The sequence below is a fragment of the Pinus tabuliformis genome, chromosome 4_1, assembly GCF_031772625.1.
Source record: "Pinus tabuliformis cultivar Carrire ecotype Pingquan chromosome 4_1, CPIR1, whole genome shotgun sequence".
Lineage (NCBI taxonomy): Eukaryota > Viridiplantae > Streptophyta > Pinopsida > Pinales > Pinaceae > Pinus > Pinus tabuliformis.
Genome location: NC_142303.1, coordinates 629,060,733 through 629,637,448, shown reverse-complemented (window position 1 = coordinate 629,637,448; position 576,716 = coordinate 629,060,733). Strand labels below are relative to the sequence as shown.

Genomic DNA, 576,716 nt, shown 5'->3' with positions numbered 1-576,716 from the left:
ATTCCAGAAAAATCCTAGTCTAACCTTCTTGATGAAAACCACTGAGTGACCTACAATTGATAACTAAACAGGGATGAAGGCTCATGGATTGCACAGTATGCATTTTCAGAGGCTAGGAGTGAGGTATTGATGCTTGTGACTACACAAAATGTAGCACTAGAGACCCAGGATACAAGGCTACATAGTTGAGGGTCATAGTGAGGTAGGATTTCCCACTATAACTCTACAATGCACAATTTAGGGGGGAGAGAGGGCCAGAGGATTATGTAATCATGTAGTTCAAGAAGGCAAGGAGATAGACTACTACTTGCAACTACACATTGCCTAGAAGGAGACTCGATGTAAGGTAGGATTGCGCAGTTCTGGAGGTCAAGAGGTGGTTCTTTGGCACTATGATTATGCAATGTGTAGTCCTTGGAAGTAGTAATTGTGAATTTCACAATTCTAGGAGGTGGGGATGCATGCTTGAGGCTTGGAACTGCACAATGTGCAGTTCAAGGGGATAGAGTGAGCTAAGGTTGGTTAAGCATGAAATTTTCCGGAATTTGGATAAGTGTGGGATCAATTAGGTAGAGATGAAACCAAGGTTGGAATTGAACATGATCACACACTCAACAAAATTGACAACACAACATTAAACAATCAGTACTTAGAATCAACATGATCCCCTTAATGCAACCGCAAAGCAACGTTCTCCTCCAATTGTGACATTTAAGATATACTTTGCGACGATGGTGATGACACTAGTATGACAGTGCATAAAACTTTGGGAATGATTTTAATACATGTCTACATGATAGATATGACCCATTGGTACCAAAATTTCCTCTTGAGGTGGACCATAGCTCTAGTTTTACAATGTGCGATACTTCTCATGCCAAAAGATGACACTTACGAAAGTAAGAGAAAAGTGAAAATGACACTTGCAAAGGCTTAAAGAAAGTGAAAGTGACACATGCAAGAGCGAGGATAACATGAACATGATGATTATTAAAGTGAATGCAATAAAAAATAATAGTTGTGAATGTGAAAGTGACACTTGCAAAAACAAAGGTGCACGAGAGCAACAATTAAGAAAACTCACCGAAGTACAATTGTAATCGAAGTGAGGAAGACTATCCATGGAGAGTGTTCACTAAATTTATATATGTATTGTGCAATACACTATGCTTATGGATTCCTCAATCATTTTCCCTAGTGATTATGCAAGCCTTACCTTCAAGAGTTGTGTAATTCCTATCTAAGCTTGCATAGAAATATGTGTGTTTGTGAATTCATCAAAGACTGAACATGTGTGAGAAAGTGACTTTGACACTTAGAAGAAGACTCAAAACTTTGCAAAACATTATTATATGACCATGAAGTGACCATGGAAGGACATATCACAATATCCTTAGTAGGCTCCAAAATTCAAGTGTGAGAAAAATATTGGAGGGTGTTTTTCATAGTGACAACATGCGGGTCTACTCAAAAGTATGTAGATTGGGTACTCATTGTATCCATAATCTAATTTCGTATGCAAAGGGTGCATACACTTGAAATTTGAGTAAACTATAAGGAAATGATTCAAAAATATAACTAAAAAAAAAAATTATTTTCCTGCAAAAATGTTTACCCTTATGGATGACATCATCATCTTGAATCTCATTGGTTCTTTTAAAGTTAATAATGCTAGTGCATTTTTTTTAGACCCATTTTTTACCTTAAAATTACCCTAATTCCTCCACTCTTCTCCTCATCTCCACTTTTCTATTAGTCCTACCTCACCCTCCCCCTTGGCTCCTTCCTCCTATCCTTCATGCCTACCACTCCTCCTCCCATACCCATCTAATCTTCACATTTTCTCACCTCCTTTCACTTTTCGAATAGTCCTACATCACCCACCCCCTTGGCTTATTCCTCCTATCCTTATGCCTACCACTACCCCTCCCATGCCCATCTACCCTTCACCTTTTCTCACCTCCTTCCAATTTTCCCCTTTCACCCCAACCCCTCATAACCACCCCTCTTAGTCTCATCTTTCTGCTTCTCCCCACGCCCCCACCTGCTCACCTATTTTCCACCATTTTATCGTGGCCAACAACAACCCCCCTTATTATTTAGTTTCATTACTAATACTAAATAAGTGGGGACCCTTATTCAAAAAATTTAAAAAATAAATTAGTGCTTGTATTCCCTTTTTGAAGAAAACTTACTATCATAAACTTAGGAGAATACCCGTAAAATCTAAAAACGACTTAAGTTTTATGATAAAGTTCTAATAAAACCACTCTCTCAATAAAGAGCATCACATCACAAAAAGGTAATGGATGCCTTTCTACAAGCAGAATCCTAAGATTGCGAAATCGCGATGCGAAATCACGCACTAAAGACACTCATCGCATCGCATGCCTCAAACCGCCGATATGCGATGGCGCATCTCACAAATTGCATTTCGCAGAAAACAAATTAATGGACAATTGCCACATGCAACGGTTCTGCAATATTGCAATCTCCGATATTGCGAAGCAAATTGCAAAATTTCCTTATCGCAGATCTTCAGGGCTCGTCATTCAAAAAAGTTTTTCCCATAAATCGATGCCCAGTTATGCACGTTTATGATAATTAATGAGTTAGTTGGTAATCATTAATGAAATTTGGATTTGATTTGATCGAAGGGCCATTTCACGTAGGGTGATATATTTTATATGTTTTCAGCATTTAAATATTTCTCGTCACTTTTTTCTTATCATTACTCTTACCTCATTTTTAAACTATAGGAGCGAAGAGCAGAGAAGTATACATAGCAAGGTTCAGAATATTATGGGAAAGATGGGTAAAGCTCCTAGTTCTGAAGATAAAGAAATGACGCCCTTGGACATGGACACCACCTGTAACAGAGATGCCGGTGTTACTACTTGGGAAAGCATGCATAGCCTACTCAAGGAAGAAAATCCCATAGTAATGGAGGTTACAACTATTGCAGATTCACGCGGGTCGTTTGAGGCATCAATTACAAAACTAGCATGTTCGTTCTTGCACCAGATAGCGGCAAGGCCCAAGATTCTTCCATACACGGACATGGTCAAATGGATACTAGATAGTGCTGATATCACAAACAGACAATTTAAAACTCAAAACCAAGAACTCACGGAATCGTTATTTCCACAAAATTTAAGGTTTATATCCTCTAACAAAAAGCGTGCAAGAGGTGAAAAATAGAACTAGGGAAGCCCGGATCGAGAAACGGAGGCAGTTTCCGATGCGCGCTCGCCAGGAAAAACCCCTTGAGAAGGAAAGCCTCTAAACACTCAGTCAGCTGTAAGCCCGGAAATTTGTAGAAAAAGAAAGTGCTAAATCGAAAGGCAAAACTTGAACTCTAAAAACCAGTGGTATTTATCAAGGGTATCCTCAAGTGGTATGTAAATTTCTACCAAATGTACAGCACCTACAGGCAAGTTGGAGACAAAGGGCTCAAGAAAAAGCAAAGTCCATCAAAAGTTTAACCAAGTTGAATTGGGATTCTTACTGGACGTACTTGGTAAAACCACACAACCAGTGCATGACTCTCAAATGTATCATTAATTCTGCCGAGAAGATGGTGCCAGTGCTTGTCGATTCTGTTTTCGTAGGACTACTAAAGTCGGAAGTAGGCCAGCCAACTCTCCTCAAGCAGATGTTGAATGCTTGCAACTACAAGGAACAGATACATAGATAGTTAATTGCCAGTTTTAGTTTTAGATTCAGTTTTTTTTAATTTTGATTTACTTTTTCCTAAAATGAGGATGGTCATTTAAACCGCATCCTACATTTTTGTAATAAATTATTTTTAGATTTATCTAGTAGTATTTAAACCCTTCTCATGCATTTAGAGAAGGGTCCTGAAATTTGTCAAAAACTTGTCCTCGGAACATGCACTTTTGCACCCTCCGAGGAGGTTTTAATGAATGAATGGAAGAAGATTTATTGATATCTGTGTTTAATATCTACTACTGAAATTTCACTTTTGTACTCTTAGTGGATGTTGGACTAAGAAGAGATAGATCATTATTGCTGAAGCTTATGAGTAGAACTCATTATAAATGGTACTTTTATCTCTTAACAATTTCTGCTTATGCGTTGAGGCGATATTCAAGTTCAGTTATTTATATATGAATGCTTGAATGCTTGAGTTATCATTTGGCACTTTTGTACGGTGATAGCTATTCTATTTGTGCTTAATATATGAGTAACTTATTATGCGATATGTTTTTCACAATTGTTTCATCTAACTTTTTATACGAAATGGTTTATCTTTATTGAATTCTTTTCTCATAGTAGTTGAATGATCTTTATTACCAATTGCCATTTGAAATTATTTTAGATTGCATAACTAAAAGATTAAATCCTGGGTTAGTTTTAGAATTAGATATTTCTGTTCATTAGAATACAATCGCATGTTGTTAAATTAGATTTAGAATAAAAGCATTTTACTTAGGAATTATTAGAAAGGAAATATCAATTCTCAACACACACACATAAATTAGGAAACTGGTCCCATATCCCTAATCGGACCCACTATACCAAACAAAAAAGGAGCTGCTAACCAAGGTCCGGACCGGGTGGGTATCCCCCTTGTTGTAGACCCAATTTTTGGGGCTTCAACATATTTGGCGCTAGAAGGAGGGCCACGAACTGTGAATGACAAGTAAATCTAAATCTAAATACCATTCTGAGAGTAAATCACCATCACCATCTCCCCCGACTTCTCCATCACATTTAGAATATTTAAATCTTGAGCAAGAAGTCGATAAAACAACAACCACTGCCACAAACCTAAACATTTCAGAGAGATCTACTATTGAGCCTCTTGAAGTTGAATCTTTGATTCATAAACTTCAACGATTTTCTATATCACCCCAAAAATCTGAAAAATCTCAAGGTAGTGTGACTTCGCAATATAACCCTTCTCATCCTCTTACCAGATTGAAGAGTGAAAAGTTTAGTATTGAACCAATTAGATTACCTCTACCTACAAGGAAATCACATAAAGGGTCCGATAGTGAGACTCTTTCGTCATCATCATCCATCTCAACTTCTCCACCACAAAGTCAACCATCCACCCCTCCACTTCAAATTATTGTCCACCAGACCACTGGAACTTTGACATATGCTTCTCAATCATCTGGAACTATAATATCCTCATCTTCCCAACCGCAGGTATCATCTTCTGCGCTTTCCTCTGTTAGTAGTTCAACGATGGCCCAAACTCCATAGAATAACCCAAGGGCAGTCTTAATGCCTGCGCCCTTGAGTCAAATACTGGTCCATCCTGAAAAATGGCTGCCTAAGTTTAATCCTGAAGTAGGCATGCTAGCAAAAGAACATATAAATAACTTTATGTTATCTGTAAATCTCAATGGGGTTACTAATGAAGACGTTGTTGTCTGACTTTTTCCTTACACTTTGCAAGGAGCAGTCGGATCATGGTACTTCTCATTACCATCCGAATCTATCACTAGTTGGGATATTTTCCAAGAACAATTCTTAACTAAGTTTGGTGATGACAGGTCTATTGTGACACTGATCAATGATTTGTCTAAGATTAGGGCTGAGTCAAGGGAACCTATCAAAGATTTTAACTCACGTTTCAATAAACTGTTGAACAAAATCCCTACCGCTTCCAAGCCTAGCGAAGAAGTTCGAAGTGAATGGTACATATCTGCTTTACCATCAAACATAGCAATCTTCGTTGATATGGCTAACAAAACAACTTTAGCTGACAATATGAAGGAAGAAATAGCGGTAGAGAAACGTATCATAGCCTCAGAAAAGAAGAACGTTGTTGATGAACGAAAATCTAAGAAGGTTACTTTTAAAGAAGATCCAAAGAAAAAACAATCGAAAGACCCATTCGATTTAGAAGGATTGCAGAAAGTTTTGAAAACCATGTCCAATGAAATGGTTGACATTAAGAAACAAGTAGCAGAGACCTCTTCTAAAATACCTTACAAGCCTTATAGAAGAAATCCTTCGACTGATTCAAAGCCTCCCAATGCCATCACAAATGTTGAATCAGAAGAATAAGAAGAGGAAATTTCTAACGAAGAGCCTACCGATGAAGAAGAAGTTGTAGAAGTACAGGGAATGTGGGATTTTATCCTCCCATATGAAGAGGATCAAGAGGCATCGCCAATCAGTACTAGAAGTAGAAATCAACTCGATCCTCCAAAACCTACTCCGAAGCCAAAGAGCACAAGCTCAATGACTAAAGATAAAGTTGCAACTAAGAAAACATCACCCAAAGCGACTCAAACAAGCCTAGTTCCAACAAATTCACAAACTCCATCTAAAACATTGATTGTTTCTCATGAAATAGAGTATAATATCATAGAATACATGAAGAAGACTAGGGCTAACATTACTTTTTTTGAATTGAGAAAGTTAAAACATCAACAAAAAATACTCTTGAAAGAGTTACATACAATACCTGTTGCACCTCTGCATGTCGCTGTAATCTCGCAAGCTTCCCACGAGATGGGACGACCTCCAACTAATGTGACTAATAAAGTTGATCCAAATGATATCGCTCTAATTGGAGGAAGGTCAAGATCTCATACTCCCCCATTTCTTCTTACTTATGAAGTTTTCAACAAAAATTTGCATAATTGTTTAGTAGATTCAGGAGCTTCATCTAATATCTTACCTAGATCGATATGTGCAAAGTTGAACGTCCAACCTCAAAAATCAGAAATACGCATAGTTCAGCTGGACCGGTCACAAGTTGAAGTGATCGGAAAACTAAATCAGGTTACCATAAGGCTGTCATCTAACCCAAAGGTATGTCAAGTTATCGACATTTTAGTTGCAGATATTCCAGAATTTTATGGCCTAATTCTTAGCAGAGATTGGTATGAAAAGATTCAAGGTAATTTTGCAATTGATTGGTCGCATATGTGGCTCCCTTACAATGGTAAACCAAATCAAATAAAGGTTGAGCGAGAAAGACATCAAAAATATATAGTAACAGACTTGGAAGGAGAAAATGAACCTGTAGCATACAACAACAATATAATTGGCAACTATTATGTTGACTCTTTCTTAGGAAATTTTAATGTTCATACTTCGCCTTACTTAGAACATTATGTTTTATCTCAAGTAGAAAATTTTTCTCAAACAGATAGTTCTAAATGTGTTAATTTCTTAAATAGTCTTGTAAATAAATCTTTATTTTGGAAGTTATTTTTTGATGGTTCTAAGTCTAACGAGGGAGGAGGAGCAGGATGCGTATTAATTAGTCCAGAGGGAAACAAAACTATTCTAACTTGCAAACTCGAATTCGATTGCACTAATAATACTGCAGAGTACAAATCCTTAGTACAAGGATTATACAAAGCAATCAGATTAGATATCAAGTATCTACAAGTTTTCAAAGATTCTAAAATTGTTATCAGACAGGTACGAAATACTATACATTATCTATCAGGTCATTTAAAGCATTATCAATCTTTAGTACAAGATCTGACTGAACATTTTATAGCATTCAATATTTCATCAATTCCCAAACTCCAAAACGCTAGTGCTGACATCTTGGAAAACATAGCTTCCAAGCTCATTCCCTCAGAAGCTTATAGCCCAGATAAATTCTCGATCAAATTAATCTTTAGACCTTTGATTCCTGATAACATTACCAATTGGAGAATTTTCAATGATGATCCTGATATTGTAAGTTTCCTCACATCAGAGGGATCTTACACTAATCAGATAATTGATGAGGACCAACATGATAAACAATTGCAACAAGATAGCACTAATAATGCTATGCCAAAATTAATATTCAAATTGGAAGACCTATATGATTTGAAAGACCGATTCAAAATATCTACCAATTCAAAACTTCAAAGTTCAACTCTGAACTACGAATTAGTAAATCTAGGAACTGATACCAAGCCACGGAATATCAACCTAGGTCTTGGCTTAGCCCCTGAAGAAAGATTAGCATATGTTCATCTCTTGAAACAATACAAAAGTGTCTTTGCTTGGAACTATGATGATTGGAACTATGATGAACTTAAGACCTACGACACTTCTATCATTCAACATACTATCCCAATGATAAACAATGAAAAACCTGTCCAACAGAAGCTGAGAAAGATCCATCCTAATCTAGAGAACCAGATCAAATCTGAACTTAATAAGTTATTGAAAGCCAAAATCATTTTTCCCGTTCGAAATTCTAAATGGGTTTCCAATATGGTTCCCATTAGAAAGAAAAATGGAGATATCAGAATTTGCATTGACTTTCGAAATCTTAACAAAGCCTTCCAAAAGGATAATTTTCCTTTGCCTCCCATGGAGAAAATATTACAGGTAGTTGCAGGATCATAATTAATGTCCTTCTTGGATGTTTTCTCTGGATACAACCAAGTTTTGGTCCATCCCGATGATCAATTAAAAACCACATTCAGAACCAAATGGGGTACTTATGCATATCAAAAGATGCCTTTCGGTCTGATCAATGCTGGCGCCACATTTCAAAGGGACATGGACATCGCATTTAAGGGATTAGTAAACAAATCAATAGTAATCTAATTGGATGATATAGCTGTATATTCCATAAAACGAGGTAATCATCTCCGAGACTTAAAACAGATCTTCCAACGTTGCCAAAGGTATGGAATTTCACTTAATCCAAAAATGTCCTTTTCTCATTAAGTGAAGGAAAACTTGTTGGATTTATAGTGTCAAAATCTAGAATCCATATTGATCCTGACAGAATCAAGGAGATTTCCAAAATACCCTTGCCCCACAACAAGAAAGCTATGCAATCTTTCCTTGGCCAGATTAATTTTGTAAAAAGATTTGTTCCCAACTTTTCAAGAATCATATCTCCCTTACAAGCAATGATTAAAAAGAATTCAATCTTCAAATGGGGTCAAGACGAATATGAAGCATTCAATCTGATTAAACAAGTGATTGTAAATGCTCCATCTTTAGCAACTCCAAATTTTTCCGATCCTTTCATTTTGTATACATTTGCCTCTGATAGATCATATGCTGCAATACTCACTCAAGAAAATCAAGACAAGGCAGAAGCCCCAATTGCCTTTTTCAGTTCAAATCTACAAGGGGCTGAATTAAATTATTCAGATGTCGAGAAACAAGCTTATGCTGTTTTCAAAGCGATCAAACATTTCAGACCCTTCCTGCTTAAAACCCATACAAAAATCATAGTACCGTTTCGAGCGGTAAGAAATCTTTTAGTACCGAAAGACGTGGGTGAGAAAAGAGCCAATTGGGTCACTGCTTTACAAGAATACGACGCTGAAATTAAACCAACGAATATTGTAAAAGGTCAAGGCTTTTGCAAAATGCTAGCTAGAGCATCGCTTATTTCTGAAACACCATCTGCAGAAATACAAATGTATGAGGTAGGCCTAAATGATATTGAATCATTATACGCTGATATCATATTTTATGTGAAGAACGGACACGCTCCTTCAAATCTAGATTATACAAAGAAAAGAGCTCTAAGATTGAAGGCTAAGCAATATCAGCTCATAAACGATGTAATTTTTAGGATGAATTATGATTCTGTCCTCCTTAGATGCCTTGAGAAATCTAAAGTTGAAAAGGTGTTGCAAGAACTCCACGATGGACCAGCAAGTGGACATTATGCTGGAGATGCTACAGCACACAAAATCTTGCGTGCATGCTATTATTGGCCTACACTATTCAAAGACACACATAGCTACATAAGGAAATGTCAATTTTGTCAAACTGCTGCAAGAAGACAAAAGAAACCATCGTTGCCTTTGCAACCAGTCAATATCAATCAACCCTTTGATCAATGGGGATTGGATATAATAGGTGAGATCATTCCTCACTCTTCTAAACAGCATAGGTATATCCTTACAGCTACAGATTATTTTACTAAATGGGTAGAAGCAGTTCCTCTCAAGACAGCTAATGCTGAACATATCATTGATTTCATAGATCAGTTCATAATCACCAGGTTTGGTTTACCCTCTGATTTAATGTTTGATAATGCATCATATTTTTCTGGCAATGTTATGACTGAATTTGCGCTCAAAAGAGGTTTTAAACTCAAATACTCTGCCAATTATTACCCACAGGGGAATGGATTAGCTGAATCAACAAATAAAAACTTAATCAGAATCATTAAGCAAACCATCGACCAAACTCATAAGAATTGGCACAAATCTTTAATATATGCTCTATGGGTAGACCAAATAATGCAGAAAGCCTCCATTAGTACTTCTCCCTTTAATTTAGTTTATGGGAAGGAAGTGGTCCTTCCAACTCATCTAGCGATCCCCTCTTTGGCCTTAGTTCAATTTATTGACGAAGCACCAACTTCTTCCTTACAACTAAGGTAGCTGCAAATCCTTAAGCTAGAAAAGCAACAAGAACAAGCTAAAATAACTCATGCGCATCACCAAGCATTGGTAAAAGCTTCTTTTGACTCAAACATGATATCCAGAAAGGACTTTCAAATTGGATATTTGGTCTTAAAATGGGATAAGGCTCATGAGGAAAACGGCAAACATACGAAATTCCAACGAATGTGGCTTGGCCCTTTGCAAATTGCAGAAATCATAGGTCCATCTACTTTTATGTTACAAGATTTAATAGGAAAAAGAGAAGCTTTACCTGTTAATGGGTAGATCCTCAAAAAATACTTTCCATAGGAGATGATTCTTCTATTTTTTGTAAATTAGTTTTTACTTTATTTTGATAATAAAATCAGTTGTAAATGGTTACATTTGGAATTCACAAAAAAGACTAGTATTTCTTTAAGTTTTGTTTTTTCGCTTGTATAAATAGAACTGATTTAGGAAATTGGTCATTATTATTCAAAGATACAGTCAAAGGCTATAAATCTAAAAATGATACTAGTTTCAACCTTGTAAATTTTGATAAAAAGCTACCTTTAGTGGGAATTTGTTTTAGATCAGTCAAATGAAAGGTATAAATAACAAAACAAAGATTCTCTATAGAAAAGCTCTTTCCAAAAACTCTACAATTGTCATCCAGAGCTATTCTTAAGGAAACAATGACTTCCTCCCCCCCTATGGAATTACAAGCTTCAAGGAAAAATCCAGTGATACACTTTAACTTAAAGAATAATAGGTCTCATCACAAGCCGACTTATCATGATCATAGATATTATAGCTTGCTGACTTTGCCAAAACTACATACCACAACAGGGCAATGACTCGAGATTATTGCAATGAAAAGACAAGGGGTCTCATCATGAGCCAGCTTGTTCAGCAAAGTTATAAATCAAGTGAGTGGCACTGTCATAATTTGGCTACCAAACCAAGGCATTGTTCTTTGAGGATTAAAAGGAAAATAAAAACAATAAGTGTGGATATGGATTTCCCTTTGAAAATCGTACACTTCTCCAAGTAGGATACAGGATCATTGCTAGGTAATAGGTAACCCCGTCGAGGCTATAAACGCTTGTTGGCAGCAGAGGTTCTACCTACGACAAATGAGCATATTTAAAAATTATTTACAGAGAAGGCTTTATTTTTATCTTTATAAACCAAGTAGTGACCGATGTAAATACAAAGACTAGCTCTAGGAAGTAAATAACCAAAGTTAACATAGAAGAAACAAACTATCATTGATAGCTAAAAGCATGGCGTACTTCATCTTTCTATAATAAAGTTTGATTTTCTGGAAAAGTTTTCTATTTTGGAAGTTTTGAAAATTCAAAAGAAAAGCAAAGATAACTAGTTCTTCCAAGTGAATCGCCAATTGTTGTGGCCAGCAACAACCCCCCTTCTTATTTAGTTTTATTACTATTACTAAATAAGTGGGGAGCCTTATTCAAAAAATTTAAAAAATAAATTAGTGCTTGTATTCCCTTTTTGAATAAAACTTACTATCATAAACTTAGGAGAATACCTGAAAAATATAAAAAAGACTTAAGTTTTATGATAAAGTTCAAATAAAACCACTCTCTCAATAAAGAGTGTCGCATCGCAAAAAGGTAATGGATGCCTTTCTACAAGCAGAATCCTAAGATTGCAAAATCGTGATGCGAAATCACACACTAAAGACACTCATCGCATCGCATGCCTCAAATATCACTTAAGGTGAAATGCCTCAAACCGCCGATATGCGATGGCGCATCTCACAAATCGCATTTCGCAGAAAATCATTAATGGATAATTGCCACACGCAACGGTTCTACGATATTGTGATCTGCGATATTGCAAAGCAAATCACAAAATCGCCTTATCGCAGATCTTCAGGGCTCGTCATTTGAAAAATCTTTTCCCATAAACTGATGCCCAGTTATGCGCGTTTATGATAATTAATGAGTTAGTTGGTAATCATTAATGAAATTTGGTTTTGATCTGATCGAAGGGCCATTTCACGTAGGGTGATATATTTTATATGTTTTCGGCATTTAAAGCTTTCCCGTCACCTTTTTCTTATCATTACTGTTACCTCATTTGTAAACTGCAGGAGCGAAGAGTAGAGAAGTATACATAGCAGGGTTCAGAATATTATGGGAAAGAAGGGTAAAGCTCTGAGTTCTAAAGATAAAGAAATGACGCCCTTGTACACGGACACCACCTATAACAGAGATGTCGGTGTTACTACTTGGGAAAGCATGCACAGCCTACTTGAGAAAGAAAATCCCAGAGTAATGGAGGTTACAACTACTGTAGATTCACACGGGTCATCTAAGGCGTTGATTACAGAACTAGCATGTTCATTCTTGCACCAGATAACGGCAAGGCCCAAGATTCTTCCATACATGGACATGGTCAAATGGATATTAGATAGTGCTGATATCACAAACAAATAATTTAAAACTCAGAACCAAGAACTCATGGAATCGTTATTTCCACAAAATTTAAGGTTTATATCCTCTAACAAAAAGCACGCAAGAGGCGAAAAATAGCACTAGGGAAGCCCGGATCGAGAAATGGAGGTAGTTTCCGATGCACGCTCACCAGGCAAAAACCCTTGAGAAGGAAAGCCTCTAAATGCTCAGTCGCCTATAAGCCCGGAAATTTGTAGAAAAAAAAGTGCTAAAGGCGAAAGGCAAAACCTGAACTCTAAAAACCAGTGGTATTTATCAAGGGTATCCTCAAGTGGTATGTAAATTTCTACCAAGTGTACAGCACCTACAGACAAGCTGGAGATAGAAGGCTCAAGAAAAAGCAGATTTCATCAAAAGGTTAACCAAGTTGAATTGGGATTCTTACTGGATGTACTTGCTAAAACCACACAGCGAGTGCATGAATCTCAAATGTATCATTAATTCCACCGAGAAGATGGCGCTAGCGCATGCCGATTCCATTTTCGCAGGACAGCTAAAGTCGGAAGTTGGCCAACCAACTCTCCTCAAGCAAATGCTGAACGCTTGCGGCTACAAGGTAGATACATAGATAGTTAGTTTCCAGTTTTAGTTTTAGATTCAGTTTTAGTTTTAATTTTCTTTATTTTTGCCTAAAATGAGGACGGTCATTTAAACCGCATCCTACATTTTTGTAATAAATTATTTTTAGATTTAGCTAGTAGTATTTAAACCCTTCTCATGCATTTAGAGAAGGGTCCTGAAATTTGTCAAAAACTTGTCCTCAGGACACGCACCTTTTCACTCTCCGAGGAGGTTTTGGTGAATGAATGAAACAGGATTTATTGATATCTGTGTTAATATCTACTACTGAAATTGCACTTTTGTACTCTTAGTGGATGTTGGACTAAGAAGAGATAGATCATTATTGCTGAAGCTTATGAGTAGAACTCGTTATAAATGGTACTTTTATCTCTTCACAATTTTTGCTAATGCGTTGAGGCAATATTCAAGTTCAGTTATTTATATATGAATGCTTGAATGCTTGAGTTATCATTTGGAACTTCTGTATGGTGATAGCTATTCTATTTGTGCTTAATATATGAGTAACTTATTATGCGATATGTTTTTCATAATTGTTTCGTATAATGTTTTATACGAAATGGTTTATCTTTATTGAATTCTTTTCTCATAGCAGTTGAATGATCTTTATTACCAATTTCCATTTGAAATTATTTTAGATCGCATAACTGAAAGATTAAATCCTGGGTTAGTTTTAGAATTAGATACTTCTGTTCATTAGAATACGATCGCATGTTGTTAAATTAGATTTAGAATAAAAATATTTTACTTAGGAATTATTAGAAAGAAAATATCAATTCTCAACACACACACACACATAAATTGGGAAACTGGTCCCATATCCCTAGTCGGACCCACTATACCAAATGGAAAAGGAGCTGCTAACCAAGGTCTGGACCGGGTGGGTATCCCACTTGTTGTAGACCCTATTTTCGGGGCTTCAACACATTCCTATCCACTTTTTTTATTTTGTCACCTCCTCTCCCTACCCTCCAATGGAATTTTATTCCTTTTTTTAATTCCCAACACTCCCCTTTCCCTACTTATTGGTCCTTTGACTCTTCTCACCTTCCTATCTCACCACTTCCCCCTTCCTTTCTAACCATCCATCACTTCCTCTCCTCATATACCTTCATATTGTTACCCAATACCCCTTGGATCCTCCCTCTTATCATTCATGCTAACCACTCTCCCTCCTCTAACCATCTAAATTTCACCTCTTCACACCTCCTCCACCTTTACACATCTTATCTAAATCTATCATGCCCACCTCCTTGTGTATCTCATATATTTCTCTCTTCTCTAACTCTCCTTGACTTCCTCTACTTCCAAATCCTTCATCTTTCCTCACCTTTTGATGTATATTTTAACTATATTTATAATTATGAAAAAATGAAACCAAAAGTATATTCATTTAATTGTTAATATGAGGTGTTGGGCACAAACCAACTTCCCCAGATTTTGGGCAAATTTTGGGTAAGAATCCAAGTTTTGTGGAAGCACGTAGTAGAAAGGATGCCACAGAGTATGAAGTGAACTACGTAGTAGAAAAACAGAGCACGATAAAGACCATGCAGCAAAAGTTATCGCACAGCATTGGGCTTCGTGATGAAGCCCCTTCTTTTGTAAAAACATTAAAATATTGTAAAGTTGTTGGTTTTGGGCCATAGTTCCTTGTACTTCGGAAACCATGCTATCGAATCCATGGTAATGTAATGATGTAAATCCCTCGTGTAATAGTATATATAGGGGTGAATAATAAATAAGAATACATGATGTATTGGATCAGATCTATGTTTATGTGATTTTTGTGGTCTGTACTTTGGAGGAAGGGCGAGGCTCCGAAGTTGTGTGCATGGAGGCCTAGGTCTATAGCTTAGTGCACAGACACCTTGCAACTGTGTGTGTAGGGAAGAACTATTTGTTGTACCAAATTCCATATTATAAGCAACAGTTCTTGTGGATGTAGTCCCACATTGGGATGAACCATGGTAAAATCTGTGTCTCAATTGTTTATTTGCTTATTATCTGCACTTTATTTCAGTACTGCACAATTTATGAATGTTTATGACATGTTAAGTGATGAATGTAATTATGTGAAGTAATCTATAAGGGTGAAGTAAATTTTTGATGCGAAGTTGTTTATAAGAATTAAATCATAAAGAAAATACGAAAGTGTCACAATGCAGTATCCCTTGGGCTGTAGAAACCGAGTTCTGCAACCTCCCATAATCACTTCGGATGAGACTACGATCTACCTACAGATTGATGCTAAGAGGGCCAGTGATTGAGGATTTTTTTGGTGCACATCACACTTTGAACCTAGGTCTAGCCCACCTAAGCCAACAAATGGTTCCGTTTCTAGGATCGGGATCTGTTTGAGGGATATGTTTTGGCATCCGTCGAAGAAAGAAATTCAAGAGTGGGTGGAAACAAAAGGAACACGAATTTGCAAATCAGGAAAATAGAAGCCCTAAACTGTCATCTAAAAGATGGTTGGAAAAGTACATCGTTGAATATCAGTACGAAATCATCTTTGGTTCGTTTTACATTGAACTGTATGAGTGGATTTCAAGATTAACAAAGAGAAAGGATTGTTTTAAAGTAGACAAATATAAGAATTGGACTCCATAATTGATACAACAACTAAAGAGCACTGATAATAAAATTTCAAGACCTATTGATTTCTGGGTTGACAACATTTTAGGATGATTTATTACTAAGTTCACGGTATATTGATTTGTGTCATACAATGAAGCTAAACGAAATTTTTTCAAGGGACCGTGAGGTAAGTACTTGAGATCTTTGAAATGCTCAATTAAAATGCTTTTATGTGAAAATGGAATTCTTCGAATGTAGTCAGATTAGTAGATTATGTTTGGAAAAAGATCTGAAGAAGATACTGGAACAACGAGAAGTGGAAAAATGTATAGAGTAGACACTAAGAAGAGATCTCGCGACCAAGACTCGAAGCTTTTCATAGAAAATGACTATAGCTCTTTGCTGAGTGAATCCGAAGGTGAAGGAAACCTCCCCGAGAATTCTAAAGAAACTCTGCAATATTCACCCTTTCACCATAAAAATGCATCAAAGCCTAAATCTAGCTAGAGTCGAAAAAATTTGGTTTTCCCTGTCCCCCTACCCTGCTACCCCCCCTAACCCCCATCCCCCTCCCCTTAAGAATCCCCCTCCCCCCCCCCCCCCCTCCCCGAGAAGAATGGTGGCCGATGATATTAAGTTGTCAATCTTTAAAGGAACTAGATCAGAGGATCTGGAGTAGTTATGGTTCTTATATGGACTGCGAAGGAGGTCCATGATGAAAATTTGAAAAAGGTGCAGCTTGCCACAACTTTCAAAGATCAAGCATTAAAATTGTATATGAAATATTTGAGCAACCAGATCAGGTCTTACACAAACATCATTGATAAAGTAATTCAAGAAACCAAAATCCGAGTCACAGTGCATCACAGAACTAAAGGAGATCAAACAAAGGTCGACTGAGTTAATATGGGAATTTGATCAAAGGTTCAAGGTATTGTTGGATCAAGTGAGCTTCGATATAGCTCCATAGTAGCACAAGGAATGTTTTATAGCTTTGATGTTTCTACACATCAGATTACCTTTGACACAACATAAAATAGAGACTCAAACCGAAGCTTTGGAGTTGGCAATGAAGTTAGAAGCTTCACCGATAGGTGATACAAATGCGGGTATGTAGCATATCCAAAATTAGTTGGTGAATTTGAATCTATAATTATAGGATATGAAGAAGAGTAAAGAAGTTCACGACGAAGTGTGGTGTACAAAATGAAAAGCAAAAGGTCACTCTAAAGAGCAATGTCCTATTTTCAGAAATTACATAGCTAGTGGAGCACCTAATCCTTTGAATGTTGGATCTAGTTTATGGTGTAAGATATGAAAAACTAGAGGTGAACATCACTCTAAAGATTGCTATTTGTTACAAAAATATGTGCAGAGTGCGAAGAATTATTTTGCAAGTTCTACAAGTCGGTGGGGCATGATGAAAATAATTGTCAAGCGTATGAATTGATGATGGATCATGGTGTTGATACATATAGAATGCAAGCCAAAGAATAGGGACATGAAGGAAGTGGAAAACATGGTGGTCGAGGTGGCTACGCTGGTCGAGGTCGAGGAGGCCGAGCTGGTCGAGGTCGAGGTTAGATTATTTTTTATAACTGTGGTTAGGCAGGTCACTTCGCAAGAGACTGTCAAAATCTGACTACGACCTATAGGTATTGTATATCATTTGATCATGTCATTGAAGAGTGTCTAAAACTTATAGCGAAAATGAAAGAAAAGAAGAATCCACAGCTGACCCAGAACATTCAAATGATGACTATGGAACCAAGGACAAATGAACCTTGCATCAATATTGTAACAAGGAGTGGAGCTGCGATAGGAAATGACAAAGCAAATGGGAAGAAGGTAGTTGAAGATACATGGGTTAGAAAGACTACAGAGAAATAACCAATGTTTGATATTCAAAAGGAAAAATAATTCTTTATGGAGGTGAAGCAAAACTTTATGGACACAGGAGCTTCGACATCTAGCACGTAGCCAAAGCAGAAGAATAACAACGACATAATAGAAACTACGACATAAGATATGGATCCAGGTATTTTGAAATATTTCCTACAAACTTGCATGAAGTCATTAAGAAACCAAAAATATGTAGAAGAATTGTAGGAATTGATATAATTTTGCACATCTAAGGAAGTACTGCGGAGTGAAATGCACAAAGTAAATAATTTATATAGACAAAAGAGAACTGGAAAGGAAATGAGGCTTAGTGCACAAATAGGAGAATATGATATGGATCAAGTTATTTTAGATATGGGATCTAAAGCTAATGTATTAACAAAACAAACATGGTAACTAATAGGTAAATCAAAGTTGTAACGGTCACATATTTGGTTGATAATGGTGAATCAACATAAGATTTTTCCTCAAGGAAGATTATCAAGAATTACAGTAGACATTGAAGTGGTGCGCACTACTATGGATTTTGAGGTAATAGAAACTGTGGATGATAGTAACCCTTATCCTTCATTTCTAGGATTGGATTGGGAATTTGCTAACATGGCTATAATCAACTTGAAGAAGAGGCATATGATATTTGAAAGAAACAATATGAGAGTGATAGTTCCCTTGGATCCATCAGAAGGAGCAAGGTATACTGAACCTGTTAAAGAGGAGTATAGCGCAGTTGATATAGATAACATCTATCAAGTGACAGCCAAAGAAGAAGAATGGATTAACCCCACTGCAGATGGAAAGTTGAGTTGGGAGCATGACAACTCCTGTGCTTCAGATTCAAAAGAAGAATTATAAAATTAGCAAAATAGGCTACATGAAGTATCTACAAGGCGATGTGAAAGAGTGACTCAGTCACTTCGTTGTATAACCTTTGAGATATGTAATTTAGCTTACTATGATGGTTTGGGTGATATAAATAATTTTCTTGAAGAATATGAAGAACAAGTACCAAAATGTCAAATATTATTAGCCCTAGATATAACCCTAAGAGCTTCTCCTATTAGATGGTGGGGTACACATAAGAAGAATATATGAACTTGGCATGAATGTCGAAGGTTGTTATGGGTAAGGTTTTTTCATGTAGATATAGAATTGACAGATAAATATGATGGTCAAACTAATCCTAGAGAGCACATCCATCATTGCATGACAACATGGAAGGAGATTCCACGAGAATAATGGGTGCATTTTTTCATCCATACATTGGAGACAATTCCTCAAAACTGGTATTTGGAAACAGAACTTCGACATTGTACTGCAAGCTAGAAAACAATGGTTGATGGGTTTATATTGACATTTAGATTTGAATATGATTGTCCATATATAGATTTAGCCCTTCAAATAGTTAAAAAGAATATTTTTGAGAATGAAATTCCACTCACTTGGAAGCTTGATTGGGATGTGAAGCTACATAATGTACTAGAATCCTACAATATCATTGCAGAAGAAGATGAAGACCCTCACAATATTGAGATAGAAGAATCTGAAGGTTACTGTGAAGTGAATGGACCTGAGTTAGAAATTCTTGATATAACGAAGACATTGAAGACAAAGAAAATAAATATAGGGTCAGAAGAGGAGCCAAAGTTTGCAACCATAGGATATTATTGGGATGAAGACACAGTCAGCAAGGTAATGAATCTTCTGCATGAATATAAGGATTTATTTCCCACTAAGTTTTCATTTATGAATGGAATTGTAGGAGATTTAGGAGTTATGAGGATTCGTATAAAGCCTGATGCAAATCTAGTTAAACAAAGGCCTTATAGACTAAATCCAAAATACAAATAAAAAGTGAAGAAAGAACTTGAGAAAATGATAGCAGTTGGAATCATTGAACCTGTGGAAGTATTAGAGTGGGTAAGTCCTATGGTAGTACACGAAAAGAAAACGCAGAGTGAAATCAGGATTTTTGTTGATTTAAGGAAGTTAAATGATGCATGTCTACATGATCCATTCCCTACTCCTTTCATTGATGAAGTATTGGACAATGTAGGAGGTCAGGAAGCCTATTCATTTACAAATGGATTTTCAGGATACCATCATATTAGAATTTCACTATAGGATTGAAATAACACCACTTTCACTACAGAATGGTGTTCATATCAATATATAATGATTCCTTTTGGGTTAAAGAATGCCCCTGCCATATTTTCAAGGATAGTGATTGCATCTTTCAAAGAGTATATTCACAAGTTTTTGGAAGTATACTTCGATGATTGGATAGTGTTTGGGTTATTGAAGAAACATGTTGTGAGCTTAAGGCTGATGCTTGACACATGCAGGCAGTACCAGATTTCTATGAATATCAAGAAGTGTATATTTTGTGTACCTTTTGGTATATTACTAGGACACATTCTTTTGCAAGCAATGATTGATGGTGGATCCTGCGAAGATTTCTATCATTGTGAATTTACCTCCACTGAAGACAGTTAGGTAGCTTTGCACCACACTAGGACATATAGGAAATTACATAAAATTTATCAAAGGATATGTGAAGATCACTATGTCGATGGAAAAATTGTTGAAGAAATATGTAACATTCCTATGGAACGAAGAGTGTCAAAAGTGCCTTGACACACTAAAAGAAAAGATGGTAAATGTGCCTATCTTGGTTTTTCCATAATGGAATAAGGAATTTCATGTTCATGCAAATGCTTCATGTATAGCTTTAGGAGTGGTATTGGCATATCCTAGTGCAGGAGAAATAGATCACCCCATAGCTTTTGCAAGTAGGAAACTGTCTAAAGAAGAAAATAACTATACAACTATAGAAAGGGAAGGTCTAGCTATGGTATATGCATTACAAAAGTTCAGACATTATTTGTTGGGATCACATTTCAAGATGTTCACAGATCACTCTACACCAAAATATTTGGTAAACAAGCTTGTTTTAGGAGGAAAACTTTGGAGGTGGATATTACTATTTCATGAGTATGACTTTGAAGTTATTCTTAAGCCACAAAGACTAAATATTGGACATGATCATTTTTCAAGGACAGAAACAGGAGAAGAACCAAAAAATATAGAGGATAATGTTCCTGATGCACAACTATTTTCGATCATAGTAGAAGATGAGAACTTTGTTGATATTATTCAGTTCTTAACCACAGAATGGCCCCTTCAGAATACACTACGCAACAGAAGAAAGAGTTGGTGGTTAACACAACAGATTTTTCACTGATAGTAGGAAATTTATATAAATTTGGACCAAATGAAATACTACGCAGGTATGTTCCTGAGCAAAAAAGACAAATAATTTTGATAGAAGCTCATAGTGGTGGAGCTGGTGGGCATTATGCAGGGAAATCCACTGCGCGAAAATTTTAAGAGCGGGACTATGGTGGCCTACATTACACAAAGATGAAAAGGAATACCATCAACCTTGTGATATCTGCCAAAGAACAGGAAAACCTTCAAGAACAAAGTAAATGCCACTAGTACCACAAGTAAAATTGCAAGATTTTGACAAATGGGCTATTGATTTTATCGGACCAATCAATCCACTAGGGAAAAAGACTAGTGCGAGGTATATAATTACTGCGACTGATTATCTAACTAGATAGGCTGAAACACATCCTGTGAAGAATTGTAGTGCAGAAACTACTACAAAGTTCATATTTGAGTATATTTTGTCTAGATTTGGGTGTCAAAAGATATTGATGAGTGATCAAGGGTCACATTTCTTGAATAAAACCATTGAACCATTAACTGAGGAATTTCAATTTTACCACTAGAAGAGAACTCCTTATCACCCTCAAGCAAATGGAATTGTGCAAGCATTCAATAATATTCTGGAGAATACACTCACAAAAGTGTTCAATGTGAACATAAATGCCTGGGATCTAAGGATTCCAACGGTGTTGTGGGCATATAGGACAACATGCAAGAAATTGATAGGACAAACACCTTTTAGTTTGGCATATGGATAAGAAGAAATAATGCCTATGGAGTACATTGTGCCAAGTTTAAGAATTACAACCTTCACAGACATGGAAAACTCCAATATAATGGAAGAAAGGATGGCACAATTACTTTCTCTGGAATAAGACATGTTTATAGCAAGTTTTCATCAGCAAGTGAAAAACCCAAGGGAGAAAGCCTAACATGACAAGCGTATCAAGAAGAAGACATTCCAGGAAGGAGACCTTGTAATTTTATATGATAGAAAATTCACAAAGTTCCCAAGAAAATTTAAAACACATTGGTTAGGTCCATATATTATTAAGCATGTTACTGATGGAGGTGCAATATAGTTAGTGAAGTTAAATGGAGAACTAATGCAGGGAAAAGTAAATAGAAGTAGATTGAAATTGTATAGGGACAACTATGTCCCTACAACTTCGTACTAAAGAAGAAAAGAGGAAAGTCTTAGTGTCATATGCAGTTGAAAGTGGACACTGGACTATAAAATATGCTGCAAAAGGAGCTTCGACCAAAAAAATACTTCACGACAAGCATAAATATGTTGAAGTTCACAGGAAGACTGCGATGTAAGATAGAGGTGTGCTACAAAAGGCAACATGTCGAATTTCGCAAGAAAAGTAGAAATATGACTGTTAAAAGGGAAAAGGCACACGTAAAGTCACATTTAAGACAGCAGTTGGCAGAATTTAACGATAGATACGCATTTAATGACGCAATCTGAACTGAATTAGGACAAAATCAAATCTGATGATGAGGTTCAAAGGTTGAAAATGTTATAAATAGTTGACCTTGCTCAAAATTAAGACTTTGCTGAATCGGGAGTTTGAAAGAGTAATAGTGTGAAGTTGTTGCATAGATTTCTTGCATGAATACCCTGTCGATTGAAGAATTCATCTGAGTATTTAATGAGAGAGGTTTACAAGGAGTTATGAAAGCAGCTGCCACAACAACAACTAATGCTACAATAGAATCACCAGTCTCACCACCCGTAGTAGCAACACCTTCAATAGTTGCACCGCCGTCATAGAAGTCATGAACATCACCAAGATAAAATTAACCTAAGGAAGTAAGAACAAAGAAGAAGTAAGAAAAGAAGCCTACCAAGCCTATAAAACCTTAGAAGAAACCAGAGAAGGTTAATCTCGAAGAAGAAATGGAGGAAGTGCAAAGGGAGGAAGGTGATGCAACATTCATCTCACCTCTGCCCTCATATATTCCACTAAGAAAGCCAAAATCCAAACCTGTGAAGGATTCTAAAGATGAAAAACATGGAAAATTTACACCATTATTTCTAGAGGAAGTGTCATTTGAAGGAGAGTTGTTATGAAAAAATATACAACTAAAGTTTACAAATAATTACTTTAATGACTGAACGAAGTACCCATAGTTCACGTTGGACCGGTACTTGAAGCAAGTTCACTAGCCAGACAGTGGCATGATGAGGTTAGAACCACAACAATGGAAAAATGGATTAGCACAGTTGGGGCTACTCAATATGTTAAATGTGCCACACTTTGGTAGAGGCACAACTAACACAGCTATGTTTGACAACTGTTGGTGTTGATACAAGATGGACACCTATGGATGGGAAACAAGATTCCAATAGATCAAATGTTGATCTGGAGGATCACTAGACTACCGTACCAAGGGAGGAACCACGTGGAGGAGTTCGTTGGGAAGGAAGAAGACTGCGCCTTGGCAGAAAGCATGAAGCAAAAATATGGGTTGGTCAAAAGAAACAGGGGTTATGCCATTAATTCAATCAGCAACCAAGTAGTCAAGTTCGTTGCACACATTATAGCCAGGAAAATCATAATAAAATGTCGAGCAAATGAAGTACCTGTGTTGGTGGTGGCTATAGTGCATAGTGTGAAAATGGAGTCTAGTATAACTAGGTTGTGTATTTACGTAAGGAGTTCTTGGATGACTACCACAAGGTTCAAGAAAATGGTACACCGTTTCATTATGTTTGGTTATTATTTATCATTTCTATGTTTACATGGAAGGAACTGGAGGATACGCAGTTTCCTTTGATAGAAGAAGATGTATGTGAGGTCGCGAGGTATGCTTCGTTGTGGCATACCAATAAGCCATCGCACACCCAAGAAAACATGATATTTTTCATATTATATCATATGGACCTACATATGTTGTTAAACCAGTGTCTACACCTCTCGCCAAGTTTACATAAACAATACAACCCTGTGGCGAATTTCAAGGAAAATTTTCATAATTTAGATGTACAGGTGCACAAAGACAACAAGAAGAAATGGCATGCATTTCCATACATGGTCAAGGAGGATGATTTGGTTGAAGTAGTATAGGGATGGCCTGTATATGATATGACTCCACTGGAGAAGGAAGGGAACAATGACACAGAAGAAGAGTTGGACACTTCACACCATGGCAAAAGCAGTGGGAAATACAGGGAAGCAGAAATAGAGGAAGAGGAAGATGAAGAAAACATTGTGAAGAAGAGCAACATGACGAAGAACATGAGGATGAACCTCAAGGAGGAAAAGATAAAACCAAGGAGAAAGAAAAGGAAGAATAGAGAAAACTACCACAAAAAAGGAGAAATAATTAGGGAAAATCTTCCACTAAAACCAGAAAGAATCATAAGGCAGACAAGTCGAAGAAAATTACACCATCGACCTTAACATAAGATTATTTGGATCAAATATGAGATAAGGTTCAGGAGGCCACACAAGAGTCTTGGAATAGGATGGAACATTGCTACGATGAACTTATCATAGGTGTGTAGCAAAGCATAGCAGAACTAAAAATATTGGTGCAAGCATCTAGGCCAGCAGCATAGATAGGCCAAGTCCTTCCCCCACAAAGATTGATTGAAATGAAAATTGGAATGAGGATCATGCACATTCTTGCAAGATCTCTATAGTTCGAATCCTCTAAAGTTAAGGAGTAGGAAAAAATTTTGGACTATGTTAACATGAACATTGCAGTGCTGCCTATTCAAGTATTGCATCAACAACACCAATTTGTTATACAGGAGCTAAAGGAGCAAGAACAGTGCATGACGCATCTAAACATCCATATAGAACAAGAGCACACTTCACTGAAGAAGTATCTAGACCAGGACATTATCGACAAATAACAAGCAGAGTTACAACATCAAAGGTTAAAAGAGGTGGTTGAAGCCACTTGTAGAGAAGTGTCGGACATGGAGGTCTGTGAGGAAGAATCCACAGAAAAAAAGGTCGTGAAGCTCAGATTTGCAATCAAGGAACAAAAGGATAAAGTTGTCACAGTGAATTTTGAGTATTAAGTCAAAATCAGTGAACTACAATTGAAGCTACAGCTAGCTACATCGCAGGATGTACGAGAACAGAGGGAGACTAACCTAAAGTTAGTCATGGTTACCATCTTCACAACATTAACAAACTACAAAAAGATATTGGATGAGAGCATACAAATTTTGACCTCCCTGTAGGAAGATCCAAATATTTAGAAACTACAGGAAGAGATGCAACAAAAGAAACAGCAGTGAGAGGAAAATCAAGTAGTTGCAAAGACATTGCCTATATCCTATAAGCTTGCGAAGATTAATGAAGCAAAGGTGTTGTAGAAGAGGATCAAAGAATTGAAGAGGGAAGAGTAGATTTTTTCGGAAAGAACACTATCATGGTAGGATGAGGCACTGCAGTTATCACAGGGAGTGGATGCGATGCTTCAGAAGCTTCAAAAAAAGGAGGGAGAACTGACAAAGAGGGTTGTCGAGCATATCACAAAAGCATTGTTGGAGGAAGAACACAGCGAAGATAAACAAATGACAGAAGCACTCCAACAATTCAACCAGGCCTATGAAAACATTGCAGAAAATATCAGAGGCAAAGTGGCTGAGTGATTTAGGATGAGTCACATGTGAGTGTTGGGGGCCTGTTGGGCACAACCCAACTTGGACAAATTTTGGGCAGAATTTGGGTAAGGATCCAAGTTTTGTGGAAGCACGCAATAGAAAGGATTTCGTGGACTATGAAGTGAACCAAGCAAAAGAACAACGAAGCATGATGAAGACCGCGTAGCATCGGATATTCACGACGAAGCCCCTTCCTTTTTGTAAAAACATTAAAAGAATGTAAAGTTGTTGGTTTTGGGCCATAGTCCCTTGTATTTCGGAAACCATGGTATCGGTTCCATGGTAATGTAATGATGTAAATCCCTCATGTAATAGTATATATAAGGATAAATAGTAATTAATAAGACACTATGTATTATATTAGATCTATTTTTATGTGATTTTTGTGGTCTATACTTTGGAGGAAGGGTGAGGCTCCATAGATATGTGCATGGAGGCCTGGGTCTGCAACTTAGTGTGCAGACCGTCTACAACTTAGTGCGCAGACACCTTTCGGCTGTGTGCACAGGGAGGAACTGTTTGTTGTACCAAATTCCACATTATAAGAAACATTTCTTGTGGATGTAGTCCCACATTGGGATGAGCCACAGTAAACTTTGTGTCTCAAGTGTTTATTTTCTTATTATCTACACTTTGTTTCAATATTGCACATTTTATGAATGTACTTATGTGAAGTAATCTATAAGTGTGAATTAATTTGTTGATGTGAAGTTTTTGATAAGAATTAAAGCACAAATAAAAGACAAAAGTGCCACAGTGCAGTATCCTGTAGGCTGTAGAAACCTGGTTCTACAGCCTCCCATAATCACTTTGGGTGAGACTGTGATCTGCCTACAGATCGTTGTTGAGAAGGCTAGTGGTTGAGAATTTTTTTGGTATGTGGAAAACCTTGAACCTAGATGCATCCCACCTAATCCAACATGAGGTTCTTATGGAACTTGTGAATTGTTATGATTTGTATGTTCTAGTACAATCTAAAGTTGTATCAACCTAATTTAGTGTCATAGAACAATATATTGGGATGATTTCATAAGTCACCAAGGAAAATATACTTTCAAATTAATCCATACTTGTAGGAATGTAAACGGAACACTTGCAGGAAAGTAAATATCACACTTGTAGGAAATAAAGCATATAGGCATCTATGGTGACTTGTTCTAGTGTTAAGACAATCTTGGTTATTGTAATAGAAGTGTAATTGCATGTGAAATATGTTGTAATCATTCATAATTATTAAAACCACACCTTTCTCATAAAATAAATGAGGATATAACCCAATGTTGTAAATAGAATTTGATAAAAAATAGAGTAATTATAATTCTGTAAAAGAAACAGTATATGGGTGTTAGTCTAGAGTTGCAACAATGAACTAAGCCATAATTCGCTATATAAATCCCAATGATTAGTTCATAATTAGTGTCAATATTAAATCAAATAAATCCATGCTACAGAGTTTCAACAACAAGAATCAGTAGAGTTGCAGTAATATACCTATGTTACAGAATTACAACAACATAAATGATCGAAGTTGCAACAATGCAAGATGCTCGAGTAACAACAATCAAAATTAGAGTTGCAACAATTACAATGACAATAATCGAATAAAAAATTACAAAAATAAATATAATAGTTACAACAAAAGAGATTTTTTTTTAATAGAGTTAGTTACTCGGTTTCTATTCCAAAAAAAGAAAAGAAGAGGCAAACACCCATTACATCAATGCCAAATGGAGAGGGGCGACCCAGAAGAAAACCAGTGGGCAAGCATTCCCTATCTTCCAAGCCCTTCCATTTTTTATTCTGAAAGTACCAATTGCACTATCCTTATAAATACCTACGAATTGATTCAACAAGAGTATATATTTACATAACATAATAGACTATTGGAGGAAGAGCTTTGTAGATAGAAGAAGGGCAAAAATGAGGAGACTAGTTTTTGTTGACTGAAGATTCATAATGAGATGGAAGGCAATTCTTACTGCTTTGATAGTTAGAGTTCTCTCCCATCTGGTTAACTAGTAAACTCTTCAAATAGTTGGTCATTTCTTCCATATGCTTGCATTTGTGCTTTAGTTCTACAATTTCCTTCCTCTGTTCTCCCATCTGTCTCTTCAGGAATGAGTTCTCAAATTTTGCTTCAAATTTATAGTCCTTTATCATTTCTCTTATCTGTTCGATCATGAATTTATTGGCTCTACACATAGCGCAGCTCTCGCACTTAGAAACATTTTCCCTAGGATTCCATTCCATTTTTTCTAAGGGATGAAGGTGATATTTCCAATGGGGATAAGAATACACATTGATTTTCCCACAAGACAGGCCACCAATAATTCTAAACCAAGAGTCGAGACTGGAAATGAGCCACTAGAGCAGCTCTAAGGGAAGAAGCATGAGCCACCAAGACAACGCAAGGGAAAGCATAGGCCTCAAGAGCTACACGACGAGGGGTACATACCACCAGAGTTGTACAAAGGGGAGAAACGAAAACCACCAGATCGGCACGAAGGGGAGGGGAAAGACTAAGATAGAGAGGAAAAACAAGACCAAAGGAGTGCAGAGACAGATACAGGGAGAATGAGAGCTTCTTCTGTGACTAGGTAGAGAGATAAGGAGGGATCAGTAGAGAGACCAGAGAAGTGAAGGAATCTGACCCAATAAGCCAAGAGTCAAAGCAGGGAAAGAAGCCACCAGATTTGTGCGAATGGGAGAAGCACTAACTACCAGAGCTGCGCACGAGGGAGAAGAGGTAGAAACCACGAACTCAATGTGAAGGGGAGAAACCTATACCACCAGAGGTGTGAGAAAGGAAGGGGCCGGACTAAATTAGAGAGGATAATCTTGAACACCCAAGGGGTGCAAAGACAGATGCAGGGAATTTGAAAGCTGCATCTGGGACTCAACGGAACTAAGCCCGGGGACACGAGAAAGATGGAGAGAAAGAGAAGCAAATAGATGGGAACAAGTGCTGAGAGAGAAAGATTGTATAGCTATGCAGAGTGCCTCTGCATGATAGATAAAATGTTCATTTCACGAGGAGCCTGTGTGGATGAGACTCGCTTGATTGGTGGAGTCTGACAATGATCTCTATACATTGTGATTTTCCTAATTCTATTAAAATTTTGAGTTCTAGATTTTTTTATTGAGGTGACCGATGCCCACCTTGATGTCCTCGGCTTGAGTGCAGTTCTCTGCACTTGACAGCTTGAAGTCCTATGGGATGGATTTTTGAGCAGTTTCATTTTCAATTCTGGATTCTCCCATAAGACGATTGACCACCAAATTGGCCTGTGTATCAGATGTAGCGTTATTTTATCGTAGGATATGATTTAAAGTGACTTCTCCAAGATACTAAATATTTTTTTCCACCCTTTTGATTATTTGGCTCAGAATCCAGTTCTTGAGGCTTCTTCTATCCACCATTGATTACATAATTATTGTCAAATCACCCATTATGATTGGGTTTTTCATACCTCATTTCCTTAATATTTCCAATCCCAAAAGGAGGTTGTATGCTTTTTCCATGTTGTTGGATAATTCTCCTAATCCCCATTCATAAGTGATGGGATTTATTCCTCCTGGATCGAAGATGAGACCTCCAGTTCCAGCCTTACCTAGATTAGACTTATAAGCTCCATCAAACAATAAGAAGGGCCTATTAAATTTCTCTGCCCATGCTTTAAAATCCTCTTTTTTAATTCTGATTTTCTAACTCTAAGTGCTAAAAGCATATCTACTGATGGTTGATTTGTTGGTGTTTTCTTTTTGCTGCTTTCTCATCACAAATTCTATCAAGATTCTTTCCTCATGCTGCATATGTTTGATATCTATAGCTTTATCTCCTTTGGAGTTGATGAACTCGGATGTCATGCTCCAAGTTTTAGCTAATACTATTATGTTCCTTGGAATGTGATATTTGAAGATCCCCTAGATTCTTTCTGGCCAGATTTGCGAGAACATAGATGAGGGCAAGCTCAGCCAATATATTTTGATTGTTTATTTAGTTTTTAAAGTATAAGGATATTTTTTTTTCCAATTTGTTAGGAGTAATTGCAGAGGCAGCGAATGTTGAATACTTACCCCCAGAGGTCTTACGAGCTCTTGCCAACAGGCTCGAGCAAAGGGACATCCCACGAAGAGGTGTTCGATGTTTTCTTCACTTTTTTGACACATTGCACAGCGTGAAGGGCCTTCATAACCTTTCTTTTTAAGGTTGTCAGTAGTAAGGATCTTTCCTTTGAGGAGTGTCCACATGAATACTTTGATTTTTGGCAGGGATTCTATTTTCCATGCCTCCCTCCAGTGATCCCAATCACTATTTTCTTGTTGATGTAGGGAGGCATATCCAAATTTGACTAAAAAAACTCCTCCATCAAGATCCCAACACAGAGAGTCCTTTGAGACCAAGCTCAAAGGGGCAGCCCCTTTAAGATGTGAGATTAGAGATCTCCACTGAGGGACAAGGCCTTGGGGGAGATTGTGGACTCTCCAGTCCTCCCAATCTCCATCTCTCCAAATAGAGATGTCTTCCAGCGTACTGATGCCTTTTGAATTCATCCACCTTCTTAGGTCTTGAAGATTTTCTTGGAAAGCTATAGGTTGATTTCCCATTATTCTGTCCTTCCATATTTTGATGAGTCTACCATTCCTAGGGATTTTAGAGGAGTTTTGTTTGATTAGGGGAAGGGTCTTTTAAATCAAACTCCAAATCTGGGAACGCGTCCTTATAGGGAAACCTTTTTCTAATAATAGAATTCTATTATGGTTCATATATTTTGCTTCCAAGATTTGCTTCCACCAGCAATTCTCTCTAGTTATAAATCTCCAAGTGATTTTTTCCCCCAGTGCTAGATTCATTATCCCAAGAAGTCTTATTGCCAAGCTGCCTTTCTCATAGGGTTGCATTACTTCATCCCATTTCGCTAAATTATGCTTTTTTTTTCTACTTTACCTCCTTGCCATAGGAACCCCTAATTACTAGCTCAATTTTTTTGTGTATACTTGCCAGAGCTAGTATTTTTGCATACTGATAAATTGGGAGTGTTGTGAGTAATGTTTTGATTAATACCACTCTTCCTGCCATGTTTAGCCAGTTAATTCCCCATTTTTACACCATTTTTTTGTTTTTTCTATGTACTTATTCCATATCTCAGTCTTCAGATTTTCTTTGGAGATAGGGAGGCCTAGATAATGAAAGTGGCTCCATTTTTCTTGTAAGGGAATTTCTAGAATTTTTGAGATTTTTTGTAGATCACGCAGAGGAGAGTTCCATCCAAAGATTCTACATTTTTTATTATTTAGAATTCCACTAGAGACTTCCATAAAATTGTTCAACACCTTTTTTATTCTTCTTGCCATTATACAGGAGGCCCCTCCCATGACCAAGGTGTCATCTGCAAATAGAGAATGATTTATGCTTTTTACTCTAGAGAGATTGAGAGACCTGTGATAGACTGCTCTTGTCTACATTTCTCAAGGTTTTGGCTCAGAGAGTCCACCATTATAATATATAGGAAATAAGAGAGGGGGTAGCCATGCCAAATCCATTTTGAACTTTGGAAATATTCACTTGGTCTTCCATTGATCAATGGAGAAATCCAGGGGCCTACTATACAGGCCTTAATTATATCTATTTCCTTTTTTGAGAAACCAAATCGCTGAAGGACCGCCACAAGGAAGTCCAGATTGACCCTATCAAAGGAATTTTCCATATCAAGCTTTATAATCATACCTTTTTCCTTTTTAAGAAGGCTAGAGTGCAGAGCTTCTTGGACAATTAGGATATTGTCAAGAATTTGTCTTTTTGTAACGAATCCTCCTTTAATTTCTGAGATAGTTTTTGGGAGTACTGCTTTTATTCTATTGTCTAGAATCTTTGTAATAATTTCGTAGGAAGAGTTACATAGAGAGATCAGCCTAAACTTGCTAAAAGTGTTTGCATTCAGTTCTTTTGGAATTAGAGCAATGAAGGAGGAATTTGTGAATCCTCCTATCTTGAATTTCCCAAAAACATTTCTGATCATTCTTATCAAGTCTTTTTTTTATGGTACTCTAATTATTTTTATAGAAGGAGATAGGGAACCCATCCGGTATTGGAGCCTTATCTTGATGTAGATCACATATAACATCAACCACTTCCTTTTCTTCAACTTCTTTTGTTAATTCACTGTTTTCTCCATCGCTATTTTTTTTTGGGGTATGCTGTAGAAATTCTTCATACTCACTATTTGTTGCTGAGGATGATAACAGATTTTTGTAATATATGAATGCCTCCTTCTTTATTTCCTCTTGTCCTCTCACTTATTTTCCCTCATTATCCATAATTCTATCAATGTGGTTTTGCATTCTCTTGATCTTGGTAGTATTATGGAAGAAGGTTGTATTCTTATCACCTGCTTTAAGCCATAAGCTTCTAGACTTTAGTCTCCACTCTTCTTCTTCCACTCTATTTTTCCTATACAATTCCCAATACGCTTGTTTTTCCTGCCATAGACTCTCCTGCGTTTCCACTTGCTTCTCTTTTTCGACTTGGATTCTCTCTATTTTTTCTGTTAATTCTTGCTTTCTTTTTTGTATTTCTATTTGTTTGCTCCTTGCCCATTGTTTCAGCTCTTTCCTCAATGATTTAAGTTTATTTTCCCAGACATAATTAGGAGAGACAATTATTTGATTTGCCCAAACATCTCCAATGATTTTTTTAACTTCTTCATTGTTGTTCCAAATGGAACTGAATCTGAAAGGAACAGGGCCAAAGTTCTCTAATAACCCAAGTGAGAGTGCCACCAGTTTGTGATCCGATGCTATGTTATGAATGATTTTGGACTTTATTTCACTGAAGGAGGTGGCTATTGTGTCTTGGATTAGGAATCTGTCCAACCTTTCCTTTATATTATTTTTACCAATTCTTTTGTTACTCCATGTATACTTCCCATTGTTAGGAGGCATGTCCACTAATCTACAATTTTCCATGATAGATTCTACCATTTCCCTTGACAGATCAACATTATATTTCCCACCAAAATTCTCCTCTAGATTCAGAACCAAATTAAGATTCCCTCCTATTATTATGCCTCTGTTTTGGACTTGCAATAGATGATTTTTTAAGGTGTCCCAACAGACTTCCTTATCCTTGTAGTGATTTGGGGCATAAATGTTAACAATGTAGTATATCTCATTTGTCTTTTTGTTTTTCAGTTCTATTTTCATCCAAAGAATCTCTTTTTGTGTCTGAATCGGCTCCCACTTCTTTGTTTTCCATAATGTACAAATCCCTCCTGAAGCTCCTGTTGCTAGGATTGATGTTCCTTGGTAGTTTTTCATTTTTTGAATCATTGTTTCCATTTATTTTTCATTTATCCTTGTCCCATGGATCATAAAAATATCAAGCTTCTCTGATGCTATTAATTCTTTCATTGCCTTTATTTTTGGCATACTTCCCATTCCTCTATATTTCTAGGAGACTATATTCATTATCACTTAGAATTGAGGGTAGAGGGACCTTTCCATCTGATCAGTTGAGCGAGTTTCTCCTTGTTTTTTTTCTAGAAAGGTGTCCAATGGTTGTTGGGTGCCAAAAGCCATATCCTTTTCCACTACTTCATCTCTGATTTCTCGCTTGGATTTTTTGCCTGCCCGTTTAGGGTGGTCGAGGGAGGAAAGGAGGTCTTTGGAGATGGTTCGAGTGATTATTCGGTCGAAGGAGGAATGGGAAGGGCTATGGGAGAGGATGGGAGGGTGGGGGAGGGAATGGAGGGGAAGGGGAGGAGAGGAGTGGAGCTGGGAGGGGAGGAGGGAATATTCGGGTCCCCAAGAGAGCTAAAGGGATTAGAATCCAAAAGATCCAAAGAAAGGGGGGATAGAAGAAGGAGGAAGAGATGGGGAGGGAGAGGAGGGATATTTATGAGGAGAAGGAAAAGGAGCTAAGAGGGAGGGAGGTGGGGGGAAGGGTCGAGGATGGAAGGGAGGAGACAAAAGAAGGATGGGATGAGGGTTTGGGTTTGGTTGTTGACGTTTTCTTCTTGACGTGCTCCCATTTTGGTTCCTCATTTTCTATTTCTTCGGTTTCCTTATTTTTAGTACATATATTTAAAAAACGACCATATTCATGACATACCTTGCATTTAAATGGAATTTTTTTGTAGTCTAGTTGTTGAATGTGAACCCACCTATCCACTTTGATCTTGACTACGTCTGAAATTCCTTTTCCCAGATCAACTTCTACACATATTCTCGTGCAGGCATGCATATTTTCCTTTGGCTCACTTCTATCGATATATTTCCCCACTACATTTCCTATTTATTTAACATATTCATCTCCCCAAAAATGTAGAGGAAGATGGGGAAGCCTCGCCCATACTAGCACTGTATTTGGCACATCCAACTTTGGATCGAATTCCAAAGTCCATATGTTGAGATAAAGCCCTCTTGAATCCATTAGATATGGCCCATTTCTGAAGATTAAATCTTTGCCCTCTTTCATTTCAAAGTGGAAGGTAAAATAACCTCTTCCACAGAATCTGATGGAAAGTTTCCCCATGATAGGTGAGGCCCAATTTCTTTCTACCCATTTGAGGACCAAAGGGGGAGAGGTCCAAAGACCAATAAACTGACCCACCAAACCTCGTTCAGAGAGGTACAGAGCTGCGCAGTGAAGAAGGGAGGGAGGAAGAATTATTTCAGGTATTCCATCAATCTTCCTAACAAACTTTGATCTTGATGGTCTGGGACAAGACGGTCCCAAGGAGGAGAGCAGAGAGGCAAAGGATTCTGCATTTTCTCCCAGCTGATTTGAAGCTTTGACAGATGAGACAAGAATTGATGCACCCTCAGGAGGAGGCTCCAGATGTTCCATCGTGTACCAGTTGATGGCAGCAAGCCCCGGGAGCAGGAGGCCCCTGGAGCAGAAGAAAAAGGTCACACTCAAAGATTGAATTCGTCAAGGCAGGAGCAGAGCAAGTGTGGATAACAAAAGAGAAAATTATTAGAGTTATAACTAATTATTGATTAAAGAATTGTTGGAAATCAAATAAATATAGAAGCATAATATAACTACTCTAGAAAGTATAGATAATATCTGGATAAGGAGGGGGGTCTACTTCCTTATATAAGGAACTGGTTATGAAACAAAACAAGTTTTTAGGTACTCAACACACCATTTATTGAACATGAATGAAAAAATGAGTTTGTATTGCAAAAAATTGAAATTACAACAAGAATTTTAGTTCTAACTTAGCTAGCTTAGCTTGCCCTCAACTCAAGGAGAGCATCAGTTTTATACATGAGATTTTTATCTAAATTAATCGAAGAAGTTAATGTACATCCATGAAGATCATACTATTCCATCCTATTATATTAACTTTTTAAGAAATAGCAAGCACGAGGCTTATGCTAAAGCAATCAATTAAATGATAGGTGGCAGCTAAGTTATTCACTTATTTCTAGTGCCTTTTTCACATTTATCATTTTCCTTTGTGAAGAGAAAGAGAATGGTTTCTTGACTATCTAGTTAGTCCATAAGTGACATTTGTTCATTTTACTATGCATTACTATATATGGTGTGGAGTTACAACACTCTTCCTTGGATCTGCAACAATGATGAGAGTTACAATAAATGAGAGTTGAAACAATAGGAAGATAAAAGCCATAAAAATAGGGATTTTCAACAATAGTGACAACAACCTAGAGTTGTAGCATGAGTAATAGCTCATAGTCACAACTATAATTAAGCAGAGATTTTCACAACTCATACTCAGGTTTTGCAACATCTATGTCCTAAAGAGAGTTGCAAAAACTATTGGGAGAGTTGAAACAACTATTGGGAGAGTTGCAACAGCTATGTATCGTAAAGGTACCTATGAAGCTTCATTCCTATATACCATTGTTAGTACAAAAATGCAGTAATCTCCTGAAAATGTGTATCAAAATTAAGTATTTAAGGGATAATGATACCTTGACTAAAAATGCACCATTATGTATGAAAGGGTATTGAAATAAGAAGAAAATGAGAAAAAAGTATGCATAAATGTATGGGATGGGTATTAAAAATATGTCAATCTAAGCACCCATCATCTCCCCTCAAATGAATTCATTGTGTGTCCCCATGTGAGAAAAAAAAATGTTTAAGTTTGAGTACGTGAGGCTCTCAGAGGGTTTTTTGAGGCTATAGTCAAGTTTCCCTACTTCATCGACATGGAAGTAGCCTCCTCTTACTTTAGTCTCCTTCCATCAAGATAGTTCCTCCCTTTTCAATGATATCCAAGTTAGACCATCCACTAGTGAATCTCCTAAGAAATGATTCCTTAGACAAAGGATTATGATACAATTGAAGCCTGTGAGAGGAGTCTGATCTTCGTTGATGGTGTGAAGTTTGATGGATATTTTATCATAAATGGTATCAATATCGTAGGGCCCAAGCCAAGTACAAAATTTTCCCTTGAAATCTTTAAACTTGGAATCAAATATTAAGGACCAGTCCTTGAGATGTAATCGAATATTCTTGGTGATAACATCCTCGAGAATTTTGTTTAGCAGGTGATATGGTGTAGTAACCGTATCTTTGATTGGGTATTTTTTCATCAATTTTGTAATGAGCCTCAAAGTGAAATCAGTTCCTCCATTAGAAAACCTATTTCTCGAGGTATCCCTAACCTGGTGAAGATCTTCTCATGAAGGAATTATGCTACTACTTGCTCAATTGTAGCTGAGAGTTCCTTGGATTCCATCCATTTCATAAAATAATTGATACATATAAGGATGTAAGATTTATGATGGGAAAAAGGATTGAATGTTACCATCAAATCAAGGGCCCATTTATCCAATGGTTCCAATACCAATTGTGGTTGTAACAACATTTCATCAGATTGTATTGGGCATCCCATGCTCTAGCAATTGTCGCACCTTTTCACACATTCCTTGGCATCCTTGAAGATGGTGGTCCAATAGAACCTTCAATGAAGTAGCTTGAACCCATTTCTCTTATCTTCAAAGTGGCCCCCACATGGACCATCATGGCAAGATTTCAATATCTCATAGATCTAATCAACTCGTACACATCTTCATATTATGATATCGAGGCTTCTATTGAAGAGACAATCATTGACTCATGATAAATACAAATTGTCTAATAATATTATGTCACTCCTTCAAAGATTAGTGATGTTGAAGTCTTCCTGCAACCAAATTGTTAGTGATATCTACAAACTAAGGAGAGTTAGTAGAAACCACAAATAGGTGCTCATCAAGGAAGTAGTTTTCTAGAAGAGGCTCATTTTCGTTAGATGAAGGCCTTGAGATAAAATCAAATACGATGTTATCTTTCTCAAGTTTATTCAATATGGTTATCTCATATTCCTATAATAAATGTAACCATCTAATTATGTTTCCATTAGTAATGGTTTTTTCAATAAATATTTGATGGCAATATGATGAGTGAATAGCACTATTGGATATCCTATGATGCAATGTTGAAACTTACTAATTAGACGTATCACTGCAAAAAAAAAAATAGTTATAGTATAATTTAATTCTACATGTGAAATATTTTCACTGATGCAGTGTATTACATACGGATAATTTCCTTCTAGTTGTACCAGAACAACTCCAATAGTAGTGTCTAAAACATCTATAGAAATATAAAATGGGAGGGATTGATTGGGTCCTCCCAAGGTAGGAGCCTCAAATACCTTAGATTTCATTTCTTCAAATGCATGTTGACATCTTTCTATTCACAAAAATTAATAATTCCTTCTAAGCAAACAATGGATGAAAAATTTGTGAGAAAAATTTAATAAATCAATGATGGTAACCACCATGCCCTAAGAAATTTCACACCTTATTTTGTGAATGTGGAGTAAGCAAGTTTAATATTACCTTGACTTTTGGTGGATCCACTTGGATTCCTTTAGCAAACATTAGAGAAAGTTTGAGGTAAAAAATGGGCCTCAAAAAAAAAGTACAACCAAAATAAACTTTATTAGAACCAATCGGATTCAAGATGATGATCTCAACCATGGGGGATGATTCACCTTTTTTGGAGTAAAAAAGTTAAAATATTAAAAAAATAAAAATAAATAAACAAACTATTTTCTCAACTCATACTTTCAACTTATCTCCCTAAAATTTTACTCAAATTTTGAGCAGGAGCACTCATTGGATGTGGAATTTAATTCCTCATCCAAGGAGTACCCATGTTTCATATTTTCGATGGACCTTGCTACACAAAAAATGATAAATACATGAAAAATGTGAATGCAATCATGATTTTTCATGTATTTCTCATTTTTCATGTAGCAGGGTCCATCAAAAGTATGCAACATGGGTACTCTTTGGATGAGGAATTAATTTTTTCGTCCATTGAGTTATCCCGCTCAAAATTTGAGTAAAACAATAGGGAGATAAGTTAAAAATATGAGTTGAAAAAATATTTTTTCTTTTTTCCATCTAAAATTTGATGATGTAATCTAATCTTATTTTATTTTATTATTTCCACTATTATTTTATTATATTCCCTAGGAGGCCCATTTTAAACCTCAAAATTTCTCCAATGGATGTTCCCTAATACAATACCATTAGTTAACATCATTTCAAATTTCACATTGTTGAGGGAAACATTAGAAGACATTGCATCTTGCTAGTCCCTAATATGAAAATTGTAAAATGTTTGGCAATATTTTTGTAAAAATATTTATATTGATTTATATTAGTCGATATAAAATTTTGGAAATTTTTAAGGTAAAATAATTTTATACTATAAAGTTTTGGTGAATCATTTTTAGAAAAAATGGGAATTGGTTAATATTTTTTTTGGAAAAAACATGGAAAATTATCCCACCTGTGATAATTTTCCTTGTTTGCATCTTCACCAAGTCAAAAAATTCAACCTCATATCTACTACCAAACCACTCTCATTAAAGAGTCCAAGTTAACCTTGGCCACAAAGGCATCCCTCTAAATCCAAAACCTTGGCTTTTATACCATGTTAAAATTTACTGGAGAGAAATAAATCTACCAAGAGGAACATTAAACCAACTAGCAACAATAATAACATGAAAACATTAACACCATGTTTACCCTGGAAAAACCCAAATCCATCGAAATACCCAGCTAACAGAATTCCATTTTCCCTTGGCCAAAACCTAGTCATGCTAGTCAAGTGAGCCTTCACTGCTCACCTCCCTAACCCATTACAATAGAGACTCCACCTATTATTTTAAAGGATTCAGTACATCATACTTCCATATCATCAATTGAACGCATGTGATTTCTAGACCATCATTTGCCCATTCATTAGATAAAAGCATCATATGGTTGTATTTATTTATTTTTATTATAGAAAGCCATAATATTTTCATAACCACATCAAATAAAATATTTCTATTCTTTCCTAGTGAGGGAGAGCCCCATATTTCACGAGTACCATATTTTCAATTTTCTCCAACACTTGTTCATAGTATATAGGGTTGTTAGGGATCCTTGGCTTAATAGTTCATAATGATTTACTAAATCCTCATGTTTTCCTAGATAAGCACTTTAAACTTTTACACAATACATTAGAAAACAATAGTGCAATTCATCTCCATGGACAATACTTGGAATCATTTCTCAAACCTTCCTTATATTAAAAAATAAATTATTCATCATTTGAAACTATAATACTAGTTCCATTCTTAAAGAAGAATAATCCTTTCATTTGAGAGTTCTATGGGTTAAGCTTGTATAGTTAATTGCCACAAATAGATTATTACTAAAAAAAAAATATGCAATGGAAAATGAACACACACACACCTCTCTCTCTCTCTCTCTATATATATATATATATATATATATATATATATATATCTATATATATATATATATATATATATATATATATATATATATAGATATATATATATATATATATATATATATATATATATATATATTATGACATCCATAAACGACCAATGCATTTACCATGGATTAGAATATAACCACAGTTCCTTAACCAAAACTACAAAACCGTGAACCACCATATGCCACAAAACCACTAAAGGCTAAAACTATGTGCCAAAATAGATGTAAAAAAAAACCCAAATATATTTCCCTATGCGTGTTTCCCCCAAATCCCCATGCAAAAGGATTTTTCCTGCTTGAAAACTCCTCAAGAAGGGGGGTATTACCCCCCTATGACCCCCATTATTAGGGAGGGATATTGTCCCTTCTATGACCCACCCATTGTGTCTTGAACAATGATAAATGTGTGGAGGTAGTTTTTTAAAGAATATAACACATACCAAACATTATATCACTTGTTGTTTTCTTTTAATACAAGGGGGTTGCAGTAATACATGGTCAACAATCTATGGAAATAATTCCTATTGTTTCTCTACACGAAGATAACTTCCTAGTGCTCACAAATTTTTTTAATGAATTTACAACTTTCTTCAAAGTGTTTACCTTCACTAGAAACACCTTCTTGTATTCAATCATATCTCTCACAAAGTGATACTTCACATAAATATGATTTGGCTTACAATGATACAATGGGTTCTTTTCTAGGAAAATTACACTGTGACTATCATAATCTATTGCCACAGTCTATTATACCAACCTAATACTTAAACACAATCTCTATGAAGATATTGTTTCCTTTCTTACATGAGCAGCTTCCATGTATTCATATTTCGTAGTTGAGAGTGCTACTATAGACTATCTCTTACCCATCCAACTGATTTTTCCTACATATAATTTAAAAACATACCCACTTGTAGATCTTCTCGGATCTAGATATCCAACTCAAACTGCATCCACAAAGCCATGTATGACCAACACTATGTCCAATATTGGTCTTCCTTGGTAGCATAATCTATAAATATTAGTGGCTTGCAAATAACTAAAAACCCTCTTTATCATTGTCCAATGCTCCTTCCTTAGTTTTGATATATACTCACTTAATACTCCCATAACATGTGCAATGTTCAATATAGTATGAACCATTTCATACATCAAAATTCCAACTACACTATGATATGGAACATAGGACATGTCCTCTTCCTCTTCATATTCCTTGGGGCACTATTTTCTAGATAATTTAACACCTACAAGAATAGGTACCTTTACTATTTTGCATTCTTGTACATTAGACCTCTGCAGTATTGTCTTAACATATTTACTTCGATTTAACCAAAGTTTCCTATTTTCCCGATCACTTTTAATTTCCATTTGCAATATGAAATTTTAAATACAAAGATTGTTCATGACAAATTTATAGGAAAACTGAGGTTTTAATTCCTGGATGAGTCCCTTTTCATTCCAATAAGGAACATAACATCCACATACAAGACCAAATAAATAATATTATCGCCAACAAATTTAAAATGCACATACTGATATTCTTTGTTCCATGTGAATCCAAGTCCCAATATTTAAGTATCAATTTTTTTTGTACCACATCCTTGGTGATTTCTTTAACTCATATAGGTACCTTTTTAGCTTGCATAATTGTTCTTTATTTTCCTTCACCATAAATCCTTCCAATTACTTCATGTCAATTTTTGCTCCCATATCCCCATACAGGAATATTATCTTCACATCCATCCATTCTACTTCAAAATTAAATGTAACAAAAATATATAAAAATAATATAATAGAATTTAACTTGGCAACATGAGATAAGATCTCACTAATGTCAATTCTCTCCACCTGAGAATAACCTTTTACTACAAGCTAAGCTTTGTATTTTTTCACTCTAACTTTCTCATTTAACTTCTTCGCAAACACCCATTTGCTTCCAATGGTATTTCTTCTAGATGACAGCTCCACCAAATCCCAAGCCTCATTCTTGTTCAAGGATACCATGTATTCAAACATGGCCTTTTTATAGATTTTTTTGTCCTTTGAATTCACTACCTCCTTAACAATTCTAGGATCATCATCATCAATTAGAAAACAAATGAATAGAAATTAGGTAGGTTATACCTTCCTAGTTGTAATCTTTCCCAAATTGATCTCCTAAATACTCAAATATGTGGTTTCTCTTCTTCTTATTTTTCTTATTCTTTTATAGAGTATTATTCATCATCCTTCAACTCAAATTCTATATTCTTTGGTACTTTCTCCCTTGGTAGTACTTCCTCTTTGAAAACATATTTTTTTTCTCTAAATACAACATATCGACCATGCACAACCTTCTTAATTTTTTGGTTCCAAATCTTATAACCTTTCAAACCATACTTACATCCAATAAAGATACTTTTTTCATCTTTCTTATCTAGATTACGCCTATTCTTCTTTGGAAAGTGAACATAAGAATCAAAGTAAAAACTCATGAGATGTTTAAGATAGGGTTTTTTACCAGTCCATACCTCATGTGGAGACTTTTCATCAAATGTTAATGAGAGTTATCTATTTACAAAGTAGCATGTAGTTTCCACTTCCTCTACCTAGAATTCCTATCCTAACATGGCACCACTGAGCATTCTCCTTTCTTTCTCCATCAATGTATGTTTCATCCTTTTTGTAGCTCCATTGTGCTAAGGTGTGTATGGAGTAGTCTTTTTCATTTCTACACTACACTTCTTACATAATTATTCAAATTCATTCTTTTATAATTCACCACCATTATCTATCCTTAGCAGCTTAATTTTCCTCCCCATTTTATTTTCAACAAAAGACTTGAAGTCTTTGAATTTTTCAAAGACTTGAAATTTTTTCTTGAGGAAAAAATCCCATGTATTCCTTGAGAATTCATTTATAGATAATACATAGTATATGTATTTATCCAATGATGGAATTAACATATGTCCCAACACGTTATTTTGAACCAACTGTAATATTCCCTCTATCCTTGTACCACGAGAGGGAATCTTACATGATTCTTCTTAATATATAAATATTGTTCATAAAAATCAAAATCTAGAGAAAAATTAGACATTCTTTCTACCATACCATTACCATGCATTACTTGAAGATCCTTCTCTCTAATATTCCCCAATATTTGATGCCATATCCAAAGAATGTAGTAGTTTTTTCATTCTTCAGCTCCACTGTTAGGAACAATAAAACTATTGCACCCATCATTAACGTGCTTTCAAGCAACCTATATAGAGTTCCAATCTGAACTCCCCTTAACAATACCATTACTACTCAAACCATCTTGCAAGTATCCTTTATAAACACTATTTTTACGTCTAAATCACTCATCTTTCTTACAAAAATCAAATTTCTAGCCAATCCTGGAATGTGTAAAACATTAATAAAAGTTATAATCCTTACACCCATGAGCTTCAACTTGAATTTTCCCCATTCTATGATTCTGGTTGTCGAGTCATCTCCTAGAAAACAACACCACCATCATAGCTTCCATGCTTGCAAAACCACTCACTGTGAGGAGTCATATGAAAGGATGCCCCTAAGTCAACCAATCATGCCTTATGATATACATGTTTTCTTGGAGAATCCATGTACACATCACCTCCTTCATCTAAGGAGTTTTTTATTTATGTATATGGAGCATCATCATATCCCTTCCACTTCTCTGCAATTTTGGACCTAAAGATTTTCTTCTAATGCCCTTCTTTTCCACATCTCTAACATGCCTTTATGAATTTTCCTAGATATTTATGTCTTCCTCTATATTTATATCTCCCACCTGAGGACTTATTTTTATTTTATATCTTGGAGCATCATCTTACAAATAAGGCATTTATGTTCTAACTTTCCATCTTTTCTCATCGCATCTCCTCTAGTAACAAGGATGATATTGTTTTGTTGAAACATAAAGTAGTTGCATTAATACCTATGGAAACAAATAAAAAATCCCATGATTTTGGGAAAGAACACAAAAAAAATGATACACTTATCTTCATCTGAAATCTTAATATCAATAGATAATATCTAACTTACCATAATAATTAATGTGTTTAGTTGCTCCCTCACCAAGTATCCATCCTTCATCCTGAGGTTATACATCTTTTTCCATGGTAAAAATTTACTCACGTGGGACATAGATTGATATAAAGTCCCTAAATTGTTCCATAATTCCTTATTTTTAGTCTCTCCTAAAACATTCAATAATATTGAATTTGAGAGACACAACCAAATTGTGCTCTTTTCCTTTTGACCTAACTTGATCTAGTCTCCTATTGAAATCCTTGTAGGTGTAGTAATCATATCCACAATGATCCACTAATCTTTGTCATCCAATAGGTCTTCCCAGTTTTGAGCTTCCACAACTCAAAACTATGCCCATTGAATTTTTTGATCTCTATATTTGAACTTCCTTCCATTTCCTTTCAACACAATAATCAATTAACTCCCACTGTAAAAAGGTCTACCATAGACCTAAGCCAAACCCCTTAGCCATAAAGGCATCCCTTTGAATCCAAAATTTCTCTAATACAAAATGTAGGTTTTAACCATGTATTTGCTATAGACAGATTCTTAATAAATCTCCTATGGCATCCATAAATCTCCAATCTATTTACCTTGGATTAGAATACATCCATAGTTCCTTAAACCATGCGTTGAAAAATGTCAAAAACAGATGCAAGAATTGCCCAATTTATTTTTTATGGTGTTTCCCTTGAACCACTATGCAAATGCGCTTCCACACCCTTGCAAACCCCCAAAGTAGGTTGGACTTCACCCCCTTTGTGACCACCCGCTCTGCAAACAAGCGGAGCTACCACCCCCATTGTGACCCCCCCACTGTTCCTAACATAACATAGAGCATAAGGAGGTAGTTGTGCAAATAATATAACACATACCCAACAAGAATCTCATGGGAATATTCTCTACAATTTTTCCTTTAGTATAATGAGACAAAATATAATAACTAATATGTTATTCAAATTCCAAATTACTAGATGATATAGCATCTTTTGACACCTATATGTCTTTGTTAGATTTTGGGCAACTCAAAAGTTATTTCCAAGAGGGAATGGTTACATGTCATTTTGTCACCATTAGGAAAATGATCGCCAATTCGGATCTCTCACTATCCGATGAAATGTTCCAAGCATTCCCCTACAATGTTGGAAGAAAAAAAATCCCAAAGACAACAAGAATCATGGATTACATTGCTAAAAAACATATTTTTAAGCACTTGTGCATTTTCCTAACCATCTCCTATGTAAGCGTAGTTTTTACCATTGTGGTCTGCAAAATCTTGCGCTATGTCTTCCACTAAAAACTGGGAAATTCTCTTAACGCGAGTGAAAATAAAAAGTGATTTCTAGAAGCCTTGTTGGAGGAATATTTCCCAACTAAAGGCCTCGATCCTCTACATACTTGGCATCATCCCTTGGTTCATGAATCAAACTCCCTCTCTTTGTGGAACCCTAATCCCTCTCTTTATGGATCTCATCCCTTAAGAAGAGGATCTTAAACCTCCTCCTATTGGCCTATACAATCAACACAAACCAGAGGGTAAGGGGGGGCTTTTGGAATGTAAAATTATGTCGTTGGATTGGGGTTGGAAGCTTATCACTAAAGGAAGTATTGGTGACTATTAGGAAGAGGCTTGGAACATCAAGGCTAAGGTTATATTCTCCTTCTTATTCAATATTAATACAAAATAGTGTTTCTTTCCCATTATATTGTTCAATGGATTTGATGTATTGTGTGTTTACTTAAATTTTTCCATTGATAATGATATTAGGTAATAGTTTCCTTGATCACTAGTATGTGTTTTATTGAGTCATCTATCTATCATATGCCTTTGATCCTTTGTTGTTATTATGTTTTCAGGTCTGGATTCTGAGCATTGGGGAACTGCATCAAACCATAGCGAGGATCTTCATTAGGCATTTCATTTGAAAGTTATGGATTTCATATTCCAACATTCTTGTTTATAATGTAATACAAAGAACTCAGGAAAAGATTTACTAGTTTGTTTGTTACTAGATTTAGCCATTGAATCTAGGGAGATTTCTCTTGCCTGCAAGAGTGATTTGTTTTCCATAACAAATTGGTGACCATAATGGGGAACACTTTTTTCTTCATTATGTCTTCCTGTAATCTCTGATCACTTTCTGTTATCTTTGATTGACTATGCTCAGAACCTTGAAAACTTAAATTTTTGGACTTGTGGCTTTATTACTTATGTTTCTTAGTTTTTTGTCGATCTACACATTTTTCCTTTAGAAACAGTGCGCACATTGCGCAATTTTCCTTTAGCAACAGTGCATTTGTGCACTAAACTTAACTGGTTGCCTGCGCAAGTCTCTAATTTTAAAAAAAAATTATGGTTTTGGTCTGTGCGATGTAGAATTTTTTTATTGTTGTGTTTTCTTGGGTTTGTTTACATTCTGAAAAATTCCACTCTTTTTTTATTTGATGTTTTGAGTTGCCTTCTTGAAAAATTACTCATCTTTGCAAATTAGGGTTGAAGGTTTGATCTAGTAAATTGTTGATTTATCAAAAGAAAGATTGGTCATTGCTGAGATATCTTGAGTTTGTCCTTATTCTGTCAAAAATTAGATTAAGTACTTTTACCTGACCGCAAAGAATCATTATCATTTGTAAAAAGTTAGTGTTTTTCGAGGTGAGAACTTTTGAATTAGATTTTTTTGTTTTTGTTGAATTGAAGTGAATAGTGATTATTACTTTTTATAAGACAACAAAATTGTGCTTACATTGATTCGTAACTCATTACATCAAGTTGATATTATGGATTGTATATTTTAAAGGAGTAATCAATTGTTTTATTTTGGGTATACAAGAAGTTGTTGAGATTAAAATTTTGCATTTTCTAGCTTATATTTTAAGGAAATTAGGTTGCATTTAAAAAAAAAAATCCCACTCATGGCCGGGCAGGGGAAAAGAATCCTGTATTCTGCAATTTTTTATTTTTTTTTCATTTTGAAAATGATTCATTGATTCTTCCATTGTTGAAAAGTGAATGAAACCTCTCTCCTTACTTTAGTTAGGATTCATCAAAGTGAAAAGATTACATTATCATATTCGATTGAATTATGTTTAGAGTTAGGTTATAACACCATCAGTTTCATATCCATCAACCTACTGAGTAAACAACATCTTAAAAAAAGAAACGTTAATAAAATAAATTAGACGTTTTATTTTCTAGGACTCATTATACCTACATTAGATCAAATTGTAGGGCTACAGAATAGGAAAGTGAGTTCACTTTCCAAATCTACAAACAAACAATAGAATATTGCAATAGGGAGTAAATCCATCTATTACAATATGTCTCTGGGATTCTCATCTTACAAGGCAGTTGAGCACGAGATCATATCGGGCATAGTGAAGTGATCAAACATGCTTAATTGGTTACAGTAGCACGATTTTCACTCATTACAAATGGTGTTGAAAGGTGCTTGGGAGTAAATTTAAGGATCAACCTCAGATTAACCATGTTGAGGAACCTTTAAAGGGATTGAGCTTTGTTACTCTACCCTTTCATATACGTTTAATCTACGATTGTCCCCCTAGGTAAATTTGTTGTATGTGGTAACCTTAGAGACCATTATCTTAGGGATTTTACACAAGGTGATGGTGGGGGGAGTCCCTATTGTACCTAGAGCAGACATTGATTAGAGTCACTTGGACCTTTCTGGAGGGTATTCTTCACTTGAGATGGCATTAGTGAAATTACTTACACTAGATTGTGGCCATTAAGCAGGTTTTCATTGTAACTAATTCCACCTACTCTATCTCTCTCCGATTTTCACATTGATCTCTGGGTCATTGGGTTTCATCACCAACTAGTGATTTCACTTTGAAAAGGGTGTTTGCATGGTTTGACTCATTATATTTATTAGGGTGTGTTATTTGTTTGTTTCACCTTTTGTCTACCTTAGGTGTGGATTTTGAATTTGGAATGTTAATATTGTTAAAATTCACTAAAGTTGAATATAATGGAAATAATTTTGGAATTTACCAATCAAAGTACCCCTTTTAATGGGAATTCTATTCCTTTTCCTTGTTTTGGAAATGTTGGTCCTCCTTATATGGCTACATTGTCACTTCCCAGATTCATGATAAGTTTACCAGTGTGGTTGTTTTCAACTTATTTAGTCCCAAATACCCAAATATTTCCACCTCAACCAAGTTTTCCATCTCAACAAGACCAACTGTTTGTTGACCCTTTACCTTCTTCACCCATGATGTCTTCTTCCCTTTCTTCTTCTCTACTTGGTGAAAGGCTTGATACAGTAACTAGGTTGCTAAGAAGAAGAAGAAAAGGAATAATACGAACAAGCAATTTAAGAAAGAATTCAACCAACCAACCACTGCTCTAGGTATGGAAAATGTTGAGGAACTGTCCAAAATATGTTGCAAGCCCAAATACCCTTGCAAGCTATGTAAGGGTGACTACCTTCTTATTGATTTTCCTGGTATCCCAAAGGTGTTAGAAGTGTGGTATAAAAATGATTATCAACTTACTATTGATCTATCAACTAGTGATTCTTAGGTTCCAAGGAAAAAGGGTAAATTTAGGTTTCTTTGTAGGTTATGCAAAGGGAGTCATCAAACTCAACTTTTCCCTCACATGGATGATGTTAGGAAAAATACTGAGAATTAAAATTTTCTTTTCTTACTTACATTTCCGTACGCAACTTTACTAAAATAAACATGCATATGTATGTATTATGAAGACAACTAGCATATATCCAGTTAGCTTACTTTTTAGTTAATTCATAATTTGTTTAAATTAAACCAGTGTATCAATACTTAAACAAGCATTAATTAATCAATACCCATGTGCAATAAGAACAGAACAAACCATCACACATGAGCAACACATCAACACACATGAACACCAGGAATGTTAGGTGGAAACCTAATGTGGGAAAAAACCACCATTCTTGTCTTCTTTGTCTTCATCTTATATTATAAAGAAAACATCTTACAATATTGTACTAGCATATACTCATACTAGCACGCAGACACCCACTTGCAGAAGGATAAAACCTTCTCTCATTCTCCAGTACCCACTGGAAGGGATCTCCAACCCCCTAATCTTGTTTACCGACACCCACTAGAAGGGAGCTCCAACCCTTGATCTGATTTACCAGCTACCACTAGAAGGAAGCTTCGAATTCCTCATTGGAGGCTCCAACCATCAACACTTTCATGGACCACATTTCATAAATTTTCACACTGGATCCACCTGCTACAAAACATCACAACTTGTAGACCACTTTTCATCAAATTTTCAGACTGGACCCACTACCATCATTTAAGCCAATACCAACTATCAAAACTGAAATTGATCATTGCAAAAAATCACTCAATCATAGAACCAACTGAATCAACCAATAACTAAAACAACTGAGACCCTAATCAATCAACTTATTCTCAAACAATCAAAGCAATTATATCAATGTAACTAGAATACCAATACTATACCAAAACACTGCATCAACTTCAATGAACCAACTGAAAATCCTGATCAATAAAATATCAGAATATATATGCTACTTTACTTTAGAAAACCTGTGTATATACATGCTTTCCATGAGGCATATCCGCGTACAGATCAATCCCAAGTAGCACTCCTTCCTAAGGTTTGTTAAAAATACTTTGAAGGACTCATCTAAAGGATGAGCTTACATGACAAGCACATTTTATCCTCCTCAATATTGCATAAAAATAAAGAGTTACTTTCCAGTAATGGTAGGGGGGAATTAGAAAGAAACATTTGTTCTTGTATTGTGAAAGGCAATATGTCTCTCTTGAGCATGACACTCCATCACTTTTGTGTCTGGGTTGGGAAATACATTTGTATCTCAGCTGATCATACCTCATTGAAAGTCTTCAGATTAGTTTTTGGTCTTAATTATGAGTGAAATGCTGCCAAGTAGAAATGTCGTGTCACCGATATATTCAAGAGAAGTCCAACCTCAGTCAAAATTACCTTGCAATCCATATCCTTCAATCATGTCATCCATCCTTGAGTCAGTCTTGAATCATTCCATATTTTTCTTCAAAAATTAACATGAGTTTCATGTTGTAGGCCCTACTGTAATGGTTTGCTTCCCATCAACTTCAGCTTATTATATAAAAATTTGACCTAGAAACCTCCTTTGGTACCTTGGAGCCTACATGCCTTAATGGCAGGTTTCTCACCTTTGACGATAGGTTCTCATAATTGACCTTCAATTAAATGATTATGAGTGTTTGAATTCAAGAAATTCAACCACACTTCATAGATCATACTGGGGTACCTTGAGAACCATTGTCGTTATTGGTGGTTTCTCTCACACCAATTTACGGTTCACATCATTGACTAGTAATAAAGTGGTTTCTACCATGTTTGACTTTGAGACATTCACTCACATGGTTATATTCATACAATGGATTAATAGAGATGAAGACCAAGACCCTAGATATAGTTTCATCCATCCAGGCTACACATAGTTTCAAGATATTCATGTTAGGGTCCCACCCTAACCCCCTTATTTATGTCAGGGGATCACGTCATAGTCAAGAGTCAATAAAGCCCATATTAATAATTGTAAGTGGTTAACCCGCAATTAATGACGGGACCACAGTTAGTTGCAAATGGGCGGTAGTATTAGTTAGATGGTAAATAGGCGGTAGTATTAGATAGATGGTATTAATAAAACCCACGATATTGGCTCGTGGTATTGCATGTATGAGTCATATATAAAGGATAGAGACTCCCTGCGAGGAGCATTGTGTCTTGTTTTGTAATCGAGCTCTGCTCTATTGGAGGTTGCCCCCTCGAAGAGGCCCGTGAACATTTCTCTATTGATAATAAAATCATTGTTATTCTGTGCTCTGGGTATATTTTCTTCGCATATTTTGTGTTCTCGGTATCTTTTCTTCGCAAATTCTATGTTTGGGTATCGCTTTGCAGGTTAAGAGCATAACAAGTGGTATCAGAGCACTTTCCAGGGCTCGGTGGGATCTCCAAATTTTAGCAAAATTTTTTTAGGCTAGAGACGTGTTCCGGCATCTTTAAACCACGGGATTTGTCATTAAGCGCATAAACCTGCGGATTTGGGGAGGCATGCACGCAGGAAATACAAGAGGTGGTCACGTCTGTTGGACTCCCTTGTAACCCCTGTGGGTACCCCTTCGAGTAGTAGCGCATTAGACAGAACCGCGCACGGACTGTCTTCCACATACCCTCTGGGTATATAGGAAGCCCCCTAGCTCCCTTGAAACCTCGCCATAGATAAACCTTCGGCCGTCTTGTTGCTACAGTACACCGAGAACAGCACTCGGAGAGATTACTCGCCCGTACGATAGGGTAGTCGGGTTGTACGGCTAAGGGTACGGTCGATCCTCCTTAGTTAGAGCCCTGAAACATTGGGCCAAGTACTACTGTCAGACCCTTATGTATATTGCGATCTGTAGCACCTGACACTCCCCAAGACCTTAGTTCCCTTTCTCTCGAGGGATCACACATCATCTATTCCAGATCAGCAGCAGCAGTTGTTCCACCATTCAGATCTCTTAGATCCACCAGATCTGATATTCCAGATCAGCAGCAGCAGTTGTTCCACCATTCAGATCCACCAGATCTGATATTCCAGATCAGCAGCAGCAGTTGTTCCACCATTCAGATCTCCCAGATTAGCCAGATCGGAGTAGTTGGAAAGGGTTCCTGTACCTGGATATAATTTTCGCAGGACTTTTGGTGGCATTGACATTTTGAGGATTTGGCGACTGCAGTATTGATCAGAAAGGAGTAAAACTCCGTTAGGAGTTTTCAAAAAAAAAAAAAAGAGTCTGAGATCTTCCCGGGCGCTTATTGGTGACCTAGCCCATCAGAATCAGGACGACGAGCTGAGCAAAGTGGTACCATTCAATTCTTGGCACAAAAATTTTTTTCGCCGGTCCCAAATTTTAGACAGACAGGTGTATGGTAGAAACTCGTGCTCAAGCAATGGCCAATGAAAGGATAGAAAAAATAGAAGAAGAGGTGCACTCCCTCCACTCTGTGGTGGAAAGGATCGAAAATCATCTTAAAGGATTAGAGTGCCTAATACAGGACAAGGGCAAGGAGCCAGCCCACGAGGAGGCGTATAAGGGTCATGAATACCATGAGGGGGAGTCTAGCCACTCTCCTCACGTCTGGCACACCCATCCACCACCCAATCAGAGACCTCCCAAGTTGGATATGCATAAATTTGACGGTTCTCACACGTCCACATGGCTAGCACAAATGGAGCAGTATTTTCAATTGAATCATATCATAGATGAGGGGACTAAGCTTATGGTGGGCACCATGTACTTGGACAGTGAACGATGGCAATGGAAGGAATGGTATCAGCGTTGCAATGGGCAATTTCAGAATTGGGGCCAATTTACCAAAGCTCTTCGAAATCGCTTTGAACAGGAAGACTCTTTTTTGGGGCGTCTCACTAAGCTCCGACAGACGGGTACAATGGATGAATATATTACCGCTTTTGAAGCCTTAGCCTTCCGCACTAAGGGTCTCACAGATGAATTCTACATGGAATGCTTTATCAGCGGTCTTAAAGAAGCCATCAAAGCTCAGGTTCTGCTCCACCACCCCCCCACATGGAACGAGGCTTGCCAGGTAGCCCGTAAGGTGGAACGGGCATTAACAGCTCAATCCAGCCGCCCCAACTTTCTCGCTAAAGGTCGTCCCTCACAGGCTCCCAATATGACCCAAACACTTAAGATTCAAAAGGTGTCACCTGCAGAAATGGCCGAAAGAAGGAAGCAAGGACTATGTTACTACTGTGATGAAAAATATTCCCCGGGTCATAAATGCAAAGAGCACAAGTTTTTTCAAATAGATGCCACTGACTACAGCTCCACCGAGGAAGATCCACCACTTGAGGAACCAGAGGCGACCGAAGAAGATACCCAACAGGAGATGGTATCTGATGAACCAATGATTTCGCTACATGCTTTGGCAAGAATTTCTTCACCTCAAACTCTCAAAATCAGGGGTTTTCTTAAACATCGGCCAGTAATAGTTTTGATTGATAGTTGAAGTACCCATAATTTCATCCACCAAAAGATCGCTAAAGCAGCACATTGTTATGTCCGAGCAGTTTCTAACTTCCAAGTCCAGATTGCAGATGGAGGCACAATGAAATGTGAAGGTCGCTGTGAAAATGTCAAAATTCAAATGGGGGATTATCAATTGAAAACCCACATGTTTGCAATACACATGGGGGGGTTGCGACATTGTCCTAGGGGCGGAATGGCTCCGCACTCTTGGGCCAATCACAATGGATTTCCAAGAGTTATATATGAGTTTTAAGCAGAACGACTACACACATACCCTCCGTGGGCTACAAGCGGGAGCCCCTTCTATCATAAGCTCGCATCGTATGGAAAAATTGTTAAAAAAGGGCCATCATGGAGTAGTAGCTCAATTTAATGCCATACAGGTAGTAGATTCGCCAATTCATCCTGAGATGCAACAGATTTTGGATAAACATCGGACGGTCTTTGACAAACTTCATGAACTTCCACCCTCGCGAGGGGAACATGATCATAGCATCACATTGGTCCCAGGGGCCCAACCCCCAAATGTGCGGCCATACAGACATCCGTTCACCCAAAAGAATGAAATAGAAAAAATCATCAAGGAATTGTTGGAAGCAGGTGTCATTCATCCTAGTATTAGTCCTTACTCATCTCCAGTCGTCATGGTCCTCAAGAAAGATGGGGAGTGGCGGATGTGTCCAGACTTCAGGGCCCTCAATAAGTTAACAGTCAAAGATAAATTTCCCATCCCAGTGGTTGACGATTTGCTGGACGAACTCAATGGGGCTCAATTCTTCACTAAATTGGATCTTCGCTCAGGCTACCACCAAATTCGCATGAAGGAAGTTGACATTCCCAAGACAGCTTTCAGAACTCATGAAGGCCATTATGAGTTCTTGGTCATGCCATTTGGTCTCTGTAATGCCCCCTCTACTTTTCAGAGCCTTATGAATCACCTCCTTAGACCATATCTCAGAAAATTTGTCCTGGTCTTCTTCGATGACATCCTCATCTATAGTGGCACTTGGGCGGCACATCTTAAGCATGTAGATACCCTCTTGCAACTGCTCAGCAAGCATAAACTATTTGTAAAAATGTCTAAGTGTGCGTTTGGCATGGAAGAAGTTGAGTATTTAGGCCACATTGTGGGCCGTGAAGGTGTCAAGGTTGATCCCAAAAAGATCCAGGCAATGCAAGAATGGCCTCAACCTAAGACCTTGAAAAGCTTGAGAGGATTTTTGGGTCTCACAGGCTATTATCGTAAATTTGTCCGCAACTATGGCCGCATAGCGAAGCCCCTGACGCAACTTCTCAAGAAAAATTCCTTCTTCTGGAACGAAGAAGCACAACAGGCATTTACCGCTCTCAAAACCGCCATGTGTTCCACTCCGGTCTTAGCACTACCGGACTTCACCAAAACATTTGTCATTGAATCTGATGCTTCGGGAACAGGTATTGGAGCAGTCTTAATGCAGGAAGGGCGACCATTGGCCTTCACCAGCCAACAACTAAGTGGGAAGAACTTGGGCCAATCTACATATGAGAAGGAAATGATGGCCATCTTACATGCAGTTGAGACCTGGCGACCTTACTTGTTGGGGCGACGTTTCCAAATCCGCACAGATCATCACAGTCTTAAATATTTTTTGGAGCAACGCCTATCTTCCCCCCAACAAAATAAATGGTTAGCCAAAATGCTGGGTTATGATTATGAGATCATTTACAAGAAAGGGAAAGACAACAGGGTAGCAGATGCATTGTCACGCCAATTTGAGGAGGAAAGTACTTTGCTCGCAATATCCCTCCCCATTCCAGACTGGATTGAAGAGGCTCGTGGGGAATGGTTTTCACATCCTGAGCTCTCCCAACTCATTTCTCAATTACAGGCAGATCCTAATTCCAGCAAGGGCTACTCGTGGCAGAATGATATTCTTCGCTACAAGGACAGAGTCGTCATATCACCAACTTCCACCCTCAAAAGTCGCATTTTGGCAGAATTGCACTCCTCTCCCATTGCAGGACATTCGGGCTTTCAGAAGACATACGCTCGCACCAGAAGATCATTTTTTTGGACCGGCATGAAACAAGACATCCTTACTTTTGTAGCAGAATGTGACGTCTGTCAACGTCACAAGGGGGAAACTGTCAACACACCAGGCACATTACAACCATTGCCCATTCCGGCGTCAATTTGGATGGAGGTCTCCATGGATTTCATTACAGGTCTTCCAAAGTCTGGGAACAAATCAGTCATCATGGTGGTTGTGGACCGACTATCAAAGTATGCTCATTTCTGCGCTCTACCCCAACCATTCACACCTACTTTGGTTGCTCAAACTTTCATGGATCAAATCTTCAAATTGCATGGCATGCCCACTTCGATTGTGTCCGACCGCGACCCAATCTTCACCAGTAATTTTTGGCAGGAGCTCTTCAGAATACAAGGCACTCAACTCAAACTCAGTACTTCATATCATCCGCAAACAGATGGTCAAACCGAAGCAGTCAACAAATGTCTAGAAACCTACCTTAGGTGTTTCACTTCAGAAAAACAACACCTTTGGGCACAGTGGTTACCTCTGGCGGAATGGTGGTATAACACCAACTATCATGCCACCACCAAAATGACTCCCTATGAAGCAGTCTATGGACAACTTCCGCCGTCCCCTACTTCTTATCTCACGGGGTGCTCCAAAGTACAAGCAGTGGATCAACTCTTACAACACCGTGCAACCATGCTGGCCCACTTGCGCGAGAATCTTCATCAAGCTCAGAACCGTATGAAGCAACAGGTTGACCAACATCGCTCAGAGCGCCAATTTCAAGAAGGGGATCAGGTCTTTTTGAAGTTGCAACCATATAAGCAAACATCACTCAAAGACAAGGGCTGTCAAAAGCTCTCTCCAAAATTCTACGGACCATATCAAGTACTTCAGCGCATTGGAGAAGTGGCTTACAAGCTGGCTTTGCCACCTACAGCAAAAATCCACCCAGTTTTCCATGTATCGTGCCTCAAGAAAGTGATTGGGAACAATTGCTGAGTTCAAACCAGTCTACCTGAATTGGATGAAGAAGGATCAATCTGGCTTCAACCTGAACAGGTTCTAGACACACGAGACAAGCACCTGCGTGGCCGCGTGATTAAGGAAGTCCTAGTCAAATGGAAAGACACCTCGCCGGAAGATGCAACTTGGGAACCAGCCGCTATTCTTCAGCAGTTTCCGCAGCTTCAGCCTTGAGGACAAGGCTAGTCTTAAGGGGGAGGGCATGTTAGGGTCCCACCCTAACCCCCTTATTTATGTCAGGGGATCACGTCATAGTCAAGAGTCAATAAAGCCCATATTAATAATTGTAAGTGGTTAACCCGCAATTAATGACGGGACCATAATTAGTTGCAAATGGGCGGTAGTATTAGTTAGATGGTAAATAGGCGGTAGTATTAGATAGATGGTATTAATAAAACCCACGATATTGGCTCGTGGTATTGCATGTATGAGTCATATATAAAGGATAGAGACTCCCTGCGAGGAGCATTGTGTCTTGTTTTGTAATCGAGCTCTGCTCTATTGGAGGTTGCCCCCTCGAAGAGGCCCGTGAACATTTCTCTATTGATAATAAAATCATTGCTATTCTGTGCTCTGGGTATATTTTCTTCGCATATTTTGTGTTCTCGATATCTTTTCTTCGCAAATTCTATGTTTGGGTATCGCTTTACAGGTTAAGAGCATAACAATTCATGATTGTAAAGATAGACCCATATTTGATGGCTACATCCATACTGTGTCTACTATTGACATGGATCTTTGTATATTTCCGTACTAATTCTTTGAGATACTTTTACTCTGAGTATGGGAATTCCTACCTCAGTGATGATTATATGAAGATATTGTATCATAATCCTTGATTGTTTGTTCCATGTCTCCAACCAATTGGTCTCTAATCTGAACATTGGCATGATAAAGTGCTTCAATCCTCAAACATATTTTATGACTTTTCACTTTAGGGGCCAATCTGTTACATGTCATTTTTTCACCATTAGGAAAATGAATGCCAATTCATATCTCTCGTTATTTGATGAAATGTTCCAAGCATTCCCCTACAATGTTGGAAGTAAAAAAATCCCAAAGACAAAAATAATCTTGGATTACATTACTAAAAAACACTTTTTTAAGCACTTGCATAGTTTCCTAACCATCTCCTGTGCAAGGGTATTTTTTACCATTGTGGCTAGCATAATCTTATGCTTTGTCTTCCACTAAAAACTGCGCAAATATCCTAACGTGAGTAAAAATAAAACATGATTTCTAGAAACCTTGTTGGAGGAATATTTCCCAACTAAATGCCTCAAACCCCTACATACTTTGGCCTCATCCCTTGCTTCATGAATCAAACTCCCTCTCTTTGGGGAACCCTAATCCCTCTCTTTATGGATCTCATCCCTTGAGAAGAGGATCTCAAACCTCCTCCTCTTGGCCTATAAATTCAACATAGACTAGAGGGTAACAATGGACTTTTGGAATGTAAACTTATGTTGTTGCAATGGGGATGGAAGCTTGTCACTGAAGGAAGGATTAGAGACTATTGGGAAGAAAAATTGCAACATCAAGGCTAAGGTTGTATTTTTCCTTCTTATTCAAGATAAATACAAAATGGTGTTTATTTCCCACTGTTTTATTCAATGGAGCTGATGTATTGTGTATTTACTTCCATTTTTCCATTGATAATGATACTAGGTACTAGTTTTCTTGATCAATAGTTTGGGTTTTATTGAGTCATTTATCTATCATATGCCCTTGTTCATTTTTTGTTATTATGTTTGGAGGTCGGGATTCTGAGTATTGAGGAACTGCATCAAACAGTAGAGAGGCTATTCATTAGGAATTTCATTTGAAAGGTATGTATTTCATATTCCAACATTCTTTGTTATGATTCAATAGGAATGAACTCAGGGAAATATTTACTAGTTTGTTTCTTTGTTACTATATTAAGCCATTGAATCCATTGAATCTAGGGAGATTTCTCTTGTCCACGAGAGCGATTTGTCCACCATAACAAGGAAAATCCACCAAAAATGATTTTCATGGGTGAATTGCCCAAAACTGGGTTTTAGACCAAAAGTGTGGATTTAGGACCAAAAGGGAAATAATTAATTATTCTAAGGGTCAATACACTAAAATCCATGTTCCAGTGGTTTCCTAAATGACCCTAGAGAAAATTATATAAATATCCTAACGAGAGGCTCATGTGACACATCAATGAGAAGGAATTCATTGCGTGTGAAGGCTAGAAGGATGTAGCCCTAGAAGAGCCAAGTCTAGAGGCCAAGTAGGGCTAGAAAAGTAGGCTAGGTATTTCCATGAAAGAGGCCAAGGGTTTCTGTTCTAGGGGCCATGCATCTTCTGTCAAAGGAAAGTGTGATCTGTGGTTCAAAGGAGAGGTAGGCCACAATAGAGATCAATATCCTAGTTGCAACCTATAAAGGGTCTATCTTGTAGTAGTAAGGGGAAAAGAGGGTCTAGTCTTATATGACAAGAGACCTAATCCTTGGCAATAAATGAAGGGCTGAGACCTACTAGACATGGATCTAAAGGCCAAGACCTATATTAGGTATTGATGGATGGAAAGAGGGGTCTGTTGGTTAAGTCAAGGAACCAAGAGACTATAGGGAGAAGGTTGAGTGTGCAGGATCTCCTCTAAGGGCTAGAACGAAGGGTTTGAATGACAAATCTAAGGAGCCAAAACTGGTCATAATAGGTCTGAGGTGTGAAGGGTAGTACAAGGCTAGTTCAGGAATGAAGCGAAGCCCGGAAGTAAAGCTAAGGCCTAAATAGTCCAAGAAAAGTACACATGCAGCCTAAATATTGGTAGATTTGTGAAGGATGAGGCCCGAACTTGAAGGCTAAACAAAGTGGGTGCAATCCAAGTGTGGTTAAGGTGTACTACAATGAGAACAAGGGAAAGGATAGAGTTTGTTGAGATTTTTTATGTGCCATCATCTTGTTGAGAATCCTTCCAAAAATACCTATGAAATGCTAGCCTATGAGGTCTCTCAAAATTCTGATCAATGCCAGTTGTGGAAGACATTAATCAGTAGTAAGAGATATTTCAATGGATATTTTAGCCTAGGTATAACAATGATGCTAGGATAATTTTATAAGGATGTTGAGTTTTTCCTAAGTCTATTCACAAATGAATTTGTGAACAGAGTGCATTTAAAGGGCAAGTTTGTAGTGGATTGATGGAAAATATCTATTGTGATTAAGATGATTTTTGGATGGCTAATATATGGTGATCTGAACGGAATATCCATTATGAGTAGCATAGATATTATGGGCTTATATGCAGTGCATTTGATGGATCAAGCCATTGTGATCAAATGTGTGTGACAGAGAGTAATGTGGACTAAAAGGGCTAAAGGAGAAGGGATTCTCTAGCAAGTAAGTCCGATTATTTATCTTTATATGTTTTGTGGGAATATTGTATATCTAAAGTAGCAGATCATAGGCCCTAATGTTTTTGTATACTGTGTATACTAGTTGTACGAGTGATCGAGGGTCATGATCCCTGGTACAGGAGTCCTGTGATTCTTTTATTGATGGAATAATGAAAAAACTGACCTTTGAGCTCAAATATTTTTATACTTAATTGATTTCACTGCTAAAGATTTATGTTGTGTAAAGTGCCAGAAGGTTGACGATTCCTAGCGCGTTTGTGTGTGTGATTAACCTTAGAAAAGATCTAGGGTTTAAGGAAAATTCAACATGGCATCAAAGATATTTTGAAGGCATGTGGATCAAAGTGTGTGCAGGAAGTAGTGTGAGCCAGTGGAGGTTTTGTAGACTTAGAGGGAGTTTAGATTCAAAGGGAGACAATGAAGGATTATCAACTGCCTTATGGAAGTTTGAAACTTCAGGTTATAACGAGATAGAATTTTTTTCAACCCATGCAAGGAAAATCACAAACCATGATAGAACATTCATGATGGTGCAAGGAAAGTCATAGATATTGTAAGGACATGCATGGATCACGCTAGAAAAGTCATGTTCTATGCGAGAACCTTAATGCACCATGCAAGAAAAATCTTGGCCAATTACAAAGTCATGGCACATATGACGATAGATATGGCTATGCAATGAAATTCATGACTCATGTGAAGACAATCATGAGCATGCAAGGAAATTCATGGAGTTGGAAGTGAGAAGGAAATACCTTCCTCACTAAGAGGAAGTGTTATATTTTGGGTAGCTCAGAAGGTATTCTCGAGAGAGGAAAACCCACCAAAAGGTTTGATGGGAGATTTACCCAAATATGGAGTTTTGGACCCAAAGAGTGGGTTTAGGAACAAAAGAGAAATAATTAATTATTTTAAGGGCTAAGAGGCTAAAACCATAAGTTCTAAGGGTTTCCTAAATGACCCTATAGAAAACTATATAAAGAGCCTAAGGAGAGGCCCATGCGACACATCAATGAGAATGAATTAATTATGTGTGAAGCCTAGAAGGATGTAGCCCTACAGGATCCAAGTCCAGAGGCTAAGTAGGGCTAGAAAAGGAGTTGAGGTATGTCCATGGAAGAGGTAAATGGTTTTGGTTGTAGGGGTTGTGTGTCTTCTATGCAAGGAAACGTGGATTTGTGTCTAAAAGTAGATATAGGTTGTAATAGAGATCAAGATCATAACCACAACCTACAAAGGGTCTATCTTGTACCAAAAAGGGGGGAAAACGGGTCTAGTAATGGATGAAAAGTGACCTCATTTGAGGCAGTAAATGAAGGTCCAAGACCCACAATATGTATATCTATAGGTTGAGACCTAGATTAGGTGTTAAGGGCTAGAAAGAGGGGTCTATTGGTTAAGTCGATGATCTAAGAGACTACATGGAAAAGGTTGAGTGTGTGGGTGGTCCACTAAGGGATATAAAGAAGGGTCTGTAGGAAAACTATGAGAAGTTGCAACTAGTAATAACAAGGCTGAGGTGTGAAGGTAGTAAAGCTCTTATTCGAGAATGTAATGGATCCTAGAAGTAAATTTGAGGCCTAAACATTTTGAGAAAAGTATACTTACAACCTAAATAGTGGTAGATATATGAAGGTCGAGGCCCATACTTGAAGGCCAAACAAAGTTGGTGCAATCAAAGTATGGTAAGGGAAGTTTGTAGTGAGAACAAGGACAAGGAAAGAATTTTTTGAAATCTATTATGTGCCATATTTTTGTTGAGGATCCCACTAAAAAGACCTATGAGATTGCTAGCCTATGAGGTCTCTCAAAATTTTGATTAGTGCCAATTGTGGAAGACATTAATGGGTAGTAACAGATCTATGGGAAAAATGGTTTAGCCTAGGTCTAACAATGATGCTAGGAGAAGTTTAGAAGGAGGTTGAGTTTGTCCTAAAATCTTTTCACAAATGAATTTTTGAATAAAGTGCATTTCGATGGCTAGTATTCAATGGGTTGATGGACAATATCTATTGTGAGTATGTTGATTGTTGGAGGGCTAATGTATAGTGATATTAAGGGAAGTTCCATTGTGAGTAGAAGAGATATTATGAGCTGATATGTAGTGCCTTTGTGGATCAAGCCACTATGAGAAACTATGTGTGGTTGTAAGGTCCCACCTTACGTATCATCAATAATATAGAGAAGTGAAGGTCACAATGAACACTAATACTCAATTTTTTTTTCATAATATGACTAACTTATTTATCATATGTAATCACCTTCCTTTGTCTATTTCAGCATAAGGAGACATGCATAACTTTCCCTTAAAACTAATTTCAAAATGCATTTCTCCTCAAGTTTAAAAGATGACAAAATGTACTCATTTAATACTTATACATGAGCTCTAAGTAAGACTAGAAGTAAATTCCACCATAATGTTATGTGTGAACAATAAGTTAGATCAACCTATTTGATTTCCTAGATTATGCTAAATAAGCTCCACTTATTGATTTTTGATATCATAACCACAATGTATGCCACAAGAACCTAAAATATTATGCTTCTATCACAAAAATCACATATAAGGGTATGAGTATTAACCTACCTATAACAGGGTAATTGAAGGAGGAATATGCCTCTCTTCATCAGAAAATCTAATAAATATGATATGTTTATGAAATGGAAAAATGGAATGACAAAAGATATTGATCCAACCACATTTCCAAATTCATTGACTAAAAATTCTCAATCCCAATTACTAAGGCAAACAATTATTTGCAAAATGGCATTGTTTCAATCATGAGACTTGTATAATAAATGTTTTAGCAAGAGAAGCTACTGTTACAAATTCAGAAGCATATTATTCTTCAAAAAGTGCCAAGTAAAAAAATGGACCTGCCAAAATTGGGCACAAATAGTTTTTTTCTACAATCATTGAAACATAAGACTACACCCATGAATACATGCAACTTGGACAACTTATTATGCTCACTTGCCCAAGTAATTAAATCCTATAAAATTGGTGACTGTAAAATTGTTTCCAACAACAACCCTCTTTTTTCTTATGATAACTTTAGATCATAAAAGTAACAACTATCATATTCACTATTCAACTTCTGCAGTGTATTAAATTCATTTTCACATTCATACAAAAATTTTCAAACATAGAAAGATACACCCATTAAATAATCTCTTCATAAATTTCTAGTACATAAAAGTTGCATTAAGTAATACATTTACTCTAACAATTTATATGCATAAAATCTACATCCATTGAGGCCTTTTGAAAAACACTTTGCAAACATGAAATATACAGCCATTTAGGCCTTTTGACAAACACTTTGCAAGCATGCAATATACAACCATTGAGGAATTTTTTCAAACACTTTATAAACATACAATCTACAACCATTGAGGCATTTTGTCAAACACTTAGAAGCCATAATATCTTAAGGCAATTTTGAAATGAATCCAGTATTCTTCCTCAACCTATTTAGCTCATTAAATGTATAAAATTAATTATTCAAATGTTAGAATATTAAAATAGGGACCAAATAATCTTATTCTTTCACCAGAAACTCGACAACAAGTGCACATAATTGGCATCACTAATCTTCAAATTCACTCAAATTTACTATTCAGGTTTCAAAAGGTATTTTTTTATAATGAAATTAGGGGTTACATGTTCTAATGGAACTGATACCCCCTAATGTTGTCTTGAATCATTACAAAACCACCCATGGATGCACTTTTTTCAACTAACAAATATTCTGACTTCTGGAATTTCATTTACAATTTTTTTCAGACATATGGCATTCAAACTTTAATATACAACAATGCATAAAAAATGACAACATATAATTAATCTATAATTACTTATGCATTTTCTAAATTATTTTCTAAACCATCTCATCTACTGTAAGTGAATTGAAGGGTTTGAGATTCATCAAGCATTATTTTCATTCAATCATTCCTACAAACACATGGAAAGCATCTTGAGCTATTGTAATACATATAGAGAAACACTCCAAAATAAGATTTAACTAGTGATGATTCTTTTAATGCATTATGTATCCTTACTTGTTATCTACATTTGCAAGGATTGCAAGCACCTAATTACTACAAGTTACCTCAATTATTTTCTTTGAAACTCTTGGTTGCCATCATTTTCTGCATTTTTATTTTAAGGGCTGATATAGTGAATCCTCCAGGTATATTTTGGGTGTGCATCCATTTCCTACTTCTCTAGTAGGATAAAAGTTACCACTTATTCATGCATAATAATTAAAAAAATAATAATAGCATTGCCCATTCAAGGATTTTTCCAAACAATTGGAAACATATCCTGAAACCCTTTCTAAAACATGCTTCTAATTACCTATTTCAATTAAAATGAAACAAAACCATAACTCATGAAACTCTTACCCAAGTCCTTTGGAAAATATTTATTGCAATTAGGTTCAACATTATCTGGATTTCCTTTCTCAAATGTTACAATACCAAGGTTTGTACCATAAACTACACCAATAAAAATTCCAATCTTGAGATCTAAACATCCATACATATAAATTGCTCTTAGTCTTCATTTTCAACTAGCCAAAATGATTCCAGATAACATAAGCTTAAACCAAAACTAGATGTTTACAACAATTTAAATTTCTACTTTTTTTTATGCTAATGCTATTCTAAAACTTTAGAACAATTAAAATTATATTTGATAAGATATTCAACTCCAATCGTTGATAATATGATCCATCTCTTATTCCTTAACCAACTCATTTGAACCATCTAGTTTTCCACCCAACCATATCCATGGAGAAATTCTTTCCCTGGAACCCTCGAGTTATAAGAGCTCACAAGTAGTACCAAAATATAGCAGTAGAGAGATGAGATATACAAGGCAAGTTGAGGAAGATAAGTTTCACTTCCTCTCAATACCACTCATGTTCAAATCCATTGGGTAGAGCTACTTAATAATTCATATTAGCATTTGGATACTCTATAGGTTTCTCCCTCTCATAAAATTCTTCAAATCTCTCCAACTCTTTGTATCACAGTGCACCTCTCTCTCCCTCCAAGTGAGAAGACATGAGACACATATATAGGAGGAGAAACAAATTATTGTCATAAGGAGGAGTAATATGAATGCCTTGAGAAAACATAACATATTCCATTTAGACGAGTGTAAATCATGACATTATCGGAGAGGTATGCATGCCTTAGCTAAGGAGAATGTAACATATGCATTAAAGAGTGTTATAAAACCAGCTCACAAAAAGATAGAAAAGATAGATCAACGCCTTAGAAATAAGCCTCTTCGAGAGGGCAACCTCCTTTACATTACACAAATGAACAATTATTAGATGATTCAAATGACAAAACCTCATTTCTATATATAGGATTCTAAGGGGTCATAATATAACCAAAGCTGACCTAACAATAATAATATAAAGGCACAAAAATAACAATAGTGGGATTCTATGGGGCACAATAATAACAATATGGGGACAATAGTGGCGCAAAAATAACAATAAGGAATACAACGACAATAGTAATGGGGGAATCACCAGTATTATAGGGACCTAACATGCCCCTCTCCTTTAAAAAAGTGTTGTCCTTAATGATTGAGTAGTTATGGATGCGTATCTATAAAATTCTCATCCTCCCATGTGGAATCTTCAACGGGTAGGTTCTTCCACTTGATGAGATACTCTAAAATTGATCAATTTCGTAGCTGTCGAGTTCTTGTTTCTTTGACTGCTTCAGGTTCCAATATTATTTTTCCTTCCTCATCAAGTTCTAGAAATATTGTTTGAACTGGAAGCTTGTCACCTATAACCTTATTTAAGCATGAAACATGGAAAATTGGGTGCACTCGAGAAGCTGCAGGAAGCTCCAATTTGTATGCCATAGTACCTATCTTTTACAACAACTTGTACGGACCATAATACTTTGGTGATAATTCATTATCCTTCTTAGATTGCTTGAGGGACATTTTTTTATATGGTTGTAGCCGTAGGAATACCCAATCACCTACATCAAAATGTATTTCACTGCGATGTTGATCTGCCTGTTGTTTCATTCTATTTATGTGCCAAGGTGAGTCATCCTTTAAGAGTTGGATAACTTGTTGTTGATGCTCGATGTGATCTTCCACTACTTGAACCTTGGAATTTTCTCTTAAATATGATGTGATGGATGATGTATGATATCCATAAAGTGCTATAAATGGGGTCATTTTTGTTGCAGTATGGAAGGAAGTGTTATACCACCATTCAGCCAGAGGCAACCATTTCACCCATTGTTTCTATTTATCAGATACAAAGCAACGAAGATATCCTTCCAAACATTTGTTTACTATATCAGTTTTTCCATTAGATTGAGGATGATAAGATGAGCTATGAGATAACTAAGTACCAACACAATAAAATAATTCTTTCCAAAAATTTTCAGTGAAAATGGGATCTCTGTCACTTACAATAATCTTTGGGTTTCCATGTAGCTTTTGAATTGTTTCCATAAATGTAATACAAATTGTACTCGCTTTAAATGGATGAGAGAATCCACAAAAGTGTTCATACATGGTAAGTCTATCAACTACCACCATGATAACACTCTTTCCTTCAGACTTGGGTAATCCTGTGATAAAATCCATTGAAACCTCCTCCCAATGTTGTCTTGGAATGGATAAAGGTTGTAATAGTCCTGGGGTCTTAATTGTTTCAACTTTGTTTTGTTAGCAAACGAAACATTTTGACACAAAATTTGGAATATCCAATTTAAGGCCATCCCAAAAAAATCCTTCTTAACCCTGTGGTAGGTTTTTAGAAATCCTGAGTGCCCTCCTAAGGGAGAGGTGTGTGATTCCCTAAGAATCTTTTGTTTGAGTTGGGAATTCTTACATAGGTATAACCGATCCTCATACCATAACGAATCATTTTTCCAGCTAAATGTATTTGATGTATTGGGATCTTGTTGTATCTTTTGAATGAGCACCCACACTTCCTCGTCATTATTACACTCATCCATTGCTTCATTTATCCAATCTGGTTGGATAATAGAAATGGCGCAAAGAAATGCTTCCACATCCTCATCCTTTCTTGAGAGTGCATCTGCCACAACATTTTGCTTCCCTTTTTTGCAGATGATTCCAAATTCATAACCCAACATATTTGTAACCCATTTTTTCTTCTCTTCTAGAGATAATCTTTATTCTAAAAAGTATTTAAGACTATCATGATCTATTTTTACCTTGAAGTGTCTTCCCATTAGGTAGGGTTGAAATTTCTTAAGTGCATGTAGTATTGCCAACATTTCCTTCTCATAAATAGCTTTGTGTAAATACTTTCCTTTGATTGAATGACTTTCGAAAACAATGGGTCTTTCTTCTTCCATTAAAACAGTACCAATTCCATTTCCTAAGGCATCACATTCTACAATAAAGGTTTTTGTGAAGTCTGGTGTAGCTAAGACTAGTGCTTGGCACATTGCCTCTTTAAGATGTTCAAAGGCCTTCATTACTTCTGGAGTCCATGAAAATGCATATTTCTTCAATAATGTTGTTAGAGGTGCTGCTATTCTCCCATAATTCTTAACAAACTTGTGATAATACCATGTCAACCCAAGAAATCCTCGTAGATTCTTTATGGATGTGGGGATTTTCCATTCCTTAATGGTTTTAATTTTGCTAGGGTCTACCTTAACACCTTCATGAGATACAATATGACCTAGATATTCCACCTCTTGTACTTCAAAGAAACCTTTGGAGATTTTTGCATATAATTGTTTCTCCTCCAATAGTTTGAGCACCATGTCAACATGTTGGACATGATCCTTCCAAGACTTGTTGTAGGTTAGTATATCATCAAAAAATACTAACACAATTTTTCTAAGGAATGGTTTGAAAATGGAATTCATCAAACCTTGAAATGAAGAAGGTGCATTAGTAAGGCCAAAAGGCATGACCAAAAATTCATAATGACCCTCATGAGTTATAAATGTTGTTTTTGGAATGTCTTCAGTCTTCATTCTTATTTGATGATATCCTGAATGAAGATCCAACTTGGTGAAGTAAATTGATCCATGCAATTCATCCAATAATTCATCAATGATAGGAATTGGAAATGAATCTTTAATAGTGAGCTTTTTGTGCTCCCTATAATCAGGACACATGTGTCATGATCCATCCTTGTTGTGAACCAATACTACTGGAGAAGAGAAAGAACTTTGACTAGGTTGAATTATACCAGCCTCTAGCATTTATACAAGCATACATTCAATTTCACTATTTTGGACATAGGGATATTTGTAAGGCCTGATGTTTGGAGGAACACTTCCTGGAATCAAATTGATAGCATGATCATGATCACAAATAGGTGGGAGGCCTTTGGGATTCTCACATACCTTGGAATGATTGTCCAAGACTTTTTGGAGATTTGGAGAAATGGATGATTTCAATGTGGGAACCTCTAGTGAACATTGTGCAATTATGCCTCGTTGTTCTTTCTTTAGAAGCTTTGTCATTCCGTTAGAGCTTATTATCTTTCCCAGTTTCCTTGCAATACCCCTTAATTCAACTTCCTTTCCTTCTGAAGAGAATTTCATGAAAGGTTCTTGAAAATTAAAAGCTATTGTACCCAAGGATTGTAACCATTGGACTCCTAGTACAACATCAGCACCACCCATTGGAATGGAAAGCATTGGGATATTCAATACATATTCTCCCATGGATAACTTAATATTATGGCACATTCTTGAGCAATTTATGGTTCCTCCACTTGCAACCATCACTTGACACTCTAGTGCTTGATATAGGAAGCAATTCAATTCCTTGGCTATCTTATAATGAATAAAATTATGGGTACTTCCTGAATCAATCAACACTATTACCTTTTTCGTCTTGATATGCCCTTCTATCCTGATAGTTTGAGGAGTGGTAATTCCAGCCAATGCATTACAGGATATGGTCAAATTCATTTCTTCTTTCTCTAGGGTTTTTTCCTAGTGTATATCCTTTTCTTTTAACATTTCTTGTTCCTTTTCTTCCTCCTCTTCACAATCTATGTAAAATAATTTCTTCTCGGCACAATTATGACCTTTATTGTATTTGCTATCACAACTGTAACAAAGCCCTTTTTCTCTTTTTTCTTCCAATTGTTGTGGTGTCAACCTTGTAGGTTGTGGATGGATAGGGGTAGCAACACTTCCATCTTTATGATTGTGAGTGGTAGGCTTCCTTGTTGCCATAATTTTGCTTTCCATTTTTCTTGAAAACTTGAATGCCTTCTCCAATGAATCTGGGTCCCAAAGGCGAACCTCATGTTGGATGTTATCTTTTAAATTCCCCATGAACACATCAATCCTATGCTACCTCTGGAATATCTTTTACCCTTATATTTAATTTTTGGAAGTCCTCAATGTGCTCCATCATCGAACCCTTTTGTTTGAGATTTATCAATTGGCTAAAAAAAGTGTTTTTTTGTATCCTCATAATGTGCTATCATTTATTCGTAAAAATAGTCCGAGTGACAATTTTTTATGAGAGAAAATTCATCGATACCATACAAACTGATTTGGTTCCAAATATAAAGTTGCAAGGCACACCTTTTGTGTGTTTTGCACATTATGGAGATCAAAAAATTGCTCCATCTGTAGTATCCATGTTCCAGGATCCTTGCCATCAAATTTCCTCATATCAATATTTGGAACATGGTGGTTCTTCGATCCAATGATAGAGTCTATGAAATCATGATTAACATTTATTTTGTTCTCATCATGAGTTTCCTTTACTACCCTTTCACCATTAGTAAGCATTTCTTGTAGAAACTTTGTCAAATCTGTCTTCAAATCTTCCATGCCTTTCTTTAAATCATCCATCTTACCTTCCATGCCATCCATCTTAGCTTCCACGCTATCCATCTTAGCTTCCACATCAGTCATCTTAGCTTCTACAACTTCCTTTAAACCATCCATATTAGCTTCCATGCCATACATCTTAGCTTCTACATATTTCTTTAAACCATCCATATTAGCTTCTGTTACTTTTTGTGCGAGTGAAGTTTGTTGCACTTGGTCTCATAATTTTGATATATCATGTTGCATTTCTTCCTCTTCTTCATTTGTCATGCTAGAGCTTTCAAGTTGCTTACTAGGTGTTTCCATTTTATTTTTTCGAGGCATCAATTACCGATAATAATGCTTCACTATGCCCTTTGAATTCCTTCAAACTAATTTTTCAAACCAAGCTTATGCAAAAATTTAAAAACAACTACACACCTTTTTTCACTTTGTAGGAGCTCGATATTGAATCTGATGTATCTCTGTAATTTTGGATCTCTAAGGTCTGAAATTTCTTCCTATGGTAACCCTCTGAGTAATCTTTCTAACCCCACAAGTTTGATCAATATTGGATTCTCCAATGACGATTTATGCCAAATCACCCACGATGACCTGAGTATAGACTAGTACAGTAGAGCGAACTTGTACGACGTGCCGTAGGTCACTGTTTCAACCTTAGGTTCTGAAAATGATATCCAAAAAAATAAAGTCCGTCCTCTTTCTTTAACTTCTTACAAAAATTCAATCTGATGCTCAGAGTGAAAGTTATGATGATTTTCCCAAGGTCACATGTTTGGAATGTAATTCGAGGGTCTACAAAAACCCTAACTTCCTCAAATTATATCTCCACAAATATAGTGATACAAGATCTGAAATTTGGGCCCAAGGTTCAGACTGATTCCTTCTCAAATGGTTTTTTTTTTTAGCTTCTAAAACTTTGTAGTGAAAACGTTATAGCAAAAATTCCACGATGACCTATTTGGAGCAGTGAAACCCTAGAATCCGAACCTATGATACCAAATGTTATGAAACCAGCTCACAAAAAGATAGAAAAGATAGATCAACGCCTTAGAAATAAGCCTCTTTGAGGGGGAAACCTCCTTTACATTACACAAATGAACAATTCTTAGATGATTCAAATGAAAAAACCTCCTTTATATATATAGGAGTCTAAGGCATCACAGTATAACCAAAGCCGACCTAACAATAATAATATAAAGACACAAAAATAACAATAGTGGGATTCTATGGGGCAAAATAATAATAATATGGGGACAATAGGGGCACAACAATAACAATAAGGGATACAACGACAGTAGTAATGGGGGAATCACTAGTATTATAGGGACCTAACAAAGAGAGTGTAAGAGGAATCTTTTATGACATTATTTTAATGAGTGTAAGAGGAATATGCCATGTCTTTGATGAGTGCGTAAGAGAGAGTGTAATGTATCATTAAGAGAGAGAGTTATGTAGAGCCATGAGAGTCATCAAGGAGAGAGGTGTGAAGTGATTGAGGTGATGAAGGTGACTTGTAATTCTTTTTAATAATAATATCATAGTCTCATAAAAGATAATATTAATATTAATAATATCAATAATATTGATGATTAAGTCAAGATTGAACTATTAGGATTGATTAGTGATAAGTTAAGTGATTTTCCTTTGACTATACTTGATTACCAATTGATGCAAGGTGATTTACTATTTTTGGAAAGTCATACTTGAGATGCTAGACATGACTTTATATTTTTAGAAAGTCACTCCAGAATTGTCAAAAATGAGATTTTATTAAGAAAATTCATCCTAAGTTTCCCATGAGTGGTGTTTTTCTTTCGAAGAATAGGGATTCCACATCCCTATCACCTACATATTTGTGCCTTAGTAGATTCAAAACTCTAAGCCCTTATCTACTCCAAGGATCCAAGATTCCACATCTTAATATTTTAAATATTCAAGACTCTGTGCCCTAATCCTTTTATTATATATCCAAGTCTCCATGTCTTTATCTTTCATGGATTTATGACTTCGCACCCTAATCTCCTTGGCTTCTCATCTACTCTTCTTTGAAAATCCATGCTTCACTTTAAGGTACTGATTGTGAGGTCATACCCATCTTATGATTCATTGGTAAGGTCTTATTTCGAGACCAAGAATTGTGCATGACTTCCGTAGTCATTTTGGTTATGAAGAAATGGCTTTCACAATCATTTATAATTTGAAAATCCTTGTTTGCAAATAACCATCCCCCTTGTGACATCCTTCTAAGTATGAGATTAAGCATATATAATCATACAAATCATGTATCATCCATAAATCATAATTAATCAAATGTTCCACATAACCATGATCATCCATGGATCTATGTTTCTCAATCTTGGATCACCATCCATGTCATACACCTATGTCCAAACTAGGATACCAAAAGAGAAAACATCGATAATATGCACTTAACCAAAATCAATCTTTATCATAAGCACACAATAACTGTGTGACCTAAACCAGGTCTAGAGTATACACACATATACATAATTATTACATGCATAATCTTTATATCACTGCATCAAAATCATCGTCTCCAAGTGTCATCAAAGCTATCTCACCAAGAAGGGACACTACATACTTCCCCTCTTGGGCTAAACTTGGCGCGAATTTTTCATACAGTCATACTATACTTAGTTATTTTCGATTCTCCTATAAATAAGGTGTTAACCTTATGTATATGTATTTGATAGTTTAATTTTTACTAAATTGGAATAAACTCCATGAAAACTAGAACATACCATTCTTAATCAAGTAGAAAATATATGTGTGCCATATTATACATGTTTTGATATAAAATGCCAAATATTTATATATCAAAATCATCCATACAATTTATAGTACCATATCAAAATACTATTTATGTAATTAATATGAAATCTACTTAAGTTATCTATAATAACTTTATATTCTACATATTTTTCTTTCTCATAGTTTGCATGAATCCTACATGTGTCATCTTCTTGGTTCTATAGTATGTTGAGCTTTCCAAGCTATAAATATCTCAAACATTGGTTGTATAAACAACAATGATCCTCCATCCCATCTCACAAAAAAATTTATGTACAAGAAGCATAAAATCATCCACGTACAATTTCCAATGAAACTACACAACAAAACTATGATGTCATATATAAAACCCACTCTTACATCCCACTTGATTTATGTCTTATCAATCCAAATTTCCCCTTAATTTCATTCCATAAGACATCCTTGCAATCAAAATCTTTAGGATCTCCCTACAATGTTTATTAAATGTTTGCTCCTTTAGAAAAAAGCACAATTTGAGGTTCAAGACACCATTTTTTTAACTAACAAGCTAAGGTTCCATACAGTCCTCATTGACCCACGTTTGTATTATACACCATTCCTTGAGTTCTCATAATCTTCATTATTATTCACTTATCTTACTTAAGAATCAATTATGAGTGACTCTATTAGAATATTTTCATTCCAAAAACAAATTAATGTATATTTTCAAAAGTGGCTTGTAATCAAGAACAACTTTCATAATTATGAAAATATGATATCTGTATTATTGAATCTATCTTGATAATTGTAATTCAACCTATTTTCCAACTATAAAATCACTCATGATTTCTATTCAATAATTAATCAATTCATTTGGTTCCAGGTTTTATTCCTTACTATTAATACATACACAAAAACAAGCTATGAAAACCATACATTTCTCAAACTATGAAAAATATTTTTAAATTTAAATAAGATTTAGCCTATCACAAGGGAAATTCTAGCCTAAAGCTAAGCCCTCCCCCACTTTTTTTAAGGAAAACTACCACCTTCTCAAAATATGACAACCTTTTGTAGGACTAATAACTACTCATACAACTATACTTCCAAGCACAAATTACTAAATCCAAGAATGTCTTTCATTCCACATACAATACAACCATCTGATGTTTCTAAATCATGTAACAATTCAAATGCATCAAAATGTGATCTCGCTCTCATTCTATTTATCCCTCAAAAAATATCTTGTAAAGTAAGAACTCAAATAAGATTTGCATTAATCACATACCTTTTCCCTTAAGTTCAAATAAAACAAAGTTCTCACCACATAATATGTTTATCTCTAAATAGGTTATTTGTAGAAATTATGATGTAGATTTTCAACTAATCATGAAGTTTTAATCAAAATCAGAAGACACAAACCTACTCTACTACTCTACGGAAATAAATTCACAATTTAAAACATCAATCACAAACATGCAATGAGAAATAACACACATGCACGTAGTACTTTTCTCGGGGAAAACAATCTGCTAAAAACCCCAATGCATGCTTGCATTAATATGATGAATAAAGATGTACACAATTTCTTTTCTCAACTGAGCACAACCTGCAAGTGAATAACCTATCTCTCTGGTCATTATGAATCTTTGACCCATACTTAGTCAATTATTTTCTCTATGTTGGCTTGAAGGGGCCTGACCCAAGTTCAGCGTTATTTAGCCAAACAAATCCCTACACTACTGGCCCTTTCGGCATCAGCCCGCAAAGCGTTGACCGAAGTCTCACCCGAAGCAGTTTGGGGGGATGCTAGAACCAAGTTTCCGCACTCTTGAGATGGTTGTGATATCATTTGATTTCTTTTGTCCCTGCCTTCGTGCAGGTGATCTCACTCTAGGTCTTGTAAGACAAACCCTCTATTCCAACTTTCAATACCTTCATGAAAGTACACGATCAACCTTCATACAGCTCTAACCTGTAGCTCAGGTACTTTCGCGCTACTATAGTAGCGTGCCATGCAAATTCCTCAATTATCCTAAGTGATTTGCTTATCTTGTCAAATACTTAAAGTTATCACCATGTAAGAAGATATTCGTGATTGTGTTCAATTATTCAATGTAATTGCATTCATTTACGCATCATATAAGCATAATAAAGGAAATTCATAAACAACATATCCAAACCATTAACAGAACAAATAAACAGAAATTGTAGAATAACTCCTTTTATTAATACCTTCCAAGTATTACAAACTCTATTCACCCTATGCACACAACTATAGGGGTCCGCAAACTCAACTGCATACTTCTACCCTAGGCCTCTGCGCACTCAGTTGCAGAGCCTCTACCTACTCTACAACCCAAGACTTAGACTCCTTGCTCTAAAGCTATGACTCTCTCCCTCGTCTCCTCCTCCTAACTACTTAGAGATTAGCTCTTTTTATACAATCCCATGGTCCGCGGACCATGGGTAGATCTCTTACAACTGACTTTACTTTACAAAACTAAGGGCGGACTACGCTTTGTGACACATAATACCTTCGCGCTCCGTGACCACAAAATGCGGAATCTTTACAATAATATTACAAAAACTTGACTAAAACATGGGCTTTTAGCCCCAAAACTGCCCTTGGGGGATCCCGCTCCCAACAAGCCCCCAACACAAACATCGTGTCTCGCCCTTGAGTCACTTGGCAGGCACGGAGATCTTTGCACGAAGCTTGTCTAGCTCGACCCTGATGACCGCAACTTTGGCTATGCACTGAGTTGTTGCCTGCTTCACATATTCAACTATCTTCTTAGTTACTGCCCCTGTGCTGTCATCATGAAGCTGTTGTTGCATTGCTTGCAGAGTTGCAATCTTGCCTTCAATGTTTCCTATAACCGCATAAGCTTCCTCCAGCCAAGACTTGAGTCACACCTTCAGCATTGCTTCCTTGTGCAATGTTGCGTTCACCTGTTCCTTCAGTTGCTTGGATTCCTGCAGCTTGGCTAACCTCTGTGTCAACACGACGGTTCGCGCTGTGCCCTTAACTTTGTCATAACGGTGTTGGAGTTCATGCCCTTCCATCTCGAGCCTATGGATGCTTGGGTCCCCTTGCAAGCCGATCAAGACCTCAAACGACTGTTCAAACAACTGTGTGCAGTCTGCTACTACACTCTCCACTGCTACGACTGCTTCTGTGATAGTGGCCACCCACTGTTCCTTGACCTCTAGTGGTGTTGAAGGCTGAGCCCTCAACTGGAGCTCTGTAATCTGCAAGTTCAGCTCCAATTGTACCTACGCCATCTCCATCCGAGTGTCGCACACCCCTGTGGCCAATTTACAAATTCGGGCCTCAACTTGCTCCTCCTCTAGAATGGCCAATTCTGGGACTATTCTAAAGGCCTCCTCTACAACTTGTATGATATTCTTACTCTGGCTGGCTACCTCGGCCTCGGTGGCAATGGCGGCATTCCTTTGTAAGGCCATATGATCATTGTTTATTTTCTTCTTGTTGATCACTTGGAGGGTGCGGTGCTCACGGGCCCTTAGCTTTGTAATTACTCCATCCTATAAGGAGTGGAGTGCTTCGTGCGGGAGCGCTGCCAAGTTCAATCCTACTCCCTTCAAGGCGCTGACAGTGGGTCTATCAGCCTCATTTCCTATTGTCAGTGCTCCATCCAACAACACTAGCTCACTGGAGCCTTTATGGGCAGCATATTGGCAACCTCTAATGTGCCGATAGCTAAGCTGGTAGACGTCGTACTGACTTGCGATGTGCAGACCTGGAACTCCTGCAATCCAGTCTGGATGGCCCCTAGGACGATCTGCTGCTATTTTTAAAATTGTTGCATGGCCTCTGCAATGACATCTCTAACTGTGTCACCGATTTCATATAATTATCCCTCTGTTAGTGTGATGGGGTCCAGCGAGGTCTTGATCACCTTAGACTTCTTTCTAGACCCTCCCTTTTCCAACTCTCTCGGGCACTTAATATGGTCATACTTTTCCTGAGGGTCAACGTCGTGCTGCTCTGTGTCCTCTTTTTCAGTTGTAGGTGAAAGCGACTGCACGCCTTTGTTAGAGCCCTGCTCTGTGCCTCCATTTTGTTTTCTTGCCTCCTTTCCCATATGCTCTACCTTGGCCTTCTCAGTGACCTCCTTCTTCCTCTTCTTAACCAGTTGCGTCATCTTCAGCTTGGCCTCATCCTTCTTCTTTTGTGTGGCGGACTTGCTTCCACCCACCGCTAAGTGCGTGGAGGTGCACCACTCTGCCGGCCATTTATCCAACACCACATCAATAGAATCATCTATGGCTAGGTATGGCAAGTCGTACCACTTATGCACAGGGTCCTTCCGCGCCCTAATTGAGATCTGATGGAATTCCACTTTGAATTCGGCATAGCTTTGTAGGTTAGCATATACCATGGATGACAATCGTGGCTTTCAATTAATAGCCATCCTGATATTCATTTCCATTAGGATCCAAAATATTTTGTTGTCTTGAACATGCTCTGCATCGTTGGTTTCCCACAACAAAGCGTACTTCGTTGCTTCAGGGAGGTCTGGCGCGACCGAGGGTAATTGTCTTTCTTCCGGTAGCTCCCACGCTACGAGCACAATCGATAACAAGAGCCACGCATAGTGGAACATCTTGCTTTACTCCTGTGCTTCGCGGAAATTGGCCAGGAACTTGCCGTGAAGGTAGTCCGACCGATTAAACTGGACTCCTTCCATGCACTGTTGTGTGAGCACGATGACAGGCGTCAACACCTCGTCGACGCAACACTTTCACATCACCTTCCCTGCAAGGATGTGTGTTTCCACCTTCACAGGGGGGTTGTAGATAATGGAGATTGCGTACCTGCACAACTTCTTCACCAATTTAAACTTCTCTTTCATCGATTCTGCGAATGCTAGCTCGCCACCCTTGCCACCAAAAATCATCGCTAGATTTTCGCCTGTATATGGTAGGCATATGATGCGGTGAATCAACATATCAGTGATGGCTATCGACTCCTCTATCCACAGACAACCATCATGTACCAAGCACAATAACTTCTTGATGACTAAAATTGTCATGGGGGTGCGGTTATAGTGCGGCACCCAGAGCAGGTTGAGTAATCCTACCTTCTCTACTCCTCTAAGCCACTTTCTCGGCTCCAGTGCAGTCATCCCCATTTTTGTGTCTATGATGCGGCGCATCAACTATTCGATCGCCAGGTGTGGGAACTTCTCATGGTCCACCAAGTCCCAGTCTTTGAGCTTCAAAATCGGCACCCATGCCAAATGTGGACCGTCAAAAGTGATCTCATCTGGTAGCAATGGGGTTTGCAGGGGAGTCTTACTTTCATCAATGTCCTTGGGGACCTTGGACTTAGGCTTGTGTGGAGGGACATACTCCGGCAACCATGTAATAGGGTCCGCACCCTGGGCTTCAACCTCCTCTATTTCCACTCCCACATCCTCATCGTCCATGGGGATGTCTTCGATATCCTCCTCTTCTGGCTCTAGGTTTATAGCCTTGCCTTTCTCCTGGGCAGTGGGCTTGGTTGGGTTTCGTCTCGGCGACATGCACACCAGGATGGCAGGTTGCTTTCCCTTCTTATCTTTCATGGTCTCCTTGGTTGGGGTTGGCTTCGGCCTCGACATTCTTAGGGATTTAGGGACCTCCGCCAGTACTTCGGCTACTTCTGGGGAAACTTCTTTGGCCTGTTTCTCCATCTCTTGTGTTGGCTCTTCTACCACTTGTTGTGTATTGATAACTTCTGGGGGTGATGACATAACACTCTCTATCAGTACTCGTGACGTCTCACGAAAGTTCACAAATGCAGGGGTTTGTTTGAGAGCTATGAAAAACGTTGGGTCCATAGGCGTCTGAGAGCTCAACAGTTGAATATTAAAAATGTCAAGTGTTTCTTGCTGGACATCCACTTGTAATTTATAGGGAAATTTGAATTCAAATCTGACCATTCCCCCCGAAATTGGTTCATTAATGTCGGGTTGGCTGCAAATTTTCAAGGATCTAAGCCATAAATTTTGTCTTAAATGCCAGCTTCTCACTCCATTTGGCCTCACTTCTGCCGTCTTTTCACGAATAGTGACCTTAGCGGTCACTTTCGATCCAACCTGATTGATTTCTCCTTGGGTAGCGCAGCTCCCTCTATGCTGTCACGGACCCAGTGACACATCCTTGCTTCACAACGTCTTCCAATCACGCAGCTCCCCAACTCGGGTAGTGTATTTTATAGTCCTGCGCCTCCTTTCAGCTGCCTAGAGTGCTAGGACTATGCTACTTTCATTTAGTCACCTGGACGGACTGCTGGTGTATGGCTTCAAGCAACTGCCATTCACCTTTCCTAAGAATGGTTCTCCATTTAACTTGACCAGCTATACCGCTCCTTCGTCGGTAATTTCCTTAATAACATAAGGCCCTAACCAGTGCATCCTAAATTTTCCAGGGAATTTATCAAACTTACTATCATACAACAAAACCATATCATTTACCTTAAATGTTTGTAGCTTGACGTGTCGATCATGCCATGCCTTTTCACGTTACTTTTGGACCTGATGGTGAAATCCAGCCAAAAATATTTCTTCTTTGAGCTCATCTAGCTACACGAGCCTCTCTTCCAGGGCTCCGCGATCCATCATACCTGTGAGCACCGGTATGCACAGACTAGGCACGATGTATTCCATAGGCATTATGGCTTCCACACCATAGACAAGCCTAAAAAGGGTTTGTCCCATCAACTTCTTGCATGTCGTTTGATAAGCCCATAATAATACATGTATGCGTAGGTCCCAATCACTTCATTAAGCATTGTAAACCTTAGTCAGTGCATTTTCAAGCACTTTGTTGAACACCTCCACTATTTCATTAGCCTGCGGGTGATAAGGTGTGCTCTTCTAGTGATATACCTGAAATTCCTCCATTAGTGCGTTGATTGTCTCATTCAGGAAGTGCGTACCACGATCACTCATCAAGATCCTTGGACATCCAAATCGCATTAGTACATGCTCAAATAAGAATTTCACAGCCATCTCACCCATACAATTCTTCACCAACTACGCTTCTGCCCAACGAGTCAAATACTCCGTCGCAGTGATAATGTACCTTGCTCCTATCTTCCCTTGTGGCTGAATGGGTCCTACAAAATCTATTGCCCACTTCTCAAAGGGTTGCAATGTCATTTGTGGATTCAAAGGAATTTCATCCCTCCATGATGGCCTGCCTGTTCTTTGACATACATCACACACCTTGCAATATGCTTTTGAATCCTGATGAAGGGTTGGCCACCACAACCCTGCACGTAGAATCTTCTGCGCGGTTGCTCTCCCTGCATAGTGTCCTCCTGTGGTGCCCCCATGAGCATCCGCGAGGATGCTACTTCGTTCAAACTTAGGTACATACCGTCACAATACCTCATTAGTCCCCATCTTGTATAGATGCCCAACAATGACAAAGAAATCTGTCGCGCATACCACTAACTCCTTCTTTTGCTGGAGAGAGTATCCTTCTAGTGCAGTTCTTATTGTTTGGAAGTATATTATATCCTCAAAATGACCATCTGTGACACGCACTGCAAATAGTTTCACATAAGGCAATCCTTCTTCCAAGTTAGTAGGTTCCTCCCCTGTTTCGATGCGTGACAGATGGTCTGGCCTCGCGTTCAATTGTCCAGGCTTTACAACAACTTCAAAATCATACTCTTTGAGCAATAAGAGCCATTTTCCGATTCGCCCCCCCAACACAAGCTTATTGACCAGCTACTTCACCGCGGAGTGATCCGTATACATCTTAAAATGGCCTCCTAGCAAGTAGTGTTGGTACTTCTGGAGTGCATACACCATAGCCATCCCCTCGCATTCAGTGGTAGAATAGTTCTTCTCTACTTTGGATAATCTGTGACTTGCGAATGCTATAGGATGGTCCAAGCCTTCTCCGCCATCTTGTGTTAGTACTGACCCTAGTGCTATACATGACAAATCGGCATGTACATGAAACTTTTTCTTCCAGTCCGGGAAGACTAGAATCGGCACGGTAACCATCTTTTCTTTCAATATATCCAAGCTTTTCTTACAGTCATCATTCTAGCAGAACGTGACATCCTTCTTCAAAACAATTTCCATCAGCGCAATGATCTGGGCATAGCTTTTGATAAAATTTCTGTAATCTCCCATATGTACCATAGTAGCACACAGTTGTTTCACACTCCTTGGTGCTTCCAAGTTCAGTATCACCACGATCTTCACGGGGTCTACCATCAATCCTTGTCTGCAAACCACATGCCCCAATAGGTTCCCAAAAGGAACACAGAACATACACTTCTTGAGATTGAGCGCAATCTGGTATCTTCGACAAGTATCCAGCATCAAGCGCAAGCTCGCTACGTGGCACTTAACCAGCCCAAATATAGTCCAGTCATAAGAATATACCTCTGAAAACTTATGAATAAATTCCTTGAATGCCACAACAACCACGCGCAAAAAGATTGCAAGCACATTCTTCAATCCAAACGGCATTACATTGTATTGAAAACAACCCCACTCAGTCGCGAAGGTTGTCTTGCTTCTATCCTCCAGCGCAATTTTGATTTGGTGGTACCCAAAGAACCCATCAGTGAAGGAATATGCTTCCTGGATGCCTACATTGTCCAACACTTCATCTGTGAATGAAGTCGGGAAAGGATCATGCCCACAAGTGTCATTCAATTTTTTGAGATCCACGCATATCCTTATCTCATCCTTCTACTTCTCTTGCACCACCATTGGGCTTACCTAATCAGATTCTTCCACAGGCTCAATGATGCCTACCACTATCTTTTTTTCTAGCTCTAAGTAGACCTTCTCCTTGTATTTCAAATTGAGGCATTAAGGCCTCTGCTTAACTCACTTCACGTCGGGATTTAACGTGATCTTCATCACTCCCAGGTCTCTGATTATTCCTTTCAGATCTGTAAACTTGGTAGGGAATAAGTCCTGGTATTCGCAAAGAAATTCATTTACCTTATCCACCATCGTGTCGTCCCAGTAGTCTCCAATATTCACGAATTTGGGCTCTGCCTCCATACCGATGTTCACTTGTTTTGTTTTCACCGACACGGTTATATCAGGGTTCTCAATCTGCGATCCTTGAACCTTGCAGTGTCCTTCTGTTTCTGGAATGTTAATATTCCACGGATCCTCATCCTCTGCTTCAGCAGTTATATTAGAACATTCAAGTGCGTGACTTAGCTGAGTAGCCCATTCAGGGTGAATCAAGTCTAAAGGATCTTGCGATATCCTACATATGGTTACTTTCACCTCTTGTAGCACTTCATCAATACTGGCAAATCCGTCCTCAAAACTAAATGTCATCATGAATCCTTCATGCAGGATATCCCATTCGCATGTCCCATGGCAGAGCTCTATTTCTATATACCAATTCATTGGGATAACATCCAAGGTATGACAGAACAGGTGCACCCACTCAGGTTGGGGCTTTTCTCCATAAGCCTCCGTCCATTTGGCTAGATGCATGCGCAAATCATTCTACCCATCATACTTGTCTGTCAATTGCATCTTATGCTTCCCAAATCATGTTCTCATCATCTTCCTACATTCATGCCAATCATCAAAGCTTCCCTTGAGTGTACCCCACCATCTTGCAATCGTAGCGCGCAGTGCCCAGTCCAAGGCCTAGAAGCATTGATTTTCTAGTACCTCCCTTTAAAATGCATCCAAAAAGATATCTACCCCATTTAGACCATCATAAGTAGGTAGGTTTCTTACCTCTGATGACACACAGCGCAACGACCGGATCATCATGTTGCAATTCAGCATAGTTACTTCATGTAACCGATTCTATCAGCGTTCTATTTCTTTGTTAGAGTTCGAAGTGCAGGAACTCTCGTGATCCCATATGATCCATCCATCCACGGTGGGATTCACCTAGTCTTGGTCTGGTGTTGTTATCATATAGATACAGTCTAGGTTGTCATCACTCTCATAATCACGGACAGGCTCAGTATAGCTTGATCCTTCAGCAGGATTGAGGGGTATTATTACACGTAGTGATTTCTTCTCAAAGATCATCTTTCACTTCTTCAGATTAATTACCCCATTCATATTAGTAGCCCAGTCAATTCCCAGGAGCGCATGGTAGGGATTGCTTTCATCCATTATCTCTATTACTTCAAAATCAGTCAGTGTGTTCGCTCCCTCAATATCCATGGTCACCCACTACAGCTGCCCCATGGGGACGATTTTCTGCTGATTTTCCATCCTTAGTTGAATCAAAGACCATTTTAATGCAGGTCTCCCCATTCACTCCCAAGTCTGTTTTGGTAGGATGTTCGCATCTGACCCCAGGTCCAACATGACCTGATCCATTTCATTCTCTCCTATTTTTGTGGTTAGTCTCATCTCCCGTCCCGTCCTCGTTTTATGCTTGCAAATCTTTCGTACTATGCGCGGCTCACCTGGCATGGTTCCAGTGCATTTATTGATGAGTTCTTGTAACCATTTCATAGCCTTACTGTCACACAGTAACTTTATACAGGTTTCCAGGAAAGTTTTGAGCATAGAGGGGCCATCTCAGGCTCAGGATTATCCTTGCTTCCTGAGGTGGAGGCCTCAGTGAAGCTCTTCTTAGCTTCCATGAAGGTTTCACGAGCACACTCCAAATCGAACTCAACCTCTTTCGCCAGGGCTTTGCCAACCCATGTATTGTCTTCTACTTGTTTTCATTTGTCATTTCCCGTTGCGATTCCCCTTCTGAGTACTATATTTACATTTGGATCTTCCTCGCGTGGCTCATATTTCATCATCTGTCAATTCTGAGTTGGCAGAGTTGGTAGCGCCCCTTTGTCATGTATCCTAGCTATCAGCATAGGACAATCTTCTGTTTCATGATCAAACAGTGTGCAATACTTGCACAATGAACGCGTTGGATTAGTGCAATCGCAGGCATAATGTCTTGGTCCTCCTCAATTGTAGAAAATCAATTGTCCTCGACCTCTACCAAGTCCTCCTCCACCTTGGCCTCGTCTGCACCCCTAAAATCCTGTCTGGGCCATCCCTGCATTCTGGTCAAGGGGTCGCATTTTAGCCTGAACCCTGTAGGTGGAAGTTCTATCCATCATCAATTCATAGCTCCTGCAAGTACGCTCATCATGTCCTATCGACCTACAAAAGTTGTAGAACAGTTGTTGCGGTGCTTGCACATACTTCTATAGCAAGTGACAGTTATCCGTGGCATGTTTCTCGACTACCTGACAAATAATGCAACATAAGGCAAGCCCCGTGCTAGGTCCTGCTTGAGCTTCTAGCCTTAAAAGCATCGGTCCTCCTCCTACAAGGTAATTTGTAAAGACCGGGCAATGGTCTTTATCATGACCCTAACTTTTTAATTTCATGCACCATACCTCCTCGTGTACCTCTGGCCAAACTGCCCTATCCTGCTTCAGACTTTGCATCTCAAGGAACAGTTTCTTCAGTTGCACATGGATCTGCTAAACTCCTAGATTAGGATCTTGCATTGGAGTCTCATGTAGTCTCATGGAAATCTCCAAGGCCTCTGCCTGAGTTGTTATCTTTTATTGCAACAGTGCACTCCTTAAGTGTGATAATAATGAAGCCACAAACCACTCGTGATGTTGTCCATCTGTCAAATTCATGTTGGCTTCTTGGATTGTACATTTCAGAATTTGATCTATTTCTCAAGGCATCTCACCTAGTTGCATCACAATCTCTTTGAATCCCACAATCGACTACACCTCAGATTTAGGCCTACTAAATTCCCTATTTAGTGCTGCCTGGATATCTGCTACTCCAGCATTCGGGTTATCATTAGAGTACTTAATATACCAGGTTAATGCGTGATCTTGCAGAGCACTAACCAGTGTCACCTTCTTTATATGATCATTTGTAACACCCTGAGCTTCCCATATAGCCCTCACAATGAACCAGAATTGGTCCAAGTGCTCATTTCCCAAGCCTTTGAATAAAGGCAACTTCACTGTGTTTGCCATATTGAATCATGGTGGAGGTGGAGGTGGTACGGATGAAGTTGGAGGTGATGGTGGTGAAGTCAGAGGTGGTGTGGGTGGAGGTGGTATTCACAGGAATCCTTGTCTTATTAACTGGATAGCACTTCACGGAGAAACCTTCGCTATCCCTTCTTCGTCTCTTCGGAAAGGTGAAATCAAGGGGCTATACTCCGCACCCTTATTTCCTTTGTTCCTCTAAGTTTTTCTGCTTCACGTAGTCCCAAACATCAAGGTAGATGCATAACCTATTTTTCACACAACAACATTTTAATCCAAGTATTCAAAGATTTTACATACTTACCTCGTGGTCCTTTGAAAAAGCATCGCTCCACCTCGTTATAGCTAACTGAGGTGTCGACCGTGAATTCAGTCACAAATCCTCTTATGACACAATTGAGCCAATAGTCGATAGCATGGGCGACCTTATCTTCTAATGCTTCCAACCTTTGCACTAGCTCTGGGGTCCACACAATAGGATTGTCAAGTTTCCACCTTCCTTGGCTATCTACTAGCTTCGTGATCCACTCGTATAGCTCAATAGGGAAAGAGTAGAAAAAGATTTTGTGGATCTCTATATACAAGTATCAGTCCAACCACTGTTCTTTTGATAGTCACGGGTTTCTGTTCTCCTATGTCGTGAATTCATGGATCTTTCTATCCAACCAGTCTCCAATCTCCTTCTTAGTTGGATTCCAGTGATACGACATCACACATCTCTTATGCAGATTCTGGTCCCAGCAATGGAACCATTTGTTGGCTTGAACGATCTTGACCTAGGTTCAATGTTATTTAGCCAAACAAATCCCTACACTACTGGCCCTTTCGGCATCAGCTCGTGCAGCACGGACTGAAGTCTCACCCGAAGCAGTATGGGGGGATGCTGGAACCAAGTTTCCACACTCTTGAGATGGTTGTGATGTCGTTTGATTTCTTCTGTCCCTGCCTTTGCATAGGTGATCTCGCTCTAGGTCTTGTAAGAAAAACCCTCTATTCCGGCTTTCAATACCTTCATGAAAGTACACGATTGACCTTTGTGCAACTCTAACTTGTAGCTCAGGCACTTTTGCACTACTATAGCAGCATGCCATGTAGATTCCTCAATTATCCTAAGTGATTTTCTTATCTTGTCAAATACTTAAAGTTATCACCGCTTAAGCAGATATTCGTGATTGCATTCAATTAGTCAATGTAATTGCATTTATTCACGCATCATATAAGCATAATAAAGGAAATTCACACACAACATATCGAAACTCATTAATAGAACAAATACATAGAAATTGCAGAATAACTCCTTTTATTAATATCTTCCAAGTATTACAGACTATGTTCACCCTGCATACACAGTTACAGGGATCCATGCACTCAGCTGAGGAATTCTACCCTAGGCCTATGCGCACTCATCTACAAAGCCTCTACCTACGCTACAACCCAAGACTTAGACTTATTGCTCGAAATCTATGACTCTCTTCCTCATCTCCTCCTCCTAACTACTTAGAGCTTAGCTCTTTTTATACAATCCCATGATCTGCGGACCATGGGTACATCTCTTACAGCCGACTTTACTTTACAAAACTAAGGGAGGACTACCCTTTGTGACACATAATACCTTCGCACTCTGTGACCACAATATGTAGAGTCTTTACAATACTATTACAAAAATGTGACTAAAACATGGACCTTTAGCCCCAAAACTACCCTTGGGGGAAACCGCCCCGAACACTCTGCTTGAGCCCCTAAATCCTTGTGCAACTAATTGATAAATTAGGCCCCTGTTATTTAGGAATTTCTCCAAAATGGATTGTGTAATTCCCAAGGTTGATCATTTAATTGCATGCAACTCATGTACACACAAGACTAGTCTACAATTGATGTTACAGTACCTTGGAATATCCACCATATTTGGGGAACTTGAATTATCTACATGAACTAGCTATTTTGGGTTGATTGATCAGTTAACTGGATGATTTTTGAGTTTGACTAAAGGCCCACTACACAGTTGACCTTCCACTAGTTCTTCCAATAGTTGGAACTAATTTAACTGAAAACAACTTGAAATAACTGAATTTGATTTCTACAAATTAGCCGTCACACATGCTTGAATGAACTCTAAATCCTCCAACTCAAATGATTGATCTAACTGAGTGACAAGATCCATGCCACCTCATTTAATTGCATCCAAGTTGTCTGCTGATGTGGAAATTCAAATTTTCTCAATTTAATCAATGAAAAATCAAATTGAGAATTTCTTGCTGAATTTTCAACACTCCTTCTCAGCAAGAAATGAATTATCAACCACCCCTATCGTGTGCCTATGGAAATCAAACTTCCCTCTTGACAAGGCCTTTGTCAACATGTCAACATCTTGTTCCTCAATCAAAATGTATTGTAGCAACATTATATGCCTCTACACATAGCCCCGTAAATGGTGATATTGAATATCTATATGCTTGGATGAATCATGAAACACAAGATTCTTAGAGAGATTGATGCAACTTTGATTGTCATAGTACATCATAGTTGGATCCATCATCTAACGAAATAATCTCACAAGTGTCTTTCTCATCTAGATCGCCTCACATGCTACTTGACTTGCAACCATGTATTCTACTTCTGTCGAATTGAGTGCCACAGATATATGCTTCATGTTGTACCAAGAAACTGATTCGGACCCAACAGTGAAAATTCCACTTGATGTACTCTTTTGGTTAGATGGTCTACCTACCCAATTTGCATCTGTGAAGCCACACAAATTCACTCCCTTTTTCCATCTATACCATAATCCAAACTGAGTAGTGCCTATGAGGTACTGTAAGACATGCTTAACTTCCTTCCAAAACAATTTGGTTAGCCTAACCATAGCTTGGCTCAGTTGGTTGACTACATAGGACATATATGGTCATGTGTTCACAATATGCATTAGTGAACCCACTATATATCAATAAATGGTGCCATCCACCTCTTCACCTGAAGTGGCGGTCTCCTTCCTCTAGTTGGTCGCTAGAGGTGTCTCCATGGGTTTACAACTCTCCATGTGGAATCTCTGTATTATTTGATTTGCATACTTTCCTTGAGAGACAAACAAATCCCCATCGCCTTGCCAACTTCAAACCCAAGGAAGTAGGGCATAAGACCCATGCCCTTCATTTCAAATTCCCTTGCAAGGTCCTCCTTGCAAGATTTGATCAGTTTCTCATGACCATTTAAAATCAAATCATCAACATATAAGACAATAATAATAAATTTACCTTCTACCAAGATGTGATAGAAGTTTGCATCTTATTTACTTTAGGTGAACCCCAAACCAGTGAGATAGTTGTCGATCATAGTGTACCAAACATGGGGTTCTTATTTGAGACCGCACAACACTCACTTGAATTTGTACACATGAGATCCCCGATAAAATGTCTCAAAACCTTTTGGTTGCTCAATGTACACCTCCTCCTCAATAACCCCAATGAGAAATTTTATGTTTACGTTCATTTGGTGGATCTTCCACCCCATCTATGTAGCCAATGCAGGAATTGATCTAATGGATGAGTACCTTGCTACGGGGGAAAGGGTCTCCTAATAGTTAACTCCCTCAACTTGAGAGTACCACTTAGCAACAAATATGGCCTTAATTTCTCTATGCTTCCATATGTTGCATGCTTAACCTTGAAGATCCATCTCGAACCTACAAATGATTTATCTGTTGGTCTTAGGACCACTTCCCAAACACTATTATTTACAATGGATTTGTATTCCTACACCATTGCATCAACCATACAAGTTTCTCTATTGCTTCCTCGAAAGAGGATGGCTTAGTCTCTACAAGCTTAGTCATTAGAGCCATGTAACTAGTGTACTGATTAGGTGACCTCCTCTACCTACGCAAATTTGAAGGAGCTCCCACATTCTCCCTCACATCCTGCACAAGTCTATCAACTTCCCTAGTTCTTTTCCTACTTTCTCTAGATGATTTTGCTTAAGTGAATGTCTCTACTCTTCCTCCTCTCTGATCCTCCATTTGTGGCTACTCCACAACTTCCTGAGGCTCTTCCTTTGGAGCTAAAATATCCTCTTCTGGTGGCATCTGAATCTCCCTCCCAAGAGATCAATACATCGCCCTCTCCTCATCAAAATTTACATCCCTTCACACAACTGCCATTTCGAGGGATGACAAGTACACACGGTAGTTGTGAGGAGTTTCTATGTAACCCACAAATACCCTAAACTTTATTTTCAGCTCAAGATTCTTCCTTTATTCTTTGGAGACATGGTAGTAAACAGAGGCTCCAAAAATCTAAAGTGTGACACATCAGACTTTCTCCCTGAGAAATCCTACTCTAGTGTAATCATGCCCATAATCTAATTAGGACTTCGGTTCTGCAAATAGACTGTTGTGTTGCATGCCTCAACCCACAAATGTAGAGGTAGGCCTTGGTCATGTAATATAGCCCTTGCAACTCCCACAATGCTACAGTTCTTTCTCTCAGGCACCCCATTCTACTATGGGTTGTGGGGTGTTGTCATCTCTCATTTAATTCCTTCTTTCACATAGAAATTCTTGAATTCATTTGACATGTAATCACCTCCATTATCGCTCATGAGAGCCTTCACCTTCTTGTGGGTTTCTTTCTCAACAAATGCCTTGAATTCTATGAACTTGGAGAATGTCTCATGTTTCTTCTACATGAAGAAGATGCAACATTTCCTTGACAAGTCATCAATAAAAACGAAAAAATATTTGTGTCTAGCAGTGGAGGTTGTCAATAAAGGTCCACATACATCATATTGGATCCTTTCCAAGACTGCATGTGCTTAGTTGTCCCGATCATGGAATGTGGATTTTTCATACTTCCCTAAGGTACATCCTTTTCATATATCATGTTGCTCAATTGCTCCTTTAGGGAGGCCAATGGTTATTTGTTGCATAATCTTCAGGGTGCCATGATTCAAATGGCCAAGTCTTTTGTGCCAAATTTCACTGACATCATGGCCCTACACTTTCTTCACCTTAGTGCTTAATGCAACACAATCTCCCACATCTAGCTTATACAAGTTCTCCACACGAACCCCAATATGCTTCACCTATCCCATGGCTATGTCTTAGAAATGCTAAATGCTTTTCTTTAGGCCCAGAAAGAACATGATATCCTTGAGCCTAAGAGGGGAGACCGACTCCCTCTGAAAGTTGAATGTACCAATATCAATTGCATTGTACCTTTCATCGTCTCCAAGCTCAATGTGCATCTGCAAATATTTCTCCTCTAGGTCGCTAAATAAATCTCTACACCCTGTCATGTGGAACAAGGCACCAGAGTCCAAGTACCACACGCTCCCCATCACTATGTTGGCCATGCATGCGATAAAGGTAAAGTAAAGCTCGAACTATGAAGCTAAGGCTTCACCTCCTCCTCCTCCTGAGGTCTTATTGCTTGACTTTTTGTGTGGACACTTTGTAGCATAGTGCCTGAATTCATAAAATGGAAGCATTTCATTTTGGATAAATATTGCTTCTTGCCCCCTTAGTTGGATTTTGGTTTGGTTTGAGATTTCTTCCTTTTTCCCTTTCCAACCAATTCAAATTTTTCTTCATCCTCACCCTTGGATGAAGTTCCATCTCTATTATTTCACATTATTTCCTCCTATACCAAATCGGACCATAAGTGTTCCCAATTCAGAAGTTTCTCCCTCCCATTCACCAAATCTTGGTAGTTATTCCAGCTCTTAGGGAGGCCTAGAAGGGCTAGTCTTACTAAGTCACCATCTAAAACAATAACACCAACTCCTGCAAGCTTATCATGAACTTGTGTGAACCTGCTCAGATACTACTGAATAATGTCATTCTTCTACATCTTGATATTTCGAAGTTTATCCTTGAGTGCCAGTTTCCTATGGTCGCTGCTATTCTAGAACAAATATGTTAGTTCCTACCACATTGAATAAGGATTTTCTTTCCCATGGATATTGGTGACAATGTGGTCCCGTACTCCCTCCAATATTATTCTCCTCACCCTGACTACATATTTCTTCCATTTGGATAGGTTTTTGGCGTCAAATTCCATTGGTTTTGCAACATATCTCTTGATGTATTCTAGCAATCCATTATTTTCCAATATCGCCTCCATGTGATCCTTCCACGTGATGAAATTAGAGCTTCCTTCCAAGGCATAATCAAGTCACATCTCGTTGAAGTTCATGTTCCCAACTTTGAAGAGATCTTGGTACACTGAACTACAAATTCAAACCTCTTGAGAAACAACTTCAAAATTCCTACTCTAATGTTAATATTTCTATGATACCATGTAGAAATTATGATACAGATTTGAAAATTCTCATGAAGTTTTAATCAAAATCACAAGACACAAACCTACTCTACTGATATGTGGAAATCAATTCACAATTTAGAACATCAATCACAAGCATGAAATGAGAAATAACACACATGCGCACAATATTTTTCCCAGGGAAAACAATCTTCTAAAAACCCCAATGCCTGCTTGCATTAATCTAATGAATAGAGATGTACTAAAATTTCTTTGCTAAACTGAGAAAAACCTGCAAGTGAATAACCTCTCTCTCTTCTCACTAAGAAGCTCTGACCCAGACTTAGTTAAGTTATGGATCTAATTTAGCCCCTATTTCCTTACACGCTTCCTTGAGAAATTAGGCCCCTACTATTTAGTAATTTCTCCAAACTGAATTGTTCAATTCCCAAGGTTGATCATATGACTACAGGAAACACCTGTACATTCAATACTAGTCTACAAATGATGTTACACTTCCTTGGAATATCCACCATATTTGGGAAACTCAAGTTCTTTGCATGTGCTAGATATTTTGGGTTGATTGATCAGTTAACTGGATGATCATTGAGTTTGACTAAAGTCCAATTGCACAATTGACATTCCACTAGTTCTTCCAACAATTGGAACTAGTTTAACTGAAAACAATTTGAAATAACTGACTTTGATTGCTACAAATTAACAACCACACATGCTTAATTGAACTCTAACTCTTCCAACTCAAATTTATTGAGCTAACTGAGTGACAAGAGACATTTCACCTCAGTTAACTGCATCCAAGTTGTCTGCTAATGTGTAAATTTGAATTTTCTCAATTTAATCAAGTAAAAGTCAAATTGAGAATTTATTGCTACATTTTTCAACACTCTTAACAATTTATAAGTTAATCAAATTTCAAAAAAGAATTTTATCAACTTCAAAAACAATATGAATTTTGACTTGATCATCTAACTAACAATAGTTTATAGCAGTTCATGAGTTCAATCCTCATAATTTATCTAATTAATTTAGTTGAATAAAATTCAACTAGTATGCAATTGATAAAATCATTAAGGAGACTATTATGGCTTTCCTAGACACAACAATATGAAATCTTATTTAAATATGCTAGACCTAATTTGTCTTAAGCCAGTAAAAATTATATTTTATCAAATTATCACAATAATCTTTCTATACATATTCAAGCATTTGAAAATCAAATTAATAAATCTACCTAAATCACATACAAAATAATTACAATACTATAGGATAGATACCTAGTTCACACTCGACTACATATATCAAAATCAATTATTCCAAACATTATAAACCACCTAATGGTGTTCATTATACCAATATTAGTATCTTCATTTGTAATAAAAAGAAAATAATGGATTTAAATATCAATCAAATTCATGTCACGAATCTCTATCCATTTAACTTTAATTACACATAATAAATCCTCCTTAGTCATGTCTATGAGATTCCATCAAAATAATTTTTTCATTCTAACCAGAATAATTACTTAGCTCATACATATATGTTAGTATGGATTCCACACCCATACCTTACCTCATTACTTAGCTCATAGATATATATTCTAGTATGGATTCAACACCCATACATTATCTCATATATATATGCTAGTATGGATTCCCCACCCATACATAACTTAAGGAAAACATAACCTTCAAGTGTTCCTTAAAATGGCTTCCACAACTATTCATGCACAAGTCATTTAAGTCTCTTCTTTATTAGGAAGGTCTTACCACAACCTAGTATTTGAGTAATTTCAAGTTATTTGATGCAAACTGTGAACCCAAAATTCGCAAACTAACAACTACGAAAAATAATGTCAAATAAATCATAGGAATTCCATTCTTACTTGTTAAGAATGTATTTCCAAATCATATTTTTAACACATAAATTTAATGCACATTTATTACTTGTGAATCTACTTTCTTGTTAAAAGTGACATCCTTCAAGGTAACTTATGTTAAGTTTCCATTAGTGTAGATAATAAAAGAGTCAAAATTAACATGATGAACTCAATCATCATGTTAATTGAATCTCGGCCTTACACGTTTTACACATTCCCAAGGCATACACTTCAAATTCATCATACTATAGTCCAGATTAAGCCAATATTTTTCTTGGTAGACATGATTTTAGCTAGTAAAGATGGCTATTGAGCCCATATCACATTGATAATGATGCATTAAACATATATGCAACCATGCATGCACTCCATATATCTCACTCACCGATTGAAAATCAAGCCATTTTCACGCTTAGGTTTAAACCCAACTTTCTCAACAACATCCTTTCCGAGCATGCCTTTAAGTATTTTAATATTTTTTCTTAACAAAAATATAAGAAATAATTCATTTTCTTTAATGTGTTTCTAAATGACATAATAATAATAATATCCCCTATGCAACCAATATGCTTCCAAGTCAACATACACAACAATTCAACATGCATGAGAAATCAACATTCATACATAATCAACCTAAAAGCAAGAATGTTGGCCCATTAAGCCCTAGTGTTGTAACTCGCTCTGATACCATATGTAAGGTCCCACCTTACCTACCATCAATAATATAGAGAATTGGAGGTCACATTGAACACCAATACTCAATTTTTTTATTTTTTTTTCTTAATATGACTAACTTAGTTATCATATGTAATCATGCTCCTTCATTTATTTCAACATATGGAATCATGGATAACTTTCCCTTAAAATATGGTAGAATGTGCTCATTCCATACTTACACCTGATATCTAAGTAAGATTGGAAATAAATTCAACCATAATTCCATGTGCGAGCATTAAGCTAGATCAACCTATTTGATTTCCTAGATTATGGTAAATAAGCTCCACTTATTGACTCTTGATATCATATCCACAATGTATGCCACAAGAATCTAAAATATTATTCTTATATCACAAAAATCACATATAAGGGTATGAGTATTAACCTACCTATAACATGGTGACTGAAGGAGGAATTTACCTCTCTTCGTCATAAACTACAATAAATATGATATGTTTATGAAATAGAAAAATGGAATGACAAAAGCTATTGATCCAACCACATTTCCAAATTCATTGACTAAAAATTACCAATCCTAATTACTAAGGCAAACAATTATTTACAAAATGACATTGTTGCAATCATAAGACTTGTATAATAAATGTTTCAACAACAATAGCTATTGTTACAAATTCAGAAGCATATTATTCTTCAAAAAGTGCCAAGTAAAATAATGGACCTCCCAAAATTGGGCACAAATAGTTTTTTTTCTATAGTCATTGAAACATAAGACTGCACCCATGAATACATGCAACTCATACAACTTATTATGTTCACTTTCCCAAGTAATTGAATCCTATAAAATTGATCACTGTAAAATTGTTTCCAACAACAAACATTTATTTTTCTTATGATAGATTTAGATAATAAAAGTAACAACTGTCCTATTCACTATTCACACTTCAGCAACTTATTAACTTCATTTTCACTTTCATACAAAAACCTGCAAACATAGGAAGCTACATTCATTAAATAATCTCTTCATAAATTCTAATACATAAAAGTTGCGGTAAGACATTTACTCTAACAATTTATATTCACAAAAGCTACAACCATTGAGGCCTTTTGACAAACACTCTGCAAACATGCAATCTACATCCACTGATGCCTTTTGACAAACACTTTGCAAGCATGCAATCTACAACCATTAAGTCATTTTGTCAAACACTTTGTAAGCATACAAATAATAACGAATGAGGCATTTTGTAAAACACTTGGAATCCATAATCTCTTAAGATAATTTTGACATGAATCTAAGATTCTTCCTCAACCCATTTATCTCATTAAATTTATAAATTGATTCTTCAAATGTCGGAATATTAAAATAGGGACTAAATCATATTATTATTTCACCAAAACTCGACAATAGGTGAACATAATTGGCATGAGTAATCTGCAAAATCACCCAGATTTATGATTCAGGTTATGAAAATCATTTTTTTGGAATCAAATTAGGGGTTGCATGTTCTAATGGTACAAATACCCCCTGATGTTTTCCTAAATCATTACAAAACCACCCATGGATGCATTTTTTTTAAACTAGCAAATATTCTAACTTCTGGAATTTCATTTACAAATTTTGTCAAACAGATGGCATGCAAACTTTAATATACAACCATGCATAAAAAATGACAACATAGAATTAAGCTATAATTACTTATGCATTGTCTAAATTGTTTTCCACACCATATCATCTATGGTAAATTGAATTGAAGGGTTTGAGATTCATCAAGCATTATTTTAATTCAATCATTCCTTCAAACACATGGCAAGCATCTTGAGCTATTGTAGTACATAGAGAGAAACACTCCAAAATAATATTTAACCAGTGATGGAATTTTTAATACATTGTGTATCCTTAATTATTATCTACATTTGAAAGGATTGCAAGCACATAATGACTAAAAATTACCTCAATTATTTTCTTTGAAACTCTTGGCTGCCATCATTTTCTGCATTTTATTTTAAGGGTTGATCTAGTGAATCCTCCAGGTATATTTTGGGTATGCATCAATTTCCTACTTCTCTGGTAGGCTGCAAGTTAACACTTATTCATGCATAATAATTAAAAAAATAATAATATCATTGCCCATTCAGGGATTTTTCCAAACACTTGGAAACATATCCTGAAACCCTTTCTAAAACATGCCTCTAATTACCTATTTCAATTAAAATGAAACAAAACCATAACTCATGAAACTCTTACCCAAGTCCTTTGGAAATTCTTTATTGCAATTACCTTCAACAATATTTGGCTTTCCTTTCTCAAATGCTACAATACCAAGGTTAGTACCATAAACTACACCAATAATAATTCCAATCTTGAGATCTAAACATCCATACATATACACTGTTCTTAGTCTTCATTTTCAACTAGCCAATAAGGTTCCTCATAACATAAGATTAAACCAAAATTAGATGCTTACAACAATTTAAACTTATACTTTTTATTTTACGCTAATGTTATACTAGAATTTTAGAAGAATTAAATACCTGATAAGATATTCAACTCCAATCGCTGAGAATGTGATCCATCTATGATTCCTTAACCAAATCATTTGAATCATCAAATTTTCCACCCAACCATATCTAAGGAGAAATTATTCCCCTATAACCCCCGAGTTGTAAGAGCTCACAAGTAGTACCAAAATATAGCAGTAGAGAGATCAGATATACAAGGTAAGCTGAGGAAGATAAGTTTCACTTCCTCTCAATACCACTCATGTTCAACTCCATCGGGTAGAGCAACTTAGTGATTCTATTAGCATTTGGATACTCTATGAGTCTCTCCCTCTCACAAAATCTTTAAATCCCTCAAACTCTTCATATCACAATGCACCTCTCTCTCCCCCAAGTGAGAAGACATGAGATACATATATAGGAGGAGAAACCAATTCTTGTCATAAAGGAGGAGTAATATGAATGCCTTGAGAAAAATTAACATATTCCATTTAGAGGAGTGTAACTCATGCCAGTAAGGAGAGGTATGCATGCCTTAGCTAAAGAGAGCATAAGACAAAACTTTTATGACATGCTTTTAATGAGTGTAATATGAATGTGCCATATTTTTTATGAGTGCGTAAGATAGAGTGTAATGTATCATTAAGAGAGAGAGTTATGTAGAGCCATAAGATTCATCAAGGAGAGAGGTGTGAAGTGATTGAGGTGATGAATAGTCTACTCTTCTTCTATCAAAGCATTCATGTTGTCCTGATGATGGATCCCGGTTGGGATTCGAAACGTTGGCAGAAAATCGTTCTTACTGTGGATTCTCCGATGACTAAAGAAATAACAAACCACAGAGGTCTTAAATCCAGAGTGATGAAGGTGACTTGTAATTCCTTTTAATAATAATATCATAGTCTCACAAAAGATAATAATATTAATAATATTGATGATTAAGTCAAGATTGAGCTAGTAGATTGATTAGTGGCAAGTTAAGTGATTTTCCTTTGATTATACTTGATTACCATTGATGCAAGATGATTTACTATTTTTGGAAAGTCATACTTGAGATGCTAAACATGACTTTCTATTTTAAGAAACTCTTACATAATTGTCAAAAATGAGATTTTATTAAGGAAATTCATCCTTAAGTTGACCATGAATGGTATTTTTCTTCTGGAGAATACAGACTCCACATCCCTATCACATGCATCTATGTGCCTTAGGGGATTGAGGACTCTGTGCCCTGATCTACTCCAAGGATCCAAGATTCTACATCTTGATATTTCAAATATTCAAGACTCTGCACCTTAATCATTTTATTATAGATCCAAGACTCCACATCTTTATCTTTCATGGATTTAGGACTCTACGCCCTAATTTACATGGCTTCTCATCGACTCTTATTTTAAACTCCACACTTCACCTTAAGGTACTAATTGTGAGCTCATATCCATCTAATGGTTCGTTGGTAAGGTCTTGTTCCAAGACCAAGAATTGTGAATGAATTTTGCAGTAATTTTGGTTTTGAAGAAATGACTTCCACAGTCATTTATATTTTGAACATGTCCTTGTTTGCAAATAACCAAGACCCCTGCCACATCCTGCTTAGTAAAATATTAAGAATATATAATCATGCAAATCATGTATCATCCATAAATCATAATTAACCATGTGTTCCACATCACCATGACCGTCCATGGATCTATGTGTCCCAATCCTAGATCACCATCCATGTCATAAACCTATGTCCAAACTAGGATACCAAAAGAGAAAAAATAATATGCACTTAACCAAAATCAGTGTTTATCATAAGCACGGAACAACCATGTGACCTAAACTGGTATATATCATACAAGCACATACATGAGTCTAACATGCATAATATTTATATCGTTGCATCAAAATCATCCTCTCCAAGTGTCATCAAAGCTATCTCACCAAGAAGGGACACTACAGTGGGAGAGGGTAATATAGACTGAAAGGGCTAATAGAGAAGGGTTATCCAACAAGTATGCCATATTGTTTATCCTTGTAATTTTTGTGGATAGATTGTAGATTTGAAGCAGCAGATCACAAGCCCTATGCTTTTGTATACTATGTATACTAGTTGTACTAGTGATCGAGGGCCGTGATCCCTTGCACAGGAGCCCCATGATTCTTTTATTGATGGACTAATAAAATAATCGAGCCTTGGCCTCAATTTTTTGTGTACTTAATTGATTTCATTGTTGAAGAAATATGTTGTGCAAATTTCTAGAAGGTTAAAGGTTCCTAGTGTGTTTGTGTGTGTGATTAGCCTCATACCAGATCTAGGGCCTAAGGAAAATTCAACATTATTGAATGCCTTAATTTGGCTACCATACCCTTTATACCTTTTTCATCTTATGTCTACTCATAACACTAACTATAGGGCATCCTTGGCAATCCATATGTTGATCTTTCTCACTAAAGGAGTCTGTGTATGCACTTATTATTCACACAAGAAGTGTATACCTCAAAATATGACTAAAAATTTAAAAATACATGAATATTGTGTGCTTCTTAGTGGGGTCAATAGAAAAATACTTATGTAACTCCCTAAAACCTATACCAGCTTGTATCAACCAACTTAAATTGGTACAAAAATAAGCCTAAGGGAAGGAACGACTGGTAGCACTAATGTAGTATTAGAGTTATCATCTTGCAACAAAAAATCAAAGGTTGCTATCACTTTGTGTTTTTTATGACCTTCATCCCTCAAGAAACTCTTATTCCTTGATTATTTTCCCCCTTCCTACTTTGAGACTTAAAACTTCTTGTTTTCATCGTTCTTGTATAAAGAATAATTTCAAAATACTAAAGAACTCTTGAATGGTCTTAGGATGGAGGTATCCCAATGACATTTTTTGAAGGTGACGATAATGAATTCAGGTATATATTTGTGTACCTTTATTTCATTATAATTAAAAAGGATATCTATCTTCTATCTCTCCCCAAACTTTCTGTTAATGTTTAATGGTTGCTTTCCTTTATGTCTTGCTTAAAGTTCTCACTTTCTTAATAGTTGGTTAGGGTAGCCATTCCATGCTTATATTTCTTTTCTACCTATTAACTTGAGAAATATACTTGTTTCCTTATATGCAGGCCTAAAAGTATAAATAGGAATAAGGACAAGTGGTGCAAGGTCAATTCAAAGGATTCATATCCAATCAATAATAAGGCTAGGAAAGCCCTCTCTTAACTAACCAGTAGTTAAATTTAGATATCACAAAGATACATTAGATATTGAATTGTGTTATTCTTCAATTTTATGCGTTAATAGTCCACCCTGGATATAGGTTTAGTTTTATCTACACAAACCTTGCAACTTTTCGGGGGATAGCTTCTTGAGTTATTCTCGTAGGATTTCCTTTATTTCTATTCCGATATTTTTTAAACTTTTATATCAAGAAATACACACACAAATAAAAGTAAACAATGTATTCACACATGATACATAGAGATTTACCTTGGAAACCTTGAATCGAGAATACTAGAAAAATGTTTAAAGACACAATTCTAAATTTTTTCATCATATAAATTGATCATTTACAATCAAATATATAGGATCCCATAACATACAAAACCTTAATCTATTGACCTAGAGTAGATCCATTGACTAGAATCATGTAAGAATTATCTAAAAAAATATTCGCTAAAAAACAACAAAAATAGGCTAAAATTTGACTAAAAGAAACTCAATTTATTTTTCTCAGGGACTTCACCCTAAAACCATTAATACAGTGGACTAGAATAACACCCTCTTTCTCCCATATTAGTGTACATTACATGGGGACTACATTGGGTCAATCATACAAAGAAAATAACACATACCCAACTTTTTTTACTACACTCAGGTTCTCTATTAACTTTTCACTCTAATTATTTTGCTTCTAATACATTAGAATAATTTAAAAGGGGCATTTAAGGGTTGTTTGGGAAGTGTTTTTCTCATAATTGAATCTATATGTACCTTTTTCTTATATACACTTGTTTCCTTCTCTATAAGAACATGTGTATGCACGTTCCTCTTTTAGAAAGAATGTACACATCCCAATTCTTGAAATTTATAAATATATTCCTCTCTTTGCTTCCTTTTTACACTACTAGAAAGAATGTACACATCCCAAGTCTTGGAATTTACAAATATATTCCTCTCTCCCCATCCTTTTTACACTCCTTATATTGCTTTGAAGGTTAGGTTCAACTTTAGTAATGATTTCCCATGAATTGGTTCTTGATCACAATCATTTAGATCATTTGGAAAAGAAAAGAGAGAATCATTATTTGTGTTCACCTTCCATTTTTCATTCTTGTAGATTTGGAGTAGTATTTGTTGTATTGCATTTTCCTTTAAATTTCTTGTTGAGTAGAGTTGTAATTTCATGATATTGAAAAGGAAAAAAATATCATCATATTTTCATTTGAATTATGATGTTATTGTTGAAAATGTAATTATGATTGGACTTCATAATTGCTATTATATTTTATCATTATGTATTTATTGTAAAATTGAAAAAGAAGAAAAAAGAAAAATTATTTTGAAGCATTGGTTTCATGCTTTGTTCGTGTTCAGTAGGTCAAAGCCTCCATGAAGGATTATAGGTTTTTCTTGAGTCATAAGAGTCATTCTTATATATATCAGACTCTTCTTCGGCTTTTGTATCATGAAAAGAAATATTATTTTGAGTCAAAACAGTCATATCTCACCTCATCACCAAGTCAGTCCTGCCTTGATGAAGTCGGCCCTGTTTGGGGCAATTCAACCCTATGGAAGTAGTATAAATAGAAGGAGAATTTGACCTATTTGGCACCAATCCATCCACAAGTTTGATCTGCAGTGAAGGAATAAGAAAAAGAAGTTTGAAGTCTAGGACAAGAAGGACAAATCAAAGGAAGAATGTAAATCAAAGTTTGGGCATCTCTCTCTCACACGTGTGAGTTTTTTAGGGTTTCTGGGCAAGTTGCAAGGGATGAAATTTCTACAATTACTGCAGGTCTAAAGTTCTAAGTCGTGGGGGGGGTGAAATTTTAGTTGGAGAATATTTGAAGGGTGTCAACCCTTGTTGACTTTGGCAGAATTTGTCTACTTGGAAGGAGGGCTGACTTGGTGATTGGAGAAGGTATTTGTATTGGTCATAAGCTCTTGGATTATATCACTTTGACTTGATTTTATTAGAGAAGAAGAGTTTGATTGGGTTTTCCCCTAGGAGAGGGGTTTTTCTCTGGATGAGTGCCTACATCTTCTATCTCTTGTTCTTGTGATCTTCATGTATTTTTTATTTTGTAATTGCTTGATGGAAGATAACATAATAAAGAAGTAAAGAAGGCAACACATATTACAAGTAATTTACAAGAAAAGAGGAATAAAATCCCTAATAACTACATGCAATAAAGTTACCAACCAATCAAGAGCTATTACCTCAAAACAAGAACTCTAGCAAAAAAACCCAACAAAAACATGAAAAAACAACCCGAAAATGAGAAGTGTTGATGTTGCATCAACACATTTTGTTTCGAGATTAATTTTCAACATTTTTTAAAAATGGCAGTAAAATCCAATAAAAGCCAATTTTTTTGGTGCAGAAAACACCCTGAGTCGAAAAGTGTTGATGTTGGAATAACGTCTTTTTTTTCGGGGTAAATTTTCGAAAGTTTTTAGCAATGGTGTTAAAAAAAATATCATGACTCCAAAAAACTTTAAAATTCCAACAATTTTTAGGTGTGACATTAAGATAAAATATCATGTCTCTAAAAAACCTTAAAATTCCAACAATTTTTAGTCATGATGTTAAATATAAAATACTTATAATTATTTTCAACCATAGCATTAAAGATAAAATATCGTGACTCAAAAAAACCTTAAAATTTTGACAATTTTTCAACCATGGAATTATAACCAAATATCATGACTACGAAATACCTTAAGCTTTCGATATATTTCAACCATGGCATTATGGAAAAATTATATATTAAAAAAACTTTAAAAATAATATGAAAGAGTCATTATACCAAGAGTAATTTCTTTTTAAATGCTAAAAGTACAACTATTTTAAAATCTTTGCCTAAGATAACTTGACACATTGCAACAAAAATTTAAAAATCAACTATGAAATTGACACGCAGTGTAGGTGGACTCGACCTATTGCAATGAAATCTTAAAAATCAACCATGAAATTGACACATTGTGGGGGAAAACTTGATCTATTATAATGAAAACTTTAAACTCAACTATCAAATTGGCACATAATGGAGTCGGGTTGCTAGTCAAGGATTAACACGGACCTTGCAAAAAAAAAACAAAATAATAAATAAATAGATAAATAAATTAAAATGAAAAATACAAAACAAAGCAAAAATTAAAAGATGGAAAAAATTACAAGTAAAACAAAAAGATAAAAAAAAAATAACTAATATTAAAACAAGAAAATTAAAAAAAAATGACACAAAAAAATCAAACAGAAAAAATATATACAAAAAATCTTCCAGAGAAACCACAAAGTAGTTTTCAGGATCAAACCACTTAAACCACCTATTATGGTTAATCATTAGGACAAGATAAGAAAACACATGAAAAGTATATATAAAAAACACACACACACAAAAAAAATCAAACATAAAAATTTAAAAAAAAAAAAAACAAGAAACAAAATTAACTCAAAAGATAAAAGAAAAAAAACAACAACAACTTTAAAAAAATGAAAAAACTAAAAAAAATAATTTAAGGAAAATTTTTAAAATTTAACACTAAAGAAACAAATAAATAAAAACAAATTGGATAATTAAAAATTAAAAGCGATATATATATATAAACGATAAAGTTAAAAATATATTAAAAACATTAAATCAAAAATAACAAAAAAAAACACACACACACACGTACACATATTAAAAAAAAAAAAATAGAACATTTAAAAAAAATCGTTAAAATTAAAAAAAATTAAAATAAAAAATCGTATTAAAGAAAAGAAAAAAAAAAAAAAAAACATTATGAAAAAATTAAAATGTATAAAAAAAACACTTAAAAAAATTAAAAAAAAAAAAAAAAACAAACAAACAAACAAAAAAATAAAAAAATTAGCACCCTTGGCCTTCGACTAGTGAAGGTCGATTCTAGGAATCGTCCCTCATCGCCTAGGGATCATAGGGTCATCACAGATCTAGCAGAGCAGCTCTTGACACTCCTCCGCTAGTATTATGGCAGCCCTAAGGCCCCCGGCTAGCAGAGGATCGATTCCCATAATTGGCCTCTACCGGCCGAGGGCCATGGAAGCCAAACTTTTTTTTTTTTTAACTTTAATCTTTTTTTTTTTAATTATATATATATATATATATATATATATATATATATATATATATATATATATATATATATACTTTAAATTTATTGTTTTACGTTTTTCATTTTTTTATTTTTTTTTTTAATAATGTTTTTTCTTTTAAATTTTATTGTATTTTTTATTTTTTGTTTTTATGGATTTTAATTTTAATTTTAATTTTAATTTTAATGTTTATTTTTTTTATTTTTATTTTATTATTTTTTTTAATTGTATGTTGTTTTTTATTAACATTTTTTTTCACTTACAATTTTTGTTGAATCATTTTTTTTTTGAGAAAAAAAACACACACACACTTTAAATGTTATTATTTTTGCATATAAAATTCATAAAATTTGTTATTTTTCCAATTTTTTGTATTTAAATTTTTCATAAAAATCATTTATTTAACATGTCATGTTTATGGAAATTGTCTCGAAATACATATTTTTTGTAATTATATCTATATGTATAATGTGTATTTTTTGTGAGTTTTTAAAATTATTATTTTTTCTTGACAATTATTTTATGTATATTCAAGTCTTAATTCATGATATGTAATTATGTAAAAAATATTACTTTTATTATTTTTTTTAACTTTGCAAAACCAAAACAAAAAATATTTAAAATAACGTTGCAAAGAAAAACAAAAAATACAAGTTTGGAAAACCCTCAAAAAAAACATACATCTTAAGATGGAAAATAAAAAAAGGAATAAGACAACTTGAGAAATGGTTAAATAATCAACATTTATAAATAAATAAATAAATGCATACTTAGGACATAAGAAATTTAAAGTGTTAAAATATGCCTAAAAATGGTTGGTGCTACTTTCATAATCTGCATGAAAATCAGGGAAGCAAGAGTTGGGGTGGGGGGGAGGGTGATCTACAACCTCGATGGAATAATTGAAAAAGTGTATGCATGGGGCTTGGGGAAGGAAACGAATAATCAAGCTAAAGTCTTATCGCTCTTGCGAGGTCTCAAAATCGCTCTAACCAAAGATATACATCAACTGAGCATTGTTGGAGATTCAATGATCACCATTCACAGATGCTCCAAGATCAGGCAACAAACAAACTCATCAGGGAAAATTTTAAGAACCCCCTAAATTTATATGTATAATAAATGGGCTAATCCCCATGATACATAAGAAAAATGGGAGGTGATTATATCAATAATATAATATGTATATATAATTTTTTTGGCGAATCTATCACCAGATTATATTATCTTGTACATTGATGGAGAATCTTTCACTGAATTATAAAATCTTCTAAGATCTTGGCAAATCTTTTACTGAATAATAAAACATTCTGAAGTCTTGGCAAATGTTTTGTTAAAGTATGAAACCATATATGATAATAAGAAAACATATTCATTAAAGTGTAATATACTAACATACATGTTTGGAAAAAAGAAACATAATTTTCTCTTCCTACAAACAATGTTCCAAGTTTCAGTGGCTGTGTTTGTCAAGGTTCTTACAATACACTGTTTGATATCCTTATATTAGTTTTGATAATATTCCACAACAAAGTTCTTGTAGATGTTGATATTGACAACGAGTTCTGTCAAGGTAGGAGAGATTAATATTTTCTCTACAACTTTTGTCAAGCTACCACCTTTTTCAAGTTATCAAATTTCTTTCTTATTCCATAGACTCCAACTGCGAGATAAAGAAAAACACATTAAGTTTGTTTACCCCAACACGCCAACAAGTAGCAAGCCCCAACTATATTATATAAGAAAGTATTAGGTATCCCAAAGGCTTGAAGGGGATCTAATTGAAAGAAGTGACCATTGTGAGAATCCTTCCAATCAATATATGAATATATAAATGTAGATTTATTATTATTTTAATTGGAAATCTTCAATTAAATAATAAAATTTAATTACGTCTCTCCCAATCTAAATTGCTTATTAGCATAATTCACTACCCTCATAGGTCTCGCATTTTTAAACAGCGTTGTAACATGTAGATTAATTTCCTTTTTGGTGAACAATCTCCACCTTTTAGGAAAATATGGTGCAGTGGCTCCAACCCCTACAAATCATTAGGACAAACTAAGAATAGCACAGAAGATGAAAGGTTGTACAAACTAGCTTATTTTTCAAACAACTAATCCAACATCAGTACCTAAACTTTTTCATGAAGATATCATATTGAGAATGTTTGAAAAATGGTGAGAAATCTTCTGCGAGGGTGATGCGGAAAGAGTGATAAGGTTTCATTGTTTTGAATTTTTTTTGTTAAATCAAAAAAAGTTAAAAACCAATATTAATGGAGATATCGATATTTTTTACTAAATTTTGTGAAGTGACTAAATGTAGCTTTAACCATTCACCTTAAGATGTTTTTGCAATATAATTTCCTAAGTCTATTTAATATCTTCATTATCATAAAAACCAACCTATATCCATCTTAACTCCACATCTACCACTCTCAGGGGGGATGAAATCTATTTATTCCTCTGAGCACTTGGTAGACCCAGAATTAAGATGGATCTAAGATGATAGAATTTCCCCTTTAAATAGTCTATGCTCACATGAATACCATGGTATTACCATGGGTCAATACCATGGATTATCATAAACCTGGAGCTTAAAAATTACTATTAGTAATTTATAAAAATTAATAAAATTAATAATTGATTTTTATTTTATTTTTTATTTTAACCAAGATAAAATGTTTAACATACATTAAAATAAACATCCATTTTTACTCTTGATCCACCAAGCCCCGAGAGGGATCAAATATTTTTTCACTCTATGCTAGTTTGTATATCACGATATTTGATCCCTCTCGGGGCTTAGTAGATCCAGAGTAAAAATGGATCTATGCTAGTTGAATTCCCCCATTTAAATAGGCTACATTCCACGTGAATACCATGGGTCAATACCATGTGCCATTTTTATTTTTGTTAATACTAATATTAGGGTTAATAATGTTTTTTTGCATGGTATTAATAATAATCTACCCATGGTATTTGGCCTATAGTATTTTTCCCATAGGTTTCACCTAAATATAACGCATTTTTTGAGTGTTCTTAAATATAAGATAACTTATGGAGTAAATATAAAAAAATGTTTTATTTGTTTACCATACCTCTCGTTTATTTATATTTTTATTAATTTACCATACCTCTTTTACAAATATGGTATTTGGCCCATAGGATTCACTTAAATAAAACCTCTTTTTTGAGCCTTCATAAATAGAAAGAGAGTTATGGACTAAATAAAAAAAAAAGGTTTTATTTATTTACCATACATCTAGTTTATTTATATTTTTATTTATTTACCTAAGTATAAAAAAAGGTTTTATTTATTTACCATACCTCCACTTTATTTATATTTTTATTTGTTTACACCCTTGCATGTATATAAGGTGACTTATGGAGTAAATATAAAAAATGTTTTATTTATTTACTATACCTCTCATTTATTTATATTTTTATTAATTTACCATAGCTCTTTTATAAATATGGTATTTGGCCCATAGGATTCACTTAAATAAAACCTATTATTGAAAACTAGGGCAAATGGAAGGTTGTAACTCCTAATTTCAAGGCCTAAATTTACCTTTTTTACCCTCTCCCTTAAAATAAGGTGGGCTATTTGAGGCGCTTTGTGAAAATGTACCATGATACAAAATATTCGCCCACTAAAAATTTAAAACCCCTTAATTTCGCCAAAGAGCGAACATTCGCCCCTAAAATTTTCCATGAAACTCATATCTATCCCCTATGTCCCTATGGATAGGGATTCTTCTAAATCAGTTCGAAGATTATAATCTTTTCCATGTGAAATGAGAAAATCCCTGAGAGGCAAATTCTCATGCCAATAGAGGCACGATTTTAGAACAAGGGGTATTGTCCTTAGACCAAACAAACATCCAAATATGTCACGTTCCATGAACGTTCATATAAGAGATAAGAAAAAAGGAACAAACAAAAATAAATAACGCACTAAAGGAGATCGAACACGTCATTCGAAGTATCATTTTGAAGTGTGGCAAGAGCCTCTTGGGAACCAGAACAAGCAGTTGGGATGTACTAATAATAGATGGATTAATATTGTATTAAAGGCCATGATGATGGCCAAGTGGAAGACATCAAGATTAGTATTAAATATCAGGATTGGGGAAGGCAGGCTTGGTACTATACCCCAGCTACGAAGAGTGGAAGCAGTTCAAACAATAAGAAATTTGGCGGGCAGATATGGCTGATTGTGCCGAGTCTGATAAGAAACCAAGGAAGATCATTCAATAAAGGATGGGTGCTCCATTATATAAGGATCTAAGCATAATATTAATTCAATGGATGAATCAGTGAATCCTAAGATTCCTTCGTGTTTGGGGGAAGATAGTGCTAAAAATAGCGTCTTCCGACATCAATAACAGTGGAGATAATGTGGAGGAGAAAAGGAACTAGGCCACAGGAGAGATTGCATCCATGGTTGAAAAACTGGGAATATGGGTAGTGCAGGAGGTAAATAATCATCGTGTAGTAGTAATGAATCACCTTTTGAGCATTGAGAGAGATTTGGAGTTGTTGCAAAAGACAATGGAGCACTTGAACACCAAGCTAATAAATTTACACTTCAAGGTCGACAACATCAAGATCAAGGTGGAATTTGTGATAGTAGGCATGATTAAGGAAGTTTTTGGGACTGGAGAAATGTTGCCCCCCATAACTCAAAAATTTGGGGAGGAAGGATAGCTGCACTCCGAACTGAAAAAGAGCATGGATCCTAGTCGCCCTGAAGATTTAGTCTAGGAGGATCTCCCTTTGGAAAAATGGAAGGCACCAGGTAGATTGTTATGTTATATATATATATATGATATGTTGTTTTGTGAAACTATGTGGGACTTTTTGGCACAACGATAGTTTAAATGTTGTACATGCAGAATAGTAGAAAATAAGTTGGGTAGAAATAGACTATATTCTGAAATCACTCTGGAAATTTATGAAGTAGAGAAAACTTTGAATGTAAGGGACCTGGCCTGTTTCCAATTTTGATATATAAAAGCTACTCATTTCTTTAAAAAAAAAATCTGCATTAAAATCATCAACATTTTAAAAAAATTATCCATACTTTATATATCAAAATTGACATGAAAATCACTAAAATTTAAAAAATGGTGCATTTTAATAGATTAGAAAAATTTAAATGTCAAAAATATACTTAAAAAAATTGTATTCTAAATCATCATTGTTCAAAATTAGATAATTGTTTTGTAACTCTAAAAAAGTGAGAACTCAATACAATTCACATTTAATAAATATGGTATGCATTGATTTCTCAACCGTTATCAATTTTTTCTTATCTTATATTTGTTGAAAACCAAGTACATTGAAAAATTAGAGTGATCTCACATGATAATGTGATTTACTTTTTAATATTTTTATTTAGTTGCTTCTCTTTCATAATACATGAAATTGAAAAAATTAATGACCTAAAATTAGAAGAGAATATCCAATACATGAAAATAAGATCACTATTGAAATCTATGAGTGGATTCATAAGGAACCGTACTCATGGGCTAAGTCACCCAACCTTTTATGGCACCATTTAGCATCATGGGTTATTAAAGACGGAATTTATGTCATTTCTTAATTAGAAAAAGGTATGTAACTATCTAGACACAATTATAAATGTGCATGGCATCATTTTCTTTTATTTCCCTCCTATTACTCTTAAAAAATTTACATGGTATGTTGCATTTTCATCCATTATAGAAAAAATCCTGAGCAGAAACATATTTTTTCCACCTTATTTTTGGCTAAAAATACCAAAAAATCATATTGGTGAATATTTTTCACTAACAACACTAGGCACTACATAATAGGAAAGTAGAAGATTCTTCTTGAATCATTAGATTTACAATTTTAACCTAAATGGTCCCTTTGTATTTCAATGTTTGGTATAGGTATCATGACTATGTGATTATGAATTATTTTGGGAAATTGAAAAGACATGTAGGAAGTTGTGCTATGTGTAGAATGAATGGGACCACCTTCGAGATGAAACTCAAGAGTGCATTATAGATGGTCAATAATGATAATGTATTAGAGATTATCTTTAATTCTTAGAGCTTTCCAAAATATTACTATTTGAAACCCTTTATTTCAGACAAGTATGGACAATTTTATTGCTTGCAAAAAAGTAAATGATGCATTAAATATTACTTTCCAAAATGTAAATTATTCATTAACTATTCTAATTGAGATGGGTGTTTCATATACCTTGAAATATTGTAATGGAGAAAGTAATGATGGCTAAGAAATAACAATGAATAAATGATAACTAATAGTAAGGAATAAATATTAAGTGGTGATAGGGAACAAAAGAAAATCATTGGTAGACAATGAATATTAAGAGGAAGAAAAAATTCCAATTAATTGGTGGTTGTTTCTAAAAGAATTGGAAAACTATAAATGGTTTATTGTTTTTTTGTATCTCTTTAGACAAAAAATAGTGTGTGAATCTTAACTTCTTGTTATGATATCAAAATTCCTCTATAATCTTGAGGCTATTGCTAAATACTCTTGTTGAAAGCACAGAGATTATGATATGGTGTAACATTTAATTATTCAATAATGCATTAAGCATGCTTTATAGTATGGGTATTTTCTCTTGGAAGGGTTTTTCTTGGGAAATCATTGTGTAATGGTTGGTTTTTTCTTTCATTCCTTTTCTTTTTATAATCATCAACTTTGTATTAAAAAATTTGCACATTCTTCCCTCAGTGCTCAGTGTATCAATCATATTTATACACCTCTACTTATTTTCATTGGTATTAGAGCCTAATCACCTATGATCCAAGGTATTGGGGACAAGGTAATTTTCATATAATAATTTATTTAATGGGATATTGTGTAGGAGGAATTATTTCTTTAAGGAAATGGTAATCATGTTTACATTAGAGACAGAGAAGTTTAATGGCAATAAATTTAATCTATGGAAGCTAAAGTTGGATGATCTTCTCATAGATAATTTTTTATTGGTTGTAGTCTCTATAATTACTAATCTAGATGGAAAGTGGCATCCACCCAATGTATTTACCCATGGTTTTGTAATTTAATAAGACATCGAAAATACCATAAATAATAGGCCTCACCTTATAAAAGGACAAATTTGTCCACCATAATGTAAGGAAAAATATTTCTCCATTTAATAAAGAATTATCTACTTTTCATTGTTTATTAAGTATTCACTCTGTGTATTTATGTTCATTTCTATCCAATGTTTTTCTAAGAATAGTTTCAGGGAAAATGTGTATGTTCTCTCTTCTTCTCTCTCTGTATTCATAGCCCATTGATCTTATCCTCGAAGGTCCAAATTAGTGTTATCATACCGGGTTACGACTCCATGGAAATTAGGATTTTATAAGGTCTTCCAAGGTGGGTCTATTGGCTTCCCGCCATAAACTTTTCAAGACTATAGTTTTTTATTCTCTTCAACATGGCTCGTTGACTATCACCGAGCATTCCTTTGTACATAGTACCAATGCTTCCTTGGCCAATGAGATTTACTGATGAATACCAAACCAAAAAAGGGAGGATTCATAATAGGACTCAAGAATAAAAAAATCCTAGAAAGGTTAAACCTAAGTTCCCCCAAGTTTCCTACAAACTGAACCCATTAACTCAAGCTTATAAGGGATAGGGTAAGGTGGAGATTGAGTGAAAATCAAGAAATAGGGTTCACATGACCTATGGGTCAATCCTAAGGCTATCCAAAACAAGGGAGTTATTATCGATCATATTATCAAGGTTTCTAAGGTCTAGAAACTTGTTGGATAGGCACACACAAGGTAGGTGCTTACTATCACCTAGGCTCAAAAACCTCTTAAATGACCAAGGGAGTGTTGAGAAATGTAACTAGGTTCAGTATTTGTAATTATTGTACTCATTTCAATATGTATCCTATGTAACAAACAAGAAAAGAAGAAAGAAAATTAGTATTATTATTATAGCATGGGTTTCATGGTTATTATTGATGGTATTCTAGGTAAAAGCATGGTCTTTGTGCTTCTAGGGTTTGTTAGGTCTTAGGATTTATTGTCATGAATAAATGGAGTCAACATCATGTTTATAAGGCCCTTCCAGAGAATTTGTAATTATAAAAAGAAATTTTTTTAGTCTAGAAAGTCTTAGAATCTCCAAGAGTACATGTCGGCCCTGGGATCATTAAGTCGGCCTAAAGGAGGGAATTTGACCCCTAGAGAAAGCTATATAATGGAGAATTTCAACTTGATTTGAGACACACTCACTCGAAAATTTTGGTATATAAGAAAGAGTTTAATTTATAGTTGGGTAACTGAAGAAGGAGAGCGAAGGTCAAAAAGAATGAAGAAGGACAAAGGACAAAATTTCTTGTTTTTTGGGCTCTATCTCTATCACATATGCAGATTCTAGGGTTTTTGGGTTGCAAGAAGAAGCCAAAGTTTTAGGTTCAAGTTGTAGTATGAAGAAGTGAAGAAACTTATAGGTGGGAAGAAGGAAACTATGTCTAGACCTCGCTGACCTTAGGAAGAGTTGTATTTCTCTTGGAATTTCCTAGAAGGAAGTTGTATTAGTGTTTCTTCAAGAGCTGCAAGGACGAAATTGCAAGTCGAAGTTGTAGGTCAAAGTTGTAGGTCGAGTAATAGTGATGTAGCTGGCATATCGAAGTTGCAGTGTGTAGTAGTTTGGCACAAACTGAATAAGGATTTGAGGAAGGGTTGACTTGGTATTGGTAGAAGGACTTAGTCTAGGGATTAGGACTTTGTATCTAATTTGAAGTAGATTCTAAGAAGAGAAGATTTTTCGGGTTTTTCCCCTTGGTGGGGTTTTTCCCTAGCTAAGAGCCTATATCTGTGTCCTCTTTTGTCGTTGTTGTTTCCTGATATTGTTTGATGAAAATATATAACTAAAAGAACATAAAGAAGATTAATATTCACAAGAAAGTATCAAATTTACAGAAAATAATTTTAATAAGCTGCCACTTTATCATTTTCTAACATGGAATCAACATTAAGGTGAATAAGGAAGGCATCTGGAAAGGACACTAGAAAGGATTGTTGATCAAAATATAGGAAGCTCTTGAAGCTTGAAAGAATACTACAAAATTGTCTCTTAAAGGGATTTGGTTAGAGGCTCATTGGTAGAAGACCCTTCTAATCTAGGGTTTCTATTTTGAAGAAGATCAAGACTACATCAATCTCACAAGGAAGATGTTGACCTTGTAAAAAGGAATTCTATTTGTAAGGAATCAACCTTGGAATTTCATGGTGGAGGAATCCTAAGGAACATCTTTCAAAGACATCATCAAGAACTCTCCAAAGGTTTTGAAAGAATAAATAAGGTTGGAGACATCATCAAGGAAAATCGTGGTCATCAAGTAAGTAACATATTATAACATCATGCCTGAATCTTCAAGTCATATGGGTTATTTCTAAGAAGAGAGAAACAAACTCATTAGGGTATGAAACTATCTAGCATGGAAGAAAAGAATTGACTTGATAGTGACAAAACAAGAAGTAATGGAATATGTTACTCGGGAAATTACTGAACCTAAAAAAGGTAAGACACCATAAGTAGAAAAGTACAAGAAAGGGGAAGTAAGAGATCAAATGATCATAGTTGAATCAATTAAGTATTATCTTGTTCCATTTGTTGAAAATTTGAATACTTCCAAGGTCATGTATGACAAGATAATGAATTTGTATTCGGTAAGTACAACAGGTCAAAAGATGGAATTAAGGAAAAAGTTTTACAGAATGAAGAAGTAAATGTATGAAGATGTGGCATCCTTCCTCATGAGAGCTTTTCAACTAAGATACCATCTGCAAGGACTTGGGGAACCAATTCTTGATTATTAAGTAACCATTTGTGTATTAAATGCATTTCCACCAGAATGAAGCAATTTTGCAACAAGCATCTACTCCAAGAAGGATTCAACTCCCTTTGATGAGTTGTGGGTGCAATGCATATTACAAGAATCAAGGATCGAGGTCAAATATGATATTAGATCTCATGAAAAATCTCAATCCTTTCCATCCCAAGTTAAAAAATTGAAGGAAAGATTGGTAAGTCCAAGAAGAAAGACATGTCCAAAGTGTAATGTTATGGATGCATTGAATTTGGACACTATAAGAGGGACTTTCCAAACAAACAAAAAAATAAGAGAAAGGAAAGGAGTGAAGCTCATGTATTCAAAGTCTTAGGAGAACTTGAGAAGAAGGTGAAGAAGGAAGAAGTGAAGGATCATTACTACAAAATAAGGCTCATTGACTATTAGGTTCTCTAAGAATATTAATCTTTCTTTTAGAATAACATGTTTTGCATAACATCATAAAAAGAATCATATAATAGTATCATGTCTAGAATTTACATGATTAAGTTGCTTTCATATAGATATATGAATAGACCATTTTTGCATAAATTTTCATCCATGTATTATCTAACATGATGTTATAGGTAGTCATATTTCTTAGGTGGACCATTGTGATCTTGAAAGAACCATCATTATGGAAGGTTCTTGGGAAAAGAATTATGACAAGGTTAGTATACATTCCACGTAATGTGGAAAGTTATATTGATAAACGGATGAAGGAATGCAATGGCTCACAATGCAGGCTCTTTGTGAGATATATGAATAGATAGATGATCAAATGAAAGCACAAGAATGCATGTTGGATATAAAACTTTGGATAAGATTCATATTTATACAATCTTGTGGAAATAAAGTTGGTCATAGATTATGTTTAATTATATTGATATATGATGTTGGAAAAGGAATAGGATTTGACTTACTTAAGGATGTATAAAATAACTTATGACTTTCTCTAGAAGTTAAATATTTACATCCAGTATAATCTCCAGAAGAAAACTTTGTAACTTGGTAATTAGGTTTGATCCTTTGGCACTCTGATGCATAAAGGAAGTTTCGTATGGAGAAGGACCATGAGGATGTTAATGGAACGAGAAGTTAATCATGAGGTAAGCCTGATTTTCATTGTTTTTTGTTACCTGGTTAATATATTATTTTTCTGCCTAGTAGAGTGTTACAAGCATATATGATGGCAATTGGGGAAAGCTCAACTATATGGATGAAGGATATTAAGGAAAGCTTGATATCAGGTACCTGGAAACTGTGAAGTCAAGATATGGACATCTTGAGATTGAAAGGTCGTGGTCTGATAAGATAATATGAAGGTCAAATGAAGATCACTTTCAAGAAGAAGTTACGTTCAGCTTGAAGTTTTGGAAGGATCAATGTAATGCCTTCATATCAAAGGAGAAATTTATGAGCAAGAAGATTGGCCTGAAGCTTGTCACAAAATCGAAAAGAGAAGGTAGCTCCATGATACCTTGAAAGAAGTAAAGCTCGATGATGCAAGAGGACATAGGGAGCCAAGGCATCTATGAAGAATTGGTAGTTGATACTTATTATATAGACAAGTTGTAATGCTTGTGATGGTGGCTACCCAAAAAAAAAGCAAGTCGGAAATCCACTCTAGATTTAAGAGGGAGTAAAAGAGCCTCCTTGTATAGGAGCAAGGTTCTATTCTCAAGATTAAAGGAGAATATGGGTGTCCTCTCTGGTTGAGAGGGAGTGATGTTGGAAATCACATGAGGATTGTTGTCTTCATGTGTCATGCACTTGACTATGACTAACATTCGTAAGTCTAAGTTAAGGTCATGAAGAGAGAATGGTGGAGGATTGGATAAGAATTTGTGGTTTCCTTGAGGATATAGCATCCAAGAAAGAAAAGGTACAAAAAATCTTTGAGGATGGGACATGTATCCAAGAGAAGAGTGGTCGAAGAGGACTGATATTCTTTGATGACTCAAAATTGGAGATCCAAGATAAGAATAGTCCTAAAAGGACATACCTTGTAGATGTTTGAATGGGGTATACGTAAAGCCTCCTAGCATAATGGTCTTCATTAAAGAAGAGCTTGTCTAGTTAGGCCTCAAGGACAATGTTGGTCATGATGATGATGCTTACAGGGTGACTTAACAATCTGAATGTTCTTGAGAACTCTTCAGTTTGAGATATGTTGTTGTACTGGTTGTATAATTATGAATGCCTCCCTAGTTAAGAGGGAGTGTTGAGAAATATAGCTAGTTTCGGTATTCATAATTGTTCAACTCATTTGAATATGTATAATATGAAACAAACAAGAAAAACAAGAAAGAAAAATATTGTTATTATAGCATGGGTTTCATTCTCATTATTTATGTTCTTCTACATAAAATCATGTTCTTCATGCTTCTAGGGTTTGTTAGGTCTTAGGATTTATTGACATGAGTCAATGGAGTTAACATCATGTTTATAAGACCCTTCCAGACAATATGTAATTGTAAAAAGAATTATTGTTTAGCCTAGAAAGTCATGGAATCTCCAGAGTACAAGTCATCCCTAGGAATCTCATCAAGTCGGCCTAAAGTAGGGAATTTGGCACCTTGAGAAGACTATATAAAGGAGCAGTTCGAATTGATTTGAGACACACTCACTCAACAAGTTTGATATACAAGAAAAAGTTTGATATATAGTTGGGTAGTTGCAAGAAGTGGAGCAAAGGTCAAGAAGAAGGAATAAGGACAAAATTTCCTAGTTTTTGGCTTTATCTCTCATGTCTGTGAAAATCTAGGGTTTATGGGTTGCAGGAAGAAGGCGAAGTTGTATGTTTGAGTTGTAGTAAGACGAATTACATAAACTTGTAGTTGGGAGGAAGAAACATGTGTCTAGATGTCATTGACCTTAGGGAGAGTTGTCTTTCTCTTTGAAGGCCCCAGAAGGAGGTTGTATTAAGGTTTCTTCAAGAGCTACAAGGCCAAAATTGCAAGTCAAATTCGTTGGTCAAAGTTGTAGGTCAAGTAACAGTGTTACAACTGGCAGATCAAAGTTTCAATGTGTAGCAATTTGGTGCAAATTGAAGAAGGACATGAGGAAGGGATGACTTGGTACTGGGAGAAGGGCTTGGTTTAAGGATTGGGTCTTTATATCTCATTTGAAGCAGATTCTAAGAAGAGAATAGATTCCCTAAGAATATTAATCTTTCTTTTAGAATAACATGTTATGCATAAAATCATAGAAAGAAGCATATGATAGTAAAATTTCTAGAATTTACATGATTAAGTTTCTTTCATCTAGATACATGAATCGAGAGACCACTTTTGCATAAATGTTAATCCATGTATTATTTAGTATTATGTTAGAGCTAGTCATCCTAATTAGGTGTATTATCATGATCCTAGAAGAACCATAATTATGGAAGGTTCTTGGGAAAAATAATATCACAAGGTTAGTATACATTGCATGTAATGTGGAAATTTATATTGGTAAAGGGATGAATGAATGAAATGGGTCAAGGTGTAGGCTCTTTGTGAGATATATGAATAGATATATGATCTCATGATAGAATAAGAATGCATGTTGGATATAAAACTTTGGATAAGATTTATTTTTATACAATCTTGTGGAAATAAAGTTGGTCATAGAGTATGCTTAAGTATATGGATATATGATGCTAGAAAAGGAATAGGATTTGACTTACTTAAGGATGTATAAAATATTTTAGGACTTTCTCTAGAAGTTAATGGTTAACATCTAGTATAATTTTCGGAAGAAAAAGTCGTAACTTGGTAATCAGGTTCAATCCTTGGCCACTCCAATGCATGAAGGAAGATTCATATGGAGAAGGACCATGAGGATGAGGATGTTAATGGAACGTGAAGTTCATCATGAGGTAAGTCTTATTTTCATTATTATTGGTTATATGGTTAACATATTATTTTTTTACCTGGTAGAGTGTCGCAGGGATATATGATGGCAGTTGGGGCAAGCTCAACAATATGGATTAAGGATATTGAGGGAAGCTTGATATCTGCTATCTGGAAACTGTGAAGTGAAGATATGGACATCTTGAGATTGAAAGGTACCGGTGTGAGAAAGTAACCTGAAGGTCAAAGTAAGATAAATTTCAATAACAATCTATGATTAGCTTGAAGATTGGGAAGGCTCAATGCAATGGCTTCCTATCAAAGAAGAAAGTGATGAGCAAGAAGATTGGCTTAAAACCAATCACAAGATCGAAAAGAGAAGGTAGTTCCATGATACCTTGAAAGAAAGAAAACTCGATGATGCAGAGGAAAGAGGGAGCCAGGGTAGCTATGAAGAACTGGTAGTTAATACTCTTATAAAGACAAGTTGTAAGGCTTGTGATGATGACTTCCCAAATAGAAAGGAATTTGGAAATATCCTTTAGATTTAAGAGGGAGTAAAAGAGTCTCCTTGTATAGGAGCAAGGTTCTATTCTCAAGATTAAAGGAGAATAGGGGTGTCCTATCTCGTTGAGAGGGAGTGATTTTGGGCACCACATGAGCAGTATCGTCTTCCCGTGTCATGCACTTGACTAGGAATAACAGACGTAAGTCTAAGTGGAGATCATGAAGAGAGAATGGTGGAGAATTGGATAAGCATGTGTCATTTCCTTGAGGATATAGCATCCAAGAAAGGAAAGGTATCGACACTCTTTGAGGATGGGATAGGTATCCAAGAGAAGAGTGATCAAAGAATATTGATATTATTTAAGGGCTCAGGAATGGAGATCCAAGATAAGAATAGTCCTAAAATGACATACCTTGTAGATGTACGGATGCGGAATGTACCTTGTATAGGTAGTGGAGTATCACATGTAAAGCCTCCCAACATAATGTTCTTGATTAAAGAAGAGCTTGTCTAGTTAGGCCTCGAGGACAGTGTTGGTCATGATGATGATTCTTATAGTATGACTTATCAATCTGACTCTTGTTGAGAACTCTTAATTTTGAGACATGATGTTGTATTGGTTGTACAATTATGAATACCTCCCTAGTAAAGAGGGAGTGTTGATAAATGTAACTATTTACAGTCTTCATAATCATTGTACTCATTTCAATAGGTATCCAATGTAACAAACAAGAAAAGAAGAAATAAAATTACTATTATTATGGCATGGGTTTGATGCTCATTATTTATGGTATTCTAGGTAAAAGAATGTTCTTCGTGCTTCTATGGTTTGTTAGGTCTTAGGATTTATTGTCATGAGTCAATGGAGTCAACATCATGTTTATAAGACCCTTATGGGAAAAATTTTATTGTAAAAGGAAATATTTTTTAGTCTAGAAAGTCCTGGAATCTCCAAGAGTACAAGTCGTCCCTAGGATCATCAAGTCAGCCTAAAGGAGGGAAATCAGTCCCTTGAGAAGGTTATATAAAGGAGAAATTCGACTTCATTTTACACACACACACTCAACAAGTTCGATCTACAAGAAAGAGTTTGATCTATAACAGTGTAGCTACAAGAAGGAGAGTGAAGGTCAAGAAGAAGGAAGATGGACAAGTTTTTTTGTTTTTTTGGCTTGATCTCTCTCACGTGTGTGATATTATATGGTTTCTGGGTTGCAAGAAGAATCTGAAGTTGTAGGTCTGAGTTGCAATAGGACGAAGTACAACAACTTGTATATGGGAGGAAGGAAACTCTTCCTAGACCTTGTTGACCTTAGGAAGAATTGCCTTGCTCTTTGAAGGTTCCAAAAGGATGTTGTATTAGGGATTCTTTAGGAGCTGCAAGTTTGAAATTGTAAGTCGAAGTTGATGGTCAAAGTTGTAGGTAAAGTAACAGAGTTGTAGCTGGTAGGTCGAAGTTGAAGTGTGCAGTAGTTTGGTACAAATTGAAGAAGGACTTGAGGAAGGGATGGCTTACTACTGGGAGAAGGAATTTGTCTAGGGGTTAGGTATTTGTATCTAATTTGAAGCATATTCTAAGAAGAGAAGAGTTTCCAAGTTTTTTCCCTTGGTGGGGTTTTTCCCTGGCTGAGAGCCTATATCTGTGTCCTCTTTTATTGTTGTTGTTTCTTGATATTGTTTGATGAAAGGATCTATGAAACTAAAAGAACATAAAGAAAATTAATATTTACAAGAAAGTATCAAGTTTAAAGAAAATAAGTTAAATAATTTTCCACTTTATCATTTTCTAACATGTTATTAGAGCTAAGGTGAACAAGGAAGGCATCTGGAAAGGACACTAGAAAGGATTGTTGATCAAAAGATAGGAAGCTCTTGAAGCCTGAAATAAGAAGACTACAAAATTGTCTCTTGAATGGATCTAGTTAAAGGCTCATTGGTAGAATATCATTCGAATCTAGGGTTTCCACATTGAAGAAGACAAATACTACATCAATCTCACAAGGAGATTGTTGATCTCACATAAAGGAAGTATATTTATAAGGCATCAATCTTGGAAGTTGTTGGTGGAGGAATCCTACAGAACATCTTTCAAAGGCATCATCAAGAACTTTCTAAAGGTCTTGAAAGAATCAAGAAGGTTGGAGACATCATCAAGGAAAATATTGGCCATCAATTAATTAACATATTATTACATCATGCCTAAATATTCAATTCATATGGGTTCTTTCTGAAAAGAGAGAAACAAGCTCATTGGGGCATTAAACTATCTAGCATGGAAGAAAAGTATTGACTTGATATTGACAGAACAAGAAGTAATGGAATATGTTATTTGGGAAATTAATAAACCCGAGAAATATAAATCACACGAACTAGAAAGGTAAAAGAAAGGGGAAGTAAGATATCAAAGGATCATAGTTGAATCAATTAAGGATTCTCTTGTTCCATTTGTTGCAAATTTGAAGACTTCCAAGGCCATGTATGACAAGCTAGTGAATTTGTATTTGGTAAGTACAACAGGTCAAAATATTTCATTAAAGAACATGTTGTGCAGAATGAATAAATAAAATTATGAGGATGTGGCATCCTTCCTCATGAGAGTCTCTCAACTAAGAGACCATCTGCAAGGACTTGGGGAACCAATCACTGATTCTGAAGTGACCATTTGTGTATTGAATGCATTGCCACCATAATGGAGTAGTTTTGCAATACGAATCTACTCCAAGGATTCAACTCACTTTGATGAGTTGTGGGCATAATTCATATTAGAAGAACCAATGATCAATGTCAAATATGATATTGGATCTGATGAGAAATATCAAGCCTTTCTAGCTAGAGTCAAGAAGTTGAAGAAATGAAAGTTTTGTAAGTCCAAGAAGAAAGACATGTCCAAAGAGAAATGTTTTGGATGCAATGAATTTGGAAACTTTAGGAGGGATTGACCAAACAAGCAGAACAACAAGAGAAAGGAAAGGAGTGAAGCCCATGTAGCCGAATCCATGGGAGAACTTGAAAATAAGGCGAAGAAGGAAGATGTGAAGGATATTTACCACTAAATAAGGCTCACCGACTATCTGATTCTCTGAGAATATTAGTCTTTATCCTAGAATAACATGTTCTGCATAGCATCATAGAAAGAAGCATATGATAGTAGCATGTCTAGAATTTTCATGATTAAGTTTCTTTCATCTAGATAGATGAAAAGATAAACCATTTTTGCATAAACTTTCATCCATGTATTATCTAACATTATGTTAGACGTAGTCATCTTGCTTAGGTGGATCATCGTGATCCTAGAAGAGCCATCATTATGGGAGGTTCTTTGGAAAATCACTATGACAAGGTTAGTATACATTCCATGTAATGTGGAAGTTTATACTGGTAAAGGGATGAAGGAATGTAATGGGTCAAGATGCAGGCTCATTTTGAGATATATGAATAGATAGATTATTGGACAAAAGCATAAGAATGCACGTTGGATATAGAACTTTGGATAAGATTCATATCTATAAAATATTGTGGAAAGAAAGTTGGTTGTAGAGTATGCTTAAGTATATGGATATATGATGTAGGAAAAGGGATAAGATATTACTTACTTAGGGATGTATAAAATAATTTATTACTTTCTCCAGAATTTAATGGTTAGCATTGAGTAAAATCTCTAGAAGGAAAAGTTGTAACTTGATAATTAGGTTCGATCTTTGGACACTCTATTGCATGAAAGAAATTTCATATGGAGAAGGGCTGTGAGGATGTTAATGGAACGAGAAGTCAAACATGACGTAAGTTTGATTTTCATTATTATTGGTTATCTGGTTAATATATTATTTTTCTACCTTGTAGAGTGTTACATGGATATATGATGTAAGTTGGGTTAAGCTCAACTATATGGATGAAGGATATTCAGGGAACCTCGATATCTGATACCTAGAAACTATGATGTCAAGATATGGACATATTGAGATTGTAATGTAACAATGTGAGAAGATAATCTGAAGGTTAAAGGAAGATCACTTTTAAGAAGAAGTTATGACCAACTTGAAGTTTGGGAAGGCTCAATGTAATGCCTTCATATCAAAGAAGAAATTGATGAGCAAGAATATTGACCTGAAACCTATCACAAGATATAAAATAGAAGGTAGCTCAATGATACCTTGAAACAAGGAAAGCTTGGTGATGTAGAGGCAAGAGGGAGTTAGGGAAAATATGAAGAACCGATAGTTGATAATCTTATAAAGACATGTTGTAAGGCTTGTGATGGTGACTTCCCAAATACAAAGGAAGTCAGAAATCTCCTCTAGATTTAAGCGGGAGTAAAATAGTCTCCTTTTATACAAGAAAGGTTTTATTCTCAAGATTAAAGGAGAATAGGGGTGTCCTCTCTAGTTGAGAGGGAGTGATGTTGTACATCACAAAGCATTATCGTCTTCATGTGTCATGCACTTGACTAGCACTAATTGTCGTAAATCTAAGTGAAGGTCATGAATAGAGAATGGTGTAGGATTTGATAAGCATCTATGGTTTCCTTGAGGATATAACATCTAAGAAATGAAAGGTATCGACAATATTTGAGGATGGGGCAGGTATCCAAGAGAAGAGTGGTCAAAGAGGACTGATATTATTTAATGACTTAGGACTCGAGATCCAAGATAAGAATACTAATAAAAGGACATACCTTCTATACATCTGGATGGGTATGTACCTTGTAGAGGTAGTGCGGTATCACACGTAAATCCCTCCCAACATAATGTTCTTGATTAAAGAAGAGATTCTCTAGTTAGGCCTCAGGGACAGTGTTGGCCATGATGATGATGCTTATAGTATGACTTATCAATTTTAACATTCTTGAGAACTCTTCAGTGTGAGATATGATGTTGTATTTCTTGTAGAATTATGACTACCTCCCTAGTTAAGAGGGAGTGTTGAGAAATGTAACTTGTTTCAGTCTTCATAATTCATGTACTCATTTCAGTATGTATCATATGTAACAAAAAAGAAAAGAAGAAACTTATTATTATTATTATTATAACACAAGTTTCATGCTCATTATTGGTGTTATTCTAGGTAAAACCATGTTCTTCGTGCTTCTTTGGTTTGTTAGGTCTTAGGATTTATTGTCATGAGTCAATAGAGTCAACATCATGTTTATAAGACCCTTTCGGGCAATTTGTAATTGTAAACAAAATTATTTTTAGTCTATAAAGTCCTGGAATCGCGCCAAGAGTACAAGTCGGCCATGGAATCATCAAGTCAACCTAAAGGAGGGAATTCGACCCCTTGAGAAGGTTATATAAAGGAGCATTTTGACTTCATTTGAGACACATTCACTCAACAAGTTTGATTATAAAAGAAAGAGTCTGATCTATAGTTGGGTAGCTGCAAGAAGGAGAGGGAAGGTCAAGAAGAAGGAAGGTGGACGAAATTTCTTGGCTTTTGGGCTCTATGTCCCTCACACGTGTGAAATTCTAGGGTTTCTGGGTTGGAAGAAGAAGCTGAAGTTGCAAATCTGAGTTGCATTAGGACAAAGTACATAAATTTGTAGTCGGGAGGAAGGAAACTCAATCTATACCTTGCTAGCCTTAGGAAGATATGGCATGCTCTTGGAAGGTCCCAAAAGGAGGTTGTATTAGTGTTTCTTCTGGAGCTACAAGGCCAAAATTGTAGGTCAAAGTTGTTGGTCAAATTTTCAGGTCGAGTAACAGTGTTGTAGCTAATATATTGAAGTTGCAATGTATAGTAGTTTGGTGCAAATTGAAGAAGGACTTGAGGAAGGGATGACTTGGTATTGGGAGAAGGACTTGGTCTAGGGATTGGGTCTTTGTTTCTCATTTGAAGAATATTCTAAGAAGAGAATAGTTTCTAGGTTTTTCCCCCTGGTGGGGTTTTTCCTTAGCTAAGAGCCTATATGTTTCCTCTTTTGTTATTGTTGTTTCTTGATATTGTTTTATGAAGGGATCCAACTAAAAGAATGTAAATAAGATTAATATTCAAAAGAAATTATCAGTTTATAGAAAATAGGTTTAATAAGTTTCCACTTTATCATTTTCTAATAGGGAGGAGTCCCTAAGATAACACTAAATGATCCCAAACAAGATTAGTACCTTATATGGGGTCACTTTAAGTGGAGTTGTTAATCTCTAGAAACTACTTATTTGTAGCAGATGTTGTTATATATCATAAACTAAACAGTGGACTTTAGTGCTACTAAAACATATAAGATATGGCGTGTGATTAGTGGATTTTAGTATAAATAAAATAATTTAACCAAATATGCAAATAGATTCTGATTTGGATTCCATTTCGAGAGTTAAAATTCAAATCATTTTGTTGTCATATATGTTAGACTATAAAGTTTGTGTAAAATACTATGGGAAACAACCTATTTGGCCCACAACAACCAAAATACAAGTGCTTAAGAAATTCCAAAATGTAATTCTATTGGTGGAGATGTATGAGGATCAATTTTGAGGCTTTTGGGGCCTCCCCTCAACCTAAAATGGTTAAAAAACTAACTTCCAAGGAGTTGGAAATCACTTTTCAAAGTTACAGGTGAAGCCCTCTCAGGTAAATTCACCCAAGAATTTCCAGATTTAGATCTACGCCTTTAATGTGCCTATAAATTATATAAAATTTACTCTAAACAGTAGAAATGGCTTAAATTTAAGTGCAATAGAGTAAATGGAAGAGATTTGTGTTAGTTTTACAAGGGCAATGCTAAAACATTTTCTTTATACAAATATAAGCTTCAAATAAACATTATTTGCATTAACATTTTATCATCAAGTAATGAACATAATAAAATTCATTCTTTAAGCACAAAAGAGAAGAATTAAATCACATTAGAAACAAAAGGAACACCCAAGAATCCATGAGACAAGAGACACAAAAATTAGACCTGAGGCCCGGGAAAAATCCACAAGGGGAAAACCCAAAAAAATCTTCCTTATGAGAGAGAGAGATAGCTTAAGATACATCACTGCATCATAAGCATCATCAAGATAATAACCAAACCAATACCCATTAATAAGAGATATTCTAAGCTAAGTCTCATTTCCCTCTCTCATATTTTTGGCCTCCTTATCTCCTTCTAAAATTTGTTGGATCAAAGATACACAAGAAAAAATCGATGCCAAATGAGGAGGAACCCTCTCCTTTATAAAGACTTCCAAGGGGGTTAAATGGGTTCATTTGGGGCCCCAGTAAGCTTGAATTAACATGAGGAAGACTTGAAGAATTTGGAGGGAAAATTCAAATATTAAATTTCATAATTTCTTCATTTTTTGTGTTAAGGGAAATACCAACCATGGATACAATTTTCAACACTCCCTCTTATCCATGGAGGTATTTTTATTCTCTTCCATCATAAGGAAAACATATGACATCACAATATAATTTCAATGCTCCCTCTCAAATAGGAATATATTCTTTCGGGTGCTCCATATATCTCATCTTAGCTAAACAATGATGTCCTGATCCACAGTGGATGATATGAGAGATCAATTTACCAAAAAAAAGTCCATGGCAGTCATATTTAACGTTGGTAAAGATCACACACACCCTACTAGTCTCCAATTCAAGCTCCATGACCTAAAATAGTATATCATAGATCTCATCTCACATGTACATGTACATGTCTCAATCATAAAGAAAGTTGATAGCTACATCATCATCTCATCTCATCTCATCTTGGAATAAATATCCACAATGACAATAGGGGAGATAGAATTACCATAATTAAGTTCATGGGAGTCATAAATGACCTTGGTAAATATCACACACATCCTATGTCCACTAATTTATTCTCACCCATCTTGATCCTGAGTGATCAAATGGTAGAAAACTTGCATCCAATACTTAGGGAGATCAATTTACCTTAACCAAGTCCATGGCAGTGGTTGAAGAATCTAGGGAAATTAGGTATAGTATGATTCTTCTTCTCTTGATAACAATTTGTGAAGTCTTTTTACCATTTGTCTTGTTAGCTTAATCTTCTTCTTCTTATTATTAATGCATGTGTGCGTACTTCATCAAACTGCTACGAAAAAAAATAAGATGTTGGCTCTCTACTAGGGCCAAAACCTCTCTTCTATTCAGAGGAAAACCCTTTGGTAAATTTCTCTTATAGAAGATTCTTATTGATCAATGCCAAACCCTGGACCCCTTACTAGAATATCCTCCAAGCACAAGTCAAGTCCTTCCTCCTTCCTACAATTTGTTTCCCCGACACTTTGTCCTTCTCCTTCTGGCACTTCGTTCCCTGGCACTTCGTCCTCCTTCTTCTGGCACTTCATTCTTCTTTCAACTGTTGATAGACCTTGTTGCATTTGCTCTAGAAGAGACACCTTTTGATGATTTTGTTTCCTTGTGATGATCCCTTCCTTATTCTTGACCTAATGAGCTCCTTCTTCAAGGTGTAGGTGCAGAGTTGATATGAATCTCCTACAGCCCTAAATTCTCACATGTGTGGGAGCTTTACTTGATGTTATAGGCTATTTTCTCCTTCACTTGAGTTCCCTTGTTCTACGCTTAAGTAGGAGGCCTTATAGGCCTAGTTTAATAGCCCAAATGGTGAGATATGTTAACTGTGATTCTCTTCTCTTATGACCGTAGCAGCCCTCCATTTTCCTCACATGTGTGACTGTAGCTTGCACTAGAAATAGTCCTCATTCACTTCAATTTGTGTCTCTCCTTCTTTGTTGCACTAGAGGCTCCTTCTTCATCCTTCGTTCACCCTTTTCTCATCTTCCTTTCTTTCCGATTTCAGAGGTACTTTTTCCTTGATTTTGGAGGAGTGGGCAACCTCTATATGTAGAGGTTTCTCCCTCATTTAGTCCAACTTGAAGGTCAACTTGCTGACTATAGGCTAACTTGACTTCTTTGCTTCATATGGCCTCTTTTGATGGTGTCATTGCTTGGAGGAGACTTGACTTTGCTTGGAGGTATATTCTTTGACTCTAATACATAAGTATACATAGTGTAACATTCCCTTAAGGTATTCAACATTTATTTTGACTCTTTGACTCACCTATAGCACTTTAACATGTGCTACATATATTTCGATGAGCAAGAAAATCATTAACAAATATAATAAAAATAATATTTCTTTTCTTGAATAAATACAAATATCAAAAGTACATTTATGAATGCCGAACCTAGTTACATTTCCTTCAATACTCCCTCTTAACTAGGGACGTATTCATACAACATTACAATGTTTTTGGCTATTTTTCAATCTTGAAGAATTCACATAAGAGAAATCGGATTGGCAATCCATTTGTTATAGCATCATAGTAACCAACATTATTTCCATAGCAAGGCCTTGACTGACAACTCTATCTCTCAATAGATCATAGCACAATGTTGGTGAGACCAATGACTTATAGACACCTTAATCATTGTCTCTCAAGGTACATACCCACCCGGGTGTTCTTTAAGTATGACCTTCTACAATTATTCTTATCTTGGGTTCCCATCCCTCAAAGAATATCAGCCCTCTTGCCTACTCTTGTCTTGGATTCCCTACACATCCTCAAAGAGTATTGAATGTCAGATGATTAACCAATCCTCCCATTCTTTCTTCCCAAGTGAAGACAATAATGTTTTGTCTATCTCTTCCTCTAAATTGAGGAAGACATGCCCAAGTATCCTCTGACAAGGTACTTGTCCAAGTTCCTTTGTAATTGGGAACTGTTTATAACTCACTCTTAGATAGCGACTTATCCATTCATTAGCAACTTCTTCTTCGTGGGTCCTTCAGCTGCTTGATCTACTTCTTTCCTTTTATGTCATGAAGTCTTTGTTCGAACTTCTTCTTAGTAGGGCACCATCCATCGATCACTTTCCTTCCGGGTTTGTCATGTCATTACTTCCTTCATGGAGAGTGGCCTTATTGTCATATATCAGGGTCTCTTGTCATCTAGATACTCATTTGTCATCCTGTCTATGCTTTAGAATACTTTTTCGTATGGATGCTTTGTTGTACTTGCTTGTTTCCATACTTCGATCTAGTAGCTCTTCATGACTTCATCCTAATATTGCTTCAACATTAAATGGTACCTTTGTTGGATGGCTTCTTTGTCATGACATATTTGTAGAGTATAATCCGTTATATGCACCTTTCATATCTCCAAGGCCTTCACAGGTGTCAAGGGTCTTTTGATCTTTTTCTTCCTTTGTCAGAGTTTTCATGCCTTCTTTCGGGATATGTCTTCAAAGTATCTTGTCAAATAGTGATTCTTTGTAACCATTGGGTTCTTCACATGCTTGATCTCTTTCTTCATTTGCATCTTCTTGGATAGATTGGTAAACCACCTTATTCTCCTTATGGGAGAACTTCTTCATTGTCTTCTTCTTGGACTAATCATCATTTCTTCTTCACGTGCTTCTTAGTCAGCAATATTATACTCCTTATGTGAGCATACCCTTTTGTTGACCTTTATTGCATTGTAGTACATGCCTTCGAGCATGTCATTGGTGAAAGAGATTATTTCATACTTGATCATGTCATAGAACTATTCCCGTGACTCAATAATATACATATGAGGACATGACTTAACTTTGATGCATACATACCTCATCTTGATTTTCCTTAGATCATCTTGGCTTCATTTGATTGTCCATGGTGTGGCCCTTCTCACTTCATCTTAGCTTGTCTACATATCATCCTTTTCTTGAATCCCATGAATGGGACTCCTAATGAGACATCTTCTCTTGTTTATGAATCTTCTTTCGAAGATTCTATAAGAGGATCTAGAAGATGCTTACCCTACAAATGTTTCTTCCTTTTTGATGATGGAGGCCTTCTAAGATTCTTAATCACGATAAATTATTATTTTATCATGGATGAGGTATTATAATAGTTATGCTCCTTATATATGAATATCTTGAGCTATATGTACATTATGCTCCTATATTCTAGCAGATATTTCTAATCATGCTTTTTGTTCTATTTCTAAATTCTCCTTCTACACGAGTAATTTGAACTCTATGTGCATCATGCTTATAGATACTAGAATATGTTTCTATCCATGCATTTTTATTCTATTCCTGCATGCTCCTATACTACTCAAAAATTTCAAAGAATACTTTAAGTAAAGAATTAGACTTAGTCATAGTAGAGATTTGGAGGATCTTCCTTCTTTTGCTTCTTTTCTTCTTCTTTCACCTCTTGAGTCATTTGAGCTTTTTCCCTTTTTATTTTTTTGTTTTTGTCCTTCTTAAGTTTTGGACAATTTCTTTTGTAGTTTCCATATTCTTGGCATCCAAAGCATTGGATTTTGAACATATCTCTACTTTTTTTTCTTCGTGGACAAAATTTTCCAAATTTTCCCTTTTTCTTGGCAAAGGTTGCAAATGCTTGCTCCTTTGATCCCACATCCTCTTTTTCTTTGATTCTAGTTTCCTCTATCTTGCATAGAGACCATAATTCACTTACTACGATAGCTTCCTTCTTTGCATATATGCTTGATGTGAAGTTGCCCCAATCCTCAGGTAGAGCATTGAATACTATGGTTGTCATTTCTCTGTCAGACATGACTTCTCCTAGCTCTTGAAGTTGATACCTCATCTCAAAGATATTCATGAAGTATGGAGTTATTCCTTCCCTTGATACACTTATATTATACAGATAATTTTGAAGATATATCACTTCTCTAGATGTGCTTACCGAGAATAGCTCTATTAGCTTGTCATAGATTTCTGTTGATGTTTCAAGTTTGGAGAAATAAGGAATGAAAGAGTCTTTGATGGATTCTATTAGAATCCTTTGAGCTCTTGTCTAATCCTTATTGTACTTGTCTAAGGCTTGAGTTTGTTCCTTAACAGGGATAGTGATAGTCACTTTGATGTGTTCTAGAATTTCATTCTCCTTGAGAAGTAAATCAGTCCTCTTCTTCCATGCAAGGAAGTTAGTGGTCCCAGCCAATTTATTTCTTTCCTTGCAAAAAGGCGTTGATGTATAATCATAAGGGGACATATACTTACTTGATAGACTTTGACATGTATTGGACTTACTTTCTTCTTGAAGACTTGATGGCTTGCCTTCCTTGGATCTAGATGTTCTTCAAGTTTCTTTCTTCAAATGGACTTGATTGATTCCTTGATGACTTTGCCTGTAGTGCTTTTCCTTTTGAAGATGGTGCGTCTTTATGTAGGTACATCCCTTATTTTCTCTTCTTGTAGGTGCCTTTATACAAAAGGATTCTCCTTTTGCTATGTAGTCTTCTTGTAGTCTTTTCTTATCCTTGATGTGATTAAGACTTCTTGGCTTGATGCTTCAACTTTTATAGATGTCCTTTCTTGATATTTTCTTCTTTTATGAGTCACCTTATGAGTGTTCTTGAGATTCCCTTTCCTTGATGTGTCACCTTAGCTCTTATACCATGTTGAAGAATCTAGGGAAATTAGGTGTAGTATGAATCTTCTTCTCTTAATAACATCCGAATTTGGTAAATATCACACACACCTAAGTATCCTCACCCACTAGCGAGATGGGTAGCAACCCCGACAAGCTTAACCATCTCAATATGAACCTTGGTCAATAATGACATGAAGGTGACTTGTGGGTAAGATGCATACTAGGGCATGTACTCAGCCAATTCCATCTCTTCAATGAGTACCCTCACACCCAGGAGCCTCGCTAATCATTCCCCTCCACAAATTCCATGGCTAGTCAAAATACTAGGGGAAGATCATATGCTCAGTGTTCTCAATCAACAGTGTTCCCTCTAAAGGAGGGATACATTCTCTTGCACTCCAAGCTTCTCTCTGAATAATAAGAACTTTTCTTTAGGAAAAGGCTTGGTGAGAATATCTGCAACCTGCTCATCTACCAAAATGTGTAGGAGCTTCATTTCTCCTCTCTGTACCATATCTCTGATGTAGTGGTACTTGATATTGATGTGCATTGATTTGGATTCTCTGGAAGATTGATCCCACTTTCATTGTCACAATGTATCACTGTAGTATTTGGCACATGATCTAACATCTTTACAAGGAGCTTCCTCAACCACATTACCTCATAGTTATTCATACTAGTTGCAATATACTCTACCTCAGTTGTACTGAGAGTGACAGATATTGGTTTCTTGCTCATCCAGGAAATCATGGTAGATCCATGCTAAACCATCACCTTGATCAGTCCAATCACAAAATCATTAGCATTCAACTCAATAGAAAAAATGTAGATATGGTAGACTTCAACACTTTATCAATCATTCCCGAAAACAACAACATTCGATTATTCATTTAGAATTAGTTGAGGATTATCATGAAAGAAAATAGTGCAATAGGTAACAAATGGCTTCTCACAAAAGAAAATATCATCACCCTTCTTATCAGTGGAAAAATGTGCCATATTCGTATCCATTAGCAATAAGAGGCTTCTCACAGAAGCAAACCACGATTCAATCTAGCAGACAATGAGTGGCTTCTTGTAGAAGTATACATCAACTACTAGCTTCACAAGTAAACTACACTTGTAGCAAGAAGCATGATCATCCATGAAATCCATAATACATTTTGTTAAGGTAGATTTAATAATGCCAATCAGAAGGATACATCAATAGAAAAGTTATGCGTCTTCTTTTTCCTCCAGCAAGTGACCATGGACTCATATTCCATTATGCAACATCCTTAGTGGAGATTTTTCTACGCTTGTATAATACTTTCAATCAACCCCCTCTTACACAGGATGAAGAGTTTCTAATTCCTTGATAAGATCATAATAGAAAAGTCACAAACTCATCTTCAGCATCTTTGGATCATCATCACTCTAATCATATTCATATTGGAAGTCACAACTGATTTCTTTACATCATGGATCAAGACATGATTCAATTATGCTAACCCTATCTTCCCCCTATGAGTACAAAGGCTCCTTCAATTACGAGTCTTCTTGTCTTTGTTCTTCTGTTCTTCTTTATCTTCTACCACAACCCTACGAATCTTCATTATGGACCTACAATTATCACTAGGATGCAATGGAAGAACAAATCCGCTCAAGAAATATATACAAGGGCAAGAGACTAATAATTAAAATTAACAATAATAATAACCAAAAGTACTTATCTATTGAGAGTGTGTCATCTCTCCCCTTGATCTTATTTTTTTCATATCTAGTCAACTTTGTCCATGTCATCAAGGATATAGAATCATTCACATTATCGAGGAATTGCCTTGTTCACATCATCATCAAGGAGACAAGGATTCCTCCTCATCAACAGGAATTAGCCTCATTCACATCATTAAAAGTTCACATTATTAGGGATTTTGCATCATCAAGGATTCCACATCTTCAATGTCTCCACATACCACCATCAAAGAGTTGACCTTTTTCATATCATTATCAATGACCTCATTCTATTTCATTAGCAATGAGTCTATATCATTATCAAGAGGTCCACATCATTAGGAAATCCACATTATCAAGGATTCCATAACAAGGAGTCCACATCATTTACAAGTCTACATCATCAAGAAGTTCATGTCATCCAGAAATCCACATCATCTTATTAATCTCATCCAATCAACATCATCATTGACCACATCATCAATAATGATATTATAGGAAAATAAAATAAATTCAAGATACTTATATTTTGAGAACATGAAAACTCCCTCTTAATCTTTAACCTTCTTTCATTCAGCCTGCAAATCATACTCATCATCAAGATATCATATTTTCTAGAAGCTAGAGTTTCCCTTTTAAGCAGAAGAAATTCATTCATAAACCCTAGACATTCATTTCCAGCCCCTTTTGTCTTGCTACGGTTTGCAATTTGATAATTCTTCAAGATTGGTCTAGAGTGTACAAACCCTATACATTTATTCATGTATCTAAGTTTCCAATGGTTTTTTCCTGAAACCCTAGGTCATCCTTTTCTAACTTCATCATATATGTTCTCAGTGTGCACATCATTCCTATTGTTTTTCCCTCAAACACTAGGGTAAAACCCTTGTTAGGGTTTTCAACACAATACAAGACTTTCAGTCTTTTAATGTTTCAGACAGCAAAATATGGCATCACTGACCTTTGATCTTTATTATGAGGGAATATGGCCCTTTTGTAATAGTAAAAACTTCCAACAATATTATATTCCTTGACAATGGATTATAGCTTCAACGTTCATATTTACATAACAATGTGAAGGGTCATTTACTATGACTCATGGCTTGTACCAATTGTTTCTATGCAAATCATCCTCAGGATGCAACAACTAATTACATGCATTCACACTTAACAAATTCTTATTTAACTTATTTTTAGCACGCACCTGAATTACTATGGCCATAGTCAATTCCCTGAGTTCAACTAGAATCAAACCTCCATGCTTACGACTATTAACTCTCGAATTTTTTTTTTCTAAAATCTAGTGACGGATCACTAAGGAAATGCTTAAGTGCAACATTTTTTTTAAGGAAAATCCTACTGTCACTTTAGCTGGAATTCCATTGCTTCAGGTTAGGCATGCTATCCATAGGAATGTATCCTTTAGAGGAGCATCGATCTTGGTGACTTGTTACATCCAAATTAATTAGCTCTACCTCTTTCACTACATTTTTTTTAGGACTTACATGAATAAGGAGAGAGAGGATCTGCAACCATCACAAAAAAAAATAATTCTCCAATTCTCCAACTCAAATTTTCTTTGGCTCAGATCATGCTTCAGTAGACACAATAATATCAATGTATCCCATCGAAACAAATCAGTCAGGTTAGCTCTAATGAATGGCGTCCTCCTTCTAGAGAATATCAATTATTAAAGACAAGAAAAAAGTCTTCAAATGACCATTATTCATGCAAAATAATATTGACTATAGTGTCTCAGAAATTCACGTATTGGAGAAAGAGTTCCATAGATATATAGACCAAATATTGAATATTATATCATATCATACTTCAATCTTGATTAATACTTGACTTCGGACTTGTCATAATTTTGTCCTTAAAAGAATTTGATTCTCTTCTTTCCAAACAATGCATGTAATGCAGATTTCATATAGGTGTAAGGAAAATTGAATCTAAGCTTTGTAATTCATGAGGGATTCTATACTTGTCACATATTTGTGTATTTGATGTAATAGAAATTGTGATAAAGATAAATAATCTCAATTTAAGGTGCTTCAAAACCTTTACATGATTCTCAGTTCCACAATATTTCATGGTGACTATATGCCACAATATCTCACATAAAAGAGTTAATGAGATTCCACAAGAGTTCAAAAATGGCATTGAGGTATAAGATCAGATGCCACAAGAAGTCAGACCACCCTCAGAGATAGCATTTCATCGTGTAATAATTCACATATCCATAGTGCAATTAAAAAGATTATATCTTTAGGGAAACTAACCTCAGATGTTTGCATATCCCATGTAGCTTCACATGAGAGATAAAAATCCTTGCAAGATCAAGAGTTATAGACCTTTTGGTATTTAAGATACTATGCTTCAAATTTTGACCTTCAATCTTTCTCGTAGAGAAAAGAAGATAACACAAGAGATATTTATAGCTTCGACAAAATGTTTTTATGCCTTACCTCAGGTCTTATATAATATGTGGTCTTGTTTAATTATAGGATCAAGCCTTGATTACTTCAACCTCATTCTGGAATTATGCAGTTATCCTATATTAGACCTCCACAGGGAGTACAAAACTTTGCCTTTCTAAGCTTTAGAGAGAAATGCCTTAAAGAAACATTTGAATCATTTTTTTGTGTCCTCAATTTTGTAGCATCGCAGGACTCTTTGGCCTTAATATCAATTCATCATAAGGGCCTCAACCCTCCTTCATACAATAGACAAAACTTGGTCTTGTTAGCTATGCTATATAACATTGATTCTCTAAAGACTGGAGGCAAACTTGGTCCTTGGTCGTGCTCAAAGAGGGCCCATAATGGTTACCCCACCTTTTCCTTTACCCCACTCATCCTCCTTTCATCTCCTTTTCCCATGCTTTTGTTAAAAACCATATAAAACCCCTCTTCTTAAGCCCCAGGCGTTAAAACCCAAAACCCCATAAAACCATGCCCAGCAGATTCCACGCCTTCATAAACTCACCACCGTAACCTCAGTCGTTGATCTCTGCCTCCCTATCCAACAGCTCCCCGTCACGTTCGATGGAGAACCCACACGATTGTTTCCCCGCCGTCTGATCATCTCTGCCATGATCGAACGAAGTTCGCTCTCCTCGCGTCCACAAAGTGACGCGACGATAATGCATGATGGATAGTGGTTTCCTCTCTCCTCCACCGCCACGCGTCACACTCTGAATGGGATCGCGCACCGTTGTCCTGTTACCACCCAATGTCCTACAACGGTGCGATCAATATCGCTTACTGCCCGGTCCTCCGTCCTTGCCCTATAACCACCACGCGCTTCCGCCACTCGACGAACATTGGATCTGTCCACTTGAGATCCAACGGCCCACGTTCACTCTGCCCCTGCTTTTCCCGATAGCCCCCACCAAGCCATCTCCGCCATCTATCCATCCAATCTGACGGCCAATCTTACTCCTTCATCCGATTCATCCACCCGCTTTGCAGTCTGCGTCCCTCGACTGTTCCGTGCACCTGAAAGACGAAGGTGACCAGTCTTCCAGTACTATTTTCAGTTGCTCCTCAACCACCATATTTAACAATATTATGGCCAAGGAGGAAAAGGACAGAACACGATCAAATGGCTGCATTTAACAGTTATGGGGCCTCATTAATACAAGCACTCCAGCTGCGCGAGAGGACAGCAGAGCACAGGAAAAGATCAGATTCATCCACTTAAGCAAGAAAATGCACTCAAAAGCTCCATCAGGCAAGTAAATGTGGTTGGTGGTCAATTATGACCCCTCCATACCTAGAATGGCCAAGTGCCTTTGTATTGGAACTCTATATATACCCAGAAACAAGATGTAATCAAGGTTGATGGTTGATGTTTTGATGTAAGGTTCAACTTCTGGAGGCTGTGACTATTTTGATACTTGCAGCGTCTCGTCTTCATTTCCAGCTAATATAAGCTTCTTTTGTTGTTAATTGCTCACTTTCCATTTCTTCTCTCTTCCAATCATGCCTAATATGTTGTATTCTGGAGATGTTGATGTTTAGCATTAGAGTAGTTGTCATCCTACCTCTATGTTAAAATCTTGTCTATGCCATTGAATGATTTATTTAGGTTTCTCTTCTTCTGGTGCCAGAGAACTGTCATCCTGTCTGTGCATTGGTAGATTAGAGTTGCAGACTTCTTTACTAGTTGCAACCGGCCATCGCAAGGTCTTGTGCATCTGCTAGTGTGGTTAGTATTCTCCATATTCACCCAATCTTAAACTATGAGTAATTGGTGGTCTGAAGCCTTGTAGTCTGGGGGTGTTCACGCATGTCTGGAGTCAAGCAAGTTAGAAGTGGTTATCTGGCTTGGACAAGCATCATTCCTTCCATTCATCCATCTGCAATAATAAGTGGAATTTATATGTTCCTAGGCATCTCCGAGCTACAACCTAGGAGAGTTTCTTGGGGTGATAACATTAATTGGTGCCATTGCTAGGGATAGGAGATTGAAGCTTAGCTTCCCTGGGAGAACGACACAGTTCCAGCGTTGATGATAAGCAAAGTCTGGACACATTTCTGGTTGTAATCATCTATCTGGCGACTCTACTGGAGGATCAACCTAGTGGTGACTCCACATTACAGTTTTGGCTCAGTTTGTGAGGCATACTCGGAGAAATCCTCAGAAATCACCAGCTGGCCCAGTGCTTGACCCTGAGAAGATTGTCAAGCAGAGGAAAACATCATAGAAAGGAGCATCAAGATCAAGTAAGCCTAAAAAATCTTATGTATCTCTGCAAGAGAAGATTATAGCTGAGAATGTACAGTTCGAAGATATAGAGCCTAGCATTGTTAGTGAAGAAATACCCTCAGAGATTCATAAAGCTCCTTGTTCATTCAGTTCCCCTTTGGATCTCAGTCCAAAGAAAGCCTCCCATACGATCCATCATATTCCTTTATCTCTGTTAGGCCCCTATACTACTAGTGTAACCCCTTATTATTATTAGTACAACCCACTTATTATATTGATGTACCCATGTAGTGCCCATATTGTTACTATTGTGCCACATAGAAGCCCACTATTGTTATTATTGTGCCCTTACATTATTATTTTTATGTCGGCTCTGATTATGTTATGACCCCTTAGACTCCTATATATAGAAAGGAGGTATTTTCATTTGTATCATCCAAGAATTGTTCATTTATGTAATGTAAAGGAGGTTTCCCCCTCGAAGAGGCTGAATTCTAAGGCGTTGATCTATCTTTTCTATCTTTTCTTGAGCTGGTTTCATAACATTTGGTATCAGAGCTTTGGATGCTAGGGTTTCGCTGCTCCAAACAGGTCATCATGGAATTTTCGCTATAACTTTTTGTTTGCGATGTTTCAGAAGATACAAAAAAAACCCATTTGAGAAGAAATCTCACTGAACCCCAAGTCCGAATTTCAGAGCTTTTTGTACTGTATTTGCGGAGATATGATCTGCGGAAGTTGCTATTTTTGCAAACTCCTGAATTACATTCCAAACAGGTGACCTGGGGAAAATCGTCATAACTTTCTCTCTGGGGATCGGATTGAAATTTCGTAAGAATTTACAGAAATAGGACGGACTATAGTTCCTTTTATATCCTTTTTATATCCAAAGGTCGAAACAGTGACTCGTGGCACGTCGTACAAGTTCGCTCTACTGAACTAGTCTATAATCAGGTCATCTTGGGAGATTGTGCATAACTCTTTCTTGGAGAATCCAATTTGGATCAGACTGGTGGCATTGGTAAGAGCAAACAGAGGGCTACTATAGGTTGCAATTTTAGAACTTAAAGATCCAAAATTACAGAGTTACAGTCGTTTCAAGTTCGAGCTCCTAAAATCAAGAAAAATCAAGATGAGGAAGTTTGATGGCAGGGATCCGTTGAATTGGATACTTCAAATGGAGCAATATTTTGATCTACATGGTGTACCATTGTTACAAAAGGTATGTATTGCATCTTCATACTTAGAACCGGATCAATTTTTATGGTATGAAAGGCTTTGTTCTAGTAAACAACTTGTTATGTGGTCAATTTTCACGGAGGAAATGATAGCACATTATGAGGATACAAAGAGCAACACCTTCTTTATAGCAACACCACAACAATTGGAAAGAGTAAAAGGGCTTTGTGACATATTGGAAAGAAAAATTATGGAAACCAGGAAGCATACCCCTCACAGCTATAAAGATGGAAGTGTTGTTTCTCCTAGCCTTCCACAACCTACAATGGTTACACCACAACAATTGGAAGAAAAAAGAGAAAAAGGGCTTTGTTACAATTGTGATAGCAAATGCACTAAAGGTCATGAGTGTGCTGAGAAGAAATTATTTTACATAGAATATGAAGAGGAGGAAGAAAAGGATCAAGAAACATCAAAAGAAGAAGATATACGCCAGGACCCCACCCCAAAGAAAGAAGAAATGAATCAGACCATATCTTGTAAAGCATTGGCAAGAATTACCACTCCTCAAACTCTCAAGATAGAAGGACATATCAAGAAGAAAAAGGTTCAAGTAATGAAAGATCACATCGAGCATCAACAACAAGTTCTCCAACTTTTAAAGGATAATACCACTTTGGTGCAAAATCAAACGAAACAACAGGTAGATCAACATCGTAGTGAAAAATGTTTTGATGTAGGTGATTGGGTATTTTTACTGCTACATCTCAAGCAAGCTATTTATGAGAAGGAAATGTTGGCAATACTACATGCACTTAAAAAATGGCGACCTTACCGAATGGGAAGACTCTTCAAGTATGAGGATGTGGAAGCATTGTTTTGTGCTATTTCTATTATCCAACCAGATTGGATAAATGAAGCAAGGGATGAATGGGAGAAGGACGAAGAAGTATGGCCACTTCTTCAAAAGTTGCAAAATATCCCAATTCAAACAATATTGCCAGAAATTGAAGAGGAAGGAAAAATCATATTGGAACCTGGAGCAGTCACAGAAACAAGAACCCGACAGCTACGAAATCAATCAATTTCAGAGTATTTCATCAAGTGGAAGAACTTACCCACTGAAGATTCCACATGGGAGGACAAGAATTTTATACAGAAGCATCAAGAACTACTCAAGCATTGAGGACAACGCTTTTTGAAGGAGAGGGGCATGTTAGGCCCCTATACTACTAGTGTAACCCCTTATTGTTATTAGTACAACCCACTTATTATATTGATGTACCCATGTAGTGCCCATATTGTTACTATTGTGCCACATAGAAGCCCACTATTGTTATTATTGTTCCCTTACATTATTATTTTTATGTCGGCTTTGATTATGTTATGACCCATTAGACTCCTATATATAGAAAGGAGGTATTTTCATTTGTATCATCCAAGAATTGTTCATTTATGTAATGTAAAGGAGGTTGCCCCCTCGAAGAGGCTGAATTCTAAGGCGTTGATCTATCTTTTCTATCTTTTCTTGAGCTGGTTTCATAACAATCTCTGTCATCTATTTCACTGCTCCCTACCGTTCAAACTGCCAATATCCTTCCACCTACCCCAATCATGGCAGGCCAACAAGCACCCACGAAGATGGAAAGGATCATAGCTTCTAGGTATGGACCCCTGGTCTTACCTGTTCCTTTAAATGCCATGCCTGCAGGAGAGTATCAGAAATACATGCCTAAGTTCACTGGTATAGAGGGGGTAACAGCTGAAGAACACCTTGAGCCTTTTTATAGTTATGCTGATAACCTAGATATCAGTGAAGATGATGTGTGGATGAGAGTTTTTGTCCAGAGCCTTGATGGAGAAGCTAGGAAATGGTTCAGAGAACTAGCCCCTAGGTCTATTGCTGACATTGAAGCATTAGATGATGTATTTTTGAAGCATTGGGGAGATAAAAAAGACCTGCTATATTACCATACTGAGTTTGGAAACCTGAAGAGGGAGAATGGGGAATCATTGCCTGATTTTAATAAAAGATTCAATCGTATGTATAGTAAAATACCAGCTGAAGTAAAGCCTACCCCCACCTCTGCCAAAATCACCTATCCCAATGCTTTTGACTTTGATTTCTGCCTGCTTTTAAGAGAAAGAAGGTGTGCCACTCTAGCTGAAATGCAAGATGTAGCTTTAGAGGTGGAATCTAATATCATGGCTGCAGAAAAACTCAAGGGTCATGCTGATAGAAGGAGGTAGAGAGGTGAGGCTTCTTCTTCCTCTGCTTCATCTTCAGAACCTAAATTAGACAAAATGACTAAAATGATAGAGTCATTGGCTGTTGAGATATCTAAGCTGAAGGTTGAGTAAAGCTCTAGAAAGGCAAGGCTTCCAAACACATTTGCTCCAAGAAATCCAAATCCATTCAGAAGAGCAAATGAACAATTGCAGATCATTTAGAGGGGTAAAGAGGCCAATGAAGAACAAAGAGTTAAGGCTCCTTTCTAGAACGTAGTCATGGAGGAGGAGCAGCTTGAAGAAGAGGATGAGATTCATTGCATCGAAGATAAAGGCAGTGCTGCCTTTTTGACATTGGCTGCCTATGAAGAATCATTACTCCAGGGTCAAACCAGTCAAGAGTGGGACAGAGAGGTTGTTCTGTAGACTAATGAACAGCAAAGATATAATCTGAGGTCAAGAACAAGCAATGTCAAGGAGAATCCTGCCCAAAGAGCTGTTGTCCCAACTGAGCAACAGAATATCAGACAGAAAGGACCAGTAGCTGACCTAGTCATCCTCAAAGCACCAACTCAAGAGGTAAGAGGTCCTGACAAGTCCCCTTCCTCTTTCAACTTTGAATCAGAAATCCAGAAGTTAAAGATATATGTGCCTCTGATAGAACTTGCAAAGAGTGAAGTTTTTAGAAAGCCTATCCTTGATGCCCTTGAGCTGAAAGCCACACAAACCTCCACTGACTATGTCAATTTTCAAGATGATAAGCCTGCAGTTGTGCTTAGCCCCATGACTGAACCTGCTGATAATAGCTCCCCATCATTCTATGTCTCCTTGACCATTCATGACAAAACCCTCCATAACTACCTGCTAGACACAGCAGCCAGCCACAATCTGATGCCCAAAGCCATCATGGAAGAGTTAAGCCTTGATATCACCATACCATATCATGATTTATTCTCATTCAATTCAAGAAAGGTAAAGTGTCTAGGATTAATCAAAAACTTGGCCATTACCCTAACTCAGCTACCCATGAAGAGCATGATGATGGACATTGTAGTAGCAGATGTCCCTCCTAAGTTTGGCATGTTTCTATCCAGAGGGTGGATTAAGAGGCTGGGTGGAACATTACAAAATGATTTATCTTATGCCATTGTCCTAGTTTTTGGAGGGGAGAGCATGAGATTATATAGAGAGGCACAGTTGGCATACATCATAGAGAAGAACCCTTCTAATCATCCCATTTATGCTGTGGATACTAATTTTGGGGCATGTATTCTCCAAATTGAAGAATCTCAAAAGGCCTCAATGCAAATCAAGAAACCAGTGAATCAGGTCGTGGAAGGAGAAGTAACACAGGTTTGGGAAATGTTCTTTGATGGAGCATGTTCAAGGGAGACTACAAGAGCAGGGGTGGTGCTGATATCTCCAAAACAAGAAAGCACACATCTGTCGTTTAAGCTAGCTTTCCAAGTCACCAATAATATAGCAGAGTATGAGGCTCTGATATTGGGCCTTAATGCAGCTAAAGACAGAGAAATCAGAAGCATAAAAGTGTTTGGAGATGTTGATCTCATCATTCAGCAAGTGAACAAAACGTTTCAAGAAAAGCACCCAAGGCTGAAAGCATATAGAGATGAGGTATGGAGACTTAGAGATTATTTTGATAGTTTTTGTATCTCATACATCCCTAGAGTCAAGAATCAGCTCGTTGATTCCCTTGCTTTGTCTGCTAGCACGTTTATCCCTCCCATGCCTCCCAGACTCGTTTATGAAGTTCAGATGAAATATATACCATCCTTGCCTGATAATGTCCAGCATTCGAAAGTTTTTGAAGATGATGACGAAGTGAATAGGTTTCTGCAAGTCATTGGTGAATTCTTTGAAATGCAAATTGATCAAGAGAATGAAGCCTTGGAAGAAAGTCCCCAGTCCCAGCTTAGAAACAAAATTGGAAAAAATAGCCTTGTCCAACTACCCAACAATCATATACCTAAAGGCCTTGTCCCTTTAGAAAAGTTGTTTGACCAAAATGATGTGCCTTATAAGGCTACCCAAAAAGAAGATCAATTTGCAGTCCATAATCATAACATAGAGAGTCTAGATCATCCAAGATACATAAATCTATCCACCCATCTATATGCTTCCCAAAGTTCTGAGTACTGAAATTTGATGAAGCAATGTGATGATGTTTTTTCCTGGGAATATAGTGACCTAAAAACTTATGACAAAAATATCATCCAGCATAAAATTCCCTTAGAGAAAGACACCATCCCTTTCAAGCAGAAGTTGAGACCAATAAATCCTTTACTCCTCCCTCTGATTGAAAAAGAAATCAAGAAATTACTGGCTACCAAAATCATAGTCCCTCTTAGATATTCAAAATGGGTAGCCAATTTGGTAGTGGTAAGGAAGAAAAGTGGAGAAATCAGGCTCTGCGTTGATTTCAGGAACTTAAACAAATGCTTTAAGAAAGACAATTATCCTCTACCCAAGATGGAGCATTTGCTATAGAAAGTCTCAGGAGCCAAAGTGATGTCTTTCCTGGATGGATTTTCAGGGTATAACCAGGTTGTTGTGCATCCATATGACCAAGAGAAAATGGCATTCACCACTCCTTGGGGCACTTTTATGTATTCCAAGATGCCTTTTGGGCTGATGAATTCTGAAGCCACATTTCAGAGAACTATGGATATAGAATTTGTGGGAGAGAAGGATAAGTTTGTCCTTGTCTACCTTGATGATATAACAGTGTACTCCAATAGCCATCTAGGCCATTTGTAGCATTTGAAGAAAGTGTTCCTGAAGTGCAGAAGGTTTGGGATTTCAATCAATCCTAAAAAGTCACAGTTTACTTTAGAAGAAGGCAAGTTGTTAGGACATGTTGTTTTGGCTGCAGGTGTCAAAATTGACCAAGAAATAGTAAGAGAAATACAGACCTTGTTTGTCCCAAGATCAAAGAAGGATATCTAGTCCTTTCTGGGCAAGATAAATTTTGTAAGGAGGTTTATCCCAAATTTTGCAGAACTTGTGAAGCACATTACCTCCATGTTGAAAAAGGGGTCAGAGATCAAATGGACTGATGCAGCAAGAAGATCCTTTGAATCCATTAAGAAAGCTATTATGGAATCCCCTACTTTAATTAGCCCAGATTACAGCAAGGAGTTCCATATATTTTCATTTGCCTCAGATGACACCCTTGCAGCAGTTTTGATGCAAGAAGATGAGGAAGGTTCAGAGCATCCAATGGCATTTTTCAGCAAAACCTTAAGGGATGCTGAGTTGAGGTATGATATCATTGAAAAACAAGCATATGCTCTTATCAAATCTTTGAAAGCTTTCAGAATTTACATCCTGCACTCCAAGGTAATTGCATATGTACCCTCTGCTTCGATTAAGATGTCCTAACGCAGTCTGATGGTGATGGAAAAAGGGCTAAATGGGTTGCAAATCTTATTGAATTTAACATAGAATTGAAGTTCACCAATCTTGTCAGAGGTCATGGCCTTGCTAGATTAATGGCCAAAGAAAATTGCAGGATGCTGGATATGAATTTGATAAGCATAAATTCAAAGGATGGTCAGGCAGAAGGGGAAACAGTTGAACCAGGGAAAAATCAGTCATTGGCAGAGAATATAGCTTCTTGTGATTGGTATTCTACAATGGCACAATTCTTGTTGAAGCTAGAAGTTTCTCCAGGCCTTAGTTCAAGCCAAGCCAGAACTATCAAGCTCAGGGCAGCTAAATACTGTGTTCATGAAATTCTGCTCTACTGGAGGGACCCCTCTAGGATTCTTTTGAGGTGTCTAGACAAAGAGCAATCCATGGAGGTTATGCAACAGTTCCATTCCAGCATATGTGGAGGGCATCATTATTGGAAAACTACAGCCCATAAGATCCTCAGAGCTGGATACTATTGGCCCACCTTATTTTCTGATGTCTTTTTGTTTGTTAAATATTGTGACAGGTGCCAAATATTTGAAGGGAAGCAGCAATTGAAGTCCCTGCCCTTAAAACCTATACATGCTAGTGGCCCTTTTCAGTAGTGAGGCTTGGATTTCATTAGAGAAATCAATCCACATTCCAGTGGCCAACACAGATGGATCTTAGTGGCTACTGATTACTTCACTAAATGGATTGCGGCCATCCCTACCAGAAAGGTTGATCATCGTGTGGTCACGAAGTTCTTAACAAAGAATATCTTCACCAGGAACACGATAACGATAATTAAGAAGCTATTGGAAGACAACAAAAGGAATTGGAATTCTAAGCTCAAATATGCATTGTGGGCTGACAGAGTGACCACCAAGAAATCCATAGGGAATTCTCCATTCAAGTTGGTATATGGGACTGAGGCTGTATTCCAATTCAGTTAACCCTCCCTGTGGCAAAGTTCTTGCAAGAAGAGCAAAATGAGGAAGAGGACATGGCGAAAAGAATCACTGATTTAGTAGAGGTACATAAAATCAAAAAACATCTGGTTGAAAAGTCTGCAGCACATCAAAAGAGAATCAAGGAAGCCTTTGATAGGAAGGCAAAAGCAGACAATTTTCAGGTTGGATACTTGGTGCTTAAGTGGGATGCACTAAAGGAGAAGAAAGGCAACCATGGGAAGTTTGATGCCCTGTGGACTGGGCCTTTTATCATCACTCAGATCCAAGGGAACAATACTTTCATGCTGCAGAGTGTGGAAGGGGGAACAGTTTTTGATGGCCCAATTAATGGGCAATTTTTGAAAACTTATGTTGTTTAAGTTTTCAGGCCTTAAATTTGTAAATATGTTATTTTATCAGTTTTAGTGTAGGCTCAATTAGACTCCATGCCCAATGGAACATTAGGAAATTTTGTTAATCTGGTTTTGATAGGAAAGGCAATGATCTGCAATCCTTGAGACCTCACAAGGAGGATCTCATCCCCAGAAGGAGCCAGTTTTAGCTCTGCTATATAACATTGATTCTCTAGAGGCTGGAGGCAAACTTGGTCCTTGGTCATGCTCAAAGAGGGCCTATAATGGTTACCCCCACCTTTTCCTTTACCCCGCTCATCCTCCCTTCATCTCCTTGTCCCATGATTTTGTTAAAAACCATATAAAACCCCTCTTCTTAAGCCCCGGGCATTAAAACCCAAAACCCCATAAAACCATGCCTAGCAGACTTCGCGCCTTCATAAACTCACCACCATAACCTCAGCCGTTGATCTCCACCTCCCTATCCAATGGCTCACTATCACATTCGATCGAGAACCCGCACAATTATTTCCCCACCATCCAATCATCTCCGCCACGATCGGACAGCATTCGCTCTCCTCGCGTCCACAAAGTGCCACGACGATAACGCACGATGGAGAGTGGTTTCCTCTCTCCTCCGCTGCCACACATCACACTCTGAATGGGATCGCACGCCGTTGTCTTGTCACTACCCAACGTCCTATAGTAGTGCGATCAATACCGCTTACCGCTCGGTCCTCTGTCCTCGCCCGATAACCACTGTGCACTTCCGCTACCCAATGACCATTACATCTGTCCACTTGAGATCCAACGGCCCACCTTCACTCCGCCCCCACTTTTCCCGATATCCCTCGCCAAGCCATCTCTATCGTCTATCCATCTGATCCGACGGCCAATCTTACTCCTTCAACTGACTCGTCCACCCGCTTTGCAGTCCACATCCCTCGACTGTTCCGTGCACCTGAAGGACAAAGGTGACCATTCTTCCAATACTGTTTGCAGTTTCTCCTCAACCACCATATTTAACAATAGTATGGCCGAGGTGGAAAAGGATGGAACACGATCAAATGGTTGCATTTAACAGTTATGGGGCCTCATTGATACAAGCACTCTAGCTGCCCGAGAGGATAGCAGAGCACAAGAAAAGATTAGATTCATCCACTTAAGCAAGCAAATGCACTTAGAAGCTCCATCAGGCAACTAAATGCGGTTGGTAGTCAATTATGACCCCTCCATACCTAGAATGGCCAAGTGCCTTTGTATTGAAACTCTATATATACCCAGAAACAAGATGTAATCAAGGTTGATGGTTGATGTTTTGATGTAAGGTTCAACTTCTAGAGACTGTGACTATTTTGATACTTGCAGCGTCTCATCTTCATTTCCAGCTAATACAAGCTTCTTTTGCTATTAATTGCTCACTTTCCATTTCTTCTCTCTTCCAAGTTGTGCCTGATATGATGTATTCTAGAACTCTTGATGTTTAGCATTAAAGTAGCTATCATCCTACCTCTGTGTTAAAATCTTGTATGTGTCATTGAATGAGTTATTCATGTTTCTCTTCTTCTAGTGCTAGAGAGCTGTCATCCTGTCTGTGCATTGGTAGATTAGATTTGCAGACTTCTTTACTGGTTGCAGCCGGCCATCGCAAGGTCTTGTGCATCTGCTGGTGTGGTTAGTATTCTCCATATTCACCCAATCTTAAACTATGAGTAATTGGTGGTCTAAATCCTTGTAGTCTGGCGGTGTTCACGCATGTCTGGAGTCAAGCGAGTTAGAAGTGGTTATCTGGCTTGGACAAGCATCATTCCTTCCATTCATCCATCTGCAACAATAAGTTGAATTTATATGTTCCGAAGCATCTCTGAGCTACAACCTAGGAGAGTTTCTTCAGGTGATAACAGGTCCTATTCCAAAGAGGTAAACTGCATACTTTTAACTGAAAACCACATCAATTTTCCTTGAGATAAGAGCCCACATACTCTCATTAATCCGCACGAATATCACATTTCTTCATCAAACTTCTATTCAAATCCCCCCTAGCTCTAGTACCATGTTAATTTTACTAGGGAAATGTTAAAACATTTTCTTTATACAAATAACAACTTCAAGTATACATTATTTGCATTATTTTATAATCAATCAATTAACATATGAAACTGAATTCATTAAGCATGAAAAGGAATAATTAAATCATAGTGGAAGCAAAAGTAACACCTAAGAATCCATGAGACGAGAGACACTGAAATTAGGCCTGAGGCCAAGGAAAATTTGACAAGGGGAAAATCTAGAAATTCTTCCTTATGAGAGAGAGAGAGAGAGAGATTAGTACATCAAAAACATCATCAAGATAATAACCAAGCAAATACCCATGAATAAGATATATTCCAAGCCAAGTCCCATAGCCCTCCCTCAAATGTTTGGCCTCCTTATCTCCTCCTGAAATTCGTTGGATCAGAGATGCACAAGACAAATTTGATGCCAAATGAGGAGGAACCCCCTCATTTATATAAACTTCCAAGGGGTTCAAATGGGTGCCTTTGGGGGCCTAGCAAACTTGAATTAAAATGAGTTTGACTTGAATTATTTGAGGTAAAATTCAAATATTAAATTTCACAATTTCTTCCTTTTATTTTTGTTGAGGGAAATACTAACAATGACTACAATTTTCAATAGTTTGGTGATATAATAACTCATTTTGACAACTAAAACCTCCCTTTTGTTGTAAATCATGTGTATTACAACCAAGAAATTTCCAGACATGTAGGATAAATCAACTATATACAAGTGTAAAATATACTAGAAATGATACTTGTACCCATCCTTGGTTAGAACTAATAATTTACCCAATTTTCCCAAGGAAATGCTTGCTAAATAAAGTAAATAATTGAAAACCAACAAGTTAATTCATCCTAAGTAAAGAAAAATTAAAAAAAAAAAATTTTCCTACCAAAAGTAGGTGGTGGTTTGGTTATACATGTTCCCTACTTACCTCGACCTTTCCAAAGCATGAAATTAGCAACTACTTAGGTTGATATAGTGTGAAACTCAAGGGAGTGGGGTTGGTCTTGAATACAAATTGCCACAAAAATTGAATTAATCTCCTAGATAATTTTTGAACTTGCTTAGGAGCTACCTCCCTCAAAATGGTATCTCCAATATTCAAATCATGTGTGTGATGATTACGAGACCGTCCATAGTTCCAAGCTCCCCTTCATAATGTCTAGTTGCTCCACACAATTTATATAGAATAGAAAAATGTTTGCAAAGAATGATCTCTTTTATTATGACGACACCAATATTAAATTACAACAACAACAATACAATGAGGGGATTATATATTATTATAGAAAAAATTTCAATGGATAAATAATGGCTAGTTTTGACTCCTCATGAAGAAAATATTTTACTAGTCACCCACAAGTTGGAGAATTAGTAAATAATTCATAATATTACAATATAATTTTTAATTCACCCACTAAGGGACTAATTTCAACAAATTTCCATGATTTGGCTCAATATTCCCTTTGCTCATTGTCCAATTAGGTCAATAGTCAAAATAGTACACTCGGTTGGCTCAATGTTCCACTCAATTTACTAGTAGTAGTGGCGTAACTTCCTTGAGAATTCGACTTGGTCCTTTAGTGAAGAAATTCATATTGCAATGACTACTTTCTTGGTATAACATCTAAATTCCCATTACATATTCCTTCTAATGGCTAGATGACTCATCCTAATGCTTAGTTTGACCTCCAATGATTAGTTTGACATGAAATTTTCTTTATATACTTCGACTTAGCCACCCAACTCGTCTATCTTCAATGTCCTTGCCATTCTAGCAACTTCAGAATTTGGGTATTTCTCTGCTGGCCCGAATCTATACTAATTGTCTCTCATATTTTCCACATCTTGTGGGGTGTTTCCACATCCTCATCTTATCTTACACGTCATCACCTCTTTGTGCTGATCCCCTAACGCCGTGTTTGGTTTCTGAAATATGACACATGGGTATTGTTCATCTCTTTGTGCTAATCACTTTTCATGTAATACATTGCTAATTATGCCCAATGATTCATCTGTTTTATCACTTGAAACATGTTGTGACCCAATGACCAAGTTTTACTAAGCTATAACTAGCCACTAAATTCTCTAATCAGAAAAATTCCATGTAGCATGGAATCCTATCATCAAACTACATAATGTAAGACCAAATTGAATTTTTTACCACTGGGACCACTGTGCATTAGGAACCATGAATTTCCTTGGGAAAAATAAAAAATTGTTAAATGATATTGTAATGCTTTGCGATTTGTTTGAGGAATATTGCACCAATCCTAGGCCACCAATAGGCTCTGTAGACCATAACCATGTGGAATGACATGGGTGCAGCTTCATATGGGCTGGATTGGTCCATACACTGGTGATCACCCCTACAAATGCAACCACCCATAAAACCATAAGTTCTCAAGAGATTTCACCTAATATCATCTAATCATGTACACGATGAGAGTAAACAAATGTGAAACTTCAATGGACCAACCATGGCCAACCAACACAATAAGATATAGTCTCAAAATACACAAGTCTAAGATACCTAATATAGCACCTTACATGGTTTTTACATCATGTTTTAAATGCGACCCTGGGCTTACAATGGTGGTGACAAATACTACAAAGTGTTCATATGTACCCTTAATGACATGAGGGGTAACAAGAGTCTCAAATTGAGTCATGAAACATAGCCAAAGCTCACAAGAATCTTGGCTGCTCTAAACTAGGTAAAAATATATAATTTTGGACAACAAACAAGACTTAATTACAATAGAAAATATAACCATTCAAATTACACAAAAATTATATGGATTTAAAGAATAGAAAATCAGCAACCTAGTTTTAATTTTTCTTAGGTCTTTATTGTTATTTGCTTTAGGTAATTTCATTTCATTATTTACATATTGAATTCACCCCACAACATCATAACATTATTCAAAAACACATGCAACTATATAGAAAGAGAAATATCATCGTCAATGCAGTAGAACATAAAGGAATAATAGAAGAAAAGAACTCACACATAGAGACACCAATATTGGTCAGAGACTAGGGAAAAACTCCACAAGGGGGGAAACCCTTTCAAATTATTCTTCTTATTGGATTGGCATTAACTGTTTCAACAAGGAGAGAGTACAATGATCCATATCTTCAACCACGTAACTATATAGAAAAACCAACTAAACAATGCTAATAATCAAAACCCCAATTCAGAATTTTGTGGTCAACTCTCATTAACTATTGGAATATGCAATCAACTATCAAAATCAAACCCTAGGTTCCAACCACACGGAGAGAGAGATATGTGTGCGACTAAAACCCTCCAATTGCACTCATAGGCTTGCGTACCTACGGTTGCATCTGAAAATGTCTTGTAGCATCCCTGTGGTTGAGAACCAAAACCTTAATCATACATGCAAGCTCCAAACCCTACAACTTCAAACCTACGCGAACCAACTTTTGTGAACCAACCTCAGACTTGTGCGAACCAAAACAAAGAAACAAGAATGATTGATGATCTCTAAATGACGGTCACTTGACATGTATTTATCTCCATCCAAGGGTGTCCAATTTATCTTTTGGTTCGACCTGCCCTTTTTGTGCACATGGGAGTTTCCATATTAAAATATATTTTTCTTTAACCAAATTAAATTCTTCCAAGGGCTAGTAGGGGTCTTCCTTAAAGAGGAGGATTTTCCAAGGGAAGGAATTTGTCCCTAAGCTACCAAAATTAATATTCCCTCTCAGCTAGGGATAAATTACTAACTACAACATATGTCCCATCACATGTATCTTTTCAACAAATGTTGTCACTGCATATCTCGACTCAACTTTGCTCACCTTTTCTTATCTTTTCTTGTATATGCTCATATGTTGAACATTCTCGAATCTAAAAGAATAAGAATTTGATATTGGAGGAGATTTCAAGATACCACCCTCTATCCATCAGGGAGCACATCTCAACCCAAAATCCAATGACAATGAGGAAGATCCTATGGGACACTCTCACCCCAAGTCATCTCATAAGGGAGAAAACATCTTCCACCTTATGTCAAGCAATAGGAGTGATACAAAATCTCATCCATTTTATTGCTTCCTAGTATTCCCAGCAATGACCCTTAAGAGTCATGTGGTAGAACACCTTGCATCATAATTCTTAGCTGAAATACCTGACTTACCAAACGTAAGGATCACACACCCTCAAGCCCTCTCAACCCGTTGGCTAGACGAGGAGCTATAATCCCAACAAACCCAGCTTGTGGGTATGATGCAAACTGGGGTATACTCTGCTAGACCAAGATAGGGGAGCAACATCTTCCACCCTATGGGTGATAGATAGGGGTGATACCCTATTTTCCAAATATCTCTCAACCCTAGAAGCCCATCATCTCAATTCCTCACCTTGGGAGCTCAAACAAGGGGGAAGAGTTGTATCAATGTCCTCTATCAGTGATGCCCCTTATCAGGAGGTGCCACATCCATTAGTCTAAGTTTCTTTTTGAAGACTAAGAACTTCCCTTTCCATAAATCCTTGGTGATAATATTTGCAATATGTTCATCTATCAATGTGTGATGGATTCTAATAACTCCTCTCTTCACCGTGTCTTGAATGTAATGATATAAGATCTCTATGTGCTTGGACTTGTCATGAAATACGAGATTCTCTACCAATCGAATTCCACTCTTGTTGTCTCCATATATCATTTTCATATCTAGAACTTGCTCAAACAACTCTCCAAAGAGCTTCCTCGACAAAATTTCCCAACACCTATCCATGCTAGTAACCATGTACACAACCTCGATCATGCTTGAAGCTACTAACTTCTATTTCCTACTCATCAAAATGTCATGGCAGATCCGAAGCTAAAGCAACACCTAGATGTGTTCTTTTTGTTAATAATTCTTTCTATCCCAGTCAACATTAGTGCACCCATGCAATTGTACATCTCCTATAGAATATCTTAGACCAAGAATGATCGCCCCATGCAAATATCTCAAAATGTGCTTGTCAGTAACCTAATGTGTATGAAGTGACCTAATCATGAATTTACTCAGGTCGATCTCTGCATAACATATGTCTAGATGGGTGTTACAAGGAACATCAATGCTTAATCAATTGTTGGTTTTCATGTAATATTCAACAATATGTTTTCATAACTTCTTTAGATTCAATTCCATTAAGGTGTCTAAGGATTTACATGTCCACTTTCCAGAATCTCTCCAATAGCTTCACAATATAAATTTCTTTTCCAGGCTTCAAAAATTAATACAGCATGACAAGATTCTTCATCTCGAACTTAAGAGGCCAACTCTCTCTTACTTTGATCATGAGAGGCTCATTACTTGTCAATAATAGATCGTCATCATATAAAACAAAAATCAAAGGCATACCTTAGACCACTTTGAAGTAGAGGTTTGGATCGACACATATTTTAGGCTTTAACAAGTAGTTATCAATGTGGACATACCAAGCTCGAAGCTTTCTTCAAACCATTCAATGCATTCAGCAAACATAATACTGACCAAACCTGCATACTCAGCCTCAAAACAAATTATCATTTTGCAATGAAATCAACTGTTTATCAAGCCTTAAATGCCAAACCAAAACTAATATCAAAGCTATAAAAGTTCTTGCCAGTATCACTGTCAAACTCTTCAGTCTAAGAGCCACGTAGAGCTCACACCTAAATATCAGGTTACAACCCTATCTATTGTCATGTCATCAACTGTCATTAAGAAATATAAAATTTCATTAGGCCATCCACATAATCATAGTATGAATTATTTCTATCATTATACATCAAGGATAAGTCATATAAAGTTTTATTCATTCATTTCCATATCATTTCATATTGAATCATAATTTTTTACACTTCAACCAATGTGTCAAGTGCCAATGATGCCAATACTAAATCAATACTAAATACCAATATTTGTCACTAAAAGTCTTTATGCCCACATAGCACTGTCATTTCACATCAAGGAAAATCAACATTACCAAAAACTAAACAAGGTCAACAAGAAGATCTTGAGTATAAATCTTATTGTTACACTCTTATCATCAAGGTTACCATGCTTATCACAAGAATTAACAATAGTATCAAGTCGCAATATATCAAAATCAATGCATCTATGAATTTATCATGTCTAAAATGTAGGATAATTGCCATATATCAAGTGCACCAATATATGCATGAATCATTTATGAAGGTGATACACCCATCATACCTTATGGCTTAACTTTCCTTCCAATATTGCAGCTAAATCACAACATTGAAACAATACACCATACATACCTTGTAGTCTTGAGATACCTGTGCAACTTATAGCTCTTATTTTTCATTAGCAGCTGTAATTTCTGGGTGCTTCTTTGAAACCCTTTTCATCAGGTACCACCATCTCCTTTCTACTTGCACTAGCTTTCCTTTCATGCACCTTAGATGATCCTCAAAAGGATCTACTTATCATACCTCATCTAGAGTGTTAGAAAATTATATATTACAGAGCAATGAAACACATAAAATATATTGCAGAAATGTAAACATAGAAAACACATAAAACAAGAGACATGGATATACGTGGTTCACCCAATTTGGGCTACGTCCACGGAGAAACATCCAGTCCTTCCTTTTATATTATCCAGCGAAATGAAGAGATACAAGCTACAACAGATCCGTTTTAATTCCCTCTTCGCTCTCACACAATATCCTCTCTCTTTCCCACTCAGAATACATATCTACATAGACGCAATACAATTCCCTCATATATAGTGAGGGGTTGCCTTCTAGAGCAAAAAACCCTAAATTAAACATAACTTCTACTGTTAGATCTCTGGATAATGAATGGCCCATATTGACTATAAAATTACAACATTTTACAAGGAAAATTTACATCTATTTTTAGATTCAAGAGCGCTGCCCCTGATCCCCCGCCGGGGGGGGATCCCAAAGATCGTAGTCGCCCCCCCGGACCCCCTTTTCAATGCAAATATAACGAGCGGCATTGCCGCCACATTACGAACTGGGGTCCAATGCAGTGATACCCCTGAATAAAGAAGATAATTAGGCTCCACACCCAACATAGAGGTTATTCATATACTCAAATATGCAAGAAGAAGTAATAAATAATCACAACAATAAATGTAAACAAGAAATAACATAAATCTAAATGGTACTTATCTTTCAACGAGAAGTGATCATCTCCCTCTTGAACCAATCTTCAAGAGTCATTACTATATATTGTCCATATAACACTATTGCCTTTCATATATTTCAACCAACTTCATCAACAACCAGGCCTAATTGAGACTATCCCAACTAGGGTTACATCAAACCTGTCACAAGTGCTAGAACATCTTCACACTAACATGCTAGGATTTCTAGATTACATATCTAAAACCTTTGTCATAATCTAGGGTTTCTTCCAAACCCTGAGCTCATAATATCAATCAAACCCTAATAACTAGATTTCCTAGGGTTTCCTTCAAACCATATCTTTCTTTTAGGTATCCTCCACATTCTCTTGCTTCCATCAATGGTGTCTTCATAGGGGTGATCTTCAATGAGTTTTCTTCAACCCAATTGTTGTGTGTGGAGTATGATTGTTCAGAGGTCTTTGTTTCAGCCGGATGTATACCCCAGGAAGTTTGTACACCCCTCCACGCGGGGGGGTGCGGGGGGGGGGACTTGTCCCCCCCGCGGGGGTCCGGGGGCCAGCGGTCCCCCAGCGGGGGCTCGGGGGCAGCACCCCCGAAGCTAAAAACAAATGTAAAATTGCCTTGTAAAAGTATAATAATTTCTAGTCAATCTGGGTCGTTCATTAGGCAGATGATCTGACGGTAGAACTTATGTTTAGTTTAGGGTTTTTTGCCCTAGAAGGAAACCCCTCTCTTTGTATGAGGGCATTGTATTGGAGGTTGAGATATAGATGTGTATTCTTTGAGCGAGAAATAGAGAGGTGAGACTGTGAGAGAAAACAAAGGATATTACAGCGGATTTGTTGTAGGTTTTGTCTCTTCATTTTGCTGGATAATAGAAAGGAAGGACTGGTTGTTCGGGGTGGACGTAGCCCAAACTGGGTGAACCACGTATATCTGTGTCTCTCTTGTTTTGTGCATTTTCTGTGTTTATATTTCTGCAATATTTTATGTGTTCCATTGCTTCGTAATATATAATTTTCTAACAACTGGTATCAGAGCCGAAGGTCTATTTGGCTGATAAACTCGCAGGAAAGAAGGGTTCCTGGTTCGAGTGGGAGCAATGGCAGAAGATGGTAAGTTTAGGGTCGAGAAATTTAATGGCCAAAACTTCTCGCTGTGGAAGATGCAGATGGAAGATTATCTGTATCAGAAAGATCTATACCTACCATTGGGCGGAAAAACAAAGATGCCGACGGGTATGAAAGACGAAGAATGGAACCTTCTCGATAGAAAGGCACTCGGAACAATACGGTTTTGCCTTGTTGCGTCAGTCGCCTTCAACATTTCGAAGGAAACCACGACAGAGGGTTTGATGCAGACGTTGTCGAAACTATATGAAAAACCCTCGGCCTCAAACAAGGTATTTCTTATGAAACGGTTATTTAATATGAATATGTCAGAAGGTGGATCTGTTGCAAACCATTTAAATGATTTTAATACAGTTACAAGTCAGTTAAGTTCTGTAGGGGTAAACTTTGATGATGAAGTTAGAGCTCTATTATTCTTGTGCTCATTACCAGAAAGTTGGAATGGTTTGGTAATGGCCATTAGTAACTCCGTTTCTAGATCTAGTACTTTAAAGTTTGATGATGTTGTCGGTGCTATCCTTAGCGAGGAAATGCGACGGAAAAGCTCCGGTGAGACATCGGGAAATGCTTTGAGTGCAGAGTCTAGAGGAAGAAAAATGGAAAGAGGAAAGAGCTCAGGATATCGCAGTAAATCAAGGAAAGGCAGATCCAAGTCTAGATCGGGGATAGTGTGCTAGAAATGTGGAAAGAAAGGACACCTAAAGAATGACTGTAGATCTCGGAAGGGAAAAGAAGGAGATGTGCAGCAAGAAAACAATCATGAAGCAAATGTGACAGGTGAGGTGTTACAAGATGCTTTGATTCTTTCTTTCGAAAATATTACTGATTCCTGGGTGGTAGATTCAGGGGCTTCATTCCATGCCACACCTGATAAGAAATACTTTCATGACTATGTTCAAGGAGATTTTGGACAAGTTCGTTTTGGTGATGATAAACCCTGTAAAATCGTTGGAATGGGTAAGGTTCTTGTAAAACAACAGAATGGAAACCAATGGCTACTAAAGGAGGTAAGGCATGTTCCAGATCTAAATAAAAATCTGATTTCAACAGGGCAGCTAGGCGGTGAAGGTTGTGTGACAACTTTCACAGATAAAGCTTGGAAGGTAACCAAAGGAGCCCTGGTAATAGCAAAAGGCGAAAAGGTTGGTACATCGTATTTATGCAATGGTATTTCTAACTCTGTTAATGCTTTAACTTCCAAAGGAGCAGATGCAACATTATTGCATCATAGGCTCGGACACATGAGTGAAAAGGGGATGAAGATTCTTCACTCAAGGAATTTGTTGTCGGGTTTGAAGAATGTTGATTTAGATTTCTGTGAGAATTGCATTTATGGAAAACAGAAGAGAGTCATATTTCTCAGAGTTGGGAAAGAAAAGAAGAGTGAAAAATTAGAGCTTGTGCATACAAATGTATGGGGACCTGCTCAGGTATCATCTCTTGGTGGCTCTCGTTATTATGTTACTTTTATTGATGATGCAACTAGAAAAACTTGGATTTATTGTATTAAGAATAAATCTGATGTATTTGATACTTTCAAGAAATGGAAAGCTTTGGTTGAGATTGAGACAGGAAAGAAATTGAAGTGTCTTAGATCAGACAATGGAGGTGAATATTGCAGCAAAGAGTTTGATAGGTACTGTTCAGAACATGGAATTTGTAGAGAGAAGATAGTTCCAAGAACACCACAAGAAAATGATGTGTCAGAAAGGGTGAAAAAGGTAAACTACTCCTTTTTAAAGCCTTTTGGTTGTGAGGCCTTTGTCCATATTGATAAAGAAAATAGAACAAATCTTGAGGAAAAGTCAAAGAAATGTACCTTTATTGGATATGGTGTTAATGATTTTGGTTATCGCTTATATGATTATGAAAATCACAAAATCATTAGGAGTAGAGATGTAATATTCAATGAAAAGGTCTTGTATAAGAATCAGTTGCAAGAAAAGAAACAGGAAAAGGAAAACAAGGAATACGCAGTTCTTGATGAAATCACTGAAAAAGGAAAGGTGCATGAAAATAATAATAATCAACAACCACAACAACAGCAACCACCACAACAACAACAGGCACCCCAAACACCTGAAAGTGGTGTTAGAAGATCTACCAGGATAAGTAGACCCCCTGAACGATACTCTCCTTCATTATATTATTTATTGTTGACTGATTCCGGTGAACCCGAATGTTATGAAGAAGCAATGCAGGTTGAAAGCAGGAAGAAGTGGGAGGTAGCCATGGAAGAAGAGATGGACTCCTTAATGCATAACCAGACTTGGGATTTAGTCAGGTTGCCTGTAGGAAAAACTACATTGAAGAATAAATGGGTTTATAGGCTGAAGGAAGAAGATGGAGGAAAACAGAGGTACAAAGCTAGACTTGTGGTGAAGGGGTTTGCACAGAAGAAAGGTATTGATTTTGATGAAATATTTTCTCCTGTTTTTAAAATGACTTCAATCAGAACTATTTTAAGTCTTGTAGCAGCTGAAGATTTGCATCTTGAGCAGTTAGATGTAAAGACAACCTTTCTCCATGGGGATTTGGAGGAAGAGATATATATGCAGCAGCCACAAGGATATGAGGTGAAAGGGAAGGAGAAACTAGTGTGCAGGCTGAAGAAGAGCTTGTATGGCTTAAAACAGGCTCCAAGGCAGTGGTATCTAAAATTTGACAAGTTTATGTCTGAACAAGGTTATACTAGATGTCACTCTGATCATTGTGTTTATTTGAAAAAGCAAAATGATGGCAGCTATATTATATTGTTATTGTATGTAGATGACATGCTTGTTGCGGGATCTAACATGCAGGAAATAAATGTGCTCAAAATAAAATTGGCAAATTCATTTGCAATGAAGGATTTGGGAGCTGCAAAACAAATCCTTGGTATGAGAATAACTAGAGACAGGAAAAATCATAAATTAACATTGTCTCAGAATAAGTACATACAAAAGGTGTTGAAAAGATTTAACATGCACAATGCAAAACCAATTAGTACACCTTTTTCTAGCCATTTCGAACTTAGCAAGGAAATGTGCCCAAAGACCCAAGAAGACATGGATTATATGTCTAAAGTTCCATATGCATCAACAGTTGGAAGCTTAATGTATGCAATGGTCTGCACAAGGCCTGATATTGCACATGCAGTGGGAGTTGTAAGTAGGTACATGAACAATCCAGGAAAGGAACATTGGATGGCAGTGAAATGGATTCTCAGATATTTGAAAGGTACCACAAATCAAGCATTATGCTTTGGTGGTGAAAACATTTCTCTACAGGGATACGTTGATGCAGATATGGCAGGTGACAGAGATAACAGGAGGAGCACTACAGGATATGTATTTACTGTTGGAGGAACAACTGTCAGTTGGGTTTCAAAAATCCAAAGTGTTGTTGCACTTTCAACAACAAAAGCAGAGTATGTTGCTGCTACAGAGGCTAGTAAAGAAATGATTTGGTTACAAAGGTTTATGGGTGAATTGGGTAAGGAGCATGATAAGGGCACGTTATACAGTGATAGCCAAAGTGCCATTCATCTTGCAAAGAACTCAGCATTTCATTCCAGGACTAAACACATACAGCTCAAGTACCATTTCATACGATCAGTGTTGGAAGATGGAGAGTTGAAGCTAGAAAAGATAGACACTAGCCAGAATCCTGCAGATATGCTAACAAAAGTTGTAACCAGGGAGAAACTGGGAATATGCTCAGTTTCAATTGGTCTTCAAGGATGACGATGAAGATGAGAAACAGCCAGGTCCAAAGAGGAGTCATTGTCCAGCAAATGAAGCAGCAGTGGAGTTTCTACAATCATTCTCCAAGTGGGAGATTGTTGTGTGTGGAGCATGATTGTTCAGAGGTCTTTGTTTCAGCCGTATGTATACCCCAGGAAGTTTGTACACCCCTCCACGCGAGGGGGTGCAGGGGGGACTTGTCCCCCCCGCGGGGGTCCGGGGGGCCGATCCCCCCCGGTTGGGGGGTCCGGGGGCCAGCGGTCTAGTAATTTCTAGTCAATCTGGGTCGTTCATTAGGCAGATGATCTGACGGTAGAACTTATTTTTAGTTTAAGGTTTTTTGCCCTAGAAGGCAACCCCTCTCTTTGTATGAGGGCATTGTATTGGAGGCTGAGATATAGATGTGTATTCTGTGAGCGAGAAATAGAGAGGTGAGACTGTGAGAGAAAACAGAGGATATTGCAGCAGATTTGCTGTAGGTTGTGTCTCTTCATTTTGCTGGATAATAGAAAGGAAGGACTGGCTGTTCGGGTGGACGTAGCCCAAACTGGGTGAACCACGTATATCTGTGTCTCTCTTGTTTTGTGCGTTTTCTGTGTTTATATTTCTGCAATATTTTATGTGTTCCATTGCTCCGTAATATATAATTTTCTAACACCAATTCTATTCCCCTGTTAATTTTTCTTAAGGATATATTGTTCTTTTCTTTAGATAATTGGATTTCATTATTTACATATTGAATTAACCCCACAACATCATAACATTATTCATCAACATATGAAACTATATAGAAAGAACAATATCATCATCAATGTAGAGAAACATAAAGGAACAACAAAAGGAAAGCATTCACACATAGAGACACCAATAATAGTCGAAAACCGGGGAAAACCCCATAAGGGGCAAAAACCCTTTCAAATTCTTCTTCTTATTAGATTTTCATTGAATGTTTCAGCAAAGAGAGAGTACAATGATCCATATCTTCAACCACAAAACTATCCAGAAAAATCAACTAAATAACATCCAAGAGATGAACCCAACAATGCTAATAATCAAAACCCTAATTCTAAAGCATGTGGTCAACTTTCATCAACTATTGGAATATGTGGTTAGCTGTCAAAATCAAAAACTAGGTTCAAACCACATATAGAGAGAGTTATGTGTGTGGCTAAAACCCTCCAACCACACTCATAGGCTTGTGTGTTAGTAGTTTCAACTGAAAATATCATGTAGCATCCCTTCAGTTGAGAACCAAGACCTTAATTATATGCGTGAGATTTGGACCCTCCAATTTTGGACCTACGCGAACCAACTTTCGTGAACCAACCTCTGACCTGTTTGAACCAAAATAAAGAAAGAAGAATGATTGATGACCTCCAAATGAGGGTCACTTGACTTGTATTTATAGCCATCTAAGGGTGTCCAATTTCTCTTTTGGGACGACCTGTCCTTTTTTTGAACATGGGGTTTTCCATATTCGAATATATTTTTCCTTAACCAAATTAAATTCTTCCAATGGTTAATAGGGATCTTCCTTGAAGAGGAAGATTGTCCAAGGGAGGGAATTTGTCCCTGAGCTACCAAATTAACACCTAGGAATTAAAATTCAACATCTTTCCACATTCCAATCAGCCATTAAATGCAATTTAAATAATGATGCCAACCCCAATTAATTTTAGAAAATTGAATGAAAAGAAATTAATATGCTTCTCCAATGCACTTCATACTAATTCTACACCATATGACATTTATCAAAGAGAATTATTAAACCAATAGAACATGTTTCAAGTGAAAATTATCAACAACATTAATGCCACAAAATAAAAATATGATTTTAACTAAACTAGGGTTTACAAAATTAATTATAAAACTAAAACCTATCCACTAGATGGAATTTAGGATACCAACCAAAAGTAAGGAAATCTAGAAGTGGAAAACCTAATTCCAACAAACTAGGGAAAATTAAACTACTTGCACTTTCAATTTATTCCAACCATATTTTTCCTTTTAGCGTTTTTCTTTTGTTGTGGCTACGTAGGATTTTAACTTTATTCAAGCAACATCAACATTTTAGGGCCAAGTTTCTAAGCCCGTACTGAAAGACATGGCACACAAGGGATACCAAGGAATGTGAGAAATAAGCAATCAACCTAAAGAGGGGAGATGTGACAAGGGAAAGGGAAGAAAGTGGTCATTATGTATTATCACAGACATGCAACATCAATCAATGCATCCTATTCATGCCCCTCCTAAACAATGGAAAGAGAGGCCTTAAGGAGGGTTACACTAGACTAAGGGTGAGAGATAACTACCAAGGTGAAGCAGGGGAACAAGGATTCAGTCAAAAGTGATAAATCATCCAATTTAACCAATAATCCATACTAAAATGCCTTAAGTTGTTAAATGAAAGCACTTGATACAAAAATGGTTAATGTACCTCATATTTAAAGACCCACCTTCATCACATGAACTAGTTAGATGAAAGAGATGATTGATCGAATTGTAGATGAGAAACAATTGAGAGTACCTATTTGTGGATCAAAGTGGGGTTGTTGCTTGGAAACATGGATCAAATGGGGGAAATTTTTCCCTAGGGGTTACCCACAAATTGATGAGTAACTTTTAGCTCCAAATGTTCTCACCGTAAATTACATGATCCATGTGCTCGAGTGAAGAGTGCATGAGTATCCCAACAATCCTTGACTCGTAAACCTACCACCTGCACACACTAAACAAAAAAAAACATCAACATCATATACAAAGGATTCATTATGTCATCCTACTGTTAGACACAATAAAATTAATAAAAAAACATATACCTAAAAATTAAAACCAAATAAAATCAAACCTTTACTAATGCATGAAACACGTCATGATATAAGCACCAAAGGATGGCAAACAAAACATGCAAGACACGCAACCTAGTCCTACCTATTCTAGCATGCCATCAACAATTTCTTATGCATAAAATCAATGAAGCCAACATATTATCATGTTGAAATCAAACATCCTACACCTATGCTTCTCCATGAGGTAAAACTAGGAAATACCAAACATAAGGTGGGGACACACAATGCCCAAGGATAGGATAAAATATATGAGAGTGGGTTATGGTAGGGCCAAAATAACATGAGAAAGTTTCATCATTTCTACAAACAAGGTTTTCTTGATGAAGCTATAGCATCACGGAAAAAGGATCAACATCACCTTCTTAACTTTCCCCGACATCACCCCAAAGGTATTGAGGAGAAATCATCAAAAGCTTGAGAAGGACCTAAAGATACCTGACACAAGGAAAGGATGTAAATGAACAAATATCCTTGCACCTTGAAGAAAAAATTTTCTCAAACTTTATGGTTTGTCACATTTTCTCATATAACATCAAACCTATACATCAAACCATAACATGAAAAATATTCTTGCCCCAAACTTACTCTAACACCAAATATAAAACTCTACATCATTTATTTGTAGATAACATGGGAACAACATGGAGCAAGGATCATTTTAGGGGCGAATGTTCCCCCTTTGGCGAAATTAAGGGTTTTAAATTTTTAGTGGGCGAATATTTTGTATCATAGTACATTTTTTCAAATCACCTCAAATAGCCCACCTTATTTTAAGGGAGAGGGTAAAAAAGGTAAATTTAGCCCTTGAAATTAGGACTTACAACCTTCCATTCGCCCATTTTCAAGAATAGGTTTTATTTAAGTGAATCCATTCGCCCATTTTCAAGAATAGGTTTTATTTAAGTGAATCCTATGGGCCAAATACCATATTTATAAAAGAGGTATGGTAAATTAATAAAAATATAAATAAATGAGAGGTATGGTAAATAAATAAAACATTTTTTATATTTACTCCATAAGTCACCTTATATACATGTAAGGGTGTAAACAAATAAAAATATAAGTAAAGTGGAGGTATGATAAATAAATAAAACTTTTTTTATACTTACTCAAAAGGTATGGTAAATAAATAAAAATATAAATAAACTAGACGTATCGTAAATAAATAAAACCTCTTTTTATATTTAGTCCATAACCCTCGTTCTATTTATGAAGGCTCAAGAAAGAGGTTTTATTTAAGTGAATCCTATGGGCCAAATACCATATTTGTAAAAGAGGTATGGTAAATTAATAAAAATATAAATAAACGAGAGGTATGGTAAACAAATAAAACATTTTTTTATATTTACTCCATAAGTCACCTTATATTTACGAACACTCAAAAAATGGGTTATATTTAGGTGAAACCTATGGCCAAAATACTATGGGACAAATACCATGGAGTAGATTGTTATTAATACCATGCAAAAAACCATTATTAACCCTAATATTAGAATTAATAAAAATAAAAATGGCACATGGTATTGACCCATGGTATTCACCAAAATGGCACATGGTATTGACCCATGGTATTCACCTCGAATGTAGCCTATTTAAATGGGGGAATTAAACTAGCATGTAGCCTATGCTAAGATTCACTAGGACTTTACAAAGTTTTATTATTTAGTGAAAGACTAGCCAAGATCTTACAAGATTTTATAATTGAGTAAATATTCGCCATGCCTGGTGAGAGATTCGCCAAAAAATTATATATACATATTATATTATTGATAAAATCGCCTTCCATTTTTCCTATATACCATGGAGATTCGCCCATTTATTATATTTATAAATTTAGGGGGTTCTTAAATTTTCCCTGACATGGAGGAAGAAATGGTTGGAGAGCCATACTTTGAAAAAATTGTGGCCCCTCATGACAACCAAACTCAACGGGGGAGGAAAAAACTAACTCGACATAAGGATAATGGTATGAATTTGAACATGCGTATAACTGAAAATCAACATAAGGAGGAGGTATTGATGGCTTAAACAAGTTTGTGATTGTGTCTTCCTCATGCTTCCATGGATAATCAATATACATGTGGGGCTAGAAATGGTCATGAGGATCAACAAAACATGACTCCTTCAACACTTCTCTAGTATCATCATCAAAATAATATGCAATATTTCCATCAAGGTGATAAAATCTCATATCCTACTATGCCTTCCAACATTTATGAATTCAACAACATCCATAAGTCCCAAATATTCTTTCACTAAGTCTTCCATCTCAAAGTTCTCAAAAGGTGAATCATTCAACTCAAAATCTTTAAAAGGAAAACCACTTACCTCATCCAAGTCTACATAGGAAATAGTGTCTTCTTCATCAATATCTTATTCATGTTCATGTTCTTCAGTGTGAAATGATTCATCAGTATTATCAACAAAAGGAGTTGTATCCATGACTTCAATAAGATCATGTTATTCAACACCATTCTCATCAATTAATTCTTATTATTCTTCAATTGAATCTGGAACGACTTCTTCTTCATCAATATCATCACCATTTTGAAAAGGAGATTCTTCCTCTTTTGTACATGCTTCACTTACAAGAGCCTCTTCCTGGAGGGAAATGGTTAAGTGCTTTAGAGTATATTCATACCTTTGGAATATTTGGCCCCATCATTTAAGAAATTCCTCAATATGTTACACAACATAAGATATGCTCTTTGGAGCGATAGAGCACAGAGACCAATTCAAACATTTGGAACCAAGAAAATTGAGGAAAAAACCTTATAAGTGCATCTTCATGCACAATACTTCCCTCTGAATCATACATTTGGAATGAAAACAAGTGTAAAATGGCAAAAATAGGATCACCTCAAATTATGGAATTTTTTTGGAAATAATCTAGATTAACCTGATCAGGATATTAGGAGACATCCTAAGCATCCAAAGTAGGGAACAATGCATGCAAATCTCAAAGGGACATTTTTTGTCCATATAAAATTTATAAAAATTGGAGTCACAAAATAAGAACCCTAAAAGGATTAAAGGAATGCTCATCAAAGGAATATTGAAGCATAAACTTCAAGTCTCAAGGAGAACATCTCAATCACTCCCCAACAATGACACAAAGAATGTTGTTGCAACATTTTTCATATTGGTGCAAAGCCTTCACCAGGAAAGTAACTTCCACAACAAGATAGGGTTGTCACTATTGTCACCTCAGCAACTAGCCCTCTTTTATTTTAGTGGTGGCAACTAGCCACCACAAGTGAGGCTTCCTAGTAGCACTCAGGGATATAATATCCCTAGAAAGGATAAATCTAAGTGCCCCCCAAGGATCCTACAAACTAAACCCACCATAGTAAGCTTAGAAAGGCTAGGGTAAGGTGGAGATCGAGTGAAAATCAAGTAATAGGGATCATAGGACAAATAGATCTATCCTAAGGCTATCCAAACCAAGGGAGTCTCAAATAGATTCATATAACCACCAAAAACTCACAAGATACATGGCTACATAAACTAGGTCAAAATCTACAATTTTGCACAATAAGCAAGACATGATTGAAAATCTAGAAAATCTAGAAAACTATTAGCCTAGGAAATAAAATTCAATGACTTTCCATAGTTCATTTAGCCAACAAATGAAATTTAAATAAAGACATCAACCCTAATAAATTGCACAAATTGCATGAAAAACAATTGATATGCTTCTCCAATGCACCTAAAATTGACTCTACACCATACAACATCCATCAAAGAGCATTATCAAACCAATGTAACACATTTCAAATGAAAACTATCGATAATATTAATTCCACAAAATAAAAATATGGTTTTAATTAAATGAATGTTTACAAAATTAATCATAAAATGAAAACCTATCCATTAAATGAAGGAAGACTAACGCCTTCTCCACTTAGGGGACTATAGTTTATAATACAAACAAAACCCATGGTAATATAAAAGGGGAAAACCTAATTCCAACACACCGGGGAAAATTAACCTACCTGCCGTAAGGTCTAAATTAGGGTTCTCAATTCTCTAGAAGTTAAAGAGAGAATAATTAATTGACTCTTATTCGCAAATATTTGGAAATGGAGGACAAATTCAACAAGGGACATGCACAAAAATGTTAAATTAATTTATATAACACGAGTAGCAAAAATTCCTTTGAAAAAGTGCCTAGCAGATCAAATAAACCAACTTACAATGCATGCAAGATCCAAGATTCACCAAGAAAAAATTTGGGATGAGTTGAATCCGTTATCACTCTGTAATTTATTAAGGTTGTGAAATAAATTGCAAAGGTAACGACATAACCACTTTGGAAACTTAGAATCTATCCCTTCCAGTTTCAAAGAGGGATCTCTCTTTATGATTTAGCTTTGTTTGATTGAAGGTATTAGGCTAGCAATTAAGTTTATGTTTGGGTCTTTTGTGTTGTTGGGATGAAACTGGGAAGAAAGGCCATTGGGAAAATGGAATCATAGGTGTGAGGTGATCAAATACAAAGTTTACAAGCTAAAATTATAGGGCAGGTTAGGAAAATTCATTGGATCCTTTAAGATCTATGGTGTGAAGGAGAGGAAAAGGTTTAGAGATCCAATTAAAAAGTAGAGCAGTTAAGAATTCTGATTTTAATCTTCAGTGGAAAAATAAAAATTATTCTTAAGCCAGAGAGATTGTACATTGAAAAAAAATTGTTCTTTATCTTCTTAGAATAATTCATATTTTAGAATCACATATGACAATAAAAACAAAACAAATTGACAAAGAGGGATGCACTTCACCAATAAAATTGACACAAGAATACTATAACGATTGCACTGTATTACTAAAAATCTGATTAATGGTGGCTCTGTGAACTGCTTTACAATACAAGTCTTTTTCTTCAAACAAGTCCCAACCATTCATACTTCGAATTGTGAAGTACTTATAGAAAATATTACAAAATATCTTGATTCTAAAGATCAAGATAGGATCCTAATAATATTTAAAAACTTATTACAAAAGTAATACAAAAATTTAGGAATTTTCGAACTGCTGGAACTGTTGGCCCTATTGTTGAGGATGACTGATGATAAGGAACAACAATTCTAATTTTGATAGCAAGTCTTATTTGATTAGGTGGCATCCAAGTCACTAACTGCCCATGAGCTTTTTCCTCGCGAAATTCTAAAAAACAAGGTCCATTGATCCCTTTGAATATCTCAACCTATGATAGTTGTGCAAAACATGAGAGAGGTTTTTGTACATGAGGATGTTACCAAAAAAACCTCTTTCAGTTTTTGAAAATTCATTTTCATATGTTTGGAAAGCAAATTTGAAAATAGTGACTTAAAACAAGAAATTTCTGGAAAATATGCCTTCAACGATTCATGCGAATCTCCTAAACCATAATAGTTGTTAGAAAAATGAGACAGGCTTTTTTAAATGGGTCCGTTATGGAAAAAAATTATCTTTCAGTTCTGATAAATTTGTTCTTATTTTTTTGTAAACCACCCTCGAAATCATTGTGTTGTATAGGAAAAAACATAGGTTTAACTGATTATTTTTCCAACTCGGCGCTGACTTTAATTTGCCAACATTCACTATTGATCTAGCAAGAGTGTGATGGAATGGATATATGATGTGGAGGCACATGGTTGGTGGAAAGGAAGTGGGGTCCTTCGATGTGAGTTGGCAAATGATGAGTGGAGGGAAGATCATCTGAGGTGGCAAGTGATTGTTGGTGCGGGAGTAGGTGGTCAAAGTCGGATGACTTTTCAGAGCGAGGGGGGGGGTGGGGTGGGGCGCGATGAGTGAAAGGGAACGGGGGGGTGCGAAGCATGGTGAGGGTAACACGCATAGCAGAGTCTTTTAGACCCCCCGTGGCTAAAGTGGGATGGAGCTCGGGGGGCCTGAAAGCACTCCCCCACCGTCGATCCAGGAAGGGGAGATCTCAACTGTTGATTCTTGTGCAGTTAATAATCACGTGTCGACAAAACTTATTTGTCGCATTCCAACTTTATTAAAACCTTTTAAACGTTTATGAATAATATATGCTATTACAAATAATTAATCACATTTAACCACATGATTAATTTATTTCAATCAAATTAACTAATCTAAACCAAATTAATCAAATCTAGGGTGCATTTGATTTTGCAAGCCCCTTTACTTTTTATATTTTTTTCTTGGAAATAATTTTCAAATACATTATTATTTATAATTCCATCAACTGAAAGATAATAGCCAATCATCATTTGATTCTATGAATCATAGGACGCTAACAGTGGCTCCAACAAGGGATGTCATCCTCCCAGTGAGGTGCCAAAGAACACCATAGACTAGTAGCCTAATCCATTGGGCTGAACCCAAGCCTACAACATGCTCTACCATGAAACCACTAAAACTAAAAACCAATTGATCATCTGTTCTAATCCTCAAACAAAACCAAATACATTCATCAAGCTGTAATCTGAATTGTACACTGCAAACTGAAAATAATGCGACTAAAAAAAAACTGAGAGTCCTAAGCTTATTGGCACACACCTACCTACCCTACACTGCTGAGAAGCTGTCGAATCAAATGACACAAAAATGCCAATGAAGCCAATCAAGTAGTTGCTGAAATAAATGGATTTCTTGACTATGCGTTAACAAAATCAAAGCTGGAATACATAGTAACAATGGAAACCGATGATGGATCTGGTTCTCATAGCAAAAACATGATTGAAAACTCAAACTGAAAAGACCCTTCATGTAGTTCGCTACGAGATCAATAAGGACATGATCTATTAGTTGATCCTCCAGGTATTCAATGACCAGTTTAACATGGCTGAGTTTTCCAGTTGTATCTTCAATGTTAATCCATGATTTAAATTGTACAATGTCAGTCTTTTGCTTAAAAACAAAATAGTCATTAATCTGAAAATCAAAGGGCAGTACAATCTCCTCTCATTTTGGTGAAAGAATATCTTTAAAGAACTGTTTTAGATCTTGGAAACTGTAGGACTGAATCTGAGTATCTAAGAGTTCAATATCCTTCTCAAGTCTTTCAACAAATAACTCAAGAAAATAAACTTTAATTTCAGATGCAAATTTGCATGATTTCAAAGAATAAAACTTGGCCGTTGAAAAAACTTCATCAATTTGATAATTTGCAAACTCATCCCAGAATTCTTTTAAAGCTTCAACAGAAAGAGAAACTTTTGCATATCCTGACAATGTGACTAATTCAGCAACTAGTTGTGCAATTTAAGCTCTAGATTCTTCGGTCAATGGAGTCGCCATGAAAGCTTTGAGCTCCAGATTCTTGAACATGGAGTCGTCGGGTGAATGTTCCAGACTTCATATGTCTGACTGTTGTCCACCACCATGAATGAGATCTGAAATTTGATAATATTTCCTGGGGAAGATGAAACCGTTCATCCTCAGTGGAGTCGCGAGAATCTTATCACTCCGTAATTTTTGAGGTTGCAAAAAAAATCACAGCGGGAACCACAAAACCACTTTGGGAACTCGAAATCTAGCCCTTCCACTTTCAGATAGGGATCTCTCTTTATGATTTAGCTTTGTTTGACTTAAGGTATTAGGCTAGCTATTAAGTTCAGGTTTGGGTTTTTTGTGTTGTTGGGTTGAAACTGGGAAGAAAGTGTAGAAAATCTTGTAGATTCACAAGCTCATGTAATCTACTAAAACAAGAGACAAGAATATATTTCTACTCTTTACAGCGGAAGAACATAAAGATAGAACAAATAATAATCAACAAGAGGAAGAACATCAATGTCACATAACACAATAAATATTCGGGAAAAGCCACAGCTCAAAACCCCACTAAGTTATATTGTATTAATCTGGAAAATCAAGATGAAATTACAATGCTTGTTTTCTCCGGAACAATCCCAGCACTTAGGAAATTCAATCTCCAACTCATAAGAAAGCTCAAGGCCAAATCTTAGCCTCTTCACAAGCTCTCCAAGTCTCTATTTCAATGCGCCCTTGGTCAAAGAATTCAAATGAATACAATATTCTTTGCTCAACCTTGAGCTTAACCTGCACAAGTATTCCCTATCCTCCGCTTGAACCCTAATATTACAAAACAAATTCCACCAAGGTCGACTTCCATTCCCTATACATCTCTTAACCCTATTTATTCAAAGTCTAATGAGATTTGTCCTACACAATTTCTGATCTATCCTGATGATGAGCCACGGTGGATGGCTCGAAACGTCAATACAAACAATCATGGATGCAAGAACTCCAGAAGAAAACTACACACAAATCATTGATTGCAGAAGCCTAAAAAAAATAATTGATGACTTCCTTTGGCCAATACTTAGCCAAATTTCCAATCCTTCAAGATTCTAATTCTTTTCACAATTCCTGAGAGAATTAGCCTGTATTTAAAGGGAAATTCCTCAGTTTCTGAATGCATGCACTATCATTGCAACTCAGAAAAATATAAAACAAATAGTACATTGTCCCTGCACTCTAGTCTCAACTGGGTCATTCTCATAATCGACATGCATGAGTTTCTAATGAGGGAATATTTAGTTAACTGGAGTAACACTAGTTGAGTGCACTAATGCATCAACTAACTGTTAACTCATTATTAGTTCCTCAAACAGTTTGGAACTAACTAAATTGGACTTAACTCAATAAACTGAGTTAACTAATTACCACTCATACTTAACTCATCTTGGACCCCTATAATATAGGGAGAACATATACATGACTTCAGAAAGACTTCCAAATCGAAATTTCGAAGTTAAATAAGTCAACTCACTCTAGTTAACTATTATAAGTTGCTATGAGAATAAAATTTGATTTTAATTCTCAGTTTAATTCAAGGACAAATTAAACTGGAATTTTTGGATTTTATTTTTATCATTTCTTGTTTCTATTTTCAACAGAAAGGTCATTGGGCAAATGGAGTCACACGTTTGAAGTGATCAAGCATAGATTTTACAGACTAAACTTACAGGGTAGGTTAGGAAAATTCATTGTATCCTTTAATATCTATGGTGTGAAGGAGAGGAAAATATTTAGAGATCCAATTAAAAAACAAAGCATTCAAGAATTCTGATTTTAGTCTTTAGTGGAAAACATAAAATTATTCTTCAGCCAGAGACAGAGTGTACATTCAAAAAAAATTTGTTCTCTATCTTCTTAGAATAATTCAGATTTTAGAATCACATATGAGAATAAAAAGAAAACAAATTGACAAAGAGAGATGCACTTCACCAATAAAAATGACACAAGAATCCTGTAATGATTGCATTGTACTACTGAAAATTAGAACAATGGTGGCTTTGTGAGTTTCTTTATAATACAATTCCTTTTCTTCAAACAAGTCCCAACCATTCATAATTTGAATTATGAAGTACTTATAGAAAATATTACAAAATATCCTGATTCTAAAGATCAAGATAGGATCCTAATAATATCTAAAAACTGATTACAAAAGTAATACAAAAATAAGGGAATTTCCGAATTGTTGGCTGTATTGTTGAGGATGACTGATGATAAGGAACATCAATTCAAATTTGATAGAAAGTCTTATTTGATTATGTGGCATCCAAGTCACTAACTGTCGATGAGCTTTTTCCTCACGAAATTCTAAAAAATAAGGTCCAGTGATCCCTTTGAATATCTCAACGCATGATAGATGTAAAAAATGAGAGATTTTTTTATACAGCGGATGTTAACAACAAAATTTCTTTCAATTTTTGAAAATTCATTTTCATCTGTTCGGAAACCATATTTGAAAATAGTGACTTAAAACTGGAAATTTTGGAAAATATGCCTTCATCAATTCATGTGAATCTCATAAACCATAATAAATGTTAGAAAACAAAGACATGTGTTTTGAAATGGGTCTGTTTGGGACAAAAACCTCTTTCATTTTTGAGAAATTTTTTCTTATTTATTTGGAAACCATGCTCAAAATCACTATGTTGTATAGGAAAAAACATAGCTTTAACTGATTATTTTTCCAACTCGGTGCTGACTTTAATTTGCCAACATTCACTATTAATCTGGCAGGAGTGGGATGGAATGGAAATATGATGTGGAGGAACATGGTTGGTGGAAAGGAAGGGGTTTCCATTGGTGTGAGTTGGCAGATGATGAGTGGAGGGAAGGTCAGCCGAGGTGGCAAGTGATTGTTGGTGCGGGAGTAGGTAGCCAACGTCGAATGACTTTTTGGGGGGGCGATGAGTGAAAAGGAAAGGAGGAGGGGGTGCGAAGCATGGTGAGGGTGACACGTAGTAGATCCTTTCATACCCCTGCCCCCTGTGGGTAAAGTGGGATGGAGCTCGAGGGGGCCCGAAAGCACTCCCCCGCCATTGATCAGGGCGAGGAGATCTCAACTATTGATTCTTGCGCAGTTGATAATCACATGCCGACAAAACCTATTTGTCACGTTCCAACTTTATTAAAACATTTGGAACGTTTATAAATAATATATGCTATTACAAATAATTAATCACGTTTAACCACATGATTAATTTATTTCAAATCAAATTAACTAATCTAAACCAAATTAATCAAATCTAGGGCGCATTTGATTTTGCAGGCCCCTTTACTTTTTCTTTTTTTTCTTGGAAATAATTTGTATAATACAATATTATTTACAATTCCATCAACTAAAAGATAATAGCCAATCATCATTTGATCCTATGAATCATAGGACCCTAACAAAATCCACCAAGGAGAAAAATCCTAAGCATAGTAACTCAACTAGGCCTCCATTACACACTAGTTCTAGATAAATCCAAATAACGAATCATTAAGGGAATTTTGAGGTATAAAATGGGACTACTAAGGAAAACAATAAAGTAAGGGTTATGATTTCTTAAAAGAAAATAAAAGAAACAATTTTGTTAATTGTATTTTCAACTTACGTCCTTATAAGTTTACTCAAATTTCAAGTGTGGGAACTTTTTAGATGCAGTATTAGATTCTACATCCAACGCATTACCACGCTTGAAATTTGAGTAAACCTAAAAGGATGTAAGTTGAGAATACAATTTAAAAAAATATTTTTCTTCTTTTCCGTCCAAAAATATTTACTATTGGGTATGACATCATCATTTTGAATCCTATTGTTTTTTTTTTAAAGTTGATTTTATTAGTACATTTTTCATTTTAAGGCCCATTCTTTATGTCATAATTCCCCTAATGAATAAATTTGTTGTGGTCCAAGGAGTGAATTTGACCTCCTATTTATACAATACAAAGGTAGGTCGATTCCTCTCCAGGAAAGCTAAAACAACACCATAATGCAAGTAATGTGCATAATATGGTATAAGATCACATGTCAACCAACATAATAGCCATCTTGACTAAAAAACATAAAGAAATTCCTTTATTTATATAAGGCCAAAAAGGATGAAGCCATGTCCCATGTGAGACTCTTTCTCATGAAAGGATGCAAGTGGCACCTCCAATTGTGTTAATCATCATCATGTCATCTCCACGATCCAAATAAGGTACTTCATTTGTTAATCTAGGTTTTTACTGATGTCAATAGTTGATGGTCAATATGGCAGTGACCAGGATGGAAAATATTCTTGAAGATGCCACAGGATAACTATAGTTATTTTTAAGATATCAAGACAACTGAAGTAACAATCTTGTAACTTGATGATCATAATGAAGGACTACCATATCACTCCACTTGTTGAAGGTCTAGAAAATATACATGACGATGACACCACATGATGACATGTTCTACCTCTAATATGGACCATGATGATGACTAATAATTGGAAGACTACCCTCTATGCCTAGACTATGATGATGATCCTATGTTGGAGAAGTTAAGTAATAAGGCAATCAAGAACATGTAGAGGGCAAAGAAATAATGACATGAAGACAAGGACATGATCAAGGGAATAATGATGGTGGCCCTACATTGAAGAAGACAAGGACATGAATTGTTAAGACAATTAACGAAGGAATCATCCATGAAGAAGAATCCCATCTATGAAAGAATGTTGTTGTCCTATATTTCTGCACTCATAAAGACCAATCACATTAAAAAATAATTTTTGGTACCTTAGAGGCATAATTCTTCCATGATACCTACACCATCTTAAAGAGCATATTTTTCCCTTTCTAACGAGCTATTATATGCCTCCTAACTCCTTCTAGATTGTGAGAAATTGAATTTATAAGTTAGAAAAATTATCATTTTTTCCTAGCCAGCCTAAGTCGGCTTGTGTAGGCTCAACGTGTTGTCTAAGAGACATGTCTCTTCGTCAAATGAAAAGCTAATATAAATAAGGATTTGGGCACTTCATTTTCATCATCAAATTTGGTGAAAAATACAAATAAGCAACACAGAAATAAGACAGGAGGCCAAGGAGGACAGAGAAGACATTGTTGTTTGGGCAAATTCTTTTTTGATTTTCTGTGATTGATTGTTGGGCTAAACAATACTATAGCAAACCTGTGACAAGTGTGTGTGCATAGAATTGCAGAAGTTTGGAATTTCTGTTTGGGCTTAAAACTTACCACTGGACAACACCAAGAACATGATAAATGGATGATTATCCTCATCCCATTATGGACTAAACCGTTGACACAGTCCATTGTTTTTTAGTGGCTATAATTTTTTGAATTGTGGAAAGATTCTTGTGGCTCGAACTGTCTACCTTCATAACATATTACAGTTCAACTATAAAGGTCTTGAAACACAAAACAACAAGCTCGGTTTAATCATTGTTGGATAGGGCTCAATCATATGATTAGTCCCCTTGGAGAAGGACTAGTTTGGATTACTTAGAACCTATAGCAACCTACAGGAGCTCGGATTTGTGACAGTTGTTGTGGAAATGTTGCTAGCCTGGACTTAGCATTTGTATCATAACATTGAACCTGTGAAAATCCTTGCTTGTTGAAGGCTCTGTGGAAAGAGTGGATCTCGGACTTAGCTCAGATAACAAAGATTTGTAGCTTGGATATATTTTTGGAGGAACTAAGATAGTCTCCTATATATATACTTCAAACATGTGTTCAGTAACCATTGGAGAACTACAATCAGTAGCCTACAAGACCTCAGATAGTCTTAAGCTTAGATTGCAGACCTTGTTGGAAACTTGGAGTTTAGATTTATTGGAAAGCTCAGATTAGGAAGAACAGCCACCTGTGGGCAATGAACCAGACCTCGGATTAGTAGCACAGTCACCTTTCAAGAGGGGAGTCACATATTGTGGAAAGTGTGGAAAGATAAAAGGACTCTGCCTCTAGTGACCTTGGTTTACAAGACCTTGTCTTGGAAACATCTCTTGACAGTCTTTTGTGGATTGGGAGCTTCCTTGGGGATACTCTTGAAGACAACATTGAAAACTTGTTTTTTGAAGCATATTGAAGACTTGTTCAAACATAATACTTTTTATGAAGACTTGAAGACTGGTAGACTTGTGAAGACTTGTGAATACTTGTTGACCATTTTTGGAGCAGCCTTTGAGAATAATTATTGAACACTGTTGGAGCACACTTGGAGCAATTTTGGACAGACCCCTGTAGACTTGAAGACATCTTATTGGGAAGCAGTGTAGAAGCTGATCTTTGAGACACCCTTGGAGACCATGATACATTGTTGAAGTCATCATGAGGTGATTTGAAGAATTTTCTTGGGTACGATGAAGAGCAATGGTGACACCTTCTAGGAGATCAAGGTTGTCATTGATAATGTAATGAGGAGACTACAATGAAGACTAAATTAAGATTTTTAGGGCTCGTTGAAGAGGACATTGGGAGCCATGAAGTATAACCAAAATATATCTTGACGAAGTAAAGCAAGGGTTCGAGCCCAAGAGGTTGGAGCCTCGAAAAGACAAGGTCGGTGCCTTGGAAGATAGGGTTGGAGCCCTAGAGGATCAAAATCCTCAAGAAACCACGTCGGAGCCTGAACTAGATATAGGGTTAGAGCCCTTGAGGTTGGTGCCTCAAAATTGATAAAGGTTGGATCCTTGGAAATCCAAGTCGGTGCTTGGCACATTACAGGTTGGAGCCTGGGGAATTGAAGATCAATGTTTTCATCTAGGGTTGGAGCCCTACATATATTTTACTTGATTTATTGAAGAAATTAAGAAAAGAATTTATTCTTATTGTTCATTTTGCGTTCTAAATATAAGTGATCTAACTGGTAAAAGTAACAATTGAAAAGAAATACTGATTCACCCCCCCACGGTATTTCCAACAATTGGTATCAGAGCCAATACCTTCACTCTAAGCCTAATAGCTTGAAGGTTGATCATTAGAACACAAACGGTGAAGCCAAGGAAGAAAGTATCCAACCCTCCTAACGATGTATCTCCCTCAACCACCGAAATTGAAATCAATCAATTTGTGAAGGCTCCGTTGTTCAATGGAAACTTTGATATATGGGAGGAAAGAATGAGGAATTTCTTAAAGACTCAAGGCATTGAAGTCTATAAATCGGTGATTTTTGATAACATGATGGATGGAGAATCCAAGGAGCATAATACAAGAGCAATGAAAACAATCTTGAATGGGCTATCTGATTCTATGAAGGCCAATTTTGAAAAATGTTCATCAACAAAAGGAATATGGGATAAACTTCATGATCTTCACTCAAAAGGAGCATTGACAATGATCTCTAGTCAAGAAAATGATGGAAAACAAGAACGAAATACAGATCCCATCAAGCAAGATGAAGATAAGAGTGATGGCATCAAGGCTAAAGAAGACCTAGAAGATGAAGAGAATGAAAAAGATTTGAAGAAGATATCCTCACTAAACTTATGGCTGCCATGGAAGAGATTAACAATCTGAAAAAGGAAAATGAGGAACTTAAGAATAAAGTGCAAGTTGGTGACCATGGCAAGACAAGGAAGGAAGTTGACCTTGTCAAGCTTCAAGTAAAAGAAAGAGATGAGGAGCTCTCCAAGGTTAAGGAAGAATTTCATCAAAACAAGAGAAAGCATCATGAAGCATTCATATCCATGACAAATCAATTGGATAAGGCAAGAAACAACAAGATACCTTGTCAAGCCACCTTGAACAAAGGCACTAGAGCTTGAACAAACTTGAAGCAGATATTTGCCAATACAAGGAAGAGGTCTCCTCCCTTAGATCTCAAATAGAAGAAGAAACGAAACAAGCACAAGGAACTGAGAAGGTGATGGAAGATTTTACATTCATAGAAGGACAAGTTGATGAAGCAGAAAAGGAGAGAAACACCATGATATGCCAACTAGAAGAAAAGGATGATGACATCACCAAATTAAAATCAGAAATCACTTCTCTTAAGGCCCAATCATGTGAAGCAACCAATATGAAGGAAGAAATGGAGATCATTGTATCAAAAAAGGATGAAGAATGCAAGAAAACGAAGGAACAAATTGTCTTTCTTAAAAGGGAAGTTGACTTCTTGAATAAGAGCTTGAAAAGTTCTCAAACCCTAGATGACATCCTAAGTCATCAAAGGTCTCCCCCCGATAAATCAGGTCTTGTCTATGCAGGTGAATCCTCAAGCAAGAATGATGCAAACCCTAATGCTTCAAACAACAAGGATGTGAGGAAGCTTGGAAGAAATGTTGATTCTCCCAATTCTAGCAAAGGAAAGGAGAAGAGTCAAGACAACTATGGAAGAAACCCTCCTCCAAAAAGAAATGCAGATGGTTTCAAGGATGCAAGAAGTAATGGTTATCATCAAAGGATCCCAAGGAAAAAAAACTTCACAAGTACATCAAGGAAACCTTCTTATTCCAGGTACTAGAGTATATTTCTTGGTTATTGCTATTCTTGTACAAACTTTGGGAACATGGCAAAAGATTGTAGGGAATATCACAAAGATAATTATAATGGTCCCTGTCAATCTTTGAGAAGCAATTTTGCAAGAAGAAGTCATGAATTTTTATACATGAACAATATAGAGTGCTTCAAGTGTCATAACATTGGACATATGGCACGTGATTGTAACTTGACTTGGGCCCCTACACAAGCTAGAACCATGCAAGAGAAGAAAATTACACAAGTATGGAGAAGGAAGCAAATACAATCCGAAAATCTCCTGAACTCTTTAGCTAACAACACATGTTGTTGACCTAATATTCGACAATCCAAGTATTTGATGGGGAGACTCTGCCAAAAAAGACCATGCATACAGTTAGGGGGATCTTATGATGATTAAGCATTCTTGCAGAAGCTATTCGTGGATGGACCCTATGAAATCCTTGATGAGTCACATGGACAATCATCCTTTGATAGATCATCTCTGGGGAACACTCCATTAAAGAACATAATCCTTTATCATTCGATGGATTATTGTTGAATATCTCTTCCACTTGATCACTAAGCAGATAATCTTTCATGAGCTAGAGGAGGTTGTTCATGATAGGGGGAGTAACATACCCATGACGATCTATTATTCATGAAGAAAATAAGCAGCATGACAGGGGGAGTTCTTGGGCACCCCGTTTGCCATTGATGTCAAAGGGGGAGAGAATATTTGAAAGGGAAAGAATATTGCCATCAATGACAAAGGGGGAGATTGTTAATCTAGGTTGTCATTGATGTCAATAGTTGATCGTCAATATGGCAGTGACCAGGATGGCAAATATTCTTGAAGATGCCAGAGGATGACTATAGCTCTTGTTAAGATATCAAGACAAATGAAGTAACAATATTGTACCTTGATGATCATAATGAAGGATTACCATATCACTGCACTTGATGAAGGTCTAGAAAATATACATGATGATGACACCACATGATGACATGTTCTACCTCTAATATGGACCATGATGATGACTAATAATTGGAAGACTACCCTCTATGCCTGGACTATGATGACTTATCTTACATTGAAAGACTGGACTATGATGATGACCCTATGTTGAAGAAGTTAAGTAATAAGGCAATCAAGAACATGTAGAGGGAAAATACATAATGACATGAAGACAAGGACATGATCAAGGGCATAATGATGGTGGCCCTACATTGAAGAAGACAAGGACATGAATTGTGAAGACAATTAACGAAGGAATCATCCATGAAGAAGAAGCCCATCTATGAAGGAATGTTGTTTTCCTATATTTCTTCACTCATAAATATCAGTCACATTAAAAAATACGTTTTGCGGCCTTAGAGGCAGAATTCTTCCAAGAGACCTACTCCATCTAAAAGGGCATATTTTTCCCTTTCTAATGAGCTATTATACGCCTCCTAACTCCTTCGAGATTGTGAGAAATTGAATTTATAAGTTAGAAAAATTATTATTTTTGCCTAGCCGACCTAAGCCAACTTGTGTAGGCTCAACATGTCATCCAAGAGACATGTCTCTTCGTCAAATGAAAAACCAGTATAAATAAGGATTCGGACACTTCATTTTCATCATCAAATTCGGTGAAAAAGAAACACAGAAATAACATAGGAGGTCGAGGAGGACAGAGAAGACATTGTTGTTTGGGCAATTTTTTTTTGATTTTCTGTGATTGATTGTTGGGCTAAACAGTACTACAGAAAACCTGTGACAAGTGTGTGTGGACAGCATTGCAGAAGTTTGGAATTTCTGTTTGGGCTTAAAACTTACCACTGGACAACACCAAGAACGTGATAAATGGATGACTATCCTCATCTCCCTGTGGACTAAACCATTGACACAGTCCTGTGTTTTTTAGTGGCTGTAATTTTTAGGACTGTGGAAAGATTCTTGTGGCTCGGACTGTCTACCTTCAGAACATATTACAGTTCAGTTGTAAAGGTCTTGAAATACACAACAGCAAGCTCGGTTTAATCATTGTTGGATAGGGCTCGGTCATATGATTAGTCCCCTTGGAGAAGGCCTAGTTTGGATTACTTAGAACCTGTAATAACCTACAGGAGCTCAGATTTGTGACAGTTGTTGTGGAAATGTTGCTGGCCCGGACTTAGCATTTGTATCATAACCTCGGACCTGTGAGAATCCTTGCTTGTTGAAGGCTCTATGGAAAGAGTGGAGCTCGGACTTAGCTCAGATAATAGAGATTTGTAGCTTGGATATATTTGTGGAGGAACTAAGACAATCTCCTATATATATACTTCAAACCTATGTTCAATAACCATTGGAGAACTGTGATCAGTAGCCTACAAGAGCTCAGACAGTCTTAAGCTTAGATTGCAGACCTTGTTGGAAACTTGGAGTTTAGATTTATTGGAAAGCTCGGATTAGGAAGAACAGCCACCTGTGGGAAGTGAACTAGACCTCATATTAGTAGCACAGTCACCTTTCAAGAGGTGAGTCTCATATTGTGGAAAGTGTGGAAAGATAAAAGGACTCTGCTTCTAGTGACCTTGGTTTACAAGACCTTGTCTTGGAAACATATCTTCAAAGTCTTTTGTGGATTGGGAGCTTCCTTGGGGATACTCTTGAAGACAACACTGAAAACTTGTCTTTTGAATCATATTGAAGACTTGTTCAAACATAATACTTTTTATGAAGACTTGAAGACTGGTAGACTTGTGAATTCTCATGAATACTTGTTGACCATTTTTGTGGCAGCCTTTGAGAATAATTATTGAACACTGTTGGAGAAGACTTGGAGAAATTTTGGACAGACCCCTGTATACTTGAAGACATCTTATTGGGAAGCAGTGTAGAAGCTGATCTTTGAGACACCCTTGGAGACCATGAAACATTTTTGAAGTCATCATGAGGTGACTTGAAGAATTTGCTTGGGTATGATGAAGAGAAATGGTGACACCTTCTAGGAGATCAAGGTTGTCATTGATAACGTAACGAGGAGACTACAGTGAAGACTAAGTTAAGATTGTTAGGGCTCATTGAAGACGAAATTGGGAGTCGTGAAGTATAACCAAAATATATCTTGACGAAGTAAAGTAAGGGTTGGAGCACAAGAGGTTGGAGCATCGAAAATACAAGGCCGGTGCCTTGGAAGATAGGATTGGATCCCTAGAGGATCGAAGTCCTCAAGAAACCACGTCGGAGCCTGAACCAGATATAGGGTTGGAGCCCTTGAGGTTGGTGCCTCAAAATTGAGAAAGGTTGGAGCCTTGGAAGTCCAATTCGGTGCTTGGCACATTACAGGTTGGAGCCTGGGGAATTGAAGATTAGTGTCTTCATCTAGGGTTGGAGCCCTACATATATTTTACTTGATTTATTAAAGAAATTAATAAAAGAATATATTCTTATTTTTCATTTTGTCTTCTAAATGTAAGTGATCTAACTGGTAAAAGTAACAGTTGAAAAGAAATATTGATTCACCCCCCCCAGTATTTCCAACATCATCATCAATAAAAAACCACTAGCATCAAGTCATCCATCCTCTCTCTGACATCATGCAAACTGGGTGCATATGTCACATCCAAAATCTCTAAAATTATAATTTCATAGCTCCAAAGGAAACGGCTTTGGCCCATAATATGTATAAGCCCTTCCCAAAAGGTCTCACTTGGTCATCATCAGCAAATCATCATCCATATTGAAACATCCATTAAGTACAACATAAATCCAACCTCGAGATCTTTTGTGGGTTCATAGGGTATAATAACTATGGAAGTAATGTCCCAACTCCGAAGCTCAACATCCAAGGTGATGGAGGAAGAGGATGAAATCATATATGTTGTTCAACCATCACATGGCCCAACATCCCTCAAAAATTTTGCAATGACCAACCCAAAAATTCTTTGGTGGAATCACGTGTGGGTTGGATGTTCTCTTTGAAGTGTTGAAGAAGCATGCTCTGATCCGTCAAGGGATGGCCAATGAAACCTAAATTAAACACCTACAACAACCCATGGAATCAAGTGAGATCATCATCAAAGGTACCTCAAACCATAAATGTATCAGTGGGCCATGTTTAATGGGAAAGGAATTAAAGTACATCACACAAGCCTCATTTTAAAACTTCCTTCCAACTTAAGACTTTTAAACAAGTTACCCCACTTAAGTATGGGATGGTTTTCAAAGATCCCTATTAGGTGCTTCCAACCTCAAGGGGAGGAAGAATTCCCAGGTTGACCATCAATCAAAAGGTGTAAATGAAAGATTGAAATGGTTTGGTGTTTGAATTCATGGAATATGCCACTATTATGTACCATCTATGCAACCAAATGTCCTTGAGATAATGATATAAAGAGGGAGTGATTATGGGACTTGAGTTACCCCTTTCCTCTGCCTATATTTATGACCTCTTGAGTGCACTTTTTTCTTCAATAATATTCTTTTCTTTGCATGGATAGCTTGGTTTACAAACTTCAATGGATGCATTAAATGCCCCATTAAGATGTAGCAATTAATTACTCATCAATGTTGCGACATTCAAATGTTCCTTTTATTTAAATAGGTCATGATATGCCAGGAATTAGGTGAGGGCTAGTGAGGGGGGTAGAGATTAGGCTCGACTTTTGTCCACACACTTTCACTTTGTCCCAACCATATTTTTCCTTTTAATATTTGTCTTTCAATGTGGCTACATAGGCTTTCAAATTTCTTTCATTTACATCAACCTCTTAGGGCTAAGTTTTGGAACAATACTCAAAGACATGACACACAAGGGAAATCGAGGAATGTGAGCAATATGAAATCAACCTGAATAGGGGAGATGGGACAAGGGAAAGGGCAGAAAGTGGTATTTATGGATTATCATGGACATGCAACATCAATCAAGGCCTTTTATTCATGTGTCTCGTAAATAGTTGACTATGGGTAGGAGATAACCACAAAGGTGAAGTAGGGGAATATTGATATAGTCAAACACAGTCAATCATCCAATTTAACCCATGATCCACACTAGAATGCCTTAAACCATTAAATGAAATCACTTGATACAAGAATGGTTAGTTTACCTCATATTTGAAGACCCACCTTCATCGAATAAGCTAGTCAAATGAAAGGAATAACTAATTGAAGAGTGGTTATATGTGGATCAAAGTGGGGATGTTGGTCAGAAAGCTAGATCAAATGCGGGGCGAGGGGTTTTATCAGAGGGTTGCCCTCAATCTGGTGGGTAATAGAGTCGATATGTCTTATAAATCTCATTGATGTCAAAAATTATTTCAGATATAAGATCTAATTCACATGACTAAAATCTCTTAATTTCCAAAATTTTGTAGCTCCAGATATGACACTAGCCACCAAAGGATGTCTCGTCATAAGTGTTGCAATACAAAGCATAAATGAATAAATATTACATGACACTTTTTCCTTTTATTGTAACAAAAAAAAATTAAAATGCAACATTCCTTAAGTATAAACTACTCCCCCTTAAAAGTGCAAAATATACATGTATTGAATGTTTAAACATGCTTTTACTGATAAAGGTAAAAAAATTAACACTTTCCATGTAGCTAGAACATGGGACGTTGTTGAAAAATAGAAAGAAAGACAATAGGAAAAAAAGACTTATTTATACTTCAAAAGGCAACTTTTTGAAAGAAAAATGGGTGTTTGTTCTTATTTTTGTCAAGAGGGTTTGTCTATTTAATGAAGAGGTGGTAGTAATATTCCACCAATCAATGTTCAATTCCCCTTTGTATTACTTGAATTTTGACTCTACTACAAGATTGTCAATATGAAAATATTTTTATAATGTCATATAATTCAAGAAGATGCTTATGCCACCTCAAATAAGATAAGATAAAATCTAACATTTTGGTCCATGCAATATCATGGAAATATCAAGTTTTTTCTCTATATTTTTAATGTCTCTTAAATTGTACAAACTTTTTACTAACTCCCCTACATGTCAATCAATCTAATTATGTATTTTTCAATGTAGTGTGCCTCTTGTACAACTTAACAGTGTATAGTCTACCACCATAAATTAAAGATAAAACAAACACTAAATTCAACCACCACAAAGTTATGATATTTTCTTATATAAAAGTAGAACATCATTTTTTATGATAAAAAATAATATAAAAAATACCAATATTAATATGGTGATATTAGAATCAATGGAGAAAAGAGAAGATACAACTCACCACTAAGAATCTCATTATCCACATGTCAATTTGGCAGCTCAATGACAGATTCCAATCATTGGACTAGATTCCTCTCTCTGAGAGAACCAATTTTGACTTTTGAAGCACTAGATTTGGACAAGGGAAAGTGTATTTTGAAGTGAAGACCGCAATGTCACATTTGATCAGGTTGGCCCTAAAATAAAATTGGACACCCTTGGAAGCCTTTAAATACAAGTTAGGTGACCCACATTTGGACATCAACATCAAGCAACTTCTTCCTCTCTCTTCTTTGGATTGGTTCATACAGGTCTGAAATTACAAGGTTCAAAGCTCACAATGTGATTAGGGTTTTTGGGTTCTAGCTGCAGGGTTGACACAGGAATTTTTTGGCTACAACCGCACACATCCAGGCCTATCTATGCCACTAGAAAGCTTCAACCACACGCGTCACTCTCCCTCCATGAGACTGGGACTTAGGGTTTCATTTTTACAAGTGACCGTAGTTGACCACAGATTAGGAGTTCAATATTGTTGTTGGGATCATATTTATGGATATTGTCTAGTGAAATTTTTGCTAGATAGTTTTGTATTGGCTCATTGTACTCTCTGCTAAACATTTTATAAAAATCTAATATAAGAATAATTATAAAGGGTTTTCCCCCTTGTGGGGTTTTTCCCTAGTCTTTGACCAAATCTGTGCCTCTTGTTGATGTTGTTGATTGTCTCTTATTGTCATTACATTATTGTTCTATCTCCAATTACTATTGATTGATGAAAATAATTAATTGCTATTGAAAGATTGCTAATTGAAGAATTGAATTAGGTTAAAGTAATTGACACCACATAGAACAGTATTAAAACTAACAGGACAAGGGGTTTGATATACCTTATAAATCTCATTGATGTTAAAATTTATTTCAAATGTAAAATCCAATTGACATGATAAATCTTTCTTGATGGTCAAATTTTAGTGGCTCCAAATATGATACTAGCCACCAAAGGATCTCTAAATACAAATGCTACAATGTAAAGAAAAAATGAATTAATATTACATGTCTTCTTTTCTTTTTATTGTAACTAAAAATTTTAAAATACAAGGTTCTTTAAGTATAAGCTATTTTTTTAAAAGTGAAAAAATATACATTTACTAAATGTTTAAAAATGTTTTTATAGCTAAAATTGAAAAAAATAACACTTTACATGTATCTAGAACATGGGATATTCGTGTTTATGTAACTCTAGACAAATGATGAAATTAAAGTACCAAATAAATTTTTTTTTTGACAAATAGAACATTGAAATTAAATCATAATGTCCTTATTAATTATAATAAAATTTGTTAACCCACAAATATCTAAAAATCGATTTAGAAAATAAATAAACAATAAAATTGATACTTCACTCTTACATGCACATTTTTTCACTTTAGTATAATGAAAAATTGCAATAGATACTTCACTTTTACATGCACATACTTTTATTTTTGTATAATAGAAAATGCAAATAACTTATTAAGAATTACATAATTCAACAATAAACTAAAGATAAATTGTAAATCTGGTTTCTATTCATTTTTTTTTGTCATTGCTTCAAAAACTTTATGAAGTTTCGTTAACTAAAAATATAAATGCATTTTAATTATATAAAACAAAACTATTTGAATTTTATTACTTTCAAAATATTACATATTTCTTATAAAATCTTATTTTGTACGCTAATTATATGGCAGATGAGGAAATAGTTATTCAATTATTCAAAAGTAAAAAGGAATTTATAAAATCTTATTAACTTTTGTAGGCCAATTATATGGCAGATGAGGAAATAGTTATTCAATTATTCAAAAATAAAAAGTAAAAGGAAAAATTCTCTGTAAACTTCTCAATAGTAAACTTTTCAAAAAACTAATGGACTTTTATTCGTATTTTTTTGTCACGTGGCTTGTCCATTTAGCAAAGAGGAGGTGGTGATATAACAATCACTATTGTTCGATTTCTCTTTCTATTACATGAGTTTTGACTCTATAAAGAGATTGTGAATCTGAACGATTTTTTCAAAAAATTCAGAAAGACGATTATACCACCTAAAGTAAGATAGAATCTAAGATGCTTTATCCATACAATATATTGGAGATGTAAAGTATTCTCTATATTTACTTGTCTCATAAACTACACCAACTTTTTCATAATTCCTTTCCATGTCAATCAATCAACCTACTTTTGTATTACTCAATGTAATGTGCCCTATGGTGTGTAGTCTATCACCATAAATTAAAGATAAAACATGTATTAGATTCAACCACCACAAAATTATGGTATTTTCCTTTTACTTACATAAAAATCGAGCAACATTATTGATGATCAAAGATAGAATTAGGAAATATTAATATCAATATGGTGATAGACTTTAATGGGAAAAGAGAAGATACAACTGCCCACTAAGAATCTCATTACGGACAAGGATTTGAATATGTCTTATGAATCTTATTAATGTCAAACATTATTTCTGATGTAAGACCCAATTCAGATGATTCTAAAATCTCTCTTAATTGCCAAATTTTTGTGGCTCCAAATATGACACTAGCCACCAAAGGATGTCTAAGTACAAATGCTGCAATACAAAGCACAGCACAGAATAAATATTACATGCATTGTTTTTCTTTTATCTTAACTAAGCACAGCATAGATGAATAAATATTACATGTTTTTTTTTCCTTTTATTGTAACTAAAAATTGAAAATATAGAATGCTTAATTATAAACTACTTTCCATGAAAAGTGTAAAATATAGTTAAAAATGCATTTATACTTAAAGTTGAAAAAAAAAATATTTTAACTAAGCACAGCATAGATGAATAAACATTACATGCCTTCTTTTCCTTTTATTGTAACTAAAAATTGAAAATATAGAATTCTTAATTATAAACTCCTTTCCATGAAAAGTGTAAAAATATAGTTAAAAATCCATTTATACCTAAAGTTGAAAAAAATTTATTTTAACTAAGCACAACATAGATGAATAAATATTACATGTCTTTTATTGTAACTAAAAATTGAAAATATAGAATTCTTAATTCTAAACTACTTTCCATGAAAAGTGTAAAAATATAGTTAAAAATGCATTTATACCTAAAGTTGAAAAAAAAATATTTTAACTAAGCACACATAGATGAATAAATATTACATGCCTTCTTTTCCTTTTATTGTAACTAAAAATTGAAAATATACAATTCTTAATTATAAACTACTTTCCATGAAAAGTGTAAAAATATAGTTAAAAATGCATTTATACCTAAAGTTGAAAAAACATTAGTGCTTCGCATGTAGCAATGATATGAAGATATTGCATAAGCATGTGAGAAAAGATCAATGTGTGAGCATGTTATGCATCATTTCTTCATTTCCATGTTTTTAAGAGACTCAATATCTGAAGTCAAATTTCACTCAAAATAATTATCTTGATAACCAAAGATTTATCTAATTCATGAGCAAACCTATAGAATATTATCTTGCTTGAGCCTATCAAATCACCATGGCCCTCATTTAGTGTTAGTATTGTTTCTAATCGCCCTCATTTAGTGTTATTATTGTTTCTATTCGATAGAAAAATGTAACATGGTGCCCTCTTTAGATGGGCTAGTCTTCTTGAAAGAAATGGATGCTCTTGGAAAACACAAGGATGCACAATATATGGGTGATTTTTTCATTAAAGCCATGTTGAAGCCTTAGATTTCTGTTGCTCCAATGTGGGGGATACCAACCGGTTCGGACCTTAAGAAAGCTCCTTTTCCATTTAAAGTGGTGGCTCCGACTGGGGATGATGGGACCAGTTTCCCAATGTGGGTTTTAAAATGAGAGTGGGTGGTTTTCAAGTGATTGCAATAGAATAATGATAACTAAATGACCTATTCTATCATGCAAATCTCTAGCTAACTTAATCTAATATAAACCTGGGTATTTCTGTGTGATATGCGATCTAAAAAGATATATGTTTAACATGTGATAATAAAGATCAATCACGCATAAAACAAAGGTGATAACATATAAAGATAATTTCTTTGACTAAATAGTTAGTCAAAGAAATGTATAAACTATATCGCATATATCTGATGATTCATATATGAAAATAAACAATTTCAGCTAGGCATCATACAGTAGTGCAATTAACGCTTAACAGAAAGAACATATCTCATATACAATTCATGAAAATAAAGTGTTATCACTAATTAAACAAAAACAGAACTAATCATACAAGATAGAAGTACCATATATGTGAAGTTCTACTCATTTGACTAATGACATAGATCAACTTCTTTCTTCAAATCAAATTATCTTCCAAGTATACAATAGTGCATCAACAAAGGAAAGTAGTCTGATATTTAAAAGAAATGATCATGTTCCATAATTTCACCAAAGCATTCACAAACTTACAAAAGTGCATTCTTTGCAAATGTTTTTGATAAAATTCTGGACCCTTCTCTAAATGCATGAGAAGGGTATAAATAATATTCTAACTAATGTTCAAAAATATATTATACAAAAATTTGAGGAGGTTGTAAACAACCTTCCTCCTAACTAGTTAACTAACTCCAAAAATAAAAGTGACTTGATCAGCAGAGGTTGTGATAATGATTTTTGTCTGCTAGCTTGTCTTTTAAATCGCATATATCAGCCATCAGTTTGACTTGAGGAGGTGCCCCAAACTGTGTTCTGACCTGTCCTGCAAAAATTGCATCTGTGAGAGGTGGCAACATCCGTTGAGTTGAATGGAGTGAGCAATTAAGGGTCATGATTTGGCTGTGTGGCTTGACAAGGTATTGCCAATACGCCTCCTAGTCAGTCTTTGCTATCTTTGTGATTGCTTCCCTTTGGATTTCCGCTCTTTCCTTCCATCTTTTATGCAAGTCATTTAGATCAAGCAGTTCTTTCAGGTTGCCTTCCTTCACCAGGTTGGTGGCAAACAAAGTGTGGTTTACTGCCTTTACTATGTTCTTTGACACCTCGGCCGCTCTTTCCACTGCTAATTCAACTTGTTTGATCCTCACATCCCAATCCATGAATAGAATGTTTGCATGTGTCTCTTCGATCTCATACAGATTAGCTTTCCTTCCCTCTTATGTTTCTTGCCATTCGATGAATTCTGAGATTCTTGTGTTTAGATCAGTAAATTCAGTTCTTTGGTCAATCACTTTATCCGTTAGCTGGTCACTGGTGATTAGATAAGGAGCGATATGTGACATCTTTTGGAAAAATTGTTCTTGTTGTTTTAATAAGACAGAATTTAGCTCTAAAGCCTCTTTGATGAATTCCTCAACAATAGGAGCATCCTTATATCTTTCCATGGCTTGTTGCAAGTCTTGGAGTTGCATGTTTTTGGCCGATATGTTCGCTTCATGGCTTATCTTCAACACCTCCATGCTCTGTTGCAATTGGCCAGTTGCTCAGCAGCTTGCCTGTTCACACTTGCCTTCTCTGTTTCAAGCTGTTGATCGAGCTATGAAATCTTCTCTTTCTTTTCCTTCAACAAAATAGATATCTCAGTAGCTTTATCCATGGTGGCCGTTGCATATGCCCCTGTAAATTGTGACAGTCTGGTCAAGTTTTCGACTGGATTGGAGGGAATGTCCTTCCAGACTATGTCCATCGGTTCATTCTCAAGTGGGATTTCGGGTGTCTCTACCCTCCTTTTTCTTTGTCTTCTTACTACAACCTTGTGCAGCGGGCTGTAGAACACATCTAGAGGAGGGATTTCAGTCACCTTTAAGACAATTTCTGATGTGGGCAAAGTGGGAATGATTTCAGTCTGCTGAGACATTGTCGCTTGCTCATCCATCGGTTTAGACTCTGTATTTTTCTGAATATGCAGAGGAGTTTGATACTCCATGGTTTCCTGGGTATTTGTTGTCTTCAAAGTGTTTTGTAGTTTTTTATTGAATTGGTCCCACTCCTGTTCCAAACTGTTGTTTTTTTATGTCAGAACCGATATCTCTAGGTGGGTTGCTCATACCCTGCTTTTCAGCTGACCTCCTACTGGATTCAGTTGTATTCTCGGTGTCTTGGGCCCTCCCTATATCCAATGTTTTCCCTGTATCCATTTGAGACTCTATGTGAGAATTAGGTCCCTCGTTGTTGACAGTCACACTGGGTGTAGGCTTGTCCTCGATTTTTAACAAATGCATGGAATTATTTCGAGCCTTTTGTTTCTGAACTCTTGAAAGCTTCCAAAATCTTCAGGACTCAGATTTTCCCTTGCCCACTCGAACGCTTGTTCGAAGGATTCAGCTGACTGTAAAAGGTCTTCAGAATTATTAGCCTCATGATTATAAGGCTTGATCTTTACTGCAGTAGTAATGTTATGTGTTATTTTGTCTGGATCGAATTGCCTTTTCAGCAAAGTATGGAGCCTGAGGCTTTCTAGGCTTACTAACTCTTTGGTTGCATGGTTAAAATTTGCTAATGAAAAGGAATCGCACCGAATAGGAAAAGGTGGCCATAATAACTTCTTGCTTTCTTTCAGGACTTTGGTCAAGCCTTTTCCCACAGTCTGGTGGGTTATTTCTCTTGCTAATAATTTATCAGAGACATACAAAGGGAGGACATGCGGGTCCGCTATACTGCCAAAAACCCTGATGTATGTAAACCATTCTTCAACAAAATACTTGCCCACTACTAGAAGGTCTGTAGCAGCTTCTTTAGAAAACCTGGGGGTTTTCTTATTAAAAATTAATTGATGCAATGGAAAAATAATGGCATGGCATAGTTTATAGAAATGAGGTATGTAATGGGATTCCCAAATCTGTTTATGGCTGAGATAGATAGGGTAGGGGTCCTGTTGAAAATAGCAACAATAAATTATAAAAATAGAATCCGGAAATTCCAATTTAATTTGTCCTTGAATTAAATTGTGAATTAAAATCAAATTTAGTCTTAACAGCTACTTGGAAATAATTAATTAAGTTATTTTGACTTAATTAATTGGAGAAATTCAAGTTAGAAGTCTTTATGAAGTCATGCAAGAGTTATCCCTTAAATTAAGGAGATAAGCCTTAAATTAAGGAGATAAAATTGAGTTATATTTGAGTTGTAATTAGTTAACTCAGTTTACTGAGTTAAGTCCAGTTAAATTAGTTCCAAATTGTTTGAGGAACTAATAGAGAGTTAACAGTCAGTTGATGCATGCATGCACTCAACTAGTGTACTCCAGTTAATTAAAGATTCCCTCATCAAAAACTCATGCATGTCTATTCTGAGAAAGACCCAGTTGAGATTAAAGACAAGGATAGTGTACTATCAATTGCATGTGTTTTCCTATAAAGAAAACTCATGCCTGCAGAAGGAATCATTCCTTGAGGATTGCACAACTCAGGTAGTGTGTGAGATCAGGTGATCATCCACTAGGTAGATGAGTTTTCCACTTGGTTGAAGGAGAATCATCCCAGAGGAACAGCGCAAGGAAATAGGAGCTTGGAGGGCAGAGAGGAAGGCTTGTGAGAAGCCAGAATTGTCTGTGAGGATTATACTGAGAGCTGGCTAGTTGTGAGAGCTAAGGCTTTGTATAATTCTAATGTATTTCCACCTTGTATGATAATACAGATGGTGGGGTTTTTCGTTGAGGCTTTCCCCAAAGTATTTTCTTGTGTATTGTGCGATTGATTCTTCTTCTTTTGGTTATATTGTTTAGCTCAATATTTAAGCTTCCGCAAATTGATAGTAGAAGTAGGTTATAGTATTTTGTTTTGATGTTTATTGCATTATCGGGTTAACCTACAATCAGATTTTCTACATAGGTCTCAGAGTGAGAGTTGTAGAGAATTTGTAGAATTTCTACTTGGTATCAGAGCTAAGTTTATCGGAGCTATGAACAGTATACGGAGAAGAGAATTCAAAGTTTGAAGTTCGTGGTTACAGGTGCAAATCGAATTCTTATCATACTTCAAGGTTGGCCAATGGCGTTCTATGGCTTGAGACTCGAGTATGCCTTGGAAGGTAGCTTGAATTACATAGCATGGAAAGATAGAATGGAGGTTGTAGTAGAAGACAATGGCGTGAAGGATTTCATTGATCAAGAAATCCCAAAGCCAACGTCAACTAATGCACAAGAGTTGGCTAAGTGGAAGAAGTGTGTGGCAAAGGCGAGACGGATCATCCTTGAGTGAGTTCGAGACCATATTGTCTTGAGTCTCCATGGGAAGGATACTCCATTTTCAATGTGGAAGACATTGAGGGACCTCTACCAGAACAATAGCGACCAGAGGAAATTGGTGCTCAAGGATAAGCTTCGAAGAAACAAGATGGAGAAGGGCGATATTATTTCCACATATCTGAAAAAGCTCACCACATGCAGAGATGAGCTTGGCAGTGTGGGAATAACTATTGTCAATGATGATATGGTGAGCCTCACTCTCCTTGGCCTTCCAAAGAGATGGAATAGCTACCAAGACTCTGTGAATGGAAGGGAGAAACTATCGGATTGGAAACGACTGTGGTCAAATCTCATGTAGGAGGAGATCAGGAGAAGCACACGAGATGGTTCTTCATCCAAGGATGATGATGAAGAAAATTTGGCCTTAGCAAGTAAGGCAAGGAAAGGGAAGGGGAAGGCTTCCCATTCCAAATCGAATTCTTTTCATGAAGGGAAGAAGGGTGACAAGTCTAAAGTGAGATGCTTTAATTGTCACAAGATGGGACATTATGCGACTAATTTCCCATCGAAGAAGTCCAAGAAGGAATCCTCGAAAGGATCAGAAGGTGAGGCATTAGCCTCTCAGTTCGAAATGGACTTTACCTTCATCGCATGCATGGTGTCATCGATGATGGGTTGTGTCTGGTATCTTGACAGTGGAGCCTCATTCCAATGACCGGTGATAAAATTTTATTCAGTGCCTTGGAAGAGAAAGACCTCAAGATGCACATAGAGATGGGTGACAACGGAAGGTATAGTGTTTCAGGAGTGGGCACGGTTGCTTTTCAGAGGGAGCATGGAGCTCCTATCACCTTCACAAATGTGAAGTATGTGCCTGAAATGAAGAAGAACTTGGTATTGGTCGCGATGTTAGAGGACAAAGGCTACAATCTTGTCTTCAGTAAGGGAAAGGTTTTCTGTAGACATATCACCACGAGACAGGTGAAACAGATCGGTTCACGAGTTAAGAACCTGTATGCTCTTGAGGTTCAAGATGCATGCAAAACCTTGAGGAGCAACGCAAATGTTAGAGACTTGGTGGTTGAGAGGGAGAGTAAATTACCTCTCAACATGCAACCCCAGAAGAAGTCTCAGACAATTGTGGAGGAGCCACAATTGGAGAAGCAGAGAGGAGACCAAGTGAAGAGATCCACTCATGCAGATACCTCCATTAGGGGGGGATTTCGATCCAAGTGGGCAGAGGGATCACATGCAGCCATACCTCCAGGTGTGAGGTGGGGCGATCTGAAGTGATAGTCCCATGAAGGCTGAAATTGGGCAGGGTCCATTGAGAGGTTTTATCTCATGGATCGTACCTTGCTATGGGAGCCCAAAGTACATAGTAGCGGGAGGAATCAATGGGATTGATGCAGTCAAAGATCAAAGTGACAGAGGCTAGAGCAGTCAGATACTGAAGAGCGCAGAGAAGGATTGACAACAGTGCATAAAGACAGAGACAGCAGAAGTGCAAAGTTTTCAGTTGACAGAGGCAATAGCAGTGAGAGACTTTGATGACAGATGCATCATATTGATTTAGTTGGATGTTTTTTTTGTTTCTAGAGTTACTAAAGCAACAACACTAGAGAGAAGTGTTGCATGCATAACATTCCAAAGGTTCACGATCGGGACTGAGTTGAATTACTTTCTTGTTGAGAGGGAGTGTTGAAAATAGCAACAATAAATGATAAAAATAGAATCCAGAAATTCCAATTTAATTTGTCCTTGAATTAAATCGTGCATTAAAAATCAAATTTAGTCTTAACAGCTACTTGAAATAATTAATTAAGTTATTTTGAGTTAATTAGTTGGAGAAATTCAAGTTAGAAGTCTTTCTAAAGTCATGCAAGAGTTATCCCTTAAATTAAGGACATAAGCCTTAAATTAAGGAAATAAAATTGAGTTATATTTGAGTTGTAATTAGTTAACTCAATTTCCTGAGTTAAGTCCAGTTAAATTAGTTCCAAACTGTTTGAGGAACTAATAGAGTTAACAGTCAGTTGATGCATGCATGCACTCAACTAGTTTACTCCAGTTAATTGAAGATTTCCTCGTCAGAAACTCATGCATGTCTATTCTGAGAAAGACCTAGTTGAGATTAAATACAAGGACAATGTACAATCAGTTGCATGTGTTTTCCTATAAAGAAAACTCATGCATGTAGAAGGAATCGTTCCTTGAGGATTGCGTAGTTCAAACAGTGTGTGAGATTAGGTGATCATCCACTGGGTAGATGAGTTTTCCACTTGGTTGAAGGAGAATCATCCCAGAGGAACAACACAAGGAAATAAGAGCTTGGAGGGCAGAGAGGAAGGATTGTGAGAAGCCAAGATTGCATGTGAGCATCTGTGAGGATTGTATTGAGAGTTGGCTAGTTGTGAGAGCTAAGGCTTTGTATAATTCTGATGTATTTCCACCTTGTATGATAATACAGATAGTGGGGTTTTTAGCTGAGGCTTTCCCCAAAGTATTTTCATGTGTATTGTGCGATTGATTCTTTTTCTTTTGGTTATATTGTTCAGCTCGATCCTTAAGCTGCCGCAAATTGATAGTAGAAGTAGGTTATAGTATTTTGCTTTGATGTATATTGCATTATCGGGTTAACCTACAGTCAGATTTTCTACATAGGTCTCAGAGCGAGATTTGTAGAGAATTTGCAGAATTTCTACAGGTCCTGCAAGGTCCATTTTCAACCCATGATCAGAAATTTAGTGCAGAAACAGATGGCATCCATGATGTACGCACTGAAATAGAATGGAGGAAGGTTCTCTGCAAAGGAGGATCTCTTCTGACGATACTCAGTGATGACAATGGCTAGGTTATTAGATAGGATAGTGGCCCAATTCATAATGTGGGAATTGACACAGGCATCAATCAAAGGAATCCATTCTATGGAAAACTTAGCATTATTAGGTAATCTGTATAGCCTACATAACATAGTAACTACATAGTTGTAGGGGTTAGCCAAAGAGGCTATAGGATACATACCTGTTTTATCAAATTTGAACTTGTTCTCCAATACCCTCCAACCCTGGATCATCTTGAAAGGTTCTTCGTTCTTCTTTGCAAAGTTGGCGAGGTATGAGCTGTCATATATGTCCTAAGGGTCAGGTATATGGTACATTTGCTTCAAGTCTTCAGCTTTGAATGACCCCATGAGTTCCATTCTCGAGTTTCTGAATTGCCTGTCTTCAATAGTGAGGTTTTCCACCACCCATCTAACCATATCAGTATATGGGAGTATTTTTGCTCTCGCTCCTATTCTGTGAAGGAAAGAACAAGCGGCATCTTTGAATTGGACTCCTCAAGGTTTTATTGAGTCAGTTGTTGCCTTTACTACAGTAACTCTGGGACACTCATTCTCAAGCCTGTTGTATATGACCTCCCATGTTGTTGCTCCCCCATCGACGTTGCAGACCGTATCAAAGAATATAGGAGACATTTCTAATAGCTCAGAGTCTGTAATGCTCTATTTTTTTTTTTTTTGCATCACCTTCCACAATGACATGTCTTTTGAAGCTCGCCTGAAATGGAATAGATATATCAGCACAGACGATATAAGGAAATTAAGGCTGAAAGCTCTCTAAAATGACTTCGAATCGTGGGAGGATTTCAAATGAGATATTCAGCATTAACTAGCCATAACTTGAAACATCATTACTTCTCCTTGGGCTGCTAAACATTAATTACCATGTCAAACCATCCATTAACATAATTACTTCCCACGCTTGGTGCTTTATTCGTGCATCGCAACTTTTAAACGATGTAATATAGCATTGCATGTTTATAATGCGAAATGTGATTGCGATTATCGCAATATCACATTTCACAAATCGTTAAAGGATGACACAATGGCAAGGCTTATTTATTTGTGATTTCTGCAAAGTGTGATTGTGAATTCTCAAGGTGTTTTGATCAGAATATCACAGCAGGAGGGTTGATCGCATATCGCAATTCGGGATTACTTAAATGTGTTCGGATGAAAAAAATGTGAAATGCGATTTGCGATAAGGATCCTAAACTTGGGTTGCTTTGTGAGAGTTTTCAAGGCAATCTCTTAGAGTTAGGACTTATTTTTTAAAGACTAAAAATTTAAAAGGGTCTCCATTTATATGTCTAATATTAGCTATTACTACATATAAATGGGGGGGGGGTTGTTACATAGTACAACAATTGGTGATTCACTTGGGAGAACCAATTATCTCTGATGGTTTTCTGAAATTTCTAGAACTTTCAAAATTAGAAGAGTTATAGGAATAATAATTACATGAGTTATAAACTAAACAACATTTCTCTGGAATCATAATCACTTACTCAACTTGTTTATTCAACTACTTTGCTCTTGTAGTGATAAAAATATAAATGTTTGCATCAGTCAATATTAAGATTTTAAAGAGATATAGCAGGTGTCTTCCACATATTAGTTTTTATTGTTTACTCATTTATCACAGATAGAGCCTCTGCTGCCAGCAGGCGTTTATAGCCTCGACAAGGTTATCTTTTAACCAACAATGATTCATTGTCCCATCTGAAGCAATTTTCAAAATTCAAAATGATATTCACTTGCTTTCAATCTGATTTGGATCTTGTCCTTTTTTCTTTTTTATATAATCTTTCTTTTTAAGTTCCTTAAAAGACATTGTCTAAGCTTGGTAACCTAATAATGACAATTTCATTCACTGATTGTAACTAAACTGAACAAGCTGGCTCTTGATGAGACCCCTTGTCTTTTGATTGTTTAGATCATCAGTTATTACTCTGTTTTTGTATGTAGTTTTGGTAATATCAGTTTAATTATTCCCCTATGATTATGGTAAACAAGCTCGTAATGAGACTTATTATCTTCTAGGTTTTGCATATTTTAGAATTACACTCTGAAAAAAGAAAAGTTTATCAGATGGGGTGAATCATTGGCCCTTTTAAGAGTTTTGGATGATAATGATAGGGTTTTGGGATACTTATCTGTAGAAGGTACTTACTAGATTAAAGATTATTTTCTTGACTGATAACAAAACATTTATACTTTATAAAAATAAGAGCTTGTTCATAGAATAAATTTTTTAGCAAGGACAAGTTTTTCCGAAGAAATCAGGTTTAGTTTGATACTCAATTGTCCTTATTATTTCTTTAACTTTTCCTACTTATAGAAGCGAAAAATCGAAAATTTATCAAAGATTTTATTTTGGGAAGCCAAAAGTAAATACTACTTAACCTTTATTTTCCTAAGAATATTAAAGGCGATATGGTACAAAAATAGAAGAGGCTATCTTCTAGGAAAAGTATTTTTCATAACTTGCCCACTAACGGGCAAGGGATCTACCTGACAAGTCCTGTAAAAGAAATGTTGATTGACCAATTTTCTCAACGATTTGGAAAGGGCCAAGCCATAGTCTTTAGAATTTGGTATGTCTACCTCCTTCCTTGTGTGCTTTGTCTCATTTCAAAACCAGATCACCTACTTCAAAAGTTTTATCACTGGCAGAGGTTGTATCAAAAGAGGCTTTGACTAATTGTTGATGATGGAACTGGGTTGCTTTAGCCTTCTCTCTTTCTTCTTCAAGCTTAAGAATTGTGAATTGTCTTGCTTGAAGAGAAGAGGAAGGGTTTTCATCAATGAATTGCACTAGGGCGAGAGATGGGATTTCTATGTTTATGGGGAGAACAAATTATTTTCCATAAACTAAAGCAAAAGGAGAAGAACCGATGGAGGCCTTATGTGTAATTATGTCTGCCCAAAGAGAAAATGTCAATTATTTATGCCAATTCCTATGATTTTGGTCTACAGTCCTAAGGTTTTTGTTTGTTGATTCTACTAATCCATTACCTTGTGGATAATAGTTGGTTGAGTACTTTAATTTGAAGCCTCGCTTTAAAGCAAATTCTACCATTGTATTTCTAGATAAATAAGATGCATTGTCAAACATTAAAGCTATGGGTAAGCCAAACCTAGTAATTATGTATTGATCAATGAAATCTGTAATATTTTCTGTATTAGCTATCTTTAGTGGAATAAATTCTACCCATTTTGTGAAATAATCAGTAGCAGTAAGGATGTATTTGTGTTGCTTGGAAGAGTTAGGAACAATCTCACCAATTATATCTAATCCCCATTATTCAAATGGTTGTTGGATATTGATTGGCTGCAAAGGGAATGTTGGTTTCTTTTCTCTTCCGGCTGCAGTTTGACAAGTTTTGCATTTTCTTGCATATTCATGTGCATCCTTGAATATTGTTGGCCAATAATAACCTGCATGCAGGATTTTGTGAGTTGTGGTGTTTCCTCCGAAATGACCTCCAGCTGGTCCATCATGTAATTCATGCATGACCTTTTCAGCTTCAGGTTTTTCTAGGCATCTTAATAATATCGAATCATAGTTTTTTCTAAACAATACATCATCAATTAATTCATACTGATTTGATTTTAACCTTAAAGCACGCTTTGTTTTATAATTGAGATGCATAGGAGCATATCCATTCTTTAAATAAAACTTCAAATCAACATATTGTGATTGTGCATTATTGAGGCTTACCTCTGATATTTGCACTTCATTACCTTGGTCTTCTTCTGCTAATAAGTGGGAAGCTCCAGTTAGCATCCTGCAAAAACCTTGGCCCCTAACAATTTTAGTTGGCCAGATTTCTACATCATACTCTTGAAGCGCAATAACCCAATTGGCTCTTTTCTCCCCTACTTCTCTTTGAATCAATAATTTCCTTACTGCAGGGTAAGGTACTACTATCTTTGTATGGGTTTTGAGAAGAAAAGGTCTGAAATGTTTCAATGTTTTAAAAACAGCAAAAGCTTGTTTCTCAATAGTTGAATAGTTTAACTCAGCACCTTGCAAGTTGGAACTAAAAAAAGAGATGGGTGCCTCTATATTTTGATCATCCAGTGATGTTAAAACTACTGCATATGATGTATCGGATGAAAAAGTGTATAACACAAAAGGTTTGAGAAAGTCAGGAGTTGTTAAAGAAGGAGCATTGATAATGGCTTTTTTGATCAACTCAAATGACTCTCTTTCATCTTTACCCCATTTGAAAACTGTGTTCTTTCTTATCATTGCTTGAAGGGGTAGGACAATTTGTGAAAAATCTGGAACAAATCTTTTTACAAAATTAATTTGGCCTAGGAATGATTGCATGGTCTTTTTATTATGTGGGAGAGGAATCTTTTCAATTTCTTGGACTCTATCAGGATCAATATAAATCCCTTTCTTGGACACTATAAATCCAAGGAGTTTGCCTTCTGGTAAAGAAAAATATGATTTTTTGGGATTTAAAGAAATGCCATATTTCTTGCATCTTTCAAAAATGTGTTTTAGGTCATTTAAATGATTGTTTCTATCCTTAGAATAGATTGTAATGTCATCTAGGTAAATAACAATGATTTATTAATCAGACCTTTGAAAGCAATATCCATAGCATGTTGAAATGTAGCACCTGCATTAATGAGTCCGAAAGGCATCTTTTGATAAGCATATGTCCCCCACTTGGTCCTGAATGTTGTCTTCAATTTGTCATCTAGATGTACAAGAATTTGATTGTATCCTGAAAATCCATCTAGAAAAGACATTAATTCGGAACCTGCAATTGATTGCAATATTTGCTCCATGGCAGGCAAAGGAAAGTTATCCTTTTGACAAGCTCTATTCAGGTTTCTAAAATCAATACAAATCCTAATATCACCATTCTTTTTCCTCATAGGGACCATATTTGATACCCACTTTGAGTGTCTAACAGGAAAGATTATTTTGGCTTTCAGAAGCTTGTTCAATTCGGATTTGATTTGACTTTCAAGGTTTGGGTGAATTTTCCTAAGCTTCTGTTGAACTGGCTTTTCATTAGAAGTCATTGGTATGGTATGTTGAATTACAGAGGTATCATAGGTCTTGAGATCTGTGTAATCCCAGGAAAAGACACCTTTATATGTTTTCAACAACTTAATGAATGATATTTTTTCTTCAGATGACAAACCAAGACCTAGGTTGACATTTTGGGGTTTTTCAGGGGAACCTAGGTTTACTACATCAAATCTTAGAGTAGAGCTATGAGTTTTGGAGTTGGTAATTTTCTTTAATATGTTCTTTAAATCATAGAGATCTTCCATCTTAACTACAGACTTTGGGATCGGGTTTTGATCTTGTTTATGGTTGATTTGCAAGTCATGCTCATGTTCATCTATGATTTGTTCCTCATAATATCCTGCTGATGTAAGGAAATTGATAATATCAGCATCATTATTAAACACTCTCTCATTTGTTACATTGTCAAGAATGCACGGCCTACAAACTAATTCTATAGAAAATCTATCTGGACTAAATTCTTCCGAAGGTATAAGCTTGGATGCCACGGTAGCAAGTAAATCAGCACTTGCGTTTTGCAATCTGGGAACTATATGAAAGTTAAAAGCAGTGAAATCAGAAGTAAGATTTTGGGCTCAATATTGATAATGTTTAAGGTGCCCAGACACATAATGAATTGTGTTTCTTACCTGTTTAATGACTATTTCAGAATCTCCATATACTTACAAATACTTGACTTTAAGGCCAATGGCTTTATACAACCCTTGAATCAATGCTTCATATTCTGCAGTATTGTTAGTGCATTGAAATTCAAGTCTGCAGGCTAACATAGTTTTCTCTCCTTGCGGGTTGATTAAAATACATCCAGCACCTGCACCATCTTCAGATTTGGAACCATCAAAATAGAGAGTCCAGAACAATGAATTATCTAAAATTTTATCGACTATATTTACACACTTGGAAGCATCGGTTTGTGAAAAAATTTCTATTTGAGATCTTTGGGCATTAAAAGATCCTGAAAATGACTTAGCTGAGTAATTTCCAATGATATTATTGGTGAAAGTATTAGGTCCCTATAATACTAGTGATGCCCCCATTAATATTGTAGTTGTATCTTTTATTAATATTTTTGTGCCCCTATTGTCCCCATATTGTTATTATTGTGCCCCATAGAATCTCTCTATTGTTATTTTTGTGCCCTTATATTATTATTGTTAGGTCGGCTTGGTTATATTGTGACCCCTTAGACTCCTATATATAGAAATGAGGTTTTGTCATTTGAATCATCCAAGAATTGTTCATTTATGTAATGTAAAGGAGGTTTTCCCCTGGAAGAGGCTGAATTCTAAGGCGTTGATCTATCTTTTCTATCTTTTTGTGAGCTGGTTTCATAACATTTGGTATCAGAGCTTTGGATTCTAGGGTTTCGCTGCTCCAAAGATGTCATCGTGGCATTTTCGCTATAACTTTTTTTTTGCGACATTTCAGAAGAAAAAAAAAAAAACCCATTTGAGAAGAAATCGCACTGAACCTCAGATCCGAATTTCAGAGCTTTTCGTGCTATATTTGCGGAGATATGATCTAAGGAAGTTGGTCTTTTAGCAGACCCCTGAATTACATTCCAAACAGGTGACCTGGGAAAAATCGTCATAACTTTCTCTCTGAGCATCGGATTGAAAGTTTGTAAAAAGGTGCAGAAAGAGGACGGACTGCAGTTTCTCGTATATATTTTTCAGAGCCAAAGGTCGAAACAGTGACACATGGCATTTCATACAAGTTCGCTCTTCTGGAAAGGTCTATAATCAGGTCATCTTGGGAGATTGTGCATAACTTTTCCTTGGAGAATCCAATTTGGATCAGACTAGTGGCATTGGAAAGAGGACGCAGAGGGCTACTACAGGTCGCAATTTCATAACTGGATGATCCGAAATTACAGAGATACATCAGATTCAATATCAAGCTCCTACAAAGTGAAAAAAGGTGTGTAGTTTTTTTAAATTTTTGCATAAGCTTGATTTGAAAAATTAGTTTGAAGGAATTCAAAGGCATAGTAAAGCATTATTATCAGTAATTGATGCCCCAAGGAAATAAAATGCAAACACCTAGTAAACAACCTGAAAGCTCTAGCATGACTCATGAAGAAGAAGAAGAAATGCAACATGATATATCAAAATTACGAGACCAAGTGCAACAAGTGTCACTTGCACAAAAAGTAACAGAATCTAAGATGGATGGTTTAAAGAAAGGTGTGGAAGCTAAGATGGATTGTTTAAAGAAAAGCGTAGAAGCTAAGATGAATGGAATGGAAGCTAAGATGAATGGCATGGCCTCTCAAATAGATGGCATGGATGATAAGATGGAAGAATTGACGATAAATATGAATAAGTTGCTACAAGAAATGGTCACTAATGGTGAAAGGGTAGTAAAGGAAACTCATGATGAAAACAAAAGAAATGTTAATCATGATTCCATAAACTCTAATGTTTGATCGAAGACCCACCATATTTCAAAAATTAATATGAAGAAGTTTGATGGCAAGGATCCCGCAACATGGATATTACAGATGGAGCAATTTTTTGATCTCAATAATGTGCAAAAAACACAAAAGGTACATATTGCAACTTTATATTTGGAACCAAATCAGTTTGTATGGTATCAATGGTTTTGCTCTCGTAAACAAATTATCACTTGGGAAATTTTTACAGAAGAATTGACAGCACATTATGAGGATACAAAAAGCAACACTTTTTTTAGCCAATTGATAAGTCTCAAACAAAAGGGCAAGGATAATTTTAGGGGCGAATGTTCGCCCTTTGGCGAAATTAAGGGGTTTTAAATTTTTAGTGGGCGAATATTTTGTATCATAGTACATTTTACAAATCACCTCAAATAGCCCACCTTATTTTAAGGGAGAGGGTAAAAAAGGTAAATTTAGCCCTTGAAATTAGGAGTTACAACCTTCCATTCGCCCATTTTCAAGAATAGGTTTTATTTAAGTGAATCCATTCACCCATTTTCAAGAATAGGTTTTATTTAAGTGAATCCTATGGGCCAAATACCATATTTATAAAAGAGGTATGGTAAATTAATAAAAATATAAAAAAATGAGAGGTATGGTAAATAAATAAAACATTTTTTATATTTACTCCATAAGTCACCTCGTGTAAACAAATAAAAATATAAGTAAAGTGGAGGTATGGTAAATAAATAAAATGTCTTTTTATACTTATTCAAAAGGTATGGTAAATAAATAAAAATATAAATAAACTAGACGTATGGTAAATAAATAAAACCTCTTTTTATATTTAGTCCATAACCCTCATTCTATTTATGAAAGCTCAAGAAAGAGGTTTTATTTAAGTGAATCCTATGGGCCAAATACCATATTTGTAACAGAGGTATGGTAAATTAATAAAAATATAAATAAACGAGAGGTATGGTAAACAAATAAAACATTTTTTTATATTTACTCCATAAGTCACCTTATATTTACAAACACTCAAAAAATGGCTTATATTTAGGTGAAACCTATGGGCAAAATACTATGGGACAAATACTATGGACTAGATTGTTATTAATACCATGCAAAAAACCATTATTAACCCTCATATTAGAATTAATAAAAATAAAAATGGCACATGGTATTGACCCATGGTGTTCACCAAAATGGCACATGGTATTGACCCATGGTATTCACCTAGAATGTAGCCTATTTAAATGGGGAATTAAACCAGCATAGATCCATCTTTACTCTGGATCTACTAACCCCCGAGAGGTATCAAATATCGTGATATGCAAACTAGCATAGAGTGAAAAAATATTTGATCCTCTTGGGGCTTGGTCAAGAGTAAAAATGGATGTTGTAATTTAATGTAGGTTAAACATTTTAGCTTGGTTAAAATAAAAAATAAAATAAAAATCAACTATTAATTTTATTAATTTTTATAAATTACTAATAGTAATTTTTAAGCTCCAGGTTTATGATAACCCATGGTATTGACCCATGGTAATACCATGGTATTCATGTGAGCATAGACTATTTAAAGGGGAAATTCTATCGTCTTAGATCCATACAAAGTTTTATTATTTAGTGAAAGACTTGCCAAGATCTTACAAGATTTTATAATTGAGTAAAATATTCGCCATGCCTGGTGAAAGATTCGCCAAAAAATTATATATACATATTATATTATTGATAAAATCGCCTTCCATTTTTCCTATATACCATGGAGATTCGCCCATTTATTATATTTATAAATTTGGGGGGGTTCTTAAAATTTTCCCTGCAAAAGGGTTCAATAATGGAGCACATTGAGGAGTTCCAAAAATTGAACATAAGGATAAAAAATATCCAGAGGAACATAGGATTGATGTGTTCATAGGGACTTTAAAGGATAATATCCATCATGATGTTCGCCTTTGGGAACCTGATTCATTAGAGAAGGCATTCAGGTTAGCAAGGAAAATGGAAAGCAAAATTATGGCAACCAGGAAGCATACCACTCACAACTATAAAGATGGAAGTGTTGTTGCCCCTAGCCTTCCACAACCTATAAGGTTGACACCACAACAATTGGAAGAAAAAATAGCAAAAGGGCTTTGTTACAGTTGTGATAGTAAATACACTAAAGGTCATAAGTGTGCTGAAAAGAAATTATTCTACATAGATTGTGAAGAGGAAGAAGAAAAGGAGCAAGGAAGGTCAAAAGAAGAGGATATACTCCAGGAACAAAGCCTAGACAAAGAAGAAATGAATCCGACCATATCTTGTAATGCATTGGCTAGAATTACCACTCCTCAAACCATCAAGATAGAAGGACAAATCAAGAAAAAAAAGGTAATAGTGTTGATTGATTCAGGAAGTACCCACAATTTTATTCATTGTAAGATAGCAAAAGAATTGAATTTCTTCCTATATCTAGCACCAGAGTGTCAAGTGACGGCTGCAAATGGAGGAATGATAAATTGCTCTAGAAAGTGCCATAATATCAATCTATCCATGGGAGAATATGTATTGAAAAGCCCAATTTTTTCCATTCCAATGGGAGGTACTAATGTTGTACTAGGAGTCCAATGGCTACAATCCTTGGATACAATAGCTTTTAATTTTCAAGAACTTTTCATGAAATTTTATGCGGAACGAAAGGAAGTTGAATTAAGGGGTATTGCAGGGAAACCGGGAAAGATATTAAGCTCTAATAGTATGACAAAGCTTCTAAAAAAGGAACAACGAGGTGTAATTGCACAATTATGTTCGCTAGATGTTTCCACATCGAATTCATCTATTGCTCCAGATCTCCAAAAAGTCTTGGACAATCATTCCAAGGTATTTGAGACTCCCAAAGGTCTCCCACCTATTCATGATCATGATCATGCTATTCATTTGATTCCAGGAAGTGTTCCTCCAAATATCAAGCCGTACAGATATCCCTATGCCCAAAAGAGTGAAATTGAACGTATGGTTGTAGAAATGCTTGAGGTTGGTATAATTCAACCTAACCAAAGTTCTTTCTCTGCTCCAGTAGTATTGGTTCACAAGAAGGATGGATCATGGCGAATGTGTCCGGATTATAGGGAGCTCAACAAGCTCACTATTTAAGATAAGTTTCCCATTCCTGCCATTGATGAATTATTAGATGAACTGCATGGATCAATTTACTTCACCATCTTAGATCTTCGTTCAGGATATCATCAAATCAGAATGAAGACTCAAGACATTCTGAAAACAACATTTAGAACTCATGAGGGTCACTATGAGTTTTTGGTCATGCCTTTTGGCCTTACCAATGCACCTTCTACATTTCAAGGTTTGATGAATTCCATTTTCAAACCCTTCCTTAGAAAATTTGTGTTAGTATTTTTTGATGATATACTAATCTACAGCAAGTCTTGGAAGGATCATGTTGAACACGTTGACAGGGTGCTACAACTATTGGAGGAGAAACAATTATATGCAAAAAGATCCAAATGTTTCTTTGGAGTACAAGAGGTGGAATATCTGGGTCATATTGTATCTCATGAAGGAGTTAAGGTAGACCCTAGCAAAATTAAAGCTATTAAGGAATGGGAAATCCCCACATCCATAAAGCATTTGTGAGGATTTCTCGGGTTGATAGGGTATTATCGCAAGTTTGTTAAGAATTATAGGAAAATAGCAGCACCTCTAACAACATTGTTGAAGAAAGATGCATTTTCATGGACTCCAGAAGCAACAAAGGCCTTCGAAGATCTTAAAGAGGCAATGTGCCAAGCACTGGTCTTAGCTACACCAGACTTCACAAAAACCTTTATTGTGGAATGTGATGCTTCTAGAAATGGAATTGGTGTTGTTTTAATGCAAGATGAAAGACCCATTGCTTTTGAAAGTCGTCCAATCAAGGGAAAGTATTTACACAAAGCTATTTATGAGAAGGAAATGTTGGAAATACTACATGCACTTAAGAAATGGCGACCCTACCTAATGGGAAGACAATTCAAGGTAAAAACGGATCATGATAGCCTTAAATACTTTTTAGAACAAAGATTATCCTCTGAAGAACAACAAAAATGGGTCACAAAGATGTTGGGTTATGATTTTGAAATCATATACAAAAAGGGGAAGCAAAATGTTGTGGCAGATGCGCTCTCAAGAAAGGATGAGGATGTGGAAGCGTTGTTGTGCGCCATTTCTATTATCCATCCAGATTGGATAAACGAAGCAAGGGATGAATGGAAGAATGATGAAGAAGTGTGGGAACTTATTCGAAAGTTACAACAAGATTCCAGTACATTTGATACATTTAGCTGGAAAAATGATTCGTTATGGTACAAAGATCGCTTATACCTTTGTAAGAATTCCCAACTCAAACAAAAGATTCTTCTGGAATTGCATGCTTCTCCCTTAGGATGGCACTCAGGATTTTTAAAAACTTACCACAGGGTTAAGAAGGAATTTTTTTAGGATGGCCTTAAATCGGATATTCAAAAGTTTGTGGCGGAATGTTTGGTATGCCAACAAAATAAAGCTGAAACAATTAATACACCAGATCTATTACAACCTTTATCTATTCCAAGCCAACGTTGGGACGAGGTTTCAGTGGATTTTATCACAGGTTTACCCAAGTCTGAGCGAAAGAGTGTCATCATGGTGGTAGTTGACAGACTTACCAAGTATGCACACTTTTGTGCATTATCACATCCATTTAAATCCAGTACAGTTTCTACGGCATTTATGGAAACAATTCAAAAGCTACATGGAAACCCAAAAATTATTGTAAGTGACAGAGATCCCATTTTTACAGGAAATTTTTGGACAGAATTATTTTCTTGTCTTGGTACTCAGTTAGCTCATAGCTCATCTTATCATCCTCAATCTGATGGGAAAACGGAGATAGTAAACAAATGTTTGGAAGGATATCTTCGTTGCTTTGTATCTGATAAACATACACAATGGGTCAAATGGTTGCCTCTGGCTGAATGGTGGTATAACACTTCCTTCCATACTGCAACAAAAATGACCCCATTTATGGCACTTTATGGATATCAGCCACCATCCATCACATCATATTTAAGAGAAAATTCTAAGGTTCAAGCAGTGGAACATCACATCGAGCATCAACAAGTTCTCCAACTCTTAAAGGATAACCTCGTGTTGGCGCAAAATAGAATGAAACAACAAGCAGATCAACATCGCAGTGAAAGAAGTTTTGATGTAGGTGATTGGGTATTTCTACAGCTACAACCATATAAACAAATGTCCCTCAAGCAAGGATAACAAATTGTCACCAAATTATTATGGTTCGTACAAGGTGTTGCAAAAGATTGGTACTATGGCATACAAATTGGAGCTTCCTGCAGCTTCTCGAGTGCACATAGTTTTCCATGTTTCATGTTTAAAGAAGGTTATAGGCGACAAGCTCCCAGTTCAAACAATATTGCCAGAACTTGACGAGGAAGGAAAAATTATATTGGAACCAGAAGCAGTCATAAAAACAAGAACTCGACAACTATGAAATCGATCCATTTCAGAGTATCTCATCAAGTGGAAGAACTTATCCGCTGAAGATTCCACATGGGAGGATAAGACTTTTATACAGAAGCATCCAGAACTACTCAAGCGTTGAGGACAACACTTTTTTGAAGGAGAGGGGCATGTTAGGTCCCTATAATACTAGTGATGCCCCCATTAATATTGTAGTTGTATCCCTTATTAATATTGTTGTGCCCCTATTGTCCCCATATTGTTATTACTGTGCCCCATAGAATCCCTCTATTGTTATTTTTGTGTCCTTATATTATTATTGTTAGGTCGGCTTAGTTATATTGTGACCCCTTAGACTCCTATATATAGAAAGGAGGTTTTGTCATTTGAATCATCCAAGAATTGTTCATTTATGTAATGTAAAGGAGGTTGCCCCCTCGAAGAGGCTGAATTCTAAGGCGTTGATCTATCTTTTCTATCTTTTTGTGAGCTAGTTTCATAACAGAAAGCAACAGGTTCGTTGCTTCCCTCAAGATCAGTGACTATGTATTTCATGAACTTCTCCCGGTCTACTCTGATTTGGTTTGGTTTACCATTGTGTGGCAACCACATGTGAGACCAATCAATTGCGAAGTATCCGTGCAACTTTTCAGACCAATCCCTACTTAGAATTAAACCATAAAATTCAAGGATATCAACCACTAGAATATCGATTATCTGCGAAACTTTTGGATTAGAGGAAAGCCTAATTGAAACTGATGTTATTTCTCCAAGAACCTCTACTTTTGTCCTGTCCAATTGAACTATGTGTACTGCAGATTTTTGAGGCGTAATGTTCAATTTAGTACACATGGTCCTTGGCATAATATTTGAAGAGGCTCTTGAATCAACAAGGAAATTATGGACATTTCTGTTGAAAATCTCATAAGTAAGGAGGAATGGAGGTGTATGAGAAATAGACCTATCACCTATTAAAACTAAATCTGTGGGATTTACTTTATTTGAAGATGAGGGAGGTTTTCCCATATCGTAGGCAGCTTGAGTAACTACAGCAAATGGTAGAGGGGATATAGGAACTGCTTTTAACTCTCTTAATAGAATTTTTTGTTGTTGTTTGAGTTTAGTCAGCTCATGTAATGAAATATTTGCTTTGGTCTTTTTCATATCTTCGACTATGTTATATTCCACTGTATCCGATATTACCAATGTTTTGGAAGAATTTGGGGGATCTAGTGGAATAGGATCAGTTTGACTAGTCTTAGACTTCTTACTTACTATTTTCTCCTTTACAAGAGTAGCAGTTTTTTGTTTTTGATTTGTTATAGACATATCAGGAGAGTTTTTACTTCTTGTAGTTACTGGCATAGCTTGTGCTTCCTCTTCAGTTGGTAGAATGAAATCCCACATTCCATTTAATTAAACTTCTTCTTCTATTTCGCTTCCTCTTCGACTGGTGAGTCTTCTTCTGCTTCTTGATCTGATTCAACATTTGAAATAATATTCGGTGGTTGCGATGCAGAAGAAGGGTTTCTTTTAAACAAGCAAAAAGGTTTCTTGGGAGTAGAAGATTTTGCAACCTGCTTCTTGATTTCGACCATTTCATTGGACATGGTATTTAACACTTTCTGAAGGCCTTCAAGATCGAAAGGGTCCTTTGAAGCTTTCTTTTTTGAATCATCTTTGAATGTTACCTTTTTAGACTTCCTTTCATCTTCCTGTGACCTCTTTTCTAAAGCAATAATTCTTCTTTCTACAGACAAAGCTTCCTTCATGTTTTCTACAAGGGTAGCCTTATTGGCTTTATCTACAAAAATCGTGATATTAGAAGGTAGGGAGGATATGTACCATTGTATTTGTACATCAAATGCAAGTTTTGGGGGAGATAGGATTTTGTTTAGTAACTTGTTAAATTTGGAGTTGAAGTCTTTGATCCTTTCATCTGAGTTTGCTTTTAAGTTAAAAAGATCATTGATTAAGGATGCTATGGTCCTGTCATCGCCAAATTTTGCAAGAAATACTTCTTGAAAAGTGTCCCAGTCCCTTATTGAGCTTGCTGGAAGGGAAAAATACCAAGATCCAGCAGATCCTTGGAAGGTATAAGGAAACAGTCTGATTACAACATATTCATGTGCAACTCCATTAAGATTCATGGCTAGCATAAAGTTATTAAGATGTTCTTCAGCAGGAAGAGCATCATCGAGATTGTACTTAGGTAACCATTTTTCTGGGTTTGTTGGGAGAGCATTTAGATTAGCAACCAGAACAGCACCAGGATTTTTCTAAGGTTGAGTGGGTTGATTGGCCATAACTTGAGTTGGAGACTGTGAAGATAGGAAGGTCGGTCCAGAAGTAGGTATAGATGGCGAAGAACTTACTAATGGGTTAGTACTACTAGTTGGAGAAGTGGATTGTCGAAAAGAACCGGATTGAGTAGAAGTAAATGGAGAAGTGAATGGATGGAAGGGTGATGTGATCTTGCTGGTATCCAATTCAGATCTTGATAACTTTCCTATGTCGTGGAGAGATGGGAAACTCAAAAGGAGTTACTCCAAGCTTTTCACTTTTCAATCTAGTTAATACACCAGTTTCTCGTAATAAGGAAGTAACACTTTCTTCAAAAGCTTCGGGCCTCTCTAGTTTCTTGGCAAAAATAGACATCTGCTCCAATTTCTGTATCAAAGAATGAAATTCGGGAGACTCGGGAGTGTAATCTGGAGAAGGTGGTTGTCTTACTACTTCAGGAGATGAGGGAGATGTTTCTACAACTTCAGATTTCTGATCCAGAGATTTTGAGCGAGATCTAGAAGGTGTAGAAGTCGTGGAGGGGTTTTGACTCTTATGAATGTTTTTCGATTGATCTTTAGGTTTATATGCCATTCATAGTCAGATGGCCCTCCTTCTAGTGCCAAAATGTTGAAGCCTCAGATTTCTGTTGCTCCAACATGGGGGATAACCACCCGGTCCAGACCTTAAGACAGCTCCTTTTCCGTTTAAAGTGGTGGCTCCGACTGGGGATGATGGGACCAGTTTCCCAGTGTGGGTTTTAAAATGAGAGTGGGTGGTTTTCAAATGATTACAATAGAATAATGATAACTAAATGACCTATTCTATCATGCAAATCTCTAGTTAACTTAATCTAATATAAACCTGAGTATTTCTGTGTGATATGCAATCTAAGAAGATATATGTTTAACATGTGATAATAAAGATCAATCACGCATAAAACAAAGGTGATAACATATAAAGACAATTTCATTGACTAAATAGTTAGTCAAAGAAATGTGTAAACTATATTGCATATATCTGATGATTCATATATGAAAATAAACAATTTCAGTTACGTATCATACAGTAGTTATCTCATATACAATTCATGAAAATAAGCATAAAGAACATATCTCATATACAATTCATGAAAATAAAGAGTTATCACTAATTAAATAGAGACAGAACTAATCATACAAGATGGAAGTACCATATATGTGAAGTTTTGCTCATTTGACTAATGACATAGATCAACTTCTTTCTTCAGATCAAATTATCTTCCAAGTATACAATAGTGCATCAACAAAGGAAAGTAGTCTGATATTTAAAAGAAATGATCATGTTCCATAATTTCACCAAAGCATTCACAAACTTACAAAAGTGCATTCTTTGCAAATGTTTTTGATAAAATTCTGGACCCTTCTCTAAATGCATGAGAAGGGTATAAATACTATTCTAACTAATGTTCAAAAATAGATTATACAAAAATTTGAGGAGGTTTCAAACAACCTTCCTCCTAACTAGTTAACTAACTCCAAAAATAAAAGTGACTTGATGAGCAGAGGCTATGATAATGATTCGTTGTCTGCAATCTTGTCTTTTAAATCACATATATCGGCCATCGGTTTCACTTGAGGAGCTGTCCCAAACTGTAAACTGACCTGTCCTGCGAAAATTGCATCTGTGAGAGGTGGCAGCATCCGCTGAGTTGAATGGAGTGAGCAATTAAGGGTCATGATTTGGTTGTGTGGCTTAACAAGGTATTGCCAATACACCTCCTAGTCAGCCTTTGCTATCTTTGCGATTTCTTCCCTTTGGATTTCCGCTCTTTCCTTCCATCTTTTATGCAAGTCATTTAGATCGGGCAGTTCTTTCAAGTTGCCTTCCTTCACCAGGTTGGTGGCAAACAAAGTGTGGTTTACCACGTTTACAATGTTTTTTGACACCCCAACCGCTCTTGCCACTACTAATTCAGCTTGTTTGATCCTCGCAACCCAATCTATGAATAGAATGTCCTTATGTGTCTCTTCAATCTCAAGAAGATTAGCTTTCCTTCCCTCTTTTGTTTCTTGCCATTCGATGAATTTTGAGATTCTTGTGTTTAGATCAGTAAATTCAATTCTTTGGTGAATCGCTTTATTCGTTAGCTAGTCATTGGTGATCAGATAAAGAGCGATATGTGACATCTTTTGGAAAAATTGTTCTCGTTTTAATAAGAGAGAATTTAGCTCTAGCGCCTCTTTGATGAATTCCTCAACAATAGGAACATCCTTATATCTTTCCATGGCTTGCTGCAAGCCTTAGAGTTGCATGTCTTTGGCCGACATGTCCGCTTCATGGCTTATCTTCAACACCTCCATGCTCTGTTGCAATTGGCGGCCTGCCTGTTCACACTTGCCTTCTCTGTTTCGAGTTGTTGCTCGAGCTCTGCAATGTTATCTTCCTTTTCCTTCAACAAAATAGATATCTCAGTAGCTTTATCCATGGTGGCCATTACATATGCCCCTGTAAACTGTGACAATCTGGTCAAGTTTTCGGTTGGATTGGAAGGAATGTCCTTCCAAACTATGTCCATCGATTCATTCCTAGGTGGGATTTCGGGTGTCTCTACCCTCCTTTTTCTCTGTCTTCTTACTACAGCCTTGTGCAGCAGGCTGTAGAACACATCTAGAGGAGGGATTTCAGTCACCTTTAAGACAATTTCCGATGTGGGCAAAGCGGGAATGATTTTAGTCTACTGAGACGTTGTCGCTTGCTCATCCATCGGTTCAGACTCTGTATTTTTTTAAATATGCAAAGGAGTTTGATACTCCATGGTTTCCTGGGTATCTGTCGTCTTGGGAGTGTTTTGTAGTTTTTTATTGAATTGGTCCCACTCCTATTCCAAACTGCTACTTTTGATCTCAAAACCGATATCTCTAGGTGGGTTGCTCGTACCCTGCTTTTTGGCTGACCTCCTGTTGGATTCGGCTGTATTCTCAGTGTCTTGGGCCCTCCCTGTATCCAGTGTTTTCCCTGTATCCATTTGAGACTCTATGCGAGAATTAGGTCCCTCATTGTTGACAGTCACACTAGGTGTAGGCTTGTCCTCAATTTTTAACAAATGCAGCGGAATTATTTCGAGCCTTTTGTTTCTGAACTCCTGAAAGCTTCCAAAATCTTCAGGACTCAGATTTTCCCTTGCCCACTCGAACACTTGTTCGAAGGATTCAGCTGACTGTAAAAGGTCTTCAAAATTATTAGCCTCATGATTATAAGGCTTGATATTTACTGCAGTAGTAATGTTATGTGCTATTTTGTTTGGATCGAATTTCCTTTTCGGAAAAGTATGGAGCCTGAGGCTTTCTAGGCTTACTAACTCTTTGGTTGCATGGTTAAAATTTGCTAATGAAAAGGAACCGCACCGAATAGGAAAAGGTGGCCATAATAACTTCTTGCTTTCTTTCAGGACTTTGGTCAAGCCTTTTCCCACAGTCTAGTGGGCTATTTCTCTTGCTAATAATTTATCAGAGACATACAAAGGGAGGACATGTGGGTCTGTTGTACTGCCAAAAACCCTAATGTATGTAAACCATTCTTCAAAAAAATACTTTCCCACTACTAGAAGGTCTGTAGCAGCTTCTTTGGAAAACCTGGGGGCTTTCTTATTAAAAATTAATTGATGCAATGGAAAAATAACGGCATGGCATATTTTATAGAAATGAGGTATGTAATGGGATTCCCAAATCTGTTTATGGCTGAGATGGATAGGGTAGGGGTCCTGCAAGGTCCATTTCCAACCCATGATTGGAAATTTAGTGCAAAAACAGATGGCATCCATGATGTAGGCACTGAAATAGAATGGAGGAAGGTTCTCTGCGGAGGAGGATCTCTTTTGACGATACTCAGTGATGACAATGGCTAGGTTATCAAATAGGATAGTGGCCCAATTCATAATGTGGGAATTGACACGAGCATCAATTAAAGGAATCCATTCTATGGAAAACTTAGCATTATTAGGCACTATGTATATCCTACATAAAATAGCAGCTGCATAGTTGTAGGGGTTAGCCAAAGAGGCTATAGGATACATACCCGTTTTATCGAATTTGAACTTGTTCTCTAGTACCCTCCAACCCTAGATCATCTTGAAAGGTTCTTCGTTCTTCTTTGCAAAGTTGGCGAGGTATGAGTTGTCATATATGTCCTGAGGGTCAGGTATATGGTACATTTGCTTCAGGTCTTCAACTTTGAATGACCCCATGAGTTCCATTCTTGAGTTTCTGAATTGCCTGTCTTCAATAGTGAGGTTTTCCACCACCCATCTAACCATATCAGTATATGGGAGTATTTTCGCTCTCGCTCCTATTTTGTGAAGGAAAGAATAGGCAGCATCTTTGAATTGGACTCCCGAAGGTTTTATTGAGTCAGTTGTTGCCTTTACGACAGTAACTTTGGGATGCTCATCCTCAAGCATGTTGTATATGACCTCCCATGTTGTTGCTCCCCCATCGGCACTGCAGACCGTATCAGAGAATATAGGAGACATTTCTGATAGCTCAAACTCTGTAATGCTCTATTTTTTTTGTTTTTGCATCACCTTCCGCAATGACATGTCTTTTGAAGCTCGCCTGAAATGGAAGAGATATATCAGCACAGACGATATAGGGAAATTAAGGCTAAAAGCTCTCTGAAATGACTTTGAATCATGGGAGGATTTCAAATGAGATATTCAATGTTAACTAGCCATAACTTGAAACATCATTACTTCTCCTCGGGCTACTAAACATTAATTACCCTGTCAAACCGTCCATTAACACAATTACTTCCCATGCTTGGTGCTTTATTCGCACATCGCAACTTTTAAACGATGTAATATAGTGTTGCCTGTTTATAATGCGAAATGCGATTATGATTATTGCAATATCGCATTTCGCAAATCGTTAAAGGATGACACAATGGCAAGGATTATTTATTTGTGATTTCTGCGAAGTGTGATTGCGAATTCTCAAGGTGTTTTGATTGGAATATCACAGTGGGAGGGTTGATCGCATATCACAATTCGGGATTACTTAAAGGTGTTTACATGAAAAAAATGTGAAATGCAATTTGCGATAAGGATCCTAAACTTGGGTTGTTTTGTGAGAGTTTTCAAGGCAATTTCTTAAAGTTAGGATTTATTTTTCAAAGACTAAAATTTTAAAAGGGTCCCCACTTATATGTCTAATATTAGCTATTACTATATATAAATGGGGGGGGTTATTACATAGTACAACAAGTCATTAAAGATGTAGGTGTTGATTCTTGTGTGCAAATTATTACTGATAATGCACATGTTTGGAAGGTTGCTAGAATGGTTGTGGAAGCTAAATATCAACGAATAATTTGGATACATTGCATTGTTAATCTTTGAATTTAGCACTTAAATCTATTGTTTCCAATGTGGCATCAGTGGGAGGTATTATTGAGAACACACACCATATCCACAATTTTGTATAAAAGCATGCCAATGCACTCACCATCTATAAAGAGCACACATGTTTATCATTGTTGAAGATTGCAAATACATGGTTTTCCTACTTATTCATCATGCTTAATTGGTTGACGAAGGTCAAGACTCCTATTGGGTCCATGGTTATTTTAGAGTTTTAGCCTTTTTGGATCATACCATCTCATTGTTGTCGTTCTAGAACAGGTCTTTGACGGATAAGATTCCATGATTGAGTTTATGAAGATAGTTCTTTTACAGAATGAGTGCCTTGAGTATGGGATATCAATAAAGACTTTTTTCATCACCATACAAGATATTATTGTCAATAGGTGGGATAAGAATTGCACACCTTTGCATTGTTTGGATCACTCATTTAATCCCAAATACTATTTAGTGATGAGCTTAATTGTGGGATTTCGCATAGATTCCCTCTTCACATGGATGGTGATATTTCACAATGGATGAAGGATGCATTCATTAGAAGAATTTTGAGGTCTAAAACGGGCCTCCTAAGAAAAATAATAAAATAATAGTTAAAATAATAAAATAAGATTTATGACTTTTAAAGAACAATGAAACTACTCTTTTTTATTGTATTTTTGGCTTATCTCCTCGTAGATTTACTCAAATGTCAATGTCGACACCCGTTGGATGTGGAGTTCAATTCCACATCCAACGAGTACCCGCTCTGCATATTTTTTAATGACCCACATTGAAAAAAAAATGAAAAAACATGTTCAACACATTTTTTCATGTATTTTTTTTTTTCGATGTGGGTATACTTCGAAGAATGCAGGGTTGGTACTCATTGGATGTGGAATTGAATTCCACATCCAACGAGTGTCTACACTTGACATTTGAGTAAACCTATAAGGAGATAAGATGAAAATACAATAAAAAAGTTGTTTTATTCTTTTCCCTCCAAATATTTTCCCCTAGGGATGATATCATCATCTTGAATCCCATTGGCTCTTTTAAAATTAACTTGTTAGTACATTTTTTGTTGAGGACCATTGTTGACCTCAAAATCCCTTAATGCATATGGATGTATTAGGATAGAACATCACTTAATGAGGTGGAAAACAACTTTGTATATTTTTTCACTAACGTTGTGGGATTTGGAGGCTATGATGTGCTCAAAGACAAAGGGGCTAAGAATCACTATGCTTGGTGGGAAACTCATAGGGTAGACTGTCTGTTTCTATAGCAATTAGCCATGAGGATCCTCTCTTATATTTTACGTCATCCTCTTATTGCGAGAGGAATTGAAGTGCATATAGGAATTTGTACAATATGAAGAAGAGAAGACTTGACTAGTCCAGGGAATAAACAATGGTGTATATGTGTACCAACCACCATATCATTTACAAGAAAATCGAGGAGTGGTTGGAGGGAAAAACAAAGATGTGGAATGTGTTCCTGATGATATGGGTTTGGACAATACTGTTGAGATGGCATTAGCCAACTTGGATCTCAATGAACCAATGCTAGAGTCAGTCAATTTTGATGTTGGTGATCCTTTAAGGGATCATCCTTCACATCGACATATGCACTGATTGGATTGGATACGAGAAGGAAGATGGAGAAGAAAGAAATGTAAGTGATAATGATTTTGAAGATTCTAACATGGAGGACTACCAACAATCACATGCAATGAAATTATTTGGTCTAGATAACAGTACCTTCCCTATTTTGTAGTTGTCGTTGGCATTCCCACCCATAGTAGCAATGACTTGGTATCTATGTGATACATTTTGATTTTGATGACTTAATAATAAAAAATTGTAGTTTATGGTTCTAATTTCTTGTGTTTGTCACTTCACAATTGTCAATGTAAGTATTAAAAGTAAATGGTTGTATGATTTAATTTGTATCATCATCATGTAAATGTTTTAGTTTCTAAGTTCTAGCAAAATTTAAATCTTTATGTCCATATTTCAGCTTTTATATAGACATAAAGGTTTAAATTTTGCTAGAACTTAGAAACTAAAACATTTACATGACGATGATATAGATTAAATCAAACAACCATGTGTGTGTGTGTCTCATCATTTTTTGTGTTAGGATTTCATGTTTTTGTCTTTTATGTCTCTTGTTATCATGTCAAATGATATGAGGCACATAATCACATATTATTATGGATAAAGATCGTAATCTGAATGCCATCTTTTTCCTTCAATGATAATTGGGCTTAAATTTTGAAATAAGGACTTGTTTTCTTTAAATTACATTGCAAAACCTTTGGTTTGGAAAAAAAGATACGAAATAAAATGAACAAAAATGTAACTAAACTATAAAAAAAAAAATCTCAAGTAATCTATGGCTTATTTTTACTCTATGATGAAGGAATAATTTCTAATATTTAAAATAAATCCTTTTTTTATTGGCTTGACCGACAAGGTTTAAACCTTGAATCTCATGTTTATGTAATACTTCATAACACAGTCATTTCCAATTAAACTACACCCCTGTTGAATTTTGTACCTATGATCGGTCTTCATAATTAATATTTTAGCTCCTGGTGTATTTATAATGATAAATATAAAGCATGTTCTTGATGCTACGGTCAAAACAGAAAATATGTGACATGTTCTTCATGTCAAATTTTAAGAGAAATTTTGAATTTATAATATTGAATTTCTTGGCTCCAAAACTCGAAGTCAACTCTCCAAGACGTCAGGTCAGCTCGCCCCTTTAGTCACACCCATTCAAATTGCTAGAGAAATATAAATAGATGCTTCAACCTCATCTAAATGGGAAACTCGATTATCATCTATGTGGAGGTAATTCAAATCATCCCAAAGAATGATCTGTTGTTGGATACCAACTGAAATGATGATTTTTTCTCTGAATATTGCTTGAATCGGCCTAAAACTCCACCCACAAACTCCTCTCCAAAAACCCACAAAACCTAGAAAGAGTTTGGCTCAACTCCAAGCAATGAGGAAGCCCTCCAAGTGTTGTGAATTGCCTAACTAACCACTGACGCATACTTCTGTAGAAATTCTTTGTTGAAGCAATCCTCAACCCTCTACTAAAGAATTCCCCCAACCAATCAAAGCATCGCTCCAGAATGCCCAAATCTTTCAACCCCTTAACCCTTCAATCTATCCAATTCTTGCACCTGCACAGGCTTTGGCCATATCAACCTACACAATACAAGAAATAGATGAATTTGGCCCTCAATAATTGTCCAAAACTAACACTTCAAAATATCACCAAATTCCAGCACCAAGATGGGAAATGATCCTACAATTTTCTGCTCACCCAAATCACTAAAGTTGACTTGAATAACTACTAACTCACATCGCCCCTGCACTCAGGAAGTGTGCACAGTTGGTTCGATCTGCTGCAAATATCACCATGTGGAAACCCTAGAATGGAATCCCCAAATTCCCAGCTAGGAAGGAACTCGAAGTTCTCTGAAACTAGTGTGAATTTTGCTTGAAACCGATTGTACTTAATAGTAATCCAACCCTTTCACTAAGCAACTCAAATAGAGGTAATAGTTTGAAGTGTAATAGTCAAAAGATAGTGTGGATATGCCTCTCTTTTACCTTATATACTCGTGACCCATACATCCCATCTGGTGACCCCCACTTCCCACTAATTCGCACTCTCTCTCTAACGGGTGTGTATTGCCTCCTTGTTCCCCCCTTTTTGCCGGGGACCCATTTATCCATACCTCCTAAGTCCAAAATTTGCAAAACTTTTCCCCCAAGCCTTTGCCTCTTTTCCCAAGTAACAAAATTAAGTTGAAGTCTTCCATTTTTTTGTAGCCTATGTGACGGGGGATAATACATTCCTCCCCACCAAAATTTTCTTGTCCTCAAGCAATTGCAATGTTGGGTGTTGTACTACCTGCTCCCCCTCCCATGCAGCATCCTCCAATGGAAAACCCTTCCACCTGACAAGGAATTCCCTGATATCCTGAGCTTCCTTTTCTACAACTCTAGGGTGGCTTTAGGAGCCAACACCAAATGTCCTCATCATCAAGTGGTGGTAAGGTGTGGTTGTTACATGTTGGCCCAACGCCTTCTTTAGGCAGGACACGTGGAATACATTGTTCACATCATTGCTAGGGAGGAGCTCCAACTCATATGCCACTATCTTATTCATCGGATCACCCTATAAGGCCCATAAAAGCAGGGCTTGAGCTTCTCGACCCCCTTGTGTTTGAGTGTAGACGATCAGTAATGCTATAAGTGTAGGTACACCAGGTCTCCCACCTCAAATTTCCTCTCTGTTCGATGGAAATATACATACACCTTTTGTTGATTGTGTGTTATCTGCAAGGTATCCTTGAGAGCTCAGAGGATCTCTTGGCTCTCCTAAATCCAATCCTTCGCCACTGGGGTTTTGTTGTCCCTAAACACCATGTCAACGAATGATAAAGCCTCATAACTATAGAGTGCTTTAAAGGGGCTCATCCAAATAGACATGTGATATGTCAGCTTGTAGCAATACTCCCCTAGATGAAGCCATTTCACCCACGCCCGATGGACCTGTCACATAGTTACGCAGGTAACCCTCTAGCCATTTCTTCACAATCTCGGTCTGGCCATTAGTCTTAGGGTGGTAATTGTTGCAAGGTGTGAGGTTGGTTCCCACTGGTCTAAAGAGCTCTTGCCAAAATCCACCCATGAACATGCTAACCCTGTCACCAATGAGGGTCTTGGGGAGACCATGCAACCTAAACACCTCCCTAAAGAAGAGCTTGGCTACTTGCGAAGCAGATTACCTGTCTAGAATAGCAAAAAAGTGGGCGAACTTGGTAAACCTATCCACCACCACATAGATGTAGCCTCTCCCCTAAACAATTGGTAGATTGGTGATGAAGTCCATGGAGATACTCTCCCACTTCTGCTCTAGAATCAGAAGACGCTGAAGCAATCCAACCAGATGTGTGTGGTCCACCTTGTTCCTCTAAGAGGTTCTACACTCCTACACGTACCTGTCAGGCTCCTAAAATGTCTTATTTTTGTCCATATAACACCCTCACTTTCGTGTTTTACCAGTCTTAAAGCCTTTGTCTAGCATTTTCATGCTCCTTTTGATGTAATATTTAGGATTTGAGTATAATTTTCTTCTTGTTTAAAAGTTGGTAGGTAAATTTCTAGTTTCATCAAAATGCCCTCACTTACTGTGGTTTTCAAGGTTTATAACTTCTACAAGTCATTGACCGAATTTGGTGTAGTTCTTGTACTCATTGTGGGAATTCCCACACTCATCATGGGGTTCCTACACCAGTTACAGAGTTCTTGCACCAAAGTCAAGGGTGCATAAACCATTGGTTATTGGAGCTAGCTACAAGGGCTAGTGGCCAGTTGTCAGTTCGAGTATTGGTGAAAATATCATATGGAGCCATATTGAGGGATGAAGCGCACCTACCTTCCCCCTGTAGTCAACATAGAAGCCGAAGAAGAAGTAGTCGTTACTAAAGAAAGCCTCACACAGTGGACCAGATCTTTCTGGTTAAATAATGTCCTTACGATATTTTTATCACTGTAGGCTATTGCAATTTGTTTCTCATTTTGCTTTGTACATGATTGGCTCCATTATATCCATATTTGTAATGTAATCTACTATATAACTTGAGTCATGGTTTAGAGAAAGGTTAGCGACGCTATGGTGTTGTTATGTTGTTAGTTTGAGATTTGGTATCGCTCCTAACCAGTTGGGTTTGTATCACTGAGCTCATTATGTACCGAAAGACTGAACTTCATTAATATAAGCCAAATGCCAAGTTCTTCTTTATTCTTGTCATTTTATGTGATGATCTATTTTGTTCTGTAATCTAGTTTTGTTTTATGAGGGTGCAAGCTCGTTGGTCAGGGCCCAACCAACCCAACTCGACATACCTCCATTAGATTAGTATTGTGTGGTTTGTTTACTCTAAAACTATTTTTGGATTTGTTGCAGTGTTTTTACATCAATTATGTGTTTTCATTTATACATGCTCTGGTTCAGTTTACTTTTATGCTTTGTCTTCATCAATGATTTACCTCATATCTTGGTTTGTGGTTATTCAACACTTATCACCATAAGTGCATGCAATACCTTTGTTTCTTCCATATAAACTATATTGTAAAAATAAGATCTATGGCACAACCATATTTTGTATATGCTTGGTGACAATAGAGATTTAATGCAAGTTTGTCTTTTGGGTATTGGTAGATCTCAAATTTAAATTGTTCTAAGAGTCACAGTGGTTTATTATTAATAATAAATAGGATCTTTTTGAAGCTCTTGAGTCATTGTAGACTCAAGAGCTGAAGGTATCTCGATTTCTTTAAAAGCCCATGGCTTTGTGTGAACGTAGCAGGTCTGAGGCTGCTAAAACCCTAGCTCACTTCAATAACAAACTAGGTGTAATAGCTTCAATGTGTAATAGCAATGCTTGCGATCTTGTTGGTTCACAACAAATTGAATCTCAACCTTTTTTTGTTAGATCTAAAATACATTCATAAATATAACCCTTGTTTTCCTTGTTAAGCTGTAAAGACCTATTGAAACCTTTGTTTGCATAACGTAAGTGTTGGAGCATTGTTGATCTGTAATGATATCATTCAAAGTGAACATATTTGGAGTTGATTGATTAACTATAAGTATTGATCGTTGTTTGTTTCAATTCCCAGCGTTTGTATGTTTGGATAAGCGATTGGTATATGCATAGAGTTAACACTTGTGACACTGATAGTTGGTGAGTGTGGGAAATCTTGTTGGGATCAGTTTGACTATCTGAAGCTTTGATTGCATTGTTGATTAGTGAAGATTATTTTGTATTCTCAAAATTCTAGAGTTTCTTCTTTCATGTGAGCTTCTTGCATTAGAAACCGGGTTTCCCACATTTATTGTTTGAGTATCTTTCCGAGTTTGAATACAAGATAAGACAGAGTGTGATTATTTCTTGCATGTGCACAGTAGATGATTGCAGCAGTTGATCATATTGATACACTAGAGATAAGTTAAAGCTACACTTTGACTTTTCTTTTTCATGCATAGATTGGAATAGAGAACAGAGCATAGTGCAGGAATCTCAATAGTGATTGGTTTGACTTTGAGAGACCTGTTTTTAATCATTTCAAGATTGTCTAGGCGTTGTGTGTTTCTCTGAGCACTTTGGTTTATTTAGACAGTATGCAAGTTTGGTTTGTTCAGTGGTTAAAGAGGGAAGTGAATAGAACCTTAGTTGATTACTTGCTAGTGTTTTTTAATAAAGTTTCCAAGCTTAGTGAAGGAATTGAATCGGGAGTTTTATGTATTGTTTCCAAGAACTTTGGAGATTGCTAATGCATAGTTTCGAGTAAGGAATGATTTTGCAAAATTCCCAGGATCTTTTTGCGTTTCCAGTGTTGTGCCTCTAAGCTTATGAGCCCCATATGACATTAAGTGTTAGGTCATTAGCACATTCAAATACTACAACCAACACTTTGGCGTCGTTGTCAGGGAGGTGCTAGGAAGGATTATGGTAATTTTTTTATTGATTTCTTGTTAAAATTGGCAACCAGGGCAAAACTTCATGTGGGTCATCTTATTCATGGCTGATAATATTTTTATTAGATTCCTCTCGTCGAGAGGTGTAGGATTGATATAAAGATCATCTGATTCCGATAAGTATTCATGGAGATATGAATTTATTTTGATTATGGAATTATTATCAAGCCGACCTACAACTCATGTAGGCTCAGAAGCCCAACAGTCGCATCTATTCACCCACCAACGTTGTGTATAAATATAAGAGGAATTTTCCTCATTTGGACTCACTCATCTCATCACATCTCTCTCTCTCTACTACGTAGATATGAGTCTCTTCTCTACTGCGCTGAAATGGGTCTCTCTCTCTCACACATGTGAAGCCGGAAGCTGTCGAATTTGAAGTTGCAACTGCAGAAGTAAAGATTGACTTGCGTGGCCTAGAAGATCTCCTCTTTGGAACTGCGCTGTAGGTTCATCTGAACCTCCTTTGAAAGCCGCAACTTTTGGTGGTGGAATGAAGTCAATCCGACGAACGGTTTGCAAGATATCGACTGCCCTAGTTTGAAGCCGGAAACTGCTGAAACTGAAGCTGCAACTGCAGAAGTAAAGATTGACTTGCGTGGCCTAGAAGATCTCCTCATTTGAACTGCGCTGTAGGTTCATCTGAACCTCCTCTGGAAGCTGAAAGTTTTGGTGGTGGAATGAAGTCAATCCGACTGTCGGTTTGTGAGATATGGTCTGCCCTAGTTTAATAATGAAGCCGCTAATGCTGATGCTACTGATCTAGGGTTTGCTACTGCTGATATGAATCAGATTTATTGTACTATTTCTCTCTGTTGAATTATTGAAGATAAAATAAGATTTGATCAAAGGGTTTCCCCACGCATTGTGGGGTTTGTCCCTGGCTAGCCGCCACATCTTGTGTCTCTTGTCTTGGCTTGTTTTCTGTCGATCGTTTAATGTTCTATCTGCACTTTACTTTATGTACATGTGATTGCTAATCGGTGGAATATAATAAGAAAAAGAAGTAAACTATTATAAGCATAGAACATACCATAACTTAACATGGTATCAGAGCTGAGGTGAAGACAAAGCCCGAGCAAGAGCAAGAGCAATCATCGAAGAAAAGATTGGAAGGGCTATCCTAAAAGAACTATGGGGTCCTCAACACTCTTTCCTGCTGAAGACAAGCTCCGTGAGAAAGCTAACTATCACGGATGGAAGATGTCTATCGATCTAACCCTTGAGAATCAAGGAGTGTTGGATCATGTGAGAGGCAATATTGTTGAGCCTCCATCAAATGCATCCGCTGCTGCCTAGAACAAATGAAAAAATGGAGAAGTCAAAACAATAGAAGATCATCCGAGACTCTATCGACAAACGCTTGGTGGCCTACATCTCTGATCTGGACACCTCCAAGGAAATCTACGATAGACTGGTGAGTTTATTTAAAGTTAATGATGCAAATCAAGTTTTGTTTCTTAGAAATAAGATGAGGGAAATCAAGAAGGGTAAAGATGAAAGTATGCAAGCATACTTCTTAAGAATCACTGAGATCAAGAACGATCTCCTATCTATTGGGGAAACTATTACTGACAGATAAATGGCACTCACGACTCTTGGAGGATTACCATCCGAATGGTACGTGTTCAGGACTACTCTTTTGAATTATAATGTAATTCCTAGTTTCGAGAAATTAATGGCTAGATGCATTCAAGAAGAAACAAGGGAAGAAGAGCAAGAAATTCCCATGCCTAAAGGTCCTCCTGCTGCTTTTTCTTCTCATGCTAAGAGAAGAAATAATTCTGGGTCTAAATCAAAAGGAAAGGATGGATCTAAGGGTGGAAGAAAAGGACGATGTTTCATCTGCGATGAAGCAGGTCACTATGCAAGGAAGTGCCCTGATAGAAAGTACTCACACTGGGATGATGATCAAAATCCCTCTGATGGCAATCAAAGGAATGAAAAATTCAATAGCAAAGGTAAGAGGAGAGCTGGGAATCAAGGAAGAGGACAACCATTCAAGAAGGCTAGAAAGTCTAGGATGTATTAAATGCACCTGACCTCAAAAAGAACCTAGTGTCCATCTCGGCAACGGAAGACAAAGGCTACAAGGTAACTTTCAGCGATGGCAAGGTACGTATATGGAAAAATAATGTTAAATATTTGTTTACTCTTGTGTTTAGTGTTGATTCATTATATCAGGTCGATGGAAGTCTGCTAGGTGTCATGTCTTATGACACATCTCTTCAGTCTGATCTTTGGCATTAGAGGTTTTCCCCATTCATTATAAAGCTATACTCGGTGTAAGACAAATGGTGACAGGGATGCCTGAATTCTGAGTAGAGAAAGAAGGTGTATGTCCAGGATGTGCCGAAGGAAAGCTCAAAAGGGTACCATTCCCCTCAAGCCAAAGCAAGACCTCCGATATATTACAATTGGTTCACTCAGGCATACCTGAGGTTGGAATTAAGAGGGAGACTACTATACCACATACTCCTGAGCAGAATAGTGTGGTGGGAAGGAAGAACCGCACGATGATGGAAGCTGTCCGGGCCATGCTACATGATCAAAGACTTCCGAAGTTTCTATGGGCTGAAACTACAAACACTGTCGTATATGTACAAAATTGATGCCCTCATCAAGCATTGGGTTCCAAGACTCCTGAAGAAATATTCACCACCGGTCAAAGGGAAGTCGTGATTAGTCATGATGTCACCTTTGACAAAGATATGGCTCTCAGCAAGGTGGACAATCTACTGACTTTGAGTAGCTCTCAAGAAGCCGACACCAGGGAACCGAAAGAAAAGGATGATGAATGAATGCCTGATGTAGAAGAACCCATAGATCCGATTGATCCTCCTTCACATGAGCCTTCCTCTTCTAGGAAGAGGCCTTCATGGCTTAGGGGGATACTTGATGATGCTGAAGGACATGCTGCACCCTGAGGAACCTTCCATAAAAGTAAGAAACTTAACAGGTATCAGGGATACCTGACCATCATGAGCACGATCATACAAAATGAGCCTTCGTCATTCTCAGATGCCGTCAAGCATCAAGTATGGAAGGATGCTATGACCGAAGAATATGAGTCTATCATAAAGAATGATGTTTGGGAAGTAGTTCCAAGACCCCAGGACAAGACTGTTGTTACTTCCAAATGGCTTTATAAGATAAAGCATGCAGCAGATGGAAGCACGGAAAAGTATAAGGCTCGTTTTGTTGCTCGAGGTTTCTCCCAAAAGGAAGGTATAGACTATGATGAGATATTTGCACCTGTTGCCAGATATACGACCATCCGCTCGATCATAGCCATTGCCGCTTCACAAGGATGGAACCTACATCAGATGGATGTCAAGACTGCATTCTTGCATGGCTTGATCAAAGAAGAGGTCTATGTGGAGCAACCCGAAGGATTTGAGATTTATGATCGAAAATCTCATGTATGTAGGTTGAAGAAAGCTCTCTATGGGCTGAAGCAAGCACCCCGAGCATGGTATGAGAGGATCGATAGCTACTTGATGAAGCTAGGATTCACTAGGAGTGAAGCCGATCCTAACCTTTACTTTAAGGTTGAAGATGACAAGCCTCTCATACTGGTATTGTATGTGGATGACCTCTTTCTAACAGGTGCAGAGCCCCTCATTCACAAATGTAAGAGGGAGCTGGCCTCTGAATTTGAAATGAAAGACCTAGGACTGATGCACTACTTCCTAGGACTTGAAGTGTGGCAGAAGCCAAGGGAAATTTTCCTATCTCAAGGAAAATATGTGGTAAATATATTGGAAAGATTCGGTATGATGGACTGCAAGCCTGTGACTACCTCGAGGATCTTAACTTTTAGAAGTTATATGGTAGTGATGTTGGACCAGACTTGGGAAATGCCTCTGAGTTTCAAAAAACTCATTCGCATTGATGTTCTTGGTGAACCTCCATCCAAACATATGTTTTGCAGTTAGCATTGTGAGCTCATATTTGGTTAAGCCTCATTGGATTGATGCCAGGAATCTTCTGAGATGTCTTCAGGACACAATCTCTCATGGATTAAGATACACTTTCGGAGATGTGAGACTACTTGGATATACTGATGTTGATTGGGCAGGCAGTGTGGTGGACCGTAAGAGCACTTTCGGTTATTGTTTTACCTTGGGATCTGCTTCAATATCCTGGATGAGCAGGAAGCAGAAGTCGGTGGCTTTGAGCACCACCGAAGCAGGATATATTGTTGCTAGCATAACATCGTGTGAGGCAGCCTGGTTGCAAAATCTCTTCAGTGAGATGTTTGGATTTACATTGGATACCACTGTGATTCTCTATAACAACCAGAGGTGGGATTCGATTATTGAGGAATCCTGTATTCATCGATTGCTCCAGCAGATAGACATCATCTGGGATATGGTAAGTTGATGAGCAAGGAGGCTCCATCGCATTAAGATGATGTACAGGTTGATACACCTTGTCAAAGCCCTGAGAAAAGATCTAATCTGTGATTTTCCCACATGACTTGGAGTCGGCAAGAAACCCTTGTACAAGGGTCCTACATGTTGCATACATTGAGCTCTGGGAGCTCTGAGGGCTTGCGGTTATTACTGGAGCAACATACGACCACAGGGTGACTCACCCTCCCCTGGTGGTGCGCACTGGGACAAGATGATTCGCTCTCTTGTGGAACAGGATGATTCACTCTCCTGTGTAGCAAGATGATTAGTTCTCCTGTGAGGCCTGGATTGATGTGTTCTCCATGGCAGCCTGGATTGATGTGTTCTCCATGGCAATTGTAGCAGGATTGATGTGTTCTCCTGTGAGGCCTGGATTGATGTGTTCTCCATGGCAATTGTAGCAGGATTGATGTGTTCTCCTGTGAGGCCTGGATTGATGTGTTCTCCATGGAAATTGTAGTAGGATTGATGTTTTCTCCTGTGAGGACAGGATTGATTAGTTCTCCTGTCGAGGCATCCTACCCATGCAGTCTGGGACTCATGGGAAGTACCTCTCATCTGATCAATGAGCAGGGAAATGAAGTTAGGGACCATAGTAGTACCGATGGACGCATCGTTGTAACTACCGTACTCCCTACGCTAGGATGACCTCCATTGATCTGGGATCAATGATACTGGTCTGGGACCAGTGGTAGGAGTGGTACTTACTATGAAGCTGACTTCGGGTCGGCTGAGACTGGTCTGGGACCAGTGGTACGCACTCTGAGACTGACTTTGAGTCAGTGGAGGATGATACTGGTCTAGGACCAGTGGAGTTGTACTCACTATGACGCTGACTTCGGGTTGGTTGAGACTGGTCTGGGACCAGTGGTACATACTCTGAGACTGACTTTGAGTCAGTATGATACATCCTCGATCATTTCTTCTTCTTCATAATTCGGACAAAAGCAGAGCATAATAGAACAATGCAAGAGCAGAGCAGAACAGAGCAAAACAGTACAGATCAGTGCAGGGCAGAACAAGACAAAGCAGAACAGGCAGAATAGAGCAGAGCAGGGCAAGGGTCAAGCTGTACAGGGCAGTGCATTTGATGGATGAATAGTAATGACCAATAGACAGATTGCCGATGAAGTTCTCCATGGTTGAGAGGGAGTGTTAAAATTGGCAACCAGGGCAAAACTTCATGTGGGTCATCTTATTCATGGCTGATAATATTTTTATTAGATTCCTCTCATCGAGAGGTGTAGGATTGATATAAAGATCATCCGATTCCGATAAGTATTCATGGAGATATGAATTTATTTTGATTATGGAATTATTATCAAGCCGACCTACAACTCATGTAGGCTCAGAAGCCCAACAGTCGCATCTATTCACCCACCAACGTTGTGTATAAATATAAGAGGAATTTTCCTCATTTGGACTCACTCATCTCATCACATCTCTCTCTCTCTACTGCGCAGATATGAGTCTCTTCTCTACTGCGCTGAAATAGGTCTCTCTCTCTCACACATGTGAAGCCGGAAGCTGTCGAATTTGAAGCTGCAACTGCAGAAGTAAAGATTGACTTGTGTGGCCTAGAATATCTCCTCTTTGGAACTGTTCTGTAGGTTCATCTAAACCTCCTTTGAAAGCCGCAACTTTTGGTGGTGGAATGAAGTCAATCCGACGAACGGTTTGCAAGATATCGACTGCCCTAGTTTGAAGCCGGAAACTGCTGAAACTGAAGCTGCAACTGCAGAAGTAAAGATTGACTTGCGTGGCCTAGAAGATCTCCTCATCTGAACTGCGTTGTAGGTTCATCTGAACCTCCTTTGGAAGCCGAAACTTTTGGTGGTGGAATGAAGTCAATCCGACTGTCGGTTTGTGAGATATGGTCTGCCCTATTTTGATAATGAAGTTGCTAATGCTGATGCTACTGATCTAGGGTTTGCTACTGCTGATATGAATCAAAATTATTGTACTATTTCTCTCTACTGAATTATTGAAGATAAAAGAAGATTTGATCAAAGGGTTTCCCCACGCATTGTGGGGTTTGTCCCTGGCTAGCCGCCACATCTTGTGTCTCTTGTCTTGGCTTGTTTTTTGTCGATCGTTTAATGTTCTATCTGCACTTTACCTTATGTACATGTGATTGCTAATCGGTGGAATATAATAAGAAAAAGAAGTAAACTGTTATAAGCATAGAACATACCATAACTTAACATTTCTTTCTCAACAATAGAGGTGAGTTCTGTGTTATTTTTTTGGTAGGTGTACTTCTATTGTTGTTTCTTTTAAGAGGGTAAGTTTTATTGTCAAGGGGATAGTTGTAGCTATGTCATTTGGTTTTCAAATTTTGTTTTTCTCTTTTTAAACATGAATGACTAAGAGGGGTAGAGGTCCAAAGCCTACAAAAGGTAGAGGTAATCTTGATAATTTGGAAAGTTTTGTTTCTCATGTTGGACCTGTTGCAGGTAACAACTCTAGGTATACTTAGAAAAATGAGGCAGGTACCTTGCACTTGGACTCTGGTAATAGCAGTTCAGGAGTCTCTCAACTAGCAGGGGAACAAAAAGTAAATTTTGTAGCAGATTCTCTCTTTGTTGAGTTTTCAAGACCTGGCCAACCTTTACACAACACGAGGTACAATCTACTTGGAGGGAAAGATATGGTAGTGTTCTATTGGCTTCAAAAACCCTCCAAAATTTTGCCTATGCTTTGATTTTGGAGCCTTCTTTCCTATCCACATGAGCTCATCTTGCACTAATCCAAGTATTCATGCTTTGACTAAGACATATCTTTTTCATTCATGTTTGTGCTTGCTTGTTTTAACACCTAGCTGATCTTTCTAACTCACAAGTTGATCTCCTGACTTGGTTTCACAACAGTTCTTATTGGCAGTCAGTCTTGCGCTGAGAAACTGCACAGTCATGGAAGGCAACCCAACACTGAGCCCAGAAACTGCGCAGTGCATTGAGCCGGAAAGTTGCCCAGTTCCCCATAATTGCATAGTCTTTCCTGGTAGTGTGCATGGCAAGTTTCCTCGGAAAAGTAAGAAAAATAAAGGGCAAAAAGAATCCCTAGGAAGTAGGGATTTATTATTAGTTTCCCGAATTTGGCGCATTTCTATTTTTTGAAGTTTTCACCAAGTGTCGCTTTTCCTTGATTTTAGGCATGCACGTCATAAACCCTCATTTGCTCAAATCTAGTTAATCAACGCCTCTAGAGCTCATTTGCACATTTGATCTTGGAGCTCTAGCATTCCTGAGGAGATCAAGGAACCTTTGGTGTGGTCGTTGTCAATTTTTCTAGGTGAGTTTCGCTTTTGTCGCCTTTTGCCACTTTTTCTGTCGCTTCTTGTCATTTCTCTTGTGTGAGGGTTGTTTTACTTATTTCTCTTCATAGTTGTTGGTGTTTCAACTTGTTTCAACTTGTTTTAACTTGTAGATGTGTTGTTTTAAGTTTTCATTTTCCTTTCACAAGTGTCGCATTGGTTTTCTTGTTTTTGCATTGATGGTTGCCGTTCATGATTTGACTGTTGGAAATAATACTGAGAGGGGGGGTGAATCAGTATTTACAGTTCAATAATTTCTCATTTCCCAAACATATTTATATACGCTACTTCTGTGAAGTGAACTTGTGTGTACACGCTACTGTGATTAGAGAAACTAGTGTATACCTAGAAAACTTATGATTTAGTCAATTTATCATGTGTTGAACCTTAATTAGTGCATCAATAACTTGTTAAACAGTGCAGTAAAAACATAATAAACCATCACACATAAGCAACACACATGAACACCAAGATTTAAGGTGGAAACCCAATGCGGGAGAAAAACCACCTGCTGTTGTTGTCTCTGTCTTCTTTTAATATTAAGAAAATTTGCTTACAATCTTGTACTGGTGTAGACTCATACCAATACGCAGGCACCCACCTGCAGAAGGCTACAACCTTCTCTCATTTTCCAGCTTCTACTGGAAGGGAGCTACAACCCCCTAGCTCTTGTACTAGCTGATGTGTTTACTAGTACGTAGGCGCCGACCTACAGAAGGCTACGACCTTCTCTCTTCCTCCAGGGACCACATTTCATAAATTTTCAGACTAGATGCTCCTAGTACACAACAATACAAATGAAGGCCTCGTTTCATCAAATTTTCATACTGGACCCATCAGAAACTTTGAAACTCAAACTGCATCAACCAACAATCAGTTAATCTGAACAATCAGATCACTATCACCAGAACATTGTGCTGAACCCAGAAACCTGCATCATCATTCAGAACTAGCTATAACCTAAAAAATCATGCATCAGAATGTATATGCTACTTTACTGAACCCAACCTGCGTGTATACGCTACTTCCTTTAACCAAACCTGCGTATACCCTCAAAACTATTGAAACATAAAACTTTTGAATCAAGTCTGTACCAACCAGCAATATACTAAACATCTACTGTCAATTTACAGAGCTTTACACAGGAAGTAGCAGAGATAACCCTTCTTACTTAGACAATCAATCAATCAGACACCAAACTCCTTATGCATTCAGTTTTACATTCAGATCTAAGAAGACTTCATTGACAGACAACAGTAAAACAACAGAACTAATCAGATAGATCAGTCAGATCTGAAGAATAGGCTTTTCTTTTGTATATGCTACTTGGAAGAGTAGAACCTGTGTGTATACGCGCTTTTACCGAGACGAACCAACATATAGATCTGCAAATATTAACTCATAACTTCGTTGCTATTCCAGACTTCAAACAAACCCAGATCATGACATTTAAAGAATAAAACAGGTGTACACAATCAGATCTAGCCCAACCAATATCAAATCATTCAATGATAAGTCATTTCAGGTCTCATGATCCTGATCCAACATTGAATTCAAGGTGCACATAATATTTCAGATCAAATCACAAACAAAACCCCTACAACATAAAATATACTTCAGATAGAAGTATTCCTAAGAAAACCCTTTTACTTGCACACTCTGGCCTTATGATCTTCTCCTCCTTATATAGTTTTAGGCCTTTCTCAATACCTCAGACCAAAACCACTCAAGACCTACGGTATTCTTGGACGGGATCAAATAGTCGTTACTCTGCTCAATATTGTAGGTTGATACCATGGTATTGACCCCTAGTATTATTTGCTCTTGAATTTCCTTGATTTTCCAACATATATGCTCTTTTCTTCTTATGAAAGTGTGTGTATACGTATATGCTCTTTTTGTTTTGTGAACCAGCGTGTATATGTTGTTTTGACTAAGTGGACGAGCGTACACATCTTAAACTAATTTACACCATCCTTTTCCTTCAAATTCTTTATTCTAATCAGTAAACCTTAGTTCCATCTACCTGTTCTTCTATACCAATCCCATGTTACATCTAAATAGACCTGTTACACTGTGAGTTGCCTTTCATCAAAATTGAACTAACCTGTAAGTGAGTTAGCATCAAGGACAACACTTGTATCATAATTCCAACATTGACATCATGGTGCTCCTCCTCTCCTCATGCCTACTCCATCTCTCCCTCCTCCTCAAGCTCACTGTCAGAAAATACCTCAATATAGCAGGCTTTGCCCTTACAGCACTTGTGCCCAAGGCTCCTGACACGTAAAACACAATTTGAGCTCCCTCCTAGTCTCATCATCCATCTACCCACGTCTTGTCCACTACTTCTAAGGAGGTATGGTGTCCTTACCCATCTGAAGAAAGGGAGTCCTGGTAGGTAATCTGGTCTTAGGGATTGCATCCAGCATGTCCCAAGTCCTAGTGATCGCATCATGGAAGGTCAAGGACTTATAGGTCGTCACCCAACCATGAAATGGATATGTTATCCCCTCAACCAACATGACCAATCTCGCCTCCGAGATGTGAGACACCATCACAGCTAGCCTCTTGAAATCTGCATTATATGCCTCTGCACTAACTCTCTGCCTCAACTACCCCAACACCCTGAAGTGCAGCTCTAGGTCCTTCCTATCAAATTGTTCTATGAGTCTTCACGTGAACTCTATGTAGGAAGTAATGGCAGCATGACCCAAAGTAACCAACCATGATACCACCACTCATGTGCTCTCCATCTAGGTGCAAGGTTGCAAACTTAATCGCATCTACCTCCCTCATGGGGTTTAGCTGGAAATAAGTGTCTAACTTATGCACCCACGCTCTAGCAAAACACCTGGTTGACCCATCAATGTTGGGGAGTGTTATCTTTCCCATTGTCCTTTACAAGTCCTGGTTCTCCTGATCACCCATTTATGATGTTCCAGCTCTCAACCTATGCTTCTCCTTCAAATGGAAAAACTCCCCAAAATTCATGGCCATCTTAATCCTCAAATCCAAGGCATCATACTCATCAATCCCATCGGAAAATGACTTCATCAAGGTTGCAAATGAATCTTGTTTTCTCGAGGTTCCATCCACGAATTAGGGCATCATGGGTCGATTGGATGACCAATTATGTGTGGGATGTCCTACTAGTTATTGTTCCCATGAGTGTGGCTCCCTTATCCAGATCAGGATCCACATTCCCCATTGTTATCTTGATTCCCATAATTCTATAAATAAACACTAGCCAATTATGCCAACATGTGCATCATGAGCTTCTCTTTCCTTGCCAGTTCTACCAATGTCAGCTCCTTGCCCCCTTGTTGAAGCTCTCCCTCGTTCTCCATGGGTTCTTCATCCTAGTTCTCACATCCTCTTGTGTGTTCTACCTCAATGTAAGATAAAGGGTCAGGGCTCCAACCTTTGCCTCGTCCTCTTTTGCTTCAGCCCCTGCCTCTTTGAAATACAACACCATCAAATCGAGATGGCTTCACTAGTTCCTGCTCCCACAACTAGCCAAGAACATGCTCTCATACCATTGTAATATTCCTAAGGGAATAATTAACATTGCATACCAAAACAGTAACTTGGAATAACACGTAAATAAAGAACACAACCACAAAATTAGCACACAAGTGACACCAGCAAAATACTCTGAGACATTTTATTAATAATGGGTAACTAGGTACATAGAAGAACTTGGGCTTGCTAGGGAAGTTGAGAAAGACCTAGAAAAATGCCTCTGACCCAAGTGTAGAATAACAACGAAAGATAAATGTGCACTACACAAAGAATGATTTGTTGTTGGCTTCCAACTGAAATGATGATTTCAGCTCTAAATACTGCTTGGATCAACCTGAAACTCCACCCACAAACACCTCTCCAAAAACCTAGAAAGGGTTTGGCTCAACTCCAAGCAGTGAGGAAGCCCTCCAAGTGGTGTGAATTTCCCAACTAGCCATTGGCGCGTATTGCTGAAGAAATCCTCAATCCTCTAATAAAGAATTCCCCCAACCAATCAAAGCATCCCTCCAGAGTGCCCAAATCTTTCATCCCCTTGGCCCTTTAATCTATCCAACTCGTGTTCATGGGAAAGATTTTCCCAGAGAGGCCAACACATTGCCAGAAAAAGATGAATTCAGCCCTCAAGAATGGCTTAACACTAACATTGTATTATCCCACCAAAAATTTGGATCTTGTTGTACCTTTGTAGATAATTATAGGTTAAGGAATTATGCCAGAGCATCTAAAATGTTTTGTTTGTTTTGAATTTTTGGATGACCAATGCTCTAAACTGTTAAACAGGTGTAGTTTCTTAATTAATTATGATGTATTAGAAGGGTTGACTCTTCACCTCTGACAAAATTTAGCTTTGAAGAGATGTGTAAGGTTGAACTTTAGAAAATATATGATTAATTAAATCTTCAAACAAATTATTTAACTTAGTCATATACAGATGATGCATGTAAAATGATTTTATAGCCAAACAAAATACATTTAAAACTTAAGGGGAAGTGACAATTTAAAGATGTAGAGGAGTTAATTGAAACAGAAAGTCTAATTAACTAATCTTTGTAATTGATAATAACTTCGTAGGGGCTTTCAGATAAATTGAAATTCAATGTTATCATACCTAGAATTCCCATTAATTTCAAACATATGCAGATTTAAACAAAGTGAAAATATAATAACATAGAAGTACTCACAGGGACACAAGTTGTTTCAAGATGAATCTAGAATCCTTATATTACTTTCAGAAAATAATTTCAGAGGATTACAAGTCTTCTCAAGAGTCTATCACAATGGTTCAACCCTTTATACTTTGATCTACAAAGTATTTATACAACTTTCCTAAAAATATCTTGATTTAAATATCAAGATTTATTTACAAATATCTCAAAATTGTTTAATAAAAATAGGACTACAAAATAGGAAAATAAAACTGCTTAGGCCTCTTGGCACTAAATTTGAGGCTTCTAGTGATGACTAGGCTGAAAAGGTTGTTGTTTTGTTGCTCTTGATGATCATCTGTCCTTTTGTTTCTGAAAACCTGCATCTTGTTGCTGAAAACCTGTTGTCTACTGCTAGAAAATTGTTGTATGCTCAGTCAATGAGTTGGCATATCTTTTCCCATCTTTCTTCATCTGGAATGGAATATTTGATTAACTTTCTGTATGTTTCATCCACTTCAATGTATTTTTGAAAAGTGGGTTTGACTACAAACAGATGTTTGATTTCATGCTTAATCAATAAATCGAAACTTAAAACTTTAATAAAGGCTTTTCTTGTAATAGTCCCCTTAATCTTAGCAAATTTGGATTTATCTGTAGCTATAGCATGCATCTTGTGTTGGTATTCTTCAAGGGGAATCAGACTGTCTGTCGTTCCTCTTAAACCTGGAAGTCCTTTTTGATGTAGAATATTAAAATTTTTGTGGAACTTTTGAATACTGGCTTATAGATTATGGCATTTATTTTCTAGCTGCATCATGAATCTTTCTCACTTCTACGATAATTTCAGTTTTGTCCTCTATTTCATATTCTTCCAGTTCTTCCCTTGGTTTTGAATTCAGAATTCTAATTAGTGTTGTATCCTCTCCTAGTTTTTGACCCAGGTCTTTCTTTACTTCTGCAATCACTTCCTTTGATTTTTCCAGTAGTTCAACTTGTTCAAAAATAATTGCAATAGAAGGCCACAAATTGGTCATAGACTCATTAATATCCAACCGGATGTTTTCCTTGGCCTGTGCAATGGTTTGAGCAACTGCAGACTCATTTTCTAGAGTCTTTATCCTTTGAGTTAGTCTATGAGTTTTTTGAAGCTCTGTTAAATAAACATTATCAGTTTTTAGCTTCTTCTCTTAGAGATTGTTGAGTTGAGCCTTCAAATTTTCAATTTCTTGATCTTTTATGGACAAAACTCCCATTGCTTTAGCTAAATCAGTGGTTGAATCTATCGACTATGTTTCCACTACTATAGTTGATGCAATAGAAGTCCCTGCAATAGGAGTTGTTGAAGTACCTACAATAAAAGTTGTTGCTATAGGAATGGTTATTGCCACATTTGCTTGTTGTTCTTTTTCCTTCAATAGACTTTCTAATTCAATCTCCATCCTCTGAATCTACAAATTTTGTTCAACAATAATTTTGAACATGTTTTCCTTTTCCTTTTCTAACTCACCAACTTCTTTGGTCTGGGGATCTTCAGTAGTAGGGAGTTTCAATTGTTTTTTCAATGCTTGAATATCAGCATTTTTCCTCTTAATCATTTCCTCGGTAGCTTTAACATTACTGGGATCATATCCCAGTTTAATTACCAGATCTTCTAAGGATTTTATTTTAGTATCTTTGGCAAGTGATGACATCTTTTCTAGCTTTAACTAGGATTGAACATTATTCACTGAAACCTACAACCTGGATGCTGCCATGGCTGAACTAGTCAAGGTGGAGTAAATCATTTCTCCAACTTGTTTGTGCAGATCAATTTGGTCAATAGGATGGATCTGTTTAGTGTCAAAGGCAAAAAACAGATTCTTTGTAATCTTCTGCAGTTTCCAGAAAAGGAACTTTAGGCTCTAAAAGTGCCATCTAAAAGTGTCCTTTTTTAGTATCTAATGCTGAGAGAAGCCTGTGCTAGGAAGCTTAAGTTTGCTTCTAGAATTCTAAATAAGTAGTGGCCTTGAGTGCCTCATTTTTCTTCTTAATTTCCCTATACCTAGCAAAGACACTTTCTTTTTTAGTGGTTTAGGCTAGCTCTCATGTTTGCACTGATTCTAATGGATCCTGAGTGACTGAAGATATAGGAGAGCTTGAGAAAATTTCTTCAACCCTTGGGAATGTCGCAGCATAAGGACCTGTTAAAAATAATGTGGTTTGTTCCTATGAACTCTCTTCTTGAGATGGCTCTTCAAGAGGGTTCTTTTTCTTCTTCTTGTACATTATGAAGTCTGTCTACTGAATTTCTGAAACTAGAGGGGAAATACTTTCCCTTGTCCTTTTAGCATGTTTTTCTTGTGGTACTAGAGCCTGTGCAGTTGTAGAAATGAAAACATGCTCCTTTGCTTCCTGCAATGTATTTTCCTCCCATTCTTCTTGGTTCATGTATAGTTCGATATCTGGTCTAGGAGTGTGGGCATAAGTAGTTTTATATTCTACCCTTAGCTTGGAAATAATCCCTAAGGGATCATAAGACGAAGTACAACTTAATTTAAATTTCATTTGTTTCAAAAGGAGGTCTGCGTCTTTTGTTGTTGCTCTAGTATTACAAATAAAGGGTCCAATCTGAGCTTTTAATTTAAACTAAGATTTCTTCTTAGCTGCCACAAAGTGCAGCTCATCCATGTTCATCACTTTCCTTATATACTCTAATGCAAAACCCCTAATTGGTACAAACTTAGGAATTTTATATGGAGGAAGCTCGCATCCATATACTCTGATCTCTGTGTAGTTTTGATACAAATAACAATCTCCAGTCTTTGTTTGCTCGATGAGGTGGAGAATTCTCTTGATCTCAATGGGATATCCTAGGAACTGTATCATTGTTGAGCAAGCATGAGACCATATATAAAAACGGATTGGTATAATCACTGAAGGAAAATTCATTGTTATTCTTCCTTACCAAGGAAGTCCAATGAATCACAGATTGAGTGTTAGGAAATCAGCTCACAAAAAGATAGAAAAGATAGATCAACGCCTTAGAATTCAGCCTCTTCGAGGGGGCAACCTCCTTTACATTATAAAAATGAACAATTCTTGGATGATACAAATGACTGAACCTCCCTTCTATATATAGGAGTCTAAGGGATCACAATGTAATCGAGCCGACATAACAGTAATAACATAAGGCCACAAAAATAACAATAATGGGTTTCTATGGGGCATACTAATAACAATATGGGGACAATAGGGGCACAATAATAACAATAAGGGATACAATGACAATAGTAATGGGGGAATCACTAGTATTATAGGGGCCTAACATGCCCATCTCCTTCCGAAAAGCGTTGTCCTCAACGCTTGAGTAGTTCTGGATGCTTCTGCATAAAATTCTCATCCTCCCATGTTGAATCTTCAGCAGATAAGTTCTTCCACTTGATGAGATACTCTGATATCGATCGATTTCGTAGTTGTCGAGTTGTTGTTTCTGTGACTGCTTCCGGTTCCAATATGACTTTTCCTTCCTCGTCAAGTTTTAGCGATATTGTTTGAACTGGGAGCTTGTCACCTATAACCTTCTTTAAACATGAAACATGAAAAACTGGGTGCACTCGGGACGCTGCAAGAAGCTCCAATTTGTCTGCCATAGTACCAATCTTTTGCAACACCTTGTATGGACCATAATACTTTGGTAATAATTTATTATCCTTCTTAGCTTGCTTGAGGGACATTTGTTTATATGGTTGTAGTCGTAGGAATACCCAGTCAACTACATCAAAACTTATTTCGCTACAACGTTGATCTGTCTGTTGTTTCATTCTATTCTGCGCCAGCGTGAGGTTATCCTTTAAGAGTTGCAGAACTTGTTGTTGATGCTCGATGTGATGTTCCACTGCTTGAACCTTAGAATTTTCTCTTAAATATGATGTGATGGATGGTGGATGATATCCATAAAGTGCCATAAATGGGGTCATTTTTTATGTAGTATGGAAGGAAGTGTTATACCACCATTCAGCGAGAGGCAACCATTTGACCCATTGTGTCTGTTTATCAGATACAAAGCAAAGAAGATATCCTTCCAAACATTTGTTTACTATCTTAGTTTGCCCATCGGATTGAGGATGATAAGATGAGCTATGAGCTAACTGAGTACCGAGACAAGAAAATAATTTTGTCTAAAAATTTCCAATGAAAATGGGATCTTTGTCGCTTACAATCATCTTTGGGTTTCCATGTAGATTTTGAATTGTTTCCATAAATGCAGTAGAATCTGTACCGGCTTTAAATGGATGTGATAATGCACAAAAGTGTGCATACTTGGTAAGTCTGTCAACTACCACCATGATGACACTCTTTCCTTCGGACTTGGGTAAACCTGTGGTAAAATCCATTGAAACCTCCTCCCAATGTTGGCTTGGAATGGCTAAAGGTTGTAATAGACTTGGGGTCTTAATTGTTTCAACTTTATATTGTTGGCAAACCAAACATTCCACCACAAACTTTTGAATATCCAATTTAAAGCCATCCCAAAAAAATCCTTCTTAACCCTGTGGTAAGTTTTTAAAAATCTTGAGTGCCCTCCTAAGGAAGAAGTGTGCAATTCCATAAGAATCTTTTGTTTGAGTTGGGAATTCTTACATAGGTATAAGTGATCTTTATACCATAACGAATCATTTTTCCAGCTAAATGTATCAGATGTACCAGGATCTTGTTGTAACTTTCAAATTATTGCCCACACTTCTTCGTCATTCTTCCATTCCTCCCTTGCTTCGTTTATCCAACATGGTTGGATAATAGAAATGGCGCACAACAATGCTTCCACATCCTCATCCTTTCTTGAGAGTGCATCTGCCACAACATTTTGCTTCCCTTTTTTGTAAATGATTTCAAAGTCATAACCCAACATCTTTGTGACCCATTTTTGTTACTCTTCAAAGGATAATCTTTGTTCTAGAAAGTATTTAAGACTATCATGATCCGTTTTTACCTTGAAGTGTCTTCCCATTAGGTAGGGTCGCCATTTTTTAAGTGCATGTAATATTGCCAACATTTCCTTCTCATAAATAACTTTGTGTAAATACTTTCCCTTGATTGGATGACTTTAGAAAGCAATGGGTCTTTCATCTTGCATTAAAATAGCACCAATTCCATTTCCTGAAGCATGACATTCCACAATAAAGGTTTTTGTGAAGTTTGGCGTAGCTAAGACCGGTGCTTGGCACATTGCCTCTTTAAGATGTTCGAAGGCCTTTGTTGCTTCTGGAGTCCATGAAATTGCATCTTTCTTCAATAATTTTGTTAGAGGTGCTACTATTCTCCCATAATTCTTAACAAACTTGCGATAATACTCGGTCAACCCAAGAAATCCTCGCAGATGTTTTATGGATGTGGGAATTTTCCATTCCTTAATGGCTTTGATTTTGCTAGGGTCTACCTTAACACCTTCATGAGATACAATATGACCCAGATATTCTACCTCTTGTACTCCAAAGAATCATTTGGAGCTTTTTGCATATAATTGTTTCTCCTTCAATATTTTGAGCACCCTGTCAACATGTTCAACATGATCCTTCCAAGACTTGTTGTAGATTAGTAGATCATCAAAAAATACTAACACAAATTCTCTAAGGGTTCGAAAATGGAATTCATCAAACATTGAAATGTAGAAGGTGCATTGGTAAGGCCAAAAGGCATAACCAAAAATTCATAATGACCCTCATGAGTTCTAAATGTTGTTTTCGGAATATCTTCAGTCTTCATTCTGATTTGATGATATCCTGAACGAAGATCCAACTTGGTGAAGTAAATTGATCCATGCAATTCATCCAATAATTCATCAATGACAGGAATGGGAAATTTATCTTTAATAGTGAGCTTGTAGAGCTCCCTATAATCTGGAGACATGCTCCATGATCCATCCTTCTTGTGCACCAATACTACTGGAGCAGAGAAAGAACTTTGACTAGGTTGAATTATACCAGCCTCTAGCATTTCTGCAACCACACATTCAATTTCACTCTTTTGGGCATAGGGAAATCTGTACAGCCTAATGTTTGGAGGAACACTTCCAAGAATCAAATGAATAGCATGATCGTGATCATGCATAGGTGGGAGAAGTTTGGGAGTCTCAAATACCTTGGAATGGTTGTCCAAGACTTTTTGGATAACTGGAGAAATAGATGATTTCAATGTGGGAACCTCTAGTGAACATAATTGTGCAATTGCACCTCATCGTTCTTTCTTTAGAAGCTTTGTCATGCCGTTAGAACTGATTATCTTTCCTAGTTTCCCTGCAATACCCCTTAATTCAACTTCCTTTCCTTCCGCACAAAATTTCATGAAAAGTTCTTGAAAATTAAAAGCTATTGTACCCAAGGATTGTAGCCATTGGACTCCTAGTACAACATCAGCACCATCCATTGGAATGGAAAGCATTGGGCTATTCAATACATATTCTCCCATGGATAGCTTGATATTATGGCACTTTCCAGAGCAATTTATGGTTCCTCCACTTGCAACCATCACTTGACACTCTGGTGCTGGATATAGGAAGCAATTCAATTTCTTCGCTATCTTACAATGAATAAAATTATGGGTACTTCCCAAATCAATCAACACTATTACCTTTTTCTTCTTGATATGTCCTTCTATCTTGATAGTTTGAGGAGTGGTAATTCTAGTCAATGCATTACAAGGTATGGTCGTATTCATTTCTTTTTTATCTAGGGTTTGTTCCTAGAGTATATCCTCTTCTTTTGACATTTCTTGTTCCTTTTCTTCCTCCTCTTCACAATCTATGTAGAATAATTTCTTCTCAGCACACTTATGACCTTTAGTGTATTTTCTATCACAACTGTAACAAAGCCTTTTTGCTCTTTTTTCTTCCAATTGTTGTGGTGTCAACCTTATAGGTTTTGAAAGGCTAGGGGCAGCAACACTTCCATCTTTATAGTTGTGAGTGGTAGGCTTCCTTGTTGCCATAATTTTGCTTTCCATTTTTCTTACTAACCTGAATGCCTTCTCCAATGAATCAGGTTCCCAAAGGCGAACCTCATGTTGGATCTTATCCTTTAAAGTCCCTATGAACACATCAATCCTATGCTCCTCTGGAATATCTTTTACCCTTATGTTCAATTTTTGGAAGTCCTCAATGTGCTCCATCATTGAACCCTTTTGTTTGAGATTTATCAATTGGCTAAAAAAGGTGTTACTTTTTGTATCCTCATAATGTGCTATCATTTCTTCCGTAAAAATTGCTCGAGAGACAATTTGTTTACAAGAGCAAAGCCATTGATACCATACAAACTGATTTGGTTCCAAATATAAAGTTGCAATACGTACCTTTTGTGTGTTTTGCACATTATGGATATCGAAAAATTACTCCATCTGTAGTATCCATGTTTCGGAATCCTTGCCATCAAACTTCCTCATATCGATTTTTGGAACATGGTGGGTCTTCAATCCAACATTATAGTCTATGAAATCATGGTTAACATTTCTTTTGTTCTCATCATGAGTTTCCTTTACTACCCTTTCACCATTAGTGACCATTTCTTGTAGCAACTTATTCAAATTCAACCTCAATTCTTCCATCTTATCATCCATGCCATTCATCTTAGCTTCTACGCCTTTCTTTAAACCATCCATCTTAGCTTCCACGTCATCCATCTTAACTTACATGCCATTCATATTAGCTTCCACGCCATTCATCTTGGTTTCGTTTACCTTTAGTGAGAGTGAAATTTGTTGTACTTGGTCTTGTAATTTTGATATATCATGTTGCATTTCTTCATCTTCTTCACGAGTCATGCTAGAGCTTTCAGGTTGCTTACTAGGTGTTTCCATTTTCTTTCTTCGAGGCATTAATTAATGCTAATAATTCTTCACTATTCCTTTTGAATTCCTTCAAACTAATTTTTCAAACCAATCTTAAGCAAAATTTAAAAAAACTACACACCTTTTTTTTCACTTTGTAAGAGCTCGATATTGAATCCATTGTATTTCTGTAACTGCGGATCTTGAATATTTGAAATCTCGTCCTGCGGTAGCCCTTTGAGTCCTTTTTCTAACCCCGCAAGTCTGATCAAGATTGGATTCTCCAAGGAAGAGTTATGCCAAATCTCCCACGGTGACCTGATTATAGAATAGTTCAGTAGAGCGAACTTGTACGATGTGCCACATGTCATTGTTTCGACTTTAATACCTGAAATTGATGCACAGAAAACTACAGGCTATCCTCTTTCTGAAACTTCTTACGAAATTTCAATATGATGCTCAAAACAAAAGTTATGACGATTTTCCCCAGGTCATTGTTTGGAATGTAATTCGAGAGTCTGCAAAAACGCCAACTTCCTTAGATCATATCTCTGCGAATATAGTGAGACAAGCTCTGAAATTCAGACCCGAAGTTTAGAACAATTTCGGCCCAAATGGGTTTTTTTTTAGATTCTGAAACGTCGCAGAAAAAAAAAAAAAAGTTATAGCAAAAATGCCACGATGACCTGTTTGGAGCAGCGAAACCTTAGAATCCAAAGCTCTGATACCAAATGTTAGGAAACTAACTCACAAAAAGATAGAAAAGATAGATCAACGTCTTAGGGTTCAGCCTCTTCGAGGGGGCAACCTCCTTTACATTACACAAATGAACAATTCTTGGATGATACAAATGACTAAACCTCCCTTCTATATATAGGAGTCTAAGGGGTCACAATGTAATGAAACCAACATAACAGTAATAACATAAGGCCACAAAAATAACAATAGTGGGTTTCTATGGGGCATACTAATAACAATATAGGGACAATAGGGGCACAATAATAACAATAAGGGATACAATGAAAATAGAAATGGGGGAATCACTAGTATTATAGGGGCTTAACATTGAGGATTACCCTGCTCATCTAATTTTTGTAATTGAAATTGGAATTTATCTGCTTGATGGAATAAGAACAGGTATACAAGAACTGACTGATATTTGAAATCTCCTTCTGTTGAAAACTTTAAGAACTAACACGTATTGCTTCAAACAAAAACTCGATGTAATTGAAGATCATGGAGGGTTTTTCACCCACTAAAAAAATTGACAAAAATCCTAAAATAATCTCATCAACCCACTGATCATTTGGATAACCTAATAGACAAGAAACTATTGAGATAACATGTCTAGTCATTTCTGGGAACATTGAAGAGGGGTATGGAGGATTTGTTCTAGGTAATTCTGCATTTTCAGGCAAGAATATTTCAAAAATATTAGCTCTTTGAGGAAAGGTGAGCTTCTTATAGATTTCCATGAGGGAATCTACAGAGAAAGGGTGCAAAGGGGCTAAAGGTTTTACTTGAAGCATTTGGCATATTGACTCCGGGGATATGGTAAACAAAACATCATTATTTTGAGCAATAATGGCTCTTTGGCTTGGGATGTATCTGAAATGGCACCAGGTTACAAATTCTGGAAAGAAATGAGTTTGAGGAAGGATGAATTGAGGCAAGAAGGAGTCCCACATGCTCAATTCATCGTTGTCATCAAGGAATTTCTGTTCATCCCAATTGTGGAGTTCATATAAGTCGAACTCACATTGGGTTTCAGTAATTTTATACTCCTGGTCAACTAGGGGTAGTCTATCTAAATCTATGACAGGGGGTATCATTGGGTTTTCCTCTATCATTTTAGCTTTTCCTTTTGAAGACATACTGAAGGTATAATCAGGTAAGGGTGATGTTTACCAGGTAATTAGCATGTTTTTGAAATGCTGAAAGGAATGATTTTGGTTCTAGTCTAGTTGTACTGAGCCTAGATATGCAACTTTGCAAATGGAATGTGTAAAAGAAACAATAGCAAACCATGTGTTTATTTATAGAATGGGAGGATTAATCGTTCAGGATACTCGTTATGAGAGTGGGGCATTTATTATGGCAACGATCGAGGAATTGAACGGATAGATAACAATTAGTTGATCGTCAAATGAGAAGTGGACAAATGGCGAAGGCGGGATGGCTTTAACTTTTTGGTGGGAGCAAGAGTGATCAACAGTGGTTTTTGGGGGGGGCATATGGTAAGCGGTTTATGGAGGGGGGTCTGAAATACTTGAGGAGCGAACACATTGCATTGGCGGTGTTTTTGAAACAGCCTTTCAGACCCCCACCCCCCCCTGGTTAAACGTCAGAGGGGCACGGGGTGTCTAAAGTGCTTCCCCTATCGTCGATCTAGGTGGGGAGCATCTCGGCGGTTGATACAAGTGCCTTTATTACATAATAGGACAAAACATCAAGTCGACAAGTCAACTTTATTAAAATATAATTAGTCGTTTAATTAAGTTTAAACTAATTAAGTAACTAATTAATCATAATGTGCACCATGTAAGCTAGTGTGCGTTTTTGAATATTTCTTGGGATTTATTCATTTTTTTCAATATTTTTCTCTTTTGTCATTTTTCTAATTTTTCTTTTTATATCCCTTTTCATTTTTTTCTTTTTCTTTTTCTTTATATATCTTATACTTTTCTTTCTTTCTTTCTTTCTTTTTTCAACAAGTAAATGTAAAATACAGGGTAAGTTACAACAAATCCAAGATGGGAAATGCTCGTTCCACTTTCTGCTCACCCAAATCACTAAAGTTGGCTTGGATAAATATTAACTTGCACTGTCTCTGCACCTAGGAAGTGCACACAACTAGTTTGATCTGCTACAAATATCACCCTGCGGAAGTTCTCCAAAATTGGTGTGGTTTTCACTTGAAACCTTTTGTGCTCAACAATACTCCAACCCTTGCATTGAACAACTCCAAGAGAGGTTAAATTTTGGAGCGTAATAGTGAAACAATAGTGTCGAAATGCCTCCCTTTTTCCTTATATACTCGTGGCGCATATGTCCCCTTTGGTGGCCCCCACTTCCACTAATTCGCACTCTCTCTCTCTCTAAGGGGTGTATATTTCCTCCTTGTGGCCCCTTTTTTTGTGTGGGACCCATTTATCCATATCTCCTATGTCCAAAATTTGCCAAAATTTTCCCCCAAACCTTTGCCTCTTTTCCCAAGTGACAAAATTGGGTTGAAGGCTTCCCTTTTTTTTGCAGCATATGTGATGGCGGATAATACAATCCTCCCAACCAAAATTTGCTTGTCCTCAAGCAACAACAATCTCGAGCATTGTAGTTCCTACTCCCCCTCCCATGTAGCATCTTCCAATGGCAAATCCTCCCACCTGACAAGGAATTTACTAATAACCATGTTTCTATGCTTCCTTTCCCGCACCTCTAGGATGGCTTCAGGAACCAACACCAAATGTCCCTCATCATCAAGTGGCAGTAGCTCCAGTGTGGCTATTACTTGTTGGCCCAACGCCTTCTTCAGACAAGACACTTGGAATACGTTGTGCACTATGCTGCCAAGGGAAAGCTCCAACTCATATGCCACCTATCTTATTCGTCAAATCACCCTATAAGGCCGTAAATTAGGGTTTAAGTTTCTTGAGCCCCTTTCATTTGAGTGTAGATTGTCGGTAAGGCTGCAAGCATTGGTACACCAGATATCCCACCTCAAATGTCCTCTCTGTCTAGTGGTGGTCTACATACACCGTCTGTTGATTTTTTTTTGTCTGCAAGGTATCCTTGGGAGCCTGGAGGATCTCTTGAATCCAATATTTCACCATTGGGACTATGTTGTCCCCAAACACCATGTCAGCGAATGATAGAGCCTCATAGACGTACAATGCTCTAAAGGGGGTCATCCCGATGGACATCTGGTATGTTGTGTTGTAGCAATACTCCCCCAAATGAAGCCATTTCACCCATACTCGTTGTTGACCTATCACATAGTTACGTAGGTAACCCTCTAGCCATTTGTTCACAATCTCGGTCTGGTTGTTTTTCTTATGGTGGTACTGATGTTGGGTGTGAGGTTGGTGTCCACCAGTCTAAATAACTCCTACCAAAATCCTCTAATGAACTTGTTTTCTTTGTCACTAATGATGGTTTTGGGGAGACCATGCAACCTAAACACCTCCTTAAAAAAGAGCTCAACTACCTATGAAGTGGAGTACCTAGCTGGGATAGTTAAAAATAGGGAGAACTTGGTCAACCCATCCACCACCACATAGATGCAGTCTCATCCCTGAACAACTGGGAGCCTAGTGATGAATTCCATGGAGATACTCTCCCACTTCTACTCTGGAATCAGAAGAGGTTGAAGCAACCTGACCATGTGTTTGTGCTCCACCTTGTTCATCTGGAAGGTGCTACACTCTTGCACGTACCTCAGGACATCACCCTTGAGGCCTCTTCATGTAAACTGCTCCCTAATCAACCTGTAGGTTTTGAGGAACCTGGAGTGAATCATGGGTTTCCTGCATGATCTTCTCCTGTATCTAAGACCCTAACACCAAGTAGATCTTGTTCTTATATTAAACCACCTCATCCATCACCTTGTACCTGTCATCCCCAAATGTGTCATCCAAAATCTCGCAAGCTTGCTAATTCTTGGAGTACTCCACAAATAGTTGTGCTCTCCAATCTTGGATGATATCCATGAGAGAAAGTGTTGTGGGCCTCCTAGACAGTGCATCAACCAACACATTATGCTTTCCCTTGTTAATTTTTGCAACTGCGGTAAAATTCCACCTTGGATAGCTCAAATGACCGAGATGATGATTTAAATTCCTCTTTTCAAGAGGACCAAAACCGACCTAAAGATCACCTAATTTTCTTAAGCAGAATTTGAATTATGAAATATTTTATTCATACATGTATTATGGAATGGGTCGACCCTAACCACATGAGTAATTGCTTGGGTCAGTCTTAACCCCAAGTGAACCCTCACGAAAGCCTATAAATAGTAGAGACCTCAAAATCATTTGGACACATCTTCTCTTCTCTTTTGTCTTGGTTCGCACAGGTTCAATGGAAGGAGTTCGTTGAAGGGTCTGAAATCACATGCGAAAGGTTTGCTCTGGGTTAGGGTTTTTTGGATCTTGGTCGCTAGCACATAACAAGGCATTATAGTCTCTAGTCGTTGGCGCATAAGCCTATGAGAGCGACTATACACCCTTGGACGCTAGCAAAGACGCTTATGGGAGTGACTATAGCTTCAGAGGCAGATCAGAAGGTTCAGGTCCCCGGTCGCTCATACAGGGTAGTCCTGAGCACGATCAGGCATCTCGGTCACTTGCACAACAGCTATAAGGGAGAGACTAAGGGTTTCAGTTGTATTGGGCCACAGCCACACGCATAAAGACTTCCTGAGAGAGACCCTGCAGTCATAGTCACTCACATACAGTGACCGAGAGAGCGACCAAGGAGTTTCGGTCACACACAGACAGTCGTGATGAGGGAAACCAAAATTCAGATCTAAGATTTGACATCTTGGATTCAGTTGACTTCAGTGATCTGGTAGATCTAGGTTCCTCTCTACTGTTATACAGATCTGTAGATTTGTAGATCTGATTTGTTAGTTTCTGCTGCAAACATATGTATTGGGCTCATTGATAGTGACAACAGTGCTCAGTAGTGTTCGGCACAGTGACAGCAGTATACAACAGTTGACATCAGTTTGTGATAGCACATTACAACCATCAGTATGAGGGTTCTGATTCCTAGCATGATTAGATCTGTTTCATAGATATCATTATTGTTTTGTTGCATCATTTGATGACGATCTAAGAAGAAGATTTGCAAGGGTTTTCCCCATAGTGGGTTTTGCCCTAGTCTTAGACCAATCCTGGTGTCTCTATATGTGTGCATGCTTTTCTTCTACTGTTCCTTTTATGTTCCACTGCATTGATGATGTTGGTGATGTTGCTTCTTTCAATGTAATTGCATATGCTAATGTATAATGTTATTGATCTGAATAATGCAATGACGATATGGGGTGAACTTAATGTATTAATGATGAAATGCAACTATCATAGCAAAGAACAATGTCGCTCTAAGAAAATTTAACATGGTATCAGAGTTGCGCTGAAGAAAATCCATGGAGATCACCCCGATAATGACACCTTTGATGGAAACAAGAAGAGGATGGTGGAGACCTAAAAGAATTCTAGGGTTTGAAGAAAACCCTAGGCATCTTGATGATTAGGGTTTGATGGATTCTATGAGGTTAGGGTTGGAGAGAAAACCTTGGTTTATGGAAACCATATGAGATATGGAACCTAGTTGGTCAATGTGAAGATGCTCAAGCCCTAGATGGGATAATCCCTAGCAAATCTGGTTGGATATTTGAAGACAACATTGGAATATGGACCATGGACATTGATGGCTCTTGAAGATTGGTTCAAGAGGGAGAGGATCACCTCTCATTGAAGATAATTATTTCTTCACTTATGACACTTCTTACTTGTTAGACTTATGGATCCGATGATTATTACTTGTATTTCCTGCATATGCATTTGAGTATATGGATGTTTCTAACTTCCTTGATGAGATGAGATGTGTAGATTCTTCTTGAGGATCATTTTGAGATGCAGATTTGGAAAGAGGTAAAGAGGTACTTCATGAAATAATGACAAAGTGCTTCAAGCGGCCTATATCTAGTGAGTAGGTGCTCAGGTATTTGAATACCACAAGGTATGCATGGTTTGTTGTGTTCCAGCTATTAGTTAGGTAAGCCCTAAGGTATGATGAGAATGCCTCTTTCTTTAATGGCTCATACATGCATATCAAAGTGACTTGGATATATGTCTCCTATGATGAAATTATGCACTTGGTGTTTAACTTCTTATCTAATATTGATACATTGATACACTTGATGTTTGGATAACATTTATGATCTATATGTTGGATATCTTGATATTATAAAGAAGGCTAGCACCTTGGCTCTAGAAAATGATACTCTTGATACTTGGCATAGAAGGATAGTTCATCAACTCCTATACATGATTCTGTTGGTAATTTTTGCGATAAGCATGATGAAATCATATGGAAAGAGTGATTGACACTCTTGTTGTTTTGATAAAGCTTTATTGAATGACCTAATTTGATTTCATTGGTCATGAAGAGCATGATAACCTTGTTGTGAGATGTATAAGTGTAATATTGATATTCTAGACCTTTTACTGCCTATGGTCTTGTCTTGCTAGCATATGGTTAAACTGGATGTAGTAACTTGATGGAATGACTTGACAGAAAATGTTATTGTGTTCATAATCTTTGAGATATGATGTTGCATCTATCTGTTGCTTTGAGTCTAACCTTTGATGAAAGATTGATGTCATGATGTTGATAGCCATATGTTTATGATCTAACAAATCTATTGTTGCATGACTCTACTAGAGACAGGTTGCTTACATGAATGTATATGAATGATGCAGATTCCCAATCAGAGGGAGAATCTCTTCTCAATATTCTTACCCTCATTACTATTTGTATTCTATGTTGCTTAAGTATGATTTATGTGCATCTGACAGTATTGATCTGCAGCAGAGTCTTAGATCTGAAGCCTTTACAGAAATTAGGGTTTCTGCTCCGGATGCAGTCACAGATCTAGGATATTTCGTCCTTGGACGCACTCATGCTAAGGTGTAGACAACATCCAGGCAGCTAAAGTCGCTCCCATGCTAACCTGAAGAGAGCGACCAAGGGTTTGACTATTGTTGACCATCATCTGAAGCTTTCTAAAGTTGTTTGAACTTTGAGCCATGATGTCCCTAACATATTCTTCCATTATTAACTGATTTCTAAAGTTGTTGAGTTAAATTGTTGATCATATAATGAAGTATTGTGCATAAAATTAGATGGTCACCTGGAAGATATCAGTGCCATGGATGTATTGCAAGTAACAGCAAGATCTACTAGTAGGAAAAGGTTGAATGTTTTCCATAACATGAACATGCAGATTGAACTTGTGTTTGCAGGTGATCGGGACATACATATAGATATGTCACTATGTTGGCATGATTTGGCATTACTGGTGTTTTTTCATGATGCTTGACAATAACTTTGAATTGATGATTGAGATGTGCTTTGACTATAATAGCATTTGGACTTGACCTGATGTCTAGTGATCTGATTTGACGATTGTTGATTTGCCCTGATATCAATACTATGAGGGCATGATGACTTATGTGGGTATTTGGAGATTGGCCTCCTTGTTCTTAGCACAATGGTTGAAGTAATGATAGTTGTGATTTGGCATGAAAAATGGAACCTGCATGACTCATCCTTGATGTATGCATTTGCACCTAGTGACAGGATGACTTGTATTATGATTATGAGAATGACTTAATCAAGTTCGGATTGATAATGCATGACTTGTTGGCATGATGAAGTCATGATTTGATATGAGCTCCACCTATCTCCTGGTTGAAAGTATTAATACTATGATAATGATGACTTTGATAATGGTCGTGATCTGGCTTCTAAACTCTGATGAGTTGATTTTGTTGTTGATGGTACAACATTGAGTTATGTAAGGATGATTATGTTGGCTTAGCAAGGCATTATTCTTAGAGCATTGCAATCCAAATATGTCTAGATTTGACAGTTATCTGATGAAGTCAGGATGATGAGTTCCAAGGTATGGCTTTGATATTGATTATGGTTTTGGTTTTATATCCTGATGATCTACTTGTGACAGGTGATGAGCCTCTAATGATCTAAATCAAAGGGAGATGGCTTATGAAGCCTAAAATGATGTATCATGGCATGATGAATCGATTTCTGGAATTTGGGAAAGAAATTCCATATTGCAAAGCTATTGGAAAATGTTTTTTAATGATGAAAATTGTAAATTCTTCGATACTATGATTTAAACGTTGTTGAACTTGACATGGCATCCAACGGTTGAAGCATTAATGTTATGTTTTGAACATCCATCTGTATATGTATGATGTGCACATAACCTTAATGAATTCATGATTGAGTTGCTTCACTCACATAGAGTTGCCATAGAGCATGCTTTGAAATATCTGCATGAGGTGTTCTAGTTTTGAGAATGAGATATTTCTCCTATGATATGTGTCTGCATAGATGTTTGAGATTATTGTTGATAAGCACATTTGGATGTTGCTTTAGTATTTGATCTTCCATGATATCATGGATGATGGGCCCATAGCATGATCGAGGTTGATCATGATGTTGCTAGCATGGCTAGCTGTGAGGCAGGATACAAAAGCTCCTTAGAGAGTTGTTTGAGCATGATCTGGATATGACATGGATACATTGTGATGATCTGATTGGTAGTAAGTCCCATATTTATAGTTGGGACCAAGATACTCTCATATATTGAGACAGTGCAGTTGTTCGAAACAAGCTCAGGCTTGTGGTTGGCACCTCCTTGAGAGGGAGGATGATTATGGTATCCTTTTGTGATTCATATGATTATATATGATCTAACATGATATTTGATTTGATGTTCTATATGAACATGAACAACTACTATTGAGACAAGCTGATGATGAGAGCAGCGTTGATCAAGGACACTGAGCAAACTCTTCCTACCCTGCTTGAGCTCCTAAGGTGAGGAATTGAGATGGAGGACTCCTGGGGTTGAGGGAACTCTGGACAATAGGGCATTACCCTATCTGTTACCTAGGGTTGAAGAATGTTGCTCCCCTATCTTTATAGGGTTGGAGAATGTTGCTCCCCTCTTGGTCTTTGTAGAGTATACCCCAGTTGGCATCATACCCTCAAGCAGGCCAGCTTGATGGGAATATCGCTCCTCGTTTTGGCCAACGAGTTGAGAGTGTACTTGGGGTGTACAACCCAAGTCGATTATGATGCAGGTGTTCTACCACATGACTATTCTGGGTCATCGATGGGAAGATTAGTAGGTAATAGGATGGGTTTAGATAACCGATATGATTCCGGGTTGACGGTAAGCTCCCTGATGAAATTCCAGGGTAGAGGGTGTACTCCCCTATGTGATGAGTTATCCTATTACTTGGAATGGGTGGAATATTTTTCTCCTCGACGTGGTTCCAGGTTGAGATGTGCTCCTTGATGATATGCTCTCCGATGACGATTGATGATGATATTCCGGGTAGCAACCCGCTAGCAGAGATTCCAGATAGTAGCCTGATGGATAGAGGGTGGTAGCTTGAGCTCCCCTCCAGTAACAAATTCTTCTTCTTCTAGATCCGAGAATGTTCAACATACGAGAAAGAACAATCAAGTGATAAGCAGGAATAAGCAAAGGATAGATCGAGATGTACAATGATGATTTGTGATGATGAGACACTTGAGATGGACATGGCACAACGACTACATGACAAAGATGATCTGTGATGATACTTGAAGATTCCAGAATGGCATATTGTTCGATGGAAAAATATTGGTAGATGGAATTCTCCCTAGTTGAGAGGGAGTGTTAATTTTTGCAACTACGGTAAAATTCCACCTTAGACAACTCAAATGATCGAGATGATGATTTCATTAGATTCCTCTTTTCGAGAGGACCGAAATCAACCTAAATATCACCCAATTTGGTTAAGAGGAAGTTGAATTATTAATTATTTATTCATACATGTATTATGGAATGGGTGGCCCTAACCACATGACTAACTACTTAGGTCAGTCTTAACCCCAAGTGAAAGCTCAGGAAATACTATAAATAGAAGAGACCTCAAGATCATTTGGACACATATTCTATTCTCTTTTTTCTTGGTTCGCACAGGTTCGACAAAAAGAGTTGCTCAAGGGTCCGAAATCACAAGCGAAAGGTTCGCTCTGGGTTAGGGTTTTCTGGATCTTGGTCGCTGGCACAAAACAAGGCATTCTGGTCCCTGGTCACTTGTACATAAGCCTATGAGAGAGACTATAGACCCATGGAAATTGGCACAAACGCTTATGGGAGAAACTATGGCTTCAAAGGTAGATCGGAATGTTCAGGTCCCCTGTGGCTCGCATAGGGTAGTCCTCAGAGCGACCAGGACATCTCAGTCATTCGCACAACAACTGTAAGGGAGAGACTCTCGATTTTAGCTGTATTGGGCCACATTCACACACATAAAGACTTCCTGAGAGTGACCCTGTCGTCACAGTCGCTCGCATACAGTGACCGAGAGAGTGACCAAGGAGTTCTAATCACACACAGATAGTCGTGATGAGGGCGCCCAAAGTTCAAATCTAAGATTTGACATCTTGGATTCAGTGGACTTCAGTGATCTAGTAGATTTGGGTTCCTCTCTATTTTTATACATATTTGTAGATTTGTAAATCTGATTTGTTAGTTTCTGCTATAAACATATGTATTGGGCTCATTGACAGTGACAACAGTGTTCGGCACAGTGACAGCAATTGACATCAGTTTGTGACAGCACATTACAACCATCAGTATGAGGGTTCTGATTCCTATCAAAATTAGATCTGTTTCATAGATATCATTATTGTTTTGCTGCATCATTTGATGACGATCTAAGAAGAAGAAGATTTGCAAGGGTTTTCCCCATAGCGGGTTTTGCCCTAGTCTTGGACCAATCCTGGTGTCTCTATATGGGTGCATGCTTTTCTTCTACTATTCTTTTCACGTTTCGTTGCATTGATGATGTTGGTTATGTTGTTTCTTTCTATGTAATTGCATATGTTGATGTATAATGGTGTAGATCTAAATAATGCAATGATGATATGGCGCGAACTTAATGTATTAATGATGAAATGCAACTATCATAGAAAAGAACAATGTCGCTCTAAGAAAATTTAACATCCCTTGACATACTTTATCTCAAAGCCATATGCCTGGATCTTACTCACCCACTTCTATTGTTTTTCATTGAGCTTCTTCTGGTCCATGAATCACTGCAAGTTGTTATGGTATGTCTTCACCCTGAACTAGTTCCCCACCAAGTATTGTCTGAATTTGGTGAACGCATGCATGATGGGAAGCATCTCCTTATCATAGATGGAGTATAGTCTCTCGTAGTCATGGAGCTTCTGTCTCTTGTAAGAAATGGGGTGACCACCCTACATGGAGACTGCTCCAATGCCCTCCATTGATGCATCGCGCTCCAGTACAAAGGGCTGTGAAAAAACTAGCAATGCCAAAACAGGGCATGAACTCATGACTACCTCAAGGTGCTCAAAGGCCTCCTGTGTCGTGGTTGACCAATCAAAATCCCCCTTCTTTATGAGGTTCGTAAGGGGCGCTACCAACTGAGAAAATCCCTTCACGAACCTCCTGCAATAGGTACAGATGCTGAAAGATCCCCTCAACTTTGTCACGTTCCTGGGAGTTGGCCAATCTAAGATGGCCCAGATATTCTCTTGATGAACTTGTACTCCCTCCTCCCTAATCACGTGGTTGGTGTAAAGCATCTCTATGAGGCCAAACTCACACTTGGACATCTTGGAATAAAGTTGTTTCTCCTTAGAAATCTACAACACCTCCTCCAATTGTCATAAGTTCTCCTCCCAAGTCCTACTGTAAATCAAGACATCGTCAAAGAATACTGGTACATATTTGTGCAGTTGCTTGCAAAACACATGGTTCATGCAACACAGGAAGGTAGTCGGTGCATTGGATAGCGCAAAGGGCATAACTAGGAACTCAAAATCCCATAGTGAAATGTTGTCTTTGGGATATCTTGCTCTCTCTCATCTTAATCGGATGGTACCCTGAGTGCAAGTCAATTTTGGAGAAGTACTTGGCCCCCCTCAACTCATCCATCAACTGGTCTATCCTCAGAATAGGGTATATGTTCTTCAATGTCCTCTTATTGAGAACTTTGTAGTCAATGCGCATGCAGAGGCTCTTGTCCTTCTTCACCAACACCATCGAAGAAGAAAAAGGACTGGAACTCGGCCTGATGTGGTCCAAGGATAACACCTCTTGAATATCCCTCTCTATCTCATCTCAGTATGTCTTGGAATGTCTGTAGGGGATGGTGATGACTGCTTGAACCCCCTCCTCCAACTCAACAGTGTGCTCAAACGCTTTGTCTGGGGAACTATTGGCACATGGAATTGGCGTCTTTTTGCATCTATTTTCCTATCCTTTCTTTACCCCTTTTGACTCTCAAGACCATACTTTATCATTGTAACAACCACTATCAAGCTATGTATGTCCCTTTTTATATGTCATCCTTATGACCTAATTTTGCTTGTAATTTGGCATGAGAACTACTGCTTTAGGCTATTTTTATTATAAAACTGACAAATGGGTTGTTTCAAGTTATGTGGCCTGTTGAGATGGTATTACAGGATTACACTATCCAATTTTGCCTCCTCAAGGATGGGACAAGGACTCCCTGAATGTTGTTGATACATGCGAGACTTATTTTGGATGTGTTGATCTCCTTTAATGAGTAATGAAGACCAATTTGGGAAATTATTTGGTCAAAGTTAGTTCAACCACCAAATGAGAAATTTATGGACAGCACAACTAAAGTAGTTAGGATTTTCCATAGATGAATTATTGTAATTTGGAAACATTACTACAGCTTTGTCCCAACCATGGAAATTGTTCTCAGACTGTTAACATGTATTCTCGATTTAGATCACATGAGAATCAAGAGATTCTCGTGATGATCATACCATTGTAATCTAAATTTATAATGAGGTGTGCTCTCTGCCCTTGAGGAGACATATAGATATACATAGAAAGAATAGAGGGGGAGAGCACTAGCATTGTAATCATGTATGGTTCATTAATACAAATCTCAATCATTCATGGCGCCATACCTTTCTATCAACTAGCTTGTGTGTTGTGTAGTGTACCAGCCCTTGCTAGAGAGGAAGGGCCTCGTTCACAGGAATCGTTGCTTAGGAAGGTATTGTAGCTATTTGATTTATTTCCTCTCAATTATGATTTATGTATGATTGTTGTTACTGTTATTGATAATCTTGTTCATGCTTTAATGATTGCAGAATCCTAACCTTTGTATTGTTTAACAACATAGGTCTTAGACCAGTCCTTTGTTACTTTGACAACTATTTAGTTCCTGCTACATTTTGGTGGTCTGTTTATTTCAATTGAATGTGTGTTTCACCATTTACTTGAGTGAATGGTTTCCAAGAGTGTTTTTTTTTTAGTAAGAGTGACTGTGTGACAAAGTGGTTTACTCTGCGATGTGTGTTTATTTTCTGAAACTGAGTGAGGTTTGAGAGTGTAACAACCAGAGTGTTGGATTGTTGAGTGTTATTATAACAATTCAGTCTAAGATTCATTAGCACTAGTCACCATTTTTCCTTGCATATACTTTGCGTGATAGCCATGAAATAAAAGGCCTACCCAGATTGACAATTAAAGTTAGAGTCGGATCTGTTGTTCTAAATTAAAAGAACAATTGTTCCGACCAACATTTTGGCGTGATTACCAGGGAAGGTTATTAGAGGTGCATATGTGTGACTAGTTTATCTGCATGCATTGATTGTAGGTGTGGTAGATGTGTTCCTAACTATGAGGTTTTCAAGTGGTGAGACGGGAGGTAAGAACTTGGGCATTGCTTCAACATACCAAAGTGGGATCAAACTCGTAGGAATCAAGACACATAGGATTGCAGTGTGTGAGTAGTGAAGAAGAAAAATACGCTGCCGCCAAACAAGCTAACCATGCAGGTGGAAGAGGACAAGGTAGGACGAACAAGAATCAAGACTTGGGAAAAGTAACTTTCATACATGAGATCATTTCAAAAGCTGAAGAAGAATCATCTACTCAGGGAAAGGTGACAAAGAAGAAGGAATCAGGCAAAGCTGCTCCATGAAGGTCAGCATCTCCTAAGGCATCCGTGTTGGGTGCACATATCAAGGAGACAAAGTTTTGGGAACCTTCAATTCTAGAAATTATTCTCCGAGTTTCTAGCCCCTCTATATCAACAGGGTGAGAATAAAGAATTGAAAGAAGGATATAGGGATACAGATGAACATGATTGGGAATTGAACCCTGAATAATGATTACTTGATCAGTATAGCTTGGACTTTGGTAGTGCAGTGAAACAACTTGTTGTTATAGAGGGTATTGAAAATTCATTAGGACCACCTGAACCATTTGAGCAACCTGAACAGCTAGAACAACCTAAGCAATCCCCATCACCAAAAAGAGAGTAATCTACTTCACCGGGGAAGCCACAGGTAACAGTGGCACAAAACCCGCAACAAAATCAAATGGCAGGAAGCTCAATCACTACTTTTGATTTCCCTATTGGGAATCTTCAAGGACAAGCCCCAATGAAAAACATTCCTTTGTATACACTCCCTACTTTTCAAGGCATGATTATAGAAGATCCAAATACATTTATTTATGAATTTGATGTCCTCTATAGAAGTTATGATTACACCACTGATGAACAAAAACTAAAATTGTTCCTAGCTACATTAAAGGAAGCAGCATTGAGATGGTTTATGGGACTCGGTAAGGCATCTATTAACTCTTGGGATGAGATGAAGCAAACTTTTTTAGAAAAGTATTAGGATTATTGTCATTCAATGGATTTGAAGGGTGAACTCTTTAGAAGCACCTAAACACCAGATGAGAATTTGGAAAAATATGTTAAATACTTTCAGTATAAATTACAAAGATCTCGATATAGCAATCTAGACAAGGACATAGTTAAGACAATCTTGATTAGAGGAATGAGGGATACATGCCTTGACATGCTAAACCTTATGGGGAAAGGGGATATATCCAAGGAACCTTATGATGAGATTGTTCAACTTTGCCGAAGAAGTTCCAAAGGATCAGAAAGAAATCAGACCTTGACACATGATGCCTCTACCAGGATTCTAAATCCAGCTAACAGTGGACCAACACAAGTAAAGATTGGGAATCTGCTTGAGAATTTTTAAATCGATATTATGAGCTTAATGTCCTCTCAGTTCGATGTATTGCAAACAAAGAAAAAACAAATGGAGGTAGGGAAAGCTTTGGCCATTTTCTGCTCTCAGTGTAGGAAGAAACACCCTTTGAGGGAATGCCCACTCAATAGTTGTACCATATGTGAGAGGGACCACTCCACAAAACAGTGCCCCTCATTACCTAGACTCAAGGAAATTTACAAGGAAGTAGGGGAGGATGTTGAAGCAACATATTTTATTGGTACTAAAAAGCCTTGGAAACCTAGGCCATTAGGTATGGTGCAATAACCATTCTCTTCTTTCAATTCTTGGTATGGTATGTATAATTCCCAACAAACACCCCAACAATTGCAATATTCAGTAGCTCCATGGCAACCTCTCAACCCTCCTTTGGTTCAATAACCTATGCCCTAGCCTTCGCGGCCTCAACCATGGCGAGGGCTTGTTCCCCTTAACAAGATGCTTGTACAAATCCCAATGCAACAACAACAATTACAACTTCCTTCTAATGTGCCCATCAGCAGTCCTCCATTGTGTCCTCAACTACTTGTACAACCCAACCCTAACCCTAATAATAAGGCTGTGCAACAAGTTGAAACTCCACTTCTCCCCACGTATTGTATTTCACCCATGGAATCTAATGAGATTCAATTATGATCAGGAAAGGTAGTTACTGCCACTATTGTCAATTTGTAAGCTCAGTGAGAAATTCCAACCATGAGACGAGATTCCTCTTTTCGAGAGGACTAATTTTGACTATTAAAGCACTCATTATGGACAAGGGAAAGTGTATTATTGAATTAAAGCCCATATGTGCACAAAAGGATAGGTCGACCCAAAAGATAAATTGGACACCCATTGATGGCTATAAATACAAGTCAAGTGACCCTCATTTGGACATCATCAATATGATAATTCTTCTTCTTTCTTTAGTTTGGCTTGCACAGGTCTGAGACAGTTCATGAAAGTTCACTCGTATAGGTCTGATATTGCACGGTCTGAAGCTCGCACTTGTCCTAGGATTTTGGTTTTCGACCGTAGGCTGTTGTTGAAGGGTTTTAGTCGCACGCACATCACTCTCTAGCCTTGACAGGTAATGAGCCTCTGATGATCAAAGTAAAAGGGAGTTGGCCTTTAAAGTTCAAAATGGCGAATGATGGCATGATGAATTACATTCTGAAGTCTAGAAAAAACACACACACACACACACATATATAAGAGTTTTTGAAAAGTGGAAATGAAAATCCTTGGTTACTCCAATTGAATTTTAAGAAGTTATGAAGAGATATTGTTGAACCTGACTTGGCAACCAATAGTTGATTGAAGCATTGATGTTCTAAGTGAAAACCCATCCGTATATATATATGTTTTTCATAGAATCTAAATCAATTCATAATTGAGCCGCTTCATACACATTTGGTTTCCGCCAAACACTTTTTGAGATAATTGCATGGGATGATCATGAGCAATGGATTCAATCCTTTCTTCTTTTAATTGAAAATCAACATCGCACCATTCCTTAAGGCAATCAATACTAGTACTATTAAGATCAAAACTGTTAAGAGGAAGAAATGATGTAACAGATTCATTAAACATGTCAGGAAAGTGAGTCAATGATGAAGAAGAAGAGGAAAGATCAAGTGAGAAATCATCTACTATAATTGATTCATGTTCACAATATGAGGCCCACACACAAACATCATAAAAGTTATAATTAATCTCTTGTTCTTTTTGAACTCGATCCTCATGAGACTCAAGAGAGGTTGATAAAACATGTTGATCAAGTGAATCAAGATAAAGAGGATCAAAGGGAGTACCTAATGGAGGGCATGAGATATATCTTGAGGAAACAATATCATTAATCAAATCAAATTCAAGATTTAAACACAGATCCAAATTTTGATTATGAGGGGGAAAATGACATGGGATTATATCAACAATTTGATCTTCAAGTTTTCCAACCTCAACATTGGTACATGGGGTTGCTTCATTTCGTAAACACGTGAGAGAAGACGAAGAGTCACAAGAAAGATCAAATTCTTCCTTTGAAACTTTAAGCACTCCATGACCAATAAAAGTTGGAAGACTTTCAAGAGATTCAAATTCAAGAGGATTCAAAGAAATATGTACAAGATATTGAAACTTCTCTTTCATAAAATCCCAATCTATGTCTTCCTCGGAGAATTCATAACAAAACTGAAGAAAGCAAACGAGAAAAACTTCCAAAGGTTGATCAAATTTCATTTTAAGGCGAATAATCTTCTTATGCACATTTTGATAATCATACATGTCAAAGGCTTGGTGAAGCTCCATGACAAGTTGTTCGAAAGAGTGAATAGAAGCAGTCGAAAATGTATAACACCATTGTTTAACACGGCCTTCAAGAGTGAGAATGAACAACCTACAAGCAGCATCCTCACAATTAACCTCAAAAGAATCACAAAATTCAAGAAAGCAGAGGGTGTGCTCAAGAATGGTTGTTTCACCCTCGCCATTAAACTTCAGATTTGACAAGTTATGAATTATCCACGTGGGAAATTTCATATTTGCGACTATACAAAAACATCAAGGGGTTATGATTTCAAAGGAAGTCATTCAAGATTAAAAATTGAAACCAAAATTCACGGACTCAGCTTTTCATATGGCCCTCCTTCTAGCGCCAAATGTTGACAGTGTTGGAAATCCAACAACCAGAGGGATCTCCCCGATATGAAGTCCCAATTAAACCTCACATCGTTTGGAGTAGGAGCCCTAACTAGAAATATGGCAGGTTTCCATAAATGTGATCTCAAAGATGTGCCTTTGCAGCAATAAACACATAAGAAGACATACACATATCAATGGTGATAGCAAGTAAGCAAACTTTGTGTAATATCAGTTGTAACGCATAAGAGGTTCTTTCACGCAAGGGGAAAAGAGTGAGCCTCTAAAAGAAAAGTAATCGTACTATCCTAAAAGAAACGCATGTACATATGAAGAATCATTAGTAACAACGATCATGAAAGTTATACAACACACATTCAACAAGCATACTAAGTTAACAAAATAGTTTATTGACATAGCATGAATGAAATAACATATATTGTAAACATTTAAAGAATAGTCTTACAACATCCACAAGACATGCATGAAGGTGTGTCAACTCTAAGATCTTCTGATCATTAAGTGAAAGTTCGATGTATACAATACAATGATATGACACTAGTCCCAATCATGGAACATGAAGTTACTACTTGCTTCTCCAAAGAATGATACTCACTCCTACGCTAGGCTAGAGAAGCCAAGGCTACCAATCTCAAGTGCCAAGCCCTTTGTTTTAGTTATGAGTACTTATCTATAACAAATGGGATGACCTTTCATCTCCCCTTGTGACTCTTAAGTTTCTCTCATGACTCTTGGACTTCTTTTTGTGAAAATTTTGAAACCCAGAATCCTACTGCAGCGATTGATGTTAATTCTTCTAATTGTTAATTCGATTAAACAATTTACTCATTGTGTGCTATGGAAAATATTGAATTAAATACACTACAACCTTCACAAAATAAATACTGCAAAAGAAATAAAAAAATGTTGGAAGAATGGATGCACACACATACAAATACACAATTATTTTTGGACTAAGTCCCTGGAAAAACCCAACTCAGGAAAATTGGTGCAGCAATTAAGGGTTTTAATATTGTGCAATAGTAAATCTAAGTACAAGTCTATGGATGCTCAAATCTAGCAATCCATACAGAGAAATGACTGACAATAAATCTAGTGAGAAAAATCTCACTCCCATTAGCAATCTGACACTGACCTTGGCTCAAGTTGAGGTGCTCTTTGTTGCATTTGCGCAGTCACTATGTCAGCCTATGTAGTACTGTGTCCCGCAACTCAGAATTGCTTCCCTCTCGCTATCTGATCAAATGATGTCTGGAAGATGGATTCTCTTGGCCTCTGGACTCTCACTCTAGCTTTTAGCACCGAATCACTACTTCTCTCAAGAAAAATACGGAATCCCCTTTGAAGCATTATGTTGCCTCTGCGTGGCTCTGCGTTGCCTCTCTGCAATGCACTCACTGAATCTGGAAAAATCTTCCTCTAACCTTACTATCTCTTCCCCTCTCTCACTGCTTCGAGCTCACTAGCTCTCTCTCCAGCAACTCAGCGTTTCTACTATGGAAATCGGTCTGGTAGTGAAATCGAATTGTTGGTGTGCGTTCTCCAAGCCCCATCGAGTTTCTTCTTATAATCTCTCGTTGAGACATCAATGGCCAAGATTAAAACATAATCGATGGCTAAGATTAACTAGAACTCGATCCATGTCTTTTTCTAGAAGATTCTCACCATGACTTAATTAATACCCTTTAATTAATCATATTTCCTAAGTTTAGACTTATGAAACATTAAAAATTGATTAATTATTTTAATTAAGTCGTCTCTAGGTGGAATTTCCAGAAACGATTTATGGGTTTTGGAGAATACATGTATTCTAGCCTCTCCACCAAATTTCATGGCTAGAACACATATGATGCTACAAAACTAACACTTCCTCTTAGTGAGGAATGTGTTCTAGCACTGCAACCCACTGAAGCAACACCCTGTCTCTATACCACCTCCTGTCACGTTGTTGATGTCTGGCTGTTGTTGCCCACCAACTACTACACAACTCTGATATACGTTGCATCCGTGTTGTTGCTGGCCCTGCTGAACTGCTGCCAATCACTGCAACTCCCTCTCCATCTATTGTTGCTGCAACTGCAACAACTACAATTGAAAAGCGTCCAAAATAATGAATCAACTATGATCAGTATGATGCATTTGTCTCTCGAGTCTCTGACTGTTGCTAGTCTCTGCGTTGTCACTGAAGCCTTTGCACTACTGCTGACTCTACTTTGTGCCAACTGCATTGTTGCCAACTCTGCATTGCACTGTCATGTATCTAACTGCTACTAGCCACTACATTTGTCACTCTGGCATCTGACTGCACCATTTGCCACTGATCCATCCTGCTACTGCATACTATGGGCTCCAGTAGCAAGGTATTGATTCATGAGGTGGACCTCCTCAAGAATCCTACCCATCATGTAACTCTTTGGGGCTACAAAACCAAATCACCCCACCTCACTCCTGGAGGTATATTGGTGATCATAGCAAACTCTTCCTCCAATATGGAGGACAGCATGTTGATCTCTGCAGATGCAACCTGTTGATCCTGCTTCTCCTCTTTGTCCTTATTTCTGAGAGGACATTGAGTGTTGTAGTGGCCAAGCCCACCACATCTAAAGCACTTGACCTTGGAAAGGTCCTTCTTCCTCCTACGCTACTCCCATTGCCCCTTTGATGAGAGGGCCACATTCTCTTCTTCCTTCACTTTCTTCATCCCACTGTTACTGTTGGTTCCATTGATGGTGCTCTTCACAAAATCTCGCCTCATCTCCTCCTATTGCATATTAGACCACATTCAATCCCAATCAGGTAACTTGTCTCTGCCCAAAATACTATGGATGAAGACCTACCAGTCTTTGGAAATGTTGTTTAGAGCTAATCGCATCAATTCTGTAGGTTGGGGTGCTACTGCAGACAATTGGTCTCGGACATCCTAAAGCCTAGTGAGGAAGGGGTCTATGCGTTCCCCTTTCTGCATCTGAGTACATCTCAGCTTCTCCTCAAGATACATCTTCTGCTACTCGAAAGATCCCCGGTATAGCATAGCAAGAGCTTCCCACATCTACCTGGCAATATCTTTGCCCGATATGTGAGACACCACGTGATCCCGAATCCGATCGAGAATCAACCTCTTTGATTTCGCCATCTCCTTCTTGTAGGTCTTCATCTGATCTGCATCCATGGGTATAGCTACCACTGCATCGATGTAGGCTTTGAGTTCATATTCATCTAGAAGATAGGAAATTCTTGCCTTCCAGATCACATAGTTGGAGGCTCCCTCCAACTGATCCTGATCTCTCAGCCCTGCTGATGCCATCTCTGCAAAAAGTCGAATTCCTCCTCTTCTCCTTTTCCAGTTGCTGACTAGCTCTACGCACTCCCTGTTGGAGTGGTCAAATATGCTCACAACAATTGTTGCTTTGCAATGAAAAATTGAACTTATGTACTAGAAGTTCCCTAAGGAATGAATCCCCTTAGTGTGTGCTCTTCCTTCCTCTTGATGCTATTTTGCGCCAACAAACTGTTGCAAAATTACTATGTCCTAGCTGAAGATCTTCTTTGCAAGGAAAATATTGTTGCTCCCCCTGCCTCTAATAATCTTTGATCTAGAAAAATTATTCTCTGTCAACTCTCTCAGAGAAAAAAAAAAATCCTCAAAAATAGACCCTCCTAGCCAAAGGAACTGTGTTGCCTCTGATGGCTTCGAACTATTGCCTACGCAGAGCTTCGAAATTCCTTTTCCCTTCTGCCACTAAGCTTTCTGGCTTCCAAGTTGTGCTCTGATACCATGTGAAGATTCTGAAACCTGGAATCCTATTGCAGCAACTAATGTTAATTCTTCTAATTGTTAATTCGATTAAACATTTTGTTTGTTGTGTGCTACGGAAAATATCGAATTAAATACACTGCAACCTTCACAAAATAAATATTGCGGAAGAAACAAAAAAATGTTGGAAGAATAGATGCACACACACACAAATACACAGTTATTTTTGGAATAAGTTCCCAGAAAAACCCAACTCGGGAAAATCAGTGCAGCAATTGAGGGTTTTAATATTATGCAGTAGTAAATCTGAGTACAAGACTATGGATGCTCAAATCTAGTAATCCATACAGAGAAATGGCTGACAATAAATCTAGTGAGAAAAATCTCACTCCCACTAGTGATCCGACACTGACCTTGACTCAAGTTGAGCTGCTCTTTGTTGCCTCTGCGCAGTCAATGCATCAGCCTACGCAGTACTACGTCCCACAACTCGGAATTGCTTCCCTCTCGCTATCTAATCAGTGGATGTCTAGAAGATGGATCCTCCTGGCCTCCAAACTCCCACTCCAGCTTCTGGCACTGAATCACTGCTTCTCCCCAGCGAAATACGGAATCCCCTCTGAAGCACTGTGTGGCTATGCGCTGTCTCTTTGTGGCTCTCACTGCCTCTCTGCAATGTACTCACCGGAGCTAGAAAATCTTCCTCCGGACTTACTAACCCTGCCCCTCTCACTGCTTTGACCTCACTAGCTCTCTCTCCGGCAACTCAACGTTGCTACTGTGGAAATTGATCTGCCAATGAAATTGAATTACTAGTGTGTGTTCTCCAAGTCCCGTCGAGTTTCTTCTTATAATCTCTCGTTGAGACATCAATGGCCAATATTAAAACATAATTGATGGCTAAGATTAACTAGAACTTGATCCATGCCTTTTTCTAGAAGATTCTCACCGTGACTTAATTAATACCCTTTAATTAATCATATTTCCTAAGTTTAGACTTAGGAAACATTAAAAATTTGATTAATTATTTTAATTATGTCATCTCTAGGTGGAATTTCCAGAAACGATTTTTGGGTTTTGGAGAATACATGTATTCTGGCCTCTCCACCAAATTTTGTGGCTAGAACACATCCGATGCTACAAAAACTAACACTTTTGTCTTTATTCTAACTAATGACTCTTCATATTCCACATTTGACTCTTGGACTTCCACTTACATTTACACTTTTATTATTTTCTAAATAAAATAATACAAACCTTCCCACATAAGACAAAAATGTGGCTTGAGCCTAATAAGACAAAACTTTATACATTATGTGTGAGTTTGAGGAAACTTTAGCTCAACAACTTCCACTTGTAACTCTATTGTAACATATTGGTACCAAGCTTTATACTGTGTTGCTATGTCCTCAAACTTGGATGGAAGATCTGGCTTATATCAAACTCTTGCCTCCATAGCATTTGCGTAGATAGTTTTGGAACCACATTGAGCTTCATTCCATCATAAGAACAACTTCATGTTTACCTTGGTAGGTTTGGCTACATATAGCTACATATTCTGCTTTGTGATCTCCAAATAATCTTTAGTAATAACTTGCTTCAAGTTGTTCAAGTATTCTTAGATCTCCTTCCATATAACATTTAGCCCTTTGTCTCTGCAAATGCTCCAACATAAGGAATCCTGTGTGCTCTGACGAAGGAGTCCAAACTGTGATAGAGCCTTGCATAGGTGATAATAATATTGGCCACATATGTACCAAGTTGCTGGTTACTGTTAATTTTAGGTATGTTCTATGCTAGAGCAATTTATTTCAATTTCTTTTCCACATTAGGAATCACATCAGCATAAAGTAAACTGCAGATAGAACATCAATATAAATCGCATAAGACAAGCCAAGACAAGAGGACACAAGATGTGGTGCTAGCCAGGGACAAACCCCAATGTGGGGAAACCCTTGATCAATTCTTCTTTTATATTCTTCAAAGTTCAGCAGAGAAAGAGAGAGATAGTACATTTACAATAGAAGTCAATCACTTTGACTTTTGATATCGGCATGAGATCAGTTGAAGACATATTGCTTCAACTGATTCTCTAAGGTGACTCGTTCACCTATCATAGTGTTGCATCTCGTCTATTTGCTGCACATTACCGTGTGACACCTTGCTGTACTGTCACATGTGTTGAACCTTGATGACTGAGCTGCTCTCATCTTCATGCTGCATCTTCCATGGTCTTATTCATCATCAAGCTGCCCATGCTCATGATCTCATTCATCATTATGCTGCCCATGCTCATATCATCATGCATCATTATGTTGTCCATGCTCATGTCATCATGTTGCTTATTATGCTGCCCATGATCTCATACATCATGATGCCTTCCTTCGGAGACAGATGTTTCGACTATTTCGGCAGTTCCCGGTAGTTCCGGCTTTTCCGGCAGTTCCGGCTTTTCCAGTGTTTCCGACTTTTCCGGCAATTCCTGGTTTTCCAGCAGTTCCAGCTTTTCTGGCTTTTCCAGCTTTTCCCGTATTTCCGGCTTTTCCAGCTTTTCCCGTATTTCCGGCTTTTCCAGCGTTTCCAGCTTTTCCGGCATTCTGGCTTTTTCGGCAGTCCTGGCGTTTCCAGCAATTCCAACTTTTACGGCTTTTCCAACTTTTATGGCAATTCCGGTAGTTCCGGATTTTTCAGCTTTTCCGGTGTTTCCGGCATTTCTGGCGTTTCTGGCTTTTCCGACAGTTCCAACTTTTCCAACTTTTCTGGCAGTTCCGGCTTTTCCGGCTTTTCCGGTAGTTCTGGCTTTTCCGACTTTTCCGGCAATTTCATCTTTTCCGGCTCTTCCTTGAGATCTCTCCTCCTACTAAAACCCAAAGACAAGTAGAGAGAGGAAGAGATCCAAGTGTGTGTAGAAATGACTTGAAGTCCTCTTCTATTTATACTAAAACGTAGAGGTTGAATAGACATGACTGTTGGGCTTCTGAGCCTACATAAGTTGCTAGCCGACTTAACAATTTGTCCATAACATAAATAAATTCATAACTTCATAAATACTTATTGGAATCGGATGATCTTTGGATCAATCCTACACCTCTCAATGAGAGGGATCCAATAAAAATATTAGCTGCCATAAATAATATGATCCACATGGAGTTTGGCCCTAGTTGTCAATTTTAACACTCCCTCTCAACTAGGGAGAACTCCATCTGTTGATCCATATGTCCAACTGTACTATCTCTGCTATCAGTGCCCTACACTGCTCTGCTCAGCTCTGTTGGCTATGCTCTGCTCTACTCTGCTGGCTTTGCTCTGCTCTGCTTAGCTCTACTGGCTCTGCTCTGCTCTGCTCAGCTTTGTTGGCTCTGCTCTGTTCAACTTAGCTCTACTGAACCATGAAGAAGAATAATTGATCGAGAATGTGTCATACCATTCTCCACTGTCCCGAAGTCAATCTCAGAGTGTGTACCATTGGTCGTAGACCAGTCCTCAACCAACCCGAAGTTAGTGTCATAGTAGGTACAACTCCTACCACTGGTCCAAGACCAGTACACTACTGACTCGAAGTCAGTCTCAAAGTATGTACCACTGGTCCCAGACCAGCCCTCAACCGACCCGAAGTCAGTGTCATAGTGGGTACAACTCCTACCACTAGTCCTAGACTAGTATCATTGATCCCAGATCAATGAAGGTCATTGTTAATTTACAACATAACATGATCAGGCTAATGATGACAGTCGAATGGCACGGACACGTCGATCAAGCGTTATCCCTTTTGCGAAAAAGGGGGTGTACTGTTATTGGTAGTTGACACGCAGTGGTCAACAGGGACCATAGTAGTACCGATGGACGCATCGCTGTATCTACCATACTCCCTACGCTAGGATGACCTCCATTGATCTGGGATCAATGATACTGGTCTAGGACTAGTGGTAGGAGTTGTACCATACTATGACGCTGACTTCGGGTTGGTTGAGACTGGTCTGTGACCAGTGGTACATACTCTGAGACTAACTTCGTGTCAATGCAGTACTGGTCTGGGACCAGTGACAGTGGTACATACTATGACACTGACTTCGGGTCAGCTGAGACTGGTCTAGGACCAGTGGTACACTCTCTGAGACTGTGATACTAGTCTGGGACCAGTGGTAGGAGTTGTACCATACTATGACGCTAACTTCGGGTCGGTTGAGACTGGTCTAGGACCAGTGGTACATACTCTAAGACTGACTTCGTGTCAGTGCAGTACTGGTCTGGGACCAGTGAGAGTGGTACATACTATGACGCTGACTTCGAGTCGGTTGAGACTGGTCTGGGACCAGTGGTACACTCTCTGAGACTGTGATACTGGTCTGGGACCAGTGGTAGGAGTGGTACCCACTATGACACTGACTTTGGGTTGGTTGAGACTGGTCTAGGACCAGTGATACGCACTCGGGTCAATGGAGAATGGTATGAGACATTCTCGATCAATTCTTCTTCTTCATAGTTCAGCAGAGTTGAGCTGAGCAGAGCAGAGCTAGCAGAGATAGCAAAGCTGAGCAAAGTTGGGCAGAGCAGTGCAGGGCACTGATAGCAGAGATAGTACAGTCAGACTTATGGATCACCGGATGGAGTTCTCCCTAGTTGAGAGGGAGTGTTAAATTGGCAACTAGGGCCAAACTCCATGTGGGTCGGCTTATTTATGGCAGTTGATATTTTTATTGGATCCCTCTCGTCGAGAGGTGTAGGACTGATCCAAAGATCATCCGATTCCGATATGTATTTATGGAGATATGAATTTATTTAGATTATGATTTTATTATCTAGCCGACCAGCTCTTGAGTAGGCTCAAAAGCCCAATAGTCATGCCTATTCGTCACTTACGTTTTAGTATAAATTTGCAAGGACTTGAAGTCATTTCACACACAAAATTCTTAAGTGATCTCCTCCTCTCCACGTCTTGGGTTTTTGGAGAAGGAGGGAGACACCAAGAATAATACACTGGCCTTATGATGATGCCCTACCAACGCAGTCATGAAGATCTATCACGCTGATCATGGAGATGCATAAGTGCAGCTAATGGAAGAAGTTTCAACGCTGTAGAGTCTAACCCTCAATGCAATGAAATGGAGCTTCTATACGAAGCCCTAAAGGGAGAAATATACGCAGCACAAATACGCAGCACATGGAGACACAACTAATAAATACGTTCATGTAATACGCTGTTCTTGGAAGACCTAGTCGCAGTCATATATATTGAAACATTGTCATATAATAAGACACGCAGATCTGGCAGTGTAACGTGGACACATATATACCCATCATCAAAGACCTAACACATAGGTTTGGCAGCGCAACGTGGACATATATATACGCATCAACAAAAGATCTAACACGCATTTCTAGCAGCGTAGTGGAGACATATATCTGCAGCGTAATGAAGACATATATCTGGCAGCGTAGTGGAAACATATACATACGCATCAATAGAAGATATTAATATGGATTTCACACTGATATTACAATCCAGATATATATATACGCGGGGCATAGAACGCTGCTCATAGGAATACATACACTGGGCATAAATAATGGAAAGACAATATATATTGGAATAATGCCACACAATATATATTAGAAAGCAGTCACATATATGCATGTAAACCCAGTCATTGGAACGCAGTCTTCTACATGGAACGCAGTCATGGATAAGCTGTGCAGTCATATATACGCTGCAGTCTTGGATACGCTGGGCAGTGAAGGCTCACAAGTAAGAAGGAATACGATGTTCATCATGGAGTCATATAGACGTCATATATATATATATATATCTATATATATATATATATATATATATATATATATATATATATGGAGTGTAGTCAGGACAGCAAATGTAAGGAATACGATGTCCAGTTCAACATATGGGATGCAGTCATATCCCTGAGCAAACCCTATATGGAAATAATATAGCCTAGTTGCTTTGCTAGGTTGCAAGCCATAGCAAGCAGCTAAGGCTGATATGTATATGACCTCCATTATGAAGCAACAAAAGGGTATTATGAGCAGCATGATGAGCTGCATAATGGGCAGTATTATGAGCAGCATGATGAGCTGCATAATGGGCAGTAGTATGAGCAGCATGATGCATGATGTATGAGCATCATGGTAAATGTAATCATGTGCATGAGCAGCACAATGATGCATGGAGCATAGACAGCTCATGAGCAGCATGATGCATGGGCAGCATGATGTATGGGCAGTATGATGTAACTCATGGGCAGCATGATGTATGGGCAACATGAGCAGCATGATAATGCATGATGCAGCATGATGGTGCTACACAGTCAGGTGCAGCAAATGAACGAGATGCAGAATGATGATAGGTGAAGGAGTCACCTTGCAGAATCAGTTGAAGCAGAATGTCTTCAACTGATCTCATCGTTATAAGAAATGATCTATGCTAGATCTAGATAAGTCAAAGTGTTGACTTTTGTTGTAAATGTATCTCTCTCTTTCTCTGCTAAACTTTGAAGATAAAAGAAGATTTGATCAAAGGGTTTCCCCACACATTGCGGGGTTTGTCCCTGGCTAGCACCACATCTTGTGTCCTCTTGTCTTGGCTTGTCTTCTGCGATTTATACTTATGTTCTATCTGCAGTTTACTTTAATGCTTATGTGATTGCTAACTATGAAAATTTAAATAAATTGCTCTAGCATAGAACATACCTAAAAATTAACAGTCATCCTAGCATAGGGAGTACGGTAGATACAGCGATGTGTCCATCAGTACTACTATGGTCCCTATCCTCATTTCCCTACTCATTGATCAGATGAGAGGTACTTCCCATGAGTCCCAGACTGCATGGGTAGGATGCCTCGACAAGAGAACTTAATCAATCCTATCCTCACAAGAGAACTAATCATCCTACTACACAATCGCTATGGAGAACACATCATCCATGCCTCACAGGAGAACTAATCATCCTGCTACACAATCATCATGGACAACACATCATCCAGACTTCACAGGAGAACTAATCATCCTGCTACACAATCATCATGGAGAACACATCATCCAAACCTCACAGGAGAATTAATCATCCTGCTACAAAATCGTCATGGAGAACACATCATCCAGACCTCACACGAGAATTAATCATCCTGCTACACAGGAGAGGGAATCATCCTATCCCACAAGAGAGTGAATCATCTTGTCCCACAAGAAAGCGAATCATCTTGTCCATAGGAGAGCGAATCATCCCGTTCACAGGAGAGCGAATTATCCTGTCCACAGGAGAGTGAATCATCCTGTCCCAGTGCGCACCATCAGGGGAGGGTGAGTCACCCTGTGGTCGTATTTTGCTCCATTAAGAACCACAAGCCCCCAGAGCTCCCAGAGCTCAATGTATACAACATGCAAGACCCTTGTACAAGGGTCTCTTGACGACTCCAAGTCATTCGGGAAAATCACAAATTTGATCTTTCCCCCGGGGCTTAGACAAAGTGTAGCAACCTGTACATCATCTCATAGCGATGGAGCTTCCTTGCTCATAGACTTACCATATCCCAAATAAGGTAATATCTAATGTCTATCTACTGGAGCAATTGTCGAATACGGGATTCCTCAATAATTGAATCCCACCTCTGGTTGTCACAAAGAATCACAGTGGTACAAACAGCTCACTTGAAGAGCTTCCCCAACCAGGCAGCTTCATATGAGATCATACTCGTAGATATGTATCTGGTCTCAGTGGTGCTTATAACAACCGAATTCTGCTTCCTGTTCATCCATGATATCGAAGCAAAATCCAAAGAGAAACAGCACTAAGAAGTGCTCTAGTGATCCTCCACACTGCCTGCCCAATCAGCGTTTGAATAATCATGCAGTTTCATATTTCTGGCAATGTATCTCAATCCATGAGAGATTATGCCCCGAAGACATCTCAAAATATTCTTGGCACTAATCCAGTGAGGTTCAACCAAATATGAGCTCACCATGCTAACTGTAAAACATATGTCCGGACAAAAGTTCACCAAGAACATCAACGCGAATGAGTTTATGAGATTCAGAGGCATTTCCCAAATCTGGTCTGACATCACTACCATATAACTTCTGAAAGTTAAGATCCTCGAGGTAGTCACATGCTTGCAGTTCACCATTCCACATCTAGAATCCAACTCCCTCCTACTTCTGCAAATGAGATGGTCTGCACCTATTAGAAGTAGGTCTTCCTCATAAGGTGATGGTATGAGAGGTCTATCATCCACAACCTTCGGATGGTTTGGATCCATTTCACTCCTAGTGTATCTCAGCTTTATCAGACAGCTATCGATCCTCTCATACTATGCCCGGGGTGTTTTGCTTCAAGCCATAGAGGGCTTTCTTCCACCTACATATGCGAGATTCCTAATTATCAATCTCAGACCCCTTGGGTTGTTCCAGACCTGTGGACCTGCTACATGAGGGGAATGGTCCCCTCGTAAGATTTTCCTTCGATACATCTCAGACATGTACTTTCATGCTCCTTTTGAATTCAGGCATCCTTGTCACCATCTGACTCACAGACCTTCAGTGCTACGTGACAATGGACATGGTCCCCAGTGGACTTACTGCAATTTGATACAACCTTGAACTCAAAAACATCTTTGAAAATTCTATTCCAAACATGTACCTTTCCATCGATGAGTGCCACCCTGAAACCTTTGACTTCCATTTCCGAGATGGATATCGGGTTCTTACAATCAGGTACATAAAAGTGATTCGAGGTTCCTTGCTTTCTTTGAAGAGTCGACCATTTCCTTGATGACCTGCATTACCTTCGGACACTCCTTCACATAATGACCGAACTTATTGCAACCAAGGCATCCGCCTTTCCTTCCACCCTTAGATCCAAACTTCCCAATGAAGTGATCTTTAGATGGGCCATCAGAAACTTCCGCTACACCATTTTGATAATATGTTCTGCTTCGACTTCACCCTTTGTGAACTTAGAAGAGAGATGTGGAACCCATTAATCCTTTTGTCTTGTCCCTATTGTCTTTGGTGATTGCTCTTTCACTCTTGCTTGGGCATTGTCTTCACCTCAGCTCTGATACCATGTTAATTTTAGGTATGTTCTATGCTAGAGCAATTTATTTCAATTTCTTTTCCACATTAGCAATCACATCAGCATAAAGTAAACTGCAAATAGAACATAAATATAAATCGCAGAAGACAAGCCAAGACAAGAGGACACAAGATGTGGCGCTAGCCAGGGACAAACCCCAATGTGGGGAAACCCTTGATCAATTCTTCTTTTATGTTCTTCAAAGTTCAGCAGAGAAAGTGAGAGAGATAGTACATTTACAATAGAAGTCAATCACTTTGACTTTTGATATCAGCATGAGATCAGTTGAAGACATATTGCTTCAACTGATTCTCTAAGGTGACTCGTTCACCTATCATAGTGCTGCATCTCGTCTATTTGCTGCACATTACCATGTGACACCTTGCTGTACTGTCACATGTGTTGAACCTTGATGACTGAGCTGCTCTCATCTTCATGTTGCATCTTCCATGGTCTTATTCATCATCAAGTTGCCCATGCTCATGATCTCATTCATCATTATGTTGCCCATGCTCATATCATCATGCATCATTATGTTGTCCATGCTCATATCATCATGCTGCTTATTATGCTGCCCATGATCTCATACATCATGTTGCCTTCCTTCGGAGACAGATGCTCCGGCTGTTTCGGCAGTTCCCAGTAGTTTCGGCTTTTCCGGCAGTTCCGACTTTTCTGGCAGTTCCGACAGTTCCAGCATTTCCGGCTTTTCCGGCTTTTCCGACATTTCCGGCTTTTTTGACAGTTCCGGATTTTCCGGCGTTTCCAACTTTTCTGGCATTCCGGCTTTTCCAGCAATTCCAGCTTTTCTGGCTTTTCTGGCAGTTTCAGCTTTTCCGACTTTTCCAGCAGTTCCAGCTTTTCTGGTATTTCCGGATTTTCCGGCGTTTCCGACTTTTCCGGCGTTCCGGCTATTCTGGCTTTTCCAGCTTTTTCGGCGTTTCCAACTTTTCAGGCTTTTCCAGTAGTTCCGGCTTTTCCGGATTTTCCGGCAGTTCTGGCTTTTCCGACTTTTCCGACTTTTCCTTAGGATCTCTCCTCCTACTATAACCCAAAGACAAGTAGAGAGAGGAAGAGATCCAAGTGTGTGTAGAAATGACTTGAAGTCCTCTAATATTTATACTAAAATGTAGAGGTTGAATAGACATGACTGTTGGGCTTCTAAGCCTACATAAGTTGTTGGCCGACTTAACAATTTGTCCATAACATAAATAAATTCAAAACTTCATAAATACTTATCGGAATCGGATGATATTTAGATCAATCCTACACCTCTCAATGAGAGGGATCCAATAAAAATATCAGTTGCCATAAATAATATGACCCACATGGAGTTTGGCCCTAGTTGCCAATTTTAACAGTTACTCTGCTAACTTCAACTTTTTCCAATTCCCCTTCTTGTCTTGTCTTTCTGGCCAACTCTGATGGTGCATTCTTGTACTCAGTGCCCTGGATCACATTGATGGTTGCATGAATCACCTTCAAGACTTTCACATTCTCCCATGATCTCTTTTGAATGTCATGCAAGGGCCTCACCGCCTTATGCAAAGTGATCATCTCTTGTTACAGTTGTCTCATGGTGTCTCCCAATAATTGGAGTTCATCATATATCGTTGCTCGTACCTCCTTCAAGTGAGAATTAGCGAAATATTGTCTTTGGTTCTTTGCTTAGAGATGATCAATTTGTTACCTTGCAACAACGAGATCCTCAACCAATTGCTTATTCTCCTCCATCAAGAAATTTGTATTCACTTTTTTAGTTGATGCGAAGGCCAAATTTGCTACTGCAACTGCCTTCAGATTCCTCTTGGTATGGACCACAATAACCCTCTCTATGTGAATCAAAGCAGGATAAACCAGGGCATTAGGAAAATACTTCCGCCTTTCTGGTATGATTGTGCTCTTTAGCTTATCAAAGGTCAAGCTGGAAATATCCATGACCATATCTTCATCTGGAGGAGATATTCTCATTTCGCTTAATGGGATGTGGTCACTTGTAAGAGGAGGTGAAGGCTGACTGCTGACTTGTTCTGCAATGGGCACAATGTCAACCTCTTGATTCTCCTCCTCTCTCTCAATCTCCATGTCTTGGGCATGTATCTGCTCCTCAATTTCTCGTGCAAACTTTTCATCCCGCTTTGGCTTACTTTCTTCATCTTCCAACTATTTATGTTGTTCATCTTCAAGTTGTTTATGTCTTTCTTCTTCTTCTTCCTTCTTTCTTCTTTCTTCCGTCTCTACATATCTTCTCTTTCTTTCCTCTCTTGCTCTTCTTTTTGTATATGTTCCTCCTCTTTCTTGTGTTCTTCCGCCTACCTCTTCTCTTCTTCCTATTGCCTTCTTTTTAGTTCTTCTAATTGTTTTCTTCTCTTCTCCACTGCAATGCCCGGTCTCAGGATAATATGATCTACTTTGAACTTGGAGCTCAACTCCGCTTGTGTGTTATGCACAACCTTCCTCTTATATTTGATACTAACTGGAGTAGGCACTTCATGTTGCTTTCCTTCGTAGGTAACACTCTGGTCAGGTACTATACTAGAAGGTCCCGCCTCTTCGCCTAGTACATGCGGTCTGGAAGCATTATAGCAATTTTTTATCTTCTCTTCCTCTGATCTAGAATAACACGGATAGGCCCAAGCAATATGCAACATAGCACAGTGTCTTTTGCACACTCCCCTTGGATCATACATGTGAAAACTCATCTTACTAAACTTAAGGCTTTCAAGTTGTTATACATATGCTTGTGTGGCCCTTAAGCTCATAGGATCTCACCTACAAAGGGAAGGAAGGCCAAGGTGCCTTCTTCATGTTTTACAGCAACTAAGAAAGACGTGCTAAGATGATAGGAAACCTCCTGCATGACCACCTTATCTGTCACATATCTCAGCAAAAGATGTGGAGGTCTTTGTGAACCGAATACTCTGAGGTATGTGCCATCAGGTGAGGCAAACCAATCTGCTACTTCTACCATTGTATTCATTGCTTCATGGGACATGCAAGGACCTTCCTCCTCAAAGATCATCTGATACAAAACCGTGATGAAATGCTCAACAAGTTTTTCATTCATTCCCCTATAAATGTATTCTAACAACAATTTCCAATATACATGGACAGGGAGCTCTCTTGGGGTCCAATTCCATCTAAGACAAGGGAATTCATGGCAAGAACATATTCTAACAATTAAATAGGAAAACATGTGAAATTGTGGTTGCTTGCCTTTACGTGGGTTTTTTGCCTTGTTCATATTGATTTATAGTTGTTAAGACACTAGATGTGACCAATTGAATATCTTCAATTCTACGACGATCGAATATAGCATATAGATCCATCCTTTGGGGAAGGATTCAGTATTCCTATGTCCATGGACTTGGCACCACATAGCCATCAAGTATTGGTACACTATTCTAAGAGACTTGGTTTTGTAAGTATTGCTTGCCTTCTGGAGAAATTTGGTCAGTTCTTTCCACCATGACTTGATCACTTCTTTAGTATTCAGATAACTCCAAGCTGCATAGAATTGAGAATCTAAGTGTTGCTCAAGCTTGGGAAAATTGTAAATCAAGTGAATGTAATGTCATTGATAGGAGGCAAGTTGTTGCGCATTAACACTGTTTAATGCCATGCTCTTGGTGTCTAGACCCTGCAATATCCACTTGATAACATCTACACATGGGAGTATTGTTCTCCATTACCTCCTTTGATGGTGCTTTCTTGGGCGACATGGTGCTACTTGATGATGAAGTATTGATGTTTTTAGGATTTGTAGTACCTGTTGCAAAAGATGCACTCATGGCGATGTTAAGTTAGTTCTGCAAGAGAGATAAATTTAACAATCAACCTTCAAGTAGAAAAACAATCACTGAGGGAAAGGATTGCGCAATGTTGGGCATCTAGGAGGAAAACTAAGCATTGGAAATGTGCATTGTGCATTTGTGTAGGAAGACTATGCAATTCTGGATTTCAAAGGGGTTAACTATGCACTATATCTATGCAATGCATAGTTTTTGTTGGGAAAGAGGAAGGTTGGATTGTGCAGTGTGTAGTTCCAGCTGGCAAAGAGGCCCACTACTTCCTGTGATTGCGCAATGCTCAGTTAGCAGAGGTCAGTGAGGCTTAAGAATTCTACAGTTTCTTTTGGAAGAGGGGCGGACTCTTGATCTATGACTGAAGAGGGGAAGGTTGTAGATCAGCCCAAGAATCAATCAGATCAGCCACTAACATCAAGCAAACAAGATTGTGCCAAGAGAAGAACATGCATGCATAAATACACCAAGTAGCAATAACCGCTGGTAGGAGAAAAGACAAGATATGCGACATGACACTTGTAATGAAGCTCAAAAGACTAAAACGACACTTGTAGAAGCTAGTAATAACAAAAACACCACTTGTTACAAGAAGAATTAGGCAAAAAGGCACATGCAAACGTAAATGTGAAAAAAGCAGTAAAAAGCAACACTTGAGACACTTACCCAGAAAAGCAGTGCAAATAGAATCCAAATCTCCTTGAACTCGTGAGAATAGCTAGAGCTCCAAAGGTGAGTAAGAGAATGAGCTCTATGAGCTTCTCTTATATAAATTAGCGCTCACAGAACTAGGGTTAGGTTTTCTAACATGCATGCCTAAAATCAAGGAGGGGCTGACACTTGTTTTCAAGTCAAACTTGGAAACTTGTGCCATAGTGTTGGATGGACATGCGCAACTCCTATTTTCTAGGAGTACGCAGTTGACTAATCTCGGGAACTATGCAGTTCACTGGTTGAAGAGAGTGCAATTCTGAGTGATAAGGGACTGCGCAATTTTGTTGCACAGTGAGTTGTGTAGTCTCATCTCACACATGATTGTGTAGTTTTCTTTCACAACAGTTGCATGCCTCACAAGATTGCGCAGTTTAGTCTCACAGGGAGTTGTGCGGTGCTCTGTGGCAGAGGATTGCGCAGTTCCTCAAGACAAGGCATGCAACCGATGTTCGGTCGGGCAGGACTTAGCTTGTGTTTGAGAAGGTGTTTGCTTGTCTTCAGAAGTTGTGCAACTGCTGTTGACAAGGCCTAATTGCTGTCATGTAAACACATTTAAGACATCACAAGCCTAAAATGAAAGAATAAGTCATTATGACTTTTGATAAACAAGAAGAACACTTGACATCAATAAAAACGATATTTCTTATGATCTAAGGTGTTGAAGCCTTCAGATTTATGCTGCTCCAACATGGGGGATAACCACTTGGTCTGGACCTTAAAGATAGCTCCTTTTTCGTTTGAAGTAGTGGCTCCGACTGGGGATAATGGGACCAGTTTCCCAGTGTGGGTTTTAAAATGAGAGTGGGTGGTTTTGAAGCAATTGCAACAAGGATAGTGATAACTAAATGGCCTATTCTATCATGCAAATCTCTAGCTAACTTAATCTAATACAAACCCGAGTATTATGTGTGATATGCGATCTAAAAAGATATCTGTTTGACATGTGATAATAAAGATCAATCACGCATTAAACAGAGGTGATAACGTGTAAAGATAATTTCTTTGACTAAATAGTTAGTCAAAGAAATGTATAAATTATATCGCATATATCTGATGATTATATATGAAAATAAACAATTTCAGCTAGGCATCATACAGTAGTGCAATTAACGCATAACAGAAAGAACATATCTCATATACAATTCATGAAAATGAAGTGTTATCACTAATTAAACAGAAACAAAACTAATCATACAAGATAGAAGTACCATATGTGTGAAGTTCTGCTCATTTGACTAATGACATAGATTAGCTCCTTTCTTCAAATCAAATTATCTTCCAAGTATACAATAGTGCATCAACAAAGGAAAGTAGTCTGATATTTAAAAGAAACGACCATGTTCCATAATTTCATCAAGGCATTCACAAACTTACAGAAGTGCATTCTTTGCAAATGTTTTTGATAAAATTCTGGACCCTTCTCTAAATGCATGAGAAGGGTATAAATATTATTCTAACTAATGTTCAAAAATAGATTATACAAAAATTTGAGGAGGTTTCAAACAACCTTCCTCCTAACTAGTCAACTAACTCTAAAAATAAAAGTGACTTGATGAGCAGAGGTTATAATGATGACTTGTTGTCTGCTAGCTTCTCTTTTAAATCACATATATCGGCCATCGATTTCACTTGAGGAGGTGCCCCAAACTGTGTTCTGACCTGTCCTGTGAAAATAGCATCTGTGAGAGGTGGCATCATCCATTGAGTTGAATGGAGTGCACAGTTGAAGGTCATGATTTGGTTGTGTGGCTTGACAAGGTATTTCCAATACGCCTCCCAGTCGGTTTTTGCTAACTTTGTGATCGCTTCCCTTTGGATTTCCGCTCTTTCCCTCCAGCGTTTATGCAAGTCATTTAAATCTGCCAGTATTTTCGGGTTACCTTCTTTCACTAGGTTGGTGGTATGTAAAGTTTGGTTTACTGCATTTACTATGTTCTTTGACACCCCTGTTGCTCTTGCCACTGCTAATTCAGCTTGCTTGATCTACGCATCCCAATCCGTGAATAGAATGTCCTTATGTGTCTCCTTAATCTCGGGCAGATCAGCTCTCCTTCCTTCTTCTGTTTCTTTCCATTCAATGAATTCTAAGATCCTTGTATTTAGATCATTAAATTCATTTCTTTGGTCAATCGCCTTATCCGTTAACTGATCACTGGTGATCAGATAAGGAGCGATATGCGACATTCTTTGGCAAAATTGCTCTTGTTGTTTTGATAGGAGGGAATTTAGCTCTAGTGCCTCTTTGATGAATTCATCGATAGTAGGGACATCTTCATATTTTGCCATGGCTTCTTGCAATTATTGAATTTGCATGTTCTTCGCAAAAATGTCTGCTTCATGGCTTATCTTTAACACTTCCATATTTTGTTGCAATTGAGCGATTTGTTCAGCAGCTTGCTAGTTCACATTTGCTTTTTCAATTTGCAGTTGTTGCTCGAGCTGCGCTATCTTCTCTTCCTTCTCCCTTAACAAAATAGATATCTTTGTAGCTTTATCCATGGTGGCAATTGCATATGCCCCTATAAATTGTGACAGTCTGGTCAAATTTTCAGTTGGATTGGAAGGAATATCCTTCCAGATTATGTCCATTGGCTCATTCCCAAGTGGGATCTCGGGTGTCTTTATAGCCTTGTGAAGTGGGTTGTAGAACACATCTAAAGGAGGAATTTCAGTCACCTTTAGGACAATTTCTAATGTGGGCAAAGCAGGAATGATTTCTGTCTGCTGCGAACTTGTCCCTTGCTCATCCATCGGCTCAGATTTTGTAATTTTATGGGTATGCAAAGGAGTGTGATATTTTGTGGTTTCCTGGGCATCTGTTGTCTTAGGAGTGCCTTGTAGTTTTTTATTGAATTGGTCCCACTCCTGCTCCAAACTACTGCTTTTGATCTCAGAACCGGTATCTTTAGTCAGGTCACTTATGACCTACTTTTCGGCTGACCTCCTGCTGGATTCTGTTGTATTCTCAGTGTCTTGGGCTTTCCCTGTGTCCACTTGAGACTCTATGCGAGAATTTGGTCCCTCACTGTTGACAGTTACATTAGGTGTAGGTTTGTCCTCGGTTTTTAACAAATGCAATGGAATTATTTCAAGCCTTTTGTTTCTGAATTCCTGAAAGCTTTCAAAATCTTTAGGACTCAGATTTGCCCTTGCCCACTCGAACGCTTGTTCGAATGATTCAGATGACTGTAAAAGGTCTTCAAAATTATTAGCCTCATGGTTAAAGGGCTTAATCTTCACTGCAGTAGTAATATTATGTGTTATTTTATCTAGATCAAATTGCCTTTTCGGCAGAGTATGGAGCCTGAGGCTCTCTAGGCTTAGTGATTCCTTGGTTGCATGGTTAAAATTTGCTAACGAAAAGGAACCACACCGAATGGGAAAAGATGGCCACAATGACTTTTTGTTATCTTTTAGGGTCTTGGTCAAGCCTTTTCCCACAGTCTGGTGGGCTATTTCTCTTGCTAATAGTTTATCAAAGACATACAAAGGGAGGACATGCAGGTCCGTTGTACTGCTAAAAACCCTGATGTATGTAAACCATTCTTCAACAAAATACTTGCCTACTACGAGAAGGTTTGTAGCGTCTTTTTTGGAAAACCTGGGGGCTTTCTTATTAAAAATCAATTGATGCAATGGTAAAATAACAGCATGGCATACTTTATAAAAATGGGGTATATAATGGGATTCCCAAATCTATTTATGGCTGAGATGGATAGGGTAGGGGTCCTGCAAAGTCCATTTCCAACCCATGATTGGAAATTTAGTGCAGAAATAGATGGCATCCATGATGTATGCACTGAAATGGAGGAAGGTTCTCTGTGGTGGAAGATCTCTTCTGACGATACTCAAAGATGGCAGTGGCTAGGTTATCAGATAGGATAGTGGCCCAATTCATTATGTGGGAATTGACATAGGCATCAATTAAAGGAATCCATTCTATGGAAAACTTAGCATTATTAGGTAATCCGTATAGCCTACATAACATAGCAACTACATAGGTGTAGGGGTTTGCTAAGGAGGCTATGAGATACATAATCATTTTACCATATTTGAACTTGTTTTCCAATACCCTCCAGCCCTGGATCATCTTGAAAGGTTCTTCGTTTTTCTTTGTAAAGTTGGCCAGGTATGACTTGTCATATATGTCCTGAGGATCAAGTATATGGTACTTTTGCTTCAGGTCTTCAGCTTTGAATGACCCCATGAGCTCCATTCTTGAGTTTCTGAATTTCCTGTCTTCAGTACTAAGATTTTCACCACCCACCTAATCATATCAGTATATGGGAGTATTTTCGCTCTCGCTCCTATTCTGTGAAGGAAGAAATTGGCAGCTTCTTTGAATTGGACTCCCAAAGGTTTTATTGAGTCAGTTGTTGCCTTTACGATAGTAATTTTGGGACGCTCATCTTCAAGCCTGTTGTATATGACTTCCCATGCTGTCGCTCCCCCATCGGCGCTGCAAACTGTATCAGAGAATATAGGCGACATTTCTTATAGCTCAAACTGTAATGCTCTGTTTTTTCTACTTTTGCATCACCTTTCGCAATGACATGTCTTTTGAAGCTTGCCTGAAACGGAAGAGATGTATCAGCGTAGACGATATAGGGCAATTAAGGATGAAAGTTCTCAGAAATGACTTTGAATCGTGGGAAGATTTCGAATGAGATATTCAGCATTAACTAGCCATAACTTGAAACATCATTACCTCTCCTCAGGCTGCTAAACATTAATTACCCTGTCAAACCACTCATTATTATATTAAAACATAGAAACTTCCCATGCTTCATGCTTTATTCGCGCATCGCAACTTTTAAATGTTGTAATATAGCGTTGCCTGGAGATAATGTGAAATGCGATTGCGAAAATCACAATATCGCATTTTGCAAATCATTAAAGGATGACACAATGGCATGCATTATTTATTTGCGACTCTACGAAGTGCAATCGTGTGTTCTCAAGGCGTTTTGATCGGAATATCATGACGGGGGGGTTCATCGCATATCGCATTTCGAGATTTACTTAAAGATGTTTATAATTATCACATGGAAAAACTGCAAAATGCGATTTGCGATAAAGATCCTAAGCTTGGGTTGTTTTCTAAGGGTTTCAAGGCAATTTCTTAGAGTTAGGATTTATTTTTCAAAGACTAAAAAATTTAAAAAGGGTCCCCATTTATATGTCAAATATCAACTATTATTCATATAAATGGGGGGTTGTTACATAGTACAACATAAGGTAAGCTCCAAAATCGAAGTGCAGGAAAAATTTTGGAGGGGGTTGTAGCAGCTAAAACGTTGGGATTGCCACCCATCTGGCCAACGGGTGTGGCAAAGATTGGTTGTGTGTGATCCTTGTCATGTGTTGACAAGTGGTAATTCCCCCAAGAAAATATAAGACTTGGTTGTGCGTGATCCTTGTTATGGGTTGACAAGTGGTAATCCCCCCAAAGTCTATGGATGCAGGTATCCTACCACTTGGCTCTTATGGTAAAGATTGGTGGTTGTGCATGATACTTGTCATGTGTTGACAAGTGGTAATCCCCCAACTCTGCGTCAAGGTGGGAAGATTAGTGGATATAGGGTGATAGATGAATCTCCCATATGATGATTCTTCTTTATTAGATTGAGACATCATTGTTCCAGAGTAGAGATGAACATAGATGAACAGAGAAAGCAGAGATCTTTGTTACGGAAATAAATTCATGCCTAGTTGAGATGGAGAGTTGATAATTGGCGGCTCAGGGGTAAATTTCCTTAAATAAAAAATCATTTCTGATAATTCTAGAGTGACTTTCCAAAAATAGAAAGTTTTGTCTAGCATCTCAAAAATGACTTTCCAAAAATAGTAAAACACCTTGCATCAATTGGTAATCAAGTATAGTTGAAGGAAAATTACTTAACGTATCATTAATCAATCCTAATAGTTCAATCTTGACTTAATCATCAATATTATTATTATTATTATTATTATCCTTTATGATACTATGATATTATTATTAAAATGAATTACAAATCACCTTACCTTCATCACCTCAATCACTTCGCACCTCTCTCCTTGATGACTCACATGGCACTTCATAACTCTCTCTCTCTCTTAAGGATACATTACACTCTCTCTTACGCGCTCATTAAAGACATGGCATATTCCTTTTACACTCATTAAATGCATGTCATAAAAGATTCCTCTTACACTCTCTTTAATGCATATGTTACACTCTGCTTATCTAAGGCGTGTGTACCTCTTAATGGCATAAGTTACTAAGGCATGCATTCCTCTCTTAATGGCATAAATTATCTACGGCATGTGTTTTTCTCCTTAATGGCATGAGTTACACTCCCCTAAATGGCATATGTTACTCTTCCTCAAGACATGTGTATTGCTCCTCCTTTATGACAAGAATTTGTTGCTCCTCCTATATATGTGTCTCATGTCTCTCAACTACTACTACTACTTGTGCATTGTGAAAGAAGAATTCAATCTTGAGAGAGAGAGAGTTGAAGAGAGCTTAAAAAGATTGTGAGAGAGAGAGACTTGGAGAGTAAGAGCAGAACTTTGTGAGCCAAGGATTGATTTAGTGTTTTAGTATTGATTCAAGGGAAGGTTGATTCAATTTTTGCATTTGTTGCTGCTACCAACGATCTTCATGCTACAACTTGCTCATATTTGGGTGAACTTACTCATTCTTTTTATCTTTCATTATACTTTGTATCTATGTTGAACAATTGATATCTAATAGAAGAAGAATTTGGTTGGGTTTTCTCTTTGAGGGTTTTTCCTAGAACATTGGACCTAAATTCTATGTGTCTCTTTTTGTTCTTCATTGTCTTCAATTGTGCATTTGGTTTATGTTCTATCTACAATTGTTTAACTAATATTGCAACAGAAAGAAGTTTTGGCGTAAGTGATTGTTACAACATAGAACATCAGAATTTAAACAGGTCGAAGGGCCTCAGTATAGCATACACAGTAACTGAGAAGCCTCAAGGATTACACTTTTGTTATGCGAACTCTTGAAGGAGAACAAATTGTTGGTACAGTGATTGTTGCAAGATTGAACTGAAAAAACTAAGTCATTTAATTTCTTAAGAAGCCAAGATGATGTCACTTTGGAGAGCGCAGTGAGAAGAGGTTCTAAATATCTCTAGCTGAGGACAAGCTAGCAAAGTCATATTTTGTTAACTTTTAATCCTAGAGTTGTAGAAGGAGCTAAAGAAGAAATTGAACTGGTGTCTTAGTAATAATGACAAGTGTAAAAGGGTTTTATGGACCTCATTCTCCTTGAAGATATGTTATGGCTACTAGGACCAAGATACACATATTGTCTAATCTGAAGGACTTTGTTTTCATGTGAGCATATTACAGTGATGTTCAAAGATGAGTATGAGGACCGGGAAGTCAGACATGTAAAGAGATCTGAAAAGCTACAAGTCTATGATTGTATGTTTGAATGAAAGATATGTATCATCAAGTTACATCTAGTAATTTTGAGATCAAGTTCCTTTGACAACATTCTTGAAGACTACACCAATAATTGTTTGTCAACAATAAGGATCAAGTATAGGTCTAGTTGAAAGTATATAGTAAGACTTGTAGCAAAGTTTTATTTGGAACTATTAGTAAAGCTAAATCTTAGTAATTGAAAAATCATTATGAAATAGTCATGGGATTGTAAGGGATCCTTGAAGAAACCTCTAAGGTTAGTTATGACGGTTGAAGGAGTCCCTTCACCAACACTGGAACACATTTATAATCTTCAGTCATACGAAAATATTACTGATAACAACATCATAATTTTGGCAAGGTAAGGCCATTAATGAATAACTAGCCTGTGTTTTTTCTTAAAAGATGTTACATTGTGCTCGGAAGTAGGATACTGAAGCTACAAGCCTTTTAAAATTCCTAGAAGATGCATTTCATATGTTGATAAGGTATGTAAATATTTTATGGATGCTCAGTGTTGAAATATGTTCTTTGCACATCAAGGCAACAAAGAAAAGGGATTATTGTCACCAAATTGCCTTTGAAGAAAGCACACAGTGAAAAAGAGGTTGAGTCCTTCTTTAAGTTTAGAGGCCAAAGCTATCTTGATAAGTTTAAGTCATTTAAAGATATAGTAATAGCAAGCCAAGAATAGAAATGAATAAGGAAATATTGGATTGAAGTATTTGATCGAACTTGTTCTGAACGTCTAAATTATTGATGCCATATGTATTGCCATGGACAATCTTGCATCTATTGTTATGCATATTTGGGTGTTGAGGTCTATTTTGTAAATATAATGCTTAGCCCATAATGATGAAGCCCATTCCTTGCACATTGAAATAGATCAAGCCTCTACCGCTAAAATATTGTTGCTACAATGTTTTGAGGAAGCCAAAGACACGAAGGATAATCATTGGATGAAACACCCTTGATCGAGTGATGACAATAATGGATTCCATCACAAATTTAAGGGGCATGTCGATTCTAGGGCTTTGACATTTGGATTTTAACTTAAACAATTGGAAATAGGGTTTGTAAACCATAGCAAGCAAAAAGGGCTTGGATAGGAAAGCCCTAGGGTTTATGAACAAAATCGTAGAACTAGACCTAGATTAATGTTTCCGCTGAAAGAAGAAACACTAGCTCATCAAGGAAGGAATGACATGATGATGATGATGTGGACAAGGAAGATAAAGTTGTGAGATGTATGCAAGAAGGCTAAGATCAAGAAGGAGCAAACATTCCCTATGATCCACCAAAAATAAGTAATTTATATCTCTCTTCCTTAATTATTGTCGTTGGTTTATTATTAACTAGTCTCGTCTTTGTTTCTCTTTGTTGAGTTATAATTGTTCTTCCATGGCCTCCTAGTGAGGATTATAGGTGTATAGTGAAGGTTGCCAAGGCTCTGGTCGCAGATGGAATAAGTGGAAGAACGAAGAAAAGCTTATGACAAGAGGATTTTCCCAGAATCAGTGATTTGTGTTGAAGGGATATTATACTAGATGAAGCAAGCAGATAAGCGAGTTTGAAGTATACCTTTATTGTGCCAAAAAGAATTCAATGGTGACTTCCAAATGGATCTACAAGATCTAGCATGCAACAAATGGCAACATAGACAAGTACAAAGCAAGAATTGAGAATAGAAGGTTCTCCTAAAAAGAGGGAGAGTATCATGACAAGATGTTTGCTCCAGTTGTCAAGTACACATCTGTTAGAACTATTATCATTGTTTTGAAAACTTGCACCACATGGATGCAGAGATCGTTTTTCTTAGTGAAGTAATTGGGGAGGAAGAAGTGTACATAGGGCTACCTTAGGGCTTTGAAGTACATGAGAAGAAGTCTCGTGATTGAAGAAGGCTTTGTACGATCACAAGGAGCCATGTTGGGCTTGGTATTTTTGGATTGATGGATCAAGGATGATCCCATTTGATTTGTCTCTGATGGAAACAAAAGGATTCATGTGTCACGGGGAGCAGTTGTGGCAGAAAGAATTGCTTATGTAATAGAGGGAGCAGTCAAAAAGCCTTATTTTAGCTTTAGAGGGAGTTGACCTCTGAGTTCGAGATGATGGTATGTCAAGCTAAGGGAGCAGCCAAAATTACCACCATAGTATATGTTTCATTGTGAGAGGGAGTACCTAGTCATGGTGATAAGAAAGAAGTTATGGTGATGGATCCAATGAAGGACGCAGATCAATTTATGATTGAGCCAAAGCATGTTGCTCAACATGTGTTGGAGTACCAAAATTGTACAGTTGGTCATGGCATAGTCAGTTATGGTTTCAGATATTCCTCAAACAATGAAGTATAACTGCAAGGATTCACAAATTCAGAGAGTGTTAAAGATAGAAAGAGTTTATCACAATATTGCTTCAATTTGGGCTCCATTATGATTTTTTGGATGAGTACGAAGCAATCATTTGTCGCACTCAGTATTGCAGAAGCTAAATATATTGCAACCGGATTGGCAAGTTGAGAAGTAGTATGGCTTCAAAGGCTACTTGTGCGGGCGACAACCATGATGACATGTCGAAGCACAACGAGATCTAGTACCAAGACATGGTGCAGAAGGAAGTAGTGTGACTTCAATACTATTCTATAGCCAAGCAGATTGTTGACAAAGCCTCTTTCCAGGACGAAGTCTATACTTCGAGGACAAGCTTGGAATGTCTCTCTCGACAAGACGAAGTGATGAAAGTGCAGCATCTAGAAAATCATTATCCCTGGGCCAAATTGATTAGGATTAGGGAAAATGGTCTAGAGTGATAGCATCAGGGACAAACATTCTCCCAATGTCGACTATGTTGACCAAATTAGAGAGAATGGTCCAACAGAGGACATCCATTCTTCCTGTGTCAAGTATGTTGACTAGATTAGGAAGAATGGTTTGATAAAGGACAGTAATTCTTCCTGTGTCAAGTATGTTGACCGGAATTAGGAAGAATGGTCCTAGAGGCCCAGTATCACTCAGTTGAGTGAGTTCCTTTTGTGAAAACTCCAAAATGGAATTCTATTGTAGCAACTGGAAATTATTCTCCTAATTGTTAATTTTATTTAACAATCTATTTGTTGTTTGCTACAGCAAATACTGAATAAATAACTGCAACCTTCACAAATAAAATATTACGGAAGAAAATAAAACGTTGGAAGTTGAGAAATGCTAGCACACACATAAAACTAACACAATCATTCTTGTACAAAAGTCCCCGGAAAAACCCAACTTGGGAAAATCAGTGCAACAGTTGAGGGTTTTATTATTAAGCAGCAGTGAGAAATTTTGAGTACAACTAGATGCCGAAATCTGGCAATCCTACAAAGAAATATACTGGAAAAAATCTAGTGAGGAATTTTCATCACCCCTATTGACCACTACGTGTCAACGACCCATATCAGTACACCCCCTTTTTCTTTCCAAAAAGGGATAGTGCTTGATCAATGTACCTGTGTTGTTCGACTATCATCATCAACCTAATCATGTTATATTGTAAACCCAGTCTGCATGTGTAAATTGTAAATAATCTCAGCAGATCCGTGTCGTGTATGTAATTGCCTAGGTAAACCTAATTTTCTAGTGATAATCTACATTCCAAAAGGTTTTTTGTCTCACCGATCCATGATCGGCAGAGTTTTCCTTCAGCCTTACCCCAAAGCCGGAATGGATTTTGTCATTAAAATCTTCGGGGAGTCCTAGTGTGTTAGATCAAGTCTATGTAAAAGTGATTTGGACATAATCCTAACTATTTGGTTAAGTTATTTTATTACAAATTGCTTGATCTGCTAGATTATATTTGTGTCACAGAACTGGGTAGTCTGTGAGGGTCTATATCAAATCGGTTTTCCCCCTTGAGATGTAAAAATGTAAAAATCATGATGTAAAATGTCTTGAGGGTTAGAAAAATAATTTATCCCCTCATAGGTCCTAGGTCTTAGTTAAATTTAAATTTTCCAAAGGTAAAATTCGTGGATCCTTTAAAAAAAATTAAATCTTAACTAGTCCAGGGACTAAGATTATTTGATTATTTTGTTAAATTTTATGTCTTAGGTCCCTGGGGTTAAGTAAAAGTCAAAGTTTTGAGGAAATAAATGCAAAATTTTAATTTTTTGAATTTATTAAATATATTTAATTGAAAAATTCGAAATTTCCTCAATATTTAAAATTTCGACGGATGAGATTAAAAGAAATTTTGATCATCGACGGTCGAGATCACTTTGACAAGGATCACTTGAACTAGCCAATGGGAAATTTTTCTTTAAATAGGAGGTCAGTGGTCAATTGAGACGATTCAATCTTTGAGTTGTGTGCTAAGGAAAGCTCTCTTGTAATCATTTTTCATGTGCAAATAAAGAAAGACTTCGGGGTTAATCTCTGTTGGTGTTACTCTTCGAAAAAATGTTGTAAGATTGTTTTATTTTCTTGCATAGATTTACTTTCAGCCATTGATGTTAGCTTATTGAGGAGTGATTTAAACACAGGTATCTTGTTTGATCATTAGGGTTTGAATGATAGTTAAATTTCTGAATATAATAGCAGGTATCTCCATTAGATCTGAATTTTATTGTCGTTTTCTCCCTCTATGCTAATGGTTAAATTAAGTTGTGTAGGAAATCCTTGATTTTGAGATCACTGGGAGTTCGGAGAAGTCTTCAGTTGAACCAGCCAACTCCCGGATAGCATTTTCTAAAGAGCCCAGCTGGTTTGATCCCGGGCTTATCATTAGAACTTCTGTTGTGGATGCATGAAGGGTTTTCTGAAGCACCTCATCTTCAAAATTTTAAAAACATATATGTGTGGCATAATGACAGATCTGGCTGCTTAAAGTCTTTAACTTGTGGATATTGTAATTATTTAGTTAGTTTTTGGGGTTTTTTAGTTTCATCCTTGCATATATTGTTTCTAGGCGTTTTGTTTTGCCATTGCAGGTTGCAAATCTGAGGAAAAATCTTTTTTGAAGCCAGATCTAGGCCCTGGAGGGTAAGATTTGGCCTCAAGATCAGCTCTCGCAGGAGTATTTATTTCAGATCTAGAAATTTCTTGTGGGGTTTTCATCAGGGAAACATAAAACAAAAGGATATAAAAAATTTTAAGGTTTCTGAAGATTTTTGAGGTTTTTCCAAGCCATTTGTCCGTTGTTCCCTGGGGTTTTAATTTTTGTTACAGGAAAATTTTTCGAAATTTTTTTAGGCAAGCTGTGTAAAGTTTCTGAATTGCTGTCATCCCTCATCTCTCTCCTCGCAGCAAGCTTCTCAAGAAGCTATCACGCAACATACCCTCTGTCCGCACACTGGCCATTCCCTGTTGTCCGCTGCTCAAATCAACAATTATATCCTACGCTGCATCTCTCTCATTACTGTCATCCTTTCTCTTGCGGTTTTGTTACTCGCAGATCCCCTCATCCTCTAGCCATCTAGCAGCATTCTTCAACTTGCATCTTTGTTCCTCTCCTTATCGCCGCCACCGGACCTCCATTACCTGCTTGACCCTCATGCATACCTCTCTCACTTCCGCGGCCTTTATTTCCCACGTTGCCCCTCCTGTGTTCATCTCCTCTCCATGCCCAAGTGATTTCTCTCCCATCACTCAGTCAAATCTTCTAACCCGATGCCCGTCATCCAGCGTTCATGCGTTGCCCTCCTTCATTGTCCAAGCCACCTCTACCTGCAAAACATTGTTTGCAAAACCTCCTTCTCACTCCTACAGCTCCCATCTCCTCCACAACCTCCAAACTCTGTCGCTTATCCCCTTCAACCTGCAAACACATGCTCCATAAGCTGCCAGGCCTGCGCGACTCTTCATTGTTCCTCCATCGGCCATCACCTATACACACACGGTAAAACAATAAGATTTTGATTTTTTTTATTATGCGTGGGTGAAGCTTAGGGTTAGCATAATTAGAATGCATTTGATTTTTAGGTTAACATATATTCTTCTTTTTTATGAAGTGTGTGTTAATATTAAAAAAAAAAAAAAAAAATTCGATTTTCATTTTTGTTATATATTTGATACGATTAGGTGTTAGAATTAGACTTTTTTTTTATTATTTACTTTTGATTTTATTTAACTTAGGTTTTAGTTTTAGCTTTAGATATATTTAATTTTAGTTTTGTTCCATTTTGATTTTGATTTTAAAATAAATCCAAAACAATAAAAAATTTAAAAAATCCCAAAAGCATAAAGAGGTTTTTAGGTTTTTATTTAGTTTTGGAATTTAGTCATTTTTCTTTATGATTTTGATTTATATTTTAATCATTTAAAAAATAAAATAAAATAAAAATAAAAAAAAAAAAATTCCTCATTCATCAAGGGTAAAATTTAAAGGAGATTTTTTGTGATATTAATATTTGTCATTTTTCTATAGTTAAATGTGCTCAAATTTCTATCTGGAGTTTAACTATTGGAAAGTGATAAATTTCCTAGATTTGGAATTTCAAGCATAAATCATTTTAAATTCTAGGTGGTTAGCATTTAAATTTCGTAGTTGATTAAAGCATTTGCATCTCTTGAAATTTAATTGCTAAGACATTGTTTATCTATAGAAAATCTATCGTCATTTCTTGAATATCAGATATTTTGCAAATTTTTCAAGCAGTCATTGATTTTTTCATAAGCAGCAGCAGCTAATCGATTACCTTGGATCGTTAACTCCATAAGGCACTAGTTGTAATGATTTAAAATTTAATCAAATTCTAAGTTTCGCTAAGCCTTAATCAAGTATTCGATTGCTTCGTTGTGTCTCCCAAACCGGCTGATTCACAGCTGGTTCTCTGTTATCCCATAGGGTCTACCCCCCTTAGCATGATATAGGGAGACGGCTTAAAGGGAGAGATCGGGGATCAGGGTGACAGCCCCCGCTCTGAGCGTTGTCACGGTGCCTAGACACTCTGTGTGACAACATTTTTTGGCGCCTTTGCCGAGGACAGAGCTTTTCTGTCCTTGGTTTATTCGACATTCATCATTCATCTTTCATCTTTCTCATCTCTCATTCAAGCCGGCAAAGTCAACATTTTTTGGCACATCTCATCTTTTTCGCCATTCATTACCCTGTCGAACGGCCAGCTTTTCCTGGCGTCATTTGATCTTTTCATCACCGTATCTTTTGTCATCTCGTTAATCAACACCCGGACATCCCAGTTCGTTTCTTGTTTGGGTGGTGACTCCATTCCTTCTTCCATTTATTATTTCCCAGACAAGAAGCCTCCCTTATATCCAGTTGTTTGTTGCCTTTTGGATCCTAGAGTTAGATTCATGTTCAAGTGGCAACTCCACTTCTTTCATCTCTTGAATTTCTTGAGCAGAGGTCTCTCTCTATCATCCATTTGGTCCCTCATTATTCATCATGGATTATTCATTTACCTCATGTCATTTTACTGATGTTTTCCATGATATTCTGGAAGTGGTCATTCATAAATTGTCTTTGTTCTCCGGTGGTGATTCAGTTGTTGTTAGAAAGCATCTATGCAGGTTTTCTTGTATAATGCTCATATATTGTAATTCTCCCCAGTATGATCATGAAGATGTCAAAATGCGTTTATTTGCCGTTTCTTTAGAGGGTGATGCTTTGAATTGGTTTAATAATTGCTCTGAAGATTCTTTCACTTCTTTACAAGACATCGTCAATGCTTTTAAAGATAGATATGGTTATCAAGATAGCTCGCCTTGTGCCCCTAAAGTTATGCAACAGAATGAAAGTGATATTGTGAATGATCCAGTTGTCGATGAAAGATTTCAAGACAATTCTCCATATCAAAGTGTGCCATCCACTTGCACCGTTACAGATCAAATCCATGATAATGGAAAAGCAGGGACAAATTGTCAAATCGATGTCGACAATGAAAGGGAAAATCATAAGCAAATTATAGAAGAACTAATGTGGCTGGTAAAAAATATGGAGAATAATCAAGAAAAGTTTGTAACTGATTACGTCAATGATATGAGAACTTTATACACCCACCTGGAAAAGCGAGATAAGGAGATGGAAACCATGAAAGCTAATCATGATAGGGAAATTAATTCTATGCAAAACAAGTTATTGACTATGGATGAAGAAATGACTGTCATGACATTCGATTATAATAATCAGTTGGCTACCATGTAAGAAAATCATAAGAAAGAGATAAACTCTATGCAACATTGCTTGATGACGATAAAGGAAAAAAACGATAAAGTAATAAAAGATATGGAAGCTAGTCAGATATGTCTTCAGAATAAGTTATTGAGCATGGAGGAAGACCATGCCAGGGAAACCAGTGCTATGAAGGTTGAACACTCTAGCCAGATGGATGCCATAACAATACAGGTACAGAAATTTCAACATTAGTGAAATGATGAAAGAAACAAGGAGAAGTCGATAGATCAGAAGCCTCCTTATCTGTTGTAGCAAGCTCCATCTTATTATGAGGAGGTCATTTGTTCCATTGAAAAGTGATTAATTGAAGGTGATCAAAATAAAATTAAAAACGATAAAAAATTAGATGCAAGATGAAGACATACATGTCACGCATATCTTACATACTTCATCTGAGAGTTTTGAAGCAGAAGGTTCTATATCATCAGTGATACAGCCTGCCACAAAGAAAAGACAGAAAAGAAAGAGAACAAGAAAGCGATTTGATGCATCAGATGGCTGCGAACAACGTGATTTTCGGATAGGAAAAAGTCCTACCATATGCAAGATTAGACATGGCACATCCGAGAAGCAGCCGACAGATTTACCTGAAAGTAGGCAAACGCTCAATATACACTATATTGAACGCATCTGATGCCATGGGGCATCCTCTGTATTTCGAACCCTACTCCTTGTCTTTTCAACATTTCATTTCTGTTTTAGGATTATATTTACTTTTCATGCTACTAGATAGTTAATAAATGAAGAGCTTATATTTTTCCTGTGCTTAATGTTATATGATGATTTTTGGATGGACGCTATTATATTTTGTTGAGTGTTGTGTGGATGCAGATTTTGGATTCTCACATTCCTACAGTGCAGCAACATGTCCCCAAGTAGAGCCAGATGTTGACCACTACGTGTCAACGACCCATAGCAGTACACCCCCTTTTTCTTTCGCAAAAGGAATAGCGCTTGATCAACGTGTCCATGTCGTTCGACTATCATCATCAGCCTAATCATGTTATATTGTAAACCCATTCTGCATGTGTAAATTGTAAATAATCTCAGCTGATCCGTGTCATGTATGTAATTGCCTAGGTAAACCTAATTTTCTAGTGATGATCTACGTTCCGAAAGGTTATTTGTCTCACCAATCCATGACCGGCAGAGTTTTCCTTCAACCTTACTCCAAAGCCAGAATGGATTTTCTCATTAGAATCTTAGGGGAGTCCTAGTGTGTTAGATCGAGTCTATGTAAAAGTGATTTGGGAATAATCCTAACTATTTGGTTAGGTTATTTTATTACAAATTGCTTGATCTGCTAGATTATATTTGTGTCGCAGAACTGGGTAGTCTGTGAGGGTCTATATCAAATGGGTTTTCCCCCTTGAGATGTAAAAATGTAAAAATCATGATGTAAAATGTCTTGAGGGCTAGAAAAATAATTTATCCCCTCATAGGTCCTAGGTCCTAATTAAATTTAAATTTTCCAAGGGTAAAATTTGTGGATCCTTTAAAGAAATTAAATCTTAACTGGTCCAGGGACTAAGATTATATGATTATTTTGTTAAATTTTATGTCTTAGGTCCCTAGGGTTAAGTAAAAGTCAAAGTTTTGAGAAAATAAATGCAAAATTTTAATTTTTTGAATTTATTAAATATATTTAATTGAAAAATTCGAAATTTCCTCAATATTTAAAATTTCGACGAATGAGATTAAAAGAATTTTTGATCTTAATCGACGGTCGAGATCACTTTGACAAGGATCACTTGAACTAGCCATTGGGAAATTTTTCTTTAAATAGGAGGTCAGTGGTCAATTGAGACGATTCGATCTTTGAGTTGTGTGCTAAGGAAAGCTCTCTTGTAATCGTTTTTCATGTGCAAATAAAGAAAGACTTTGGGGTTAATCTCTGTTGGTGTTACTCTTCGGAAAAATGTTGTAAGATTGTTTTATTTTCTTGCATAGATTTACTTTCAGCCATTGATGTTAGCTTATTGAAGAGTGATTTAAACACAGGTATCTTGTTTGATCACTGGGGTTTGAATGATAGTTAAATTTCTGAATATAATGGCAAGTATCTCCATTAGATCTGAATTTTATTGTCGTTTTCTCCCTCTATGTTGATGGTTAAATTAAGTTGTGCAGGAAATCCTTGATTTTGAGATCACTGGGCGTTCGGGGAAGTCTTCAGTTGGACCAGCCAACTCCCAGATAGCATTTTCTGAAGAGCCCAGTTGGTTTGATCCCGGGCTTATCATTAGAACTTCTGTTGTGGATGCATGAAGGGTTTTCTGAAGCACCTCATCTTTAAAATTTTTAAAAAATATATGTGTGGCATAATGACAGATCTGGCAACTTAGAGTCTTTAACTTATGGATATTGTAATTAATTAGCTAGTTTTTGGGGTTTTTTAGTTTCCTCCTTGCATATATTGTTTTTGGGAATTTTGTTTTGCCATTGCAGGTTGCAGATTTGAGGAAAAATCTTTTTTTGAAGCCAGATCTAGGCCCTGGAGGGTAAGATCTGGCCTCAAGATCAGCTCTCGCAGGAGTATTTATTTCAGATCCGGAAATTTCTTGTGGGGTTTTCATCAAGGAAACCTGAAACAAAAGGGTATAAAAAAATTTAAGGTTTCTGAAGATTTTTTAGGGTTTTCCAAGCCATTTGTCCGTTGTTGCCTGGGGTTTTCACTGTTGTTACAGGAAAAAATTTCGAAATTTTTTTCGGCAAGCTGTGTAAAGTTTCTGGATTGCTGCCAAGCCTCCACGCTGCCATCCCTCATCTCTCTCCTCGCAGCAAGCTTCTCATCGCAGCTATCACGCAACATACCCTCTGTCTGCACATTGGCCATTCCCTGTTGTCCACTGCTCGAATCAAAAGTTATATCCTATGTTGCATCTCTCTCATTGTTGTCATCCTTTCTCCTGCGGTTTTGTTACCCATGGATCCCCTCATCCTCTAGCCAGCTAGCAGCGTTCTTCAACTTGTTTCCTTGTTACTCTCCTTATCGCCGCCACCAGACCTCCATTACCTGCCTGACCCTCATACATACCTCTCTGACTTCCGCGGCCTTTATTTCTCACGTTGCCCCTCCTGTGTTCATCTCCTCTCCACGCCCAAGTGATTTCTCTCCCATCACTCGGTCGAATCTTCTAACCCGTTACCCCTCATCCAGCCTTCACGCATTGCCCTCCTTCGTTGTCCAAGCCGCCTCTACCTGCAAAACGTTGTTTGCAAAACCTCCTTCTCACTCCCGCAACTCCCATCTCCTCCACAGCCTCCAAACTCTGTCGCTCATCCCCTTCAACCTGCAAACACAAGCTCCATAAGCTGCCAGGCCTGCATGACTCTTCATTGTTCCTCCGTCGGCCATCCCCTGTACACACACGGTAAAACAATAAGATCTCGATTTTTTTATTATGCGTGGGTGAAGCTTAGGGTTAGCATAATTAGAATGCATTTGATTTTTAGGTTAACATATCTTCTTCTTTTTTATGAAGTGTGTGTTAATATAAATAAATAAATTTAAAAAGAATTAGATTTTCATTTTTGTTATATATTTGATACGATTAGGTGTTAGAATTAGAATTTTTTTTTTATTATTTACTTTTGATTTTATTTAACTTAGGTTTCAGTTTTAACTTTAGATATATTTAATTTTAGTTTTGTTCCATTTTTATTTTGATTTTAGAATAGATCCAAAACAATAAAAAAAAAAATTTAAAAATCCCAAAAGCATAAAGAGGTTTCTAGGTTTTTATTTAGTTTTAGAATTTAGTCATTTTTATTTATGATTTTGATTTATATTTTAATCATTTAAAAAATAAAAATAAATAAAATTATTTTTTTTTCCTCATTCATCAAGGGTAAAATTTAAAGGAAAATTTTTGTGGTATTAATATTTGTCATTTTTCTATAGTTAAATGTGCTCAAATTTCTATCTAGAGTTTAACTATTGGAAAATGATAAATTTCCTAGATTTGGAATTTCAAGCATAAATCATTTTAAACTCTAGGTGGTTAGCATTTAAATTTCGTGGTTGATTAAAGAATTTGCATCTTTTGAAATTTAATTGCTAAGACATTGTTTATCTATAGAAAATCTATCGTCATTTCTTGAATATCAGATATTTTGCAAATTTTTCAAGCAGTCATTGATTTTTTCATACGCAACAGCAGCTAATCGATTACCTTGGATCATTAACTCCATAAGGCACTAGTTGTAATCATTTAAAATTTAATCAAATTCTAAGTTTCGCTAAGCCTTAATCAAGTATTCAATTACTTCATTGTGTCTCCCAAACCGGCTGATTCACAGTTGGTTCTCTGTTATCCCATAGGGTCTACCCCCCTTAGCCTACTATAGGGAGACGGCTTAAACGAAGAGATCAGGGATCAAGGTGAAAGCCCCCGCTCTTAGCGTTGTCGTGGTGCCTAGACACTCTGTGTGACAACAACCCCACAAGCAAACTCTTGGCACCACTTGCTTTCAGAAACTCGGCCCTTTGACCCTATGCGTCAGCCTCTGTGCTGCTCTGAGCGGCCTGCTGGACGTCAAGCCTCTAACTGGTCTCTAATGAAGTCATTATGCCTTCTGCCAGCTGGAAAGATGCTTCTTCGGCACTCTGGGACTCCTTCCCAACCTCTGGAACTGAAGACGTCTCTCCCACTCAGCAAATCGAATTTGCCTCTAGAAGTTGTTGCGTTTCCCCTACGCCAGCTTCTCTATGGCTCTTCTGCCTCTCTTCAAATGCACTCACTGTCTCTAGAATACTTCCTCCAGCCTCACTGTCTCTTCCCCTCTCATACTACTTCGATCTCTAGCTCTCTCATGCCACTAACTGTTTTTACTCTGGAAATCGATTTGCCAAGAAATTGAACTACTCAAGTGTCCCTCTTCATAACCACATCGACCTCCTCTTATAATCCATTATTGGAGCACCAACGACCAAGATTAAAATTTAATCAATGGCTAGGATCATCTCTGGATCGATCCATGTGAGTTTCTAGATGATTATCACCTTGACTTAATTAATATTCCCTAAGTTTAGACTTAGGAAATATTTAAAAATTGGTTAATAATCTAATTAAGTCATTTCTAGACGGAATTTCTAGAAACGATTTCTTGGTTTTGTAGATCTCATGTATTCTAGCCTCTCCATAAAATTTTGTGGCTAGAACACATCTGATGATACAAAAACTAACACCTTTTAGCATCATGCTCAAATTACTCTCCAAATAGGTTGAGTGAGCCCATTTAGCATCAAGCCTGGAATTACTCAGATAGAGTGTGGCCTTTGGATTTGGGACCAAATTACTCAAATAGATTGAGTGTGTCCCTATGGTTTCACCACGAGTTAAAGAGAATGACCAGGATGACAGTGAACCAAGACTAGTTAGTGTACCATGCGTCAGAGGTGTCAACCAGAATCATGGTGACTAGTTGATGCTAAAGATATACCATGTGTTAAGAGTACCGAACAAGATTATGGTGAGGACGCACCATAGGTTAGAGGTACCGACCAAAATTATGGTAACTTGATGTTGATGATTTACCATGTGTCACAATTGTTGACTAGATTATGGTAATTAGATAACGTTGATGTTGTTGATTTAACATGTGGCAAAGTTGTTGACCAGATTATGGTAATCGGAAGATGATGATGTTGATGAATTGTTATAACCTTAGAGAAATTTGTCAACATGAGAACATCTAGATAGTCATTATGAATACCTCCCTAGCTAAGAGGGAGTGTTGAATTTTGTAGTTATGGTTGGTCTTCATAATTAAAATTTTAGCCTCTAATGTATTTATAATGATAAATATAAAGCATGATCTTAATGCTACTATCAAAAGAGAAAATATGTGGCATGTTCTTCATGTCAGTTTTTAAAAGAGAGATTTTGAATTTTTTATTTCAGACTTCTGTGATCCATATTATTATTGAGAATGTCTTTCGGATAAATCACATCATTAGTTTTTGGTCAACAATTCAAACCATCTAATGTGATTCATCCTTATGACGAAGATGAAAAAAGCGGGTCTATTATTAGGTATAAATAGCAGTGATGCATCTTGTTCCAAAAATGAACATTAGGATAGAATGGTCAAAATATTATATAATAAAAACAATTAGTTATATAAAAAATTCAAATAAATAACTAGCTAAATAATACAAAAATCAAAATAAGATTTTTTTTAAATAAAATAAAAATAATAAAATATAAAAATATTGTGAAATAAAATTATAAGAAGAAAGAAGAATAAGACTAAAATAATATTATATTAATAGGGGAAAAGTCCAAAATGAAAATAAAAACAAAGATTCAAGAAAAATAACCATTATGTTAAGAACAAAGAATTATTAAAAAATGAGAGTAACGGTTTGACCATTTTGAATAAAAAAAACAAGAAAAAAAAAACATATATATATATATATATATATATATATATATTAGTTTTGGTAGCATCAGATGTGTTCTAGCCACAAAATTTGGTGGAGAGGCTAGAATACGTGAAATCTTCAAAACCCAGAAATCGTTTCTAGAAATTCCACCTAGAAATGGCTTAATTAGATTATTAAACAGTTTTTTAAATAATTCTTAAATCTAAACTTAGAGAATATGGATAATTAATCATAATTAATTAAGTCAAGGTGTGAATCACCTAGAAACTCACACAGGTCGACTCCAAGATGATCCTAGTCATTGATTAAGTTTTAATCTTTGTCGTTGGAGACCCAACAAATGATTATAAGAAGAATTCGATGAGCACTTGGAGAAGACACACCAAAACACCAGAAGTTCAATTTCCTTGGCAGATCGATTTCTAGAGAGCTATAGCAGTTGTCGGAGAGCCGAAATCGAAGCAGTGAGTGAGGGGTAGGGACAGTGAGGCTGGAGGAAGTTTTCCAAATCTAGCAAGTGCATTTGCAGAGAGACAGAAGTACCACAGTGAGGCTAATGCAGGGGATGTGCAGAAACCTCTAGAGGGCAGTTCGATTTAGCTGGAGAGAAGTCGAGTTTCAGTTCCAGAGGCCGAGAAAGGGTTCCAAAAGGCCGGAGAGACAGCTTCTCAGCCAGTGGCAGACAGAGCGACTACAAGAGCAGCTGATTTAGGATAAGTGTGGCAGAGATTGCGCTAGGGTGACGTAGGTCAGCGCAGAGACAGTTTGGAAGGCTCACTTGAAGTTGTAGTTAGAGCCTGGATTTGCCTGTGGGGTGAGGAAAATTCCTCACTAGAATTTTGCAAGTATTTTTCTCTGTAGGATTGCCAGATTCGACATCCAGATTTTTGTACTCAGATTTTACTGTTACTTAATAATAAAAACCCTCAGTTGTTGCACTTGTTTTCCCAAGTTGGGTTTTTCTAGGACATTTGTCCAAAAATAACGGCGTAATTTTTATTGAGTGTGTGTGCTAGTATTTTCTCAGTTTCCAGTGCTATTATTTCTGCAGTGTTTTATTTGTGAAGGTTGCAATGTGATTTATTTGATATTTTTCGTAGCAGCTAAATTGTTAAAATAATTAACAATTAGAAAAATAAATTCCAATTGTTGCAATAGGATTCCAATTTTGGAATTTTCACATGGTATCAAAGTGTGAGTGATTAGTTGGGAAGCTCAGAAGCAGAGGAAAGAATTTCGTTGCTCAGAGGGAGCAGCAGGTCGAAATTATTAAGGCAGCGCAGTTCCTTAACAAACAGGTCGAGTTGATGGGGCAAGAATTCGATTTTCAATTGCGGGGTTGCAGAAAAGTCGAGTTGCCCGGGATAGTGGTTCCAGCAATCAGATGGAGCAGTTGCAACCCAGATTTTCGCTGAGAAGATTTCTGGATGGACACAAAGGGTTTTGCAGATGCAAAACCAGCGTCGGGTGGAAGAAAAAAGCACACACAACTGAGGGAAAATTTCCCTCAGGGAACTTTGAGTCTCAAAAGTTAGATTTTTCCAGGAAGATTGGCAATAGCAGCTAATAAATCTATGCATTCCAGAAGGGAGTGTGAGTGCAGAGTGGCAGCCAAGCATAAGGAAAGAGGGGTTTTTCGACAATTTTTTAGATGGCCACAACGGGGCTTAGAGATCAGGATAAATTGGAGGGATCCTCCAACAATATCATCTGGAAGGCCAAGATGTCCTTCCTATTGGATGAATATGGCTTGAAGCTCTACATAGACAGCGTTGTGGCAGTTCCCCAAGGTGCGGATCAGCTAAAATAATACAGGAAGAAAATGGCAAAGGCGAAGTGGTTGATCTCGGATGGAGTCTGGGAACATATAGTCTCACACATAGTTAGCAAGGATACTGCCAAAGATATGTGGGATTTTCTCTCCACACTATATCAGGGCACTTTCGAGCAGCAAAAGACATTCCTAGAAGAAAAGTTGAGATGTATTAAGATGCAAAATGGTGAAGGCATAAATCTCTTCCTCACCAAGATTTAGGAGGTTCGAGACCAACGTACAGCTGTAGGGGCAGTGCCTCAACCAACAGAGCTAGGGTTATTGACACTAAATAATGTCTCTGAGGAGTGGCAAGTTTTTATCCAAAATATATTGGGAAAATACAAGCTATCATAATGGGACAAGATGTGTTCAGACTTGCAGCAGCAGGAGTTGAGGCGAGCTTTGTTAAACAACTCCATCAGTGGCAGTAGTAGCAACAGATTGAAGGTGGTGAAGGAGGAGGAGAATGTGGTCATTGCATCAAAGAGTCCCAATCAGGGGCAAGGGGAACAAAGAAGGAAGAAGAAGGACCTGTCAAAGGTCAAGTGCTTCAGATGTGGTGAGCTCGGTCACTACAACATGCAGTGTCCTCTCAAGAAGAAAGACAAGTCAGAGAAGCAGGACCAACAGGCAGTGTCATTTGAGATCGACAAGCTTTCCTCTAGGTTGGAGGAAGACTTCGCGATGTTGGCAGCCATACTTCCAGGAGTGAGGTGGGGTGAATTAAAGTTGTAGCTCCAGAGAGCTACAGATTTGGACAGGGCCCTTAAGGAATCCACCTCATGGATCATTACCAGGCTACGGGGGCCCACAGTATTCAGTAGCAGGATGGATCAATGGCAGTTGATGCAATCAGTACCAGTGTGACAGTAGCAGACTAGTAGCAATCAGATGTTGAGGAGCACAGTGCAGTGTTGACAATAGAGCAAGTGGCTCAGTGTAGAGTTGGAAGTAGCGCAGATTCTTCAGTGACAGTGCAGATGCTAGTATTAGTCATAGGCTCGGGAGACAAATGCATCATACTTAACACAGTTGATTTAGTATTTTGGATGCTTTTCAGTTGCAGCAGCAACAGATGAGAGGGAGTTGTAGTGCAGATGTAGTGTTGGTCGCAGTACAGTAGTGTCAGCAGCAGCACATATGCAGAATCAAAGTTGCACAATAGTTGGTGGGTAGAAGCAACTAGTCATCAATAGCGTGACAGAGGTGATACAAAGATAGGGTGTTGTAGCAGGATGTGCAACACTAGAGAGAGAACACAATCCTTGCTAAGAGGGAGTGTTAGTTTCTACAGCATTGGATGTGTTCCAGCCATGAAATTTGGTGGAGAGGCTAGAATACATGAGATACCCAAAACTCAGAAATCGATTTTTAAAATTCCACCTAGAACTGGCTTAGTTAGATTATTAACCAGGTTTTTAAATATTTCTTAAGTCTAAACTTAGGGAATATGGTTAATTAATCAGAATTGATTAAGTCAAGGTGTGAATCATCTAGAAACTCACATGGATCGACTCCAAGATGACCCTGCCATTGATTAAGTTTTCATCTTCGTCGGTGGGGACGCAACAGAGGATTATAAGAAGAAGTCGATGGGCACTTGGAGAAGACATGTCAAACACCAGAAGTTTGATTTCCTTGGCAGATCAATTTCTAGAGAGCAGCAGCAGTCGTCGGAGAGTCAAAATTGAACTAGAGAGTGAAGGGCAAGTAGGGACAGTGAGGTTGGAGGAAGTTTTCCAGATCTAGCGAGTACATTTGCAGAGAGGCAGAAGTACCATAGTGGGGTTGACGCATGGGTTGCACAGAAGCCTCTAGAGGGTAGTTTAATTTAGCTGGAAAGAAGTTGAGTTTTAGTTCCAGAGGCCAGGAAAGGGTTCCAGAAGGCCGGACAGACAATTTCTCAGTCAGTGGCAGACATGACAACTACAAGAGCAGTTGATTCAAGCTGAGCATGGCAGATAATGCGCTAGGGTGATGCAGGCCAGCGCAAAGACAGGTTGGACGACTCACTTGGAGCTACAGTCAGAGCCCGGATTTGCTTATGGGGTGAGGAAAATTCCTCACTAGAATTTTGCCAGTATTTTTCTCTGTAGGATTTCCATATTCGGCATCCATATTTTTGTACTCAGATTTCACTTCTGCTTAATAATAAAAACCCTCAGTTGTTGCACTGGTTTTCCCAAGTTGGGTTTTTCCGGAGACATTTCTCCAAAAATAACGGTGTCATTTTTCTTGTGTGTGTGTGCTAGTATTTTCTCAGTTTCCAACGCTATTATTTCCGTAGTATTTTATTTCTGAAGGTTGCAGTGTGATTTATTTGATATTTGTTGTAGCAGATAAATTGTTAAAATAATTAACAATTAGAAAAATAAATTCCAATTATTGCAATAGGATTCCAGTTTTGGAATTTTCACAAATATATATATATAAAGATAAGACAAGACCCAGCATAGCCAAAACAATAAAAGAAAGAACATATAAGATCAAATAGATAGAAATAAAACTAATTTATTATGGTGAAAAAATAAATTAAATTCATATATATATATGTGTGTGTGTAGGGGGGGCAAGATACCATCAAGAGGAGAGGGTTGGAATCCAACTCTTACTTAATTTCCAGCCATAGCCAAAACAATAAAAGAAAGAACAAATAAGATCAAATAGATAGAAATAAAACTAATTTATTATGGTGAAAAAATAAATTAAATTCATATATATATGTGTGTGGGTGTAAGGGGGGCAAGAGACCATCAAGAGGAGAGGGTTGGAATCCAACTCTTACTTAATTTCCAGCCATCATCCCTATTGAGATTCTTTGTCTGTTTCTCAATTTCAAAGTTCTCTCATAACTTCCTATGATGAAAGTGATCAATCTTTGCAATGACCTGAGAGTCCTCAATGCAGACATGGTGTTTAGATTTATCTGCATGTTCAGTTATAGCTAAGGAGCGAGAATGCCTATGTTTAATGTATGCTACATGCTCTTGGATTCTTTGATTAATGGAGCGCCCAGTTTCCCAATGTAGGGAATCCCACAAGAGCAAGGGATTGAATAAACCCTTTTCAAGTCTTTAGGGTTAACTGAATCTTTAACGGACCTAAGGGAGTTTCTGATGGTCTTAAGGGGCTTGAAGGTAGCTAATACTTTACTATTTTTAAGAATATGAGCAATTTTATCAGTGGTCTCATGGATGAAAGGAAGTTGAGTATTAGAAATTGTATCATCGAGAGCCTTTTTAATCCTAGGACCCTTACTGGCTCTTTGAAAATCTTTGAGACCTTGATGTTTTTTGTAGCCATTATTCTCAAAAAATTCAAAAGATGGGATTTCTCCTCTTCCAAGTGATTATCATCAGAAATTCTTAGAGCATGGATAGCAAGAGTATTAAGAACTCTGAATTTATGTGTAGGAAAATGGTGAGATCTGGCATGAAGATATTGTTCTATGTGGGTTTTTTTACAAAAAACTAGATGAGATAAAGAACCATCTTCCAATCTAGAGAGGAGAACATCAAGGAAAGGAAGGCTACCATCGACCTCAACCTCCATTTTGCATTTGATGGAGTCAGATTGAGAATTAAGATGATGAAGGAACATATCCAACTTCTCAAGACCATGGATGAAAGGAAGTTGAACATTAGAAATCGAATCATAGAGAGCATTTTCAATCCTAGGACCCTTACTGGTTCTTTGAAAAGATCTGAGACCTTGATGTTTGTTATAACCATTATTCTCAAAAACTTTCAAAAGATGTTATTTCTCCTCTTCCAGGCGATTATCATCAAAAATTCTTAGAGCACGAGTAGCAATAGAATTAAGAATTCTGAATTTATGTGCAAGAAAATGGTGAGAATTGGCATGAAGATATTGTTCCATGTGGGTTTTTTTACGAAAAACCTGGTGTGATAGAGAACCATCTTCCAATCTAGAGAGGAGAACACCAAGGAAAAGAATGTTACCATCAACCTCAACCTCCATTGTGAATTTCATGAAGTCAGATTGAGAATTAAGAAGATGAAGGAACATATCCAACTTCTCATGACCATGGAGAAATCTAAGCACCATGTTTGCATTGAGGACTCCCGGGTCATTGCTAAGATTCATCACTTTCATCATAGAAAATTACGAGAGGCCATTAAAATTAAGAAACAGACAAAGAATCTCAATAGATATGATGGTTGGAAATTAAATAAGAGTTGGATTACGACCCTCTCCTCTTTATGGTCTCTTCCCCCCATCCCCCTTTTTCTTCCACACACACACACACACACACACACACATATATATATATATACCATAATAAATTATTTTTATTTCTATCTATTTGATTTTCTTTGTTCTTTCTTTTATTGCTTTAGCTATGATATATATATATATATATATATATATATATATATATATATAACTTTATTTTCTTCCTTGATTTATTTATTTATTTTTATTTTTTCATAATGGTCAAACCATTACTCCTTTCATTTTTTAATAATTCTTTGTTCTTAACATAATGGTTATTTTTCTTGAATCTTTGTTTTTATTTTTATTCTCGACTTTTCCCATATTAATATATTATTATTTTTATTTTATTAAAAAAAAAAAAAACTTATTTTGATTTTTATATTATTTAGTTAGTTAGTTATTTGTATTTGTTATATAACTAATTGTTTTTATTATATAACATTTTGACCATATCTATCCTAAGATTCATTTTGAACTCAATAGATATACATTTTATTAATTCTATTTTCTAATGTTCATTTCTGAAACAAGATGCATCATTGTTATTTATACCTAATAATAGATCTATTTTTTTCATCTTCGTCCTGAGGATGAACCACATTAGATGGTTCGAAATGTCGACCAAAAGCTAATGATGTGATTTATCTGAAAGACATTCTCAATAATAAATTTTGAATTTATAATATTAAATTTCTTGGCTCCAAAACTTAAAGTCAGACCTCCAAGAAGTCAATTTAGCCTACCCCTTTGGTCACACCCATTCGGCCTCCTAGACAAGTATAAATAGAGGCTTCGACCTCCTCCAAATGGACAACTCAATAATCATCTATGTAAAGGCAATTTGGATCATCTAAGGCAAGGAAGAAGGATAGATTTGACGTATTATAATGGATGTCAAGTTTAAGGCATGAAAAAAAGGGTGGATCTAAGATAAAACAGAGGACGGATTTGAGGAAGAGATCTAAGGTAGAACAGAGAGATCTGAAACTTATCTAAAGGGAAATTGACCAGGTATGACCACGGTTGTGTTTGACTTTATGTTCACTTGATGCATCTTTGTTGAACTTAATGATTTATATAAGAAAAGGTTGTTGGGTTTTTCCCCCATGTGGGTTTTCTTAGGGTAAATGCTTGTGTTCTTGCTTTGGCTATCTATTTATGATCCCAATGTCTATTGTTGAAGATCTTCTGTGTAATTATTTTATGATGAATTTAAATGAAAGGAAGATTAAATTAAGAAATCATAAGAAATAATTATCAATTTAGAAGACATACGAAAAATCAACAACCCCGTGGGAAAAATAAATCTCATTTAAGAGGAGAATTCAAAATGGATGCTCATAAGGGTATACCCATGGTAAGATGTAAATCCATGATACAAGCGAAAATGAATAGTTAGTATTGTTTAGGAACTTCATGATAAACCACTTCTCCACCATTCCATGCCTAATGAAGGCGAGCAGATGTCATTCCAATTTGAGGTTTAAAAGAATTTTTTTGCCTAAAGAAAGATGTTAGGAATCTCATGAATATTGCAAGTAATTTGCCAAAATTTCATAATATTTGTTTACATAAACAAAAATAGTTAGAGCAACTAAATTCCTTTCACCAATAGAAATTTGCTAGCAATCTAATGCCTAGATGAAACAAATCCCATTATGAAATATGCAGGTAGCTTGCAAAAATGAGTTGAACCAATAGGTTTCACGGTGATACCAATTAGTGCCTCAATAGTTTATAAAATTATCACTCCCACTATGTCAATTATATATTGTGTTACACAAATCACTCTATATTTGAATAAGTAATATGCACTATTCATTCTTCCTTTTTCCAAAAAGATGTCAAATAGACATATGGGGAATTTACAGGAACTGGACTCACAACCAAACAAAAACTCCTCAATTATTTTCTGAAATGCAAAAACTCATGGTGATTGCAATATGTGATGTCTATTCTCACATATTCCTTCCTTTTTACAACTGCATCGACTAGCAAATTCTAAATCCAAGGAAACATTTCTTGAGATGAAAATGACAACATAATCAAAGCATTGGAAAGCAAGAAGGGAAAAGAAAAATCGCATACCGATAGCCAGCCCCACAGGATTAATGCCATACTTTTTGGCTACATGTAGATATTCCTGTGAAAAAGAGTCATGTTCACATTATCAATGATAGCGATGTAAACTATATACCACAAAAACAATAATATTTTGTTATTCCAATTTTAAGACATATTTAGTTAAGATTAATTAAGAAAAGGAATTATAAAATTCATGGATACTCTCAACTCTTATTTTATCACAATCTCTACCCTTCATAACTATTCTTCGAGCCCTACTTGAAATAGAAAAAAAAAATCCAATATCAATATATCTTGGAGGGCCTCAAGAAAAATTTAGGATGGAGAGAGAGAGAGAGAAAGAGAAACTATATTGGTTAACAAAAAAATAAATATGGACACATTTTTCAAAATTTCTGCACTTTGAATTTTATATAAGTTTAGAAAGTTCACCTCACACTGGATGTCTCTTTGTGAACTTCTACCTTAGGCCTAATCTAGAATATTACTATAGCAAACATGTTGATCACTAGGAAAAGCTCCATGTTAAGCATAAAGCCCTAGATATTGAGTTGTATTTATGTTGTTATATTACTGTTGTTGGCCAGACCCTTTAATTGTATTTTCACCAATGGTCTCCCACACACACACACACACATACACTAAAGAGACCTAGCTATAAAAGCATCTCATCGTGTACATTTGTTCTATTGTAAAATTAAGTTTCCCTCTAGAAGAGGATTATATTCAATTCCTATATCTATTTCTCAAGGCGTCGATCTACCCCTTTCCCTATTTTCAAGTTATTATGGTGTTCTTGTCTAGCACTTGGTATTATAAACTAGCATTCTAAGTTTTTACTTCTTCAATCAAGACATCTTGGAGTTTTTGCTATAACTTTTCTTCTATGAATCTTTAGACAATGAAATTTTGGGGAGAATTAGGAGAAACATCAAAGCGCATGTGATCAAAATTTTAGGTTCCTATTCAATATATTTTTTAAGAAATAGCCTATGTAAGTTAAGGTTTGTGACTAGTCCTTAAATCAATTTCAAAATAGTTATATTGGCATTTTCGCTATTAAAATTTTTATGAAAAGTTTTAGACTCGAGTTTTCAAGATCCTAAGGAGACATAGCAAATTACTTGTGGAAAATATTTAAGTTTTGAATCATTATACTTCCTAAGTTATATATTGTGGAATTTATGGATTTTGACTAGTCCTTAAATTAGTCTCAAACAAGTCATCTTTGCAAGTGTCACTATAATCTTTTTATGATGAAGTTTCAAATTGTGAACTTTTCGGGATTTTGAGTAGATATATCAAAGTATTTCTAGAAAAATAAATTGGTGGAGACCCTATAATTTATGAAATACAAGTTATAGTAATAAGGGTTTTTGACTAGTCCAAAAACTAGTCTCAAATAGGTGTTCTCAGTATAACTATCTCAAAAAGAGCTAAATGAGTGTCATTGGTTCCTTTGAAAACAAGACAACATAGTATTTTATGTAAAAAAATTAGAAGTAGATTTGAAATATTGAACACATGGAATTCCATACAAGCTTGCTATCTGCAAAGAGCCAAGGATCAATAAGACTTGGGAAGGTACTATAAATTTCACTTGGCCTATCAATTTTGTCAGATGTATGGCATTATAGAGAAGACATATTAGAGTACTACGTGTTAATTTTCCATTGTTCTATGCTAAACACAATAACTTATTCCAATTCTTCTTCAATTAGAAATCAGATATCCAATAATTTCAATCTTCCAATAACCATAAGCAATTGTAGATAGAACACTAAATCCAATGCACAATAGAATACAGCCAAGAGAAATAACAAGAAACACAAGATTTGGTCAAAGACCAAGAAAAAACCCCACAAGAGGGAAAACCCTTTCAAATTCTTCTTTTATTAGATTGTCATCAATTCTTCAGCAGAGAGATACAATGTTCCAATTCAACAATAAAGATTCAAAGTCAAACCTTTGACTACCCAAGAGATCAACCAACCAATATACAAAAAAATGAGCCTCAAATTCAAGTATGGTGAACAAGTCAAATCTACAATTTATGTCAAAGTCAATAGCAATCAACAACAACAAATGATGCCCTAACCAATCCACAAGTCAATGATCAAACTTCCCCCAAATGAGCTCAGTCAATAGTCAAAATATTTGACCTTCCTTGCTGGTCAAAGATCAGTTAAAACAGTGCCAAAAAGCTCGGTCAAAGGAGAGATAAATTCTGCAGTCAAACTTCAGTCAAAGGTCTATAGTCAAACCAGGTCAAAGTGCCCAGAAAAATTTGGTTCCTTCAACAAATAATTCGGCCTACAAAAATCATAATTTTCCAAGTCAAAGCAAGTCAAAACAAGAATTCAAAGCTAGTCAATGACTAGTTAGACTATCCCTAACAGAAAAGTCAACTCAGAAATCAGAACTAGCCTCCTTTCCTTCGCACATGTGAGCTCGGACCTCCAAATTTCAAACTTGTACAGACCAATCAAGAGAAGAGAGAGAAGATGTGTTGATGTGTTGATGCTCCAAAGTGATGTGACATGAGGTGTACTTATGTGCTTCTTAGGAAGTCGAATTAGCTTGTCCTGGTCGACTTATACTTTTGTGTACTTATGGTTTTCTCTTTAAAATGTAATTTTTCCCTTGACCATTCCAAGGGCTAGGAGGGATCTTTCTTGATGAAGAATGTTGTCCAAAGGAGGAGGTTTTTCCCTGAGCTGCCAAATTAACACCCTCTCAACTATGGAGAAATTTTTTACTGCATCATGAACCTCATCTCAGAAATCTCATCATTGTGATCAGTGAACCAAGTCATATCTCATCTTTGCTGAACATTCTCGAATCTAAAGAAGAAGAATCATCATCATAGGGGAGCTTAAGCTACCACCCTATATCCAAGGACAATAGGTAGGATAACCCAACTTGTCATGAGAGACAAGGATCACAAATCCTATTGCCTACTGATCTTCCCACCTTGACCCTCAAGAATCAAGTGGTAGAACACTTGCATCCTTTCACTTGGGGAGGATACCCAACTTACCAGAGGTAAGGATCACAAACTCCCAAGTCTCTCCTCATCCATTGGCTAGATGGATGGCAATCCCAACAAGCCCAACTTGTGGGTAGGATGCATACTAGGGTATACTCTGTCAAGTCTCAAACAGATGGTAGGGGAGGATAGCCCAACTTGTCATAAATGACAAGGATCACATACACCCTACAGTGACAATAGGCAGGATAGCCCAACTTGCCATAAGTGGCAAGGATCACAAATCCTATTGTCCAGAGATCCCTCAACCCCAGGAGCTCTCATGGCTCAATTCCTCACCCTAGGAGCTCAAACAAGTGGGAAGAGAATAGCTTAGTGTCCTCAATCAGCCAAGACCCTTACCGAGGAGGGTCACATCCATCAGTCCATGTTGCTCTCCAAAGACCAAGAACTTCCCTTTTGGAAAAACCTTGGTGAGTATGTCTGATATTTGCCCGTTACTCTAAATATGATGGAGTCTTATGGCTCCTCTCTGCACCATGTCTCTAATGTAGTGATATTTGATCTCAATATGTTTGGACTTGTCATGGAACACGAGATTTTCTGCCAATCGGATTCCACTCATTTTGTCGCAATATATCATTATTATATCCAAAACATACTCAAACAACTCTCCAAATAGCTTACTCGACCATACTGCTTCGCAGTTAGCCATGCTAATAGCAATATACTCTGTCGCGGTCATGTTAAGTGCAACGAACTTCTGTTTCCTGCTCATCCAAGATATCATGGCAAAACCCAAACTAAAGCAGCACCATGACGTGCTTTTCTTGTCAATAACATTTCCAAGCCAGTCAGCATCAGTGTACCCATGAAGTCTCAAATCTCTGACAATATATCTCAGACCAAGATTAATCATCATGTTGACCACCAAAGTTGCACTTGAAAATTTTTTGATGACTCCATGCCCAATGATATGTAAGAGGCTTCATGTACCATCAGAGTTCACTATATCATCAGAGCTTTCTAACTATAATTTCTTCTTCTCATCTTCTTCTCATGTTTACTCAGATTCCACAAGTCTTGCGGGGATGATGTAAAGTGATGCTTGTGTGAAGAATTGAAACATGTAACAAGACTAGGTATCTTAGGACATTGTCATCAAGTGAGTTTACTCTGGAAGGTTTTTTTACTTAGTTAATTATTGGGTGCTTTTGAGGACTTAATAATTAATTGAGTTTTTTCCTCCAAGCATAACCGCAAATTTGGAGTGTGGCTTGATGGCGAGGCCTTGGGTGAGTCCTAGTGTCTAGAGTCATTATATATTATCATACTAGATTACTCGTAAAATTTCGTGGAATTTGAATAGATCTAGGGGTCATTTTTTTATATTTTAAATTTCTCGCAAGGCGGAAATTTGAATAAATTCTAAATGTACAATGTAATAAATGATATCTAGAGAAGTTGTATGGAGTGTGTTTGTTCAAAATTACACCTCTCACCCTCAACTTTCTACTATGACACACTTTGAGGGGTAAAAACTAAGTTCTAGACCCTCAAAACCCATTTTTCCTATGTTTTATGGAAAATGTGGCAATAAATTAGCCCAACAATTAAATAAATTGGAGAAAATAAATATTCACACATGTTAAATGATGTGGAAATGAGGTGTAAAATCATCAAAGAGTCAAAGAGTGATGTGGACTCCACCATGGACCAAGAATCAAGGAGAAACATGTGACAAAAAAGGCAAATCAAATTTCTTGGGAGAAGACAACGAGTTCTCAAGGACATATCCCACGATTTGTGGAAGCTAGCTCGAGTTTCAAGCTCAAGTCTTGAGTTTGGTTGGATTTCACTTGAGTGAGGTGGAGAGTGGTCTCCTACCACTCCACTTCACTCTCCCACATGTCCCCTCATCTCAACGAAGTCTCCCCCATCAAGGATTGTGTGGGCCTCTAAGGAAGAAATCAAGTTGCCACTTGGGAAATTCGAATTTGCATGAAGGGGCATTGGGATGGTCACCCATTTGCTTTGGGATTCTCACCATTTGCCTTGGGATTGGCTCCCAAGCTTTTATATAAGTGAGCATTGGGCTCTCACTATGTATCATTGTTATTAGCTATTGTGCTTCCGGAAACGTTGTTGCCTTGTACACTTTCAAAAATATCAATAAAGACTTTGGGGTTTCATTCATGAGGGTTCCTCCTTTTGGAATGTGATGAATTGTTGATCATTGGTATAATTCCTTTTACCCATGTTTTGATCTAATTTGTTTCCAGATGCTCTTGTGGATTTGTTAATATAGAGTTATCTTGCATTGACATTTGATTTAGAAGTATGCTCTAAGTATAGAATACTCTAATTGGTTTCAAATAAATTTCTAGAGTTTTTTATCATTGTTTATTGCTAAATCTACATGGAACTAATTCTTGATTGAAGTTTTGTAGAGGGAACATCTTGTTGGAATCAAAGAATCAAGCATGAGGGGAAGTCTTTGGAGAGACCAACCCACTCTTGATAAATTCTCAAAAGAGCTCTCATTTTTTCTTTGAGTCTTCATAGTCTTATCTTACAAAGTGGTTTTATAAGGGTTTCGAGACATAGCTTGTACACAAGCCAAGTACTTCTAAATTTAAATCACTTTTATTAAACATTGTGTTTCAATTGCTTTCATTTGTTATCTAAGAGTTTAAAATGGCTAATCAAAGAGGAGAGTTTGTTCACACTCTTTAGCTTAGTCTTTTGTAAATTATAATTATACATATACACTTCATCTAGTTGATTTTTGTACGCTAATACTTTTCTTGTTTTGCAACCCATATTTGGAAGATTTGATAACTCATTTGGAGCATATTTTTTAGGGACATTTTCTACAAAATCATAACAAGTGTTTGCAGGACCCATTGGCGCATGATTGGATCATTTCCCAAGGAGGTCGTGAGCATTTGGAGTCCCTCATTTTCTACAAGGCCAAATTCATTTGAGAGTTGCACATAAAGCTAGGTTGTGGGCCTCTTAAGGTTGTTTTTCCCCTTGTAATTTTCATATTTCAAGGAGGTCTCATTAGCTACTTTGGTTGCCATATTTTCACATTGTACAAGAAAGATAATCTAGCTACTATAGTTTTGATTTTGTAAAAGTTTCTCCTTCATCTTTTGGTAAGCCTTTTAAGGCCTTCTCCTCATTGTAATACCACTAATAAAATAACCTTCTTGGGCTTGAGGGAGCTTGGGATTCATCCCATGGTATCTCACTTCCTCATTTAGAAGGACTCTTGTTGGTGGATTGATTTTCATTCTTAACTTTCACAATTTGGTTTTTCTTGCATGCACTTTCCATTCGCTAATACTCATTCACACACGGTAAATTTTGGGAATTAGCACAACCTCAAAACTCCATTTCATTTACTAAATTAAGTTTCCTACATTTTTACTTGAGTTTTGCATCCTTCATTTCACTGTTGCTTTGAGCTACAAGTTAACACTTTACTTTGAGCAAATATTTCTTTACATGCAAGCACTTTACATTCTTGGAAAGCTTTTATTTAGATTACTAATTCATTTCCATTAAGCTTGGTAAATTGTTCCATGACTACTAGAGTACATGCTTCATTTTTGTCAACTTTTGCTACATTGTTATTTTTAATATTGTTGATATTTCTTTGGAGCATTGTATTGTTATTGTCTACTTGAAACAATTTATTTTTCAAGCAACTTACTTGCATCACTTTAATTCACTAGCTCACATTAAGCTACCATTTTTTCACTTTGAAGTCATTTGTGCAATTTTACTTTGGGTATTTCCTCATTTATGGAAGCATTGCTATTAAGATTTCAAGAGCAACTTACATGCATCTCACTTAGGTACATTTTATTGCTAATTGGCATTTCTAAAATTAACCTTCAACTTAAGTTGGTTGTATGACTTTAGGGACCCTCCGCCCCTATTGACTCCTCATTGTGAGATCTGGATTTTTGCGCGAAGATGAGGTCTGTGGACTAGAGTTTAATTGAAACTTTGTTTTAGAATACAACTAATAAAATAAACCAAGAGCCATCTCTACATCACAATTTCACTTTACTTGCAATACAACTCCCCTATATATGTTATCTTGAATTTATTTGAGTCATATTTGCAAATATCATTATTTTCTCAAGAACCATTTGCTTTATAGTCCAAGTATTTGGATCTTTTACTTTTGCAACAATTAGCTTTCTTGTACTTGGAATATCCTTCATTGGTGCAAGTCTAGTTCAAGTTATTTCATATATTTGTTGCTTTGATGGTCATTTTGCTCATGAATAATTGATGTCATTATCTGTTCATTTGAGCATTTACTTTCAAGTATTATTTCTTTTATAGTTGTAATTGATGTTTATATGCTCATCTTGGTCTAACATTTGATTTTGCAGGATTGTCTATCATTATATCTTGATTTCATTTTTTGGGCAAGCTATTGTTATTTACTTGAAGGCACTAGTCTATACTTTGAATATATCATTGAAATTTTCTCATTTATTCATATATTTGTTTAATTCTTGAAAACAAATTATTTTTTACAAACACTCCACTTAACTTAACCTCTTAGAAACTCATATCATATAACTTTTCATTAGGGACCACCCCCCTTATATATGTTATCTTGAATTTATTTGAGTCATATTTTCAAATATCATTATTTTCTCAAGAACCATTTGCTTTATAGTCCAAGTATTTGGATCTTTTACTTTTGCAACAATTAGCTTTCTTGTACTTGGAATATCCTTCATTGGTGCAAGTCTAGTTCAAGTTATTTCATATATTTGCTTCTTTGATGGTCATTTTGCTCATGAATAATTGATGTCATTATCTTTTCATTTGAGCATTCACTTTCAAGTATTATTTTTTTTATAGTTGTAATGATGTTTATATGCTCATTTTGGTCTAATATTTGATTTTGCAAGATTGTCTATCATTGTATCTTGATTTCATTTTTTGGGAGAGCTATTGTTATTTACTTTAAAGCACTAGTCTATTCTTTGAATATACCATTGAAATTTTCTCATTTATTCGTATATTTGTTTAATTCTTGAAAACAAGTTATTTTTTACAAACACTCCACTTAACTTAACCTCTTGGAAACTCATATCATATAACTTTTCATTAGGGACCACCCCCCTTAACTTGCCTAGGAGAGAGATTTAATGGAGAGAGTTGGGAATAAGTGACAACCCCATCTCTTAGGTTTACCACCAAGCCACACCTTGTGGGGTTAAGGACTTTTCTCACACTAACTTAGGCTTGTGTGCTAGGCGATTTTGACCATTGAAGTGAACCCAAAATTTTTGAAGATTCCATGCCCAAGGATGTATCAGAGGCTTCATGTACCATCAGAGTTCACTATGTCATTAGAGTTTTTCAACATTATTTATTCTTCTCATCTTATTCTATTGTACTCAAATTCCACAAGCCCTATGGGGACAACGTAAAAGTGATACTAGTATGATGAGTTGAATCGTGTAACAGGCCTAGGTAACTTGGGACCTCGTCATCAAGTGATTTTACTCTGGGAGGGTCTTTTTCACTTGGTTAATGATCATATTCTTTCAAGGATTTAATAATTAACTGATTTTTTTCTTCCAAGCATAACCCCAAATTCAGAGTGTGACTTGCTGGTGAGGCCTTCGATGAGTCCTTTTTTAATTTCTCGCAAGGCAGAAATTTTCATAAATTCTGAAAATAAATTGTAATAGGTGATGTCTAGAAAAGTTGTATGGGGCATGTGTGATCAAAATTACACCTCTCACCCTCTTTCGACTATGACATACTTTGAAGGGTAAAAAATAAGTTCTAGACTCTAAAAACCCATTTACCAAAAGTTTTGTGGAAAATGTGGCAATAAATTAGCCCAACAATTAAATAAATTGGAGAAAATAAATATCCACACATGCTAAATGATGTGGAAATGAGGTGGAAAATTATCAAGGAGTTAAAGAGTGATGTGGACTCCACCATGGACCAAGAATCAAGGAGAAACATGTGACAAAAAGGGAAATTGAATTTCTTGGAGAAGAACCACGAGTTCCCAAAGACAAATCGCATAAATTGTGGAAGATAGCTCGAGTTCCAAGTTGAGTTGAGTATTTGGTGGAGATTTGATTGAGTTTGCTTGAGATGAAGTGGAGAGTGGTCTCCTACCACTCCACTTCACACAACCACATGTCCCTCTCTCACTCCAACGAGTTCTCCTCAAGGATTGCGTGGGCCTCTCTAGAGGAAATCGAATGGCCACTTGGGAAATTCGAATTTGCATGTAGAAGCATTGGGATTGTCACCCATTTGTCTTGGGATTGTCACCATTTGCCTTGGGATTGGCTCCCAAACTTCTATATAATAGAACCATGGGCTCTTACTATGTATCATTGAAAAATGAGTTATTGTGCTTGGGAAAGCTCTGCTCTTGTGTACACTTACTTTTTATTGCAATAAAAGACTTTAGGGTTCACTTATGAGGTGTTGTTCTTCTTGAGCATGGTAATATCTTGATCATTGTGCTTCTTCTTTCTACTTATGCTATTGAGTCTATTATTTCCATTATGCTTCTAGAGATTTGTTAATGTAGAGCTACCTTACATTGACATTTGGTTTTGAGAATTTGCTCTAGATAGGGAATGTTTTAGTTGATTTTCCAATAAATCTCTAAGATTTCTTTATCATTGTATTTCTTTTAACCCATGTGGATCTAATGTGTATTTGAAGTCGTGTAGAAACATATTTTGGATCAAGCCTCAAACGTGAGAGGAAATTCTTGGAAGAATCATCCCATTGTTGAGCAATCTCATCGGGGAACCCGCATTTGTTATCTCTCAAAGCCTCATCTTACGATTTTGTGTTTGCAGGGATCTTTTGCCTTAGCTTGCACTTCAAAGTTCATTACATTTAATACTAAAAGCTTGAAATACTAACTATTTGTTGTAAGACCCCAAGAGCACTTGAGTTTCGACTTCAAGGAGGTCGTGGGCAATTTTAGATGGCAGCAAATTGGCTTGGCCGTGGGCCTTTTGGTCTTTGTAATTTTCAAATTTCAAGAGTTGTCCATTGGCCATTGTGGTTGCCACTTCTTGGAAGGAGACTTTAGTTCCTATATATTTCTATCTTGTAATTTTCCCTTCCATCTTTTGGGCAGCCCACTAAGGGGCCTTCTACTCATTGTAACAAGTTAATAAAAGATCTAATTTTCTTGCAGGAGCTTGGGTTTTACCCATGGCATCCCTTCTCTCCATTTAGGGAGAGAAATATGTGGGTGGATTAACTTTTTCATTTTCTTAATTTTCATTTTGTTTTGCATGCTTAATTGGAAATTTACACAACCTCATCATCACATTTTTATTTTTTAGATAAGTTTGCTACAATTTCACTTAAATCTTTGCATCATCTATTTCATATTGCTTTGAGCTACAAGTTAACACTTTACTTTGAGCAATTCATTCTTTACATGCAAGCACTTTACATTCCTAGCAAGCTTTAATTTAGTTTATTAATTTTTTCCTTGGAAAAGTGTTTCATGATCATTTGAATATATATTTCACTTCTATGTTACATTGTTATCTTGAGTATTGGAGCATTACATTAGCATTGTCTACTTGAAGCAATTTATTTTTCAAGCAACTTACTTGCATCATTTTAATTCACTTGCAATCTATTGAATGGAACACATACAATTTTTTCCAAATTTGAAATTACATTTGTAATTTATGTTAAGCACTCTTCCATTTTAGATAATTTCAAATTAATACTTCTTGGGAGAATTTACATGCATTTCATTTAGGCATATTAACATAACTTGCATATCTAATTCAATTTACCTCCAAGCATAAGCTTGGTTGATAGACATCATAGGACAAAGACTTTCTTGGAGAATTCTTCCAATTGATACAAAGCAAGGTAAAGGTGTGTGACCATGCAGTTATGAAGGTGGCTTGTCCCTTTGTAGAAACAAAGGCACACATGGCTCGTAAGGCTGAGGGGAAGGGTATCGTTAACAACTACTAGTGAGTCCTCAGTCTCTCTTACATACAGTGACCCCAATTTTTACCCTTTGGCAAGAATTTGAGAATGAGATCTCTCACTTATAATAGGCATTTAGTCTAAAACTTACCAAGATAATTGCATCTAACCTTAGCTAGGTGCATATCATTTTAACTCACTTTACTTTCAAAGTATTTTACTTGCAATTTATATCATGTACTTGTTATGATGAACATCTATTGAAATATTTCCTTTGGGCAAGTACCATATCTTTCATTTTGCAAGTAAAGCTTTAGTTTATTTCATCTCATATTGCAAGTTATTTTACATTGCTACTTTACATGCTTTTAGAATCATGAATGATTGTATTTTGGCTTAAAAGCATTTCTTTAAGAGCAATTTTATATCTTGCAAATTGATATCATCTCTTCTAAGATTCATTTGTTTTGTAGGATTACTTGGTGCTTGATTTTGAATATTTTTTAACAAATGTTATTTATTTTAAAACAATCTTGAAGGCACTGGTTTTACATGTTCATCTTTGAATTATGTGTTGATGGTTATTAAGAATATCTTTCATTCATATCTTGTATTGCTTATCTTACTTGTATAAACTTGCTCATAATCTCAAAGTAATCCAATTGACCATAACATCTCCTAGAAACCTCACATCTTTTTATCTAATGTTTCATTAGGGACCACCCCCCTTAGCTTACCTAGAAGAGAACTTAAAAGAAGATAGTTGAGAATAGGTGACAGCCCCATCTCATAGTATTGCCACCAACCACACCTTGTGGGGTTAAGGGATTTTTCTGATTAACTTAGGTGTGTGTGCAAGGCGGCAAAAACATTCTTTGGCATCGTTTTCCGGGACAAGTCCCCTTGTACCTAGCAAATCGACTATTTTTTTTTTTGCATATTGGACTTTTAGTACATTCTTGCTCAAGTGGCAACTCCACTTAATTCAAATTTTGCAAGATTTTCTACTAGGAGAAATTCAAGTGGTCTAGTTAGCCCTGTTACCCACCACCTATGGGTAGTGTATAGAGGAGAAAAATTGTCTCCTAGATGGTCCTCAGCTAGCAGCCAACAGCCCCTTACAGCCACCAGTTAGCTTGGTGTGCCATTTTCTCTGCCACCTGAGCCAACCATGTGGTCCCTCGCCCATCTATTATGAATGTATGTTTGAAAGTGGGCCTCCCGACCCCAAACGCATGACTTTTCATTGGTTTAGTTGAGTAAATATGTTCACTTTTCATGGACACTTTTCAGCATGGATTGGTGGGGGGATTTTGCGAAAAGAGTGGGCTTGTTCTTTGCTCTTGTCTCTTCTTCCCTGATTTGGTGTTTAGCCTTGTATCCTAGTCTCATGCAATCTCCTTTACTAACCATTAGCTTTAGGGTTGGCACTACATGAGAAATCTCAATTTTGGTTGTGTGGTCCTGTTTCCCAACACCATATATATCGCCCCTTTCCGCTCATTTTGACCCCATTCATCATTTATCTCGTCTGGGTCCACATGTGCCTACTAGGTCCACATAGGGTCAGCCTCCCCTTCCCCTTGCCCACACCTTGGGTTGGGCTTGGAACGATGCCCCGAAGGTTGATGCAGCTAGAAAGGAAAGAAAAAGCATAATTTGGCCTCTCAACAGGAAAATGTACCACAAGATGCAAAAGATGGTTGGGCCATACAAATTTAGCACGTGGGAGAAAGCCGAACATAAGCTCTACCCCCCATATATGGCCATCACCCTGGTTCTTATGGGCCTTAGATAAGCCCCCTCCACATTAAGAAACCCATGATTGTCCCAACCCCTGGTGGGTAATGAAATGCCCCACCTTAAAATGGGGTACCTACTGCTATATACCATGCATCATGCTCTCATCCCCTAGAGCCCTGAGCAATTATGAAGAAAAATCAATAAAAGGCATATCAAGAAAGGTGGAAAAACAAAGGTCGGTGTAACTTATGTACCACGATTTTTCCCTCATACACTCACATACCCAAGTGTGGGATTCCCTCATTATAGCTACCCTTTGTCCCATCACATGTGGCCTGGATCATTCCCTTGACCCCCACGTTGTTCCATTATTATGTCACTTGCCACCTTCCACTTGATGTATGTACCATGGACATGTCACCCCCTTTAAAGGTTGAAACCACCTAATAAGTACCTTGGCTAACCCCATTATTGGACTTGGAGACACTTATACATGTCAGAGCCCACTATGGAAGGGCATGCCAGCATGAAGTGCCTCATTGATTCCATGTTTTGTAAACTTTTTTACTCGATTATTCTAATGATTTGTTGTATTAGAGGGCAAGGGGACGCATTGGATCTTACGCGGTATTGCAAGTGGATTTTTATTGGGGCTTGGTCTCCCTATATGGGGTCCTAGCCCTCCAAGAGGGCCACATGGGCACTTGTAGGGTGAGCGTTGAGAGCCATGGGCCTCCACCACAGCAGAGATTACTTCATGGATCTCCAACTGTTGCACCTTTCGGATGAAGATGATGCATCTGGTTCACTATGTCTAGCCAACTCCATATTTGCACCATATACTTGGCAGATGTTCCAAGGTCCAGAGGATGTCTCTCGTTGCATAGGTAGGGCTTATGTCGTCATCTTAGCCCTTACAGATGGTCTATAGGCATTTTTTATCCACTTGGAGACCCATGAGGATGTCCTTGTGCCCCCACGCCCACTTGAGAGCACCACAGGTTCTTGCTTGGAAAACAAGGGGACAACCACTTATCCACTATGCTTGGAGTTCATTCTCTCATCATGGCACACCTTGGACTTCATTTGGCCTTCTCAATGGTCCAACGACTCATTATGTTGATCATCCTTCCCACTTGAGACGCTTATCTTTATGTTATTGAGCAATTTGGTGGGCTTCTCACCAAATGTATTGTTATTGTGCACATTATTTTATTTTAGGGGCATTACTGGTCCAAATTAGGCCATTCAAATTCATTAGAGATTGTATAAATAGATGAGAGGTGATTCATTCTCTCATCATCACTTGGATTGGATTAGTATCTCTTGTGAGATTTTCACACTTTTTGCTGGGTAAACTTTTGGAGCTTTCTTGATGCACTATGATGTTTGGATTTTCACTATTGTCTTTGGAGCTTCTTGATAATGCAAAGTTGATGAATGGATATAATCTCTCTTGTGTGAGTCAAATTTTGATGTTATTCTTGTTATTTTACTAGTTTACTACATGTTATGATTATCATTATTCTTATATGGGTTAAAGTAAATGTGAAATACTTCTGGGAACCTTGAATAAGTGAATTAATGCATGTGTTGCACTTGAAGAGGGTGGGTGAATGTTCCTAGACGCGCCTCTTAGGTTGAAATACCTTGAAACTTCATCTCTTTGGCAAATTTGAAGTATAAATCCCTATTGACGTAGTTGTTGCCCTTGGAGAGGCTAGCAAAGATCAATTAGGGCTCCTTAGCACACGGAAATTCTCGATCTATGTGTATCTTGACTCCATTAAGCCCAAGCAATAATTCATCAATCCTCATATCCCTTTGGTGGTCAAATTTCCCTCTCTTTTCTTCACATTTCTCAATTCTAGGCCTAACCCCAGAAGCTCTCCTAGGGAATCACACGAAAACTTGTGCAGCCATCCAAACACCTTGAAAATTGGTCCACAACTGCGCTAGGGTCTTCTCAAGGGGTCCTCCAAATTTGAGCACAATCTGACGGTGGAATCCCAAGATATCACAAGCCCTAGCTCGAGGATCATTTCTCTCCCTAGGTTGATTTTGGGTTAGTGTCCTCACTTGGATCATTGCATTCAAATTTCAAAAGAAAATTAGTTCTTTTATCCTATTATTTTCTCTAATTAGGTCAAGCCCCTCTTTGGTCGAACAACTCCATACCCTTGACCTAGTTTGGGTCCGCCTGGTTTCTTTGTGATCCCGCAACTTTATAACTCAAATTCCACAAGGACTACATTCCTTAAGTGTAAGAAGCCCCTTGTCAAGGCATATCCTCCAACCCTAGGCCAAGGTATCCTCATAGCCCTTCTTAGAGAGCACATAACTTTGTTTTTCAAGCAAGTAAGCTATTTAATTGAGTCTCTCTTGTGAATAGGCTTTAGGAATCACTCATTATTTGATCATTGATCCATTCATCATTGTGATTCCTCTTATACTGGGTCTCCTCCCATCAGTGAAAGTTCGTAAAGAGCAAGGAGCCTTAGTTGAGGTGACATTGGGCTATCGCTCCATTGTTTCCCCTTTACCTAGTAGTTTCTCTGTAGGATCCCCTCCTAGGACCCCTAATAGTTTGAGCAGTAACATTTTTGGCATTGTTACCGAATCCATTGGAAGAACAAATCCCTAGTTCTTCATTGAACCTCAAAGTCAATGCTTGTAGGGTGAAGTAAGCATTTGTTAAGGAAATCTTAGTTCACCCTGGTGACTCCCATGATATCAATATATAAAGATCAATGGCTTTTAAAAGGCTTCATGAGTGGTCGTTGGAGTCTCAACCATTGATTAATATTTAATCTTGGTCGTTGGAGTCCCAACTGGAGATTATAAGAAGAGGTCGATGGGTAAATGGAGAACACACTAGTGCAGACACTTAGTGTGCGAGTTCCTTGGTAGATCAAGCTACCCAGTGGCAAAGATCAAGCAAGGGAGAGAAGTTTGATCCAGAAGGACGCATGAGTGAGACACAATTGTAGATACTCAGTGATCAAGTGATCGAGTAGCAAGTGTCAGAGGGGCAGAGACAGTGATCCGCAGGAAGATTTCTAGTTTCGAAAGAGGCAAAAGCGAGTGTCTAAAGTATTCCACAGCATGGCTAGCCCAAATCAATCGCAAGGGTCGCATGGAATTTTTTTACGGATTGTGGTTACAATCGCATTGGTTTTCCCAATACATCCGCGACTATCACGCAAGTTTTCCCAGTACAGTTGCAAGTATCGTGCGGGTTTTCCTAGCACAGCCGCGCGGATCATCAAAAGTTGAAACGGCATGCACAGGGGTTGGATCGCCAATTTTTAGAGGTCGAGGTTTGCTTGTGAAGGGAGAGAACCTTATCCCCAAATATTTTATGTCAGATCTCACTGATTGGATAGCCAGTTGGGCTTCCAAAGATCATACTCATAATTCACTACTACATAATAAAATAAACACTCAGCTGCTGCACCGGTTTTCCCACATTGGGTTTTTTCGAGGACTTTAGTCCAAAAATAACGGTGTTATAATTTTGTGTGTGTGTGCTAGTATTTTCCCAATTTCCAGTTTATCATCGGTGGTATTTTTTATTTGTGAAGATTGTAGTGTGATTAATTCCTTGTTGTCATAGCAATAAACTGCTATATTAAGTTACAGTTAGAAGAATTAATTCCATTTGCTACAATAGAATTTCAGTAGTGAAATTTTCACATCCCTTGAGTATTCATCCATTAAAACTCTTGCCCTAGTTGTGCCCTAGAAGGGAAACCCTAGCTTGTATTTGTTTGACTTGGGGACTTTTTTTTGTTGATTGTTGTAGCTTGGGAGGTACTCCAAGCCTTGAGGATCGAGGGTTTGGAGAAAGGAGCTCCACAAGTGGCCTTGTCGGCTTGAAACCCAAGCCTGAGGTTTTGCACCAAAAGTCGTTGGGCCAACACTGTGACGAGATTTCGGCATGTGATGGATGGCGATGATAGAGAACATTGAGACAAATCCAATGCAATGAAAATCATCAAATTTTGAGGTCTACAAGTGAAGATATTAATTTTTATATGTTATGTTGGGCAAAGAGGGACATGAAGGCAAGTTGGCTTTGTGATAGAGGTGACCTTTGGAGGGTTGTTCAATCCCCACATGAAACATATAAGTCCTTATGAGGCCTCATAGACACATCCCATGAGCATCAATTCATAGAGAAAACACTTCTAAGGAAACCAAGCTAGAGGAGAAGGTTAGACATGGAAGAGGAGGATTGTTTTTGTCTTTTCGTGTGTCTCTTTCAGGGCCGAGTAGCTACAGGAGGTTGTCACGTGCATTAAGGGAAGATTGGATGGTGTTTTGGGGTTGTTTGTGGTAGTATACCCTCTCATATAGCAAGTCGCATTGATGAGGAGCACCTACAACTAGGCCACAAGTCTTATTTGTCTTGTTCAGGGGTTTGAGAAGCTTCAACTAGGACCGCAGATCTATTTTGGGTGAACAGTGTTGGAAATAATACTGAGAGGGGGGGGTGTGAATCAGTATTATCAAATCAATAAAACTTTTTCATTTCCATATTAAGATTCATATACGCTACTTCCGTTAAGGATACCCATGTGTAATGCAACTAGCGTATATCCAGTAAACTTATGATTCAGTTAGTTGATCTTCAATGAGTGCATCAGAACATTATTAATCATATGAACAGTCAACAGGTGCAGTAAAACAGAACAGATCATCACACATAAAGAGCACACATGAACACCATGATATAAGGTGGAAACCCAATGTGGGTGAAAACCACCTGCTGCAATTTGTTTCTATCTTCCTTTAATAAGAAACTTCTTTTACAATGTACTGGTGCAGTCCTTTACCAGCACGCAGGCTGCAACCTGCAGAGGGCTACAACCCTCTCTCGTTTTCCATCTTCTTCTGGAAGGGAGCTACAACCCCCTTAGCTCTTGTACTAGCTGAAATACTAGTACGTAGGTGCTGACCTACAGAAGGCTACAACCTTCTCTTTACTTCCAGGGACCACGTTTCATAAATTTTCAGACTGGATCCATAAGTACAAAACAATCACCACTGTAAGACAATCATCAACCATACCGGAATCATCAATCACTAAATCACCCAATACTGACTCACTGAAACCCTGTCATCAGAACACAGCTACCAGAATACAAACCAGAGCCCAGAACTCTGTAATAACCACTAGAACCAACAGCAACCTGAAAAATCAAATCTCATAATGCATACGCTACTTGAATATATCCAAACCGCGTGTATACGCGCTTTCACTAGAGAGAACCCGCATACAGATCTAAAGATAATTACTTATGCCTTCGCTGCCATTTCCAACTTGAGCCAAGCATCACAAACCCATAACCAGCATACTAGATCTTCACACTTCGCCAGACATTTATTACTTGCTCCTCCACCTTTGCCTAATGATCTTCTCCTTATATAGGTTTAGGTTTCTCTCAATACCATGGTCCAAAACCATGTAAAAACAATACCTTGGACCCAATACCTAGGATCAACACTTCAGACCAAATACCACGGACCAATACCAAAATACCATGGACCAAATACCACGGACCAAAACTTAGTTTTCCAACATGTACGCGCCTTTCCTTGCGTGAAAGTGCATGTATACGCATACGCGTCTTTGGAATGTCTAACCCGCGTGTATACGCGGCTTGGTCACGATGAACCTGCGTATATCTCTCTCTTGACCTGTTGTACTAAGATCTGTCCTCTGATTGAGTTACCATCACCTGTATCATACCTCTGAGTGAGCTGCCATCAAGGACAACACTTGTATCATAATGCCAACAAATAGGTGGCTAGAAGGTTATGTATTGAGGCCTAGAAGAAGGTTAGGAGGCAATGAGTTGTTGGTGGAACCTTATGGAGGGAGGCCGCAGTCAAAGGGAGGTTTGGAAGGTATGAAAAGAGGGTTGTAGCAGCATCCTAACAAGCCCTAACCAAAGTTCATACCTACAACACTTTACACCAACCCTTCATGACATGAGGTATGTATGTTTGTTGGTGTTTTTGAGTTGACTTGATGCAGATGGATGGATGTCCTAGTGTGGACAGATTAGAGGAATCTATTAGCAACCATGTGGAAGGGTCTCCATAGGTGTTGGATGCCCTACCTAGGAGCAGATGCTATAGCAGGATTGGTCACTCGTGGATTGTTGGAGGGCAGCGTGAGAGTGGACCAAGTGTGGACGTGGATAGGGCATTTATGGTCTGTTGGAGAGCTGCGTGACAGTATCCAAGTTGGAGCCCAGTGTGCACCATCTTTGTGGACCTAGATGGTTGCTAGAGTGGTAGAAGTTGAGCTCAAGGTTTGATCAGCCAGAGGAGCATTTTAGCAGCCCTAGACTTGTGTGTGGAGAAGGCATCTACAGCAGATGATGGGCAGTCCTCCTAGCCCGTGTTCATTGTGGGAGATGGACATCTTACAGTGATAGGTGGTAGCCCTTTATGCCCTATGTTGGTCTTCATTGGAGCAGCACAGGAAGACCATTGTGGGCTGAAGTCCCTGGGTAGCTAAGGAGAAACAGTGGGCAGTTGTGAGTTGTTCACAAACAAAGTTATGAACAATTCAACAGGAGTCCTGATGTGTTAATGGACGAACAATCAACTAGTGAGCAGGTTGGATAGTCGAGGTTTAGTGGCCATATGGCCTTGGATCATTGGTAGAGGCAGTGCTGCAGATTGGGGATTGAAGGACCAGGCAGGTACAAAAAAAAAAGTGTGTATATTTTGCGCACTAGTAAATTTACTATAGTTTATATTACATTGTGCAAAGTAGTTTCTTTGTGATTCTTGGTTTGGTAGCGTCAATGATTTAAGATTCTATACCAAACACCAAGGTCGTTGAAAAACATGGTATCAAAGTGTATCTGAGTAACTTTGAGGGACAGTGAATCAGAGTGTGCACAAAGAAGCAACTCAGAGGGAGTTGTGGGTATCTAGATCATGGGGCAAAGGGTCTAGTTGAAGACATGGACATGTGGTCTTGACTAGCTTGGCAGCAAGATTAGTTGGGAGTTATGGCATATTGGTGGAGAGCCTGGTGAACAATAGTTTGTTGTAGGGCAGATTACTGATCATGGACTTCCGTTGATTTGTCATGGATGGTTGGGATAGATCAAGTATTTCCTTGGCATGGACGAGATCAGGTTGATCGAGATGGTTTCATGTGATGGACCATAGATTGGCAAGCTAGAGTCTCCATCGAATCGTGATGTTGCAGATCTGAGATTGGAGGGATTTTCACAGGTGGTATTTGATCAAGGAGTATGAGTGCTTGCAAGACTGAGCTAGTAGAGATCGTGTAGGCTTAGAGGGAGTCTAGCCTCAGAGGGAGCATCCCTATGGAGGTTTGGGATCTTTAGGTTCAAATGTGATGAGGCAAAGGCACTATCGATATTATCAGGTTGATTCTACAAGGTATGGTGTAGTGATGGATGTTAGATGGGCTAGTGTCGCCGGAAATGATGATGGTTACTTCCTAGTCTTGGAAGTACCTCCCTCGCTAAGAGGATTGTTGATTTTTGTAGCTTGGGAGGTACTCCAAGCCTTGAGGATCGAGGGTTTGGAGGAAGGAGCTCCACAAGTGGCCTTGTGGGCTTGAAACCCAATCCTAGGGTTTTGCACCCAAAGTTGTTGGGCCAAAATGGTGACGCTACGTTGACATGTGATGGATGGCAATGATAGAGGATGTTGAGACGAATCCAACGCAATGAAAATCATCAAATTCTGAGGTCTACAAGTGAAGATATTAATTTTTATATGTTATGGTGGGCAAAGAGGGACATGAAGGCAAGTCGGCCTTGTGTTAGAGGTGCCCTTTGGAGGGTTGTTTGATCCCCACATGAAACATATAAATAGAAGTCCTTGTGAGACCTCATAGACACATCCCATGAGCATCAATTCATAGAGAAAACACTTATGAGGCAGTCGAGCTAGAGGAGAAGGCTAGACATGGAAGAGGAGGATTGTTTTGGTCTTTTTGTGTGTCTTTTAGGGCCGAGTAGCTACAGGAGGTTGCAACAAGCATTAAGGGCAGATTGGATGGTGCTTTGGGGCAATTTGTGGTAGTATACTCTCTCATACAACATGCCATGTTGATGAGGAGCACCTACAACTAGGCCGCAGGGCTTATTTGTCTTGTTTAGGGGACCGAGAAGCTTCAACTCGGGTTGCAGATTTGTTTTGGGTGAACAGGTGGCTAAAAGGTTGGGTTTTGAGGCCTAGAAGAAGGCTAGGAGGCAGCGAGTTGTTGGAGGAACCTTATGGAGGGAGGCCGCAGTCAAAGGGAGATATGGAAGGTATGAAAAGAGGGTTGTCACAGCATGCTAACAAGCCCTAACCAAAGTTCAAACCTACAGCAATTTACACCAGCCCTTGGTGACATGAGGTATGTAGGATTGTTGGTGTTTTTGAGTTGACTTGATGCAGATGGATGGATGTCCTAGTGTGGACAGATTTGAGGAATCTGTTAGTAGCCATGTGGAAGGGTCTCCATGGGTGGTGGATGCCCTAACTAGGAGCAAATGCTACAGCAGGATTGGTCACTCGTGGATTGTTGGAGGGCAACGTGAGAGTGGACCAAGTGTGGATGTGGATAGGGAATTTATGGTCTATTGGAGGGCAGCGTGATAGTGTCCAAGTTGGAGCCTAGTGTGCACCATCTTCATGGACCTAAATGGTTGCTAGAGTGGTAGAAGTTGAGCTCAAGGTTTGATCAGCTAGAGGAGCAGTTGAGCAGCCCTAGACTTGTGTGTGGAGAAGGACATCTACAGCAGATGATGGGTAGTCCTCCTAGCCCGTGTTCATTGTGGGAGATGGACATCTTGCAGTGATGGGTGGAAGCCCTTCGTGCCCTATGTTGGTCTTCATTGGAGCAGCACAGGAAGACCATAGTGGGCTGAAGTCCCTGGGTAGCTGAGGAGCAGCAAGGCGCAGTTGTGAGTTGTTCACAAACAGAGTTGTGAACAACTCAACAGGAGTCTCGATGTGTTGATGTGTTGATGGACGAACGATCAGCTAGTGAGTAGGTTGGATAGCTAAGGTTCAGTGGCCAGATGGACTTGGATCATTGATAGAGGCAGTGTTGCAGATTGGGGGTCAAAGGACTAGGCATGCACAAAAAAAAAGTTGTCTATATTTTGTCCACTAGTAAATTTACTATTGTTTATATTTCGTTGTGCAAAGTAGTTTCGTTGTGATTCTTGGTTTGGTAGCGTCAGTGATTTTATATTCTATACCAGACACCAAGGTCATGGAAAAACAACATGGTATCAGAGCGTATCTAAGTTACTTTGAGTGATAGTGAATCAAAGTGTGCACAGTGAAACAACTGAGAGGGAGTTGTGGGTATTTATATCATGGAGCAGAGGGTGCAGCTAAATACATGGAGATGTGGTCTTGACTGGCTTAGCAGCAAGATTGGCTAGGAGTTCTGGTTGATTGGTGGAGATCCTGGTGAACAATAGTTTGTTGTAGGGCAGATTAATGATCATGGAATTTCGTTGATTTTCCATGGATGGTTGGGACAGCTCGAGGATTTCCTTGGCATGGACAAGATCAGGTTAATCAAGATGGCTTCATGTGATGGACTACAGATTGGCAGGCTAGAATCTTCATCGGATCGTGATGTTGCATATCTAAGATTGGAGGGATTTGCACGAGTGGTATTTGATCTAGGAGGATGAGTGCTTGTAGGACTGAGCCAGTGGAGATCATGTAGGCTCAGAGGGAGTCTAGCCTCAGAGGGAGCAGCCCTATGGAGGTTTGGGATCTTCAGGTTCAGATGTGATGAGGCAGAGGCACTACCGAGATTGTCGGGTTCATTCTACAGAGTATGTTGCAGTGATGGATGCTAGATGGGCTAGTGTCATCAGCGATGATGATGGTTACTTCCTAGTCTTGGAAGTACCTCCCTCGCTAAGAGGGAGTGTTGATTTTTATAGCTTGGGAGGTACTCCAAGCCTTGAGGATCGAGGGTTTGGAGGAAGGAGCTCCACAAGTGGCCTTGTGGGCTTGAAACCCAAGCTTAGGGTTTTGCACCCAAAGTTGTTAGGCAAAAATCGTGACGACATTTCGGCATGTGATGGATGGCAATGATAGAGGATGTTAAGATGAATCCAACGCAGCGAAAATCATCAAATTCTGAGATCTACAAGTGAGGATATTATTTTTTATACGTTATGGTGGGCAAAGAGGGGCATGAAGGCAAGTCGGCCTTGCGTTAGAGGTGCCCTTTGGAGGGTTGTTCTATCCCCAAACATATAAATAGAAGTCCTTATGAGACCTCATAGACACATCCCAAGAGCATCAATTCATTGAGAAAACACTTCTGAGGTAGTCAAGCTAGAGAAGAAGGCTAGACGTGGAAGAGGAGGATTGTTTTTGTCTTTTTGTGTGTCTCTTTTAGGGCTGAATAGCTACAGGAGGTTGTCGCATGCATTAAGGGCAGACTGGATGGTGTTTTGTGGTTGTTTGTGGTAGTATACTCTCTCATATAATAGGCTGCATTGATGAGGCGCATCTACAACTAGGCCACAAGCCTTATTTGTCTTGTTCAGGGGGGCGAGAAGCTTCAGCTAGGGCCAAAGATCTATTTTGGGTGAACAAGTGGCTAGAAGGTTGGGTTTGGAGGCCTAGAAGAAGGCTAGGAGGCAGCGAGTTGTTGGAGGAACCTTATGGAGGGAGACCGTAGTCAAAGGGAGGTCTGGAAGGTATGAAAACAAGGTTTTAGCAGTCTGCTAACAAGCCCTAACCAGAGTTCAGACCTACAACAGTTTACACCAGCCCTTGATGACATGAAGTATGTAGATTTGTTGGTGTTTTTGAGTTGACTTGATGCAGGTGGATGGATGTCCTAGTGTGGAAAGATTTGAGGAATTTGTTAGAAACCATGAGGAAGGGTCTCCATAGGTGTTGGATGCTCTAACTAGGAGCATATTGTTAAATTTGGACAACTAGGTCCAAACTCCATGTTCTGATGCTCAGATTAAGAGGCTAATATTTTTGTTGGATTCCTCTTTCTGAGAGGTGTAAAATCCATATAAAAATAGTCTTAATCCGATGAGCAGAACTTATATTTTGAATTTATTATTCTTAATAAATTATATGTGCAAAGGTCAGCCAGTTTTGTAATGTAGGCTCACATGCCCAACAGATGTGTCACACACCCTCATTGATGGATATATATATACAGGAAAAGTTGGAGAGAATTTGATCACAAAAACAACTCAAATCTTCCTCTCTCATCCTAAAAAGTACGAGCTACCTGGAGGACGAATTTCAGCCACACGTGGGAAGGACGAAGAGGATTTTTCTGCTGCTAGGGTTTCGCAGAAGTTTGACCAGCGTTGACTTTGGTCAACGCTTGGTCCAAACAAGCTGAAAACTTGTGGGAGGTTCGATTTTTGAAGGCCATACTACCTGGCACAAAAATCGAGGTCAAAGGGTTGACCGTTTTGCTACTGCGTTGACTTTTAGCTTGCTGCCCCTGCATTGACTTTTCAGGACAGCGTTGACTTTTGTAGAACTGACTTGGGTTGACTCATCTACTGGTTGGAGGGTTGTTGTGACACATGCTGGGCTGGCTGACCAAAGGAGACTTTGCTGGTTGAAGCATCCTGTTGACCGCCGAAACAAACACATACATTTTTCTTATTTCTGATTTGTCTTCTGTAAGATCTGCTTATATGTTCCATCTGCATTTTGCTTATCTACTTGTATGATTGCTGTGAGAAAAGTGAAATTGCTCTTAGCATAGAACATCTACAAAACTTTACATGGGATCAGAGCTGAGGTGAAGACAAACTCTATCTATAGCAATCATCATCGAAGGAAATGGATTCCTCTAAGCTTGAATTCAGGGAGAATGACAAGCTGACTGGAAGTGATGACTTCCATGCCTGGAAGATGTTATTAGATCTCAAATTAGAAGATCATGATCTCCTAGATCATGTGACAGGGAAGATTCAAGAACCTCCATCAAATGCCTTTGTTGTTGTTAAACACAAGTATAAGAAGGGAGAAATCAGAGCAAAACTGCTGATCAGGGAATCCATAAATAAGAGTCTGGTTGCCTACATATCTGAACTAGGCACATCCAAGGAGATGTATGACAAACTGATACTTATGTTCCGAGTAAACAATGTGAACCAAGTGCTATTCCTCAAGAACAAGTTGAAGAATATGAAGAAGGGCCGAGACGAGTCTATTCAAACTTTCTTTATGAAGTTGACCGAAACCAGGAACAATCTGCTAGCTATTGGGGAGACAATAGCTGATCGTGAGATGGTTCTCACCGCACTTGGAGGACTTCCATATGAATGGCAAGTATTCACAACTACCATTCTCAACAATAATACCATCCCTAACTTTGATGAGCTTCTGTCTAGATGTATGCAAGAAGAAACAAGGATGAAGGAATTTGATAATGAAAGAAATGCTGCCTATGTTGCTCATTCCCGAAAGAAGAACTCTGGTGGTTCCAAGGACAAAGGAAGGACTAAGACTCAAAAGAAGAAGGGTAAATGTTTCACCTGCCATAGGACTGGACACTATGCTAGAGAATGCCCCTTCCAGAAGAATTCTCCCGATAGTGACGACAACAACAACAACCGAAGGAATGGGAATCAAAGAAATGACAAATCCAAAGGAAAGAGGAAGGCTCACTTTGAAGGAAACCATCCACCTTCTAAAAGGACCAGAAATACCAGGTATGAGGAGTCTAATGTTGTTGATAAAAGAAATGAGTATATTCTAATATCTGCTCTCTCAGCTGCATCTCCGCCCGACACTATGGATGTCTGGCTAATCGATAGTGGTGCCTCAAGACACATCACCGGATTCAAGGAAGCTATCTCAATTGGTTTTAGAGTTGGTACACTCTACCAGGTTGGAGGGAGTCCGTTGGGAGCTATGACTTGTGATACTATCCGTCAAACCGAACTATGGCACCGAAGATTTGGACACCTTCATTACAAGGCTCTTCCCGAAGCAAGGAAGGTGGTGACAGGGATGCCTGATTTTGGAAATAATCATAAAGGTGTATGTAAGGGATGTGCTGAAGGAAAACATACAAGGGGACCTTTCCCCTCAAGTGTCACAAAGACATCTGAGATATTGCAACTGGTCCATTCTGATCTTTCCGGTATGTTGCCTGTAACATCCCTGGGGGGATGTTCTTACTATATGACATTTACTGATGACTTCTCTCGCAAAACCTGGATATACTTCTTGAAGAAGAAGGATGAGGCTTTCATGTGGTTCCGTACCTTCAAAGCCTTGGTGGAAAATATGACCGGAAAGAAGATCAAGATTTTGAGGACTGACAATGGCACTGAATATGAGTCAAATGAGTTCAAAGACTTTTGCAGAGAAGCTGGCATTAAGAGGGAGACTACCACTGCATATACTCCTGAGCAGAATGGTGTTGCTGAACGCAAGAATAGGACTATTGTGGAAGCTGCCCGTGCCATGCTATGTGACCAGGGTCTTCCAAAGTTTCTGTGGGGAGAAGCTGCAAATACTGTTGTGTACATTCAAAATCGATGCCCTCATTCCGCTTTGGACTCCAAAACTCCCGAAGAGGTTTTCTCTGGTAAGAAACCTGATGTCTCACATTTTAGAATTTTTGGATGTCCTGTCTATTTTCATGTGCCGAAAGAAAAGAGAAGTAAGCTGGACGCTACTGGGAAGAAAGGAATGTTTGTGGGCTACAGTGAGACTTCTAAGGCATATAGAGTCTATGTACCTGGTCAAAGGGAAGTAGAGATAAGCCATGATGTCACTTTTGACGAAGATGCTTCCCTGAAGAAAGTAGTAGATCTTCCTAGATCTGAAGAAAACCATGAAGAAAGACCTGGAAATCTGGAAGAACCCCAGGATGAGACTATGCCTGATGTTGAAGAGCCAATGGACCCTATTGATCCTTCCCCTTCTCTAGGAAAGAGGCCATCATGGCTCAGGGACACCCTCGAAGATGCTGAGGGTCATGCTGCCCCAAGGGGAACATTCCGAGAAAGCAAGAAGCCGTGTAGATACCAAGGGTATCTAGCTGCCATGAGTACTATTATACAATCTGAACCTGGATCTTTTGAAGAAGCCATCAAGCATCAAGTCTGGAAGGATGCTATGCATGAAGAATATGAGGCTATTATGAAGAATGATGTCTGGGATGTGGTCCCGAGACCGAAGGACAAATCTGTTGTCACCGCTAAATGGCTCTACAATATTAAACATGGATCTGATGGGAGTGCTGAAAAGTTTAAGGCAAGATTTGTTGCCCGTGGCTTCTCTCAAAAGGAAGGAATTGACTATGACGATATATTTGCACCTGTGGCTCGATATACCACCATCTGATCCATCATAGCCCTTGCTGCTACGCAAGGATGGAGTCTTCATCAGATGGATGTCAAGACTGCTTTTCTGCATGGTGCAATAAAGGAAGAGGTGTATGTAGAACAACCTCTGGGATTTGAAGTTCAAGATCGAGACACTTATGTCTGCAGGTTGAAGAAAGCCCTCTATGGGTTAAAGCAAGCACCCAGAGCTTGGTATGAGAGGATGGATAGTTACTTGATGAAGCTGGGCTTCACTCGAAGCAATGCTGATCCAAACCTTTACTTTAAGGTTGAGGAAGGAAAGCCTCTCATTCTAGTGCTGTATGTGGACGACCTCTTCCTGACAGGTGATGACCCTCTCATTCATCAATGTAAGAGGGAGCTTGCTGCTGAGTTCGAGATGAAAGACCTAGGACTGATGCACTATTTCCTAGGCCTGGAGGTCTGGCAGAGACCTGGAGAGATTTTCCTTTCTCAAGGAAAGTATATTGTGAAGCTTCTGGAAAGATTTGGGATGGTGGACTGTAAGTCCGTGTCGACACCAATGGAACTCAACTTTAAGAAGTTGAGTGGCAGCGCTGCAGGGCCTATCTTGGCCAATCCTACTGAGTATCGTCAACTCATAGGAGCTTTGATGTTCTTAGTGAACACCCGTCCGGACATATGTTTTGCAGTGAATACTTTGAGTCAACAGATGGTTGAGCCTCATCATTTTCACTGGGTTGGTGCCAAGAATCTTTTGAGATATCTTCGGGGCACGATAAACCATGGGCTGAGATACACTGCCGGGAGTGTGATACTCCGGGGATATACTGATGCCGATTGGGCTGGCAGTGTGGTGGATCGTAAGAGCACATCTGGATGCTGTTTCAATCTTGGTTCTGCTTCGATCTCATGGATGAGCAGGAAGCAGAAGTCGGTGGCTTTGAGCACCGCGGAGGCCGAATACATTGTTGCTAGTATGGCCTGTTGTGAAGCAGTTTGGTTGAGGAAGCTCTTTAGTGAGCTGTTCCAACAAGTGCTAGATACCACTGTAATACTCTGTGATAATCAGAGTGGGATTCGTATGACTGAGAATCCTGTGTTCCACGACCGATCCAAGCATATTGATATCAGGTACCACTTTATCCGGGATATGGTACAGCGAGGCGCCGTAAGGCTCGATCATATAGGAACTGATGAGCAGGTCGTGGATATTCTCACTAAGCCCCTGGGGAAGGTCAAGTTCCTAACCTTCCGTGAGAGTCTTGGTGTCGTGGAAAGACCCTATGATGTGGGTCGTGTTGGACAATGAGCTCTGGGAGCTCTGGGGGGCTTTGGGGATAGCTTCTCGGAGCTATAAGCACTCATAATGCTTCTGCCCCACCCTTGTGATTATTGAGCTGGTTCGCCACTCATTTAATCTGTGCCCCGTATGCATCCTACCCATTGAGTTCAGGGCTCATGGGAAGTACCTCTCATTTGGCCAATGAGGTGTGGAAAAGCTAGAGACTATTAGCAAAGACTGATGGACGCATCAGAGATTGCCGTACTCTCTATCTAGGATGGCATGGTCCAACCACTTGATCTGGGATCAAGATTTGTGAGGTCTGGGACCTCTGGACTGATTATGTCAGTCGGGGAATGATGTCTTTGTGACTGACCCACTTCTGTTCTGAAATAAAGAAGCCAGCAAAGCAAGTTTCGGTGGGATGACTCACGATGTTAATTGCACTAATAGATGGAGTTCTCCCTAGTTGAGAGGGAGTGTTAAATTTGGACAACTAGGTCCAAACTCCATGTTCTGATGCTCAGATTAAGAGGCTAATATTTTTGTTGGATTCCTCTTTCTGAGAGGTGTAAAATCCATATAAAAATAGTCTTAATCCGATGAGCAGAACTTATATTTTGAATTTATTATTCTTAATAAATTATATGTGCAAAGGTCAGCCAGTTTTGTAATGTAGGCTCACATGCCCAACAGATGTGTCACACACCCTCATTGATGGATATATATATACAGGAAAAGTTGGAGAGAATTTGATCACAAAAACAACTCACATCTTCCTCTCTCATCCTAAAAAGTACAAGCTACCTGGAGGACGAATTTCAGCCACACGTGGGAAGGACGAAGAGGATTTTTCTGCTGCTAGGGTTTCGCAGAAGTTTGACCAGCGTTGACTTTGGTCAACGCTTGGTCCAAACAAGCTGAAAACTTGTGGGAGGTTCGATTTTTGAAGGCCATACTACCTGGCACAAAAATCGAGGTCAAAGGGTTGACCGTTTTGCTGCTGCGTTGACTTTTAGCTTGCTGCCCCTGTGTTGACTTTTCAGGACAGCGTTGACTTTTGTAGAACTGACTTGGGTTGACTCATCTACTGGTTGGAGGGTTGTTGTGACACATGCTGGGCTAGCTGACCAAAGGAGACTTTGCTGGTTGAAGCATCCTGTTGACCGCCGAAACAAACACATACATTTTTCTTGTTTCTGATTTGTCTTCTGTAAGATCTGCTTATATGTTCTATCTGCATTTTGCTTATCTACTTGTATGATTGTTGTGAGAAAAGTGAAATTGCTCTTAGCATAGAACATCTACAAAACTTTACACATATGCTACAGCAGAATTGGTCACTCATGGACTATTGGAGGGCAACGTGAGAGTGGACCAATGTGGACGTGGATTGGGCATTTATGATCTGTTGGAGGGCAGCGTGGTAGTGTCCAAGTTGGAATCTAGTGTGTACCATCTTCATGGACCTAAATGGTTGCTAGAGTGGTAGAAGTTGAGCTCAAGGTCTTATCAGCCAGAGGAGCAGTTGAGCAACCCTAGACTTTTGTGTGGAGAAGGACATCTATAGCAGATGATGGGCAGTCCTCCTAGCCTGTGTTCATTGTGGGAGATGAACATCTTGTAGTGATGGGTAGCAACCCTTCGTGTTCTATGTTGGTCTTCATTGGAGCAGAGCAGGAAGACCATTGTGGGTTGAAGTCCCTGGGTAGCTGAGGAGCAGCAGGGGGCAGTGGTGAGTTGTTCACAAACGGAGTTGTGAACAACTCAATAGGAGTCTCGATGTGTTGATTCATTAATGGACGAACGATCAACTAGTGGGCAGGTTGGATAGCTGAGGTTCAATGGCCAAATGGACTTGGATCGTTGATAGAGGTAGTGTTGCAGATTGAGGGTCGAAAGGACCAGGCAGGTACAAACAAAAAAAAAATTGTCTATATTTTGTGCACTAGTAAATTTATTGTTGTTTATATTTTGTTGTGCAAAGTAGTTTCGTTGTGATTCTTGGTTTGGTAGTGTCGGTGATTTAAGATTCTATACCAAACACCAAGGTCGTGGAAAAACAACACTTTTAGGGTTGAATGAGCTTAGTATTCATTGGAATAAATCATAAGAAGCCTTTTGTTCTCCTTGTCTTTATCTCGAGAGTACCTTTAACCACGATAATCCACAATGTTGATAAATCTAGGGCATAGCAATTAAGTGATTTATCTTCTATTAGTAATTGCTTGTGAGTGCTTTTTACTTTCTTAGATTAGAATCTTCCTCTACTTACGTTATTAGTGTTCTTTTTCATCAAATAGCTACCAATGCATAAACCATAAAGAGACAAGAGACACAGAATATAGGCTATCAGCCAGGGCCGAAACCTCTCACTCTTGACAGGGAAACCCAAACAAATTCTTCTTCTTATAGAGATTCCAATTGATGAATACCAAGACCAAGACCCTTGACCTATTTTCCACTCCAAGACCAAGACACAAGTTCCCTTGATGATAGTCAACCTTGTACTCCTTCCTTTGTCTCGACTCCTCTTCCACTTCGACCTTCTTCTTCTTTAAACCTTCAGCCTCTTAGAATTAGGTTTGCAATCCTAATTTAGAAATCTTAACTTGTACATAAGACCTTTTCTTATGCCTTGATTTACTTCTCTTGTGATGGAGTCTCCTTTTAGCTTGACTCGGCCTTCCTTAAGACTTCAATCTGGTTACCTTGGAACTCGACCTTACTGCAGCAGATGGTCTCCTCTTTCTTCGCACATGTGACAGCAACACAACCCTAAAACAGACCCAAAACCTAAAGCTTAGAACTTCGTTGAACTTCCTTCTCCTTTCACTGATCTTTAGGCTTCCTTGTTGTAATTCGCACTTCAGACTGTATGATGACCGAAAATATGTCCTAGAAATGATGCCAAACAACCCTACTTATAGTTGTTTCCCTATCAAAATAAGATGACTTGTTGGAGGGTGAGTTGACGTGTCATTTGGAGGAGATCTTTATTCTATTTTGTAGCTGACATGAAGGAGAGGTATTGTGCTTTTCTTGGAGGAATTTTCATACCTATTAAATGACTCATATAAAATGTAACATGCCCAAGAAGGTTTCTTCTTACATGACATAGACTCAAATTCACTTTTATGACTAGATGACAAACCCTAAAGGTTCAAAATGGGAGCCATCACTAAAATAAAATTCCTTGCTCATGAAACCCATGAGACAAGCATTACAATGATAATTTTATTTTTCTTCTTTTCATCAATTACATAAAATCACAATTACACATGTCATTATGAAGACCGAACCTAGTTACATTTTTCAACACACAGAACCCTAGATCTCGGGCAAATTTCTTCTAGGTATCTTAAAGGGAGAAAAAATCCTTTTGAAGTGTTATACTATCACATGGAGCTTCCCTTGAGAGATCCTACCTCATCACCTAACACCATTAACCCTAGAATATCAATCAAAGGTGATTATCTATCTATTGGGCTCCTCCCATCAGTGAAAGTCCATAAAGAGCAACGGACACTAGCTGAGGTGACAGTGGGCCATTGTCCCATTGTTATCACTTAGTCTAGCTCTTTGACCCATAGGCTTTCCCTCCTTAGGGCCAGCTAGATTGTGCGGTAACAACCAACTTTCCACATGTTTTAGCTTTCATTTGCCTTGATGAATTTGGCCAACATTCCACCTATTTTAGCTTCCATTTGCCTTGATGTAACCTATGATATTCCTCACTGTCCAAAATGGTCACTCGTGTTGCCATATCACCATAGTGAATGCCACATCATTACACCCAACTGGTAGATCCAGTGCTTTAAAAACCGGCCGGTCTGAACCGGTAACCTGTCAAATCGGTCGGTTAGCAAGCCCACTGGGTCAAACCGGCCGAAAAACCCGGTTTGACCCACTGTTTCACCTAAAATTTCCCTAACCGGTCGGTTTAGGACGGAACTAGCCGATTTAGGACGGAACCGGCAGGTTTGTGGTCAAACCGGCCGGTTAGCTGCCACGGTCATGGAGGACCCACGCAACACTTTTTTCCAATTTTCTAGGCTATTTTGGAGGGAAAGTAAGGGCTCTTTCCCTCCAAAAACACCCTCTCCAAGCCTTTAAAAGGCCCTTCTCCCTCTCATTTGGAGTATTTCTAAGTTTGATTGGGAGCTTGGAGAGTGTTGAGTTTTTGCTGGAGTAGTGGAACAACAGAGAGTTTAAGCTAAGTAGTAGTCATCATGCCTCCAAAAGCCAAGGATACTGCATGGGCTCATTGTGATATGATTGATGGCAAAATGATCTGCAAATATTGCCAAAAATCTATTGAAGGAGGGGGTATTAACAGGTTCAAGCAACACTTGGCTGGGATAGGAGGCCATGTAAAGCCATGTGGAGCACCAAATGAAGTAATAGGGCATATTAGGGCAGAATACCTTCAGAAGTTTGAGACTCAAGTCACTGAACCAATAGAGAAGTTTGTGACTCAAGCAGTTGCAAAGTTTGGGAGTCGAGACTCAACCAACTGAGTTTGATCATGATGACTCATGAGAAGTTTCAAGTGATAATGTTGATCACTATTATCATATATGTAGACTTGTAGTAGGCCACTAGCCCCATAGTTTGTAGGCTTTGTTTTTGCACTCTAGAGGCCATTTAGAGCCTCATTGCTTATGTATTTTGTTGATGTTTTGATATATTCACCTTTACATGGTATATAAATGAGTAATATTTGCATATTTTGTCTCTATTGGCTTGGAATCATGATTTTAAATCTAAAAAATAGTTTTTTCATTAAAAATTAATTATTTAATGTATTTTTTTAAAATCGGTTCATTTAGATATGACTAGTCCCGGTTCGACCGGTTCCGGTTCGAAACTCGGTTCATTAGGTGGACCGGCCCGGTCACCGGTTCCGATTTTTAGAACATTGGGTAGGTCTCTAATGCCTTGAGGAATTTGAAGAATCTAAGACATGGGTTTTGTTCCTCTCTTCTTGTAAACCACTTTTGATATAATGTGTCAAAAATTGCCCAACACTACCCCTATTTTGCAACCTAGAAACTTGTTGACCAACTTTGACTAGCTATAACTTGGCAATGCCTTCATTGCTTAGAAAAATTCAACATGGCATGCCACCCTCTCATAACATTGAACAATTTGGGACAAAGTTGACATTTTGAATTCCAAGACCACTTGCATTGGAAAACGTGAGTTGCCTCAAGAAACATGAAAAGTTGACTTTGTGAAAATGACATGAATGAGAACTATCTAAAGGATACAGTACCAAGATCAAGGCCACATAAAAACCCAATAGACACCTAACCATGCGATAAGACATAGGTGCACCGTGATGGGGGCTGGACTAGCCCATACACTATTGATCACCCTTATATAAGCAGGCTCCTCTAAACCATGAGTCCCAAATAATCCCATCCAAGGCCATCCAATCATATCCAAGATGAAAGGAACCAAAGATGTACCCAAAGGGACCGGCCATGGCCGACCAAACACAAGTTCTAGGACACCTAATCCAAGGCCTCATATGTTTTCTACAAGGCTTTAACTTGTCACCTTGGGCTTACAATGGTGTGAATTTGTTAATTTTAGGTATGTTCTATGCTGAGAGAAATTTACTTCAATTTTTCACATTAACTCAATATCAATTCCAGATTAGCAATCACATTTAGCATGATAGTAAAATGCTGATAAAACATAAATATAAATCATAGAAGACAAGCCAAGACAAGAGGATACAAGATGTGGCTCCAGCGAGGGACAAACCCCCATGTGGGGAAACCCTTGATCAATTCTTCTTATATGTTCTTCAATAGTTCAGCAGAGAGAGAGATGGTACATATACATCAGATGTCAACATTTTGACTTATCTAAATAAGAGCAGAGATCTTCTCTAAGTGGCACATGAGGCAGCTGATCTGAACTTAGGTGAAGGCATACTGCTTCAATTGATCCTCCAAGATGACCCCATCACCATGTAGCACCCATCATTGTGCTGCACCCAATCACTGACCTGCTCTTCATTACTATGTTGCTTCCCATTACTGAGCAGTACCACATCATCATGTTGTACTCATTATCAACAAGTTGCTGCAATGCATCGTGCTGTTGTTATATCTACATACCCATCATCACCATGTTGTACCATTGTGTTGCACCATACTGCACTACGCTGCACCCATCCTTGCTGTCACCTATATGCTGCAACACTATCAAAGTGCACTATGCTACACCATTCATCATGCTGCACTAATCATTGTTGCAACCAAACATGCAGTCTCTAACACCACGCTGCATCCAACAAACACTCATCCATGCTTGCTGTAATATATACCATTATGCTGCACATACAACATCCAATATGCTGCAAACTATTTACACTTATCATCCTTAGCTGCTTGCTATGGCTTGCAGCCTAGCAAAGCAGCTAGGCTATGTTGTTTAGGCTTCTTTCATATTTAGGCAGCAGAGAGCTTCTCTAGGACAGCAACCAAGTTCTCTAACAGTCTTCCTTAACTGCTTCTAACAGCACTCCTAAACAGCCTCTAACAGCCCTTCTAAACAGCAAATAAGTTCCCTCCATGGACTGCGTCTAGGGCACCAACATGACACATAAGACCAGCGTATTAGGGATCTCTTTAAGGGCCTAGATAAGGCAGCGTGTGTAGCATTAAGGTCTCCACCATGACTGCATTTAGGTCTGCGTTTAGGGCTTCACCTTGACTGTGTTTAGGGCTTCACCTTGACTGTATTTAGGGCTTCATCTTGTCTGCGTTTAGGGCAGCTTCAACATGACTGCGTCCTAGGCAGCTTCATCATGACAGCGTCCTAGATCTATGGCATGTCTTCTCCACATGACTGCGTCCTAGATTCATGACAGCGTAGAGGGCAGCTTCAACATGACTGTGTCTTAGATCCAAGGCATGCGTAGAGCTAGGGCATCATCTTCTAGGAGCTGTGTAGATCCTTCTTCCCCATGGCAGCATCTAGGGCAGCTCTTCTTAGGGCAGCGTATCTCTTAGGATCTCTCCTCCCACCAAAACCCAAAGACAAGTGGATAGGAAGAGATCACAAGAAGAGTGTACAAATGACTAACAAGCCACCTCTTTTTATACTAAAACGTTGAGCACAAGTGTGGGCAATTTGGTTGCTGACCGACCTTGACGAATTATCCCATAACACAAATAAATTCATATCTCCATGAATACATGTCGGAATCGGATGATCTTTAGATCAATCCTACACCTCTCGACAAGAAGAATCCAAGAAAAATATCAACTGCCATGAATAAGTACACCCACATGGAATTTGGCCCTATTTGCCAATTTTAACAGAATTTATTGCAAAAATATATGTACTACTGCTGACATGAAGGGCAATAGCTGATATGTGGCAAAAGACCATGGTGACATTTTGGCATCTTTTGATTGTTTAGTCTACTTCTCTTCAACTCAAAGATATTCAATTTGCTAGAGTCCTAAAAACTGCTAAGTCTATTGAATTTTGGATGCGATTAGAAAGTCTATTTTCTTCAAATGAGGCCTAAAGAGGTTGGAACTCCTCTGAGACATCTTGAAATGGTTAACGACAATATTAAAACAAAAAGGTGGGGTTAGAGAGGGAAATATAAAGAAAATGGGAAAGTTCTTTTTAGAGCTTAGGAAGGTTCACCCTGCTAGAAAAATATTCAATTTAAGACTTAATGCATCCTCTTACCCATATTTAGGGCCCTAAGAACAATTTTTAAGGCTTGGTAGCATTTCAACAGTGTCACTCCCAAGGCCCTCCTTGAGCGCTTCCACATTCAAAGGACCACCTCAGAAAACTTTGGAGCATGCTCCAAAGAGTAATTTGGAATAGCGCTTCTGAGGGTGCTTCTAGATCACTCCCTTTCAGAGTACTCTCTGGAAGCAAAGCAGAGTGGGGAGGAGGGGAGTGCTTCCCTGCAATGTGGTAGATTAAGTCACTTAAAGAGATAAAAGTAAAGTACAACATGCTTGCTAGACTATGTCTCAACATGTTCCTTCTTCCTCAAGGGAAAGGTAGAAATTGGAAAGTTTCACAAAATGGTTGTCCAGATACCAATCACTCAAATAATTGCCTTACTTAATAGATAGCACAATCCCATAATATCAAAAAGCAAGAGTCCTCTAGTGCCAATGTATACACTCTTGAGTACATTTCACGAAAGTAAAGGCAAAATAAGGTTATCTAAAACAATTTAAAGACCAAAAGCCTAATAAATTTAATAATAACCTAGAATCTTTTATCGCATGGCATACAATACAGACCATGATTTCAGAAAGCAGATTAAGTGATCTAGTAAACTACATGTTTTTTTTTTATTTTTGAGATATTTGACTGGGCATTAAACTCAGTTGGAACTGATCTATTGAACTACTTGCTTCTTTATATTCTATTAAATTCTAATGAATGCTTGATTTTTTATAAAATTTGTAACATAATGTACAAGCAAAGGAAATGAGGAATACATCAACTGCAAATTGGATGAGAGAGAGAACATAGATCTAAAATTTCTATCAGATGTTCAGTAATAAACATTCTGAGTTATTCCTTGAAAAGCCCTCTTACCAGAACAACAGAAAATAGAACCTAAAAACAGAAAGTAATGATAATCATATCGAAAATCTGGGGGGAATGAGAGGTGATGGGGAGTGTTATTTAACAGACACAAATAAACATTAAAAAGAGATTTAGCATTTTAACAAAACTTGTTAAAACATTTAAAACGGTAACCAATTGAGTGTTATACTTGCCTTGATTGCTACAATAACATTCTTCTTGCATAGACTGTACCGTGATTCCCCTTCTTCATATCGTCCTTTTATTTACCAATGGTCAAACCAGAAAAACTTATGAGAAAGTTGCTTTCAAAGTAGCGTATTCTAGAGCAACGGAAGCATCTTGTCCTTACCTTTGAAAAGATTAAGTCGAGCATCAGGGGGTCCACCATCCGCAGCAAGGTATTTTCCAGATAGCATACCCATTGCTATGGGACTGTACGCTAACAAACTTACTCTACAGAAGTCGCATATATCAGAAAATATCATATCTTCCAAAATTGTAATCACATAAAAATTTAACAATTAGTTTACACCTATCATGCAGAGGTAAAGTAGACTTAAATTGTTGAGATTATTATTCATCATTTGCACATGATCATGGGAAATTCCACTGATTATATAAATAGATGAAAAGCCAAAACTAAAAGCAATCCCCAAGGAAGGGAGACCTAGACACCTTATGCACAAATCAGAAAAAACAAGCATATAAAATGCTACTATAAAATGATCTGTCAAATGATTTTTTGCAGTTCAATGTCCACATACAAGTATTTCAATTTGCAATGCTCTCATATATACATGTTTAATTTACCAAACAAAGATTTCTTTTCATTTTTATAAATATGAGGTGTGTGTGTATAGAAAGCCCAAAGGGTTAGCTCAACCAGTTGTCATCAATGTTATTGGGCAATTGGCTAGTTCCATGCTAGTAGATGCCCAATTCAAATCCCCTTACGTGGGGCACACTAGTCTATGACAATGGATTTATTAGGAATGCCATCCACCAATGTGAGGAAGCATCCCTTGGTTTTTGTCACGAGATTTTCCTTTGGAAAAAATAAAAATAAAATTATTCATACATACATACATACATATTGCAGTTGAACCATCTACCCAAGGCATGTTACTGGGGCAGGACTTAGGTCATCCGGTTGAGTCCAACGTGGTAACCATCCGCTATTGTGCTTGGCAATTGAACCATTGTCCATCCAGATAACTTGGGGAAAAGGGGTGGAACCCATGAGGTGTGTCGCCACCTGAATCCACACCTAAGGTTAGCAGGAGAAAATCTCTAACTCCACTTGGTGTGGCCTTGGGGGCAAGCTATGAGTTGGGTTTGTCACCCAATTCCCAACTCCTGTTGATTTGGGGTAGCATCAGATGTGCTCTAGCCACGAAATTTGGTGGAGAGGTTGGGGCACATGAGATCTGCAATACCCAGAAAGGGTTTGGGCAGATTCTAAACAAATCAGGAGATATTAAAATAATTAATATTTTTAATGGAGTCCCTAAAGTCTAAACTTAGGGAAAATAAAATATTAATGTGTATTAATATGAATCTGTGTTAGAGTGGTCCAAAAGACATGGATCAAGCGAGATCTAATCTTAGCCGTTGATCAGGGACTTAATCTCGACCGTTGAGATGTCAACAGGGAAAGTATAAAAGGAGGCTTGAGGGTCACTTGGAGAGTACACCAGAGTGATCAGCCATTCTATTATCTAGAGCGGAGTTTGCTAAGAGAGATAGAATCAGTGATCAGGAGAGCAACTGAGGGGCATTGAGTACAGAGAAACAGAGAAGGCAGAGATTGTGCCGGGAGAGCAGCGCAGCAGCCAAGAAGAGTGACGCAGAGCCAGCAAGGGCTCACGTAGGGCCACGCAGAGGCATCCAAGTGTTGCGCAAAGCACCAGAGAGGCCAGCGTGTCTGACACAGAGGCCCAAAAAGCTGACGCAGGGCCTCCTGGGGCTGACGTGGGCCAAGAAAGGCTGACATAGGCCAAGAAAGGCTGACGCGGGCCAAGAAAGGCTGACGCAGGGCCAGCGTGAGATAGAGAGGGGCTGACGCAGTTCAAATTGGGCAGACGCTGGGGTTGCAGACCAGTTTTGTGCTAAGGAGCTGCCGAAAGGATTTCCTGGGGCTTCAGCCAGGAGATTTCTCTCAAACTGTGAGGTATAGCTGCTAAGGAAATTCTCTGTTGGGTAGGCTAGTTTCGGCACCCATATTGTACTCAGAAATTGCTTAATAAGAAAACCCTCAGATCGCTGCACCGGTTTTCCCACATTGGGTTTTTCCGAGGACATTGGTCCAAAAATAATGGTGTCATGTGGTGTGTTTGTTCTTGTTTCTTTTAGTTGTTGATCTGTAATGTGTTGAGCATGCACTGGTGTTTATTTTCAATATTTACTTTGTAAATAACTTGTTAAAGAAAAATAACAAGTAGGTAGGAATAAATCAGAAAAATGCATGAAGGGTTTCTAAACTAAGTAAACTTAGAAACTTCAACAACTCCTTTGTCTAAGCTCTCTCCTAGTCGAAGCCAAGGGGGGTACACCCTAAGGAAAATCTAAGGCTTGGTTAGTGATACTAAACAAGTTCTAGGAGATGAAAGATTAGTTAACCAAGAGATACATCAACCATCAAATTGAAACATGTAAATACTTCAACAAGTAAATGAGATGACCATGAGCATATAAAGATAACTAAATGTAAGCAATGATATCAACAAGAAAGATACTTTGCAAGAATTGAAATCATTAGACTAGTGCCAAATAAGTGAACTTGCAAAAGATAAATGCTCAAGGAAGGAAATGGTACTTGTAAAGTAAGAACATGTAATGGAAAGATAGCAAGTAAAGATACAATTGCACTTGAAAATAAAATATGCTCACATGAAATATACTTGAAGGAAAAGTTGCACCAAAGAAATGAAAGATACTCCAAGATAAGTAAATAAGCTCCAAATACTTCAAGATAAACAAGTGAACGTCAAATGAAATGTTCCCAAGTACAAGAATGTAAATACTTGAAAGTAAATCTGAAATGTTTGCAAATGTAAAGTGCTACTTGAAAAGTAAACAATGAAGCTTGATCAATGAAATGGCATTCAGGATAGCATGAACATGGAATATATTGCAAGGAAAGTAAAGTGATGTAGAGTGCTCTTGGTTTATTTTATTCGACCTATTCTAAGGTGAAGCTTCCTCTCTAGACCTTTACCCTTGTAAGGATAGGGATGGTTGCAAGGGCCTCAAGTGGAGAAGCATAGGTTCATTAATGAGTATCCACCTAGTCAACCCACGTGCTAGTGCTCCAACGTTGGACAAGCCCTACCTGAACTGCTTGGTCATGTGTTTACCTTTCCAAAAAACAAGGGAAAATGAATATTGAGGAACGAGTCCTAGTCTCTATACAACCAACTTATGTTGGAGGTTAATTTTAGTGACAAATGATTAATTGCAATTGCTTAAGATATGAAGATTGCTCAAAATAAAGTTGAAAATTGCAATGAAACAAATTGTTGTGAGTTATTTAAGAAAATCTAAACCAAATGAGCATGCAAATTGGAAATTAGCTATTGCTACTGTTGAAGAATCTAGGGAAATGTAGGTTAATGAGATTCTTCTTGCCATGATAACTATTTGTGAGGCATTTTTAACTTTTTCTTATTAGCACTATCTTCTCTTGATATTATTAGAGTGTGTCTTCTTAGTTCAACAAATAGCTGCCAAAACAAAAGAGACAATGACACAAGATATTGGCTTTCTTCCAGGGCCAAAACCTCTCACTCTTTGAGAGGCAAACCCAAAAAAAAAAAAAAAAAAATTCTTCTTATAGAGATTCCAATTGACGAATACCAAGACCATGACCCTTAACCTATTAAGCCACTCCAAGACCAAGACATTGATCCTCTTCTTTGTCATGTTGAGATCATCATCATCACTACTGCTTTACTGAGGACATCATTATTGCATCTTCACTGAGATATTCATCATAACAATGAGACCATTACTGTTGCCTTGACACTAAACTCTTCACCACATCGATATTACAATTTGTAATTGCAACGAATTGTTATCTTACTGCGCCAAGACAAAGGTATTATTCATTGTTCCATTACGAGACTGTAATAGAGGTGGCACCACAGAATCTTCATGTCTATTGGTTTTACGAGACCTCAGAGAGACTTATGAGTTGCTTACTGCAATGATACCACGAGTATGGATCCGAATGATTGTGCTAAAGGTTTGAGCTCATAATTGTTCTCCATTCTCTTACTGTGTCATTGCTTCGATGTTGATCTCCTTTCCACACAATACGCAGAGATATTATTGAGCTTTCCTTCGTATCTTATCATCGAAATTTAAGAAGAGAAATCTGAACTGTATAGTGTAACATGATACCCTGAAACACATTCTCCAATACAAAGATTTGATTAATGTATCCTTCACTAAAATAACCCGAACATGATGAGTGTGATACTTCTTTGAAATCTCAGAAATTGCGAGGTACTGGGACTGTAATTACCACCGAAATCTCAAAGGTATCTGAGTCCTCTACACTACTTTTTTGCGAAGATCATGGCCACGTATTTATAGTAATTCGTCCTCCATATTTAGCCAACATGAACCAACGAAGAGGCGTGTCATTTCAGGTGAGCCGACATGGGTGTATTTAATTCCTTTTGCAGGCTGACATTAAGAGGATTGTGCTTGTCTTTTTGGAGGGATTTTCTAGACACTAGGTTGACTCATATATATTTTTCATATGCTTAAGAAGAGCTCTTTATATATGACATTGACTCTTTAACTCAATAATAAATCCTAAGACTCTCAATGGGAGTCACTAATAAATAAACTTCTTGCTCATGAAACCCATGCAACAAGGCGTAAAAATAAATTCATTTTCTTTTTTACAAAAATCATAATTACAATGTCATGAAGGCCGAACCTAGTTACACTTTCTTCAACACTCCCTCTTAACTAGGGAGGTATTCATAATGGTACTTGGTCATTCTCAATCTAAAGAATTTCTCATAAGAAGAATTAGAATGGTAACCAATTTGTATAGCATCATAGTAACCAACATTGTTTCCAAAGCAAGGCCTTGACTAACAGCTCTATCTCTCATTAGATCAGAGCACAATGTTGGCGAGACCAATGACTATAGACACCTTCATCATTGTCTCTCAAGGTACATACCCACCCGGGTGTTCATTGAGGATGACCTTCTAGGACTATTCTTCTATTGGGTTCCCAACCCTCAAAGAATATTGGTCCTCTTGCCTACTCTTGTCTTGGATGCCCTACACATCGTCAAAGAGCATCAGATGCCAGATGATTATCCAATCCTCCATTCTTTCCTCCAAGGTGAAGACAAGAATGTTGTGTCTATCTCTCCCTCTCAACTGGGGAAGATATGCCCATTCCTTGAAGGAATGTACCCAAGCTCCCTCTGACCAAGAACTTGCCCAAGCTCCCTCTTAATCAGGGACTTGTCATAGCTCCCTCTTAGCTAGGGACTCTCCTATACATCAACAACTTCTTCTTGTGGGACCTTCAGCTGCTTGATCAACTTCTTTCCTTGATGTCATGAAATTCAGTAGCTTCTTTCTTGTAGGGAAACAGTCATCAATCACTTTCCTCCTTAGTTCGTCATGTCAATCCTTTCTTCATGGAAAGAGGCTTTCTTGGTACATCTCTGGAACTTTCATATAGCTACTTCTTTCTCATCATGCTTCTTTCAGGAATTTCCATCCAACACATGAATGCTAGTTGTACTTGTACTTACAACTCTTGTTCTAGTAGCCCTGCATGAACTCATCCAGATATTATTCAAGAAATCAAAATATTAAATCAAATCATACCTTACGAGATGACTCTTCATCATGACATCTTCCTGTAGGTATCAGCACCCTGCATACATGTTGACACATTTATCAAAGATATCCAATGTCAAGGGTCTCCATCTTTTTCAAACTTCCATCAGAGTCTTCATATCTTTCTGGGAGATTTCCTAGTCAAGTCTTCTTGTTCTTTTGGATGTTGATCGCCTTTATCATGGTTGCATATCGTACGATCTCTTCCTTCCCCACGCATTCCATTCGCAGGAGCTTCCAATCAGAGTTTCTTAATTATAGTCAACCACCTCATACTCCATATGAGGACATATTATGTTGATTTCATCTAGTGTGACTTATGCCTTTCTGCATCCTTTCAGAGGAGGAGACCCTTTTCCCTTTATCATGCTTCTCAAGATAGAAGTGGTGATCCATGTTACCTGTAACCATATGACATGACTTTATAATATTAAACACAAGCATACATACCTCATTTTACCTTTAGGTCATCTAGCCTTCTTTCAACAGCTTCCTTGATTGAAGTGCCTTCAATCCCTTGATCTCCTTCTTCTCACATGTCATGGTACCATCATCCCATGAATTCCATAAGTTGGAGTTCCTGATGAAACACTTGCTTCTTCTCTAGATTAGTGAACCCTCCGATGAGGATTCAATCAGAGAACCTTAAGGATCTTGCATATCCCCATCTGGCAGACGTTTCCCTTTTGTATGATGAGCCTTGTCCTGGATGACTTCTTCCTTTGCTTCATTGTCTAATGAGGTTCCCAAGAGCTATATCCTTCATGTTTGACTACCATGGACTTTTGTTCTTCATGATTCCCATGGTGATGTCACGAGCTCTTGTTTCTAATGATGCCATGATGCCATGATGTGTCTGATTATCATGGTCATATCTATAACACAAGATTTAAGAGCTTATGATAGGACCCTTTTGTGAGGGATACCATCTCGATCATAGTATAGATTTGTTACTCCCTCTTTCCTTGGCCCTCTTCTTTAGCTTCCTCCATCTTTCCGGTGATATGAGCTTCTTTCTATAATCTTTCCATAGAATTGAATCTTAGTTATATTATTCTGTCTTGTTTGAGGACTAACCTTCCATTTCCTTTCTTTCCTATCAGATAGAACAATGATGATTATCTTCTTATCATCTCTCCTAGATCTCCCAATTGAGATCTCATGAATATATTCTTTCTTTCTTTGATAACTTCAATCAGGTCTAAGTGATAAGACCTTCTTCACTACATTTCAGAGAGTATATCTTCTAGCATTTCATATATCTCTTTTGTGTCTCCTTTCTTGCTACATAGGGATGAGAGGACCTTGAGATTTCCCTCCCATGAATCCAAGGGAAACCTTATGTTCACTTCTCTTATCTATGAGGATTATGACAATCCTTCTTATTCCATGCAAGGACCTTTGATGACCCATCCATAGATCTCCTTGCAATCATGAAGTCATTTTACCAAATTGATTAATGAAAATACTTACTTGGCATGTGAAGATAAAATCTTCATCTTCATCCTGTTGAAGATGCATTGATGCTTCCTCCAGGTGATCTTTGAGTTGATGTGATTTTATTGTAGATCCTTGCTTGAGTTGAACAACTGAAATCCTTATTCAAAGATCTCCTTTGAGACCTTCTTGCATTGTCCAGCACCAAGCACCAAAACTGCTCCAGACTATTGTGGTATGACAGAGATTGTAATGACACCAAATTTGTGGCTAGCAAGACTAAATAGAGAGACTGAATTAGCATCGAGTACCGAAAATTGCCTTCTCTTCTTTTGACTGTGAGACTTATTTCTGAGTACTATGCTGCTATCATCAGGTTAAGGGAATCTGAGTTGTCAAGACTATAAGCTTTATAGAAAGGATTTAATCCAAGGTTGAGATCATTGTGGTATTACATAGACCGACACTGTGGGTAGTTGTAGATTGTTGTTATGGACTGATTTTTGTAGATCTTGATCGTTTTCTTTTGATATCCTTCAACCTGCTTTGATGTCCTTCTTGAAGGTTGATCCTTGAATGTCTCTTTGCTGCCCTTCCTTTGACTTCAGCACCTTAGCTCTGATACCATGTTGAAGAATCTAGGGCAATGTAGGTTAAGGAGATTCTTCTTGCCATGATAACTATTTGTGAGGCATTTTTAACTTTTTCTTATTAGCACAATCTTCTCTTGATATTATTAGAGTGTGTCTTCTTAGTTCATCAAATAGCTACCAAAACAAAAGAGACAAGTTCACAAGATATTGGCTTTTTGCCAGGGCCAAAACCTCTCACTCTTTGAGAGGAAAACCCGCAAAAAATTCTTCTTATAGAGATTCCAATTGACGAATGGCAAGACCATGACCCTTGACCTATTATGCCACTCCAAGACCAAGACACTGATCCTCTTCTTTGTCATGCTGAGATCATCATCATCACTGTTGCTTTACTGAGGACACCATTATTGCATCTTCACTAAGATATTCATCATAACAATGAGATCATTATTGTTGCCTTGACACAAAACTCTTCAACACATCGATACTACAATTTGTAATTGCAACGAATTGTTATCTTATTGCACCAAGATAGAGGTATATTTCATTGTTCCATTACCGAGACTGTAATAGAGGTGGCACCACAAAATCTTCATGTCTATTGGTTTTACGAGACCTTAGAGAGACTTCCGAGTTGCTTACTTCAATGATAGCACAGCTATGGATCCTAATGATTGTGCTAAAGGTTTGAGCTCATAACTGTTCTCCATTCTCTTACTGTGTCACTGCTCCGATGTTGATCTCCTTTCCACACAATACGCAGAAATATTACTGAGCTTTCCTTCGTATCTTATCATCGAAATTTAAGAAGAGAAATCCGAACTGTATAGTGTAACATGATACCCTGAAACACATTCTCCAATACAAAGATTTGATTACTGTATCCTTCACTGGAATAACCCAAACATGATGATTGTGATACTTCTCCGAAATCTCAGAAATTGTGAGGTATTGTGACTGTAATTACCACCGAAATCTCAGAGGTATCCGAGTCCTCTACACTACTTTTTTGCAAAGATCATGGCCACGTATTTATAGTAAATCGTCCTCCATATTTAGCCGACATGAACCAACGAAGAGGTGTGTCATTTCAGGTGAGTCGACATGAGTGTATTTAATTCCTTTTGCAAGCCGACATTAAGAGGATTGTGCTTGTATTTTTGGAGGGCTTTTCTAGACACTAGGTTGACTCATATATATTTTGCATATGCTCAAGAAGAGCTCTTTATACATGACATTGACTCTTTAACTCAATAATAAATCCTAAGGCTCTCAATGGGAGCCACTAATAAATAAACTTCTTGCTCATGAAACCCATGCAGCAAGGCATAATAATAATTACAATGTAATGAAGACTAAACCTAGTTACACTTTCTTCAACAGCTACAAGTAAATAAAACTAAACTAACAAATTAGATGACACTTGCATGTAAATGACATCAAACTATTGAGAGCATAAACATGTGAAACTTAGCATGTAAAATGAGATGAAGCATGAAACAATTAATCTAGCTCAAAATCAAATATGCCAATTAATGAATAGAGACATAGCATGCAATTAGATTAGTATGAAACAAGAAAGAAAATTTAAACTACTTGCAAGAAATGAAAGAGATGAAAGATGAAGACCAAAACAAAACACTCAAGATTTCCTTCCCTCAAAAGAGAGAAGGATTGAATGCCAAGTATCCCCAAGCTCCCAAAGGAAAAAAAAACTCCTTAATATTAGTTGATGTGAGAGCCCTATTGTAGAAATGAGGGGTTTGGTTTTAGGTAGAGTTTACAATTTTCTTTGAGGAACAAGCTACTATTTCCCAAGAAATTACAATGAGTGATCAAAGTTACTTTGAGAAAACGTTACAAGAAAGTCTCCCTTGAGAGAGTACTTGAAAATCTTAATTGAAGAATGAAATAAGGAAATTACAACTCCTCAAATTCGTGAGGATTGAAGGAAGAATATGGACAGCAAGAAGAAGGTATAAGTCTTGAATGCTTGAATGAGAGAAGGCCAATCAAACACTCCAAAACCATGAAGTCCCTCGTGCAACTTGCTTCAAAATTGGTGAGGAAAAGGACTGTCCCAAATCAGTCCCCAATCAGCCCTCAACTTCTGCCCAAAAGTGGTTTGATCATTCACAAAAACAGTGAGAGATTTAATGAACATGCAAGAGAAGTAAAGGACAAAAGTATGCAAGAGAATTAGAGTGCATGAGATGAAGAAACCTATGGATCAAATGCAAATCTAAAATACACTTATATTACAATAAAGTCCTCACTAAACCAACTCGCATGAGCTGATTTAGTAAATGGAAAGTTGGGACAAAACCCAACACTTAGCCTCTAATGCTTGATAAAAACAATATTAGCACAAATTATCAATTGAAATAATTTGATTTTTTAGAGATGGAAGGAATAGGGCTTATGAAACCCCCTTTCAATGTCTTTAGATGTCTTTGGAAAATCCTTTGCTTGAGTGACTTATGAGCTCCTTGAAGTCATTGGAGATGGATGGTTCAACCGATGACGTCCCCAATCTCCAAAGGGACTTGGTAACTTTCCTTGAACACAAACAACACTTGCAAAGCCAACTATTAGTGCAAAAGGAGACTTGCCATATGAAGGAAAAGTTGAATTTGTTGTTCAATAGAGAACAACAGATTACAACAAGTGCTCAAGATATGCCAAGCTCAAGGGAGATTGCAAGTAATTGCAATCTTCTTTCCCTAGACAAAAATGCCCTCAGGCTATACACAACATCAATTAGCTATGCAATATAAACTCAATGAAACACAATCATAGTATGAGAATGAATTCAATGGTACATTTTACCTCATCCTCAAAGCATATCATCACAAGACAAGCATGTATGCCCCAAAGACTTTCGTTTATTGATTCAATAGAAACTTGAATATAGTAACAACAAGCATCTAGCTTTGGACCATGGATACAATAGAGCCTAATGGGTCTCTTTATAGTAATTTGGGATAAAATCCCAATGAAGATGACCAATGACAAGTGGAGAGATGGTGGAGATCCCAAGATCAAGTCGAATTCCATGTGACTTGAGGATTGTCCCTTGACTGGTGCGAAAATCCTCCTTGTTGGCCTGTGCGTATTCCTTTTCCTCATGTGCAAGAAATGTGAGTTCCCTTTAGGTTACCAAGTGTGTGATTGAGTGGGTGAAGGAGGAGACCAACCCCCATCGAATCCTCAACAAATAACCAAGGTGATGACACCTTGCCATACGTACCAAACACTGCCCCATCAACACTGTGTGTAGCTATTAGTTGGTCATGTGCATGGGCTAAAGTGAAGAGTTGGTGAACAAGTGTATGATGGAGTGTGTGTTGGTGGAGACACACTTCGTAATTATCTCAATCAAATCCCTCAACTGATCCTTCATACCTGCGTTGATCCTCTAGGAGATTCGACCTGCCAACAAGGCAAATCGAACCCCAATCTTGGCCATTAACTCAACTTAATTGAGTGCAATAACTCACATGCTGATGTGTGTGCCAAATCACCATGAAACTTGTCCTTTGGGTGACTTTCGACTTGACTTGATTTTGTGTGTCATTGCCACTTCATTTGTCACGTGGAAATATTTATTATTTCTCCACTTATTTAATTTTCTGGCAATTTATTACCAATTTTCCCACTAGACTTAGGAAGAGTGAGTTTTGTAGGGATCGAAGTAGAAGGATCAATAGGACGCTTCTAAGAAAGGGAAGAAGAAGCAAAAAGGGGGAAAAGATAAAAAGGCAGCAACCACAACACACCAGTGCAAAGATCCCAGCAATGACTGCAACCCTTGCAACATTGACAACCATACAAAGGATGTTAGTTTTGGTAGCATCAGATAGGTGTTCTAGTCTCTACAGTGTCTATGAGGCTAGGGAACACATTTTCTCCAATACCCAGAAAAGGTTTCGCAAGAAACACCTCAATTAGATTAATTAGCCAATTATTAAATATTTTTCTAAGTCTAACTTAGGAAACCTAGTTAATTAAATCAAATTAATTGAAGAAAATCGATTTTTTTCTAGAGACTTTCGGAAAGTCACTTGATGGGGTCAAGATGATCTTAGCCATGTTAGATCTGAGACTTTTGTGATCCATATTGCAGATAAATTCCTTTCGGATTAATCACATCATTAAGATTTGGTCAACATTTCGAACTAACTAAGGTGGTTCATCCTCAGGACAAGGTGAAAAAATCATACAATCTTCATGAATAAATAGCAGGGATGCATCATTGCCCAAGGTTAGCCGTTGCAAACTAGCCGTTGAAACCTAGTCGTTGGTGATTAGTTAAACATGTAACTAAAAATTCTTGAAAATTTTTAAAAAGGTAGATAGGAATTATATAAATTATTTAATAATCTAAAATTTGTTATAAATCATTTAATCTTCTAAATTTAGTTATAAATTAGTTGTATATTGTTAAGAATAAATTAATAAGGGGGTTAAGAATAAGTTTTAAAATATTAATAAAAATAGTTGTTATATATAATATTAAATAATAATAAAGTTATAAGGGGGTTATAAATATTAATAGAAATAGTTGTTGCTATATAATATTAAATAATAATAAGGTTAACATATTATAACGTATAAGGTTAAGAGAAGGATTCAAAATATTCTAAAAATGGAAAGGGAATTACTTAATATTATATATAGTAATGTATCATTAAGAATACTTCAAAAATTAATAAGGGGTTATGAATAAGATATAAATGGTTGTTAGGAGTTTATATTTAAATACTAATAAGGTTTAGTACTGAATTATTATAAAGAATAAGGTAAAGAGATGTTAAGAGTATATATTAATGAAGTAAGTAGGAGCTCAATAATTTATTAAGTAAAAATAGGGTCAAAAAGAGAATCAAAGGTAAAGTGATAATATATGATATAAATATTAAAAGAAAATGTGAGGAGGGAATTTACTATAATATCAAGCACTTAGGAGCTTGAATATTTTATTTTTAATTATGTTAAATAAATATGATATAAATATTAAAAAAAAAGAGGGAGGGGAAAAAAAGGGTGGGGGGCGTGGGATAAGAGGATCATAGTGAGAGGGTAGGATTCCAACTCTTACTAAATTTCCAACCATTGTCTCTATTGAGATTTATAGCATGTCTCTCAATCTCAATAGCCTCCCTAAGCTTCCTATGGTGGAAATGATCAACCCTAGCAATGACTTCGGATTCCTCAATACAGACATGGTGCTTGGATTTTTCCACATGCTCAGCAAGAACTGATGAGCGGGAACGATTGTGCCTTATGTCTGCAGCATGCTCATAGATCCTCTAGTTAATCGATCGACTTGTTTCTCCAATATATGGAATACCACAGGAATAAGGAACTAGGTAAACCCCTTTCATGTCCTTTGGGTCGATAAGGTCCTTAACCGAACCAAGAGAATTTTTAATGGTCCTTAGAGGTTTGAATGAAGAGGAGACGTTATTCCTTCTAAGGATATGGGCAATCCTATTAGTGGTCCCTTGAATAAACGAGAGATGAACCTTGGAGATAGGATCAACACGAGCAATTTTAACTCTTGATCCTTTACAGACTCTTTGAAAGGCCTTGAGGCCCTGAGTTCTGTTGTACCCATTATTTTTAAAAACTTCAAGGAGATGAGATTTTTCCTTCTCTAGGTGGTTTTCATCAGAGATTCTCAGAGCACGGGTAGCAAGGGTGTTGAGAACACCAAATTTCTGAGCAAGAAAATGATGAGAATTAGCATGAAGATATTCCTATCTCCAAGGTTCATCTCTCGTTTATTCAAGGGACCACTGATAGGATTGCCCAAATCCTTAGAAGGAATAATGTCTCCTCTTTGTTCAAACCTCTAAGGACCATTAGAAATTCTCTTGGTTCAGATAAGGACACTATCGACCCGAAGGACATGAAAGGGCTTTACCTAATTCCTTGTTCATGTGGTATTCCATATATTGAAGAAACGGGTCGATCAATTAACCAGAGGATCCATGAACACTCTGCAGACATAAGGCACAATCGTTCCCGCTCATCAGCCCTGGTTGAGCATGCGGAAAAATCCAAGCACCATGTCTGTATTGAGGAATCCAAAGTCATTGCTAGGGTTGATCATTTCCACCATAGGAAGCTTAGGGAGGCTATTGAGATTGAGAGACATGCTAGAAATCTCAATAGAGATGATGGTTGGAAATTCAGTAAGAGTTGGATTCCAGCCCTCTCCCTATGATCCTCCTATCCCTTCTCCCCCTCCCCCCTTTTTTCCCTCCTCCCTTTTTTTTATATTTATATCATATTATTTATTTAACATAATTAAAAATAAAATTTTCAAGCTCCTAAGTGCTTGATATTATAGTAAATTCCCTCCTCACATTTTCTTTTTTATATTTATATCATATATTATCACTTTACCTTTGATTCTCTTTTTGACCCTATTTTTACTTAATAAATTATTGAGCTCCTAATTACTTCATTAATATATACTCTTAACATCTCTTTACCTTATTCTTTATAATAATTCAGTACTAAACCTTACTAGTATTTAAATATAAACTCCTAACAACCATTTATAGCTTATTCATAACCCCTTATTAATTTTTGAAGTATTCTTAATGATACATTACTATTTATAATATTAAGTAATTCCCTTTCCCTTTTTAGAATATTTTGAATCCTTCTCTTAACCTCTCTTAACCTTATACGATATAATATGTTAACCTTATTATTATTTAATATTATATAACAACAACTATTTCTATTAATATTTATAACCCCCTTATAACTTTATTATTATTTAATATTATATATAACAACTATTTTTATTAATATTTTTAAACTTATTCTTAACCCCCTTATTAATTTATTCTTAATAATATACAACTAATTTATAACTAAATTTAGAAGATTAAATTATTTATAACTAATTTTAGATTATTAAATAATTTATATAATTCCTATCTACCTTTTTAAGAATTTTTAGTGACATGTTTAACTAATCTCCAACGGCTAGTTTGCAATGGCTAACCTTGGGCAATGATGCATCCCTGTTATTTATTCATGAAGATTGTATGATTTTTTCACCTTGTCTTGAGGATGAACCACATTAGTTGGTTCGAAACATTGACAAAATCCTAATGATGTGATTAATCCGAAAGGCATTTATCTATGATCTTAGCCATCAATTGTGATTAGATCATGGTCGTTGGTTGCTCAATTATAAGCAATTTGATGGGACATTGGGGATCAATCAAGCAATTCGACTTACTTAGTTGCAGTGATTAGCAAGGGTGCATGTGAAGCAGAGGGAGACACCAACAACAAGGGTTTCAGTAGGAAGAATTGAGTGATTATCGAAGGAATTCTTCACGAGATTCCACTATTCCGAGAAAAGGGGATAGAGGCCAGATTATTTTGCAGAGAGACCGCACTAGCCAATGTGAGTTAGCCAATGCACATTAGTGGCTAGTTGTTCAATTTCCAGTTGTTGAAAACAGTTGCTGGGAAGAAGAGTGAATAGCTCAATCGAGTTGCAAGTAGGAGTTGTAGTGTTAATTTTCCACTATTTTATGTTGTTACAATCACTTTTAGCCCAATTCTTCAATTAGAAATCCAATCAATCTTCTAGTAATAAAAAGCAATTGTGTTGATAAATGTAACTAGTTTCGGTCTTCATAATTGTTGTTGTACTCATTTCAATATGTATCCTATGTAACAAACAAGAAACGAAAAGATTATTATCATCAATGCATGGGTTTCATGCTCATTATTGATGGTATTCTAGGGAAAAGCAGGTTCTTCGTGCTTCTAGGGTTTGTTAGGTCTTAAGATTTATTGTCCTGAGTCAAAGGAGTCAACATCATGTTTATACGACCCTTATGGGCAATATAAAAGGAATTATTTTTTTGTCTAGAAAGTCCCTGAAGCTCCAAAGTACAAGTTGGCCATGGGAACATCAAGTCGGCCCAAAGGAGAGAATTTGACCCCTTGAGAAGGCTATATAAATGAGCAGTTCGACCTCATTTGGGATACACTCACTCACAAATTTGATCTATCAAGAAAGAGTTCGATCTATAGCTGGGAAGCAAGAAGAAGAGTGAAAGTCAACGAGAAGCTAGAAAGAATGAAATCTATTGTTTTTGGGCTCTATCACTCTCACACATGAGAATATCTAGGGTTTATGGTTCTGCAGAAGGAGGTCGAAGTTGCAGGTCTGAGTTCCAGTAGGACAAAGTGCATAATCTTGTAGAAAAACCCTATATTGACCTCGTTGACCTTGGGAGAGTTGTCTTGCTCTAGGAAGGTCTCAGGAGGAAGTTGGATTAGAGTTCCCAGAGAAGCTACAAGGCCGAAATTGCAGGGTCAAAGTTGCAAGACGACTTGCAATAGTGAAGTTAGCAGGTCGAAGTTGTAGTATTGAAGTTGGTTGATACCGAAACAAGGAAGGACTTGAAGAAGGGTTGACTTAGTACTAGGAGAAGGACTGGTCTAGGGTTTGGGTGTTTGTATCTCATTTGAAGCAAATTCTAAGAAGAGAAGAGTTTTCGGGTTTTCCCCTTGGAGGGGTTTTGCCTAGGGCTGAGAGCCTAATATTTGTGTCCTCTATTGTTGCAGTTTATATTCTTGATGTTTGTTTGATGAAAGATCTAACTAAAAGAACACAAGAAAGCTAATAAATTCAGAAGAAAATATTAAGGTAAAGTAAGATTAATAGTTGCCACTATATATTTTCCAACATGGTATCAAAGCTAAGGTGAACAAGGAAGGCAGTTGGAAGGACACTAGAAGGAGTTACCTATCAATGGGAAGGGAAAAGGAAACTCTCAAGAAAGGACTGAAGAAGAAGACTTTAAGAAGGATTGAAGACTCATTGAAAACCTAGAAGGAGGGTTTCTACAAGGAGATCAAGTCTACATCAAGCTCGCATCTAAGGAAAATATGAAAGGAAGACTTCAAGAAGATTGTTGATCTCTCTCTTTGGAAAAAGATCTATTTGGAAGGCATCTTTGAAGAAGGCATCAAGGATCTTGGAAGAAGTTGTTTGAAAAATTCCAGGAGACATCTTTCAAATACATTGTTGAAGACTCTTCGCAAATCTTTAAGGCATCAAATAAGGTTGAAGACATCATCAAGGAGAATCTTGATCTCAAGTAAGTAACATATTATTACATCATGCCTGAATCTTCAAGTCATATGGGTTCTTTCTGCAAGGAGAACAATAAGCTCGTTGGGGCATCAAACTATATAGCATGGAAGAAAAGAATTGACTTGTTACTCACTGAACAAGAAGTAATGGAATATGTTAACTGAGGAAATTACTAAACCTGAGAAAGATAAGGCACAAGAACTAGCAAAGTACAAGAAAGGGGAAGTAAGGGCTCAAAGGATTATAGTTGAATCAATTAAGGATTCTCTTGTTCCATTTGTTGCAAACGTGAAGACTTCCAAGGCTATGTATGAAAAGCTAGTGAATTTGTACTTGGTAAGTACAACAGGACAAAAAATGTCGTAGAGGAACAAATTGTATAGAATGAAGAAATCCAAGGATGAGGATGTGGCATTCTTTCTGATGAGAGTCTCTCAACTAAGAGACCATCTACAAGGACTAGGGGAACCAATTATTGATTCGGAAGTAACCATATGTGTACTAAATGCATTTTCACCAGAATGGAGCAGCTTTGCAACAAGCATCTACTCCAAGAAGGATTGAGCTCCCTTTGATGAGTTGTTGGCACAATGCATATTGGAAGAATCGGGGATTAAGGTCAAGGATGATATTGGATCACATGAGAAATCTCATGCCTTTCTAGTCCAAGGCAAGACGCTCAAGAAGGTTAAGTTTGGTAAGTCCAAGAAGAAAGACATGTCCAAAGTGCAATGGATTTGGACACTTTAAGAGGCACTGTCCAAACAAGCAAAACAACAAGAGAAAGGAAAGGAGTGAAGCTCGTGTAGCTGAGGCAGTGGGAAAACCTACGAAGAAGGAAAAGAAGGAAGAAGTGAAGGATATTTACTACTAAAGAAGGTTCACTGACTGTCAGGTTCTTTGTAAAGATTCTGTAATATCCCTTATCAGGAATACACCCCAAACACAAGCAAACTCCAACCAGAGATAGACTGGGGGGCATTTACCAGATATGTCGCCTCTAAAAAGAGGACGAGATCCACAGGCTACCTGGCCCTTTCCAGACTCTGTCTAAGAGTATAATAAAAACACACAAGTGGTATAATAGCCGAGAATGCTCAAAGAGATACAAATAATAATGGTACAATATATATATCAAATAAACCATAAGCAGATACACAAGAAATGCAGAGAGAATGCTAAGCCATTTTATTATACTGATCAGGAAGATGGCATCTCTACTTGCACAAGGCAAGTGAAGAAATACACTCAGAATAGCAAAGGAATGGCCCTTCTCTGATCTGCGTCCAAGCTGCTAGGAAATTGTTGTGCGGCTGCTGCTGCTAGAAATCAAACGAGGATTTGGGGCTGCTCCCCTCCTCAGAAAAAGCTGAAACTCTGGAATCGGACTCTACTCGAGAAACCAAAAAAACCCAGAAAGCTCTCATGGAATGGCCGACCCCCGAAAATCACCCCCTTGGGTTCTACGCAGTTCCTCACTGCTCTACACTGCCACTGAATGGGATACTCCAGAAACCTGCCTAAAACCCCTGCCAAAACTCCCCAATATGCAAGGGTTGATCCCCTGCTCTACCTCTCAACACAAAACCTCCTGCAAATCCTCAACCCAGACTCCTGCCAGAAAGAACTGCTTCCTCCTCTCAGTGTTGTGTAGTCCTCCAAAACACTACCACTACTGCTGCAAAAAGGCTGATGAAACTACTGCTGAAACGCCAATGGGAATACCTTGCCCGAGCAGGCACTCGAAATCCCCCGCGGCTAAGGGTGAGATCTCTGAACGGAGACACTCAATGCACTAAACAGTGTTGCAGACTAGCTAAATAGCCAACGTGCTGATCCAAGTGGATGTTGGTGGCCACCCACCTATCCCATTTGGACCCCCACAACTGTCTCTTTCAGCTTTTTCAGTTTCCTAAATTGTAGCACAGTTTACTATTTTTAGCAGTTTTTCAGGTCCTGAACTTCCGGAGCCGTTTTGAGGCCCTAAACGACGTTTTTTGGGAAATCTGGGGCAACATGGGTCCATGTTGCCTCCCAAAGTGGTAGTGCTCGGATAGATCTTTCTAACGAGCTATTGTACGCGTCAAACGGAGATCATATGCCAAAGTTATGACCCCGGGAAATTGATGTACCAATTTACCCAAACGGGGCCCACAATTTGGCGTTTCATCTTCTAGGGTTAGGTTTTGGAATGTTAAGGGTTTTCCATTGTTTCTCAACAATAAATAGGCCTTCGAGCCTCATTGTAACAGAGTTCAGAACAGTTCAGAGGCATGTAGCCGCCACATCTCTTCTCAGAGATAAGCTACCATCGCCCTAGCTGGTTTATTCCCATTTCTTTTTGTAAGCATATTTCAGTATTTTACAGTAATGAAATGAAGTATTATTTCCGCTGCATATCTGTCTTTATGGTTATCTCTGTGTTTTATTGCGTTCCTGTCTAAATCCGGATCAGTGGTATCAGAGCGGTTTGCTTTTTCTCTGTTTTTCTTTGCATGTCCCCAACGAGGTCGGGATATAAGGAGTTAGGGCTTGAACTGGTCAAACCTTTACAAGACCAGCCTCGCAAATCCCGACGGCCTCCCATGGCAGATGAGAAGAAAGACGAGGGAGCAGGAGATCCTATCAAAATCTTGCTCGAAGAAGTGTTCGAGCGGCAAAGGAACGCGATGATGGATAGCTTTGCGCAGATCCTTCAACGGCTACCCAGAGGCGACACATTGGCTTCCAACAGCTACTCTGGAAACGCCACACCGTTTAAGGTACAAGTTAATTTTGAAATCTCCATCTTCGACGGTCAAATAGACACAGATGTCGTAGATAAATGGTTAAATCTGCTAGATGGGTATTTTTTTGTTCATGAATTTTCAAGTCGGGAAAAGATTGTTTTCGCTCTTCCCAAAGCAGCCCCCCACGTCAAGGACTGGTGGGAAACCTACTGCGAGCAGAAGGATGAAAGTACAGGCTCACTATTTTCAGCTGCACCCACTTGGAATGACTTCCGGGATGCCATCAAGGAGCAGTACTACCCTGTCGGAAGCTATGAGGACAAATACATCAAATGGACCACACTAGGGACGAGACCAAGATGTACCGGAGTTCACAAACATTTTTCATACCCTTCGCACACAGTTGGGTATCAAAGATTCTGAGCTACATCTGGTACTCAAATACCGCAGTTGCCTACACAGATACATCCAGGAAGAGATGGGGTTCTTGAACATCTCCTCGCTCGGCACAGCATACCGATACGCTGTCAAAATCGAGCAAAAGTTCAAACAGAAGAAGCGAGACTTTGGATCTGCAAATCCGAAGCCCAAAGGACAAAGCCAAGGCGGGGTGACCCAAGACAACCCGTCGAAGCCGCAAGAAAAGAACAACACCACGAAGCCAAAGAAGGACACAGGAAAGTGGTGTGAGTTCCACAAGAGTCCCACTCATAACACAAGTGAGTGTCGGACCAAGCAGTCGCTGGTGGCCGAGTTGAAGGCTTCCGAATCAAATGCATGTTCTGACCCTGAGCCAGAACCTGACAAGGGGAATGGCAAAGGGAAGCAGATCATTGATGCGAATCCCAGTGCCACTGTTGCCACTGCCAAGATCCAGAAGAATGAACCTACAGATCCAGAAGAGGGGGAGCGTCTTTTCCACTCACAGATGTGGGTGAAGGGTTCGCCACTGCAATTCATTGTCGACAGTGGCAGCCAAAAGAACCTCATTTCAGCAGAGGTCGTGAAGCGGTTGGGCCTACTGACTACACCGCACCCGCAGCCGTACAATATCGAGTGGCTTTGCGAAGGACGAGATCTAAAAGTTCGCCAGCAGTGCCGCCTTCCCTACAGCATCAAACCCTTCACAGACGAGGTATTATGTGATGTTAAACCTCTGGATGTTTGTGATGTATTATTAGGCCAGCCATACTTGTGGAGGCGACATACTGTGTATGAGTGCAGGCCTCGTGCTGTCATTATTTATTTGAATAATTCATTATACAGGATACCAGAGGTAGCCCCACCTACCACCACATCTTTGATCACCGCTAAGAAAGGCAGCAAGCTCATCTCCCAGACCAGGAAATTCATCTGTCTGGTTCACTCCCAAAGTAAGGGGAAGATCGTTGCTACATCCATGACCCCCGCAAAGGGTTCCTCCACGCAGCAGCAGCAGCAAAGGGATACGGTCATGGTAGAACACAGGAACAACTTCTCCTCACCCACAGGGGTACCACATAAGTTTTAGGTGGGCAACAAAGTCTGGTTGCATCGACAGAGAGAACGCCTTACCAGAACCCATCAGAAACTCAGACCACTCTGACATGGTCCTTACACCAGTACCAAGGCTATGGGCAACAATGCTTTGAAGCACAGCATTCCTCCATTCCTTTGCTTGCACCGAGTGTTCAATGTGGACCGTCGTCGACCATGCTTCCCACCATTACTGGACACATCAGAGATTGCAGAACAGCTCACCAGAGACCCAACTCAGCAGAAGCTTCCTCATCTCAGGGGGAAACTCAACACAATGGGGACCATTGCTTCCTAAGGGGGGAGGAATGATCCAGGTGGATGTTGGTGGCCACCCACCTATCCCATTTGGACCCCCACAACTGTCTCTTTCAGCTTTTTCAGTTTCCTAAATTGTAGCACAGTTTACTATTTTTAGCAGTTTTTCGGGTCTTGAACTTCCGGAGCCGTTTTGAGGCCCTAAACGACGTTTTTTGGGAAATCTGGGCCAACATGGGTTCATGGACACATGTTGCCTCCCAAAGTGGTAGTGCTCGGATAGATCTTTTTAACAAGCTATTGTACGCGTCAAACGGAGATCATATGCCAAAGTTATGACCCCGGGAAATTGATGTACCAATTTACCCAAACGGGGCCCACAATTTGGCGTTTCATCTTCTAGGGTTAGGTTTTGAAATGTTAAGGGTTTTCCATTGTTTCTCAACAATAAATAGGCCTTCGAGCCTCATTGTAACAGAGTTCAGAACAGTTCAGAGGCATGTAGCCGCCACATCTCTTCTCAGAGATAAGCTACCATCGCCCTAACTGGTTTATTCCCATTTCTTTTTATAAGCATATTTCAGTATTTTACAGTAATGAAATGAAGTATTATTTCCACTGCATATCTGTCTTTATGGTTATCTCTGTGTTTTATTGCGTTCCTGTCTAAATCCGGATCACGTGCTCTAAGTCGAAATGGCTATCACAAATGCTCATAACAGAATGATCACAATGAGGGGGCTCCTCTCTCTTTTATAGCCTTCGCCTCTCTCAATCCCAAGGCTCACCTCTTCCTGTGTGGTTCCCCTCTTGCCACGTGTTCCTTCCCTCCTGCGCAGTCTCTCCATGTGTCTGCATGGGATCCATTTCTGCATCCCCCCTTGGCTCCCCTTTAAGTCACAACGTTGTGCTACTAGGAAGTGACTTTTTATTCTAAAAGTGAGTTATGTCCGCCGTCCTCACTTTTTCTTTTTTTTTACAAATAACTATAGAAGGCAAAAATTGAACAAAATCGAATATTCCAATTAGCCATGGCTAATTAGGAATATTACAGTCTCCCCCGGCAAAATGTTGCTTGTCCTCAAGCAACTGAAGTGATGGATGTTGCAAGATCTTCTCATTCTCCTAAGTGGCATCCTCATCTGGCAAATTCTTCCACCTCACCAAGAATTCTCGGACTGTCCTGCTCCGCAGCTGCCTCTCCTTGGTATCAATGATAGCCTCCGGCTGCAATACCAAATGCCCCTCGTCATCCATGGGTGGTAACTCATCTGTTACTATCACCTGCTGCCCCAATGCCTTTTTCAGGCATGATACATGAAAAACGTTATGAATCTTGCTGCCTTGGGGCAGCTCCAACTCATATGCAACTTGTCCAACCCTGCATATCACCCTGTACGGCCCATAAAAGCGGGGCTTGAGCTTCTCAGCCCCCTTCTGCTTTAGCGACGATTGTCGATATGGCTGTAATCATAGGTAGACCATGTCCCCCACCTCGAACTGTCTCTCCACCCGACCCCTGTCAACATATAGCCTCTGTTGGTTCTGCGCTGTAGCCATGTTATCCTTGAGAGCTCGGAGAATATCCTGACTCTCTTGGATCCAAATCTTGGCTCTAGGAGCTTTGCTATCACCAAACATCACGTCAGCAAAAGATAAGGGATGATACCCATATAAGGCATAAAATGGTGACATACCGATGGACATGTGATGTGAAGTATTGTAGCAGTACTCCCTTAGATGCAGCCACCTCAACCATGCGTGCTGCTGCCCACTGACATAGTTACGCAAGTAGCCCTCTAGCCACTTGTTAACTATCTCTGTCTGTCCATCCGTCTGTGGGTGATAACTGCTACTTGGTGTCAACTCTGTCCCCACCAACCGGAAAAGCTCCTGCCAAAACCCGCCCATGAAACGGCTGTCCCTATCATTGACAATGGTCTTAGGAAGACCATGTAGCCTGAAGATCTCTCTGAAGAACAGCTCGGCCACCTGTGCTGCTATATAGTGTGCGGATATCGCAAAAAAGTGTGTGTACTTCATCAGTCGATCAACGACGACAAAGATACAATCCTTGCCCTATCCCACGGGCAACCCTGTGATGAAGTCCATCGAAATACTATCCCATTTCCCCTCCGGAATGGGAAGAGGCTGCAATAATCCCACGAGATGGCTCATCTCTCCCTTGTTCCTCTGGCAAATATCGCACTCCCGAATGTGCTGGAGTACGTCCTCCTTGAGGCCCTTCCATGAGAACCTCTCCCTAATGGCCCTGTAGGTTTTGGTAAACCCCTGATGTCCTGCCAATGGTGAATCATGTGATGCCTGGAGTATCTTCTTCTTGAGCTGAGACCCCTCAGTCAAAAATATCTGGTCCCTGTAATAGATGATCTCATCGACCACCCTGTACCTGTCATCTGCCACCTGCCCATCCAAAACCTCACATGCAAACTTGTCGTTGGAGTACTCTACTAAGAGTCGAGCCCTCCAGTCTGTATCCAAGCTCATAAGAGACAACGTCGCTGGTCTACGTGAAAGGGCATCTGCTACCACGTTGTTCTTACCCTGGACATACTCAATGTCAAAGTCATATGCTTGGATCTTGCTGATCCATTTCTGCTGCCTCTCCTGTAGCTGCTTTTGCTCCAAAATGAACTTGAGGCTGTTGTGATCAATCCTCACCCTGAACCTGTTACCCACCAGATACTGCCGGTACTTAGCCAATGCATGCATGATGGCCAACATCTCCTTGTCGCATGTAGAATACAACCTCTCATGCGGAAGGAGCTTCCGGCTCTCAAAGGCTATAGGGTGACCTCCCTGCATCAATACTGCACCAATCCCCTCTCCCGATGCATCACACTCCAAAACAAAAGGCTGCGTAAAATCTGGCAACGCAAGCACTGGGCAGCTGCTCATAACCTCCTTGAGCCTGTCAAAGGCTTGCTGCGCTGTATCTGACCAACTGAATGCCCCCTTCCTCGTCAAATCTGTCAGGGGTGCAATAAGCTACGAGAAACCTTTGACGAACTTCCGGTAGTAAGTACAAATGCCAATGAATCCTCGAAGTTCCGTCACATTTCTTGGCTCCGGCCATTCTCTGATGGCCCTGATCTTCTCCTCGTGGACTCTCACTCCATCCACTCCTATGATGTGTCCCAGATACAACATCTCCATCAACCCAAACTCACACTTGGAGAGTTTGGCATAGAACTGCTGCTCCTGTAAGATACGCAAAACTGTCTCAATGTGCTGAAGATGCTCCTCCCAAGTCCTGCTGTAAATGAGAATGTCATCAAAGAATACCAACACAAACTTCCTCAAGTGACTACGGAAGATGTGATTCATGCAGGACTGAAATGTAGCGAGGGCGTTGGTTAGCCCAAAAGGCATCACCAAGAACTCAAAGTGCCCATAGTGACACCTGAAGGCAGTCTTGGGAATGTCCTGCTCCCTCACGCGAATCTGATGTTACCCAAATCTCAAATCAATCTTTGAGAAGAATCGTGCTCCCCTCAACTCGTCCATCAACTCATCGATCCTGGTATGGGGTACCTGTTCTTCAGGGTCTTCTTGTTCAGGGCCCTGTAGTCAATGCACATCCTCAATGTACCGTCCTTCTTCTTCACCAACACCACAGAAGAAGCAAAAGGACTCGTGCTCGGTCGAATGTGCCCAAGTGCCAACAACTCCTGGATAGCCTGCTCAATCTCATCCCGATAGGCCTTGGGGTGCCTATAGGGGGTGGTGATCACTGCCTGTATGCCCTACTCAAGCTCGATGGTGTGCTCAAACCCCCGATCTGGTGGTTGTCCTGGTGGAATCTCTCCAAACACTATGGCATACCGATCAAGGATGGACTGTATCTCTGGATGTACCGTCTGCCCTATAGTCCCTGCCTCTAATGCATGCAATTCCACTGCCCACTCTATGTCTCCCTTCCGGAAGACTGCCTCCATCCAATGAGCCGACACGGTCTAAGGCGGATATGTGTGTTGTCCCCGTATCTTCTCATGCTTCCCTGTCTTCTCATCATCCCACTCCATCTCTAGGGTCTTCCAATCCGTCGTGACCTTCCCTGGAGTGATAAGCCACTGAACACCCAGTATCATGTTGGTGTCCGGGATATCGACCACGAAAAAGTGGTCAGTCAATGTGTAAGTGCCCATCATCACTGAAAGCTCTGGAACATAACGAGCACACGTCATGGTCTGATCTCTTGGGACCAACACTGAAAACCCATCGAAGCTCTCTGTCTGAATACCTCTTCGCTCAACCATTTGTGCATCGATGAAGTTGTGGGTCGCCCCACTGTCAACCAAAACTAATACCCGCTAGCCACGTACTGTCCCTCGTACGCGTAGCGTCAGATATTTGGGTACTCCTCGCAATGCTGCAAGGGTCCCTCCGGTAGGTGCAAAAGGTGCACCACCTGCTACTAGCAGTGGAGGTGGCAAAGGTCCCTGTATGGCATGGCTATCTCCTGCCTCCACAACATCCTCGTCATCCTCTTCTCCACTGCTCCCGGAGAAGACCTCAATAAAATGTGCTTTGCCAGCAGCTCATCTATGTCCCGATGCCCACGGCTCCTGACATGTGAAGCACAATCGCTTCTTCTTCAGCTCCCTCCTGACATCGTCCTCAATCTGTACTCATCTTGGATTCCCCTTCGAAGGTGGAATCCTCACATCCTTCCCCTTAGATTGAAAGGGCTGTCTTTGGGGGTAAGGTGTCCGGGTCCTGGGTAAGACATCCTGTAAGTCCCGGTCCTGCTGATAGCGTCCTAGAGTGTGGCTGGTCTAGTGGATTGGACTAGACCCCGAAGTGGCTCTGCTAACCCCTCAATATACATATAGACCCTCCGTGTCGTGGATAGGTCTGGTACCATCACGGAGACCCTCAAGAAATCTGCAATGTAGGTCTCTGGGCTCCCTGTCTGTTTGAGCCTCGTCAGCTCAACAAAATGCTGCTCTAGATCCCTCCGATCAAATCGCTCCAATCTCCTGGTAAACTCCACATATGTCGTCACTGTAGAGTGCCCGAGAGTAACCATCCCATGAAACCACCAATCCTGGGCCTCGCCATCCAAATGCAACATTGCCACCTTGATGGCCTCTACCTCCGACATCTGGTTAAGCTAGAAATAAATGTCCAATTTCTCCACCCAAGACTTTGCCAAACTGTTTGATGAACCATCAAACGTAGGCAAGTGGAATCTACTAGCTGCACGGTGGGTGTCACCATCATGGTAATGTCGGTACCCTTTGTGATGGTCGCGGGGAGCTGAACTAAGTCTCTGAATGAGAGGGCTTCCCTGAACTCCTGCCCATAGGCCTGGTACTCTGCAAAATAATCGCCCATATGTCCAAGCTCTACCTCCTGCTGGACTACGGCCCCCGTGTCTGCTCCTAAGAAAGTGGGCATGGTAGAGCATGTAGGGGCATATGAGGCCACCTGCTAGGCAGTATTACGTTGCTCCGGCAAATGGTGGGATGCGCCTGATCCCTCACTAACCTGAAAAACCCGTGGGCTCTCACGTTGTCTAGCCTCTACTGTCGTGAATCTCTACCCCATCACCTCAATCTGCCTCGACAGATCCTATACTGATTTGAGGAGCATATCCGCAAATCTCTTCCCATCCTCGTCTGCCATCGGATCCCTCTGTTCTGCGTCCATTACAAGCTCTTCCTGTTTTGCGTCCACCACCCGAACACAGTCTCCCTCTCCGTAGGTATTCTCCAACCTACGCTCAGTGTCTCTGTACCTCCTACCTCTGTAACAAATGTAGGGTTTTTCCCCCAGTGTCATAGATTGCTAGCTCCACAGGCTGAGCCAAATCTATGCTCTGACACCACTGTAATATCCCTTATCAGGAATACACCCCAAACACAAGCAAACTCCAACCAGAGATAGACTGGGAGGGCATTTACCAGATATGTCGCCTCTAAAAAGAGGACGAGATCCGGAGGCTACCTGGCCCTTTCCAGACTCTGTCTAAGAGTATAATAAAAACACACAAGTGGTATAATAGCCGAGAAAGCTCAAAGAGATACAAATAATAATGGTACAATATATATATCAAATGAACCATAAGCAAATACACAAGAAATGCAAAGAGAATGCTAAGCCATTTTATTATACTGAGTAATAAAATGAGTACAAGAGATGATCAAGAAGATGGCACCTCTACTTGCACAAGGCAAGTGAAGAAATACACTCAGAATAGCAAAGGAATGACCCTTCTTTGATCTGCGTCCAAGCTACTGGGAAACCTTTATGCGGCTGCTGCTGCTAGAAATCAAACGAGGATTTGGGGGCTGTTCCCCTCCTCAGAAAAAGTTGAAACTCTGGAATCGGACTCTACTCGAGAAACCCAGAAAAACCCAGAAAGCTCTCATGGAATGGCCGACCCCCGAAAATCACCCCCTTGGGGTTCTACGCAGTTCCTCACTGCTCTGCACTGCCACTGAATGGGATACTCTAGAAACCTGCCTGAAACCCCTGCCAAAACTCCCCAATATGCAAGGTCTGATCCCCTGCTCTACCTCTCAACACAAAACCTCCTGCAAATCCTCAACCCAGACTCCTGCCAGAAAGAACTGCGTCCTCCTCCCAATGTTGCGCAGTCCTCCAAAATGCTGCCACTACTGCTGCAAAAAGGCTGATGAAACTACTGCTGAAACGCCAATGGGAATACCTTGCCCGAGCAGGCACTGGAAGTCCCCCGGGGCTAAGGGTGAGATCTCCAAACGGAGACACTCAATGCACTAAACAGTGTTGCAGACTAGCTAAACAGCCAGCGTGCTCTAAGTCGAAATGACTATCACAAATGCTCATAACAGAATGATCAAAATGAGGGGGCTCCTCTCTCTTTTATAGCCTTCGCCTCTCTTAATGCCAAGGTTCACCTCTTCCTGCGTGGTTCCCCTCTTGCCACGTGTTCCTTCCGCAGTCTCTCCATGTGTCTGCGTGGGCTTCATTTTTGCATCCCCCCTTGGCTCCCCTTTAAGTCACAACGTTGTGCTACTAGGAAGTGACTTTTTATTCTAAAAGTTTGTTATGTCCCCCGTCCTCACTTTTTTTTTTTTTTTTTACAAATAACTATAGAAGGCAAAAATTGAACAAAATCAAATATTCCAATTAGCCATGGCTAATTAGGAATATTACATATTAATCTTTCTTTTAGGATAGGATGTTTTGCATAGCATCATAAAAAGAAGCATATGATAGTAGCATGTCTAGAATTTACATGATTAAGTTTCTTTGTAGAGATCATCTAGATAGATGGATAGATAGACCATTTTTCATATTGATCATCCAGGGATTATCTAACATTATGTTAGAGGAAGTCATCTTTCTTAGGTGGATCATCATGATCCTGGAAGAACCATAATTATGAAAGGTTCTTGGAAAAAGCACTATGAAAAAGGTTAGTAGACATTCCATGTAATGTGGAATTAATACTAGTAAAGGTATGAAAGAATGCAATAGGTCAAGACAAAGGCTCTTTGCGAGATATATGGATAGCTAGATGATTGGATGAAAGCATAGGAATGCATGTTGGACATAAAACTTTGGATAAGATTCATATGTGTCAAATCTAGTGAAAAGAAAGTTGAATATGCCTAGGTATATGGATATATGATGCTTGAAAAGAATAAGATTTGACTTACTTAAGGATATATAAAGATTAACACTTTCTGTAGAATATGTAAGATAATGATTAACATCTAGTATAGTCTTCGAAAGAAAAGTTGTAACTTGGTAATCAAATTCGATCCTTGGGCACTCTGATGCATGAAGGAAGATTCATATGGAGATGCACCATGAGGATGTTGATGGAAAGAGAAGGTCATCATGATGAGGTAAGTCTGATTTTAATTGTTGGTTATCTGGTTAACATATTATTTTCGCTACCTAGTAGAATGTTGCAAGAATATATGATGGCAGTTGAAGCAAGTTCAACTGTATGGATGAAGGATATTGAGGGAAGCTCGATATCTAGTACCTAGCAACTATGAAGTCAAGATATGGACATCTTGAGATTAAAAGGTAGCAGTGCGAGAAGATAACTTGAAGGTCAAAGGAAGATCACTTTCAAGAGGAAGCTATGATCAGCTTGAAGTTTGGGAAGGCTCAATATAATGCCTTCATATCGAAGAAGAAAGTGATGAGCAAGAAGATTGGCCTGGAACCTGTCACAAGATCGAAGAGAGAAGGTGGCTCCATGATACCTTGAAAGAAAGAAAGCTCGATGATGCAGAGGAAAGAGGGAGTCGAGCAGCTATGAAGAACTAGTAGTTGATACTCTTATGAAGACAAGTTGTAAGGCTTGTGATGGTGACTTCCCAAATAGAAAGGAAGTCTAGATCTCCTCTGATTTTGAGAGGGAGTAAAGGAGTCTCCTTGTATAGGAGCAAGGTTCTATTCTCAAGATTAAAGGAGAATAGGGATGTCCTCTCTGGTTGAGAGGGAGTGATGTTGGACATCACATGTGCATTCTCCTCTTCAAGTGATGAAGAGAGAATGGTGGAGGATTGGATAAGCATTGTTGCACACATTTTGTCAAAGTTCCAAGGAAGCAGTTGTGCCAAAAATTTTCAAAGATCGGGATCATCAGCGAACAGCTTTTTGAGTCATTATAAACCTATTTTGCAAATTTGTAATGTAAATGTTGCTAGTAAGAGAGTATATTTATGTAGCAACTTAGGTAAGCCTATTATTTTGGCGACGAATTTCATCCTAGGAGGTTTTTCGTCTCACCGATTCTCTGTGTTTCTAAACACGGATGATCAGTAGAGTTTTTCCCTACAACCTCACCCCAAAGCTAGGGTGGAATTTATCGTCAAAGTCTTAGGTGAGTCCTAGTGTTCTATTCAAGTCTTTTGTAAAAGTGATTTAGGAATAATTTAAGCTAATTGGCTAAATTATTTTATTACAAGTCACTTGGTCTACTAGATCATATTGTGTCGCAGAATTGGGTAAGTTATTTGAGGGTCTATAACAAACGAGTATCCCCCCTTTGAGGGTTGAATTATTGTAAAATTTTATGTAAAAATTATTTTAATGCATGGTCCCTCATACTTAGACACCATGGCTAAAATATTTGAGGGTGGAAAAATAATTAATCCCCTCAACCGTCAATTAATTAATTTTCTGGCAAAAACAAAATTAAATCCTAAGCCGGAAAATTAATTAATTAGAATAAAAAATTAAAATGTTAGAGAAATAACCAAGTGGAAAAATCGTGGGTCTTAAAGAAGTCAAATTTTGGAGGTCCCCCACCAAGGGAATATTGGAAATTTCAAGAAAATTGGACCCTTGGACCTTGGTGGTTAAGTCCAAGGAAAATTTTTTTAAGAAATTAGCTCAAAATAATTATTTTTTGAGCTAATAAAAAATGGTTTTAATGAGAAATTCGAAAATTCCTCAAAAATAATTATTTCGACGGCAGAGATTAAAAGATCATCAAATATTTATCGATAGCCAAGATTATTTTGACGAGGATCAAGCCAACTAGCTGTTATTTTCCACTTGGAGGAATTTCTCTATAAATAGAAGGCTTTTTGCTTCTATTTTCATCTTAATCTTGAGCTCTGCTCTGATGTAACTTTGTAAAAGCTGGTGTAAATCCACTGTCTCGCTGGAAATGTTTTGATCATCATAATAAAAGACTTTGGGGTGCAGTTCATGGTGTCTTTGTCTTGCTGATTTGTGGTGTGTTGGGTACGGGCATTGCTATATTGTGCTTCAAATATTAATTGAATCATTCTTTCATTTATAGATGATAGGAACATTCTATTGGTAATTTTTGGGCTCATCTTAGGTGATCTGATTCATTGTATATTCTATACATTTCTTCTTGAGAAAATATATAGAGTTTGCAGGTTCCCTAGTCCTCGGGCTCCAAGTTCAAAAACTATGGGCACAGGCCAACTATGTTTGGATTCTGAATATTTTATGTGATTTTCTAACTTCGCTAAGGTTGTGGTTTGACATTTATCTTTTGAAATATATCTAGCCATAGTCAAGGCCTACAAAAATTCTATTTTTCAAAAAAATTCTCAAGCATTGTAATATTGTATATAATTTGTAAATTATTTTTGTAAGATAATTTTTTGTAAATATTTTTTTCTAACCCTTGTTTTGCAGCAACTGGGGTTTGGGGTTTTTAATTTATTTTTGTACATATTGGTTTTTTTGGGAAAATTTATTTTTATTTGTACAGGTGAAATCTCTCAAGGGATCAAAGAAAGGAGCAAACTTTTGAAGTTTCCAACCCTTAAAAGCCCTAGCCGTTTAGGGTTTTTGAGCCCATTTTTGTAGGTTCCTTATTTTCAAACTGGGGAAGAAACTCATTTCTTAAAGGGCCTAGCCCTTACCCAACCTAAAAGACTATTGTTTGGGACATATTTTGTTGGGTCCCTATAATACTAGTGATTACCCCATTACTATTGTAGTTGTATCCCTTATTAATATTGTTGTGCCCCTATTGTCCCCATATTGTTATTACTGTGCCCCATAGAATCCATGTATTGTTATTTTTGTGGCTTTATACTATTATTGTTAGGTCGGCTGGGTTATATTGTGACTCCTTAGATTCCTATATATAGAAAGGAGGTTTTGTCATTTGAATCATCCAAGAATTGCTCATTTATGTAATGTAAAGGAGGTTGCCCCCTCGAAGAGGCTGAATTCTAAGGCGTGGATCTCTCTTTTCTATCTTTTTGTGAGCTAGTTTCATAACATTTGGTATCAGAGCTTTGGATTCTAGGGTTTCGTTGCTCCAAACAGGTCATCGTGGCATTTTCACTATAACTTTTTTTCTGCGACGTTTCAAAAGCTAAGAAAAAACCCATTTGAGAAGAAATCGCGCTGAATCTCGGGTCCGAATTTCAGAGCTTTTCGCACTATATTTGCGGAGATATGATCTGAGGAAGTTGGTCTTTTTGCAGACTCCTGAATTACATTCCAAACAGGTGACCTGGGGAAAATCGTCATAACTTTCTCTTTGAGCATCGGATTGAAATTTCGTAAGAAGGTACAGAAAGAGGACGGACTGTAGTTTCTTGTATATCTTTTTCAGATCCAAAGGTCGAAACAGTGACTCGTGGCACGTCGTACAAGTTTGCTCTACTGAACTAGTCTATAATCAGGTCATCTTGGGAGATTGTGCATAACTCTTCCTTGGAGAATCCAACTTGGATCAGACTGGTGGCATTGGAAAGAGGACACAGAGGGCTACTACAGGTCGCAATTTCAGAACTGGATGATCCGAAATTGCAGAGATACATTAGATTCAATATCAAGCTTCTACAAAGTGAAAAAATGTGTAGTTTTTTTAAATTTTTGCATAAGCTTGGTTTGAAAAATTAGTTTGAATCGGTAATTGATGCCCCGAGGAAAGAAAATGCAAACACCTAGTAAACAACCTGAAAGCTCTAGCATGACTTATGATGAAGAGGAAGAAATGCAACATGATATATCAAAATTACGAGACCAAGTGCAACAAATGTCACTTGCACAAAAAGCAACAGAATCTAAGATGGATGGTTTAAGGAAAGATGTAGAAGCTAAGATGGATGGTTTAAAAAAAGGTGTAGAAGCTAAGATGGATTGTTTAAAGAAAGGCGTAGAAGCTAAGATGGATGGCATGGAAGCTAAGATGAATGGCGTGGATGCTAAAATTGATGGCATGGATGATAAGATGGAAGAATTGAAGATAAATATGAATAAGTTGCTACAAGAAATTGCCACTAATGGTGAAAGGGTAGTAAAGGAAACTCATGATGAAAACAAAAGAAATGTTAATCATGATTCCAAAGAGGTGTAATTGCACAATTATGTCGCTAGATGTTTCCACATTGGAATCATCTATTTCTCCAGATCTCCAAAAGTCTTGGACAATCATTCCAAGATATTTGAGACTCCCAAAGGTCTCCCACCTATTCGTGATCATGATCATGCTATTCTTCTGATTCCAGGAAGTGTTCCTCCAAACATCAGGCCGTACAGATATCCCTATGCCCAAAAGAGTGAAATTGAACGTATGGTTGCAGAAATGATAGAGGTTGGTATAATTCAACCGAGTCAAAGTTCTTTCTCTGCTCCAGTAGTATTGGTGCACAAGAAGGATGGATCGTGGCGCATGTGTCCGGATTATAGGGAGCTCAACAAGCTCACTATTAAAGATAAGTTTCCCATTCCAATCATTGATGAATTACTGGATGAATTGCATGGATCAATTTACTTCACCAAGTTGGATCTTCATTCAAGATATCATCAAATCAGAATGAAGACTGAAGACATTCTGAAAACAGCATTTAGAACTCATGAGGGTCATTATGAATTTTTGGTCATGCCTTTTGGCCTTACCAATGCACCTTCAACATTTCAAGGTTTGATGAATTCCATTTTCAAACCATTCCTTAGAAAATTTGTGTTAATATTTTTTGATGATATACTAATCTATAGCAAGTCTTGGAAGGATCATGTTGAACATATTGACAGGGTGCTACAATTATTGGAGGAGAAACAATTATATGCAAAAAGGTCCAAATGTTTCTTTGGAGTACAAGAGGTGGAATATCTGGGTCATATTGTATCTCATGAAGGAGTTAAGGTGGACCCTAGAAAAATTAAAGCCATTAAGGAATGGAAAATCCCCACATCCATAAATCATCTGCGAGGATTTCTCGGGTTGACAGGGTATTATCGCAAGTTTGTTAAGAATTATGGGAGAATAGCAACACCTCTAACAACATTATTGAAGAAAGATGCATTTTCATGGACTCCAGAAGCAACAAAGGCCTTCGAGCATCTTAAAGAGGCAATGTGCCAAGGACCGGTCTTAGCTACTCCAGACTTCACAAAAACCTTTATTGTGAAATGTGATGCTTCAGGAAATGGAATTGGTGCTGTTTTAATGCAAGATGAAAGACCCATTGCTTTCGAAAGTCGTCCAATCAAGGGAAAGTTTTTACACAAAGCTATTTATGAGAAGGAAATGTTGGCAATACTCCATGCACTTAAGAAATGGCGACCCTACCTAATGGGAAGACACTTCAAGGTAAAAACGGATCATGATAGCCTTAAATACTTTTTAGAACAAAGATTATCCTCTGAAGAGCAACAAAAGTGGGTCATAAAGATGTTGGGTTATGACTTTGAAATCATCTACAAAAAAGGGAAGCAAAATGTGGTGGCAGATGCACTCTCAAGAAAGGATGAGGATGTGGAAGCATTGTTGTGCGCCATTTCTATTATCCAACCAGATTGGATAAACGAAGCAAGGGAGGAATGGAAGAATGATGAATAAGTTTGAGCACTTATTCAAAAGTTACAACAAGACTCCAGTACGTCTGATACATTTAGCTGGAAAAATGATTCTTATGGTACAAAGACTGCTTATACCTCTATAAGAATTCCCAGCTAAAACAAAAGATTCTTATGGAATTTCACACTTCTCCCTTAGGAGGGCACTCAGGATTTTTAAAAACTTACCACAGGGTTAAGAAGGAATTTTCTTGGGATGGCCTTAAATCGGATATTCAAAAGTTTGTGGCGGAATGTTTGGTTTGCCAACAAAATAAAGTTGAAACAATTAAGACCCCAAGTCTATTACAACCTTTATCCATTCCAGACCAACGTTGGGAGGAGGTTTCAATGGATTTTATCACAGGTTTACCCAAGTCTGAGGGAAAAAGTGTCATCATGGTGGTAGTTGACAGACTTACCAAGTATGCACACTTTTGTGCATTATCACATCCATTTAAAGCCAGTACAGTTTCTACTGCATTTATGGAAACAATTCAAAAGCTACATGGAAACCCAAAGATTATTGTAAGTGACAGAGATCCCATTTTCACTGGAAATTTTTGGACAGAATTATTTTCTTGTTTCGGTACTCAGTTAGCTCATAGCTCATCTTATCATCCTCAATCTGATGGGCAGACTAAGATAGTAAACAAATGTTTGGAAGGATATCTTCGTTGCTTTGTATCTGATAAACAGACACAATGGGTCAAATGGTTGCCTCTGGCTGAATGGTGGTATAACACTTCCTTCCATACAGCAACAAAAATGACCCCATTTATGGCACTTTATGGATATCAACCACCATCCATCACATCATATTTAAGAGAAAATTCTAAGGTTCAAGCAGTGGAACATCACATCGAGCATTAACAACAAGTCCTCCAACTCTTAAAGGATAACCTCATGTTGGCGCAGAATAGAATGAAACAACAGGCAGATCAACATCACAGCGAAAGAAGTTTTGATGTAGGTGATTGGGTATTCCTACGGCTACAACCATATAAACAAATGTCCCTCAAGCAATCTAAGAAGGATAATAAATTATCACTAAAGTATTATGGTCCGTACAAGGTGTTGCAAAAGATCGATACTATGGCATACAAATTGGAGCTTCTTGCAGCGTCTCGAGTGCACCCAGTTTTCCATGTTTCATGTTTAAAGAAGGTTATAGGCGACAAGCTCCCAGTTCAAACAATATTGCCAAAACTTGACGAGGAAGGAAAAATTATATTGGAACCGGAAGTATTCACAGAAACAAGAACTCCATAGCTACGAAATCGATCAATTTCGGAGTATCTCATCAAGTGGAAGAACTTATCTGCTAAAGATTCCACATGGGAGGATGAGAATTTTATACAGAAGCATCCAGAACTACTGAAGCGTTGAGGAAAACACTTGTTTGAAGGAGAGGGGCATGTTGGGTCCCTATAATACTAGTGATTACCCTATTACTATTGTAGTCGTATCCCTTATTAATATTGTTGTGCCCCTATTGTCCCCATATTGTTATTAATGTGCCCCATAGAATCCCTCCAATGTTACTTGGGAGCGGGAGCGGAAGCGGGGAGCGGGAGCGGAAGCGAGAGCGGGAGCGACCATTTTCAGAAGCTCCCGGTTTGGGAGCGAATCCCGGAGCGATTTTTTAAAAATATATATATTTTTTATATTTTTTAATTTTTGATACATATATGTCAACAAAAACATGTAGAATGATGAAATAGACATAAAAAACATAAAAAAACATAAATTGATCATTGAACCATATCACATCAATCATCTAGAAATTATAATCGTCATCAACCTTAGTAAAATTAAAATACATATTACAACTGCAACATATTGAGTCTTATAAATCATGATTCATCAAATTCAATATTAAAGTTTCAACTTCAAGCTTTCAGAATTGAAAATTCAATAACATTTATCATCATTGATCACCAAAGTAACAAGTTGTACTTGTAAGCCAAGTTTAACCATTACAAGAAGTAATATCGAAGATATTTCTAAGTCCTAACTTCTAATTGTTAACATGATATGAAATGTTAAAAATTTATAAAATGAAACATGAATAATGAGATGAAATGAAACAACTTTAGTCTTTCACAAAGCATCATATTCATAATTCACAATCATTACCAATGAGTTATAATTGCCAAGGCCCAACTTCAAACTTCAAATTTTCATTGTCACAGTGATATAATGTTTACAAAAAATATCATAATGTCATAATGATATGAAAGAGTCAAGAATCAAGAGTCAAGGACTCAAAACTCAACAGTTATGAAAACTAAAGTCTAATAGAAACTAAAAAAGACAAGTAAACTGTAAATCTACAAGTGGCCCTTGCCACGAGAGTCTCCAGGAGTATAAGTAGGTCGTGGTGGTCTTCTAGGAGTCTCCCGCACAGACCGACGACCAGAACTAGAGCCTCCACGCGAGGGTGTCGATGGAGGTGGCGACAGCAATGGAACAAGACTCGGGCCCCGAGAACTGCTACTGGATGGTGGAGGTGGAGGTGGCATGGCTGCTGCAGCTGCTTCAGCTTCATCCCGTACAAGCTCCTCTTCTAGTTCTTCCATATGTACAATGCCATCCTCCAAATTGTCGTCCTCAGGGTGATTGTCCCAAATTTTATATGTGGGATCTTCATTAGCCCGATCACAGTAATGGCTCAACAACCTCAAATTGTAGTGCACATAAACCAAGCTTTCTGCTCGGTTTTCGTTGAGCCTGTTTCTTTTCACATTATGTATATAACTGTAGGTGCTCCAACACCTCTCTGCAGAAGAAGAATTTACAACCTGTGAAAGAACTTTTTTTGCCAATTTTGGCAAAAGTCCGTGGCCGCCATATGTTTCCCACCATGTGAGAGAATCAAATTTATCTTTGTCGTCCATTGCATGGAAGTTACCATACAAACCACTGCCAGTGAAGTATCTGCCTATTTCAAGGCGCACAGCTGCACATTCCTCCCTGTCAGGCACCAACTTTTCTAATGCTTCCAGATATCCTCTAGTTACCTCTCGATCTAAATGGGGTTTGGTCCTAACACCACCCCCTGCTGCAGGTTTGCCCAACCAAGAATCTGAGTAGTATTTTGGCGTAAGGATATACGCCAAGCAATGTAGTGGAAGGTTAAGCCTATTCCACCGTTCACACACACAATCGTGAATCAGTTTGTACAAGTCGGGATCTCTGTTATGAACAATGTCTTTTATTTCCCCCAACATGGTATCCATTTGCTCATACACCTCACCAATCACTGGTTTGTCTGTATCTACAAACCGAATCATGTTATAAATTGGCTTGGTGAAATCCAATACCTGTCTCACAGTTGTCCAAAACTGCCCATCAAGAGCGGCCTCCTCCACCGTTTCAAAACCTGCAATGTCAGCTACATTTGTAGCCCTTTCCTTTAACACCTGCCAATGTGGACTTGATACCATGCTAGCTAATGCCTCTCTTACCTTCAAAAGGCGCCTGAAGGTGAGGTAATAGCTACCAAATCTAGTCCTCGCAATCTTCAGCAACTCCAATCTCGAGTGACTGCGGAAAAGGCCATGGGTATTGCTATGATTTGTAATAAATTTTATCATTTTTTTTCCTTTCTTGTACAAATCACCAATCCATTGGTATTGTTCATTTTTGTTTTTGACAATATCATGCAACAGAAGGTTCAATGTGTGAACCAAACATCCAGACCAAAATATGTTCGGGTATTTATCCTCAATAATTGCTCCCGCTACCTTACAATTAGGAGCATTATCAGTGATGACTTGGATGACATTGTATGGGCCAATACGCTCAATTGTTTCAAGCAATGCTTCTGCAATGTTGATAGCGGTCTTGAACTTGTCTGAGTAATCATGTGCAGCTAGAAAGATGGGACCACTTCGGGACACAGCAAGAACACTTATCAATGGCTTGCCTTTTACATTTGTCCATCCATCAGATACAATGGACACCCCATTGTCAGTCCAAGAACTTGTCATTTTATTCAAAGAATGTGATATTTTTGCTTTTTCATGATCAAGGCCAACAGTTCTTGCCTTGTCATACCCAGGGCTCTTGTATCCTTTAGGGGCATCATTTATGGCAGAAACCATTTCGTGCCAATAAGGTGAGCGTAGAACATTGAATGGTATCCCACATGCATAGAGGAACCTGTAAACTTTTGAATCCACATCATTCCTACACCCCTCATCAAGGAAATCTGATATGGTTCTACGGCGTAAAGATGATGACCCTGTGCCTCCATGTCCATATCCACTCCCTTGGGAGGATGCTGAAGGAGTTCTTTGTGAGCTTGGTTCAAAGAAACCCCTTGATCTTTTTGCTCTGTATTGGGCGTCCTCCTCTTCCTTTATGTATTTGGCTCTATCTGCTGTTGACACCGCTGCACAAGTTTTGATTCCTATTTGTTTCTCTCCATCCCATGGCCTTTTCCCGCAGAAGTGTCTTCTAGCACGGGTGTATGAGCCTGTGTAATCAATGTTGCAATGGGGGCAATGAAATTTAGTGGTTCCACCCCCTCTCCCTGTTTCAGCCCTGTGAACATATTTCCACAATGGAGTTTGGTCTTGTTTAGTTTTTTGACCCTCATGTTCACCCTCCTCCACATCCTCCTCACTGGGGTTTTCACCCATTTGACTTCCTCCGGCTTCTTCATCCACCTCTTCAGTTTCAGGCCCCCTCCGTTTCCTACTCTCCACCACCATAATAACCAGAAAAGGGACCAGGAAGAGGAAAATGCCAATAAATATCCCCAGGTCCATCGTGTTTGATGTTTGTAGGGTTTGAGTCTTGAATCTGCAAATTAATTTAGTTTATTGGGATTAATTCATTTAATTTATTAATTTAATTTAAATTAATGATCTTTAAACTCAAACAGGTAAATTAAACTAACCAAATTAACTACCTAACCAGCTAAACTAACTAAATGATTAAGTTACTTACCTCTGCAAGCTTGCTCCTCGCTCCTTGGCACTTGCTCCTCAGCTCTGGCTCCTTGCTCCTCAGCTCTTGCTCCAGCTCTCAATCTCTTGCTCAAGCTCTCAATCACTTGCTCAACAAAGTTGTAATGACAAGTTTTTGGCCCATTGGGCTTATAAAACAAAAAAAAATAGCTAAATTTTTTTAATTTTTCGGGTCCGGCAGAATTTTTTTCCGCCGAACCGCTCCCAGCCGGTTAAAAATCGCTCCCGGAGCGTTTTTTAATGCCCGGGAGCGATCGCTCCCGGGCATTAAAAAACGCTCCGGGAGCTCGGGAGCGATCGCTCCCTGAAACGCTCCCTATCAGAGCAGGGAGCATAAATTTTTTTAAGGGAGCGCGCTCCCGAAAATCGCTCCCGTCCGGGAGCGATTTTGGGAGCACGCTCCCGACCCGCTCCCGAGCCGCTCCCGCCCGGAGCGCGCTTCGGGAGCGGGTTCGAAGGGGGGGGGGGGCGCTCCCCCGCAACACTGAATCCCTCTATTGTTATTTTTGTGGCTTTATACTATTATTGTTAGGTCGGCTGAGTTATATTGTGACTCCTTAGACTCCTATATATAGAAAGGAGGTTTTGTCATTTGAATCATCCAAGAATTGCTCATTTATGTAATGTAAAGGAGGTTGCCCCCTCGAAGAGGCTGAATTCTAAGGCGTGGATCTCTCTTTTCTATCTTTTTGTGAGCTGGTTTCATAACATATTTTGCAAGCATTAAGAAGGTCATAAGCCCTACAAGGGCTAGATCTCATTGTAAACAAGGGTTTCTTCAAGGGATTGGCATTTTATCTCTAATAGTTTGTGATTGCAGCAGTCATAAGGATCCGATCTTTGGGTTTTGAGCTAACATTTTGTGAGTGCAGGTGTTGAGGAGTGATTTCTCTCACATCTCCAAACTTGGCATAGGCCATTAGGCCTTGGGGTTTGCTTCTATTTCCTTCATATCTCATTTTAATTGACTACATAATTTATATCAAATCTGATAGATTGATATAATAGTGGCATAATCATCATAATCCAAACCTAAAGAACCCACCCGTTAAACTAATAACTCATACAGGGCATCAAAATAAATTACAAGGGTTTGATCTATCAATTTTATTGTTTTACGTTGGTTGTCATATAATTTTCAAGGTATGATATGAAAGTTTCAAGTCTGATATAATTGTTACGGCAGTGTATTCAAGGCATAAACACACATAAAATAAGCCTAAATTCATTAAGAAGTCACTTAAGGCATTGAACATTAATCTTGTGGTTAAATTGATTGCATATAAGTTATTCTTTGAGGAATGTTGGGCAAATTTCCAGATCTGATATGTTTGCTACAGCGATTTATGCGGTCATATAAACTTAAATAAGAATTATCAAAATCGACCAAAGATCATCTAAAAATCACTCAAATTGATTAGCTAATCATTGGAGCTAATTTTCCATTAATATTTAGGCACCTTGTTGGTTTATTAAGGATTGACTTACTGATTTTCTAAGTTATTACAGATCTGATATACATCATTTTGAGATCTGATCTGAGCATAATAAATTTGATCTATAGTGTCTAAGTAGTCTTATAATCCAATGAATATCATTGGAAGTTAAATGCATTGACTTTCTAGCTTCTCTTTGGCATCTTGCATCACTTCTTGACCGCTGATATAAAATTTGCAAACCTCTAAATACAAGGTTGCAGCGCTAATGAATCACACATAAGTCTCTAAAATTGGGTAAGGAAATTTTACAATTCATAATCATTCATGGTTGAAGTGATTTGGGCTTAATTTTAGTCATTGGCATCTTGTATTGGAAATCATTGGCTAATTAGATAAGTGCTCTAAGTTTCCTAAATTGCTATCATTGTTATCACTTGTTGGTCAATATCTTTGTGGAATTATTGTAAGAAGATTTCTTGTTGGTTGTTGGCACTTGTATCATTGAGCACTTGGTCTTGTTTAAGATTGTCTTTCAATATATTGTTAAGTACTCTTGTTATAAGATAATCAACATCAAGTAATTGAATCACATAAATAATCTTAACTCAAGAATCACTCATAATCCTTGCATATCATTCTAGGAATATTCTTCCATCTAATAATTTATCTCCAGGCATAAGCTTGATTGATAGACATTTAGAACAACCTTTCTCACCTATCTTGAAGATCCTAGCACCTCTTTAGTGGTTAACACGGTGACCTTACAGTCGTCAGAGCCATAGTTTTTGTAGCGTCAGAGGCATCGCGTGGTTAGAACACAAAGGGAGGTATCGTTAATAAAGCCTCTACTTGCTTCTTGTTGGCTTCTATCCCACAACCTACTCTAGAGACTAGTTCCAAAATAGTTAAGAGGAAGGAACCATCTAGAACAGGCATATAATTAAAAGTAACCAAGATTCTTGCATTTCACCTAAGTCTTAGGATTTGCATAGCATATAGGTTAGTTAAGCATTCAAGCAGCGATTGTTCATCCGATCATTTGGTCCTTAATTGATATAAAGCAAGTTGACTCCATAAGGCATTGGTCTCATTGATAATTAAATCTAATCTCTAAAAGCTTGCTAAATCAACCAAGTGGCTAGGCCATTCAATTGTGTCTCCCAAACTCGTTGGTTGCCAACTTGTCTTTCATTTCTATCTTCCATAGGGACTACCCCCCATAGCTTGTTGTTGGGAGACAGCTAGAACAGAGTGGGCGGGGATCAGAGTGACAGCCCCCGCCCTAAGTCGTTGTCGCACCATGCCTGTACAATCTGAGCGACAACAAGCACTATGGTTTCCTTGAGGATATAGCATCCATGAAAAGAAAAGGACCAACACTCTTTGAGGATGTGACAGGTATCCAAGAGAAGAGTGGTCAAAGAGGATTGATATTCTTTGAGGACTCAGGATTGGAGATCCAAGATAAGAATAGTCCTAAAAGGACATACCTTGTAGACATCCAGATGGGGTATGTACCTTGTAAAGGTAGTGTGGTATCACACATAAAGCCTCCCAGCATAATGCTCTTGATTAAAGAAGAGCTTGTCTAGTTAGGCCTTAGAGACGGTATTGGTCATGACAATGATGGTTACAGTATGGCTTATCAATTTGACTCTTCTTGAGAACTCTTCAACTTGAGATATGATGTTGTACTAGTTATATAATTATGAATACCTCCCTAGTTAAGAGGGAGTGTTGAGAAATGTAACTAGTTTCGGTCTTCATAATTGTTGTTGTAATCATTTCAATATGTATCCTATGTAACAAACAAGAAAATAAAATAAAAAATTATTATTATCAAAGCATGGGTTTCATGCTCATTATTGATGGTCTTATAGGTAAAAGCATGTTCTTCGTCCTTCTAGGTTTTGTTAGGTCTTAGGATTTATTGTCTTGAGTCAAAGGAGTCAAAATCATGTTTATAGAACCCTTCCAAGCAATAGGAAGTCCTGGAAGCTCCAAAGTATATGTTGGCCCTGCGTCATCCAAATGGAAATCCACCCATGGTAATGATCCGAATGGAAATCCGCCCATGTTATCTTCCCACCCATGGTATTTACCCTTGGTAATGTAACTAAAAAACGTTATAAATAACGAGCCTCTTTTTGTAAGAAGACAGATTGTCTAGCACAATGTAGTTGCAACTATCACTTTCTGATCTAATAAAAGTTAGTTCATGATTTACTTTTCTGGTTTGGTTTATTTTTTTTCTTTTCTTGGTGTGGCAATTACTCAGATCGTGGGGGCCCTCCCCAAGATCCAGATTAGTGGTATCAAAGCCAAGTTACAAATCCATGGCAACCAGGATTCACATAGCAGGTGTATAAGGGTTTTTGAAGATCATTTGTTTGATTTTTTTGGGTGGTTTATCAACATTGGTCCATTGTTCTAATAACTCGAATCCAAAATGGGTAAATTAAGAGGCTCTAAAGCAATCCGAGAGAATTCAACCGTCATTATTCAAGATCTATACCCTTAGTCTCAGGGATTTTTGGCCATGCCGATTGCAATGGGTGCTGCACTTTATATACTACCCTCACTGTCGAATAAGTGGAAGTCCTTGAGTTCCAATACCCACCTCCACTTAAACCATGCGGGAGCATGTCCGGGTTTGCACTTTCCTTCGACACAATCTCAATAAGGTCACGATTCCTTTATTGACCTACCATGTTTTCGCTGATGAAGTCACTGCCCCGGAGTCCAATACGCAGTTGTACGAGAAAGCCAAGAGCAGGAACAAATAAGTGACGAGGAGAGATGGCGTTTTCTCTGAAAATTCTTGTCACACGTATGGCCTTGTGGATGTGCATCTTGGTTATCATTTATTTCGTGACACCCGAAGTGGAGGGATGCAGCATTTCTCCTCCCATAATCGTATGCTCAAGAGGAGAAGTTGGGTGCGACATCATCAACAACCAAGGCTTTTGGGAAAGTGGAGGGATGCAGCATTTCTCCTCCCACATGCGTATGCTCAAGAGGAGGAGTTGGGTGCGACATCATCAACAACCAAGGCTTTTGGGAAGACCGGGCCCCTTGCAGGGCGGTCACGCTTGTCTTTCCCACAACAGAAGCAAAGCTAGGGGTTGTCGTTGCCGATGTCATGAAGAGAAAGCAGAAGATTAACGTCGTTAGTGGCCTCGCTCATAGACACACCAGACCAGTTTGCGTGAGGAATGGGGGGCTCATCATCAACACCAGAGACTACGCAGCCACCCCACAAGTTAACCAAACTGCCAAGACGATCACGGTGGAGGCCGACGTTGTTATCTGAGATCTACTGGATGAGGCCACTAAGGCGGGCTTGACATTCCCCACCTCTACCTCGTGGGAGGGAGTGTCGGTAGTCGGGTTTGTGAGCACCGATGCCCATGGCAGCAGCCTCGTAGGCAAGGGCTCTGTCATCAATGAATACGTGGTGGCCATGCACTTGGTCGTCCCTGCGCCTGCGTCGGAGGGTTACACGAAGGTCATTGAATTAACAGAGAAGGATGAAGATCTTAGGGCCACCAGATTTGCTCTTAGAAATCTGGGGGTCATCTCCACGATCACTGTCTCCCTGCAGCCTATGTTCAAGTGCTTCGTTTCGTTGAGCTTGGAGAATGACGCTAGATTAGAGGATCGCCTGGAGAGCTTCCTCAAAAAATATGAGTTTGCAAATATTTACTGTTATATTGGCCATGGAAAGGCTCTCATTGGACAAATCGATAGAGTTTCCGTAGATACGCCTAGAGATGGGCTGCTCAAGGGCTCCTATGGGCCCACCACGGTAAGCAGTGTTGAGACCAGTACTACAGCCTTTGAGGCCATCCAAGCAAGAGACGATGCAAATAAGCAGTGTAGCTCGACGAGGACGGCGATGAACAACCGATTCAGAAGTGGCATTGGGTTTCTAAACGATGGGAGTAGTTTCACGAGGTATCCCGTCGTGGGGTTCAACCATCGAATGGTTACCTCTGGCGGATGCGAAAAGTACCATCAGAAGTACGAGAACCAGGCAAGTTGCACGCCCACTCAGACTGTAGATAAGAACCAGCCCATTTGCTCTTGGGATTGCCGAGCACGCGGAAGATTGTCATTCGATCTGGAAATCAGAGTTCCCATCTCACAAGCTCCAAAAGCCATCAAGGACCTAAAGAAGATCAAAGATCCGAATCTCGCGGCTGTGTGTGGGCTCGAAGGGTCAAGAATCGTTATGCGGTCACTTAAGAATCGTTATGCGGTCACTTAAGAATCGTTATGCGGTCAGCCATGCAAAACCCTTGCTAGTGAAATCCATTTTCTTGGCCACACATTGTCAATATCACAGTTGGCTCACAAGCATTACAAGGTATCTCTATCCTTGGATCTTCGTGCATCATGGTTACGGGTCATCCACAAACCCTCGGTTATGGGTCAACCACGCAAAACCCTTGTCTTCGACAGCACTTGGTCATCCACAAACCCTCAATTATGGGTCAACCACGCAAAATCCTTGTCTTCGACAACACTTGGTCATCCACAACTCATCTTTGACAAAAGCTTCTCCGGAGGGAACTTCACGCAATGGGGACCATTGCTTCCTAAGGAGGGAGGAATGATCTGAATGGAAATCCGCCCATGGTATTTATCCATGGTAATGATCCGAATGGAAATCCGCCCATGGTATTTTCCCACCCATGGTAATGTAACTAAAAAATGTAAAAAATAACGAACCTCTTTTTGTAAGAAGACAGATTGTCTAGCACAATGTAGTTGTAACTATCACTTTCTGATCTAATAAAAGTTGGTTCATGATTTACTTTTCTAGTTTGGTTTATTTTTGTTCTTTTCTTGGTGTGGCAATTACTCAAATCTTGGGGGCCCTCCCCAAGATCCGGATTACTGGGAACATCAAGTCGACCTAAAGGAGGGAATTTGACCCCTTGAGAAGGCTATATAAAGGAGCAGTTCGACCTCATTTGGGATATCCACTCATTCACAAATTCGATCTATCAAGAAAGAGTTCGATCTATAGCTAGGAAGCAAGAAGAAGAAGAGCGAAAGTCAAGGAGAAGCAAGAAAGAACTAAATTTATTGTTTTTGGGTTGTATCTCTCTCACATGTGCGAAGATCTAGGGTTTTGGTGCTGCAAAAGGAGGCCGAAGTTGCAAGTCCAAGTTGCAATAGGACAAAATGCAGAATCTTGTAGAAAAAACCCTACATTGACCTCGTTGACCTTGGGAGATTTGTCTTGCTCTTAGAAGGTCTCATGAGGAGGCTGGATTAGGGTTTCCAGAGAAGTTGTAAGGTCAAAATTGCAAGGTCGAAGTTGTAGAATGAGTTGCAGTAGTGAAGCTGGTAGGTCAAAGTTGTAGTATTGAAGTTGCTTGATACTGAAACAAGGAAGTACTTGAAGAAGGGCTAACTTGGTACTAGGAGAAGGATTGGCCTAGGGTTTGGGTCTTTGTATCTCATTTGAAGCAGATTCCAAGAAGAGAAGAGTTTTCGGGTTTTCCCCTTGGAGGGGTTTTTCCCTGGCTAAGAGCCTAATATATGTGTCCTCTATTGTTGCAGTTATATTGTTGATGTTTGTTTGATGAAAGATCTAACTAAAACAACACAAGAAAGCTAATAAGTTCACAAGCAAATATTAAGGTAAAGGAAAGTATGATTAATTGCTACCACTATAGATTTTCCAACAAATTGTAGATAGAACAGTAAATGCAATGTACAATAGAAGACAAACAAAAGCAATAACAAGAGACACCAGGATTGGTCAAAGACCAAGGGAAAAACCCCACAATAGGGAAAACCCTTTCAAATTCTTCTTCTTATTAGATTGTCATAAAATGTTCAGTAGAGAGAGTAAAATGTTCCAATTCATCAATCAAGAGTCTAAGTCAATCCTTCGACTATCTAACAAAATCAACGAAACAATAGCCAAGAGATGAGCCCAATAGACAAATCTTATCAAAGTCAAAGTCTCAAAAACTAATTCAAGTTTGTGGTCAACGGTCAACAACATTTTAGGTCACAGTTGCAGGGACTTAGTGACAAAGAGTGCGGTTGTAGCCCTTCAGCTGCAAGGAGCACCCTATCAACCTAGTGGTTGTAGCCGAATTTTCCTCGATCCAACCCTACGACTCCAGCTTAATTTATTCTCTTCACATGTGTGAGCTGTGAAAATTTGGTGACCCAAATCCCTACTACAGCAACTGATTATATTTCTCCTACTAAATCAAGTTATTTACAGTATTATACGGTAAACATCGAAATAAATACAACTACAACCTTCACAACTTAAATAATATGCAGAAACAAGAACTGAGCAAGAAAGAAATAGCACACACAAGTGACACCGTTGTTTTTGGACAAATGTCCCCGGAAAAATCCAATGTGGGAAAACTGGTGCAGCAGCTGAGGGTTTGTATTATTATGCAGTAATTTCTTAGTACAATTCTTCGGATGCCCAAACTGGAAATCCTATATAGAGATCTAACTGGACAAAAAGATAGTGAGATGATCTCACCTTGTCACTAGGAAACTCGGCACTGATCTGTGTTGGAGATGAGCCTCTACACAGCGTTGTGTCACACCCACATAGTTACTGCATCACTGTTGTTGGGACAACGCTGCACCTCCGCTTGATCCTTTACTTGCTGGAAACTTCGGCCCTCTGGCCTCCCGGTCTCACAACCCAGCTTTGACACTAGATCCCAACTGTTCCCCAGCAGAAATACGGACTTCCTCTGAAGCTCTGCACTGCCACAGTGTAGCTCTACACTGCCTCTGCGTGGCCCAACGCTACCTCTTTGGACTACTCTCTGCCCTCTCTGCCTTGCACTCTCTGAATCAGGAAAACTTCCTCCGGAAAATTATCCTTGCCCCTCACTGCAAGAAATCTCCTAATCACCTTCTATGGAAACTATTGCGCTACTCTCTTGAGAAAATCGATCTTTGATCTCTCACCCGATGTATTTTCCAAATGCCCATCAAGCCTCTTCTTATACTCCTCTCATTGATCAATCAACGGCCCAAATTAGATTCTAATCAATGGCTCAAATAATTTTGACTTTATCCTCGTCTTCTTCTAGAAGTTTCACCCCCAGTTTAATTAATACCCTTTAATTATTTTAATTTCCTAAGTTTATACTTAGGCATCCATTAAAAATAATTAATTATTTTAATAAAACTGTCTCTGGGTGGAATTTCCCAAAACGATTTCTGGGTATTCTGGAATACATGTGTCCTAGCCTCCTTGCAAATTTTGAGGTTTAGAGCACATCCGATGCTACCAGAAATCAACACTCCCTCTTAGCGAGGAATGTGCTCTAGTAATGCAACCTACTGAAGCATCACCCTGACTCTGTAACATCTCCCTCTACACTGCTGATGTCTGACATCACTGCCCACCAACTATTGCGCAAATGCTGCATCTGTGCTGCTGCTAACTTTGCATGTTGTTGCCAACTACATCTACACTGCAACTCTGCTCCAACAGCCGTTGCTGCCTTCTGCAAAGGAAAAACATCTAAAACACTGAACCAGTTGTGTTCAACGTGATGCATTTGTTGCTGGAGTTTTCATTGCTGCTAGTCTTTGCGCTGACCCTCTGAAGCCTCTTCGTTGATGCTGACTCTACATTGTGCCAATTGCACTGCTTCCAACTCTGCTTTGCGTTGCTCAGTCTTTGGTGCTCCTAGCCACTGCAATTGTCACTCTGGCATTCCTCTACACCAACTGACACTAGTCCATCCTGCTATTTCTAATATGGGCTCTCATGGCAAGGTATTGATCCAAGAGGTGGACTTCTCAAGTACCTTGCCCATCTGTAGTTCTTTCGAACTACAATGCTAGATCACCCCACCTCTCCCGTAGAGGTATCTGGGAAATCATGGCAAACTCCTCCTCGATCTTTGCGGTTGCAGCGTGCGGATCATGTTTCTCGTCCTTGTCCTTTTTCTTTAGAGGACATTGTGTAGTGTAGTGACCAAATTCACCACACCGAAAACATTTGATCTTTGAGACGTCCTTCTTCCGCCTCCGCTACTCCTGCTGCCCCTTTGATGCAAGGGCTGCATTCTCCTCCTCCTCCTTGGGCTTCGTCCCACTGCTATAGTTGCCATCAAGTTTGCACTTAACTAGGTTTCACCTCATCTCTTCCTGTTGAAGAGCGGCCCACCTCCCCTCCCAATCCAGCAATTTCTCTCTGCCCAGGATACTCTGGACAAGCACTTGTCATTCTTCTGAGACTGAATTCAGGGCCAACTTCACCATCTCGGTCAATTGAGGCACTGATCCTACAACTGCCAACGAGTCTCGAACCTCCTAAAGCTTCGATAGGAACGGATCAATGTGTTCCCCCTTCTGCATCCTCGTGGATCTCATTTTCTCCTCCAAGTACATCTTCCACTGCTCGGAAGATCCCTAATACAACGTAGCCAAGGCATCTGACATCTCCTTGGCAGTCCTTTTGCCAGCAATGTGTCATACAACATGATCCCTCACTCCATCAAGGATCAACCGCTTGGCCTTCGCCACTTCAGCCTTGTATTTCTTGAGTGGACCCGCATCAGTAGGTTCAGCGACCACACTATCGACATAGGCTTTGAGATTATGCTCATCCAAAAGGCAGGAGATCCTAGCCTTCCAAATCACATAGTTGGATGCTCTGTCTAACCAACCCTGATATCGCAGCCCATTAGCTGCCATCTCTACCAACAAAATGTCGAACTACCTCCTCTCTCCTCTGCGCTGCTTCTAGGCTGGCCTACGCACTCCCTGTTGGAGTTAGTAGATCTTCTCCTCTCTACTGTTGCTCAGCAATTGAGAAATCGAATTCCCTGGCTAGGAATTCTTTGAGGAAGAAATTTCTTCAAAAAGTGTCCCCTTCTGATGTTTTTCTGCCCCAGCAACTGCTGCAAAAAACTGTGTCTCACCTGAAGATTGCTCTACGTTGAAGCTTCTGCTGCGCTACTCTCTCTGCCGCTAACAAATCTCAATCTGGAAATCTTACTTCTCTGTCAACTCACTCAGAGAGAGATCTTCCTTGAGAATCTTGTCCTCCTAGCCTAGACTGTGCAATCCCTCTGGGGATTCGATCTGCTGCCTACGCAGCACTTCAATCTCCCACCTTCTCTTCAATGCTCAGCTATTCTGGCCTGCTCTCTTGCTTTACCCTGTCCTCTGATACCATGTGAAAATCTGGTGACCCAAATCCCTACTGCAGCACCTGATTCTTTTTCTCCTACTTTATCAAGTTATTTACAGTATTATACAGTAAACATCAAAATAAATACAATTGCAGCCTTCACAACTTAAATAATATGCGGAAACAAGAACTAAGCAAGAAATAAATAGCACAGACAAGTGATACCGTTGTTTTTGGACAAATGTCCCCAGAAAAACCAAATGTGGGAAAATTGGTGCAGCAAATGAGGGTTTGTATTATTATGCAGTGATTTCTAAGTACAATTCTTCAGATGCCCAAACTGGCAATCCTATACAGAGATCTAACTAGACAAAAAGATAGTGATATGATCTCATCCTGTCACTGGGAAACCCGACACTAATCGGTGCTGGAGATGAGCCTTTGCGCAGTACTGCATCACACCCACACAATTACTACGTTACTGCTGTTGGGAGTGCGCTGCACCTCCTCTCGATCCTCTACTCGCTGGAAACTTCGGCCCTCTAGCCTCCTGGTCTCACACCCCGGCTCCGGCACTAGATCCCGACTATTCCCCAACAGAAATACAGACTCCCTCTGAAGCTCTACGCTGCCACAGTGTAGCTCTACGCTGCCTCTGCGTGGCCCAACGTTGCCTCTCCGGACTACTCTCTGCCCTCTCTGCCTTGCACTCTCCGGATCAGGAAAACTTCCTCCAGAAAGTTATCCCTGCCCCTCGCTGCAAGGAATCTCCTCGATCACCTTCTCTAGCAACTGCTACGCCGCTCTCTTGAGAAAATCAATCTTTGATCTCTCACCCGATGTATTTTCCAAATGTCCATCAAGCCTCTTCTTATAATCCTCTCGTTGATCAATCAACGGCAAAAATTAGATTCTAATAAATGGATCAGATCATTTTGACTTGATCCTCGTCTTCTTCCAGAAGTTTCACCCCCAGTTTAATTAATGCCCTTTAATTAATTTAATTTCCTAAGTTTATACTTAGGCATCCATTAAAAATAATTAATTATTTTAATAAAATTGTCTCCGGGCTGAATTTCCCAAAACGATTTCTGGGTATTCTGGAATACATGTGTCCTAGCCTTCCTGCAAATTTTGAGGCTTAGAGCACATTCAATGCTACCAGAAATCAAGATGAACTCGAACCCTGCAATTTCAAACCTATACAAACCAATCCAAAGAAGAGAAAGATCAAACCTCCAAGAGAAGAAGAATTAATGTGTGAGAGATGTGTCCAACTGAGGTTGACTTGTCTTGTATTTATATACTTCCAAGAGCTGCCCAATTTTTCTTTAAATCCGACCTAATACTTTTGTGGACATGTGGGTTTTCACACTAAAAATACATTTTTCCTTAACCAAATTAAATTCTTCCAAGGGCTAGGAGGGGTCTTTCTTGGCAAGGAAGGTTGTCCAAAGGAGAGAATTTGTCCCTAAGTTATCAAATTAACACTCCATTAAATTCTTCCAAGGGCTAGGAGGGGTCTTTCTTGGCAAAGAAGGTTGTCCAAAGGAGAGAATTTGTCCCTAAGTTATCAAATTAACACTCCCTCTCAGCTAGGGAGAAATTACCGACTACAACATATGTCCTATTTCAAATATCTCATCATCATCAAGTCAAATGTCATCATTGTTCATCTCTACTCATCTCTGCTCATCTCTGTTGAACACTCTCGAATCTAAAAGAAGAAGAATTTGACACCGTAGGGGAGCTTAAGCTACCACCCTCTATCAATAGGCGAGATCTACTTAACACAAGGGCAAGGATCACACTCTGGCCTATTGACCTGGGGCAACAAGCGATATCTACTCAGAGATCACACTCTATCCTATTGTTTAGTGACAACAAGCGAGATTGACTTGAGGATCACACTTTGTCCTATTGTCTGTTGATCCTCCATCGAGACCCTTGAGAGTCAAGTTGTAGAACACCTCCATCCAAGACTTGAGAGAGATCGACTCGACTTACCACATGGGTAAGGATAAACACCCTATCTCAAGTCACCTCAACATATTGGCCTGATGGGGAGGTCCAATCCCAACAAGTTGAGCTTGTGAGTAGGATGCCAACTAGGGTATACTCTGTCAAAGCAACAATAGGCGAGATCAACTTACCATAGGGTAAGGATTCTCACCATATCCTACTGTCCAGAGGTCCCTCAACCCCAGGAGCCCTTACAGTTACATTCCCACCCTGGGAGCTCAATAGGGGGGAAGAGCATGCTCAGTTTTCTCAATCAACCAGGACCCCTACCTAGGAGGGTCACATCCATCAATCCAAGTTGCTCTCTAAAGACCAAGAAATTCCCTTTCGACGAAGCCTTGGTGAGCATATTCATTATTTGTTCATCATTTGAAATATGATGGAACCTCACAACTCCTCTCTGCACCATGTCTCGTATATAATGATACATGATCTCAATATGCTTTGACTTACAATGAAATACGGGATTTTCTACTAATCATATCCCACTCTTGTTGTCGCAGTATATCACGGTCGTATCAAGGACCTACTCAAACAACTCTCCAAAGAGATTTCTCAACCAAACTGCCTCACAGCTAGCCATGTTAGCAACAATATATTTCGCCTCTATCATGTTCAAAGCTACGGACTTTTGTTTCCTGCTCATCCAACAAATCATGGCGGAACCCAAACTAAAGCAGCACCCTAATGTGCTTTTCCTATCAATAGCATTCCAGCCCAGTCAGAATCGGTGTACCCATGAAATCATATATCTCCTGCAGTGTATCTCAGACCGGGGTTCATCGTCCCATGCAAATATGTCAATACATGCTTGGCAACAATCTAGTGTGCATGAAGGGGCTCAGTCATAAATTGACTCAAAGTGCTCACTGCAAAGCATATGTTTGGGCGAGTATTCACAAGAAATATCAATGCCCCAATCAACAGTCGGTACTTAGAAGGGTTGGCCAAGTCAAGTCCAGCAATATCTCCGCACAACTTCTTGAAGTTTATCTCCATCAGTGTGGCTAGGGACTTGCATTCTACCATCCAAAAAATATTTCCAAGAGCTCCATGACATATTTTCCTTGAGAAAATAAAATCTCTCTGGGTCTTTGTCACACCTCTAGTCCCAGAAAGTAATGCATCATACCAAGATCCTTCATTTCGAACTCAAAGGCTAGAACCCTCTTACATTCGAGCATTAGGGGCTCACTACCTATCAAGAATAAATCATCAACATATAAAACCAAAATCAAAGGCATACCTTGGACCACTTTGAAGTAGAGGTTTGGGTCAGCACTGCTTCTCGTGAATCCAAGCTTCACCAAGTAACTATCAATGTGGGCATACCAGGCTCTGGGGGCTTGCTTCAAACCATATAATGCTTTCTTCAACCTGCAAATGTGAGTCTTCCTATCCTTCACTTCAAATCCCTAAGGTTGCTCAACATATACTTCTTCCTGTAGTATGCCATGAAGAAATGTTATCTTTACATCCATCTGGTGAAGTGTCCATCCTTGACTAGCAGCAAGGGCAACAATCGATCTAATGGTAGTGTAACGGGCAACAAGAGCAAATATATCATCATAGTCTTCTCCCTCTTTCTGGGAGAAACCTCGGGCCACGAACCTTGCTTTGTACTTCTCAATGCTTCCATCAGCTCCATGCTTGATCTTGTATAGCCATTTTGAAGTTACAATAGACTTTCCTTTAGGTCTCGGAATGACATCCCATACATCATTCTTCATAATTGATTCATACTCTTCAGCCATGGCATCCTTCCAAACTTGTTCTTTCACAACTTCTTCAAAGGTAGGAGGCTCAGCCTGGATGATAGTGCTCATAGCTACAACGTATCCTTGGTACCGACATGGCTTCTTGCTTTCTCTAAAGGTCCTTTTGGCAGAAACATATCTCTCAGCATCCTGTAATGTGTCATGAAGCCACAATGGTCTCTTCCTAGAAGGGGGGTCACTTGGAGGAGCATCCAAGGGGTCCATGGGGTCATCAACAATATCCTTCTCAGATTTTGGCACAGAAGGACCTTCTAGTAGGTCCATGTCATCATCTCTCTTCTCAATAGGAGGAGGCGGAGGAAGATCCCTTGGTTTTCCAAGGGCAGCGTCTTCGTCGAAAGTTACATCCTTGCTAAACTTGATCTTCCTTTGGCCAAATAATATATTCTAAATGCTTTAGAATTTTCACAATATCCAACAAGCATACCTTCCTTTTGTGAAAATTCCTAAGCCTCAAGGAACCCCTACTATAGCAAATCTGAATCTACTTCGCCTACTTGATTTTAATATACATTATCAAGTTATTCTCTGAATACTGAAGCAAATTACTTCTGCAGCCTACACTTATTTAATATTTGAATACATGAAACAGAAAACTGAGCAAAGAACAAGATACATAGGACACAGTTATTTTTGGACAAAATAGTCCCTGGAAAAACCCAATGCGGGAAAACCGGTGCAGTAGCTCTAAGGGTTTTCTATTATTAAGCAATAATTCTGAATACAAATGTTGGATGCCCTCCCGGCAATCCAGTGACAGAGAAAATACAATGGCGGAAAAACTGAGTGAGTTTTACCTCACTTCACTCGGCAGATTTCGGTTGATCCGACAGCAAAACTAGTTGACCCCTGCTATCACTGCGCTAGCCCTGCATACCCTGCGTCAGCGCTGCGTTGTCTCTTCTGCCCACTACGTCAACCTTCCCAACTGTTCCGGCAGTTCTGGATTTCTGCGTGAGGGCAGCTTCAGCTTCTGCGCTAGCCCTTTTGGCTCTGCATTAGGCCTGTGTGGGCCCAGATTGGCCCAGCATCAGTCCTTATGGTTGTTGTGCTGCCTCCACTAGCTTCTCTCTGCCTCTCTGTCCATACTCCTGAACTATCCCTGCCCCTCTGCTGCAACTGATCGCTTAGTTCGAATTCTCAGCTTCTTAGCCCCAGAAATCGAACTCCAGATCAATTTGTTCCCTCTCTGTGTCTTTCTAAATGAACCCCAAGGCTCCTTATACTTTTCTCGTTGAGACTTCAACAGCCGAGATTAAGTCTCTAATCAACGGCTAAGATTAAAACTTGACTTGATCTGCCCTCTAGATCATTCTCACCCATATTTTGATTAATATCCATTAATATTTTAATTTTCCTAAGTCTAGACTTAGGAACCCCATTAGAAATATTAATTATTTTAATAAAATACAACCCAGGGGGAATTTCACCAAACGTTTCTGGGTTCTTTAGAACTCATGTGCCTTAGCCTCTCCACCAATTTTCATGGCTAGAGCACATCCGATGCTACCAAAAACTAACATATTTCCGGTGGCCTCCAGTTTGTTCCTCCTGTCCTTTGGCACATGGAAATATACGGGGCAACCAAATCTCTTGAGATGTCCAATTTCGGGCTTCACACATGTGAATACTTCATCGGGAGTCTTGTTGTCCAAAGCTTTATGAGTAACCTTGTTTTAAACATAGACTATTGTATTTGTAGCTTATCTCCAGAGGAACTTCAACAACTTTTGATCATGCAGCATAGCTCGGGTAGCTTCCATGATGGACATGTTCTTTCTTTCAGCCACACCATTCTGCTCAGGGTTGTAAGGTACAATAGTTTCCTTCTTGATTCCAGCCTGCTTGCAAAAGTCAACGAACTCATTTGATGTATACTCTCCACCATTGTCAGATTTGAAGACCTTGATCTTCTTTCCTATTTGATTTTCTATTAGCGCCTTGAAGTCCTTGAACATATCGAAAGTCTCATCCTTATGCTTCAAGTAGTATATCCATGTCTTCCTGAAGAAGTCATCAATAAAGATTATGTAGTAGAGATGTTCATCGATAGAGTGCACTGGCATGGGTCTGCATAGGTCATAATGAATGAGTTGAAGAATATCACTAGTCTTGTTCTTGCTAGAGGAGAATGGTCCCATTGTCTTATTTCCACTGGCACATCCCAAACATACTCCATCGTGACTAGTTTGAACATTAGGCATCCCAGAAACCAACTTCTTTAATTTCATTAGGGCTTCATAATGTAGACGTGCCAATCTTCGGTGCAATAGCTCACTTTGATGATTGTTTTCGTGGACCACTGCCAACAGAGGTCTTCCATTGACTCTATAGAGTCCTTTAATTCAAGATCCCAAAGTAAAATCATCCCTCATGCGGGATTCCATAGGCTAGGTGAGGACTTTTCCTCTTATGAAGGCTAATCTCATGCCTTTGCCTTCCAAGGAACATATGGATACCAAGTTCTTCTTTAGTCTCGGAACATAGATAATATCATGAAAAAGAACGGATTCACCAGAGTCCAAATGAAATTTGACAGAACCAAAACCCTTCACAGTATGAGTAGTATTGTCTCCAAGGATGATTTTCAAATTCGAGTCCCTCTCAACCAAGATTGAGAGGACTTCCCAATATCCGGAGAAATGTCTAGGACGCCCCACTATCTATCAACTAGCTATCATACAAATCCGAAGATGAAGAACTAGAAAGTGCAAAAATAAGAATATATTCAGATTGACTAGCAGCTACATTATTCTCATACCTAGAGTTCCTTAACGTCTTTTGAGGATGATGGTGTTGATTTGGGGTAGCATCGGATGTGCTCTAGCCATGAAAATTGGTGGAGAGGCTAAAGCACATGAGATATCTAAGACCCAGAAATGGTTTTGGCAGATTCTAACCAGTTTGGGAGATATTAAAATAATTAATATTTTTAATAAAATTCCTAAGTCTAAACTTAGGAAAAATAAAATATTAATGGGTATTAATATAAAATTGGGTTAGAAGGTTCCAAAAGTCATGGATCTAGCCAAATCTAATCTTAGCCATTGATCAAAGATTTAATCTCGGTCGTTGATGGACCAACGAGAAAAGTATAAGAGGAGGCTTGAGGGTCAATTGGAGAACACACCAAAGTGATCAGTCATTCTATTCTCTAGAGTGGGGTTTGCTAAAAGAGATAGAATCAGTGATCAGTAGCGAGGGGCAGTGAATACATAGTAGAGAGGCAGAGTTGGTACCAGAGAGACAGCGTAGAGCCTGGAGAGGTTGACGCAGAGGCAGTTGGGTGCTACCCAGAGGCAGCTGGGAGCTGCGCAGAGCCAGGAGAGGCCAGCGTGGGTGACGTAGAGGGTCTAAGGGCTGACGCAGAGGCTTCAGTAGTTGCACAAAGGCTGGCAAAGCTGACACAGGGCCAAGAGGCAACGCTAGGAGGATTTTCGTGGGACAGACTGGGTGTTGATGAGCCGGGAAGGGTGACGCAGTCCCTATCAGAGTGACGTGGAGCTGGAATATCTGTTTCCGAGGAGAGGTACTACTGCCGAGGGCATTCTCTGTTGGGTGAGCCATTTCTGGTACCCCTGGTTGTATTCTGAAAATTGCATAACAATAAAACCCTCTGAAATGATGCACCGATTTTTCCGCATTGGGTTTTTCCGGGGACATTGGTCCAAAAATAACGGTCTCACTTGTGTGCTTGTTTTCTTTCAGTTGATGATCTGTAGATGTTGATATTGTACTTGTGTTTATTTTCAGTATCTACATGGTAAATAACTTGTTAAGTAATTAAACAAGTAGGAAGATATAAAACAGATAGTACAGGAAGAATTTCTAACGGGTTAGACTTAGAAACTCAAACATGGTATCAAAGGGTGGTTGCAAATCACAGGGTAACTGAAGGCATCAGCTAGCAGAGCAATAGCAGTAGATTCAACTGTCCCGAGCGACAGAGTTGATCCATGCAGAAGGCAACAAAGGAAGGAGTGACGCAGAGAGACTGTGTCATCATTTTGGGCTAGATAAAGGCAATGCAATGGCTAAGGGAGGTAGAATGAGGCTCACACAAAGCCACGCAGAGGTCAGGAGAGTTGACGCAGTTGGCTAGGGGAGCTGATTTGCCGATGTCGGGATTGCGCAGAGCCAAGTGGCTCAATCCTTCAGTTGCTGGGATATAAGAGGCTGCGGGTAATTTGCAGAGCAAAGCTAGTGGGGTATTGTGGTCAGAACAGTACCTAACAGGGCAAGACCAAGGAGGAGGGATTTATAGAAGGGAAAAAGAGACTCAAAGGGATTCGAACCGAGAACTTCCAGATGGGAAGTTGAGAGACTCAGCAGGAGTCGAACAAAGGACTTCCAGGAGGGAAGTTAAGAGACTCAGAGGAGTCAACAGAAGAGCAGCATAATGGCTGTGAATGGACTGAGAGATTAGGATAGGTTGGACGGAGCATCCAACTTCATGGTCTGGAAGGCCAGGATCTTGTCCATTCTAGACAGATATCGCATCAAGGACTTCGCCTTGAAAACGATAGCGATCCCAATTGACCGAGCTAAAAATGAGAAGTGCGAGGAGGCAATGGCCAGGGCAAAGTGCATCATCCTTGATGTGTCAAGGATCATGTGGTATTGCATATTGTCGAGAACGACACGGCAAATGAGATGTGGGATGCCCTGAAGAAATTGTACCAGCATACTTCCGTGCAGAGGAAGATGTTACTTGAAAATCAACTGCGTCATACCAGATGCAGAAGGGAGAGCAGATAGATGTCTTCCTTAGTCGATTGAAGGAGATCCGTGACTAGCTAACTTCCATAGGGGCCACGCCGGATCAGGAATTAATGGGGAGGACCACATTGAACGCAGTCTCAGAGGATTGGGAGGTATTTGTCCAAAGCATATTGGGCAGGACGAGCCTTCCAGATTGGGAGGACTGTGGGAGGCTCTTCGTCAGGAAGAGATCAGATGGGTGACCAAGGCGGGGAATAGCGGCAAAGGGGTTAGAATCAAGAAGGAGGAAGAAGAGAGTGCGGCTCTATCATCTGCGGGAAAGCAGGATAAGAGAAAGAAGAAGGACCTCTCCAAGGTCAAGAACTGGATCATTTTGCGAACCAGTGTCCTAGGAAGAAAAGTAAGGGAGAGGCTTCTGAGACCAAGGCAGCGCCAGCAAGGGCAAAAAAAGAAGTCAAGGAGGATGACGATTGTGCCATGAGTGCTCATGTGCCAATTGAGAAGAAGTGGGGAGACATCGCGCTGTAGTCAGACAGACTACAGCGATGAGGGGCAGGACCCTTGAGGTACCCAACCTCTTGGATTATACCTTGCTACGGGAGCCCTGAAGAGGAGTAGCAGAACTAGCGGATATCAATAGAGACGGATGCAGATGGAGCGGCAGAGAGTGCTACAGTGCAGGAGTCCCGGGACAACGCGAGGCTAGCAGGTTGGAACAGTGCGAGAGGCATGGGAATGTTGCAACAGTGCGAGATGCAGGGAGTTGTTGCAGCAGCACAAAGGTCATTAGAGGGAGCACTTGTTAGCGGCAGAGGGAGCTTCAACATCGGGAGTGTCTTTAGCCTGACAGGGGTGTCAGAGTTGGGTGGATCAGTTACTTACTTCTCGGTAACTAAGTTGCAGTGCAGCAATTAGCAGTGGTTGTGCTATGGGTAGCACGATGCAGCATGATGAAGAGGTGGATGCAGTGCAGATACAGTGCTGGGAGTATGGACTAGCAGCAGCACGAATGTAGAGGGAGCTTCCGTACCGATGCAGTAGTGACAGTGGCAGGGCCATGGGCAGCAGTACAGGATGCAACAGTGCAGAGGATGTTGGGAAGGGAGGCCTAGCATCAGCACAAAGACTAGTGCTGGATAATAAGGGTGATACTCAGTGTGGAGTATTACTAGAGCATAGTCCTCGCTAAGAGAGAGTGTTGATTTGGGGTAGCATCGGATGTGCTCTAGCCATGAAAATTGGTGGAGAGGCTAAAGCGCATGAGATATCCAAGACCCAGAAATGGTTTGGGCAGATTCTAACCGGTTTGGGAGATATTAAAATAACTAATATTTTTAATGGAGTTCCAAAGTCTAAACTTAGGAAAAATAAAATATTATTGGGTATTAATATAAAACTGGGTTAGAAGGTTCCAAAAGTCATGGATCAAGCCAAATCTAATCTTAGTCGTTGATTAGAAATTTAATCTCGGCCGTTGATGGACCAACGAGAAAAGTATAAGAGGAGGCTTGAGGGTCAGTTGGAGAAAACACCAAAGTGATCAGTCATTCTATTCTCTAGAGTGGGGTTTGTTAAGGGAGATAGACTCAGTGATCAACAGCGAAGGGCAGTGAATACATAGCAGAGAGGCAGAGTTGGTACTAGAGAGACAGCGCAGAGCCTAGAGAGGTTAACGCAAAGGTAGTTGGGTGCTACCCAGATGCAGCTGGGCGTTGCGCAGAGCCAGGAGAGGCCAGCGTGGGTGACGCAGAGGGTCTAAGGGCTGACGCAAAGGCTTCAGTAGTTGCACAGAGGCTGGCAAAGCTGACGCAAGGCCAAGGGGCAGCGCTGGGAGGATTTTCGTGTGACAGACTGGGTGTTGGTGAGCCAGGAAGGGTGACGCAGTCCCTATCAGAGTGACGCAGGGCCAGAATATCTGTTTCCGAGGAGAGGTACTACTGCCGAGGGAATTCTCTGTTGGGTGAGCCATTTCCGGTACCCCTAGTTGTATTCTGAAAACTGCATAATAATAAAACCCTCTGAATAGTTGCACCGGTTTTCCTGCATTGGGTTTTTCCGGGGACTTTGGTCCAAAAATAACGGTGTCACTTGTGTGCTTGTTTTCTTTCAGTTGATGATCTGTAGATGTTGACATTGTAGTTGTGTTTATTTTCAGTATTTACATGGTAAATAACTTGTTAAGTAATTAAACAAGTAGGAAGATATAAACAGATAGTACAGGAAGAATTTCTAACGGGTTAGACTTAGAAATTCCAACAGATGGCCTTCTTCTTGATCATCCAGAGTATCTCTTCTTCTTCTACCATCCCTTCTTCTTCTATCATCTCTTCTTCTTCGATCATCTCCTCTTCTTCGATCATTGAACCTCCTGTTGTTGAAGCCTTGATTGTTGTTGTAGTTGGATCTTGAATCATTTCTCTTTTCCCGGCATTCTCAAGCATAATGACCATGCTTGTGGCAGTTAAAGCCTTAAATTCTACTTCCTCTTCTCTTGGAGTCCTTTGATTCAGGGGGTAGCCTCACCCCATGCATGCAACAAAAATTCAATGGAGCTGCAAAGCATTCCCTTGAATTAAAGTGAGAATTAATGTCATGGATTAAGTGGCATCAAAGTGGTGCTAGTGTGAATTAAAGTGAGACTTATTGTCATGCATTAAGTGGCATCAATGTGGTGCTAGTGTAATACATTACTAGCATCAATGATCACTTAGCAAATGGTCACTTATAGAAGTACAAAAGTACATCCATCCATATTCCAATTATGACATGACAGCAAACCTTCAAGAATATGAAAATGTTCAAAAGCTATAAAAATAGCCCTCCTGCTATACAAAAAAATTACAAATATTAATGCAAACAACCACAATAACAATTTTGGACACAAAATAAGTACAGATAGAAGCACGATGTAGATTATTGTCATTTAGAATTACAATAGAGTACATACTTAGTGACTTGCATATTGCAGCTAACACTAGAGTAAACCCACAGAATAAACATCCACGAGATTTTCAGTGAACTTACTTTAACCAAGATAATGGAAAAGGAAGTGATTCTCCTCCTCCTAGAACATTTTCTTTAACTGTTCTCTCTATTGATCACCCCATAGTCATATATCTAGTGCCTCGCTTGTGCTTATGGTTTTAGGGTATGGAAAAGGAGTAATGAATGGAAAAATGGTGGCATATCTTAATCCCAAGTTCCAACTAACCATTACATGGAAAGATTCTAGCATCAGAAGCATGCACAGAGGTGATATTATGTAGGAAAAAGAATGAATTACCTCTCATGATGGCAACATTCTGCTAAACCAGCATCAAAATTTCGGCAAAGCAGGTTGTACGCATTCTGTTTCCAACAACCCTTTCAATTATCTACATCATATTCTTCAAGTTCATTGAAATGTTACACCAAAAAACAATTAAAACCACTTTCTGACAATATATAAATTCTGGGAAGTTTTGGATATTGACAATGATATCTCTATGTGGCACCTACCTGAATTGACACTATCCTTGGGTATTGGGAAAATAACTGAGCAAGACGACAAAATTCCATCACACCATAAGGTGTCTCGTTACTAACTCCAACATATCTGATCTGCAGGACATTCTAATCAATGTGGTGACCTTGACAAATGAATCTTAAATAAAAAATTGTGATCTCAACAAGTGCCAGACAGTGGCTGTGTCTAGGTATGCATATGTGAACATATATACAGGCCTTTCCAGCAGTAACAGCACTCCCAAGTGCTTCTAATTGCTCTTCTATGGGTATTGCTGCATATTGATTTGTAGAATCATATTCTGTTTCTCCAAACATAGGCACATAGCTGCATTTTTATGGATACAACTTCAAGTTAAGAAAACCTTCACAAAATACTTGCATTGTAATTTGACTTTTGCCCAAGAGAAAATACATAAAACAATCTATACAAAACATCGGAACAAGGGAGGTTCGGAAACAAACCGGTCAGGCCAGTGGATCTGATAAAGATCAATGTAATCAGTATGTAGGCGCAACAAACTGCATAAAATTGGAAAGCGAATTGCAATTTCAGTTAACAGAAATCTATTAATGTTCTACTTACTAATGGTGTTATTTCCTTTTGCTTGAGACCGCACCATCAATTTGCATGAAAATAAAATCTTCATTGTACTTTGAGAGATGAATATCCATATACTACTACATCTAATTTACACGAGTTAAAAGAGATCAAAAGCAATGTAATTTTTAAATTTTCTTCATAAATCCCATCAGATTGGAAAAGCAAAGAAATAAGTCAACCATTGTAGCAATTTTTCAGCGGAGCATAGGCCTTCACTGAAGTTGATTAAACTCACTAACCACTGAGATGTGAAGCATCTTAAGTACTGATCTATGCTATCCTTTCATTGACAGTAATATCTGTGATATACAGAGATTTCCATCATTATAGATCTATCAAGAAAAGGTATTTTAAGGGTGGTAATTTTATCCTCATTGCTGGTATGTTTGATAACATGCCACGTATAAAAGAAACCCTATAACAAAAAGGAAAAAAATAAATACGTACACACACACACACATATATAAGGAATAGTCACAGCTAGGAAAAAAGATACAAAGGAAGTCACAGGTTCCAAATATTAGTAGATCTATAAACATAAGTAGGCAATGATATGAAATGAAATTTGCATTAATGTTCAGTAAAGACTAAATAGGTAAAAGGGACTAGACATTACATCAGTCATGAGAAGCTGATACACAGAGTGGAGAGGCCAAAATGTCCCCCCAAAATATCAAAAATAAACAAACAGAAGCAAAATGAAAACCTAGTAAAGTCGTAAGACAACAACCATAAGTGAACATCATATCAAAATCCAGGACCTACAATAAGATTAGTCACCGACATGTTATAAAACCAGAACATTGAAAAATCATGAAATCAAAATAATTTAACTGTATTATCAACTTTTGACCAGCTGATTATGATGTTCTTACTAACTACAAATTGAAAGGCGGTTTCCATGCAGCCCTTCGGTCTCCGACAGTTTCTAAATCAGCAGTCACATAGGCCTGCGGCACCCATACTATGCTCTCCACATGGCTTATTGGGGAGCTGACAAGGTGGACTACTCATCCAGCTCCTCCACTCAGACAGATTTCATAAGCCAGCATGAGGTCAACATGCACCAGGCCTCCTGCTCCTTTTCCGTCCCGCTGTTAGATGTCGTCCCACTTTCGCCTCCTAGTCTAGCACTTCTCCCCTATCCCCCCTCCTTGTCTCAGTCAACCCATTCTCATCCGCCATCCCCACAGCTATGCTCCATTCCCTCAACTCTTCCATCGGGCTCTTCTCAATGTGATCCCCCGCCTTCCCTTGGCAGGGCTGGCCCCTCTGTAACATCACTGGCTCTATCTTCACCTCACGCTCTAGGCAAACTTAAACATAGGACCATTTGCCAGAAGAAGGATTTGATTTGTTTTACAGTCGGCCACAATTCAGTGTTCACAGGTTTGTATCTCTCTGGAAAAACCCTATTCGAGCGTTTCAACAACAGTCTCATCAATATGGTTGATTTACGAGGTTGGATTGAGCGCTCCTAGTCTCCTTTGCTAGGCTTCTCCCCTACCCACCATCTGCTTCCTTGTGGGTGGGTGGATTTCATCTTTCGCTCTGCAACCGACAGCACATCCATCTTGAAGGGTTCCTAGTCTTGGGGAAAAGCGGGGCTCTCCCTATAGCCATGGTCGGTCAACTTTGATCCTCTCAGGGAGCCAGCGGACAATATAACAGTCTGCACCATTCTCCTCGAGCTTCCTCCCCCCTGTAGACAGAGGAATCCCTCAGCGCAAGATGGAATAAAATTGGCAATTTCATCAGTTTGGAACCTAGATGGGAGCTCAAGCTGGTTTGCAGATGGGCCTGGATCCAAGTCAAGGTCAGTCTTAAGGAGGGTCTTCTCACCAATTTGGTAATTGAAAGAGCCACCTGCAAATGGGTCCAGAAAATTGACTAATGGACCCCCATTCATCTTGTATAGAGAATCCCAATTCCCCATTCATGTCAAGGATTTGGACCCTTTCCCATATCCCAACCAACAACCAAAAACGAGACAACTAGGTAAGCCATCTGAGCCCATTGATCTTCCTCCTCCTCAAGAAATATGTCTTCTAAAAAGGCCCTCCTCTAAGCCATCAAAACCTAAGAAGGAATGGGTCCTAGAGTATAAGAAGAAGCCCCAAATTGGAGAAATGGTTTTGGTGGGTGATCATCCTCTTCCTGTCAAAATCCATGGGAAGGTTGGTGTTGGATACTATTATATAGCTAACCTTGATGGTGAACTTTGGCCCTATTACCGCTCAAACTAGTAGGGGTCCTAGGAGGGGATCCTATATAGCCACTACTAGGTCAAGTGGCAACAATGGAGCAATAGCCCATTGTCACCTTAGCTAAAGCTCCCTGCTCTTGACAGAATTTCACCGATGGGAGGAGACCCGGTATGAGAGGAATCACAAGGATGGATAAATCAATGATGTGATAAAGAGTGATTCCTAAAGCCTATTCACAAGAGAGGCTCAGATAGATGGTTTACTTGCTTTTGAAGCAAGGTGATGGGCCCTTTTAGAAGGGCTGAGGGGACACTTAGACCCAGGTATGGAGAATATCCCTTGACAACAGGTATCCTAGAGATAAGAATCCTCAAAGAGAAAAGGTTTCCATGTAATCCTTGTGGGATTTGAGTCACAAAATTGTGGCACCACAAAGAACCCAAGTGGACCCAAACTAGGTCAAGGGTGTGGGGTTGATCATCAATAGGTGGGCTTGACCAGGTTTGGGAGGAGAATAGGATCAAAAGAATATTTTTTTCTTGGATTTTAAATGAAATGATCCAAATGAAGACACTAACCAAGGGGACCTAGGGAGAAGAACAATCTTCAAGCTAGGGCTTGTAATATCTCGGGATTCCACTGTTGAATTGAGCTCAAAATTGGAGGACCACTTGAGAAGACCCAAGCGTAGTTCTAGACCGAATTTCAAGGCTTTTTGATGGCTACAAATGATTTCGTGTGATGCCCTAGGGAGCCTTCTAGGATTAGGCCTGGAATTGGGAGCAAGGAAGAAAAGAAGGGTTATTTTGATCACCAAAGGAAAGTGAGGATCAGTGCCTTGTTTCTTTGGGCTAATGGAATCAAGATACACCTAGATCGAGAATTTTCATATGCTAAGGAGCCCTAATTGACCTTTGCTAGCCCTTCCAAGTGCAGCAACTAGGTCATTAGAGATTTATACTTTGGCTTGCAAAAGAAATGAAGTTTAAAGGCTTGTTAACCTACTAGGGTGCCTCTAGGAACATTCACCCTCCCTCTCAATGACAATGCACGCAATATATCAATTATTCAAGGCTTTAAGAAGAATTTTGCATTACTTATGGCCCATACAAGAACAATGATACAAAAATCTCATGCATTAGACAAGTAAGAAAACGAAATAGCATTAAATTTTACTTACAAGAGAGAGAGAGTATATCCATTCATCAATTTCGGATAAATAGAAGTTGCAAAGACAATTGCGAAAATCCAAACATCATTGTGCATCAAGAAACTCCAAATTTCGTCCAAGAGAACAAGTACGAAAATCTCAAGAGATACTAATCCAATCCAAGTGATGATGAGAGGAATGAATGAGCCTCTCATCTATTTATACAGTCCATAAGGGGGTTTGTATAGCCTAATTAACCTAATAATGCCCCAAATAATAAAATAATATACAATAATGACATGAATTGTTGACGAGCCCACCAAGATAGCTCAATAATACAAAGACAAAGCCTCTCGAGGGGCAAAATAGTATGCATAATGAGTCATTGGGCCATTGAGAAGGCATAGTGGAGCCCAAAGTGCGCCAATACGAGAAAGAAGGCTCCAAACATAATGATCAAGGGGATGGCCCCTTGATATCCAAGCAAATCCAATGTCGTGCCCCAAATGGATGTGGGGGCGCAACAACAGCCTCATGGGTCTCCACGTGGATCAATAATGCTTGTATACCATCTGTAGGGGTTGGAATGATGACATAACCTCCCATTATCTCCAATGGGGAGACACATCTTCATCTAGACCCTGGAACATATGCCAAGTGTATGGTGCAAGTGTGAAGTCGGCTGGGCAAGGTGGTCCAGGTGCATCATCCTTATCCAAAAGGTGGAACACGAGCAATCAACAAGTGGTGTTGAGGGATCCATGAAGTGGACTACTGCTCTTCGTTGTGGTGGAGGTCCATGGCTCTCAATGCTCACCCTACAAGTGCCAATGTGACCCTGTAGAGGGCTTGGACCCCGTATAGGGAGACTAAACCCCAGATGGAGACCCACCTGCAATCCTGCACAAGCTCCATGTTGATTTGGGGTAGCATTGGATGTGCTCTAGCCACGAAAATTGGTGAAGAGGCTAAGGCACGTGAGATCTCCAATACCCAGAAAGGGTTTGGGCAGATTCTAAACAATTTGGGAGATATTAAAATAATTAATATTTTTAATGGAGTCCCTAAGTCTAAACTTAGGGAAAATAAAATATTAATGTGAATTAATATAAAACTGTGTTAGAATGGTCCAAAAGTCATGGATCAAACCAGATCTAATCTTAGCCGTTGATTAGGGACTTAATCTCGGCCGTTGAGTTGTCAACGAGAAAAGTATAAGAGGAGGCTTGAGGGTCACTTGGAGAATACACCAAGAGATCAAGATTTCGACTTTCTGTGGTTGGGTTTGCTGAGAAAGTTGAGAGAGTGATCAGAGTTGTAGTTGAGGGGTAGTGAATACAGAAGCAGAGACAGAGATAGCACCGGGAGGATCAGCACAGCAGCCAAGGGTTCACGCAGAGCCAGCTAGGGCTCACGCAAAGGCAGCCAGGAGCTGCGCAGTGCTTTAGAGGGACAGCATGCGTGACGCAGAGGGCCAGAGGGCTGACGTAGTGCCTCCAAAGGCTGATGCAAGCCAAGCCGCAATGACGCTAGGCTAACGTTGGGCTAGAGAGAGGCTGACGTTGGGGTTTCATGGGGCAGATTGGAGCTGTGGAGCTGCCGGAGTGTTTATCCAGGGTTTCAGCCGGAATATCTGCTTCCAAGTAGAGAGGTACTACTGCCGAGATTTTTCTCTATTGGGTGAGCCGGATTTGGCACCCAGATTGTATTCTGAAACTGCTTAATAAATCAAATCCTCAGATAGTTGCATCGGTTTTCCCGCATTAGGTTTTTCTGGGGATATTAGTCCAAAAACAACGGTGTCACTTGTGTTCTTGTTTCTATTTCCTTCAGTTGATGATCTGTAATGTGTTGAGCATGCATTTGTATTTATTTCCAGTATTTACATGGTAAATAACTTGTTAATTAACAGAACAAGTAGGTAGGAATAAATCAGTAAAGTGCATGAAGGGTTTCTAACGTGTCAGACTTAGAAACTCCAACAATCCAATGGGTCTCCTCGCCTTCTAGTACAACAAATCATTAGAGTAATTGAGTAAAAGAGCTTACAAATCATGGAAAACAAGTGGACACTTCATAATGGCATGCCCTTCCATAGTGGGCTTTGGCATGTACAGGTGTCTCCAAGCTCAATAAAAAGGTTAACCAAGGATTCTATTAGGTGGTTTCAGCCTTTAAAGGGGGTGACATGTCCATGGTACATCCATCAAGTGGTAGGTGGCATGTGATATAATGATGGAACGGAGCGGGGGACCAAGGGGAAGGCTCCAAGCCACATGCCATGGTACAAGGGTAGCTATAATAGGGGAAGCCCACACTTGGGTACATGAATGTAGGAGGGAGCAATCGTGGTACATGAGTTACCCCAACCTTTGTTTTTCCACCCTTCTTCATATGCCTTTTTCCTTTGATTGATTTTTCTTCATAACTACTCGGGGCTCCAAGAGATGAGAGCATGATGTGTAGGGTATAGCAGTGGATACCCCCTTAAGGTGGGGCAGTTCATTGCCCACCAGGGGTTGGGACAATTATGGTTTCCTTAATGATGAATGGGGCTCATATAGGGCCCATAGCAACCAGGGTGATGACCATAGATAAGGGGTAGAGCTCATGTTTGGCTTTTGCCCATGTGCTAAATTTGTATGTCCTGACCATCTTTTGCATTTTGTGGTACATTTCCTATTGAGAGTGGCCAAATTATGCTTTTTCCTTTTCTTTTAGTTGCATCAACCTCTGGGGCATCATTCCAGGCCCGACCCAAGGTGTGGACAAGGGGAGGGGGAAGCTAACTCCTTGTGGACCCAGTGGACAAATGTGGACCCAGATGGGAAAAATGATGAATGGGGTTGTAATGAGCGGAGGGGAGTGATGTATATGGTATTCGAAAGCGGGACCATGCAACCAAAATCGGAGTTTGCCATGTAGTGTCATCCATAAAGCTTGGTAGGCAACAAAGGAAATCTCATGGGACTAGGATACAAGGTTAACCATCAAATTGGGCAGAGGAGACAAGAGTACAGACCTAGTCCACTCTTTCCGCTGAATCCCCCCACTAATCCATGCCCAAAAGTGTCCATGATAAGTAAACAAAAATAGCCAACTACACAATGAAAAGCCATACCTTCAGGGTTGGAAGGCCCATCTTCAAACATACGATCATAACAAATGGGCGAGGGACCACATGGTTGGCTCAGGTGGTGGAGAAAAAGGCACGTCAAGCTATCTGGTGGCTGCAAGGGGTTGTTGGCTGCCAGCTAAAGACCATCCAGGAGAAAAAAATTCTCCTATGCATATCACCCACAAAGTGATGAGTAACATCTGGCTCCAACTAGGACATGATCTCTCAAAAGAATGCACTATGTTGACCACTACGTGTCAACGACCATACACCCCCTTTTTTCGCAAAAGGGATAGTCCTTGATCGATGTGTTCGTGTCATCCAGCTATCATCATCAGCTTGATCATCATCTTATAATGTGAACCCATTTTGTATGTGTATAATGTAAATAATCTCAGCAGATCCGTGTTGTGTATGTAATTACCTAGGTAAACCTACTTTTCTGGTGACGATCTACATTCTGGGAGGTTTTTTGTCTCACCGATCCATTCTCGGATGGTCGGCAGAGTTTTCCTTCAGCCTTACCCCAAAGCCGGAATGGATTTTGTCATTGGGATCTTAAGGGAGTCATAGTGTAAAAGTGATTTGGGAATAATCCTAGCTATTTGGTTAGGTTATTTTATTACAAATTGCTTGGTCTATTAGATTATATTTGTGTCGTAGAATTGGGTAGTCTGTGAGGATCTTTTGCAAATGGGTTTTCCCCCTTTAAGATGTGAAAAATGTGAAAATTTTAATGTAAAGTGTCTTGAGGGTTGGAAAAATAATTTATCCCCTCATACGTTAATTAATTAAATTTTCTGAACAAAAATTAATTAAAATCCTAAGCCAGAAATTTAATTAATTCCAGGTCCTAGGTAAATTTAAATTCTCCAAAAGGAAAATTCGTCGGTCCTTAAAATTCAGATTTTAAAAGGTCTTGGGACTAAGGTAAATTAATTATTTTGCTAAATTTTAAGCGTTTGGTCCCTGGGGTTAAGTCAAAGTCAAAATTTTGAGGAAATTAATTCAAAAATTTAATTTTTGAATTAATTAAAATGCTTTTAATTGAAAATTCGAATTTCCTCAAGAATTTAAAATTTCGACGGATGAGATTAAAAGAAATTTTAATCCTCATCAATGGTCGAGGTTGCTTTGACAAGAATCACTCGAACTAGCCGTTGAAAGATTTATCTTTAAATAGGAAGTCATTTATCAGTCTTTTCATCTGATCTCTAGATCGTGTACTAAGCTATCAAGCTCTCTTGTATACATTTTTGAATTAATGCAAAAGTCTTTGGGGTTTCAACGTGTTGTAGTGTTCCTCTTCATGAATTTATGGAAACATTGTTTTAATTTCTGCTTAATATTATGTGAAAACTATCAATCAATAGCTCTCTTTTAATAATCTGAATATAGGTATTTTATTCAGTTTGTTGGATCTAGGGTAACATTTTTAATTTTGATTGAAGTAGCAAGTATCTCTATTTCTTTATAATTTTATTGTTGTTCTATTTTTCTCTACTTGATTTGATGGTTGATCTAGTGTTTACATAAGATCTCTCAGGTTCTCATTGAGCGTTTGGAGATAGTCTTTGGTTGGACCAGCCAACTCTAAACACATATTTTCTGAATAGTCTACTTTATATAAACCTCAGGATTTATCTAACGATAAATTTTTTTTGCAGGGTGTTTTTGGGCTAGTACCTCTCTAAAATTTCAAAATCTTTTAAATATTTTGTGGAAATTTTGATAGATCTAGCTATTAAGAGCCTTAGATTATCAGATCTGGGAGCGGAGTTGGACTCATACTCCTCAGATCTGATAGATCTATAAATTATTTGTATAGATCTGTTATTTACTTGTGTAGATCTGAAATTTTGTAACATAATTTTGAATTTTAACACTTGGGTTTTTGGGATTTTCTCTATTTTTGTACATATTGGGTATTGGGTTTTTCTCTTTTCACTTGTGCAGGAATAGATATGAGAAATCAGCCAAGAAAATCTTCAGATCTGAGCTAGATCTAAACCCTGGAGGGCAAGATCTGGGCTCAAAGATTGTTTGCAGGAATAGATCTGAAAAATCAGCGAAGAAAATCTTCAGATCTAAGCTAGATCTAGACCCTAGAGGGAAATATCTAGGCTCAAAGATTGTGTGCAGGAATAGATCTAAGAAATCAGTCAAGAAAATATTCATATCTGAGCTAGATCTAGACCCTGGAGGGCACGATCTGGGCTTAAAGATTGTTTGCAGGAATAGAACTGGGAAATCAACCAAGTAAATCTATAGATCTGAGATTTTTTCAAGCAGATCTAGGGGTTTGAGACAGATCTAGGCCCTGGAGGGCAATATCTTGTCCCAAATATTTTTGCAGGGCCAGCCATTAAAGATTTTGCAATAAATCTGAAGATCTGAAGCAAAATAATTTTTTTCAGAACAAGGGTTTCAAGTTTTGGGGCTCCTAAGCCCAGATCTGCCTTCTCCTAGCCCAATGCTAGTTTTATTGGGCCTAGTGCTAGCTCTCATTGGCCCTAGATTCCCCTTGCTCCATTTCTGATTTGAATATTTAATTTTTGGAAGCTAATCATTGGTGGATTTTTGCAAAAAATTTGGTAAAAAATTGTGTTTCAGATATTGAAATTTTTTTGGCAACTTGGGCAAGTGATCTTCAAGGCCTAGGGCCTAAGGATTTGATCTCTAAACCATCTTTTTCCTCACTGTTTGCTACAGCAGTCATATACCTTTCTAATAGTGGTGAAAAACACATCTAAGTGATTTGAAATTAACTAAAAAAATTGTTAAATACATTAATAAGTCATTTATGTTTGATGTGTATCAAGAATTTGGCCTAGATCTACATTTTGGGTGACTGTTATCTCTGAAAAATTTTGTTTCTGAAATCTGAAATATAACAGCGGCAAAATTTCATGTTGGTTAGCCTAAAATCAGTTCCTAAGTTGTCTAATACATTAAGGAATTAATTTCTTGAGTTGGGCATTCATCATTAGGGTTATTTCATGTTTTAATTACTGCTTGTAATAAGAATATCAGATCTGATATAATTCTGGAAATCACATCATAACAGGGTGAAAAAAATTTATGATTCATGTGGGCAAATTTGGAAAAATTTCAGTAAATTTTTGGCATAAAGATATCATTGATAGCTTACTGTTTTCATTGTCATATTGTTGCGGTCATAAAGTTTTTCTTACTACTGTCTTAAAAACTAATTTCTGAAAATTAAGTACTCTGTCATGGAATTGTGATAAAATGCATATCTTTTGTTTCATAAACTGAGTATTTTTCGAGCATCTGATATTAATTTGTGAAGACGCTTTTGTTCTCTTTGAGCTATAATTGCATTTGAAAGAATCTAGAAGATTTGAAGTAAGCTTGTGGTCTAATTATGATATTGCTAAGAAGTTTATCTTTCAATCTTTGTCTAGTGAAATGAACACTCATTTTGACAATTAAGGGCTTTGATATATAACTCAGAATCAGATCGTAGCATAAGCACTTTTCATCTTTGAATCTAACTTCATCTCAACTTCTAAACATCTGGTGCATTTGCATATAAGTTAGTTTTGCATAAATAAAATTTACTTCCAAGCATAAGCTTGGTCGATAGAGAGATAGGTATCCATCCATCTTTGCTTGAGAAGTCTGCTTTTAATAGTACTTAAAACGGTGACCTTGCAGTCGTCAGAGCCACAACTCTCTGCAGCGCCGGAGGCACCGGGTATGTTAGATTTTCAGGAGAGGTATCGTTAATCACACCTTAGTGTGCTTCACCTTATCTTCTTTCTGCCAATTACTATAAAATCAGGGTCAATATAGAAAGGATCGAAGGGTTAAAACTTAGATAGGCATTTAACTAAAATTAACCAAGATTCTTGCATCTCATATTAGCTTTAGGATCTGCACTTCATATAAGATAGTCATTCATCCAAGCAACAGTTGCAAATCAATTACTTGGTCCTAAATTTCCTAGCAAGATAGTTGACTCCATAAGACACAGGCATCGATTGCTTAAAATCTAATCAAATCCTATAAATCGTGCTAAATCTAAATCAAGTACTTGGTCGCTTCACTGTGTCTCCCCAACTGGCTGGTTTCCAACTAGTTCTCCTTCATTCCATTTTCGTAGGGTCTAGCCCCCTTAGCTTGCTGTAGGGAGACAACTTAAATGGAGAGATTGGGGATCAGGGTGACAGCCCCCAATCTGAGCCGTTGTCGCAGTGCCTAGAAACTATGTTCGACAACACACTGACGTACTCAAACGGGGAGGTCATGAGAACACCAGCAATCTCTTGGGTCCACAGACCTATCACCTGCACATATCACAAATCGAGCACACGAGGAAGCATGTTTTTGTGGCGTCTAATGATCACCCATGCTTATATTAGGCCGTAATAAAAAATAAAAATTAAAAATTAAAAAAAAAAAAAAAATTAAATATAAATGCAAGTTTAATCTAAATGCAGCTAATCTAGCATGAGAATATCATATGATGTTAGTTCTAATGTGAAAATCAATATGCAATGCATCCTACCCTAACATGCATATGGTACAAGTCTAATACTAAGTGTAATCATAAAGCTAGTGCAACCAACATATCATCAGATCAATATAAATATGCATGCCTATATGATTACTCCTGTAGCAAATCCCAAAGGGAATGTGGGCACACTCACATGGAGGATGATGCAGGCAAGAGGCGGGAAAATCTGATATCCATTCGATGTAAAGAGAAGTCCTAGAAGAGGGAAAATATGTCAATCTAGAAGTGTGGAGCTTTCCTTCTAAGCATAGGTTGGAAGAATGAATGATCAGGTTTATGAACTCCCTATAGCAATCGTTGTTCATAATATTATACTTTGTGGATGTCACAAGGTCATGATGGGAGGGGAAATAAGGGTGGAGGAAGGAAGGAGCGTAACATACAGGTTGCTCAAGGTGATGGTCACATTGGAGAGGGGTGTTTATGCAGTGATCATAATACTGAGGGTGTGTCTGAGGAGGTAAAAAACATTCAATAAGGGGCTCCTCCTTGATACTATACTCAGGAGGGGCGAAGGGCTCATGGTTACTGTTACCCACCATCTTGTGGGTGATATCCATAGGAGAAAAATTTTCTCCCAGATGGTCAACAATCAGCAGTCAGCAGCCCCTTGTATCCACCAGATAGTTCGATATGCCATTTTCTTTGCCACCTGAGCCAGCCATGTGGTCCCTCACCCATCTGTTATGATCGTATGTTTGAAGGTGGGCCTTCCAACCCCAAAGGTATGGCTTTTCATTGTGTGATTGGGTATTTTTGTTTACTTATCATGGACACTTTTGGGCATGGATTAGTGGGGGGATTCGGCGGAAAAAGTGGGCTAGGTCTATACTCTTGTCTCCTCTGTCCCTTTTGGTGGTTAACCTTGTATTCTAGTCCCGTGAGATCTCATTTACTAGCTACTAGGCTTTAGGGATGGCACTACATGGGAAACCCTGATTTTGGTTGCATGATCCTGCTCCTCGACACCATATATACCATCCCCCTCTGCTCATTACAACCCCATTCATCATATTTCCCATATGGGTCCACAAGGAGTTAGCCTTCCCCCTCACCTTGTCCACACCTTGGGTCGGGCTTGGAACAATGCCTCGGTGGTTGATGACGCTAAAAACAAAAGAAAAAACATATTTGGCCACTCTCAACAGGAAATTGCACCATAAAATGCAAAAGATGGTCGGGACATACACATAAACATACGATCATAACGGATGGGCGAGGGACCACATGGTTGGCTGAGGTGGTAAAGAAAAAGACACTTCAAGTTATCTGGTGGCTACAAGGGGTTGTTGGATGCTGGCTAAAGACCATCCAAGAGAAAAAATTTCTCCTATGCATATCACCCACAAAGTGGTGGGTAACAAGCCCTCAACGTCAAAGCTAACCTCATCACCCTTTTCCTAGATACATGACATTACATGTTGTACATAGTAGTGTAGGAAGCATTGCATATTATGTTTGCATAGCTACTATCATCATATTATGTTCTCATTCTAGATTAAATCGCATTTAGATTAATCTTGCATCCTAGTATAGATTTACTTTTCTATATGGATTTATTATTTTGATGAAAAACATGGGTGACAAAGTATGCCCAGTGCACATGCTTTTAGTAGTTGTTTTGTGATGTGTAGATACAGGTCTGTGACCCGGGAGATTGTTGGAGTTTTCATGACCTCCCCACTTGAGTACATGGATCATGCACTCTACAGTGAGCTCATGTCCCAATTGGAGCCAAATGTTATTGTTATATTTTCTAGCATCAAACAGGTGTTCTAGTCTCGATTTGTGTCTAAGAAGCTAACGAACACGAGATCTCCAAAACCCATAAAAGGTTTCACGAGATAAGCTTGTGAAACGCCTTAATTAAACTTAATTAACCATCATTCAATTTTTTTCCTGAGTCTAACTTAGAAAAATTGGTTAGTTAATAAGAATTAATTAAGGAAGATCGAGAATGCTCTAGAAACTCACATGGATTGAGTTTGAGATTATCTTAGTCGTTGATGAAGACATAATCATGGTCGTTGAAGCTCCAATGAGAGATTATAAGAGCAATTCGATGGGATGCAATGGACACAAGAGGGAGAGTTATCTGTTAGTTTCTGTAGCATCGGATGTGTTCTAGCCACGAAATTTGGTGGAGAGGTTAGAATACATGAGATCTCCAAAACCTAGAAATCGTTTCTAGAAATTTCACCTAGAGATGACTTAATTAGATTGAAACCTATTTTTTAATGTTTCCTAAGTCTAAACTTAGGAAAATTGGTTAATTAATCAAAATTAATTAAGTCAAGGTGAGAATTCTCTAGAAACTCACATAGATCGATCCAAAAATGATTTGAGCCATCAATTAAAATTTAATCTTGGTCGTTGGAGTCCAACCAGGAAGATATAAGAAGGGATCAATGTGGTGATGGAGAAGACACTAGAGTCACTTGGAGAATTCGATTTTCTAGAGTAGCAGCAGTCAGTTGTCGGAGAGTTCGAGCTTCAGTGAGGTAGCAGAGACAGTGATCCGGAGAGGCAGTAACAAGGAGACTGAGTTATTCCCAGTGAGACAGCGCAGAGGACTGCGCAGTTGCTTCAGAAAAGCAATTTGATTTGGCTAGAAGAAAAATCGATTCAGCTTCTAGAGGCCAAGAAAGTTTTCCATAGGGTCGTAGAATCAATTTCCTCAGCGGAGACTGGTATAACGACTTCATCAAAGGTAGTTCCGAGCTTAGACGTCCAAGGGTCTGCATGTTGAAAAACGTGTAACTAGGTTCAGTCTTCATAAGTATGAAATGTATTCCTGTAAATTATAAAATGAAAGAAATTATTATTATTATTGGAGCATGGGTTTCATACTCAAGTTCTTTTATTTTATAGGTCAGGCACCCATTGAGTGCTTATAGGGTTTGTCCTAAGTTTAAGAGTCATTGTCATATATTGAAGACTGTATGGGCACATTGTATCTTGTAAAGAAAAAATTGTTTTTGTCTTTAAAGTGTCGAAATTCCCTCCAAGACCAAGTCAGCCTACATGATGTGCCACGTCTACCGTTGAAGAGGCCTATATATACAGAGGAACTCGTCCTCCATTGTACTCACTCACTCACATCTCATTTTATGCGAAGAAGAGGATAAGGAAAGGTTGAAGAAGAGGGATGAAGAAGAGGTCGAAGGAAGTCGAAGTGCTTGGGCTAGTTCTCTCTCTCCCATGTACAGGTAGAAGCTAGGGTTTTTGCGTTGGGGCTATCTTTGGTTCGATCTTCAAAGAAAGAGAGAAAGGAACTCAAGCAAAGGTCACTTAATGTGTCTCACTAGCCTTAAGTCTCAAGAAAAGGCAAGCGAAGGGGAAAGGAGGCCATACGAAGAAGATCGAAGTCTTCAAGAGGAGCAGCAGCAGTTGCAAGGAGACAGAATTTCGGATCTGCAATAAGAGGTTGAAGTTCTTGCAGTAGGAGGCCGAGATGATCTTGATCTTGGAGGGTATTTGTCTGAGTCACTAGTTCATGGTATTCGTCAACTGAAGGATCTATAAGAAGAGAAGAGATGTAAGGGTTTTCCCCTCAAGAGGAGGGGTTTTGGCCTTGGCCTGCAGCTTATATACTGTCACTGTTCTTATTGTTTTTGATAGTTGTTTGATGTATCTCACACTATAATAATAAGGAACAAAGCTAATAAGGTAAAAGGTAACACAAACAGTTATCAAGTTAAAGAGAATTAACATATTCACTGCCCTATTGAATTCTCAACATGGTATCAGAGCTAAGGTTATCTAAGGGCATCATGAAGATCTCCTCTACAGTGAAGAAGTTCATCAAGAAGATCGCAAGCCATCTCAAGAAAGGTATCAAGGAAGCATGGAGTTTCTTATCTTCTTCAAAGAAGGTATCAATCAAAGAAAAAGATGAAGGTCTCTTCTCGGCTCTCTCTGGCACATTCCAAGATGAAGACATTTGGGTAATTGATAGTGGTGCATCAAGGCACATGACTGGCCATTCCAATCGATTGAAGACCTTATCAAAAGGAAAATCCACTTATTCAGTGGAACTTGGAGATAACAAGAGCTATCCTGTGAAAGGTATTGGATCAACCTCCATAAAGTTGGAAGATGGAAGCAACATTCACCTCAACAGCATTCTATTTGTTCCAGGTTTGTGCAAGAACTTACTTTCTGTTTCAAGTCTAGAAGATAAGGGTGATAGAGTAGCCTTCATTGATGGAAAGGTCGTTGTATGAAGTAAAGACTCAAGTATAGATCAAGCTAAAGGCATTTGAGAAGGAAGACTCTACAGGCTAATATCTCTTGTGGCCCAAGCCCTAGTTCACATTGAAATTAGCCCATTTGAACTTTGGCATAGAAGATTTGCTCATTTACATTTCAAAATCTTTCCAACTCTAAGTTCCATAGTAGATGGAATTCCTGATCTGAAGGCAGATCATGAAGGAGTATATAAGGGATGTGCATTAGGTAAGAATATGTTAAGTTTATGTATGTTCTATGCTAGAGCAATTTATTTAAATTTTCGCAGTTAGCAATCACATTAGCATTAAGATAAACTGCAGATAGAACATAAATATAAATCGCAGAAGACAAGCCAAGACAAGAGGACACAAGATGTGGCGCGAGCCAGGGACAAACCCCACAATGTGTGGGGAAACCCTTTGATCAAATCTTCTTTTATCTTCAAAGTTCAGCAGAGAAAGAGAGAGAGAGTACATTTACAACAGAAGTCAACACTTTGACTTATCTAGATCTAGCATAGATCATTTCGTATAACGATGAGATCAGTTGAAGACATTCTGCTTCAACTGATTCTCAAGGTGACTCCTTCACCTATCATCGTGTTGCATTTGGTCCTCTAGTTGCACCACTGCATACTGCACCATGTTGTACTAATCATGATTATCATCATGCTGCCCATGTCCATTAATCTTATCCATCATCATGCTGAGATCCTCACTGTTGCTTCTTTATCATATCCATGAGATCTACCTGAAAGTTTGGTCTCCATTACTGTACTTTAACTAAACTGTAACAGTGGAACCTTATTCCGATACAGTGAGGGTTCTGAGCTTCTTTCCATCAGATAAGTCCACTAACACTGTGGTAACGTTCCCTTTTATGTTGGGATCATGATACCCATCGAGAGGCACCGAGTTACAGTTCTCACTGAGGTTTCATTTTACTGTACTTCTACTTAACCACAAGTGCTTGAGCCATTGTACTTATCACCGACACTGTTATAATGATACCATCTAGATCTTCCATGACTGGTATGTCGAGACTGAGGTTGTGACTGCACCTTAAACCCAAACTAGGTGCAGTCAAACCCTACTACAATTCCTTTCTTCGTGACTGTGGCTCAGTGCGGTTCACTGTGGCTCCTCCCTTTACTGACTGCGGCTCCTTAATACAACTTCATGCCTTGACTGTGGCTTCCCTTATGACAGCGTATAAGTGCCTCATGAACAACATTACCATGACTGCATGTAACTGTCACCATTACTTGCGTATATATGTTTCCAGGAGTGGCGTATATATCTTTGCATGAACAGCGATTACATTATTGCCCAGCGTCCAGCGTTTATATAAGCGTATGACTGTCCAGCGTTGACATGTAGGCATTCCAATGTATCACTGTGTTTTGTCCTTCCATTATAGCGTATTTATGCCCAGCATATATTCTGCGTATATAAGTCATTAGAGTGTGCTGCCATGACTGCGTTATCCATTACACTGCATGGTAGGTCCTTTATCACTGTGGCTTCACCAGATTACTACGGCTACCATTTATTGTTAGCGTATTAGTATTAGGACAATTGTATCAGACTTTTGGACAGCGTAGAAGCTTACCATGTTGTGCGTATATATCTCTTCATAAACAGCGTGTCTTAGGGCTGTATGAAGATCTTCTTTTTGCTGCGTATTAGGACATGTGTTAGGGCTTCTACTAACTGCAGCTATGCCTCTTAGTGACTGCGTATAACAGGTTCATTTCTTGCTGCGTATAGGCTTCTCTTCCATGCTGTGTATAGATGTGTGTTAGAACTAGGGCATCATAGGCCAGCGTACATTCTCATGGTGTCTCTCTCCTGCTCCAAAAACCCAAGATGTGGAGAGGAGGAGATCACCTCAATGTGTGTTCCAAATGACATCAAATCCTCTTCAATTTATACTAACATGTAGGTGATGATTAGACACGTCTATTGGGCTTCTGAGCCTACTCAAGATGCTGGTCAGCTAGATGATAATTTCATAATCTAAATAAATTCATATCTCCATAAATACTTATCGGAATCGGATGATCTTTGGATCAATCCTACACCTCTCGACGAGAGAGATCCAATAAAAATATCAGCTGTCATAAATAAGCCGACCCACATGGAGTTTGGCCCTAGTTGCCAATTTAACACTCCCTCTCAACTAGGGAGAACTCCATCCATTGATCCATAAGTCCGACTATACTATCTCTGCCATCAGTGCCCTGCACAGCTACCACTCCTACCACTAGTCCCAGACTAGTATTACAGTCTCAGAGAGTGTAACACTAGTCCCAGACCAATCTCAGCCGACCCGAAGTCAGCGTCATAGTATGTACCACTCTCACCGATCCCAGACCAGTACTGCACTGACACGAAGTCAGTATCAGAGTATGTACCACTGGTCCCAAACCAGTCTCAACCGACCCGAAGTCAGCGTCATAATATGGTACAACTCCTACCACGGGTCCCAGACCAGTATCACAGTCTCAGAGAGTGTACCACTGGTCCCAGACCAGTCTCAACCGACCCGAAGTCAACGTCATAGTATGTACCACTCTCACTGGTCCCAAATCAATACTGTACTGACACGAAGTCAGTCTCAGAGTATGTACCACTGGTCCCAGACCAGTATCATTGATCCCAGATCAATGGAGGTCATCCTAGCGTAGGGAGTACAGTAGATACAACGATGTGTCCATCGGTACTACTATGGTCCCTAACTTCATTTCCCTGCTCATTGATCAGATGAGAGGTACTTCCCATGAGTCCCATACTGCATGGGTAGGATGCCTCGATAGGAGAACTTAATCAATCCCGTTCTCATAGGAGAACACATCAATCCTGCTACAATCGCCATGGAGAACACATCAATCCTGCTACAATCGCCATGGAGAACACATCAATCCAGGCCTCACAGAAGAACACATCAATCCTGCTACAATCGCCATGGAGAACACATCAATCCAGGCCTCACAGGAGAACTAATCATCCTGCTACATAGGAGAGTGAATCATCCTATTCCACAAGAGAGCGAATCATCTTGTCTCACAAGAGAGCGAATCATCTTGTCCCAGTGCACACCACCAAGGGAGGGTGAGTCACCCTATGGTCATACGTTGCTCCAGTAAGAACTGCAAGCCCCCAGAGCTCCCAGAGCTCAATGTATGCAACATGCAGGACCCTTGTACAAGGGTCTCTTGACGACTCCAAGTCGTTCGGGAAAATCACAGATTTGATCTTTCCCCCGGGGCTTTAGCGACCTGTACATCATCTCAGTGTGATGGAGCCTCCTTGCTCATCGACTTACCATATAAAAGATAAGGTAGTATCTGATGTCTATCTGCTGGAGCAATCGTCGAATACGAGATTCCTCGATAATCGAATCCCACCTCTGGTTGTTACAAAGAATCACAATGGTATTCATCATGTGTACAAACAGCTCACTGAAGAGCTTCCCCAACCAAGCAGCTTCATACGAGATCATACTCGTAGATATGTATCCGATCTCGACGGTGCTTATAACAGCCAACTTCTGCTTCCTGCTTAGAAGCAAAATCCAAAGAGGAACAACACTAAGAAGTGCTCCAGTGATCCTCCACATTGCCTGCCCAATCAACATTCGAGTAATCATGTAGTTTCATATTTCTGGCAGTGTATCTCAATCCATGAGAGATTGTGCCCTTAAGACATCTCAGAAGATTCTTGGCACCAATCTAGTGAGGCTCAACCAAATATGAGCTCCTCGTGCTAACTGCAAAACATATGTCTGGAATCCAACTCCCTCTTACTTCTGCAAATGAGAGGGTCTGCAACTGTCAAAAATAGTTCGTCCGCATAAGGTGTCGGTATGAGAGGTCTATCATCCACAACCTTCGGATAATGGTTTGGATCGGTTTCACTCCTTAGTGAATCTCAGCTTCATCAAACAGCTATCAGTCCTCTCATACTACGCCCGGGGTGTTTTGCATAGAGGGCTTTCTTCCACCTGTATATATGAGATTGCCATTTATGAATCTCAAGCTCCACGGGTTGTTTCAAACCTGTGGACTAACTACATGAGGGGAATGGTCCCCTTTTAAGATTTTTCTTTTGGTACATCTCAGACATGTACTTTCATGCTCCTTTTGAATTCAGGCTTCCCTGTCACCATCTGACTCATAGACCTTCGGTGCTATGCGTCAATGGACATGATCTCCAGTGGACTTCCTATAACTTAATACAACCCTGAACTCAAAAGCATCTTTGAAAATTCTATTTTCAAACACGTACCTTTCCATCGACGAATGCCACCTTAAAACCTTTGACTTCCATTCCTAGGGTTCCTTGCTTCCATGAAGGGTCGGCCGTGTCCTTGATGACCTGCATCTCTGCCATTCGAACACTCCTTCGTATAAGGGCCGCTCTGTCATTCTGATAACATTCTCTGTTTTGACTTCACTCTAGGTGAATTATGAGGAACCCATTGATCCTTCTGTCTTGTCCCAACTGTCTTCGGTGACTCTTGCTTGGGCATTGTCTTCACCTCGGCTCCGATACCATGTTAAGTGTAGGTATGTTCTAAGCTAAAGCAATTTATTTAAATTTTCACAGTTAGCAATCACATCAACATTAAGATAAACTGCAAATAGAACATAAATACAAATCGCAGAAGACAAGCCAAGACAAGAGGACACAAGATGTGGCGTGAGCCAGGGACAAACCCCACAATGTGTGGGGAAACCCTTTGATCAAATCTTCTTTTATCTTCAAAGTTCAGCAGAGAAAGAGAGAGAGAGTACATTTACAACAGAAGTCAACACTTTGACTTATCTAGATCTAGCATAGATCATTTCGTATAACGATGAGATCAGTGGAAGACATTCTGCTTCAACTGATTCTCAAGGTGACTCCACCTATCATCGTGCTGCATTTGGTCCTCTAGTTGCACCACTGCATACTGCACCATGCTATACTAATCATGATTATCATCATGCTACCCATGTCCATTGATCTTATCCATCATCATGCTGAGATCCTAACTGTTGCTTCTTTATCATATCCATGAGATCTACCTGAAAGTTTGGTATCCATTACTGTACTTTAACTAAACCGTAACAGTGGAACCTTATTCCGATACAGTGAGGGTTCTGAGCTTCTTTCCATCAGATAAGTCCACTAAGACTGTGGTAACGTTCCCTTTTATGTTGGGATCATGATACCCATCGAGAGGCACCGAGTTACAGTTCTCACTAAGGTTTCATTTTACTGTACTTCTACTTAACCACAAGTGCTTGAGCCATTGTACTTATCACCGACACTGTTATAATGATACCATCTAGATCTTCCATGACTGGTATGTCGAGACTGAGGTTGTGACTGCACCTTAAACCCAAACTAGGTGCAGTCAAACCCTACTGCAGTTCCTTTCTTCGTGACTGTGGCTCAGTGCGGTTCACTATGGCTCCTCCCTTTACTAACTGCGGCTTACTGCGGCTCCTTAATACAACTTCATGCCTTGACTATGGCTTCCCTTATGACAGCGTATAAGTGCCTCATGAACAATGTTACCATGACTGCGTTTGAACTACGTGTAACTGTCACCATTACTTGCATATATATGTTTCCAGGAGCAGCGTATATATCTCTGCATGAACAGCGATTACATTATTTCCCAGCGTCCAGCATTTATATAAGCGTATTACTGTCCAGCGTTGACATGTATGCATTCCAATGTATGACTACGTTCCGTCCTTCCATTATAGCGTATTTATGCCCAACGTATATTCTGCGTATATAAGTCATTAGAGTGTGCTGCCATGACTGCGTTATCCATGACACTACGTGGTAAGGTCCTTTATCACTGCGGCTTCACCAGATTACTTCGACTACCATTTATTGTTAGCGTATTAGTACTAGGACAATCGTATCAGAGTTTTGGACAGCGTAGAAGCTTACCATGTTGTGCGTATATATCTCTTCATAAACAGCGTGTCTTAGGGTTGTATGAAGATCTTTTTTTTGCTGCGTATTAGGACATGTTTTAGGGCTCCTACTAACTGCGGCTATGCCTCTTAGTCACTGCATATAACAGGTCCATTTCTTACTGCATATAGGCTTCTCTTCCATGTTGTGTATAGATGTGTGTTAGAACTAGGGCATCATAGGCCAGCGTACATTCTCATGGTGTCTCTCTCCTGCTCCAAAAACCCAAGACGTGGAGAGGAGGAGATCAACTCAATGTGTGTTCCAAATGACATCAAATCCTCTTCAATTTATACTAACATGTAGGTGATGATTAGACACGTCTATTAGACTTTTGAGCCTACTCAAGATGTTGGTCGGCTAGATGATAATTCCATAATCTAAATAAATTCATATCTCCATAAATATTTATCGGAATCGGATGATCTTTGGATCAATCCTACACCTCTCGACGAGAGGGATCCAATAAAAATATCAGTTGTCATAAATAAGCTGACCCACATGGAGATTGCCCCTAGTTGCCAATTTAATAGAATACCAAGAGACCATTTGAAAGCAGTGCTTCACGGTCAAAAGAAATCTTGGATCTCATTCACTCTGATGTATGTGGCCCTATGACTCCTAAATCACTTGGAGATCATCTATATTATGTCACATTTATAGATGATCATTCAAGGAAAACATGTGTTTACTTAATGAAAACCAAGGATGAAGTATTTACAAAATTTCAAGAATTCAAAGTTGAAGTGGAAAACCTTAAAGAAAGAAGAATCAAGATACTAAGATCTGATAATGGAGGAGAATATACATCCAAAGAGATTATAGCATTCTGTAAGGAGTCTGGTCTTAATAGGGAGCTGATAGTCCCATATAATCCCGAGCAAAATGGAGTTGCAAAACAGAAGAATAGATCCATTGAAGAAAGTATAAAAGCAATGTTACACGATCAAGATCTACCTAAGTTACTACGGGGAGAAGCCACGAAGACAGTTGTCTACATTCAAAATCAAAGTCCCACAAATCTCTAGACAACAAAACTCCGGAAGAAGTGTTCACTGGAAAGAAGGCATTTGTAGATCATCTTTGGATCTTTGGGTGTCCTGTATATATCCATATACCAAAGGACAAAAGAAAGAAGCTAGATACTTCAGGCATGAATGGAACATTTGTGGGGTACAGCAACTCATTGAAAGCTTATAAGATCTACACAAAAGATGGATATCACATAGAAGTTAGTCGTGATGTCATTTTTGATGAAAGCATAGCATTCAAGAAATCAAAGGAACTTTCCATAGACTCTAATGATGAAGAACTTCCGGTATTTGGGGAGGAAGTTGACAAGGGGGAAGAAGAATCACACCATGAAGAAGAATGTCCTAGTGAGCTTGTTCAACCTGTGGTCATCCTTGAAACAAGAAAAAGACCTAATTGGTTCAAATCTACTCTACTTGATGCAGAAGATCATGAGGCGGCGAAAGGATCATTTAGAGAAAGCAAGAAGCCCAAAAGATATTCTGGGTATGTTGCATACATGACAAAACTAATAGAAGCAGTACCATCCACTTTTGAAGAGGCTGTAAATAATCAAGAAAGGAAAGATGCCTTCTTTAAAGAGTATCAATCTATAATGAAGTATGGAGTCTCGGAGATTGTACCTAGGCCCGAAGACAAATTTGTGATTACTTCCAAGTGGATCTATAATATCATACATGTGGCAGATGGAACTATAGATAAGTGTAAAACAAGATTTGTGGCTAGGGGCTTCTCTCAACTTGAAGGCATCGACTATGAAAAGTCATTTGCTCCAACAACAAGATGTACAATGATTCAATCATTAGTCTCTTTGGCAGCATCGATGGGATGGAACATCCACCAAATGGATGTCACGACTGCATTTTTGAATGGCACAATAGATGAAGTCTATATAGAGCAACCCTTGGGATTCGAAGTTAAAGATATGAAGGCATATGTTTGCAGATTGAAGAAAGCATTATATGGCCTCAAGCAAGCACCAAGGGCATGGTATGCTAGAATGGATGCATACCCGGAAAGAATAGGATTCACAAAAAGTTCTGTAGATTTGAACCTTTATATTCATGTTGTAGATGGAGAACATGTAATCATTCTTCTATATGTAGATGATCTTCTCTTAACAGGTGTAGAAGGTTGAATTGAAGAATGTAAAAAGCAACTGGCAGCAGAATTTGACATGAAGGATCTTAGGTTGATGCATTACTATTTGGGACTAGAAGTCTAGCAAGGGCCTGATGAAGTTTATTTGGGTCAAAGGAAAGTATGTGATAAAGATACTGAAGAGGTTTGACATGATGGATTGCAAACCTATGATCACTCTGATGATCACAAACATAAAGAGACTAAGCTTTGAATCAAACCCTGTGGATCCTTCCAAGTATAGGAAACTTATTGGCTCATTGATGTACTTGGTGAATATGCGACCAGACATATGCTTTGTAGTAAATGTACTCAGTCAATTCCAAGTGGAGCCGAAGCACAATCGTTGGGTAGTGTTGACCACCGAAGTGGCACCTGATGATTATATGAAAGACTTCATGCCCAAGGATGATCCAAAGGACACTTGTACCATCAAATATCATCAGTCAACAGAGTTTTTTAAACTCTACTTCTATTTTCTCATCATCTTTCTTGTACCCAGATTCCACACCCTGCGAGGAATTATAATAAGTGATACTAGTAATGATGAGTTTTGAGTCTGTAATAGGCCTAGGATGTTGGGACTCGATCAGCAAACGAGTACACCTTGGAGTGTTTTTTTTATCTGGTTAATTATCCATTCTTTTTCAGAGGCAGATAATTTTCTGGGTTTTTTCACTCACTTTTTAACCCAAAGTCGGGGTGGCGGTTTGAAGGTTGAACCCCTAACACATCTTAGTGTATAGAGTCAATGTATATTACTATACTAGATCACACAAAAAATTTCATGGAATTTGGTTAGGTCTAGATAATCATTTTTTAAATTTTTAGATTTCCCGCACTGCGGAAATTGCTAATAAAATTGTATTTGTAATGTAATAAGTGATGTCTAGAGAAGTTGTATGGGGTATGAGTAATGAAATTTGCACCTCTCACCCTCAACTTTCTACTATGACACACTTTGAGGGGTTAAAAATGTGTTTTGAACCCTCAAAACCCACTTTTCCTAAGTTTAGTGGGAAATCTGACAATTAATTAAACTACAAATTAAATCAATGGAGAAAAATAAATATCCACACATGCTAAATGTTGTGGAAATGAGGTGGAAAATTATGGGCGAGTTAAAGTGAAGTCCTAAGGTGACGTGGACTCCTAAAATCAAGGAAAGAGTTAAAGTGAAGTCTCAAGGTGACGTGGACTCCTAAAATCAAGGAAAGGACATGTGCTCAAATAAAATCGATTTTTTGGCATTAAATGAGAAAGTTGCTTACTTGGAAATTCGAATTTGTGAAGTTAATGCACATTTGGGAGGATTTGGGAGAATATTTGGTGGAGATTTTTGTAGGAAATTGTCTCCACGTGAATTACCACCCATATACACTTGTCATTCTATCATAAAATTCAAATTTGGCACATAAGTGAAGAAGAAAATGATGTCCACTTGCTAGAATTCGATTTTTACACTTGGCATTGGAGCTCCATTCAACAAATTCGAATTTTTCTTTGGGATTGTCACCTCATGCCACTTGTTTAATCACTTCTCCATTGGGATTGGCCCCAATTCCATTTGTCATTGTCATTATTCATTGGGATTTGCTCCCAACCCTCTATATAATAGAGCCATGGGCTCTCATATTGTATCATGTAATAAGTTATTGGGCTTGAGGAAACTCGATCATTTTGTACTTGCATACTTTCTTAATACAATCAAGACTTTGGGGCTATCTGGCTGGTGTTCTCTTGGCGTTATGAGGTGATGTCCTTTCATACTACTGCTATTGTGTTTAATTTCTTTCACATGTTGAATTAATATTAGTTTATGCTTGCCATCTTGCTTGGATTGATATGTGCAAGCTATCTTACACATATCATTGATTTAAAGTAGTCTTCTAGGGATAAGCTTGCCAATTCATTTTAGGAGGAATGCTTGGTTTATCTTATTCATTATATTGCTCTAATCTTTATGCAAACTAATACGTGTTCACGTGTGTAAGAAAGATCTTTTGTATTATGTGAAGGAATCCATCTGGAAGTAGGAGAAATCTCAATTAGATCAACTCACTCCTAGAGTCAGAGCAATCCAAGAATCAGCGATTTTTCTACTCCAAGTTTTCCATCCAACGAAGAGCAAAAGGGAGTTTTCTTAGTCTATAGCTACTTGGTCATCCATTTAAATTCAAAAATACTTCTTTGATTCTAGTTCTTTCAAAGTTATATCTCCTATTCAAGAGTCATTTCTAAAGCTAGGCAAGTATGGGGTTCACTCCCATTACTTGAGCTAGTACTTTATAAATTAAATTCTAAGTTTAGTTTTGGTTTTTTTTTCCTAATTTCACAGTGACAATTGATATATTTTTGTGTTTTGCAGCCCATAGGCTTGCGCATTGGGCCGCAAGGAGCTTGAGGAGAAGCTTTGGAAAACTACTCACTCGTGTGTATGCAGGACCCCCTCACGCTGTCCAAAGATTGATTTCTAGGGAGGCCATAAGCACTTGGGAGGGAGTTGCAAACTCATCGAGGTCGTGGGCCTTTTGGGCCTTTTGAATCTCTTTTGGAGACTTTTTTCCATCTTCAAGTTTGTTGTTGTTATTTTTTTTGGGGAGAGAGTCTATCTTTGTTAGAGTCTCATCTTTGTAAAGATCTCTCGTATTGTGGATTGCCCTCTTAAAGGCATTTTTACCTGGTTTAAGCGCTAATAAAAGATAATAGAAAAATTGTTGGAGGGAGCTTGCGAATTTTCCCATGGCATCCCCCTTCCTCATTTAGAGGAGGGATTCTTGTGGGTGGCCTAATCTTGCTTTTAGTTTTTTCTTAGCTTTCTATCTTTTAATTTCATATTATGCATGCTTAAAATCAACACATTTCACTCCACGTGCAAAATTTTACTAATCTTGTATTTAAATTCCCACATGCATACGCTCTCAAGTTTTGCAAACTATTTCTCTTTGAATCATTTGCATGAAGCATTAGTTTAATTTAGGGAATTAACACAATTTGCACTTCATTTAGGCATTTTAGTATAGGGAGGTCCCAAGCCTCACTAAAACTTACCTCCAACCTAAGTTGGTTGAATAGACTTTTAGGGACCCTTTACCTCTATTGACTTTTCATTGTGAGATTCAAATATTTGGGCGAGGGTGAAGTCTGAGGACTAGAGTTCAATTGTAACTTCGTCTTAGCACTAATTAATAAAATAAACCAAGAACTCATTCCATCACATTTGCTTTGTTTGCAAAGTTCTTAAATTTCTTGCTATCTTGATGGTTTAAAGTCCCACATGCAAATATTATTTCAAGAGACACTTTTGATGCAAGCATTGTAATCTCTTTTAATTTTGCAACAAGTTTAATTTTCTTGTACTTGGAAATTGACTTATCTTTTGGTTTAATTGCATATTGTCATGAATGGTTGATTTCACTTTCAAGTACTATTATTTTGGGTTGCAAACTTAATTGCATGTTGTCATCTTGGTCTAACATTTGAGTTCTTTTTGTATCCTTTTGAGCAAAATAGTTTCCATGCTTTGATTTGTAAACTTATTCATCTTGAAAGCATTTATAATATCTTATGCTAACAATTTATTGTTTCACTTTTCAGGGTTATTTTGGCTTTCCATTTGAAAGCATTTCACTTCATTCTAAGCTAATACAATTTCATTTCTTAAAGAGCAATACTTTGAAGGCACTGGCTGTTTATGTATTTCATGCTTATCTTATGGTTATTGCTCATATCAGTTTTGCTTATAAATCTTAAAGAAATAATTTATTTAATTCTAACAATTCTCCTAGAAACTCGCATCTTTTTAACTTATATTTTCATTAGGGACCACCCCCCTTAGCTAACCTAGGAGATAGCTCAAGCAAAGAGAGTCTAGATTAGTATGACAACCTCTTCTCTTAGTTCCTTGCCACCAACCACACCTTGTGGGGTTGAAGGCTTTTCTCACTGACTTGTAAGTAGGTGTAAGCAGCAGGGTCAACAAGTGGTAGAAAAACATATTCTAAGATATCTGCGAGGAACTATCCACTATTGTCTAAAGTATGATAGAAGGAATGATGTCCAACTGATTGGATATACAAATTCCGACTGGGGAGGCAGTGAGCAAGATGGAAGAAGCACTACAAGAAGATTTTTCAGTTTGGGATCTTCCATGGTCTCATGGATGAGCAAAAAGCAAGACACAGTTGCTTTGAGTAGTGTTGGGGTTGAATATGTTGCAACCTATGAAGTAAGTAGAGAAGCAGTATGGTTAAGGAAGCGAACCGACCTGTTTGAAGGATCGATGAACCGTACAGTTATACTTTGTGATAACACCAGTTGTATACGTTTGTCTGAGGATCAAGTGTTTCATGGAAAGACAAAGCATATAAACAACAAGTATCACTATATTCGAGAGCTAGTGCATAATGGTGTGCTGCAGCTACAGTGTATCTCAATTGATGAGCAGGTAGTTGACATATTGACAAAGTCACTTCCGAACAAGAAGCTTATGTACTTAAGAGACAAGCTTGGTTTGGTTGATGTAGCCTCTCTAATTGAGAGGGAGAGATAGACACTACATTCTTGTCTTCACTTGGGAAGAAAGAATGGAGGATTGGGTAACCATCTTGGATTCGATACTCTTTGAGAATGTGGTAGAACATTCAAGACAAGGGTAGTCATGGACAGATATTCTTTGAAGACTAGATATCCAAGATAAGAATAGTCCAAAGAAGGTCATACTCGGTGAACACCCGAGTGGAGTATGTACCTTGAGAGACAATGATTATGATGTCTATAAATTATTGGTCTCGCCAGCATTGTGCTTTGATCTTGTGGAGAGATAGAGTTGTTAGTCAAGGCCTTGTTATGTGAAAATGCTGGTTAAATATGATGCTAGACAGATGGGTTACCAATCCGACTCTTTTTATGATATCTCTTCAGATTGAGAATGACCATGTACCTCTTATGAATACCTCCCTAGTTAAGAGGGAGTGTTGAAAAATGTGTAACTAGGTTCGGTCTTCATAAGTATGAAATGTATTCTTGTAAATTATAAAATGAAAAGAAATTATTATTATTGGAGCATGGGTTTCATGCTCAAGTTCTTTTATTTTATAGGTCAAGCACCCATTGAGTGCTTCTAGGGTTTTTCCTAGGTTTAAGAGCCATTGTCATATATTGAAGATCCTATGGGCACATTGTATCTTGTAAAGAAAAATTTGTTTTTGTCTTTAAGTGTCAAAATTCCCTCCAAGATCAAGTCGGCCAGAAGCTGTCAAGTCGACCTACATGATGAGCCACGTCTACCCTTGAAGAGGCCGATATATAGAGAGGAACTTGTCCTCCATTGTACTCACTCACTCACATCTCATTTTATGCGAAGAAGAGGATAAGGTAAGGTCGAAGAAGAGGGACAAAGAAGAGGTCAAAGGAAGTCGAAGTGCTTGGGCTAGTTCTCTCTCTCCCACGTGCAAGTCGAAGTTAGGGTTTATGCTTGGGGCTATCTTTGGTTTGATCTTCGAATAAAGAGAGAAAGGAACTCAAGCAAAGGTCACTTAGGGTGTCTCACTAGCCCTAAGTCTCAAGAAAAGGCAAGCGAAGGGGAAAGGCAGCCATACGAAGAATATCGAAGTCTTCAAGAGGAGCAGCAGCAGTTGTCGGGAGACAAAATTTTGGATCTGCAGTAAGAGGTTGAAGTTCTTGCAATAGGAGGTCGAGTTGATCTTGATCTTGGAAGGTATTTGTCTGAGTCACTAGGTCATGGCATTCATTAATTGAAGGATCTATAAGAAGAGAAGAGATTTAAGGGTTTTCCCCTCAAGAGGAGGGGTTTTGGCCCTAGCTTGCAGCCTACATAATGTTTCATTGTTCTTATTGTTTTGATGTTGTTTGATATATCTCACACTATAATAATAAGGAACAAAGCTAATAAGGTAAAAGATAACACAAACAGTTATCAAGTTAAAGAGAATTAACATATTCACTGCCCTATTGAATTCTCAACACTATGCAAGCACTGCCAGAGGCTAACACAGAGGGTCCAGGAGGATGAATTTTCTGAAGGGAAGTTGTGTTGGCGTTGCTTGTGGAAGAAGGGAAATTCCCTTAAATAATTTTGGCCAAATTTTCTTGCTATTTGGATTGCCAGTTGGGCATCCATAGATTGTACTCAGAATTCACTACTGCATAATAATAAAACCCTCATTTGTTGCATCTGTTTTCCCAAGTTGGGTTTATCCAGGGACAATTGTCCAAAAATAACGATGTCATTTTTATTTTGTTTTTGCTAGTATTTTCTCAGTTTCAAATATTTTATTTTCCGTAGTATTTTTATGGTGAAAATTATAGTAGAGAATTATTCGTTGTTTGTATGTGAAAATAAATTATTAAATTAAATTAACAATTAGGAGAATAATTTCCGGCTACTACAATAGATGAAATTTTCGCATGGTATCAGAGCGTGAGTGATCAGCAAGGAAGCTCAGAAGCAGAAAATGGAATTCAGTTGTTCAGTGGGAACAGCAGGCCGAAATTCCTAGAGGTTGTGTAGTACCTAGATTGGCAGTTCGAATTGTTGGGCAGGAGTTCGATTTTCGGTTGTAGTCTTGCAAAAAAATTGAGTTGCTCGAGATAGTGATTCCAGCAGTCAAAGGGAGCAGCAGCAGCTCATATTTTCACTAAGCAGATTCCTTGGTTGGGCACAGAGGGTTTTACAGCAATTGCTAGAGAAAACATTGTGTCGAGTGGAAGAGAAAAGCACACACAGAGGGAAAATTTCTCTTGGGGGATCTCAAGTTTTAGAGATTTGGTTTTCCAGTTGTAGATTGGCAGTAACTGTGAGCAATTTTTTTCACTCCAAAAGGGAGTGTGAATAGTAGTGTTAGCAGCCAAGCAAGGAAGAGAGGGATATTCCAGGCTTATTTTATCCAGATTTGAGTTTCTAGATTTTGCAGCTCTGCAAGGATGACCGTACAAGATTGCCAGAGGAGGTCGTGCGTGTTAGCCAGCATGCAAATCTGGGCAGTTGTTCAACTTCCAGTTGTCGAAAACAAGTGCCGGAGGAAGAGTGAGTTGTCTAGTGCGAGTTGCAAAGAAAGGAAGGGTCCCAGCAAGGGACTAGGCTTGAAAGGAGATAGTGGGGCACCAGATCCAAGAGGTGGAGTATGAGACTCCAGTGTGCCAAATGGGCAGGGTCCAATGCAGTTGCGACAAGGATATCAATCAGATCAATTCCAGCTTGTTGTAGTGGGACCATCACCCTTGCTACAGGGGCCCACAGTATTGTAGTAGCAAATTCAGATTCAGCAAACGCAATTTGTTATTAAACAATTGCAAGGCTAGTTGTAGTCAATACCCGGGAGACAATTGTAGAGCTAGTTGCAGTGACACAACCAGTGCAAATTGCCAAGTTGCAGTATGCAAGTGCAATTCCAGCCAAGAGTTTCCTAGCACAGAGCTACGCAGTCCAGTTTCCAGTACAGGAGGACAGTGCAAGTTGCCAGGAGGGAGCAGAGAGATTTCCCATAGGGAGATCGAATCTCAGAGGGAGTCTAGTTTCCGAGGGAGCATCCCTATGGAAGCTAATACTTCAGGATCGATCAGACACGTTATTGCAGTAGTTGCAGCGATAGTGCAGAAGCATCAGCAACAGCAGTGTGAGTAGATTAGAGTTTGTGATGTTTGCGACCATACCTCCAAGAGAGAGGTGGGGCGACACAGAGTTGTAGTCCCAAAGAGTTGTAGGCATTGGCAAAGCCCATTGAGGAGTCCACCTCATGGATCATTACCTGGCTACGGGGGGGTCACAGTATTCAGTAGCAAGATGGATCAGTGGCAGTTGATTTCATCAGTACCAGAGTGATAGTTGCAAACTAGTAGCAGTCATATGTTGAGGAGCACAGTGCAGTGTTAATAGTAGAGCAGGTGGCTCAGTCCAGAGTTGGTAGCAGCGCAGAGTCTTCAATGACAATTCAGATGCTAGTAGCAGTCAAAGACTCGGGAGACAGATGCATCATACTAAACACAGATGATTCAGTATTTTGGATGCTTCTCAGTTGCAGTAGTTGCAATTGCAGCAGCAACAGATAAGAGGTAGTTGCAGTGCAGATGCAGAGTTGGCAGCAGTATGGCAGTGTTAGCAGCATCATCAGAGTTGCGCAATGGTTGGTGGGAAGTATGGCCAGACATCAGTAGTGTGACAAGAGGTGATACAGAGACAGGGTGTTGTGGCAGGATGTGCAACACTTGATAGAAATAGTGCTCGCTAGGAGGGAGTGTTATTTTCTGTAACATCGGATGTGTTCTAGCCACGGAATTTGGTGGAGAGGCTAGAATATATGAGATCTCCAAAACCTAGAAATCGTTTCTGGAAATTCCACCTAGAGATGACTTAATTAGATTATTAACCTATTTTTTAATGTTTCATAAGTCTAAAATTAGGAAAACTAGTTAATTAATCGAAATTGATTAAGGTAAGGTGAGAATTCTCTAGAAACTCACACGGATCGATCCAGAAATGATCTAAGCCATCAATTAAGATTTAATCTTGGTCGTTGGAGTCCCGATATGAAGATATAAGAAGGGATCAATGTGGTGATTGTTGAAATATGTAACTAGGTTCAGTCTTCATAGATGTATTTGAGTCACAATGAAATGTACTTATCAAAAGAATGAAGAAAATATTTTTATTATTATTATTATGACTTATTAAAGCATGGGTTTCATGCTTGGGCCATCTTGTTTTAGGTCAACGTCCCCATTGAGGACTTCTAGGATTTATGTTGAGTCATTAGAGTCATTGTACATTTAAAGAGACCCTTCTTGGGTTCTTGAATCATGTAAAAAGAATTAATATTGAGTCAAATATCCTATTTGTCCCTTCCACACCAAGTCAGCCTCAAGAAGATCAAGTCGGCCTCAAAAAGGGTAATTTGACCTCACTGGAAGGCTATATATACAAGGTAGTTCGAATTCATTTGGAGAAATTCACTCTCTCACACATAGTTCGATATCTTGAAGCTGGAAGTTGGGAAGTGTGAAGTTGGAAAAGAGATGGAAGGAGGCTGGAAAGAAGTGTGAGTTTTTGGAGGAAGATAGAAGACACCAAGATCGAAATTTTGGGCCACCTCTCTCTTTTCTAAGGAGTATCAAGAGAGATTGAAGTTCTCTTTGTCTAGTCAAAGTTGTTGTTGTTGCTGCTACTGGGTCAAAGTTGCTACTACAAGATGTTGCTGCTAGGTTGAAGTTGCTTTTGAAGGGTTATCATCTGCAAGAATGATTGAGGGCTAACTTAGTGTGGAGGAAATCTTTGTCTAGGTCAAGAGTCTTGGATTATCTTGAGAAACTATTGAAGGAAGAATCGTTGAGTGGGTTTTCCCCTAGATAGGGATTTTTCCCTGGCTATTCGCCTACATCTATTGTCCTTGTGCTATTGTTTTGGTAATTGCTTGATGAACTAAAAGATAGAAGAATCACAAGTAATTATCTATATAAGAAAATATTTCTGCCTTTTTGAATTTCTAACATGGTATCAGAGATAAGAAGAAGGAGGAAAAAGGCAGTTTTGATTATCTACTGAAAGGAATCTAAAGGATTGATCAAGAGATGATATAAGGAACTCTTATAAGAGAAGAAGCTCACTATCTTCAAGGACAATGTCTAACACAATAAAGAGTGAGAACAAACTAGAAGGAGCATCAAATTACAGGGCATGGAAGAAGAGAATTGACCTCATTCTTGAAAAGAACAAGGTCTTAGCTTTGGTCAAAGGAAAGGTGACGAGACCTACCAAAGAATCCAATGATGCAGACAAAGTGATATATAGAGAGTCAGAAATATTGGCCATGACACTGATGGTAGAAAGCATAAAGGACAATCTTGTCCCATACATTTCCAATATAGACCATGCTCAAGAAATGTATGAAGCTTTGTCAAAATTGTTCACTATCAAGAACATCGGTCAAGTAGCAAGTTTGAAGAATGAGTGAAGGACAACAAAGATGACAAAGGATGATACTATGACTTCCTTCTTTGTAAGGATATCTAGAATTAGAGATGAACTTCAAGTCATAGATGAGATTGTACCGGAAAAGCAGCTAGTAATCACTACATTATTGGGATTGCCACCTACTTGGAGTTCTTTTGCTTCAGGTCTCAACAGCGGGAAAGAAGCTCCTACCTTTGGGCAATTATGTAATGCTTGCACCAAGAAGAAATGAGAATCTCATTATTATCCAACAATAAAGAAGAAAAGGTTTCAAATGATACTCCACTTATTACAAGAAAGGAAATTCCAAAAAGTCAAGAGAGCCAAGAAGGAAGGTCGATACGTCCAAGATAGAATGCTACCAATGCCACAAAATGGGTCACTATAGAAGTGATTGTCTTGACAATCGAAAAACAAGAAAAGGAACAGAGACCAAGCTAATGTTGCTGAAGAAGGATCCCCAAAGAAGAATAAGCCCGAAGAACTGGGACTTACACTACTAAGTCCTTTGATCTAAGCTTTAGTTATTTTATTTTTTATTTTTAGTATTTGTAGGTTTAACATATTTTGGAAAAACATTTTTGGAGGGAGCCCTCGCCAACCTACAAAGATAAGTATCTTATTACCTTTTTCATTTTTAATCTTCCTTACTTATCTAGTTTTGTTTGCATTAAATACTAATCACATCGCTACTGATATTTTCCTTGTTTAGGGAAAACTTGTTGAAGACTAAAGGAAGAAGGCCTCACAAGACAAAGCATTGAAATTACAAGCTTTGTTAAGAAGCAAGACGTATGTTTTGAACTACAAGTTTTTGCTCTCTCCATATTCATTCTTGATAAACTATTACTAACATCATTGTGTCTAGCTTTCTTGAATCTTAAAGATTCTTGATTGGGTGATTCATCATTAGATAAATCTACCCTCCTTATATCTTTGATTACTCTTGTGGAGCACTAGAAAGGTTCTTTGTGAAAACCCTAACATAAGGGTATGTTGATGATTATGTGTGAGACCCTAACCTACTTTGGGTTATTGATGAAGTCTAGAGAAAATGTTTGTTGCTTTCATAATATCATGTTTGGGGTTTTGGTATGAGTATGGAAACCTTAACTTGTTAGGGTTGAATGGTAATGTTTGAAATCCCGAACCTTTGAAGTATTGGTAATTTAGGGTTTGCTATGTTTTGCATTGAAACCCTAGATCCTTAGGGTTTGGTAGGGTATATAAGTATGACCCTTATTTTTGAGAATGTCCTACGTATATATATGTGTGTCTAATCGAAACTCTAGTCTGATCAAGTTTGTTATATGTCTAAACTTTTATTGATATTTGCGTCTTTGGGTTTGACTAACACATGTTATGATATGCTTGTGCATGATGATGGAATCCTAGATGTATGAGTTGAATTAATTGTTGATGGTCATGAGTCCTAAGGTTTGGAACTAAGCCCTAGTCGAAGTTTGATTCTCAAGGATGATTGTATTTGTGAATTCTAGGGTTTTGTAACTAAACCTTGGTAGAAGTCCAAATCTCTGATATATGATGACAATGTGATAACTTGAGATTTGTGTAAGATTGTTGAAATCTGAATTTTAGTTATGATTGTTGAGAATAAGTAGAATCTAGGGTTTACAACAAACCCTAGTGGAAGCTTGTCATGTTGTTACTTTGAATTGAGTCGTGATTGGTTTTGATTGTTAAAGCTCATGTATGAAATCTAGGTTTTTGCACTAAATCCTAGTGGAAGTCTAACATATGAATTCTGAAAGTTGTTAGATGCATTATAGATCTATATTCATTTGAATTGATTCTAGGTTTTGCAATAGTTTATAGTAGGGTATGTCATACCTCTGAAAGAAACATTGAAACCCTAGATGTAATGAAGGATTTTATGAAATGCTCAAAGTCTTGATGATATAGTCTAGGCTTTATTACAAAAACCCTAGCAAGAAGTTGAAAAGTATGTGTCTCTTGTTTGTGACTAAGTTTGAGTATTTGATGTCTAAAGTTGAATGCTTCCATGATTTTGATGTGATTAACTTCATGCTTCTATAGATTTGGTTGTACTTGCTATCTAAGTTGTGCAGGTATATAATCTTTAAGATGGTGAAGATGTTTGTAAAGTAAATTTGATATGATAAGCATGATGAGAATGATGATGGTCATGATAACTCTGATAAGAAGGATGGAAGCCATGAAGGATTCTCCAATGTCGTAGAAAAGAAGTGGAACTGCCTAAGTTAAGGAGGAATCTCTCTAAGTTAAGAGGAAGCTTGAATGATAGGAATCTCCCTAAGTTAAGAGGGAGCCTAGATGAAAGGAATCTCCCTAGTTGAGAGGAAGGGCATACCATAGTCATGATAGACACCATGAAAGAAGAAATTGGAGAATGTATTTTGAAAAGCAGCTAAGATAAGAAAAGAAGGATCTGATTTGAAGAATATGTTGCGCAATGGAAGTAGGAAAGGAAAATGTTGTAGAAAATCCTATAGATTCACAAGCTAATGCAATTTGCTAAAGCAAGAGACAAGAATCTACTTCTACTCTTTACAGCGGAAGCCCATAAACATCAAGCAAACAATAATCAATAGGGAAAGAAAATCAAAGGCACATAACACAATAAATATCTAGGGAAAGCCACAGCTCAAAACCCCATTATTTGTTTTGTATTAATCCGGAAAAATCAAGATGAAATTACAATGTTTGTTCTCTCTAGAGCAATCCCAACACTCAGCAAATTCAATCTCCAACTCATAAGTAAGCTCAAGGCCAAAGCTTAGCCTCTTCACAAGCTCTCCAAGTCTTTATTCCAATGTGTAATTCCTACCTCTAAAAATTGCACAATCCCTCAAGGGTCAGTTCCTGAATGCATGCACTGTCAGTGCAACTCAAAAAAATCTAAAACAAATAGCACACTGTCCTTGCACTCTAGTCTCAACTGGGTCTTTCTCAGAATCGACATGCATGAGTTTCTGATGAGTAAATATTCAGTTAACTAAAGTAGCACTGGTGGAATTCATTAGTGACACCACTAACTGATAACTCACTATTAGTTCTCTCAATTAGTTTGAGAACTAATTTAACTGAACTGACTCATTAAACTAAGTCTTCTATTTTACAACTCACAATTAACTCACACTGGACTCCTACAAAGTAGAGAGAACATACACATGACGACAGAAAAACTTCCAACTCGAATTTCCTAAGTTAAGTAAATTTAATACTTAATTAACTAATTTTAAGTTGCTATGAGAATCGAATTCGAATTTAATTCACAGTTTAGTTCAAGGACAAATTAAACTGGAATTTCTTGTTGCCATTTCTCAACACTCCCTCTCAACAAGAAAGGGATTATCAGCTACCCCAATCCTGGCTCTGTGAAACTCGAATTTACATCTTGACAATGCATTTGTCAAGATGTCAGCATCTTGCTCCTCCGTGGGAATGTAATCTAACAACATGATCCGCCTCAATACACAATCTCTGAGATGATGATACCGGATATCAATATGCTTGGACCGATCATGAAAGACTAGATTTTCAGAGAGTTTGATACAACTCTGATTATCACAATAAATCATTGTCGGATCCATCTGCTGACCAAACAAACCAACTAGGATCTTCCTCATCCAGATAGCCTCACATGCTACCTGACTTGCAACCATGTACTCTGCCTCTGCCGAATTGAGTGCAACCGATCTCTGTTTCCTGCTGTACCAAGAAACTGTCGCTGACCCAATATTGAAGATCCCTCCTGATGTGCTCTTCCTGTCGGATGGACTCCCTGCCCAATCTGCATCAGTGAAGCCTTGAAGCTTCACTCCCTCTGTCTGTTTGTACCATAACCCAAACTAAGTAGTGCCTCTGAGGTATCTCAATACATGCTTTTCCACCTTCCAATACAGCTTGGTAGGCCTAACCATCGCTTGACTAAGCTGGTTAATTGCATAGCACATATCCGGTCGTGTGTTCACCAAGTACATGAGTGAACCCACAAGCTGCCTGTAAACAGTAGCTTCCACTACTTCCCCTGAAGTAGCATCCTCCTTCCTCCAGTTACTAGCTAGAGGAGTCTCCATGGGTTTACTGCTCTCCATGCGGAATCTCCTGAGTATCTCGTTGGCATACTTTCCCTGAGATACAAACAACTCCCCATCTCTCTACCATACCTCCATGCCAAGAAAGTAATGCATGAGCCCCATGTCCTTCATCTCAAACTCTCTTGCAAGGTCCTCCTTGCAAGATTTGATGAGATTCTCATCACCTGTCAGTATGAGATCATCTACATAAAGTACAATGATCAACATCTTACCTTCCACCACTATGTGATACAGGTTCGCATCCACTTCACTCTTCGTGAAGCCCAACCCAGTGAAGTAGTTATCTATCCTAGTGTACCAAGCACGGGGTGCTTGCTTCAGTCCATACAACGCTCTCTTGAGTCGGCACACATGTGACTCACAGTCCAAGGTTTCAAAACCTTCAAGCTGCTCTATGTACACCTCTTCTCCAATCATGCCATTGAGGAAGGCAGTCTTCACATCCATCTGATGGATCTTCCAACCCATTTGTGTTGATAGTGCCAAAATAGATCTAATTGACAAGTACCCTGCAACAGGAGCAAAGGTCTCATCATAGTCAATCTCCTCTACTTGTGAAAAAACGCAGGCCACAAATTTGGCCTTATGCTTCTCCACACTACCATCTGTAGCTTGTTTTACCTTGTAAAGCCAACGGGAGCTCACAACTAACTTGTCCTCCGGTCTCGGGACCACATCCCAAACACTATTTCAAACTATGGTGTCATACTCTTCCACCATTGCATCAACCCAAACTGGCTGTTGCACTACTTCCTAAAAGGAAGATGGCTCTGTCACAACATATGCACCCATAAGTGCCATGTATCCAGTGTACCTTTCTGGTGACCTCCTTGGTCTGCACTGAGAAGAGGGTGCTCCCACATTCTCCTGTGCAATATTCAACAATCTGTCAGTCTCTCTAGTGCGCTTTCTTCCCTCTGGAAGACTCTACCTGAGTGGATGTCTCCACTCTCTGAACCTCTACATGTGGCTGCTCCACATCAATCTAAGGCCCCTCAACCTTAGGAGCTAAAAGCTCCTCATTCACATGTAGCTCAAGCTCCCTCTCAAGGGATACTCGCATGGCCTTCTCCTCATCGAACCTTATATCCCTGTGAACCACAGTCATCCAACTGGTCGGCATGTACACCTGATAGTTGTGGGGTGTATTAATGTACCACTACACTTGTGGGCCACAAGTGTAGTGGTAGGCCTGAGTGGATGTCTCCACCAATGTTGCACAAAGCGGGGACGTTTTTTGGAAGTGGGGACGCGGAAGCGTCATTTTCCAAAAATCTAGGAAGCGAAGCGTCTGTAGAAGCATCTGCTATATATATATATATATATTTATATTTTTTTGCATTTATACTCAAAACAAACATCCCAAATACCAAATTAGTTGTAGAAGACATGAAAACATGCATATTTTTGCATAAATCAAGATAGATATAGCATCCATTGTCCATTAATGATTAATTATTCGAGCATCAACCATCTAGAATCTAGATTTTTCTCCTCTTGTCTAGCCTTTGCCCCTACCTCGATTGTCTAGGGATATTAGTCAACACTGCCCAATTTTGATCAAACTACCTAATTCAAGACTTAAAATATGGTAGAAAAAGCTTAACATGCTTGATCGATGATTTTGACTTGATTGAAAGGTAATTTTTTGCTAAGGGCGTGCCGCGTGACAAAGGAGTTCAACAATTAACACCACCAACACTAGGGTACATATAGGGCTTGGTGCTCTTGATTAAATGCTAATCGCATACCTTCATACTTGATATAATCTAATGAAATGCCACAATCCCATTGATCCTGAATTCCTGAAAACTGTTAAATCTACTGAATTTTGAATAGGATATGAAATTCTATTTTCTTCGTATGAAGTCCAACGAGGCTGGAACCACTCTCAAACATCCCGAGTCATTTCATGGTAATGTTAAAAATTTAAGTAAAAGGATGAAAATGAAAAATAAAGGAGAATATCACTTTTACTTTAAGAATTTAACATTACCATGAGGGAGCATCTCCTATATTTATATTTTTTTTGCCTTCATTCCTCACCCTCACCCAAGGTGGATCCACCCCCAACAAGCAAACTCACCTAAAATTATTAAAAAAAAAAAAAAAAAAATATTTTCTAAACAGCGCGGCGCTTTTCCATAATCGTACGGAAGCGTACGGGAAGCATATGCTTCGGCCTCCGAAGCGCTGTACGAAGCGCGCTTCGGAGATTCAGAAGCGCGCTTCAAAGGAAAGCTTCCGAAATTTCCAGGAAGCATCCAAAACAGGCGGAAGCGCGCTTCCGGGGACGCTTCATGGACGCATCCGCACAGGTTGCTCCACATCAATCTGAGGCCCCTCAACCTTAGGAGCTAAAAGCTCCTCATCCGCATGTAGCTCAAGCTCCCTCTCAAGGGATACTTGCATGGCCTTCTCCTCATCGAACCTGATATCCCTACGAACCACTGTCATCCGACTGGTCGGCATGTACACCCAATAGTTGTGGGGTGTATCAGTGTACCCCACAAAGATCCCCAACTCTGTTGTTGGCTCAAGCTTCTTCCGTGCATCTTTGGTCACATGGCAATAAACCGATGACCCAAAAATCCTGAAGTGACCAACATCTGGCCTCTTACCAAAATAAGCCTCCTCTGGTGTCTTCATCTCAAGTATCTGATGTGGGCTACAGTTCTGAACATAAACTGTTGTGTTGCATGCCTTAGCCCAAAAGTGTAGTGGTAGGCCCTGATCATGCAACATCACCATTGCTGCCCCTACTATGCTCTTGTTCTTCCTCTCGGCAACCCCAATCTGTTGAGGGTTATATGGTGCCATCAACTCTCATTTATTCCCTTCCGTTGCACAAAAGTTCTTAAACTCATTGAAGACATACTCACCACCGTTATCACTCCGTACAGCTTTAACTTTCTTGCCAGACTCTTTCTCTACCAATGCTTTGAACTCACAAAACTTTGTGAAAGTTTGATCATTTTTCTACATAAAAAATACCCATCATTTACAAGAATAGTCATCAACAAATATAACATAATACCTATGTTTGGCCGTGGATGTTGTCAAGAATGGTCCACACACATCTGAATGGACTCTCTCTAGAATAGACTCTGCTTGATTGTCTTTGTCTCCAAAGGAAGACTTGGTATATTTTCCCAAAGTACAACCCTTGCATGTATCAACTTGCTCAAGCGCACCTTTGGGAAGATCGGTAGAGATTTGCTGCAATATCTTCAAAGCCCCATGATGCAAGTGGCCCAATCGCTTGTGGCACAACTCGCCGACGTCTCGGCTCAACATCTTTCCGCTTTCGAACTCAAAGCAGCACAATCCTCTACCTCTATCTTACAGAGATTTTGAACTCGAATCCCTATCTTCTTTACTTGACCAGTGGCTATGTGTCAAAAGAATGCCTTTCCTTTCAAAAAGATCACATCATAGCCTCTATCCTCAAGCATGGCAACGGATACCAAGTTCTTCGTCAGTCCGGGTACATGCATAACATTCTTCAAGGTGAGTGGAGTCGCATGCTCTCTCTGAAAAGTCATAGTGCCCACACCAGTAACACTATGTTGAAGTTTCTAAGTTTACTTAGTTTAGAAACCCTTCATGCACTTTTTCTGATTTATTCCTATCTACTTGTTATTTTTCTTTAACAAGTTATTTACAAAGTAAATACTGAAAATAAACACCAATGCATGCTCAACATATTACAGATCAGCAACTAAAAGAAACAAGAACAAACACACCACATGACACCATTATTTTTAGACCAATGTCCCCAGAAAAACCTAATGCGAGAAAATCAGTGCAGCTATCTAAGGGTTTTCTTATTAAGTAATATCAGAGTATAATCTGGGTGCCCAAACTGGCTTACCCAATAGAGAATTTCCTTAACAGCTATACCTCACAGTTTGAGAGAAATCTCCTAGCTGAAACCCCGGAAAATCCTTCCGTCAGCTACTCAGTACAAAACTGCGCTGCAACCCCAGCGTCTGCCCAATCTGGACTGCGTCAGCCCCTCTCTGTCTCATGTTGGCCCTGCGTCAACCTTTCTTGGCCTGCGTCAGCCCCAGGAGGCCCTACGTCAGCGTTCTGGGCCTCTGCGTCAGACACGTTGTGCCTCTTGGGTGCTCTACGTAGCACTTGGCTGCCTCTGCGTGGCCCTGCGCGAGCCCTTGCTAGCTCTGCGTCACTCTCATTGGTTGTTGCGCTGCTCTCCCAACACAATCTCTGCCTTCTCTATTTCTTTGTACTCAATGCCCCTCAGCTGCTCTCCCGATCACTGATTCTATCTCTCTTCATAAACCCCGCTCTAGAGAATAGAATGACTGATCACTCTGGTGTGTTCTCCAAGTGACCCTCAAGCATCCTCTTATACTTTTCCTGTTGACATGTCAACGGCTGAGATTAAGTCCCTAATCAACAGCTAAGATTAGATCTGGCTTGATCCATGTCTTTTGAACCATTCTAACACAGATTCATATTAATACACATTAATATTTTATTTTCCCTAAGTTTAGACTTAGGGACTCCATTAAAAATATTAATTAGTTTAATATCTCCTGGTCTGTTTAGAATCTACACAAACCCTTTCTGGGTATTGAAGATCTCATGTGCCCCAACCTCTCCACCAAATTTCGTGGCTAAAGCACATCCGATGCTACCCCAAATCAACACTCCCTCTTAGCGAGGATTGTGCTCTAGCAATACTCCTTACTGAGTATTACTCTGATCATCTGGCATCGGTACCTGTGCTGATGTTAGGCCTTCTTGCCCACCATCCTCTGCACTGCTGCCTCATGTACTGTTGCCCATGGTTCTGCCACTGCCACTGCTGCATCTGTACGACAGTTCCCTCTGCATCCATGCTGCTACTAGTCCTTTCTCCCAGCACTGCACCTCCTCTCATCATGCTGCATCGTGCTGCCTACTGCCGCACTGCAACTTAGTTACTGAGAAGTAAGTAACTGATCTCCCAATTGACCTCCCTGTTGGGCTAGAAACACCCACTAATGCTGAAGCTCCCTCTGCCGCTGACAAGTTCTCCCTCTCTCTGACCTCTGCGCTGCTGCAACAACTCCTTGCATCTCGCACCGTTGCACACCTTGCTGTGCCTTCCTGCAATGGTGCAACACTCTTGTGCCTCTCGCACTGTTGCAGCCTGCTAGCTCTGCGTTGTCTTGGGACTCCAACACTGTAGCTCTCTCTGTTGCTCCATCTGCATCTGTCTCTACCCACTCAGCCAGTCTTGCTACTCCTCGTCGGGGATCCCGTAGCAAGGTCTAATCCAAGAGGCTGGGTACCTCGAGGATCCTGCCCCTCATCGCCTGTAGTCCACCTAACTACAGCTCGATGTCTCCCCACTTCTTCTCAAGTGGCGCGTGTGCACTCATGGCACAGTCATCGTCTGTCAAAACTTCCTTCTCTGCCCGTGCTGGCACTGCCTTAGTCTCAAAAGACTCTCCCTTACTCTTCTTCCTTGGGCACTGGGTCGCATAATGACCCATCTCCCCACAGTGGAAGCACTTGATCTTGGAGAGATCTTTCTTCTTCCGCTTCTCCTGCTTTCCCTCAGATGTTAGGGCCACATCCTCCTCCTCCTGCTTGACCTTGATCCCTTTGCTGCTGCTACCTGTCTTCGACTTCTGTCTGATATCTTCCTAGCGAAGAGTTGCCCACATCTCATCCCAAGGTGGGAGAGTCCCTCTGCCCAGGATGCTCTGGACAAACACTTCCCAATCTTCTAAGACAGCTTTCAGGGTTGTCCTCACCATAAGCTCCTGATCCAGTGTCCCTCCTATAGCAATCAACTGGTCTCAGATCTCAGTCAGTCCTCCGAGGAAGGTGTCAATCGATTGACCCTTGTTCATTTGATACGACCTCATCTGGTTCTCGAGCAGCATTCTTCTCTGCACAGAAGTATGCTGGTACAGGTTCTTGAGAGCCTCCCACATCTCAACTGTCATTTCCTTCTCGGCTATATGTGGTACCACATGATCCTTGACCCCGTCAAGGATAATGCACTTGGCCCTCGCCATCGCCTCGTCATACTTGTCGTTATCATTTGGGTCGACTGGGATAGCTATAACCTTCAAGACGAAGTTCTTGACACGATTCCTATCAAGCACTGATAAGATTTTGGCCTTCTAGACTGCAAAGTTCGATGCTCCTTCCAGTCTATCCTAGTCTCTTACCCCGTGTAGTGCCATGACGCTCCTCTACTTCCCTCCTGGAAGTTCTCTGTTCGACTCCTCTAAATCTCCACTTCCCATCTGGAAGTTCTCTTCTGGACTCCCTCTGAAACCTGATTTCCCTCCTGGAAATCCTTCTGCCACTTGTCGAGATGCCCCCTACTCTGATCGTCTTGTGCAACTACACTACTGATCCAGGTTCCTCGGCTAGAAACCCTCAGTAACAATTCCTCTGGCCCTGCTCTGTCAGGTACTATTCTAACTACAGTACCTCACCAACTCCACTCTGCAATATTTCTGCAACCTTCTAGACTCCAGCAACTGCCTCTCTGTGAACTACGTCAGCCCCTCTCTGCCTCACGTTGGCTCTGCGTCACCCTAGATGGGTCTGCGTCAGCCCTGGGATGCCCTACGTTAGCCCTCTGGCCCTCTGCATCAGCAAAGATGGCCTCTCTAAGGCTCTGCGCAGCTCATGGCTTCTTCTGCGTGGCTCTGGCTGGCTCTACATCACACTTCTTGGCTTCTGCATTGCTAGAAACAGCTTTTGTCACCTCAGGACAGTTGTTTTCTACTGCTATTGCTCCGCTCAGCTGATGTCTTTTAGTCCTCCTGTGATCTGCAATCACACTCTGATACCATGTTGAAGTTTCTAAGTTTACTTAGTTTAGAAACCCTTCATGCACTTTTTCTGATTTATTCCTACCTACTTGTTATTTTTCTTTAACAAGTTATTTACAAAGTAAATACTGAAAATAAACACCAGCGCATGCTCAACATATTACAGATCAACAACTAAAAGAAACAAGAACAAACACACCACATGACACCATTATTTTTGGACCAATGTCCCCGGAAAAACCCAATGCGGGAAAACCGGTGCAGCTATCTGAGGGTTTTCTTATTAAGCAATATCAGAGTACAATCTGGGTGCCGAAACTGGCCTACCCAACAGAGAATTTCCTTAGCAGATATACCTCACAGTTTTAGAGAAATATCCCAGCTGAAACCCCGAAAAATCCTTCCGGCAGCTACTCAGCACAAAACTTCTCTGCAACCCCAGCGTCTGCCCAATCTGGACTGCGTCAGCCCCTCTCTGTCTCACGCTGGCCTTGCGTCAGCACCAGGAGGCCCTGCGTCAGACACAATGGCCTCTCTGGTGCTCTGCACAGCACTTGGCTACCTCTGCATGGCCCTGCGTGAGCCCTTGCTGGCTCTGCGTCACTCTCCTTGGCTGTTGCGCTGCTCTCCCGACACAATCTCTGCCTTCTCTGTTTCTCTGTACTCAATGCCCCTCAGCTGCTCTCCCGATCACTGATTCTATCTCTCTTAGCAAACCCCGCTCTAGAGAATAGAATGACTGATCACTCTGGTGTGTTCTCCAAGTGACCCTCAAGCCTCCTCTTATACTTTTCCTGTTGACATATCAACAGCCGAGATTAAGTCCCTAATCAACGGCTAAGATTAGATCTGGCTTGATCCATGTCTTTTGGACCATTCTAACACAGATTCATATTAATACACATTAATATTTTATTTTCTCTAAGTTTAGACTTAGGGACTCCATTAAAAATATTAATTATTTTAATATCTCATGATTTGTTTAGAATCTGCCCAAACCCTTTCTGGGTATTGGAGATCTCATGTGCCCCAACCTCTCCACCAAATTTCGTGGCTAGAGCACATCCGATGCTACCCCAAATCAACACACTATACTTACCGTCATCACCCATCTCGATATGCATCTTGAGATCTTTATCTTCCTGTTCACTGAATAACTCTTTGTCACCAGTCATGTGGAATGAAGCTCCACTGCCTAAGTACCAGACACTTCGAATCATTGAAGACACCATGCATGCAATGAGGGAAAAGTCCAATTCGAATTGTGAGGCCAAAGCCTTGCCCACTGCTCCTCCTAAGGACTTCTCCTTGGATTTCTTCAATGGACAATTTGTAGCAAAGTGACCCAATTCGACCTCACTGGAAGGTTATCTATACAAGGTAGTTTGAATTCATTTGGAGCAATTCACTCTCTCACACACAGTTCGATATCCTTAAGCTGGAAGCTAGGTAGTGCGAAGTTGGAAAAGAGTTGGAAGGAAGCTGGAAAGAAGTGCAAGTTTTTGGAGGAAGATAGAAGACACCAAGATCGAAATTTTGGGCCCTGTTGTCACCTAAAATGTACACCTAAGTGCCGGAAAAGTGTCTAACCCTGCAAGGTATAATCTTTAAGGCACAACCCTCAGAGTAGGGGTTGTCACCTATTCCCTACTCACTTCGTTTAAGCTCTCTCCTAAATAAGCTAAGGGGGGTAGTCCCTAAGGATAGTTAGAAAGGAAAAACTTGTTGCAACAACAAGTCTAGGAGACTAAGAGTAAGGCAATTCTTTATCTAAACAACTTGATTAAAATTATTTAACAAGCTTGATTACTACAAGAGCAATGTAAATATTTAACAGGACAATCCCAATAAGATAAATAAGACAATGACTAGATTAACAATGATAAACCAATGCCTTATAACAATGCTTATAAGAGATTCAACACTTGCAAGATATTTCAAGTCACAAGATAAATAATGTTGCAAGACAAGTATTAGTATAGGAAATGGCACAATATTAAAATATGAGCAGAAAATCTACCTTGCAAGAATAAAAGAAACTTGTACTTTGTTTTTTTTAAAGAGATGCTCCAATAAATGTAACAATATCAATGGACAATGAGCAAGGAAATTAAATGAAAATACAAGAGCAGTAACATAGAATTGCAAGTAAAGATAGAGTGCTCACAAAATACAATATGCCAAATTAAGCAAAGCCAGATAGGTGAATGCAAACTAAGCTAGGTGGAATGCAAGTATTGATGCAAGATTTCAATGGACTACAATGATAACAATGTTGCTTCAAGTGAAATGTCAATAAACTTCTAATCACAAAGGAGTTAAATGCTTCGAAGCACAAGGTTACTTGTTAATGACAATGATTAATGAAACAACAAAGACAACACTGACTTAAAGAAAAACTCAGAATGCTTTTAAGAAGCACTAGCTGAAGATGTTCTTCACTTAGCTTAGATAATGGAACAAGTGAAATCTTATATGATGTAAACAAAAGTAAATTATGGCATATGAGATTGCTAACAGGAAATTAAGGAAATCACCACTTTGATCTACAATTGCATCTGAAATAGAGAAAAGAAATATTCCAAGCACTTAGATGCAAATATTGAAGTTAGATCTAGCATGCTAAATAGATGAGATGCAAGAACAACTTAGTGAGTTACAAAACCAAACAGAAGATCTCCCTTTTAAACAAGGAGAAACAGGATGCCAAGGGATGAGGATCCCAAGCTCCCCAAGAAAAAGATAAACTTTTATTAATGGGAATTACACAGGAAAAGGAGCCCTTTGATAGATTAAATGGCTCTTCACATCAAGGAGTCTTTTAGAATAGAGATAATGTCTTTACAAAACCAACAACCTCCTCAAGAGAGGCAAATCCACATATGATAGTTGTAACTACTTAAGCATTTGGATCTGCAACAAGGTGACTGCAAAGGAAAGGTTCTTGACTTAGATAAGAGTATGTGATCTTTTCAATGAAGCAGTCCCAAATCAAATATTGTCTCTGCTACAAAGACACTTGCCACTAGTAATGTATATTCCTTATGAAACAAATGTTAGCCTTTGAAGAAATAGTGAACAAGTGGCAACTTTCAGATTTTGAAGGTGACTGATAACTACTCCTGCAAGAACTAATGTTGATCCACCCAAAAACACTTCAAAACAAGTATATTAAGAACCCTCTAACTCACTGTTTTCAAACAGAAAATGGATTGACAATCAAACTTGCTCACTGTTTAGAGGACAATAACCTCTGAAAATCTGAAATTTAAACTTAGAAAATGGATGATGACTCTGTGCAACAATGACTTGAAGCTTAGTGAAAAGCTTCCTGCAAACAACAAAAGATTAGCCTTCAAATAGAATCACACTAGAAAATGAAGATACTACTTTCAGCCAACAAGAAAAAGGCTAGGAAAATTTTGGTAAGAATTTTCAGGCCTTAAACACCTAAAATTAATATTGGAAATCCCCAAATAAATCACTTTCAGATCAGAAGGTATGTTGCTTCCTCAAGCTCACGGTAAAGATGAAAAAAACGTCGAATTATGCTTATGACCAACCCTTAAAATTGATTAAAATTTTAATTTGACTTTGTCAAAATGTGTTAAGGGAACTTTACTTAGGTTTCAAAGCTTGAAAGCCTTCAAAATCTGTTGCAATGACCAGATATAAGAAAATAAGCGCTTAGGCTCACAGCCTAAGGAAATTAGACCTCTCCAAATAACCTTTCACAGTCCTTCTAGAAAGGATTTTCTTGGGCTTCTACAAAACACAAATCTTGATGACAAACCCCTACAAAAAAAATGTGGGATTTCTTCAGACACTGAATACACACTTGCAAAGAGATGAAAACCTTTCTCTGCTCTCGGTCCAGCCAAGGAAGGCTTTACAAATTGCAACTCTGAGCTCAAATTGTATATTAGTCCTGCTTAATAAACAAGCTTGAAACCCTGTGTTGTCGCGCGGATTGACACGACAACGCTCAGACCGGGGGCTGTCACTCTGATCCCCGATCCCTCCGTTTAAGCCTGTCTCCCGCGGCTAAGGGGGGTGGTCCCTGTGAAATGATGAGGCCAACTGTCGACCAGTTGGTTGGGAGACACGAGACACGATTAGGATAAGCACTAAAAAGATTTAATTAATTAAGCAGACCAGTGCCTTAAGAGATTGCGAATAAGACGATTACTTGTTAAATGATAAAAAAACATGGACCATGAACAACAACCATCTATCATCAGCTAAATCACATGACCAAAACGATATCCAGCAATTGAAAACTTCGAAAAGATGAACGCTTAAAACCACCACGAGAATTGTAAATTATTAACCAGATATCATATTTCGCATCTCGGCTTGAAAACTTAGATCCCAGCATGAAAGATATACATGAAAACCACTGAGACTGGTAAAAATAATTTTCCACGAAAATTTTATATTTTTTCGAATTTTTTTTTTTTTTTTTTTTTTTTTTTAATATTAAAATTAAAAAATCTAAACTAAGAAAATTTAAAATATATTAAAATCTAAATAAAATAAAACATAAGTCTAAAACATAAATATATATATATATATATATATATATATATTTATTTTTTTTTTTTTTTTGGGATTTTAAAATAAACAAAACTAAAAATGAAATAAAAATCTAAACTCTACATACAATTAAAATCTAATAAACAAAAAGAAATTCTAATTAAAATCTAATAAACAAAACGAAATTTTTTTAATTTTTTATGATTTTCAATTTAATTTAAGATCAAACTTTAAAAATATTAAATCTAAACAAAAACTAAATATTAAAGTCTATGTTAAACCAAAACTATATAAAAAATTTTAAATCTAAAGCTAGAATCTATAGAAATAAACCAAAATCGAAAAAAGGCTATTACGAATGGATATCGGAATCAAAAAAACGACTAAACCCTAAAAAGAAACCACGCAAACGAAAAGCAGTGACCCACGATATAACTGAGTGATGGCCTGCGATAAAAACATAAGGCGTAAAAAATTGAACGCGTGCCCAATTTGCAACGATACACAGTCGATGTCAGATATGAAACAAGTCTATACTTACCTGAGGATCGATGAAGCGATTTTTATCTGCTTACCCTCTGTCGGTGGCCACGAAGAATTTAAAATCGATTTTGCAGGGTTTGCAGGTGATGGCGTATAGATGAAATTTCTGACGGCTCTCGGCGGCAAATAGGGACACGATTTTGGGATGGCGATGAGACCGTAACCCTGCGCAGTTGGAACGTTGATGCGTGACTCAGCCCCGGCGTTTGATTTAGCTTTACGCTCTGAGTGATGGCCTGATGACAAGGCGATTTTGTCGGCAGCTTGAACACGATTTCTGGAGTACTTCTTTCATACAGTCATTCCCACGAGATGTTGCTAGCATAATGCTGCACTAGGCGTGAACTGTAGCTCAGATTCCTCACAAGCAGGTTCAATCAGTGTTGAAAACATGTATTGATTGTGGATCGAGTTGGAAATGCAGGTATACTGGCGGCGACAGCAGATCACGTCAAAGGCGGCTGAACCATTTCCACGCTGAATAGCCACACTTGGACGGCGGAAGGAGGAAATCGTTTTCTGAGCCGTCAAAAGATATACAACTGCCGGCGTATATATAAAAATTTCGATGCCCACACAGTCACCCTCTGTCTTTGGTTATGCAGAGAATTTGTTGGCAGCAGAATTGGCTTGTAAATGCTGAGACGTGGAAGACTTGCTTGAATTCATGGTGACAGATCCAAGTTCTGAGGGTTGTAGGTAGGACGCAATCTCACGCATATAATAAACCAGCAACCAAAAAATACCTCTCGTTGAAATCTGCTGCTCATGCACAGTGTGTTGGCGTATCGACCTTGACGGCAATCCTGCAAAATAAAAAGGAAACGAAAAACCCTAATCAAAACTGTATAAAAAAAAAATTGAAACCCTAGATCAGCTAATTTAATGTACAGATTTAGCCCCTTCACAGCTAGATTTAACAATAAGAACATGAAAATTTTAGAGAAAAGAAATTTCAGATTGTCACTGTGAAAAAACTTCAAAAAATTCTCTCATGCAGATCAGAAAAATAAAACCGAATGATAGACCCAGGATCAAATCCACTGGGCTCAGCAGAAAATGCTTGTGGGAGTTGGCTGGTTCAGCCGAGAACTTCCCCTAACGCCCACCAAATCTTCTTCAGCAAGGGTTTTTCTGCACAGCTCAGAAACAACCATCAGTAAAGAGGGCAAGAATGCTGCTAGATCTGAGGAAGTAATGGAGATACCTGCCATTACTTCAGAAACCCTAACAGCACCCAAACCCTAGCAAGTGAGCAAGATACCTGTACCCACAATACTCTACAAAAGCTATTATTAACAGCTGAAAATAACATATGCAGAAAATTAAAACAATCTCACAGCATTTCAAGAGAGTAACACCAGCAAGATATGGACCCCAAAGTCTTCTTTATTAACCAGAAACAAATTTACAAGAGAGCTTCTTCAGCCTTTGACTCCCAGATCGAATGCCTTGAAATGACCCCCTAAGACCCTATATAAAGGAAATGATCCTAACGGCTAGTTCGAGTGATCCATGTAGAAATGATCTCGACCGTTGATGAGGATCAAGACATCTCTTGATCTCATCCGTCGATTTATTAACTTAAAATATTATTATTTTATTAGTTAGGGTTTTTGCTTCATTTTTTAATTTTTTATTATTTTTTATTATTTTATTATTTTTATTCATTTTTTTAATTTTTAATTCATTTAACATAGATCACTGAACTAAGCTTTCGGAAACATCACCTAGGACCTAGGACTTAGGACTCATGAGGGGATTTAAAACATTTCTCGACCCTCAGGACACATTACATCATGACTTTTACAATTTACATCTCAAGGGGACAAGCCCACTTAATACAGACCCTCATAAATCACCCAGCTCTGCGACACCACGATAATCTAGCAGATCAACACACTAGGATTCTCCTAAAGTTCTAATGACAAAATCAATCCCGGCTTTGGGGTCAGGTTTGAAGGAAAACTCTGCCGATCCGTGGATCGGTGAGACGAAAAACCTTCCGGGACGAAGATTATCATCAGAAAGTTAGGTCCACCTAGGCAAAATACATACATGACTCATGTCTGCTAAGATTATTTACAATTAATACATGCAGACTGGGTTTACAATCAAAAAGATCAAGCTGCTGCTGATGGCAGGATGGCACAGACATGCTGATCAGGTGCTGCTTCTTTCCGTCAAGAAACGGGGTGCACTGCATGGGTAGTTGACCAGTAGAGGTCCATCTGGCTCTACTTGGGGACACGTTGCTGCTTGCAGGAATGTGAGAATCCAGAATCTGCATCCATACAACACAAAAAATAAGTAGCGTCCATCCAAAAATCAGCATATACGTTAAGCACAATAAAGATAAAAAGCTCTTCATTTATTAACTATCTAAAGCAGAAACGAAAATGCGGAAAAAACAAGGAGTAGAGTTAGAAATACGATACAAAGGATGCCCTACGGCATCAGAGGTGTTCAATATAGTGCATACTGAGCATTTGCCTGCTTTTAGGCAAATCTGTCGGCTGCTTGTCGGATGTGCCATGTCCAATTTTGCATATGGTAGGACTCTTTCCTATCCGAAAATCAAGCTGCTCACGGCCGTCTGATGCGTCAAATCTTCTTCTCATTTTCTTCCTCTTGCACTTTTTCTTTCTGGCAGGATGAATTACTGATGATCTGGAACTTTCTGTTTCGAAACTATCAGATGAAGTGTGTAAGATATGCATGCTAAGTCCGTTTGTGTCTTGCATCTGATTTTTATCGTTTTTAAGCTTATCTGGATCACCTTCAATTATCCACCTAATGACCTCCTCATAGTAAGATGGAGCTTGTTGCGGCAAATGAGAAGGCTCTTGGTTTCTCTTATCATCTGACCATTGTTGAATCTTTTGAACTTGTATTCTAATGGCATCCATCTGACTAGAGCATTCATCCCTTATAGCGCTGATTTGCATGGTATGGTGTTCTTGCATGTGTTTTATTACTTTATCATTCTTTTCCTCTATGTCCATCAAGCAATGTCGCATGAAATTTATTTCTTCTTTATGATTCGCTTGCATGTCAGCCAACTGATTGTTATGATTGAATGTCATAGAGTCAATTTCCCTATCATGATCAGCTTTCATGGTCACCATATTCTCCTCTAAGACTGACATCTTGCTTTGCATGCTTCTAATTTCTGTTTCATATTTAATTTTCATGGCCTCAATTTCCTTAGCATGCTGATTTTGCGTGACCTCCATCTCTCTATTACGTTTCTCCAGGTGAGTGCATAAAGTTTTCACATCATTGACATAATTAGTTTGATTGATTTCCATATTTCTTACCAGCATCATTAAATCTCGTATAATTTGCTTTTGCTCTTCTTTTTCATTGTCATTTGTCCCTGGTTTTTCACTATCATGAACTTGATCTGCAATATTTTCAGTGGATGACACATTTTGACATGAAGAATCGTCCTGGGATCTTTCAGCTGGACCTCCTATCAAATTACTTACATTCTGTTGCACAATTTTGGAGGAAGAAGGCAAGCTGTTTGGATAACCATATCTATCTTCAAAAGCATTGATAATATCAGCCAAAGAAGAGAAAGAATCCTTAGGAAAATTGTTAAACCAATTCAAAGCATCATCTTCTAAAGAAAGGACAAATAGACGCATTTTGATATCACCATGATGAAACTGAGGGGGTCTGCAATATATGATCATGAAGCGAATAAACAAGTCAATATGCCTTTTAGCAACGATTGGATCACCATCTGAAAAAATAGGCAATTCAGGAAGGGCCTCCTCCGGAAAATCATGGAGACGGTGAGTAAAACGACATGGTTTAAATGAATAATCCATGATGAACAATAAGGGATGATAGAACTAGATCTTTGCTCAAGAAAATCAAAAGATGAAAGAAGTGGAGTCGCCACTTGAACAACAAATCTGATTCTACGATCCGAGAAGCAATCAACAAACAGATATGCGGTGGCTTCTTGTCTGGGAAAAATAAGAAAAGTGGAGTCGCCACCCAAACAGGAAACAAACCCAAGAGGTACTGCTGATACGTGATGAAAAGATGCAAAATATTGAATCTGCCAGCTCAAATGAGAGATGAAAAAGATGAGAAGATGAATGATTGTCGTTTGAAACACCGAGAACAAAGTGTCCCCGGCAACGGCGCCAAAAATGTTGTCGCGCGGATTGACACGACAACGCTCAGACCGGGGGCTGTCACTCTGATCCCCGATCCCTCCGTTTAAGCCTGTCTCCCGCGGCTAAGGGGGGTGGTCCCTGTGAAATGATGAGGCCAACTGTCGACCAGTTGGTTGGGAGACACGAGACACGATTAGGATAAGCACTAAAAAGATTTAATTAATTAAGCAGACCAATGCCTTAAGAGATTGCGGATAAGACGATTACTTGTTAAATGATAAAAAACATGGACCATGAACAGCAACCATCTATCATCAGCTAAATCACATGACCAAAACGATATCCAGCAACTGAAAACTTCGAAAAGATGAACGCTTAAAACCACCACGAGAATTGTAAATTATTAACCAGATATCATATTTCGCATCTCGGCTTGAAAACTTAGATCCCAGCATGAAAGATATACATGAAAACCACTGAGACTGGTAAAAATAATTTTCCACGAAAATTTTATATTTTTTCGAATTTTTTTTTTTTTTTTAAATATTAAAATTAAAAAATCTAAACTAAGAAAATTTAAAACTATATTAAAATCTAAATAAAATAAAACATAAGTCTAAAACATAAATATATATATATATATATTTTTTTATTTTTATTTCTTTTTGGGATTTTAAAATAAACAAAACTAAAAATGAAATAAAAATCTAAACTCTAAATACAATTAAAATCTAATAAACAAAAAGAAATTCTAATTAAAATCTAATAAACAAAACGAAATTTTTTTAATTTTTTATGATTTTCAATTTAATTTAAGATCAAACTTTAAAAATATTAAATCTAAACAAAAACTAAATATTAAAGTCTATGTTAAACCAAAACTATATAAAAAAAAAATTAAATCTAAAGCTAGAATCTATAGAAATAAACCAAAATCGAAGAAAGGCTATTATGAATGGATATCGGAATCAAAAAAACGACTAAACCCTAAAAAGAAACCACGCAAACGAAAAGCAGTGACCCACGATATAACTGAGTGATGGCCTGCGATAAAAACATAAGGCGTAAAAAATTGAACGCGTGCCCAATTTGCAACGATACACAGTCGATGTCAGATATGAAACAAGTCTATACTTACCTGAGGATCGATGAAGCGATTTTTACCTGCTTACCCTCTGTCGGCGGCCACAAAGAATTTGAAATCGATTTTGCAGGGTTTGCAGGTGATGGCGTATAGATGAAATTTCCGACGGTTCTCGGCGGCAAATAGGGACACGATTTTGGGATGGCGATGAGACCGTAACCCTGCGCAGTTGGAACGTTGATGCGTGACTCAGCCCCGGCGTTTGATTTAGCTTTACGCTCTGAGTGATGGCCTGATGACAAGGCGTTTTTGTCGGCAGCTTGAACACGATTTCTGGAGTAACTCTTTCATATAGTCATTTCCACGAGATGTTGCTAGCATAATGCTGCACTAGGCGTGAACTGTAGCTCAGATGCAGGCTCAATCAGTGTTGAAAACATGTATTGATTGTGGATCGAGTTGGAAATGCAGGTATACTGGCGGTGACAGCGGATCACGTCAAAGGCGGCTGAACCTTTTCCACGCTGAATAGCCACACTTGGACGGCGGAAGGAGGAAATCGTTTTCTGAGCCGTCTAAAGATATACAACTGCCAGCGTATATATATAAATTTCGATGCCCACGCAGTCACCCTCTGTCTTTGGTTATGCAGAGAATTTGTTGGCAGCAGAATTGGCTTGTAAATGCTGAGACGTGGAAGACTTGCTTGAATTCATGGTGACAGATCCAAGTTCTGAGGGTTGTAGGTAGGACGCAATCTCACGCATATAATAAACCAGCAACCAAAAAATACCTCTCGTTGAAATCTGCTGCTCATGCACAGTGTGTTGGCGTATCGACCTTGACGGCAATCCTGCAAAATAAAAAGGAAACGAAAAACCCTAATCAAAACTGTATAAAAAAAAATTTGAAACCCAAGATCAGCTAATTTAATGTACAGATTTAGCCCCTTCACAGCCAGATTTAACAATAAGAACATGAAAATTTTAGAGAAAAGAAATTTCAGATTGTCACTGTGAAAAAACTTCAGAAAATTCTCTCATGCAGATCAGAAAAATAAAACCGAATGATAGACCCAGGATCAAATCCACTGGGCTCAGCAGAAAATGCTTGTGGGAGTTGGCTGGTTCAGCCGAGAACTTCCCCTAACGCCCACCAAATCTTCTTCAGCAAGGGTTTTTCTGCACAGCTCAGAAACAACCATCAGTAAAGAGGGCAAAAATGCTGCTAGATCTGAGGAAGTAATGGAGATACCTGCCATTACTTCAGAAACCCTAACAGCACCCAAACCCTAGCAAGTGAGCAAGATACCTGTACCCACAATACTCTACAAAAGCTATTATTAACAGCTGAAAATAACATATGCAGAAAATTAAAACAATCTCACAGCATTTCAAGAGAGTAACACCAGCAAGATATGGACCCCAAAGTCTTCTTTATTAACCAGAAACAAATTTACAAGAGAGCTTCTTCAGTCTTTGACTCCCAGATCGAATGCCTTGAAATGACCCCCTAAGACCCTATATAAAGGAAATGATCCAACAGCTAGTTCGAGTGATCCATGTAGAAATGATCTCGACCGTTGATGAGGATCAAGACATCTCTTGATCTCATCCGTCGATTTATTAACTTAAAATATTATTATTTTATTAGTTAGGGTTTTTGCTTCATTTTTTAATTTTTTATTATTTTTTATTATTTTATTATTTTTATTCATTTTTTTAATTTTTAATTCATTTAACATGGATCACTGAACTAAGCTTTCGGAAACATCACCTAGGACCTAGGACTTAGGACTCATGAGGGGATTTAAAACATTTCTCGACCCTCAGGACACATTACATCATGACTTTTACAATTTACATCTCAAGGGGACAAGCCCACTTAATACAGACCCTCATAAATCACCCAGCTCTGCGACACCACGATAATCTAGCAGATCAACACACTAGGATTCTCCTAAAGTTCTAATGACAAAATCAATCCCGGCTTTGGGGTCAGGTTTGAAGGAAAACTCTGCCGATCCGTGGATCGGTGAGACGAAAAACCTTCCGGGACGAAGATTATCATCAGAAAGTTAGGTCCACCTAGGCAAAATACATACATGACTCATGTCTGCTAAGATTATTTACAATTAATACATGCAGACTGGGTTTACAATCAAAAAGATCAAGCTGCTGCTGATGGCAGGATGGCACGGACATGCTGATCAGGTGCTGCTTCTTTCTGTCAAGAAACGGGGTGCACTGCATGGGTAGTTGACCAGTAGAGGTCAACATCTGGCTCTACTTGGGGACACGTTGCTGCTTGCAGGAATGTGAGAATCCAGAATCTGCATCCATACAACACAAAAAATAAGTAGCGTCCATCCAAAAATCAGCATATACGTTAAGCACAATAAAGATAAAAAGCTCTTCATTTATTAACTATCTAAAGCAGAAACGAAAATGCGGAAAAAACAAGGAGTAGAGTTAGAAATACGATACAAAGGATGCCCTACGGCATCAGATGTGTTCAATATAGTGCATACTGAGCATTTGCCTGCTTTTAGGCAAATCTGTCGGCTGCTTATCGGATGTGCCATGTCCAATTTTGCATATGGTAGGACTCTTTCCTATCCGAAAATCAAGCTGCTCACGGCCGTCTGATGCGTCAAATCTTCTTCTCATTTTCTTCCTCTTGCGCTTTTTCTTTCTGGCAGGATGAATTACTGATGATCTGGAACTTTCTGTTTCGAAACTATCAAATGAAGTGTGTAAGATATGCATGCTAAGTCCGTTTGTGTCTTGCATCTGATTTTTATCGTTTTTAAGCTTATCTGGATCACCTTCAATTATCCACCTAATGACCTCCTCATAGTAAGATGGAGCTTGTTGCGGCAAATGAGAAGGCTCTTGGTTTCTCTTATCATCTGACCATTGTTGAATCTTTTGAACTTGTATTCTAATGGCATCCATCTGACTAGAGCATTCATCCCTTATAGCGCTGATTTGCATGGTATGGTGTTCTTGCATGTGTTTTATTACTTTATCATTCTTTTCCTCTATGTCCATCAAGCAATGTCGCATGAAATTTATTTCTTCTTCATGATTCGCTTGCATGTCAGCCAACTGATTGTTATGATTGAATGTCATAAAGTCAATTTCCCTATCATGATCAGCTTTCATGGTCACCATATTCTCCTCTAAGACTGACATCTTGCTTTGCATGCTTATAATTTCTGTTTCATATTTAATTTTCATGGCCTCAATTTCCTTAGCATGCTGATTTTGCGTGACCTCCATCTCTCTATTACGTTTCTCCAGGTGAGTGCATAAAGTTTTCACATCATTGACATAATTAGTTTGATTGATTTCCATATTTCTTACCAGCATCATTAAATCTCGTATAATTTGCTTTTGCTCTTCTTTTTCATTGTCATTTGTCCCTGGTTTTTCACTATCATGAACTTGATCTGCAATATTTTCAGTGGATGACACATTTTGCATGAAGAATCGTCCTGGGATCTTTCAGCTGGACCTCCTATCAAATTACTTACATTCTGTTGCACAATTTTGGAGGAAGAAGGCAAGTTGTTTGGATAACCATATCTATCTTCAAAAGCATTGATAATATCAGCCAAAGAAGAGAAAGAATCCTTAGGAAAACTGTTAAACCAATTCAAAGCATCACCTTCTAAAGAAAGGACAAATAGACGCATTTTGATATCACCATGATGAAACTGAGGGGGTCTGCAATATATGATCATGAAGCGAATAAACAAGTCAATATGCCTTTTAGCAGCGATTGGATCACCATCTGAAAAAATAGGCAATTCAGGAAGGGCCTCCTCCGGAAAATCATGGAGACGGTGAGTAAAACGACATGGTTTAAATGAATAATCCATGATGAACAATAAGGGATGATAGAACTAGATCTTTGCTCAAGAAAATCAAAAGATGAAAGAAGTGGAGTCGCCACTTGAACAACAAATCTGATTCTACAATCCGAGAAGCAATCAACAAACAGATATGCGGTAGGCTTCTTGTCTGGGAAAAATAAGAAAAGTGGAGTCGCCACCCAAACAGGAAACAAACCCAAGAGGTACTGCTAATACGTGATGAAAAGATGCAAAATATTGAATCTGCCAGCTCAAATGAGAGATGAGAAAGATGAGAAGATGAATGATTGTCGTTTGAAACACCGAGAACAAAGTGTCCCCGGCAACGGCGCCAAAAATGTTGTCGCGCGGATTGACACGACAACGCTCAGACCGGGGGCTGTCACTCTGATCCCCGATCCCTCCGTTTAAGCCTGTCTCCCGCGGCTAAGGGGGGTAGTCCCTGTGAAATGATGAGGCCAACTGTCGACCAGTTGGTTGGGAGACACGAGACACGATTAGGATAAGCACTAAAAAGATTTAATTAATTGAGCAGACCAGTGCCTTAAGAGATTGCGGATAAGACGATTACTTGTTAAATGATATAAAAAACATGGACCATGAACAGCAACCATCTATCATCAGCTAAATCACATGACCAAAACGATATCCAGCAATTGAAAACTTCGAAAAGATGAACGCTTAAAACCACCACGAGAATTGTAAATTATTAACCAGATATCATATTTCGCATCTCGGCTTGAAAACTTAGATCCCAGCATGAAAGATATACATGAAAACCACTGAGACTGGTAAAAATAATTTTCCACGAAAATTTTATATTTTTTCGAATTTTTTTTTTTTTTTTTTTTTTTTTTAAATATTAAAATTAAAAAATCTAAACTAAGAAAATTTAAAACTATATTAAAATCTAAATAAAATAAAACATAAGTCTAAAACATAAATATATATATATATATATATATATATATATATTTATTTTTATTTTTTTTTTGGGATTTTAAAATAAACAAAACTAAAAATGAAATAAAAATCTAAACTCTAAATACAATTAAAATCTAATAAACAAAAAGAAATTCTAATTAAAATCTAATAAACAAAACGAAATTTTTTTAATTTTTTATGATTTTCAATTTAATTTAAGATCAAACTTTAAAAATATTAAATCTAAACAAAAACTAAATATTAAAGTCTATTATATAAAAAAAAATTTAAATCTAAAGCTAGAATCTATAGAAATAAACCAAAATCGAAAAAAGGCTATTACGAATGGATATCGGAATCAAAAAAACGACTAAACCCTAAAAAGAAACCACGCAAACGAAAAGCAGTGACCCACGATATAACTGAGTGATGGCCTGCGATAAAAACATAAGGCGTAAAAAATTGAATGCGTGCCCAATTTGCAACGATACACAGTCGATGTCAGATATGAAACAAGTCTATACTTACCTGAGGATCGATGAAGCGATTTTTATCTGCTTACCCTCTGTCGGCAGCCACGAAGAATTTAAAATCGATTTTGCAAGGTTTGCAGGTGATGGCGTATAGATGAAATTTCCGACGGCTCTCGGCGGCAAATAGGGACACGATTTTGGGATGGCGATGAGACCGTAACCCTGCGCAGATGTGTAAAACCCAAGAAGTTGGAACGTTGATGCGTGACTCGGCCCCGGCGTTTGATTTAGCTTTACGCTCTGAGTGATGGCCTGATGACAAGGCGTTTTTGTCGGCAGCTTGAACACGATTTCTAGAGTACTTCTTTCATACAGTCATTCCCACGAGATGTTGCTAGCATAATGCTGCACTAGGCGTGAACTGTAGCTCAGATGCAGGTTCAATCAGTGTTGAAAACATGTATTGATTGTGGATCGAGTTGGAAATGCAGGTATACTGGCGGCGACAGCGGATCACGTCAAAGGCGGCTGAACCTTTTCCACGCTGAATAGCCACACTTGGACGGCGGAAGGAGGAAATCGTTTTCTGAGCCGTCAAAAGATATACAACTGCCGGCGTATATATAAAAATTTCGATGCCCACGCAGTCACCCTCTGTCTTTGGTTATGCAGAGAATTTGTTGGCAGCAGAATTGGCTTGTAAATGCTGAGACGTGGAAGACTTGCTTGAATTCATGGTGACAGATCCAAGTTCTGAGGGTTGTAGGTAGGACGCAATCTCACGCATATAATAAACCAGCAACCAAAAAATACCTCTCGTTGAAATCTGCTGCTCATGCACAGTGTGTTGGCGTATCGACCTTGACGGCAATCCTGCAAAATAAAAAGGAAACGAAAAACCCTAATCAAAACTGTATAAAAAAAAAATTTGAAACCCAAGATCAGCTAATTTAATGTACAGATTTAGCCCCTTCACAGCCAGATTTAACAATAAGAACATGAAAATTTTAGAGAAAAGAAATTTCAGATTGTCACTGTGAAAAAACTTCAGAAAATTCTCTCATGCAGATCAGAAAAATAAAACCGAATGATAGACCCAGGATCAAATCCACTGGGCTCAGCAGAAAATGCTTGTGGGAGTTGGCTGGTTCAGCCGAGAACTTCCCCTAACGCCCACCAAATCTTCTTCAGCAAGGGTTTTTCTGCACAGCTCAGAAACAACCATCAGTAAAGAGGGCAAGAATGCTGCTAGATCTGAGGAAGTAATGGAGATACCTGCCATTACTTCAGAAACCCTAACAGCACCCAAACCCTAGCAAGTGAGCAAGATACCTGTACCCACAATACTCTACAAAAGCTATTATTAACAGCTGAAAATAACATATGCAGAAAATTAAAACAATCTCACAGCATTTCAAGAGAGTAACACCAGCAAGATATGGACCCCAAAGTCTTCTTTATTAACCAGAAACAAATTTACAAGAGAGCTTCTTCAGTCTTTGACTCCCAGATCGAATGCCTTGAAATGACCCCCTAAGACCCTATATAAAGGAAATGATCCTAACGGCTAGTTCGAGTGATCCATGTAGAAATGATCTCGACCATTGATGAGGATCAAGACATCTCTTGATCTCATCCGTCGATTTATTAACTTGAAATATTATTATTTTATTAGTTAGGGTTTTTGCTTCATTTTTTAATTTTTTATTATTTTTTATTATTTTATTATTTTTATTCATTTTTTTAATTTTTAATTCATTTAACATGGATCACTGAACTAAGCTTTCGAAAACATCACCTAGGACCTAGGACTTAGGACTCATGAGGGGATTTAAAACATTTCTCGACCCTCAGGACACATTACATCATGACTTTTACAATTTACATCTCAAGGGGACAAGCCCACTTAATACAGACCCTCATAAATCACCCAGCTCTACGACACCACGATAATCTAGCAGATCAACACACTAGGATTCTCCTAAAGTTCTAATGACAAAATCAATCCCGGCTTTGGGGTCAGGTTTGAAGGAAAACTCTGCCGATCCGTGGATCGGTGAGACGAAAAACCTTCCGGGACGAAGATTATCATCAAAAAGTTAGGTCCACCTAGGCAAAATACATACATGACTCATGTCTGCTAAGATTATTTACAATTAATACATGCAGACTGGGTTTACAATCAAAAAGATCAAGCTGCTGCTGATGGCAGGATGGCACGGACATGCTGATCAGGTGCTGCTTCTTTCCGTCAAGAAACGGGGTGCACTGCATGGGTAGTTGACCAGTAGAGGTCAACACCCTGCAGTGTCGAATGAGTGAAAGAAAATATTTCAGTGGCTCACGGCCTTCAACAAAATTAAACAATGATTTCCAAATGCTCATAGCTAGCCCAAAAATTGGTTGCAAGTTACTTACAAAACTTTAACAACAAAAAAATTCACAAGTCAAAAAAAGAGTGATGAAAACCCTACCTCAAGCAACCAAAAATGCAATATTTATTTTTAAATTTTGGTCGGCTGAAACCCTAAACAGAGATCCGATTTTGTAATGATATGAGGGCTTTTTAGGCAAGCAGACCCCTTTGAAAATTTTCGCTGGTCAAGTAAGGTTCAAATCTGTTGAGAAACCCTGCAAAAAATTGTCGAATAATTTCTGCAGCACAAATGAGAGTGAGATCTGAAAACAAAAGGCTCTGCTTCTAGGGTAATTTTCCACAAAACTCAAGTTTAATCCCTCCAAAAATAATTTTGAATTTTTATGTAGTATAAACGTTTAAAAAAAATAGAAAAAACCCTTCTTCCAACCTTTGGGGCTTAAAGAAAACACGCCCAGAAAAGAACTGAAATATGTGCAGCTTACTTTGAGAGAATTACCTAGAGTCCTCAAATAAATTTTATACGAATGGATCAAGGGTTTGAAAGACTGAAAAGAAAAAGGCTTGCGACCTCCTCAAAAAAACTATCCAAGGTAAATCGAAATTAGAAGAAAATCCCCAGAGAATTTATATTAGAAATTTTGTGCCTCAAATCCCTCAAGAAATTTGCGTTCTCTGCAAAGAATCGTGGGATAGAGCTAAGGTTTAACCCTAGTCTTCCTATGGCCCAAAAAAAACAATGCTTAAACTCATATTTGAGCCTCCCAGGCCTTGCGGAAAAACGATGCTTAAACTCAGATTTGAGCCTCCCAGGCCTTGCGGCCCTAGGAGAGAAGCTCTAAAACCCTTACGCTTTTCTTTCTCGGATCTGCAAGAGACACAAGGAAAAACAACACGAAATACATGTACAAATGAACTGGGGATTGTTGAGTTTATAAAGAAATTCATTCACAAATATTTACAAAGTTTGCCATAGTGCTAACTTTTTAAAATAGCATGCTTTTCAATTAACGCTCAATAGAAATGAAATTTAATAATTTTACTTTTTTCCTTTTTTGATTTTTGTTGGGATAAGAAAAAAGCCACAAAAAATACAAATAATTATTTTAAAAAAATAAAATTTAAAATTTAAATTTGTTTGCAAAAGAAAAGTTTATTTATATATATATATATATATATACAAGCTCTAAAAAAAAACAGATATTTTTCATTAATAGCTCTTTGATTCAAATAAGTAAATAAATGAATGATTTTCTCAAAGCCTAAGCCTAGAAACCCTGCAATAAATTTGATAGATAAATCCTTCAGGTAAAATAGAATGAACTCTCCTACTTAATCACTCAAGAGTTGGTTAACTTAAGCAAAAGCATCCCCTTACGCTTGAGATTTGTTTCAACTGAATATTTTCTACACACCTCAAAAATATTTTGTTAGCTTCAGATGAGACATGAAAAATATAATGGAAGAAAATTCTAGCAACTTAAACAAAAGCACACTAGCCACTTCCAATCCTAAAATATTTTCCAGATCTAATTACCAGTGTAAGATAGCTATACACTATTAATTCTATGTAAGCAAATGAAGTAACCTAGGTTGCATGAAACGGGGAAACGGGTACGAGTTTCCGAAACGGGAACCGATACGAAACGCGACCTCCCCAAATTTTGGAAACGGGGAAACGCGAATATATATATATATATATTAGGACATTTAAGAAATATGTGCAATCATAAAGCATATATGATACATTCTAATTTATTACATTATGATAAAATTGTCAATTGTCAATGCATAAACTATAAGTCTCTAAATTTACATCACATTTACTCGTGAATGATCACATAATGAAAATAGAAGTATCCAAAATCAGCCACGAGAAATTTCTAATTTCTTGTCTCGTGCTTGATTGGTAGTTTCCTACATAGTCGAATGACCTTAGTGCTCTTGATTAAATACAAGTTTCATACCCTAGTACCCTACATGCTCTTCATTATTGGGAGTCTTCCCTGCATAGAGGGCTTGGTTCTCTTGATTAAATACAAGTTCCATACCCTAGTACATGATAAAATCCAATGGAAACATTGCAATGCCCCCAATCCTGAAATCCTGAAAAATAGATAAGTCTGCTGGATTTTGAGTGAGATCTAAAATTCTACTTTCTCCATATGAAATCCAATGAGGGCGAAACCACTCTCAAACATCATAAGTCATTTCATGGTAATGTTAAAAATTTAAGTAAAAGGATGACTACTTTAAGAATTTAACATTACCATGAACTGCATATCAACCTTAGGGCAAAAGTTCACTTTTATAACTTTAGACAGGCATATAGAAGCAACTAGAAGTCACTAGGATAACCTAAAAATAAATTAGAAAACAAATTAAACAAAAAATAATAATAATAATAATTTAAAAAAACACAAGTGAGTCGTACGGCCCTAAAACGCGTTTCAGGTCGTACTGGCCACGTTTCAGTTTGGTGAAACATGGCAGTACAGCTTGAAACGCATTTCAGGGCCATACCACACGCGTTTCAGCGTTTCGTACTCATTTCTGTACGTAAACACCCGCTTGCCCTACGTTTCCTGCAACATAGGAAGTAACAAAATAAAATCACCAGTAGAAAATTAGGCTCAAGAATTCATTACCATATCCATAAGAGAAGAGCCATAATGTTTCACCCCAAAGACTTGTGTATTATTATTTCAAAACAGAGAGAGATTCAAGACCATAAAGCTAGAGCACAACATCCAGAAATGATACAATGAGGAGCATATGCTTCCTTATATAGAAAAAAATGAGAGCTCTAGAGGCTCTTCCAAGTGAATAACGGCTAGTTCCATGAAGGTGCACCATTAAATGCTTGATCCATGTCAAAATGATCTCCACCGTTGATTGCTTGAGAAAAAAATCAAATTCCTTGATGTTGTCTTTTTTCTTGGTCACAAATTTTTATTTTTTTGACATTTTCTCCTCGAAAAACCCCCATTCTCTTAACCAACTTGGACCATAAATTCGATTTTCATTAAAAAATCGATTTTTCTGGGAATTAATTCCTTTTTCTAGGCCAAAAATATTTTCTTGCTTGATTTGTGGAGATTCCCTTCTTGAAAAGTGCACATTCACTTTTTTAATATTTTTCACTTGGAGAGAATTTATTTTTCTCTCATTTTTATTTTCTGACCAAATTCTGGCTAATTATTTAACCATTTTTTTGCTAGAAAACCAAAAATAAAAATCAATTAATTTTTTGGCTTAGAATTTTAATTTATTTTGGCCAAAAAATTAATTAATTGATATTGAAGGGTATTAATAATTTATTCCACCCTTAAATATTTAAGCCGTGGTGTCTAAATATGAAGGACCATGCACCAAAATATTTGTACATCAAGATATTATAGTTAACTCAACCCTTGAAAGGGGAAAACACCTTTAGACATAGACCCTTAATAATTTACCCAATTCTACGACCAATATGATCTAGTAGACCAAGTGACTTGTAACAAAATAATTTAGCCAATTAGCATAAATTATTCCCAAATCACTTTTACAAAAGACTCGACTAGAACACTAGGACTCACCTAAGACCTTGACGATAAATTCCACCCTAGCTTTGGGGTGAGGCTAGAGGGAAAAACTCTGCCGACCATCCGTGTTTAGAAATACAGATGAATTAGTGAAACGAAAAACCTCCTAAGATGAAAATCATCGCCAAAATAATAGGTTTACCTAGGTTGTTACATACGTATATGGTCTTACTAAAATCATTTACATTACAAACATTACAGAATGGGTTTATAACTCTGATAGACTGATGACTGATGAATCCTAGATATTTGATTGCTCAAACATGAAGGAATTCCTTTGCAAAAATGTGCACTTCTATAGGGTAGTTGACACGAAGTGGTCAACAAGCCCAACCAAGGAATCTCTAATTTTGGGCCAATTATTAAAGCAGTAACGTGATCAATAGATCAAGCAACTTATCCAATACACCAATGATTACTTGAGACAATTAGAGATCTTCCAAAATACTTTACAAGATAAACGACAATATTGAATCCACAAGATGCCAATTACTCAAGATAGACAATAAAATCACCAAGGCCTTTCAAGATTTAGCACAAGATTATAAGATTGGATTACTATAACAATGCTTCAACCAAAATGTCAATTAGATCTCAGTGGCAAAATGTCTTAGCTTATTAACAAGATTAGAAGATAGATGCTTAGATATGTGAGTGTCCTAGTGCAAAGTTTTAACAATTCTTATAGCTAACACAAGACAAGTAAACGTTAGATTCCAATGTTTAAGCAACAAATCTTCTTCACAATGAATCACTTAGAGCATGAAACAATAAAAACCACTTCCGAGTGAAATCAATGAACTATCAATGTGAGGGTGTGTGCCAAGTTGTGCCCAACAATTGCTAAGTGCTAGAACAAGTTGGCCAATATGAAATTATGAGTTCTCAACCTTAAAATGTTATGTTCAGCATATATCAGATCTAAAATGACTTGTTACAGCAATAAGAAATTGTGTAAACAGTGAGTTATTAGTGCTTTAACAAGTGCCAAAATATGCCCAAAACTTTAAGTAAGCTTGCAAAACTAAAAAATTAGATTTTTAGGGCTATTAAGATGTGATATTCAGGAAATATTAGATCTGATTTCACAGTTATGCAGAGATATTCCAGCAAATTAAAATTAGATCTAAGCTAGATATGCAATGCCCAAGTGGCCAAAAATTTAGGAAAATTTTATTATTCAAATTTTGAACTATTTTAACCAATTAAATGTGTTTTTAGGGCTTTTGTATCATTGTTATCAATAATATATTACAGTTGTAGCAAAACATAGATGACATGAGGGTTTAGAGAGCAAACCCTAAGCCCAAGGTCTTGTAAATCATTTTGCCCAAATTTTCCAAAATTTTGCAATGAAGTTGCCCCCTGAAAACACAAACTTTTGAGCCAAATTTCTGCAAAAACCCACCAAATATTCAGTCACAAAAATTTCAGAAATGGACAGAGGTCAAATTAGGGCCAAAGAGGGCAAAGGGTAAGAGAAAAGAGCTCAAAAATGTCAACGGCTAGGGAAAAGAGACCAAAGAGGTCAATGTTGGGGCTGAAGAGAGGAGAAGAGGGCTCAAAAGGGAGGCTGAAAGGCAAAGGAGGGGAAGAAAAGCAGGAAAAAACCTAAAAGGGTTAGAAACCCACGACAAGCCCTATAGGGCTGCCGTCTAGGGCAAAGAAGGGGGGTCGAGGCATCCTAGGACCACGGTTAGGCCTAAAAAGGCCTAAAACCCTTGATGCAGGGCACAAAAGAGGAGGTCGAAAGGCCAGAGTGATGTAGGCGTCCGGGAAGCTAGAAAAGATGACACGAGGTCCTTATAGGGTGACATAGAGGCTAAGGAGGGGGCGCTAGCCCTGGAGGGGCTAGATCCGAGCCCGAGAGGGCTGAAACTCGGAACCCCAGCTGCAAAAAATTTAAATTTGCTTCAAATTTGAAATTTACTACAAATTCTTCAATGGTTGGCCCTTAAAAAAATGTGGAGACTAGGCCTTACCCTCAAGGGTTAGATCTAGCTCTATTCCAGCTTTCTCCACATGATTTCACCTACCAAAAATAGATTCACAAATACCCAAAACCCCAATATATACAAAAAATCTTAAAACCCCTAAACCCCATATAGAAATAATTTACAAAATATATTTTACAAATTTGTTTACAAAATTTACAAATATACAAGGGTTATGCAATAAATTTTGAGAAATAAATTTTTTTGGAGTTTTTCTTTGATAAATGGCTAATAAAACTTTTGAAATTAGATGTAGGTTGTAGCCTTAGTGAAGTTAAATAAACCACAACAAATATCTGAAGTCCAAACAAGGTCAGTTCATGCCCATAGTTTGTGAACTTGGAGCTCAAGGACTGGGGAACCTGCAAACGCTATATATTTTTCTCAAGAAAGCTTGTTAGACATATGGGAAATCAAATCACCTAAAATAGACCCAAAGTCTATTAATAGAATGTTCTTATCCCCATCTAATGAAAATCAAACTTTTAAAACTAATTAAGCACAATATAGAAAACCCTGTACCCAACACATACGATAAATCAATGAACACTGAACACCGTGAGTTGCAATCCAAAGTCTTTATTATGATTCAAAAAACGTTCCCAGCAGGACAACAGTGTTACATCAACTTTTCTGCAAGATTCTCTTAGCCAAAAATCAGATTCTTGAGACTCAAATGACTCTCTAATTTATAGATAAACCCTCCAAGTGGAAAAATAATGGCTACTTGGCTTGATCCTCGTCAAAATAATCTTGGCCATTGATAAATTTTTGATGATCTTTTAATCTTAGCTGTTGAAAATATTTAATTTGAGGAATTTTCGAATTTCTCATTAAATTATTTTTTTATTAGCTCAAAATTAATTATTTTAAACTAATTTCCTCAAAAAAATGACTTTGACTTAACCACCAAGGTCTAAGGGTCCAATTTTTCTTGAAATTTCCAATATTCCCTTGGTGGAAGACCTTCAAAATTTAATTCTTTTGAAGCCCACGAATTTTTCCACTTGCAAAATTTAATTTCTCTAGGTATTTAATTTTGACTCTATTAATTAAATTTCTGGCTTAGGATTTTAATTTATTTTTGCTAAAAAATTTAATTAATTGAAACCTGAGGGGATTAATAATTTTTCCACCCTCTAATGTTTTGGCCATGGTATTTAAATATGGAGTACCATGCACTAAAATATTTTTTACATCATTTTTACAAATTCAACCCTCAAAGTGGGAATACCCGTTTGGCTTAGACTCTCAAATTACATACGCAATTCTGCGACACAATATGATCTAGTAGACTAAATGATTTGTAATAAAATAATTTAGCCAATTAGCTTAAATTATTCCCAAATCACTTTTACATAAGACTTGACTAGTACACTAGGACTCACCTGAGACTTTGACGAAGAATAACACCCTAGCTTTGGGGTGAGGTTGGAGGGAAAAACTTTGTCAACCATCCATATTTAGAAACACAAATGAATCAGTGAGACAAAAAGCCTCCTAGGATAAACCTCTCGCCAAAATAATAGCCTTACTCAGGTTATTACATACACATATGGTCTTATTAGCATCATTTACATTAGAAATGTGTAGAATGGGTTTACAAAGACTCAATATACTATTGACTGATGACTTTGATTCTTTGAAAAAATAGGTACATTTGCTCCCTCAGAACTTTGACAAAATGCGTGCAACACAGAGTTGCTTGTGGGAGAAGGGAAATTCCCTTAAATAATTTTCGTCAGATTTTCTTGTTGTTTTGATTGCCAGTTGGGCATTCATAGATTGTATTCAGAATTCACTGTTGCATAATAATAAAACCCTCATTTGCTGCACCAGTTTCCCAAGTTGGGTTTTTCCAAGGACAATTGTCCAAAAATAACGGTATCATTTTTATTTTGTGTGTGCTAGCATTTTCTCAGTTTCTAGTATTTTATTTTCCGCAATATTTTTATGATGAAAATCGCAGTAGAGAATTATTCGTTGTTTGTATGTGCAAATAAATTGTTAAATTAAATTAACAATTAGGAGAATAATTTCCAGTTACTGCAATAGATAGAAATTTTCACACGATATTGGAGCATGAGTGATAAGCTAGGAAGCTCAGAAGCGAAAAAGGGAATTTCGATGTTGAGTGGGAACAGCATGCCAAAATTCCTAGAGGTTGCGCAGTACCCATATTGGCAGTTCAAATTATTGGGCAGGAGTTCGATTTTCAGTTGCAAACTTGCAGAAAAGTCGAGTTGCCCGGCACAGAGGGTTTTGCAGCAATTGCTAGAGCAAAATCTGTGCTAGGTGGAAGAGAAAAGCACACACGAAGGGGAAATTTTTCTCAGGGGATCTCGATTTTTAAAGATCCGATTTTCCAATTACAGACTGGTAGTAGCTGTGAGCGGCTTTTTTCTCACTCTAGAAAGGAGTGCAAATAGTAGTGCTAGAAGCTAAGCAAGGAAGAGAGGGAGATTCAAGGCTAATTTTATCCAGCTTTGAGTTTCCAGAATTTGCAGCTCTGTCGGGATGACCATACGAGATTGCCAAAGGAGGTTGTGCGAGTTAGCCAACATGCAGATCTAAGTAGTAGTTTGACTCCCTGATGTCGAAAACAAGCATCGGAGGAAGTGTGAGTTGTCTAGTGCGAGTTGCAAAGAAAGGAAGGGTCTCAGCCAAGGACTGGGCTTGAAAGAAGATAGTGGGGCACTAGATCCAAGAGGTGGAGTATGAGACTCCAGTGTGCCAAATGGGCAGGGTCCAGTGTAGTTGCAATAAGGCGATCAATCAGATCAGCTCCAGTTTGTTGCAACAGGACCATCACCCTTGTTATAGGGGGCCACAGTATTGTAGTAGCAGATTCGTTGTCAGCAGTCAGTACCCGGGAGACAGTTGCGAAACTAGTCGCAGTGACACAAGCAGTGCAAATTGCCCAGTTGCAATATGCAGATGCAATACCTGCTAGGAGTTTCCCAACGCAAAGCTACGCAATCCAGTTTCTAGTACAGGAGGGATAGTGCGAGTTGTCAGGACGGAGAAGAGAGATTTCCCATAGGGAGATTGAAACTCAGAGGTAGTCTAGTTTCAGAGGGAGCATCCCTATGGAAGCTAGTACTTCAGGATCTGGGGATATCAGACTCATTATTGCAGTAGTTGCAGCAGTAGTGCAGAAGCATTAATAGCATCAATGTGAGTAGATTAGAGTTTGTGATTTTTGCGACCATACCTCCAGGAGAGAGGTGGGGTGACATAGAGTTGTCGTCCCAGAGAGTTGCATACAAGGACTTTTGAGGAGTCCACCTCATGGATCATTACCTAGCTATGGGGGGCCCACAGTATTCAGTAGCAGGATGGATCAGTGGCAGTTGATGTAATCAGTACCAAAGTGATAGTTGTAGACTAGTAGCAATCAGATGTTGAGGAGCGCAGTGCAGTGTTAACAGCAGAGCAGGTGGCTCAGTGCAGAGTTGGTAGCAGCGCAGAGTCTTCAGTGACAGTGCAGATGCTAGTAGCAGTCAAAGACTCGGGAGACAAATGCATCATACTGAACACAGATGATTCAGTATTTTGGATGTCTCAGTTGCAATAGTCGCAGTTGCAGCAGCAACAAATGAGAGGTAGTTGCAGTGCAGATGCAGAGTTTGCAGTAGTATGGCAGTGTCAGAAGCAGCACAGATGCAGCATTAGAGTTGTGCAGTGGTTGGTGGGCAATATGGCCAGACATCAGCAGCGTGACAGGAGGTGATACAGAGACAGGGTGTTGTGGCAGGATGTGCAGCACTAGAGAGAACACAATCCTCGCTAAGAGGCAGTGTTAGTTTCTGTAGCATCAGATGTTTTCTAGCCACGAAATTTGGTGGAGAGGCAAGAATATATGAGATCTCCAAAAACTAAAAATCATTTCCAGAAATTCCACCTAGAGATGACTTAATTAGATTATTAACCTACTTTTTAATGTAAGTCTAAACTTAGGAAAACTAGTTAATTAATCAGAATTAATTAAGTGAAGGTGAGAATTCTCTAGAAACTCACACAGATTGATCCAGAAATGATCTGAGCCATCGATTAAGAAATAATCTTGGTCGTTGGAGTCCCAACAAGAAGATATAAAAAGAGGGTGATGGAGAAGACACCAGAGTCACATGGAGAATTCGATTTTCCAGAGTAGCAACAGTCAGTTGCCGGAGAGTTTGAGCTTCAGTGAGGTAGCAAAGACAGTGAGGGGCAGAGACAATGATCTAGAGGAATTTTTCCAGATCCAGAGAGGAAGCAGCAAGGAGGCCGAGTTATTCCCAGTGAGGCAGCGCAAAGGACTGCACAGTTGCTTCAGAAAAGCAATTCAATTTGGCTGGAGGAAAATTCGATTCAACTTCCAGAGGTCTGGAAAGTCTTCCATAGGGTCGGAGAATTAGTTTCTTCAACAAAGACAAGCATAACAACTTCATTAGAGCCAATTCTGGGCTTAGACGTCCAAGGGTCTCCACAAGCACTGCGCAAAGGTTAACACAGAGGATCCAGGAGAACAAATTTTCTGAAGGAAGTTGTGTCGGGGTTGCTTGTGGAAGAAGGGAAATTCCCTTAAATAATTTTGGCCAGATTTTCTTGTTGTTTGGATTGCCAATTGGGCATCCATAGATTGTACTCAGAATTCACTGTTGCATAATAATAAAACCCTCATTTGCTGCACCAGTTCTCCCAAGTTGGGTTTTGCCGGGGATAATTATCCAAAAATAATGGTGGCATTTTTATTTTGTGTGTACTAGTATTTTCTCAGTTTCCAGCGCCATTTATTTTCGCGGTTTTATTTGTGAAGGTTGTAGTGTGATTAATTTGGTATTTGTCGTAGCAAATAAATTTTTAAATTAATTAACAACTAGAAGAATTAATTCCAGTTGTTGCAATAGGATTTCAGTTTTGGAATTTTCACATTATCCAGGCAATGCGAATTCACAGTGCATAGCGATTCAGTCAGGGAAGGATTTAAGCCAGTGGAGGAGCATCAGTGATTGAGGGAGCAGCAACAAAGAGATCCAGAGAATTTTCCAGTGTCTCTCCAGTGCCAGTTTGGCAGGAGAAGAGGGGGCAGAATATTTCTATAGAGAGGGTCGCATAGTCAGTGCGAGTGAGCCAGAACTCAGTGCAAAGTGCTGAAAAGGAGGTCGATTCAATTGTTGGAGGTTGGCAGATTGTCTGGAAGGCAAAGCAACTTCATTCCAGAGGCAAAGGGAGGCAGGACAGCTCAACTAGAACCAACTAGCAGGTTGTACGATTTTGCCAGGCCAGGCACAGCGAATTTTGGCATAGCGAGTTGTCAGTGAGAGAGTTCGAGCAGGTCAGAGGGAGGTCGAATTATTGCAGAAGGGAGAAACTTTCTCCAAATTAATTTGCGAGTATATTTTCCAAAGGATTGCCAGTTGGATATCCAGATTATTGTACTCAAATTTTTAATATTGGATAACAATAAAATAAACCCTCATCCCTTGCACCAGTTTTCCCTTTGGGGTTTTTCCAAGGAGTATTAGTCCAAAAACTATTGTGATGATTTTATTATGTGCATTATTTTCTCAGCATCTAGTTTATTTTCCACAGTGTATTTTATTTTTTGGTGAAGATTGTAATTGATAGTTTATTGATATTTGTCGTAATAACAAATAAACTGAAGAACAATTAGGAGATAAATTTCCAGTTAATTACAATCAATGAAATTTTCACATGCTATCAGAGCAACATTGAAGATCAGATCAGGAGCTCAAAAGAGAGGAGAAAATTGTGCAGCTTTAGAGGGAGATTTGGGCACAATTTCTCCAGATCTACGTGTTGACCACTGGAGTGGCACCTGATGATTATCTGAAGACTCCATACCCAAGGATGTACTAAAGGATGCTTGTACCATCAGTCATCATTATATTATCAGAGTTTTTAAACTCTACTTCTTATCATTTTCTTCTTCAGTCCTCAGATTCTGCAGCCCTACAAGGATATTGTATAAATGTCACTATCCTAATGAATAAAGCCATGTAACAAGCCTAGGGTGTTGGGACTCGATCAACAAGCGAATACACCTTGGAGTGTTTTTTTTACTTGGTTAATTATTCCTGCTTTTTAACGGCGAATAATTTTCTAAGTTTTTTCACTCACTACATTACCCCAAATTCGGGGTGACGGCTTGAAGGTTGAGCCCCTAATGCATCTTAGTCTCTAGAGTCAATGTATATTAGCTTACTAGGTCATCTCTAAAATTTCACAGAATTTGATTAGGTCTAAGTAGAATTTTTTAATAATTAAAAAATTACCGTAAAACGAGATTTTTTAATTAATTTCTATGTAATGATGTAAATAAGTGGTATTCGGAAATTTCTAGGGCATGTGACTACTTGAAATTCATCCTCAGAGGCCTAGCATTATCCTAGGACCCACTTTGAGGAACAAAAAATAACTATCAGTCCCTCAAAATCCATTTTTTCTAATGTAAGTGGCAAAATTGAAAAAAAATTCAAAAAGAAATCAATAATTGGAAAAATTTTAAATTTTTCCAAAGTCAAAATAAGTCAAAAGTGACATGGAAATTTCAATGAAGGTCAAAGATGATGTAGCAAGCATGTGGGGCCCACCAGACAAGGCACAACTCAAAGTCAAAGGTTCCAAGTACTAAGTCAACAAGGTAGCATATTAAAATTTTGAGACACGACGAATTGTTGAAAAGTGATGATTTATTTAATATGTTTCAAAGGCAAAAAGGGTGGACGAGAAAATTAAAGGAATAAAGGAAAAGCTCATTAAAGGTTTAAAGGGGGATAATAATGCCACATGGGACAAATCTTGTCCCCACTTAAAATAATGCATTGGGAAAGTTATGTTAATACAAGCTGCCAGGTCCACGCAGATTTGAGATCAGTGAACTCATAGCAGTCAAGGGGGACAACACAGCCACGTAGGACAAGCCTTGTCTCCCACTAAACACTACCAGCCAATCAGAAGTTATATACCAGTTAATAAGGATACGCATGCAGAGATTAGAAGAGGATACGCAAATCTTCTACAACAGCGTATGCATCAGTTAGTTGGTTTGATGATTCGAGGTGTCATCACAGAGTTTTGTTGCATTTTCTTTTTGAGAAATTAGTGTAATATTGCTCCCACTCACCTCCACTAATTTCACACCTATCAGCAATCAAAGGAATGAGCACCAGCAGTTAGAAATACGTTGATCCTCATGAGGAATGAGCACCAGCAGTTAGAAATACGTTGATCCTCATAAGGAATGCACACAGCAGATTTGAAGATATTCGACGGACAGTCAAAGAGATAAGGTTGCCACTTACATATGTTCTACAATAGTTTATTGCCACATGTAATTTGACCTTTTCATTGGGATTGACAATTATATGCCACTAGTTTGATTCCATCCATGAAGAAAGAGTGAGTTTCTTCACTCTAGTTACTTGATCATCATTTAAATACTTCTTTGATTCTAGCTTTTCAAAGCCATATTTTCTATTCAAAAGCTCTCATCAAAACTAAGCAAGTATGGGCATTTACTCCCAATACTTGAGCTAGTATTTATGTACATTAAATTTGTATTCTAGCTTGTTTATTTTGATTTATTTTTAACTAATTTTTGGCTTTCATTTTGCAGCCCATAAGCTTGAAGCATTGGACAACAAAGAGACATTGAGAAACTACTTATTTGTGTGCATGCAGGACCCCCTCACCCATTTCAAGGATCGATTTTTCAAAGGAGGTCATGGGCCTTATTGAGCCTTGTAGCTTGTTGTTGTATATTCTTGAGAGAGAGTCTAGCCTTGTTAAATTTCTGCACTTTGTAAAAGATCTCTCTCATATTGTGGGCAGCCCTTTAGAGGCATTTTAACCCCTCTCAAGCACTAATAAAATAAAATTTATGTTTTGAGGGAGCTTGGGATTTTTTCCATGGCATCCCCCTTCCTCATTTGAGGAGGGAATTCTTATGGTTTGACTAATTTCTTGCTTCTAGTTTTCTTAACTTCTAAACACTTAATTTCATGCTTAAAAAATAACTCATTCCAATCCGCATACAATTTTTCCTAATTTAAAATCTTTCACATGCATAAGCTTCAACTTGTAAATTTTGCATAAATTTTATCTTATGTGCAAACATTCAACATTGTGGCGAGTTGTGATCATTCCTTCAAGTACATGCTTCACTCTTTAATTATACACATTGGTAACTTTTGAAACAATTCTATTGGAACAATCGTAGCTTTAAAACAAATCTACTTCATTTGTTTATCTTCCATGCAAGCACAGTTCATTTACATGCTAAATTCTCAAAGTTTTACAAGCTATCTCATTTTTCATTTATGAAACATTTGCATGTAAGTATATTTTAATTGGGGAATTAACACAATCTACACTTTCATCTAGGCATTTTAGTATTGAAAGGCTTCCAAAGCCTCACTAAAATTAACCTCCAAGCATAAGCTTGGTTGATAGAGAGTATAAGGAAAAAGACTTTCTTGGAAAGTTCTTCTATCTGGTGCGAAGTAAGGTAAAAGCGTTGTGACCCTGCTGTTATGATGGTGGCTTGTCCCCTTGTAGGAACGAAGGCACACGCTAACTCGTAAGACTTAGAGGACGAGTATCATTAATGACACCTTTGTGCCCTCGCCCCCTCTTTTTTACAGTCACCCCAATTTTTACCCTTTGGTAAGAGCTCAAGAGGAGAACTTCTCACTTAGATTAGGCATTTTAGATTAAAAATAACCAAGACTAATTGCATTCAAATCTAGTATAAGTGCATCTCATGCTAATACATCTTATGGTTTTACTTGCAATTGTCCATTCTACTTGTCATTGTTGAATATTTTATGTTGGCAAGTATTGTCTCGTTTTTCTTTTGCAAATAGAACACTAATTGTTTTTCCTTTTGCAAGATATCTCTATATACTTTGATTTAGGCATTGATTATATTTTGAAATCATTTTATATCTCGTATCGATTATCGTGCTAACATCTTTGTTTCCATTTCAGGATTGTTTTGTTTTCATTGTTGGAAGCATTCTACTTTTGTTTTGAACAAATGTATATTTCATTCATGTTAAGTAATTTATCTTAAAGGCACTGGTTTTATGGTTTTATCATGTTAATGATTTTTATTGCTCATATCATATTTTGCTCATAATTCTTAAAAGTAATCCACTTCCACTTTAACATCTTTCCTAAAACCTCACATTTCTTTAACTTAGTTTTCCATTTTGGGACCACCCCCCATAGCTAACCTAGGAGATAGCTTAAACGGAGTGAAAAGGGATTTAGTGTGACAACCCCTTCTCTTAGTTCCCTGTCACCAACCACACCTTGTGGGGTTGACGGCTTTTCTCACTGACTTGTAGGTAGGTGTAGGCGGCAGGAGTAACACTACGCAGGCCAGCCAGGGATGAAAATTGCGGAGGCAAAGGATTCGATTTCCAGTTGCAAGTGCAGGAAAAATTTGAATAGCCTTAGAAGCAGAATTTGCAGGCAATACATTTTCCAGATACAGGGTTCTAGTGAGAAAATAAGTTAGATCGTTGAGCACATCTAGGCACAGAAGTTTTGCATGAGGATCTCAACAGCATATCTCTGCAAGGAAAGGAAGAGAAAAGCACATTGAAGAGAATTTTTCAGAATTTCTCATAGGGTTTCTGGATCGAGATCCAGGAGGAAATCCATAATTTCCAGAAGCAGAATGTCATAGCAATTTTGCCAGTCAGCCAATATGTGCTTCAGGAGCAGCAGATCATGTGTTAGATTCAAAAGAAGGACTTCTAGAAGGTTAAGCGAGTTTCACAATAGGAAGCAGCAAGCAAAGTGGGAGCAAGAGAAGGATTCCAGAGGCAAACAATAGCAGATCTAAGCATTTCCTGGGGCAGTGTGAGTAACAGAAGCAGGGCCGCAAGAAAGAGAGGAAATGTCAGTTTGTTTTCCCAGTTTTTGAGTTTTCACAGAGATGGTCGCAGCAAGTTTCAATGATCAGGATAGCTTGACAGAGCCTCAAACTTTGGTGTCTAAAAGGCTAGGATACAATTCTTTTAGGATGAGCATGGCTTGAGGAGTTTGTGACAACAACCATAGCTATACCGACGAACCCTATCCATTTTCACGAGTATAATAAGTATATGGCCAAAGCGAAGAGGATGGTCTTGGATGGAGTCTGAGATCATATAGTTCGATGTGTTGCAGGGAAAACAACAGCACAGGAAATGTGGGATGTCATTGTGAAACTATACCAGGATCCACAGAATCGTAAGATGATTCTCAAGGAGAAGTTGAGGACCACTAAGATGCAGAAGGGTGAAGGCATGACTCCTTATCTCACCAAAATTCAGAATGTCTGAGATGAGCTAGCAGCTGTGGGGGAGAAACCAGATGATAATGAACTTGTGGGAATTGCTCTGAATGGGTTTACCAAAGAGTGCGAAACATTTGTCTAGGGGATTACTATACAAGACAAATTGCCAAATTGGGAACGCCTTTGGAGTGATTTTAAATAGGAAGAGCTTAGGTTGAGTCTTGTCCAGGGCACTACCAACAGTAGTAGCAAAGGGTCGAAGGTTGAGAAGAAAGAGGAGAATGTAGCCCTTGCCAGTAAGGGAAAAGCGAAAAAGGGTCCCAGTCAGGGACAAAGCTCAAAGGAAGGAGAAGAGATGAAGAAGGATCTGTTGAAGATCAAATGCTTCAGATGTGGTGAGTTTGGTCACTACAGCACCCAGTGTCCCAAGAAAAAGAAGGACAAGAAGGGGAAGCAGCAGATCGCAGCTTTGACAGAGATAGATGAGTTAACCTCCTGGTTGGAGGAATTTGCATTGATAGCAACTATACCTCGATGGAGGAGGAGCGTGAGGCTTCAGAGTTGCAGGATCGGGCAGGATCCGAGGAGGATAGCATCGGACAGGTATTTCCTCAAGGATCATTACCTTAGCTACAGGGGCCCACAGTCTTTAGTAGCAGGGGGATAGAGGTGTCAACAAGCTCAGTCAGATCTTATTAAGAGACACTAAAGAACTAGTTGCAATCAGATACTAGAGGGGCGAAGAGATAATTGGGCGCAAACAGTTACTCAGTAGACAGAGCAGAGCTAGTGTACTTAGAGACTCAAGAGACAGTTGCAGAAGCCAGTTGAAGGGACAACATATTAGTACGCAATTGTAGTAATTGTAGCAGTGGCAATAGCATGAGATCAAATGCAGCACAAGCAGAGTTGGCAATAGTGCAGGGAGGTGCAATGCGGTGTCAGTAGTAGCGCAGATGCATAGTGGTTTAGCTACAGGGTTAGCAGATGAATCAGAGCATGCACATTGGCATGGTGGAATCTAAGGCTCAACTAATTTATGCTAGATAAGTTAAGTTCTCGGAGTTAAAATTAATGACCAAGATATCTCCACAATGTAAATGCAACCAATGAATTTAAAGTATCAATTTCATGAGAATAACAATTACCATCTACAAGTAAGATATTGCAATAAATGAACAATAAACCAATGCCAATATGTAAAGTACTTGCAAAACAAATGATCCAAGTAAAAGATGTTGAATTTGAAAGTAAAACTTGGAAATAATTGCTCAAGAAATAAATGCCAAAAGGTAAATGATACACAAGTACGATAATGCTCAAGATGAAATGCTTGGTAATGTAAATGCTTATAGATGAAGTGCATGTACTTGAAGAAATGATAATTGCCCCAACAATAGATAAATCTTGAAAGATAAGGAAGCAAATGAAATAAAAGCTCAAGTACCAATGTTATTGGATAGATGTAGCGAAAGTGCTCTTGGTTTATTTAAGTTAAGTTAGATGGAAATTAACGCTAAGTTAGTTGCTGTTGAATTTTCTAAGTCTATCCGTTAGAAAATTAATCTGTATTATGCTGGTTTATTTCTTCTACTTGTAAATTCTGAACAAGTTATTTAAAACATTTAAATACCGAAATAAACACAATACAGTCACAACATCTACAGATCAACAGCTGAAAGAAAACAAACACACAAGTGACACCATTATTTTTTGACAAATGTCCTCGGAAAAACCCAATGTGGGAAAACCGGTGCAACTATTATGAGGGTTTATTATTATGCAGTATTTCCTTGAGTACAACTGGGTGCCTAACCGGCTCACCCGACAGAGAAAAATACACAGCAGCAATACCTCTATATTCGGAAACAAGTATTCAGAAAACCTGTCCCACGAAACCCTCTTCGGCGACTCTGAAGCTCAGGGTTGGCCCTTCTAGCCTTTGCGTCAGCCCCAGGACCCTTTGCGTCAGCCCTCTGAGGCACTACACAACCTCTGGGACCCTCTGTGTCACTCCAGCAGCCTCTGCATGGATGACGCAATCCCTATGGCCTCTGCGCTAACTCTGTTGGGCTCTGCGTAGCCTGGACTGGCTACTGCTCTTGCTCTCTCTGCTTTTGCGCTGGTCCCTCAGTATTGTCTCTGCGTCTTTGCCTTGTACTCACTGCACCTCATTGCAGATCACTAGTTCAACTTTTCTTAGCAAAACCCGCTCTAGCAAAATGAATAACTGGTCACTCTAGTGTGTTCTCCAACTGGCCCTCAAGCCTCCTCTTATACTTTTTTCGTTGGTCCTTCAACGACCGAGATTAAATCTCTAATCAACGGCTAAGATTAGATTTGGCTTGATTCATGACTTTTGGAAGTTTATTTTTCCTAAGTTTAGACTTAAGAACTCCATTAAAAATATTAATTATTTTAATATCTCCCAAACCGGGTAAATCTGTCCAAACCATTTCTGGGTCTTAGAGATCTCATGTGCTTTAGCCTCTCCACCAATTTTCATGGCTAGAGCACATCCGATGCTACCCCAAATCAACAGTTGCAAGATTGAACAAGTTGTAATTGAACTTCCTCTTCAGTCCTTATCCTCGTCGAGGCCTCGATCTCAGAATAAGAAGACATGGAAGAGAAGGGTCCCTAAGTTACTACTTCAACCAACAAAGCTAGAGGTAGATTAATTATTGCAAAAAGGAGAACCAACTATTGAAAGATTAAATTCAATTTAGAGAGTTGCTTGAGATGCAAAGTAAAATGACTAAACTAAATAGCAAATGATAAGAGATCAAGCTAAACTAGATTGATGCAATGAAGTAAGAAATGAGTAAGTGAATTGCAAGTTAAGCTAAATTGCATAAATAATGGAAAATATTGCATAAGAGGAACTAAATGCATAAAATAAGAACTAGCCACTTACTTTAGTGTGATTAGGCTACTCTACTTTAGTTTAGCAAGAAAGGAAAATCATTCAAGCATAACAAGGGAGACTTCCCCAAATGGGGAATGGGGGATACTTAGGGGAAAAATCCCCTAACTCCCAAGAAAAAATGACCTTTTTATTAGATACCCCTTAAAGAATGAGGGATGAAAAAAGAGATGTTACGATGGATCCCTATGGGGAAGGGATTTTGAAGAAAAACTTTTGGAGAGATCTTACAACAAGATTCCCTCAAAGGGATCAAATTTTTTTTTTTCCAAAAGTTGGAAGTTAAAAAGAGAAATTTTGGGGAGTTACAATGGGCTTTTGGGAAAACCCAAAAGTGAATCTCCTTTACAAAAAAGTTCAATGGTTTCCTTGGAAAACCCTTGGAGGAAGAAAGCCCCTTAAAGGGGATTACAAGGGACAAATGGTGGTTTTACAATAAGCTGCCCAATGATTGGCCTTTTGGGTGTGTTGTCGCCCGGATTGTATAGGCACCACGAAAACGCTCAAGACGGTGGCTATCACGCTGATGCCCGCCCACTCTGTTCTAGATGTCTCCCAACAGCAACCTATGGGGGGTAGTCCCTATGGAATGAAGTGAAGGAGAGCAAGTTGAGAAACAACTTACTTGGGAGACACGGATGAGTGGCCTAGCCACTTGGTTGAAATTAAGCAGATTTTTTATTAGATTAGATTTACTATTATGAGACCAGTGCGGAGTCACAAATTCTTGCTTCTTATAAATTGAACCAAATGACTGGATGGACACCTGCTGCTTGAATGATTGACAAACCTATATGATATGAAAATCCTAGGAATTATGTGAGATGCAGTGATCTTGGTAAATATTTAGTTAAATGCTTAGTCTAAGTGTAACCTTCTCTTAACTATTTTGAAGCTGGGCTCCAAGGTAGGTTGTGGGAAGGAGGCCAACAGGAAGCAGGCTAGGGCTTAATTAATGATACCTTTTGTTAGGCTCCTATAACTCGATGCCTCCCGCACTGCAGAGACTGTGGCTCTGACGACTGCGAGGTCACTGTGTTAACCAACGAAGAGTTGTCGAAGCCCCTCATGCTAGATAAGAAGGTTGCCCTATGTCTCTATCAACATAGATTATGCTAGGAGGTAAATTATTAATGCAATCTAAATCTAGTATGCTTATGCAATAGATTATGGGTGAGATTATCTTGAGTTAAGATTGCTTAAGTTATTTAAGTACTTATTGAGAATTTGTCTTAAGGCAAGAGTACTTAACAATGTTGTGATACAATCTTAAACAAGATATGTGTTAAGAGATACAAGTGTAAACTTCAACAATATTCCACAAGATACCAAGTAACTAATTTATCCACCAATGATTATTAACACAAGGTATTATGCCAATCAACAAGATCAATGTCAGATTTTGAGTGCAAAGATAGACAACCTTTTAGGGCAAGATGAGATAAGTCAAATTCAGATTTATGACAGTTTATATCAGCAATAATACTTCAGAAAATTCAGAGCTTATCAATGTTATGCAACAATGAGAAAAACACTTCAAATGATGAAATTTGCCCAACACATGAAACATAAAATTTCCAATTTGACCAGCAATGTAAATTAGCTTCTTTAGCACACTTTATAATGATGTATTCAGTGAAATTTCAGGTCTGATTTGTTAGTTTACAACAGTGAAACAACCACAGATCAACCAGCTAAAAATGCCAAAAAATAGATGGTCAATATGCCCAAAAATAGTAAAAATATGCTAGAACTAAAAATTTTCAATTTTTAGAGCTTTTTAGGATGTGATCAAAAATTTCAGAACTGATAAATTTATTACAGCAGTAAATGTTGAGAATTCAATAGGGCAATGAATATGTTAATTCTCTTAACTTGATAATTGTTTGTGTTACCTTTTACTTATTAGCTTTGTTCGTTATTATTCCAATGTGCAATACATCAAACAGCTACCAAAACAGTAAGAACAATGACACAGTATATAGGTTGCAAGCCAGGGCCAAAACCCCTCCTCTTGAGGGGAAAACCCATAAATCTCTTCTTTATCTTTCAGATCTTTCAATTGACAAATACCATGACCTAGACTCAGACAAATACCCTCCAAGATCAAGTCTACCACGGCCTCCTGCTGCAATATCTTCGACCTCCCAGTAGATCTGAAATTCTGCTCCCCAGCAACTGTTGTTGCTTCTCTAGGAGACTTCGATCTCCCTCTAATAGCCTTCCTCTTGACTTCGCTTGCCTTGACTTGAGTCCTAGGGCTAGTAAGATGCCCTAAGAGACCTTCGCTTGCCTTCCCTTCTCTTTTGCTTCCAAAATCGAACCCCAGAAGATCTAGCGCAAAAAACCCTAACTTCGATCTTCCCAGAAGAATAGATAAGGCCCAAAAACACTTCGACTTCCTCTTCTTCGCACTTCCTTCTTCAACTTCCTTCTCCGCACTTCCTTTTTCGACTTCCTTCTTCGCACTTCCTTTCTTCGACTAAGAGATGAGAGAGTGAGTGATCCAAATGGAGGACGAATTCCTCTTATATATAGGCTTCTTCAACGGTGGACGTGGCTCTTCATGTAGGCCGACTTGATAGCTCATTAGACCGACTTGATTTTGGAGGCATTTTGACACTTTCAAGACAATAATTTTTTCTTTACAATTTACAATATGCCCATAGGGTCTTCCATATATGATAATGACTCTTCTACCTAGGACAAATCCTAGAAGCACTCAATGGGTGCTTGACCTATAAAATAAAAGAACTTGAGCATGAAACCCATGCTCCAATAATAATAATAATTTTTTTTTCCATTTTATATTTACAAAAATACATTTCATACTTATGAAGACCGAACCTAGTTACACATTTTTCAACAGTAAATTAGTCACAGATTAGCAGGCTAAAAATATTGAATATGCTCCCCAAAATGTCTAAAAATAGTAAGTTTTCGACGAAAACTGAAAATTCAAATTTTTTTATCTTTATCAAGTATATGCTTCCGAAATATTTCAGACTTGAATTTCACAGTTATGCATTAAATTTCAGCAAGCTAAAATGTTAGATCTAGGTCAAATCAGAGATGCCCAACCCAAGTGGCCAAAACTTGTGAAAATTTAGATTTTGCAATTTTAAACGATTTTGACCAATCAGAATATGATTTTAGGGCTTAGATATTAATGATTTGACTGTTGTAATAAAATTGAAACAAAACAAGGGTTTAGAAGTCAAACCCTAAGCCCAAGGCCTTGAAGATCCCACCGTTGAAAATCTTTGAAACTTTGGAATCATGTTGTCACTTGCAAAATATGAGTTTTGAGACCTTAAGCATGCAAAGCCACCAAGTATTTGGCCTTAAAACATCAAATTAGGGTTTCAGGTCAATTTAGGGCAAAAGAGAACAAGGCTATGGGAGGCGAATTTGCGGGGATAAAAGGGCTAGGATGATAGATTAGAGCCCAAAGATGAAGGACAAGGCCTCAAAGAGGCAACGTTATGCCTAATAAGGCTAGCATTGGGGGTATGGAAGGCTAGAGGCCTAGGGCCTAGGGCCTAAAGGCCACAAAGGAGGGGTTGCAAGCCCTTAGAGGGTTGTAGCTTAGGGAAAGAGGGAGAAAGGAGGGAGAGGAGGTCAAGAGGAGAGGGTTGGACGAAGGGCCGAGAGGGGGCGTAGGGCCTGCGACAGGCCTAGGAGGGCCGAAAAGGAGGTCGCAAGGCCGTTTAGGCTTGCGACTAGGGAGAGGACGGGAGGTCGCAGCCCCTAAGGGTCACGGCCAGCCTTAGGAAGCTGAAAACCAAGATGCAGAGGCCAAAAGGAGGGACGTTGAGGCTAATGGGAGCATAATCAAGGCTAGAAGCCCTGAAAAGTTTGAAAGCCTTACTCCAAAAAAATTTATGCTTCAGCTTTTTGATTTTCTGAAAATTATTCCATGGAAACCCTACAAAAAATTCCAAGAGACTAGATCTTACCCTCAAGGGCCTAGATCTAGCTCTTCTTCCACTTGACTCATTGATCTAACCTGCAAAAAATAAAATTTACAACACCCAAACTCCAAATATATACAAAATGAATATAAAAACCCCAACCCAAGTTAGAAAAATAGTTTACAATTTAATTTAAAAAATTAGTTTACAAAATATACATGGATTTTTTCCAATGGATTTTGAGAAACGAATTTTTATGATATTTTTTCCTTGAAAAGATGGCTAAAACGCTTTAAAAAAATTAATGCTCACTACAACCCAAGCAAAAATTCAATCCACCATATAAAAGCTAGAGATCCAAGCAAAGTAACCCTTGCCCACAATCTGTGAACTTGGAGACCAAGGATTGAGTACCTGCACACACTATGTATTATCTCAAAATAACAATATAAAGCACCACATAGGAAGCCCGTAGTCAATACATACCATAGATCAGCGACAAGAACACCTCGAGTTGCACCCCAAAGTCTTTTATTATAGTAGAAAAAATAGTTCTCAGCGGGACAATAGTTTACAAAATGTTTCAGCAGCAATTCTAGCCAGAGATCAAGATGACTAGAGACTCAACTGACTCTCTAATTTATAGATAAATCCTCCAAATGGAAAAATAACGGCAAGTTTCTTTGATCCCTGTCAAAATAAACTTGGTCGTTGATAAACACTTCAAGATCTTTTAATTTTGACCCCTGACTTTTTACTTTTTGAGGAATTTTCAAATTTATCATTTAATTTATTTTTAATTAGCTCAAAATTAATTATTTTGAGCTAATTTCCTCACAATTTTGACTTTGACTTAACCACCAAGGTCCAAGGGTCCAAATTTTCTTGAAAAATACAATATTCCCTTGGTGGAGAACCTTTAAAAAATTACTCTTTTAAAACCCACGAATTTTTCCATTTGGAGAATTTATTTTCCTAAGACAATTTAACTTGACTCTAATTAATTGACTTTTTGGCTTAGGATTTAATTTTATTTTGCCAAAAAAATTAATTAATTTACCATGAGAGAATTTAATTATTTTTCCAACCCTCTAATACATATGATTTTTCATTTACAAGACTCAAAGATGGAATAGAAGGTCGTGGAGGCGGCGTAGTGGTAAGGTCGACCTCGTCATGACGGACCGGTCTTGTGTTCGATCCCGAGCAAGGTCGGTGCTCGTCGTGCGAAAAGTAACCGAACCGGGCCAAGCCCACTACCTTTTGAGAACTGAAGCGCTGGAGATCGCGGGAGCGGAGCAAGCCGACTGAAGACCTACTGCGTGCAGCTGCAGCGCCGCCGCCTCGGCCTGGGCCGCGAGGCCTGCTTTCCGGGCCCTGGCTTCAGCCATGGCCCAACCAGATCCTTCCCTTGGGGATGCGGAGAAAGCCTTTTCTGACCTGGTAAAGTCTCTGCCCCCTGCCCGACCGAAACCAGCAACTTCAAAATTTGTTAAGAAGTTGGATATTCTCCAAGAAGTCCAGCTGCCTCCATCTCTTCCTCGAATGGCAGCTCTATCACTAGCAGAAAAAGGGCTCATAGGACAGTTTACAGGCTTATGGCCTTCACCAAAGACAGTCCAGCGATGGGTGGAAAGGAATTGGTCCGATAAAATACAAGGAAAGATCTCGATTCGCTTCTGTGGCAAAGGCTACTATACCTTTCATTTTGAAACCAAGGCAGACAAGGATCTGATATTCAGGAATGGGCCCTATTTTATGGACTCTCGAGGGCTATATCTGAACAAGTGGACCCCTGATTTCGACCCTGAGCTAGACATCCCTAATGCGGTTCCGGTATGGGTCCGTCTTCCCCATCTGCCCCTGCATTGTTGGGGAGATGAATCGGTCAAAGCAATCGGGAACGCAGTAGGTAAATACATTGATAGAAGCGAGCCCAAAGATAACATGCAAGCCTGTGCAAGGATCTGCGTAGAAGTGGACCTCGGAAAAGGACTGCCAGAAGCCATCAAGCTGAAGGTGGATGATTGGAGCTACATACAGCAGCTGGACTACGAGCAAATACCCTTTAAATGCAAGGTATGTCATGAATACGGTCATTTCGCTAATAGATGCACTAAAGTAACCAATTTGGAATCTGAAGACCAAGGAGGACAATGGGAAACTGTAAAAAAAAAGAAAGCAGCACCCCCGTCCAAACAAGAACCATCCTCTGAACATCCGGGCTCTTCCTCCCTCCGCCCCAACTCTCCCCCTCTCAATCCTCCAGGACCTTCCCAAGAACCCTCCTTCCCCTCATCTTCCAACCCTTTTCTTATTTTATCCTCTGATGATCCTCAACCTGACCAGCCTTCTCTGGAACTGTCCGATCCTCCCTTGATTACCTCGATCCTCTCTCACCCTTCCTCTGACCCTCCCCCTCCCAGAACTACCAGAAGTTCTTCAAAAGACATTGGCGCCTCCAGTGACCTCCACAAGAAGCTTGGACCAGGAAGAAAGTCAGCCAAACAGCATCGGGAAGAAAGCACGCAAAAGGATATTGCCCTTGGGATCCAAACCCCTATGGACTCCTTCATTACAGGATCCCAAGAAAAAGAAACAGCAGGAAAAGACCATGAGAGGCGAGCACCTCTCCGCTCGAATGCCTCATGATGAAGCTCTTATCTTGGAACAGTAGGGGTATGGGGCACCCCTCCAAATCAGCTGCCTTACGAGATCTTCTCCAAATAGAAAGACCTGAAATTGTTCTGATACAAGAAACCAAACAAAGTCAAAGCGAAATGCAGAAAATTGTAGATGCCCAAAAAAACTTCTCAGGGGCCAGTAGCAACTCCAAAGGAGCTTCTGGAGGAATCACAACCATGTGGAATAATCAACATTGGGACTGCAAATCATCCGTCCTTAATCAAAACTGGTTAAGGACTAATCTTAGTAACAAAGAAGAGAGCCGTGATCTCATCATTTACAACGTCTATATCCCCAATCACTATCGAGAAAAGGAACAGTGCTGGAAGGATCTGAAAGAAGATATAGATAACGAGCAGAACACAAATGTCATACTAGCTGGAGACTTCAACTTAGTCCTCCACGCGAATGAGAAAAGAGGGGGCAATTTCACCTCCGACCCCTTCAGAAGTCAGATGGAAGTGATAATGTCCGAACATGAATTGATGGATATTATCCCAAAAAATCGAAAATACACCTGGAATAATAGAAGGTTGGGGCCAGGCAATATCATGGAACGATTGGACAGAATTCTGGTTAACGTCTCTCTCCTTTCCTCCTTTGCTGCTGGTCACACAAAAATTCTCAGTGCCACAGCTTCAGACCACTTTCCCATCCTCTTAACGTTGGACTCCCATTCTCAGTTGGGACCAATTCCGTTCAGGTATAATCCTTTGTGGAGAGACAATGCTGAGGCTGAAGCTATCATAGAAGCAACCTGGAAACATCATGTAGAAGGCTCTCCAAGCCACATATGGGAAACAAAAATCAGAAACACAAGAAAAGCCCTCAAAGACTGGGCAAAAGTCAGCTATCAAGAGCCAGAAAAAATTAGAAAAAAAATACAGCAGGACTTGGAGGAAATCCAAAAACAAATAGAAGATCAAGGGTTCACACACCAGCTGAAAAGCAAAGAATGGGAAACTCAAGGGCAGCTAATGCACATCAAGAGAGCAGAAGAAATCAAGTGGAGAATTAAATCAAGACAGCTATGGCTGAAAGAAGGCGACAAAAACACGGCTTCCTACCACAAGCAAGCCACTGTCAGAAAGATAAGAAACAATGTCAATACTATTATGGACAGTCAAGGCAGCCAACATAACGACCAAGAATCCATCAAAATAGCTGCCTCCCTTCACTACAAAAGCCTCCTCACGGAAAATCAAGAAGAAACCGACTATTCTGCGCTTTTACAGCATCTACCGAAAGGCATCTCTCCAGAGGCGAATGACAGCCTAAACCGAGAAATAACGGAGGAGGAAATCAGAAAAGCTATCTGGACCCTGCAACTGGACAAGTCTCCAGGTCCAGATGGGTTCCCAATCTTTTTTTACAGGGATCATTGGCATTTGATTAAAAAAGACCTTGCAAAGATGTTGAGGGGAATTCAAAGAAAAGGGAAAATGGGGGGCTTCACAAATTCAACATTCCTCGCCCTCATTCCCAAGGAAAATCGTCCCACTTCCTTCTCCAGGTTTCGACCAATCTCATTGTGTAACTCCTCTTATAAGATTTTCACGAAAATTATAGCTTCTAGACTCCAACCCCTCCTTCCTTCCCTTATATCTGAAAATCAAGGGGGCTTCATATCTAATAGGCAAATTCATGACACAATCACCTTGGTCCAAGAAGCCATTCATTCCAGCACTTCAAGACAAGAGAAAGGTTTTGTTCTCAAGCTCGATTTAGCCAATGCTTTTGACCGAGTAAGACACTCCTTCTTGTTTGCTGTCTTGAGGAAAATGGGATTCAATTCTGCCTTCATTAGCACCATTGCCGCTTGTATTTCAGGTCCTTGGATTTCGCCTCTCATAAATGGGCGCCCTTGTGATGCTTTCCAATCCTCAAGAGGGTTAAGGCAAGGCTGCCCTCTTTCCCCTTATCTCTTTATTCTTATGGCTGAATCATTCAGCAGTACTCTAGATCATAACAGAAGAGTTGGCCTCATCTCTGGCATCAAATTCGGGAACGGAGTCAAGAACATCAACCACTCCCAATTTGCTGATGACACTCTGCTAATTGGAGGAGCTTCCACTACCATTGCAAGGCGCTTCAAGATTCTCCTCGATCAATTTATGGAGTACTCAGGGGGAGAGGTCAACTTTCAAAAAAGTTGCATCTATGGCTGGAATATCTCCAACCAAACTGCTCACAGCATAGCAAACATTTTTGGAGTTGCCTACAAAGCAAACTGGGATCACTTCACCTATCTTGGGATGCCGGTCACCCTGGGACCTTTAAAAGCTGCTACTTGGAATGAAATAATAGACAAAGTCAAGAGGAAGATCCAGCAATGGGGAACTCAATGGCTCAATCCAGCAGGCAGAATAATTCTGCTCAAATCAGGTATATCCTCCTTACCTCTATATCGATTTACTCTTTATCAAGCTCCTGCTACATTTCATCATAAGTTGGAAACCGCCCTCCGAAATTTCTTATGGCAAGGAGGGAAAAAAGAAAAAAATAGATTCAATTTGGTCAGTTGGAAAAGTGTAATTCAATCTCAGGACAGAGGTGGTCTGGGAATTAGAGCCCCTAAAATCCTAAATTTGGCATTTGGGATCAAAATGGCTTGGAGGTTAATTAATGAGCCAAAAGCCTGGTGGAAACAGGTCATAGAAAGCAAATACCTTAACGGCAAAAGGCAAAGACTTCTTGAAATAGACATTCCCAACAGAGATTCCACCAAAATTTGGTATCTCTGCAAGAAAGCAATCCCCATCCTCAATCAAAACACCTCAAAGATCCCTGGAGGAGGGGACAGTATCAACTATGCTACTGACAAGATAATGGGTCTTCAACCTCTAAATACAATAGAAGAAGCCATTCCTTTCATTCTCCATCTCAATAGTAAAGGCATTCAGAGGCTTGATCAAATATCAAAATGGGATGTAGACACAGGAGCCTGGATTAATTGGGAATTTCCAGCCATCCCTTCAAATCTAGAAGCAAACTTCAAAGCCCTCCAAAAAAATCTTCAGAATAGAGCACCCATAAAAAAAGGAGCAGCAGACGGATTTCGATGGGATCCCACGGGTTCAAGCTACACCATCAAGTCTGGCTATCAATATATCTGTAATAGCACCTATCAGATTCCCATTTGGAACCAATGGAGAACAATCTGGAAATCCGAGGCCATTCCCAAAGTTAAATTTTTCACATGGCTGCTGCTAAAAGGCAAAGTCCTCACATCTGAAAACTTAAGAAAGAGAGATATCAACGGTCCTTCAAGATGCCCCAACTGCTGCTCAGCAGAGGAAACAATTCAACATTTGTTCCTTGACTGCCCCTTCGCGAAGAGATGCTGGATCAATCTGTCCAACCTGGGCAATATAAAATGGCAATCCCCACAGAACATTTCAGAGACAATTCATGAATGGAGAAGGAACTGCCCATGGAAAGACAAGAGGAGCAAGATTGTCCAAAGAATTTGGGCTATCATACCTCATAACCTTCTATGGAAAATTTGGCTCACAAGAAATAAAAAGATCTTCCAAAACAAAGAGAGTAATGTTCGAATGACATGCAACAAAGCTCACATCTTGGCGCAAGAGACAATTGCAGCAAAGTATACAGGAAAAATCAAAGCAGTAGATTACTCAGTGGAAGAGAGATCAGTTATCAGGCACATACTAGACCGACCAGGCCATCAGCAGGATACTCAGAGAACTGACAGACAGCAGCATGAACAAATCAGGGAGTGGGAAATTAGACTCCCAATTCAGGATTATAAGATGTGGATTCAGAGCAGTAACTGTCCAACTCTATACTTCGATGGTGCATCAAAGTCCAACCCAGGGCCAGCAGGAGCGGGAGGAGTAATATTAAACGAGTCAGGGGATGAAATCTGCAGTTATGAATGGAGCTTGGGAAGAAAAACAAACAACAATGCAGAGGCTTTAGCCCTTTATCAAGGTCTGTTACAATTAAAAAATATGGGTATCAGAAAGGCACTAGTTTTTGGAGACTCTTCAATTCTTATTCGCCTCATGAATTACAATCAGCGATCTCCTAACAGCAATCTCCAGCAACACATTGAACGAATCAAACTCCTCCTTAAACATTTTGAAAACGTCAAACTCTATCACATTCTTCGCACGCTAAATATGGAAGCAGACAAGCACGCGAATAATGCAGTGGGAAAGCAGGAAGGTGCGCTAAGGCACAACAATAGAGAAACTTTTCAACCCCTGCCATGACTCAGGAAAATCCTGGCTCCGCCCAGATTCGCATGATCATCAAGTGTGCGAAGGGCATGGTCTCCACAGTAGCAGGACAAATCGCAGAGAGCATAATATGCATAAACAGTCAAATCCGAGCCTCGATAGAGAGAATCACCTGTCATCAAGGAAAAATAAATCAATACAGCGCCGGCATAAGGACTGAAAATACAGCAAATGGAGATTGCATGAAAGATTTGGGAAAATATCTCACCATTTCTGAGAGTCCGACTCCAGCTAGGCATGCTATCCATTGTTGGATCCAACCTATAAATGTGGGCAACAGCAAGCAAAGATTTGTCAATCAAGATCAAGCAACAGAGCAGCAACATCAGTTTGAAGCAGGCGCTTTTACTCAGAATCTTAGGAGAAACAATACTCTGGTATCGCCCCATTCTATTTTGTTTAAATTCATTTTAACTTCTGTTGCGGTGTTTTTCAGGAATGCCCAAGCTAGTCTCTGCAGGGTGTTACTCAGGAAAGCCCAAGCCCTTTTCTGCAGGGCGGCTCATTTAGCTGCTCCTCCATCCTCTCATTCTGCGCCCTCCTCTCACCGTCTCTGCCCGCCGTTTTCAGCATCTCCCCTCTTATTCTGTCTCCACACCTCCCGCCTCTTCAGCGAGCTCTCCCCAGCTCCCTCCTCTCTCCTTTTCTCCGCCCTCACCTCTGATATCCCCCTCTGCCCCAATTGCCTCTCTTCCTATAGACCTCTGGTTCTTTTCGGCTCGTGCAATTATCCTCCGCCCAATCTCCCATCTGTTCCTGTTGCTCTGGAAGCGGGAAGCACTGTCTCCTCTGACAGCGTCTCCAAATCTTGTCTCCATGTCAGAGCATACAATAACGCTCTAAACTCTCCCGCCCACTGGATTTTTTTTTTCAACTATCTCCACTATCGTATCTTTCTCCCATCAATGGCGCGCAGTGAGGATTGTTTACACTGTGCTGATCTACAAGCTGAGCTAGAAGAAATAAGGACTCAGCAGTCATTGTTAGAGGAAAAGCAAGGTCTACTGGATGCAAGACTAGAAGAGCACGATAGGCGTCTTGACGAGCACAGCAGGAGACTTTTTGAACAGGACCGCATTAACACTGAAAAGTATAAAGCAGAAATCCAGCTTTTCATGCATAGGGTGACCTCCCTCCAAGAGCAATTCGAGCAGCTCACAAACCGCTGCGGCCATGTCGAGGAATCACTTTCCACTCTGAAATTCTGGTTGGAAAAGAACGCCATCGCCACCAGCTCCTCCAGTGTCAATCATGAAGCCAAAGAGGATAAGCCAGAGGAATCAACAGCAAGACACATCCAACACATCATGATTGACTGAATGAATTTCAAATGTATTTTTCTGGTATTCTCCTTTATTAGAATCTATACTAGCGCTGTCTTTAACAGTAGGAAAAAAAGCAATCTAAGGACCAAGGGGGCAGCCACATTTTGTAAACCCCTTGCTCCCTCTCAGTTTGCGCAATCTATGTACCAGAGGATCCGAAATCCTTGTTTTTTTTTTCTCAGAATATAATATATAGCAACCGACCATTTCAAAAAAAAAAAAAAAGACTCAAAGATGGAATACACATTTGTCTTAGACCCTCAAGACACAACCCATCTACGACTAATATGACCTAGTAAACCAAGTGATTTGTAATAAAATAATTAATCCAATTAGCTTAAATTATTCTCAAACCACTTTTATATCATACTCTACTAAAACACTAGGAAGCACCTAATAATCCGACAATAAATTTCACTCTAGCTTTGGGGGTTTAAGTTGGAGGGAAAAAACTCTTTTAATTAGCCGTGTCAAAAAACACAGGTAATCATTGAAGTTAAAAAACCTCCTAAGATGGAATTCGCCATCAAATTATAGGCTTACCTAGGTTGTTACATAGACTCAAGGTTTTACTAAGATCATTTACAATATATAACTTGCAGAATGGGATGACCACGACACATGGACTGTTGATATGTGATCTGATCCTTGTTGAAAAAGTTGGTACTTCTGCTTCCATGGAAATTTGACAATTTGAGTGCAATAGGGTGCTTCAAGCTTCAAAGATGAGCCCAATCAATCAATTTTCCTCCTTGCGCTCTATGGGCTTGCAAAACAAATCAACAAACATGCAAGGTGAAAGATGCCAAAAAAAAACTCTGGACATGCGCAATGTTAGTACCAAATCTTGATCAAAATGAAACTACAAGCAACTTTAGATTAAACAAAGGAAATCCTACTCTAGAACAGCGAAGAAGAGCCGAGTTTAATCATCTTTTCTTGGTTGATTTATGATTGTTAGGACAGCCACAAGATAGCCTTTAGCTTGCTAGATATTCAATGAAACCATAAACAAAGTAACCCAAGAAAATATTTTTTGAATTGAAGGAAGGAATAAAAGTGTTGGGCTGCTTGAAAGCCCTTTTTTGGATCTCTTTTTTGGGAGTACTTTGGAAGCCCTTGAATGTGGTCAAATCGTGACTCCTTGGCGCTTTGAAGTTTGTTGATCTAGCCAATGATATGACCAACTTCAAAGCCTTGAAGGTATCATGTGCTACAACTCAAGAAAGCTTGCTCACAATCATTAGTAAATGTTACGGAATGAATTGCAAGTAAGGAAATATAAGTCACGTTGTTGCCGCTTGGCACATACACCTGAATTAGTGAGAAAAGCCTTTAACCCCACAAGGTATGGCTGGTGGAAAATTAAAGAGATGGGGTTGTCACCTATTCCCAACTCTCTCTGTTTCAGCTCTCTCTTAGGTTCGCTAAGGTGGGTGGTCCCTAAAGGAAAACTAAGTTAGAAGGTTTCTAGGAGATGTTAGAATGAAATGGATTACTTTTAAAAATTATGAACAAATATGATGTGAGCAATATGAAATAAAATGAACTTTAATAACCATCAATACATGAGATAATAATAGGCATATATAAAACCACTGCCTTCAAATATTGCTTTAGGAATAAATAATATTTGCTCAAAATAAAATGAATGTGCTTCAAATTGAAACACTAACAATCCTGTCAATCAAACAAAAGATGTTAGCAAGATATAAAATATGCTTTCAAGAAATACTTTTAAAATATATGATCATTCATAAATTCAAAGCATGCAAGGAAGAAATATGGAAATGACTTGCAAAGGGAACAAGTTAGAACTTCACTTGCAAACATAACTAAATGAGATGATAAGTATTCAATTCAAAACATATTCATCAATGACAAGTACATGGATAATTTGCAAGTAAAATAGTAAAATGTATTAGCATGAAATGCACCTAAACTAAAGTTTGATGCAATTATCTTGGTTACTTTTAATCTAAATGCCTAGTCTAGATGTAACATTTCTTCCAACTGTTTTGAAACAAGTCTCTTATGTGAGTTGTGGAAGGGGTCCAAGAGAAAGACAACAACGGCTATATTAACAATACCTTCCTTGGATTACCCAACACACCCGATGCCTCTGGCACTGTAGAGACTGTGGCTCTGACGACTGCAAGGTCACCGTGTTAACCACATAAGAGGGTCTATGTCCCTCAAGTTGATGAAAGAAAGGGGTCCCTAAAAATGTCTTTCAACCAAGCTTATGCTTGGAGGTAAATTAAATTAAGATGCAACTATACTAAAATGCCTAATATGGTATGCAAGTAAGTTCTCCAAATAGAGATTTGCAATGCTTTCAATATAATGGAAATAATGCTCAAAGTAAATTGCAAATATAAACTCAATTGGAAAAGGAAATTAGCTTGCACATGAATTAAGTAAGATTACTAAATGCTTTGCTTCAAGTAAATGGAAATGTGCTCAAGAAAAAGATAACTTGGATAGTTGCTCAAGATAATGCAAGATACATAAGCTTCATGAACATATAAGTAAGTTACTCAAAATAATTGTTTTGACAAATGATAAACCAATAACCAACTAAAACAATGAAGCTTGAAATTTGTATGCTTGCAAAATGAGCAAATAACTTAAATAAATGAGCATATTGTGAGGCCAACATGAAGCAAATGGTTAAACTTCGCCATTTGAAATGAGATGCCTTGCATAAAATAAATTGCTTCCAAAAGTAAGATTTAGAATTGTACTTGAAAGTTAAACTTGAAATGGCAAAGCATGAAAATAAGTAACAAAAGAAAATTCAGAAAATTAACTTGTGAAAGTGAGGTGTTAATTTTAAGGCATGCAAGATGAAAACTAAGCAAACAAGCTCAAGATCAAACCACCCACATGTTCCTCCTTTTAAAAAAAATGAGAAAATGATGCCTTGGGTGAAAACCCAAGCTCCCACAAGAAAAACTAAGTTTTTATTAGATGTTACAAGATGAGGAACCTTTCAAGAGGTCTCAAGTAAAACTTCAAGAGGAATCTTTACAATGCATGAAGCTATTCAAGCTCTAAATCTCCTTCTTGAAAGTCAAATTCAAAAAATGAAGTACAATGAGAAAAGCTCTCAAGATTGAAGAAGCTAAGTGTCTCTTGATGCCCCAAGGCTTGGCCTCCAAAGGTGAATGAAATGTTGCACAAAACAAAGAGCCAATCCTCCTCAAATGCCCACGGCCTCCCCAAAAAATCAACCTTGGAAAGAGTTGAGAGGTCCTACAAAGAAAAGTGTTAGAGTTTACGTGATCCTTCCTTGATGCTCTTATCACCAACACTCTACCTATGGGTTGTGTTACCGCTCAAACTAACAGGGGACCTAGAGGGTCAAATGCTAGACTAAGGGAAACTAATGGAGACTTAGCCCATTGTTACCTCAGCTAAGGTTCCCTACTATTTACGGACTTTCACCGATGGAAGGAGACCAGTATATATGGAGTCACAAATGAGGATAAATCAACAAATGGATTTAAAGTGACCCAAACATTTCCTTTCCAAAAGATGGTCAAGAATGGAGCTTGTTTGATTTCTAAGCAAGGTACAATGTCTTCTAGGAGAAGGATGTGGGGATTTGAGGGTTAGGTTTAGGGAATATAACTTGTGAAAGAGTTTCCCAATCCCTAAAATCCTTATTGAAATTGGTATCCCAAATGGTTCTTGAAGAATTGTCTTTTCAAATAAGTGAGACCACACGGGACCAAGTGGACCCAGCCTAGATTAAAAGGCAAGAATTTAGCAACCAATGATGTTCTTTGACCCAAACAAGGAGGGGGAAGGATCAAAGCAAGAATTTTCACTTAAAGGTGTCAAATTGATCCTATGAGGCACTAGCCTTGGGGATACCAAGGAAAAGTTTGATCTCGGAGCTAGGGCTTGGGTTATCTCACAACTCCACCATCAGAATGGCTTCAAAATTGGAGGAGGCCTTAAGGACACACCAGCGCAAGAGAGGCTAGGAGATCGAACTTTTTGGAGGTTACTTTGTTAGGAAAATGATGCCCTAAGTGACCCAACTTGGCTAGACCTAGAAGAAGGTGAAAAAGAGTTGATTTTTGAGTGACCACCTCTTGGTAGATCAGTGCCTTAATCTTGGGAGAATGGAGTCTAGGATAAATATGAATGAGGACCTTGTTTCTTAGTCAAGGAGGCCTTAAGACTACCTCGCTTTCCTTCTAAGGCAAAGGGAAGCAACCTTACAGCTTTATACTTCGACTTGCAAAAGGTGATGGCTTATCAAGATGAATTCGTTGATAGGATTATCCATAGGAAATTTCATTCAAAATTACATGGCCCATACATTGAGATGTTATATAGAGACAAAATTCCACAATTTAAGCAATAAATGCATGTAGCTATTAGCCCTAAAAATAGCGAAATTCTCAATCTAATATATATGACAAAGTAAAACAAGAATAGCATTAAAAGCATGTACTTACATGTAATAGAATATCCAACCATCCACAATTTGACAATAGAGAAAATAAACCAAATCCAAACATCAAAATTCATCCATAAAACTCCAATTCATCCTCCAAGAAAAAGTGTGAAATTCTCAAGAGAGAGAAGAGATCCAATCCAAAATGATGATGAGCAAATGAACTCATCTCACTTGTATTTATACACTAATGAGGAGTTCGAATTAGTCTCCTAGGCCTACATAAGCCCCAAAAATAAAATAATGTGCTAATAATTTAACTTTTGGTGACAAGCCCACCAAACTAGCTCACAAATAAAATAATAAGCCTCTCAAGAAGTCAAATGATAAATACATGTTGTAGGTCCCTCCAAGAGGCCTGATGAGGTCCATAGGAGCCATAATGAAGAATAGAACCCTCAAAAGTGATGGACAAGGAGTTGGCCCCTTGTTCTCCAAACAATAAACCTGTGGTTCCCCCAGTGGGTGTGGGGGCACAATAATAACCTGATGGGTCTCCAAATGAGTTGAAGATGTCTGTAGATCATCTGTAAGGGATTTGATGATGGTGTAGGTGATGCCACATCATCCTACAAGTCGTGGGTCAGTTGCCAAGTGTGTGTTACATCTGTGGGGTTGGTTGGTCAAAGGTGAACCAGGTGCATCTTCCTCGTCCAATGGGTGAATCTCAAGCAATCTTTGAACATCCTCGGGAATCCATGGAGTGTTATCTACTGTTGTGGAGGCTCAAGGAGTAAGAGCATGATGTGTGAGATGTAGCAGTGGATACCCCCTTTTTAAGATAGGGTAGTTCATTGCCCACCAGGGATTGGGACAATCATTGGTTCCTATATGATTAAGGAGGCTCATAGAACCTATAGGAACCAGGGTGATGGCCATGATGATGGGATAGAGCTCATGTATTGGCTTTTTCCCACATGCTAAATGTGTTTGTCCCGGTCATCTTTTGCATTTTGTGGTACATTTTCCTGTTGAATGTGGCCAATTATGCTTTTACCTTTCTTTTTAGCTGCATCAACCTTTGGGGCATCATTCTAGGCTTGACCAAAGGTGTGGGCAAGGGAAAGGGGAGAGCTAACCCTATGTGGACCCAGTGGAGGAATGTGGACCTAGGTGGAAGAAATGATGAATGGGGTAATATATGCGGATGAGGGAGCGGGACCACGCAACCAAAATCAAGGTTTCCCATGAAATACCATCCCTAGAGCCAAATGGTCAGTAAAAGAGAGCCCACGGAACTGGAATCCAAGGTTAACATGCAAAATGGGTCTAAGGGACAAGAGCACAGACCTAGCCCACTCTTTCCGCTGAATCCCTCCATTAATCCATGCCCAGCAGTGTCCATGATAAACAAACTAGAATACTCAATTACCAAATGACAAGACATACCTTTAGGCTCGGGAGGCCCACCTTCAAACGTATGATTATCGTCGATGGGTGAGGGACCACATGGTTGGCTCAGGAGACGAAGAAATGGCACAATGAGCTAGCTAGTGGCTGCAAGGTGTTGTTGGCTGCGAGTTGAGAACCATCTTGAAGAAAAAAAAATCTCCTAGTGATATCACCCACAAAATGGTGAGTAACAAGCTGCAAGATCAAGAGACAAATTAGTATAGAGAAAATATGAAAACAACTAAATAATATACAAGAAACCAAATCAAATGATGGTATTGAACCTCATTACTTGGTTTAGCTTAGAAAAGCTCTAAAATAGCTAATATGAATCAATGAAGCACTATTTTAAAAGATTTAATTTTTTTAAAAGAGTTGCATGCATACAAACTATGTCTAAACGAATCCCTACAAGACACTTTTTTCGTAAGATAAACTATGGAAATCCAAATAACAAATGAGAGTTCCTTTGAAGGTGCTTCAAGAGTGGGTTGGTCTCCCAAAGACTTCCCCTCACGCTTGATCCAAAAAAATGAATTCTTCTACAATACTCAAGTCACACATTAGTCCATATAGATTTAGATAAGCAAACAATGAATTGAAACTTCTAGAAATTTATTTGAAAATAAACTAAAACTTCCAATATCTAGAGCCTACTTTCAAATCAAATGCTAACACAAGATAGCTTTGCACTAGCAAGTTTACAAGAATATATGGAAAATGAAATAACTGATAACATAGAAAGGATTATACCAATAGCTCACAATGCGCCATGCTCCAAAGGAAGTGTTGAAGACAGTGTAACTAGGTTCGGTCTTCATAATGACATGATCTTTGTAAACAATGAAATGAAAGAAATAAAATTATTTTTGCATGCCTTGTTGTTAGGTCCCTATAATACTAGTGATTACCCCATTACTATTGTAGTTGTATCCCTTATTAATATTGGTGTGCCCCTATTGTCCCCATATTGTTATTACTGTGCCCCATAGAATCTCTCTATTGTTATTTTTGTGTCTTTATATTATTATTGTTAGGTCGGCTGGGTTATATTGTGACTTCTTAGACTCTTATATATAGAAAGGAGGTTTTGTCATTTGAATCATCAAATAATCATTCATTTGTGTAATGTAAAGGAGGTTGCCCCCTCGAAGACGCTGAATTCTAAAGCGTTGATCTATCTTTTCTATCTTTTTGTGAGTTGGTTTCATAACATTTGGTATCAAAGCTTTGGATTCTAGGGTTTCGCTGGTCCAAATAGGTGATCGTGTAATTTTTGCTATAACTTGTTTTCTGCGATGTTTCAGAAGAGAAAAAAACCCATTTGAGACGAAATCGCACTGAACCTCGGGTCCGAATTTCAGAGCTTTTCGCGCTATATTTGCGGAGATATGATCTGAGGAAGTTGGTCTTTTTGCAGACTCCTGAATTACATCCAAACAGGTGACCTGGGGAAAATCGTCATAACTCTCTCTGAGCATTGGATTGAAATTTCGTTAAAAGGTACAAAAAGAGGACGGACTGTAGTTTCTTGTATATATTTTTTAGAGCCAAAGGTCGAAACAAGGACACGTGGCACGTCGTACAAGTTCACTCTACTGAACTAATCTATAATCAGGTCACTGTGAGAGATTTGGCATAACTCTTCCTTGGAGAATCCAATTTGGATCAGACTGGTGGCATTGGAAAGAGGACACAAAGGGCTACTGCAGGTCGCAATTTCAGAACTAGATGATCCGAAATTACAGAGATATATCAGAAGCAATATCGAGCTCTTACAAAGTGAAAAAAGTGTGTAGATTTTTTTAAATTTCTACTTAAGCTTGGTTTGAAAAATTATTTTGAAGGAATTCAAAGGGCATAGTAGAGCATTATTATCGGTAACTGATGCCTCGAGGAAAGAAAATGCAAACACCTAGTAAGCAACCTGAAAGCTCTAGCATGACTCATGAAGAAGAGGAAAAAATGCTACATGATATATCAAAATTACAAGACCAAGTGCAACAAATGTCACTCTCACAAAAACTAACAGAAGCTAAGATAAATGGCATGGAAGCTAAGATGAATGGTGTGGAAGCTAAGATGCACGATTTGAAGATAGATTTGAAGACAGGCATGGCAGATTTGAAGACAGATTTGACAATTTTTCTACAAGAAATACTTACTAATGGTGAAAGGGTAGTAAAGGAAACTCATGATGCGAACAAAAGAAATGTTAATCATGATTTCATAGACTCTAATGTTGGATCGAAGACCCACCATGTTCCAAAAATCGATATGAAGAAGATCGATGGCAAGGATCCCGCAACATGGATATTACAGATGTAGCAATTTTTCGATCTCAATAATGTGCAAAACACACAAAAGGTACGTATTGCAACTTTATATTTGGAACCAAATCAGTTTGTATGGTATCAATGGCTTTGCTCTCGTAAACAAATTATCACTTGGGCAATTTTTACGGAAGAATTGACAGCACATTATGAGGATACAAAAAGCAACACTTTTTTTAGCCAATTGATAAGTCTCAAACAAAAAGGTTCAATAATGGAGCACATTGAGGAGTTCCAAAAATTGAACATAAGGGTAAAAAATATTCCAGAAGAGCATAGGATTGATGTGTTCATAGGGTCTTTAAAGAATAATATCCAACATGATGTTCACCTTTGGGAACCTGATTCATTAGAGAAGGCATTCAGGTTAGCAAGAAAAATGGAAAGCAAAATTATGGCAACCAGGAAGCATACCACTCACAACTATAAAGATGGAAGTGTTGTTGCCCCTAGTCTTCCACAACCTATAAGGTTGACACCACAACAATTGGAAGAAAAAAGAGCAAAAGGGCTTTGTTACAGTTGTGATAGCAAATACACTAAAGGTCATAAGTGTGCTGAGAAGAAATTATTCTACATAGATTGTGAAGAAGAAAAGAAAAGGAGCAAGAAAGGTCAAAAGAAGAGGATATACTCCAGGAACAAAGCTTAGATAAAAAAGAAATGAATCCGACCATATCTTGTAATGCATTGGCTGGAATTACCACTCCTCAAACCATCAAGATAGAAGGACAAATCAAGAAGAAAAAGGTAATAGTGTTGATTGATTTAGGAAGTACCCACAATTTTATTCATTGTAAGGTAGCAAAAGAATTGAATTGCTTCCTATATCCAGCACCAGAGTGTCAAGTGATGGTTGCAAATGGAGGAACAATAAATTGCTCTAGAAAGTGCCATAATATCAAGCTATCCATGGGAGAATATGTATTGACTAGCTCAGTGCTTTCCATTCCAATGGGAGGTGCTGATGTTGTACTAAGAGTCCAATGGCTACAATCCTTGGGTACAATAGCTTTTAATTTTCAAGAACTTTTCATGAAATTTTCTGCGGAAGGAAAGGAAGTTGAATTAAGGGGTATTGCAGGGAAACCGGGAAAGATAATCAGCTCTAACGGTATGACAAAGCTTCTAAAAAAGGAACAAAGGTGTAATTTCACAATTATGTTCGCTAGATGTTTCCACATCAAAATCATCTATTTCTCCAGATCTCCAAAAAGTCTTGGACAATCATTCCAAGGTATTTGAGACTCCCAAAGGTCTCCCACCTATTCGTGATCATGATCATGCTATTCATCTGATTCCAGGAAGTGTTCCTCCAAACATCACGCCGTACAGATATCCCTATGCCCAAAAGAGTGAAATTGAACATATGGTTGCAGAAATGCTAGAGGTTGGTATAATTCAACCTAGTCAAAGTTCTTTCTCTGCTCCAGTAGTATTGGTGCACAAGAAGGATGGATCATGGCGCATGTGTCCGGATAATAGGGAGCTCAACAAGCTCACTATTAAAGATAAGTTTCCCATTCTTGTCATTGATGAATTACTGGATGAATTGCATGGATCAATTTACTTCACCAAGTTGGATCTTCGTTCAAGATATCATCAAATCAGAATGAAGACTGAAGACATTCCGAAAACAGCGTTTAGAACTCATGAGGGTCATTACGAATTTTTGGTCATGCCTTTTGGCCTTACCAATGCACCTTCTACATTTCAAGGTTTGATGAACTCCATTTTCAAACCCTTCCTTAGAAAATTTGTGTTAGTATTTTTTGATGATATACTAATCCACAGCAAGTCTTGGAAGGATCATGTTGAACATGTTGACAGGGTGCTACAACTATTGGAGGAGAAACAATTATATGCAAAAAGATCCAAATGTTTCTTTGGAGTACAAGAGGTGGAATATCTGGGTCATATTATATCTCATGAAGGAGTTAAGGTAGACCCTAGCAAAATTAAAGCCATTAAGGAATGGAAAATCCCCACATCCATAAAGCATCTGCGAGGATTTCTCAGGTTGACAGGGTATTATCACAAGTTTGTTAAGAATTATGGGAGAATAGCAGCACCTCTAACAACATTATTGAAGAAAGATGCATTTTCATGGACTCCAGAAGCAACAAAGGCCTTCTAACATCTTAAAGAGGCAATGTGCCAAGCACCGATCTTAACTACACCGGACTTCACAAAAACCTTTATTGTGGAATGTGATGCTTCAGGAAATGGAATTGGTGTTGTTTTAATGCAAGATGAAGGACCCATTGCTTTTGAAAGTCATCCAATCAAGGGAAAGTTTTTACACAAAGCTATTTATGAGAAGGAAATGTTGGCAATACTACATGCACTTAAGAAATGGCGACCCTACCTAATGGGAAGACACTTCAAGGTAAAAACGGATCATGATAGCCTTAAATATTTTTTAGAACAAAGATTATCCTCTGAAGAGCAACAAAAGTGGGTCACAAAGATGTTGGGTTATGACTTTGAAATCATCTACAAAAAAGGGAAGAAAAATGTGGTGGCAGATGCACTCTCAAGAAAGGATGAGGATGTGGAAGCATTGTTGTGCGCCATTTCTATTATCCAACCAGATTGGATAAACGAAGCAAGGGAGGAATGGAAGAATGATGAAGAAGTGTGGGCACTTATTCGAAAGTTACAACAAGATTCCAGTACATCTGATACATTTAGCTGGCAAAATGATTCGTTATGGTACAAAGATCGCTTATACCTCTGTAAGAATTCCCAACTCAAACAAAAGATTCTTATGGAATTGCACACTTCTCCCTTAGGAGGGCACTCAGGATTTTTAAAAACTTACCACAGGGTTAAGAAGGAATTTTTTTGGGATGGCCTTAAATCAGATATTCAAAAGTTTGTGGCGGAATGTTTGGTTTGCCAACAAAATAAAGTTGAAACAATTAAGACCCCGAGTCTATTACAACCTTTATCCATTCTAGACCAACGTTGGGAGGAGGTTTCAATGGATTTTATCACAGGTTTACCCAAGTCTGAGGGAAAAAGTGTCATCATGGTGGTAGTTGACAGACTTACCAAGTATGCACACTTTTGTGCATTATCACATCCATTTAAAGCCAGTACAGTTTCTACTGCATTTATGGAAACAATTCAAAAGCTACATGGAAACCCAAAGATTATTGTAAGTGACAGAGATCCCATTTTCACTGGAAATTTTTGGACAGAATTATTTTCTTGTCTCGGTACTCAGTTAGCTCATAGCTCATCTTATCATCCTCAATCTGATGGGCAGACTAAGATAGTAAACAAATGTTTGGAAGGATATCTTCGTTGCTTTGTATCTGATAAACAGACACAATGGGTCAAATGGTTGCCTCTGGCTGAATGGTGGTATAACACTTCCTTCCATACAGCAACAAAAATGACCCCATTTATGGCACTTTATGGATATCAACCACCATCCATCACATCATATTTAAGAGAAAATTCTAAGGTTCAAGCAGTGGAACATCACATCGAGCATTAACAACAAGTCCTCCAACTCTTAAAGGATAACCTCGTGTTGGCGCAGAATAGAATGAAACAACAGGCAGATCAACATCGCAGCGAAAGAAGTTTTGATGTAGGTGATTGGGTATTCCTACGGCTACAACCATATAAACAAATGTCCCTCAAGCAAGCTAAGAAGGATAATAAATTATCACTAAAGTATTATGGTCCGTACAAGGTGTTGCAAAAGATCGGTACTATGGCATACAAATTGGAGCTTCTTGCAGCGTCTCGAGTGCACCCAGTTTTCCATGTTTCATGTTTAAAGAAGGTTATAGGCGACAAGCTCCCAGTTCAAACAATATTGCCAGAACTTGACGAGGAAGGAAAAATTATATTGGAACCGGAAGTATTCACAGAAACAAGAACTCGATAGCTACGAAATCGATCAATTTCGGAGTATCTCATCAAGTGGAAGAACTTATCTACTGAAGATTCCACATGGGAGGATGAGAATTTTATACAGAAGCATCCAGAAGTACTCAAGCGTTGAGGACAACACTTTTTTGAAGGAGAGGGGCATGTTAGGTCCCTATAATACTAGTGATTACCCCATTACTATTGTAGTTGTATCCCTTATTAATATTGTTGTGCCCCTATTGTCCCCATATTGTTATTAATGTGCCCCATAGAATCCCTCTATTATTATTTTTGTGCCTTTATATTATTATTATTAGGTCGGCTGGATTATATTGTGACTCCTTAGACTCCTATATATAGAAAGGAGGTTTTGTCATTTGAATCAAAGAAACATTCATTTGTGTAATGTAAAGGAGGTTGCCCCCTCGAAGAGGCTGAATTCTAAGGCGTTGATCTATCTTTTCTATCTTTTTGTGAGCTAGTTTCATAACACTTGCTGCATGGGTTTCATGAGCAAGAAGTTTATTTATTAGTGGCTCCCATTGAGAGCCTTAGGATTTATTAATAAGTCAAAGACTCAATGTCATGTATGAAGAAGCTCTTCTTGAGCCTATGTATAATGTATACAAGTCTATAAAAATGGGTAACAGCACTCCAAAGACAAGCACAATCCTCTTGAAGAAGCCGGCTAGCAAAATGAATAAAGTGAAGTCATGTCAGCTCAAATAAGATGACACATCTCTTCATTGGTTCATGTCAGCTAAATATGGATGACAAACTACTATATATACCCAGCTAGGGTTTATGCAAAACAAAGGCACATAAACTCAGATTCTCTAGATTCTTTGGATGGGCATAGTTCTGAAATCTCCATTACAGGAGGGAAGACAATCTCGGATGCCACGGTGATGAAACTTCGGAAGTCTGTCTATGGTGCAGTATGCGGATACCTTGGTACAGTCTTGGTGATCATTGTCCGTAGTGCAATCTTAATGATGAAGGTCTCGGCATACTAAAGACACAGTCATAGTCTCAGCATACATGTTAGAAGAAGGATCTCGGTAACACTCACTGTCTCGGCATATATATTAGACGCAGTCACAGTCTTAGTGATCACCGTCTCACAGTCTTAGTGCATTTATGATGAAGAGGATCTTTGTGATCATTCAGTCTCGACATGCCTTCTAGACACAGTCATGATCCCAGTATAGTTGCAATCATGGTCTCGGTGGTGTTCTAATGAAGATCTCGATGTAGCAATGATCTCAGTGTAGCAAGGTGCAACAAAGATGTAATAGCAATCAAGATCTCGGTGGTGTAGTAGAGATGGCCTCAGTGTTGTAGCAATGATGATGATCTCAATAGTGACAAAGAAGAGGATTGGTGTCTTGGTCTTGGAGTGGCTAAATAGGTCAAGAATCATGGTCTTGGTATTCGTCAATTGGAATCTCTATAAGACGAATTTTGTGTGGGTTTTCCTCTCAAAGAGTGTGAGGTTTTGGCCTTGGCAAAAATCCAATATCTTGTGTTCTTGTCTCTTTTGATTTGGTAGCTATTTGATGAACTAAGAAGACACACTCTAATAATAACAAGTGAAGATTGTGCTAAGATGAAAAAGTTAAAAACACCTCACAAATAGTTATCATGACTAGAAGAATCTCTTTAACTCTAATTGCCCTAGATTCTTCAACATGGTATCAGAGCTAAGGTGTTGAAGTCAAAGGAAGGGCAGCAAAAAGAGACATTCAAGGATCAAGCTTCAAGAAGGATATCAAAGAAAGGGATCAAGATCTACAAAAATCAGTCCATAACAGCAGTCTACAACAACAAGAGCTTTTGTCTCCATAGTCATCATCAAAAGGCCATCAAGACCCTCATCAAGTTGTCTACAAAGCAAGGTAGCTCAAAGGACCTCAAAAACGAAGATCACATCATCTTGGAACAGGTTGAAACCCTAGAAGCAGTCTGATCTACACTACAAAAGAAGGCAAAGCATATTGAAGGCAAGAAGGCATTGTCATCTTCAAGGTTATAAAAACAAGCAAGGATCATCTCCTTGCCCTAGAAGAAGATCATCCAAGAAGAAGCCCTAATACATCTTCTTCAACCATCATCAAAGTGATCAAGTGGAAGAGTTCATCTTCACTTGTCAAGTAAGTATCTTTTCATTCTATAATCAAGTTTGGTTAAATGACTTTGTGTTTGCAAGGAGATCTATAAATCGATTGGGTCATCAAGATTCCTTGCATAAGAAAGGAGGATCAATATAGTCCCCGGAAGAGAAGTCATATGAAATCAGTCCTAGGTCCTCTCATCCCTATGTAGAAGGAGAGGTGACATAAAAGAGAGATATGAAATGCTAGAAGATATACTCTCTGAAATGCAGTGAAGAAGATCATATCACTTAGACCTGATTGAAGGTATCAAAGAATAAAGGAATATCTTCATAAGATCCCAATTCGGAGATGAAGATAATCATCATTGTTCTAACTGATAGGCAAGGTAACAAATGTCCATGAACAAGAAGGTTACCACATTCAACAATTTGTGGTCTCTATGTTAGATAGAGAAAGACAAGTTGATGGAAAAAGTACTGAAGGTTTAAGGACTCAAACATGTGCAGAAAGGAAAGGGAAGTTTGGTCCTCAAACAAGACAAAATAGTATAGCTAAGATTCAATGCTATGGAAAGATTATAGAAAGAAGCTCATATCACTAGAAAATGGAGGAAGTTGAAGAAAAGGGCCAAGGAAAGTGGGAGAAATAGATCTATACTATGATTGAGATGGTATCCCTCACAAAAGGGTCATATCATAAGCTTTTGTTATAGATATGACAACAATAATAAGATGCATCGTGGCATCATGACAAGCATTAGAATCAATAGCTCGTGACATCACCATGGGAATCATGAAAAACAAAATCCATGCCAGTCAAACATGAAGGATGTAGCTCTTGGGAACCTTATTGGACATTACAGGAAAGGAAGAAGTCATCTAGGACAAGGCTCATCATACATCAAGTCAAAAAGGAAACATTTACCAGATGGGGATATGGAAGATCCTCGAGATTCTCTGAAGGAATTCTCACAGGAGGGTTCACTAATCTAGAGAGGAATCAAGTATTTCATCAGGAAATCCAACTTATGGAATTCATGGAATGATGGTGTGATGACATGAAGCAGATCAAGGGATTGAAGACCTTTTCAATCAAGGAAGCTATTGGAAGAAGCCTAGATGACCTAAAGGTAAAATGAGGTATGTATGTTTGTATTTAATATTGTAATGTCATGCCGTATGGTTTCAGGTAACAAGGATCATTACTTCTATCTTGAGAAACATAATCAAGAGAAAAATAATCTCCTCCTCTGAAAGGATGCAGGAAGGCATAACTCACACTAGATGAAATCAACATAATATGTCTTCATATGAAGTATGAGGTGGTTGACTACAATTAAGAAACTCTGATTGAAAGATCTTGGGAATGTAATGTATGAGGAAGGAAGAGATCGATATGCAACACTGATGAAGGCAATCAACATCCAAAAGACCAAGAAGACTTGACTAGGAAATCTCCCAGAAAGATATGAAGACTCTAATGATGAAGACCCTTGACAATCAATATCTTTGGGAGATGTGTCAACATATGCAGGATGTTGATACCTACAGGAAGATGTCATGATATAGAGCCGTCTCGAAAGGTAAGATTTGATTTAATGTTATGATTTCCTGAATAATATCTAGATGAGTTCATGCAAGGCTACTAGAACAAGAATTGTAAGTACAAGTACAACTAGCATTCATGTGGTGGATGGAAACTCCTAAAAGAAACATGATGAGGAAAAAGTAGCCATATGACGAAGGTTCTAGATATGAAGAAATCCACTTTCCATGAAGAAAGGAATGACATGACGAACCAAGAAGGAAAGTGGTTGATGGTTGATGCCCTACAAGGAAGAAGCTCAACTGAATTTCATAACATCAAGGAAAGAAGTTGATCAAACAGCTGAAGGACCCATGAAGAAGAAGCTACTAATGAAAAGACAAGTCCCTGATTAAGAGGGAGCTTCGATTGGGTCACGCCTGATTAAAAAGGAGTGATAGTTGTGTTTTTCTATTTCATGTGTCATGCGCTAGACCAGGACTAACAGTCATAAGTCTTAGTGAAGGCCATGAAGAGAAATGTAGACACATGATGGATGTATCCTCCCTAATTGAGAGGGAGAGATAGACACAACATTCTTGTCTTCACTTAGAAGAAAGAATGGAGGATTGGGTAATCATCTCACATCCGATGTTCTTTGAGGATGTGTAGGGCAGCTAATATAAGAGTAGGCAAGAGGACCGATATTCTTTGAGTGCTGGGAACCCAAGATAAGAATAGTCCTAGAAGGTCATATTCAGTGAACACCCAGGTGGGTATTGTTGATCTGTGTAGCTTGGGAGGTACTCCAAGCCCCAGGGTTCAGGGTTTGGAGGGCAAAGCACCATAAGGGCAACTTGTGGGCTTGCAACCCAAGTGTGGGGTGTTGGCACCCATCGAGATTTGGGACAAAACGATGATGGATTTATGACATGTGATGGATGAGAATGATAGTGCTTGGAAAGACAATTCCAACACAACGAAAATCGTCCGAATCCAAGTTGTCGTTAAAGAGATTGATTTTTGAAGTTGACAAATTAATTATTGGTTGTCAAGTAGGCCGACTTAATGTAAAAGAGAGCCAATGGATATGTCACTTCAAATGAGACGTTGAGCCTTCATATGTGTATAAATATGAAGTGATATGGAGTCATTTAGGCATCCATTTGTGAGCAATACACTCAAGGGATATCTCTGAAATTTCGTGGAGAAGAAGTCGCAGCAAGGGAGCACAAGACAGCGTGGAGGAGCCTGGAAAACAACGTGGGAATCTTTGTGATTGAGCCGCAGTGTTGTAGGTGACAGCGTGGCATTTTGAGGGTTGTTTGGGCTTGTCTTAAGGGTTGTTCTTGGTGCGTTTGCAGGGCAGGAGAGCCACAATTAAGAGAAGGGTGTTGTTGTTGTTTTGAAGACAGAATTGTGGCACATTTTGGAGGGGACCAAAGTTATTGTCCACTGTTGGGCTAGGCCGCAGGCCCTAGCCAGCAGTTCGAAGCCTTTATGAGTTTCATTCAGGGAGGATAGCAGCCCTACAAGGCAGAGTATGCATGGAGGATCTCTTCAAGGGTAAACTACAGTTTTTGGAGGTTGTTTTGTTGAGATGCGTGGAGGTTGAGGGCAGTGTGGTGTGCCCTAACCAGGGGTGTAGCATTGCAGCAAGGTGTAACAGCAGCACTTGGAGGTGTATTGGGTCAAGGTATTTGACCATGTTTGGATCAGTTTTGTTGGTGCAGACTGTTGGAGCCAATTGGAAGACATTCCAGGGAGGGAAGGTGTCTTCCTAGGTGCAGATCTGGCAGTGATAGGATTGGGTGTCATAGGTTTGTTGGAGGGCAGCGTGTTGGCTACCCAAAGTAGCCCTAGAGCAGCAGACAAGAAGGACGTTGTTGGTGCGTGATTGGGTGAAGTTTGCAGCCTAAAGAGCAACACTTTGATGGACTAAAGTGACTGCTAGATTGGCAGACTGGAGCTCGAGAATTAGCCCACCCAGAGAGCAGTTGACGAGCCCATGTTCATTGTAGCAAACGCGACTTTCAACAGTGATAGGAGGCAGCCCTCTTGGAGTCTCGAAGTGTAGATGCCTTGATGGACTAAGGCACTACTAGTGAGCTATACGGAAGCGAAGGACCGACAGGACGAGATATGACATAGAAGTTGCAGAAAAGATTGTCATTGTATCTTGTAAAACATAGGCTATTGTATTACTCATTTTGTTTAATATAATGAAGATTGGGATTGTACATATTGTAATTTTTGTTTAAAACTGTGTATATTGTGCATATGTGATTCACTGCTTTATATTTCCGTTGTGCAAAGTAGTTTATGGTTGAGATTCTTGGTTTGGTAGCATCAATGATTTTAAGACTCTAACCTAGACCCAAGGTCGTGGAAATTAAACATGGTATCAGAGCATGTCTGAGCTACTTTGGAAGTAAGTAAATCAGAGTTGTGCACAGCGAAGTACAGCGTGAGAGGGAGTTGGTCACATTGTGAGTGAAGGGTTCACTACAATGTCGAAGTTGCAAGCAAGTATCCAATATGAGGACAGGTTGGAGGGGTTGTCCAACTATAGTCCATGGAAGGAAAGGATCAAGTTGATCTTGCAGGTCAACAAGATCTAGGATTTTGTCGAGAAAGAGATCAAGAAGCCAACCGACCCTAAGGAGTTGGAAATATGGGAAGATTTGGATGCGAGGGCAAGACTGATCATCCTAGATGGTGTGAGGGATGCCCTAATACCTCATTTGTCCGGGAAGAACACCGCACATGAGATGTGGGTGTCTCTTCAGAATTTGTTCCAGAATAAGAACGAGAACCGGGTATTGGTATTGGAGGATAAGTTGAAGTCCACCAAGATGTTAAAGGGTGAAAGCGTGACCTCATATCTGATGAGATTGTCTCAGGTCAAGGATGAGCTTGCTGCCATCGGTGTGATTGTCTCAGATGGAGATATGGTAAGGATTGCCTTGAAAGGGTTCACCGAGGAATGGAAACCCTTCATCAAAGGAATTGTTGCCAGGGAGAAGCTGTTAGACTGGGATAGGTTGTGGGATGACTTCATTCAGGAAGAGTTGCAAGACGAGGATCTTTAGCTGAAGCAGAATGCTTCAGATCATGACGTGGCACTTGCATCACAAATGAAGGGTAAGCAAAAGGACTTGAGTAAATTCAAGTGTTTCAACTATGCGAGATGGGTCATTTTTCGTTGAGATGTCCAAAGAAGAAGAAGGGGAATGATGAAAAGAAGAAAGGAAAGCAGGTTGTCGGTGTTTCCACTTCAACAGAGATGGACGATCTCTCCAGAAGATTGGAAGAGGAGGACTTTGCTATGATTTCTCATTTCTCATAGAGTACTATCATAGAGGATGGATGGTACGTGGACAGTGGTGCAATGAAGCATATGACAGGGTCACAAGAGGTTTTTAAGACTCTAGCTAGATGGGACTCGATGTTGCACATGTTGTTGGGTGACAAGAGTTAACTGGAGATCCGAGGATTAGGTGTTGTGCCATTCAAGATGGAGACAGGATGTATGATGTGGGTCCAGGATGTGTTGTTTTTACCAGGACTCAGATATAGTGTGATTTCCATCTCAATGATCGAGAGGAAAGGGTTTGAGGTCTTGTTACAGGATGGGAAGGCAAGACTCCAGCTTAGAGGCTCTAAGTCCGATGGGATTGTACTCGGAGCTAGAGAGCATGATCTCTACAGGTTTATGGCCAAGCCTGTGGATCATGGACAGAAGCAGGTGGAGCAGGTACAGGTTCCAGAGAAGCAAGAGCAGGTGCAGGTGCATATGCAGGTTTCAAAGGAGAAGGTACAAGTTCCCGAGAAGAAGGTACACTTTCCCAAGAAGGTATAGATTCCAGAGACTCAGATGGAGCCTAGTTCGAGAGGGAGCTTGCAAATTCAGAGGGAGACTCTGCAACCCAAGAAAAGCGCGTGGTCAATGGTGAGCAATGGTGCTCCTACAACTGCCAAGAAGGAATCATGGAAAGAGTGGAAGACGTTACAGGATAAGAAGAAGAATCAAGTTTCTTCTAGCAGTGACAGCGACACTTTCGAGAAGGGCGTAGTTCACCGTACAGGGATTGCTGCAATTGTGAGCGCCAAGAGTTGGGCAAGTGTTGCGAGCAGTGATGATGATGACAAGATACTTCCTAGTCTTGGAAGTACCTCCCTCACTAAGAGGGAGTGTTGATTTGTGTAGCTTGGGAGGTACTCCAAGCCCCAGGGTTCAGGGTTTGGAGGGCAAAGCACCACAAGGGCAGCTTGTGGGCTTGGAACCCAAGTGTGGGGTTTTGGCACCCATCGAGATTTGGGACAAAACGATGATGGATTTACGACATGTGATGGATGAGGATGATAGTGCTTGGAAAGACGATTCCAACACAACAAAAATCGTCCGAATCCGAGTTGTCGTTAGAGAGATATTGATTTTTGAAGTTGACAAATTAATTATTGGTTGTCAAGTAGGCCAACTTGATGTAAAAGAGAGCCAATGGATGTGTCACTTCAAATGAGACGTTGAGCCTTCATATGTGTATAAATATGAAGTGATATGGAGTCATTTAGGCATCCATTTGTGAGCAATACACTCAAGGGATATCTTTGAAATTTCGTGGAGAAGAAGCGCAGCAAGGGAGCACAAGACAGCGTGGAGGAGCCTGGAAAACAGTGTGGGAATCTTCTGTGATTGAGCCACAATGTTGTAGGTGACAGTGTGGCATTTGGAGGGTTGTTTGGGCTTGTGTTAAGGGTTGTTCTTGATGCATTTGCAAGGTAGGAGAGCCGCAGTTAAGAGAAGGGTGTTGTTGTTTTGAAGATAGAATTGTGGCACATTTTGGAGGGGACCGAAGTTACAGTCCACAGTTGGGCTAGGCCGCATGCCATAGCCAGTAGTTCGAGGCCTTTAGGAGTTGCGTTCAGGGAGGATAGCAGCCTTATAAGGCAACATATGCATGGAGGATCTCTTCTAGGGTAAACCGTAGTTTTTGGAGGTTGTTTTGTTGAGATACGTGGAGGTTGAGGGCAATGTGGTGTGCCCTAACCAGGGGTGCAGCAGTGCAGCAAGGTGTAACAGCAGCACTTGGAGGTGTATTGGGTCTAGGTATTTGACTGTGTTTGGATCATTTTTGTTGGTGCAGACTATTGGAGCCAATTGGAAGACATTCGAGGGAGGGAAGATGTCTTCCTAGGTGCAGATCCGACAGTGACAGGATTGGGTGTCATAGGTCTATTAGAGGGCAGCATGTTGGTTACCCAAAGTAGCCCTAGAGCAGCAGACAAGAAGGACGTTGTTGGTGCATGATTGGGTGAAGTTTGCAGCCTAAAGAGCAGAACTTTGATGGACTAAAGTGACTGCGAGATTGGCAGATTGGAGCTCGGGAATTAGGCCTACCTAGAGAGCAATTGATGAGCCCGTGTTCATTGTAGCAGACGTGACTTGCAATAGTGATAGGAGGAAGCCCTCTTGGAATCTCGAAGTGTAGATGCCTTGATGGACAAAGGCACTACTAGTGAGCAGTACGGAAGCGAAGGACCAGCAGGACGAGATACAATATAGAAGTTGCAGTGAAGATTGTCATTGTATCTTGTAAACCATAGACTGTTGTATTACTCAGTTTGTTTAATATAACAAATATTGGGATTGTACATATTGTACAAATTTGTTTAAAATTGTGTATATTGTGCATATGTGATTCACTGCTTTATATTTCCGCTGTGCAAAGTAGTTTATGGTTGAGATTCTTGGTTTGGTAGCGTCAGTGATTTTAAGACTCTAAACTAGACCCAAGGTCGTGGAAATTAAACAGGTATGTACCTTGAGAGACAATGATGAAGGTGTCTATAGTCATTGATCTCACCAGCATTGTAGCTCATGTTCTCGTGGAAAGACGGAGTTGTTAGTCAAGGACTTGCACTGTGACAATGTTGGTTGATATGATGCTATACATGTGGGTTACCAATCTGATTTTTTTTATGAGAAATTCTTCAAATTGAGAATGACCAGGTGCAATTATGAATACCTCCCTAGTTAAGAGGGAGTGTTGAAGAAAGTGTAACTAGGTTCGGTCTTCATAATGACATGATCTTTGTAAACAATGAAATGAAAGAAATAAAATTATTTTTGTATGCCTTGCTGCATGGGTTTCATGAGCAAGAAGTTTATTTGTTAGTGGCTCCCATTGAGAGCCTTAGGATTTATTAATAAGTCAAAGAGTCAATGTCATGTATGAAGAAGCTCTTCTTGAGCCTATGTGTAATGTATACAAGTCTATAAAAATGTCTAACAGCCCTCCAAAGACAAGCACAATCCTCTTGAAGAAATCAGCCAGCAAAATGAATAAAATGCAGTCATGTCGGCTCAAATAAGATGACACATCTCTTCGTTGGTTCATGTTGGCTAAATATGGAGGACAAACTACTATATATACCCAGCTAGGGTCTGCACAAAACAGAGGCACAAAAACTCGGATTCTTTGAATTCTTTGGATGGGTACAAGTCTGAAATCCGCATTATAGGAGGGCAAACAATCTCAAATGCCACAGTGATGAAACTTCGGAAGTCTGTCTATGGTGCAGTATGCGGATACCTTGGTACAGTCTTGGTGATCACTGTTTGTAGTGCAATCTTAATGATGAAGCTCTCGGCATACTAAAGACAGTGATAGTCTTGGCATACATGTTAGAAGAAGGATCTCGGTAACACTCACTGTCTCGGCATATATATTAGACGCAATCATAGTCTTAGTGATCACCGTCTCACAATCTTAGTGCATTTATGATGAAGAGGATCTCTGTGATCATTCAGTCTCGGCATGCCTTCTAGACACAATCATGATCCCAGTATAGTTGCAATCATGGTCTCGGTGGTGTTCTAATGACGATCTCAATGTAACAATGATCTTAGTGCAGCAAGGTGCAACAAAGATGTAATAGCAATCAAGATCCCGGTGGTGCAGTAGAGATGGCCTCAATGTTGTAGCAATGATGATGATCTCAACAGTGACAAAGAAGAGGATTGGTGTCTTGGTCTTGGAGTGGCTAAATAGGTCAAGGGCCTTGGTCTTGGTATTTGTCAATTGGAATCTCTATAAGAAGAATTTTGTGCATGTTTTCCTCTCAAAGAGTATGAGGTTTTGGCCCAAGCGGAAAGCCAATATCTTGTGTTCTTATCTCTTTTGATTTGGTAGCTATTTGATGAACTAAGAAGACACACCCTAATAAAGTGAAGATTGTGCTAAGATGAAAAAGTTAAAAACACCTCACAAATAGTTATCATGACTAGAAGAATCTCTTTAACTCTAATTTCCCTAGATACTTCAAGAAGAACACCCTAGGTACACCAATGTGACTAGACTTGGGAGGAGGTGAAATAATATGAGTTTTATTGACCACCTTTGGTAGATCAATGCCTTAATCTTTGGGAGAATGGAGTCTATGATGAATATGAGTAGGATTTCTTAGTTTCCAGTCAAGGAAGCCTCAAGATCAGCTCTCTTACCTTCTAGGTCAAGAAGAAGCAGCGTTGCAGCTTTCATACTTCGATATGCAAAAGGAATGGCTTATCAAAGTCAAATTCTCTGATAGAATTACCCCTAGGAGTTTTCGCTCACATTACATGGCCCATACATTAAATGATGTTATAATAGAGACAAATTCCACAAATTTAAGCATTAAATGCATGTAGCAATTAGCCCTAAAACAGCAAGAATACCAGTCCAACATATATGACAAAAGTAAACAATAATAACATCAAAAGCACATACTTACATGTAATAGAGCATATCCAACCATTCACAATTGACAATAGAAAAGCTCCAAGAGAAGATAGACCAATATCCACACATCAAAAATCATCCATAAAGCTCTAATTCATCCTCTAGAAAAAGTGTGAAAATCTCAAGAGAGAGATAAGAGATCCAAAACCAAAGTGATAATGAGAAATGAACTCATCTCACTTGTATTTATACACAACTTAGGAGTTCGAATTAGCCTCCTTGGCCTACATAAGCCCCCAAAAAATAATGTTCTAATAATTCATTTTTTGTGACAAGCTCACCAAACTAGCTCATAAATGAAAAGTAAGCCTCTCAAGAGCTCAGATAATAATCTATGCATGTCGTAGGGCCCTCTAAGCCACCTAATGAAGTCCATGGGTGCCACAATGAAGAGTAGGACCCTCAAAAGCAATGGACAAGGGAGTGGCCCCTTGTAATAACCTATGGTGCTCCAAATGACATGTGGGGGCACACAAGTGTGCTCATGGGTCTCCAAACAAATCGAAGATACCTGTAGATCACCTGCAAGGGCTAGGATGATGGTGTAGGTGATGCCACATCATCGTGCAAGTCCTGGATCATCTGTCAAGTGTATGGTGCAAATCTAGGGCCAGTTGGGCATGATGGATCAGGTGCATCTTCTTCGTCCAATTAGTGAACCACGAGCAATGTTTGAATGGCTATGGGGATCCATGGAGTGTTGTCTGTAGTTGTGGAGATCCCATGGCTCTCAACGCACACCCTACATGTACCAATGTAACCCTCTGGAGGATTAGGACCCTGTATAGGGAAACCAAACCCAAAATAGAGACCATCTGCAATCTTGCATAAGATCCAATGCTCCCCTAGTCTTCCAGCACAACAAGTCATTAGAGAAATCAAGTAAATGGGCTTACCAATCATGGACCACAGGTGGGGACTTCATAATGGCCTGTCCTTCCTTAAAGGGCTTCGGGATGTGTCAATGTCTCCTAAACTCCAAATGGGGTTCGCCAATAATCCTATTAGGTTGTTTCTACTTCTAAAGGGGATAATATAGTCAAGGTACATCCTTCAAAAGGTGGTGGCATGTTACGAATAGGTGAATGAAATAGGGGATCAGAAGGGGCAGCCCTGGGTCACATGTTGGGGTACAAGGGTAGCTAATAAGAGGGAAGCCCACATGTGGGTTTATAATGTGTAGGAGGGAGCAATCGTGGTACATGAATTGCCCTACCCTTGATTTTTCCACCCTTCTTTATATGCCTTTTTCCCCTTCATGATTTTCTTTGTTTAACTGCTCGAGGCTCAAAGGGGTAGAGCATGATGTATAAGAAATAGCAGTGAATATCCCCCTTTTAAGGTGGGGCAGTTCATTGCCCACCAGGGTTGGGACAATCATGCGTTCCTATATGATGAAGGAGGCTCATAGAACTCATAGGAACCAAGGTGATGGCCATGATAATGGGGTAGAGCTCATGTATTGGCTTTTGCCCACATGCTAAATGTGTTTGTCTCGGCCATCTTTTGCATTTTGTGGTACATTTCCCTGTTGAATGTGGCCATATATGCTTTTCTCTTTTTCTTTAGCTGCATCAACCTTCGGGCTTCATTCCAAGCCATGACCCAAGGTGTGGGCAAGGGGAAGGGGCATGCTAACCCTATGTGGACCCAATGGAGGAATGTGGACCCAAGTGGGAGAAATGATGAATGGGGCAAAAATGAATGGAAAAAGGGTAATATAAGAGGATAAGGGAGCAGGACCACGCAACCAAAATCGGGGTTTCCTATGAAATACCATCCCTGGAACCAAATGGTCAATAAAAGAGATCCCATGGGAGAAGAATCCAAGGTTAATTCCTAAAAGGGGTCTAGGGGACAAAAGCACAGACCTAGCCCATTCTTTACGCTAAATTCCCCCATTAATCCATGCCCAGAAGTGTCCATGATAAGCAAACTACAATACTCAATTTCCAAATGACAAGGCATACCTTTAGATTCAGGAGACCCACCTTCAAACATACAATCATGGCAGATGGGCGAGGGACCACATGGCTAGCTCAAGTGGCGAAGAAAATGGCACAATGAACTAGTTGTTGGCTCCAAGGAGCTATTGGCTGTCGATTGAGGACCATCTTGGAGAAAAAAATTCTCCTGGGGATATTACCCACAAAATGGTGGGTAACATCTGGCTCCAACTGGGACGTGATCTCTCGAAAAAGTGGGCAAAGCTACTCAAACGGAGGTCACAAGAACTCCAACAATCTCTTGGTGACCGTAGACCTGTCACCAACATATATACTAAATGGAAAAACATGGGGCAGCATGCTTTCGCGTTGTCTCATGATCACACATGCTAATATGTTAGGCCATAAAATCAACAGAAAATAAAATATGCAAATATGCATCTATCTACCATGAGAAGAAAAAAATCATATGATGTTATTTCTAATGCAAAAATCAGTATGCAATGCATCCTACTCTACCATGCATATGATACAATGTCAAGTCTCACGAAAGGAGGTGATACGACTTGATTTGACCAGCTCGGGCCAAAGTTCACCATTAAGTTTAGCAATGTAGTAATAGTCATCCCCAACCCTTCCATGAATCTTGACAAGTACGGGATCCTTATCTACCAAGACTAAATCCCCAACCTTATATTCTTTCTTAGGCTTCCACTTCTTGCTTGTTTGAGAGATTGGTCGCTTGAGGATTTGGATTTCCTAGGTAGCAAGGATATGGGAAGGTTTCTCGGCCTTGCATATCTCATAGTATGGTCCAGGCTTGATCACATGCAGCAAATAAGCTAGCTCCAAATAAAGGATAAAAAGGGTGCCATCGAATTGCGGGATGGTTGCGTATGATAGGTTCATTTAAACATGCCCCCCAACTATAGCTGCCCATTTCCAGGATAACAACATCCCCCACACATTAGGAATATCAACAGCAATAACATCGATGAGGAGGGATATATCGGATTTCCTAGCTAAAGAGGCCTTAATGTCTTTGAATATGCCTTCCACTTCCACAGGTTGGAATTAAAACCACGCACCCTTTTATATGGCCGAGTGATGTTAAGACCCAATTGCTTCATAACAGTCAAAGGCATCATATTAGCGGAAGACCCTGAGTCTAGCATACAATTGTGTAAGAAGAGGTCATTGATAGCCAAAGTAAGCAAGAAAGGATCGTGCCCGGGGTTTCGGTCAGGAATATGAATGTTTTGCAATTCTTCAAGTAATTCTTTATCTTGAATCCCCAGAGACTTCTTAAGTTGTTGTTGCTCGGGAAGCTTAGGAATCTCCTTTAGGGGAATAGGTATAGTCATCTTTCCCACGGCAACCCCTATGTCAATGTCAAGTTTAATTTCCTTCTCCTTTTCCTTCTTCCTGTATTCTTTCCTAGGAGGATCCTTTTTTGATTTGACTTTTGTTGGGGGATCCTTCTTGGGAGGAACTTTGGAGAAGGATTCTTTAGGAGGGGCTTGTTTAGGTGATGGACTTTCCTTGGGTGATTCCTCAGCAATGTTACAGGAAACGTCCCCCCCCCGGATCTAATCCCCGAAGTGCATATGGTACGGATGTGTCCAGGAAGCGTCCCCGGAAGCGCGGTTCCAAAATTCCCAAACACGTTTCACACTGATATGGACGCTTCCTGGAAATTCCGGAAGCGTCCCTCCGAAACACATTTCGGAATCTCTGAAGAGCATTTCGTACGGCACTTCGGCCGTACAAAGCGCGACGCTTCGGAGGGCGAATCGTACGGTTCGTACGGTTCCGTACACGCTTCCGAAAAGTGCGCCGCGCTGTTTAGAAAATCGATTTTTTTTTTTTTTATTTTAGGTGAGTTTGCATATTGGGGGTGGGTCCACCATGGGTTAGGGTGAGGAATGAAGGCAAAAAAATATAAATATAGCAGATGCTCCCTCATGGTAATGTTAAATTCTTGAAGTAAAAGTGACATTCTCCTTTATTTTTCATTTTCATCCATGTCACTTTTACTTAAATTTTTAACATTACCATGAAATGACTCGAGATGTTTGACAGTGGTTCCAGCCTCATTGGACTTCATATGGAGAAAATAGAATTTCATATCCTATTCAAAATTCAGTAGACTTAACAGTTTTCAGGAATTCAAGATCAATGGGATTGTGGCATTTCGTTAGATTACATCAAGTATGAAGGTATGCGATTAGCATTTAATCAAGAGCACCAAGCCCTATATGTACCCTAGTGTTGGCGGTGTTAATTGTTGAACTCCTTTGTCACGCCCTTAGCAAAAAATTACCTTTCAATCAAGTCAAAATGATCGATCAAGCATGTTAAGCTTTTTCTACCATATTTTAAGTCTTGAATTAAGTAGTTTGATCAAAATTGGGCAATGTGACTAATATCCCTAGACAATCGAGGTAGAGGCAAAGGCTAGACAAGAGGAGAAGAATCTAGATTCTAGATGGTTGATGCATCTAAATGGTTGATGCTCGAATAATTAATCATTAATGTACAATGGATGCTATATCTATCTTGATTTATGCAAAAATATGCATGTTTTCATGTCTTCTACAACTAATTTGGTATTTGGGATGTTTGTTTTGAGTGTAAATGCAAAAAATAAAAAATAAAAAATATATATATATATATATAGCAGACGCTTCGCTTCCTAGATTTTTGGAAAATGACACTTCCACGTCCCCGCTTCCAAAAAACATCCCTGTTTCGTCCCCACTTCGTGCAACATTGTTCCTCAGGAGGCGAGGGATTTTTGTCCTTTTCCTTCGAGAATATTGGACCCCTTTGAATCTCCCCGGCTATCGGAATTAAGAATGGATTCTTCCTTTTTCTTCCTTAAGGGTGACCTCACTAATGGAAGGATGTGTGTATGATCCTCCTAGCAAATTGTTGAAGACATTAGATTCCACAAGATTGGCTTTCTCATCAGTTTGTTCATCCTCACTTTCATCCCCTTCAATTTCCTCATCCTTAGATGAAGAATCCGGCTCAACAGCATTAGTTGGAGCCAATGTGTTTGGGATTTGCGAGGAGCTCGGCCTATCTTCTTCACTTTGCTTCTTGAGAAAAGGCTTTCCTTTAGGGATGTAACTCGTCTTTTGGGCCTTTTCTAAGGTGGTGATTTTGTTCATGATAACCCTGTCATGTGCATTGCCCTCTTCGGTGAACCTTTCCATCTTTTTGAGAATGGCAAGGAGAGTTTCTTCGTGTTGATATTTGGACTTCTCCTTGGTTTCAAATTTGGCTCTAGGGTGATCACTGATGTCAACCTTTGAAATTTGCAAGTTTTCTTCAACTTCCATTGCCATTACTTTAGCTTCGACCAAAGTGGATGGTTTCTTATCCCTCAACACATAGGTGAGGTGACCACCCACGGCTTTTATGAATTTGTCAAGGATGTTGGTTTCAAATGGCTTAAAATGATTAGGTATATATTTTACTACCCTATCAAACTTTTGAATGAACTCTCGCACATCTTCCCTTCGCTCAGTTATTTGGTAGAACTTTTCAATGTTGAAGGTCCCTTGGGCATTGCATGACCACCTTTTCATGAATAGTTCCTCAAATTCATCAGAGTCCTTTATGCATCCAGGGGAAGGCTAAGATACCAATCAATTGCTTGTCCCTCAAGTGATAAGGCAAAAAGCATCATGATCCTATCTTCATCAAATATCATTCTAGGGGACATTTGCCAGTAGAATTCTTCAATAAAACCATGGGTAGTCCAAGTAGCATCCCCATTGAATTTGCACAACCATCAGTTAAATTTTTCAGGTAATGGCTTCAGATTGTTACTCAATTTAAAAGGGGAAAGACACTAACTAAGTGTCTTTCACTCTTGATCATCTTGGGTTGATCCCTTTTGGAGTCAGTGCTTGAAGTAGATGCCATCTTTGGAGATTTATCACTCACTTTCTCGAATTCGTGGAAAAGGGAGGTTCCAACAGGTGATGGAGTTCGCTTTCCCTTTTTTGCAGCAGCCCTAGTTAAAGAAGGAATGTTGTTGCCTTCAAGTAAGCTAGGGGTTTGGACAATGAGTGGAGTTGCCAGAAGAATATTTTATAAATGTCGTTAATGAATCAATTCCTCTATGATTCACTAGGGAGGTAGACCTGCTCCCTCCCCGGCAACGGTGCTAAAATGTTACCGCTCAACCTAGCAAGGGACCAAAGGGGGGATCCCCAAAGGGCAAATGCTAGGCCAAGGGCAACAAATGGAGACTTAGCCCACTGTCACCTCAGTTAAGGCTCCCTTCTATTCATGGACTTTCACCGATGGGAGGAGATCCAGTATGTATGGAGTCACCAATGAAGGATAAGTCAATGGATATAAGTGACCCAAATGAACCCTTTCCCAGGAGAGTTGGAAGAATGGAGCTTGCTTGCTTTCTAAGCAAGGCATTATGTATTCTAGGGAAAGGAAGAAAGGATTTGAGGGTTAGGTTTATGGGATAAGACTTGTGAAAGAATTGCCCAATCCCTAAAATCCTTGTTAGAATTGGTATCCCGGATGGTTCTTGAAGAATGATCTTTCAAAGGAGTGGGACCACACGGGGCCAAGTGGACCCGGTCTAGGGTATGAGGAAAGTATGTAGCAACTGATGATATTCTTACTCTAGACAAAGTGGGGGAAAGGATCAAAGAAAGAATTTCACTTGAAGATGTTGTTTTGACCCTATGAGGTACTAGCCTTGGGGATGGTAGTGCAAGTTTTGATCCTGGAGCTAGGGCTTGGCTTTTCTCCTAACTCCACTGTCGAAATGGCTTCAAAATCGGAGGAGAGTTAGAGGAAAGGCCAAGCGCAGGAGACCCTAAGAGATCAAATTTTTTTGATGGCTAGCTCGTCATGAAATTTATGCCCTAGGTACATCAATGTGACTAGACCTGGACGGAGGTGAAAGAATATGAGTTTTATTGACCACCCTTGGTAGATCAGTGCCTTAATCTTTGGGATAATGGAGTCTATGATGAATATGAGTAGGATTTCTTAGTTTCCAGTCAAGGACGCCTCAAGATCACCTCTCTTTCCTTCTAAGTCAAGAAGAAGCAACCTTGCAACTTTTATACTTCAATGTGCCAAAGGAATGGCTTATCAAGGTCAAATTCTCTGATAGAATTACCCCTAGGATTTTTCACTCACATTACATGGCCCATACATTCAAGGATGTTATAATAGAGACAAATTCTACAAATTTAAGCATTAAATGCATGCAGCAATTAGCCCTAGAATAGCGAAAATCTCAGTCCAACATATATGACAAAAGTAAACAAAAATAACATCAAAAGCATGTACTTACATGTAATAGAGCATATCCAACCATTCACAATTGACAATAGAGAAGCTCCAAGAGAAGATAGATCAATATCCACACATCAAATCTCATCCATAAAGCTCCAATTCATCCTCTAGAAAAAGTGTGAAACCAAAGTGATGATGAGAAATGAACTCATCTCACTTGTATTTATACAAAACTTAGGAGTTTGAATTAGCCTCCTTGGCCTACATAAGCCCCAAAAAGAAAATAATGTTCTAATAGTTCAACTTTTGGTGACAAGCCCACCAAACTAGCTCATAAATGAAAAGTAAGCCTCTCAAAAGGTCAAATAATAATCTATGCATGTCGTAGGGCCCTCTACGAGGCCTAATGAGGTCCATGGGTGCCACAATGAAGAGTAGGACCCTCAAAAGCGTTGAAGAATCTAGGGCGGCTAGCATTAGATAGATTCTTCTATACTTGATAACAATTTGTGAAATGCTTTTACTATTTATCTTGATCTTCTTCTTATTATGAGTGTGTGTGTTTACTTCATCAAACTGCTACCAAAACAAAGAGACAAGAACACAAGAAGTTGGCATTTTTCTAGGGCCAAAACCTCTCCCTCTTGGAGAGGAAAACCCACACATAATTCTTCTTATAGAGATTCTAATTGACGAACACCAAGACCATGACCCTTGACTTATTTAGCCATTCCAAGACCAAGACACCAATCCTCTTCTTTGTCACTACTGAGATCATCATCATTGCTGCACCACTGAGGCCATCACTACTGCACCATCGAGATCTTCATTACTGCTGCAACACCATTGTTGCACCTTCACCAGGGTCTTCTTGAATGAGTTCTCCATATGTATATATATGAAGGAGAGCTGCACCTAGATCCTCCGAGATCATGGTTGTCTTACTATAGATATACCTTCACCAAGATCATAACCTGCACTCTCACTGAGATCATCACCTTGTCTTCATCTGGATCTTCATCGTGACCTTGACCTTGATTCCATGGTTGCCATTGTGTCTAGTTATGCCGAGAGTATATCACTGTTGGATCATAATTAATCTGAGACATGTATACTGAGACAGAGGTATGTCGAGAGTACATCACTGAGGGATCTTCAAATATATCGAGACCATGACTGTGTTTTCTCCTTCTAGAGTACCCATCTGAAATACACAAAGATGTTGGTATGTACCTATTCAAAATACAGTACTCCTATGTTCATCTGAAATCTTGTACCCTGGACTCCATCCGAAACTTCAGAAACATTCGAGATCCTGTATTGTGCTTATACGAAAATTTCAGTGGGGTATTTATAGTAGTTTGTCCACCTATTAAGCCAACATGATAGTATGAGTAGATGTGTCTATTAAAATTGAGCTGACATGAGTTAATTTAATTCTTTTAGGCCGACATGACTGTCTTTTGCCTCACTTTGCTTGCAGACTTCTTTTGTGCTCATCTTGGAGGATTGTGCTTGGTCTTGGAAGTTAAACTAGTTACTAGGTAGACTCATTTATGTATATCCTCGGGAAGAGCTCATTACACATGTCTTTGACTATTTGACTTTCCTAGACCTAAGGAATGAGAAAGAAACTCATTCTCATAATTTACAAAAAATAATATTTTCTTTTTCTTGACAATTACAAAGATCAAAATTATATTTTAAATACCGAACCTAGTTACATTTTCTTCAACAAAACGCAATGGACAAGGGGGTGGCCCCTTGTAATAACCTGTGGTGCTCCAAATGACATGTGGGGGCACGCAAGTGTCCTCATGGCTCTCCAAACAAATCGAAGATGTCTGTAAATCACTTGCAAGGGCTAGGATGATGGTGTAGGTGATGCCACATCATCGTGCAAGTCATGGATCATCTATCAAGTGTATGGTGCAAATCTGGGGCCAGTTGGGCATGATGGATCAGGTGCATCTTTCTCGTCCAATAAGTGAACCACGAGCAATCTTTGAATGGATTTGGGGATCCATGGAGTGTTGTCTGCTGCTGTGGAGGCCCATGGCTCTCAACGCACACACTACATGTGCGAAACCCAAAATGGAGACTATCTGCAATCCTGCATAAGATCCAATGCATCCCCTAGCCTTCGAGCACAACAAATCATTAGACAAATAGAGTAAATGGGCTTATCAATCATGGACCACAGGTTGGGACTTCATAATGGCCTGCCCTTCCATAATGGGCTTCGAGATGTGCCAATGTCTCCTAAACTCCAAATGGGGTTAACAAATAATCCTATTAAGTGGTTTCTACTTCTAAAGGGGATAATATAGTCAAGGTACATCCTTCAAAAAGTGGTGGCATGTGACAAATAGGTGAATGAAATAGGGGATGAGAAGGGGCAGCCCTGGGTCACATGTTGGGTACAAGGGTAGCTAACAAGAAGGAAGCCCACACTTGGGATTATAATGTGTGAAAAATTGGATGCTCAAATTCCTACTGCAACAACTGATTACGTTTCTCCTATTTGTTAATTATTGAACCAAATTATTTATTGTTTCCTACAGTAAACACCAATGTTGCAGTTATCATTATTGGGATATTATCGGCGAGGGGAAAAATCAAAAAAAAATCGTAAAAATCGGGAAAAAAATCGTAAACTACAAAAATATTCATTTTTTTCAATTTTTTTAATATCTAAAGCATCTACAACATAAAATAAATACATTGACACATAAATATGATAAAAGAACTAATATATAAGATGTGTAATATCATTTCTAGTGCTACATCACACACAACAGTGAATCATGTCCTGAATACTGAATAGTAAGTCCTGACTCCTGAATCCCAACTCAGCCTCAAAATATCAACAAAAAATATAATAATGTATCTCATATCATGAGTCATAATGTCATATACAATGAAATGAACCAAATAACTAGAGTCTAATACTACTGATTTCCTTTGCCCCTCTTGCGAGAGAATGCAATAGCTTTCCCTTTCCCTCTAGATGTAGATGCCGATGGAGTTGACAGTGGACTCTGCTGTGCTCTAAAAACTGAAGAACTAGGAGCTATAGGAGGTAGACCACGTCCTCTACTGGTGGCAGGGGTAGCCCGGGTAGGTGGTGTCACCTCCTCCTCATGTTGCTACTCCTCCTCCTCCTCCTACTCTAACCAATCATTGGCAAACTCCATGAAAGGCCTCTCGGCCTCAACCCTCCATGCAGTAGTGGTGTCAATCCCATCCAATGAGATGGCCTCCATATCAGGTATCCTCTCAAGTTGCCTCACCCACAATCGAAGATTGTAGTAGATGTAGACCATGTCATTAAGTCGTTGGGACTCCAACCTGTACAAAGATCATGAAATAATAATTATAAAAAAAATATTGTTTAATGAATTCAAAAATTTATTTGGAAATTTGCAATATTTTAAGTTTAACCTGTTGCTCTTCTTGTTGTGTATTTTTTCAAATACACTCCAGTTGCACTCGCATCCTGAAGAGCTACATGTTTGGCTGAGGATTCAAATGGCAAGCTTTTGCAGAAGGGGTACCCTAGCACCATACATTCTCCACCATGCATCTACAACAAAATTACAAATAAAATTTTAAATAAACATTAAAAAAAAAAATTGAAAGTTGAAGCAAAGTATGAAGTTATGAACTTGAAGAGACAATGAAATTTGAAACAAACTAAAAAATACCTGGCATTTTAGTCGTCCTATCAATCACAGCCATGTCAAAACCAAATGTGCCACCTGCCATCCTGTATGTCTCAATTTCTTTGGAGATTTCTATACGTTCTGCTGGAGATCGCATCATCCTCTGAACACAAATTAAGAATCCATCCATGATCTCAGCATCAAATACGAACCTACATGGGTAAGAAAATGCGGGGTTCAGGTAGATCCCTACAGCATGAATGAGACGATGGAGTGTGTTGTTCCATCGTTCATCAATCACTTCCCATAGGAGTTATCTTTGAAACCCCTCATCTCCCTTATCATCATAGTAGGCCCAAATGGATTCTTTGGCCCTGTCCATAGCCTCATACAAATAGCCCATTGTGGGCTTCTCACCATCAACTAATCGAAGAACCTTTACCAAAGGTTCAGTAATGGTGCACACCTCCTGCACTCCTGCCCAGAAGTCTTCCTGGTATGAAACTAATCTGCATATGGCCTCTCCCTCTGGTTTGCGGCTCATTGTCAAAGCACGCCACTCCTCTGAAAGAAACATTCTCTTCACATCCCACTTAGAATTCAAGAGGGATTGAAGAGATATGAAACTGGTGGCAAACCGTGTAATGGAGAGGCGCACCAACTCTTTGTTGTTGGTGAATTTTCTCATCAAGCTAAGCACAAATGTACAATTATATATAAATTTTGTAATGTTTTTTGATGACTTAACAATATCTTTGACAAAGGAAATTTTCCCTATGTCCTCCAACATCAAATCAATACAATGTGCAACACAAGGTGTCCAAAATAAAGTAGGATGCCTCTCCATAAGCATCCTGCCAGCAGCAACATAATTTGCAGCATTGTCCGTTATGACTTGGACAACATGTTCTGCACCCACCTCCAAAATAAACACATCCAGCAAATCACATAAAGTTTTTGCATCTTTGATATGTGAAGATGCATCAATGGATTTCATAAACATTGTCCCCTTGGGACAACTAACCAAGAAGTTGATAAGGGTTCTCCCCTTTTGGTCGGTCCAACCATCTGACACCACAGTGCATCCTGTTTGTGCCCATGATGCCCTAAACTCCTCCAATCTTTTGGTGTTTATAACCCATTGTCCGCCCCTGTAGCGATAACAACCGATCGAATCGCGATAATATCGTTGTTATCGCGATTACAACCTGTTTCCTTATTTTATTTAAATGGTGAAGGTTGCAGTGTACTTGTTTCAGTGTTTCATTTTACAACCTTCACCATTTAAATAAAATACGGAAACAAGAAAGAAAGACGCAACGCATCTACACAGTTATTTTTGGACAGATGTCCCTGGAAAAACCCAATGTGGGAAAACCAGTGCAGCAGCTCTGGGGTTTTATTATTATGCAGTAGTAATTTCTTAATACAATCTCTAGATGTCTTCCCAGCAATCCAGTTACAAAGGATATCACTAATAGAGAGATAAGTGAGGTTACCTCACACTATCACTGTAAATCTTGGTTGATCCTGCCACTGAATGAACTGCCCCTCGTTGCTTCTGCGCAACCACTGCATCAGCCCAGCATCACCCCTTTAGCTAATCGATTTTCTACCCACAAACTTCAATTTGCACCTCCCAGCCTCACACCCCACTTTCGGCTTCTGCAATCAATTCCTTCAGCAAATTTTTGGATTCCCTCTTGGCTTCTACGCTGCCTCTGCATGGCTCTGCATCAACCTCTTTGGCTCTATGTTGCCTCCACTGAATCTCTCTCTCTCTTCTCTGTTGAGTATTCTCCGACCAGGAAAGATTTCCCTTTGGATACTATCCCTACCCCTCACTGCAAAAGATCACTATCGAAAATCTCTCCAGCAGCTGCTCTGCTTTAGAAAATCAAACTTCTGATCTCCCCTCTGTGTGTTTTCCAAGTGCCCCTCAAGCCTCTTCTTATATCTTTCTGTTGGACAACCAACGGCCCAGATTAACTTCTAATCAATGGCTTAGATCATTTTGGCTTGATCCTCGTCTTCTTCTAGAAGTTACACCCACAGTTTAGATTAATACCCATTAATTATTTTAATTTCTTAAGTTTAGACTTAGGCCTCCCTTAAAAATAATTAATTATTTTAATAAAACTGTCTCAGGGTGGAATTTCCCAAAACGATTTTTGGCTATTGGAGAATTCATGTGTCTAAGCCCCTTGCAAATTTTGAGACTTAGAGCACATCTGATGCTACCAAAAATCAACACTCCCCCTTAGCAAGGAATGTGCTCTAGCAATGCACCTTGTGAAGCATCACTCTGTTCCGTAACATCTCCTTCTGTGTTGCTGATGTCTGACATCCTATCCACCAACAACTACGCAAATGTTACATCTGTACTACTGCTGACCCTACCACTGTCAACACTGCATCTGTATCGCAACTCCCTCTTAATTCTACATCTGTGCTGCTACTGGCACTGCCATTGCCAATACTGCATCTGCACTGCACCCTTCTCTAACTGTTGTTGTTGCTGCATCAGCAACAAAAAGCATCCCAATTACTGAACTTGTGTTTAGTATGATGCATCTCGTTGTTGGAATTCTGATTGCTGCTAGTCTCTGCGCTGACCCTTTGAAGCCTCTATGTTGCTGCTGACTTCAGCTCTGTGCCAACTGCACTGCTGCCAATTTTTCTCTGTGTTGCTCAGTCTTTGGCGCTCCTAGCCACTGCAACTGTCACTTTGGCACTCCTTTGCACCAACTGACACTAGTCCATCCTGCTACTTCTGATCTGGGCTCCCATAGCAAGGAATTGATCCAAGAGGTGGGATCCTCAAGGATTCTGCCCATCTACAATCCTTTCGAACTACAGCTCTAGATCACCCCATCTCCCTCCTGGGGGTATCTAGGTTGCCATGGCAAACTCCTCTTCCTCGATCTTCGCAGGTGCAGCCTTCGAATCACGCTTGTGACTGAATTCACCACACCTGAAGCATTTAATCTTCCAGACGTCCCTCTTCCGCCTCCGTTGCTTCTCTTGCCCCTTGGATGTGAGGGTTGCATTCTCTTCCTCCTCCTTGGGCTTCAACCCACTATCGCTGCTTCCGTAAAGTTTACACTTGACCAAGTCTCTCCTCAACTCCTCTTGCTTAAGAGTTGACCACATTTCATCCCAGTTTGGCAAAGTCGCCCTGCCTAGGATGCTCTGGAAAAAGACTTGCCACTCCTTAGATACAGAATTTAGGGCTAGTCTTACCATCTCAGAACCTTGAGGTGTTGACCCCACAGCTGCCAGCTCATCTCGGGTCTCCTGAATCTTAGTGAGGAAAGGATCAATGCTTTCCCCCTTCTACATCTACATAGATCTCATCTTTTGCTCCAAGTACATCTTCCGTTGCTCAAAAGATCCCTGATATAGCATCGACAAGGCATCCCACATCTCCTTGGCAGTGTCTCTGCTAGCGATGTGACAGACTACATGATCCTTCACTCCGTCGAGGATCATTCTCTTGGTCTTAGTCATTTCTCCCTTGTACTTTTTGAGCAAATCTAGATCTGCGGGCTCAGCAACCACGTTGTCGACGTAGATCTTGAGAAAATGCTCATCCAAAAGGCATGAAATCCTCGCCTTCCAAATCACATAGTTCGATGCACCATCCAACCGATCCTGATCTCTCAACCTAGTGGCTGCCATCTCTGCGAAACGAAAGTGTCGAATGACCTCCTCTCTCCTACTACTGCTCAGCAAATGAGAATTCGAATTCCCTAGCTAGGAACTCTCAGAGGAAGAAATTCCCTCAAGTGTCTCTCTTCTTCCTTCTGATGTCTTTTTGCCCAGCAACTGCCTACAGAAACTGCGTCACACCAGAAACCCCTCTTTGCTGAAGCTTTTGTTGCGCTGCTCCCTCTGCCACTAACAAATCTTGATTTGGAAATCCTAACTCTCTATCGACTCACTCAAAGAGAGATTTACCTTTGGATACTATCTCTTCCCCTCACTGCAAAAGATCACTATCGAAAATCTCTCCAGCAACAGCCTCTGCTTCAGAAAATTGAACTTATGATCTCCCCTCTGTGTGTTCTCCAAGTGCCCTCAAGCCTCTTCTTATATCTTTCTGTTGGACAACCAACGACGCATATTAACTTCTAATCAATGGCTTAGATCATTTTGGCTTGATCCTCATCTTCTTCTAGAAGTTACACCCACAGTTTAGATTAATACCCTTTAATTATTTTAATTTCCTAAGTTTAGACTTAGGCCTCCATTAAAAATAATTAATTATTTTAATAAAACTGTCTCCGGATGGAATTTCCCAAAACATTTCTGGGTATTGGAGAATGCATGTGTCTAAGCCTCCCTACAAATTTTGAGACTTAGAGCACATCTGATGCTACCAGAAACCAACATAATGTGTAGGAGGGAGCAATTGTGGTACATGAGGTGCCCTGGCCTTGATTTTGCCACCCTTCTTTATATGCCTTTTGCCTTTTCATGATTTTCTTTGTTTAACTACTCGAGGCTCAAAGGGGTAAGAGCATGATGTATAAGAAATAGCAGTGAGTATCCCCCTTTTAGGGTCAGGCAGTTCATTGCCCACCAGGGGTTGGGACAACCATGGGTTCCTATATGATGAAGGAGGCTCATAGAACCTGTGGTGATGGCCATGATGATGGTAGAGCTCATGTATTGGCTTTTTCCCGCATGCTAAATGTGTTTGTTCTTTTGCATTTTGTGGTACATTTCCCTATTGAATGTGACCATATATGATTTTATCTTTCTTTTTAGCTGCATCAACCTTCGGAATTCACAAGACTCAATGTGTGCATGGACCCAGTGGAGGAACGTGGACCCAAATGATGAATCAGTGGATAGGGGAGCGGGACCATGAGAAATACCATCCCTGGAACCAAATGGTCAATAAAAGAGATCCCACGGAACTAGAATCCAAGGTTAATTCCTAAAAGGGATATAGGGGACAAAAGTACAAACTTAGCCCATTCTTTCTGTCGAATCCCCCCATTAATCCATGCCCAGAAGTGTCCATGATAAGAAAACTACAATACTCAATTTCCAAATGACAAGGCATACCTTTAAACTCGGTAGAACCACCTGCAAACATATGATCATGGTAGATGGGGAAGGGACCACCTGGCTGGCTCAAGTGGAGGAGAAAATGGCACAACGAGCTAGTTGGTGGTTGCAAGGGGCTCTCAGCTGAAGACCATTTTGGAAAAAAAAAAATTCTCCTGGAGATATTACCCACAAAATGGTGGGTAACATAGCACACATACCCCATACAACTTCTCTAGACATCAATTATTACATTTCGTATACAAAATTTATTCTAATTTCCGCCCTGCGGGAAATTTTAAAAATTAAAAAACTACCCCCTAGACCTAATCAAATTCCACGAATTTTTTTGTGTGGTCTAGTATAGTAATATACAATGACCCTGGACACTAGGACTCACCATCAAGCCACACTTTGGCTTTGGTTTTATGCTTGGAGGGAAAAACTCAATTAATTATTAGATTCTTGGAGGAAAATGATAATTAACCAAGTGAAAAAAACCTCCCAGAGTAAACTCACTTGATGACAAAGTCCTAGGCCACCCAGGCCTGTTACATGACTTGACTCCTCATACTAGTATCACTTTTACATTGTCCCCACAGGGCTTGTGGAATTTGAGTACAATAGAAAAAGATGAGAAGAAGTAGAGTTGAAAAACTCTGGTGATATGATGATCTCTAATGGTACAAGCATCCTTTGGTACATCCTTGGACATGGAGTCTTCCAAAAATCTTCAGGTGCCACTCCAGTGGTCAACACACGTTATTAACAAGTACATGAAATTACGTAACCCAGTTGCAAAACAATCAAAGGAGAAGCAAATACTTGCCTATCCTTCCCTTGGGCGATACTGCCCCTATTTGGGCCCAAATCTACTAAGTGAGAGCAAATGAAAGAAATAAAACAATCACAAATTTACCTCACGCCTAGGAAGGATCACCAAGAACAACACCACAGGACCTCCAAATGGGAGCCTTATTTATAAAATTTTGGGAGAAAATCACAAGAGAAAGTGCACCAACAAGTGGCATAGAGGAGCCAATCCCAATGCAAAAACGAATTGCTAAGTGGCCGAAATAACTGTTGAAGACTGTCGTCAAGTGCTTTAGGTGGTAGTGAGTTTCTTCTATGTTGGCCAGCGTAGATCTCTGTGGAACAGGTTTGTAACAAGTGGCTATAGAGGACTCCCACATAACTCATGGAGAACCCCCACCTCAACCCAACCAAAAACACTGCTAAACAAGTGTCTCCCTGTTGTGTATAGGCTCTAGATATCTGTTGCATGGGCTCCTTGAACTGCCAGCACAGATGCCTTTGTTAGCTGTGTATCAACATGTGTGGGTTAAAGTGAAAGTGGGCTGCCACATGCTCTAACCAACTTCACTTTGACTTGGACTTATCCCTCATCCAATCCGTGAGCAATCAAAGAAGGAATCCCGACCTCCTTATTTGAAGGAACTCAGCCCCTAGTCTAGCAGTCAAACTCAGCCTAGTGGGTAGTTCTCTTGGCCTACCTTGTGGGCCACTAAATCAGCTCTTGTGTGGCTGCCAAATCGCCATTTAACTCAACTTATTTTTCCAAGTCACTTTATTTGACCATTTGACCTGGAAACATGACTTTAACATGTCCCCGGTTATTTATTATTTGATTTTTCCTTTGTCTTTTTTCCCCTTTTATTAGAGAAAGTGGATTTTCATGGGGAAATAATCATTTTATGAGCCCCAACATGGGTGCTAGGATAATGGTGTTCTGAGCATGAATTTTGAGCACCCACATGCCACCAACATTTCCTAGTATTCCTTATTTGCATTATTACATAGGAAATTAATTAAAAATCCCGTCCTACGAGAATTTTTAATTATTTAAAAAATCCTAGAAAGACTTTATCAAATTCTATTAGACTTTGGATATGACCTAGCATGGTAATATACATTGACCCTAGACATTAGGACACATTCAATGCCCATTTATTAAGCTGCACTCCAGCTTTGGAGGTATATGAGTGAAAAAGCTCGACTAGTTATTTATCACTGAAAAGCAAACATAATTAATCAAGAGAAAAAAACACTTTAGAGTTGAGTCACTTAATAACTAGGTCCCAAATTGCCTAAATCTGTTACATAAGTTTATCATGCTAGCGTTCAATTACTACAATTCCCTTGTGGGGCTACGGAATTTGAGAGAGAGGAGAGAGAAAGGGGCAAGATGCCCTGTTGGACTTCTAATCTTCAAAAAAAATTCCTGATGCCATGTCCATTGGGAAAATGGGGTCTAGTTCCCTGCTAAGTACAAATTAGCAGATAACAGGCTCGGGGAATGGATCGACGATGGAGAACTCACATCGGAATCAACAATCGTAGACCCATTAGGTATTCAAAATCTCTACCCTCAGTGCACCCTTCCTAAGTCTGATGGATGTTCTCGTGTGGATCCAATAGACTTATCTTGCTTGAAACAAAGTCTTTGGCCATCCCCACTTCTGTTAAGAGATAGAAATCGATTGGTTGGAAACTCAACAGTCGTGATTCTAACGCTACAGATCAACGGTTGGGACTCAACCTACCCAGAAGTTCGCTCAACAACGAAGAATCTGAATCCTATTTTCTTAATACTTGGTGTAAGGACGAATGAATGACCCTCATCTTGGAAGAACTCATGATCACTGACGCTGTGATTTATTAATTTCTCCACAGGTCTTTCCTCGTCTAGGATTATACACATATTTTATTTTCAATTTGTTTGACCACAACTACTTGGCCTAATTAAACGAGAGAGTGTTATGAGAGCTACAGTTCAACCCGACATCATCCCTCTTCATCACACAAGCCAGAGAAACGCCATAAAATAGAAATACTCAATAGATTATTAAGTCTAAACTTTTGAATAAATACACAAATGGAGCCTTCTACAATTCATGGGCCTTGACAAGCGACTCTTTCTAGGACTCTCATACCTTATATCATTTTACATTAAGTCAACTATTCCCCTCAAACAAAAATAGTTGTAACCAATAGCTTTTCTAGGAAATTCACATATGTCCCTCATTCTAGAAACCAAAGGACACCTCATGCTTATCAAATATTTACATCTGTCCTCTAGGACACCTCATGCTTATCAAATATTTACATCTGTCCTCTAGGACACCTCAACAAAACAAACAAAATTCCCTCGGTGAAAAGATCTTCTCTAGAAATGCTCTAACTACAAAAACAATGAAAAAAGAAATTTATGGAGGGTGCTCCTACATCTCCCCTATGGGTTTTAAAAAGCAATGAACTTTGAATATAAGTTTCAAATATAAAGAAAACATAAAAAATATATGCTATTTGCCCTTGGGTGTTTAGTCTAAAGGCAAGGAACACGATGATCAAGCTTGTAGTAACATGAAGATACGAGTTCAAAACCCCCCCAAGTGGGTGCAAATGAGGCTAGGTGCAAGTCCTTGGTTATTTCGACAACGTAGAAATGCTCCTCATACCACAGCAGCATGGCTAAAGGACAGACATAAGTTATTATAAGCAGCATTTCCAAATACAAAAAATATAGCTTATTTTACTTATATGAGTAAGAATACTATCCTACATCCAAGTGCTCGAGTGGATGAAAAAGTTTTAGCTATATGCCATGTAGAGGCAAAAGTAATCTCTTAATTAATAAGCAATCTTTCTAAAATTATATTATAAAATAGAGGCAATACGCAATAATAGGACACGAGTCAATACGATAGAAAAACCTAATTGCGGTCCTGCACAGCCTGAGACGGTGTTGCATCTTCGGCCCCGTTTCCTCCTGCTGACCCATATCATTTTCCTCAGGTTCGGCTCTGAGTTTCAGGTTTGGTGGTCCGCTCGTCTTGGGATCTAATCAGTGTTCCGGGGCATCTTTCGCTTGTGTTGCACGGCTGTGGTGTGTGCCTGTGCCTTGAGGGTTTCGGCGGCCCTCTGCTCGCCCCTTCCACGCAGCTCTACTTGGCGGATTTCAAAGAAGCTGGTCTTTTGGTGTTTTTGCTCTGAGCTGCGGAACTGGAGCAGGGTTTTATTTTGGTCTTCTGATTTACTCTTCGTGGGGGCGAGGTGGCTGCCCTAGCCGCCTCTGCCCCCTGACTCGCCTCTGCTCGGGTTGGGACCGGATGGGTTCCTTTGCTGTGGCAGATGGTGCCTTTTTTGGTGGCTCGCTGGCCTTCCTTTGCAGTTATCTGAAGCATTGAGGGAACTAGGGTGTGGAGGTGTCATTCTCTGCATGGTTTCGGGCCGCTTCATGGCTGTTTTTCTGCTAGGGTTGCTGCAGGGGGTTGAGGAAGCTTGGGGCAGTTTGGTCTCTGGTTTCAGGTGGAGAGTTTGAGGGGGTGGGGGAGGAGTGGCTACTTGGCCACTCTTTCCTCATTCCGTGCCTCTCCTTCTTAGTATGGGCGGCCAGTTTTCTGTTTCTTATTCTCTCCTCAGGTGCTTTATTTTGCTTTTTTTTTGCTGTTTTGTTGTTATGGGTATGGGTATCCTCTACAGTTCTGTTTTCTGCATACTGGTTTGGGGTTTATTTTCTCATTCTTGCTGCCCAATTTATGGGTTTTACTGGATTACTTTTCTTGAAGTATTGTCATTGTAAGTGGCTTGCCCACACTACTGCATATGCGTTTAGCATCTACAATATGTAATTTTCTGAAATTAATGGAAATTACGAATTTTTCTCCTTGGAAAAAAAGGGACACGAGTCAATACTATTTGAGATCTCTATATACTCTTTCTTGCATTAATAGTGATTTGTACTCATGAAACTTGTTGGATAAAGGTATCTATAGGTGATGATGGAGCACTATAACAAGAAAATAATGAACACGATTAAATCATAAGCTTTAGAAAGGAAAAAAGTTGAAGATATTATGCATTACATTTCACATTCCTCAAATAGAATCAAGGTAAAGAAAACAAGAAGCAATTCATCAAGAAATTTACCTATTATTAATTGCTTATCTTATGTTCTTTGCATCAAGACATTTAGGCTTGTTTCGTATCCAAGTCATTTGTGAAGATGGCCCTGTCACCTAGTTGAAGGAAAGAATAATAACAATTCTATACGACATTGTTGAAAAAGTTAATGCGTTAACAAAAATGCAAGTCCTTGGTGATTTTGACAACGTAGAAATGCCCCTCATACCACAGCAGCACAGCCAAAAGACAGACATTAGTTAGTATAAGCAGCATTTCCAAATACAAAAAATATACCTTATTTTTTACTTAAATGGGTAAGAATACTATCTTACATCCAAGTGCTCGAGCAGATGAAAATGTTTTAGCTATATGCCATGTAGAGGCAATAGCAATCTCTTTATTAATAAGCAATATTTCTAAAATTATATTATAGAATAGAGGCAATACGGAATAATAGGACACAAGTCAATTCTATTTGAGATCTCTATATACACGTTCTTGCATTAATAGTGATTTGTACTCGTGAAACTAGTTGGATAAAAGGATCTATAGGTGATGATAGAGTACTGTAACAAGAAAACAATGAACACATAAGCTTTAGAAAGGAAAAAAAGTTGAAGATATTATGCATTACATTTCAGATTCCTCAAATAGAATCAAGTTAAAGAGAACAAGAAACAATTCATCAAGAAATTTACCTATTATTAATTGCTTCGCTTATGTTCTTTGCATCAAGACATGTAGGCCCATTTCGTATCCAAGTCATTTGTGAAGATGGACCTGTCACCTAGTTGAAGGAAAGAGTAATAACAATGTTATATGACAAAGTTGAAAAAGTTAATGCATTAACAAAAATTCCAACTATTTGATATTCCTTACTTTTCATTTGAGACCATTTCAAGCTAGATCAAAATGAAGTCATCGCACTATTTTTCTTTTCTTATTTATTTTTTTCACCGAATTCTCTTCTATTCTCTAATTTAGTAATGTAGAGTAGGTCATTGCTTATTTTTTTAAAGCGCCCATAGAAATAAGCAATGTTTCACCAAGTTTCCAGATAGGGGGCATTGGAACAGGGAAACACATCCAGTGAATATATGGAGACACCCCCCAAATTTTAGAAGACATCAAGGAAAATTTCAAGGTTCCTGAAATAGGGGACCCCATCTGAAATCCTAAAAAAATAAAATTAAATATATGAGAAACAATTGGAAATCACAAACATGAAAACTGAAAGCACGAAACAGATATTTACATTCACTTAGGTTTTTATTTTATTTTTTGCATTTTTTTAATTAATTTTTTGGAAGGGGGAGCCTAGGATCACCCCACAAAAGAGAAGCATCCCCTTCTGTGTCTCCTTGAGTTTCCCCAAAAGGGAACAATGGAAAACTTCCCCCACCAAGTTTCCCCATCCTGAAAACATGGGAAGGGAAGCTTGGGGGACACATACCCACATAACACTGGATATAAGAATTGACAAATATTCCACTTTCCAAATTGAGCAGTACAATAACAACATTTCATGGACTATGGTTGTCAATAGTGCCTTCTCTTGCTAAACACAACCTTCTATGCTATGTTGGAACTTGTTTATGCATATTATCCTATAGTTCTAGGTTCTCATTTTCATTGGGCTATTTCTTCACATTTTTTAAGTGTTCTTTCCAAAGCTTTTCTAAAACTTTACATTTAGATATTTAAAGGGTTTTTGACAACTGACTTTGATCTAACAACAGTTGCTTTAACAATACCTGATAAAGGATGTTTCCTCTTAACCCAAAAAGAGAAATTTGATCTAAATGCATTTTACATTCTTAAATGCTTTAAGAAAATGTTTCCCATACATAAGCCATACCCATTGAGTGTAGAATGACTCAAAGTATCACATCCTCATTGCATGTTGCCTCAATATATTAATTTCACATTTCGCAATGTCCCAATACAAGTTTCACCCCGTTCTCTTTTCTATATAATAGTTCAAATAGAGATGTGTTAGAAAAGTACAGCTATTACATAACATATTTTTTAGTGTCACAGGTTTTTGTTTTCCAATAATCTTATTGTTGGAAATAAATTCAATCCTGACCTTACAAGGGAAATCACCAATTACCAAACAAATTTTCTATTACTAAATTCTTGTTTAAAAGGACTACAAATAACCAAACAAGCATAACTTGGCAAGGACAAAAATGACAATCAACTTATGAGTCATGACTAAGAAGGCTATCCAGAATCAAGGTGTTAAATGCAACAAGGGATTTGAAGGCGCAAGAGCATTAAGTATATATAGTATATACACATGCATACATTCACATCATTATGCCCACATACAATTATATGAGCATGGCAACAATAATGTGAAATACTTGCATACGAGCAAGGTATACGCAGAGAGGGTATGCAAGCATAAGAGTAGATTCTCATTACTGTAAACATGTATGTGCACGATATATTGTATTAGATATTTTTATAAGTACAAAATTGGTGGAGAGTGATCATCATTGACCAAGTTCCCTAGGGTTACAAATATAAAATACACATTTATGTGAGTGATCATCTTTGACCAAGTCACATATGAAATCTTTAAATTGAGGTAGATGAACTAAATAGAGCAGTGTTTTAAAACCAAGCCGGTTTGAATCGGACTCGGCCTGGTCGACCAAGTCGGACCCCTGCTCTGGCCAGCTCGGTACAAAAACCAGTGTGAAGGCCGGTCCGTTATTGAACCGGCCGAGCCGGACACTGACTCGGCCGATTCAATAACAAACCAGCCGACTCGGCCGAGCCCGTCATAACCAGGCTGATCCGGTCTGCAACAAAGAAGGGAGGGAAAGACGGACTTGAAAGGCAATTTTTTTTTGGTTTTAGGTTTTCCTCAATGCATCTACCCTCTCCCAAGCCTATAAAAGTTACCCAACCCCCTCACATTTCCTCACAACTATCTCATTGCATTTGTGTGAGCATTTGTGAGGAGTTTGTGAAGAGTTGGAGTTGGTTTTTGGAGCAGCAGTGAGGAGCCTCTTGGGCAATCATTGGAGCAATAGTGAGGAGCTTCTTGGGCAATCATTGGAGTAGCATTGAGGAGTTGGTTTTTGGAGTAGCATTGAGGAGGCTAGAGCCTAGAGGTAATTTTTTTCACTTCTCAAATCTTCCCTTGCTTCTTTTTTTTTTTGCAAATCTGGAAATTGAAAAGAGTAATTTTTCTAAAAGAAATGAACATTGAAGAGTTGTTTTTTTTCTTTTCATTTTCAGACTTTTGTCCTTTCATTTCCAAGTCCAAATATCAGAAAATGGCTCCTAGAATGAAAGATGTTGCTTGGGCATATGCTGAGATGATTGATAATCAAATGCATTGCAAATTTTGTCATAAAAAAATTAAGGGAGGTGGAGGGGGAATTCATAGGTTGAAACAACACTTGGTTGGTATTAGAGGCCAAATTGTTCCATGTGTAGCACCAGTAGAACAAACTGGGGGTATTAGGAAAGAGTTGCTAGAAAAATTTGAGAACTTTGAGGAAGAAAAATCTAGGCAAAAAAAAATAGAGGTTGAAATAGGGAGGAAGAGGAGTATAAAACAGATGATGGTTGCCAACCCCAATTTTGATTATGAGGGCTCTTCATTTATCCCTTCCGCTGATGCGTCCAACCCCTTTTGCTATGTTCCTCCCTCTTTGGAGTCTATTCAAGAAAAGGGTAAGGGTAAAATTAAAAAGAAGGGTGATATCAAAAGTTGTTTCATAGTCACACCCTCCTCTCCCTCTGATAGTGCACATGGTCCAAAAGCTAATAGAGGTCAAATGCAACCTACTTTAGATGACAATTGGAAGAAAGAACTGAGAGAAATCGTTTGTGATTACATAGCTAAATGGTGGTATGATGTTGATATCCCCTCATTTGTGATTACATGGCTAAATGGTGGTATGATGTTGATATCCCCTTCAATGCTTCTCGTTCACCATATTATTAGCCTATGTTTGATGCCATATTTGCTGCTAGAAATGGCTTCAAAGGCCCTACTATGCATGAGTTATGGGGATCTCTTTTGCAAAAAGAGGTTATGTCCATTGACGAATATTTGAAAGATTTCAAAATCTCATGGGTGCAAACAGGATGTACCGTCATGTCAGATGGATGAACTGATCAAAGGAACCATACCATCATTAATTTTCTTATCTTTTGCCTGTTAGAAAATCAAAAAGGCAGAAAGATTTTCTTATATTTGATAATTACTTGTGATGTTCTTGATTTCTTATTAGATTTCTTTTATATCTTCTTTTTAGTTCATCAAGCAATTACCAAAGCAATAGCACATAAATCAATGAACGCTAGATATAGGCATACAATCAAGGCAAAACCCCTCTCTAGGGGAAAACTGTTAATTTTAGATAACAATGGTATGATCTATGCTTAGCATAATTTACTTCAATGTTCCTATAGCAGCCCAATGACAATTTCCAATTATTTTCAGTAGCAATCACATTAACTTAATCACATTGATAGTAAATGCAGATAGAACATAAAATCATATGCAAAAGACAAGCCAAGACAAGAGGACACCAGATTTGGCGAATGCCAAGGAAAAACCCCAATGTGGGGAAAACCCTTTGATCAAATCTTCTTATTATTATTCAATAGTTCAGCAGAGAGAGAGTACAAAAATCAAATTCACTTGCCCAATACACAAACAAAACAACCTTGTCAATTCTGCAGTCAAACTTCAGCCCTAACTAGAAAGTCAACATTGGTCAAAACAGTAACAAAACTTCACCAATGCAACTCGGTCTTCCTTGGTCAAACTCGGCCTAAACAAGAGTTCAAATGCAGTGCAAAACAGTTCGGTCAAACTCAGTCAAAGGAGAGAGAAAATTTGTTGTGATTTTCTGTGGTCAAAACAAAAGTCAACTTGAAGTCAACATTGGTCAATATGCTCAGAAAATCTCAGTTTTTGTGCCCAAAAATGCGGCCTAAGGAGATCGAACTTCTGCCCTCAAAAACGCAGTCAAACTTGGTCAATATCCCTTCGGTCAATGTTGTCCTGAAACTCTAAAATTTTTGGCCTGCAAATTGTCCCAGAAATTTGTCCTTCATCCACATGTGTGAGAGAGAGAGATGATCACCAAGTTATACGAACCAATCTGATTAGGAGAGAGAAGAATAGATGAGTGAGTGATGTCCAAATGAGGTGGGAGGTCACTCCTATTTATACAATTTGATGAGGGTGAAAGGACACATCTATTGGGCTTCTTAAGCCTACATTAAGTTGAGGTCGACCTTAACAATTTATGCATGTGAGAGAATCGAATGCAATAATCATCTCCATCATATGAGTTGTCCCAAGGTGGAATTTGACCCTAGTTGCCAATTTTAACAAAAACCCAGTCAATAATTCTTCCTTCAATAGTTTTCCTGAGATAATCCAAGACTCTAGACCTTGACACAAACTTTCCTCCACACCAAGTCAACCTTCCTCTTCCTTTGCTAATGATCCTATTTGACCTGGCAGCAGTAGCAGCACTATGCAGCACTTTCTTGGACCCAGTAACTTCGACCTTGCTTTGGAGACTTCGATCTTGGCTGAAAGACTTCGATCTTGACTTAGGAACTTCGATCTTGGCCCAATACAACTTCTTGAGGCAGCAGCACCAACAACAGAAACTTTGACCAATACTTGTTCTAATAGCAGCAACATGTAGCAACTAGCAGCGGCATCAACAAGAGATATTCGATCTTCCATTCTAGGGCACGAGGGGGAGAGAGAGAGGCACAAAAATTTGGATTTTCCTTTCTTCTTTCACTTTGACCAAACTCGCACTTCTTTAGCCTTCTTCCTTCACTTCGCACTTTTTCCAGCTTCTAGAGAGATATCGAACTTGCTTGATATGATTTACTCCAAATGAATTTGAACTGCTTCTTTTATAGCCTTTAGGTGAGATCGAATAGCCTTCTTTGAGGCCAACTTAATGTGGAGGCAACATATTTCATTTTTGACTCAATACTAAACCTTTTTACATGATTCAAAAGCTCAAGAAGGGTCTCTTTAAAAGTACGATGACTCTATTAACTCAGAATAAATCCTAGAAGTTCTCAATGGGGACTTTGACCTAAAACATGATTACCCAAGCATGAAACCCATGCTTTAATAAGTCATAATAATAAAAATTATTATTATTTTATTTATTCTTTTGACAAGTACATTACATATGACTCAAATACATTAATGAAGACCAAACCTAGTTACATTTTCCAACACTCCCTCTTAACTAGGAAGGTATTCATCATATACAAGTACAAGGAAGATCTCAACTATATAAACCATGAAGAAATTTTAGGCACCGCAATACCATGGACTAGATTCATGACCAGGACAATCTATACATTGGTCTCTCAACAGTTTAGGCACCGCAATGCCATGGACTAAATTCCTAACCAGGGAAATCTATCCGAGTGGGACTAAGATGGACTAAAGCTTTCAGCCTCTCTAGGTACCATCAGGCTTACTTGCTAACCATCAACCCAGGGATCTAGGCATGTATCCGAAGTCAGAGCTCTATGACCAACACCACCCTCCCAACTTCGAGACCTAGACATCAACACAAAGCATCGGCCAAATGTCCTCCCAAGCAATGCTTCACTCACAAAGCCTCAACACTCCCTGATCTAGCAGATCAAGGACAACAAATCTATCTCCAATCAAACTAATTGGTAACCAACATGCTATCAAAACTTCGTGAGGTTTACCTGTACAAACACAACCCCAATCAATAATATTCTTTCACATGTTCATAAACAAACACAAATCTTTGGGGTCTTTCAAACAACTTGATGTTACTTCTCAACACATTAGGACTATCAATCAAATCTTTGACAAAAGATTCCTCAATGCATTCTCCAATCAAAACTATGCTATGCCCTCCCTCTCAACCAAGGAGATTTCTTCTATTCAGGCTCCCTCTTAATCTCAAGGAGATCTCTTCTATCCAGGCTCCCTCTTAATCCAGGGAGATCAGCTTCTTCTTATTAGAGAATCTTTCATGGCTTCCAACCTTCTTATTAGAGTCATTCATATATCATGCTTATCACATCAACTTTACTTACGATCATATTCACCATCTTGAAGATGATGTACCTGCACAACTTAGATAGCAAGTACAACCAAAACTACAGAAGCATGAAGTTAGCCATATCAAAATCTTATAATAACGGAAGCATTAGACTTTACAAACATAATCAGCAAGAGACTATATTTCAACTTCCTGCCCAAGTTTAGTTAAACCCTAAATCACATCAATAGCTCAAAATATTAAACTCATCTAGGGTTTCAATATTATTTCAACAATATGACAAGTTCTTTCATATAGCAAACCCTAGAAACAATTCAAACAAGTAATGTGTCTAACAACTATTGAAATTCATATGTTAGACTCCTCACTAGGATTTTATACATATCCTAGATTTCATACAACACCTTCAACAATCAAAACCGATCACTACTTTAATCAACAACATAACTAGCTTCTACTAGGGTTTGATGTAAACCCTAGATTTCTCATCTTACAATCTCAACAATCACTATATATATTCATAGATTCCAGATTGTCATATCACACATACTAGAGAAATGTTTCGCTGCAAAACCCTAGATTTCCTAAACAGCATCATCCTAGAATATTAAACTTAGACAAGGGCTTATATTAAACCCTAAGACTTATGACCATCAATGCATGAGCATATCATATGTCAGATAACATTATTAGGGCTTCAACCAAATGGATACATATACACCTAGGGTTTCATTCCTAGGATTTTATTCTAAAGACATAACAAGGGTTTTGCTTATAGGCCCAACCAAACTCTAAAGGTTTAGGTTTTCATAACATAGCAAATCAAACCCTACGATACCAAAACTTCAAAGGTTTGGGATCTTAGACAACATCATCCGACCCTAACAAGTTAGGGTTTTCATGATCATATCAAAATCCCAAACATGACATCATCATTAAAACTTCAAATAACATTTCCCAATAACCCTAAGCAGGCTAGGGTTTCACATATTAACATTAGCATACCCTTAAGTTAGGGTTTTCCAGAGAACCTTTCTAGGGTTCTATATAATCAATCAAGAATATGAGGAGGGTAGATTTATCAAATGATGAATCACCCAAAATAAGAATCATTATGATTCAATATGGCTAGACATAACGATGTTAGTAATAGATTATCAAATGAATAAACCTTTATTATGAAGAGATCAATGTTTTGTAGTTTAAGGCATACCTTTGTTCCTTGACAAACCTTGTCTTGGGAGGCCCTCTTCTATACTCCTTGAGGATTTAACAGATGTTTTCCTAATCAAGACAATAGAGGTAGAATGGTGATAAGTATTTAATATAACCAAGACTTAAATAAGTACATGAAACCAAAAGCTAAAAAGAGATGAGATACTTATCTTTGGGAGATGTTGACGGCTCCCTCCAAAGCTTGAGGGATACCTATAAACTTATAGAAAAAATAAAAATGTCTTTTCCAAAAACATGTTAAAACCTATAAATATTGAACATCAAAAATACAAAATAGAATATCTAAGACTTGTTAATTTTTGTAGCATCGGATGTGTTCTAGCCACGAAATTTTGTGGGGAGGCTAGAATACAGGAGATCTCCAAAACCCAGAAATCGTTTCCGAAAATTCCACATAGAGATGGCTTAATTAGATTGTTAGCCGATTTTTAAATATTTCCTAAGTCTAAATAGGGAATATGGCTAATTAATCAGAATTAATTAAGTCAAGGTGTGAATGTTCTAGAAACTCACACAAATCGACTTCAAGTTAATCCTAGCCATCGATTAAGATCTAATCTTAGCCGTTGGAGTCCCAACAGAGGATTATAAGAAGAAGTCGATGGGCATTTGGAGAAGAGACTTGTGCAATTCAATTTCATGAGCAGATCGATTTCCTGAGTAGCAGTAGTCAGTTGCCGAAGAAAGAGCCAATGAAATTGAAGCAGTGAGTGAGGGGCAGAGACAGTGATCCGAAGGAAAGATTTTCCAGATTCGAAGAGGCAGCAGCAAGCAAGCCGAATTATCCCAGAGAGGCAACATTGAGGAGCAACCTAGTTGCTTCAATCAGGCAGTTCGATTTAGAGAGAAGAAAAATTGTTCTCAATTCTAGAGGCCGGGAAGGAGTCCCAAAGAGCCGAAGAGAAGATTTTCTCTGCGTCCAGAGGCAGAACGACTTCATTAGAGCCCAGTCCAAAGCAATTTGTCCAGCCATCTACACAGAGCAGTGCAGAGGCTGATGTAGTCCTCCAGGAGGCCAAGTTTTTGATAGGGAAAGTCGAGCCAGAGATTGCTTGTGGCAGAAGGGTAATTCCCTTCAGTATTTTACTCAGATTTTCTTGTTGTTTGGATATCTAGTTGGGCATCCATAGATGTACTCAGATTTCAATGTTGCATAATAAAATAAAACCCTCATTGCTACACCGATTTTCCCAAGTTGGGTTTTTCCGAGGACTTTTGTCCAAAAATAACTGTGTAAATTTATGTGTGTGTGCCAGCCTTTATTCTTCCGCAGTTTTATTTGTGTAGGTTGCAATGTGATTTATTCAGTATTTGCTGTAGCAAACAGTAAATAAATTGCTAATTAAAAAAACAATTAACTTTTAAGTGAATAATTTCCAATTGCTGCAAGACGATTTCGCGTTTATGGAATTTTCACGTGGTATCAAAGCACAGATGATCAGCCGGAGAGCTCAGTAGCGAAGACAGAATGAGTTTCGTCATTCAATGTGGGCAGCAAATCAAACCCCAAAGGCAGGGTAGTCACTTTGTCAAGAGGCCGAGTTTCTTGAGGAGATTTGATTTTTCTAAGTGAGATGAAAAATTCAATCTCTCCAGATCGAGAGATTCTAAAGGCAGAAGGAGCAACCCAGTATTTTCGCCGAGCAGATCTCTAGCTGGACACAGTAGTTTTCCAGCAATTTTCTAGAGCAAAGCTAGTGTCGGGTGGAAGAAGAGCACACACTGAGGGAAATTTTCCTTAGGGAACTTCTAGTCTCAAGAAGTTCGATTTCCCTTCCAGATCAGAAATCGTTGTGAGCAAAGATTCTCACTCCAGAAGGGAGTGCAAATAGCTTAGCAACAGCGAAGTAGAAGGGAAGAGGAGATTTTCGACATTTGTTGAGATGGCCACTGTTGGACTTAGAGATCAGGACAGGTTGGATGGAGCTTCCAACTATGTCATCTAGAAGGCAAGGATGTCCTTCCTTCTAGATGAATATGGCCTGAAGACATATAATCATGTAGTGGTAGCAATGCCCCTGGATGCAAATCAGCTTAAGGAGTATAGAAAGGAGATGGTGCGGGAAAAGAGGTTGATCGTAGACAATGTTCGGGATCACATTGTTTCACACATAGCTAGCAAAGACACTGCCAAAGAGATGTGGGATACACTTTCCATGTTGTACCAAGGAACTTTTGAGCAACGAAAGATGTACCTAGAGGAGAAGTTGAGGCTCATCCAGATGCAGAAGGGGGAAGGCATAGACCCCTTCCTCACCAGGATTCAGGAGGTTCGGGACCAGTTGTTAGTGGTTGTGGCAACGCCTCAACCTACAAAGCTAGTGAGATTGGCACTCAACAGTGTCTCCGAGGACTGGCAAGTCTTAATCCAAAGCATATTGGTCAGAGACAAGCTACCAAAGTGGGAGAGGATGTGGGCTAACTTGCAGTAAGAGGAATTGAGGCGAGCTCTTCTAAAAAGCTCCATCAGTGGCAGCAGCAGCGGATCAAAGTAGGTGAAGCAGGAGGAGAATGTGGCCCTTGCATCTAAGGGTCCCACTCAAGGATAGGGGGAGCAGAGGAAGAAGAAAAAGGACCTGTCAAAGGTCAAGTGCTTCAGATGTGGTGAGCTCGGTCACTACAGTACCCAGTGTCCTCTCAGGAAGAAGGACAGGAGGAGAAGCAGGACCAGCAGGCAGCATCAGCAGAGATCGATAGGTTGTCCTCCAGGCTAGAGGAAGACTTTGTCATGTTTGCTGACATACCTCCAGGAGTTGAGGTGGAGTGACTTGGTTTTGTAGCCCCAGAGCGCTACAGATGGGCAGGGTCCTTGCTACAGGGGTCCACAATTTTCAGTAGCAGGATGTATCAGTGTCAGTTGATGCAGTCAGATGCCAAAGTGACAGTTGCAGAGACTAGTAGCAGTCAAATGCTAGGGAGTGCAATGTAGAGTTGGCAGTAGTGCAGTTGGCACAGTGCAGAGTCAGCAGTAGCGCAGAGTCTTCAGTAGATAGAGCAGTAGCTAGTAGCAGTTAGAGTCTCAGGAGACAAATGCATCACACTGATCACAGTTGATTTAGGATGCTTTTCAGTTGTAGATGTTGTAGTTGCAGCAGCAACAGTTGAAGAGGGAGTTGCAGTGCAGATGCAGTGTTGGCAGCAGTTTAGCAGAGTCAGCAGTAGCACAGATGCAGCGTATATCAGAGTTTCGTAGTAGTTGGTGGGCAGCAATAGCCAGAGATCAGCAGTGTGACAGGAGATGATGCAGAGACAGGGTGTTGCTACAAGATATGAAGTAGAGCACTAGAACACATTCCTCACTAAGAGGGAGTGTTAGTTTTTGTAGCATCGGATATGTTCTAGCCACGAAATTTTGTGGAGAGGCTATAATACAGGAGATCTCCAAAACACAGAAATCGTTTCTGGAAATTCCACCTAGATATGGCTTAATTAGCTTATTAGCCGATTTTTAAATATTTCATAAGTTTAAATAAGGAATATGGCTAATTAATCAGAATTCATTAAGTCAAGGTGTGAATGTTCTAGAAACTCACACGAATCAACTTGGGGAAGAAAACGCCAGAAGGAGTCTTCACAGGGAAGAAACCAGAAGTTAGCCACTTCAGAATTTTTGGCAGTGTTGCTTATTGCCACGTGCTAGATGATAAACGTACCAAACTGGATCAGATTGCAGAGAAGGGGTTCTTCGTTGGGTACAGCGAAACCTCAAAGGCATACAAAATCTACATTCCTAGCAATAGGAAGATTGTAGTAAGGCAAGACGTGAAGTTCATGGAGGACCGAGCTTTCAGGAGATCTCATGAGATGCCTACAGGTGATCAAAATCAGTGAGCAGAAGCTCCTTTGGTCCAGCAGCAGGGGCAGCCAGTGGGATAGCCAGGAGGACAATCACAAGGATTGAGTACTGTGAACAATACGAGCATTTCCTCATGTGCACGAAATTTGGGGAGTTCTCAACAAATGGAGCAGCACAGATAGGATGAGGAGAAGATGGTTGAACCTCCCACGACTAGTGGTCGAGCCAGCAAAGAGGTTCGTCAGACATTGAGAGATGCAGAGGAGTTTATTGGAACTCCTAGGATGAACAAAAGACAGCACAGACAGCCTGACAGATACCAAGCATTGGTAGCTCAGGTTGCAGAACCTTCCAGCTTTCAAGAGGCCGCATAACATCAAGTATGGGTAGATGCCATGGTAGAAGAGTATAGCTCTATCATGACGAATGATGTTTGGGAGGTAGTGCCAAGCCCGGAAGACAGATCAGTTGTAGGTTCTAGATGGATCTACAAGATCAAATATGCTGCAAACGGTAGTGTGGAGAAATAAAAGGCTAGGTTCGTGGCAAAGGAGTATGCATAGAAAGAAGGGATAGATTATGAGGAGACCTTCGTCCTAGTTGCCAGATTTCTATCCGGTCAGTTATATCCCTAGCAGCTCAAATGGATGGTAGGTTCCCCAAATGGACGTCAAGACAGCCTTCTTGAACAGTGTGATAGAGGAAGAAAGAAGTGTACATAGAACAGCCAGAGGGCTTCGAGACACATGAGAGGCACACTCATGTGTGCAGACTAAAGAAAGCTCTATACAGACTCAAGCAGGCTCCCAGGGCATGGTATGGTAGGATTGACAGCTACTTGCAGCAGATGGGATTCGTCAAGAGTGACGCAAATCCCAACCTTTACTATTTGATGGTAGAGGGTGAGCCACTCATTCTAGTTTTGTATGTGGATGATCTCTTTTTGACAGGATCATCAGGGCTCATAGAGGACTGCAAGAGGAACCTGGCAGCAGAGTTCGACATGAAGGATTTGGGGTTGATGCACTATTTCCTAGGATTGGAAGTATGGCAGAAGAATGGGGAGATCTTCCTTGGACAAGGAAGGTACACTACAGATATTCTGAAGAGGTTCAAAATGCAGGATTGCAGACCCATGTCTACGCCCATGATCACCAACTGGAAGAAGATAGATGCATCGGATGACAAGGATGTCGACCCCACCTTGTATAGACAACTTATTGGATCTCTCATGTATCTAGTCAATACGAGGCCAAATATTTGCTTCGCAGTCAATACCCTTAGTCAATTCATGGTAGAGCCAAAGAGGGTACATTGGGCAGCAGCGAGGCACATTCTGAGGTATGTGCGTGGCACAATTGAGTATGGGTTAAGATATACCCGAGGAGATGATGTCAGATTATGTGGATTCACAGATGCAGATTGGGCAGGCAATTCAGTGGACAGGAAAAGTACCTCTGGGTACTGCTTCAGTGTTGGATTAGGAATGGTTTCTTGGTGCAACAGGAAGCAGAAGTCAGTAGCACTGAGCTCTACAAAAGCAGAGTATATGGCAGCAAGCACAGCTACGTGCGAAGCTATATGGCTTTGGAAGTTGTTGGTGAGCTTGTTCAGGCAGAGGATGGAGGCGACCAGTGTCTACTGTGATAATCAGAGTTGCATAAAGCTCTCTGAGAATCCAGTGTTTCATGACAGGTCGAAACACATAGATATTCGATGTCATTTCATCAGAGATTGTGTACAACGTGGAGCAGTCCAGCTACAGTATGTTCCCACAGAAGTGTAGGTTGCAAATATACTCACAAAAGCTCTAGGAAGAGCTAAGTTCGTCTATTTCAAAGAACAAATGGGTATGGTGGAGAACCCGTTTCAGTAACAGATTACATTGGATGATTCTCAGTTGCAGCAGCAATAGATGAGAGGGAGTTGTAGTAAAGATGCAGTGTTGGCAGCAAGGTCAGCAACAGCACAGATGCAGTGTTGGCAGCACGGTCAGCAGCAGCACAAATGCAGTGTATATTAGAGTTGTGCAGTGGTTGATGGGCAGAAGCAACTAGGCATTAGCAGCGTGACAGGAGATGATACAGAGACAGGGTGTTGTGGCAAGACATGCAGCACTAGAACACATTCCTCTCTAAGAGGTAATGTTAGTTTTTGTAGCATCAGATGTGTTCTAGCAACGAAATTTGGTGGAGAGGCTAGAATACATGAGATCTCCAAAACCTAGAAATTATTTCTGGAAATTCCGCCTAGAAGTGTCTCAATTAAATTATTAACTGTTTTTTAAATATTTCCTAAGTCTAAACTTAGAGAATATGGTTAATTAATTAGTATTAATTGAGATAAGGTGAGAATCATCTAGAAACTCACACGGATCAATCCAGAGATGATCCTAGCCATTGATTAAGTTTTAATCTTGGTCATTGGTGCTCCAACAGAGGATTATAAGAGGAAGTCGATGTGGTGGTAGAGAACGCACCAGTGCAAATACTCAGTTGCCCAGGCAGTTCAATTTTCTCAGTAGCAATAGCTCAGCAGAGAAGATAGAGCCAGAGGGTGAGTAGCAAGTGGAAGAGGAGGGCAGCAGCATTCCAGAAGATTTCTAGTCCCTGGAAGGGTGAGTAGCAAGTTTCTAGTCCCCGGAAGAGGCAAAGGAAGGAAGGTCGAAATTCTCATAGGGCCAGCGTAAGCTCTGCGTAGAGGGTGACGCAAGAGGCTCAGCGCAAAGGCTGGGGAGGTAATTTCGGAGGCAGAAAATAGCTGTGGGGTGAGAGAAAATTCCTCACTAGATTTTGCCAGTATTTTCCTCAAATTAGATCACCAGTTGGGCATCTAAATTATTGTACTCAGAATTGCTGCTAAAGAATAATAATAAAACCCTCATCTGTTGCACCAGTTTTCCCGCATTAGGTTTTTCTGGGGACAATTGTCCAAAAATAATTTTGTCAAAATTCTTGTGCTAGAATTTCTCAGTTTCCAGTATATTTTTTCTCCACAGTAAATTGCAGTTGTGATTTTATTCATTGTTTGTTGTAGCAAATAAACTGCATAATCAAATTTTCAATTAGAAGAATAATTTCCAATTGCTGCAATAGATAAAAATTTCACATGCTACTCTCCATGTGACTCCATGTGCATCCAACATGCCCAAACAACACATGGGGTCAACTCACGAACCGCCTGGCTACTAGTTCTGACTGGAACTCTCCCAAGGAATGAGTACACTTAGTCACTGGGTTCACTATCCCACCGGCACCATAGCCATCCTACATCCCAGATATATGATAGGAAGCCCCACCAGGATCCCAATGCCAACCTGGGCCTCCAGCATCTCCAATGTCTGAGAGCTCCTGCTGAGCTCCACTCCGGACTACGATCATCTCTACAAGGCTAGCCCACTTCGTCGAATACCAACTCTGAAGCACTCACCACCCAACCCCAAGAAAGGGATCGAATGTATGAGCTCTCGTACATAGAACAAGCCCCCCATCCTGCGAATGTTGCACCCTACGCAACTCATGTCGCCTCATCTCACCATCCTGATCAACACACAAAAATTGTCAAGGTGACTCTACCTCTCCCTCTCCAACGTGCAGAGGCAACCTACTAGTGCTACCAGCCTCATCTACGTATGTCTGAAGAGGGTTGCTCCGACGCTCCAATGTCTACTATAGCTGCACCATTAGGGAATCCAACTATTCCCCAACGTGAGTTAGTTTGGCCACTAACTCGGCACTAACTGCTCTCATGCCCTCTAGCTCCTCATTCTGCTGCAAAATGGATTCCCAGACTACCTTGGCCTTCTTTCCCAATGCTAGAAGGTTGGCACTAAGCTGTCAGATCAGCTAAGGACTGTTATCATATGGGAACTCGATAACAGCTCTGGACCCCTCCGTCTCTTCTAGTACCTCGTCAACGACAGGTATGCCTCTAGGCACCTCATCAATAAATGGCCCTCCGAGTGTATGCTCTACTCCCTCAACCAAGGTGTTAGCCGAAGGTATCAAAGAGGTATCCAACAATTGCGACTCCTGCGCCACACCGGTTATATCGATGTGCCTCTCACCAACCTGCATATCCTCTTGCTCAACCTCCTCCTCAAGATCCTGACATCTAAATCCCGGTCTCCACCAGTAGAAACGCCCCCTAGTCTCACCCCCTAGCTGTCCTCGTCCTATACACTCCCTTTGAGGGGGTCTGGTGTCCTTCCAGACGAATCTCTCCACAAGCCTCTTTGTGAACTTTGTGTAGGATGTGATACGTGCATGACCCAAAGGGATCAGCCCTCGGTACCACCACTCCATACCATCTCCATCCAAGTGCAAAGTGGCATGTCTAAATGCATATGCCTCCCTCATAGGGTTTAGCCAGAAATATGTGTCCAGTTCTTGTACCCGTTTTCTGACAAAACTCCTAGCTGAGCCATCAAAGTGGGTGAGGGTCATTTTTCCCTCAATGCTACTCACTCTCCCTTGAGCCATGGGTTTGTCTATGGTTCACCCATCATTGTGCATACACGCCCAAATCTTCCATGATCTTGTTGGCTACCCCCACAACTGGACAAGATCATGCTCTGATACCACTATAATGTTCCAAATTGGAAATAACAATGATAAACAAAGCAAAATACACATACAACATAGAAATATTTAAACAGCAATCAAACACCCATAAATTGTACTAGAACTGCGCCAAAATTCAGCCATTTCATTGTATAGGGGGAAGAGTACAATGCATGAAATGTGTGCATGTGGGCTTGCCAAAGCAAGCTAGAAAATCCCAGGTGAGAAAAATGCTACTTGGATGCAAAGGAAAGACTTCTCCTCAATGTTTTGCGCTGGCCCTAGAAATTTTGCAACTGCTAGCTGGAAGAAACCCCTGTTTGAGCCTCCAAAAGTGCTCAGAAAATTCCACCAAATTAATCTTGAGCTCTCCACCAAAAACCCAGAAAAACCCAAAAAGGGTTTGGGCAAATTCTACCGATTACCCAGGGCCCAAAATTTAAGCTCACTCCTCCACATTGGCTGCCAAATAATTTTGTTGTTTGGGGCACCAAAACTCCTCCAAAAATTCTACAAAATTAGGAGCATACTCCTTGAGGCTAGTCCAGAAAAACCCATAAATGATTTGGGCTAATTCCGACCTCCCAGAATTACCCAAATTTGGTGCTACGCCCTCCTTGACAGATTTTGTGTCCCCCACAACTTCAATTGTTGAATATGTCACAATCCCTCCTCAATTAGCTGTAGAATGGCCCTGCAAAATTCCTCCGGAAGATGTGTGTGAAATTCCTTCCCAAACCCAACACAAATGAGATGAATACAGTCCCACGAAACCTGCCCGACAACACCTCTGCGCAGGCCCTAAAATGGTGAATTTGGCTCTCATAGGTGCAGCAACTTCCAGCTCTGAAATTCACCTCAAATGCTGGTCCACCCTCAATGAAATTTCTCCTAAATTCACTGGCCAAAATTCCCCTTGAAACTCCCTCAACTCAGTGGAACGACTTCTGCCCCTGCGTCCTCCTGGAAGTTCGAACTGGCTGAAACAAGAGTTGATTTGTCCCACAAACTCCAGCAGATCTCTTCCCACTAAGTTTGAAAATCTCTCCTAGGGTGGCACTCTAAGTCCACCGAAGAAAGAGTTGAGATTTCCGCCCAAAAATCTCCTTGTGCTAAGCAGCACTGGTAGTCTTGGCTAAGCAGCTCAAGAGTACTCTAACTTAAAAAGTTCAAATTGTCAAAAAGCCCCAAAATGAGAGTCTCACCTCCAATTTATAGCCAGCCATCCCTCATGCTCCTTGTGGGCTCCACCCATCGAATTCCCTCTCTCACCCAATTTGAATTCCTCCAAGGGGTGTGTATTCCCTTGGAGTGGCCCCCACTCTCCACTTCCCATCGAATTTCTTGGATTTTCTAATGTTTGGGGTGGCACCTTTATAAATTTTCCTTTTTCACCCACTTTTCCTAAGTTTATATGCTAAATATTTATTAACTGCCAAAAATTACAAAGTTGAGAATTCCCTTGGCAAAATTATTAATTGGTGACATAACAAGGAACTCTTTCTTTGTCACCAGAACATATGGCAGTGATGAAGCATGATTCTAATCTACAACTAGAGCCATAGCATTCTCACAGTACTTCGATGCTTTCCAATGTTGTAGCTCATTGTTGTATAAGCAATAATATGTACAATTTGAGCAATCTTTGTTGCTCTTGCTTTTCTAGTTTGATTTATCCCTATGGTAACATGGTCTAGGGTTAAGTTACAAAGACACGTCACACATATTTTCCAAGCATGTTAACAATCACACTTAAGCTCTCATGTTGTTATTGTTTGATGTATTCTGCAAATACACTGGTTCTCTATATTTTGTGCATGCACTTTCTGGGTTCCTACCACACATCTTTGGTTTAGGGTTAAGTTACACAGATAAGTCACACATTTTCCAAGCATGTTAACAATCACACTTAGGCTCTTAAGTTGTTCTTGTTCACTGTATTCTGCAAATACACTGGTTCTCTAAATTTTGTGCATGCGCTTTCTGCGTTCCTACCACACACCTTTGCTCCTCACTGGAACATCATTTTCTATCTAAGTCACCTCTGCATTTTTACTGTTTAAATCAATTGTGTGCTTTCACTGTTTATCACTTCTGCACCTTCAGTATTGAATTATAACTTCTGCATAGTTTACTGTTGTTCATAGCAGTCACCCTGTCATGTTGACCAGTTTGGAATCCTTAGCTTCCATGCAAACAAGACACACAGTTGACCGCTCTCTCCACAGATTCAACAACAATGCATGACCAAGGTCCTTATTCTAACCTTGGACCTGTTTGTCCAGACAGGTTCTCTAATATAATATGGCTAATATTGTCGACATCTTGGCACCTTTGTTTGCTTTGATAGTAGTTTTCAGTCTATCATCAGTCATCTGGTGGTCAAATTATTATAGTAATGAAATCAGTTATGGAGGTTGTAATGCCCATTGGATTGTTCACTTTTTGAGAAATTAGCTTGAACAGTCAGCTGTATCAGAACCTAAGACTAAGATTTTGTGTATGTCTGATAGTAGATAGTCTAGATGAGGCAGCATGTCAAAAGACAATCAGGTTACTAAAGAAAGATTCCAGAAAACGGTTTTAAAGACGGCCTACTATCAAAGCAAGGTCAGTAGGCTTCTCCACTTATATAAACGTTTTTTCTGTAGATTAATGGCATATCTTTTTTCCCAGCCAAAAGAAACAGAAAGAAAAGAAACTTCATAAGATTCCACTTAAAATCAACTTTTCCTGGTATGGGTGGTGAAAGACAGCATACTGAGCACACCAATAAAATTCCTCCACCCGTCGTTTTTTCTGGGCTCAAATTGCATCATCAAAACAAGACCAAATACATCAACAGAATCACCTTAGTTGCCAGAACAAGACGGTCCCTAGGCATCCTTCGAGTTCTAAGCCAGCGTCCAATATATTCTTCAGAGTTTCCCTGTGTACTGGCACGTTGTGGCACAGGATACCTATAAAAGTAATACAAGAAAATAACAAGGTTAAGTAAACAAGACTAAATGATTTCTCGTAATTTGGAAACAAACAAATGTAACAACATGAGCAAATTTATTTGGAACAACAGTACCTCCAATGTAGTTGACATTTAAAGTTGAAACAGATGATATTTCAAACAAATCAGACCTATCAAGTTCTATACAATGGCAATTATTCAGCTTTACTGCTAGGATTAGAAACCAATGTTACAACATGCAGGTAAGTAGATTCAAGCAGTGATTTAAACTGGAAGGACTGCATCTATGAAGCCACATGGAAGAATGGAAAAAATAGTATAGCTTAACAAATAGAGGAAATAATAGGATCAGAACAAGAGCAAAAGTGTCATCATTGAAATATGGTATGAATCATGCAATCCAAAGTGATGCACAAACATAGCACCAACCCAAAAACTAAACAGAAGGAAAGAATCTGTTCATTCTATAATATTGATCAATCATGAAACGAATATTTCACCTTCATTGTTTGTCATGTGACAATTGAAAATCCAAGCTTTCCCCGTGGATCATCACCCATGCTTGGAGACATTGCACTTTTCCACTAGGAGTGTTCTGCAGGGATAAGCCATGGTCATATTTTGACAAGGCTCATCTACAGTGAGCACTTTCAAAGGAACTGTAATTTAAGAGGAAAAACTACAGCCATGTGATACTAAAAGGCTTGGAATTTGAATTGTACCCCGTGAAAAATAGGAAGACCATGTAATGACGTTATTTATTAATGAGCGCAGAAGGCCAATCATAAGTTCATGGACTGAAAAAAGGCAAGATATGATTTATTTCTTGTTTCTACATATAAAGTATACATGTATAAGAGTACATATCTATCACAAACTAGGGCATGCAATCTGTTGCTCCTCTATTCAAGTTAATGACATGAATATCATGTGTTACAGGTTATATTAACAATCCAGTGCATCTTACATATTTCAAGCATTATTTACCCATTAGAAATTACAATTTTATATAGCCTACCAAAGTGGGTTCTGCTTAGAGGTAGGTGGAAACACATTATAATCGATAGTGACGTGGTTAATCCCCACTGCATCATCCTGTGCCTCTGAAATGCAAGCAGCAATGATAAAATATGAGCTCATTACAGAACTGAGGCCTAGAAACTTGGTTTTCCATGTTTCCATTTTAAATCATTAACAACTCAAACTCCCTCTTCTAATCCGGTTAACAGATAAAATAAATAAATAAAATATAACATATGAGTAGGGCCTGCTCTCTCTTCAGGGTATGCAGAGGCATACTAATGGACTTTTACCATTCACCTTCCCCCACCCCTCTCCCTTTGAGTGACTCTATTGAATCCTCTTGGGGAGGATGATTCGAAGATCATTCATGGTCACCCTGACTGCTATAAAAAAAATTGTTAGTGGATAGATTGTGATGATCGATAATTTGTGAAAAATTGTAAGCAGTGTGTGTGGACCTCCCAAGCAACAATAAGATCATGGTTGCCTAATTAGCATGGAGTTTATGTTTGAGCCCAACTTCACCTCCTCAAGATGAAAATAATCGATGTCAATATGAATGAGAGATGAACCTCTTTTCTTTCAGACCAAGACTATAATAAGATATATAATAGATATTAAAGTACTCACATCTCAGCAGTGTCTATGAAATTGATTCCAGCGGCAACAGCCTCATCCAAGATCTCGCAGGATTGTTGGAATGAGTTTTGTTCCCCAAATGTCATGGTACCTACATGATTTATTGATAGAAGTCACGTCAGTAGGTAAATCTTTTTTAAAAAGGCATTCTAGAGAAAATGTCAAGGAGACAAATTTTCCCAAAATTACAGATATTCTCTGGTAATATATGTAATCCATGCAGAACCGAACAATGACGGGTGATGAATTAAGTCTAAAACCATCAAGGCATGTGTTATTAGGCTAAAGAAGGAACTGCCCATATCATAACTTTGCCACTAAAACTGCAGAGACCAACAGCATTTACGAAGTGGATGATCGTCAGAAATTAAAATGTTACCTAGGCAGAGCCTCGAAACATTTAATCCAGGCGCAAGGCTGAAGCAGGGCATACCCATCTGTTCTCTTCAGTTTAGTTTCTCAATACCGTGCGGACAATATGCTCCGCCGGCTGTCGAGAATGAAAAATTGCCAATTACATTATTGAAAGTTGAAGATGATTGAATTCCTTTTCGCGGGTTCTGTGTTCATGAAGCTTTGATAGCTACCAGGAGAAGAACTAGTCTATGCAGGACTCTTCCTGCTCCTGTAAACTTTCTGAAAATCACCTCTAATGTTGGAATTGGACAGAGAGTTTGCATTTCTGCATTATCCACGAAGTGTTTCAAAAACATTAGAAATATGCACTTGGGAAAAAAAGCATTTTCAATTTTGAAAGTAATAGGTCCGGTTGTTTGTCTTGGATAACAAATTTCTTTCAGTGTTATTATTAATTATTTAAAATTTATAAATAGATTTAGAGTTTAAAAAAAAAAAAAAACATTAAAATTTTAGAGTAGTAAGCATGTCTTTTAATCATATCAGTATTGTTTTATCTACCTTTTAATTCAAAAAACTAGCTGTTATATATAAATTAATTATTATAATAATAGATAAAAAAAAATTATTAATAAATAATTTAATACGGTTAATAAATAATTTTTTATATAGTTATTATAATAAATATTAATAAATAATTTTATTTCTATTAATCTATTTTATTTATTTATTAGAAATAGGGTTATTTATATGATTTTTATTTTTTAAGTAAAAATCAGTTACATATAATAATTTAGTATTATTAATAAATAAATTTTTATTTGTTATTATAATAATAATTTTTTATGTTATTATAATAATTAATTTATATATAATAATTTTAATATTATTAATAAATAACTAAATATCTATTAATGGTTACTTTACCACAGCTAGTTTTTTGAATTGAAAATAAAAACACATTAATTAAAAAACTAATTTCTTAATGGTTAATTTTAGACTTTGATGCATCCTTGTTATTTATTCATTAGGATTTATAGATTTTTTCACCTTTGTCCTTGAGGATGAACCATATTAGCTAGTTCGAAATGTCGACCAAATAATACTGATGTGATTAATCTGAAAGACATGCTTACTACATTATGGATCACAAAAGCCTAAGATCTAACATAAATTTTAAAGTTTCAATTTATTAATTTAAATTAAACAAAATTATTTATATGAATAAAATTCATTTTATTTTATTTTTTCCTATTGCAGTGAGTACTAGAGGTTGAGGGGAGGGTAGGACAAGGGGATTTAATACCCATACACGATGCATAGGATGAGCAGGACGGCGAGTAAATGGACCTTGGGAACGAGTTAGGAGAATGTTCTCAATGTAGAGGTTATTATAAACAACAGGGGAACTAGAGAGGTCGTCAAGGTGGTGAGAACGGAAATGAAACTACAAGTTTAGGATACGAGGGTCTGCACTAAGGCAAGTATCCTCGGTTTTTACTCTGCATTCCTCCGGGGGGTGGTGTTGTTTATTAGACCTAGTTGTGTTTAACATTGGGAGAGCTCCAAGGCTTTGATGGATTCCTATCTCGTGGGATCGTGGTGTGCAACAAGTTGGGATAGGGACAGAGAGGGAATTCTGACTTGAGGCCTGTCTTCATACATGGATTGTTCGGCGGGAACCTATTGCACTATAAAGTTCACTCTTATGTGACCTCTCATTGCCCTGGCTATCGCAAGTGACCTATAGCACTTATATTTTCTTGTTATGGTTTTCGCTATACTGCATATTCTCTTTTCATGTTGTTTTTGGAGTCCTGGGTACATTGCCCCCTTGTTCGCAGTAGCATTTGGGGTTTGATATCCTAACTCCCTTATTAGTGGATCTGCTCCTGGTTAAAGGAATTTTAAGTTCAGGCAGTGTAGTTGCAGAACTGGTCTCTTAGAGATCTAAGTGCATTTCAGTTTCGAAGGGGAGGGCTCTTGTTCCCAGACCCCACGAGCATCCTCAGTCATGAACAAAACAATAGACCGTGGGGCCTCTCAGTGGTTGTTAGGAGGTGCTCCCGCATTTTTGCAAGGCAGGATACTGGGAACGTGAAAGCAGAAAGTGTAGGTTTGAGCTTCTTCATCATGCAACACCAAAGAGGACGTCCCAAGCGTGAAGGAGGAAATCAAGGCAAAGGGATTCAAGAGGAGGATGGGGAGTCGGTAGCCCCCCTTAAGGGACTCCCCTGGGTGTGTTGTTCTACCATCACCTTTTGACTATTTAGAGGCGCAAATCCACCTCCTCCAGCATTCGGTTGATCAGTTAGCACAAACACAGAATGAGGACCATGTTGACCTGGTGGGTTTTCTTACTGATGTCCTCCACAACCAAAGATGCATCCTTGACTGTTAGGCTTCCCTCTAGTGAAATCAGCAGCAGCTTCAGGATTGTATGGATAATTTTGAGACCCATATGGCTCATGTGGAATCCCATATCCATGAGGCCTTTGTAACAACCCCGGGTTAAAAATCCATGTAAAAAAATTAATAAAGGAAAAATAATAACCAAGGTCATGGGACATGTATTCTAAGATGAATGTTGGGAAAAAACATAGTGATGGGGATCACTTGTGATTAATTAATGGCTATGGAAATTGGCAAAGGCTTTGGAAAGGCATGAGGCATTAATTGGCATTTTATTTATGAAAATAATAAAAAATAGGAGAAAATGAAGGTGAAAAGTCTCAGGTTGCATGTGAGGAGGAAAATGAAATGAAATCAAATAAAGGAAAATGAAGAAAATAGATGCATCAATGATAAAAATGCTTCTGAGGATCAATTCATAGCTTTTTTCAATGTAACATTTTATCAGTTTTATCTTGAAGCTCTCTATTATATTGTCTCTCTCTCTCATACTCTTGGACACTTAGACTTTTCTTGGAGCACTCTTTAAGGAGTGTGGCACACTTGGGATTTGGAGCAAGAAGGCAAAGGAAAAGCAAGAAAATGCAAGAGGACAATGGGATTGATTTGTAAACGCTCATGGATATTCCACTGGACAGCTCGTCACAACATATCTGATAATATTATAATTTAAATCTAAGATTCTACACTATTACAGTTTTATTTAATTTATAGATCTGTAAAATTAATTGTAATTAGTGCATGCATGCAAAAGTAAATCAAGCATAAAAGTAGAGAACAACAAAATAAACTCGCACACACATAATACACAAGATATGCTCTTAGTGAAACCCTTTCGAGAGAAAACCCAGCTGGAAGGTAAGGCTGCTTCACTCTCTTTATCTGTTTGGAAATATGGTTACAGATACAAAGAAGTAATGTTTGTGGCCCATGGGCTGCTACAATGCACATATCCTCTCTGTGTGCTCTACCTTCTATCTCTCCTAGCTATCTTTACTCAACTATGGAACAAAATGCTCTCGAAAGAATGAAATTCTTCTTCCTCCTAGTGGCCTGATTATAACACAGCCTGATAACCTACCAATGGTTAAGTTTGAATACATCAACTCTTAACTAGAGTTACAAAATAGACTCTTCTAGAGTCTTTTACATCACAAACAAGTGGCTAGCCTCTTTTCCATGAATAATGGGGGCTAACACAACATCGTTCCAAACTATGAAAATAGGAAGGTCAACTTTTGAGTGGCATAACTTATGCATACGAACTCCAATTGACGTGATTCTTGCGTCGTTGGAAATCTCTTTGTGTGTAGCACAGCGTGAAAAGGGACCATACCTTAGAGCCTTGATTTTCTTACCAGGCCCCTGCAACCTCACCCGCCGAAGTATCTCAGAGGGACCATACCTTAGAGCCTTGATTTTCTTACCAGACCCTTGCAACCTCTCCTTGTTCAATTGTAGCCATACTCTATCTCTCACCTTGAATGATTTCTCTGTTCTGTGTTGATCATGCCCGACCTTATACTTCACCTGCGACTTCTGCAGTGTTTCTTGAACTTGTAGATGGATCTGTCTGATCTTCTCTATAAAATTTTCAGCACTCAAAGCATCTCTTGTAAGGTCTTCCTTCACTCCTCCTTGTTGCTCATATGAAATATCCAAAGGTGAAGGTGGAAAATATCCAAAACAAGTTTCAAATGGAGACTTTGTTGTAGAAGTGTGGACTGCTCTATTATAAGAATGTTGTATATATACCAGATTTTCATCCCAGGTCTTTGGATGCTTCTGGTTGTAACCCCTCAAAAGCTGCACCAAAGTCCTATTGACTACTTTTGTCTTACCATCTGTCTATGGATGGAATGTTGTAGATATCTTCAACTTTGTGTCCATCTTCTCCCATAATTCATTGAGAAATCTTGTATCCCTATATGAAATTATGCTCCTTGGTATCCCAAAGTGTACCCAGACCTGTCCAAAGAACAAGTTTGATGCTTCTTGTTCGTTAATGGTCTTTTTACATGGCATTAGAACACACATCTTGTTGAACATGTCAACTACCACGGACAGGTAGTCATGTCCCTTCCTAGTTGTCGATAAACCTCCCACAAAGTCCATGGAAGTGCTTTCCCAAGGACGAGTAGGTACAGGTAAGGGATGATACAAACCCTATTTCATGTTGCTAGGCTTGTTGGTACAACAAAGCATGCATCCCGTTATGAACCTAGATATTTATTCTTGCATCTTGGGCCAATACACATACCTCTACAATTTAGCCATAGTCTTCCCTACACCAAAGTGCCCTGCAACCTTGGAGGTGTGAGCCTCTCTAATCAGCTGCAACTGCTCACCTTTAGGAACAAATAGCTTATCCAGCCTGTAGAGTAACCCATCCTGGAGATGGTATTCAACGGTGTCATCGCCATTGTGCACATGACTCTGACTCTGCAACTGCTGATACACCTCCTTAAGTCCTCATATTTTGAATATGCCTCTCTGTATGCACCACGGGTGAATGGCTCCATGTGCATAAGAGTCCCCAAAGTTTAATCTTTGATGTGGGTGGCCTTGAAAGCATATCGGCCAACTTTTTGTGTTGCCCTTCTTATACTTGATCACCAAATGAAACTATTGTAAAAAACCCATCCACTTGTAATGTCTGGGATGTTGTAGCTTATTCTAGGCCTGTAGGTACTATAATGGCTAGTGATATATGTGGATTATTGTCTCATTTCCCATCAAATAGTGCTTCCACTTCTTCACAGCTTGCACCATGGCATATAACTTCTTGTCGTAGGTAGGGTAGTTAAGAACCACCCCATGAAATACTTCAGAATGGTAGAAAATGGGCCTTCCTCCTTGCATCAAGACAACCCCCATAGCATACCCACTCGCATCTGTCTCCACTTCAAATGGTCATTGCACGTTTGTTAATGCCAGGACTGGTGCTTCAATGATCTGTTTCTTTAACTCATTGAAAGCCTTCTGCTAGCCTTTTCCCCACTGGAAACTCTTGCCATTTGTTGTTATGGTGTGGAGCAGCGTTGCTACCGCTGAAAACAAGGCTATGAATTTCCTCAGGTACTGTGTTGCTCCAATGAAACTCCTAACCTTAGTAACATTAGTAGGCACCGACCATTTCATTATGGCCTCCATCTTGGAAGGATATATCTTCAATTCTCCTCCACCAATCACATATCCCAAATACACCAAGAACTGCTGCATAAACTCACACTTCTTGAGATTTGCTAGCAGCTAGTGCTTCTTCAATGTTTCCAGCACCTGCATCAAATGTGAAATATGCTTCTCCTAGGTAGCATTATATGCCAGTATATCATCCAAATAGACAATAACAAATGAATCTATAAAAGGGTGCAGTACATCATTCATTAATCTCATAAATGTAGTTGGTGCATTACATAGGCCAAATGTCATAACTAACCACTCATACAAACCCTGTCTGGTTTTGAAGGTGGTCTTCCATGTATCTTCTTCTTTGACTCGAACCTGGTCATATCCACACTTCAAGTCCAACTTGGTGAAATAACTTGCTTACTCCAATTGATCTAGTAGATCGTCTATCCTGGGCAGGGGGTATCTGTTCTTGAGCGTGATTTTATTCAACACCCTGTAATCTATACACATTCGCCAAGCCCCATCCTTCTTTGGAACAATGATGATGGGTGACCCACATGATGATGTACTCGGTCGAATGACACCCTGTTCCAACAGCTACTGCAATTGTTTATTCACCTCACTTGCTTCTATAACAGATTGCCTGTACAACCCAATATTTGGCAATGGGGAGTCTGGCAATAGCTGGATCTCATGCTCCACTTCTCTCTTAGGGGGTATCCCTTTAGGCTCTTGGAACATGTCCTTGTATGCCTGTAACAACTCCTCCAATTGTTGTTTTTGTTTCTTAGTACATCCCTCTAAGGATGCCTTGCCTCTTATTGACTCCTCTACAAACTGATTTTACCTTAAAAACAATAAAACATACTTCTTGCTGGAACTGATCAATTTCTTGGCTTGGTTGGCACTTACCAATGAAATTTTCGACTTGCCTTTGTGCACGTTGATGATGAACGATTTTCCATCCTTGATGAGTCGGTATTGGTTAGCTCTCCTCATGAATATTTCATCACGCATGTACATGTATGGACTCCCAAACACGACTCCACATACATCAAGGGGAACCACATCTAGATCTACTTCATCAATAAAATCAACATTGATAACAAATCTAATTTTACATTGTTTTGTTACCTTCAGCTCTGCATCCTTATGTACCCATCCCAGTGGATATGGGTTTGGATGATCACGAACCTCCACCCCCAACTTCTTGACTAGATTTGCTGCAATGACATTTGCATGCGATCCTGAGTCAAACAGAGCATCAATCTTCGTCTTCTGACGTGTATCTTTACATGGAAGAGTTTGGTCATTTCTTTCTCTTCTTGTTGCTGAAGGCTACTCAAATTCAGCTCCTTCTGTAGAAATTTTGAATAATATGACACATATTCACAGAGATTATCCTGATTATACACTTATAAGCGGAACATTCATAATACATAACCTCCTCTACGTTGATCATCAATTTACAGAAGCAGAAACATTCACAGGCACACATAGAAGCATCAATCAAACTCATTAACACAGTATTTTCCTGGGGAAAGCATCTCGCTAAAAACCCCACACTATCTGTATATTATATTGATTGAATCATGTAACATTACAAAGTACAATGCTTATCACAAGCAATCCAGTACCAGCTCCACCTGTTACACACAATACAGCTCAGATCTGATCTCCAAATCTATTCCCCTGCTTGCCTGCCTCCACAGCTCAATACCTGCTCAAGGACTGATGAGAATGGCTTACCAAACTCGTATTTGACCTGCAAATAATCACTCACACTCTGTTGGACGTGAGCACAAGCTACAATTCTTGATATTGGCCAATTCATTGGCATACTCAATCCCTCTGATTGTGCAAATCATCATGCACAGCTATAGTCACAACTGATAGCAATCTGATCCTCTAACACCTGTCCCTGCTGAACTGAACATGCACTGACATGCAACTGAGTTAACTGATGTATTCTATAGTTGCATTATGAGTTAATAATTTGTGAATAAATTAATAACTAATTCACCCAACTCATCTCCAGTCTATTGATCAGTTAGACTAAATACAACTAGTTTAACAAAGCTAAACTGAACACAACTCCATCAACTGCACCTCCAGTCCACTAAACTCAACTCACTTGAGTTCTAATTGAAGTCCTGCATGCAAATATTAGTCATCCCATAGGTAACCACGTATTTCCCTCTGGGATCTACATGTACCACATCCGTAGCTCATCCTGAAGTGCTCTAAGAGAATAACATCAAGTTTATAGTCCAAATATTATTATGAGACAATAATATTTGACTTTTCTATTTTTGACAGCCAGTCTAAAAATAGACTTTGATCACTCACACTGTGATCACCCACACTGTGATCACCCACACTGTGATAAAAAATAGAACTTGCGCCATAATTTGCCTGCGGGCCCACTTAGTGAAGGCGACTCTTTTCACTAAGCTCCATCATCTTGTTGCATTCTCAACAAGCATTTCTTGTTGCACACTTTTCAACACTCCCTCTCAACAAGAAAGGCTTCCTCTCAAACCCGATCCTGTAACTTTGGAATGTTCTCCATGCAAAACATCTGGCCGGTCCACTTGCTCTGTCATCAAAGTCTCTGACTGCTATTGCCTCTGTTGACTGAAGACCTTGCATCTCTGTGCTCTTTAGTATCTGACTGCTCTAGCCTTTGTCACTTTGATCTCTCACTGCATCCGTGCTGCTGCTGGTTCTATCTCCCAACATTGCATCCGCACTGCACCTCCCAACTGACCACCCTGTTGGGATAGAAACACCCTCTGATGCTGAAGCTCTACCTGCTACTGACAAGTGCTCCCTCTCTGACATCTGCGCTACTGCAACATCTCCATGCATCTCGCACCATTTCACACCTCTCTGTGCCACCTAGCACTGTGCAAAACACTTGTGCCTCTCGCATTGCTGCAGCTTGCTAGCTATGCGCTGTCCTGGGATTCCCTGCACTGTCGCTCTCTCTGCCGCTCCATCCGCATCTGTCTCTACCCAATCAGTCAGTTCCTGCTACTACACATCTGGGGCTCCCGTAGCAAGGTCTCATCCAAGAGGTTGGGTACCTCAAGGATCCTGCCCCTCCTCCTTGGGACGATCAATCCACATCACCCCACCTCCTGGAGGTATGGCTGCATGCGATCCCTCAACCCACCTGGCTCGAAATTTCCCCCTACTAGAGGTCTCTGGATGAGTAGATGTCTCTACTCGATCTCCTCTCAGCTTCCCTTGTTGTGGCTGCTCCACAACCTCCTGAAGCTGCTGCACCAATCGTGGCTCCTCCACAATCGTCTGAGACTTCTTCTGGCTCTGCATGTTGAGAGGTAATATACGCTCCCTCTCAACCACCAAGTCTCCATCAATTGCCTCACTGCTCAAGGCTTTGCATGCATCTTGAACCTCAAGAGCATACAGGTTCTTGACCCGTGAACCAATCTGCTTCACCTGTCTAGTGATGATGTGTCTAAGGAAAACCTTTCCCTTACTGAAGACCACATCATAGCCTCTGTCTTCCAGCATCGCGATCGACACCAAGTTTCTCTTCAGTCCTGGTACATACTTGACATCGGTCAAGGTAAGGCGAGCTCCATGCTCCCTCTGTAAAATAACCGTGCCTACACTTGAGACACTATACTTCTCATCATTACCCATCCCTATGAGTATCTGGAGATCTTTCTCCTCCAAAGTACTGAACAAACTTTTGTCACCGGTCATGTGGAAAGAAGCTCCACTGTCAAGAAACCAACCACTTCCCACCATGGATGAAACCATGCATGTGAAGAGTGTGAAATCCAACTCAAACTGTGAAGCAAGTGCCTCACCTTCAGATCCTTCCCCGGATCCCTTCTTGGACTTCTTCTTTGGGAAATTAGTAGCATAATGACCCAACTCATGACAACGAAAGCATCTCACCTTCGACTTGTCAACCTTCTTCCCATCATTGGAAGAACTGGATTCGGAAAGAGAAACCTTCCCCTTCCCCTTCTTCGCCTTACTCGCTAAGGCACAGTTCTCCTCATCCTGCATGGATGAAGAACCGTCTTTGGTGCTCCGTCTAATCTCCTCC

At 38.6% G+C, this 576,716-nt stretch overlaps 1 protein-coding gene and 1 pseudogene across 1 annotated transcript; one reads left to right on the top strand and one right to left on the bottom strand.

Annotated features, from left to right (window-relative positions):
* Positions 1–184,599: 184,599 nt before the first annotated feature.
* LOC149177613 (uncharacterized) lies at positions 184,600–567,456 on the bottom strand. Its single transcript, XM_089423439.1, has 12 exons — positions 567,105–567,456; positions 566,717–566,816; positions 564,953–565,061; positions 546,142–546,230; positions 407,683–407,739; positions 407,437–407,545; positions 407,212–407,313; positions 406,997–407,061; positions 345,105–345,208; positions 344,947–345,011; positions 307,825–307,879; positions 184,600–184,983 (listed from the first exon to the last, which is right to left on the bottom strand). The coding sequence occupies exons 1-12, from the start codon at positions 567,160–567,162 to the stop codon at positions 184,823–184,825; spliced, it is 1,074 nt and encodes a 357-aa protein (XP_089279565.1). The 5' UTR covers positions 567,163–567,456; the 3' UTR covers positions 184,600–184,822.
* On the top strand, positions 388,840–390,310 carry LOC149177614 (L-gulonolactone oxidase 5-like; annotated as a pseudogene).
* Positions 567,457–576,716: the final 9,260 nt, after the last annotated feature.

Bases quoted from the DNA above. Each gene is read 5' to 3' on its own strand.
- LOC149177613 (XM_089423439.1), bottom strand. From the start codon at position 567,162: ATGGGTATGCCCTGCTTCAGCCTTGCGCCTGGATTAAATGTTTCGAGG. The intron at 546,231-564,952 runs GTGATTCTGTTG...TCCTTCAACTAG, and splicing joins GTCTTGTTCTGGCAACTAAG to GTGACAGGTCCATCTTCACA. The intron at 407,546-407,682 runs GTTTGTTTCCGA...ATAAAAATGCAG, and splicing joins CAGATCCACTGGCCTGACCG to CTATGTGCCTATGTTTGGAG.